This window comes from Drosophila pseudoobscura, chromosome X (assembly GCF_009870125.1).
Source record: "Drosophila pseudoobscura strain MV-25-SWS-2005 chromosome X, UCI_Dpse_MV25, whole genome shotgun sequence".
In the NCBI taxonomy this organism is placed as follows: domain Eukaryota; kingdom Metazoa; phylum Arthropoda; class Insecta; order Diptera; family Drosophilidae; genus Drosophila; species Drosophila pseudoobscura.
The window spans coordinates 16,949,344-17,369,828 of NC_046683.1; the positions used below are offsets into that span (position 1 = coordinate 16,949,344).

The 420,485-nt window shown below is 45.5% G+C and overlaps 58 protein-coding genes, 3 long non-coding RNA genes and 2 pseudogenes across 114 annotated transcripts; 30 read left to right on the top strand and 33 right to left on the bottom strand.

Moving 5' to 3' along the window:
- The first annotated feature begins 15,230 nt into the window (after positions 1-15,230).
- Positions 15,231-16,198, top strand: amrt (TM2 domain-containing protein 2 amaretto). The gene has a single exon (XM_001354570.4). The coding sequence runs from the start codon at positions 15,394-15,396 to the stop codon at positions 16,051-16,053; it is 660 nt and encodes a 219-aa protein (XP_001354606.2). The 5' UTR covers positions 15,231-15,393; the 3' UTR covers positions 16,054-16,198.
- A 543-nt stretch (positions 16,199-16,741) lies between these two features.
- Positions 16,742-18,476, top strand: CtsB (Cathepsin B). Its single transcript, XM_001354569.4, has 4 exons — positions 16,742-17,066; positions 17,137-17,397; positions 17,592-17,759; positions 17,830-18,476. The coding sequence occupies exons 1-4, from the start codon at positions 16,950-16,952 to the stop codon at positions 18,298-18,300; spliced, it is 1,017 nt and encodes a 338-aa protein (XP_001354605.2). The 5' UTR covers positions 16,742-16,949; the 3' UTR covers positions 18,301-18,476.
- Positions 18,477-23,787: 5,311 nt separating this feature from the next.
- On the bottom strand, positions 23,788-38,389 carry rdgB (retinal degeneration B). Of its 10 annotated transcripts, none has more exons than XR_001452701.2 (13): positions 32,896-33,241; positions 31,730-31,874; positions 31,475-31,666; positions 31,002-31,412; positions 30,586-30,929; positions 29,975-30,013; positions 28,981-29,056; positions 27,699-28,925; positions 27,491-27,628; positions 26,453-27,420; positions 26,209-26,381; positions 24,139-24,531; positions 23,792-23,881 (listed from the first exon to the last, which is right to left on the bottom strand). XR_001452701.2 is itself a non-coding variant. In XM_015186012.2 (13 exons), the coding sequence occupies exons 2-13, from the start codon at positions 32,971-32,973 to the stop codon at positions 25,533-25,535; spliced, it is 3,927 nt and encodes a 1,308-aa protein (XP_015041498.2). In that variant the 5' UTR covers positions 32,974-33,241; positions 36,651-36,746; the 3' UTR covers positions 25,187-25,532. The 10 variants fall into 10 exon arrangements, 9 of the variants coding, with proteins under 9 accessions (XP_015041505.1, XP_015041497.1, XP_015041499.1 ...); XM_015186012.2 differs by lacking the exons at positions 23,792-23,881; positions 24,139-24,531 and adding exons at positions 25,187-25,668; positions 36,651-36,746; XM_015186015.2 differs by lacking the exons at positions 23,792-23,881; positions 24,139-24,531 and adding exons at positions 25,187-25,668; positions 36,223-36,255.
- Positions 38,390-38,522: 133 nt separating this feature from the next.
- On the bottom strand, positions 38,523-40,079 carry Yp3 (Yolk protein 3). The gene is made up of 3 exons (XM_001354567.3): positions 39,813-40,079; positions 39,350-39,747; positions 38,523-39,279 (listed from the first exon to the last, which is right to left on the bottom strand). Exons 1-3 carry the CDS (start codon positions 40,024-40,026, stop codon positions 38,605-38,607), a joined length of 1,287 nt encoding a protein of 428 aa, XP_001354603.1. The 5' UTR covers positions 40,027-40,079; the 3' UTR covers positions 38,523-38,604.
- Positions 40,080-40,721: 642 nt separating this feature from the next.
- Positions 40,722-42,185, bottom strand: Rtc1 (RNA terminal phosphate cyclase 1). Its single transcript, XM_001354566.3, has 3 exons — positions 41,252-42,185; positions 41,035-41,188; positions 40,722-40,979 (listed from the first exon to the last, which is right to left on the bottom strand). Exons 1-3 carry the CDS (start codon positions 42,062-42,064, stop codon positions 40,795-40,797), a joined length of 1,152 nt encoding a protein of 383 aa, XP_001354602.1. The 5' UTR covers positions 42,065-42,185; the 3' UTR covers positions 40,722-40,794.
- Positions 42,186-42,405: 220 nt separating this feature from the next.
- LOC6901217 (gametocyte-specific factor 1 homolog) lies at positions 42,406-43,292 on the top strand. The gene is made up of 2 exons (XM_002133882.3): positions 42,406-42,708; positions 42,779-43,292. Exons 1-2 carry the CDS (start codon positions 42,511-42,513, stop codon positions 43,049-43,051), a joined length of 471 nt encoding a protein of 156 aa, XP_002133918.2. The 5' UTR covers positions 42,406-42,510; the 3' UTR covers positions 43,052-43,292.
- Positions 43,293-43,743: 451 nt separating this feature from the next.
- On the top strand, positions 43,744-52,457 carry Pdcd4 (Programmed cell death 4). 4 transcript variants are annotated; one of them, XM_033383978.1, is made up of 5 exons: positions 43,744-43,875; positions 43,993-44,671; positions 46,711-48,139; positions 48,225-48,364; positions 51,861-52,457. In XM_033383978.1, the coding sequence occupies exons 3-5, from the start codon at positions 46,835-46,837 to the stop codon at positions 51,931-51,933; spliced, it is 1,518 nt and encodes a 505-aa protein (XP_033239869.1). In that variant the 5' UTR covers positions 43,744-43,875; positions 43,993-44,671; positions 46,711-46,834; the 3' UTR covers positions 51,934-52,457. The 4 variants fall into 4 exon arrangements, with proteins under 4 accessions (XP_033239869.1, XP_002133917.1, XP_015041495.1 ...); XM_002133881.3 differs by lacking the exon at positions 43,744-43,875 and having other exon boundaries at positions 43,912-44,266; positions 44,330-44,671; XM_015186009.2 differs by lacking the exon at positions 43,744-43,875 and having other exon boundaries at positions 43,912-44,197; positions 44,330-44,671.
- Positions 52,458-53,323: 866 nt separating this feature from the next.
- MED20 (Mediator complex subunit 20) lies at positions 53,324-54,673 on the bottom strand. The gene has a single exon (XM_002133880.3). The coding sequence runs from the start codon at positions 54,554-54,556 to the stop codon at positions 53,786-53,788; it is 771 nt and encodes a 256-aa protein (XP_002133916.1). The 5' UTR covers positions 54,557-54,673; the 3' UTR covers positions 53,324-53,785.
- A 919-nt stretch (positions 54,674-55,592) lies between these two features.
- On the top strand, positions 55,593-62,370 carry Grip91 (gamma-tubulin complex component 3). Its single transcript, XM_001354562.4, has 5 exons — positions 55,593-56,049; positions 56,127-57,497; positions 57,556-57,748; positions 57,809-58,130; positions 61,240-62,370. Exons 1-5 carry the CDS (start codon positions 55,923-55,925, stop codon positions 61,969-61,971), a joined length of 2,745 nt encoding a protein of 914 aa, XP_001354598.4. The 5' UTR covers positions 55,593-55,922; the 3' UTR covers positions 61,972-62,370.
- LOC4814740 (peroxisomal multifunctional enzyme type 2) lies at positions 58,427-59,407 on the bottom strand. The gene is made up of 3 exons (XM_001354564.4): positions 59,269-59,407; positions 59,011-59,184; positions 58,427-58,785 (listed from the first exon to the last, which is right to left on the bottom strand). The coding sequence occupies exons 2-3, from the start codon at positions 59,141-59,143 to the stop codon at positions 58,571-58,573; spliced, it is 348 nt and encodes a 115-aa protein (XP_001354600.1). The 5' UTR covers positions 59,144-59,184; positions 59,269-59,407; the 3' UTR covers positions 58,427-58,570.
- On the bottom strand, positions 60,165-61,124 carry LOC4815319 (probable methylthioribulose-1-phosphate dehydratase). The gene is made up of 3 exons (XM_001354563.4): positions 60,903-61,124; positions 60,372-60,842; positions 60,165-60,313 (listed from the first exon to the last, which is right to left on the bottom strand). The coding sequence occupies exons 1-3, from the start codon at positions 61,028-61,030 to the stop codon at positions 60,220-60,222; spliced, it is 693 nt and encodes a 230-aa protein (XP_001354599.3). The 5' UTR covers positions 61,031-61,124; the 3' UTR covers positions 60,165-60,219.
- Positions 62,371-64,275: 1,905 nt separating the features above from the next.
- On the top strand, positions 64,276-74,892 carry g (adaptor-related protein complex 3, delta 1 subunit-like garnet). Of its 2 annotated transcripts, none has more exons than XM_015186007.2 (13): positions 64,276-64,577; positions 66,374-66,469; positions 67,559-67,687; positions 68,916-69,056; positions 69,128-69,257; positions 69,330-69,469; positions 69,829-69,902; positions 71,986-72,134; positions 72,194-72,870; positions 72,942-73,584; positions 73,645-73,806; positions 73,873-74,005; positions 74,065-74,892. In XM_015186007.2, exons 1-13 carry the CDS (start codon positions 64,482-64,484, stop codon positions 74,675-74,677), a joined length of 3,183 nt encoding a protein of 1,060 aa, XP_015041493.2. In that variant the 5' UTR covers positions 64,276-64,481; the 3' UTR covers positions 74,678-74,892. The 2 variants fall into 2 exon arrangements, with proteins under 2 accessions (XP_015041493.2, XP_001354597.3); XM_001354561.4 differs by lacking the exon at positions 69,829-69,902 and adding an exon at positions 71,090-71,163.
- A 2,586-nt stretch (positions 74,893-77,478) lies between these two features.
- On the bottom strand, positions 77,479-82,208 carry mus101 (mutagen-sensitive 101). Its single transcript, XM_001354560.4, has one exon. The coding sequence runs from the start codon at positions 82,070-82,072 to the stop codon at positions 77,777-77,779; it is 4,296 nt and encodes a 1,431-aa protein (XP_001354596.3). The 5' UTR covers positions 82,073-82,208; the 3' UTR covers positions 77,479-77,776.
- A 42-nt stretch (positions 82,209-82,250) lies between these two features.
- On the top strand, positions 82,251-85,342 carry Mrgn1 (Mahogunin ring finger 1). Its single transcript, XM_001354559.4, has 3 exons — positions 82,251-83,704; positions 83,766-84,757; positions 84,825-85,342. Exons 1-3 carry the CDS (start codon positions 82,437-82,439, stop codon positions 84,992-84,994), a joined length of 2,430 nt encoding a protein of 809 aa, XP_001354595.2. The 5' UTR covers positions 82,251-82,436; the 3' UTR covers positions 84,995-85,342.
- Positions 85,343-85,679: 337 nt separating this feature from the next.
- On the top strand, positions 85,680-118,136 carry Nadsyn (NAD synthetase). Its single transcript, XM_001354557.4, has 6 exons — positions 85,680-85,881; positions 104,231-104,564; positions 113,542-113,816; positions 114,046-114,135; positions 114,202-115,635; positions 115,704-118,136. The coding sequence occupies exons 3-6, from the start codon at positions 113,671-113,673 to the stop codon at positions 116,401-116,403; spliced, it is 2,370 nt and encodes a 789-aa protein (XP_001354593.1). The 5' UTR covers positions 85,680-85,881; positions 104,231-104,564; positions 113,542-113,670; the 3' UTR covers positions 116,404-118,136.
- Nna1 (Nna1 carboxypeptidase) lies at positions 86,179-111,593 on the bottom strand. Of its 14 annotated transcripts, none has more exons than XM_015186002.2 (16): positions 111,331-111,593; positions 98,620-98,798; positions 94,932-95,084; positions 93,764-94,748; positions 92,736-93,489; positions 92,382-92,658; positions 92,039-92,319; positions 91,811-91,970; positions 91,582-91,740; positions 91,172-91,339; positions 89,988-90,103; positions 89,207-89,342; positions 88,550-89,101; positions 87,885-88,465; positions 87,398-87,814; positions 86,179-87,341 (listed from the first exon to the last, which is right to left on the bottom strand). In XM_015186002.2, the coding sequence occupies exons 1-16, from the start codon at positions 111,398-111,400 to the stop codon at positions 86,543-86,545; spliced, it is 5,787 nt and encodes a 1,928-aa protein (XP_015041488.2). In that variant the 5' UTR covers positions 111,401-111,593; the 3' UTR covers positions 86,179-86,542. The 14 variants fall into 14 exon arrangements, with proteins under 14 accessions (XP_015041488.2, XP_033238554.1, XP_033238549.1 ...); XM_033382663.1 differs by lacking the exon at positions 111,331-111,593 and adding an exon at positions 105,598-105,697 and having other exon boundaries at positions 92,736-93,118; positions 94,134-94,748; XM_033382658.1 differs by lacking the exon at positions 111,331-111,593 and adding an exon at positions 105,598-105,697 and having other exon boundaries at positions 91,271-91,339; positions 92,382-92,655.
- On the bottom strand, positions 108,231-109,766 carry LOC26532158 (cytosolic carboxypeptidase Nna1-like). Its single transcript, XM_015186006.2, has 2 exons — positions 108,607-109,766; positions 108,231-108,381 (listed from the first exon to the last, which is right to left on the bottom strand). The coding sequence occupies exons 1-2, from the start codon at positions 109,001-109,003 to the stop codon at positions 108,338-108,340; spliced, it is 441 nt and encodes a 146-aa protein (XP_015041492.2). The 5' UTR covers positions 109,004-109,766; the 3' UTR covers positions 108,231-108,337.
- A 1,590-nt stretch (positions 118,137-119,726) lies between the features above and the next one.
- On the bottom strand, positions 119,727-121,372 carry LOC4815397 (pyrimidine-specific ribonucleoside hydrolase RihA). Its single transcript, XM_001354556.4, has 3 exons — positions 121,224-121,372; positions 120,780-121,154; positions 119,727-120,713 (listed from the first exon to the last, which is right to left on the bottom strand). Exons 2-3 carry the CDS (start codon positions 121,005-121,007, stop codon positions 119,871-119,873), a joined length of 1,071 nt encoding a protein of 356 aa, XP_001354592.3. The 5' UTR covers positions 121,008-121,154; positions 121,224-121,372; the 3' UTR covers positions 119,727-119,870.
- A 1,269-nt stretch (positions 121,373-122,641) lies between these two features.
- LOC4815396 (uncharacterized protein C1683.06c) lies at positions 122,642-124,080 on the top strand. Its single transcript, XM_033382667.1, has 3 exons — positions 122,642-123,068; positions 123,135-123,584; positions 123,662-124,080. The coding sequence occupies exons 1-3, from the start codon at positions 122,817-122,819 to the stop codon at positions 124,040-124,042; spliced, it is 1,083 nt and encodes a 360-aa protein (XP_033238558.1). The 5' UTR covers positions 122,642-122,816; the 3' UTR covers positions 124,043-124,080.
- Positions 124,081-124,084: 4 nt separating this feature from the next.
- On the bottom strand, positions 124,085-125,945 carry LOC6901212 (uncharacterized). 4 transcript variants are annotated; one of them, XM_033382669.1, is made up of 5 exons: positions 125,850-125,945; positions 125,258-125,484; positions 124,920-125,197; positions 124,718-124,861; positions 124,085-124,662 (listed from the first exon to the last, which is right to left on the bottom strand). In XM_033382669.1, the coding sequence occupies exon 5, from the start codon at positions 124,659-124,661 to the stop codon at positions 124,260-124,262; it is 402 nt and encodes a 133-aa protein (XP_033238560.1). In that variant the 5' UTR covers position 124,662; positions 124,718-124,861; positions 124,920-125,197; positions 125,258-125,484; positions 125,850-125,945; the 3' UTR covers positions 124,085-124,259. The 4 variants fall into 4 exon arrangements, with proteins under 4 accessions (XP_033238560.1, XP_033238559.1, XP_033238562.1 ...); XM_033382668.1 differs by having other exon boundaries at positions 124,718-124,845; positions 124,920-125,484; XM_033382671.1 differs by having other exon boundaries at positions 124,085-124,861; positions 124,920-125,484.
- Positions 125,946-126,949: 1,004 nt separating this feature from the next.
- On the top strand, positions 126,950-132,206 carry Kap3 (kinesin associated protein 3). 2 transcript variants are annotated; one of them, XM_002133876.3, is made up of 9 exons: positions 126,950-127,590; positions 128,069-128,186; positions 128,404-128,569; positions 128,650-128,997; positions 129,068-129,204; positions 129,272-129,460; positions 129,526-131,004; positions 131,085-131,350; positions 131,430-132,206. In XM_002133876.3, exons 1-9 carry the CDS (start codon positions 127,271-127,273, stop codon positions 131,572-131,574), a joined length of 3,168 nt encoding a protein of 1,055 aa, XP_002133912.2. In that variant the 5' UTR covers positions 126,950-127,270; the 3' UTR covers positions 131,575-132,206. The 2 variants fall into 2 exon arrangements, with proteins under 2 accessions (XP_002133912.2, XP_033238557.1); XM_033382666.1 differs by lacking the exon at positions 126,950-127,590 and adding an exon at positions 127,932-127,954.
- Positions 132,207-133,432: 1,226 nt separating this feature from the next.
- Positions 133,433-142,431, bottom strand: Gapvd1 (GTPase activating protein and VPS9 domains 1). The gene is made up of 7 exons (XM_001354554.4): positions 142,224-142,431; positions 141,928-142,158; positions 139,485-139,647; positions 135,328-139,403; positions 134,416-135,267; positions 134,248-134,344; positions 133,433-134,184 (listed from the first exon to the last, which is right to left on the bottom strand). Exons 3-7 carry the CDS (start codon positions 139,629-139,631, stop codon positions 134,044-134,046), a joined length of 5,313 nt encoding a protein of 1,770 aa, XP_001354590.3. The 5' UTR covers positions 139,632-139,647; positions 141,928-142,158; positions 142,224-142,431; the 3' UTR covers positions 133,433-134,043.
- On the top strand, positions 140,595-142,100 carry LOC26533945 (uncharacterized). The gene is made up of 2 exons (XR_001452696.2): positions 140,595-141,112; positions 141,172-142,100. It is a non-coding gene; the product is annotated as an uncharacterized lncRNA (long non-coding RNA).
- A 4,823-nt stretch (positions 142,432-147,254) lies between the features above and the next one.
- Positions 147,255-148,413, top strand: LOC117185217 (uncharacterized). Its single transcript, XM_033385645.1, has 2 exons — positions 147,255-147,403; positions 147,459-148,413. Exon 2 carries the CDS (start codon positions 147,460-147,462, stop codon positions 147,859-147,861), a length of 402 nt encoding a protein of 133 aa, XP_033241536.1. The 5' UTR covers positions 147,255-147,403; position 147,459; the 3' UTR covers positions 147,862-148,413.
- Positions 148,414-148,425: 12 nt separating this feature from the next.
- LOC26533584 (uncharacterized) lies at positions 148,426-149,502 on the bottom strand. The gene is made up of 4 exons (XM_033385635.1): positions 149,252-149,502; positions 149,062-149,182; positions 148,878-148,994; positions 148,426-148,813 (listed from the first exon to the last, which is right to left on the bottom strand). Exons 1-4 carry the CDS (start codon positions 149,364-149,366, stop codon positions 148,519-148,521), a joined length of 648 nt encoding a protein of 215 aa, XP_033241526.1. The 5' UTR covers positions 149,367-149,502; the 3' UTR covers positions 148,426-148,518.
- A 691-nt stretch (positions 149,503-150,193) lies between these two features.
- Positions 150,194-150,990, top strand: LOC117185212 (uncharacterized). The gene is made up of 2 exons (XM_033385638.1): positions 150,194-150,331; positions 150,387-150,990. The coding sequence occupies exon 2, from the start codon at positions 150,388-150,390 to the stop codon at positions 150,787-150,789; it is 402 nt and encodes a 133-aa protein (XP_033241529.1). The 5' UTR covers positions 150,194-150,331; position 150,387; the 3' UTR covers positions 150,790-150,990.
- Positions 150,969-152,120, bottom strand: LOC6899165 (uncharacterized protein C1683.06c-like). The gene is made up of 3 exons (XM_033385634.1): positions 151,987-152,120; positions 151,465-151,914; positions 150,969-151,387 (listed from the first exon to the last, which is right to left on the bottom strand). Exons 1-3 carry the CDS (start codon positions 152,020-152,022, stop codon positions 151,007-151,009), a joined length of 867 nt encoding a protein of 288 aa, XP_033241525.1. The 5' UTR covers positions 152,023-152,120; the 3' UTR covers positions 150,969-151,006.
- A 756-nt stretch (positions 152,121-152,876) lies between these two features.
- On the top strand, positions 152,877-154,208 carry LOC6901213 (uncharacterized). Of its 2 annotated transcripts, XM_015185996.2 has the most exons (3): positions 152,884-153,018; positions 153,079-153,087; positions 153,143-154,208. In XM_015185996.2, the coding sequence occupies exons 1-3, from the start codon at positions 152,987-152,989 to the stop codon at positions 153,543-153,545; spliced, it is 444 nt and encodes a 147-aa protein (XP_015041482.2). In that variant the 5' UTR covers positions 152,884-152,986; the 3' UTR covers positions 153,546-154,208. The 2 variants fall into 2 exon arrangements, with proteins under 2 accessions (XP_033241527.1, XP_015041482.2); XM_033385636.1 differs by having other exon boundaries at positions 152,877-152,895; positions 153,079-154,208.
- A 2,715-nt stretch (positions 154,209-156,923) lies between these two features.
- LOC117185218 (uncharacterized) lies at positions 156,924-162,290 on the top strand. The gene is made up of 2 exons (XR_004470801.1): positions 156,924-156,971; positions 162,157-162,290. It is a non-coding gene; the product is annotated as an uncharacterized lncRNA (long non-coding RNA).
- A 7,774-nt stretch (positions 162,291-170,064) lies between these two features.
- LOC117185215 (uncharacterized) lies at positions 170,065-171,213 on the top strand. The gene is made up of 2 exons (XM_033385643.1): positions 170,065-170,203; positions 170,259-171,213. Exon 2 carries the CDS (start codon positions 170,260-170,262, stop codon positions 170,659-170,661), a length of 402 nt encoding a protein of 133 aa, XP_033241534.1. The 5' UTR covers positions 170,065-170,203; position 170,259; the 3' UTR covers positions 170,662-171,213.
- Positions 171,214-171,225: 12 nt separating this feature from the next.
- Positions 171,226-172,796, bottom strand: LOC6899164 (uncharacterized; annotated as a pseudogene).
- Positions 172,797-172,800: 4 nt separating this feature from the next.
- Positions 172,801-173,919, top strand: LOC6899161 (uncharacterized). The gene is made up of 2 exons (XM_033385642.1): positions 172,801-172,909; positions 172,965-173,919. Exon 2 carries the CDS (start codon positions 172,966-172,968, stop codon positions 173,365-173,367), a length of 402 nt encoding a protein of 133 aa, XP_033241533.1. The 5' UTR covers positions 172,801-172,909; position 172,965; the 3' UTR covers positions 173,368-173,919.
- Positions 173,920-173,931: 12 nt separating this feature from the next.
- On the bottom strand, positions 173,932-175,647 carry LOC117185046 (uncharacterized; annotated as a pseudogene).
- Positions 175,648-177,973: 2,326 nt separating this feature from the next.
- LOC117185213 (uncharacterized) lies at positions 177,974-178,796 on the top strand. Of its 2 annotated transcripts, XM_033385640.1 has the most exons (3): positions 177,974-178,037; positions 178,096-178,252; positions 178,308-178,796. In XM_033385640.1, exon 3 carries the CDS (start codon positions 178,309-178,311, stop codon positions 178,708-178,710), a length of 402 nt encoding a protein of 133 aa, XP_033241531.1. In that variant the 5' UTR covers positions 177,974-178,037; positions 178,096-178,252; position 178,308; the 3' UTR covers positions 178,711-178,796. The 2 variants fall into 2 exon arrangements, with proteins under 2 accessions (XP_033241531.1, XP_033241530.1); XM_033385639.1 differs by lacking the exon at positions 177,974-178,037 and having other exon boundaries at positions 178,061-178,252.
- Positions 178,797-179,291: 495 nt separating this feature from the next.
- Positions 179,292-180,589, bottom strand: LOC117185047 (uncharacterized; the record flags this gene model as incomplete). Its single annotated transcript, XM_033384651.1, has 6 exons — positions 179,292-179,662; positions 179,727-179,843; positions 179,911-180,031; positions 180,101-180,335; positions 180,399-180,509; positions 180,578-180,589. Coding segments are annotated over 6 exons (891 nt in total), but the record flags the coding sequence as incomplete, so codon positions are not given.
- A 453-nt stretch (positions 180,590-181,042) lies between these two features.
- Positions 181,043-182,300, top strand: LOC6899162 (uncharacterized). The gene is made up of 2 exons (XM_002136327.3): positions 181,043-181,180; positions 181,236-182,300. The coding sequence occupies exon 2, from the start codon at positions 181,237-181,239 to the stop codon at positions 181,636-181,638; it is 402 nt and encodes a 133-aa protein (XP_002136363.1). The 5' UTR covers positions 181,043-181,180; position 181,236; the 3' UTR covers positions 181,639-182,300.
- A 296-nt stretch (positions 182,301-182,596) lies between these two features.
- LOC26533227 (uncharacterized) lies at positions 182,597-185,897 on the bottom strand. Its single transcript, XM_033384653.1, has 5 exons — positions 185,849-185,897; positions 183,639-183,793; positions 183,104-183,214; positions 182,806-183,040; positions 182,597-182,736 (listed from the first exon to the last, which is right to left on the bottom strand). The coding sequence occupies exons 1-5, from the start codon at positions 185,895-185,897 to the stop codon at positions 182,612-182,614; spliced, it is 675 nt and encodes a 224-aa protein (XP_033240544.1). The 3' UTR covers positions 182,597-182,611.
- Positions 185,898-186,022: 125 nt separating this feature from the next.
- LOC117185214 (uncharacterized) lies at positions 186,023-187,320 on the top strand. Its single transcript, XM_033385641.1, has 3 exons — positions 186,023-186,095; positions 186,154-186,310; positions 186,366-187,320. Exon 3 carries the CDS (start codon positions 186,367-186,369, stop codon positions 186,766-186,768), a length of 402 nt encoding a protein of 133 aa, XP_033241532.1. The 5' UTR covers positions 186,023-186,095; positions 186,154-186,310; position 186,366; the 3' UTR covers positions 186,769-187,320.
- A 12-nt stretch (positions 187,321-187,332) lies between these two features.
- LOC117185052 (uncharacterized) lies at positions 187,333-190,997 on the bottom strand (the record flags this gene model as incomplete). Its single annotated transcript, XM_033384658.1, has 6 exons — positions 187,333-187,720; positions 187,785-187,901; positions 187,972-188,092; positions 188,162-188,396; positions 188,460-188,570; positions 190,890-190,997. Coding segments are annotated over 6 exons (987 nt in total), but the record flags the coding sequence as incomplete, so codon positions are not given.
- Positions 190,998-196,910: 5,913 nt separating this feature from the next.
- Positions 196,911-198,086, top strand: LOC117185216 (uncharacterized). Its single transcript, XM_033385644.1, has 2 exons — positions 196,911-197,019; positions 197,075-198,086. The coding sequence occupies exon 2, from the start codon at positions 197,076-197,078 to the stop codon at positions 197,475-197,477; it is 402 nt and encodes a 133-aa protein (XP_033241535.1). The 5' UTR covers positions 196,911-197,019; position 197,075; the 3' UTR covers positions 197,478-198,086.
- On the bottom strand, positions 198,059-201,741 carry LOC117185053 (uncharacterized; the record flags this gene model as incomplete). The annotated part of the gene is made up of 6 exons (XM_033384659.1): positions 198,059-198,429; positions 198,494-198,610; positions 198,678-198,798; positions 198,868-199,102; positions 199,166-199,276; positions 201,634-201,741. Coding segments are annotated over 6 exons (987 nt in total), but the record flags the coding sequence as incomplete, so codon positions are not given.
- Positions 201,742-207,816: 6,075 nt separating this feature from the next.
- On the top strand, positions 207,817-208,630 carry LOC6899163 (uncharacterized). Of its 2 annotated transcripts, XM_002136324.3 has the most exons (3): positions 207,817-207,834; positions 207,893-208,052; positions 208,108-208,630. In XM_002136324.3, exon 3 carries the CDS (start codon positions 208,109-208,111, stop codon positions 208,508-208,510), a length of 402 nt encoding a protein of 133 aa, XP_002136360.1. In that variant the 5' UTR covers positions 207,817-207,834; positions 207,893-208,052; position 208,108; the 3' UTR covers positions 208,511-208,630. The 2 variants fall into 2 exon arrangements, with proteins under 2 accessions (XP_002136360.1, XP_033241528.1); XM_033385637.1 differs by lacking the exon at positions 207,817-207,834 and having other exon boundaries at positions 207,857-208,052.
- A 377-nt stretch (positions 208,631-209,007) lies between these two features.
- On the bottom strand, positions 209,008-214,486 carry LOC4814657 (uncharacterized). Of its 2 annotated transcripts, XM_001354553.4 has the most exons (8): positions 214,040-214,486; positions 212,872-212,965; positions 212,669-212,772; positions 210,202-210,312; positions 209,904-210,138; positions 209,714-209,834; positions 209,530-209,646; positions 209,008-209,465 (listed from the first exon to the last, which is right to left on the bottom strand). In XM_001354553.4, exons 1-8 carry the CDS (start codon positions 214,124-214,126, stop codon positions 209,171-209,173), a joined length of 1,164 nt encoding a protein of 387 aa, XP_001354589.2. In that variant the 5' UTR covers positions 214,127-214,486; the 3' UTR covers positions 209,008-209,170. The 2 variants fall into 2 exon arrangements, with proteins under 2 accessions (XP_001354589.2, XP_033241524.1); XM_033385633.1 differs by lacking the exons at positions 212,669-212,772; positions 212,872-212,965; positions 214,040-214,486 and adding an exon at positions 210,933-211,060.
- Positions 214,487-217,216: 2,730 nt separating this feature from the next.
- On the top strand, positions 217,217-218,654 carry LOC4814649 (segmentation polarity homeobox protein engrailed). Its single transcript, XM_001354552.4, has one exon. The coding sequence runs from the start codon at positions 217,358-217,360 to the stop codon at positions 218,567-218,569; it is 1,212 nt and encodes a 403-aa protein (XP_001354588.4). The 5' UTR covers positions 217,217-217,357; the 3' UTR covers positions 218,570-218,654.
- A 753-nt stretch (positions 218,655-219,407) lies between these two features.
- Gr8a (Gustatory receptor 8a) lies at positions 219,408-221,402 on the top strand. Its single transcript, XM_001354551.4, has 4 exons — positions 219,408-220,269; positions 220,332-220,483; positions 220,551-220,640; positions 220,712-221,402. The coding sequence occupies exons 1-4, from the start codon at positions 219,408-219,410 to the stop codon at positions 220,778-220,780; spliced, it is 1,173 nt and encodes a 390-aa protein (XP_001354587.4). The 3' UTR covers positions 220,781-221,402.
- Positions 221,403-221,421: 19 nt separating this feature from the next.
- On the bottom strand, positions 221,422-225,072 carry LOC6901210 (protein GPR107). 4 transcript variants are annotated; one of them, XM_002133875.3, is made up of 7 exons: positions 224,932-225,072; positions 224,633-224,828; positions 224,399-224,509; positions 224,188-224,333; positions 223,196-224,123; positions 222,716-223,117; positions 221,422-222,632 (listed from the first exon to the last, which is right to left on the bottom strand). In XM_002133875.3, the coding sequence occupies exons 2-7, from the start codon at positions 224,810-224,812 to the stop codon at positions 222,042-222,044; spliced, it is 2,358 nt and encodes a 785-aa protein (XP_002133911.2). In that variant the 5' UTR covers positions 224,813-224,828; positions 224,932-225,072; the 3' UTR covers positions 221,422-222,041. The 4 variants fall into 4 exon arrangements, with proteins under 4 accessions (XP_002133911.2, XP_015041479.2, XP_015041478.2 ...); XM_015185993.2 differs by having other exon boundaries at positions 224,633-224,863; positions 224,932-225,070; XM_015185992.2 differs by having other exon boundaries at positions 224,633-224,866; positions 224,932-225,064.
- A 660-nt stretch (positions 225,073-225,732) lies between these two features.
- Positions 225,733-229,259, bottom strand: Ir8a (Ionotropic receptor 8a). Its single transcript, XM_002133874.3, has 5 exons — positions 228,972-229,259; positions 228,755-228,904; positions 228,294-228,682; positions 228,055-228,234; positions 225,733-227,976 (listed from the first exon to the last, which is right to left on the bottom strand). The coding sequence occupies exons 1-5, from the start codon at positions 229,042-229,044 to the stop codon at positions 225,916-225,918; spliced, it is 2,853 nt and encodes a 950-aa protein (XP_002133910.2). The 5' UTR covers positions 229,045-229,259; the 3' UTR covers positions 225,733-225,915.
- Positions 229,260-229,398: 139 nt separating this feature from the next.
- Positions 229,399-237,026, bottom strand: mxc (multi sex combs). 4 transcript variants are annotated; one of them, XM_033384769.1, is made up of 9 exons: positions 236,763-237,025; positions 236,663-236,698; positions 236,396-236,619; positions 236,139-236,306; positions 235,878-236,064; positions 235,474-235,795; positions 231,228-235,395; positions 230,469-231,162; positions 229,399-230,397 (listed from the first exon to the last, which is right to left on the bottom strand). In XM_033384769.1, exons 3-9 carry the CDS (start codon positions 236,439-236,441, stop codon positions 230,271-230,273), a joined length of 5,712 nt encoding a protein of 1,903 aa, XP_033240660.1. In that variant the 5' UTR covers positions 236,442-236,619; positions 236,663-236,698; positions 236,763-237,025; the 3' UTR covers positions 229,399-230,270. The 4 variants fall into 4 exon arrangements, with proteins under 4 accessions (XP_033240660.1, XP_033240661.1, XP_001354584.4 ...); XM_033384770.1 differs by having other exon boundaries at positions 236,139-236,289; positions 236,663-237,026; XM_001354548.4 differs by having other exon boundaries at positions 229,399-230,394; positions 236,663-237,024.
- Positions 237,027-237,241: 215 nt separating this feature from the next.
- Larp7 (La related protein 7) lies at positions 237,242-239,507 on the top strand. Of its 2 annotated transcripts, none has more exons than XM_001354547.4 (2): positions 237,242-237,753; positions 237,818-239,507. In XM_001354547.4, exons 1-2 carry the CDS (start codon positions 237,483-237,485, stop codon positions 239,425-239,427), a joined length of 1,881 nt encoding a protein of 626 aa, XP_001354583.3. In that variant the 5' UTR covers positions 237,242-237,482; the 3' UTR covers positions 239,428-239,507. The 2 variants fall into 2 exon arrangements, with proteins under 2 accessions (XP_001354583.3, XP_015041476.2); XM_015185990.2 differs by having other exon boundaries at positions 237,601-237,753; positions 237,814-239,507.
- On the bottom strand, positions 239,446-240,659 carry amx (TM2 domain-containing protein 3 almondex). The gene has a single exon (XM_001354546.4). It carries the CDS (start codon positions 240,403-240,405, stop codon positions 239,590-239,592), a length of 816 nt encoding a protein of 271 aa, XP_001354582.4. The 5' UTR covers positions 240,406-240,659; the 3' UTR covers positions 239,446-239,589.
- Positions 240,660-241,124: 465 nt separating this feature from the next.
- Positions 241,125-242,887, top strand: Rai1 (Rat1 Interacting Protein 1). Its single transcript, XM_002133873.3, has 2 exons — positions 241,125-241,963; positions 242,043-242,887. Exons 1-2 carry the CDS (start codon positions 241,263-241,265, stop codon positions 242,479-242,481), a joined length of 1,140 nt encoding a protein of 379 aa, XP_002133909.1. The 5' UTR covers positions 241,125-241,262; the 3' UTR covers positions 242,482-242,887.
- A 4-nt stretch (positions 242,888-242,891) lies between these two features.
- LOC4814502 (rab-like protein 3) lies at positions 242,892-244,434 on the bottom strand. The gene is made up of 3 exons (XM_001354545.4): positions 243,975-244,434; positions 243,403-243,903; positions 242,892-243,341 (listed from the first exon to the last, which is right to left on the bottom strand). Exons 1-3 carry the CDS (start codon positions 244,015-244,017, stop codon positions 243,040-243,042), a joined length of 846 nt encoding a protein of 281 aa, XP_001354581.2. The 5' UTR covers positions 244,018-244,434; the 3' UTR covers positions 242,892-243,039.
- Positions 244,435-244,634: 200 nt separating this feature from the next.
- Positions 244,635-245,692, top strand: Arpc3B (Actin-related protein 2/3 complex, subunit 3B). The gene is made up of 3 exons (XM_002133872.3): positions 244,635-244,754; positions 244,889-245,062; positions 245,150-245,692. The coding sequence occupies exons 1-3, from the start codon at positions 244,752-244,754 to the stop codon at positions 245,492-245,494; spliced, it is 522 nt and encodes a 173-aa protein (XP_002133908.3). The 5' UTR covers positions 244,635-244,751; the 3' UTR covers positions 245,495-245,692.
- LOC4815387 (proton-coupled amino acid transporter-like protein CG1139) lies at positions 245,652-270,457 on the bottom strand. 3 transcript variants are annotated; one of them, XM_015185988.2, is made up of 5 exons: positions 270,339-270,457; positions 247,063-247,605; positions 246,470-246,927; positions 246,232-246,407; positions 245,652-246,151 (listed from the first exon to the last, which is right to left on the bottom strand). In XM_015185988.2, the coding sequence occupies exons 1-5, from the start codon at positions 270,348-270,350 to the stop codon at positions 245,910-245,912; spliced, it is 1,431 nt and encodes a 476-aa protein (XP_015041474.1). In that variant the 5' UTR covers positions 270,351-270,457; the 3' UTR covers positions 245,652-245,909. The 3 variants fall into 3 exon arrangements, with proteins under 3 accessions (XP_015041474.1, XP_015041475.1, XP_001354580.1); XM_015185989.2 differs by lacking the exon at positions 270,339-270,457 and adding an exon at positions 248,441-248,565; XM_001354544.4 differs by lacking the exon at positions 270,339-270,457 and adding an exon at positions 248,398-248,550.
- Positions 252,051-270,473, bottom strand: LOC4814670 (proton-coupled amino acid transporter 1). Of its 4 annotated transcripts, XM_001354543.4 has the most exons (6): positions 270,339-270,473; positions 265,135-265,301; positions 253,799-254,159; positions 253,281-253,732; positions 253,003-253,175; positions 252,051-252,920 (listed from the first exon to the last, which is right to left on the bottom strand). In XM_001354543.4, exons 1-6 carry the CDS (start codon positions 270,348-270,350, stop codon positions 252,667-252,669), a joined length of 1,419 nt encoding a protein of 472 aa, XP_001354579.3. In that variant the 5' UTR covers positions 270,351-270,473; the 3' UTR covers positions 252,051-252,666. The 4 variants fall into 4 exon arrangements, 3 of the variants coding, with proteins under 3 accessions (XP_001354579.3, XP_033237659.1, XP_033237657.1); XR_004469764.1 differs by lacking the exons at positions 252,051-252,920; positions 253,003-253,175; positions 253,281-253,732; positions 253,799-254,159; positions 270,339-270,473 and adding exons at positions 254,911-255,939; positions 256,001-264,873 and having other exon boundaries at positions 265,135-265,225; XM_033381768.1 differs by lacking the exons at positions 252,051-252,920; positions 253,003-253,175; positions 253,281-253,732; positions 253,799-254,159; positions 270,339-270,473 and adding exons at positions 254,911-263,707; positions 263,769-264,873 and having other exon boundaries at positions 265,135-265,225.
- Positions 270,474-277,141: 6,668 nt separating this feature from the next.
- LOC4814908 (uncharacterized) lies at positions 277,142-286,955 on the top strand. Its single transcript, XM_001354541.4, has 6 exons — positions 277,142-280,075; positions 280,693-281,104; positions 281,185-281,723; positions 285,848-286,209; positions 286,292-286,481; positions 286,546-286,955. The coding sequence occupies exons 1-6, from the start codon at positions 277,252-277,254 to the stop codon at positions 286,707-286,709; spliced, it is 4,491 nt and encodes a 1,496-aa protein (XP_001354577.3). The 5' UTR covers positions 277,142-277,251; the 3' UTR covers positions 286,710-286,955.
- On the bottom strand, positions 282,372-283,847 carry LOC4815310 (uncharacterized). Its single transcript, XM_001354542.4, has 2 exons — positions 283,089-283,847; positions 282,372-283,022 (listed from the first exon to the last, which is right to left on the bottom strand). The coding sequence occupies exons 1-2, from the start codon at positions 283,814-283,816 to the stop codon at positions 282,422-282,424; spliced, it is 1,329 nt and encodes a 442-aa protein (XP_001354578.3). The 5' UTR covers positions 283,817-283,847; the 3' UTR covers positions 282,372-282,421.
- Positions 284,858-285,310, bottom strand: LOC26533776 (uncharacterized). The gene is made up of 2 exons (XR_001452695.2): positions 284,950-285,310; positions 284,858-284,894 (listed from the first exon to the last, which is right to left on the bottom strand). It is a non-coding gene; the product is annotated as an uncharacterized lncRNA (long non-coding RNA).
- A 985-nt stretch (positions 286,956-287,940) lies between the features above and the next one.
- On the bottom strand, positions 287,941-289,601 carry LOC4814452 (uncharacterized). Of its 3 annotated transcripts, none has more exons than XM_033383447.1 (3): positions 289,272-289,601; positions 288,980-289,075; positions 287,941-288,917 (listed from the first exon to the last, which is right to left on the bottom strand). In XM_033383447.1, exons 2-3 carry the CDS (start codon positions 289,061-289,063, stop codon positions 288,363-288,365), a joined length of 639 nt encoding a protein of 212 aa, XP_033239338.1. In that variant the 5' UTR covers positions 289,064-289,075; positions 289,272-289,601; the 3' UTR covers positions 287,941-288,362. The 3 variants fall into 3 exon arrangements, with proteins under 3 accessions (XP_033239338.1, XP_033239337.1, XP_001354576.4); XM_033383446.1 differs by having other exon boundaries at positions 289,157-289,601; XM_001354540.4 differs by lacking the exon at positions 289,272-289,601 and adding an exon at positions 289,173-289,202.
- A 1,745-nt stretch (positions 289,602-291,346) lies between these two features.
- On the top strand, positions 291,347-301,111 carry wcy (WW domain-containing adapter protein with coiled-coil wacky). 4 transcript variants are annotated; one of them, XM_033382244.1, is made up of 15 exons: positions 291,347-291,627; positions 291,841-292,345; positions 293,031-293,067; positions 295,933-296,326; positions 296,406-296,651; positions 296,718-296,792; positions 296,865-296,940; positions 297,000-297,085; positions 297,154-297,249; positions 297,316-297,767; positions 297,862-298,112; positions 298,177-298,703; positions 298,779-298,957; positions 299,095-299,222; positions 299,290-301,111. In XM_033382244.1, the coding sequence occupies exons 2-15, from the start codon at positions 292,305-292,307 to the stop codon at positions 299,366-299,368; spliced, it is 2,667 nt and encodes an 888-aa protein (XP_033238135.1). In that variant the 5' UTR covers positions 291,347-291,627; positions 291,841-292,304; the 3' UTR covers positions 299,369-301,111. The 4 variants fall into 4 exon arrangements, with proteins under 4 accessions (XP_033238135.1, XP_033238136.1, XP_033238133.1 ...); XM_033382245.1 differs by having other exon boundaries at positions 291,348-291,627; positions 298,779-298,945; XM_033382242.1 differs by lacking the exons at positions 291,347-291,627; positions 291,841-292,345; positions 293,031-293,067 and adding an exon at positions 294,539-294,972.
- A 1,350-nt stretch (positions 301,112-302,461) lies between these two features.
- On the top strand, positions 302,462-412,618 carry LOC6901200 (dipeptidyl aminopeptidase-like protein 6). 3 transcript variants are annotated; one of them, XM_033382259.1, is made up of 10 exons: positions 302,462-302,834; positions 326,239-326,353; positions 407,543-407,756; positions 407,831-407,925; positions 408,018-408,103; positions 408,161-408,685; positions 410,111-411,316; positions 411,383-411,577; positions 411,657-411,817; positions 411,896-412,618. In XM_033382259.1, the coding sequence occupies exons 2-10, from the start codon at positions 326,267-326,269 to the stop codon at positions 412,240-412,242; spliced, it is 2,916 nt and encodes a 971-aa protein (XP_033238150.1). In that variant the 5' UTR covers positions 302,462-302,834; positions 326,239-326,266; the 3' UTR covers positions 412,243-412,618. The 3 variants fall into 3 exon arrangements, with proteins under 3 accessions (XP_033238150.1, XP_033238149.1, XP_033238148.1); XM_033382258.1 differs by lacking the exons at positions 302,462-302,834; positions 326,239-326,353 and adding exons at positions 329,298-329,581; positions 346,576-346,845; XM_033382257.1 differs by lacking the exons at positions 302,462-302,834; positions 326,239-326,353 and adding exons at positions 396,774-397,136; positions 401,107-401,290.
- LOC6901205 (uncharacterized) lies at positions 331,643-333,384 on the bottom strand. Its single transcript, XM_002133870.3, has 5 exons — positions 333,141-333,384; positions 332,910-333,080; positions 332,632-332,835; positions 332,183-332,569; positions 331,643-331,834 (listed from the first exon to the last, which is right to left on the bottom strand). The coding sequence occupies exons 1-4, from the start codon at positions 333,201-333,203 to the stop codon at positions 332,357-332,359; spliced, it is 651 nt and encodes a 216-aa protein (XP_002133906.2). The 5' UTR covers positions 333,204-333,384; the 3' UTR covers positions 331,643-331,834; positions 332,183-332,356.
- Positions 412,619-415,632: 3,014 nt separating the features above from the next.
- On the bottom strand, positions 415,633-418,902 carry Pxt (chorion peroxidase). The gene is made up of 8 exons (XM_002133864.3): positions 418,604-418,902; positions 417,647-418,425; positions 417,156-417,582; positions 416,767-417,094; positions 416,523-416,697; positions 416,281-416,439; positions 415,900-416,219; positions 415,633-415,827 (listed from the first exon to the last, which is right to left on the bottom strand). Exons 1-8 carry the CDS (start codon positions 418,785-418,787, stop codon positions 415,761-415,763), a joined length of 2,439 nt encoding a protein of 812 aa, XP_002133900.2. The 5' UTR covers positions 418,788-418,902; the 3' UTR covers positions 415,633-415,760.
- Between the last annotated feature and the right edge of the window lie 1,583 nt (positions 418,903-420,485).

A 420,485-nucleotide genomic window follows, 5' to 3' on the forward strand; every position in this document is an offset into this window, starting at 1 on the left:
ATTTGGATTCGGCGGAAAATTTGGTGGCTTTGGCGGACAATTTGGTGGCTTTGCTGGAAAATTTGGTGGCTTTGGTGGACTTTCGTGTTCGTGTTCATACGTTTCCTTCTTTCTTTTTGCATCTCCTTCTTCCTTTGTAGTCCACTCCCAAATTGTGCATGTTACTTTCATCTTGGTGGCGCAAAGGTAAGCGAAGAAACAAGTTGATAGTGGGGTCACTTTACACGATAGCTGTAAGCTAAACACAAACACACCCACGCTTTCAAAAGAGGCCGGCCGCCAGCTATTCCTGCGATTTTGGATAAACAATTCAACTCTATTCACAAACTGCGAGAAGACCTGCCTCCTTACCTGCTTTTCAATTGTGCCGTTAGTCTATCGAAGTGAGTGTTATTTGATAATTTGTTTAAAATCTAACTTGGGACGCCACCAATAATGTCCCGTTAACGGCTGTTTCTGGAAACATATGTGTCTGTCCCATTTGTGTTTTCTAGTGATCTCTGATGATCTGTGCGCGGTAAAGCCGCAAAGCTTTTCCTCCCACGCTGTCGCTGGTGGCTAGCTCTTTCTCCGGCTCGCGCCCATCGTACTCGAAAGGATGGCACTCGACGAAGATGTGATGGCGTCCTTCACCACCACCCATATATCTTGGTATATAGGGCAGTGGTTATGAATTAGTGGACTGTATAATCGTTTATATCTTGAGCTTATTTATTATTTATTGATTATTTAATATTGATGGTTATAGTACAGTTATATTACAAGAATAGCGGGGGGTTCGATTCTGCGGCGGTACAAACTATGCGTGCGGGCGGCTTCGTCTCGAAGTTTCTACTGCATCAACTCCGCGAAAAGAAGTCGAGCAAAAGGGAATTGAAAGATCACGCGATAAGACTCGACGCGACGGTTTCAATGCAAAACAACGGAACGCATCGCTGTGTGCGTGTGCAGCTGCGGGTCTGGCCATGCGTGTGAGAACATTACAGCTATGTTCTGGACCCGAGTAAACAACAACACAGCTATGCGCGTAAAAATAGTTACTTAGGCGGTGTACTACAATCATGAGCGTGTAAATAGGTCAATCGCAATATACAGGGGTGGTCAAAAGTATTTACACAACGAGTTTTTTTTTGCATGTTCAATTTCAGGAGCTTTTCCTGTGGTTGTTGAAAGCTAAATAAAAAAAAAAACTTTTAGGCCAAAAAGATTGATCTACTAGGAATTGGTTGAAAGAAGAATTGGAAAAATAACTGTTAATGGGCTAAAAATAGAAGCATGTGAACTGTTGTCAAAAGTATTTACACAAATTTGCATTGCTTCAGAAGTATTTACACAATGCAAATTAGAGCTTATTCTTAGACTTGGTTTGACTTAGTGCAGTCGTTTTTACGTTTATTGCAGTTGCAATAAGTAAATTTAATTTAAAATTTAAAATTAACTTAGTAAAATGGTGAAGACAAAGGAGTTGTCTGTTGAAACTCGATCCGAGATCGTTACAAAATTGAAAAGCGGGGTTTCAGCGTCGGAACTGGCCAAAACTTACAAAATTTGTAGAAAAACCGTTTATAATCTGGAAAAGAAAAAGGACACGAATGGAAATTTACAGAATTTAAAAAGAAGTGGAAGGAAACAAGCGATGGATGAACGGGAATGTAGACGTTTAATTGGCATAGTCGATAAAAATCCGTCGATAAGCCCAGTTAAATTGTCTGCAGATTCGCAACAATTGATTGGCAAAAAAGTCTGTGATGCTACAATACGTCGGAGATTGAAGGAGATCGACATACGAACGTATACAGTGCGAAAAATAATAGAAATTTCCGAGGCAAATAAAACAAAACGCCTCTCATTCGCATTGGAATACGTTAAAAAACCAAAGGAGTTTTGGTACAATGTTTTATGGACAGATGAAGTAGCTTTCCAGTTCCAAGGCTCATTCTGTAAAAGATTTATGCATCTACGACAAGCAAAAAAACAAAGTGCAGTGCAACCATTAAACAGATTTGGTGGAGGCACAGTGATGTTCTGGGGGTGCATGTCTTACTACGGATTTGGAGACTTTGTTCCAATAGAAGGCACTCTGAATCAGACCCGGTATCTTGTTATACTGAATGAACATGCTTTTGTGTCTGGTGACAGGCTATTTCCCATCTCCGACTGGATTTTACAGCAAGACAATGCTCCATGCCACAAGGGATCGGCACCTACAAAATGTTTACGAGATCTCAATGTGGCTGTTCTTCCCTGGCCTGCGCAGAGCCCTGATCTCAATATCATAGAAAAAGTTTGGTCGCTTATTAAAGGACAAAGAACAATTGATAAAAACCGAAAACGCGACGTTACCATCGAGGAAGTAAAGGAAATTTGGTCGAAATTGGAACTTGGATATGCTCGCCACTTAGTGGAATCAGTACCAGCCAGGTTGCAAGCAGTTATTGATGCCAAAGGTGGAATTACAAAATATTAATCATTATTATTATTATTCATCCAACAAATTAAAAAAAAAAATCATTAAATCATAATAAAAAATTAACTTAAAGTTTTGTGTAAATACTTCTGCAGCATTAAAAATGTGTGTAAATAATTTTGACAACTGATAAGCATCACTTAATTTGCTTCTCCTTATTCGTACAAACAGTTATCTTTTCCAATTCTTCTCTCATTCAATTGCTAGTAGATCAATCTTTTTGGCCTAAAAGTTTTTTTTTTTTATTTAGCTTTCAACAACCACAGGAAAAGCTCCTGAAATTGAACATGCAAAAAAAAACTCATTGTGTAAATACTTTTGACCACCCCTGTACATGTAAAAACTACGAGGCTCATTTCTCACCAGGCAGCATACATAAATTTACCGGATTTTCTTTTCATATCCTGCCATTTCAATTCTTTTAAGTCCGTTGTCACTATGTACTGTAGCTTCAAACAAATTATGCATTCCTTCAACGCGGTAAAACCGTTGAACCAACCGCTAGTAGTGATTAAAAGAGCCATTCGGCATGTCGAGCGACCAGGGCACGTCGAAGAGCTCAAACGTGGAAAAATAGACCTACTATCAAACCTTTCGGTTTTTACTGGGCAGCCATTTGTACTCATCTTCGATGAGCACCACATCCCACTGCTCTTGACTGTATTTCCACCATGCTGGAAAGTGCTAGCAATAGCTGGCTTCAAAGTGGACGGAACTAGCTTCCGTTTCATTTACTTGCGTGTGGTGCCCATAGCTCAAACACTTCCGATTGATGGTGCCCGTTCTAAACTGGGCTTAAAAAAAATAAACGCGGCCTTAAGTATCGTCCTGGGCTGGCGAAAATCCTCTAGCTGAACCCTCCACGAGGGTGCCGGCTGGGCAATGGACACTGCATTACCCCGGACAAGGGTAATGCACTGTCGCTTGCTCTTTCCGGGGTAATGCAGTGTCTAGCTAAGGCTATGGTCCGGCGTCTTCCCGATTCAAAGTCGGGGGAACCAAACCAGGGCCATGGCTAGAGGTGCCTGGCGGTCAGGCCTAAAACGCTAGGGGGTGGTCCCCCCGAAAAATATTAACCAGTATGGACCCTCGGGCCAAATATGGAGGCGAAGAAGGATAAAGCACGGGTTGGGATGTCAACCCAAACGTCGGTGGAAAGCGTGACTGCTACCACCGGCGGGCACGGGGAGGAGCAGTCCTCTCTGCGTGTCGCCAGCGGTCACACCTCAGACTTGGCGGGAGCAGGCCAGGTCAGTTGTAAAGCTACTGCCACAACAACAACAACAAGAACAACTCACTCCGTGCCCTGCAAGTTGAGCCGCACAGATGCCGTAGTCGATACAGACACGGATCTGGAGAGCGTGCAGGACGGACGAAGAGAGCCTTCTCCGCTCGCCGGAACCAGGCACCAGCTCCCTGCGTAGGGAAGGGCCGAAGCGTTCCAAGGAGGGGATGAAGGCCAAAGCGCAATACAAAGCGGCCCTCAACATAAAAAGCCGGCTGCAAGGCAAAGCAGACATCTCCCAGGAGGAGAAGGTCAAGCTAGCCTGGGCCGAGCAGAGAGTAGAGGAGGGTCGGCTACACTATGCCCAGATGCCACAGATGAGGGCGTCGAATGGCGAATATGCCAATAAGGTGGAGGAGATGATGGCCACCAAGAGGCAACGCTCGACTGAGAGTGCCATTAAGGACACTCCAGCGAGCAAGCGGCAACGCGGGCCCAGGAGTGCAGCCCCTCCACCGAAAGCGGCCAAGAAGCCGAAAGCGAAGGTCAGCGAGGTGACCAAACGACACCTGATCGTGGCACTCATTGACCGCAGCGAAGAAAACGGCAAGATGCCAGCGGCACAGTGGAAGCTGGTGCACGCGCGTCTTGTCGACGCACTCTTTGCACAGATGGAGGAAGACCCCGCGGCCCCAATGCCCTCGTTCGATGGTGCTGGGTGGCTAAATGGGGTTAAGATCCTGAAGTGCAATGATGACCCAACCCTAAGGTGGCTGACGCGTACGGTCTGCCAACTGGAGGCGATGTGGGAGGGGGCCAAGCTGGAGGTTGTGGACCGGGAGCTTATCCCGTCCAAGCCTAAGGCGAAGGTACTCTTCCCCATCACGATCCAGGGGGACCGAGCGCTGAAGCTCCTTCAGCGGCAAAACGCGGACGTGCCAACGGCCGACTGGAGGATCCTACACATTGGTAGCCCACTACCCAACGAGGGGGGCCAGTGTGTGATCCTCCAAATAAACAAGGAAGCAGAGGATCTGCTATACCCCAAGTTCGGGAAGATGGCGTGGGGCATGGGTAGCGTCTACCTGCGCCTCAAAAAGCGCCACCCTGAGGACAAGGACGCGCATACCCTGCAGGCAGGCGAGGTGGAAAAGGACCTAGGTCTCGAGTCCATCGTGGAGGTCGCCCAGGGTCTTGCGCTTGAAGATGAAGAAGAGGAAGACGGTGACCTGACGCTGGTAGTCAACCCGTCAGGTGCAAGCGAGCCAGCCACCCATGCTGAGTGTGCTGCAGCTCAACTTGCATAAAAGCAAGGTAGCGTCGGCGGAGCTCCTCATCGCCATGGAGCAAGGGCTCGCCGACATAGCTCTAGTCCAGGAGCCCTGGATTGCGACAGGCAATTCAGTGGCCGGACTAAAGTCCTCAAATCATAACCTCTTCTACTCAACATCGGTAAGCAGGAGCAGAACCGTCGTACTCGTACGAAAGGGAATCCATGCTTACCTTATGTCTCATTACAGCACGGATGACCTGACGGTTGTGATGCTAGAAAGTGAGGAAAAGCGCCTTCTGGTGGCTTCCTGCTACATGGCTCACGACAGACCCGCACCACCCGACGAACTCAGGAGCCTGGTGACAGAAGCCGGCACCAAAAACTATCAACTCGTCATCGGAACGGACGCCAACGCCCACCATAATGTGTGGGGAAGCACCGACATCAATGACAGAGGTGAGTACCTCTTAGACTTTATACTAGCAACTAATCTATATATAGCAAACGTTGGGGAGGAGCACACCTTCGTAGGTCCGACCTCATCTAACGTGCTAGACCTAACACTTGCAATGGGAAACAGTACTACGGTATCTAGCTGGAGGGTCCTCGATAGACCATCCTTCTCAGACCATAAGTACATTCAGTTCAAGTGCGAATTCAAACACCTTTCGAAGACAACAGTCTATAGAAACCCCCGGAACACAAACTGGGCAAAGTTTAAAAAGACAGTTACTTCGAAGCTCGCGAATCCGGGCTCAGTGAAATCCGCGGAGGATATAGAGAAGTCCCTAAAGACCCTATCCAACGAGCTACTGAACGCCTACCATGCATCGTGCAAACCCTCGAGAACGAAGAGGAGGTCCAAGCCACTCTGGTGGAACCGAGATCTCTCTCTCCAAAGGAACAACCTCAAGGAATTCTTCAAGATCGCCAAACAAGCGAACGAGGAGATTGTCAATGAGGAATATAAAATCCTACTTAGGAGCTACAAGAAGGAAATACGTAAGGCACAAAGGAACTCGTGGAGAAACTTCTGCTCCAACATCGAGAAAGTGCCCGAAACCGCCAGGCTTCGGAAGCTGCTTTCAAAGCAGCCCACAGTACAGAGCCAACTAAAACTAGACAACGGACAGTGGACAGAGGGCAGCAAAGAAGCCCTAACAGCACTAATGGAGGCGCACTTCCCTGGATGCACCGAGGTCACTGACGCCAAGGAGCATCAGGACCTAGCAACCGAGGAACACCACCCTCCAATAGGTCTGTTAACCACGAAGAGAATACACTGGGCCATAGACTCCTTCGCGGGCATAAAAGCACCAGGACTGGACGGGATATTCCCAGCCATGATGCAGTTGACCAAAGAGGTTATCACCCCATGGCTCCTCGCAATATACTCAGCATGCCTAAGTACGGGCTATATCCCCATCCAATGGAGAACCTCGAGAGTTGTCTTCCCCCCTAAGGCAGGAAAGTGCAGCCACGTGAGTCCCAAGGACTACAGACCGATAAGCCTTACCTCCTTTATACTAAAAACACTAGAAAAGCTGTTGGATTTGCACATCAGGAATGAGGTAGAGGGACTGATGTCAACAAACCAACACGCCTACACTAAAGGGAAATCAGTGGAGACGGCCTACTTTTAGCCTTAGGCTTCTTTTTTAGCGCATACTCCTTTGATTGTATATTGTTGTAGAAATTTACACGTTCTTGTCTCCCGCAGGTCCAATTGGAAGTTATTTCATTGGGAAATAACTCGGTTATTTCGTCTACAAGCTGGCGAGATTTTGACATCGTTAACTTTACATTTTGTTCAGAATAAAACGCCGTAATAGCTTTTCTGATTAACTTCCTGTCTCCAGGCGTCAATGGCTCCTTTTTAACTTTTTTTAAAACTGATTTACACTTGGCTTTAAGGAGAATCCCGTAAACGTTTATTATCAGCTCCACCGTCCGCACTGACGACACGCTGGCTACGTCGTGCCTTGGGGTTACGATACCACTCCATTCTCCTATTTCTGAATCTGAGCCAGAGTCGTCTTTTGGTGGCGGTTTAGGTGTTGGAGGCATTCTCTTGATATAATGATCTGGACTTATGGAGGGAGTTTGTGGAGGCGGACTATTAGGCTTTGGTGAAAAATTATTTGGATTCGGCGGAAAATTTGGTGGCTTTGGCGGACAATTTGGTGGCTTTGCTGGAAAATTTGGAGGCTTTGGTGGACTTTCGTGTTCGTGTTCATACGTTTCCTTCTTTCTTTTTGCATCTCCTTCTTCCTTTGTAGTCCACTCCCAAATTGTGCATGTTACTTTCATCTTGGTGGCGCAAAGGTAAGCGAAGAAACAAGTTGATAGTGGGGTCACTTTACACGATAGCTGTAAGCTAAACACAAACACACCCACGCTTTCAAAAGAGGCCGGCCGCCAGCTATTCCTGCGATTTTGGATAAACAATTCAACTCTATTCACAAACTGCGAGAAGACCTGCCTCCTTACCTGCTTTTCAATTGTGCCGTTAGTCTATCGAAGTGAGTGTTATTTGATAATTTGTTTAAAATCTAACTTGGGACGCCACCAATAATGTCCCGTTAACGGCTGTTTCTGGAAACATATGTGTCTGTCCCATTTGTGTTTTCTAGTGATCTCTGATGATCTGTGCGCGGTAAAGCCGCAAAGCTTTTCCTCCCACGCTGTCGCTGGTGGCTAGCTCTTTCTCCGGCTCGCGCCCATCGTACTCGAAAGGATGGCACTCGACGAAGATGTGATGGCGTCCTTCACCACCACCCATATATCTTGGTATATAGGGCAGCATACATAAATTTACCGGATTTTCTTTTCAGATCCTGCCATTTCAATTCTTTTAAGTCCGTTGTCACTATGTACTGTAGCTTCAAACAAATTATGCATTCCTTCAACGCGGTAAAACCGTTGAACCAACCGCTAGTAGTGATTAAAAGAGCTATTCGGCATGTCGAGCGACCAGGGCACGTCGAAGAGCTCAAACGTGGAAAAATAGACCTACTATCAAACCTTTCGGTTTTTACTGGTCAGCCATTTGTACTCATCTTCGATAAGTACCACATCCCACTGCTCTTGACTGTATTTCCACCACGCTGGAAAGTGCTAGCAATAGCTGGCTTCAAAGTGGACGGAACTAGCTTCCGTTTCATTTACTTGCGTGTGGTGCCCATAGCTCAAACACTTCCGATTGATGGTGCCCGTTCTAAACTGGGCTTAAAAAAATAAACGCGGCCTTAAGTATCGTCCTGGGCTGGCGAAAATCCTCTAGCTGAACCCTCCACGAGGGTGCCGGCTGGGCAATGGACACTGCATTACTATGGTCCGGCGTCTTCCCGATTCAAAGTCGGGGGAACCGAACCAGGGCCATGGCTAGAGGTGCCTGGCGGTCAGGCCTAAAACGCTAGGGGGTGGTCCCCCCGAAAAATATTAACCAGTATGGACCCTCGGGCCAAATATGGAGGCGAAGAAGGATAAAGCACGGGTTGCGATGTCAACCCAAACGTCGGTGGAAAGCGTGACTGCTACCACCGGCGGGCACGGGGAGGAGCAGTCCTCTCTGCGTGTCGCCAGCGGTCACACCTCAGACTTGGCGGGAGCAGGCCAGGTCAGTTTTTAAGCTACTGCCACAACAACAACAACAAAAACAACTCACTCCGTGCCCTGCAAGTTGAGCCGCACAGATGCCGTAGTCGATACAGACACGGATCTGGAGAGCGTGCTCTCTCTAAGCAGGACGGACGAAGAGAGCCTTCTCCGCTCGCCGGAACCAGGCACCAGCTCCCTGCGTAGGGAAGGGCCGAAGCGTTCCAAGGAGGGGATGAAGGCCAAAGCGCAATACAAAGCGGCCCTCAACATAAAAAGCCGGCTGCAAGGCAAAGCAGACATCTCCCAGGAGGAGAAGGTCAAGCTAGCCTGGGCCGAGCAGAGAGTAGAGGAGGGTCGGCTACACTATGCCCAGATGCCACAGATGAGGGCGTCGAATGGCGAATATGCCAATAAGGTGGAGGAGATGATGGCCACCAAGAGGCAACGCTCGACTGAGAGTGCCATTAAGGACACTCCAGCGAGCAAGCGGCAACGCGGGCCCAGGAGTGCAGCCCCTCCACCGAAAGCGGCCAAGAAGCCGAAAGCGAAGGTCAGCGAGGTGACCAAACGACACCTGATCGTGGCACTCATTGACCGCAGCGAAGAAAACGGCAAGATGTCAGCGGCACAGTGGAAGCTGGTGCACGCGCGTCTTGTCGACGCACTCTTTGCACAGATGGAGGAAGACCCCGCGGCCCCAATGCCCACGTTCGATGGTGCTGGGTGGCTAAATGGGGTTAAGATCCTGAAGTGCAATGATGACCCAACCCTAAGGTGGCTGACGCGTACGGTCTGCCAACTGGAGGCGATGTGGGAGGGGGCCAAGCTGGAGGTTGTGGACCGGGAGCTTATCCCGTCCAAGCCTAAGGCGAAGGTACTCTTCCCCATCACGATCCAGGGGGACCGAGCGCTGAAGCTCCTTCAGCGGCAAAACGCGGACGTGCCAACGGCCGACTGGAGGATCCTACACATTGGTAGCCCACTACCCAACGAGGGGGGCCAGTGTGTGATCCTCCAAATAAACAAGGAAGCAGAGGATCTGCTATACCCCAAGTTCGGGAAGATGGCGTGGGGCATGGGTAGCGTCTACCTGCGCCTCAAAAAGCGCCACCCTGAGGACAAGGACGCGCATACCCTGCAGGCAGGCGAGGTGGAAAAGGACCTAGGTCTCGAGTCCATCGTGGAGGCCGCCCAGGGTCTTGCGCTTGAAGATGAAGAAGAGGAAGACGGTGACCTGACGCTGGTAGTCAACCCGTCAGGTGCAAGCGAGCCAGCCACCCATGCTGAGTGTGCTGCAGCTCAACTTGCATAAAAGCAAGGTAGCGTCGGCGGAGCTCCTCATCGCCATGGAGCAAGGGCTCGCCGACATAGCTCTAGTCCAGGAGCCCTGGATTGCGACAGGCAATTCAGTGGCCGGACTAAAGTCCTCAAATCATAACCTGTTCTACTCAACATCGGTAAGCAGGAGCAGAACCGTCGTACTCGTACGAAAGGGAATCCATGCTTACCTTATGTCTCATTACAGCACGGATGACCTGACGGTTGTGATGCTGGAAAGTGAGGAAAAGCGCCAGCTGGAGGGTCCTCGATAGACCATCCTTCTCAGACCATAAGTACATTCAGTTCAAGTGCGAATTCAAACACCTTTCGAAGACAACAGTCTATAGAAACCCCCGGAACACAAACTGGGCAAAGTTTAAAAAGACAGTTACTTCGAAGCTCGCGAATCCGGGCTCAGTGAAATCCGCGGAGGATATAGAGAAGTCCCTAAAGACCCTATCCAACGAGCTACTGAACGCCTACCATGCATCGTGCACACCCTCGAGAACGAAGAGGAGGTCCAAGCCACTCTGGTGGAACCGAGATCTCTCTCTCCAAAGGAACAACCTCAAGGAATTCTTCAAGATCGCCAAACAAGCGAACGAGGAGATTGTCAATGAGGAATATAAAATCCTACTTAGGAGCTACAAGAAGGAAATACGTAAGGCACAAAGGAACTCGTGGAGAAACTTCTGCTCCAACATCGAGAAAGTGCCCGAAACCGCCAGGCTTCGGAAGCTGCTTTCAAAGCAGCCCACAGTACAGAGCCAACTAAAACTAGACAACGGACAGTGGACAGAGGGCAGCAAAGAAGCCCTAACAGCACTAATGGAGGCGCACTTCCCTGGATGCACCGAGGTCACTGACGCCAAGGAGCATCAGGACCTAGCAACCGAGGAACACCACCCTCCAATAGGTCTGTTAACCACTAAGAGAATACACTGGGCCATAGACTCCTTCGCGGGCATAAAAGCACCAGGACTGGACGGGATATTCCCAGCCATGATGCAGTTGACCAAAGAGGTTATCACCCCATGGCTCCTCGCAATATACTCAGCATGCCTAAGTACGGGCTATATCCCCATCCAATGGAGAACCTCGAGAGTTGTCTTCCTCCCTAAGGCAGGAAAGTGCAGCCACGTGAGTCCCAAGGACTACAGACCGATAAGCCTTACCTCCTTTATACTAAAAACAGTAGACCTTCACAACAAAAAGTATGCTTTGGGAGCATTTGTGGACATCTCAGGAGCATTCAACAACGTGGCCACAACCGCAATAACAAGTCGCCTAGAAGCGAATAACATACACCTTGCAATCAACGTCTGGATCAAAAACCTCCTAAGTTGCAGACGGGTGCAATCGGAGTGGGGCACTGCTTCCATGGTAAAGGGGGCACACAGAGGCACACCTCAGGGTGGAGTCCTGTCGCCACTACTGTGGAATCTGGTGGTCGACGACCTCATCAAGATATTTGAAAGGAAGGCCCCAAAGATAACAGCTTATGCAGATGACATAAGCATACTTATTACGGGTGTATGTCCATCGACCCTCAGCTCCTTAATGGAGACAAGACGGACCTCATCCTCTTTACCAAGAGGTACAAGGTACCGATATGGACCCCCCCGAAAATTGACCAAACTAGGCTGACCCCAAAATCACAGGTGAAATACCTAGGCACAGTACTGGACAGCAAGCTGGCATGGAGGCCCAATGTAGTGGAAAGGGTGAAGAAGGCTACCATTGCGCTTTATGCATCCAAGAAGATGCTCAGCAGCACATGGGGCCTGTCACCTGCTCTAATGCACTGGATCTACATCTCGGTGGTGCGACCAACTCTGCTGTATGGAGCCTTAGTGTGGTGGCAGGCTACTGAAAAGAAGACATACCATAAGCTTATGGAGAAGACTCAGCGACAGGCTCTGCTCGGTATTACAGGGGCGCTGAGGTCAACCCCAACAAAAGCACTCGAAACCATACTCGGAATCGACCCCCTGGACATTCAAGCTCGCCTGATTGCGGGAAAGGCAGCACAACGCCTCATAGCATCAGGAAATCTATCGCCACAAGGATACGGGCATAGTTCAATCGGCAGGGAAATGACCAGATCAACTGACTACATGACCCCCCAAACTTGCCTTGACGTCAAAACAACCACATCTCTGGGACCTGAAGACTGGAAGATTGGAAGGGACCAAACTGAGCACCTCAATATATACACAGACGGCTCCAAGATGGACGGAGGAGTAGGAGCGGGCCTATACTGCACAGACCCCGTGATAAGGCTGTCGTATAAGCTACCCGACCCATGCAGCATATTCCAGGCAGAAGTTTTTGCCATCGGGAAAGCAGCGGAGGTCGCTCTCCTCACAGAACGAACACACGATGCGGTCAACCTATTCGTCGACAGCCAAGCGGCGATAAGATCCATGCAGTCGTCCGTGGTCAGTTCCAGAAGTGTCTTGGCGAGCAGGGAGGCATTAGACATCCTAAGCACGACAAAGACAGTGCGGATCTATTGGGTTCCCAGCCACCAGGGCATCGAAGGAAACGAAGCGGCGGACGTACTAGCTAAGGAAGGCGTCGGGCTGGAGAATAGGAGAACCGAGAACGTGCCAGTCTCCCTCAGAACGCTGCAAGGCGATCTAGAGAAGCAGGCTAGAGCACAGACGGATAGCAGGTGGAGGAGTACCACCACCTGCAGAACCTCGAAGATAATGTGCAAGGAGCGCAACGAGAAACTTAGCCACTACCTACTGCACCTACCACGAAAGGACTGCAGACTGATGGTGGGAATACTAACAGGTCACTGTCTGGCTGCTGCACATGCAGCAAAGCTAGGCATCACCAACAGAGACAGTTGCAGGAAATGTGAGGAACCTGGGGCTATCGAAACCCTGGAACATCTCATCTGCAACTGTCCGGCTCTCTCAAGGGCAAGGAGGAGATACCTGGGCGCCCCAGTGTTGGCATCACTGGAAGATGCCTCCAAAAGGACGCCTCAGGAACTGCTGGCCTATGCTAAAAACACCTCGATTCTCGGGGACTTTTTAAAACCACATTAACACTCCCGCGACGGTTCATACACCCCCCCATCCGGATAACTAAGGGCCATATTGGCCTATGCGCGGCCCCGCTGAGGGCCGTCCGGGTTAACCTAACCTAACCTAAGTATCGTCCTGCAAAGGACTGTGGATATGGGCCTAGCAGACAACCTAATGGCTGTTGTCTGCGATGGTTGCCCAGCCAATGGGCTAGCCGTCTCAAATGCCAATTGGAACTTTCCAGCTTTGTGGGATTTCCCCCATCTAGATAGGATTTTTTACAACAGCAAAAAAGCGCCCTTCTCCGATATCATTCTTATAAATTTATACAATTCGAGCTTCACGCCAACGAATTGGAGGGACGTCTTTGATAATTTGCCAGATTATCACCCAATAGTCCCCACGGAGTATCATGATTATTATACAACAGAGCTATTCAACATCAGAATGATGGTTGACAAATTTTTTTTGGTTCCGCGCGCAACCCCATTGGAGCTAAGGGACATACATTCCAATAAGCTCGAAGCAATGGGTTTCATCATTAAAAGGCTTGCGGCGGACATTGTAGATTATGCATCCCACATTAGCCAGCCTAATGAATTTCAAGAGGATGCTCTCTATTTTATAGCCCGCTTAGTCGGCACTCTAGCTCTATTAGCTCAAGGAACCGCGTAGAAAATCTCTTTTTCAAAGTTTTACTTAATTTGCAAGTTGGCTGGAAGCCCTAGGTCCTGTCGTAGTACAAATTCGACGATTAATATTACATTTATTGTTAATAACTTCATACTTTCAGACACCCCGACGATCGATGCCCCGCCCTAAAAGTAAATATAGTGGATTAGGCCTATTGGGGATACCACTTAAAAAAAAACGCGCCAAAAACTCGACCTCTTGGGTGGTGTGGAATGAGTTTATTACCATAAATAAATAAATCCGGTCCCGCAAGATTGCTGAAAGCGTTGGCCAGCTCAACCTTTAACTGAGCTCCGACGTAGCTCTATCTGGTCCGACGTACACGGATCCCTATGCCTCTCCGACCATACTCCGCTAAAAACTTGACTGCTGTTTCGTTAACGGGATAGCCAGATGCTAGCAACTTCGCCATAAAAGCAGGATTTGCCTCAGGGAATATATGTAGAAGGCTTGACTTCTTCCGTGCTTATTTGTTTCGGTTTTGTTTCCTTGTCCGCGTACTTTGCAAAGGCGTAGAAGGTTACCGGAGAAAATAACTTTCCCAATCTGTCAATGGTCGAGAATTAGCCAAAAATGTGTCATACAATTGGTGGTACTTATACTTACATTGCCTATTCATGCTGAAACTCTTCGGGCGAATCATCCTCTTCCGCTTTTGGCAACTTGTCCTTCGTTCGTTGGGGACAAGCGCGTACCTTAAACTGGTGTCGACTTCGGAACTTGGTGGGACACACCTTTCGTCACAGCGCCAGAAGGCGGATATACAGTCGTTCTTTATGTCACTACTCCCGCCACTTAAAATTATCTGTCCGGATAGACGCCGTAGTTCTCCTTGCCCTCCAGTAGCATCAGAGCATCAGAATCGGGCACGAGCATACGTCGTGAATACTGCGTGGCATACCCCGCTGGCCATGCAGATGTGGAAACACTTTGTGCGACTGTGCAGACAGGTGTGATTGCGCTCCTCTCCAGTCCGGTCTTATCGTCCGACACAAATCTCCCGAAGGCAGAGACCTGCGAGATGTGCATGGAAGCACGGATTTTTCTGTAAAGGGGGAACTGGAGATTACAAAGGTCCAAAGGTGTCCAAATATTGGTTGCTTACTAACATCGATACGCATGGGATATCGAACTATTGGCCAGAGGCGTGACTTCTTCCAGGTCCACATGCTCATTGCCATCGACTCGGGCCCGAATGATGGCCTGATGGCTGCTGATATCTGTCCAGAAGAGCAGACGCTTCGAGGCTTCGGCGAGTTCGCCCAGGAAGCTATAAGAGGCAACGTTTTAGAACACAGCTGAATAGGGAGAGAGAGCTCCACCTGGGCACGGATAATCTTGCCGGACACCGGCAGCAGCTAATTCGGGCAGTCTGTCGTAGCTGGGAGGGATGCAGGCCACGTCCTTAGCGAGGCTGCGGCTCTGGCCAGTCTTGATCAAAGTCCTCGGTGCTCCAGTCGCTCCAGTACACGTAGTCCTGCGCACTACGCGCTACGGTTCAAATCGTCATCCAAATATATCGATACCACACCTTCGATACATCGCACAGCGCTCGCTAAACACGGTGGGGGTTTTTTGCCAAGTACAGCGATGTGGCAGTACCGGCCGCATTGCACAGCTGATTGCAAATTGGAACACTCATCACTAGACTTTTTGAACAAACTATTATCTTTATTAAAAAACATATTAATAACTATAAGAGAAACGTTAGTTGGCTGCACCAAACGACAACTTGACTTGGAAACTTCAACCTTTGAAAAACCGCGTGGACAAGATGCAGGACAGAGTTGTTTTATACGGGATTTTGGTCTCGTTTCTAATAACAAATCAAACCACCGACGCCATACAGGCACGCAGCGACAAGGAACAGCCGCAAACGGTGGTCTCCGGCACGGCCGTGCAGTCAGTGGTCCCCGTACAGGCCCAACTTGGCTCTAGCTCCTCATCAGGATCGTCGTCCTCCAGCTCAAACTCTGCATTCCACCCATTGGGGCCGAATGTGATGTGCTCCTTTCTACCCCGTGACTTTCTCGAGTGCAAGGATCCCATAGATCATAGGGACAACATCACAGCCAGGATAGAGAAGGGCTATGGCTGCCTGCGCTTCGGCGGCTCCTCCTACGAAGCTGTGGAGCACACGAAGGTCCAGTGCACCGTCTACTCGGACATCGATTGCTACGGCGACCGCACCTTCTTCCGCGAGGGTGTGCCGTGTGTCCGCTACACGGATCACTATTTCGTCACCACGCTCATCTACAGCATGCTGCTGGGATTCCTTGGCATGGATCGCTTCTGCCTGGGACAGACAGGCACGGCTGTGGGCAAGCTGCTGACAATGGGCGGTGTGGGTGTCTGGTGGATCATTGATGTCATTTTGCTGATTACCAATAATCTGAAGCCGGAGGATGGCAGTAATTGGAATCCCTACGTGTAGGGATATCTTAGAATTTAATTAGCTTTAAAGTACCAATTAATTCCATTGTTTACAGAAACCAAGAATAGGTATCTGTATCGAGATATGTACATATATATACAAGACACTAATAATATGCATGAATATGTCTAACACATCAATCTAAGAAAATGTATTTATTAATAGCAGTTAGTTAATATTAAATGAATGAAGTAGAGTATAAAAAGGTCTCCATAAAAAGGTCTCCATATGTACCAAACATGTAGTTACCGTGTAGAGACCATGTACACATTTTACATTTTTGTAGATATTTTTTGTTTAAACCTTTTTTGATGCACAATACAATAAAAGGCGTCTTTAAAATGTATCAGTCGGATAAAAGCTTGTGGGCAGGGCTGAGGGTTGTAGTTAGCTAGTAACATTAGACGGAATATAAAAATCGAACCAAATTTCCAATCCTTGACGGATAACAATTAACCCATTGTAAACCAAAAGGGTATGTTAATATTCCACCGAAAAAAAGAAAATTAATCATTTGTTTCGTCGTGGTTTATTTTGAAGTTCAGAGGAAAGATGGCATGGATCTACAAGATATTACAATCAGTAAGATTTTCGTTTAAATAGAGGGGGCTTAAGTGGACCAAACTCGTTATTTCTGAGGGTCAGGCGGTTTATTCTATCGATAAGTCCGCGTCACAACAACAAAAATTGAACAAAACAGAACATAAAGACTCGGTTTTCAACTGATTTTCACACAGTTTTCAAGAAACCCCGCAGGCTGCCGATTCGACCGGCTCTGCCAGTATTATCAGTGTCAATCACCTAATCCGCGTCGTCATTTTCCAATTTTTTCGTTCTCTTTTGTGTGTGAAATTTTGCTTTGTCAGCGTAATTTTCGCTGGGAATAAAGCAGAAAAATGAATCTTCTGCTTTTGGCCATGACCATGGCGGTGGCTGTCTCCGCCACGGAGGGGCCTTCCATGCTATCCGATGAATTCATCGAGCTGGTGCGCAGCAAGGCATCAACCTGGCAGGTAAGACGCAAAACGCCAGATTTTTCCTTTGTGACGTGTGACACTAGTAATCGTGTTATTTACCCTACAGGTTGGCCGTAATTTTAAAGAATCCGTGTCGGAGGAGTACATCCGAGGCCTGATGGGCGTTCATCCCGATGCCCACAAGTTTGCTTTGCCCGAGAAGCGTATTGTTCTGGGCGATCTCTATGCGGACGATGGCATTGATATTCCTGAGGAGTTTGATGCCCGAAAGGCCTGGCCAAATTGCCCCACTATTGGGGAGATTCGTGACCAGGGCTCGTGTGGCTCCTGCTGGGCCTTTGGCGCCGTTGAAGCCATGTCGGATCGCGTAAGTCGCGTACAGGCAGACAAGAGACTGCAACGCAGACGGCGGCAGGTGGTGGTGGTTGCTTATCTGATACTCTGACCATTCGCTTATCGATTCGATAGTCGGCCTTTTGTGTTGCGCTCTGCTGCTGCTGTTGCTTCTCGACTCTTTGTTTTCACCCCTTTTGCTGAATTCGCTATCTTTTTTTTTTAAAGGTGTGCATTCATTCCGAAGGAAAAGTGAACTTTCACTTGTCGGCCGATGATTTGGTGTCCTGCTGCCACATCTGCGGCTTTGGTTGCAATGGCGGCTTCCCTGGCGCCGCTTGGAGCTACTGGACGCGCAAGGGTATCGTCAGTGGCGGACCCTATGGCTCCACTCAGGTTTGTGCTCATTTCATCTTGTCCTCTCGTTTGCCCGCTTGAATGGATTTGTCAATTCTATTAATTGTAGGGCTGCCGGCCGTACGAGATAGCACCGTGTGAACATCACGTGAACGGCACTCGTCCGCCCTGCTCTCATGGCAGTACGCCAAGCTGCCAGCACAAGTGCCAGGCCAGCTACAGCGTGGAGTATGCCAAGGACAAGAACTTCGGCTCCAAGTCGTATTCGGTGCGCAGAAATGTGGCCGAAATTCAGCAGGAGATCATGACCAATGGCCCCGTCGAGGGAGCCTTTACCGTCTACGAAGATCTGATTCTGTACAAGAGCGGCGTGTATCAGCATGAGCATGGCAAGGAGCTGGGCGGCCATGCCATACGCATCCTTGGCTGGGGCGTTTGGGGTGAGTCCAAGGTGCCATACTGGCTGATTGGCAACTCCTGGAACACCGACTGGGGCGACAACGGTTTCTTCCGTATTCTCCGCGGCCAGGATCATTGCGGCATCGAGAGCTCCATATCGGCTGGTCTGCCCAAACTATAGGCAAATGCTTAATCAATTTCCAGTTTTCCGTTCTATATCTGTTTTATACCCCAATACCACCAATAACGATTCAATTCAAAGCGAAAATCCGTGCGTATCTCCTCGAAAGGCTGCGCAATGACAATTGTAGTTCAATAATAATAATAAACTACAAAAACCTGATTGATAATAAAGTATTCTAATGTAAATGTATTGTATGATTATGGAGCATTGCCTCCAACCTCCTAATCGGTTTTCATGAGGCTAAAGTGCCAGTGCGGCGCTGGCTTTTTGCATCTAGTATAGCTGTCGGAATCAATCTGTGGAACTTGTTTTGCTTTTCCAGCCACAGAGTCCGCCATTAGTGTCTGAATTGATTAGTCAAACACTGAGCTCTGGGCATGATTAATACACACTGCGGTACATGATGATTATGCTATCAAATGGGTTCTATTTAAGGTTCATATGTAATGACCAAAAGATGACTGATCAAGCGATCGAGGCTTAGAATAAACGCTAGAGATTGAGACATCGGGATCGACTATAGAAAGGCGCTAGGAAAAGCAAACGAGAGAGAGAGAGACTGAAAGCACATAGAGCCATTGCATTTCGCTTGGCGACTTCTCCGAGCCACATGTGCCGGGTTTTCACAATTTAAATGCCTGCATGATTGCATGATTGCATGATATGCTCGTTATCAAAGTAGGTCAATAATAAAAAAACATTAGACATTGGAAAGATTCTTTCAGCACTGTAATTTCTTATGAAATACATATATGCAGGTAGGAATTAAGAAATACTGTGATCCCTTGAAAGCCATTGAAGAACAGGGCACTGTCACCGCAAGAATTTGAAACTGGTAGGAGATACACTCCCTTAGAAGCTGTGAAATGGAGCAGGAAATATTGGAGCACATCCTATGTAGAGAAGAAATTTCTCACATTTTCCTCTCACGGTATTTGGGATATAAAACACACAAAAGAATATAAAATCCAAGTACACTCAAGCCTTGTAATAAAAACAGAACAGAAATATTACATCTCCAAATGCAGAGAGCAAAGAGAAAGTTCTTTCTTCGGAATCTTAAGTGGTAATGGCAAGGGCAATCATAGATATAGTTTTTAGCTGAATTTTAGCTAAATTATGCGTACTAGCAATCGTTTTCATGGCATCACAAGATGATTCCCAAAATATCTTTAAGCTGAGATACAAAGTTTCGTATAAAGAGAAAAACCATCCTCATCTGCCGATCTGATGTGAATAGAGTATGGTACCTACATATATACATATTACCATATATAATTCAAAAGGTCAAAAATCATTATTTCTAAATCCAGAATGGACTTTGTAGGGGCCTATGCCTATGCACTTCCATCAGATCAAGCAATGCTATAAGCTCTGATATCTATAGAGCGCAATGCCTGACGCCCACCGATAAAAAAAAAACAGTTGTGCACTTCCCTGGGGCTCCAAAGGGGGCATTACTCACCCACCCGCCGTATGGTGTCATCAATTTAATGGTACGTTGGGCTTTCTCCCCCCTGGACCTCATCCCCGCATTGGTGTTTATTTTCCAGACACTGATTTAATACCCCAGAGAGCTATAGCCCGACTCTAACAAACATACACAAAATTTCTACAGGCTTGTTTTTAATTTCAGTTTCGCAAAAAGTGGGCTGAAAGGGGAATGTGTTTCCCCGAGTGTCAAATACTCTCGAGAGAAAATTAAACCATAATAGTAAATAAAAAACAGATTATAATCTTCATATACCCAGTACTCAAAGAGTACAGTGCCAGAGAAGGTAGCGTGTCCCAAACCCATAAAGGAAATATTAATCCACAGTATTTACTTATTCCCTTTTGATTAGTTCGATCAGTACGAATCCTTCCTTCAGTCGGATTCGAATCACTCCGAATCCGTAATCAAGAACTAAGAGGGCGAAGCAAATTTGTGTATTGCTTTCTCGTTCTCTCTACCCGAAAATCAACTAGAGAGTGAGCGAGAAGAAACATCTAACACAGTATAAATGAGGTGATTCATTCGCTCCATTCGAAGTTATGAGAAAACTGAATAATCGCTGATTATCTCGGGGTCCCGGAATCCCACCGATTGCAGGACTCTAGTCACATCATATCCGTCTAAATCTCAACGGAATCTCAATGGCTCCCGGTGTGTGCCTCGACAAAAACGTTTAAACTGGTTGGTTTTTTTTCACATAGCATGTTTTATATTTATTTTTCTCATTTGCAACATCAAATAGAACATTATTTGTTTTTGTATTCTTGTTTTAATTTATGTCTCATGAACCGCCTTGCTTGTTTTTTCGATTTTCTTTGGAAATTTTTAGCTGCTATTGCCGTCTCGCTTGCGTCGCACTCTTCTCTCTTTCATATCTTTCGCTAACAAACAGCTTACATCGAAAAATACATATGTATATTTTACTGCCGTATTTTTTTTTTGTAATTTCAAATTTGTTCTTTTTTTTGCAATCTTCTTAAAAATGTTTAATAGTTTTGTTTTTGCTGGTTATTTGTATATATAAACATATAGTATGTGTGTGTTTATATATACTATATAGTATATATATTTTCAACTCTATTCTCTGTATGAATTATGCTCTCGCTTTCCCCGTTTTGCATTTCTTTTGCCTTTTCCTTGTTTATTTTTTTGTTTTTTTAAATTTTTTCTTTTGTTTGTAAATAGATTGCATTTGGTTTGCTCCACATTTTTGTTGCCGTTGTTGTTGTTGTCCGTAAAACAATTTTTAATCAATAAATAATTACTCCTTTTTTTTGTTTTAATATTTGTTGTTTCTGGACTTTTTGCACTTATTAAATATACAATACTCTGCATGCTCGTACCCTGCCGTAGGTATGCATTTATTTAAATATTTTCAACAATTTTTTTTTTGTATTTGCATAGCATGCGATTTGAACAGTTTTTAGTTTTTAGTTTTTGTTTTTTAATTTTTTTTTTAGGGGCATCTATTTTTCCTGATCTCGATTAAGCAATGAATAAACGAGGCAGCAGCACAAATATACCGTTCTCTCTATCTTGAAATTTGTTTGAAATATAATTAAATTAAATGATTAAAATTAAATTTAATATTTCAGTTGGTGGCTGGAAAATTATTTCAAAAGTGTTCTAGCTCTCGATATTCGCCAGTCTCCCCGTTTGGCAACGATTTGGGTTGAAATATTTCAAAAATAGTATTGAAAGGCCTCTTTTCGTAATCTTGAGGGAAATCCAGTTTATCCGATAGTTTTATTTAGAGACAATTTTTAGAACGGATGCGTTTTTAAATAAATGTTTTACCAGTTTCGATAATTTCTCGATAGTTTTATTCGAGAACGTCGAACCCGTATAATTTGTACACAAAATAGCTGCTGTTTCGTTTAGACAGTACTTGAATCATTCTTTTGAGGGTGTGTGTAGTCCCACCTAGTATCTGCGGTCTGCGGGAGGAAGGTTGGCTTTTCTTATCGTCTAAATGGTGGGTTTTCTGTTATCTAGAAATATCAATACAATTTTGCTTAACGCTTTACTGGCATTTGGATAAACATCGCCTCACGAGTTCCGCTTACAGCTATTGTGGTGGGGTGGCGGGAGGATCTATCTGAGAGATCTGTTGGGATCCCTTTGGAGATCTATTGGAGCCGAAATGCGAAAGGGTATTTATACTTCTAGCTCTGCTTCAATCTCCTCATAAAATTGACATTCTGAGGCGTGTGGGTATGCATAAAAATATATACATATATACTCTATATATTTCTCGACTCTGTGGTGGCTTCCAAAAAAAATGTCTGGATTCGGAATCTCGAATGAATCCCACACACTCAATACAAAAGTTAGAGAATCTGTAAGTTATACTCGTATGTTGAACACGATATTGTGTTTGTGTGTTTATGTGTGGATGTATTGTAGTATCTGTGAAAAAAATTAGGAAGCTATTCAGGTACAATATGCATATTACGAGTAGTATATTACGGCCTTGGCAGGATGATCAAATAAAGTACAGGAGGAAAAGGAAAGGTCCACCTCTTAAGCGTATTTTTCTAGACAAAGAATATATTAGATTGATTCCCAATCTATTGGATATATGTATATATGTATAGTATAGGTTACCCTCTACGGACAGAGATCATTGTGTATTCTCTAGGGTAGTAGTATTTATTTCGATACTTTCGAATCAAAGACAAAACAAAAACTGCATAATGGATAAGTAGAGGAACATATGTATGTATGTATATAGCCCAGACAAAAAAGACCTGTTGGATCGAACACACACAGTTACAGTTGTTACCAGTTAGCAAGTTTCCAAAGTTCTTAAATAAATATAGTATTAGGTATTACTCGGCTACCCCTATAAATGTATAACTTATCTATCGATTTACACTTCTCAATTTGCTTGGCATTGGGTTTGCCGCTTAGGAGGTATACGTATGTATAAGTTCTCTAATCGAAAGTTAAACCAACATTGATTATACAATATACATATATGTATATATTTAGGTATATCTTCTTTTTTTTTTGGGTTCTTTTTGTACCGTTCTGTTTTTCTTCTTTAGAGTTTCCGTATTTCTTGTATTCGGCTTTGCAAGGTGAGAGATTTTTAGTTAACTTGTGTGGACAGCTTTTGTATTAGGCTCTGTGTATACATAACTCTGTGTATATAGATATAGTACTACAATAGGCTATATATATATATATTTCATTGCCCCGTTTCATCATGATCATCAGGTCGCCTTGAGTTTTTGGTTTCTTCTTCAACGAGTCGGATATCAGATCTCTGATCCTCGGTTCTCGTTTCAAATTCAAATTCGAACTCAACTTTTCTTTGGTATCACAAAATCGGTTTTTTATTTATAACATTTCATATTTCTCAATATCGATTAACTTGTTCAACTTTTGACCAGCAAAAAAGGTGAATTTTTCATTTCAAATAACAAACAACGTTTTTTTTTTTTGTTTTTTTTTTAGCACAGATATTACACTAAATATTTAAACCCTTTTCAATTACGTTTTGGTTTTTCTTTTTTGTTTTTGGTAGCGAAAGACTATCACATTTATGGAGATTTCAATGCTTTTCTTTCTAAGGGCCTTTATTGGTGCTGAAGAATGGTTTTGTATCCTTCTTCTGGCACACATATAAATAGAATAGAATTTTCAAGTTGGTATTCGGAAGCCGTTAGTTTATACGTTTTTGTTGTTGTACGAATTTTGGTTTTAATTAAGAAATGCATTAAATTTGTCATTTGATTTTGCAACGCCTTTCCGCACTCGCTTTAGTCCTTTGGGTCCTGTTTTTGGGGGAGAGAGAGAGTGAGTTTGGTTTCCATTTCTTGCTGTCCTTCAATTTTGTTTGTTTTGTGTTGAACTTTGTTCGCTTTCATATGTTAAATGGTTTTATATATTGAATATATTTATTTTTCATTTATATATATGTATATATATCTCTTTTTTAGATATTTATGTGGTATATAGTTTTAAGATCTGTTTTTTTTTTCTTTCTTTAATAGGTATTTACTTTCTTTTGTGTTTCATTAAGTGGTTTGGAAAACCATCAAACAACAGGAGGAAACAGTCTTTCGTTCCAGGTACCTAGAGGGGAGTAAAATTTCGAAAATTATTTATGAAATATACATTAAAGTAGAGTATCGGTAAATCTTTTAGTTGCTAAACTACAAGACTGTATAATGTCCTTATATTTCGGTTAGCTCTTGAAGTTCTGGGTCTCTGGCTACCATTTCTATAGCTCGTCTATCATATAATATCTTAATTAAAGTATCTATTAAGATTGTATTGGCCTTCGACTTGATCGTATAATATTTGCTGTATATAGTGGTAGAGATACTCACCGCGTGACACATTTGACTTTTGGTTATATGTTGTACAATATTTTTGTTGTTAATATTTGTTTGCTTTCGTATATACACCCAATATTTGTAGCTATATATCGCGCATAGTATATAAATATATATTCATGTGATATATACACAGAGGTGACATATATGGGAGGCGGCCTCAATGCTGTGATCCTTTCTTTCGGTTTTGTTAGTAGGTAGAACGGAATGCAGGATTGCGGTGTGCTATAAATCTTTCTGGAGTTTGCAGTTCTTGTGGGGTTTGCTTTGGTTTCTAGTTCTCTCTAGTGGGGGGCTTCTCTTGCGGGTCATATCTAGTGATGGCTCAAATAGGTTTTGCGCTTCAGATAGCCGCTGCGTATGGGCGATGAAAGTCCCGTCTCGTTGCTATTTTTGTTGTTGATGATTGTTTTTTGATGATTTTTTTTTTAATGTTTTTTGTGTTTGTTTTGTTGTGTTGTGTTGTGTATGATGTTTTTGGTTTTTCAAGCAAATTTTTGTTTTTATTTTGTTTTATTTTGGAAAAAGAGAGACAGAGGTATAGTTGAGTGAAAAGAATTGAGAAATGATTTCTTGTTTTCATTTTTTTTTTGTATTTTCTTTACAACACCAATCAATAAAATGCTCAGCTAGAAATGCATTAAATACATAAAAAAAAAAACAAAGGTGTGTGGGAGGGGGGGTGTCTAAATTCTATAAAACTCTAGAACTAACACCAATTATTGCTTTTAGAGTTATTTTATTTTTTAAATGTTTGTCCTTCTTTAAACTTCATTTGTTGCTTGTTCATGCAGCCTGCACGAATGTGTGTGTGTGTGTGAGTGCGTGTGTGTGTGGGTGGGTTTTGTGACGTGGTGGTATTTTATTTTTTATTTTTTTAGTTTTAAGCATTTTTAAAGCATTTTCGGTTGATCCGTAAAATCAAAGAACAAACAAAGAAAAGATTACAGAATCGTAATCGTAACATTATAAATCATATATATACATATATAGTTTTTATATATTTTTGTACATGGGCACACATTATATCAAACTAAAGGCATTTTCTATGTATTGCGTTTATTTATTTACATACACACGTATGTATTATTTTTAATTTATTTTTTGTTGCATTTTGGCATAGGTTTGTTCGCAAATCAAACGTAATATCAATATAAAATACAAATACAAATAATAATACAATGGATAACTTATAGCATACATAATACAGCATTTGTTCTAGGGGTTGTGTTTTCGATTCGTTTTAAAAGGAAAAACAAGTGATAAAAACTCTATGGGGGTATACTTAAACGAAAACAGGGAAAAACAGGAGAAAAATACGATAACAATCTATGGGGGCGACTAGCTCTTTGGGTAGGTGGTTCAGTGGGTGTGCTTTTGGCTCTCTGTCAGCCAGCCGTGAATGCCGTGTCCTCATTCAGTTGGGCCAGACTGGGACTGTTGCTGCTCTGATGTTGATAATGATGGTTGCAGCTTCCCGTATTGTGGTTGTTGCTGTTTGCCAATTGCAGCTCGAAAGCATTGCTGAGGGTGGTGGAGGAGAACGGAGTGGGAGTAGGCAGTGGTTCAGTGGGGGCGGACAGGCAGAGCAGGAAGTGGCAGGTGGCAGGTGGATGGCCGATCGTGTGGGGAAAAGTGCGGCATCAAATTAGTTGGTTGAAAGATTCAATCATTTTGGCAAGAACAATTTACATTTTCGAGCTGAAGCTCAGGCCACACGGATTACAGGAGATTACAGATGGGGATTTGGGGTGGCAGGCAAAACATAAATAAATTAAACAGAAAACATAAAGCCACAAAAACCGAATTAAGAATACATTAATACGAGTATATACATACGAATGGTGATGCGTGTTTTTCTTTTGTGTCTCTTTGTCTAAACAAACACAAACATTGACATAGGTACAAGATACAAGATACAAGATACGTGAGAGTACAGATATACACAACAAGTAGAGGCAGGATTCGTGGGGGTGGGGAGTGGGGAGTGGGGTTGGGTGGCAGGACAGATCACAGATTCACAAATCACACACAAATCGGCTCGAACTGGCACTCGAACCTTACCTTCGGCGTCGCGGATTGGCCGTCTGGCCGGGCAGGTTGAAGCATCCCCTGGGTATGACCATACGGGCATTCCCTTTGGCCGGACGCGAGCCGCCCACAGCCTGAAGGCCGGACAAATGTGCCGCATAGCCATCGCTCAAGACTATGGCGTTCGACTGTAGCTTCTTGCTCACCTAAGCAACGAGAGAGAGAGAGATAGGGAGATACAGTTTAGAGAACCAGAGATCGAAGTTGAAGCACCGACCTTGCCGACAATAAATATCTGATCGGTACGCATGCCCACATTCGTGTACACAGTAATATCCTTGCTGCTGCCGTAGGCGGCCGTAATTGAGATTCCATGATTCTGGACCAGATTGTTGAGATACGCGGTCTTGTGGCCCAACGGATCGGTGGACAGCCCGTCCGCGAATGAGATCAAGCCGTGGGGGAAATTGTGCTGGCTCAGCCAAGAGACGACACGCTGCTGCTGCATATCCGGCCGCCCCGTGATGTAGATGAGCAGATAGCCCAGCTCCTGCCAATGGCGGCAGACATCGACGGCACCGGCACGCACCTTGGGATCGCGGCCCGTCACCGACATGGAGGCGGTGAAGGAGCCATCAATGCTAAAGACAACGCACTCGGTGAGTGGTGGCACCACGGCCATGTAGCAGTCCACCGATGTATGGTCGCCACGGACGACCATCTTTACCGGATATATCCCATAGCCGAGGGACAGCTGATCGGGTATGTTGTACGAGATGCGTCCGTTTTTGTCCGTCATTTCGGTGGTGAGGAATGTCCACTCGCCCGCCGGCGGATCCTTCATAATATGCACATCGACCTTCTCGCCATGGAGCGTGATCATGTCGAGGGGTCCATACATGAAGCGGGCATTCAAACGCTGCTCGCGTCCCTCCTGGACAATCACATCGTTGGCCCGATGATTGGCGGCCACATTTTTCAGCTTCACCGATGTGCGCTTCTTGATCCACTTTTCGCGCGGCTGCCCTGGATGGAAGGAGGCCGCATCCTTGTCGTCGTTGGATCCCACAAACGGTATGCCCTCGAATTTGCCAATCTGTCGCAGTATAAACGCAATCACATCGGGGCTCTCCCAGTAGCTGGCATGGAACAAATGCGGCAATGCATGGGCGGGGAAGTTGCTCAGCCCCTCGGGGCAGTACAGGGCATAGTCCAGGCGCTTGGTGCCCCACCATTTGTTTTGAACTAAAGGAAAAGAAAGACACCAAACCATTAGGATCTGCTCCACTCTCGTGGCCGACTTGAGCCGTCTTACGGGCATGAATTGTACTGAGAGAGACATTCTCAATTAGTCCCGAAATCGTGCTCTGCATGGAGGCATCCGAGAGGCGACGTCCGGCCAGTATGTTGTTGCCATCGTTAAAGTGCTGCGGATGAGATTGAATAACCTCCACTGCGAATGCATAGCGGAGAAAGAGAGAGATGTACATGCCCTTCATGAGCCTAGATACGAAAATACTCACATAAATGCAATGGCTGGCCACTTCCCAGTGGATATTTGGCATAACGTGGAACATTCACCGGCGACAGTATGGAGAAGCGTGCACTAAGCAGCGGCTCCAGCCGCGAGGCAATCGGATCGGTTGGATGGAACAAATTGTACACTTGATGGCAGTTCGGACGCACCAGTGCCGTCTTGGCATCGTGCAACTTGCGGGCGGCCAAGACAACGGACAGCGGCGAGCCGAACATGAAAAAGTCACTGACCTCGAAGTCAAGCTTGACGGCCCGCGAGTCACTCGACGAACTGGAGCGACGACGACGCGGCGAGGGGGCCACCAGCAGACGTTTGGCATCCAGATCGGCCTCAATGAAGCGCTCATCGTCGTCCAGTCGCGAGTGTCGGCTGTTCATCGGCTGGGCATTGCTGCCGCTGCTGGCGGCAACAGCATCGCCGCCAGAGTTCGAGGCCCCAGATCCAGCGGTGCCCGGCTGACTGCCGTTGGACCGGCACAAAGCCTCGTATGCCAGCAGAGAGCCCATGGAGTCGCCGAGCATTACAATCTGCCCGGAGAAGCCATGTCCCTCTTCCGATTTCAAAAACTCATGGTACACAATATTGGCCGCTGCCACCGTCTTGTTGACGGTCTCGTGGAACTCGGGTGAGGCCACAGCCAGCAGGGGTATGGCTCCTATGGGTACATCGGCTATGTTCGGTATATCCGCCGCCGAGGGCGAGGCATCGAACGAGTATGGACTGAGGCTGGAGAGTATCCCCAAAGCATCGGTGCATATCGACGGACAGGGCACCATTTTGATCGTCACATGTGTCAGCAAGCTGGGATAATGCTGCCGCATGACGGCCTCGAACGAGCCACGGAATGTGGTGACATCTGACTTCTTGGCCGTTAGCTCACTGGCGGCGTCCAGCACACTGCCGGCGTGAACGACCAACATCAGTATGGTGGTCGGACAAGATGGGGTGCTCGGCGATCCTGGCGGCGACGAATCATGGCTGCGGTCCACACTGGCCGAGGAGCGCAGCTGTCGCTTGTTGCCCCGCTCCGAGGCGACGCGCATTAGAAAGTCCTGATTGAAAATGCTATCCTCCTGCTTGCCGCCGGCGTGGCCGCGACCGCTCGCCACAGAGCCACCGCTGGAGGGGCCCCCATGGGGCGGTGGACTGTCGTCGCCCTCACCCAGCAGCTCCAGGGAGCTCCACTTGGCCAGAGAGTTCGTCTCATTGGTGTCTACAAAGAGGGGGCATAAATGGTTATTGCTCAATGAACGAAATGGCAGACCCACCTAAACAATCAAAGAACTCCTCATCAGAATTCGACTTGGAGTCCACTTCCAGTCGTTCCATGCGCCAGTTAGCCACCTAAGGATCATCCGTACAGCATTAATCACTTATGTAGAATTTCCAAATAAATATTTAAAACGTTTGCTCTACTTCTTTTTGTTGCAACCTAAGCGTATAACCAAAAAGAGTCGAGAAGCGGCAGCAGCAGGTCTACTATTTGGCTCTATCTATATTCTCTCTACGAAAACGAAACTCTACGAAAGCCTACTCCTGCGACCAAGGCTAAAGCAGCTGCCTTGCAGCAGCATCGGGGCGAACGTGGCATTGCCAGAGTCTTGCGAGGAGCTCTCACAAGCCGGTGTCAATCGGCGCCAATCTAGGGTTCGTCCACCTCAGTGGCCAGCAATCCACAAAGATCATGCACATGTCATGTATTTTGTTTTTTGAAATCGTGCGACCGAGTCACAATTCCAGTCTCGAGTGTAAGATTCATTTTACTGTTCGCTTGTGCATCTGGAGTCCGAGCATCATGCACACGACATGTATTTTTAAAGAAGTATTTGCTTTTTATCGCTTGTCGAAGAATAAACCTTGTTTCAAGACCGAACTCGCTTCGAGCTTTATTTCCAAACACTTTTTTTCATCCTCTGAACATTTGAAAAAGGTTCCAGCTCTTGGCACGATCTCTTTGCACGGCTGAGTCCGATTTCCTGATTGTGTTTTGTGGTGTCTCAACATCATATCATAAACTACCAACCAGCCTAGACTTTTGTGAGGTTTTGATGCTGCCAGGCAGCTGCTTTTGGCGTTTGACGCATGCGTAAAAGATTATTATAGCACTACAAAGGAGCAGGGAAGAAACTTAGGTAACATTGGTGGATAATTTTTTGGGGCGGGGGATTTTGCCTAAGTAAATGACTAGCGATTGAAGATTGGCCAGGGGATTGAGGTAGGGAGGTTATTTTTTTTTTTTTGGCGTCTAACAACGTCACTTACATGTCTGCGAGGCGCTGTCTTGGCATGCGGCTTTTTTGACTATCGTTTTTTGATGTTTTGTGGTGGGATTTGTATTGTTGTTGTGGTGATTTTTGTGTTGTTCGAGAGAGTGTGTTGTTGTAGTAGTTTGATGTTGTTGTTGTTGTTGTTGTTGTTGTCGGTTGTCGGAACGTTGGTTGGAGGGAAATTGTAGAGAATTATTTGCAGCACATTTAAAGGACACAAGCGACACAGAAACAGACACGCTAGAGGGATTGGAAACAAGCACACACACACACAGGCACAACACAGAGAGACACAACAAAACAGGCAACAGATACGAAAGAACACCAGATGGAAACTGAACGTTCGATTCTAATTGAAAATGTTCCTAAAGCTCTCATCAATTTGCATAAATTTGTTGTTGATTTGGTTAAAACGAAAATACTAGTTTAAGAAACGTTTAAATATGCATTTGTTGTTGCTTGAAATTTAATTGAAAATATATATATTCCGAGAAGTTGAAGCAGCAGTTTCCATCGGTATAAACGGAATCATAAAATCAACACCAAGAGACAGCAAACGGCAAGTGGAATCCAAAATTGGGGGATTCGAGCGTCGTCGTCTCTCACCTGCAGATCAAAGCTGTGCGCCGAGCCCACGGGCGAGTGCAGGGCACCCTTTGAGCCAAATTTCCCCTTGTTGGCCATCTGTATGCTCTGCGATCGGGAGCGATCTTTTGCGGTGGCGGTGCCCTGTGTGCTGCCAACCAGATCCACACCAGCGCCAATGGCATCGTTCTCATCCTCATCGTCGTCTTCGTCCTCGCCCTCCTCCTCGTCGGAGCTGGCCTCGGCACTGGGCGGCTGTTGGGTGACTATTGGCGGTATGGCCGGCGCCGATTTCTTTCGTTCGCTGCCACCTGTAGAGGCGGCAGCCGTGGCCGTCGTGCTAGTGTACGCCTCGGAGGTGCTATCTGTAAAAGACAAAGACAGACAGGCACAGAGGGTGTGAGTGAAAGGACAGGGAGGGATAACAAGAGACTAACCATCGCTACACTCTTCACCGCTGCCCATTTTCTTGGCTAGTGCCAGCTGTGTCTGACGCTCCAGCTCGCGTATATCCTCGATGGTAAGGCCATACCATTCATCCTGCCATGCCCAGGCCTGACGATGCGCCCGCAGCATCATTTTGCGCAATGCCACATCGTGTATGAACTTCTCCAGCTTCGTTTGCATGCCCCAATATCGGAATTCAACGCGACAAATCTTATAGGCCGTCATCAGGGACATGTTCCGCGGCGTTGGCTGCTTTTTGCCCTTGACCTCGCGCCAATACTCCTCCAGCCAGTCATCGGCTAACGGGCCACGTCCCGTCTTTTCCGATATAAATTGTTTGGGGTCCTCTTCCTTCACGTAATCGCCGCCCCATAGCTGATCCTTGACAATATCGATTACATCTGCAAATAAAATATAATTTTTTATATAGATTTTGGGGGTGGATTGCACTGCTTCGACTGACCGACAATACGATTGCGTAGATCGCTGCCCGACAGCTGAAAGACATTCTCCTGATAGCCATTGTCTGGGAAATAGTACGTCTCAATGTCCAGCGAGAACTTCTCCACAAAGGGGCAGGTGTAGCGTGTCCTTGTATACGGATATGCGTTCCATGCCTCCTCCTCAACGGTCAGAGCACTTTTCGGCAAGAGACCTTGGAAGGAAATCAAATTACATTACATCTAAGGAGTACGACGACAAGGTCGCTGGGCCTTACTCTTGATCCAGCCCGGCAAATGATTGCCCACATGGTATATCTTTTTCGTATATTGACCATTGCCGCCGGGACCATCCTTATAGGGTTCATTGATGATGATCTCAACGCCGCTGCCCTCGCCATGGCTCTCCTCGCGACTCTTTTTCTGTTTTGAATGCGTGTGTGGGAGGTACAGATGAAATATTCATTAGTATAAACTTTTCCCTCAATCGATGCGCCTATTTTTATTCCAGTTTTCGTTTATTGCGTGTCATGGAACATTGCAAATATGCCATGAAATGCATTTCCCAAAGCAAATGTACAACCATGGAAAATAAACAAAAATCTAAAAATGTTTGCACATTTTTTTCCAAGTGAAAGCAAACTGATTATTTCTTGAGCTAATAGAATCTATCTGAATTCCTCATCTAAAGGAACTTACAGCTCTTAAAACTTTTCTTCAAAACAGTTTCGTTTTACAGATCTGTTCGGTGACATTTTGTCAATCGATGCGAATGTCCATCGAATTCAAAATTACGATTCATTTCGAATGAAACAAACAAGGGATTCCCCATGTTGCACGATAAATAAAACATCGTTTGTTTTAAATCATGCAAATATTTGGGATTTAGTCTTATAATACTACCTATTAAGACTACCTCCATATTATAGGAAACAAAATACAATCAATATATGTAATACGATATCTAGGAGGAATATTGTGCTGCAGCGAATTATTATCTAGTGTAGAATCTAAGGCTCACATTCCTTAAGCATGAGCAATCCACAAAGAAGATCATGCACATGTCTTGTATTTTGTTTTTGCATTCGTGGGACCGAGTCACAATCCCAGTCTCGAGTGGAACATTTATTTTACTTTTCGCTTGTGCGTCTCGAGTCCGAGCATCATGCACACGACATGTATTATTATTATTATTATCTAGTGTACACTGTTCCCAGCTAAAAGCTCATTAATCAGTCCAATTTGTATGTTTAGGCACATATGGGGTATGTTTATCTAGTGGGAAGGTCATCGCCATATGAATTTTCATTTGATTTACTTGAAAAGTGTCGTAGAACTGCCTGCTACTTTGTGGGCATTGCCCTCTCACTGTTTTTGCAAGCCATTCCTTTTACGGTCCTTTCATACCATCCCTCCTTCCGGCCAGGCACTTGATTCCACTTACCGCTATCATGTACAGTTGGGCAATCCGATACTCCTCGACGGTGAGGGGCAGCGGTATACGGTACTCCTTAATCAACATAGTGCTGTCTGTCTGTGTGTGCCTCTTCTTTTTTTAGTTCTTTAAATGGTTGATGGATCGGATCCCTCCACCTGGTTATCGTTCCCGTTCTTTACAGTTGCCTATTGTCTTTGGTATCACGTTCGCTCGCTGGCTCGCTCGCTCTCTCTCTTCACTCTCTTCTTTCTGTTCGCTCTGGCTTAGGCAATCATCGATTGTAGCGGTACATGACTGGAGGCGACGCTGGCGCCAGGTCGCAGTGCCAGAAGTGAGTACATACGTCTATGACCTGCAAACAAAGGTGGAAGAAGAATGGAACGAATGAGAATGAGTACGGCAAGGCTAGTCAGGGGGGGGCCTGGGGTCTGGGCTGGCTGGCCATTGTTGCTATGGCTTCTTCTCCTATCTGGATACCCGCATACGGTTTGAAAATGTAAAGTGCCATTCAATTTATCGATTTGAAGATGGAATGGACGGTGACACGGATGGGCGGATGGGGGACGGACAGGCAGGCACTCCAGATAATCGGATATGCTCTGGGGAATTGGCATGTGGGTAGTAGAGGGGAGGGGTGACTGTCAATTAAATAGCAACGACAACGACAACGACAGTAGTGTGCGTGTGCGTGTGTGTGTGTGTCCGATAAGGTCACCAACGACCTACCGTCTCGCATTTCTCTAAAGCAACAACAACAACAACAAAGGAGCAACAAATTTAGTTTATCATGCAGAATTGTTGTTGTTGTCACCTTGAACCATTTTCCTTCTCTCTTTTTTTTTGTTTTTGCTAATTGGATTTATTGTTGACTGCTGACAAAGAGCAATACCAATATATCGGTAAATGTACATGTGCCGTGTGTGGTGGTCCCCCTCTGACGCACTCCGAATCGCATTTTGACCTATCGGAAAGTGACAGAAGGTGCGGTTTGCCTGTGTCTGTGTGTGTGTGTGTGAATGGGAGTGAGGAGTGGGAGTGTGAAGAGTGCAAACATGTGCTACAGTTTTAGTGCCTTTGTAGTAGGCAGAACAAACATATGGCAATTATCTAAATATTAATTTTGCTTATGGGACACTAACCCCCGCCGCACCCCACCCCCACGCGTTGCCACCGTTTAAATCTTATCTTTCAATTAGCTGCCTGCTGCGCATTGAAATGGCACTTGCCTACTAATTGGAGGATTAGAAAATTGATGAAAATGACATTCTATTGCCCGTCGCCGCCACAAGTGGTGCATCATCTGGATGGCTGAGAGGGAGAGAGAGCTGCCGCAGCTTTCAATCAATAATTATTGGGAGCACACAGATGAGGAAGGGGGCCGGGACGGGAAAGGTGCACTGTGGAGGGCTTTTGGGTGCGAGGTACATGTCATGGCTGTTACATGGGCAGACAACCATCCCAGCACACACACACACTCTTATGCACATGTACATACTCGTATAAGCTCCAGTCGGAGCATAATTACATCTTGTCAGAGACACCATGGGCCAAAACCTCAGACTCTGGTTAGATATAAAACAATATACGGTCAAATTTTGATAAGAGAGGTATGTAAAATCATGATGAGATTGGACTTTCAAGTGATAAGCTTTATGGATGCCATTTCCAAGACGTCAGAAATTTATGATATAGAATAATTATAAATACAAGCCCCGACACACACACACACACACAAATAAATAACTTATACATTTTCTCCGCCCTGACAGTTATTAAACCGTTTAGCGTACCGATCGTAAAGTGTGCAATTTAAACCATGACTGGCCACACTGTGCACGTATACACATGCAAACACGTTCGCCTATAAAGAGACCGTGCAAAGTGCACATAGCTGTCAATGTGTGTGGTGCTTGTGTGTTGTTTATGATTGTATTTTGTCATTTTACATTTTATGATGTGACCAAAGGGTACAATGCCAAAACCGTTATGTGCGGTGCGGTCCGGTGCGGGCGGAGGTAACGATGTGTTGGGCATGGTGGCTTTTATTGAGTCCGGTTCGACGGTGGCAGCGGCTGCAATTGCAGCAGACAGCTAGCTGCCTTCCAAAAGGAAAAGAAAGAAATCAATTTGCACAATTTCAAAGACGGCTGAGCAACAACAATGCCAAACAGCTGCTGCTTTTGCTTTTCTTTAATGGATAAATTGCCATGGTAATTGGCAACAAAAAATGCCTCAAGCAAGAGAGAGAGAGAGAGATGTGGAGAGCGCAAAAACGGTAATAAACGCTGGCAAAGGCGACGTCAACGTCGACGCGCATTCAAGCAGAGATAATTAAATGCGAGAGATGAAAGCCCGCTGCTGCTGCCCACACCCGGAAGTGCGAGGGGGAAAGTGATAGTTGCGAGTAACAGCAGTTTTAGAGTGGTGGCGAGAGAATCCAAGTGCATAGGGCGAATAGTGCAAAGGTCTAAACTAAACTAAGCTAGCTTGAGGCCAAAGGTTAAACACAATTGAAGCCGTTACATCTCATCAATTTAGCCAGGTTACAGCGTTGACCTAAATATGCTATATTTGACTTGAAAGAAGCCGAACCAGCAGCCCTGAAAGGGGCACACACATACACACACACACACACACAAATGCACAAAGGTCGCTAGTTCACTCTCTCTTGGTGTCGCTGTTGCTTTTTCTCTCTCTCTGCCTCTCTGAGCACACCTGTGGCACGCTTTATGTTTATTAATAATTTATAAATATAACAAGGCAGCCAACAACGGAAAACAACAGAATAAGAAGCAACAAGCCAAAGACGCTGCAAGCACATCCATTGTCTGCGTGTACGTGTGTATGTGAGTGTCTGTGCCTCTGCCTAGGGCTAAGCTTTTTAAAGCCCTAGATATCATCAGACAAACAGTTACAGCAGGACCGAGATCGTACTCAAAAATCACTTGCAAGAGCATTTCAATGTTACACCAGCGGCCACCAACAATAAAAAAAAGGGAATGGAAAAAATTGTACGTTTCCAGCTCAAAGGAATGGAAATTCTTATCAGCCACAAGCTGCAGCTTTTTTGGGGGATGGCGGGGACCTTGAGACCTGGGCCAACAACACAGCTTACGCATTTACGCACTGCTTACACTCACTCACGCTCGTGTACACACACACACACACATACACAAAGTACACACACTCGTAGATACAGGAACAGCAGCTCGCTTCGCTACACACACAAATACACGGAAGGGGGTGGGGGACTGATGTTATCCTTAACTAATTTTTGCTCAATTCAACAATTTCCACAAAAAAAAAACACAATAAACAATGCTGGAAACTCACATTTTTTTATCATTCACAGAGAGGCAGCTGCACAGCAACAAAAACAAACAAATACAACCAATAAAAAAATACAACACAAAGTGAATAGAGCAAATATTTAGCTGGCTGCCTCGATTTTCTATTAAACACAAAAGTTTATCTATGAATTTTAGCTGAACACTTTTCCAGGCCACCACAGTTGAAAAATGTTTTTTGTGCTGTCTTTTCTTCTTAGCCTGCTGCTGCTTGCCTTCTTTTTTGCAATCAAAAACTAACACACAGAAAAAAGAATCGGAGCTTGCGCTGGGTACCCGTCGCGTTCGGTTCGGTGAAGGGGATGTTGATATATTGATATATCGATAAATAGATATATATTTTGTTTGGTGTTGATAATATTAGGTGATATTGGCTATCAATATGGATATTCTTGTGGGATATATCAACGCAACTGCTTTGCTGAAGGTTAAAAGCGCCAACCGACTGCTTTCTGTTGTTTCGGGGGCCGCGGCCGAGAGCACACTGGTGGTACGAAAACGAAAACGAGAACGAAGCAGCAAGCAGCGCAGCCAGCCAGCTGAAAAGCAGTGGAGAGGCACAGCTCGGCACGCATGGCGCTATTCCAAGAAACGTTTGCCTATGTGAAGTAAATTCAATTTATTCTAATCAGTATACAATATAAGAAAATAACGCATTTATTGAAACGAAAGCCGAATTTCAAATGCTGTTTAAGAAGACTAGAGGACTGAAATCGTACTACGATATACACATGTATGAAAATATGCTACTTCGTTGTTACATGTCTTAATTTGTTGTCACCTTAAGTAATCGAAAGAAAGCTAACGGAACCCAGAACACCCTAGTTGGCAAGTTGGACGGTTGTGCGCATCAAAAGCGCGCGAGAAAGCGGAATAGAAAATGGCTCATTCTCCTCTCTTCTCACACGCAGCCGGGTGACGAGACCGAGACGCTGTGTCCGTCGTAGGTGACGCAGTTGCCTCCAAGGGGTTGTAAATTGGATTTATGCATATCGGCCAATGAATAAAATATATATAATTTCCTTAAGAAATTGTAATGAACCTGCCACAAAATGCCCAGTGTGCGGGGGAGTAGGTGTCCTTGTAACCGCAATCACTCTCTCCCTTAAAAAGGCTGGTAGGAGAGGAGGCTAGATGGCGCTGCTGCAAGCTGCTCCTCAGGCAAGGCATGCTAATACCAAGGTAAGGCAGTCTGGCTCTCTGAGTAGCATAATACGTATGACAGACTTTCCTACTCCTCTAGCCATAAAGGCACTTTCTTGCACTACCTTACCTGGCTATTGGAATACCTTGTTTTCAGGCAGGTACACAGATTGACAGACGTTCGTTGACAAAGATGGAGAGCGGAAGGCTGCAAACCCCGTTAGGCTAGCTGCACTGACGTAAAGGGCCTCCAGGTGTATTCTACGGGTGAACCGAACCGATGATAAGCTGCCTCATCCACCACTCGTATCAAAATGTTTAGTAACGAGTTCTCTCTGTCAAAACCAAAGCAAACATGTCACGACATGCACAGCATTCCGCTTACGTTTTCAGCGAACGAACGGCCAAAATCAACAAATAAGCAAACAGACACGCCAAATGCTCTTCTCTGTTCTGTTCTGCTCTTCCCTCTTCTGCCACCTCCATCTGTCTGTCACTCTCTTTTGTATTACGCTTGTTGTTGTTGTTTTCGCCCAGTCCTATGCATGTGGATAAAGTTCAACTTTGACATTTACAAAAAACGGCAAGTGCACAAGGCGCATGCTCCAAAAGCGAAAGCAACAATAATTGAGTTTTGAAATCAGTTAGTGCAAAATAATGCAATATTTCCGCACATTGCACCAAGCAGTGCAGTGCGCGCTCAAGCAGCCGCGTCGCGTCGCCGCCGCCTGACACTAGTTGCCGTTGCCTCTCTCTTAAAAAACACTTGATATTTCCGCAAGGCCCCCTCTACGGCTATACTGCTTTAATGTGCTCTGCTTTCGTTTAGAGGCAGTATCATAACGGTATTTAAAGCCATATGATTTTGAACAGATGACCTTACCTCTTGCTGCTTTAAGACTTCCTTGCTCTCGGGAACATTGATGCTCGATTTGAGACGCACAAGTAAATACTGCATATGTCCGTAGTTCATTGCGTGTGCATGTCGCGTTGATATCCGTTATCCGTTGCTGATTTTCATTTTCTGAAATTTCAAATTATTTAAAAACTACACATTTTGATAAATTGATAGAAAATGCGACTTCTTTTTTAGAAAATTTGCAGGTTTTATTTTTGTGGGATTTTTAAGGGTGTTTTTTTTTTAGTAGAGTTAAATTTTCTTCAGACCTGTTTTTTTTGTGTATGCCTAACATGAGCATATCCAAAGGGTCGGGGATGGGGGATCCTAGTTCTGGTAATGGTGGACACCGTGGTAGGAGGCCTGCTTTTGGGCTGGGGTGCGCTGGCCGAAGGGGCTCTTCTCGTTGACCTCAAGAATGTAGTCGCCTTGGAGATCAAAGTCGGTCTGGAGACCCATGTAGGCGCGCTTGCCGAAGCCGTCCTTCTCCTTGTACTGCTCCAGCGAGTTAGCCGGGACAGCTGGGAAGTTGCGCTCGTTGCCTGGACGCACAGACTCGGCAAAGTAGCGGGTGGCACGGGCCACGGCCTCGATCACGTTCTTGGCACCGGGAACACCAGCGGACGGTCCATTGGGATAGAAGTCAACATCGCCGCAACGGAAGAAGGTACCCATGCCATAGGCAGAGGTATGGATGGCATCAACAAAATCAGCATCGCCGCGGGACAGACCAACCAAGGCGTTGCGACGCTTGGACAGCAGCTTTGCGGGGTCCAGACCGGTGATGCGGCGGAGCTTGTGTCCGGTTTGGGCAGTGAATTCATTACCGGCAGCACCAGCCACATGGGCGGCAATACCCTGACCAATCAAATGGATAATCTCCTGGGGCACACCCTTGTTGGTCAGCTGAATCAGAGTCTGGCCGATCATGGCACCAGTTCCGGCCACATCGAGCATGGCATAGCGCTTGAAGTTGGTCAACGTGGAGCCGAGATCAATGATCTACAAAAGGGTGCAACATAATGGGGCATATAAGAATCATGTGTATCAAGGGATGGGGTGCTTCACTCACGATCAAGTCGCCGCTGGCTGTCTTGGCCGATTTCCATTGATCCGCCTGCTCCTCGCTGGATGTGGATGTGTAGTCGTAGTCCTTGTTCGTCTGCTGCTGATATCCCTGCTGCTGCTCCTGGGCGTTCTTCTGCTGCTGCTGGAGATTGTAGCGCTGAATGTAGGCCTGGACCAGCTTGCGCATGGCCTTCTTGGCGGTCTGGCTGGTCTGGGGCAGGCCAGTCAAAACGATGGTAACCTCATCCTCACCGAAACCGGTCTGAGCCTGGGCCTTCTCCACATAGTTGTTCAGCTTGGCCTCGACACGGTCGCCATTGGACTTGATAATCCAAACGGGCACATTGCTGGGGCTGGGCACAAAGCTGGGCGTCAGATCGTGCTTGATGTGGCTGACATGATCTAAGGAAGGTATGGTAGGTCTAGTTAGCTCTGAAAGTCCTTCAGCACCTCCTCAATTGACTCACAGATCTTCTCAATCAAGTTGGCTCCCTTGTGCAGTGGCTCGTTCTCCAGACGCTCCCAGGTAATGTCGTTCAGCGAGGGCACACTCTCCAGCTCGGAGGCACTCAGCCACTTGGTGGGCTTCAGCTCGTGCATGCCCGTGGAGGAGGAGGCATCCTTGTTGGCATAGGCCACTGCCGTTAGGCAGGCCAGCAGCAGGCACAGTCTCAGGCTCATGATTGGAATTTCGAATCGGTCTTGTCCAAACGTTGATCTACGTTTGATGGCTGTTTCAGCGGTGCTCAGGGTTTTTATAGAGGGCCGTGCCTCCTATACGTTCCGGATTTGTGCTGACCAGAGGAAGTCGACGTCTGGCTCTGGTTCTGTGCCCTTTCTGCTGATCTGGCTGTATGTGACTGTGGAAACTGCTACATTTGCTGAAAATACTATTCGATTTTGCATGGGTTTTGTCGTTGGGCAACCGGATCTGTTATCAGAGAGAGAGAGAGGGGTTCTTGAACCTCGTGTAACCTGAGCTGATTGGCATACACTTAGCTAGGCACATCTCGCTCGCAAGAACGCAACAAACTTGCAGCGATTGCGTCCCTCGTACAGAGGCAGGTGTTGAATGACATCCGATGGGGATTGTGCAATCATTAATATGCCTATAGATGCACAAAACAAATACATATAGAGATCTGCATCACAATTCACAGATCTGTACGTAGTGCTACTCCTCTCTGCCCAGCTTGGGCTCTTTCCTCTCCTAGTAGCTTCAGCTAGGCCCAACGCAGCCATTAACCTATGGTTCCCATATCCATACTGCAATATTTTTATGAAAGGACGATGGCATGCTGGATTGGTATGGCAATATGCAATCGAGTATAAAGTACTGTCGAATACACAACGACACAAAAATAAGAAAGATTTCATTTTTGGCTTTACAAAAAAAAGAAGGTAAAAAACCCGGGTTTATTCTAATAAATCGTTAGTCTGAATAATCCTTTAGTTAACACGTTTATTGATATTGGTATAGCCAATGCCCACACAGGCCATTAGGACCTTTTGGGCACCACGCACATCGTCGCCCTCATCCTCATCTTCGGCCTCCGGATTCTCCAGTTTGAAGGTAATCGAAAAGAAGTCGCGCAGATGTTGTAGGAAGTGAACCGTGTAGGTGGATAAAGCACCTGGAAAATGATTACCATAGAATTGGTATTTTAAGAGGACTCAGAGGACTCCTACCTGTAAGGAACTTGGAGACATGCTTTTGCCCCAGGGCCATGTAGAGAGCCGCCAGCCATTGGTAGGCGGAGTCACAGCAGCCGCCGCGATAGATTTCATCGAGCAGACGCATGGCCACCTCCTGGCCCAGATCCTCAGGCACTGCAGGGGTGTCCTAAAGTGGATACAGAGATATTTTAAGAGGAGATGGCTATTAGGGGGGCTGATTACTACTTACGGACTCTTCGCGGGTATTGGAACTACAATCGGCGGCAAAGCAAACCCCCTCGGTGGTCTCCGCTAGCAGACAAATGCCAAATCCTGGGGAATTGCCCGACATTTTGCCACGATTTTGATCGGTATAGATGTAGACATCGGGCAGGAATTTCAGCATACATCCCTTGGCCGCCTCCACAGTGCGATTGGCCATCGCGGGGGACACTTTGCACGCATATACCGTGCCGCGTATGCGCTTGATCATGCCCTGCGCCTGGCACTGGATGGCGCGCAGACTCTTGCGCACGGGGCAACGGAATTCAATCTCACCGCCACCCAATGGAGCCACACCGCGCTTCACCACACGCAGATCGAGCCCCTCATCCACCAGGAGGAAACGTTTCAGCAAGGACAGTGCGGCCCCCTTGATGTGATCCACCGAGGGTGAGTCCTTGCTGTTGGTCACACCGCGCAGGGTGGCGTTTAGTGGATTCTTGCAGAACGGTCCCAGGGCGATCAAGGCGTCCAAATAGTAGCCAATGCCACGCTGAACGCAGCAATCGTGATGGATTTGGCCGCCATGTAGGAGGCCGGGCGTGAACATGACACTGGTGCCGGCCGGATTCAGTTCGATTCGTGTGCCATTTGTAATTTTGTCCAGTAAACGGATCAGATTGATCTCGTATTCCCTTAGACCGGGGGCGGCTTCGTCTTCGGAACGGATTTGTGTGATCTTCAGTGGCTTGCCAGAGAGGCAAGCGAGGATGAGGCGCTGCTTAAGGAAGTTGCTGCCACGGTAAATGAGGCAATTGCCTTCCTGGGCAACTGGCGGCATGATTTTGCCTTCTATTTAACACAATTTATTTAAAAAGTTTCAGCACAGCCCTCTGCACGTGCGTCCAGAACAGGTAAACAACAATCGATATGGTAATCGATATAGTATCGATATTTTGCTGGCCATCTGGCAGCACTGTCTTAAAAATGTCATAGCGCATTTGTTTGAACTACGAGTATCTTCAAAGCTTAACAAGAATTTGCAAACAGTATTATTTTACGCGGTTTACCTCAAGTTGTTGTTCGTTCAATCATCACGAAACTTTTACGGTATTTTGTACACTTTTCGGTATATTTTGACGTCCAAATTTAGATGGTATATTTTTAAAATGAGACCGTATACTTTGGTCTATTCCTGAGGGTCGGACCGTGTTCATTGGCTCCAAAACTTCAATTTTTTTGGCTGAGCAAGCGTCCAACGGCCCGTCGTATCAACTTCTCTTGAAAATGTCGCAAAATTTGTCCCTGAAAGTGGCACCGTCCAACAAAGATGATTACCTAGAATGTCCGTTTGATGAACGGCATCTCATCATGCGCAGTCGGATGACCGTACACTTGGTCCGCTGCGCGCCTAATCATCACGGGTCCAGGAAGGTGCGTTGTCCGTTCAACAATACCCATATTGACACCATAAGCAAAATGAAGGTAGGTGTTTGGAATTTATCACTCCAGTAAACAATATATAATAAATCGGTTGTGTTTTTATTCATATTAGATTCACGTTGGCACTTGCCCAGAACGCGCTGGATTCGAGAAATTTGTGCATCAGAATGAAATAGAAGAACCTGACGAGCTGCCTTACGAAAAAAGGGAGGAAATCGAGTGCAGTGAGGACTGGGACAAAGAGCCGGATGTGGGCACGTACAATCCCAAGCTCTATTGCGACAAAAAATTTCTGATTCTCAATCCCCAGGGCAATCCGCCAGCAGTCAAACGTCAAATTCGTGAATCGGAACGTAAGCGTTTCCAGCAGCACCAAAAATTCTGAATGACTAAGCGGCGGCCATTTTATCCAATCTCAGGGAGAACAATTTTCTTCATAATACAAAAACCTTATAATAAGTATCAGCACAAGTTTTCAAATTTGTGGCCTGAACACTGTTCACTTTATTGTGTACCACTTAATCATTAATTTTCCATAATTAAATACATTATTATGTAGCTAAAATGTTAAAAAAGAAGAAATAGCATTATTGGATAATAAAATCACGGACATGCATACTAGTACACATGTTTGTATGTACGCATTTAAGTAACAGAAAACCCATTGCCTTGTCAGCTCATTTTCCTGTTTTCACGAAGACGCAGCTATTTGATCTCTTCCCTTTACATCATATTCGTTTCGTTTCCCCTTTTGAAAATTTACCGCAATATGGCGTGGCGAGGTTTTTTCAACTTAGTGGCAACGCTTGACTAAAATGTGGCGAGCATGAACGATCATGATTTATTTAAATCAATTTTAAATAGGTACAAATGTGAAATATGCTTTCATTTGTCAATTCACTTATTTATTTGGACAATACAATTTACAAAAGAGAAAAGAAACATTTTATTTAAATTTGTGCTCGCCTGCTCTGCGCAAACTCTAGCCCAAGTCGAAAAACATAGAGGATAGCAAAGGGTATACGTATTTTTTGAAACTTAGTCACCTTGTTTTTCTTTGTAACATTTCTACATTAGAGCATTGTTTCACATTCCTCAGTATCTAAAATATTCCATTCCTTACAATATATTTTTGCTGAAACAAACTAAATAAAATAAAAACTGAATACACCGAATAACAACAATATCGCTTCGCGGAATTAGCACGAGGTATCGCGAGAACCATCCCCAGTTTACCGTGTATCGCGGCTATATAAGCACCCGCTCTCTCGCTCAGTCACAGTTAATGTTCCACGTACGGTTCTCCTCTGCGTTTCTCTCCGACAGCTCCATCCGAAAAAAAGAAAAAAAACGGTTTTTCTGCCCAGCAAAAATCTTAAATCAAAGAAAATTACTAACAACAACAGCGAATTGCATTGGCTACTGGAAGAAAAGTGCAGCTAAAACTGCAACGACATCATAGGCTCCATCCCGCTGCTCCATACATACCAGTGTGTGTGTATGCAAGTGTGTGGGTGTGTGCAACTGCATCGTAGGTTCCAGTAAAAAGCAGGAGGAAACAAGACTGCAACGCTGAAAATCCAAATATTTTTTTTGTGCTGTGAGATGTGAAAAGGAGTTAAAGCGAAAATTTGAAAAGAGCATTTCTCCCACTGCATTTTAGTGCCCACGCAAAATTGCCGCAAAACCAAGAACGAGGAAGAGCAGTGGAAGTGGACAGCAGCAGCACACCAGCAAAGTATCAAACAGGCTCGGTTCGGCTCAGCACAGCGCGCTAACTTCAACTTTGTGAACGCAGTCAGTCGACGCAGACGTCGCCGTCAACGTCAACAGCACTGTTGTTGCATTTGCTGCAGTTGGCCCAATCGCTGCTGTTGCTCTTGCAGTTGCAGTTGCAGTCGCCTCGTTGTGGTCGCCGCGAGTGTAGGGCAGCATCGGAAGAGATAGTGAGACTCTGAGCAACGCGCAGCGAAGCAAGCAGCAGAAACAGCTAAACCACACAGAGGTAAGTGCTGGGAGAGGGGGGAAAATGAAGAAAGACAGACAGAAAAAAAAAACAATCAGCGAAGAGTGATCAAAAGTGAACGCAAAAAAGCTGGCAATTGCCGGCGAATGTGAAACTAAAAGCGAAAATACAAAACAAAAATTCATAAAACAGAGTGGGGGGAGGTTCACAGTGGCTTCCCAAAATAATGAATGGTTTAGTTGTTTGCTTTTTTCATACATATGTGTATCCCTTGCAAGGAAGATCTCTCTGATGATCATGTTCTTTTGACACTGGCTAGTATTTACTCAAAAAGAATCTAGAATCTGTTGAAAATATTTAGGGCCTGCTAGCTCCGCGCATCACTAAAGACTTCCAATTGGGTTTCGGAAATTTCGGGAATTTTCTTCATTCAAGTGGAGGAGATTGGCCTACGTGATAAATTGGACCGGCACGCACGCACAACCGAACAGTAGCGTAGCGTAGCGGCAAAACAGCTGCCTTTGCGAGCAAGGGAGAGGTTTTTCTTTTGAAGGGTGGGGGTATCAACTGTTGTTTTTGTTTGCTTGGCTTCATTTATAAAGTATTTATTTATGTACTATTTGTCTTGGCTACCTCAGGCATCATTACGTCTACATCTCTTCGTTCATCGGTTCATTCTTTTCGCTTATTTACTGTGATCGCGACTGCTCATAGACAGATGAAACAGAATGACAGTGATGGTAGACAAATAAGTATTGTACATAAACTATAGGTAACCCTGATATTTCGCCCTGACACTGTACCGTACACTCAGCATACAATGTTGCCGCTGCTGTAGTATTCATCTTCCTCTTCTGCTAGGCCTCTGAGCTTTGCAAAATTTTGCGACGCAATTTCGGCAGCGTCGGTTTTATGCTCCCTCTACACTCCCCCCTCTCTATCTACCAATTCCATGCTGAGAGAGTAAGAAAGAGGCGAGAGAGCAGGAACAGCCGAACATTGTTTTGTTTTTGCGCCCTATCACAAAAAGGGGGCACAACAAGTGCGAACATAGCTCCGGGGAGAGAGTGCGAAAGGGATGGGATGTCCATGCCGCGGCAATAACATAGAAATTTCGTAAAACGCACTAAAACTTTCAAGGTTAAACCGGGCAAAACAAACATAAAAACCGGTTACAGCATATAAACGAACGAGCGGGCACAGTACATAAGAACTAACTGAAAGAACGGGACGAGGGGAGTGTAGAAGGAGCAGAAGCAAGAGCAGCAGCAACACCAACACCAACAGCGACGCAATAATAAACCTCAGAGACAACGCTGCTGTTCAAAAATACAATACATATGGATGTATGTTTGTTTTTTTCCTTATGTACTGTATGTCTTACATGTTCGAAAAAATGCACCATTAGCATGGGGTGAAAACGAGGAGAAGAGTAGTAAAAGCTTTTTTGATCTGCTGCTCCTTTTCACACACGTCAGCAGCTGTCTGTCAAATACATATGTATGTACATATGTACATACATACATATAGCAACTCCATTTAGAAGTTATTGGTCAAAGAGGGATGGCGCTAATGTTGTGCCGGGGTCGGTCTGCTGGCTGGCAAAGCTTTAACGGTAACACAAATTATGTCGTTTGTATGCTTGTGTTTGTGACCTTGAATTTTGACAAGGGAGAGTTTGCCCACACATACACCCACACACCTTCAATTTTCCAAAGACGCAATACCGTTATTGTCTCTTGCTGTGGCAGTACAACTATTATTATATATTTCTAACTTAAAATGTTTCAAAATAACACCTCTAAATGTTTATCGTTTACATGATAAATATATACATACATACATATGTATGTATAGATATGTATATGGTTGCATGGAGGCGGGCGACGTGCCAGACAGCATGTGTTTTTGTTTTGTCAGAACAAGCTTTGGGTCCGAGACAGACCCAGCCAGACATTTGAAAAGCTTTCCAGGCGAGACAGTTATTGCGGACCGAAGCATTCAAATCAGCTTTGAGCCACATTTGAACAAGCTTTACCGTTTCCCGTATCGCATTACGTTTTTTGGTTCTATTGCAGAAAGGACCGGCACCTGGTGTTACAGTACAAAAACCAAAAAACCAAAACGGATCCCAAACACAGCGCCAATTTTGCAGTGCATTCCAAGCGGGGCAAGAGGAAAGGTAAAGACAAGAAACCAATCATGGACGTCGAATCATCATCCCATAACAAACAAGCCAACGGTGGCGGTCGTCGCCACAACTCTGGAGGCTCCGACTCCAAGGAGAGCTCCGTGGAGCGCGAACTGAATGGCGACATCCAGGCAGTGGTGCTCAATAGCGGCTCCAACGGTCATGGTCTCATCAAGAAGCCGCTACCCGTCGGCGACGACGGACGCATCAAACGCAAGGCCAAGAGGCTCATACAGAGACAACACAGTGGCAGCAATGGCTCTGCCGCCGTGCTAACCAATGGCAGTGGCTCGGGATCGGGTGGTTCCAGCGGTGGTGGTGCCGTTACTGCGATTGCCACCGGGATTTTACCCCAGCCAGGTGGATATGTGGTGCCGCATCGTCGCTGGAAGAACAGCCGTCGCTCACGGAATCTGACCCGTGGTCGTGGGCTGCCCAAGAAGGGCGGTGGTGGCGGCAAGGGTGTGTGGGGTCTGCCCGGCTCCGAGGCTCTGGCCGAGCTCTACGAGGACGAGAACGATCCCAACTATGACAGCGACTGCAATGATCGGAATGTGGAGCTCCGTGAGGTGATCACCGAGACGACACCGGATGAGTTTTTCAAGCTGGCCGAGCCGATTGTCTTGGAATACTACGAGCACGGTGACACACATGAGGTGGCCCTCAGTTTTGATGAGATATTGCAAGGTCCTTTGCGGGAACGGATTACCTCGATTCTCGTGGAGATTGCCATGGATCACAAGGACTCGCAGCGCGAGATGACCTCGGTGCTGATCTCGGATCTGTATGGTCGTGTCATTACTGGCAAGGACATCGAGAAGGGCTTCAACATTCTCCTGTCCAATTTGCCCGATCTCATACTCGACACCCCAGAGGCTCCCATCATGCTGGGCAATTTCATGGCCCGCGCCATCGCCGACGATTGCATCCCACCGAAGTTTGTGTCCAAGCCCGAGGAGCATCTTCAGTTGAGTGAGTATGCCGAGCAGGCTTTACGCCGTGCCGACTCGCTGCTCCATAAGCAGGTCTGGGCGCATCTCGACAATGTCTGGGGCATGGGTGGGCCCCTGCGTCCAGTGAAGACCATTACCAAGCAGATGACATTGCTGCTCAAGGAGTATATATCGTCGCGCGATGTCGCCGAGGCCCATCGCTGTCTACGAGCGCTCGAGGTGCCGCACTATCATCATGAGCTGATCTACGAGGCCATTGTCATGACACTGGAGTCGCTCAGCCAGACCACCGAGGAGGCAATGTGCGAGCTGCTTAAATCGCTTGATCTCACATGTCTGGTGCTGCCAGCGGGCATGGAGCAGGTACGCAGTCGCTCATTAATGTGAAACATGAATGAAACATTGCTCTATTCTATGGTATACATATATGTTTCTTGCCAAATTTTAGGGCTTCATTCGGGTATTTGATGACATGGCGGATATTGTGCTGGACGTGCCCTTGGCCTATATAATACTCGATCGTTTCGTCGAGCGCTGCAACCGGGCCGGTTTTCTCACCGACAAGATCATTAATAATGTGCCATCGCGGTAAGTCTCTCTCTTATTTCCCCCTTTTCTCTATTACCACATGTAAATGCAATGCCAGAGAAATGCCCAACATATGTCCGGCTTAAGGCGAGAATAAAGCTCAGTCCTCGTCCCGTTCTCGAACGAATCTCCCTCTTCCCCTTCTTAAGGGAAGATCGTCAGTGGGATCAACCGTTTTCGAGCCTATTTGATGTGTCTATTTGTAAACACAGAACAATATGCAATAAGATCTAGTAATTTTTTACGTAATCTTAGCGAGGCATACCAAACGATACACGCCCCCACCCCAAACCCACCCACCTTCTTATACCCAGCCATAAAACAAAGTTGTTTACAAGCAAATACCCTGCACTGTATGGCACCCAGCATATCGGATTAAATTCGAGTAAAATCCATAAATATTGGACGTTTGGTTAGGGTTTCATGAAATGAATTGGAGCCGAGCACTCGTTTTTATGATTATAAGATTTTGTTTTAAACACTCGTGGAGGATTTTATGGCCTGTTTCAGTAGGTGTTCATATCGGTATGTCGTCTATAATGCGCGGAATCACATATCTGTTTTCTTTTCAAAGAAATATACTCTAATAGGAATTTTCAATAAAATTCGTCTACTTTAACTATTTTTCCTTTTATTTATCTTTACGCTATCATAATTTTTCTTGGAATTTATGCATTTATTTATTACAATTAACAATATTACATTGTATATATTGGCGCATACAACAATAGTAATTGTGTTAAAGAGAGAGAGAGAGAGTTTTTTGTGCTCAAAGGCCTTTTCCATGGTAAAGAAGGGTGTACCCTGAAATTGGCATAGCCGAATGTGTTTGTTCTGCTTTGGTCTGCGCCGTGAAGTATGTATATGTATGTATGTATGTATGTTTGATGTGCTTTTATCTGTATGTGTTTATATTTTGTTTTTGCCGGCTTCGACTTGTTTATTATTCTTTTATTTTTTGTTTTGTTATTTTCTTTATACGCTTTGGCTCAATTTCTTATATACATACTCAGAGATATATATATATATATATATGTTTGTGTGTGTGCCTGTGTGCGTGTGTGTTTGTTTATGAAATTTCTATTGCGCAGTTTAGTTTTTTGCTTCGACACTGACGGGGCGCCGCGTCATCGTCGGTGTCTCCATTGGGGCAGTCCGGGCCAGTTGCCGGTTTATCAGGTGCCGGCTAGTTATATTTATACTTACATACATATGCACGTACATACATACATATATACTCCTAGAGTTGTTTTGATTTTTTTTTTCTACTTTCCGTTTCTTTTGTTTTTCTCTTTTGGTTTTTGTTATACATATTTAATTGTTGATTTATTCCTCTCGCCTTGGGGGCAAGGCAATATCGCTGTTTGATTGTACCCTTGCCGAGAGTGTGTGTGTGTGTGTGCCACAATGTTTGCTGTAAAGAGAAGGTATACATATGCCCCCCTCCGCCCCGACCCCATAATGTGAAGTCATGTTTCGTTTTGTAACTACAAATCTGCTATGTACAGTGGAGGCTCGAGAATGTTCGCTTGCCCGCCGCTGTTTCTTACCACTGATCGGTCCACGTCTAAACATAATTTATATATAAATGGGGGCCAAGGGTTACGATGTGTGTGAGATCAGCGAAAGGGTGTCCAAAGCTTCGGCTTTCCTTCTTGTTTTTATCTGTTCTAAAAAAAGACCCATATGCATGCATGTACATACATACATATACATATATGTTCAGTTATGTACTCGATATCGATAGGGAGAGGGCGGCTCTTATCGACGTTTGGTTGTGTTTTATTTTTTTTTATCGCATCAAACTTTTGGTGCAACAACCTGCATGTGGCTCAAGATCGTCTTGAGTGTTAGTGTGTGCGTGTGTGTGTGTGTGTTAGTGCTAGTGTTTGTGGCTGTGTGTGCGCGAAGGTAAACATGGCGGCCAAGTTGCTGTTATCGACCTGCTTGCCACTCCCACTTTAGTTGCTGTTGCTGACGCTGCTGTTGTTGTTGTAACTGCATTTGCATTCGCCTTGGCTGCGGCTATTGCTCTTTGCCACTTTAAGCGCAGCGACAACTAAATGCAACAACAACTAAAATCAGCAACAACAGCCATTCACTAATACAGAGGCCGAAACATGCATAAACTACATATATGTACCCCTGGATGTTGTGGCAGACGTCAACCCCGCCAACGAAACTGCTCAGATTTCTATAAAAAGACAAATTTATGATGCAAAAATAGCAACAGAAACAACAACAGCAACAAAACCGCTGAAAACTCAATGCCACATAACGGGGTATCAGGAGTATGCACGTGAGGGTGGCGGCGGCGTAGGTGGCGGTGCTGCCATATCAACGGTTATAGTGGAGCAAAAAGCCAAACTTTTATTGTAAGAAAAAGCCAAATCTATGATGTGGGGGTGAACAAATAAAACACCTGCAACTGTAGCAGATCAGAAATATATCGTAAACTTGTATTGTTCTTTGATTTGTGTGAACAGATCTGTGCTAGATCGACAGGGACGCGAGTGTATCGGCTGAAAAAGCCAAACGCGCATCACTGTCTGCTGCGCGAAGCAGCTGCTGCTTCTTGGGGGCCCCCTTGCTTTTGTTGCTATCCTATCGCTCTCCTCTCGCTCTTGCTCTCGCTCTCTTGTGCTTTGTTCTTGTTTGTGGCCGGCCGGTGGGGCGGTGGGTGTGTGTGTCGCGCGCAACTTATCTTTCCACATTTTTATTTTTTTTTACTTTACTCTTTTTTTCTATATTTAAATGCAGCAATTAAGGCTCTGCTTGGCTCCATTTTCTTGTTGTTTTTGCAGCTTAGAATTCTTCGATACTCAATAAAAATAAAAAAAAAACACAAAAGAAACTGCAACAGAAACAAAAACTAGTTTTAGTGCTTTGGCAACTGCTTGCGGAGACCAGTGCGGCGCAATGCAGCTTCTCCCGCGCTCTCACCCACTACTTGCACAGCTGTCTGAAGCAAAGAGAGCGACAGAGCGAAAAAAGGGTCAGCGGTTGAATGAACTTTTGTGCAAATTGTTTGCCGTTTTAGTTTTTGTTGTTGCCAAATTTGCGCAAAGCCTTTATGCAATATTATTTTTTTTTAACGTTTTGCTTAGTTTTTGTTGCCTCGTTCTTTGTTTTCTTGCATTGCATAATTGGGTAATTGCAAAGTGCGTGTGTGCGTGTGTGCGTGCAATTGCTCTTTTCTTTTTTCAAGCAAGATTTCCATACCAATCCCCGCATTTGGGGCAGCAGGGTATATTTAGATTTGTCTGCTGATGTCACATATCCATTTACCTTCTCGGGGGGCCAAATTTAAGTAAAACCAGATTTATTTTCCTTCTGCGAATCTCCAAGACTGCTAGTTCGAGCTAAAAAAGGTTTATATTTATTGCCCTCTCCCCATATATCTCCCTATTAACCTTACTATAATTTCCCTGAAACTATTATGGAATTATTGCTATAATGTATCTAATAATTTTTGTTTGCTTTCTACTATTTACAGCGGACGCAAGCGCTTTGTCTCTGAAGGCGATGGCGGGCATGTCAAGCCGGCTATTTTACCCATGCGCGACTAAATTGGGGGAAATTTTCCAAAAGCGGGGTCTTATGTAGTACACATACTTATATAAACAGCCCCCACCCCCCAACAAAAACCCAAAGTCAACCAAAACTATTAGCAGCAACAACAACACTGAAGGAATGTATCTGAGGAGTGGCAAAGAAAAACACAACTACAAAGGGACAAATATCAGGCTGAGGATTTTGAGGAGCAGCAGCAGCCAGACAGCAGCAGTATAGGAAAGAAATACATTTTTTGTCGCAAATTTTATTGATCAAGCGTCCACACGTGAAAGAAGTTATTGCTAAGCTATCGAGAAAACATACAACATACAACACACAACAAAAACAACAACAACAACAAAAACCGACAAAAAACAACATTTAACAATCAATCCGGAAGTTGATCTCCGCGTTTAAACTATAACCATACGATTTAACCTACACACATACATCAATACATGCATATATAATTAATCTAACGAGAAACAGCAAATCTAAAGCAAGAATTATATATTTTAAATATGTGTATAAACAAAAACAAAAGTAGAGATCCCAGTACTGCATAAAACAAACAAAAAACGAAAGCGAACCCTACAGGAACGGGGCGGGGCATTTGTCTTTCTTTTTTGTTTGTTTTAAGCAATGAAGAACGAACGAACGGACGGACTGACGGACGGACTGACGGACGGACAGACAGACGGATTGGTAGATCAGATCAGCGGCGTACTTATAGCACGGCTGCCATTAATAGTATGTCACTTGCTAGCGAAGCAAATTACTTATACGAACTGTTATACACAACAACAACAACAACCACACATACCACCCCGCACACACACAAACACACCCACACACACACATACAGGCAGGCAGGCAGGCAATCAGTCAGTTAGAACCTTTATGAAAGCAAAATTAAGGCTAAAGTAAATTAAATCAGAAGCAAAACTGTTGCCAAAAGCTGGCGCAGCATTGAATGTCCAAACATAAAAAAGAGTGTACTGTACCCGTGCAAAATGTTTTCAAACAGAGCTACAATCATTGCTTCCCATGTAAGCTTTGGATGGCCCTTGGAATGGGTGGCACATTAATTCCTTTTTCCCTGTTCTTTTGAGAGCTTGTGTGTGTAAAACCAAACACATTGTTATTCACTATAGTTAAGCACACGATGATTTAATTTACTTACTTCATGTACTTCCTTAAGAAAAAGAACATCTTGCATAGATACTACGTTTCTTTTCGTGTGTGTGTGTGAGAAGACTAGCGCCACGGCGTATACATAATTATGTTTAATGTATAACTATACATATATATATATATATATATATACTATACATATATACTACATTGAACCATAAACCCCAGGTAGAAAATCATTTTCGTTTTGCGGTGAACATTTTTTTTGGCTTTTTTTTTTTAACATCAAAAGAAGAACGATTGCATTTTATATTATAAGAAGCTTACACTTTTCCTCCGACCCCACATCCCCCTTTTAGTTTTCCGTTGTATAACAGTTGGATGCGAAATCAGGATAAAAATTTTTTGTTGTACAAAAAACGAGACTCATTGAAAAACCCCCATCCACAAAACAAAGAAACCAACACTGAAGAGAAAAAATTCAAAATTTTTGTACTCCAGCTATATATATTTTTTTAAGACGACTACACACAGACATGGAAAAAGGAGAAAACACACTCACCCTGCCCACACACATCTATATATAATATATATAACTATTGCGTTAAAAATATACATTAAAATAAAAAAAACAATTGAGTAGTTGCTTTCTTAATTCAATGAATATTCCGTCGTTCAGTCAGTCTCCATTGTCACTGCAGGAGCATCGGGCGGCTCCAGCTTGACCTCGCATCAGGATCGGATCAAGACTAGGCCTCCCGCGGCACCCATCACCGGGGAGGATGACATGTGGACGGGCTGTTGGATGCCGCTGGTGCCGCTGAGGGATCCATGCATGGACACATGCTTCCGATAGTTGGTGAACTGCTCCAGATATTGCTTGACCGTATCCGTGGGCTCGTACAAGTCGTTGTGCTTGGCGTGCAGCTGCTGCTGGCCCATGGCCGTCATGATGGTCTGCGTGGCAAAGTACGTGGGGAAATCCTTGCTCACATTGATGTTGAGGAAGCCCTGCAGCATCTCGCGTATCATCTCCCAGCAGTAGGCCAGTATCATGCACGACTTGTACTCGATCTCGATTAGGATACCCTTGAAATGCTCCATCATGGTGACGGATCCGAGCTTGATCACAAAGTCGCCGTACTCAAACCGGGCGCCACGGGATTCAATCTTTGTCTGCTTCTTCGAGGTGAATGTATTGGTCATTTTGAGCATCAGCAGATCAAATATGCTGTCGGCCACCAGGGAGACTTGCTTCCCAGTGCCACTGTCGATGATAGAAAATGTCGAAGCGGGATACTCCGAGTTGTGCAGCACATGCACCGCCCGTCCCGGTGTACCATTGTGCGGCTGCGGTGTCGAGATGAAGGTCTCGCAGTCGACCAGAAATTGACCAGCATGCGTAGCGCCAAGCGATAGCAGACGTTTACCCAGGTAATCGATGATATGGGCGCCAGATTTTCCCTCGGGCATAGGATACGGTTGTAGCACAGTCACACCCATACCAAGCTTTTCGTTTTTAGTTACGTTTTGTTTTTGTTTATTTGCGAAATTGTGGCCTACAAAAAATCTTCGGAGTGTCGATTACAGTGAACAGCAGTGTGACCGCGTTAAAATATACCGTCCGACTCTCAGAAATATACCAAAATATAACGTCTCATTTTAAAAATATACCGTAAATATTCTGAAGAATTCAAGTTCGATTTTACATTTTCTTAGTTTTTCAAATTCCGTGGAATATTACTAGCTATATAGAACATTAAACCATGCCCGAATAATTTAGTCCGATTAGTAAATCTATTTTCTAATTGACTGGTTTATTTTAAACACTTGCTCTTATTGCATTTTGCGTGAAAAGAGGTTTTAGCGAAAGTGGTCAAACAAAAAAAAATATTTTGATATTTCGTCGAATATTATTGGCTAGATAAGCCATTTTGCCATGCCAACATAATTTTATAAGGTTTATGAATCAATTTTTTACTTAACTGGCTTATTCTTAATACTTGCTTTTATTGAATCTTGTCTAAAAAATGCTTTTCGTGAAATACGTCAAACAAAAAACTGTTTTAGCGAAATACATACATACATAGCTAAAAGCAAAAAACCGAAAGAGAATAGTCGTTTATATTGCTCGATTTAGAGATTCCGTTCAATAATTCTGTCGAACTAAAACACTTAGTTTTTCCCACATAATTTTAGGCCATTGATGAATAAATTTTCTACAAGATTAACTACTTTTAGGTACTCCCCAATTATTTTTTGACTAAAACAAGGTTTGAAAAGAAAAGTTCAACAAAAAAACGGTCGCAATGTTGTCACTTTAATGTTTCTGTTAATTGAAGACTTGTTGCTTATCAACCGGAGTATGGGTATTTGTATACCCTATTTCAGTAATTTAATATTGAGATACTAATTCAATATTATTGAGATAGTAATATTCCCCGGAATATAAAAGTCGAAGAATATAGAACTTGAATTCGTCAGAATATTTACGGTATATTTTGCAATTTATGACGTAGTTTCGGTATATTTCTGAGGGTCAGACCGTATATCTTATCGATAGGCCTGCGATGAAGCTGACCACCAAATTTGTTGTTTATTAAATTGATTATTCATTACATACATATGGTTTCTGCGTTAAACTAATTTTTCACCAGTCGCCACCAGTCTCCACAGATCTCAATAGCGAAACAGTACGCCTAGGCAGTTTACCAAAGTATTTGTCAAACAGTTGTTTTCTTTTTGTTATCCCTTGTACGGCAAACGCCATCCATCGCTTTAGAATCGCTTCTGTGCTTGTGGTTTTGATTTGCGCGCGCGGCTAGATAAGTTTCTGGCTCGTCTGGCCTTCGGTTGCCAAACAACGAATATGTCCAACGAAAATGTCGGGAGTAAAGCACAGGGCCAGGATCCACCGACGCCAGTTCACTATATAACGAAGCTGCTGTCAAATATATGCCTATCCATAAACGGCCCCCAGCGAGCCGAGGATCATGGTAAGTGTAAATGGATTCTATCCCCTGCTAATGATTGCCCACTTTTTACGGCTCCATCTTACGTCCATCTCTGCCAGATCGTCTGGTTAACAATGCTTTGAAGAGCATAATGGAAAATCCCAACTCGTTGAACGAGGGAAGGCCGACCATGTGCGAGGATGATTGTGTGATCAAAATTCTGAATATCCTAAACGCAAAGGCAAATCCAAATGGCAAAAAAGAGCAGATGCCCGGAAATGTGTTCCTGAAAACGTACACCAAGTTGTTGAAGCTAGACACAGATGAAAAGCAACGCGAAGCCTTGATGAACTTTTTGCTGGATATTCTGGATAATGAACAGTCCACGTTCTTGCGTCCCACGACACTGATGGCGAACGGAAAGGATGGTGGTGGTGATGGTCACAAGGATATCCTAAAAGAGGTGCTGTCTGAGAGATTGAGTCCTAGTTATCCCTATCGCAAGCAGCAGAATGGTGGAAGTGAATCCAGTGAACGCGTCGCCTACAGCTATGATCCCGGCCAGTCAATTGCCGGTTTGGGCCAGGTGCAAATGCCTAACTACACAGATCAGCTGCTTAATCAACAGGATGTGGATGAAACCTTGGACATTGTCACGAATGTCCTGTTCTCGTTTACGGGCATTCAGGGCAAGTTTCTAAGAAAGGATGTCGTCACTGGCCGCTTCAAGCTGGACACGGCGAACACCAATTTGCTGACAACGGGCGATGCCGGCCTCATGCTGCGCCTCTCCGAACTGGGCTACTATCACGATCGTGTGGCCGAATTCGCGGATCCCTCGAAGGGTTACAGCGCCCTGGGCTGCATGGGTCAGGCCCTCACATGCTTTCTGCGCAAGGAGCTTGGGGCCTACCATGGCGAAGTGGCTTTGCTGCACGATCAGGTAAATGACTTCAAGAAGGCCCAACTGAAGCGGGGCTTTGCCGATCGCGAGCAGGAGTGGCTCGATAGCCAGCGGGAGCAGGTGACGCTATTCAAGCTGCTCGTGTGGTACACAAAGCCCCTACATCGTATGCAATGGCTGACCAAAATTGCCCATTCCTGCATGATGAAAAAGGGGGGAGAGCTCACGTCCGTGGTGTGGGACTTCCTCGATAATGGCCATCCTGCGGTGGATAAATTGGTGATTGATCTGCTCACGGCCATGTGCCGCCCGCTGACGCGCATGATCTCGCAATGGATGCTCGATGGCGACATAACGGATTTACACAACGAGTTCTTTGTGGAGTCCCTGACCGATATCGGGCCCGATCGACTGTGGCACGATAAGTTTCGTGTGCGCACCGCCATGCAGCCGAAATTTATTGGCCAAGAGCTGGCTGATAAAATCCTAAGGACCGGGAAGAGCATAAATTTTCTGCGCGAAGTGTGCGAAATGAATGAATTGGTCAAGGGTCAGGGGGAGCTCAAGAATATCATGGAATCGAATGGTAGGAATAAACTGGGTCCCATCTAATGGCATATTCATTAAATGGGCTTTCCTTTCAGCTGGCGACATTTTCTCCTACACACAGGACACAAAGTGGCATGCGGCTATAGAGATCTGCTACCAGAACACCGCCAAGCATGTCCTCGACTACATGGTGGGTCCCCACAAGCTCTTGGAGCATTTGCAATGCATGCGACGCTACCTGCTGCTCGGCCAAGGGGATTTTGTCAGCATCTTTATCGAGCATATGAAGTAAGTCTTTGGCTGGAGGCACTTTAAATCGAATAATCAATAAATAATCGCCCTCCTTAGAGACGAACTGGAGAAGCCAGGCACTGAAATCTTTGCCCACGATCTGTCGGCCATGCTGGACACTGCCCTGCGCTGCACCAATGCCCAGTACGATGATCCAGAGATCCTAAACCATTTGGATGTGGTGGCACAGCCACCCTTTTTGGGCGACACGGGCTGGGACATTGTGTCGCTGCAATATGTCGTCCAAGGGCCGCTGGCCACCATGCTGGAGCCGACCATGTCCACGTACAAGGCGCTGTTTAAGCCACTGTGGCGCATGAAGCACATGGAGTTTGTGCTTTCGACAAAGATCTGGAAAGAGCAGATGACCAATGGAAAGGTGAGTGTCGTATCTCAGTCCTACTTTAGATTGTCACGCTCTTTCGCTTGCGATCTCTCTCTCCCTCTCTCTCTGATCGATAATGCAATTTGGGAGGGACTTCGGAGCACTCTTGTGGGCAACGAATTAAGGTGTGGAGCGGTCCGAGATTAGATTAGTAGCCGAGGGCACCTGTAATCTAATCCATGGATGATTACCCATTTTCCGGTGCACACGCAAGTCTCAAGGGGCATACAAAAATTCCTTAATTTTCTTATGTATCATTTTCTATATTTTGATAGAAAAAAACACACAACTTCCCGTACAAAAATAACATTAATTAGAGGGTGAAACAAAAACATATGAATACGAAATACGCCAAAAAAATATAGATATACAGAAATGTGACTGCTTGGAATGCGGCTGCTCCTTGGTGCTCCTTCTTTGCCTGCAACTGCCTCTTACAACTTGGCATCGGTCTTGAGCAGAGGCGCCAGCTTCTGTGTGAGCATGATGTTGCCGGAAATCTTCAATTTTCCCTTCATGAATGCTGCCTGGGGATTGAGCTTGCCGAGGGCAATATCAACCATGTCCTCATCAGCCACCGTCAGGGTGGTGTCCACTTTGACGCCCTGTGCGGGTCCCTCATAGGCCTTGGCGCTCTTGCAGTCCAGAGCTAGAAAAAAAAACACACAGAAAATAAGCGAAAAGGTAATGTAATTTACATTTGTTGGCCACATAGAAAACCAACAAACAGCTGGTGCCGAAGTGCAAAGCATTTCGCACTTTGAACTTCCCACAAAACACACACACACACGCAAAAAAGACCACGTAAACCCACAGAAAATGGGTGTGCGTGTGTGTTGGAGTATCAGGCAGCGTGCGTAATATTATTACTTACTCCATTCCTTGGCCACCTTGCCATCCTTGGTGATTTTATAGACAAACACACCATTCACAGCCTTGGCCTTAGCCTCGTTCTCCTTCAGGCCATCGATGATTTTCTGGAAAACGGCATCCGACTGTAGACTCATGTTTGGTTGGAGTATTTTTTGCTAGTTTCTCGGGGACGGTGCTGTTGTTTTACAAAAGAAAATGTTAATTTATTTTTCCCAAATTGGAAGAGGGCCCCAAACACGAACGGGGGACAAATGCTTACGCCGTGAATAGAAGAATGAGCCAGACGCGTGCAGAGTCGTTGGTTTTATTGTCTCTCTTGTTCCTCCGCATTCGCCTGTGCCTTGAGGCGAGATAGCGATAGTGCGGGCAGCAGTGCATCTATTTTTTTAAATGAAAAAGTAGCGTTTTTTTGTGGAGAAAAATAGCCATTTTTTTGTCACAACAAATTTATTTTATTTATTCATAAAATGTGCATTGTTTTATTTATTTCGACCAATTCGTCCAGTCCATTGTACCAATGCGTACTTGTACTTTTATATATGTATCTATTTTAAATAGCTACATTTGAGGCTTAACAATTTCGAAAGTTTTACAGCAATCAAACTTTAAAAATAGCCAGAGCTAGCTAAAAAAAAGCTGAATGGGCAACACTGGTGCGGCGAGAGCCGGTATACACACGGGTGGTTCTCTCACTCCCGTTGGTTTTGTGATGTTGTGCTCTCTCGCTCACCGCCGGCCAGCTGATGGAACAGTAACACCAAGAGGTGCGAAAATGGAATCAAATCAAAAGTTTGTAGCTAATTTATGCCAACAGGTTGTTTTCGGTGGCAAAAAACTAGTGCAAGTCGTTAATTAGTTTAAGTATGTTCTTCTGACAATTAATTAATTCATGGCTATTTCACAAACTAAATTAATTCCAAAGTGGAATTCGTTTTTCGCTCTTTCTCCACTGTGCAGTTGTGTGGAGTTTAGACTTTAACATTTACCTATCGCACTTAACAGCGAATGTTAAGAGAAACTGTTATCGACTGTTGCTGTTACCAGGCTGTGGACCTCCGGAACAAAGTGCGCAACGAATTTGAAATGCCCATAAAACAGCAAGATAAGAAGGCTTGAAGTGGCCAGATAGTGCCCGCGCCCGCTGCACGAAAGGAATTATTTTTAACAAAAAATTGCGTGTATTTTATCAATTGCTAAATGCCACCCTTCTCTATGCCTTGGAGGCGTCCTCAAACGTCTCTGGGTCGAGGCCAGCCTTCTTCATTTCAACGGCAATGGAGAACAAGTAATCGTAGCACTCAGATCTGTTTGAGGAAGCAAAGTTAGCAAGCCTTTCGGCAGTTTAATCCATTTGTAACTCACATGGCTTTGGCCTTCTCCCAGGTCTGGCCCCATACATAGACACCGTGGCGTCTGACCAGAACGGCACTGCAGCCGGGATGCTCCATCATGGCCGCGTACATGCTATCGGCCAGGTCACGTTCGTGGGGCGTGTTCTCGATGATGGGCACCACCAATTGCTCGTCATATTGCAGATAACGCTTGTCCGCATCATCGTATACGCCCTTGATCATCTCCAGGTGCGTGCAGCGGAAGGTTTTCCCCGGCCACAGGAGCGTGGCCATCACTGCATGCTGGGAGTGGGTGTGTATGACGGCACCGGCATTGCGGTGTCGATAGGCCAGCATAAAGAGTGGTGTGCACTGGCTCTTTTTCAATTCCCGGATCTCGGGCGGCATTTGCAGGTCCTTGCCATCGATATCCTGAACAAACAGATCCTCCGGTTGCATGCGCTCCTTCTGCACCCCCGACGGGGCAATGTAGATCTCATCGCTATGGTTGGTAATCGTTAGATCTGTCCACCGTTGCAGTGTCAGGTGGTTTTGTACTCACTTCAATTTAATGCTCATGCCGCCGCCGGTGCCGGTCACCCAGCCCAGGTGATAGAATTGCCTGCATAGCGCCGGAATCAGGCGCCTCGGATGATCTTCTGGCAAATCCTTAAAGATTGAACAAGACATTGTAATCTACAGCGCGATGAGACTACCAGATAAGGCAAGATTAAGTTTCCAAAAGACAAATCTCAAATGTAAACAAAATGTTAGTGTCGACAAACGCTGCTATCGATTATGCAGCTACATCCCTGATGAAATAGTGTTGACACCTCTCTTTTAGTCCCCTCATTTGCCGCGCGTTTTGCTAATTTGATTTTCAATTTCACTATTTTCAGAAATTACGTAAGATGAATGCTGAAATTGGCAAGGCTTCGTACAAGCTTCACCTCTTCACGTCCGAGATTATGCACTTCATCCATCAAATGCAATATTACGTACTGTTCGAGGTCATCGAATGCAATTGGGTGGAGTTGCAGAAGCAAATGCAGCAGGCGACCGGACTAGATGAGATTCTCGATGCCCATGAGAAGTTCCTTGAGACCATTACCGTGGGATGTTTTATCAATTCGGTGACCGACAAGGAACGGCACCTGGAAACCGTCTTCGAGAACATTATAGCCCTGGAAATCTGGCAGGCCAGCTTCTACAAAGATTGCTTCAAGGAACAAAATGCCCGCGATGACTTAGAAAAGAAAATTGCCGCCTCCGAGGAGGAGGGTCGCTTTGGCGTGACCACAGAAGAGAAAATGGAACGGGACCAGGAGCGGAAGATGTTTGAGCAGAAGCTGATTATCGCCTGTCGCGGACTCAGTGACATTTCCTGTGCCTATGAGAAGGCAGTGAGTGGCTTTATGATGTGCCTCAATTCCAGCGAAGATCCACAACTGCAGCTCTTCGGCACAAGGCTCGATTTCAATGAATTCTACAAGAAGCGTGACACCAATCTCAGCAAGCCCCTTACCTTCGAGCATATGCGCATGAGCAATGTGTACAATAGCAATAAGAATAATTCAACAGGTAGTCGTTTCGTGATCAATTCCCAGGCATCATCATCGCCGGCAATGTAACGGTTGGTATTGGATCGCTTGTCGCGTTCAATCATAGTCAACCCACCATATTCACGTGTCAATAAGAAAATCAACCACAACGGCGGCGACAACGATGTGGACATTTTCCATATAAACTATGATATTAGACCGGGGGGCTCCTGTAGTTGCGGAATATTATAGATATTAGAAACAGGCTAGGTCTCACAATTCTGCTAAGTGTGATCTGTACGAACAGCACGACAGAATCTCATTTACTCATCATGATATAATGATGATGATCGAAACAAACGCTTCGAAGAATCTGGCACAATCTATCCAGCATTTTAGTCTAATTTGGTTGCTATAAGCGATCCGATAGAGAATCGAGAATAAGTATTGAAATTAATTATTAAAATGAAGTATTGAAATTAATGATAATTATTAGTATTACGAATGATAATACTAAAAAAAATGCTTTGGAATGTTGAGTATTGTGAATTGAAATATGAGTACAGGAACGTTTTTAAATGGAAATTTTTTAAACAGCGCACATTTTTTCGGACTGAAGAAATTTTTGAGCTTACTTTGACTATTTTTTTTTTTCAGATTATACGGTGTAAATAGGAAGAATTAGTTTAAAAAAACTTGGAAGAATGTTTTCATTTTTCCACAAATGTTTTGGTTAGTTGTTGAAAAGAATCAGAGTATTTAAAGTTTTAAAGGAGTCCGAACGTTTTAAAATATACATGTTTTAAATTGTTGTTGGCCAGCGGTAATTAAAATAAATGTTAAGTTGCAAAAAAAAAATATTTTATTTTGATTTTTTTGAACACTTGGTATATTTTAATCTTAAACCGTCGATATATCGACCTTTTCATCGAAATTTTTGTTAAATAAATTCTCGTTATAAAGGGTTCGTTTTTTAAATTTTTGTTTAAAGTGGACTGCTTACAAATTGAGAATAAATCAATCCGAATCAATCTCAACCAGCGGTATATTTTTTAACTTATTAGCACGGAATTTGGTAACGGAACGCTAGATGGAACCAACTAACTTGGAAAATGATCGCTCTAAACTTAATATATTAGCACAAAAAATATTATACAGATAGTCCAATCCAGTTCGGAGAGATTTGTAATTTTGTACGCCAACCTCAACGACCGCTTCAGTTTTTATAACGTGACGACAGTCATATTTTGTCTTTGTCTTTAAAACCGTAAGTTCGATTCTTGTAATTTTTTGGTGAATATATACACATGGTAATGGACCATTGAATTAGAATAATTTTTCAAAATTTTTTGTACGAATGTAACGTAACGTCAGAATGGAAGTGCCCTTATGTATATTTCTAATGTCTGCCTGCACAAGAGAACGATTAACCCATTATAAGCCAGTGGGTATTAAAAAACACTCGACGAAAGTTAAGAAATATGAAGAATTTTAGCGCAGTTCGGGTGAAAGATGTCGTTGAAATTTTGAAAGAGAATTTATAAATCTACAAGAAGAATTTACAGACAGAATTATTTTCCACGGTTAAGCTCATGTTGTTGACCTGTTTTATTAGAGGGCGGTTAGGTCGGATAAGTTCGTTTTTTTCATCGGTATATTTCCGAGGATTAGACCGTATATCTTGTTAATAAATTCGCGCTCACACTGATTTTCTTGCCATTTTAGACACACTCCTTGCATATTTGCATATTTTCATAGTTTTTTCTAGTATTTTTTAAGACGAGTTATGGACCTTCACCTCCCCGACCAAAGCGCCAATGTATAAATCGTGCAGAAATGCTATTTAGAGCCATTACCTAGGCCATACCGAATACTAATTTGTAATCTGCATCTAATTCCTGCCCGTTTGCCATTAGAATTTGGTCTTTTTCCAAAAAATATCAGAAAAAAGGTATGTCAAATGTGTGTCTTGGCGGTTTTCATACTGGCGCTTCCATGGAGCTTGTATGAAAAAACGGCAATGCCAGTTGGTTTAAAATATTAAAAAATACTACAAAAAAGTATAAAACAGGAAACAAATTATCTGTGTGCTTTTTAAAAATATATAACTAATATAATATATATATAATATATAACTATAATCTGAATTGAGTTTTGACCTTGTTTCAACCTTATGTTATAAAAAATCCAATAAAGATGAGAAGATTCCAAGATGAGAACTTAAAAGTAGCCAGCCTTGTAGGAAAATGATTCGTCAATTGCATAAAATTACGTGTTCAGTGTGAGGGTCCTAGCTAGATATTCAAACGAATATTGAAATCGTTGAGTACTTGAATACACTAATATATTACGGTATATTTTGAAGCTGAGACGTATTTTCGGTATATTTCTGAGGGTCAGACCGTATATCTTATCGATAAATCCTGTGATAAAATCACACTGTTTGCAAGTGCAGAAAAAAGAAAACAAAACAGAAAAAGACGGAAGAAGTGTGCTGCCGGTGACAGAATTGCGAATATATATATAATAAAATCAGTGTCTGCTGCTGGCCCCACAATACAGCTAAAATTGCAACCAAACGATAGCAGCACACCACGAATATGGCATTAAAAAAAGTGAAGGGAAATTTTGAGCGTATGTTTGATAAAAACTTAACAGATCTGGTGCGCGGCATAAGGAACAACAAGGATAATGAGGTAAGCCCTGGGTTTGTTGTTACTGCTCCAGTGCTTGAGTGCACCCACTCCCACTCCGCGCACATAATCCGGAGTCCTCTAATTACAACTTGCTAATTGGCTGACAAATTTCGTTTGCATTAAGGGAATTTTGTTAGAGTTTGTAAGAGTCGCGTACGTGTGCGTGTTTGTTGTATGTCTCATTGTGTATGTGTGTGCGTTGGCATCTGCCAACAATGCAAAAGGAAAAGAACATACATAGTCTCTCTTTGCCCCCCACAACAACTCCCGCCACTCAATTAGCGGCATTTCGCTTAGGCCCTAATGCTTTTATGTCAATTTCAGACCAATTTCCCTTCACGGCAGCACTGGCCTGCCTTGGCTGATGGGTGGAAAAGGAGGTTGAATGATGGTAGGCCTGACGGCGCACGTTTTATCAAATATTTACCCATGTAAATTCCCCTAGAGAGAGCTTTGCTCTTGGTCCTTATCAGCTGTGCTGTGGCCCCCCTCTCGCACAGATGTTTGAATTTGTTCTGCTTGTGTGCATGTTTTCTCTTTGCTTTGCCTTTCCCCCGTCAGGATAGATAGTCTCTCTGATGGATCCACTAACTGTTCCTTAAGCTCTCTCCATCTCTCTCTCTCTCTCTGGTTGAACTTATTGCAATGCACTCACGTATGGTGTATGGTCTCTTTTCCTCTTTCTCCCGTTTTTTCTTTCTCTCGATGACGCCAACAATGTTCAAATTGGGGCGTAGTGAGAGGGACCCATGATTTATCCAGAGCAGGAATAAGACGGGCCTCAAAGCAACTTTTTGTCTATTTGTACTCGCAGATTTTGCATTTGTTTTGTTGGCCTCTTTGGCCTTCCCATTAATTTCATATTATACCCTTCAAAAGAGAGAGAGAGAGAGAAAGTATTATGATTTAGATGAGTTCTTTGCCTCGCAGAACAGGAAGATCGGAAAAGATTGCCAAAGATAGGCCCATTCAAATGATTTCTTACAGTCGAATACAATCGAAATTCTATAATATCCATCTGTATGGCTATGAAAACTTTGGTGCCCAGGATCACTCCTTGGCCAATCGTTACAAAGAACGCACAACAGCATTCAGGAATTCCATGAACAGTGCCTGGTATTTGGCAGATGATTTAAAGATGTGGCTTTTTGGGTATACGAGGAGACTAAGGAAACACGAGTACGGAGTGCGGAAACACGAGTACGATGTATTGTGTATTTGTAGCTGGGAAAGCACCTGTAATTCCCATAAAAACTGCGAGTTCTCTGTATCCAAATGAAGGGGAGAGGTGTCTTCTTTACAGGCCCATACCCATTTATTCAAAATACTGAGCTCCAGCTTTTTTCATTGTAAACCGAGGCTCGCCCATCTTTTTGACGTGTCCAATTGGCAGAAAAAAGTCTTTAAAAACGTAATGAATTGCAGTATCACGTAGAATAGAGTATTACATAAGGGTAAAGTAGAGCAGAGAATCCAACGATCGATCTTAAAGGGTATCAAAAGGTTCGGTCCCCTGAATTTAGTCTTTCATTCTTATTTTCTGATTCCACGTCGTCGTCATGCTAGAAAGAGAGAGAGAGGGAGAGGGAGAAGAAATTCACAAATTGCTGATTTATGCCTTGGTATTTGTATTAATTCATGTGTGTGTGTGTGTGTGTGTGTGTGTGTTTGGGGTGGTATTGAGGGGGTTGCACTGATAGCCCCCAAGAATATATTTCGGTTTTATTTTGCTGTCTTGCACATTTATTCGGTGTACAATATATTATATTAAATATATGTACTTTTTTCTATTGCAGGCCAAATACATATCGACATGCATTGAGGAGATCAAACAGGAGCTGCGACAGGACAATATCAGCGTCAAATGCAATGCCGTGGCCAAGCTAACCTACGTAAGTCCTCCCAGCCCACCTACCAAAGGGCGATTCAAGAGCCCTTCTCGTTCGAGTGTGGAATTAGCCAAGAAGAATGCCCTCGCATAATGTCTAAGCCTGGGCCCCATTCAAGGACCATCCATTCTGCACTTGAATTTTGCTACAAAATTGCCAGCAGGCACAATGCACTCCCGGCCATGAGGCAGAGGGCAGGGGAAGGGACAGGGGCCCATGGGGGGGCCCTTGCATGCAAGTCCTCACAAGAAAGGCTTCGAAGTTCGCGTACCCTGGAAGGCTCACGTAGGCCTATATTGCAAATATTCTGGTTACAGCAAACTGTTTCATTAACAGTTAATTAATCTGTATACAAAAAATTGGTAGCAATAAGAAATGTTAAAGCTATTCAGTTGAGATTTATTTGTGTTAAATTATCATGCCCTCCTCTTGAAGGGTATTGCCGTGCGAGAAACAAGCGAGCGAATAGGTGGAAGAACAATAAAAAACAAAAAACAAAGCCTAGAAGAAGAGAACAAATACTGGGGGGAAAGGGGTGGGAGGGGGGAGGGAGGGAATAGCAAAACAACTGCAATACTTACAAGCAAGGAAGAAAGTGCTCCTCTCGATGCCCGACTGCTTTGATACCCTTTTGCAGATTGATTATTTATTTGAAACAACTTGGGCACAAATCTGGGGACATGATCAAGAAGAAACAATTTGCAAAATGCAGATAAGAGATTTGTGTGGTGCTTAGAGTTCTAGTGAATGGAACTTCGACTACTCCGCGCCGGTCATCAAGGGTATCAAAAGGAGAATGAGGTGGTGAAGGGTGAACAATGGTTGTAGAAAAAAGTTGGCAAAAACTAACAAGCCAGCAATACAGGAAGCCACTGATGTTCCCCCACGAGAGAGAGAGAGAGGGAGAGAGAGAGAGAGAGAGAGGGAGAGGGAGAGGGAGAGGGTGATGGTTGGGTGTGGGAGACAGATTTCTACGCTAACGAGTCCTTGAGCATATTCTTAAACACACACACGCACACGCACCCCCACTCCCATTCTGTATAAAAAAGATAAATAGAAAAATGTTAATATTTATTGATTTGCACTCGACAGATACAAATGCTGGGCTACGACATCTCCTGGGCAGGCTTCAACATCATCGAGGTGATGAGCTCGTCACGTTTCACCTGCAAGCGTATCGGCTATCTGGCAGCCAGTCAATGCTTTCATCCCGACAGCGAGGTAAGGCGATGTGTTCAATGAAGGATGAGGATACGTGACCCAGGCAGAGAGAGAGAGTTTGTGCCGAGTGGCATCCACGGCACGTGAGATATTTAGTCGGAAGAAATTACCCAAGGGTATTACCGTACATTGAATGTTATTGTAAAACAAAACAAATTTCTAAGAAATTTCCTGGCATCTACCGGGAAGTCTTGGCTTCTCCAGGACAGGGAGGATATTCCAATGCTTGTGGCCACCTGTAAGCGCGCCTGTAGAGAAGCAATTCAAGCTCCTAACAGACAGCACGTGGCAATTAGTGCCACGATGTCGCATAACTCGGCAAACATGGCCGAACATAATTAGAAAGCGCACTTCTGAGCTCTGCAAGCTCATCAGAAAAAGGTACAGCGCCGCAGACTGGGTGCCCCCTACAATGATTTCAGCCATAGCTGTAGAGACGAGAAAGAGGAGGAGACCGTGGAAAACCTGTTCTGCTCTGTGTCCAGCTCCCAGTAGAAAAATACTACAACACTTGGCCTCGACGTTTCAGAAATGTCCACAATATGTCCCAGAAGGATGTCCCAGCTTACGGCTAGGATAACTGCTGACATCAGGTCTCACGACGGGGCCGGTTTGGGACGGGCTCCTAGCGAGTCTCCCCCAAAAAGGGATAAACACTTCATTCAATCCCGGTAAAGGTTTAAGGGATAGTGTTAAGCTAGTACCACAATCAGATCAGTCATTGTGATGTGCTCTAACGTGGTTGTAGCATTACCGCACCCTCTTGGGAAGGGTTTTGCAGTTGTAGCTGCCAGAATCCTCAATGCTCCTGTGTCCGCGTTCAAATTTAGCAATCCAAAATCAGCAATTGTTGATGTTCCTGGCTAAGAGTCCACCCGTATCATTAATCAAGATACTAGTATCTAATCAAGACACTAATAACTGATTAAGAAAAGTTTTTATTCATTATAAGAAATGTTAGACAGTCGCCGTAGATAGTGGTTTCTACTGGTTTCCATTTTCCGTTCGCTTATGGGAAATTTGAACAGCAAATCAATGTCAAATCACACCAGAAGAGTAGGAAGGTAAAGGCCTTTCTTGAAGATTTAAAGAAGTTCCTTCAAGGAATGTTCTAGATCACAGATCTAGAAATAGTTATGAGACGATTTCTAGTCCTAATCCGAAATAGTTATACCCTGATTCCTGATTCGAAATACTGCTACAAATAATGCGCCATCACTTCTTATAGCTGCTCATGCTGACGACGAACATGATACGCAAGGATCTCAATTCACAGAATCAGTATGATGCTGGTGTGGCGTTAAGCGGCCTAAGTTGTTTCATATCGCCCGATTTGTCCCGCGATCTGGCCAATGATATTATGACACTGGTAAGGAGGCGGTGCAGCAATCAACAAAGAGAAACCACTCTACGTTTATTCAATTTATTTTCCTCCTTTAGATGAGCTCTACGAAACCCTATCTGCGCATGAAAGCCGTCCTAATGATGTATAAAGTATTTCTACGCTATCCCGAAGCACTGAGACCTGCCTTTCCAAAACTCAAAGAGAAACTGGAAGACCCCGATCCAGGTTCAGAATTTAAAAACGAATCCATTCAGTCGTGATCCTCTTTATAATGGTGTTGTGTTTTCGGTTTTGCAGGTGTTCAATCCGCTGCCGTGAATGTCATTTGTGAATTAGCGCGTAAGAATCCAAAAAACTATTTACCTTTGGCGCCAATCTTCTTCAAGCTGATGACCACCTCGACCAACAATTGGATGCTGATCAAGATCATAAAGCTGGTGAGCGTCGTTTTAAACCACAACTCCTCCCGCTCCCTCTCCCCCGCCCCCGATTATGTATCTTTCCCCCCCACCAATTCACAAGAGATTTATCATTTGGTATTCCATATATATTCTATTTCTATCCATGGACATTCTGCCATGTCCTTAAAATATACAAATGAACTCTTGTCTGAACGAAAACAAGTTTAATTAACACTAAAACTACTCCTCCTCCTTCCCTCTGCTCCCCCTCCAACTGCCTACTCCAAACACCAAATAAAAATACAAACCAAAACCAATTAACAAAATGAAATATATATATATATATGTATGTATACAAAAATACAATCAAAAATACAAATTCAAATGAATTTTAGTTCGCGAGCCTCACGACTATTGAACCGGCGCTGGGACGCAAATTGACTCAGCCCCTAATCGAAATTATTTCCAGGTTTTTATCGGCGCGCTTTTATTTATTTATCTGAAAAAAAAAAAAACAAACAAACAAAACGACAAATCCAGAAAATAAAACCAGCACGCGCTTTGAGTTACTCCTTACGCATTTTACTATATATTTCCAATTTAGTTTATTGTTTTTTAGTTGGTTTATATCTTGTTTAAACGAAGGCCACACAGTTGTTGCTAAACTGAATTTAGTGTTGGTTTTCATTTCGTATCTCCTATGATTTGAAGGTGCAATTACTGCAAGGGCAGAGGCTCTGGCCTCTCTCCCTTCATTGATTGTCTCTCATCGATTACAATTGCTCCCAGCATCCATATCACACACACACACCCACATGAGCGTCGTGATTGATTATTATTGTTAAGTTTTATGTATATTTGTATTGAATTATTCGAAATTTACGATGAAACACCCCACACCCACACAACACACCCCACACATGAACGTACATTTGTTAAAAGCACCAAAAGATGTTTCACCCACGTTAATGAGCTCAATGGAAAGTATCCGATCAGTATCATAAATCAAAGTCGAGATTATAGAACAAACCGATGACAGAACCCTCCCGGAGCCGAGAGAGGAGGGACCCTAGAGCTGTGCTGATTCTGATGGGTCGAAAGGAAGCAACAACAAACAGCTTGGAGTCTCATTCTCTTTAAAATCTTCAAGTTTTTGATGTGTTCTAATATCTTTGGGTCACACTTGCGATTATCTATCAAAAACTGTTTGGAAAACATCTCAAAACTAATTCACTGCTATTCACATCAGCCACCTCTTATACATAACTTTTCGGCTTCATTTGCTTGATTTACCCACCAATCATTATGTATTTATTTTGCTAAGAAACCCAAGGCTAAGGCCCCTCCAAGTACAGATCATACGAGTTTTCTGCATCATCATGAGAACTGGAAAGGACATACGGAAGTGATATGAAAAAGAAAACTATATACTTTTGAGACAGGTTTTAAATGGGGGAAAACCCCTTTTAGTGATTTGCTTATGATTTCCTTATTTATAGGCTTATAGGTTTTAGGTTTTAGTTTGATAGATTCTAGATTTGTCTAGTTTTAGTTCTAGTTTTAGTTGTGAAGAATAAGGAACTCTGTACTGTGTTTTTTGATTGTATGTAAAATTATAATTTGTTGCTTGTTTCTTTTTTCTCTTTGCATTTGCAGTTTGGCGCTTTAACTCCCTTAGAACCCCGGCTAGGAAAGAAATTAATAGAACCACTCACAAATCTAATTCATAGGCAAGTCTCTTAATTCATTCCAAAACAAAAAACAAAAAACCAAAAATTAAAAATAAAAAACTAAAAATATATATATGGAAAGGCGAATGCAAACCAAAAAAAAAAGAAAAATAAAAGAAGAAAGAAAGATGAACGAACGCTGCTCTGTCACTCTCTCCTTCTCTCGATGATTGATTGAATGATTATTTGATTCTGGCTTCTTATGTCCGTCGTTCCTCTACTTAAATGCATATGTGTACATATAACTCGTATCTTTAGCAAATATCCCCCAACTACAACTACATCCTGGTCTATTTTGTGTTTTGATTTTGTTTGCTTGCCTCCGAGCACTTTTCCATTTGAGAGAACCCGAACCCAAGAAAGAAAACAAAACAGATGTCTGTGTGTGTGTGTGTTAAAGCAGAAGCAAAACAAAAAAAAAAACAAATAAAAAATAAAAAAAATAAAGATTGCTGCTTCTATTGCTTATGCTGCTCTATGCTCTGTTTCTTCTATGTTTTTTTTTTTAATGTGTTTTGCCTTTGCTGCTGGCTTAAAATGTTATATGTACCACATATATTTTGTCTGTAGATTGATTGTCGTTGATTTGCTGTCGCTATTGCCATATTGCAATTTTTGCTGCTACTGTTGTCGTTGTAGAAGTGCAATTTTGATACGCTTTAAACGCTGCTTACTCTTTAATACAAAATTCTTCTTTTCACCAAAAACCAACCAAAAACAAACCGAAAAACCAATCAAACCCAAACGAAATGAAACCACAAAAACAAACAAAAAACAAAAACAAACCCCAACCACAACCACAACCACAAATCGAATCAACAGCACCTCGGCCATGAGTCTTTTGTATGAATGCATCAACACGGTGATAGCAGTCCTCATCAGCATCAGCAGTGGCATGCCCAACCACAGTGCCTCCATACAGCTCTGTGTCCAGAAGCTGCGCATACTCATCGAGGACTCGGACCAGAATTGTACGTAATTGAGTCGTCGAAAGTACCCGCCCTAAAATACCTTTCCCCTTTGCTTATAGTAAAATATCTGGGGCTGCTGGCCATGTCCAAGATCCTGAAGACCCATCCGAAGAGCGTGCAGGCGCACAAGGATCTAATATTGGCCTGCCTGGACGACAAGGATGAGTCAATACGGCTGCGCGCCTTGGATCTGCTCTATGGCATGGTCTCCAAGAAGAACCTCATGGAGATCGTCAAACGTCTGCTCGGCCATATGGAGCGGGCCGAAGGCTCTGCCTATCGCGATGAGCTGCTCTACAAGGTGATCGAGATCTGTGGCCAGAGTTCCTATTTGTATGTGACGAATTTCGAGTGGTATCTCACCGTCCTCGTTGAACTGATCCAACTGGAGGCGGGCTCGCGGCACGGCCGACTGATTGCCGAGCAGCTGCTGGATGTGGCCATACGTGTGCCGGTTGTCCGTCAGTTTGCTGTGAACGAGATGACCAATCTGCTGGACACCTTCACTGTGTCGGCACAGAGCAATTCCATGTATGAGGTACTCTATGCGGCCGCCTGGATTGTTGGCGAGTTCGCCGGCGAGCTGGAGGATGCCGAGAGGACGCTGAACATACTGCTGCGTCCGCGACAGCTGCCCGGGCACATACAGGGTGTCTATGTGCAGAATGTGATTAAGTTGTTTGCCCGCCTGGCCACCACATGCCTGGAGCTCCAGGACCTACCAGGCATTGTTAGAGTGAGTGTCGAAGGCTCTCCTTTGCTCCCTCGATTGGTGGGAACTCACTAACTCACTCGAATCATTTGCAGCTCTGCGACCATGTCTTGGACAAGCTGCAGCACTTCAATGGCTCCAGCGACATTGAGGTTCAGGAGCGAGCCAGCTCTGCCTGCATGCTCATCGAAATGCTGCGCACCCAGCTGACGGCGACAGATGAATCCGCCATGGTCATGGAGACAGCGGAAAGCGGCATACCGCCGCTGGCCATAGAGATAGTTCAGGAGATGACGCTGCTTTTTGCTGGGGAACTGATACCAGTGGCACCCAAGGCACAGCGAAAGGTGCCGCTGCCAGATGGCCTCGATTTGGATGAATGGATCAATGCCCCGCCACCGGAAGACAATCCGAGCAGCTCCTCCTCCGAGCATGACAAGGAGGAGCTGTTTGTGAGTGCCTCCCAAGCGGGAGGGGGCACAGCGATGGGCCACGATGGCGGCCACGGTGGAGCGGGCAAGCGACGCAAAAGCCTAGAACTGACGCCCGAACAGATGGAGAGACAGCGCCTGGCCCGCCTCATCGAGCAGTCGAATAATCCGCATTACCTAAAGTCCACGAACGCTTCCGCCTCGGCAGCAGGGGCATCCAATGCGGATCAGTACGACAACATAGATGATATACCCATAACGGAGCTGCCACTGGACATGGATGGCGTGGCGGCACTACGTGTGGGCGGTAAGTGGACCGATCCCTGAATCTGAATACCCTTTCTATCTCTTCTCGTTTTGCTCTTAGTGACCAAGCGTTCGGACAAGTATCTGCAGGATCAGCAGGCAGCGGCGGCCTTGCAAGGCGGCGGCGCCGGCAAAGATGGCAAAAAGAAGCATAAAAAGAGTAAAAAGAGCAAAAAGGCAAAAAACAAAGTGGCCTACAACAGCAGCTCCGAATCGGAAGGAGGTAAGTGAAGGCTCAACTCCTTGGGGCCGGTCTAATTGAGAATTATTTTTGGTGCTTTCCCGATAGAACCAAAACCCTTGCACATTGTCAACACCACACTGGACATGCCCGAGGGCGTGTCGCTTTCAGACAGCGAGGATAAAGACGGCAAATACGATCCCAATGATCCACATAGAGCTTTAGATATTGAACTGGATATGTGAGTGTTTTGTATTGGAAACCTTAGAGGAGTAAACTTATATCGGTTGTCGTTTTCAGAGCGGACTTTGAGGCGCCTGCGGCCAGCAGATCAGCGTCCAAAAAGTCCAAGGAGGGCAAAGAGAATCTCAAGGTGCCAGCGGAACCAGCCACGAACAGCACCTCCAAGAAGGAAAAGAAAAAGGACAAGGACAAGACGAGGGAGCACAAGCGAGAGCGCAAGGCGCATACTCAGCCAGTGGTCGTCGATCTAATCGATGCCGATACACCCACGCCCAGTCCCAGGCATGCTCCTGCCGCCACCGCCACCCCCAACGCCAACGCCAATGCCTCCAACAACAGCCTCAACACTTCATCAACTGTCCTTCCAGATGCAACAACCGAGGAGCATCACAAACAGCATAAAAAGAAGAGGAACAAGGAGAAAAACAAGGAGGCAGCAGCGTCAGTGGCGGAAGAGGCAACAGCAGCTAGCGGCAGCATAATCGATGTAGAGGATGATGCCAGCACGCTAGTGGCGTCCAAGACGCACAAGAAAAAACATAAAAAGGAGAAATCGCGACGAAAGGAAAAGAAGGAAGAATCAGAATCAGCAACCGCGTCCGCGTCCGTTTCGGCAGCCGACTATGAACAGCCACTGGGAATCTCAACGCCCAGCAAAGAGATTTTTTAATTTGTAAGATCTAAGTTCCATTATTATTATTATTATTATTATTATAATTATTATATACATATATGTATCTCCTGTATTCCATGATTTTTTTTCTACTTTATTCTCACTTTTTCTTCCCATTTTTTGTTTAAAACTAAACAAGCAAATGCCTCCTAAACAAACAAAAAAAAAAACTGAACAAATTATCGCTGCGATATAAAAACAAAAACAAAAACCAACATTGAACAAAACATTGGAAAATCTATATAAATACAAAAAACCATATATAAGAAATGAAACCTTATAAATATATAAAAAAAAACTTGATTATATAGAAATGTAATTTTAAAAACAAAAGAAAGAGCCGCCAGTCTGCCAATTAGCGGCTTAAAAGCAAAACAAAACAACATGAAACAATTAAAAACAAGAAACTGAAAAACTGAGAGAAAAACGATCAACTATACTACGTGTACTATCTATTTTTGATGAATTTGTAGCCTAGAGCATGCGATTCCATACCCCAACAAAAAAAAAACAAAATCATACAAATTTATATAGATATAAAAAAGAGACTTTTTTTAACAAAACACAAAAAAACACACACACACATATAGAACAAGAACAAAAGAAAACATAACTTGCATGGATTGTATAAACAAAAAGGACATGTAGAAACGTACTATATATAAAGAACGTATGAATCAAATTTAAAAGTAACTGCTATTTAAAAACATAACAATTAAATCGGAACAGAAGGAAGCTATGTGAAATTATAAATATATACATGCTACACACACACACACACACACACGTATATACATAAATAAATAATATATATATATAAAAACGTTAAATAAATGCAAAGTACAATTCAATTTGATATTCAGACATTGAATATAGCGCTCATCCGAAATTGCTGATTGGTGCTATGGACACATTGTCATGCGCTCGAATTCCCAGATGATTCCGATGGCATTAATGAAGTGCAACCGGGTCCAACCATTGAACGGCTTGCTTATCGGCACGGATCAAGGTTTAAACCTGTTCCTAAAGTCCATTCGATCATTCGATTTATGATTCCAAATGACATCTTTCGGAGCAACAGAAATAATTCACAGTATTCCGGCAGTATTGCGGTGTGTGTATACATTTCTATTAGCCAACTTTAAATGCAATTTGTGTACAACTGATCCTAGGATTCTGTAATTCTAAGGGAACTCGTATCAGAAGACTCTATAGGCATTGGATTATTTAATATCCAGGAGCACTTTGAACTTTAAGCGAAAGGAAAAGAACATTAACAGGTAGCTATTTCTAAAGCATATTTATGATATTCGCCAATGCTTTAAATATGTTGGACTAAACTCAAATTGAAATCAACGAATACTTATAGCCAGAACATAGAACAGCGCCGATCGATTTTGATTTTTGATGTCAGGACAAGTACATTTTAAGCCTTAGTAATTCCTGGCTTTTACTCAACCAAACAATTCGCCATTAAATTGTTGAAATTAATGCTCGCCTCGAAATCAAATGGTAATAATTGTGCATTATTTTCTCATTTGTACCATCCGCTTGTGGCCATTATTTGTCCACTACTTAGTCCACTGGTCACCCAAGCCCGTGGACTTGGTGGCCCTTTGTTTAAAAAATACGAAGGTCCTGCCAACCGCCAGGCAGCTGGAGAGTCTGGAAAAGGAACTTGCGCTTAAACATGAGCAAGGTAGCTTCATGGTAGACATAGTTAAGCGCTTGCTGACTGAAGCAATTCCCGCTCATTTGTCGGGAGCGGATGTGCTGAACATAGCCGATGTGCCAGACCATTTCATAGAGTCAATACCCGTCGAGAAGGTATGTAGTGTTCTGCCCTCATCATTAAACAAATTATTCCCAAAATCCATGGGGCATTGTACGAGAAGGCGGGCCCCTCAGCGGAGCCACAAGCTGTGGTGGCCGTGGTCCAATTGGGTTACACACTCAACGATCGCGTGGTTCACCCTGCCTTAGAGGGGGTGTCCAAGAGTGAATTTCATTCCATCCAAATATCCAGTGCTTATAATATGTGATGCATGTGGAAGATACCTGGAGGAGCTCCTTTTAAGGAGGTTCTTTCACATATGTTTTGAATAAAATTATTAGATACCAAGTTAGGCTTCGGAAATTTGTATACGATGCCAAATCTTATATTGAGAACCATCGCATCTTCCTTAACAGGTTGAAATTAAAGGCTACTTTGGAATTTCTTTCTTTGACAGATTTTTCCAGTCTTAAGGGGCTTCTGTCATGCGCCTTTTCGTTGGCTCACCCGACTACTCTGCATTTCTGCCGTGAGTGTGGAAAAACTGACTATACCTCAAAATCACTGTTGCTTTTCAAGGACATCCCATGATCTCTAAGGGGATTCATTCATACTCTTCATTATCGAGGATTTCTTTCCGGCACCGTTTCGTTACGTCTAGTTTTTCCCATTCCACACCATTTGCTCTCTTGCGCAGTCCCTAGTTCATGTGAGCTCTTTTGATTAAATATCACTATGTTCTTAACCAACAAGAACAACATCTCATCTGCCACAGAGACAAGCCACACTTGGCCTCCCTCCTCCAGGCTCCTCCATCAAACACAAATGCCAGAAACTGTAGCACTCTGTGGAGCGCAATCCGCATTCATTGAGCTTATAAAATAGGATCTTATAGTATAAAATACATCTAAAAGATAGGTTCGGATTGACGTTCTTCATTGAAAATAGGTCAAATAATAGATAAAAAAAGTAATATATCTAAAAAATTGGTTCGTTTCGACTTTTTTCTTTGACTATACATCAATTAAAGTGTTTTGTTTTGATTGGTTTAATAATGCTTTTCAAAGTTATAACAAATTTAGAAAAAAAGAAATATTTTGCTGACTTCAAGGGTATTTTCCATAGCATTTACATCGTATCAAATCAATTGATTCGTGGCATAAAGCTCCGCTGATTCCGACAGATTTTCCTTTCTTTTAGAAACATGAACGAGATATAACAAACGTGATGAAGTAGTGTTTAAATAGATAGAACAATTTGGCAAAAGAATATACTGTAAGCTAAAGAGTACGATACGATCAGTTCCAGTTTCAGTTCAAAGTCTACTTGACCACATATTTCTCCAGATTGGCTTCCCGACCATGCATCAGATAGTAGTTGATGGCCAATTGGGTGAAGATGCGCACCCCGCAGTGCTGCAAATGGGCCAAGTCCCTGGGCGCCAGCGGGGCCTTCTTGATGTCCACAAAACAATCGGTGGCTGTGGCGACCAGCGGATCTTGGGCAAACGGAGAGCGCGGCTCTAAAATGCAGGCCCCGCCAGCACGCAGCACATTCCGTATGGCCGCCCCACTGCGCTCATGAAGGCTGAGTATAACACGATGCTCGGAGTAGGCGCCACCGCCAGAGACACTCAGTTCCGTGCGCCAACGGTGTGCGGCCACAGCAATCACATCCTCTTCGGGGGCCAGAGTGGGCAGATTGAGGGCGCGCGGATTGCCCCACTCGTGCTGGGCCTCGTCCAGAAAGTGGCCCCGGGCATGGCACTGTTCTATATACTGGATATTGAGGACCCACTTCCCAGCAGCTATGCAGGCCAGCATTTTCTCGCCCCGATTCGGCCGCTCGCAGAGCAAATGCGTGCAGGCGTCGTCGTAGTTGACGAGATTGTCGCACAGCTTGCCGCCCAACTGCTGTATGCGGTCAATCAGCTCGGCTCGCTTCTCATCGTCGTCGCCGCAGGAGATGCTGAAGCAGGGTGTGCCCGCATGCTGCATTCGTGGCGAGCCCGAGGAACGCCTCTTGGCCGCATTGAATTCGGCTGGATCGCGCCAGTCCACCATGTCCTCGGTGCCCAAAGCAAAGCCCTCGGACTCGAAGGGCTGCACAAACTGCACCTCGCTCTCGGCGGACTCCAGGTGACTGTCGTGGTTGCGCTTTAGGCTGTTCCGCCGGCTCTCGCAGTTCTTCAGGTAGTCCGTGATCTGCTTGACGTCCGGAGAGTTGTGGCGGTTGAGGGGCTCTATTGCCGTCGCCGCCGCCCCCGCTGTGGTTGTCTCCTCAAAGCTAATTTTGTCAAAATTAATGGTGCTCTCGGCCGCTCCCACGCCTCCAGGACTCTGAGTGCTTGGCACGAAGGGGGATCCCGATGCGGAGCCACTAAGCAGCGACACAGACACCCGTGGCGGTGTCTTCTTGGCTGGACTTGGGGGTTTCGGCTTTGTTGTGGCTTTGGGTGTCTTCGGGGACCTCCTATCAAAGTTTAGCTTTTGATTCTTCTGGATCGGCGGTGGATGGTCCTCCTCCACGTCGTCGTCGTAGTCAATGCCCAGCGTCTCGCAGGTTATCCGCATCACCCGCTTCCTGATCACCGATATGGGTGTGTCCGGCTGGATCGCCTGCGTGGGCAGGCGCCAGCGTCGCTCAAAATCATCGGCCATCCGCTGCTTAAACTCTGGCGTCAAGCAGAACTCGGGTATGCCCGGGGCCGGTCGTCGATTTTGGTGGCTCACCGGCGTACAGGCCTGCCTGCGAATGCGCTCCAGTTCGGGCGTTTGGTTCTCCCGCATCTCGCGTATGATCTGGCGCACACACTCCTTGCCTTCGTCCGTGTCCAGGCGTTCGACAAACTCCTCCAAAAAGTCGAAATTGTACCCCTGGCTGTACACCTGGTTGATGGGGGTGCGTGGCGAGTCGGGAGGGGATGGGGAACCGCTGCTGCTGCCGCGCCGAACACCCGCCAGCTCCGAGACGCGACGATTGCGCAGCGGCGTTAGCTCTGGAGCAGGACCTACTGGTACGACTGGAGGGGGAGCGGTAACGGGAACGGGGATAGCTTCTGGCTGATTTTCAGCCTCTTCCCGAGCCACACTGGACATGGCTGACTGCTGTTGCTGATCCGTTTCCGACCCTTGGCGACGTGGTGTACGCAAATTGCTTTCTTTCAATCGCGGGGAAATCAAGGGAAAATCGGCTTGACTCTTGCCCACCAAATGATCGACATATGGGAGCTTCTCACCCGCCTGGGCGCACTGCACCAGCCAGGCGGACGTGACCACCGGATAGTGCCACTTGATGGCCCCCTCATACTTGGAGCCCTCGGCTGTGGGACACACCAGTAGGGGTTTCTCCTTCTTGATGAACGTCTTGTTGACCGAAGCGCCCAGTAGTGTGGCCACCGAATTGATAAAGTCCCGCTCCAGACCCGCATAGATGGACACCACAATGGTCATGCCCGTGAGCGGCTCTCGGCTGGCTGCGGACGGCACTGGCAGGTGATAGTATTCGGCGGGCAGGAGCTTGTTCTGTTTCATGCAGCTCTCGAGGAACAGTTCGGTGACCACGTGACGCGCTCGTATGGGCAGACTGTCCGGCTCGAAGGTCACCTCAAAGCTAACAATGGCATAGTCCACCTCATCGGAGAAGCTGGCAGGGACCAGGAGACCCTGGGCAGCCTCGCATTCGCTCAGCATTTGGGTGTAGAACTCCGTGTTGAAGGAGTCCTTGTGCACGTAGACAGAGACGCCAGTGAAGTAGTCCAGTTTATCAAAGTCTATGGACAAAGTGCTGGCACTGAGATCTGGCAGGGGCAGGGCTCCAGCCACCGCTGATAGGCGTCTGCTGAGAGGAGCAGCGAGGGCCGGACGAACCTCCATTTGAGTGGAACTTGCTGCCGGATTGAGGAGCATGCTCACTTCTGGATTGGCCGCAGCTGTGGGCGGCAGCTGTGCCACTGGCTCTTGGTCCTGCGAATACTGATTAAGCAGCTCCACGTCCATATCCTGGGGCTTCTCCTCCTCTGGTTCCGGTTCCCCTTCGAATAGCTTCTTCTTGATGGGCAGCTGCGGCTGCTTGAAGCTGTGGTTCATCGATCGCAGTGTACGTTTGCTGGCGGGTGAGGCCACATCTGGCTCTCGGGTCTGCGGCAAGGAGACCCGATGCACCACTTCGTTGACCAGACGACCAAAGCGTATGCTCTCCAGCAGCCAGTCCAGGCGCACTACATGAACGGTGCCCATGAGGCCATCTCGCTCCCATTGCCGGTACTCGGTGTCGTCCAGTTGGCCGACAATAATGTGGGATATGCCCTCGTTGGCCTCATCGTAGCGTGTGGCACCGCATGTGTTCAGGACACGATTGAGCTTCTCGCGCTCCTCCGTGCGAAAGCCGCTGAGGTAAACGCAACAGCCATCGAGGAGGGGCCCTGCCTTTTTGGCCTGACGCGGACAGATCTCGGCCAGAACTTGCTGGTAGTTCCGACTGCTACCGCTGCTGCTGGTTGTGGCCTGCTTCAGGAGATCCTTGGCTGGGGAGCTGGCGGCCAGGCTGCTCAGCGTCTCATTCACGGTGGTCATGTCGCTGCACATGCGACGGGAGCCAGAGACAAAGCTAATCCTGGACAAATCCGACAGCTGGGTCTGGTCGCCCGGCCCCGTGCATGCCGCCGAGTGACGACTGCTGCTGCTCTTGGTGGGCGTGGAGACCTTCTTGCCGGCGCGCACCTCGTAGTTTTTGGTGGGCAAGGCATACCCACGACTGTGGCTATCGAATATCCATTCGGGCAGCAGGACATCCTTCTTGAAGCGTATGGCCGCCTTGTACTTTTCGGTGTCCGTCTTGGACTGCTCGGTGATCACGATATCCACCACCTGAGAGCGAAAGGCGCGATGGTAGATCCCACCATTATCATTGACCAGACGCATGACCTGATCCTTGCGCGCCACATCGAGACCGCTGCACGTGATGTTCGCCCCAAAGAACGTGGGCAGGCGGTACTTGTCAAAGTCTGGATCTATGGCTCGAATGCTCTCCTTTTGCCGCTTGCGACTCTGATCCCAGACGTACTGCACCCAATCGACGTGCATCACGGGGACACCGTTCAGCGTGGCCTGCTCATATTTGTTGGACTTGATGGTGTTTGAGATGAGGTGGGTGGTGCGGTGGCCGAAGCTCTGGAAGTATACGCCGCCCATCCATTTGATCAGTTTGCTCAGCTCCTCCTTCTTTTGCGGTGTGATGCCGGTGGCAGAGACCAGCAGATCCCGCATGGCCGTCGTGTAGATGGCACTGCTGCCCAGCGGTATGGGCTCGTTGTGCCTCAGGCACGACACCAGGCAGGGCGGACCCAGTATCAGGGCCTTGGTCATTTGCAGTTGCTGAAAGAAATCGCCATCAAATTGGGCCAGCACGAAGACATCCTTTTTGGTTAGATTGCCGGCTGCTATCAGGGGATAGCCCTCGCTGGGCTTGATCTGGCGTATCTGGGTCTCGGCCAGCTGCTGGCCCATCAGCTCCAGTGCCGTCGTGAACTGCTCGAGGGTGTCCGGCTCATTGCTGTCGCTGGATTTCAGGTTGTTCACAAAATACGCGCAGATGGACTCATCCAGGCTCATCGTCATTTTGCTCGTTGCGTTCACTTCTGGTATTAAATAATTGTTTTTGTTTTTCGCAACGTTTTCACATACGCTATTTTGGCGCCCGTTTGTTGTTGCCCTTCAAGGCAGGGTCGCTTTGACTGCAATAGTGGAAAAACACTGCCTGATACAACACCAAACACTCAGCCGATAGTGCTATCGATAAGTGCAGGGCTACACGATACTCTGTGTTATCGCACTTTGTTGCTCTGTAATCGCAATATTGAGGAAAGGAAAGCAAAGGAAAAGAAAAATAGTTTGGGAACAAACAATAAAATCAACATAAAGACAGTCTATACGGGCTACAGTTTAGTGAAAAGCCAAGCCAACCCAACATCCTCCCTCATAAATGGGCAACTTTGTGAGCAGGCAGAACGCGGCGGTCGAGGAAGCAGACCAGATACCCAACAATGCCTACAAATATCCGCCTCGAATGGGCAACTTCTTTGGCACTCACTTCATAATGGGCGGCGAGCGCTTCGACACGCCCCAACCGGAATCGTATCTGTTTGGTGAGAATGCGGATTTGAATTTCCTGGGCAATCGACCCACGGCTTTCCCCTATCCCCCGCCCCAGGCGAATGAGCCAACCAAGACCCTAAAGAGTCTGGTCAACATCCGCAAGGAGTCTGTGCGTTTTGTTCGTGTGCCAAATGACAAGAAACCGGACTGTGTGGATGCCGCCGCCAGCCCCATAAAGGAGAAACCCAAGCCGATAGAGATCCTGGATGATTTAGACAAGACGAATGTAACCATTGAGGATGTCGACGGGAATGTCCTCTGCTCCATGGGCCTGGGCGGCGGCAGTTCGGACTCTGTGGCCCCGCCGCCGCCCTGCTGCTACAACATTGAGTTCACCTTCGATTCGGACGCCAAGTGTGCGATCACCGTGTACTATTTTGCCAGCGAGGAGGTCAGTCCCAGCGGCGTGACCTTGGTGGCTCGCGAGGGCCTCACCTCGGAGACGTATCACTTTGACAAGGGCATCAATCAGAGCTTCTCGCAGCCGGGGCATGTGTTCAATCCCCAAGTGATACCAGAAGATGATTTCATTTACAATTCAGGCCGAGAGCAGTATCCCGTGGCCATACACTGTGTGGTGGAGGAAGGCAACGACGAGTGCCGCCAGTCGCACACGACCATCTGTGTGATCGACCATCACCCGGAGACGAACAGCTATGTGCTGCGGGCCCTCAAGCAGAAGATCTTTGTCGATGGGTTGTGTTATCTGCTGCAGGAGATCTATGGCATTGAGAACAAGGCAGTTAACAAGTCCTCCATTGACGAGGATATCGACGATCATGGCAGCGAGTGTGTCATATGCATGAGCGAGACCCGGGACACCCTCATCCTGCCCTGTCGCCATCTCTGTTTGTGCAACTCGTGCGCGGATTCGTTGCGCTATCAGGCCAACAATTGTCCCATCTGTCGGGCTCCGTTCCGGGCTCTGCTGCAGATACGGGCCGTGCAGAAGGGCATCAGCACTCATGTGCTGCATCAGAATACCCCGACATCGGCTGGCGGGGATGCGGCGCCCGTGGATGTGCCACCGGGATACGTCCCCGTTTCGCTAATTGAGGCACTCAATGGGCCACCACAGTATGTGGCCAGGGCCAGGTGAGAGTCAGAGCCATTCCGCCTCAAGAAACGACTGTTTAATCCTCCTTTTATTTTGCAGGACAAGCGAGCATGACATTACAGACACCGCGGCCACTGTGGCCGCCTCCACAATGACCAGCAGCGACATCAAGGCCACCTCGCCAGTGAAGTCCAACAGCACGCGTCGTCCCAAGATCAAGAAGAATGCCTCAACGTGCACTTCGACCAGCGAGGTGGGGACCATCACCACCCCCCAAACAGTTGGCGGCACCTCTGTGGTGGAGATCGAAAGCGATCCCAAAAAGACCTCGGCCACGGCCACTTCTACCACACCCACCACACTGGTGCAGGAGGAGGCCAAGCAGGACAAGCTGCAGATTGTGAATGAGCGTAAGTACCCCACAGCCAGAGGAGCAGGGACAGGGACTGGATCGGGAGGTGATGCATCTGCTGGCACCGATGACGATGTGGACAGCGAGAACGAGAAGCTTTCGCCATTGCTATCGCCGGGCAGCAAGAGCAGGAACCGCTCGAACAAGTCACTCAAGCAGGTTGTGGCCTGCCTGGAGGCGGACGATGCGGACAAGAAGGGCGGCAGCGGCAGCATCTCGGGAGCAGGTGGCGATAGTGGAGTGGCCAGCGATGAGACGAGCAGCAAGAAGAGCGGTGCCTCGCTCAAGCGAGCCAAGCCCAGGCCCGAGCTAACGAGCAGCAGCGGTGGCAGTGGTACGGCTGGTAGCTCCGCTGAACCGGCGGCTGATGATTCGGACTACTATACGCCCGAGGATACGCAGAACTCGATACTAAGTCCACTCTGTCCCACGGAGAAGGAGCGAGAGCGGGCTAAAAGCGGTGACCCGCTGTGCGGAGGAGCAGGCGGCGGCAATGCAAGTGGTGGCAGCCGTGGCGGTGGCGTCGGGGGAGGCACCACCCCGACCAGTGTGGTGGTGGGCTTTAGCAGTGCAATGAAGAAGAATCTACATAAGAAATCCACCTCGGTGGGCAACATGGTGGGCTCCGGCTCGGGCGCAGTTGTTGACTTGAAGTCCAACAATGTTAGCTCCCTGCCAGGTAGGATTTCCTCCTCTTTGCATAACGGAAACGGTACCCCTTTAAATGATTTCTCAACCCGTTTCAGATATGCTGGATAGTCCGATTAGCGGCAATTCGGCATCCACACGCAGCTCCAGTGATAGCTACTCATCCAGCTCATCGACAAAGCAATTGCTTAGCTCGAATCCAACCACAACGGCGGCCAACATCATTGTGGACGATAAGACAGCTCTGCAGAATGCAGTCAATGTCTGAGGCAAAACCAAAACTCAATTTTGGTTTTATATCTAAACGCTTGTTTATCCTTATTTATTTCTGTAGTATTGTAATTTTTAGTTAAATCGAACGAACGCTGGCGACGAGTAGGAGGAAGAGCCGGAGAAGGGGAATAGGAAGAAGGAAGAATGATGAGTCGGCAGCAACCAGGAGGGACACTTAACCAGTATATAGACAGACACACACACAAACACACTTACCCGTACACTAACCCACATATGTCTAGCATGCATGTGTATGTAGTTTAATTAATGTAGATTAATGGCTTGGGTATATTACAACAATACAAACAATAATAAATTGTGCTTCGGGCACAACATTCCAAAATTGATAACAAATCGTTTTTAGTTTTTAGTGATGGGACTGCTTCCAGCTGGTTAGTCGATTATACCCAAGTCCAACATATTCCAAAATGATTGTGTAATTGATTTAAGAGTTTGCCCAGAGAATTTCCTTATAATATTTAAGGGGTTTAATTATTAATTAAACACAATTTTCTATCGATTAGAGCTATGAAACTTGTGTCATGCTTGTTAGCTTTTTGCCAAATGGCTTTACTATCGACACTTTGCGCTGGACATTATTTCAGTCCAGACTAAACAAATATTGTTCTACTAATTATTTTTGTTAAAATAAATAGTTAAATAAGCTTAACTTCTATCGATAACTATAGTGTCATAGGAGTTAGCTTTTTGCCCGGCATGCATGACCATCGAAAGTTCGCGCTGCCATCACTAGAGGTCACAATTGGGCAACATTTTGTTTACTTTCGCTAATATTTAAACATTTCAATCAGAGTTAATGAAATATAACGACTTCAGCTTGAATTGTGCACAAGTTTGAGCGGGTTGTGGTTCGGTGCTAAGGTATGTACAGTTACCAAATCTCAGTGTCCAGTACTACCTACCCCCCCACTCACGTGTCGTCCGGTCAAGGGTCCTGCTAGTCTTGTTTTTTTTTTGGGTTGTTTAATGGTATGTGCGTTTCTGCCGATTGCCGGACAAGTGCGTAATTGATTTTTTGTGGTCTGAATTATTTATTTACCCAGCAGCAGCCCCCTACCACCTTTTATGAAGAGCCTCTGGTTCGTTTTTTTAAATGTTTTTTTATTGCAAATTTCCATAGAAAAACTCCTGCGAACCGTACACAAAAAAAAGCACACACACGTTTTAACATTATTTTATGGATATTAATCATAGGTACAGATTTGATTTAATATACGCATTATCCACTCTATATGGTATGCTGTATATATATGTATTTGTATGGGATATAACTATATTAATTTTGACTAGTCCTTTTTGCATAACAAACTTTTGGGTTGAAAATTCGACTAAAAATTTCGATTTAAAGCGAAACAAATATAATATGGGGTGGGCGGTAAGGGGAACTAAATTGAACACTAAAACACACATTCAATAGCCTCCTCCTGGTGATGGAAGGATATTGGTGTAGCAGCAGCTGTAGCTGGTTTCTTGGGAGGGAAGTGTCTAATGGGGGGGTCTAATGGGGGTTGTGTGGTGTATCCTACTTGGCAGCTCCGTTGGACAAAGTGCGGTTCTTGCGCTTCTTCAGCTTGGTCTTCACCTTGCGCACCAGATTGACCGTGTCCAGGTTGATGGCCGTCGTGGACGATTTGCTGATCTGTATGGTGGTGCTGCTGTTTCGCTGATACTGCAGCAAACCACCGCCGCCGCCGCCGCTGCTAATGCTTCCAGTTGCTGCTCCGAGTCCTGCATTGTGCCCCGTGCTAGCCTTGCCCGGCAGTCCGGCTGCATTGCGCATCCGGCGAGAGCTGCTACTGCTGCCGGGCGCCATGCTTGGCTGCTGGACGGCAGTGACCACTAGTCCGCCCGTCTTGAACTTGCTGGTACGTCGTGCATGCTGGGGATTGATCATTCCAGCGGAGTAATGGCGTCCGCTGCCCGAACTGGCCACCGATGGATTCTTGAACATCATCCGCTGGCCCTGAGGCGGGTGGTGCTGCTGCAACTGGTGCTGATGCTGGTGCTGGTGTTGCTGCTGCAATGCCGCGCCGCCGGAACTGCCGCGGGTGCGGGCAAAGCGCGTGACCAGCTGCGTGGTCTCGGCAATCTTCATCATGCTGCTCGACTTGCGTTTGACCTTCAGACCACCACTGCTGGCATCGGGGCCAAAGCCGGACGCGGTCTTGACACCCAACGATTGTTTCTTGCCCAACTGCATGGGCTTGAACGAGCGCATCGCCTCACGCTGCTGTTGATCCTCTACGCGTATGAGACGCTGCGGCTGCGTTTTCTTGTGCTCCTCCTGTTGCTGCCACATGATAAGTTTCTGGGAGCAGGCGCTGCAAAGTGGTTTGAGATTTATCTGCAGAAGTAAGACCCTCTATTGAACACTTACTTGAACAAATCCACTTGCTCGAGTTTCGACCTGTGCTTGCGTGTGGCACCCAAAAGGGCGGGCGCTGCTGCTCCTGCTGCTGCTGCTGCTGTAATGCCTCCACCCGCCTCTCTGCCACTGGCAACGAACATGGGGCGGCTTCCTGATGCTCCTCCTCCTCCCCCACCAGCGCTGCGTATGGCATTGGCTACATTGGTCATGGTGCTCATCTGAGCCTGTGACTGGGCCTGAGCCTGGGCCTGGGCCTGGGCCTGACTCTGGTTCATGTGACCCCTAACCCAGGAGAGCGGTCGTCCATCGGGCTCCCCATGGACTCCTGTCCAAATTTTTTTCTTCAGCGATAGCTTGAGCTGCAGATCATCCGCTGAGGACGTGTTTGTGGCATGTCGCTGGGGTATAAAGTTGCTGGGAACATTCCTGTGCACAGAAAAAGGATCAATGGAGATCGGGGGTCGGGTGTCGGGTGTCGATCGATTGATTGGCTTACCTTCGTGGCGGTGGCTTGATCTTCATCGCTGCCTTGGCCTCGTTTATATAGAAATTGGCTGCATGTTTGCTGATGCTGTTGCTGTTGCCGGAAAGGGCCGCCTCCTGGTCGAGATTGTGCCACGAGTAGGTACGCCTGGCCGACGACGTTACTCCACTGCTGCTGCCCTGCTGCTTGTACATTCCCATGCCCAGATTCGCTCCGCCATCCAGTTCGGGAGCTGTGCGTGGCGTTAGCTTGTAGATGTCGAGCTTCTTGCCACCACCAGGGGTATTGCTCTTCGAGGGCGTGGTCACAATCAGCTCCGGTGGCATGTGGGCGGGCTTTGGCTTCTGCACCACCGTGTCGCCGATCTCCTCGATGTAGCGCCTCTGCAGATCGCTCTGGAGCAGGGTGTGCCGCAGAGGGGCCACCGCCCCGTAACCACTCGGCCCGCTTGTGGGCGAGTGCTCCTCATCGTCGGTGGAGAAGTGCAGATCGGAGCCAGGATCGGTGGTGGGTAGATCCAGCGTGGTGCGCACCACCTCGCCGCGCTTCTTGACCGCCTTGTTGCGCACACGAGTGCGACGCGTCTGTAAGCACTAATGAGGATTACCAGTGGAAGGACAGTGATTATTCTCGTGAGTGGAGTGCAGTGGTGGACTCTGGTGGTGGGAGGACTCTACCTTCTTGCGGCGATATATGAAGATCTTGCGATTGGCCAGCCACAACCGAAAATTGCGATCCACATGCAGCTTGGGATTCGATGGCGGCTTCTTCTTCTCCGTGGGCATAAACTTCTTCTTCTTGGACTTCTGTTTAGACGAACCCCCCGTGCTACCAGCCCCAGACTGGCTCGTGGCAGCACCGCAGGTTGTCCTTCCCACTGCTGGCTTCTTTTGTGTCTCTGTGGGAGTGGCTGCCTCACTATCCTGCGATTGGGAGCTCGATCCAGTGCTGTCGGAGCTTTCCTTTTCTTTGTGTTTCTTTGGGGATTTCTTCAACTGCTTGCGCATAAACTGATCTGCCAGCAAAGCGCTGGCCTCTGAGCCGGCGGCGGGAGCAGCCCCACCACCTTTGAGGCGCTTGCCAACGGGCGGCGCTGGCGTCTTGGTGACACCCATTTTGTGGCGGCGTCGCTTCAGTGTGGTGAGGGCCTTAAACTTGCGCTGGAACAGCGGCGTGAAGTAAATGCGATCCAGTTCGTGCATCACCTTCCTCATGCGACGCACGCGGAACTGCATGTTGCAACAGGAAAGGGCAAGGCAGGACAGGGGCAGGTCAGGGGCAGGGTTGCAAGGTGCATTACGGTGCTGTGAGTGGCTTGAAGCAGCACCACCTACCTTTCGTATCTCATGCACGACCTCGGGCGAACTGGGCGGAGCTCTTATGGGGGCACAGCAGGGTCCCTCGAGGTCGGAAGCCGTGATTGAGTGCTTGCCCTCGTTGTCCGAGCTGGAGCTGCAGTTGCCCTCGTCGCTAGGTGGGGGTGGGGTTAAAGGTCGCAACAGAAATGTTTGAAGGGTTAGTATTGGGTGGCTCTGTGAGGTTTATACAGTTAGTAAATTAGGGGGCAATCATTGAAACCCCAACCCATCTATCCCTTGATTCGTTGAGACTTTGCGTATGCCCCTGTTCTAGTATGTAACAATTTCCCATAAGCGTATGGACACACACACAGATGAACCAGGAATAAAGTACTGCAAAATCAGCTGTTTTTTGGTTGTCAGTCACGTGTGAACGCGGAAAGGCAAAAAAGCTTGGAAAATACTCCAATATTACAGCCAGTAGAAAAGAATACGATTTTTAGAAGGAGTATAGCATTACACCTGACTGTTTTTTGCCAGTCACATGTAAACTACGAATATAGATCGGAAAATACTCCACTATTATAGGAAACAAAATGCAATTAGTAGACAATTAATAAGATTTTTAGAAAGAGTATAGTATTGCAAAGTCAGCTGTTTATTTTTGCCAGTCACGTGTGAATGGTGAAAATAAAATCCTACGCAAAAGCAACACTTAAAACCCATATCTTTAAGAAATATACTTATGCTCGTAGTCGCTTTTACGGGTAAAAACTATGCTTTTAGGATCTAACAACAACAACTGAGTAGTCCGTACCTTGAGTAATCCGATAATGGTATATTCAATGGCTCGTCTGCACTAGAGCCTTCTCTCATCAGTCTTTCGATGATTTTGGATCGCAACCTGTCCTGTTGTTTGAGTAAATTTAAAATCTATTGTAAATGTTAATGCATTTGGATTAGTTAGAAATCATAACCAGGCGAAAAGTAAAAAATAACCTTAATTAAAGAAAGTAAAAATATATAAATATCATAAAAGAAAATGTGGATACAAATACAAAGCAGAAAAGCAGCAAAGAAATCAAAAACTAAACTACAATGTGGATACAAAATCTACTGTATAGATGGTATTTATTTCAAAAAATAATATTCTCCGGTTATAATAATACGCTTTTTTTTTGCTTAGGACTAAACAAATTTAAACTAAAATTAAGGTAAAGTAAGGGTTAAAAAAAAAACAATCAAGTTATAGAATAATTATTGTAAGAGAAATAGAGTTCCGAGAGAGTGCGCCTGGCTGTAGAGGATGGCTGTGCTGTGTGTACATCTAATATTATATGTAGTATAAAATACGTGGGATATTGGGTGGATTGATAGTGTGGTATATAAACGATATATATATATATCCTCCCATTGCGTGTATAGGATCTCTGGGGAACTATCCACGCAATTGGGAATTCAAAAACATTAGAAAAACTACGATACGCGCAAATAGACAGCATTCAAATTAATTCAATGCCGTACATACGTACATATGTATGTATATATCTATACATCTCTATATCTATATATATAGATCTTTGGCTCTGGCCGATGTGTGGGACGCTGCTTACGCGGTTTTTCTTCTCTTCGCAATTTTCTCATCGTGTGTGGGATCGTGTGTGTATATACATATATGGGGTATATGTTGTATATATGTATGTATAAATATGGGATCTGATTTGTCAGCACAGCACAGCGCGATAGCGATACGATAGGATTACGATTATCAGGCAAACAACAGGGATAACAATTCCGATAACGATAACAAATACATTTTTAGAGCGAGAGATACATCATGGGCACTACAGCGGCACTACTACTTGTATGGTATACTCTGTGTTTGTTTTTGTGTGTGTTTGTTTGTAGTGTTTGAGAAAGAGTTTCCGGAGAGAACCGTTCCTAGGAGACACTCTTCTCCACAGAACGTTTCACTTTCAGTTTGTCGTTCATTATACATCCCTGATCGGCCATTTTCTGTAATTTCAATGCTTTCTGTTCGCGTTTCTCGCGTTTTCTTATCTTTTTGATTTGCCTATATAACTTTGCATGGCGCTTTACTTTGTTTGGATTCTCATCGCAATAGTCCAACAGTGTCTCACAAAATGCACGTCCCATGTGTTCGTAATCCTGCGAAAAAAACACAGAAACAAACAAACAAAAAGGGCATCAGAAGAATAGCTATCATCTGATGTGATAGAGCGGATAGAGCGGTGGGCAGGCATTTGGAATTATTTGAAGGAGTCCAAAAGTCAGCGAAACTCGAACTCACGACATGTATGTTGTTCTTTTGTTTATACCATTCTCGAGACATTCTCTTTTGCAGCCCTCCGCTTTAGATTCTATCATCCTGGAGGATCGATCACCCTTACCTGCGTATTGAAGTGCGTTCCCTTGCGTGAGCCCAGCGAGGAGCCACCAAAGGATGCCTCAATCGTATAGCTATTGGTGATGCCCAGCATCCAGACCACAATACGACCAGTGCCCTCTTTGCTGCGTTGTATTTTGAACTTGCAGCTCTCGAAGGAGAACTGCAATCAACCAATCGAATCGAATCGATTAATAATCGATCAAGTTCACCCAAGTGCATGTATTACTCACCCGGTCCGCACTGTTCTTGTGCAGCATTAGGGGGAATACCTGCTCGGTGAGCTTCTTCTCCGGATTCCGCTTGTTCTCACAGCCATAAATAAATATGTTGTGCTTGCGTGAGTGCGCGTGCATATCACAGTACATGGCCACGCCGCATTCCTCAATCAGTCTTAGCAGTGAGGTGAAGAGAAAGCATTAGTATGGAAGGTATGGACTCGGACTCTGGCTCCTTCTCACCTTCTAATCATGGCTTTTGTATACCAAATGGATGGATATGTCTCACGGATAACCGTGCGATATTGACGGTTCAAATCCTTGCCGGTCAACGAATTGCGCGTATTGCCCACGATCACACCATCGGGATTCAGCATTGGCACTAGCTTGAAGATAAACTTGTGGCGCAGCCGCTTGGCCACTGTCGTATCGCCAGTGATAAAGTCCATCAGTCCCTTCATCATCCATGAGGCGGGCGTTTCGCTTGGATGGACACGTGCCGAAACCACAATCGATTTTTTGCGCTGCTCCAGGAAAAGAAGAATGGATCACAGCTCAAAGATCACTTAGATCTTTGGGGGCTTACCCGCATATTCTCTTCGTTACTGGACGGCGCCGTCACCGTCAGATAGTAGACATTATTCCCGGCCAAAGTACGGCAGAGCAGACGCAGTTTGCAAAACTTTGACTTGACCGGATGACGCTGGATCTCCATGAGATAGTCCTGCAGATCGCTGTACGTGTACGGATAGCTGTGGGCGAAGTAAACCGTATCCTCATCGTGCTCAAACTCAATGGTGAATGTGAGCGTGTATGTGGAGTTGTCCTCGTCCTCCTCGTTGGCATTATTGCTGGTACTTCTTCTTGGGATGAGAAGAATCAATTAAGAAACCTGAATATGCCAGTAGAGAGAGAGAGGGATATGGTTTTTGGGACTTACTCGTCATCATTCCGATAGTAGCAGATATTGTCGCCACAGCGCCGCCAGCCCTCGTTCTTCTGCTTGGCCCCCAGGGTGGAGTACATGACCGGCTGCATGCCATCGTTGTAGAGGCTGTCGGACTTCACGAGATTCACAATCGAGAAGCGATAGAGCATCTTGCGGCGCGTGCGTCGGACACGGAAGTAGAACCACTGCTTGGAGCGGCTCGTGTAGAGATCGGGACGCAGGTACAGCTCGTAATAGGTGGGCGTGATCTGTACCGCTTTGGCCAGGTTGCCGCTCTCGAAGCGGGACTCAAACTCGAGGCCGTCGTACTCCTCGGGATTCATCGGATGGCAGTTCGTGACGAATTTGGCACCGCCCACCGCCGAACGGCTGAACTGTTCTTGTGGTAGAGGATTAGAAGAGGATAACAACGATTGAGACGAGGTGTTCGTCTCCTGATTAGTCGATGATTCTTGACTCTGGAACGATTGCTGCTTCAGCAGGGATGAATCTTGGCTCAGCCTGTAAGCATTAAGGCTACTCGTGGTAGTGCCTGTGCTACTGCCAGGAATGGTGCTAGTGCTAGTCAGAACCCCCGTCCCACCCTTGAGTCTATCCATGGAGTTTGGCTCTGTTTCACCATGGCGTGCCCCCCTTGAAGCAGTCCCTGCCGCTGCAAGGGTAGCCGCCTGCGAATATGGTATATTGCTGCCACTTAGCATGAAGGACCTCTTCCGTGGGGGCTTGCCCTTCTGCTGCCCCCCAGCTGTGGGTGGGATTAGGATGGGGCTTGTCATCAAACCAACTACTTAAATATTCAACTAAACTACTAGGAAAATCAAAGATTATAGAGCACATAGAAGTAGAAATCTAAGAGAATGAGGGTGTAAGCCGGTGATAGAATTAGTTCTATGTGTTCTGTAATCCCTAATCTTCTGTCATTTGAAGGGAGTACTTTTGGCACGAGATTGATGCTAGATCTATGATTAAGGATCTCTAGATCTCAATCCCTTCCAAAGATCTCCTTTCGATTTGCTTACACGCTAGCTTGGTTTTGGTCTTTCTTGCATCCCCCACCAGGGTTTCCGTTTCGGATACATTTCCAGAGCCACCAGAAGGCGCTGGCATATCATCAGCACCACCAGCAAGGCGGCATGAATGGCATGATGTTTCCCCGCCGCTGTCGGGTGATTCCGTATCGGATTCCGTATCGGAATCGGAACTATCGGAACTTCGATTGATGCTAACATCAGTGCTGCTGAGCGGCACGTGATTACCCACCAAAGTGCTATTCAGTTCTGGGCCCGGGGAAACGGGCCGGACACTGCGCTCAAAGGCGATCTCCAGGCGAGCAATATTCTTTTTGGGCAATATGATCGGGGATATGGCATACTTGTTCGACGTCGATACCTTTTGAGTGCCGCTGGCCGATGTGTGGTGTTTGTCATCGCCATGATCTACCAGACGATCGATCACGGCCTTGGTCACATTCTTCCCGAATTGGCTGAGGATGTAGCGCGGCGACGCGGGCTTGTATTCGCTGGTGTTGTTCTTCCAGATGTCATCAATGTCACCGTTGGTGCTCTTGTCGGCCGACCTGCTCTTGGGTTTGCTGTCCGATCTGCTGGCCGTCCGGCTGTTGTGGCCAGCACTTGCCACGGCAGTGTTTTGCTGCTGTCTCTCCTCTGTGGTGGGAGTAGCAGCATTCATGTAGCGGCGCTTCTTCTCCTCGATGAGATCCTTGATGATGGCCTTTTCCCGGGCCTCGCCACTGCCGCCGCCGGCTCCGCTCGTGTCATAGTCGTAATCGTCTTCAAAATCATTGTCATCGTCCAAGGAGGCGCTGGTCGAGCGATTGTCCAGGCTGTTGATCATCTTGGAGACGCTGTTCAGCTTGCCCCCGCGACTCCCAGCCGGCTGTCGCACAGGCGTCGAGCGACTGGGCGGCGTTGAATCGATCCTGGAGTCCGACGAGTAATCCGATTCATCGCTGGACTCATCGTCCTTCTTGGCCCTGGGCTTTGCCTGTGGTTTTTGTTTTGTTTTGTTTAGTGCCAGATTCAATGAAAGAGTGAATTTTGGATCCCTCTCCCTTCCCCCCAAAAGGGTTAGTGCAGAGTGCAGAGTGCAGAGTGCGTGACATTTGTGTGTGCGAAATGAATCTCGAATGGGTGGGTGTGCATCCGAATTCGAATGCAGAATACTCACATAATTGACGGCACTGATGGGACTGTAGCTGAACACAACAATGCCATTCTCCTCGCCAACGGGCCGTGGCTTCAGCTCGTTGCCCGTCGGTATATTGAGTGGCTCGGGCTGGGCCGGCACATAGGGAATGTGTGTGATGCGCTCCTCGATGACCTGGAGATCAGAAAACAGAGCGAATATAAATTTACAAAAAGGAATAAAGGATATTCTTGATAGTCTATAATCAGATTCGGTTTTTAGCGAAATGAAATAGAATTCACTAGTTGATTCGCTGCACAAATGTCCCATAAGCAAACGACACAAACGCTATTCTGCATCCCTCTTTTATACATAGACGGGATATTCTAATAATTATCCCTTTTTATCGGTTACATTTCCTTTAACTACTTTCCGTCAGGTGTTATTCCCCAGTTGTATTCCCAGTCAAATCTAGGACCAGATGTTGAAGGACGCAAAAATTCTCATCGCTGGTTGTGTGTCCTTCTTAATAAGGAATTTTAGTCAAATGTCAGTCATACGATTGCGAGTCGCAGTTATTGTCGCAAGGCAACCGATGAGGATTCCCTGGGACGCCATTTGGCCATTTCGTTTGCCCCTCGTTCATTTTCTCTTCCTTGTATCCCCATCCCCTTTCTATCCACAGCTTTGGCTTTCACGTCACTTGCCTTGTTGTTATTGTACCCACAAGCTGGAGAAGCTTATTTGTTTAGCCCTGGATATAGTAGCGCTTACTTACATAAGACGGGATGGATGTGCACAGTGGGACATGGGCCACAGGGAGGTCTCAAGGGAACTTTAAAACGAGGATAGAAACATTGAGCGGCGAGTGCCGACGTTTTGGTTACCCTTAATTCAAAGTGTAGCCTTACTTTTTTGTCCAATTTTATCTTAATCAAATGGACATATACTTTTTCCGAATGGAGTGAACCGAAAATCATTAGTATTTTATTTAAGGATTATATGTATCCCTTTATCCCTTATCCTTCTCCCTCAGCCATAGTTTGAGTTTTGACCTGCTAGTTTTTTTTCTTACTACTTGTGACAATTCAAACGATAGGCAGAACAGGGTTAAAATGTTCGAAGAATCGAACAAACGCAGCTCAACTATTTGCCACCACTACGCTTCGCCTGTGTAAAAAAACTGCGTTTTGCATAAACTCAACAACTTAACCCTAGCGTAAATCGTTGAAATTAAATAAATACAGCTTGTGGGTGAAATGTTGTTTGTTTATTTGTGCACTGTATGCTTTTGTATAAAAATGAAGCTATTGTTCTGATTGAAAGCTGAACATCAGCTGTTGTTTTTGCCAGCCACATGTAAACGTCGAATGCAACAATTCCAGTGAAAGCACGATCAACCGTTAATGTATGTAAAAGGTTCTGCTATTGGAACTTTGGTATTACATATTCGAAACGTCTCGTGTACCTTTGCCGTTCACGTTCCACTGTGGGAGGCGGGAGGCGGGAGCAGAGCTTTGCTTTACATGCAAATCTGACGGTCTGTCTGTTTCTCTTTCTGTGTGTGTGTGTGTGCGTGTGTGAGCTCTGGCTTAATTGAAACATATCAGCCGTCAGTAGGCAGCTCTTTCGCGAGACGAGACCAAAACGAAAACGAAAACGAATCCCAAGCAAAAGCAATCCGCCCTCGCACTCGCGCTGTGTGACGTGTGCCAAAGGTTGCTGTAAATTATCCTTTTCTCTCTCTCTCTCTCTCTCTCTCGCTCTTTCTGTCTCTGTTTCTGCTCTTTTTATATTTTTTGTTGTATATAATTCAGCTTATTTTTGTGTAGATGTGTATGTTATCAAACTAACTAACTAATTAGCTTGTTTATTTCTCTCGTCTCGCTGTCAGGCTTCCCTCGCGACTCTCTTCACTTTTCACTCTCCCCTCTCTGTCCCTCTCTGTTTCGCTCTGTTTCTCCCAATGGTATTGAAAACTTTATATGCCTTTATATCCGTCCATCTGTCCGCTCGTCCATTGCCAATGCCAGTGCCACTGTAGAAACAACAACCACAGCAGCAACAAAAAATAAAAAGTCAAGTCAACACTGACGGCGTTTTTGAAATTTCACTTTTTATTCGCGTTCGCAAATGTAAACGTCAGGGCCGTCGCTTTCTATGAGGGAAAGGAAGTGAATATACAACAGAGGAATCCGAGATAAAGGAAGAACTAAGCAAGCGATCCGAGCCACCCGTAGTACCACAAGTTCCAGTTCTCATCTCTATAAATGAAAGGGACATGCTTTTTTCTGCTGTTTGCTACAAACATCTGGTAAAAATCATTCTACCCTCTTTTTCAGGGGTATTAACAAGTGGAAAAGAAAAGACGATTTGCCGAACTTTCTTTGCCGATTGTTTTCCTTATTATTTTTGTCCTTAATTGCATTTAAAGTTCGTGAAACTTTGCAAATGAGTGGCTGTGCGTTTGTCTGTTCGTGTGGCAGGAAGCTTTCTACAGAAAGAAGAAGTGGACAAGGGAGAGACGAAAGAGAAATGGTTTCCAAATACAGCTCTGTTAGGGATAATCAATATCGATATGTGTGTGCCGATCGATAGCTATCAGATTTGAATTCAAATTTAAATTTTATGAAATGATTTTTTACATTCATTGATGGCTTTTTGAGCATTCCTTTGTTGCTTTTTTTTGGCACTTTTGTGCCAAGCAAAGCAATTGACAGGCAAATCTTTGCGTTTTTGTGTTCCTTTGATTCATTCAAACTACGCCACAAGCAAATTGCCCAACAATTGACCTCCACTTTAATAGACTGCCGTCGCCCCCCTCTCTCACTCTCTATAACCACTTAGCAGTCACCTCGCTCTTTGCTAGCAGTCAGTGTTAGCCAATTCTCTGGGTACCCCCCCTTTGCCAGGGGGCCCCCATATTCTAGCCCATTGATCATTACCCGATTCTACTAGCCGCGGACAGGGCGTATGTGTAATATTTGCCTAAAGCACAATTTGGCAGCAGAATCGAATTCACATACAAATCCGTACAACAAATCAAATCAATTGTTAACATGGCTAACGATTTGGCCCAACAATTAGGCAAAAGAACAGCAAGAACAGAAATCTGATGTGCAAACAAAAAAAACACGCGGAAACGAAAGGATTTTTCATTGCACTTTTTTTGGCTAACAAATGTGTGCTGCATGCCATGGGGTTAACCGGCGAGTTAACGAGGTGTAAACGCCAATGGGAGGAGGGGGGGTTGTGCACCTTTTATTTTATTTTTTGTTTTTATTGCAATTTGACCTACATATGTATTCGTAGCGGAGAGAAGAGAAGGTAAGGTAAAGAGAAGGGGTGGATAGAAGGATGTAGGAACGGGAGGATGTTGCCTTTTTGTGGGCGCTGGCTTTTAAAGCTTCCGCGAGGTCGCTCCCACCTCCACATCCTCGGCACCTCTACTCCTTTTTAGCCACCCGCTCTCCCCCGTAAAAGATTCTCGCGCTCGCTCGTTTTATGTGCATTAATATTTATGAGGCGAGGCACGCATGTCCCCGGGATATCCTGGCAGACAAGGTGCGTGTCAAAGGCATTGAATATCCACATTACCCGCCCCGCCGCACACATCGCCCCCGAAACTAGGACACCGCTTGTCCTTCGTTCGATATTGAATTCAATGGGATGGATGGATAAATATGTGTATTTCATGGCTACAGTGTTGCACTTTTGCTCCACTACTCACCTGACACTCCACGGGCCATCTGGGGGCCTGCTGTGAGCAGTCATTGTCCTTGTCCTTCGGCAGGGCGAAAAGATCTCGCGGTTCCTTCAGTCGTGCAACGGGTCGCAGGGTCTTCTCATCCGTATTCACAACCAATTGATTGGTCTTCAGGCCCTTTGATAAGAAACTGCCAAGGAAGCCTGCAAAACAGACACAGAGAGATTCCATTATTATTTATTTCTTAACGAATTTTACTTAATTTCTATCATCGTTTCTTTAACCATCAAGAGGGGACCATTGCCCACATTTGAACCTTTAGGAAACACTCACTTGTGGCCGAAGAGTTTTTAAATTTTCGCTTGATTAACACATAGAAAACAAATTGAAAGTATTACAAAACTTTTCGAGTTTATTCTGGTGTAAAATGTGTGTTTCGAATTATGGAAATGATTTGTTGTGAATGAAGTATCGAAATGATTACCGAGTCAAGGCTTGAGTTGACTGCTGACTGTTTCTGTTTCTTTGTTTCCAGCTACTGGAATGTTGGCATTTCTCGAGAGACGGGGCTCGGTCATTAATATGTGGCCGGAATGAATTTCTGATAAATCTGAGAATCTGTGGGGCAGCATTTGGCGACAACAATTCATTTCCATGTCATCCTTCTCGCTCCCCCCTCTACTCTTTGTGTGGGAAAGATATTTCATTTTAATTCTTCCCCCATTTGCAGCATGCTGCCGCGACTGGCTGCAACATATTTTGTTAATTAATTTTTGGCTTTCTTTTGCCACCCCTCCCCTCCACGCCCCGCCCCTACACTCCCATCTGCTGTAGCATTCTCTGTGCTTAGACGGATTTTATTAGCGCATTAAAGCAGATTTTTGTTATTCTTTGTCCTTCTTTTTTATCTCTTTTTTCCGCCTCATTGGCAGCTACTTTTATTGCAAATTTTTACGCTGGAATCGAGTGGGGAAGCGGAGAGGGGGAGGCAGCATGTGGAGCGCGGTCTGTGGAACATCTAGTGTCTGACCCACTGAGGTGTGCTTTTCCAGTGTAAGGAAAATCATTTCGAATCGTGTCAACTCGATTAAAAATCGCTAATAATAATTTGCATTTGCATAAAAGAAGATTTTTGTGCGTGTGCCCCGCGGGGGGGCATCGGCATCTCATTAAATGGCATCGCGGCATCGGCATCGGCATCGGATGTGGCTAATGTTCGCGTTAAGATGAACATTAATTTAAGCAGAAGAAATCTTTTCAAAGAAAGCCCCCCCATAAAAATGTTGCTCAGAGATTTACGGCCAACAGATTTGTTCGTAAACAATTTTCAAAAATCAATTCTAAGATTTTCTTTTCCTTTCTTAAAGAAATTATTTGGTAAAGCGAAATAAGTGACAAAAAGTACTTGTATGGAAAGGTGGTTCAAAATTGGGGAATAAATGGAATTCTTAACGGTTTGGAAAAGGAGAATTGCAGTGGTTTCTGGGAAGAAGATCTAGGGATAGTACGGGAAGAACAGGAAAGCACACATACAATAATTCCATAGATAGGAAACTATTGAGAAAATGTCTAACCAAAAATATGTGTTTTATTTGTTTATTTAAACAAAGAAATCCTTATATTTCAATATACAAATTGATCAATATAAATAGTATAAAGAGCGACTCTTTTGTATAATTTCTAATAAATATGGTATGGTCTTTCTTTTTTTTTTATAAATAAATAGAAAAAAAAATTCATAAACCAAAAGATAATTGACTGAGTTCTTATAGCATTTCCTAATAAATATGGTAGACTTTCTCTGGGAACCCTTTAAGTATTCTTTGAAGAAATTTATTCTTAAATACTTTTCTTCCATCTCAAAAGATCTAAGGAATTATGGATCACAATATGTAAGCAAGTAAACAAGATTAGTAGAAAAGATCTCTCCCTAGCTATCCCTAACATCCCCTACCCCACTCAAGTGTTCTTTTTTTTCGCGGGGGATTGTCTTTTTGAATTATTCTCGGAACATGTCAGGGCAGAGATTACTCTCGCTTGAGTATGTGTACAATTTTGCACGACACTCGCACTCATATGTAGACATATGTAGACTCTTCGTAAAAGTATGTCAAATTGTTTCACAGCTCGTTTCAATGGATTTCTGTGAATCCCCAACGCTTACCGGCAAGCAGATCACTCGGGGTGGAGGATTGGCTGCAAATGCTCCTCAAAAGAAATAAATAAATAAAAGCGAAAGAAAGACAGAGAGAGAGAGAGAGAGAGAGAGTGGATGAGTGGGTGAATGAGAGGGAGACACACGCACAGCTGTTTCGTTTTTGGGACCGAAATTTTGATTGTTTTTTGGCAAATGATATTCGAAAATTTCGCGTGGCACTCAAACAAAACAAAATAAAATACAACCAAAATAAAAATGTATTTCGAAATACAATCTATAGAAAACTTTGTGTAGAACCAATAGATAGATATGTAAATATTCTGAGATATATAAGAAATATAGAGATTGACAGCACAGAACCGTTTGAATTCAAATTATACTTCGATTAGGGCTTACTTTTGATTCGAAATAACGATTTATTCGAAGATTGATTCGGGGATACGCGAATTTAGTGGGAGAACGAGAGAGACTGCGTCTAGGAACCGTTTCGATTCGAATCGTTTCGTTTCGTTTCGGATTCGGGTTTGGCTACGATGCACACGATATTTGGTTTCAATTTCGATTTGAATTTCGTTCTGTTTTGATATTTTAGTGGAGGGCCGTCGGCCGGTCGGGGGCGATTCTTGTTTGTGTCGTTTGCCGTTGCCGCGTTGTTGACTAAAACAGAAAACCCAAGCGAATGTGGAGGAATGCTCGAAATCTTCCTTTGCCACACAGACGCTGCCGTTGGCGTCGGTTGTCTCTGCCATCGTTGGCGTCGTTGGCGACGTCGATGCGTGTGCACCTCTCGTACTGCCACTGCGACTGCGAGACGGCGGCAGCGACAGCAAATATTATTTAATGCGAAAGAGCAAGGAACCCAAAAGAGCGAGCAAGAGCGTGCGAGCGAGGCGGCGCCAGTGAGAGTGTGGCAGAGAGCTTTTGCACTTTCGCTGCCGACGCAAGCAGTGGGCGGCCATTTGAGCTTTTGTATGCGCCCACCCTATCAGCTGTTCGCCCCTGTTTACCGTCGTCCTGTGTGTTCCGTGTGTTTGTGTGTGTGTGATCTTCCCTATTACTCGTTATGATTGCCCAACGATTATAAATCGGACTTAAATTGATCGTTAATAATTTTAATCGGTGTGAAATTATAGATCCAACTGTCTAACAAACACTAGAGAACCATCGATCGTCTCATTTAACGCTAGAATCTATAAATACATGTATCCTCTCCCAACAAATATCTCAGCGATTATTAATCGATATGGGAATAAAACGAATTTTATCTTAATTATCCCTATAATTGGTGATGGATAATTGGAGGGATAATTTTTGGCAAATACACAACACCAATGTGACTAATTTAAGAATACTAATTATTAATGTCTTGATATTTTATTTTGTATTTTTTTTTAGTATTTTTCGGGGATTTTATTAGTTTGTTGAATATGTAAGAGAGCAGAACTTTTATCATAAATCATCTTAGAGGAGATTGAAAGTACTATAAAGGAAAACAAGGTATTAAAACTACCGAAAAAATTAACTTTTGTTGATCTTAATATGGTTTTTTCTCAATTGTTTAAATTAAATTAAATAATGTTGCACTTTTCGAATAAACTTTTGGTGTTTATTTACTGAAAGACTCGGAAAAATGCTGCCAAGAGGAAATCGTATATGATATTACAAATCGTTCGTTATTATATCAACAAAAACAATTAGCGATGACTAATATTACATTGCAGACCATCGGTTTAGAATTACCCTTGAACTGGGCGGTTTATTCAGGCACTTTCAGAGAATTGTTTCCACGAGTGGGAACCATTCAAGTAAATTATTATTGCTGTGCAAAGAAATTTAATATTCTGTTCTTTAAATTGTTGTTTGCCTTGATATCCAGAATGCGCAGGCACCCACGAACCACTTTGGTTGCAAAAAGCTTGCCCCAAGACGACCTTGACCTTGCACTCAAATGATGCATGCGTAATGGCATGACATCCGTCCCGTCCCGTCCCGTCCCGCCCCATTATTTGAGGCTTTGAGCTTTCAAATGCCAGTTGGTTGTCGCTGGAGCTTTTGTTAAACGGATAGTTTTCTCCCGCCAATCGATTGCACTTTTTGTTGCCCAAAAAGAACAAAGGCAAAGGCATTCCTGCATTCCTACATTCCTGCTTTCATTCATTAACAAAACCAAAGAAAGAAAGACACCAAAGCTCTCTCTGTTTTGAAATGTTGCGCCCAGCGCCAGCTGCCCTCTGCTTGCAACAGCAGCGGCGAGACTCGACGCGACGCCAACGTTGACCGCAGAGTACGGGGACGGTAGACTGGCAGGAATTTAGCATTAATTAAATTTTCATGCTCAAATGCAGGCAGCAATCGGCGTCGCGATGGCAGCGATGAATGCCATGCCGCCGCGGCTATCGGCTACCGAGATTCCTAATTGCAAAAAATGCTGTGCATATTATTTACTTTTTAAATTGTATTATAATTTGTAATATTTATGGCATTTTGTTTATCCCCCGAAATGCCCGAAACGAAACATTCGGCCAATGCCTTGCCCCCAGACCAGAAAAGATACAAACAGGCACTGCGCTGCGCTGCGTCGCAATACGGGATCTCATCTCTCGTGTTCCCTCACAACAAATTAATAGAATTTCACAATTTTCTCATCATTTTTTTCCCCCGTTGTGGATATTTTCTTTATTTGGTTTTTTGGTTTTTATTATTCTGATATTTCGAATTTCTTTGTGCTTTTGTTGGTCATTGCCTTTTTTGATTTGTTATGAGAAGAGCTACGACTTAATAAAGGCCACGTCCCTACTCGAGACCCAAAAGCAAATGGTCCAAAAGATCACGCACAGCATACATGTCCTGTGCATGACAATGAACAATGCACCCCTGACACCCTCTACCCAATCATAGACCTAATTAGGATCCAAGGTAACCCAGATACATATAATTATCCCTGCCTTCCTGCCTGGCTTTGGAGAAGGGCATTCCCGTAATCGCCTTTACCCATTTCCACCTGCAATTGCATGCACTATATGCGATGGTTATTGCCATCAGACTCGAACCGAACGAAATGCCCCGTGGAAAATAGCAAAGAAAACCCCAGCCAATGACCGACATTTCCCCCCGCAGCGCAACAACGACGACGACTACGACGACGACGACGGCATTAATGAGAAATGGAGGTGGTTTTTGGTTGTGGTGATTTATGCACGGGACGGGGCGAATATCGTTAATCGCAATTCAATGAACTGGGAATGTATTTTTATGCCCCGACAGACGGGGCTATTGATGGTATGGAAACGACTTTGATTTTTTTTGATTTGCAACTTTCGAGTTCTGTGATTTCTGTGATTTTCTTTTGTGTGTTAATGATTTTGTGTGGCGTTGCCATGACAGCCCCAGCAAATGGTGAAAATGCCCCACCAGCCACGGAAACAACTTCACCGCTAATTCTAATACCAATTTATATCCGATTTCTTCATCTTCCAGTGATTGCAGCAGTGTGTGTGTGAGTTTGTGTGTGGCCAAAGAAGGACAATAAAAACGGAAACGCAAAGGCCGGAACGAGAAGAGGAAACGCAGGAAAGAAGGTGCACAGATTCCAAAACAAAACAACGATTCACAACGAAACTTTTGAGGAAGGAAAGACCATTGGATAGACCATTGAAGAGTACTACTCCACCCCGCCCCAAATAATGGCCATGTAGTACAGCCAACAGACCAGTAACAAAAAAAAACAACTAACACCGAGGTGCCCTTAGACAATCGAATTCGTACAACAAACCAAGCAACAAGCAACAACTCAATCTATAACCAATTGAAAGTAAGTATTTTTACTCAGGTCAAGATCCAAAAATGGGATCTTCCTTCTTAGAGACTTGAATCTGTTGTTAATGAGACAGAAACGGGTATCTCAGGCATTTGTTGAACTGTTTGAATTATTTCTGGGTCGAAAGAGTCCCATAAATATAATTTCTTAGTGAGTGCTTGCTAACATCGATCGATGTCAGAATGATGCAAGCTTATCTCAGAAAAATGAAAAATTCCGAATCGAATTGCTTAATAAATTATATTTAATAAGATCTTATTGGAATTTCAAGCCAGATTCGAAACGTTCAAAACGTGTATCTGTTCGCTTATGGCAACATGTCTATTTGCTTTGTGAAATCCAAGGCAACGAATGGAGAAGGGTTATCTGGTTTTGAAAAAGGGTATATATCGCGATCTAAACCGTCCTTGATCTCATCTCGGTATTTCAGCCAAAATTTCAGCCATGTTAAAAAACATTAAGGCTCAATTAAAATAGATTTCAATGTACTTTGTCCAGAAAGTCAACTAGTTTAACTAATAAGCAGATAATTTCATTAACTTTGATGTGAAAACCTATTAAAATCAGATAAAGTTCTATTTGTTTCATATTTTTTTCTTCAGGACTCAGGATAAAATTTCTTCCATAAAGTTTCTTTTACACAATCAACTATTAATTAGAATTCCAAGAAAATTGGCCCGGTGTGTTATTTAGCGGTTAGCGGTGTATTATTTAACTTTTAATACCCCGGAATTTGTTAACTTTACGCCAGTAACGAATGTCAGTTGCCTCCGCGGATTTATAACGTAAAAACAGGAAAGGTTTTTACATACAATAACTTGGGAAATAAGACCTAAATACTTCATATATTAACAGGAAAAAATTGTATACAGATAGTACTAGCAGATTCGCTGAGTCTGGCAATTTTGTACCCCAACCTCAAACCAATTGAGCGTTTTGTAACGTGACGTCATTATCGTTTTGTCGTACGAATGTAACGTGAGGCCAGAATGTAAATGAATAATACTTAAAGTACACTAACTTGTACCTCCACTGGATGCGGTCAGCGTGCAGACGGGAAAGAGTTGAGCCTGGAGAAACTGCACGCGCCCACCGCCGCCGCCAAAGTCCATGATTTTGGAGCCGATAAGCCTACGACATGATGGTAATGGGACTTGAGAGGATTACTAAGGGAGGATGATGCAGAGCCGGATAATCCACTCGATGTAGTACGCGAACCGCACAAAATTCTCGGATTGATTTAACAGAGGAGTTCGATTTTCAGTTTTATTTAGCTCTCCCCTTGGCTTTGGCTTTGGCACACATCAAAATGCAACAACTCTACTAGTACTTGTGTGTATAGATAGATAGATAGATAGGTAGATAGGCTCTCGCTTATGCAACTGCCTGGATATAGGCGCACGCATGATTTGTGTTGCCTCTTGGGCCCTCGTTAGGCGGCATTTTGACGCTCGCTGATTATTGTTAGTTCTTGTGGCTTTCTGTTGGACTTTGTTTGTTTGCTCGAAGACGACTCCTCCTCGAACCGACTCGCATTGCGTCGCGTCGCGGCGATAACTGAGTGGTTTGCCCCATTCGATAACTGGGGCCCGCCCGCTGTGAGCCAACTCGAATTTCCACTGCGACTGTTATAAGCAAATAAACAAAGCCAGGCCTCTCCAGGCCTCTAGTCGTCGTTGTTCTCTGCTGTCGTTGTCGGTTGTCTCTAATGCCAAAAAACACAAAAAGAATAGAGGAAGTGCAAGGTACTCCTGGTATTCTATACCCCCCACACACACAGAGACACACTCGCCTCGACTAAGGCCCAGACATACTCATGCATGCACACAGACATGCCATGAACATGAATTTGAGTCGATTCGATTCCGGCTGGTGTTCAAACAAAGCCAACGGTAGAGGCAACCCAGCCTTGGATACGGAAAACAAAAAACAAATCACACGGAATTTGTCTGTATTCTAACAAGCAACAAATGATTCCTGGAAGTGGATCGAAGCGATGAATACCGCTTGATAAAGCAACAGCCCTTTTATCATTTGATTCTCGATTACGTTGGGTAGTGTGAGGTGAGCCAAAACCGGCAACGAAACATTCTAAGAGACTGTGGGAACTCTGTAGTGCGGAAGGTTTTAATTAGATGCGGCTGTGTCCCAAAATACTGGTCGAAGAAGGAGAAGGAAGTACCGTAGTATCATCACAGATATTGTAACTCTTCCTAAGAGAGGTGGAAACACTCTTGCCCTTGACACATGTGATGTTTTTGTTGAGGCTCAATCGTCACTCTTATCTAGCGTTGGTACATTCGAAAGGGACCCATATATCGATTCTCTATCGAAAGCACAGTTTCGCATCCTTCAGAGAAAGGTGATCGATCTATCGATTGGTCTATAGGTATCGTTACTCGGCTCTGTCCAGTCCATCATGCCCTCACCTTAAACAATTTAGCCTGAGGCCACTGCCAGGCCTGGCTGCTACGACCCCTCACGATCAGCTGCTGATGGTGCTGTTGCTGTTGCTGTTGCTGTTGCTGCAGCAAAGACAAAAAAAAGCCTCGCTGCCAAACAAATTTGTCAAAGTCGTAGATTTCTGAGGTCCCGTTCCTCCCACAGCGGCAGCTGCTGTCAGCTGCCTACGCGGACACAAAACGAACAGGTGTCAAAGAGTGGGAGAGAAGGAGAGAGAAGAGCCACGAGCCACGCAACGAGAGGGCGCAGTCGGTCCTAATCTATTCTCCCTCCTCATTCTCTTGATTGCTTCTGTGCCTATGGGATTATGTCATCGCAAATAGATGCACAGAGCCAGCCAGTGGCAGTGGCAGCAGCAGCGGCAGTGGCAGCAATGATCTTGATCGTGCAATTTATGTGTTTTCTATTTTGGCAAGCTCCGCCATGGCTGCCAAGGTGAAAAGACTCTCTCTCACCGAACCGTGCCGTGCCCCGTACCCCGTGCCGCGTCCCATCCCTCACCGCATGCTTGGCCCTCGTCAATCATCGAATTGTGCCAGCGATTAGCTCTCTCTCTCTCGTTCGCTTCGCACTTGCATAGCTCTGCCATATTCGTGTTCCGCTCTTATTATGTATGCATACCTTGCGAATAAGGTATGCTGATTTTGTACACATGTTTTCAAAACAGCATCTCGGACATCATGGAGTAGAAAGGTGTATATTTTCGTCTATATATATTTACATATTTATTTATGTAAGTACGAACTTTTGAGAATCGATCGATTTGGTTGTTTCATGGACAATAAAACAATAAAACAATAAAACATGGACAAAACAAACTTTTGCGAAAAAAAGTACATTACTTTTAGAATACACCAACCAAGCGGCGGAAATCATAGTTGTATTCAGATATACAATATCTTATTTTGTATTTATACAAGTTTTATTTATACTCAAAGAAAAATGACATTCTAAAAAGAAGTACACTCATATTCAAATTAAATATATTAAATATAAATTTAAAACAATTTTGAATGTTTTTTTTTTTTGGTATGAATAGATAGATATATGATAAATATTTATATCATTACAATATAAGTGAAAACTCGTTTTGTTTTTACAAATTCCTCTCTCGGAGCATAGCTATTATTATATCTAGCTTTTCAAGGGTATCCAAAGATTCGGCCCTCGAACATAGCCTACCTTTTCAAGTTCTCTTTCGGCTGATGCCTCCCCTGCCCCTGCCCCATTGTGGCTGTTGTCGCTTGTGGTAGAAATTAACAAATTGCAATTAAAAATGCTCGCTTGCCACATTTTGGCAGCGTTCAAAACGCTGTACGTGTACGTGTGTGTGTGCCTTTTTTTACAGCTAAAATAATAAACGGAATAATAATTGTGACAGAGATAAACGACGAACATGAATTGAAAGTGAAAAACGAATTATGAACATTGTGAATTATACTTATTATTATCCCCCATGGTATCTAAATTCGTCTTTGATCTGTTCTGCTGCTGGCGCGTACATTTGTATGCCCGTGCAACACTTGATCGTGTGTGTGTGTGTGTGTGGTGGCAGAGAGACGCGGACACTCACCATTCACATAGTCCCCCAGGACGAGGGAGCATTCCATGTCATTGCATTTGAAGTTTGCTCTCACCAAATTGACATTAACGCTGTCCTCGTCGGCGACAACGACGGACTGCTGCCGCTGTCGCTCTGCCGACGTCTCGTGTGTGTGAGAGTGTGTGTCATTGTTGTTGGTATCATCCTCCTCCTCGTCGCTGCAGCTACTGCTGTAGCAGCACTCGCTGGAGATCTCTGTCGCTGCCTGGCGAGGATGAAGATTGGGCTGGCTGAAGGGCTGATATGTCGGCTTGATTAGATGCCGACGACGGCGACTTATTGAAGCTGCGCTCAATGTACGCAGCAGGCAGCTGAAGGATGATGCCTCTGCCGCTGCTGTTGTAACTGTTATTGTCTCATCCGCCATGTGGTACAAAAAAAAAACGCTGACTCAGCGGGCACTTGAGGCACGAAACAATACGCGCACTCACACACACAGATAATACAAAAGAATGTACGAACAACGGGACAAACACGCGCTCCCGCACTTGTCCAGCAGAATGGATGGACTCTCTTTCTTCTCTGCCTGGCTCTGCTGTCTGCTGCAGTCTCCGTAAGTAACGGGACAACTTGGCTGCCAGCCTGAGGCTCGCTCTCAGAGCAACTGCGGACCGACTCTCCGTCGAGCTTGGACGACAATGGTGGGTGCCTCTGGCTCTGGCTCCGGCTCTGACTCCGACTCCGGCCTGTGCCTGGGGCTGTGGCAAAATTGCGAATCACAGTAAACCACGGCATCGGCAACAACGGCATTAAAATTGTTGCTGCCACGTCGTTGCCTTTGTGCAAGGCACCGAAAAAAATTGTTTTTCGTTATTTTGTTGTAGGCCTACACACGGCAAAAGCGGGGATGTGGGTGGCTTTGGAGGTGTGGACTGGTCATGAAAGAGACAGAAGGAGAGAGAGATAGAGGCAGCACCGACACCGCTTCCTCTCTCTGCTGGCGGGGGGAGGGGAGGTCTTGCGGCAAACTCTGGCTGTGATTAACATAAATTGCGCACGACATGGGCTATAAACAGCGCAACAAAAAACACTCCGCTTAACTCCAGGCTCACCTTCCAGTGCTGCCTAAACTCCTTCTACCACCCCCGCACCCCCGAACATTGTTTTTGCAATTTTAAAATATGACGCACACACACACACAGTATGTATAAGAAACTCTCGCAAATTCCCGTTTGAGCCGGGACGATTGCTTTGGAGCCAAGGTGTATTTCAATAGGGTGCCGCTCGCCTTAAGTGCAGGTGTGGCGGTGATTTTCGATCATACCCGCTCTCTTAGAGATCGCACTGACCAACAAGAGTGGGCTAGTGGGCTCTCTAGGGCTACACCCTAAACTCTGTAAACGGGCACACCTTGCTTTGTAGGTTTTTTCTCTTGTCCTCCCCGTTCATGTTGCCTACTTTTTTGGCGCGTGAGTGATACCCACTCCCACTCCCACTCTGTCTGTGTATCTCTCTCCCTCTCTCTCTTTGTGGCGGCCTCTCCTCGCTTGGCACAAATTTTTCAGCTTGTGCTGCTGCTGCTGTTATTGTTGTTGTCGGAGATGGAGACGATGTCGGCTTATTGGCATTTGACAGCGGCCTGGCAACGGCGGGACGTCCTTAGAGAGGTCCTTTGAGCAGGCTCAATGACGGGCTATGAAGGGTGGGCAGGGCCGGGGGTGTGCAGCAAGGCAACGAAATGTGGGAGGAGAGCAGCAATTCGTACAGTGGGAGATCACCTGGAACTAGAGTTGTCATCCGTGGGACATGCATGTCATCGATACTCATCGATAGTTGCCATTGGTGTCTGGCCAGGTGGGTAATTATCGAACAATGATGACCGGCAGAAACGGTACTGCTTACAATGTAAAATAGTTAATTAATATCGAAGCTAAATATTCCACTGGCAGAACGAGTGCAATATCTTTTCCATCAACAAGCAGTTACCTGAGGAGTCGTATCGTTCGTCTGTCTGCAATGCGTCATTGGAGCGCCCTTCCCTACCCAGGGAGGGAACCCCAAACCCAGACACAACACTTTGCTGCAATGCCCAACCCCCCCAGGCACTCTTTTCGATTCCATTCGGGGGGTGGGGTGGGGGGTAGAACTGCTTGCCTGACTCGGTGTTGTCATTTTGCTTTACCAATTGGTTGCGTCTCCTTTTTGTGATGTTTGCTCAAATGGTTTCGTGTAGTATTTTTGGCTGCGGCCGCCCGCAGTACCCCCGATCCCTCCTTCAGCACCACCCCCAGCCTATAGGGACAGGCAGTCCCAAGTCAAGACAGTGACAGGAGCCAGACCAGAGAGAGAGAGAGAGAGGAGTGCTAGAGGCATTGCTCGTGCTCGTGCTCGTGCTTCGCTCTGTTATTGATATGCATTTGGAGCTAGGGAACCCAAAAATAGACGCAAGAACCCAAAAAAAGAAACTATTTTTCAAACTATTTACGGGTGGAACGGACACGTACGTCAGGCGTCAGGTACGTCAAATGCCAGGAGGCTACGGAAGCGGAAATTGAACGGCTAAAACAGAAGAAAGGGCAATAGAAAAAGGCAAGTCCCCCCGCAAGCGTTAAATAGATTTCCTGGGATTTTGCTTTTTCCTGCTAGTCACCAATTAGGATGCACTAAAGCTCTTCATGGCAGAATGATGTTTGTTTCTAGATTTATAAGGGGCGAACCACTAAACCACCATTAAAGCTTCCGCCTGGGACTCACCATCGTTTGTCGTCTGATGCCTCGACTGTTGCTGGTCGCTGTGCTCCTTGTCCTTGACGCCCTTCTGCATCCTTGAGCTCTGATCTATGATTACCCGCTAACAGATCCTTTAATTGCTTATTGCTATCACTTGGTTATTTTGAGAGAACTTAATATTTTATGTTTGTATTTTATGAATTGTGGGAGAGTGAAACTTTTGAAAAAACGTTTTACTAGGAATCAGAATTGTGAATATTTTGGGGATATGTTGTGCGTGTCTAAGGCCGAACAGTACTGGCCTGCTAGTCGAATCGAATGAAACAGATTTGAATGATTTAAATGATATTTCACTCGGCACACTATCTTGCCTGATTCCCTCTCTGTCTCTCGCTCTCTCTCTCTCTCTCTCTCTCTCCGTGTTTGAGCGCTCCTACGCGTCGTCCTCCGGTGGCGAGTGAATGAACGGCCACCAATGCCGGATACCGGATTACTGGCTACCGGATGCCGCTTGGCAGCCGGAAAAAGCGGCCCCAAACACTTCGTGACAATGCGCTCGGGGGCTGGGCCTGAGCGGGGCTGGCAAACAAATCAAAGCGAATTAGTTGCATTAGTGGCAGCTATCAGCAGCAGCAGCAGCAGCCGAGCCGACTGGGGCAGGAGGATGCCCGGCTGCCGTCGATGCCAATGTGTTGTCCCAGTCCCATTTCCACTGCCGATTCCCAGTTCTAGTCCCCAGTCCCCAGTCCCCGGGGTGCCAACTTGGGCTTGGCGTGCCAGTGCCAGCGCCTCCAATAATGCACATGCGAGTGTAGTCCATGGAAAACAGGGTGCTGAATGGAGGCATCAAATCATTTATCGATTGCCTTGATCTTGCGATCCAAAAGAATTTGAAAAGATCACCTCTGGCTAGTGATGGCACACAGCACGCTCTCTCTCGACTCTCTCTCTCTCTCTCTCTCTCTCTGTGTGTGTGTGTACACACTGATCCAGTGTTCACCCGTTGTGCGCTAGATAATCGCACAGTATGTATTGAGGCCCCCACCTCCCCTATCACTAGCCCCTTCCACTGCCCCTTCCACTGATTATGTGCCATTAAAACTGGCTGCCAATTGGCAAAAGGTTTTGTTCTCTCTCCTTGGGGCTCGGCTTATGCTCCATTTTTAGCAGTTTTTTGTGCTCCTGCTCTGTGCTGCATTTTCTGCACTTTGGCGCGGTTCAAAGTTCAATGCATTTGTCTTGCGACACGCAGACACGCGCAGCAGACCACCTGACAGGCGGCCCATGCCACACACCACACACACTTGCAACACGCGCTCTCAGATATTGTCGAAAAGAATTCTAAACGCAACTTTCTCGTACGTGTGCCAGCATTGCTTTGATGGTTTGAGGCTTTTGGGCTTTGAGGTTTGGGGCTTGGGGCTTGGGGCTTGGGAGCGTGTGTTCGTTCCCCCTGTCAGGCGGCCGTCAACAAACCAGGAGAAATGAAATATGCGCGAGTGGTTCGCAACCGTATGAACTTTGAACTTAATGCAGAGTTTTCCCACCTCATGCATGCATGCATGCCGGAGAGGGGGAGGGAGAACGAGACCGAGAAGGAGGCGTGTTCGTTGCGTGTTTTAAACTTTTGGGTAGCCTCGGAAAAGTAAATTTGCATACGGTGGGTTTTTCGGTGGCTAGTCGCTGGTTCGAGGATGGAGAGCTTTCAATTTTTGTTGCTCGCCAAATGCCAAAAGTGCGTCGTCCATGAATGGCGATGACGGTGTAAAGGTGTGTTGAGAGAAAAGCCAGACCTCTCGCTTCCATCAATGAGGATGGGACGATGCAAAAGACTCGCTTCATCCATTCGTTTGCCTGTAGTGGTTGAAATGTAAGGGGAATTCCATAGCATAGACCCCATCATCTGGGGTCCCCTCATCTCTGACAGAGTCCCTCGGCCTTTTTATATTCATTGACGGGCTACGTCAGTTGGTGGGCTGCACCTCTCCTGCCCTGCCTGCCCTGCCCTGCCTGTCCTGCCACTTTTTTGCTCCATTTGTTTGATCAATACAGACCCAGATATACCCACAACAAAACAAACACCAACAATAGGGCCCAAAGAGAACCGCAACACAGAACCAAGAGCTGAGAGACTCGAAGAAGTCGCTGCATCGCGCGCGGCAATCAAATTAATTGCAACTCCATTGTCCATTAAGCCTCTAAAGACCTCCCTCCGTTTTCGTATCCATTTTTCAGTTGATAACTGCCGATTTTTTTGAACTGACAATAAAAGAAACCTAAGCGCAAAAAGGAGCAATAAGAGCCAACAGCGAAACAATCAGGAGAACACACAAAACTTAATACAAAATACAAATACAAATAAAAATGGGACGCAAAATAACCGTGGCAGTGTCCACACTGAATCAATGGGCCTTGGACTTTGAGGGCAATTTGGCAAGGATACTGCAATCCATATTGGAGGCCAAGGATATGGGCGCTAGCTATCGCACTGGACCCGAGCTGGAGGTTAGGTAAGTTCCCTTCAAGAAATGTAATTTCCTCGCCATTCGGAAGCCAGCAATTAGAGCGCTACTATATCGTCTGACTGCCACAGGGACCGAATGGGAGCGACCGAGGAGTGCTGTTCCATGACGCGCGAGATGTGTAAAGACTATTTTTAGCGCACCGGTTTTTTCGCCAAGCAAAGCTTCATCTCAAGAACATATGTATGCTTTTATTGTTTTCCCCCCAAAACTACAGCGGCTACAGCTGCGAGGATCACTTTCGAGAGCCGGACACGTATCTGCACTCATGGGAGGTGCTGCTGGAGATCATGATGTCGCCCATTTGGTAAGTAGAAGCAACGTAGTAGAAGGATTACTGATCCCCAAGTTCTGATCCTGCTAATTTTCACAGCGAAAACATGCTGGTGGATGTGGGTATGCCGGTGATGCATCGCAATGTGGCCTACAACTGTCGCGTGGCCTTCTTCAATCGCCAGCTACTGCTGATCCGGCCCAAAATGGCCATGTGCGACGATGGCAACTATCGGGAGTCACGATGGTTCACCGCCTGGACCAAGTCGATGCAAACGGAGGAGTTCCTGCTGCCGCGCATGATATCGCAGCATACGGGTCAGCAGACGGTGCCGTTTGGCGATGCAGTGATCGCCACGCGTGACACCTGCCTTGGCTATGAGATCTGCGAGGAGCTGTGGAACGTACGGAGCAAGCACATCGAAATGTCGCTGGCCGGCGTGGAGGTGATTGTCAATGGATCCGGGAGCTACATGGAGCTGCGCAAGGCCCACATCACCTCGGATCTTATACGGAATGCCAGCTTCAAGGCGGGTGGGGCCTATCTGTTCAGCAACCTGCGCGGATGCGACGGCCAGAGGGTGTACTTTAATGGCTGTTCGGCGATTGCCCTGAATGGAGAGCTCCTCGCCAGGGGCCAGCAGTTCGCCCTGCAGGACGTGGAGGTTACCCTGGCCACGATTGACCTGGAGGAGATACGGGCGTATCGAGTGAGCCTGCGCTCGCGTTGCACAGCAGCTGCCAGTGCGGCCAACTATCCACGGATCCACTGCGACTTTGAGATGTCCACGCACAGTGACATCTTCAAGACATCAACGCCGCCGCTGCACTGGCCCAGCCACACGCCCGAGGAGGAGATCGCCTTGGGTCCGGCCTGCTGGCTCTGGGACTATCTGCGTCGCTCCGGACAGGGCGGGTTCTTTCTGCCGCTCAGCGGAGGCATCGACTCGAGCAGCTCGGCCACCATTGTGCACTCCATGTGCCGCCAGATCGTTCAGGCCGTGCAGCTGGGCGATGCCCAGGTGTTGCATGACATCCGGAAGATCCTAGCTGACACGGAGTATACGCCCGACAATGCGGCCACGCTGTGCAACCGCCTGCTGGTCACCTGCTACATGGGCAGCGTCAATAGCAGCAAGGAGACTCGACGACGGGCCGCGCAGCTGGCGAACCAGCTCGGTAGCTATCACATCGAGATCAGCATCGACCTGGCGGTGAATGCCCTGCTGGGCATCTTCAATGCCGTCACCGGACTGACTCCTCGCTTCCGAACCCAGGGCGGCTGTGCCCGCCAGAATTTGGCCCTGCAGAACATCCAATCACGCTTGCGCATGGTCCTGGCGTACATTTTCGCCCAGCTTATGCTGTGGGTGAGGAATCGACCGGGTGGACTGCTTGTCCTGGGCTCGGCGAATGTGGATGAATCGCTGCGGGGATATCTGACAAAGTATGACTGCTCTTCGGCGGACATTAATCCCATTGGCGGGATATCCAAGACGGATCTGCGGCGATTTCTGATCTACGCCAAAGAGAAGTATAACATCTTTATCTCTGTTATCTGTTTGATTGGGATCTCTAATGGTGATCTCCCGTTTTGGATAGGTACAATCTGCCCGTTCTGGAGTCTATTATCGAGGCACCGCCCACCGCTGAGCTGGAGCCGCTGCAGGAGAACGGGGAACTGCAGCAGACCGATGAGCAGGACATGGGCATGACCTATGATGAGCTGAGCGAGTATGGGCGCCTGCGCAAGCAGTCCTTCTGTGGGCCATACAGCATGTTCTGCCGTCTGGTGGCCACGTGGAAGGGCGACCTTAGTCCCAAGGAGGTGGCCGACAAGGTGAAGCATTTCTTTCGCTGCTATGCCATCAATCGGCACAAGATGACGGTGCTGACGCCATCGGTGCACGCCGAGAGCTACAGTCCCGACGATAATCGCTTCGATCATCGGCCGTTCCTGTATCGGCCCAACTGGAGCTGGCAGTTCAAGGCCATTGACGATGAGGTGGACAAGCTGCAGCCCATCTATACGCCCTCATCGATGCGACCCAGCAGCGAGGATCTGCTGCTGTCCACGCAGCGTTCCTCGCGCCTCGATGACTCGAAGCACTCGTCGCCGCTCTCGTCGGCCTCGGGCTCTGCCTCCCTGGATGTGGGCATTTCGACGGCGGCCGTGCCCCTGGCAGCTGCTGCCGCTGCCGCCGCTGCTGCACCCGGCCTGGCCAAAAAGCCCAGCGGCTACTCCAAGGTGCACGTGAATGTCCTAGGAAAGATCAAGGACCGCACTGGAATACCTGTCTAGGCATAAGCATCGATAAAACGCACTGTTGGAATTCTTGTTTGTTTTTTTTTATACATATACATTTATATATATACAAGAATTATATGTAGGATTAGCCATAGCCTCCGCCTATTCCGAAATTTAAATCTTGTTCAGATCTTTATAGAAAAAATCGTACTCTAAAGCCTTTGTAGCATCATTTTTCCAGTTGGCCTTATCTTAAACAAAAAATGACTTATTCCTAATTATATATACATACATGCATATATGCCCAATGCTAAGAAAACTAGTCAACGCCAAAACAAACAAACAAAACTTGCCCTCAGACCCACTTTTTCTGATAGATATTTTATTGCGGTTTTTTTTTTTGTCAAAATTTTCAAATTAAAAGCTCAGCAAAGTAAGAATAAATTAGGATATTTTTGTTATATTTTTTATTAGCTCTCGGCACTTGTATTGGTCGTCGTTTAAGGTATTTTTTTTTTATAAATATCTATGGATAAACGGCTAAGCTGCATTCGTTCTTAAAAACCTCCCAAAAGTGGAATGAAAAAAGCAAAACAATTTCTTTTTAATTACTTAAAATAAAATCCTAACTTGTTAAAAAACGTTGAGGGCCCAAGTCTATCAGAAAATGTCGGTTTAATGCCAGAAAAAAACACCAAGACGGATTTTGTTGACTAGTTTTGAAACGGAGCAAAATTTGTACAATCTTTTGTCATCGACTATTAGCCCATCTGTAGTCCTCACCCCGTGACCCCTGTTTCATGTGTGATTTTTGATAGCAGTTTTTTATTTAAGCACTTTTTTGGGGCTTTAAAACAAATCAAATTTTAAGTTGTTCGCTTCTGTACAGTGCGTTTCAGAGCCATAAGTGCTAAGAATTTGTAGGAATTGATGTAGGTTAATTTTAATATTGAAAAAAATACAGAATCGAAGCATAACTTATTCGCAAAATGCACTCTAAATGAAGAATCCTTCAATGTCTTAGTCTATATCTAGTTGAAAGCAATAACTGAACCTTTTGGAGGCCTAATCATAATTGTTTACACGATCTTTTCGATTGTATTTACTGCCCTTTTGGATAACTAACCTAAACTGTGAGCTATTCGATAGAATAGTATATAAGCCAGTGGATTGGATAACCCATTATATACGGGTACTAGTAGACCCCCATCCAAAGCCTCAGTCTCTGAAACGCACTGCCAGAAATTGTTATCTCTCGTAGAGCGCGCACATTCTACATACAATATTAAACCAGTTTAGAGTCAATTACATTCTAGGAATCACTCGTAGCTCGTGCAAGTTTTGTTTTGTTTCTAATCTGCGGCAACCACCTGACATCTGTCTTATCAGCTTATCAGACACCCCCTCGACCGTAAACAGCGCTCGGATCATAACCGAGAAGAAAAAGACAGAAAAATACGGCTATTGTAAGAGAGGAGCCCCGCAGGTGTTTGCAATATAATGATACGAGTATCGTAGCTGGCAACAGAGAAAGAACAGCTGCTGCCTTTGATTGGACAATGTCTCCCCTATGAGATCCAAAATTTATTTAGTTTTTTAGATAATTATATATGCTATACAAACATATATGTATTCTATTATATAGAAACTGATACTTATACACACCTAGAGACTTTGTGCACGTGGCATCGCCAATTCGAACACTGTTATGGAACACTCGCATCAATTTATTCACTGATTGTACATTTATCAAGGAAATATATACACCAGACATTTTTGTAGTTTGATATTGCCCCACGCGTGTTGTTTTCTAGGACTGCTGCTGCTCCAGTTCCTCCTCAACCTTGCATAATGGCGTGCCGTCATTGTCCGCTTGGGGCAGGAAAGCCGTATAAGAAATTATTGTGTTGATCAGTTGATCCAGGCCAGAGTCAACCCGAATTCGCCATCGATGCCAGGCGCCCAAGGCAAGATCAAAGCGCGTTGCTTCAGACGCTCGAGGACTATGTGCGCTGCCTCTTGGTCCATCATAAAGTTGAATTCCGCGCTCTTGGCGACGTTTTCCTTGCCCAGGCCATTCAGGTCATGGAAGTAGGAGTTGGGCGTTCAGTGTGCCATCGTCCACACTGGTGTTGCTCTGGACACAGGTGACGGCTGCCATCATCATTTGAATCATTGTCAGCAATTGTATCCACTTCCTCCGGAGGAGAGACCCTCGCGATCCCACTTTACTATATCTGAATAGGTATACAAGGAACAAATTCATTAATGCACTGAATAAACGCCCAATCGAATACAATTTCAGGCTTTATGCAGACAAACTAAGTCACGAAAGTCGCATATTTTGTGCCCCATCAGCAGTGCGTAGTTCGACAAAGCAAACAGAGCACACACACCACACAGACAATCTGTACATGGAGGCCACAATGCTTGAACTAATTCCGATTGTTGATCTTACAAATGCAATAGGTACTCTTCCCCCACAGCCTGAAATATTCATTATCTTGTACCTAAATTCCCTGCGCATAGATATAATAGCTGGATATTGTTAGCTTTGTAACAAAAATACAGAGATAGAGTATTAGGGATGCTATCTTTGCATAAAGGATGTCTCCTTATGAGATACAAAATTTATTTACATTTTTAAGGATTTTAAATTATTCAATATAGAATATACGTAGATAGAAACTTATATAGAATACTTACAGTGGCGAGTGGATGCATGTTCATCACTTTTCAGTTTAAACGCTTGTGAAATCTTTAAAAATGCATCAATCCTTGTGATTTTTTTTACATAGATTCTTTACTTTAGTGAGAATGAAAAAAAACAATAATTACAGTTCAAAGATATCCTTTTTCTTAAGAGATTTTAATTTATTCAAAAAAAGTGCATGTATCCACTCTTGCAAGTTTAAAATTAATTTACTTTAATAATTTTTTTTAAATATTTGTTCCAAAGGGACTGAGTTTTTATCACATTCCGAATAAGTTTCGGCATACTCCCGACTAAATTTAGTAGGTGCAAAGGGGTCATCCAATCCCTTTGGTTCAGACTCGTACTTTTCCAATTTTTTTTAAGCAGAGCCCAACGATTTGCAATTGTATTTAGATCTGGGCTATTGAGCAGGCCACTGGATTAAGTGAAAACTCGAATTATTGGGACGATTTTTCACGAATTTAGCCGTGTGCATCAGATAACCGTCTTGCTAGAGCGTGATCTCGGTTATGGGGTAGACACATTTGTCTATCAAATTTGACAAAATGGTTCCCAAAATATAAAGATTATGTTCTTTCTTCATTATTCCATCGATTTTAACCATTTGGAGAAAATTCCACCAAGGTGTAGACATTCAGGCTTCCTCTTCCATGCTTTTTTGTTTCCTTGACCTGATGCTTTTTCAGCTTTCCGCTTCAATTTATTTACTGATGCAAACATACACACATAGATTCAAAACAAGGATTCAAATCTTTTTGGTAGTTAATTATCTCACGAGTTTTGTCTTTGGACGGGGATTCCCTTTCTAGGATTGCTGCTGCTCATCCCTACACAATTTTTCCATATCAATGTCCGCTTGGGGCAGGAAACCCGTATAGGAAATGATTGTGCGGAAGGGCTCTGCATTGAGGCGCCGGATCACGCGAACATTCTTCGTCTTGCCATGGATGGCATCTACATATCTGCCCCTCAGATGATCTAGCACCATTTGACCCCGGGTATGGACGCCGCACAGCTCCACGGTGGCATAGTACTCGCGCTCATCGGCGATCATCTGCTGAGGGAAGAGATAGGCGGCCGTGAGCAGGGCATCGCAGCTGACCCACTTCTGAAAGCCCCGCGGCACCAACATGGCTCTCTCCACGCGGGTGAGGAGCTCAACAAACGGATGCTTGACCGCTCCCAGGACATTGAGTCGCCAGTCCAGAGTCAACCCGAATTCGCCATCGATGCAGGGCTCCCATGGCAAGATCAAAGCGGGTTGCTTCAGACACTCGAGGACAATGTGCGCTGCCTCCTGGTCCATCATGAAGTTGAACTCCGCGCTCTTGGTGACGTTTCCCTTGCCCAGGATGTTGCCGCCCATGATGTAGACGCCGCCCAGCTTGTCCAGAAACTTATCGCCATATAAATTAATGCAGCAGGCGAAGTTTGTGAGTGGGCCACACAGCAGAAAGTCCACTTTTCCCGGGTGCTGGCAGGCCAGGCGATACATGGCATTCACCGCATGCTCCTCCGACCGTAGATCGTCGGCATTCACGGTTGGATAGTCGCCCACATCGCTGAGGCCATCCAGGCCATGGAAGTGGGATTTAATTACCCAAGTCCGTGGCACAATCGGATCGGCGCACCCCTCAAAGACGGGCACCTATTCGATCGACAAAAAGAATGGAAAGTTGGAGACGAATGCCTTTATATGGATGGAAGTACTCACATCCAGCCTTTCCAATGTGGAGAGCACTCGGAAGGCGTTCAATGTGCCATTCTCTACACTGGTGTTGCCCTGGACACAGGTGACGGCTGCCACCTTGAAGCTCTTCCTCCCAGCGATGCGGAGGCCCTCTGCGCGCAGAAGCATTGCCAGGCCCCAGGCATCGTCCGTGCCGATGTCGCAGTCGTAGACCACAAAGCTATCGTAGTCAGACGCGCAGGTGTCGGCCATGGTTATTCTGATGTCTGCAGTGAGCTCATCCTCTCTTTCCGCTTCGTTTTTGTTTTTTCCTTCTGTTTTGCTATCGCAATAACAGCTGACGGACCTATCGCCGTCTATTCGATAGGCCTTACACAAAAACTTCTTTCTTATCTGGGGCTTTGGAGTGGGGGAAAATTAAATATTAATCTAAATTGTGCTCAACAAGCAGTTTAATTTATGACTTACGTATAAGGTGTTGTTTGTACGTGCAATAAAGAGAATGAGGGCGGCATGTGGAAACCCAAGTTTCCATGGGAGGAGAAAAGAACTTGTTGCAACGTAAAGATACCCTGGTTTTCATTCATCCGTAACCGAGTACTCGTTACGGATCATTGTGTTAATTCTTTGTAGATTTGTGGATGATGGCGAAGAAGTGGTTCAAATATAAATGGTATTTAAGTAGTTTAAGGACTGTCCTCCAATGGGACAGCTTTTAAATATGGAATTCAATGAAAAATACAAATTAAAAGATATTTTTATATCTATACTAATAGTTTTCGTTAAAAAGAATCGAACTGTAATGGGGAGATTCTCTAGTTTCATTTCTCTAGTAACTAGAGTCTAGTTGCTCAACTGCTTCCATCCTCCTGTTACGTTCATATAGCTACAAACAGGGTATTTTTTTTAGCTGTAAATTAAATAAGAGAGTATCATGATCGTGTGGGTTACATACATATACATATATACATATAGCAGTATGAATGCATGTACATACATACATAGTTATCCCGTCTGGGGTTCTACTTTGATTGCTCCAAAGTGTCGAAAGTTGCCTCGTCGGACGACTTTCATTATCGCGACGACCTGCCGCAACTCAATTGCAGCTTTGCGGCGACTATGTGGACTGGCCTTAACACCCCAAGTTCCACGGAAATACATAACAAATTCAATTTTGATTTTCCTTATTGCACTACGATAGTAGTACGTCGTATTCTTACAGACATACACACAAACATATGTATATATGTATGTATACACATATGAAGAAGAAAGAAGTTCTTTTGTTGGGTTTCAGATCGGGGCGATGATTTCATTGGTTTTTGCTGGAAATCTGTTAGTATTAGCTGTAAGCTGTATCTATTCTTAGAATATTAAGATAAAGATTATGTGTATATAGTGAACCACAAAAACTCCTCCCAGCTGCAACTCAATGATCAACCTCTACTAACAAAGTTTTCCCGCACATTCGGGCGGTGTATACGAAGGAAGGGTATCAAAGGGGCGAGCCAAAGGGTGTGGAAAGTGCACGCATCAGTCGTAGTCCCCTCTCGCTCTGCTCTTTGTCTGTCTGGCTCGGCTCGTGCAATCGCAGCTGATTTACTAAATATGGAGTATAGAACACAACGAACGTCTACTGCATACCTATGTATGTATGTTCGGGAGCGTGGCCATGCTCATGGGTGTTGTTGGTGCGGGTACGGGTAAACACACATCTGTGCATGTTATAGAGCGAGTGCGGGGAAGGGTGCTTGATTTTGCATCTACATACACATAGGAATAGGGGAATGGGCGTTATGAAATTCCGTGCAGCCCGGCCGTACCCATATCACGATGGTTGAATGGAATCAGTGCCGATACACGAATACGACAAACGACAAGTGACAACCGACAACCGACGACGACGACGGTACGAAGGCAGCCCCCGCACAAAGAGCATACAATGACGCAGATTAGCTGTTAGCTGCAGGCGTCGTGTAGGCCGGTGTCCAATCCACAGAGCGATTCCCGGTTTCCATTTCCCGTTTCCCCATTTGAGCGAGCACTCACAGCTCGCCTTCGATGGCAGACGGACGCACAGCAGCACAACAGGAAGAGGGAGGGGAGCCGGCGGCGGCGCCAGACCGGAGATACGCAATACTCGACTGCGATGGCGGCAGCGACGATGCCTGGGCCCTGTTGCTGCTGCTGCACGCAGAGCGTAGCCAGCTGGTGGAGCTCCTGGCGGTGACTACCACCGGGTGCGGCAACACCACCCGCGAGCATGCGGCGCGCAACATGCGACGCATCCTCAACGCCAGCGACAGACAAGATGTGAGTACACGAGTACGAGTACAGGGAAAAGAGAGCATGTGCATATGGTGTTTGGTGTGATTCCAGGTGCCCATCTATCTGGGGGCCGTGGAGCCTCTGATAAGCTGCAGCGAAGATGACAAAAAGTATTTCCATGGATGCGACGGCTTCGGCGACTGTCTGGCGGCGTGTGACAGCGAGGAGTCGCTAGAGAGCATCGTGCAGGCGGAGCATGCGGTGACCGCCATTTACAAGCTATGCCGCCAGCGACCCAAACAGATCACCGTGTTCGCGGTGGGGCCTCTGACCAATCTGTCCCTCGGCTTCACGATGTACGGTGAAGAGTTCGGCCAGCAGTTGAGGGACCTCTACATCATGGGCGGCAACTATCAGGGCGTGGGCAACTCCTCGCGTTCGGCAGAGTTTAACTTCCATTCCGATCCGGAGGCCGCACATGCCGTGCTGCTCAAGACACACTGTCCGATCACCATTCTGCCCTGGGAGGCTTGTCTTCCAGAGCGTTTCAACATACACATTGTGAGTAGAAGAGTCCGAGAAGAGAGCTCCCTCCGGATAGAAGGTACATAATTCATTTTGTTTCTGTTGCCGCGTAGAATTGGCGCCTGGAGCAGTTCGCGGTCAGAGCGGCGGCCGTCCAGCATTCGGCCATCACACTGCTGAACCGCGTGGAGAGCGCCCAGTGGCTGCCCATGATGGAACAGTATGGGATCGACACGTGGAATCCCTGCGATGCTATTGTGGTGGCAGTTTGGCTCTTCGGGGACCGGCTCGTGCGGAAGCAAAGTACGTGGCATGCCACAGTGGACCTGCGTGGCACGCATACACGCGGCCAGATGGTGCTCGATCATCTGCGGGAGCGGGAAAAGTATCCTGAGAACGTGCGGATCATTGAGCTGGTCGACGCCGAGTTCTTCAAACGGATTGTCGAGTGGGTTGCGGGGCTGGATGGTGGCGAATTTCTGTTCAATAAATAATAATACGAGTAGTACATAAAATAAATTCTTAAAGTGCACCAATATCGTTGCCTAGATTCTTCGTTTATTAGGCTCGTTTGTTAGCCTCGTGTCTTAGGCTCGTGTTATTGAATATGCTATGTTTTGTTTACCGAGAGTTTGATATGTACAACGTATCGTGGCCGAACAGGGGCAGCGCAGTGATCAAACTGCATAGCCAGGGCCCTTCTATGCTAAGTCACTTGCTTAGCTCGGCGAAGAAGCACTCCATGCCGCGCGCGTTGTCCCACTTGCCATCGATGAGTGCCTTCTCTTGGACCGCCTTCAGGGCGCGGATGCAGTCGACCATCAGGGAACCAATGTCTTTGCTGAGGAGATTCACAATTTTGGCGTAGCTAGCTGTGGCCGGGCTGGGGGGCCGGTTCACATAGCCTATGAGAATGCGTAGCAGCTGCTCCTTTTGGTCGGGCAGGCAGTCGGTGATCAGCAGTTTCAGTCGACGGATGCGGAAAAAGTCGGCGACGAAATTGACTCCGTCTAGTTTAGCCATCAACTCGGCAATCAGTTCAATACGGTCGTCGGGGGTGAGATCCTCACCGCGCCCAGCTTGCCACTTCCTCTTGCGATTCTGACCGTTCATTCTGATAGAACATTGGGATTCTCACTGATTCTGATTTTCAGACAATAAATACATACGTATGTGCACTAATTGATGAAAGGAATTCGAATTACAGTGCAATTTGTTCACTTTTCACTTCTTCTTGGCAGAATCCACGCGTTGCTTTCTTCAGGGAGGATGCGAACAATCCAGAACGAAATTACTACTGAAAATACAGCGAACTTCGGCGTTTTATTGTAACTTTTTTCTAGTTTCTCAATTTTTACACAGAATACTCACTGAACTGACTATTAACTGCCTGATTTGTTGACAATATGTAAACAAATGTTTGGCCTATTCCGATTGACAAAGCCGGCGAAAACAATATATATTTTCTGTCCCTGCATTGGCAGCACTGGCTTTGTAAAGGTAGCACCTTTGCGGCTTCCTAGCTTCATTTTTTAGCACCAGGAGTTTCGTTACTTCTGTCGCTTTCTGTGTAGTTCGAGTCGGACACATGTTCTTCAGGGAAAAAGAAAAGATCGCTGATGATGACGAGTTGTTAAGTTGAGTGGTTACTATTTGAATGAATACAATTTTATGGGCGGCTTGTTATTTTCAAAATAAAGGCATTTAACCTCCGGATTCGATCCGACTATCGCTCAAAAGTACCGATATTGTCTTCGCAGCTCCCTGTACATCGATAAGTAGAATCAAAAGTCGCGGATATATTTGATCTAACATCCTGAGCCAACAGAAAATTATAGTCGATTCAGCCCAAATTCAGAAAAGTAGTTCCATTGATGTTATATCCATATTAATATCCTTATCAATATATTCGCCGTATATCGAATCCACAAGTCCACTGGAAAATGTAGAAAAAAATATCCAATAATAAGAAGCATACCATTACGAAGTCTAGAAAATTAAGCTCAGACTCTTTTGCCGAGAGTAACCATCCGCAGCGTCCTTTTCAGGCATTTCAAACACAAATGAAAATAAGTTTTACATACGATAAAACGATAACTACTAGTTTCTCAGCTGATTTCTAGCTCGATACACAAATTCGAAAATGCATAAAAAGAACGACTGGATAGAGTCGCTCTTGGCTCCATACGCCGTAATAGCGACTATTCCCTACCACCGAACACCACCAGCAATAGCTTGATCGGCTTGATCACCATCAGAAGCTTTATCAGCAGCCAGTGATGCCAGGTCCCCAGGCCTTACCTATTATTGCGGTAATTCACTTCAAATAAATAAGATATTCAAAAATTCAACTTTACGCGTATATAATTTTTATAATTTTTAGTACATATGTACATATATAGGACCGGGAACCGGAGTTCGACGCGTAAGGGACAGCATACATTAAACCATTAAATTGACAATTAAACCATTAAATTGGAGCAATGGATCAAGGGGACTCCAGGCCAATTTTACACCGACACGATATACATATGTAGGTGATCAAAGATAATCAGGTCCCATCTGTGAAAAACCATTTGGTGCTAGCTATAGAAGCTATTTATCGGCTATTTATTTCATATTGCACGTCCAATAGACGAGTAACTCCACACTCCTACTCCAATGTGGAAGGTGGTCACTTGGCCGACTGTTTCTTACCTTTCGTCAGTGAAGTCAGTTCGGCCTACAACAGCCTGTCAACAGCACCCATGGCAGTCATGGCGTTTATTATGGCAGGCGTAAGCAGATCATCGGTAGCTGAGCGTTCTTATTCCGAGTGACTGAACGGACATGGGATGCCTTTTGATGGACAGTCACTACAGGCATATGTTAGCCACGAGGGGTGTTCCGACTAGATGATACTGTACAACCCGTGGAGGAGTTGTCGCTGCAGAGGATAACAGCATCTATTCGTGTGCGCACAAATTACTGTTAAAAGAAATATCTGTTTTGTTTTAACAATACAATGTATCAATGAGCTCAGCTCATATGAGTGAGCGCACGCACCAAATATCATACAAAAGCAAAAGGGAAAATGAACGTTAAAAGTCCTTTTTTGAATTTTTGAATTTGTGTAAAATCAGCTGAGAAAAACGTTTTATCGATTTCAGTTTTCATTGCATGGTGATATCATTTATACGGTCACACTGATATGTTTGCCAGCTCTTTGCGGGAACGAAAAAATGAGTCGTAATTTGAATAGGCTGTAAAAGAGGGTACGGACAACAGGCAAAAATAGACAAGGTAAATTGGAAGGTTCGAACGAAGCTCACCTCGCGTGAGAGCACAATATATTAGTCGAAAGGGGTGGGTTTTACTTTACATGCGTTGCATTTTCTGGGCCATTTTGCCAGTGGTCCATACCCTTTCTTTCCTCCCATTTGTAGCAAATGTGTATTAACCGTGTAGAGTTGCCATGAAACATGTAGCATGTAGTAAATTGGGCAAAATGTAAAAATTTTAGAAACTTGAAGCTCGTCGTGGTGAAAAATAAATATTATTAATATAATATATTAAGTGCGTTCGCGTGTGTGAAGCAGAAATAGCAAAAGGAGACACATCAGCACCAGCGAATACACAGCGGTATCCGACTATCGCCGGCGACGCTTCCAGCGACGCAATGTAGAAAATTGTCTCAAGAATTGTCACACACTAACACGAAAGGGCCAGAATCGGGGAGTCGCATGCAATTTGTTTTGTTATTAATTTTCCAAATAATATCGGGCTTTGTGCTGCTTTTAATTGTGATACACTACATCTATTATATAATCAATGCGATTGCCGGCGATTCGCATAGACAGCAGCAGCAGCATCCACAGGAAGAACGGCCAAACAGAGGCGACACTTGCTGCAGTTTGTGCTGCCTAAGTGCCACCTGCCGCCACCCGCCCAGAACCAACACCACAACAACAACGGAATTGGATTTTGGTTTTCACATTACAAATTTGGCGAAAACCAAATCCACAGATATGCAAACAAACGATGACGCAAAGTTTATTAAAAAGTGCGTATGTAGTACTAGTACTGTGTGTGGGTGTAGAAGTGGAAGTGGAAGTGGAAGAACAAACGAATGAGAAGCAGCAACAAAAAACAACTCGCGCGTCATATGCCAGAAGTGAGGGCCCCCCGCAAAACCCACTCACCTTGCTGCTGGCGGTTTGCTCTGTATTGATTTTCCACTTGCCACAACCTTTTGTTACTATGCGTGTGCGTATTGTGTGTATGTGTGTGTGCAATAACAACTTGCCACAGAAAACAAAAGAAATGAAGAAACATTCAGAAATCAAGTCCAGAACAAAGGAATAGTTATTACCTGATTACGCATCGAACCGCATAATTTATGATTGATCCAACAATCCAATGCTGCTGTATGCTGGTTCCCTCTACTCTCTCCCCTATCTCTCTCTCTCTCTTTTTCTCTTTGTCACTCTGTGTCTGTCTCTTTTGATTGCATTCCATTTTTATGTTCTTTACCATTTTAGGCGATGGAAAGGCGGCTCCATTGAGCCGCATCCCACGGACAAGGCTCTGATTGTCAACTATCAGCTGGAGGCAACGGTATTTGGGGAGCCCAACAATCCAATGATTGAGGAGAAGAAGGTACGAGAGGAGGGGTACTCCGGTTGACATTGAGCTGCTGCTGCGGCTACGGCTGCGGCAGCTGGCCAATCGATATCGTGAAACGGGGTCGATGACGGGTCGGTCGGCGGTGCGAGGTCTTTGCCCTCGTTTACCCCTCTAGCCGTTTCGCTTGTGTGTTCAATTAGTTAATTATTTATTTTAACGCTGTTTTTTTGTGTGTCTTTCTTTTTGGTAGCACTGCCAGAAAATCATCAGGCTTCGCTCGCTGAATACCAAAACTGATCCGGCTGCCTTGGCCCGCGAGGTGGTGGACAAATGCGATCTAATACACAAATCGCAGCTAAACGATGTCGAACAGATCATATTCTATCTTAAGAATCGGAAGGACAATGCAAGCAATGGTTGGTCTCATTTTGTGCTATTATAAGTATACGGAATCATACAAATCAATATGTACATGCATATTCTTGCCATTCCACAGACATACCCGACAACAATACACACAGCCGCCGGTCGGCTGCCTTGCATAACTCGCATACACGCTCTTCGGCCCGTTCCCATAGCAGTGTGGCCGCCATGTCCAGCAGTGGCACGGGCACTGTCGCTGGCACTGGCACTGGCACTGGCAGCGGTGGCGGTGGCTCATCCATCACAAATGGCAGTGGCAATGCTTTGGCCGCTTCTACCCCCACAGCGGATGTATCCATCAACAATATTGACGAGTATGTGGAGCTGCTGTACGAGGAGCTGGGCGAACGCATACGCGGCTCGGCCATGATCCTGCAAATGGCACGAAATCCCGATAACCTAGAGGAGCTTGAAAAGAATGGTAGAATTGAGAACAATCTTCTGCATATTTCTGATTCTCATTATTATTTTGTGTTTGTCCGCTTTTGCAGAAGCCTGCCTAAGTGCTTTGTCGCGTGTACTACGAGAGGACTGGCGTAAGAGTCTCGATCTGTCGACGAACATCATCTATATCTTCTTCTGTTTCTCCACCTACACCAAGTTCCATCCACTTATAGTGCAGTACAAGGTAAGGGGAACGGCACCGATACTCGAAGAAACTCCCAAGAAACCAATGCCCCTTTTCTCCCTTGAAGATTGGCTCTCTGTGCATGGATGTGATCGATTATGAGCTGAGACGCTATGAGACGATGAGGAATGAGCTGGATGTGCGCAAGCAGCCGAATGGCTCCTCCACACCGCATTCGGCAAAGGCCAGCAAGGAGAAGCTGAATCGGAGCACAGATGATTTCTTGGACATCATGAACGAGGAGAAGCCCAAGGAGGTTGGTTATTCGCCCTGCATACCCCCATCTCCGGTCTCTAATGATTTGTGTGTGACTGCTTTCAGATGGAGCCACCGCGTCGACGCATTCCCGAGCTGAAGCAGCGTCCCAAGTCGGGAAACTGGAGTAGCTTTCATGGCTCCATGTCCTCGTCCCTAATCAAGAGTCAAATCCTGAACAGCAGCTATCACGAGGCGCTGTGTGCAGGCGCCGGCGGGGGAGGAGACCCACCCAGCACTGTGCCAGCCGAATTGAAGGCCCAGAGCAACGAGTCGCTGGATCGTAACGATCCAAAGGTGAAAAAGGAGGAGATCGATCGCCTGAACAAACAGCTAAAGATCTTTGCCAAGAAGCAGGAGCAGCTGCTGCGTGTCGCCTTTTATCTGCTGCTGAATATGGCCGAGAATGTGAAGCTGGAGGAGAAGATGCGACGCAAGCATATTGTCAAGATGCTGGTCAAGGCGCTGGATCGCCAGAATATCGATCTGCTGATGCTTGTGAGCACGTTCCTCAAAAAGCTGTCGATTGTCGGCGACAACAAGGATGAGATGTGCTCGCTGAATATTGTGTCGAAGCTGCCGCGCCTGTTCCAGAGCACGCACACGGACCTGGTACAGGTCACCCTCAAGCTGGTCTTCAATCTCTCTTTCGATGGGGGCCTCAGGCGCAAGATGATTTCCGCCGGCTATCTGCCCATGCTGGTTATGTTCATCAACGATGAGAAGCATCATGGCATTGCCGTCAAGATCCTCTATCACATGAGCCTCGACGACAAGGTGAAGGGCATGTTCACGCAGACGGAATGCGTCCAAATGGCCACCGATGCGATCATTCTCAATCTGAATGTGAAGGTCGATCTCGATCTGATTGCCCTCTGTATCAATCTGTCGCTGAATCGCCGCAATGCCCAGATCATGGTCGATGGCCAGCGTCTGCACAGCCTCATGGATCGTGCGTTCAAGTATCAGGATGCCTTGCTAATGAAACTGCTGCGCAATCTGTCGCAGCACGAGTCCCTGCAGCTACAGTTCATTGACTATGTGGCCGATCTCGCTCGCATCCTAACCATCTGCGACGATGAGGCGTTTATTGTCGAGTGTCTTGGCATATTAGGGAATCTATCACTCACCGATCTTGATTATTCGCAAATACTGCAGAACTTCCAGCTCATACCATGGATCAGGCAGCTGCTAGTTCCCTCCTCGCGTCTCGACGATTTGGTGCTCGATACGATCGTGTATCTGGGCACCTGTGCCTGCGACGAATTGTGCGCTCTGCTCTTCTGTCGGGCCAAGGTGGTCATCTCACTGATCGAGCTACTGAAGGCCAAGCAGGAGGATGACGAGATTGTCCTGCAGATTATCTATGTATTCCAGCAGATCTTAAGGCACGAGAGCACGCGCGAATACATGATCAAGGAGACCGAATCGCCCGCTTATCTAATCGATCTCATGCACGACAAGAACGAGGAGATACGCAAGGTGTGCGATTACTGTTTGGATATCATTGCCATCAGCGACACCGAATGGGCCAAGCGGATCAAGGTGGGTTCGGTTCAGATCGAGGCGGGGTCCTGCTAGGGAAATCCCCATTTCTCATCCCTCATACCTTGTTTTTCTTACAGCTGGAGAAATTCCGCAATCATAATTCGCAATGGCTGTGCATGGTGGAGTCGCAGCAAGATCAGGATAACGAACAGGACTATGCCGATCAGGAGGATGAGTGCGACAATGATTTGGATACGTATTTGCGCTCCGAATACTTGGACAATTGCGATCTCTACAATAATGACTTGAATGGCGACAATGAGAGCAATAACAGCAACAGCAATAACAGCAACAACAATCCGGCCAGTCCGGCCATGTCCACCTACAGCAGGCCACTCAGCACGTAAGCCCTGAGCTCCACAAGAAACTCAGCTCGGAAAAGATATTAAATTTAAATTTTGGCAATTTCTCTAAAAAACCAGCTATCGACGCAGCCAGGATCTCGATGAGCTGTACAATATGACCTCCAGCTCCAAGTCCCAGGGCTCAAGCGACAACAATTTCATGTTTAAATCAAACAAATCCCTGGACACTGACGGCCTGCATGAGGAGCTGCTAATGGCATAGATCCCAGACTGGGGCCACCAATCGAACAAATTTATAAACGCAATTCAATTCAATTTCAAGAAGCTTTCGCTTAGACCCCGTGTAAATGTTTAGTCACCGAACCGCGCCCCCAGGAGCTGAGCCGAGCATCAAACTATTCTTGCTGCAGATTGCTGCCTGGCGCAGCTTTGGGGAACCTATTTATATTGAAGATATATATTTATATTATATATTTTCCACGCTTGTTGGTCGTTTGTCGTTGGACGTTAAATAATTTTAGCGGCAAACGGCGCCACACACAGGACAGCCAGAAAGACACGAACAAACAAGTACTCGTATTAATTACATCATACTATTATTAATTGTTTATTTGTTATTTATTTATACTTAATTTATTGATGCCTTGTATTATTACACTGATGATCCTCAATCCTCGTTTACCCTACGTCAATCCCTAAACCAATAATTGTGCAATAATCTCTGCCACCCGCACTCAAAAGTATTATGTGCAACTTTCTTTTAGTTGAATTTTTAATTTAGTCATTTTTATTTTGCATACGAAAACTTTACAAACGAAAGTCAAATTGTAATATTAAACCAAGAAAAACCACAACTAAAAAAATATATAAAACTCTACTGTAAATGTTTGCAAATGTGTGTGTGTTTTTATTGCCATTATTATTTATGATTACAATTTCAAATTGAATTTCCATCGAATGGAACAGACGATCTGCAAAGAGCACTTTGTCATATCATTCAGTTATCAGATATCAACCCAATATCATTGACCGATTGCGATTGACTTTGTGGAACCTTGGGATCCTCGGTGGAGCAACGGTTAGCCTCTGCGAAAACGGTGCAGCAGCGATAGTGCGTCGATGGGCCAGTCATCCCAGGCCGAATGCAACGATCGGTAATAAAGCGACGAGAAAGGAAGTACGAAAATACTTTGATAATCCTTTTCTATGATTTTTGGTAGATCTGTAGATAGTAATGCTGTGTTGCGGTGGCTGAGGTCTTGGGTATCTAGGGTATAGGATATAGGAGAAGACAAAAAGTGACGACTAAATCAATCACATTAAGGGATATTTGTGGGGATAAGGTAATGTAGTTATGAAGCAGTATTGTAATTACGATATAGCACTCCAAAAGGCTTCAAGAATGGGCGGAAATTGCGGAGAGGTCTAGGGGGCCACAACAAAATCGATCTGCCCCCCCCCACCCGCCTTGCCTATGTCCGCCCTTGACCATCACAGTGCCCGCTCGACATGGGCCATGTCCTATTTACCCTTGTCAATCGATTGAAGGCCTTGGTCCCTAATATCGGGATTGTTTGGAGATGCAGACGCAGCCCCAAAATGGAAGTGACATCGGGAGCCAAGACCCTCCAGCTTGACCATTCTGACACTCTTGTTGCTCCACACACAACTCGCGGTGGACTGAACGAGGCCAAGGAAAATGAAGCGCGTGTATAAAACCGAATGTTGTGTTAAGAGTCGGGCCCGATTCTCCGTGTCGTCTGCATGGAAAAGCTGTCTTTATTATACATTTTTCTTGCTCGCTTGCTTTCCTCCATTTTGAATATGCCGCCAAGTGTCCTGCCTCTCCACGTCACACACCATGCAGCTTTATTAGATATATATCGGTATATATTGTTTTGAATCTGTAGTTCCATAACTGGTCGCTGGCAACGTTGTGGCGCACTCACAACAACTAACAGCTCTTTTCCCTAGAAGATCTAGCTTTCCCTCTTTCCCTTTCTCTTCCAGTCTTAGGAGCACCTGTCTCCTGTCCCTCCTTCTGTCTCATGGATTACCGAGAATTGTGTATACAGAAGTACAAATTTAGAGATAATAGAACAACTGAATAGCGGGTATCCTTTATGTCGAGGCAAACTCGCACATCCCGATTGCTTTACTTTTGTTCTTTTATTATTTTGTGTTGCACAATAAGGAATATTAGGTTGCATTTCTTATGACAGAGGGTAAACCGTAAATATGGGATATACTTGTGTACTTGTATAAATATGTACAATAGTGTATGTATATTGTAGAAGAATAGGGCTCTCTCTAGAGTTATTGTTGGTATGCCATTAGAATGAATATACAATTGCATTATGATGTATCATATCGTGTATATATAGATATAGTATCATGGATGAGGCGAGGCCTCTTAGCTTGGGTTTGCTTAATATTTAGTTATCTTCCGATACGTCTCTCGAACACATCTATATGTACGAGTATAGAGAAGAGTGGGATTATGTCTCGTCTGCCGCAATGGAACTTAAAGTTTAAGGTTTTAACAAGTTTTCTTCTTTTTTTTAAACAAAAAATATCATACATTCACATACACATACATGGAGATATATATACGATAGACATATAGAAAATAAAGAAGGGGAACGAACAAGTAATCTCTATCTCTACATGCAAATACTTCCTAAAAATATCTCGTGGGAAGTGGAGGATAAGCATATCCTTTGACAAAGAGCTAGTCCAGATAATCCATGGTCTTGATGAACTTCACCACCGAACCGAACAGCGTCCAATAGAACTCGTTCTCGCCATCGAGCTTCCTGCCCAGAAAACAGCTAATGTACTCCACCGTCGACAGAAGATAGGGGGGATTTGCCTGTAACGAGATTACATATTTATTTATTTGTGGCCTCGCTGGAGTAGCAGATCTGATACGCACCATTATGACGACATATATGAGCACGGGTAGCAGGTCATCGGCAGCGGGCACTCGACCGCAGGACATGCGCAGCAGACTCATGATGCTAGAGATGCAGCTGATAGGGATCGAGGGAAGTCAGGATTAAACAGGGCTTAATAATCCATATAATATGATGTAGAGACTCACTTAATAATGCACTGCAGCTTCTCGCGCGGCGTCTTGTAGGCGGCCATATGACAGAGCTGCTGCTGGGCGAATGTCCATGGCGCCTCGCCGAGATACTCCTGGGCAATGCACAAGGCCGGATGGGCGGGATGTACGAACCGCTGCAGCTTGCCAATGTGCGCAGAGAGCACGGTGTCGCGCGAGACATCGGCATCCTCATTGGGGAACATCACCTGCTGGTACATTAGCTCTAAAAGCATCCGTTCGATGGCCTCCCGTGCGGCATCCACCTGCCATTCGTCCAGTAGATCGGCGCTCGTTATCAACTGCTGCAGCAGCTGCTCGACAAACTCCTCGACCAGCTCCACCCGCTCATCGCTGGCCCTTAGCTGACCAAACTCTGTTTGGAACTGCTCCAGCTTGTCCTGTTGGCGGGCCCAGGCCAGATAGAGCCGGACCAACGATTGCATCAGGCAGCGCTGGCAGCTCCGCGCCTCGCTCCTCAGCCGCACCTCCAGCTGCTCGAGCTGCTCGGAGCGCAGAAGCAACTGCTGGCGATGCCGCATCAGGTACTGCAGATAGCTCTGCCTGCGCTGCAGGTCATGCTGCAGCTCCACCAGCAGCTGGCCGTGCTGCGGCCGCTCCAGCTGCTCAAGGCAACGCAGCGCCTCGGCCACATGCGAGATCTGCGGCAACCGCTGCAGGCTAATGCACTGCGCCAGCTGGATCTGCAAGTAGATCTGCAGCGGCGTTGTGGCATCCAGCGGACGCATGGGCGTCGTCTGCCGAAAGTCCCCGCTATGCAGATCCGTCTTGGACAGGACCGTGCGCAGTTTTTGCTTCACGCTGCCAAAGGCCACGCCAGGAAGTAGTCTGTAAAGGAATGAACAGACTCAGAATAACGAGAAGCCAGTGGCAGGCACGACTACTTACCCCCCGTTCACGTGCTTATGCAAATGCGCTGCAGCTGCAGCCGCTGCCGCGGCAGCTCCTCCTCCAGCCCCATTGCCCGTTGAATCCGAATTAGTTGCCTCGCTGGAGCTGCTCACCTTGCGCCTGTACTTGGCCAGGATATCCTCGCTGCTATCACAGTAGTGGGTGCCAAAGCTAACGCAGGCACCGGCACTGGGATCAAAGCTAACACTGCGGCCACCCGGATCTGTTGCGGAACTGGGATTCGGATTCGGATTGATGCTCGATGGGGCGGCTATGGCAATGGCATTGTTCTTGGAGCTGCTTGAGCCTCCTCGGCGATGCTTGAAGAAGCCCTGCTTCAACTTGTTGAAAATGCCAGCACTATGATGCTCGCGATCCCTGTCCCTGTCTCGATCTCTATCCCTGTCCCGTTCTCTGTCTCTGTCCCGTTCCCGATCTCGTTCTCTGTCCCGCTCCCGTTCCCTATCCCGGTACGGCTGCTGCTCTTTATCCGCACTGGCATCGAAGCTAATGCTCTTTGGTATGGCCCCTGTGGCCTTGCTGGGCGGCTTGGATGTGCCTCTGGCTCCGGCTCCGGCTCTGTTGCTGCAACTGTTCTCGGCTGCTGCTGCTCGCTCCTCAAGCTGCAACTGCTGCTGGGTCTGGGCACAGAGGAGCAGCTCTTGCTTGTCGTCATCCGTTTTGGGCAGCATCGAATTGAGCATAATCTCATGATTCTCATAATTGAGACTCTGGTGGCGTCGCATGCTGCCCGCCAGGATGCCATTCCGCCGCCCATCGATGCACTGTGAACGCTGCTCCATGGAGATGCGACGATGCTCGACGGACGACTGGGAGGAGCAGCCCTGTTGTTGTTGCTGTTGCTGTTGCTGCTGTTCCTCCTGGTTGAACATGTCCAGCAGCTGTTGGACGAGCCCTGGCGGCTGCTCTTCCTCATCCTTGTCCTCGCTGCAATCACTGAAATCAATAAGATCTCGATGCTGATGCTCCTTATGCTCCTGGTGTTTCTTTTTCTTCAGCGCCGCCGACTTGTGATGATGCTCACGATGATCCCGATCCCGATCCCTATCGCGATCCCTATCCCGATGCTGATGATGATGATGGTGCTTGGCCAATGCTCGTGGCGGCGGGGGCGGCTCCTCCAGATTGAGGCTCTGATTGCTAATGCTGCTCTCCGCCGAGGTCTGGCGTCGCATGCAGGAGGTGCCCATCAGCGGTGTGGTCTTCCGGCCAATGCCCTCGGCACCGCTGGATTTGTACTGTTGCTGGAAGCTACTCTCCCCGCCCATGACATGGTAGCTGGTCCTCACCGAACTGCGGGCCAGCGAGGAGGCGCCATGGTACAAGTGATGGGCATCCTCATACGAATTGACGGCGTCAAAGAAGGCCGAATCCTCTTGGCTGCGTTCGCTGCCATTGCGCAGCCGTTCTCGGTCTGGATCTGGGTCTGGGTCTGGCTCCCCGTCGCCACTGCTGCCCGGCGTCTGTTCGTCCTCATCGTCGTCATCGCCTACGCCACCGCCACCACCGCCAGCCTCTGGCACCCCGCCACCACCGCCCGAGCCAGGGCCAATGTCCGATTTGGCTGTGATGCTGGCATTATCATCCGTATCGATTTCGGCCAGCTTCTCCGAATCGCTGGCCAGCACATCGGTGCTCCAGTTGCTCTCCGATCGCTGGTCGGAGGCATCCATGTGGGGTCCAGAGATCACGCCAGCCCCGGCCCGGGCCAGGGCTTCCACAACGAAATTATTGTCACCCGGCAGGACTACAGCGGAGGGGATTAGCGGCGTGGAGAAGTTTCTGTCGCGATCCCGGTCTCCACGATCGCCCCGATCGCCACCCCGTTCGCTGCCCGTGGCATCGAGGGTATTCTCCGAATCGCTGGCCAGGACATCCGTGGACCAGGTGTCCGAAATGATGCTCACATTCTCATCGCCCTCGAACTTTTTCAACTCAAATTTGCAGAACTTATCGTCGATGTCGGAGCGGGCCTTTGAGAGGAGCATCTTTTGCATTTGTGGATTCGCAGCACGCACGTGATGGCCATGATGGTGGGCCATGTCCCCGCCACCGCCATCGCCGTCCGTCACTTGGGACGAGGGCGTGTCCCGGCCACTGATATTCGGTGTGCCCCTGCCCGAGACATTCGCCGACACCATATCGGAGAGATTGTCTTCGTTCTCGTGGACATCCCGCTCTTGTTGCTCTTCGAGATCCAGCGAACTGGCCACCGAATGCGCCGCCTCACTGATGGCCTCCAGATTATCCGAATTGCCAATAGAGGCATCATCCTGGGGCCGTCGCATTGCCTCCAGGCTGCTCACATCATCGTTGTTCGAGGAGGGTGCCACCACTCCAGTAGTGCAAGCCACAGTGGGCAGCAGATTGCTGCCATCCTGCCCTATGCAGTTCATCTTGAGCACCTCCTCCTCGGTGAGGGGCTTCAGTTTGCTCTTCGCGGAGGCATTGTAGATGCTAAACATGAGCACGGGCTCATCCGGGGGGCAGCATTGATGATCGTTTGTGACAGCAGTCGGGGCAGGAGTAGGAGCAGCCGGAGCAGCACCGCACGAACTAAGGCTCGTATTGCTGCCGCTGTGGCTGGAGCACTGCTCGAGATCTCCATTCGAAGCAGAGGAAATGTTGGAACTATTCGCCTGGCCATTGGCCAATGGCGGTAACTGCTCGACTGCAGGCTGCAGATTTTTATTGCTATTGCTATTGCTGTTGCTGAAGCTCATGCTATTGGCCAGCTTCTTTTTGGCCTTGCCCAGACGCATCAGACTCCTGTTGTTGTTCTTCTTGTTGTTGTTGTTTTGCTGCTTCTCCGGACTGTTTGCGGTAGCATCCGGCAGTTCCGACTGCGATTGCTGCTGCTGCTTGGGTATCCTGCCCAAGATGCGCTGCAAGCGCTGCCTCTCCTCGGCCGAGACATCGTATTCATCGCGGGACGTTAGCAGCCGAAAGAACTCCACAAACTGTGAGAGCTCTCTTTGATTGATGGCCAGCTGAGAGCGCTCAAAGTCCGTCTGCTGTGGCAGTATGGCCACCACATCCTCCCCCGTCTCGCCAACCATGAGGAGCTCCATCAGCTGGACCAATTCGCTGCCTTCGTCGTTCAGGGCCAGCCGCTGCAGCAGCTGGACAATCTGATTGAGATTGTGACGCATCCGTTCGCTGACATTCACATCGATAATGCCCACCAGGTCGGCGCTGACAATGGCTGGGGAGATAAAGTGCGTGAATACCAGATCCGTGAGCAGTTGCCGGATCTCCTGCTCTTTGTGGCGATGCGTCTGCCGCAGCTGCTGGCTGAGCGTCTGCAGGAGCCAGCGCAGGGAGCTGGGAAACAGCGCCCAGCTCTGCTGCAGACTCTTCACGAACACCTGGGCGTGGGTGTGCAGTTTACCCAGGGTCTCCGCATGGAAGCGTGCCACATTCCGCTGGTACTCCTCGCCGTGCTCCCCCTCCCCCGCCTGTCCAAAGCGCCGTTCGCGCTCCTTCTGGCTAAAACTCTGCATCAGCTTGTGCGGATCGAGATCCAGCCAGACATCGTGCTCGCTTAGGACTCCCATGAGGGGGGCATGCAGGGCGGCTGTAAGGAAGATTCTTGCCGAAAAGAGGCTCTCCACCAGCCGCTGATAGAGGCGGGCAAAGGAGCTGCTATTGGTCCGGAGCAGGCGTCGGGGCTGCTCGCTGCCCAGCAGCTGGATTTCGATCAGTTCACGCAGGAGCTTCAGCAGCAGTTCCACATCCTTTGTGTTGATGGCATTCCCATACAGACCCGTAGCTATCGTATTGATGATCTGCCCCAATTGACCGCTCGAGAGCAGCGACAGCCGGTCCGCGGTGGCCAGCGACAGGGCCAACAAATATGGCGTATTGTACAGATAATTGAAGAGATCCTCGTAGGCCAGGGCATGCTCATACGGCAGCACCTGCTTGGCGTCCATAAACTGGGCACTGTCGTAGGCACTCGCCCGTCTGCAGCTCAACAGAGGATCGTGATCGTTCCTGGCCACCAGCAGCTCGTTCAGTATCTGTCTCTGCTGGGCACACACAAAGGCCAACTGTAACAGGGATCCAGGTATCAGATCAGAGCGCAGATTTTACGGGGGATTAAATCCCTTATCTTGTTGGTTAATATTTACCTTTGTTATGGTGCCTGCATTGGTCTCTAGAGCCCCCGTCAGCTGGCCAAAGGCAGTCTGCTCTTGCTGGATGAAGAGTTGCTCCTGGCGGAGAGTGCGCGCCAGGTCCATGATCTCCAGCAGATTCCCCGCGGCAGTGGGCTCCATAATGGAGATAGAGCTTCTGCAAAACTCGTTTCGATTAGGAATTAGCATTGAAACTGAAGAGAAGGGGTTCGGCTAGGACCTTTAAGAAGCCGCCTTTGAAGACTCCTTCTACACCGCAGAAGGACTGAAAGCAAACGCCGAGCGAACACCCAAGATCTAACGCCTTCCGACGTGGTCCTTTCCCCTCTTCCTAAGGGTCTCTGGCCGAAGACTTTCAATATTCTAGAGCTGTAGTCGGCAGGCGAGTCGAGCATCAATATGATACTTCACGCGACATGTAAATTGTTTTATATTTTTTCTTTTGGTCAGATGGAATATCTTTTGCTTTCTTAGCTTAAGCGTCTGCCTGGCTTCGATGGTCGAAGAATCTTGTACAAAATGTCCCTCGTCGTGCACAAGACATGTAAAGCTTTTGCTTGTCAGCTTCGCTGGCGTCGTAGCAATCTCAGGGAAAAGGGAGCAAGGACCTGCCCTTCTCTGCTTTGGAAAAAGTCTAGAAACAAAGCCCTTTAGGCGCTCTCTCTTTTGCATCTACGGCCTACATTAAGCTTATCTTTAATACCGTCTCGACTTGGGGGACTTTACGTACACATAGTTTTATCTTGAAATGTTCTGTTAAAGTTTAATTTCAATTAAATTTTCATTCACTTTTATTGGCAATTCGATTTCGCTGAAGAACCTCTTCATCAATTTATTTCGATGGAAATTCAATTATTTTTACTGAACTTTTGCAGTGAATATTCAGTTTTGATTCGATTTGCAACAATTTATCCTCAAATTCAGTTCCAGTCAACCCACATACCCCCTCCCCTAAGTCGTTCGGTGTCCGGTCCGTAACTCGCCCGTATTGCGCATTTACGTAATTTGAATTGGTTTCCATTATTCATTGTTCATTGCAACGTGTGGAACGCCAGGCATTTCTCATGGCATATGTTTCGGTTTTCAGTTTCGGGACCACGCATACGGATGAATGATCGAAAGTAAAATCCTTCTTAGACCGTTATGTGCGCTGGAACATACGTAAAAAGCCTACGATTGCGCGTCGTGCGCATCTCTGTTCTGCTCTGACAATCGTGCAGTCACGCGCACATCTCTAATTGGATGCCAAAGAGAGACAGAAACAGAGCGAGAGAGAGATCTAAACAGCTAATCAATGGAGAGAAATGAAGCCTCTCTACGAGTATACAAGTGTTTATATGCAATGCCTATACAAGTATATGGTTTAAGTATACATATATAGATTTTGTGGTTACATAAACAATGCCAAACGTTTGCCAAACGTCAGTGGCAGTTACAGATTACAGATTAGGCCTTGATCAAGGGCGGATGGAGGCCCTGGCCTGCCCTGCCCGTGCACAGAGGATAAAAAACGGAAAAAAAGAGAAGATGATCGTGCTTGGCCTTGTTTCACTGCCTGGTGGAGTCACAATATTTGCGCATCAATTACGGACACTATTTGTTCCTCGTGAATGACGATGGGGGTGTGCCAGCCAGCTCATAGTCTATGGATCGATCATGATCTGTTTACTTTCTTTCCTAGGGCTTATGGAGTAAAAGCGCCACTGATAAAACGAACCACTGCACCCACCACTCGGCTGGGACCAAGGTCAAGATGCACGCGTCCTTGGCGACCAGGAGAGCTGTCCCCAGTGTCTTTCATGTTCTTTTCTGAAATTGCTCAAGTTTGCTTTTGCTTAAAGTTGGTTTCAATTCGGAATTGCCTTTTATCTTATCGATAACTGGGCGAAAGTCTTAAGAGGCGTTTTAGATAAACAATGGGTCATACGCTGCCATACCCGATACGATTAGTGTGCGGTTCGGTTAGTGACTGCTGACTGAGATTCAATAAGAGTATATGCTACAACAATATTAAAATGCTTCCCCCTATGATGCTCTCTCTCTCCAGCAGGGAGGCAGATGCATCCAGCAGCCCGCCATTGGAACAATGGCAAGCAAACACACATTAAAGTGAAACAAACTTAATTTGTGGGGAGGCCTCTCTCACATTGCACAAGCCCCACAGCAGCAGCAGTAGAGGTGGGCGGAGGATGGGGGAGGCGTCTCAATGTGTCGCCAAAGCAGAAATGGGGGGTGGACTGCTGCTGTGTGCGTGGTGTGTGTGTATGTGCATTAATAGTTTAAGTATTTTGTGTTCCATGCACAGAAAATAAATAATACATGTACAAGCGGAATGGAAAGAGACTGGAAATTGGCCTTGGTGCTTCCCCAGGGGTGAGGATCCACCATGGAATGCGCGGACTTCCTCAGCTGCTGCTCCTTCTGCTGCAGGACTTACGTTTCGTGCAGGGGCTGGTGTCTGTCGTCTGCTTGTCCTGTCTGTGCGCCTGCGGGAGCGGGCGCGTGTTTGTGTGGGGAGGGCGGCAGACTAGCGGGTAGCCGCCGGTTTGCGAATTGGTTGGGTATTGACGCCTGGGATTGCGAATTCCACACGCACGCCTTTTGTTTAAATGATTACGTCCATTTTCTCGCCTCATAATTTGGTTTGTCTGGCAACATGTTGCTCGGTCTAGAAAACAGAAACAGAAACAGAGGGGAATGGAGGAAAGGCGGAGAGAGCGCACAACAACTTACTTTCGCTAGAAATTGGATATCTGACTGATTTTCCACTTTGAACTTTAATTGTTGTTTAACTTTAATCAGCGAGAACTAACACACCCGTTGGCTCAAGCGAATAAAAACACAAACAATTAATGTTTTCTTTTTTGCTATGCACGCAGTTAGAGTTGAGTACAGTGTGACCGCGGACTTTTCGATAAAATATACTGCCGACCCTCAGAAATATACCAAAATATACCATCTCATCTAAAAAATATACCGTAAATGTACTGACGAGTGCAAGTTCTATTTTACATATTCCGGGTTTCTAAAATTCCGTGGAATACTTCTAGCTATATAGAACATTAAGCCATGCCCACATAGTTTTAAACGATTGATGAATCAATTTTCTACTTAACTGGTCTATTCTAAATACTTGCTTTTATTGGATTTTTGTATACAGTTGAAAATGGTAAACCGGTCACCCTGGTTGATTATGCTAGGCAGTTGCTGTAGGATTTATCGACAGTGGTATTTTGGTATATTTCTTATAATCTCAGCTGAAAAGGAACAAAAATAGCTGATTTTCACTGCTGAAATCGAAAAAATTAAAAAAAAAATGAATCGACAAACAAATTTTAAATTTCTTATGTTCGTACCCACTCGCTCACTCATGCATGCTGAGCGTACATTGAAAATAAACGAAATAAGGCGGCATTCTCTTACGGTTGAATGAAGAACACAAGAAAAGAAATAATACAAAAAAAAACGTTTTTTTTTTTTGTGGTAACATGGACTTGTGCGGAAAACGAATGGAGCGACTTCGTGTGGACAGTACCACCGTCACTCGTTAAACTCCCGTTCCCACATACTCGAATTGACTAATCCCACCGCATTGGCTGCAGTTGGGCAGCGATTTCAGCTGATCCGCCACAGTTGCGTCTGTGTTTTTTATCCAAAGGCTATCCTCGCTTGTAGCGCACAATCTGCTCGGACTCGTTGCCCATAAACCAACCCGTGGAACTGGTGGAACAGCACATAAACACTACGGTGGCTGTTCCCTCCGCCTCTCAAGGCAATGACAAAGTAAGTAATCTTTTGTAGTTGATCTTCACTTGCAGAATCTGCGGGCGTGTCCCACACTCTGGTCGCAGGCCTCAGGGTACTCCACACAGAATGATGTGGGTGGTGTGGATGTGGGGGGGCTGTCCGAAGCGGATCTGCAACACACCACCGCTCTAAGAAGCCCAGCCCAGCCCTTCAGAAACTATACACTAAAATTTAGAATCGGAAAACACTTCAACAGAAGATGTCGACGGTTGATGTACAACAGACCAGGGCAGTGATGCTGGAGAAACCTTTTCCAGTGCCTATCTGTCATCAAGGAATGAAGATCATTTTAATCATTGCAAAAACCCAGCAGCCGGGAGGCGCTCTGCAGCAACAAGAAGATACCACCACTAATTCTCTTCCTCTTATTAAATTATTAATCCTTACACACCTTAGTAACTGTAGTGGTATTTGTATTTTGATTGCATGCTTAGTTTCTTAGTAAGTTTAGTACTAATTTTCCTAACTAATTTAGTCTAATAGCTATCATGCGGCAGCGCCCCTCGGTCGGTTGGGCGGGAAAAGGGCTGCGTTTTGCCTGGGATCCGCGCGTAACAGCCTTCTGCTGGTGTCACACGGGCCACTTGACGGTGCAGTAACTGCATCGCCTCTTGAAAGATGCAGTCATTGCATGTCAACGTCCAAAGATATTGAACTCATGCCTCGCCCTCATGTGGAATCGGACTCCCGTACGCGCGGAGCCGCGACATTCTGGGCACAGGCACAGGGATCCGGATCTGCTGAGGCGGACCGCAATGTGTGTGTCGTAGAACTAAATAACTTTGAAGACTGTTTAAGAGTACGCCTTGCTATGCTGTCGGTCATCAGCCCGGCGGAGACGACAACAAACTCGAAAAAACAAACAAAAAAAATATTTTAAAACTAGTTCAAATACTCGATCGCTCCATGTCATCTAATCTGTGGGTGTGGAGTGTAATGTCCTGGCCGTACTTTAGTTGTCCCAGATGTGGACCTGGCGACGCAAACGGGCACGATACGCAAGAAACACCGCTTTGAGAACATATGTACGTCGCGTGGCTCAGGGAATATGCTAGTCGCTGTTACGGCCAAAGGACCAGAAATGCTGCCGCACCAAACTCTAAGAGCTGTCAAAGTTGAATAAGTTAATGTAAAAAAAAAAACGTAAATATATTTTTTAAAATCTTCATGATGGCGCGGTGGACGTGCCCCAACTGTTAAAGTTAAATGAGTCAAATCCTCCAGAAATCAGGAAAAACAAACAAATTATTAATATGTACGCAGAAGAATCAACCGTTTTTTTGATCCACGAGATTCGCAATGTACAACTTTCTAGCTTAAGGATTAGACATGCATTTTCTCAATATAAAAGCAAAGACCCCCTGATTACAGACGTCCGCCACGACCGTATCTGCGACGGAGGCAACTCCTCCGCAGCACCTCCGCAACTTTTCGTAAAAATATGTTGAACGAAAAATGGGAGGAACATTTTTTTGACTCAGGCAAGAGGCACCTCCCCGCAGCACCTCCGCAACCTCCGCAAAAGGTCAACAAAAATGTAAATTGTGTACATGGTCTATATGAAAAACATTTTTATGGAGTATGGGCATTTGTATACCCTATACCCTACCCTAAAACGTAATTAATAAATACATTTTCTCAAATTGATATGTTTTAGACGTATTCATGCATTTGATTAGATTCTTTTATACACTCCCCGACACTTGAATACGACATACTAAATTGTACACTTTAGGCACCAATATTTTCGGGCACAAGCCAAAGAAAACGGTGAATTTGAATTTTCCTCAAATCTCTATTCAATTTAGCATAAATTAAAAAAAAAATAATAGCAATATTCATCAAAGTAGATTGAGGAAAAAAATTTAATTGACATAACTCAAATTTCCGCTCCCAAAAAATGCGACACTTGAATACGACATTCACATTGAAAAATTTTTGTGGTCGCGACCGGACATTGAATAAATTCTCAAAAATCAATTAGGGTGTCCTTATTACGAGAAAAAAATTTGGGTTATGGTAAGTCTTTTTCAAAGAACGAAAACTCCACAATAAAAGCCTCGAAGGAAGTAGGTCCATCAATAATGAAAATAAGTGATGAAATTGGTAAAACTAGGTGTGTTCTGAAAGATTTCATAAAGAACGGGTCAAATTATGGCAAAAACATAAAAACCCGAACCAAAATTGCTACTTCCGAGACCTCTATGAGATCTCATCTGCGAGCCGCATCTAAAAAACACGACTAAAACTCGATTTAAAAATCTAAAACTGTACTTTAAGCTAGTGCTAAAATAATAAAACATGTTTTTTTCGAAGACTCCACACCATAAGGAACTGTAATTAATGAAAAACCCCTCAACTTTGTTGCATATTTGACAAACTCGACTTAATGAAAAATCAACTGGTCCACGCCGTTTTAGGATCTTGCTCACCACAGAATAATAGCGCTCACACTGCTGTGAAAACGATCCAATTATAATTCTTCTTTACTACTCACTTCCTTTACTTCCTTGAGTCCTTATAAATATAAAAAAAAACCCTTATGACCCTTAAAATTTAAATTTTTGTTCCTTTGAAAATGCTATGTAGCGACAGTCTCTACTCCACGCCATATGAATATGCAAAAGTACGGGAGTAAGTAAGTAAGTTTTCGTCCGTTGGCTGAGGTTTTTTATTAATTACAGTCCCTTATGGTGTGGAGTCTGGGGACTCAGCCGAAATAGTAAAAAAATTGTATGAGTGCTTCAGATAAATTCTAATAGAGAATTTTCCAATCGAATTTTCCCACTGTGCCGCTCCAAAGACATCGGCGATCCGCGACCACCGCTTCGACGGTGCTGAGGCTCGAGAGTCCAGAATTGCCGAACAGATGAAACCGATGGGCAGCGGGGTCGCGGTAGAGACGAAGTACAGGCGAAAAGGGAATTGAAACCCCGCGCGCTCCCTCGTGCCATTTGGGCTCTAATGTTAGGACCCGCCATAGAACAGCTTTTTGGTCGCTCATGCAACATCTTGGTATTGTATAGTCTTTGGTATTGTATAGTCTTTGATATAAACAAAACGTCGAGAACCGACGGCGTTTGCATAATTTGTATAATTTATAATCAACCTGTTTAAAATAAGGAAATAAATGTGTAATTATATTATTGTAATATTTTATATTTTGTGGTATAAATCAAACAAATAACAGCTTTTATTTTGTTTCCCGCGCCCTAGTGTACCATACCCCCACCCCCTGCCCATTCTTCATTTATTTTGTGGCGGTAGGTCAGTCCATCAAAAGACCCGAAACAAGAACCAAACTCAAATTTCAGTTCTAGCGGCCAGCAATAGTAAACACACACACGCAAAGTACGTGAGAATGCATGTGCACCCATACACTAAAACATGCTGGTGGCAAAACAGAACCAGACCTGAGAGAGTTCAAAAAATCTGAAAAAACATACAATCACATATTTTTGTCGAAACATATTGCGTGTGTACTAACACATGCAAAGATGTTCTCTCTGCGCTCTCTCTCTCATGATGACGTCACTCTGGGGTACGGATAGCGCAAGCCGGTGTGTGACACTTTCGTTGTATGAACTGGCACATCTATATACTGTATGGTTAGTGACTCAACTTAACAACTGTTCATCATCAGCGATCTTTTCTTTTTCCCTGAAGAACATGTGTCCGACTCGAACTAAACAGAAAGCGGCAAAAGTAACGAAACTCCTTGTGCTAAAAAATGAAGCTAGGAAGCCGCAAAGGAGCTACCTTTACAAAGCCAGTGCTGCCAATGCGGGGACAGAAAATATATATTGTTTTCGCCGGCTTTGTCAATCGGAATAGGCCATAGGAACATTTGTTCACATATTGTCAACAAATCAGGCAGTTAATAGTCAGTTCAGTGAGTGTTCTGTGTAAAAATTGAGAAACTAGAAAAAACTTACAATAAAACGCCTAAGTTCGCTGTATTTTCCGTAGTAATTTCGTTCTGGATTGTTCGCATCCTCCCTGAAGAAAGCAACGCGTGGATTCTGCCGAAGACCAATCCAAGAAGAAGTGAAAAGTGAATAAATTGCACTGTAATTCGAATTCCTTTCTTCAATTAGTGCACATACGTATGTATTTATTATCTGAAAATCAGAATCAGTGAGAATCCCAATGTTCTATCAGAATGAACGGTCAGAATCGCAAGAGGGAGTGGCAAGCTGGGCGCGGTGAGGATCTCACCCCCGACGACCGTATTGAACTGATTGCCGAGTTGATGGCTAAACTAGACGGCGTCAATTTCGTCGCCGACTTTTTACACATCCGTCGACTGAAACTGCTGATCACCGACTGCCTGCCCGACCGCAAGGAGCAGCTGCTACGCATTCTCATAGGCTATGTGAACCGGCCCCCCAGCCCGGCCACAACTAGCTACGCCAAAATTGTGAGTCTCCTCAGCAACGACCTTGGTTCCTTGATGGTCGACTGCATCCGCGCCCTGAGGGCGGTCCAAGAGAAGGCACTCATCGATGGCAAGTGGGACAACGCGCGCGGCCTGGAGTACTTCTTAGCCGAGCTAAGCAAGTGACTTAGCATAGAAGGGCCCTGGCTGTGCAGTTTGATCACTGCACTGCCCCTGTTCTTCCACGATACGTTGCACATATCAAACTCTCGGTAAACAAAACGTAGCATATTCAATAACACGAACCTAAGACACGAGCATAACACACGAGATTAACACTCGATCCTAACGCACGAGCAACACACGATCCTAACGCACGAGCGACGCACGAGCCTAATAAACGAAGAACCAGCTCGACGATCCGCACATTCCCAGGAAAGATCCAAGCAAACTCTTTGGACCTGAAGAAGCCTCACCTGGGATAAACTAGAGCTGCAGCACTGTGATCTGTTTATTGCCGAAGCCGTCGCGTCCTTGGAAATATTTTGTCATCTTCGCTGCCGCTAACCAGGGGCTCCATGGCCCCCAGGTAGATGGGCGCCTGGAATCACACCACACATAGGACGAGTGGGGAAATTATCCACATGCACATGCCCCCCTGTACTAACATCTTGGCTCACTCAAATTTCACAATTTTATTTTAAAGAGTGTGAGGTTTTAGATTGGCTAAGGACCCAACGAAAGGTTGGATCAAGCTCAAACTGTCATTTGATTATGTTTATTAAACATACGAGTAAAATCTGCGTCCAACAAAGGCGGGGGGCGGGGGTGTGTGCATTAAAGCTACTTGAAGAGCAGAGGCAACCTGCAGTGAGGCTCCGTCTGACTGGGATTGTCCGAATAGAGCGACATGGTCCTAGCGGTGAGATCGAAAATGCCAACGGCAATGGTTTTGACCACCTCGTCACAGCTGCCATTCTCGCGCCACACGCAATACAATCCCCCAGAGACATCGCCCAGCATGTGGCGCACATCCTGCTCGCTCGATGGCGGCTTGTAGGTGCCGAACGCCTGCATTCGCGACACGCTGGACTCGACCATCAGAGCGTTGGCCTGATCCTGGTGAATGCGATCGAATCTAGGATCGAATCGAGAATTACTCAAGCTGCGCTAATGACTACTGGTAGGTCTCTGGTACTCACTGATTCACATGGTAGTTATGATTACCCAAGGGTATCTCCTTGATGTTCAAAAGCGACTCATTCTTACGGTCTGGCGAAGGCGCCATCTCCACATTGTAGAACATCTGGCGGGGATCGCTGTGAAATCAAGGAACACGAAAACTGCAGACTGTTGACCGTTGACCAAAGTACCTTTGATACTCACGCCAAAAAGGTAAAGTTAATGGAGCAGGCATCGGCTGCTCCCACACCTGCGTCCCTGAGCACCCTAAAAGCATCGTCCACATTGCTGGTGGCCAGCAGGGCTCGTGTCAAGAAGTGTCTCGCTAAAAAGCATTAAAGCAAACCCTCATTAAAGGTCTCTTATCTTATCCCATCGAAAGGAGTACACTCACGTGTCTTGCCACTGCGCAACAGCTCCGCACTGATCGTATTGATGGTGAAGACCAGGCCATGGTAATTCTGATTCATGGTGTAGCCGGGCAAGTATCCGGCGTAGCACAGGGACATAAAGTGCTCCTCCTTGACATTGTATTTGCCCTGCGGCTTGTCGCTGATGATGTGCGCGTCAACAAAATAGTAATGATTGAGGGTCTCCGTCAGGGCATCCTCGGTGTGGCCCAACAGTCGCTATAAACGAGACGTTGCACTGTATTAAAGCAATCTTCTGGGGCTCCTCTAGGCATTACCTACGCTATTCTTTTGGTTGACAATGATTGTGGAGCAGCCAGTCGGCTGGTTATTGTTGCGCGGCTGAAGCTTCAATGCCTGCGGCAAGATGTCGTCAAGGTGCAGCAGAAAGAGCTAAAAAGCAATATGATAAACGTTTTAAAAACAAAATTAAATATATATATTAAAGTATAACACCGTACGTCTGCTAATCTCTTTATTTATAAGATTCTTTACTGGTGTATATGGAAATCGTTCAGATATTTTGAAAATAACAAGCCGCCCATAAAATTGTATTCATTCAAATAGTAACCACTCAACTTAACAACTCGTCATCATCAGCGATCTTTTCTTTTTCCCTGAAGAACATGTGTCCGACTCGAACTACACAGAAAGCGACAGAAGTAACGAAACTCCTGGTGCTAAAAAATGAAGCTAGGAAGCCGCAAAGGAGCTACCTTTACAAAGCCAGTGCTGCCAATGCGGGGACAGAAAATATATGTTGTTGTCGCCGGCTTTGTCAATCGGAATAGGCCATAGGAACATTTGTTCACATATTGTCAACAAATCAGGCAGTTAATAGTCAGTTGAGTGAGTGTTCTGTGTAAAAATTCAGAAAATAGAAAAAACTTTCAATAAAACGCCTAAGTTCGCTGTATTTTCAGTAGTAATTTCGAACTGGATGGTTCGCATCCTCCCTGAAGAAAGCAACGCGTGCGTGGATTCTGCCGAAAACCAATCCAAGAAGTGAAAAGTGAACAAATTGCACTGTAATTCGAATTCCTTTCTTCAATTAGTGCACATACGTATGTATTTATTGTGTGAAAATCAGAATCAGTGAGAATCCCAATGTTCTATCAGAATGAACGGTCAGAATCGCAAGAGGGAGTGGCAAGCTGGGCGCGGTGAGGATCTCACCCCCGACGACCGTATTGAACTGATTGCCGAGTTGATGGCTAAACTAGACGGCGTCAATTTCGTCGCCGACTTTTTACACATCCGTCGACTGAAACTGCTGATCACCGACTGCCTGCCCGACCGCAAGGAGCAGCTGCTACGCATTCTCATAGGCTATGTGAACCGACCCCCCAGCCCGGCCACAACTAGCTACGCCAAAATTGTGAGTCTCCTCAGCAACGACTTTGGTTCCCTGATGGTCGACTGCATCCGCGCCCTGAGGGCGGTCCAAGAGAAGGCACTCATCGATGGCAAGTGGGACAACGCGCGCGGCCTGGAGTACTTCTTAGCCGAGCTAAGCAAGTGACTTAGCATAGAAGGGCCCTGGCTGTGCAGTTTGATCACTGCACTGCCCCTGTTCTTCCACGATACGTTGCACATATCAAACTCTCGGTAAACAAAACGTAGCATATTCAATAACACGAGCCTAAGACACGAGGCTAACAAACGAGCCTAATAAACGAAGAATCTAGGCAACGATATTGGTGCACTTTAAGAATTTATTTTATGTACTACTCGTATTATTATTTATTGAACAGAAATTCGCCACCATCCAGCCCCGCAACCCACTCGACAATCCGTTTGAAGAACTCGGCGTCGACCAGCTCAATGATCCGCACGTTCTCAGGATACTTTTCCCGCTCCCGCAGATGATCGAGCACCATCTGGCCGCGTGTATGCGTGCCACGCAGGTCCACTGTGGCATGCCACGTACTTTGCTTCCGCACGAGCCGGTCCCCGAAGAGCCAAACTGCCACCACAATAGCATCGCAGGGATTCCACGTGTCGATCCCATACTGTTCCATCATGGGCAGCCACTGGGCGCTCTCCACGCGGTTCAGCAGTGTGATGGCCGAATGCTGGACGGCCGCCGCTCTGACCGCGAACTGCTCCAGGCGCCAATTCTACGCGGCAACAGAAACAAAATGAATTATGTACCTTCTATCCGGAGGGAGCTCTCTTCTCGGACTCTTCTACTCACAATGTGTATGTTGAAACGCTCTGGAAGACAAGCCTCCCAGGGCAGAATGGTGATCGGACAGTGTGTCTTGAGCAGCACGGCATGTGCGGCCTCCGGATCGGAATGGAAGTTAAACTCTGCCGAACGCGAGGAGTTGCCCACGCCCTGATAGTTGCCGCCCATGATGTAGAGGTCCCTCAACTGCTGGCCGAACTCTTCACCGTACATCGTGAAGCCGAGGGACAGATTGGTCAGAGGCCACACCGCGAACACAGTGATCTGTTTGGGTCGCTGGCGGCATAGCTTGTAAATGGCGGTCACCGCATGCTCCGCCTGCACGATGCTCTCTAGCGACTCCTCGCTGTCACACGCCGCCAGACAGTCGCCGAAGCCGTCGCATCCATGGAAATACTTTTTGTCATCTTCGCTGCAGCTTATCAGAGGCTCCACGGCCCCCAGATAGATGGGCACCTGGAATCACACCAAACACCATATGCACATGCTCTCTTTTCCCTGTACTCGTACTCGTGCTCGTGTACTCACATCTAGTCTGTCGCTGGCGTTGGGGATGCGTCGCATGTTGCGCGCCTCATGCTCGCGGGTGGTGTTGCCGCATAGTCGCTATTACGGCCTATGGAGCCAAGAGCGACTCTATCCAGTCGTTCTTTTTATGCATTTTCGAATTTGTGTATCGAGCTAGAAATCAGCTGAGAAACTAGTAGTTATCGTTTTATCGTATGTAAAACTTATTTTCATTTGTGTTTGAAATGCCTGAAAAGGACGCTGCGGATGGTTACTCTCGGCAAAAGAGTCTGAGCTTAATTTTCTAGACTTCGTAATGGTATGCTTCGTATTATTGGACATTTTTTTCTACATTTTCCAGTGGACTTGTAGATACGATATACGGCGAATATATTGATAAGGATATTAATATGGATATAACATCAATGGAACTACTTTTCTGAATTTGGGCTTAATCGACTATAATTTTCTGTTGGCTCAGGATGTTAGATCAAATATATCCGCGACTTTTGATTATACTTATCGATGTACAGGGAGCTGCGAAGACAATATCGGTACTTTTGAGCGATAGTCGGATCGAATCCGGAGGTTATATGCCTTTATTTTGAAAATAACAAGCCGCCCATAAAATTGTATTCATTCAAATAGTAACCACTCAACTTAACAACTCGTCATCATCAGCGATCTTTTCTTTTTCCCTGAAGAACATGTGTCCGACTCGAACTACACAGAAAGCGACAGAAGTAACGAAACTCCTGGTGCTAAAAAATGAAGCTAGGAAGCCGCAAAGGAGCTACCTTTACAAAGCCAGTGCTGCCAATGCGGGGGCAGAAAATATATATTGTTTTCGCCGGCTTTGTCAATCGGAATAGGCCATAGGAACATTTTTTCACATATTGTCAACAAATCAGGCAGTTAATAGTCAGTTCAGTGAGTGTTCTGTGTAAAAATTGAGAAACTAGAAAAAACTTACAATAAAACGCCTAAGTTAGCTGTATTTTCAGTAGTAATTTTGAACTGGATGGCTCGTGTCCTCCCGGAAAAAAACAACGCGTGCGTGGCTTCTGCCGAAGACCAATCCAAGAATTAATTCGAATTCCTTTCTTCCATTAGTGCACATACGTATGTATTTATTATCTGAAAATCAGAATCAGTGAGAATCCCAATGTTCTATCAGAATGAACGGTCATCATCGCAAGAGGAAGTGGCAAGCTCGGCGCGGTGAGGATCTCACCCCCGACGACCGTATTGAACTGATTGCCGAGTTGATGGCTAAACTAGACGGCGTCAATTTCGTCGCGGACTTTTTCCGCATCCGTCGACTGAAACTGCTGATCACCGACTGCCTGCCCGACCACAAGGAGCAGCTGCTACGCATTCTCATAGGCTATGTGAACCGGCCCCCCAGCCCGGCCACAGCTAGCTACGCCCGAATTGTGGTTCTCCTCAGCAACGACTTCTATCTCCTGATGGTCGACTGCATCCGCGCCCTGATGGAAGTCTACCAGATGGCACTCATCGATGGCAAGTGGCAGAACGCGCGCGGCCTGGAGTGCTTCTTCTCCGAGCTAAGCAAGTGACATAGCAGAGAAGGGCCCTGGCTATGCAGTTTGATCACTGCGCTGCCCCTGTTCGGCCAGGATACGTTGTACATATCAAACTCTCGGTAAACAAAACGTAGCATATTCAATAACACGAACCTAAGACACGAGCATAACACACGAGATTAACACTCGATCCTAACGCACGAGCAACACACGATCCTAACGCACGAGCGACGCACGAGCCTAATAAACGAAGAACCAGCTCGACGATACGCACATTCCCAGGAAAGATCCAAGCAAACTCTTTGGACCTGAAGAAGCCTCACCTGGGATAAACTAGAGCAGCAGCACTGTGATCTGTTTATTGCCGAAGCCGTCGCGTCCTTGGAAATATTTTGTCATCTTCGCTGCCGCTAACCAGGGGCTCCATGGCCCCCAGGTAGATGGGCGCCTGGAATCACACCACACATAGGACGAGTGGGGAAATTATCCACATGCACATGCCCCCCTGTACTAACATCTTGGCTCACTCAAATTTCACAATTTTATTTTAAAGAGTGTGAGGTTTTAGATTGGCTAAGGACCCAACGAAAGGTTGGATCAAGCTCAAACTGTCATTTGATTATGTTTATTAAACATACGAGTAAAATCTGCGTCCAACAAAGGCGGGGGGCGGGGGTGTGTGCATTAAAGCTACTTGAAGAGCAGAGGCAACCTGCAGTGAGGCTCCGTCTGACTGGGATTGTCCGAATAGAGCGACATGGTCCTAGCGGTGAGATCGAAAAAGTGCAACGACGATCCAACCCTAAGGTGGCTGACGCGTACGGTCTGCCAACTGGAGGCTATGTGGGAGGGGGCCAAGCTGAAGGTTGTGGACCGGGAGCTTATCCCGTCCAAGCCCAAGGCGAAGGTACTCTTCCCCATCACAATCCAGGGGGACCGAGCGCTGAAGCTCCTTCAGTGGCAAAACGCGGACGTGCCAACGACCGATTGGAGGATCCTACACATTGGTAGCCCACTACCCAACGAGGGGGGCCAATGTGTGATCCTCCAAATAAACAAGGAGGCAGAGGACCTGCTGTATCCCAAGTTCGGGAAGATGGCGTGGGGCATGGCTAGCGTCTACCTGCGCCTCAAAAAGCGCCACCCTGAGGGCAAGGACGCGCATACCCTGCAGGTAGGCGGGATGGAAAAGGACTTAGGTCTCGAGTCCATCGTGGAGGCCGCCCAGGGTCTTGCGCTTGAGGACGAAGACGAGGAAGACGGTGACGTTAGCAGTCAACCCGTCGGATGCAAGTGAGCCAGCCACCCATGCTGAGTGTGCTGCAGCTCAAGTTGCATAAAAGCAAGATAGCGTCGGCGGAGCTCCTCATCGCCATGGAGCAAGGGCTCGCCGACATAGCTCTAGTCCAGGAGCCCTGGATTGCGACAGGCAATTCAGTGGCCGGACTAAAGTCCTCAAATCACAACCTGTTCTACACAACATCGGTAAGCAGGAACAGAACCGTCGTACTCGTACGAAAGGGAATCCAGGCTTACCTTATGTCTCATTACAGCACGGATGACCTGACGGTTGTGATTCTGGAAAGTGAGGAAAAGCGCCTTCTGGTGGCTTCCTGCTACATGGCTCACGACAGACCCGCACCACCCGACGAACTCAGGAGCCTGGTGACAGAAGTCAGCACCAAAAACTATCAACTCGTCATCGGGACGGATGCCAATGCCAATGATAGAGGTGAGTCACTCTTAGACTTTATACTAGCAACTAATCTATATATAGCAAACGTCGGGAAGGAGCACACCTTCGTAGGTCCGACCTCATCCAACGTGCTAGACCTAACACTTGCAACGGGAAACAGTACTACGGTATCTAGCTGGAGGGTCCTTGAAAGACCCTCCTTCTCAGATCACAAGTACATTCAGTTTAAGTGCGACTTCAAACATTCTTCGAAGGTCATAGTCTATAGAAACCCCCGAAATATAAACTGGGAAAAGTTTAAAAAGACAGTTACTTCGAAGCTCGCGAGTCCGGGCACAGTGAAATCCGCGGAGGACATAGAGAAGTCTCTAGAGACCCTATCCAACGCGTTGCTGGACGCCTACCACACATCGTGCAAACCCTCGAGGACGAAGAAGAGGTCCAAGCCACTCTGGTGGAGCCGGGATCTCTCTCTTCAAAGGGACAACCTCAAGGAATTCTTTAAGATCGCCAAACAAGCGAACGAAGGGATCGTCTATGAGGAATACAGACTACTACTCAGGAGCTACAAGAAGGAAATACGTAAAGCACAACGGAACTTGTGGAGGACCTTCTGCTCCAACATCGAGAAAGTACCAGAAACCGCACGGCTACGGAAGCTGCTCTCTAAGCAGCCTACCATACAAAGCCAATTAAAGCTAGATGACGGACAGTGGAGAGAGGGCAGTGACGAAGCCCTAACAGCACTAATGGAGGAACTTTTCCTGGTTGCACCGAGGTCGCTGATGCCAAAGAGCACCAGGACCTAGCAACCGAGGAACAACACCCCCCAACAGATCTGTTGACCACCAAGCGAATCCACTGGGCAATAGACTCCTTTGCGGGCACAAAAGCACCAGGACTTGACGGGATATTCCCAGCCATGATGCAGGCGATTACCCCATGGCTCTCCGCAATATTCACAGCTTGTATAAGTACTGGCTATATCCCTATCCAATGGAGAACCTCGAGAGTTGTCTTCCTCCCAAAGGCAGGAAAGTGCAGCCATGCGAGTCCCAAGGACTATAGACCGATAAGCCTTACCTCCTTTATATTAAAAACACTAGAAAAGCTGCTGGACTTACACATCAGGAATGAGGTAGGGGGACTGATGTCAACCAACCAACATTGTTGCGTGACCTTCCATCCATGGCCACAATTATTAGTTATAGATGGAATTATGAATTATGAATTATGAATTATGAAGTCTAGTGTAAGTTAGGCTAGGGCAAAGCGGGAGCGCAATAAAAGCTCGCTCTCTCGCTCTTGGCGAATTCGCCCCGCTTTGCCACCGTAGGATAGCTAGAGTAAGAGATTTGAATTGTGAAGAAAATATAGTTGTTCGCCAACCTTGAAATAGATCGAGCGTATCAAGTTTTTCGCCCCGCCAAATAAATAATTTAAATTACAGCCACCCAAAGTTTTCGGTAACTGATTAGAAAAACTCTTCTAATTTTTCATGGCGCCCCCGGGTGGACTGTAAAGTGAATTATAGGCAACAAAAAACAAGTGACAGTGACACAAGAAATTGCAGTATACATATGCAAACATATTCGTTGCCCGCGTCGTGTGTGTGTGCAATCGGCAATCAATTTTTGTAAAATATCATCGCGTCGGTCGCGCCAACAATAATTTTTGTGCAATTCTGCTACCGCCGAGGGATGCCCTGCGAAAAAGACAGGAAAGTAGCAGTTGGATTCAAAAATCCAAAAGAGGAATCAGAGGTATTTGTGCAGAAAATTGAAGGCTGAGCTAAAGACATTCAGATCTTTCTTTGAGGTGTCTTGTGCTGAATACATTGCACATCGCCTTCAATTCTAGGCACAGACGTATGATACATATATAGTAGAGCTTGATTGCATGCATTTTGTTATTAATTGCATAAATATAACTAAAAACATAAATACATACATACATATCGACCCAAACAGACATACATATGTGAACCGCTATTTGGACGCAACAGTTATACATATGTACATACATACATACATCTTTCGTTTACTGCAATCACTGTCAACGCCCCCCCCCCCCCCCCCCCCCCCATTTTATTTTGTTCTACCTTTCTCGTCGTTAGAACAAAGTTTGTTCGTTCGTTCACCCAAGCCACGGCGTATAGAAAATATCCACACATACATACAAGCAGCAGCACCGGTGCATTATTTCGTTTTCGCTTTCGCTTCTCCACTGCTGCTTGCGTTGTATTTGTTGGGAGAATTTTCGTTGCCGCTCTTGAGCTTAACGGTGCGCCAAGTGACGTGCTACCCTACATCCAACGGGTATATTGTTTTCGGCTGTTACTTGCCAAGTGACGCGCTACCCTGTATCTAACGGGTATATTGTTTTCGGCTGTTACTTGCAACAACTCTTTCCCTTGATACCTCGTGCATCGACATTCAATTAAAATTCGTTTTCGATTATCGTTCTCGTTCAAAAATTTAAAATTAAAAAAAAAAAAAAAAAATATTAATAATAAATATATAAATAAAAACACAACCATTATGGCAGAAAAAAGTAAACCCACTCTTGAAGACTTAAAGATTAAGCTCAAAAGTAGAGTAAAAAGCATTCGCCGCTTAGAGGATCGATTAGATCAAGGGTCGATTCCTTTGCAATTACCGGAATTACAATGTAGATTAGATTGTTTGAATGCTTCAATTGAAAAGGCTAACCATTTGCAGGAGCAAATCGAGGATATAACAGGTGATGATGCATATGCAGCCGAGTTGGAAGAGCTGATAATTGTCACCAAAGGAAAGATAATGTCGCTTATCGCCGCCTTTGATGCAGCAAGCGAGACGAAGCCAGTGTCTTCTTCAGCCCCAACTCATGCTAGACTTCCGAAATTGGCATTACCCAAATTTAGTGGTAAACACTCGGAATTCAAAAATTTCATTAGCCTTTTCGAAAGACTAGTCCATAGCGACAACAGCATACCGGTGATCGAAAAATTTAATCATTTGATTTCGTGCCTCTCTGATGAAGCATTAGGAACAATAAAGGCGTTCCAAGTCACCGAGGCAAATTATGAAAAGGCCATGGCTGGCCTAAAACGAGTGTATGACAACGATTATTTGATTTTCACGAATAATATTTCCACATTGTTCAATCTGCCGAGAATGTCGCATCAATCTGCATCATCTCTAAGAACTCTAATCGATACTGTTTCGTCGATTTACGGATCGTTACTGTCGATCGGAGATGATACAACAATTTCGAATGCAATGCTCATTCATCTCGTTTTAAACAGAGTCGACCCAGTGACGAAACAAAAGTGGGATGAACAGCTTACTTATGAGAAGTTGCCGCTTTGGTCCGACTTTGAGAAAGTCTTGAATCGTCGATACCAGCATCTGTCTGCTGAAGAATCGACCAAGCCAAGGCAAGACAAAGTCATGCCAAGCAAGCAACATAATCGCAGTTCATTTGCTTGTTCTTCCACTTCCACCAACAGTAGAACTCAGCAAACTTGTAGCTACTGCAATTCAGGAGACCATGTAGTGTCAAATTGCCCTTCATTTTCGCGTCTCTCGGTGATGCAAAGGTTTGAGTTTGCTAAGTCGGCATCCCTATGCATTAATTGTCTGCGAAAAGGCCACGCTGTTGTAAAATGCAAAGCCAATAAATGTCGAGTGTGCAGCCGCTCACATCATACATTATTGCATCGATACACAGTGTCGGCTAATAGTCTCGCGTTGCCACCACCCCAAGAGAGTCCTTCTCCTCCATCAAATCAGAATCAACCTTCCACGTCACATGTTTTGCATGCGACAGCGTTGGACAGGGTAATTCTGGCTACGTCGATCGTAAGCGTCCGAACTAAGAGCGGTGAACACATTCTGGCCAGAGCTCTGCTCGACTCTGGATCACAAACAAATTTCATTACCGAGGACCTCGCTAATCGCTTACAGATCCGTAGAGAGGAGTCCTGTATTAACTTGCTTGGAATTGGTGAATCTAATTCCCAAGTAAAGGATAAAATACACACAGTGGTGAAGTCGCGAATAAATGGTAGTGAGTTCTCCTTTGATTTTTGGATCCTGAAATCAATTTCAGGTTATCACCCTGACCAGTCAGTGAATGTGACTGACTGGCGAATCCCAGAGAACCTACCACTGGCAGACCCTTATTTCTACAAGCCACAAAGAATAGATATGTTAATTGGAGCAGAATCGTTCTTTGAATTATTAGCTGTTGGTCAAATTAAACAAGGTCCTGACTTTCCAACTCTTCAGAAAACCCTTCTTGGTTGGGTTGTGTCGGGAAAATATGTTTCCAGGAGTTCTGCTCCTCAAATTACAAACAGTTTGAGTTGCAGTGAAGAGTTGCTAGTATCCATCGATAGGACCTTGAAAAAGTTTTGGTCACTGGAAGAAATGCCATCTACCAAGAAAATTGCCACACCTGAGCACAAGCTATGTGAAGAACACTATCGTAAGACGACTCAGGTACTATCATCAGGTCGGTTCGAAGTAAGGCTCCCGTTTAAATCAGATCCAAATTGTTTAGGAAACTCCTTTGAGGTTGCGAAACGGCGGTTTTTGTCGCTTGAAAGACGATTGCATCGTGACCCTGAGTTGAAGAAAATGTACTTGGAATTCATGGAAGAGTACCTCTCCTTAGGTCATATGTCTCCTACTGACAATACGATTCCGTCTACTCCACACTACGTAATCCCTCATCAGTGTGTTCTGAGGCCCCAAAGTACGTCTACCAAGCTCCGAGTCGTGTTCGATGCTTCGTCCAAGACGTCCTCACAGGTGGCCTTAAATGACATTCTGATGGTGGGACCTACCATTCAAGAGGAATTATACTCGACACTGCTCCGTTTCCGTCTGCACAGGTTTGCCCTGACTGCTGATGTTAAAAAGATGTATCGCCAAGTGATGGTGAACGAAGCGGATCGGCAGTTTCAGCTCATAGTGTGGAGAAGAGACCCTTCTGAATCCTTGAGATTATACAAGCTCAACACTGTAACCTATGGGACTGGACCAGCCCCATTCTTAGCTATCCGGTGTTTGAAAAGGTTGAGTGAGTCTGCGAAGCTCTCATTCCCTAGAGCTGCTAACGTTATTGGGTCCGACTTTTACGTCGATGACTTGTTGACTGGTGCTGCATGCGTAGAGGAGCTAAGGGCAATTAAGTCCGAAGTGTCTCAGGTTCTTCAGACCGCAGGGTTTGAGTTGACTAAGTGGTTTTCAAACTCACCCGAGATCACCGCATCTGAGAGCACAGCCAAACCCATAACAATCTCGGATTCAGAGTCGACAAAGGCGTTAGGAATCTCATGGTTACCTACTGACGATGCCTTTAAGTTCAAAATTGACAATTCAGTTATGGGTCTCCGAGCGACAAAACGGAACATACTATCGGTGACATCAAAGTTGTTTGACCCCCTAGGTTTATTAAGTCCTATCGTTATAAAAGGCAAGATCCTATTGCAGGAGCTTTGGCTTAACAAACTAGATTGGGATGAGTCGATCCCGCTGCATTTGGAAACAGCGTGGAATAAGTTGAAAAATACACTATCTCAATTGGAAGACATATCCATATCTCGGTTTGTGTATTCCGATCCGATGTCACCGGTTCAAATACATGCCTTTGCTGACGCCTCCATGAGAGCGTATGGAGCGTGCGTCTATATACGTAGCAGAACTGCAGAAGGTTTAAAAGTATCATTGTTGACTTCGAAATCCAAAGTAGCGCCGCTCAAGACCAAAACGCTCCCAAGGCTTGAGTTATGTGCCGCTCACCTTCTCGCAGATCTCTGTCACAGAATCAAGCCCCTATTAAACGTGCCCATTGAACGAGTCGTTTATTGGTCGGATTCAGAGGTAACTCTCCATTGGATCCGGTCTCATCCATCGTCGCTGTCGACTTTCGTTTCAAATAGAGTGGCTGAGATTCAAGAGTGGTCAGATGATGCTACGTGGCGGCATGTACCCACGAAACAGAACCCAGCAGATATTGTCTCAAGAGGTTGTGACGTCGACGAAATCGTTCAGTCAATTTGGTTCGAAGGACCATCATTTCTGAAAGAGGAAGAAGAAAACTGGCCCAAGAACGCTCATTTCGAACACTCCGATGATCTTCAGCTGGAAAAGAGGAAGACTGCGGTCGGGCTGACCGCGGCTGTGCGAAGTTCGGAGCTGTTAGATGTCATCGAGGGATTCTCGTCACATCTCAAACTGCTTAGAGTGTTCGTGTATGTGTTCCGCTTTATAAGAAAATGTAAAGACCCAAGCCTAAAATTCGAAAAAACTATCTCACCGACCGAATACAATGAAGCCTTTTATAAAATTGTCGAAATCGTCCAGCATCACGAGTATCAAGGAGAAATCGAAAAGGTTAGGAAAGGATCTACAATTGGTCCTAGTCTTCAGCGGTTGAACCCATTCATCCATGAAGACACAGGGACTTGGTGTAACTTTTCGTTGTTGCGAGTGGGGGGCGACTAGCTAAAGCTCCTATATCATACGATGCCAAGTTTCCTCTGCTTTTGACTAAGCGCTCGCAATTCGTGCGAAGCTATATTCGTCATCTGCACCATTCGAATTTTCATGTCGGCCCACGAGCACTTGTGAGCATCCTTCGACAGAGCGTGTGGATAGTGAACGCTCAGGAAGTCTGCCGTCAGACAGTTCGATCCTGTATGCGCTGTTTTGAATGCAAGCCTCGATTGCTGACGCAACTCATGGGGAATTTACCCGCAGATCGACTCCGTGCTCTCCGCCCATTTTCAATTTGCGGCGTTGATTTTTGTGGACCAGTGCACACGACATTGAAAATTCGCGGAAGGCCCCCATACAAGTCATACATTGCGCTTTTTGTTTGTTTTGCGTCCAAGGCGGTTCACCTAGAAATAGTTTCCGATCTAACCACTGATTGTTTTTTGTTGGCTTTTCAAAGGTTCGTCGGGCGCCGAGGATATCCCCAAGTCGTTCATTGCGACAACGGGACGAACTTCGTCGGAGCGAGCCGCCATCTCAGCGCTCTGCGGATCAGGCTCAAGGAGCAGGGAGACGCAATTCGCGACTTTGCGTCAAAAAACGGATGCGAATTTGCGTTCATACCGCCGCGAGCTCCTCACATGGGAGGGCTATGGGAGGCAGGTGTAAAAACTGCCAAGAGCCTACTCCTACGGGCGGTAGGCAGCGCGCTCCTAACCGCCGAAGAGCTCGCCACAGTCCTCGTCGGCATCGAGGCCATAATGAACTCGAGGCCGCTGGGAGCCATCAGCCAAGATCCAAGCGACGGCGAGGCCCTAACACCCGGGCACCTGCTGACAGGCGGGTCGCTCATCGCCCCCCCAGCACTGCGGACTCCGGACCAGGAGAGTCTCAGTTGCTTGCGGCGATGGCGACTTGTCTCGTCAGTCAGGCAAGCGTTTTGGCAGCGATGGTCCCGCGAATATGTCCTGGGGCTGCAAATTCGGGGCAAATGGCACCAGCAGCAACCGAACCTCGAGGAAGGAGACCTCGTCATCGTGGCCGAGGACAATCTGCCGCCTCAGGAGTGGCTCGTAGGGAGGGTCATAGCCACGCACGCAGGAGAGGACGGCATGGTCAGGGTCGTCGAAATAAGGACTAGCACTGGAGCGGTTTTTCGGCGGCCCATACACAAATTAGCGCCGCTCCCAATGTGTTGAAGCCGATGCAGGCGTTCAACGGGGCCGGTGTTGCGTGACCTTCCATCCATGGCCACAATTATTAGTTATAGATGGAATTATGAATTATGAATTATGAATTATGAAGTCTAGTGTAAGTTAGGCTAGGGCAAAGCGGGAGCGCAATAAAAGCTCGCTCTCTCGCTCTTGGCGAATTCGCCCCGCTTTGCCACCGTAGGATAGCTAGAGTAAGAGATTTGAATTGTGAAGAAAATATAGTTGTTCGCCAACCTTGAAATAGATCGAGCGTATCAAGTTTTTCGCCCCGCCAAATAAATAATTTAAATTACAGCCACCCAAAGTTTTCGGTAACTGATTAGAAAAACTCTTCTAATTTTTCAAACATGCCTATACTAAAGGGAAATCGGTGGAGACCGCACTACATTCGGTAGCAGCTACCATTGAGAAAGCCCTTCACAATAAAAAAAAAAGTATGCACTGGGAGTATTCGTGGACATCTCCGGAGCATTCAACAACGTGGCTACGGAAGCAATAACAAATTGCCTTGTAGCAACTAATACACACCCAGCAATCAACCTGTGGATAAGGAACCTCCTAGGTTGCAGACGGGTGCAATCAGAGTGGGGCACCGCTTCCATGGTGAAAGAGGCACACAGAGGCGCACCCCAGGGTGGAGTCCTGTGCCCCTCCTGTGGAATCTGGTGGTCGACGATCTCATCAAGATATACGAAAGGAATGCCCCAATAATAACAGCTAATGCGGACGACATAAGCATACTTATTACGGGTGTTTGCCCATCGACCCTCACCTCACTAATGGAACGAACACTCAGGGAGATACACGAGTGGGCGGAAGATGTAGGACTAAGTATCAACGCGGACAAGACGGACCTCATCCTCTTTACCAAGAGGTACAAGGTACCGATATGGACCCCCCGAAGATCAATCAAACTTGGCTAACCCCAAAAACACAAGTCAAGTACCTGGGCACAGTACTGGATAGTAAACTGGCATGGAAACCCAATGTATTGGAAAGGGTGAAGAAGACCACCATTGCGCTTTATGCATCCAAGAAGATGCTCAGCAGCACATGGGGCCTGTCTCCGGCTCTGATGCATTGGATTTACATCTGGCAAGCTACTGAAAAGAAAACGTATCATAAGCTTATGGAAAAGACTCAGTGACAGGTTTTGCTCTGTATTACAGGGGCGCTGAGGTCAACCCCAACAAAAGCACTCGAAACCCTACTTGGAATCGAACCCCTAGACATCCACGCCCGTCTGACTGCAGAAAAGGCAGCACAACGCCTCATCGCCTCGTCGATAAGATCCATGCAGTCGTCCGCAGTCAGTTCCAGAAATGTCTTGGCGAGCAGGGAGGCACTAGATACACTAAGCACGACAAAGTCAGTACGAATCTACTGGATTCCCAGCCACCAGGGCATCGAAGCAAACGAGACGGCGGACGTACTAGCTAAGGAAGGCGTCGGGCTGGCGAATACGAGAACCGAGAACGTGCCTGTCTCCCTCAGAACGCTGCAAAGCTATCTAGAAAAGCAGGCCGGGTCACAAACCGAAAGTAGGTGGAGGAGTACCACCGCCTGCAGAACCTCGAAAATCATGTGCAAGGACCGCACTGACAAACTCAGCCACTACCTGCTGCACCTACCCCGGAAGGACTGCAGATTATTAGTGGGAATATTAACGGGACACTGCTTGGCTGCGGCGCATGCAACAAAGCTAGGAATCACAAACAGAGACAGTTGTAGGAAATGTGACGAGCCTGGGGCAACCGAAACCCTAGAACATCTCATCTGCAACTGCCCTGCTCTCTTAAGGGCAAGGAGGAAGTACTTGGGCGCGCCAGTCCTGGCATCACTGGAAGATGCCTCCAAGAGGACGCCACAGCAACTACTGGCCTATGCGAAAAATACCTCGATCCTCGAGGACTTCAAAACCCCCTAAACACTGCCGCGACGGTTCATACCCCCCTATCCGGACAACTAAGGGCCATACTGGCCTATGTGGGGCCCCCTCTGAGGGCCGTCCGGGTCAACCTAACCTAACCTAACCTACTCTACTTCTATTCTACTTATCGACGTACAGGGAGCTGCAGACAATATCGGTACTTTTGTGCGAATCCGGAGGTTAAATGCCTTTATTTTAAAAATAACAAGCCGCCCATAAAATTGTATTCATTCAAATAGTAACCACTCAACTTAACAACTCGTCATCATCAGCGATCTTTTCTTTTTCCCTGAAGAACATGTGTCCGACTCGAACTACACAGAAAGCGACAGAAGTAACGAAAGTCTCTGTAACAACAAGCAAGCAAGCAAGTCGTGTACAACATACAGAGGAACAAAATCGTGAAAAACTCAAGTGATACACTATTATTTATTAAATAGAGTGTTTTGTTCACATCATAAACTGTGTACGCATTGAAAGACAACAATTGACGGTGGAAATAATTGAAGATAACGCTACAAAGCCAATTTTAATAAAATACAGTGGAAAAATATTTGTTATTGTTTGTGCTGTGGAAGAAGAATATTTGTTATTGTTCTAAACCACTCTCTGTAAACCAGCATTTGATCTTTCGGAGTCACTGAGAGAATAACGTAGCCATACCCAATAAAAGGTTGCAAGCAGTGCAGACAGCAAAGTGATTGGCAACGCATTGTAAAGAGTCGGCAAAGCAGTATTTCAAGCAGTTTAAAGCAGTATTTCAAGCAGCACCGTAACGGAAAAACGTTTTGAACATGGCTCCAGTTTCAAAACGTCTGCGAGAAAAATCTGGAACTGATCTCAAGGGCTCGAAGAGTTCTGAGGAAATACCAGAAAATATTCAGAAAGCCCTGGACAGAATGTTTGCTAAGCAGGCTGAACTAATCACGGCAAATACGTTAAAGTCTGAGGGTGTATTGCAGGCCATAGAGGAAAAGTTCACAGCTATGACCAATCAAATTCTTGGTATGGCAGTAGATGTGAAGAAACTCACTGAACGTGTCCTGCAATTGGAAAAGGCGGGTGAGGTAATCCACGAAATGGAGCAGCAAATTATCAAACTCAAAAATGAGGTACATGGCATGCAAGAAATACGTGCGCAAGTTAGAGATCTAAGCACACAATGTGTTGAGCGCGCCAAAGCGGACATTGCGTGTGATCTCCGTATCCATGGAATACCCTTTGAAGAAGGTGAAATGTTGAAGGTCCGATTCAACAAGATGTGCTTTGCCCTTAACCTAACACCCCTCCCAAGGGTGAAAGACATCTTTAGGATCCGACAGAGAACACACGGAACAGTTGTTGATCCAGTGATAATCCTGCGACTAGAGAGTGTGAGAGAGAAGGCGGCGTTGTTGCAAGCTGTTGGCAACTATCGCAGGGAATCGAAAAAACTGCTATCACTGGACCTAATGGAATTCGACTCACAGGCTGCGTTTTATATTAATGAGCAGCTGTCTAAAGAGAATCTGGCTGTTTTCAAAGAGGCTATGAAAATGAAAAAAGGAAAAGCACTATCGGCTGTTTTCACTCGTCGGGCGATCGTGCATGTTAAGAAGCATCCAGCTGGAGAGATTTTTAGAGTGGATAACATGCATGACCTGCAAACATTGCGGGATACTTCCGAGGATGAGCTTGCAGCAGTTGATCCAGGTGCAGTTAACAGGCCAGTTGAGACAGACCAGAATAACCTTTTTCGTTAGTAAAACTTCCCTTAGCCATAGTAATATAATGTTGAAGTTTAAGGTTTTATGTTTTTATATAGTTATAATTGATTTGTGTATATTGCGTGTGCTGCTAATATGCTATTTAGTAACTTTTAAATGGTCCATAATATGAATAGACTTCCAACGAATAGTAGGATATTGATTCGTACGCTGGCTAAACAAAAAGATGGCATAAATATTTGTCATATAAATGCTCAGAGTCTGTATGGTAAGATTGATGAGTTCCGATATATGTTTGAACAATCGAATGTTGATGTAGTTTGTGTTTCGGAAACGTGGTTCATGCCGCATCTATGTGATAATGTTATTTTGTGTACCGGATTTGATCTATACCGATCTGATCGGGAAGGAAATGGTGGGGGTGTTGCTGTATACATAAACAAGAAACTCAAATCCAAATTAATATGCAAGCACCCTCCAGAAAGTGCAATAGTATACCTATTTATAGAATTATCGGCCTCTAACAGTTCTCTTAAATTACTATTGGGCTGTCTGTACAGACCACACCGCAATACAATCTACCAACAAGTAATTGATGCAATTTCAGACCTATCTGTAAGCTATACTGACGTAATTATAATCGGGGATCTAAACAGCAATATATTGAAGGAACGACATATGGAGTCAGCGATGGCATCGTTAGGCTTGCATCTAGTCAATAATAGTAGACCAACACATTTCTCAAACACTGCAAGTACATTATTGGACCTTTGTTTTGTCAATGATAAAGAAAAAATCGCTCTTTATGATCAGTTATCTGTCCCAACATTTTCCAGACACGACCTACTTTTCCTGACTTATGATTTTAATTGTAAAAAGATTGACGACGACATATGGTACCGAAATTTTAAGAGCATTGACATTACCAAACTTAATGACGAATTCAGTACATATGACTGGAATATAATATTTGGCATGGATGATGTTAATTCTCAAGTAGAACAACTACGAGCTCACATAACATGTCTTTATGAAAAATTTGTACCACTGCGTAAATTAAAGATTGCACAAAAGAAAAATCCATGGTTCAATCAATGTATTGCACACAATATATCATTAAGGGACAAAGCATATAACAAATGGAAACGCTACAGAACGTCTGTTCAGTATCAAGAATTTAAAACTTTAAAGAAAAAAACCAACCTATTAATACTGACAGCTAAAAAATCTTTTTATTCTGTAAGGTTTCAAAGTGCAATATTAACAAGAAGGACATGGAGGGAGCTCAAAGACTTGGGAATATGGAAGAGGACAAATAACACCAAAATTGATGTAGACATAGATGAATTAAATAGAAAATTTGTGATAAACGGGGTACCTGAAGTAGCATATAATCATTATCTTGACAATATACCGAATAGTTCCTGTGATAATAACTTTAGCTTCATGTGTGCCAGTCAGTGTGATGTCCTTGAATCTGTGCTTAAAATTAAGTCAAATGCAATCGGACTGGATGAAATACATCCAAAATTTCTAAAAATCTTACTTCCAAAAATATTACCACATGTGACTTATATTTGCAATACTGTCTTAACAAAATCAATATTTCCAAGTACATGGAAGCTTGCGAAAATAACACCGGTCCCTAAAGGAAAAAATGAATATAGACCTATATCAATTCTATCGTTTTTATCAAAAGTCCTTGAACAAGTAATGTCACAACAAATTCGAACTTTTCTAGATAACAATGCACTACTAAGTGACAAACAGTCAGGTTACAGAAGACAAAGAAGCTGTACTACGGCAATAGTAAATATAACGGAAGACATTAGATTAACACAAGATGAAGGAAATGTGACGCTATTAGTACTACTTGACTTCAGTAAAGCATTTGACACGGTTAACCACGAAATCTTATTAAGTAAATTAGTTAACTTTTTCAATTTTAGTAAGGTAGCTATAAAGCTATTAAAATCGTATTTAACGGATAGAAGACAGGTAGTGGTAAGTGGAAGTAGAATTTCTTCAATGATGAGCACTGCACGTGGTGTGCCTCAAGGTTCAGTTCTTGGGCCGCTTTTGTTCTCATTATATGTGAATGACCTGCCAGACGTCCTGTTAAATTGTAAAAGTCATATGTATGCGGATGACGTCCAAATGTATGTTAGTCGTCCATTGAGTAAAATTGATGAGTGTATAAGTGTGTGTAACAGTGATTTGCTCAATGTGAGTAGCTGGGCGAAGCGTAATGGTCTGGCACTTAATCCAGATAAATGTAAATGTGTAATTATATACAAGAAGCAACTAAATACGATGGCCTATCCAAAACTTGAAATTGAAGGAAAACAAATTAATTACGTAGATCAGGTGGAAAACTTAGGATTAACATTTAACAATACGCTTTCTTGGAGTAGCCAAGTAGTGAAAGCTACTGGTAGAACATATAGTCTACTAAGAAAACTCGCACCAACACAAAAATACCTGCCAGATAAACTCAAACTAATGATAGCTAAGACATATTTGACACCCACCTTATTCTATGGTATTGAAATATTTGGAAATTGTGACGCTGAATCTCAAAAAAAACTAAAAGTAACATTTAACAACATTGCCCGCTACATATATAATAAGAGACGAACCGATCATATCTCAATCTTAGCAAGACAAATATTCAAAATGGATTTAAAGACATGGATACGGTACAGAACACTTATTTTTCTACATCGAATAATCTATACCAGACAGCCGAGCTACTTATATGATAAATTAACCTTTGCTTCATCAAATAGAACGTTGAATCTGGTAACCATAAGGTACAAACTTGCCAATTCAGGAAAACAATTTTTAACAAATGCTATTCGGTTATGGAATGAGTTACCTTTCAATATTAAAAATATTAGTAGAGCAACGCAATTTAGGGATAAACTAGAAAAACACTTGATAAACCCATAAAAAAAAAAAAAAAAAAAAAAAAAAAAATAAATAGATAAGTAAATAAAAATAAATAATAAAAATAATAATTAAAAAAAATAAATAAATAAATAAAAAAAAAAAAAATAGGAAAAAAAACAACAAAAAAAAATTAGAATTAGTATTAGTATTAATAATACAAATATTAGTCATAATAATAAAAATATTAGTCATACCAAAAATGTTAGAATAAGAAAATCATTCTGCTTAAAGCATACAACTACATACATATGTGAACACCATGTGACTAGCGCTTTAACATAAAGTAGGAATACTGTTGCGTTAGGAATATATATACAAATAAATAAATAAAAATAAAAAAAATAAACTCCTGGTGCTAAAAAATGAAGCTAGGAAGCCGCAAAGGAGCTACCTTTACAAAGCCAGTGCTGCCAATGCGGGGACAGAAAATATATATTGTTTTCGCCGGCTTTGTCAATCGGAATAGTTCAGGCAGTTAATAGTCAGTTCAGTGAGTGTTCTGTGTAAAAATTGAGAAACTAGAAAAAAGTTACAATAAAACGCCTAAGTTCGCTGTATTTTCAGTAGTAATTTCGAACTGGATGGTTTGCATCCTCCCTGAAGAAAGCAACGCGTGCGTGGATTCTGCCGAAAACCAATCCAAGAAGTGAAAAGTGAACAAATTGCACTGTAATTCGAATTCCTTTCTTCAATTAGTGCACATACGTATGTATTTATTGTGTGAAAATCAGAATCAGTGAGAATCCCAATGTTCTATCAGAATGAACGGTCAGAATCGCAAGAGGGAGTGGCAAGCTGGGCGCGGTGAGGATCTCACCCCCGACGACCGTATTGAACTGATTGCCGAGTTGATGGCTAAACTAGACGGCGTCAATTTCGTCGCCGACTTTTTACACATCCGTCGACTGAAACTGCTGATCACCGACTGCCTGCCCGACCGCAAGGAGCAGCTGCTACGCATTCTCATAGGCTATGTGAACCGGCCCCCCAGCCCGGCCACAACTAGCTACGCCAAAATTGTGAGTCTCCTCAGCAACGACCTTGGTTCCTTGATGGTCGACTGCATCCGCGCCCTGAGGGCGGTCCAAGAGAAGGCACTCATCGATGGCAAGTGGGACAACGCGCGCGGCCTGGAGTACTTCTTAGCCGAGCTAAGCAAGTGACTTAGCATAGAAGGGCCCTGGCTGTGCAGTTTGATCACTGCACTGCCCCTGTTCTTCCACGATACGTTGCACATATTAAACTCTCGGTAAACAAAACGTAGCATATTCAATAACACGAACCTAAGACACGAGCATAACACACGAGATTAACACTCGATCCTAACGCACGAGCAACACACGATCCTAACGCACGAGCGACGCACGAGCCTAATAAACGAAGAACCAGCTCGACGATCCGCACATTCCCAGGAAAGATCCAAGCAAACTCTTTGGACCTGAAGAAGCCTCACCTGGGATAAACTAGAGCTGCAGCACTGTGATCTGTTTATTGCCGAAACCGTCGCGTCCTTGGAAATATTTTGTCATCTTCGCTGCCGCTAACCAGGGGCTCCATGGCCCCCAGGTAGATGGGCGCCTGGAATCACACCACACATAGGACGAGTGGGGAAATTATCCACATGCACATGCCCCCCTGTACTAACATCTTGGCTCACTCAAATTTCACAATTTTATTTTAAAGAGTGTGAGGTTTTAGATTGGCTAAGGACCCAACGAAATGTTGGATCAAGCTCAAACTGTCATTTGATTATGTTTATTAAACATACGAGTAAAATCTGCGTCCAACAAAGGCGGGGGGCGGGGGTGTGTGCATTAAAGCTACTTGAAGAGCAGAGGCAACCTGCAGTGAGGCTCCGTCTGACTGGGATTGTCCGAATAGAGCGACATGGTCCTAGCGGTGAGATCGAAAATGCCAACGGCAATGGTTTTGACCACCTCGTCACAGCTGCCATTCTCGCGCCACACGCAATACAATCCCCCAGAGACATCGCCCAGCATGTGGCGCACATCCTGCTCGCTCGATGGCGGCTTGTAGGTGCCGAACGCCTGCATTCGCGACACGCTGGACTCGACCATCAGAGCGTTGGCCCGATCCTGGTGAATGCGATCGAATCTAGGATCGAATCGAGAATTACTCAAGCTGCGCTAATGAAGTTAATGGAGCAGGCATCGGCTGCTCCCACACCTGCGTCCCTGAGCACCCTAAAAGCATCGTCCACATTGCTGGTGGCCAGCAGGGCTCGTGTCAAGAAGTGTCTCGCTAAAAAGCATTAAAGCAAACCCTCATTAAAGGTCTCTTATCTTATCCCATCGAAAGGAGTACACTCACGTGTCTTGCCACTGCGCAACAGCTCCGCACTGCTCGTATTGATGGTGAAGACCAGGCCATGGTAATTCTGATTCATGGTGTAGCCGGGCAAGTGTCCGGCGTAGCACAGGGACATAAAGTGCTCCTCCTTGACATTGTATTTGCCCTGCGGCTTGTCGCTGATGATGTGCGCGTCAACAAAATAGTAATGATTGAGGGTCTCCGTCAGGGCATCCTCGGTGTGGCCCAACAGTCGCTATAAACGAGACGTTGCACTGTATTAAAGCAATCTTCTGGGGCTCCTCTAGGCTTTACCTACGCAATTCTTTTGGTTGACAATGATTGTGGAGCAGCCAGTCGGCTGGTTATTGTTGCGCGGCTGAAGCTTCAATGCCTGCGGCAAGATGTCGTCAAGGTGCAGCAGAAAGAGCTAAAAAGCAATATGATAAACGTTTTAAAAACAAAATTAAATATATATATTAAAGTATAACACCGTACGTCTGCTAATCTCTTTATTTATAAGATTCTTTACTGGTGTATATGGAAATCGTTCAGATATTTTGAAAATAACAAGCCGCCCATAAAATTGTATTCATTCAAATAGTAACCACTCAACTTAACAACTCGTCATCATCAGCGATCTTTTCTTTTTCCCTGAAGAACATGTGTCCGACTCGAACTACACAGAAAGCGACAGAAGTAACGAAACTCCTGGTGCTAAAAAATGAAGCTAGGAAGCCGCAAAGGAGCTACCTTTACAAAGCCAGTGCTGCCAATGCGGGGACAGAAAATATATATTGTTGTCGCCGGCTTTGTCAATCGGAATAGGCCATAGGAACATTTGTTCACATATTGTCAACAAATCAGGCAGTTAATAGTCAGTTGAGTGAGTGTTCTGTGTAAAAATTGAGAAACTAGAAAAAACTTTCAATAAAACGCCTAAGTTCGCTGTATTTTCAGTAGTAATTTCGAACTGGATGGTTCGCATCCTCCCTGAAGAAAGCAACGAGTGCGTGGATTCTGCCGAAAACCAATCCAAGAAGTGAAAAGTGAACAAATTGCACTGTAATTCGAATTCCTTTCTTCAATTAGTGCACATACGTATGTATTTATTGTGTGAAAATCAGAATCAGTGAGAATCCCAATGTTCTATCAGAATGAACGGTCAGAATCGCAAGAGGGAGTGGCAAGCTGGGCGCGGTGAGGATCTCACCCCCGACGACCGTATTGAACTGATTGCCGAGTTGATGGCTAAACTAGACGGCGTCAATTTCGTCGCCGACTTTTTACACATCCGTCGACTGAAACTGCTGATCACCGACTGCCTGCCCGACCGCAAGGAGCAGCTGCTACGCATTCTCATAGGCTATGTGAACCGGCCCCCCAGCCCGGCCACAACTAGCTACGCCAAAATTGTGAGTCTCCTCAGCAACGACCTTGGTTCCTTGATGGTCGACTGCATCCGCGCCCTGAGGGCGGTCCAAGAGAAGGCACTCATCGATGGCAAGTGGGACAACGCGCGCGGCCTGGAGTACTTCTTAGCCGAGCTAAGCAAGTGACTTAGCATAGAAGGGCCCTGGCTGTGCAGTTTGATCACTGCACTGCCCCTGTTCTTCCACGATACGTTGCACATATCAAACTCTCGGTAAACAAAACGTAGCATATTCAATAACACGAACCTAAGACACGAGCATAACACACGAGATTAACACTCGATCCTAACGCACGAGCAACACACGATCCTAACGCACGAGCGACGCACGAGCCTAATAAACGAAGAACCAGCTCGACGATCCGCACATTCCCAGGAAAGATCCAAGCAAACTCTTTGGACCTGAAGAAGCCTCACCTGGGATAAACTAGAGCTGCAGCACTGTGATCTGTTTATTGCCGAAGCCGTCGCGTCCTTGGAAATATTTTGTCATCTTCGCTGCCGCTAACCAGGGGCTCCATGGCCCCCAGGTAGATGGGCGCCTGGAATCACACCACACATAGGACGAGTGGGGAAATTATCCACATGCACATGCCCCCCTGTACTAACATCTTGGCTCACTCAAATTTCACAATTTTATTTTAAAGAGTGTGAGGTTTTAGATTGGCTAAGGACCCAACGAAAGGTTGGATCAAGCTCAAACTGTCATTTGATTATGTTTATTAAACATACGAGTAAAATCTGCGTCCAACAAAGGCGGGGGGCGGGGGTGTGTGCATTAAAGCTACTTGAAGAGCAGAGGCAACCTGCAGTGAGGCTCCGTCTGACTGGGATTGTCCGAATAGAGCGACATGGTCCTAGCGGTGAGATCGAAAATGCCAACGGCAATGGTTTTGACCACCTCGTCACAGCTGCCATTCTCGCGCCACACGCAATACAATCCCCCAGAGACATCGCCCAGCATGTGGCGCACATCCTGCTCGCTCGATGGCGGCTTGTAGGTGCCGAACGCCTGCATTCGCGACACGCTGGACTCGACCATCAGAGCGTTGGCCCGATCCTGGTGAATGCGATCGAATCTAGGATCGAATCGAGAATTACTCAAGCTGCGCTAATGAAGTTAATGGAGCAGGCATCGGCTGCTCCCACACCTGCGTCTCTGAGCACCCTAAAAGCATCGTCCACATTGCTGGTGGCCAGCAGGGCTCGTGTCAAGAAGTGTCTCGCTAAAAAGCATTAAAGCAAACCCTCATTAAAGGTCTCTTATCTTATCCCATCGAAAGGAGTACACTCACGTGTCTTGCCACTGCGCAACAGCTCCGCACTGCTCGTATTGATGGTGAAGACCAGGCCATGGTAATTCTGATTCATGGTGTAGCCGGGCAAGTGTCCGGCGTAGCACAGGGACATAAAGTGCTCCTCCTTGACATTGTATTTGCCCTGCGGCTTGTCGCTGATGATGTGCGCGTCAACAAAATAGTAATGATTGAGGGTCTCCGTCAGGGCATCCTCGGTGTGGCCCAACAGTCGCTATAAACGAGACGTTGCACTGTATTAAAGCAATCTTCTGGGGCTCCTCTAGGCATTACCTACGCTATTCTTTTGGTTGACAATGATTGTGGAGCAGCCAGTCGGCTGGTTATTGTTGCGCGGCTGAAGCTTCAATGCCTGCGGCAAGATGTCGTCAAGGTGCAGCAGAAAGAGCTAAAAAGCAATATGATAAACGTTTTAAAAACAAAATTAAATATATATATTAAAGTATAACCACGTACGTCTGCTAATCTCTTTATTTATAAGATTCTTTACTGGTGTATATGGAAATCGTTCAGATAACACCCATGGGACTGGGACTGGGTCTGCGTCTGTGTCTAGGTCGTGTCGTACTTGACACTTCGGCTAGCCTTTCTTTCTTGTTTTCGTTTGAAATATTGTAAGTAGCAATGATAAAGAGCATCGCTTAGCATCGCTTAGCATCGCATAGCCACACAAGACACCTGCACCTCGTTACCGATCCAATTCCATGCTAATCAGACTTTTATTATTAGAAACTGCATCGGAGATCAGCAGCACATCAGATGGACAGCCTAACGCAATGTTAATGCTGCTAATTTGAATTATTAATTGTCATACGTTAGTACCCGTGTTAGCCACAGCCACAGTCCCAGCCTCAGACCCCCGTCCAGCACCTGCACACCAGCCACAGAACAGCCAAGACGACGCACCGCACCGTGTGGGGTGTACCGTGTGGCGTGTGGCGTGTACCGTGTACCGTGTACCTTGTGCTGCGATGGAGCTGGGAGATTAAGATAGATGTAGATGCTCACAGTTGCGACCAGGGTCAGCGCGATTTTTGCGTGCAATTAATTGGCCGGTCAAAGCTGAATGGACGAAAAAAATTATAACACATTATCGAGCAAGGCAGCCGCACTGCACTGCACTGCATTGAGACTTCTGCACAGCAGGAATGAGGTAGGGGGACTGATGTCAACCAACCAACATGCCTATACTAAAGGGAAATCGGTGGAGACCGCACTACATTCGGTAGCAGCTACCATTGAGAAAGCCCTTCACAATAAAAAAAAAAGTATGCACTGGGAGTATTCGTGGACATCTCCGGAGCATTCAACAACGTGGCTACGGAAGCAATAACAAATTGCCTTGTAGCAACTAATACACACCCAGCAATCAACCTGTGGATAAGGAACCTCCTAGGTTGCAGACGGGTGCAATCAGAGTGGGGCACCGCTTCCATGGTGAAAGAGGCACACAGAGTCACACCCCAGGGTGGAGTCATGTGCCCCTCCTGTGGAATCTGGTGGTCGGCGATCTCATCAAGAGATACGAAAGGAATGCCCCAATAATAACAGCTTATGCGGACGACATAAGCATACTTATTACGGGTGTTTGCCCATCGACCCTCAGCTCACTAATGGAACGAACACTCAGGGAGATACACGAGTGGGCGGAAGATGTAGGACTAAGTATCAACGCGGACAAGACGGACCTCATCCTCTTTACCAAGAGGTACAAGGTACCGATATGGACCCCCCGAAGATCAATCAAACTAGGCTAACCCCAAAAACACAAGTCAAATACCTGGGCACAGTACTGGATAGTAAACTGGCATGGAAACCCAATGTATTGGAAAGGGTGAAGAAGACCACCATTGCGCTTTATGCATCCAAGAAGATGCTCAGCAGCACATGGGGCCTGTCTCCGGCTCTGATGCATTGGATTTACATCTGGCAAGCTACTGAAAAGAAAACGTATCATAAGCTTATGGAAAAGACTCAGCGACAGGCTTTGCTCTGTATTACAGGGGCGCTGAGGTCAACCCCAGTAAAAGCACTCGAAACCCTACTTGGAATCGAACCCCTAGACATCCACGCTCGTCTGACTGCAGAAAAGGCAGCACAACGCCTCATCGCTTTAGGAAATATGTCGCCACAAGAATACGGGCATAGTTCAATTGGAAGGGAAATGAACAGATCAACTGATTACATGACCCCCCAAACATGCCTCGACGTAAAAACAACTGGATCTTCGGGACCTGAAGACTGGAAAATCGGAAGAGACCAAACGGAGCACCTCAATATATATACGGACGGCTCCAAGATGGACGGAGGAGTAGGAGCGGGCCTATACTGTACAGACCCTGAGATAAGGCTGTCATATAAGCTACCGGACCATTGTACCATATTCCAGGCAGAGGTTTTTGCCATCAGGAAAGCAGCAGAGGTCGCTCTTCTCACTGAAAGAGCACACGATGCGGTCAACCTATTCGTCGACAGCCAAGCGGCGATAAGATCCATGCAGTCGTCCGCAGTCAGTTCCAGAAATGTCTTGGCGAGCAGGGAGGCACTAGATACCCTAAGCACAACAAAGTCAGTACGAATCTACTGGATTCCCAGCCACCAGGGCATCGAAGCAAACGAGACGGCGGACGTACTAGCTAAGGAAGGCGTCGGGCTGGCGAATACGAGAACCGAGAACGTGCCTGTCTCCCTCAGAACGCTGCAAAGCTATCTAGAAAAGCAGGCCGGGTCACAAACCGAAAGTAGGTGGAGGAGTACCACCGCCTGGGGCAACCGAAACCCTAAAACATCTCATCTGCAACTGCCCTGCTCTCTTAAGGGCAAGGAGGAAGTACTTGGGCGCGCCAGTCCTGCCATCACTGGAAGATGCCTCCAAGAGGACGCCACAGCAACTACTGGCCTATGCGAAAAATACCTCGATCCTCGAGGACTTCAAAACCCCCTAAACACTGCCGCGACGGTTCATACCCCCCTATCCGGACAACTAAGGGCCATACTGGCCTATGTGGGGCCCCCTCTGAGGGCCGTCCGGGTCAACCTAACCTAACCTAACCTACTCTACTTCTATTCTACTTATCGACGTACAGGGAGCTGCAGACAATATCGGTACTTTTGTGCGATAGTCGGATCGAATCCGGAGGTTAAATGCCTTTATTTTAAAAATAACAAGCCGCCCATAAAATTGTATTCATTCAAATAGTAACCACTCAACTTAACAACTCGTCATCATCAGCGATCTTTTCTTTTTCCCTGAAGAAAATGTGTCCGACTCGAACTACACAGAAAGCGACAGAAGTAACGAAACTCCTGGTGCTAAAAAATGAGGCTAGGAAGCCGCAAAGGAGCTACCTTTACAAAGCCAGTGCTGCCAATGCGGGGACAGAAAATATATATTGTTGTCGCCGGCTTTGTCAATCGGAATAGGCCATAGGAACATTTGTTCACATATTGTCAACAAATCAGGCAGTTAATAGTCAGTTCAGTGAGTGTTCTGTGTAAAAATTGAGAAACTAGAAAAAACTTACAATAAAACGCCTAAGTTCGCTGTATTTTCAGTAGTAATTTCGAACTGGATGGTTCGCATCCTCCCTGAAGAAAGCAACGCGTGCGTGGATTCTGCCGAAAACCAATCCAAGAAGTGAAAAGTGAACAAATTGCACTGTAATTCGAATTCCTTTCTTCAATTAGTGCACATACGTATGTATTTATTGTGTGAAAATCAGAATCAGTGAGAATCCCACTGTTCTATCAGAATGAACGGTCAGAATCGCAAGAGGGAGTGGCAAGCTGGGCGCGGTGAGGATCTCACCCCCGACGACCGTATTGAACTGATTGCCGAGTTGATGGCTAAACTAGACGGCGTCAATTTCGTCGCCGACTTTTTACACATCCGTCGACTGAAACTGCTGATCACCGACTGCCTGCCCGACCGCAAGGAGCAGCTGCTACGCATTCTCATAGGCTATGTGAACCGGCCCCCCAGCCCGGCCACAACTAGCTACGCCAAAATTGTGAGTCTCCTCAGCAACGACCTTGGTTCCTTGATGGTCGACTGCATCCGCGCCCTGAGGGCGGTCCAAGAGAAGGCACTCATCGATGGCAAGTGGGACAACGCGCGCGGCCTGGAGTACTTCTTAGCCGAGCTAAGCAAGTGACTTAGCATAGAAGGGCCCTGGCTGTGCAGTTTGATCACTGCACTGCCCCTGTTCTTCCACGATACGTTGCACATATCAAACTCTCGGTAAACCAAACGTAGCATATTCAATAACACGAACCTAAGACACGAGCATAACACACGAGATTAACACTCGATCCTAACGCACGAGCAACACACGATCCTAACGCACGAGCGACGCACGAGCCTAATAAACGAAGAACCAGCTCGACGATCCGCACATTCCCAGGAAAGATCCAAGCAAACTCTTTGGACCTGAAGAAGCCTCACCTGGGATAAACTAGAGCTGCAGCACTGTGATCTGTTTATTGCCGAAGCCGTCGCGTCCTTGGAAATATTTTGTCATCTTCGCTGCCGCTAACCAGGGGCTCCATGGCCCCCAGGTAGATGGGCGCCTGGAATCACACCACACATAGGACGAGTGGGGAAATTATCCACATGCACATGCCCCCCTGTACTAACATCTTGGCTCACTCATATTTCACAATTTTATTTTAAAGAGTGTGAGGTTTTAGATTGGCTAAGGACCCAAAAAAAAGTTGGATCAAGCTCAAACTGTCATTTGATTATGTTTATTAAACATACGAGTAAAATCTGGGTCCAATAAAGGCGGGGGGCGGGGGTGTGTGCATTAAAGCTACTTGAAGAGCAGAGGCAACCTGCAGTGAGGCTCCGTCTGACTGGGATTGTCCGAATAGAGCGACATGGTCCTAGCGGTGAGATCGAAAATGCCAACGGCAATGGTTTTGACCACCTCGTCACAGCTGCCATTCTCGCGCCACACGCAATACAATCCCCCAGAGACATCGCCCAGCATGTGGCGCACATCCTGCTCGCTCGATGGCGGCTTGTAGGTGCCGAACGCCTGCATTCGCGACACGCTGGACTCGACCATCAGAGCGTTGGCCTGATCCTGGTGAATGCGATCGAATCTAGGATCGAATCGAGAATTACTCAAGCTGCGCTAATGACTACTGGTAGGTCTCTGGTACTCACTGATTCACATGGTAGTTATGATTACCCAAGGGTATCTCCTTGATGTTCAAAAGCGACTCATTCTTACGGTCTGGCGAAGGCGCCATCTCCACATTGTAGAACATCTGGCGGGGATCGCTGTGAAATCAAGGAACACGAAAACTGCAGACTGTTGACCGTTGACCAAAGTACCTTTGATACTCACGCCAAAAAGGTAAAGTTAATGGAGCAGGCATCGGCTGCTCCCACACCTGCGTCCCTGAGCACCCTAAAAGCATCGTCCACATTGCTGGTGGCCAGCAGGGCTCGTGTCAAGAAGTGTCTCGCTAAAAAGCATTAAAGCAAACCCTCATTAAAGGTCTCTTATCTTATCCCATCGAAAGGAGTACACTCACGTGTCTTGCCACTGCGCAACAGCTCCGCACTGCTCGTATTGATGGTGAAGACCAGGCCATGGTAATTCTGATTCATGGTGTAGCCGGGCAAGTATCCGGCGTAGCACAGGGACATAAAGTGCTCCTCCTTGACATTGTATTTGCCCTGCGGCTTGTCGCTGATGATGTGCGCGTCAACAAAATAGTAATGATTGAGGGTCTCCGTCAGGGCATCCTCGGTGTGGCCCAACAGTCGCTATAAACGAGACGTTGCACTGTATTAAAGCAATCTTCTGGGGCTCCTCTAGGCTTTACCTACGCAATTCTTTTGGTTGACAATGATTGTGGAGCAGCCAGTCGGCTGGTTATTGTTGCGCGGCTGAAGCTTCAATGCCTGCGGCAAGATGTCGTCAAGGTGCAGCAGAAAGAGCTAAAAAGCAATATGATAAACGTTTTAAAAACAAAATTAAATATATATATTAAAGTATAACACCGTACGTCTGCTAATCTCTTTATTTATAAGATTCTTTACTGGTGTATATGGAAATCGTTCAGATATTTTGAAAATAACAAGCCGCCCATAAAATTGTATTCATTCAAATAGTAACCACTCAACTTAACAACTCGTCATCATCAGCGATCTTTTCTTTTTCCCTGAAGAACATGTGTCCGACTCGAACTACACAGAAAGCGACAGAAGTAACGAAACTCCTGGTGCTAAAAAATGAAGCTAGGAAGCCGCAAAGGAGCTACCTTTACAAAGCCAGTGCTGCCAATGCGGGGACAGAAAATATATATTGTTTTCGCCGGCTTTGTCAATCGGAATAGGCCATAGGAACATTTGTTCACATATTGTCAACAAATCAGGCAGTTAATAGTCAGTTGAGTGAGTGTTCTGTGTAAAAATTGAGAAACTAGAAAAAACTTTCAATAAAACGCCTAAGTTCGCTGTATTTTCAGTAGTAATTTCGAACTGGATGGTTCGCATCCTCCCTGAAGAAAGCAACGCGTGCGTGGATTCTGCCGAAAACCAATCCAAGAAGTGAAAAGTGAACAAATTGCACTGTAATTCGAATTCCTTTCTTCAATTAGTGCACATACGTATGTATTTATTGTGTGAAAATCAGAATCAGTGAGAATCCCAATGTTCTATCAGAATGAACGGTCAGAATCGCAAGAGGGAGTGGCAAGCTGGGCGCGGTGAGGATCTCACCCCCGACGACCGTATTGAACTGATTGCCGAGTTGATGGCTAAACTAGACGGCGTCAATTTCGTCGCCGACTTTTTACACATCCGTCGACTGAAACTGCTGATCACCGACTGCCTGCCCGACCGCAAGGAGCAGCTGCTACGCATTCTCATAGGCTATGTGAACCGGCCCCCCAGCCCGGCCACAACTAGCTACGCCAAAATTGTGAGTCTCCTCAGCAACGACCTTGGTTCCTTGATGGTCGACTGCATCCGCGCCCTGAGGGCGGTCCAAGAGAAGGCACTCATCGATGGCAAGTGGGACAACGCGCGCGGCCTGGAGTACTTCTTAGCCGAGCTAAGCAAGTGACTTAGCATAGAAGGGCCCTGGCTGTGCAGTTTGATCACTGCACTGCCCCTGTTCTTCCACGATACGTTGCACATATCAAACTCTCGGTAAACAAAACGTAGCATATTCAATAACACGAACCTAAGACACGAGCATAACACACGAGATTAACACTCGATCCTAACGCACGAGCAACACACGATCCTAACGCACGAGCGACGCACGAGCCTAATAAACGAAGAACCAGCTCGACGATCCGCACATTCCCAGGAAAGATCCAAGCAAACTCTTTGGACCTGAAGAAGCCTCACCTGGGATAAACTAGAGCTGCAGCACTGTGATCTGTTTATTGCCGAAGCCGTCGCGTCCTTGGAAATATTTTGTCATCTTCGCTGCCGCTAACCAGGGGCTCCATGGCCCCCAGGTAGATGGGCGCCTGGAATCACACCACACATAGGACGAGTGGGGAAATTATCCACATGCACATGCCCCCTGTACTAACATCTTGGCTCACTCAAATTTCACAATTTTATTTTAAAGAGTGTGAGGTTTTAGATTGGCTAAGGACCCAACGAAATGTTGGATCAAGCTCAAACTGTCATTTGATTATGTTTATTAAACATACGAGTAAAATCTGCGTCCAACAAAGGCGGGGGGCGGGGGTGTGTGCATTAAAGCTACTTGAAGAGCAGAGGCAACCTGCAGTGAGGCTCCGTCTGACTGGGATTGTCCGAATAGAGCGACATGGTCCTAGCGGTGAGATCGAAAATGCCAACGGCAATGGTTTTGACCACCTCGTCACAGCTGCCATTCTCGCGCCACACGCAATACAATCCCCCAGAGACATCGCCCAGCATGTGGCGCACATCCTGCTCGCTCGATGGCGGCTTGTAGGTGCCGAACGCCTGCATTCGCGACACGCTGGACTCGACCATCAGAGCGTTGGCCCGATCCTGGTGAATGCGATCGAATCTAGGATCGAATCGAGAATTACTCAAGCTGCGCTAATGAAGTTAATGGAGCAGGCATCGGCTGCTCCCACACCTGCGTCCCTGAGCACCCTAAAAGCATCGTCCACATTGCTGGTGGCCAGCAGGGCTCGTGTCAAGAAGTGTCTCGCTAAAAAGCATTAAAGCAAACCCTCATTAAAGGTCTCTTATCTTATCCCATCGAAAGGAGTACACTCACGTGTCTTGCCACTGCGCAACAGCTCCGCACTGCTCGTATTGATGGTGAAGACCAGGCCATGGTAATTCTGATTCATGGTGTAGCCGGGCAAGTGTCCGGCGTAGCACAGGGACATAAAGTGCTCCTCCTTGACATTGTATTTGCCCTGCGGCTTGTCGCTGATGATGTGCGCGTCAACAAAATAGTAATGATTGAGGGTCTCCGTCAGGGCATCCTCGGTGTGGCCCAACAGTCGCTATAAACGAGACGTTGCACTGTATTAAAGCAATCTTCTGGGGCTCCTCTAGGCATTACCTACGCTATTCTTTTGGTTGACAATGATTGTGGAGCAGCCAGTCGGCTGGTTATTGTTGCGCGGCTGAAGCTTCAATGCCTGCGGCAAGATGTCGTCAAGGTGCAGCAGAAAGAGCTAAAAAGCAATATGATAAACGTTTTAAAAACAAAATTAAATATATATATTAAAGTATAACCACGTACGTCTGCTAATCTCTTTATTTATAAGATTCTTTACTGGTGTATATGGAAATCGTTCAGATAACACCCATGGGACTGGGACTGGGTCTGCGTCTGTGTCTAGGTCGTGTCGTACTTGACACTTCGGCTAGCCTTTCTTTCTTGTTTTCGTTTGAAATATTGTAAGTAGCAATGATAAAGAGCATCGCTTAGCATCGCATAGCCACACACGACACCTGCACCTCGTTACCGATCCAATTCCATGCTAATCAGACTTTTATTATTAGAAACTGCATCGGAGATCAGCAGCACATCAGATGGACAGCCTAACGCAATGTTAATGCTGCTAATTTGAATTATTAATTGTCATACGTTAGTACCCGTGTTAGCCACAGCCACAGTCCCAGCCTCAGACCCCCGTCCAGCACCTGCACACCAGCCACAGAACAGCCAAGACGACGCACCGCACCGTGTGGGGTGTACCGTGTGGCGTGTGGCGTGTACCGTGTACCGTGTACCTTGTGCTGCGATGGAGCTGGGAGATTAAGATAGATGTAGATGCTCACAGTTGCGGCCAGGGTCAGCGCGATTTTTGCGTGCAATTAATTGGCCGGTCAAAGCTGAATGGACGAAAAAAATTATAACACATTATCGAGCAAGGCAGCCGCACTGCACTGCACTGCATTGATACTTCTGCACAGCAGGAATGAGGTAGGGGGACTGATGTGAACCAACCAACATGCCTATACTAAAGGGAAATCGGTGGAGACCGCACTGCATTCGGTAGCAGCTACCATTGAGAAAGCCCTTCACAATAAAAAAAAAAGTATGCACTGGGAGTATTCGTGGACATCTCCGGAGCATTCAACAACGTGGCTACGGAAGCAATAACAAATTGCCTTGTAGCAACTAATACACACTCAGCAATCAACCTGTGGATAAGGAACCTCCTAGGTTGCAGACGGGTGCAATCAGAGTGGGGCACCGCTTCCATGGTGAAAGAGGCACACAGAGTCACACCCCAGGGTGGAGTCATGTGCCCCTCCTGTGGAATCTGGTGGTCGGCGATCTCATCAAGAGATACGAAAGGAATGCCCCAATAATAACAGCTTATGCGGACGACATAAGCATACTTATTACGGGTGTTTGCCCATCGACCCTCAGCTCACTAATGGAACGAACACTCAGGGAGATACACGAGTGGGCGGAAGATGTAGGACTAAGTATCAACGCGGACAAGACGGACCTCATCCTCTTTACCAAGAGGTACAAGGTACCGATATGGACCCCCCGAAGATCAATCAAACTAGGCTAACCCCAAAAACACAAGTCAAATACCTGGGCACAGTACTGGATAGTAAACTGGCATGGAAACCCAATGTATTGGAAAGGGTGAAGAAGACCACCATTGCGCTTTATGCATCCAAGAAGATGCTCAGCAGCACATGGGGCCTGTCTCCGGCTCTGATCCATTGGATTTACATCTGGCAAGCTACTGAAAAGAAAACGTATCATAAGCTTATGGAAAAGACTCAGTGACAGGCTTTGCTCTGTATTACAGGGGCGCTGAGGTCAACCCCAACAAAAGCACTCGAAACCCTACTTGGAATCGAACCCCTAGACATCCACGCCCGTCTGACTGCAGAAAAGGCAGCACAACGCCTCATCGCCTCGTCGATAAGATCCATGCAGTCGTCCGCAGTCAGTTCCAGAAATGTCTTGGCGAGCAGGGAGGCACTAGATACCCTAAGCACGACAAAGTCAGTACGGATCTACTGGATTCCCAGCCACCAGGGCATCGAAGGAAACGAGACGGCGGACGTACTAGCTAAGGAAGGCGTCGGGCTGGCGAATACGAGAACCGAGAACGTGCCTGTCTCCCTCAGAACGCTGCAAAGCTATCTAGAAAAGCAGGCCGGGTCACAAACCGAAAGTAGGTGGAGGAGTACCACCGCCTGCAGAACCTCGAAAATCATGTGCAAGGACCGCACTGACAAACTCAGCCACTACCTGCTGCACCTACCCCGGAAGGACTGCAGATTATTAGTGGGAATATTAACGGGACACTGCTTGGCTGCGGCGCATGCAACAAAGCTAGGAATCACAAACAGAGACAGTTGTAGGAAATGTGACGAGCCTGGGGCAACCGAAACCCTAGAACATCTCATCTGCAACTGCCCTGCTCTCTTAAGGGCAAGGAGGAAGTACTTGGGCGCGCCAGTCCTGGCATCACTGGAAGATGCCTCCAAGAGGACGCCACAGCAACTACTGGCCTATGCGAAAAATACCTCGATCCTCGAGGACTTCAAAACCCCCTAAACACTGCCGCGACGGTTCATACCCCCCTATCCGGACAACTAAGGGCCATACTGGCCTATGTGGGGCCCCCTCTGAGGGCCGTCCGGGTCAACCTAACCTAACCTAACCTAACCTACTCTACTTCTATTCTACTTATCGACGTACAGGGAGCTGCAGACAATATCGGTACTTTTGTGCGATAGTCGGATCGAATCCGGAGGTTAAATGCCTTTATTTTGAAAATAACAAGCCGCCCATAAAATTGTATTCATTCAAATAGTAACCACTCAACTTAACAACTCGTCATCATCAGCGATCTTTTCTTTTTCCCTGAAGAACATGTGTCCGACTCGAACTACACAGAAAACGACAGAAGTAACGAAACTCCTGGTGCTAAAAAATGAAGCTACCTTTACAAAGCCAGTGCTGCCAATGCGGGGACAGAAAATATATATTGTTTTCGCCGGCTTTGTCAATCGGAATAGGCCAAACATTTTTTCACATATTGTCAACAAATCAGGCAGTTAATAGTCAGTTCAGTGAGTGTTCTGTGTAAAAATTGAGAAACTAGAAAAAAGTTACAATAAAACGCCTAAGTTCGCTGTATTTTCAGTAGTAATTTCGAACTGGATGGTTCGCATCCTCCCTGAAGAAAGCAACGCGTGCGTGGATTCTGCCGAAAACCAATCCAAGAAGTGAAAAGTGAACAAATTGCACTGTAATTCGAATTCCTTTCTTCAATTAGTGCACATACGTATGTATTTATTGTGTGAAAATCAGAATCAGTTAGAATCCCAATGTTCTATCAGAATGAACGGTCAGAATCGCAAGAGGGAGTGGCAAGCTGGGCGCGGTGAGGATCTCACCCCCGACGACCGTATTGAACTGATTGCCGAGTTGATGGCTAAACTAGACGGCGTCAATTTCGTCGCCGACTTTTTACACATCCGTCGACTGAAACTGCTGATCACCGACTGCCTGCCCGACCGCAAGGAGCAGCTGCTACGCATTCTCATAGGCTATGTGAACCGGCCCCCCAGCCCGGCCACAACTAGCTACGCCAAAATTGTGAGTCTCCTCAGCAACGACCTTGGTTCCTTGATGGTCGACTGCATCCGTGCCCTGAGGGCGGTCCAAGAGAAGGCACTCATCGATGGCAAGTGGGACAACGCGCGCGGCCTGGAGTACTTCTTAGCCGAGCTAAGCAAGTGACTTAGCATAGAAGGGCCCTGGCTGTGCAGTTTGATCACTGCACTGCCCCTGTTCTTCCACGATACGTTGCACATATCAAACTCTCGGTAAACAAAACGTAGCATATTCAATAACACGAACCTAAGACACGAGCATAACACACGAGATTAACACTCGATCCTAACGCACGAGCAACACACGATCCTAACGCACGAGCGACGCACGAGCCTAATAAACGAAGAACCAGCTCGACGATCCGCACATTCCCAGGAAAGATCCAAGCAAACTCTTTGGACCTGAAGAAGCCTCACCTGGGATAAACTAGAGCTGCAGCACTGTGATCTGTTTATTGCCGAAGCCGTCGCGTCCTTGGAAATATTTTGTCATCTTCGCTGCCGCTAACCAGGGGCTCCATGGCCCCCAGGTAGATGGGCGCCTGGAATCACACCACACATAGGACGAGTGGGGAAATTATCCACATGCACATGCCCCCCTGTACTAACATCTTGGCTCACTCAAATTTCACAATTTTATTTTAAAGAGTGTGAGGTTTTAGATTGGCTAAGGACCCAACGAAATGTTGGATCAAGCTCAAACTGTCATTTGATTATGTTTATTAAACATACGAGTAAAATCTGCGTCCAACAAAGGCGGGGGGCGGGGGTGTGTGCATTAAAGCTACTTGAAGAGCAGAGGCAACCTGCAGTGAGGCTCCGTCTGACTGGGATTGTCCGAATAGAGCGACATGGTCCTAGCGGTGAGATCGAAAATGCCAACGGCAATGGTTTTGACCACCTCGTCACAGCTGCCATTCTCGCGCCACACGCAATACAATCCCCCAGAGACATCGCCCAGCATGTGGCGCACATCCTGCTCGCTCGATGGCGGCTTGTAGGTGCCGAACGCCTGCATTCGCGACACGCTGGACTCGACCATCAGAGCGTTGGCCTGATCCTGGTGAATGCGATCGAATCTAGGATCGAATCGAGAATTACTCAAGCTGCGCTAATGACTACTGGTAGGTCTCTGGTACTCACTGATTCACATGGTAGTTATGATTACCCAAGGGTATCTCCTTGATGTTCAAAAGCGACTCATTCTTACGGTCTGGCGAAGGCGCCATCTCCACATTGTAGAATATCTGGCGGGGATCGCTGTGAAATCAAGGAACACGAAAACTGCAGAAAACTGTTGACCGTTGACCAAAGTACCTTTGATACTCACGCCAAAAAGGTAAAGTTAATGGAGCAGGCATCGGCTGCTCCCACACCTGCGTCCCTGAGCACCCTAAAAGCATCGTCCACATTGCTGGTGGCCAGCAGGGCTCGTGTCAAGAAGTGTCTCGCTAAAAAGCATTAAAGCAAACCCTCATTAAAGGTCTCTTATCTTATCCCATCGAAAGGAGTACACTCACGTGTCTTGCCACTGCGCAACAGCTCCGCACTGCTCGTATTGATGGTGAAGACCAGGCCATGGTAATTCTGATTCATGGTGTAGCCGGGCAAGTGTCCGGCGTAGCACAGGGACATAAAGTGCTCCTCCTTGACATTGTATTTGCCCTGCGGCTTGTCGCTGATGATGTGCGCGTCAACAAAATAGTAATGATTAAGGGGCTCCGTCAGGGCATCCTCGGTGTGGCCCAACAGTCGCTATAAACGAGACGTTGCACTGTATTAAAGCAATCTTCTGGGGCTCCTCTAGGCTTTACCTACGCAATTCTTTTGGTTGACAATGATTGTGGAGCAGCCAGTCGGCTGGTTATTGTTGCGCGGCTGAAGCTTCAATGCCTGCGGCAAGATGTCGTCAAGGTGCAGCAGAAAGAGCTAAAAAGCAATATGATAAACGTTTTAAAAACAAAATTAAATATATATATTAAAGTATAACCATGTACGTCTGCTAATCTCTTTATTTATAAGATTCTTTACTGGTGTATATGGAAATCGTTCAGATAACACCCATGGGACTGGGACTGGGTCTGCGTCTGTGTCTAGGTCGTGTCGTACTTGACACTTCGGCTAGCCTTTCTTTCTTGTTTTCGTTTGAAATATTGTAAGTAGCAATGATAAAGAGCATCGCTTAGCATCGCATAGCCACACAAGACACCTGCACCTCGTTACCGATCCAATTCCATGCTAATCAGACTTTTATTATTAGAAACTGCATCGGAGATCAGCAGCACATCAGATGGACAGCCTAACGCAATGTTAATGCTGCTAATTTGAATTATTAATTGTCATACGTTAGAACCCGTGTTAGCCACAGCCACAGTCCCAGCCTCAGACCCCCGTCCAGCACCTGCACACCAGCCACAGAACAGCCAAGACGACGCACCGCACCGTGTGGGGTGTACCGTGTGGCGTGTGGCGTGTACCGTGTACCGTGTACCTTGTGCTGCGATGGAGCTGGGAGATTAAGATAGATGTAGATGCTCACAGTTGCGGCCAGGGTCAGCGCGATTTTTGCGTGCAATTAATTGGCCGGTCAAAGCTGAATGGACGAAAAAAATTATAACACATTATCGAGCAAGGCAGCCGCACTGCATTGAGACTTCTGCATTGGCCATTCTAATGAGCATGTGCCCAATCCGAATACCAATTCCAATGTCAATCGTAATATCAATGGCGGCCATGGCAAAAGCCAAATGAAGCCAAGCAAGGGTTCGGTTCGGTTCGGTTCGGTTCGATCTGAGACATTTTTCAGGCTTGTCTTCTCTTTCCTCTTTCCCCTTTGCTCTTATGTGCTGTGCTCCACAAATTGGCTTAAACAAGAAGGAAAGTCTCGTAGCTTCAGGGTCGCAGCTGAAGATACTCTTGCACCTGCAATGGGAGCTATGGGGGATATAACCCTTACAGTTCTACTATCGTCAGGGATCGCTGGCAGTAGAAGACCTACTTTGATCAAATTTTGGTTGGTTATGTACTCCCCAAAATGAAGTCAATAAAGTTACATTGATATATTCCTTGTAAGCCCATAGTTTAGGCCTTACAATCGCCGTGTACAATGCACAAACAATGAGGGGCCACCAAAATTTGATAAAAATATATTACTCCCACCATTAGCTTATCGCTAGAGCTACGATCGAATGAATGTATGTATGTATGTAGTACAAGGGGCTCGTAAGTCTCTTGACCCGAAATTAATTGTAAATTTTACAATTGCATAAATTTAGAAAGAAGTTTTTGGCTTTTAATGGCAGTTATATAATGTAGAGAGGGAGTTTTGGTGTGCAAAACCTACATATGACAAATATTGTAATATTCGTTGGGACAACTGCAGAGCCATGAGATGGCTTCTTTTTCCGCTTGGCAAACAGTTGGTAAGAATCGTGATACCTCATTGCTGACTAGGGTATACAGACGATGGCCTGTCTATCACTTTCGTACGCAGCAGCAGCGGCAGCCGCAGCGGCAGCGGCAGTGGCAGCGGCAGCAGCAGGAACTAGTTCAATGTCTATGCTCTGAACGAGGCACGGGCACGGCGGTCAACATTTCGAGTTCTGCTTGTGCACAGTGGTCGCCGGCTAAGTGGGAATCGCAGAAGGCATGGCATTGTTGGACTGCACGTAGAGAGGGATGGGGAGAGGGGGGGAGGGGAGGAGGGGAGTAAGCCACTTCATTGATTACAATAAAATTAAAGGAAAGACTAAGCAGCTACTAATTGCATTGTTAGATCATCAAACGGTGGGGGTGGGGGCCCTTTTAGCCAATTAACACTGTACTGAGAGCACTGCACTCGGTGGGTATCGCCTTTAATGTTGTCATTGGAGACCCCACAGACACGCAATGTCCCAGAGATTATTCGATTGCACGACACGACTTTAAGTTCTGCTTTAGCTACACCGTTAGAACGCCGCCCGACCGCCCGACCGCCCACTCGCCCACCCGCCCACACTCCGTCGGCAGCCTTGCAGTGCGGATTATTAGCGTCAAATTACAATATTTGAGCCAAAAGCTCCAACAATTGTATTCGATTTAATGGGCACTTAATTGTGCACTGCAACACAACGAAGATAATTCGATGTACGAGTATTACTATTAGTCGGTCGTTTACAGTTTACAGTTGAGTGCTAATTAGCAACCCCCCAACCCCTGACTAATTGGATTGGGGGGGGGCTAGCGCTACTATCTCTAAGCTATTCTCACCTTATGGAATTCCACCTCCGCACCATCGGCCACGCCCTCCAGCTCGCGTATATACTGGGGGAAACTATCCTTCACCGACTCCAGGGTCTCATTATAGATTTGCTCTGAAAATTAATGAATCATTATCCCATCCAATCCATTCGATCCACTCGAGCCAACCATCTGGTGTGAGCGATGCTCTCATGGCTGGGCGAACATATTAACATGAATATTTTTCTTAGATTTGGCCGAGTCGATACGATCAAATATATCCGCGACTTTTCTACTCTACTTCTGGCGAAAATCCTCTAGCTGAACCCTCCCGGCTGGGCAATGGACACTGCATTACCCCGGACAAGGCTAATGCACTGTCGCTTGCTCTGTCCGGGGTAATGCAGTGTCTAGCTAAGGCTATGGTCCGGCGTCTTCCCGATTCAAAGTCGGGGGAACCGAACCAGGGCCATGGCTAGAGGTGCCTGGCGGTCAGGCCTAAAACGCTAGGGGGTGGTCCCCCCGAAAAATATTAACCAGTATGGACCCTCGGGCCAAATATGGAGGCGAAGAAGGATAAAGCACGGGTTGGGATGTCAACCCAAACGTCGGTGGGAAGCGTGACTGCTACCACCGGCGGGCGCGGGGAGGAGCAATCCTCTCTGCGTGTCGCCAGCGGTCACACCTCAGACTTGGCGGGAGCAGGCCAAGTCAGTTGTAAAGCTACTGCCACAAAAACAACAACAAAAACAACTCACTCCGCAGCCTGCAAGTTGAGCCGCACAGATGCCGTAGTCGACACAGATACGGATCTGGAGAGCGTGCTCTCTCTGAGCAGGACGGAGGAAGAGAGCCTTCTCCGCTCGCCGGAACCAGGCACCAGCTCCCTGCGTAGGGAAGGGCCGAAGCGTTCCAAGGAGGGGATGAAGGCCAAAGCACAATACAAAGCGGCCCTCAATGTCAAAAGCCGGCTGCAAGGTAAAGTAGACATCTCCCAGGAGGAGAAGGTCAAGCTAGCCTGGGCCGAGCAGCGAGTGCCAAGAGGTGGCCGACTGAGAGTGCCATGAAAGACACTCTGGCGAGCAAGCGGCAACGCGGGCCCAAGAGTGCAGCCCCTCCACCGAAAGTGGCCAAGAAGCCATCGAAATCGAAAGCGAAGGTCAGCGATGTGACCAAACGAGATTTGATCGTGGCACTCATCGACCGGAGCGAGGAAAACGGCAAGATGTCAGCGGCACAGTGGAAGCTTGTGCACGCGCGTCTCGTCGACGCACTGTTTGCACACATGGAAGAAGATCCCGCGGCCCCTACGCCCACGTTCGATGGTGCTGGGTGGCTAAATGGGGTTACGATCCTAAAGTGCAACGACGATCCAACCCGAAGGTGGCTGACGCGTACGGTCTGCCAACTGGAGGCGATGTGGGAGGGGGCCAAGCTGGAGGTTGTGGACCGGGAGCTTATCCCGTCCAAGCCTAAGGCGAAGGTAGTCTTCCCCATCACAATCCAGGGGGACCGAGCGCTGAAGCTCCTTCAGCGGCAAAACGCGGATGTGCCAACGACCGATTGGAGGATCCTACACATTGGTAGCCCACTACCCAACGAGGGGGGCCAATGTGTGATCCTCCAAATAAACAAGGAGGCAGAGGACCTGCTGTATCCCAAGTTCGGGAAGATGGCGTGGGGCATGGGTAGCTTCTACCTGCGCCTCAAAAAGCGCCACCCTGAGGGCAAGGACGCGCATACCCTGCAGGTAGGCGGGATGGAAAAGGACTTAGGTCTCGAGTCCATCGTGGAGGCCGCCCAGGGTCTTGCGCTTGAGGACGAAGACGAGGAAGACGGTGACCTGACGTTAGTAGTCAACCCGTCGGATGCAAGTGAGCCAGCCACCCATGCTGAGTGTGCTGCAGCTCAACTTGCATAAAAGCAAGGTAGCGTCGGCGGAGCTCCTCATCGCCATGGAGCAAGGGCTCGTCGACATAGCTCTAGTCCAGGAGCCCTGGATTGCGACAGGCAATTCAGTGGCCGGACTAAAGTCCTCAAATCACAACCTGTTCTACACAACATCGGTAAGCAGGAACAGAACCGTCGTACTCGTACGAAAGGGAATCCATGCTTACCTTATGTCTCAGTACAGCACGGATGACCTGACGGTTGTGATGCTGGAAAGTGAGGAAAAGCGCCTTCTGGTGGCTTCCTGCTACATGGCTCACGACAGACCCGCACCACCCGACGAACTCAGGAGCCTGGTGACAGAAGCCGGCACCAAAAACTATCAACTCGTCATCGGGACGGATGCCAATGCCCACCACAATGTGTGGGGAAGCACCGACATCAATGATAGAGGTGAGTCACTCTTAGACTTTATACTAGCAACTAATCTATATATATAGCAAACGTCGGGGAGGAGGGAGGCACACCTTCGTAGGTCCGACCTCATCCAACGTTCTAGACCTAACACTTGCAACGGGAAACAGTACTACGGTATCTAGCTGGAGGGTCCTTGAAAGACCCTCCTTCTCAGATCACAAGTACATTCAGTTTAAGTGCGACTTCAAACATTCTTCGAAGGTCATAGTCTATAGAAACCCCCGGAATATAAACTGGGAAAAGTTTAAAAAGACAGTTACTTCGAAGCTCGCGAGTCCGGGCACAGTGAAATCCGCGGAGGACATAGAGAAGTCTCTAGAGACCCTATCCAACGCGTTGCTGGACGCCTACCACACATCGTGCAAACCCTCGAGGACGAAGAAGAGGTCCAAGCCACTCTGGTGGAGCCGGGATCTCTCTTTTCAAAGGGACAACCTCAAGGAATTCTTTAAGATCGCCAAACAAGCGAACGAAGGGATCGTCTATGAGGAATACAGACTCCTACTCAGGAGCTACAAGAAGGAAATACGTAAAGCACAAAGGAACTCGTGGAGGACCTTCTGCTCTAACATCGAGAAAGTACCAGAAACCGCACGGCTACGGAAGCTGCTCTCTAAGCAGCCTACCATACAAAGCCAATTAAAGCTAGATGACGGACAGTGGACAGAGGGCAGTGACGAAGCCCTAACAGCACTAATGGAGGAACATTTCCCTGGTTGCACCGAGGACGCTGATGCCAAAGAGCACCAGGACCTAGCAACCGAGGAACAACACCCCCCAACAGATCTGTTGACCACCAAGCGAATCCACTGGGCAATAGACTCCTTTGCGGGCACAAAAGCACCAGGACTTGACGGGATATTCCCAGCCATGATGCAGGTGACCAAAGAGGCGATTACCCTATGGCTCTCCGCAATATTCACAGCTTGTATAAGTACTGGCTATATCCCTATCCAATGGAGAACCTCGAGAGTTGTCTTCCTCCCAAAGGCAGGAAAGTGCAGCCATGCGAGTCCCAAGGACTATAGACCGATAAGCCTTACCTCCTTTATATTAAAAACACTAGAAAAGCTGCTGGACTTACACATCAGGAATGAGGTAGGGGGACTGATGTCAACCAATCAACATGCCTATACTAAAGGGAAATCGGTGGAGACCGCACTACATTCGGTAGCAGCTACCATTGAGAAAGCCCTTCACAATAAAAAAAAAAGTATGCACTGGGAGTATTCGTGGACATCTCCGGAGCATTCAACAACGTGGCTACGGAAGCAATAACAAATTGCCTTGTAGCAACTAATACACACCCAGCAATCAACCTGTGGATAAGGAACCTCCTAGGTTGCAGACGGGTGCAATCAGAGTGGGGCACCGCTTCCATGGTGAAAGAGGCACACAGAGTCACACCCCAGGGTGGAGTCATGTGCCCCTCCTGTGGAATCTGGTGGTCGGCGATCTCATCAAGAGATACGAAAGGAATGCCCCAATAATAACAGCTTATGCGGACGACATAAGCATACTTATTACGGGTGTTTGCCCATCGACCCTCAGCTCACTAATGGAACGAACACTCAGGGAGATACACGAGTGGGCGGAAGATGTAGGACTAAGTATCAACGCGGACAAGACGGACCTCATCCTCTTTACCAAGAGGTACAAGGTACCGATATGGACCCCCCGAAGATCAATCAAACTAGGCTAACCCCAAAAACACAAGTCAAATACCTGGGCACAGTACTGGATAGTAAACTGGCATGGAAACCCAATGTATTGGAAAGGGTGAAGAAGACCACCATTGCGCTTTATGCATCCAAGAAGATGCTCAGCAGCACATGGGGCCTGTCTCCGGCTCTGATGCATTGGATTTACATCTGGCAAGCTACTGAAAAGAAAACGTATCATAAGCTTATGGAAAAGACTCAGCGACAGGCTTTGCTCTGTATTACAGGGGCGCTGAGGTCAACCCCAGTAAAAGCACTCGAAACCCTACTTGGAATCGAACCCCTAGACATCCACGCTCGTCTGACTGCAGAAAAGGCAGCACAACGCCTCATCGCTTTAGGAAATATGTCGCCACAAGAATACGGGCATAGTTCAATTGGAAGGGAAATGAACAGATCAACTGATTACATGACCCCCCAAACATGCCTCGACGTAAAAACAACTGGATCTTCGGGACCTGAAGACTGGAAAATCGGAAGAGACCAAACGGAGCACCTCAATATATATACGGACGGCTCCAAGATGGACGGAGGAGTAGGGGCGGGCCTATACTGTACAGACCCTGAGATAAGGCTGTCATATAAGCTACCGGACCATTGTACCATATTCCAGGCAGAGGTTTTTGCCATCAGGAAAGCAGCAGAGGTCGCTCTTCTCACTGAAAGAGCACACGATGCGGTCAACCTATTCGTCGACAGCCAAGCGGCGATAAGATCCATGCAGTCGTCCGCAGTCAGTTCCAGAAATGTCTTGGCGAGCAGGGAGGCACTAGATACCCTAAGCACAACAAAGTCAGTACGAATCTACTGGATTCCCAGCCACCAGGGCATCGAAGCAAACGAGACGGCGGACGTACTAGCTAAGGAAGGCGTCGGGCTGGCGAATACGAGAACCGAGAACGTGCCTGTCTCACTCAGAACGCTGCAAAGGGGGGTAGGCCCGGGCCCTGCGCAGGCCGGGTCACAAACCGAAAGTAGGTGGAGGAGTACCACCGCCTGCAGAACCTCGAAAATCATGTGCAAGGACCGCACTGACAAACTCAGCCACTACCTGCTGCACCTACCCCGGAAGGACTGCAGATTATTAGTGGGAATATTAACGGGACACTGCTTGGCTGCGGCGCATGCAACAAAGCTAGGAATCACAAACAGAGACAGTTGTAGGAAATGTGACGAGCCTGGGGCAAACGAAACCCTAGAACATCTCATCTGCAACTGCCCTGCTCTCTTAAGGGCAAGGAGGAAGTACTTGGGCGCGCCAGTCCTGGCATCACTGGAAGATGCCTCCAAGAGGACGCCACAGCAACTACTGGCCTATGCGAAAAATACCTCGATCCTCGAGGACTTCAAAACCCCCTAAACACTGCCGCGACGGTTCATACCCCCCTATCCGGACAACTAAGGGCCATACTGGCCTATGTGGGGCCCCCTCTGAGGGCCGTCCGGGTCAACCTAACCTAACCTAACCTAACCTACTCTACTTCTATTCTACTTATCGACGTACTTTTGTGCGATAGTCGAATGCCTTTATTTTGAAAATAACAAGCCGCCCATAAAATTGTATTCATTCAAATAGTAACCACTCAACTTAACAACTCGTCATCATCAGCGATCTTTTCTTTTTCCCTGAAGAACATGTGTCCGACTCGAACTACACAGAAAGCGACAGAAGTAACGAAACTCCTGGTGCTAAAAAATGAAGCTAGGAAGCCGCAAAGGAGCTACCTTTACAAAGCCAGTGCTGCCAATGCGGGGACAGAAAATATATATTGTTGTCGCCGGCTTTGTCAATCGGAATAGGCCATAGGAACATTTGATCACATATTGTCAACAAATCAGGCAGTTAATAGTCAGTTGAGTGAGTGTTCTGTGTAAAAATTGAGAAACTAAAAAAAGTTACAATAAAACGCCTAAGTTCGCTGTATTTTCAGTAGTAATTTCGAACTGGATGGTTCGCATCCTCCCTGAAGAAAGCAACGAGTGCGTGGATTCTGCCGAAAACCAATCCAAGAAGTGAAAAGTGAACAAATTGCACTGTAATTCGAATTCCTTTCTTCAATTAGTGCACATACGTATGTATTTATTGTGTGAAAATCAGAATCAGTGAGAATCCCAATGTTCTATCAGAATGAACGGTCAGAATCGCAAGAGGGAGTGGCAAGCTGGGCGCGGTGAGGATCTCACCCCCGACGACCGTATTGAACTGATTGCCGAGTTGATGGCTAAACTAGACGGCGTCAATTTCGTCGCCGACTTTTTACACATCCGTCGACTGAAACTGCTGATCACCGACTGCCTGCCCGACCGCAAGGAGCAGCTGCTACGCATTCTCATAGGCTATGTGAACCGGCCCCCCAGCCCGGCCACAACTAGCTACGCCAAAATTGTGAGTCTCCTCAGCAACGACCTTGGTTCCTTGATGGTCGACTGCATCCGCGCCCTGAGGGCGGTCCAAGAGAAGGCACTCATCGATGGCAAGTGGGACAACGCGCGCGGCCTGGAGTACTTCTTAGCCGAGCTAAGCAAGTGACTTAGCATAGAAGGGCCCTGGCTGTGCAGTTTGATCACTGCACTGCCCCTGTTCTTCCACGATACGTTGCACATATCAAACTCTCGGTAAACAACACATAGCATATTCAATAACACGAACCTAAGACACGAGCATAACACACGAGATTAACACTCGATCCTAACGCACGAGCAACACACGATCCTAAAGCACGAGCGACGCACGAGCCTAATAAACGAAGAACCAGCTCGACGATCCGCACATTCCCAGGAAAGATCCAAGCAAACTCTTTGGACCTGAAGAAGCCTCACCTGGAATAAACTAGAGCTGCAGCACTGTGATCTGTTTATTGCCGAAGCCGTCGCGTCCTTGGAAATATTTTGTCATCTTCGCTGCCGCTAACCAGGGGCTCCATGGCCCCCAGGTAGATGGGCGCCTGGAATCACACCACACATAGGACGAGTGGGGAAATTATCCACATGCACATGCCCCCCTGTACTAACATCTTGGCTCACTCAAATTTCACAATTTTATTTTAAAGAGTGTGAGGTTTTAGATTGGCTAAGGACCCAAAAAAAAGTTGGATAAAGCTCAAACTGTCATTTGATTATGTTTATTAAACATACGAGTGAAATCTGGGTCCAACAAAGGCGGGGGGCGGGGGTGTGTGCATTAAAGCTACTTGAAGAGCAGAGGCAACCTGCAGTGAGGCTCCGTCTGACTGGGATTGTCCGAATAGAGCGACATGGTCCTAGCGGTGAGATCGAAAATGCCAACGGCAATGGTTTTGACCACCTCGTCACAGCTGCCATTCTCGCGCCACACGCAATACAATCCCCCAGAGACATCGCCCAGCATGTGGCGCACATCCTGCTCGCTCGATGGCGGCTTGTAGGTGCCGAACGCCTGCATTCGCGACACGCTGGACTCGACCATCAGAGCGTTGGCCTGATCCTGGTGAATGCGATCGAATCTAGGATCGAATCGAGAATTACTCAAGCTGCGCTAATGACTACTGGTAGGTCTCTGGTACTCACTGATTCACATGGTAGTTATGATTACCCAAGGGTATCTCCTTGATGTTCAAAAGCGACTCATTCTTACGGTCTGGCGAAGGCGCCATCTCCACATTGTAGAACATCTGGCGGGGATCGCTGTGAAATCAAGGAACACGGAAACTGCAGACTGTTGACCGTTGACCAAAGTACCTTTGATACTCACGCCAAAAAGGTAAAGTTAATGGAGCAGGCATCGGCTGCTCCCACACCTGCGTCCCTGAGCACCCTAAAAGCATCGTCCACATTGCTGGTGGCCAGCAGGGCTCGTGTCAAGAAGTGTCTCGCTAAAAAGCATTAAAGCAAACCCTCATTAAAGGTCTCTTATCTTATCCCATCGAAAGGAGTACACTCACGTGTCTTGCCACTGCGCAACAGCTCCGCACTGATCGTATTGATGGTGAAGACCAGGCCATGGTAATTCTGATTCATGGTGTAGCCGGGCAAGTGTCCGGCGTAGCACAGGGACATAAAGTGCTCCTCCTTGACATTGTATTTGCCCTGCGGCTTGTCGCTTATGATGTGCGCGTCAACAAAATAGTAATGATTGAGGGTCTCCGTCAGGGCATCCTCGGTGTGGCCCAACAGTCGCTATAAACGAGACGTTGCACTGTATTAAAGCAATCTTCTGGGGCTCCTCTAGGCTTTACCTACGCAATTCTTTTGGTTGACAATGATTGTGGAGCAGCCAGTCGGCTGGTTATTGTTGCGCGGCTGAAGCTTCAATGCCTGCGGCAAGATGTCGTCAAGGTGCAGCAGAAAGAGCTAAAAAGCAATATGATAAACGTTTTAAAAACAAAATTAAATATATATATTAAAGTATAACCATGTACGTCTGCTAATCTCTTTATTTATAAGATTCTTTACTGGTGTATATGGAAATCGTTCAGATAACACCCATGGGACTGGGACTGGGTCTGCGTCTGTGTCTAGGTCGTGTCGTACTTGACACTTCGGCTAGCCTTTCTTTCTTGTTTTCGTTTGAAATATTGTAAGTAGCAATGATAAAGAGCATCGCTTAGCATCGCTTAGCATCGCATAGCCACACAAGACACCTGCACCTCGTTACCGATCCAATTCCATGCTAATCAGACTTTTATTATTAGAAACTGCATCGGAGATCAGCAGCACATCAGATGGACAGCCTAACGCAATGTTAATGCTGCTAATTTGAATTATTAATTGTCATACGTTAGTACCCGTGTTAGCCACAGCCACAGTCCCAGCCTCAGACCCCCGTCCATCACCTGCACACCAGCCACAGAACAGCCAAGACGACGCACCGCACCGTGTGGGGTGTACCGTGTGGCGTGTGGCGTGTACCGTGTACCGTGTACCTTGTGCTGCGATGGAGCTGGGAGATTAAGATAGATGTAGATGCTCACAGTTGCGGCCAGGGTCAGCGCGATTTTTGCGTGCAATTAATTGGCCGGTCAAAGCTGAATGGACGAAAAAAATTATAACACATTATCGAGCAAGGCAGCCGCACTGCACTGCACTGCATTGAGACTTCTGCATTGGCCATTCTAATGAGCATGTGCCCAATCCGAATACCAATTCCAATGTCAATCGTAATATCAATGGCGGCCATGGCAAAAGCCAAATGAAGCCAAGCAAGGGTTCGGTTCGGTTCGGTTCGGTTCGATCTGAGACATTTTTCAGGCTTGTCTTCTCTTTCCTCTTTCCCCTTTGCTCTTGTGTGCTGTGCTCCACAAATTGGCTTAAACAAGAAGGAAAGTCTCGTAGCTTCAGGGTCGCAGCTGAAGATACTCTTGCACCTGCAATGGGAGCTATGGGGGATATAACCCTTACAGTTCTACTATCGTCAGGGATCGCTGGCAGTAGAAGACCTACTTTGATCAAATTTTGGTTGGTTATGTACTCCCCAAAATGAAGTCAATAAAGTTACATTGATATATTCCTTGTAAGCCCATAGTTTAGGCCTTACAATCGCCGTGTACAATGCACAAACAATGAGGGGCCACCAAAATTTGATAAAAATATATTACTCCCACCATTAGCTTATCGCTAGAGCAACGATCGAATGAATATATGTATGTATGTAGTACAAGGGGCTCGTAAGTCTCTTGACCCGAAATTAATTGTAAATTTTACAATTGCATAAATTTAGAAACAAGTTTTTGGCTTTTAATGGCAGTTATATAATGTAGAGAGGGAGTTTTGGTGTGCAAAACCTACATATGACAAATATTGTAATATTCGTTGGGACAACTGTAGAGCCATGAGATGGCTTCTTTTTCCGCTTGGCAAACAGTTGGTAAGAATCGTGATACCTCATTGCTGACTAGGGTATACAGACGATGGCCTGTCTATCACTTTCGTACGCAGCAGCAGCGGCAGCCGCAGCGGCAGCGGCAGCGGCAGTGGCAGCGGCAGTGGCAGCGGCAGCAGCAGGAACTAGTTCAATGTCTATGCTCTGAACGAGGCACGGGCACGGCGGTCAACATTTCGAGTTCTGCTTGTGCACAGTGGTCGCCGGCTAAGTGGGAATCGCAGAAGGCATGGCATTGTTGGACTGCACGTAGAGTGGGATGGGGAGAGGGGGGGAGGGGAGGAAGCCACTTCATTGATTACAATAAAATTAAAGGAAAGACTAAGCAGCTACTAATTGCATTGTTAGATCATCAAACGGTGGGGGTGGGGGCCCTTTTAGCCAATTAACACTGTACTGAGAGCACTGCACTCGGTGGGTATCGCCTTTAATGTTGTCATTGGAGACCCCACAGACACGCAATGTCCCAGAGATTATTCGATTGCACGACACGACTTTAAGTTCTGCTTTAGCTACACCGTTAGAACGCCGCCCGACCGCCCGACCGCCCGACCGCCCACTCGCCCACCCGCCCACACTCCGTCGGCAGCCTTGCAGTGCGGATTATTAGCGTCAAATTACAATATTTGAGCCAAAAGCTCCAACAATTGTATTCGATTTAATGGGCACTTAATTGTGCACTGCAACACAACGAAGATAATTCGATGTACGAGTATTACTATTAGTCGGTCGTTTACAGTTTACAGTTGAGTGCTAATTAGCAACCCCCCCAACCCCTGACTAATTGGATTGGGGGGGGCTAGCGCTACTATCTCTAAGCTATTCTCACCTTATGGAATTCCACCTCCGCACCATCGGCCACGCCCTCCAGCTCGCGTATATACTGGGGGAAACTATCCTTCACCGACTCCAGGGTCTCATTATAGATTTGCTCTGAAAATTAATGAATCATTATCCCATCCAATCCATTCGATCCACTCGAGCCAACCATCTGGTGTGAGCGATGCTCTCATGGCTGGGCGAACATATTAACATGAATATTTTTCTTAGATTTGGCCGAGTCGATACGATCAAATATATCCGCGACTTTTCTACTCTACTTCTGGCGAAAATCCTCTAGCTGAACCCTCCCGGCTAGGCAATGGACACTGCATTACCCCGGACAAGGCTAATGCACTGTCGCTTGCTCTGTCCGGGGTAATGCAGTGTCTAGCTAAGGCTATGGTCCGGCGTCTTCCCGATTCAAAGTCGGGGGAACCGAACCAGGGCCATGGCTAGAGGTGCCTGGCGGTCAGGCCTAAAACGCTAGGGGGTGGTCCCCCCGAAAAATATTAACCAGTATGGACCCTCGGGCCAAATATGGAGGCGAAGAAGGATAAAGCACGGGTTGGGATGTCAACCCAAACGTCGGTGGGAAGCGTGACTGCTACCACCGGCGGGCACGGGGAGGAGCAATCCTCTCTGCGTGTCGCCAGCGGTCACACCTCAGACTTGGCGGGAGCAGGCCAAGTCAGTTGTAAAGCTACTGGCACAACAACAACAACAAAAACAACTCACTCCGCAGCCTGCAAGTTGAGCCGCACAGATGCCGTAGTCGACACAGATACGGATCTGGAGAGCGTGCTCTCTCTGAGCAGGACGGAGGAAGAGAGCCTTCTCCGCTCGCCGGAACCAGGCACCAGCTCCCTGCGTAGGGAAGGGCCGAAGCGTTCCAAGGAGGGGATGAAGGCCAAAGCACAATACAAAGCGGCCCTCAATGTCAAAAGCCGGCTGCAAGGTAAAGTAGACATCTCCCAGGAGGAGAAGGTCAAGCTAGCCTGGGCCGAGCAGCGAGTGCCAAGAGGTGGCCACCAAGAGGTGGCCGACTGAGAGTGCCATGAAAGACACTCTGGCGAGCAAGCGGCAACGCGGGCCCAAGAGTGCAGCCCCTCCACCGAAAGTGGCCAAGAAGCCATCGAAATCGAAAGCGAAGGTCAGCGATGTGACCAAACGAGATTTGATCGTGGCACTCATCAACCGGAGCGAGGAAAACGGCAAGATGTCAGCGGCACAGTGGAAGCTTGTGCACGCGCGTCTCGTCGACGCACTGTTTGCACACATGGAAGAAGATCCCGCGGCCCCTACGTTCGATGGTGCTGGGTGGCTAAATGGGGTTACGATCCTAAAGTGCAACGACGATCCAACCCAAAGGTGGCTGACGCGTACGGTCTGCCAACTGGAGGCGATGTGGGAGGGGGCCAAGCTGGAGGTTGTGGACCGGGAGCTTATCCCGTCCAAGCCTAAGGCGAAGGTAGTCTTCCCCATCACAATCCAGGGGGACCGAGCGCTGAAGCTCCTTCAGCGGCAAAACGCGGATGTGCCAACGACCGATTGGAGGATCCTACACATTGGTAGCCCACTACCCAACGAGGGGGGCCAATGTGTGATCCTCCAAATAAACAAGGAGGCAGAGGACCTGCTGTATCCCAAGTTCGGGAAGATGGCGTGGGGCATGGGTAGCTTCTACCTGCGCCTCAAAAAGCGCCACCCTGAGGGCAAGGACGCGCATACCCTGCAGGTAGGCGGGATGGAAAAGGACTTAGGTCTCGAGTCCATCGTGGAGGCCGCCCAGGGTCTTGCGCTTGAGGACGAAGACGAGGAAGACGGTGACCTGACGTTAGCAGTCAACCCGTCGGATGCAAGTGAGCCAGCCACCCATGCTGAGTGTGCTGCAGCTCAACTTGCATAAAAGCAAGGTAGCGTCGGCGGAGCTCCTCATCGCCATGGAGCAAGGGCTCGTCGACATAGCTCTAGTCCAGGAGCCCTGGATTGCGACAGGCAATTCAGTGGCCGGACTAAAGTCCTCAAATCACAACCTGTTCTACACAACATCGGTAAGCAGGAACAGAACCGTCGTACTCGTACGAAAGGGAATCCAGGCTTACCTTATGTCTCATTACAGCACGGATGACCTGACGGTTGTGATTCTGGAAAGTGAGGAAAAGCGCCTTCTGGTGGCTTCCTGCTACATGGCTCACGACAGACCCGCACCACCCGACGAACTCAGGAGCCTGGTGACAGAAGTCAGCACCAAAAACTATCAACTCGTCATCGGGACGGATGCCAATGCCAATGATAGAGGTGAGTCACTCTTAGACTTTATACTAGCAACTAATCTATATATAGCAAACGTCGGGAAGGAGCACACCTTCGTAGGTCCGACCTCATCCAACGTGCTAGACCTAACACTTGCAACGGGAAACAGTACTACGGTATCTAGCTGGAGGGTCCTTGAAAGACCCTCCTTCTCAGATCACAAGTACATTCAGTTTAAGTGCGACTTCAAACATTCTTCGAAGGTCATAGTCTATAGAAACCCCCGGAATATAAACTGGGAAAAGTTTAAAAAGACAGTTACTTCGAAGCTCGCGAGTCCGGGCACAGTGAAATCCGCGGAGGACATAGAGAAGTCTCTAGAGACCCTATCCAACGCGTTGCTGGACGCCTACCACACATCGTGCAAACCCTCGAGGACGAAGAAGAGGTCCAAGCCACTCTGGTGGAGCCGGGATCTCTCTCTTCAAAGGGACAACCTCAAGGAATTCTTTAAGATCGCCAAACAAGCGAACGAAGGGATCGTCTATGAGGAATACAGACTACTACTCAGGAGCTACAAGAAGGAAATACGTAAAGCACAACGGAACTTGTGGAGGACCTTCTGCTCCAACATCGAGAAAGTACCAGAAACCGCACGGCTACGGAAGCTGCTCTCTAAGCAGCCTACCATACAAAGCCAATTAAAGCTAGATGACGGACAGTGGAGAGAAGGCAGTGACGAAGCCCTAACAGCACTAATGGAGGAACTTTTCCTGGTTGCACCGAGGTCGCTGATGCCAAAGAGCACCAGGACCTAGCAACCGAGGAACAACACCCCCCAACAGATCTGTTGACCACCAAGCGAATCCACTGGGCAATAGACTCCTTTGCGGGCACAAAAGCACCAGGACTTGACGGGATATTCCCAGCCATGATGCAGGCGATTACCCCATGGCTCTCCGCAATATTCACAGCTTGTATAAGTACTGGCTATATCCCTATCCAATGGAGAACCTCGAGAGTTGTCTTCCTCCCAAAGGCAGGAAAGTGCAGCCATGCGAGTCCCAAGGACTATAGACCGATAAGCCTTACCTCCTTTATATTAAAAACACTAGAAAAGCTGTTGGACTTACACATCAGGAATGAGGTAGGGGGACTGATGTCAACCAATCAACATGCCTATACTAAAGGGAAATCGGTGGAGACCGCACTACATTCGGTAGTAGCTACAATTGAGAAAGCCCTTCACAATAAAAAACGAGGGGGAACGTTGTGAGTTGCTGCGGACACCGCAACTCTACAGTTATACCCGATACTAAGTCAGTATGGCTCTCCTCCGGCAGACGGCGTGCGAGCGAGAGAGACAGAAAATCAGTCTGAGCGTGACGTCGGGCGCTGCGTAGCCAGTGCAAATTGATTTGTTTCCTTTCGCTATAAAAATGATCTGATCTGATCCAGATTCAGCAATCTGATAGATATGGTCGTTATCTATGATTCTGCGTTTTTAGTTTTCTCAAATCTGCAATATTGTGGATGCAATAGATTTTCGTCCTTTGTGTTGGCGGTAGGGGGTGGGGCGAAATTTTGAGATATACGTTTTATAGTGAGATCTAACAGAAGTGCGGATACCAAATTTGGTTACTGTAGCTTTAATAGTCTCTGAGATTTGTGAATATCTCCAGATTTGCATTCTTTGCGGGGGCGGAAGGGGGTGTGGCGAAATTTTGAAACAAACTCGTCTCGGTCCGATATATTAGGAGTGTGGATACCAAATTTGGTTGCTCTAGCTTTTATAGTCTCTGAGATCTAGGCTCTAATGGTTTATCAGTATCAGTTTTAATGAGTATCGGGTATAAAAAAGTATGCACTGGGAGTATTCGTGGACATCTCCGAAGCATTCAACAACGTGGCTACGGAAGCAATAACAAATTGCCTGGTAGCAACTAATACACACCCAGCAATCAACCTGTGGATAAGGAACCTCCTAGGTTGCAGACGGGTGCAATCAGAGTGGGGCACCGCTTCCATGGTGAAAGAGGCACACAGAGGCACACCCCAGGGTGGAGTCCTGTGCCCCTCCTGTGGAATCTGGTGGTCGACGACCTCATCAAGAGATACGAAAGGAGGGCCCCAATAATAACAGCTTATGCGGACGACATAAGCATACTTATTACGGGTGTTTGCCCATCGATCCTCAGCTCACTAATGGAGCGAACACTCAGGGAGTTACGCAAGTGGGCGGAAGATGTAGGACTCAGTATCAACGCGGACAAGACGGACCTCATCCTCTTTACCAAGAGGTACAAGGTACCGATATGGACCCCCCGAAGATCAATCAAACTAGGCTAACCCCAAAAACACAAGTCAAATACCTGGGCACAGTACTGGATAGTAAACTGGCATGGAAACCCAATGTATTGGAAAGGGTGAAGAAGTTCAATTGGAAGGGAAATGAACAGATCAACTGATTACATGACCCCCCAAACATGCCTCGACGTAAAAACAACTGGATCTTCGGGACCTGAAGACTGGAAAATCGGAAGAGACCAAACGGAGCACCTCAATATATATACGGACGGCTCCAAGATGGACGGAGGAGTAGGAGCGGGCCTATACTGTACAGACCCTGAGATAAGGCTGTCATATAAGCTACCGGACCATTGTACCATATTCCAGGCAGAGGTTTTTGCCAACAGGAAAGCAGCAGAGGTCGCTCTTCTCACTGAAAGAGCACACGATGCGGTCAACCTATTCGTCGACAGCCAAGCGGCGATAAGATCCATGCAGTCGTCCGCAGTCAGTTCCAGAAATGTCTTGGCGAGCAGGGAGGCACTAGATACCCTAAGCACGACAAAGTCAGTACGGATCTACTGGATTCCCAGCCACCAGGGCATCGAATGAAACGAGACGGCGGACGTACTAGCTAAGGAAGGCGTCGGGCTGGCGAATGCGAGAACCGAGAACGTGCCTGTCTCCCTCAGAACGCTGCAAAGCTATCTAGAAAAGCAGGCCGGGTCACAAACCTAAAGTAGGTGGAGGAGTACCACCGCCAGCAGAACCTCGAAAATCATGTGCAAGGACCGCACTGACAAACTCAGCCACTACCTGCTGCACCTACCCCGGAAGGACTGCAGATTATTAGTGGGAATATTAACGGGACACTGCCTGGCTGCGGCGCATGCAACAAAGCTAGGAATCACAAACAGAGACAGTTGTAGGAAATGTGACGAGCCTGGGGCAACCGAGACCCTAGAACATCTCATCTGCAACTGCCCTGCTCTCTTAAGGGCAAGGAGGAAGTACTTGGGCGCGCCAGTCCTGGCATCACTGGAAGATGCCTCCAAGAGGACGCCACAGCAACTACTGGCCTATGCGAAAAATACCTCGATCCTCGAGGACTTCAAAACCCCCGAAACACTGCCGCGACGGTTCATACCCCCCTATCCGGACAACTAAGGGCCATACTGGCCTATGTGGGGCCCCCTCTGAGGGCCGTCCGGGTCAACCTAACCTAACCTAACCTAACCTACTCTACTTCTATTCTACTTATCGACGTACAGGGAGCTGCAGACAATATCGGTACTTTTGTGCGATAGTCGGATCGAATCCGGAGGTTAAATGCCTTTATTTTGAAAATAACAAGCCGCCCATAAAATTGTATTCATTCAAATAGTAACCACTCAACTTAACAACTCGTCATCATCAGCGATCTTTTCTTTTTCCCTGAAGAAAATGTGTCCGACTCGAACTACACAGAAAGCGACAGAAGTAACGAAACTCCTGGTGCTAAAAAATGAAGCTAGGAAGCCGCAAAGGAGCTACCTTTACAAAGCCAGTGCTGCCAATGCGGGGACAGAAAATATATATTGTTTTCGCCGGCTTTGTCAATCGGAATAGGCCATAGGAACATTTGTTCACATATTGTCAACAAATCAGGCAGTTAATAGTCAGTTGAGTGAGTGTTCTGTGTAAAAATTGAGAAACTAGAAAAAACTTACAATAAAACGCCTAAGTTCGCTGTATTTTCAGTAGTAATTTCGAACTGGATGGTTCGCATCCTCCCTGAAGAAAGCAACGCGTGCGTGGATTCTGCCGAAAACCAATCCAAGAAGAAGTGAAAAGTGAACAAATTGCACTGTAATTCGAATTCCTTTCTTCAATTAGTGCACATACGTATGTATTTATTGTGTGAAAATCAGAATCAGTGAGAATCCCAATGTTCTATCAGAATGAACGGTCAGAATCGCAAGAGGGAGTGGCAAGCTGGGCGCGGTGAGGATCTCACCCCCGACGACCGTATTGAACTGATTGCCGAGTTGATGGCTAAACTAGACGGCGTCAATTTCGTCGCCGACTTTTTACACATCCGTCGACTGAAACTGCTGATCACCGACTGCCTGCCCGACCGCAAGGAGCAGCTGCTACGCATTCTCATAGGCTATGTGAACCGGCCCCCCAGCCCGGCCACAACTAGCTACGCCAAAATTGTGAGTCTCCTCAGCAACGACCTTGGTTCCTTGATGGTCGACTGCATCCGCGCCCTGAGGGCGGTCCAAGAGAAGGCACTCATCGATGGCAAGTGGGACAACGCGCGCGGCCTGGAGTACTTCTTAGCCGAGCTAAGCAAGTGACTTAGCATAGAAGGGCCCTGGCTGTGCAGTTTGATCACTGCACTGCCCCTGTTCTTCCACGATACGTTGCACATATCAAACTCTCGGTAAACAACACATAGCATATTCAATAACACGAACCTAAGACACGAGCATAACACACGAGATTAACACTCGATCCTAACGCAACACGAGATTAACACACGATCCTAACGCACGAGCGACGCACGAGCCTAATAAACGAAGAACCAGCTCGACGATCCGCACATTCCCAGGAAAGATCCAAGCAAACTCTTTGGACCTGAAGAAGCCTCACCTGGGATAAACTAGAGCTGCAGCACTGATCTGTTTATTGCCGAAGCCGTCGCGTCCTTGGAAATATTTTGTCATCTTCGCTGCCGCTAACCAGGGGCTCCATGGCCCCCAGGTAGATGGGCGCCTGGAATCACACCACACATAGGACGAGTGGGGAAATTATCCACATGCACATGCCCCCCTGTACTAACATCTTGGCTCACTCAAATTTCACAATTTTATTTTAAAGAGTGTGAGGTTTTAGATTGGCTAAGGACCCAAAAAAAAGTTGGATCAAGCTCAAACTGTCATTTGATTATGTTTATTAAACATACGAGTAAAATCTGCGTCCAACAAAGGCGGGGGGCGGGGGTGTGTGCATTAAAGCTACTTGAAGAGCAGAGGCAACCTGCAGTGAGGCTCCGTCTGACTGGGATTGTCCGAATAGAGCGACATGGTCCTAGCGGTGAGATCGAAAATGCCAACGGCAATGGTTTTGACCACCTCGTCACAGCTGCCATTCTCGCGCCACACGCAATACAATCCCCCAGAGACATCGCCCAGCATGTGGCGCACATCCTGCTCGCTCGATGGCGGCTTGTAGGTGCCGAACGCCTGCATTCGCGACACGCTGGACTCGACCATCAGAGCGTTGGCCTGATCCTGGTGAATGCGATCGAATCTAGGATCGAATCGAGAATTACTCAAGCTGCGCTAATGACTACTGGTAGGTCTCTGGTACTCACTGATTCACATGGTAGTTATGATTACCCAAGGGTATCTCCTTGATGTTCAAAAGCGACTCATTCTTACGGTCTGGCGAAGGCGCCATCTCCACATTGTAGAACATCTGGCGGGGATCGCTGTGAAATCAAGGAACACGAAAACTGCAGACTGTTGACCGTTGACCAAAGTACCTTTGATACTCACGCCAAAAAGGTAAAGTTAATGGAGCAGGCATCGGCTGCTCCCACACCTGCGTCCCTGAGCACCCTAAAAGCATCGTCCACATTGCTGGTGGCCAGCAGGGCTCGTGTCAAGAAGTGTCTCGCTAAAAAGCATTAAAGCAAACCCTCATTAAAGGTCTCTTATCTTATCCCATCGAAAGGAGTACACTCACGTGTCTTGCCACTGCGCAACAGCTCCGCACTGATCGTATTGATGGTGAAGACCAGGCCATGGTAATTCTGATTCATGGTGTAGCCGGGCAAGTGTCCGGCGTAGCACAGGGACATAAAGTGCTCCTCCTTGACATTGTATTTGCCCTGCGGCTTGTCGCTGATGATGTGCGCGTCAACAAAATAGTAATGATTGAGGGTCTCCGTCAGGGCATCCTCGGTGTGGCCCAACAGTCGCTATAAACGAGACGTTGCACTGTATTAAAGCAATCTTCTGGGGCTCCTCTAGGCTTTACCTACGCAATTCTTTTGGTTGACAATGATTGTGGAGCAGCCAGTCGGCTGGTTATTGTTGCGCGGCTGAAGCTTCAATGCCTGCGGCAAGATGTCGTCAAGGTGCAGCAGAAAGAGCTAAAAAGCAATATGATAAACGTTTTAAAAACAAAATTAAATATATATATTAAAGTATAACCACGTACGTCTGCTAATCTCTTTATTTATAAGATTCTTTACTGGTGTATATGGAAATCGTTCAGATAACACCCATGGGACTGGGACTGGGTCTGCGTCTGTGTCTAGGTCGTGTCGTACTTGACACTTCGGCTAGCCTTTCTTTCTTGTTTTCGTTTGAAATATTGTAAGGTGCAATGATAAAGAGTATCGCTTAGCATCGCTTAGCATCGCATAGCCACACAAGACACCTGCACCTCGTTACCGATCCAATTCCATGCTAATCAGACTTTTACTATTAGAAACTGCATCGGAGATCAGCAGCACAAAAGATGGACAGCCTAACGCAATGTTAATGCTGCTAATTTGAATTATTAATTGTCATACGTTAGTACCCGTGTTAGCCACAGCCACAGTCCCAGCCTCAGACCCCCGTCCAGCACCTGCACACCAGCCACAGAACAGCCAAGACGACGCACCGCACCGTGTGGGGTGTACCGTGTGGCGTGTGGCGTGTACCGTGTACCGTGTACCTTGTGCTGCGATGGAGCTGGGAGATTAAGATAGATGTAGATGCTCACAGTTGCGGCCAGGGTCAGCGCGATTTTTGCGTGCAATTAATTGGCCGGTCAAAGCTGAATGGACGAAAAAAATTATAACACATTATCGAGCAAGGCAGCCGCACTGCACTGCACTGCATTGAGACTTCTGCATTGGCCATTCTAATGAGCATGTGCCCAATCCGAATACCAATTCCAATGTCAATCGTAATATCAATGGCGGCCATGGCAAAAGCCAAATGAAGCCAAGCAAGGGTTCGGTTCGGTTCGGTTCGGTTCGATCTGAGACATTTTTCAGGCTTGTCTTCTCTTTCCTCTTTCCCCTTTGCTCTTATGTGCTGTGCTCCACAAATTGGCTTAAACAAGAAGGAAAGTCTCGTAGCTTCAGGGTCGCAGCTGAAGATACTCTTGCACCTGCAATGGGAGCTATGGGGGATATAACCCTTACAGTTCTACTATCGTCAGGGATCGCTGGCAGTAGAAGACCTACTTTGATCAAATTTTGGTTGGTTATGTACTCCCCAAAATGAAGTCAATAAAGTTACATTGATATATTCCTTGTAAGCCCATAGTTTAGGCCTTACAATCGCCGTGTACAATGCACAAACAATGAGGGGCCACCAAAATTTGATAAAAATATATTACTCCCACCATTAGCTTATCGCTAGAGCAACGATCGAATGAATATATGTATGTATGTAGTACAAGGGGCTCGTAAGTCTCTTGACCCGAAATTAATTGTAAATTTTACAATTGCATAAATTTAGAAACAAGTTTTTGGCTTTTAATGGCAGTTATATAATGTAGAGAGGGAGTTTTGGTGTGCAAAACCTACATATGACAAATATTGTAATATTCGTTGGGACAACTGTAGAGCCATGAGATGGCTTCTTTTTCCGCTTGGCAAACAGTTGGTAAGAATCGTGATACCTCATTGCTGACTAGGGTATACAGACGATGGCCTGTCTATCACTTTCGTACGCAGCAGCAGCGGCAGCCGCAGCGGCAGCGGCAGCGGCAGTGGCAGCGGCAGTGGCAGCGGCAGCAGCAGGAACTAGTTCAATGTCTATGCTCTGAACGAGGCACGGGCACGGCGGTCAACATTTCGAGTTCTGCTTGTGCACAGTGGTCGCCGGCTAAGTGGGAATCGCAGAAGGCATGGCATTGTTGGACTGCACGTAGAGTGGGATGGGGAGAGGGGGGGAGGGGAGGAAGCCACTTCATTGATTACAATAAAATTAAAGGAAAGACTAAGCAGCTACTAATTGCATTGTTAGATCATCAAACGGTGGGGGTGGGGGCCCTTTTAGCCAATTAACACTGTACTGAGAGCACTGCACTCGGTGGGTATCGCCTTTAATGTTGTCATTGGAGACCCCACAGACACGCAATGTCCCAGAGATTATTCGATTGCACGACACGACTTTAAGTTCTGCTTTAGCTACACCGTTAGAACGCCGCCCGACCGCCCGACCGCCCGACCGCCCACTCGCCCACCCGCCCACACTCCGTCGGCAGCCTTGCAGTGCGGATTATTAGCGTCAAATTACAATATTTGAGCCAAAAGCTCCAACAATTGTATTCGATTTAATGGGCACTTAATTGTGCACTGCAACACAACGAAGATAATTCGATGTACGAGTATTACTATTAGTCGGTCGTTTACAGTTTACAGTTGAGTGCTAATTAGCAACCCCCCAACCCCTGACTAATTGGATTGGGGGGGGCTAGCGCTACTATCTCTAAGCTATTCTCACCTTATGGAATTCCACCTCCGCACCATCGGCCACGCCCTCCAGCTCGCGTATATACTGGGGGAAACTATCCTTCACCGACTCCAGGGTCTCATTATAGATTTGCTCTGAAAATTAATGAATCATTATCCCATCCAATCCATTCGATCCATTCGATCCACTCGAGCCACCCATCTGGTCTGAGCGATGCTCTCATGAGTACTTACTGCCTTTTGGGGATTGATAGAGGGGCAAGTAGGTCTCGATCAGTGGCTTCGATAAGAGCAAAAAGTTCTTAATCATCGAGCCAAACGTGCGGCCCTGTAAAGCAATTAAATATACAATATATTTCCATTATAATTAAATGATTAAATGCTTTCTAATTTTGTAAAAAACAAAACAACAACAAAAAAATGAAAATAAAGGCCCGCCCCCCTATGGAGAATTATTTGCAAATCCGTTTTTGTGTATTTGATACCTATAAAAAAGTGAAACAAAAATATAATCGATCACGACCGATCGATCGCCAGTGTAAGGAAAACAAACGACGACTAAAATACAACAGAGAATAAAGAAAGAACCCAGCAACAACAAAAAGCAGCATGAATAATGAATGGGTGTTGTGGGGGTTATTTGTTGTAAAATAACCTTTTGGGTGGGCACCAGAGACGGACACGGACACGGAGACAGGCACGGACGCGGACGCTGACGCGGACGTGGAAGCGGCTAAACTCCGTAAAACTCCATGCAAATTGGATCTTAAAACCGATTGTCAATGCCAGACAAAGCCGCGAGAATCACGAATCTGCATTATTTAGCAAAACGACTGTGGTTGGGTCCGAGACTTGAATGTGGGTCTCTCCGCCTGGCATATACATATGTTCGAGTGGCTGCAGTAAAGATAACCCAACCACAGAACAGATAAAGCTTTACAGCCCCTTGACTCTTGCGGTTCTGCTCAGCCCCTGAACCAGGAATTGATGGGATTCTTGAGAGTGCAAAAAGGATATCTGAAATAATAATAAAATTTGCGCTTATCTCAGAACACAAATTATACAGTACAAAGAGCATGGGAACAGTCGAATCCAGTAAAGATAGTAGATATCCTATATAGACTCTTTCCTAAGCACTGAATCTAGGTCAGAGTAATTTGGTATATGATTTAAGTGCCAATCATTAAGCCATTAAATCAAGGTTCAGTGTTCTAGTTGTTCTACAAATAACCAAAATAGGTATCTTTTCAAGTTCTTGGAGACACAATAATCCAGATAATTACCCCAGTGTAAGTTTGAAGGAAGTGCAATCAAAAATTCAGATGGCGTGAGCCACCTATGAGTTGATGGGAATGGGAGCAGAAGGACAAGGACCCTCCCCAGCAAAGGTCACACGACTTACCATATCGAAGCCGACCTCATAGTGGGTGCCGCGAGTGTAGAGGACGGGCACCGCCTGGCGCCGTGGTAGAATCTTTCCAGAGGACATTGCACTGATTGGTGCAATTGGAGCGAATGGAGCAGTAGTGTTGATAACAATTCTTTCTGTTCTTTTTGCTTTCGCGTTCTATAAACGCTATCGCTGCTGCCTTGTATTGGTTGGCTTGGCTAGGGTGTACGTATACGTAACTCAAAGTAACGCAATAAAATGTGCACTCAAAAAACTAAGAGCAACAAAAAACAACACAAGAAATTTACTATTTAATATACGTATTTAGACACTAGACACTGCTGTATTCTTTGATTAATTCCAGAGCAAATAGAGAGTAAGGCTAATCTGTGTGTGGACTCTCTCGGATTTGGCCAGCTTTGTTCTAGAGCGCTTGAAGGCAGAATTCAAACTGATTTTGGTTTGTTTTGGCGCCGTCCCAGGCCGGGCCGGGCCGGATCGAGCGGCAGCAGCAGCAGCAACAGCAGCAGACGAAGGCGTCTAGCGTCGGCGCTGCCGAAGCACTTACTCTTGACAATATCAACACATCAACCCCACCAACAAACAAACCGACCGACTCTGCTCTGCTCTGCTGACGCAGCAACAACGATGACGAACCGCACGCCAAACAGACGCGACGCTGCCGCTGCCGCCGCCGCCGCTGCTGCTGCCGGCCAAGGCAGCAACTAAGACAGCGCGCTGACGTCAGCGTTGGCACGCACCACCCACCTCTCCGCTCTCCTTTTAGCTACTATCGATAAAAAGGTGCGAGGAGAAGTATAGGATTGCATGGCTAAACGAAATAGTTGTCCCCTCCCCCTCCCCTCCCCTCCCCCAGCGATAGGCATCCACTTATCTGTGATCTAAGATTACCTGTGATTGCATGGATGAATGAAATAGTGTTTCACTCGCCTGTGATCGATAGCAAAGGGATTTCTGTGATCGATACAAATGAATAGGCAAAACGAGGAATTGTCATTTTTCGGGCCAGCCGCCGATGAATCATCGTAACTTAAACACTTTTTGATTGCTTTTATAAAGCATTAATGAACCGCCTAAGAGTACTTTCTTTTGATCTGCCGGCGTCGCCCGAAACTAGTTCTATGCCAATCTCCCACCGCAGTAGTTGCTTATCGATCTCGTGTATGGACATTTATCTGGCTTCAGCTGAGCCGCCGGTATAAAAATAACATAATATTGCTTAACCCTAATTGTCTAAAATTGTCCTAAGCTTGCATCTGAAACAGTTATGCAGGAGCTCGGACTTCTCACCTTACTAAGTACTTGCTTGTTTAACAATCGTCATAAAGTTTCATAAGATTGTGCGTTGGTCTACTTATCGTATACGTATTCGCATTTACATATGGAAACGCCTGTACCTCTTAAGTCAATTAGAGGGCTAATAGGCTTTACGGTTTAATGCTGGGGGTTAGGGGTTTCCTATTTTCCGTCATTGCTTATATTGTTCTGCCCTTTTTTTTTTTGGGGCCAGGCCACATTGGAAGTGTATTTGGTTACGTATACGTAGGTAATACCAGAGCCCCCCCCTTACAACTATGACCATGAATATTTTAGTTTATAAACTCATTTGTTGTTTTCCCCTTCCTCATTTCTTATTTTCTTGTCTTGTCTTAATTTCATTTAATATCTCATTTAAATGGGTTCGATTTTGCACGAACAGAAACCGCATTCCCCAGATACAAAGCATGGGGCGAATCTACTCCACAGATACCCTTACCCTTACCCATACCCCTACCCATACCCCTACCCATGCCTGGCTTGGTAAATTTCCATGCTGCTATGGGTTTGTGGGTAATTTATGGATAATCTGAGAAATGATCTCAAATTATAGATTGGATTTCGGGGCTTGTTTTAGAATTTCCACACGAAAAATCAAGTGCGAATAAATTACAAGTCAATCAGACGTTTCTATAAAAACGAGTTGCATTTTAACTATTGTTTGTATTATTATAATTTGGAATTTTTCTTTGCTTGTTTCTATACAGAGAGCTATGATGATGAACTTTCCTGATGACGATGATGATGATGCGATAATGATAATGAATGCCGCAGCGCAACTTTCTCAGTGTTGCCACATTAGCATCACAATTAAATGTTTATTAATTTCACATTGGAATGCACACACACAAACAACATTAAAAAATAATCACAAATAATTCGATATTATATAATATAAGTGAGAATTTGCGGAATATAGGGTTAGATGTGATTGGACGCTACAATTTATCAACTGGAAGTTGGCCTTAACGATCGAACAGAAGTCGTTCATGGGTCGTCGATTGTCGATGAGGATGAGGGCATAAGAAGAGTCGCTTTCATTATTGAATTTGTATGAAATGAACTTTCGTTACGATTTTATTTGGCTGGCGGCTAGAAAAATATGCGCCGCATTTCAATGATAATGAAAACAAAAGTTAAAACAAATAAGAAATGAACAAAAACAACCGCTAGGTGGTTAGGCCGCGGGACCGGGGCCAAAGAGAGTGAGAGTGGATGAGAGTGGAGTCGAAGAGAGAAGAGCAGAGAAGAGAGACTGTCAAACGGTGGTTACCACAAAATGACATTTTACAGTTAGCCTTTTACACTCTCCCAATCGCAGGGCATGTGCACTTCTTGCTGCAGTCTATCGATGCTTATCAATTAACCACAATGCTATCGATGAAGTCCGATTCAAGGAGGGGGACGAGAATCATCAGAAAGTATTAAGAAGTAGTAATTACATTATTACTGCTTATTTTTAGGTATTAATTGGATATTTGGGAATAACCACTTTAAAAATACATTTATGATATGTATAAATGATCTCGCGTGTCTTAAAAAATCATCTTGCTGCTTGGCTCTCTGTTTGTATTTCAGTTCAATTGGCATTAATCGTATAAAGAGAGATATATGTACTATACATTCAATTGATTGCAAAAATAAACGCTGACAGCATATGTATTTCATCTAGAGCGCCTTTCAGTTCTGTCCTTTAAGTTTATTGCGATATAATTCATTGTAAAACACTTAGGAAAGAGAATAAAGTATGCATCATTTATAAATATATAAATTGCATCGCATTCTCTACAGATTCCGAATTAGTAATAGATCACACCTCATTTAGAAGGGCATTCAATGGTCACCGTATTTTCCCATTGCCCGGGAGGAACGTAGGTCAAGAGCTGCGTCGCAGCTTCGTCTGGTCTGGGCTGTTGTATATAAATTTTGACAAAAGAAAGATTTCGGTTTAAACCAATTTTGGCAAGGCGGCGGTCTATAGGCCATAAGGTGATGACAACGAATCAGACCGCGTGCGCGCTTCAAGAGAACCAGATACCCGTCGACAGCTACAGAATGCACTCAAAGCCGCCTCCGACCATGACCATGGGACGCATGGCCCGATGGCCGCTTCTCCTCCTCTTGCTGGTGTTCTACTGGTGTTCCTCGGTTGCCGCCTTTGGCAACGAGTATGTCCACATCAAGGTGCATGTGCCCAAGGAGCAGGGCGGTGAGCCCGAGGTGGCCAAAGTGATCCACCATTACCATCACCATCCGCATCCCCATCAGCTGCAGCGCCTGCAGCGGGGTCGTGGAGCACCACCACCACCCAAGCCGAAGCACCCCAGTCCCCTGCTGGAGAGCGTCATTCTCTCCGATCTGGACAAGCCGCTGCACATGAGCGAGCACGCCGAGTATCTGAACCACGCCAAGGAGCTGGCCGATCACCTCACGGAGTCGTTCAACAAGAAGCCACCACCGCCGCCACCACTGCCACTGCTACCCAAGAAGAAGGTAAACACGTACACGATCATCGAGGAGCAGCACAGCTCCAGGCCAGCTCCAGCCCCAGCTCCAGTGCACAGCGGCTACGGGTATGAGGATCATCCGGAGCACAGTGTGGAGACGTACCGAGTGATTGAGTCCCGCCCCCAGCTGAACCACCACCATCACCACAAGCAACACCATGCCCATCTGGAGGAGGATGATGACGATCTGGGCTACCACTACCCGCACTCATCGCGATCCTATCCGCATCATATTGGTGGCGCCTACGCAGAGCCCGCTCCCGTCGAGGAGCACATTGAGCAGGAGACGGAGCCGGGCTACAGCTACTCTGCTCCCTACGCCCACTCTGGACGCGGCCCCAAGTCGGGCCGGGCTCCGGCCTACACCCTGGAGGCCCCCGAGGAGTCGTCGTCCGCCTACGGCTATGACTACTCCAGGCCGAGCGGCAGCAGCAGCAGCGGTAGTGGAAGCAGCTCGGGCTTCCGACCATCTCCACAGCTGCCCAGCGGCAGCGAGGGCTACGAGGATGAGGTGGCGGACACGTATGGGGCGCCAGCCCCAGCACGTCGTCGTCGACCGGCTCTGGTGGACTGGCCAGAGGCCACGGGATTCAACAGTGCCGCCCCCGAGACGTACAACGGTGTCGACAGCTACAACGTAGGTCATGTCCAGGGCTTCGGCAGCGGTGGCTATCAGTACAGTGGGCCCTATCTGTAGCGGAGGTGCCCCTCCGCCCCGCCCCTCCTAAATGTAGACTTATTTATTGCCCTTTTTTTTCATAGTTGATAAGAGCAGAGCAGAAAAATATAGACTTTGAATGTACGAGTACCTATGTGCATATGTCTTTATTGTGTTTGGGAACCGGTTGGAAAGTGGTTTTAAACGCTCTGAGTTAGTGACAGAAAGAGAGAGAGAGAGCGAGAGAACTTCCTCACTCCGACCCGATCCGGTCGCTACTTAAGCTAATGAAATGAGTTATGTCAGTCATTCGGTGACCCATATGCTTAAATAATAGAATTATAGACGGGCAGGTGCGACTAGAAAGGTACCCTAAACCAGCGGTGGGGTCTACACGAATCTAATGAATCGCTACTCCCTTTGAGTTCCGGATATAGTAACCACTTTATCGATCCACAAGACATGTATTTTGTGATTACATTCACAGACATTCTCTTTGACGCTTTTGCATCTGGCTGAATAACTCTCGAAAAAACGGGAGCAGTGGCCCTAAACGGATGCTCAGAAGGTACGATTTTTTGGGCAGTACTTCTAGCATACAAAACCTTCGATTCTGATTGGAAAGTTCAGTTTTCTGTTGCGTCTCCATAAAATAAGTAGCCAAAACTCTTAGGTACAGGGTACACCAGTTTGATGGCTTATAATTTCCAAGCTGTTTCCTTTTTCCTGACACACATAATGTATAAAACCTTGGACGCTTAATGGTATCCCTCGTATCCAATCAGCAGTTGCCATCAGCCACTAAAGATGTGTCGAAGGGATAAGCCTGAAAGCCAGTAGTATTAGTCAGAAGCCCGAGGACAGAGGCCAGTATATGATGAGCGGGCGTTTGGGCCGCGTCCTGCACTTTCATCTGCGTTTCTACCAGGTGCTCGGCTTCCATGGGCTGCCTCTGCCAGGGGATGAACGGCCGCACAGGACACGCCAATTGCTCCGAGCCTGGAGCCTGTTCATCCTTATGGGGTTGAGTGGAATGGTAGCCGTGTGTCTGACCAGCGATCTGGAGTTTCTCTATAAGGGCGACCTGTTCGGCTGCGTGAACGATGGCATGAAGTTCATATTCTCAGAGCTTGCAGTGCTGTCCATCTATGCTGAGACGATGGCCAGCCAGCGGCCCCTGGCCCGCTTCTGGTGGCTCCATGGGAAGCTCAACAGGCAGCAGCAGCACGGCAGCAGGCGGTTGTCCCGGCCAGTCTCCATACGCAGCGAACTGCGTCAGTACCGACGCTACCTGATCTCGCTGTACGGCATCTTGGTGGGGGAGATCCTCATCAATATCTGGCTGTGGCAGGTGCAGCCCGCCGACATGCACTTGATACTCTTCTGGAGCACATTCGAGCCGCTCGTTTTCCTCATGTACATGCGGAACGTACAGTTTGTACTGCACATGGAGCTGCTCCGCCAGCAGCTGGCCCAGCTCGAACGGGAGCTTTCCCTACTGGCAGAGTACTCGCGATTTGCCAGCCTAACGGGTCGCAGCTTCAAGGACTTTGGGCACTTCCTGCGCCGCCGGCTGTTGCAGAAGCAGTGCGTCTACAACGATGTGCATGAGATGTACACCTGCTTCCAGCGGGCCTTTCGCTTCTCCACACTGACCGTTCTGCTCTCGATCTATGTGCGGATTGCAGTCGATTGCTATTTTATGTACTACACCATCTACATATCCGTTGCCAATTTGGGTAAGTCCATTCGAGTAGGTCCATCCGAGTGCATACGAGTCTTTCTGCTTGGGGGTGTACAGATTACTCTTTGATTTTGCCCGCCTTGTTCGAGATACCCGCCTTCATCTATGCCTCGCAGAGCTGCATGGTGATAGTTCCACGGATAGCCTATCAGCTGCACAATATTGTCACGGAAACGGGATGTTGTGGCTTTGCAGATCTCTCCTTGCAGGTAACGCACGCCCAGCTAACTCTACTGCGAGACCATCTCTTATTGTAATCTTGAATCATTTTTGCAGATTCAGAACTTTTCTTTGCAAATCCTTCATCAGCCGCTGCGCATCAATTGCCTGGGCGTCACCATCTTGGACTGTTGTCTGCTCACGCGGGTGCGTTTTGGGAGTATCCTATCCAGAGAGAGATTTCTAAAAGGTCCTTCCAACTGTTTTTGTGCTTACAGATTGTCTGTTCGGTGGGCACCTACATCATCTACACCATTCAGTTTATACCAAAGTTTAGCAATCAATAATGATAGAAATAGTATCACAGGGTTCAATAAAGGTCCCCCGATTGCTCCCGTCCCCCAAGTGTAAATGTTTGCAAATTATTTATATTCTTCTTAGAAGCTACAACCTTTTGTGTTGACTGATGGCAAGCAATTGATAATAACTTTGAAGCCAAGAACGGGCTTGATTGATACCACAGCAGGCCTCCTGCCCACGAATCATCAAGCTAATTGCGAATGCTGGAAACAAAATGATATATAGCGATTGGCAAAATAAAAAGTGCTTCAGATAGAAGAGAACAGAATTTTTCGTTAAACACTCTACCATGATGTGTTGGGCATACAAAAAGTATTGCCGCGGTGCGCACAGCGTTCGGTTTTTTATCAGGACGCAACGCTACAAGTGCCATGGTCATGGAAATTTATCTACCAAAGTCACATACATGATTTAGCTCTTTTAACAATTGCCAAAACTCAAACAAACTTAAATCATAATCATAATTGATTTGAGCGAGTTTTTTTAGGGGAGCATTACAAAACCATTTACAAAAAGGACGTGGAGCGTGGAACTTCTATAGAATACATTTCACTGGACTCTAAGATCTATGTTTAAGAGTAAATTAAAACTTCTAAAGTCGGGGACTTATTGAACCATGGGTTGGGAATAGGTATAAGATGTTTAATCTCCTGGTTTATACATTAAAGCTTTGTTATATTTTGTTAAAATTATACATAAGTTTAAACATATACAGTATAGTGTATTTATATATAGTAGAGGGGGGAGGGGGGCCGGGGAAGATTCAGAAGCAGCGTTCGGTGCGTTGGATTATTAGGTAATTATTTACAAATGTGTCTTCCGCCTGGGCGCTGGACGGGGCCTCCTCTCTCTCTCTCTCTCGCTGAAGTCCACTGAATGATGTGCCGTTCACAAATTGAGATTATTCTCTTCCCATTCAATTCTAAGCTACTGGTAGCTACTTTTCGTTTCTTATTTACGATGATGATTTAAACTCAAGTATTTGTAGTGTATCATAATGTTATACTAAACGTAATAAAAGGTTTGCTGGACTGAACCAAAATAAGACCTAATTCACACACACACGTGTGTACACAATCCTTTCTTCCTCGCGGGTAAACTTGTGTAGTATATTGCTAGAATTTCAGGGCGAAGATCCGGCGAGACCTTTGTGGGGGGAGAGGGAAACATGTGGGACGACTAAAGACTATGCATTGGAATATTTTTAAATAGATTGGATTGGTTGTATAGTGTGTGTTTTCTTATCGCCTAATCGTATTCATGACTTGATTCTCGTTTTGCAATTAGATTCTCGCGCTCATCCTCATTGCCCTCGATGATGGTTATGCTACCAGCAGAGCCGCTGCCATGGCTGCCACGATTCAGGGGCTTGATGCGATGCACTGTTTCGGTAAGGCCAGAACCAGTGAGTACCTCCACCTCATCGTCATCATCGTCGTCGGGCACTGTGAAATATGGATGCGATGAAACTGGGCGGAATTTATAGCCCGTCAGCACGAAAAACACATAGGTGGCCATCTCGCGAAACATTTCGTCTAGCCAGGCATACTGGAACACCACCGTCATCTGGAGCAGATCGACAATGATGCGCGTAAAGTAGATATAGCAAACGATCATAATGTAGAACTGGCGGAAGAGCTTCAGTTTGCGCAAATTGATGGCCGCCTTGCCGTCGGTGGCCGAGGCCTCATGCAGATGCCGTATGGACCACACAATGGGGAACAGTATGGCACCGCAGCACAGCAGATCCACAAAGAAGAAAATGTTGTGCCAAGTACGGAACTCGGCATCGCTCTGATCCGATTCGTCTGTGATGATTTGGGCCACATTAGCGAGAACCTTTACGCACAGAATGCAGAATGAAGACAAGTTATAGTACAGAATGTTCGATCAGAATGGATGGCACTCCAGATGGTACTCACTTGCAGTGGAATCACGATCATAAAGATCTTCTTGTCCTTGTCCGAGAGGATGTGCTTGATGAAGGTCCAGCCAGTGCCAATGAGGACAATTGTTATGAAGAGCACAGCCCCCTTGAGCAGATGGGCTATATAGTAGAGTATGGCCCAGGTCTCCACATGCTCGCCACGCTTCTCAATGAAATGGTAGTTGATCGAATGGAACATCAGGGAGAGCGACTTGAGGAACACCAGCACAGCCATCAAGTAATGAATTTTATACACAGTGTGCTTGCTCTTCTTTAGGATGAACACCCAAAAGAGGCCGGACAGGAAGAAGAGCAGACTCATCATAAAGTACAGCGCGGGCAGGGGCATCTCGCCCGCCGACAGATAGTTGCCATTGTTATTCTCCTCAATGTCCACCTGAGAGAAAACATAAGTTAAAGGAAAATGGTTAACATATATCCCCATTTCGCGGGGAGGGGCGGGCAGGCAACTCACATTGAAGGACACTATTTTGGGCGCATAGTAATTGGGACAGGCATGGAAGTACAAGTTGTAGAGGCCCTCATCCAGCAGTGAGGCCACCAGCATGGAGAAGGTAAAGTTGTAATATGTCACGCCCTGGATGACCTGCCTGTCCAGCGGCAGCGTAGAGTCCTTGCACAGTGCATTATGCGATTGCTTGTACGACTTGTACAAGTTGTTGCTCTCCCCCATTTCGGGCAGACTTTCGCCGGGAAAGGGGTCCAGCTCAGAGGGCCAGGGATTAACAGGAGCTGGCGCCACTTCTTCAGCACCGTTTTCGACTTTGGTCTTGTCGGATTCAGTGTCAGCCGCTGAGCCTGCTGCTACAGCAGCTGCTGGTGGGACTGAAGCCACCTTTGGCGCTTCCACTGGCTGCTGTTTGGGGACTGGTGCAACTTCCGCTTCCTTGGGTGCAGCAACAGCAGCAGAAGCCTTTGGCTCGGCAGCAGCCTCCTGTTTGATATCAGCCTTCTTCTGTGGCTTGTATACGGGATTAAGCAGCGAATTAAAACGGTCCTTGTCCAGGATAAGTTGTTCGGGAATCTTGGCCGGTGCTGCCTTCTCAGTCTCGGGAGCAGCCCCACTCTGCATTTTGGGATCAGCCGAGACTTTGGGGCTGGGCTTTGCATCGACTGGCATTTCGATTTTACCCACTACGGCGATTGGCGGCGATGGTTTTAAGACATGTGGCTGTCTCAGCTCCTCCGTATCAGTGGGATCCTCCACTGAATGTTCGTCCAAGTCATCGGCGCCTTCGGCAGAATATTGCGGTGGGACATCACGACGCTGCCTGAAGAGTGCCGAGTCACTGACCTTGGCCAAAGAGTTGCGCTTGTGCCGCGAGGTGATATCCTTGTAGATGTGCATATTGCCCCATTCGGGAGAGCACTTTACGCGAACTCTGTGTATGAAGGGAAACGTGTCAGTGTGTGTGTGTGTTTGCGCTTTGCCAAACGGCTACTCACTTTAGCTCCTTCAGATCTAGGACAAAGAATAGTATGGGTCCCCTGGTCTGCATATTTGGCGGCTCCTCGAGTATGCATTTGTTTTGATGCGAGTCCAGATAGGGATTCAATTGGTCAATGGTTGTCTTGTCCAGCGAGAGACCGAACTGCACAGTCAGACAAGGGTTAGAAGGATGCTTAAGCTTAAGGTTTCTACATTATATGTACTTACCAAGTCCGCGGAATTCTCTCCGTCAATGGTCAGCTTACTGAGCTGCACATCCAAATGGCCGTTGGTGTAAAAACCGAATGTGCTCAGTGCAATGTAGGGCCGCATATCGTTCTGTGTTGTGTGATAGTTGGTTACAGGAAAATATGAGTCAGGTGCCATTGCCATTGCCGGTTGAGGATGGTGAGATGGGTGGGACGTGGGGGGCGGTCTGTCGACATGTCTTTACAAACTTACGCGAACTTCCAGGTGATGCTTACGCGATAGCACAGCATGGGGAGCGCTCAATAGTGTGACAATAACCAGCAAAACTATTGATTTAATATTTAAGATGTGCGCCGGTGGCACCTGCTTCGGGGATATCCTCAGCGCACGCATTTTGTTGAATTTTCGCCTCTCGCGATGTTGTCGTCTCATGGCACCTTTTGTGACTCTGTTCCCGAAGAGACAACAAATTAGAGTGCCTGCCTGCTTTGATTGAAAAGGTTGCAATTGATTGGTTTCGTTTGACACCTATAACTTATAATTTTTCACACCTTTATCAAAATTTATTACGAATTTATTTCGTTTTATTTGTGACGGACTTATTGATAAGATATACGGTCTGACTGAAATATACGTCACAAATTTACAAAATAAACCAAAAATATACTGACGAATTTTTTGACACCATTTTATAAGATTGACGGAATCGTTCCTACACGACTATCTCATCTGAATTGAATTGTTTATAAAACAAGGTTTAAACAAGAAATGTCAAGACTCAAGTCAGATTATAGTTACTTATTGCGATTATTTTGTAAAGCACACAGAATTGTTCCCCGTTTAGGGACTCACACCTTGCATACTCTTATACTTTTTTTATAGTATTTCTGTAATATAAAATATGTAATGTAAAAAAATGTAATGTAAAATATTCAAAATTGTTTCCAAATGTCGCAAAGCGACATGCTGGCAACTGCACATAGACCATACAATATCACCATTTATTTTTCTTACATTTTTCAACAAATTTAGATTTAATAGTCAAACCATTAGGATTTCGCTGCTAATCCCAAATTAGTATAAGAATATTAGCCTAGGACATAGCTCCAAATGGCATTTTATTGGTACATTGAACAAGAGGATGGGTCTATAACTAGTCGTAAAAAATACTGGAAAATTTTATAAAATACTAGGAAAGGTATAGACACTTTCAAGGTGTGTGAGCTGGACATGGTGGCAAGAAAACAGAGTGAGTGCGAATATATCCATAAAATATACGGTCTGACCCTCAGAAATATACCGTCTCATTTTCAAAAAATTTCACTGCACTGTTCCACGATCACACTCTTTGATTTACCGACCACGTACCGTGGGATGAAATTTATTTTTAAATTATTGAAATTGGAATAAATATGTGTTTTTAACTTAAAGTAATTACTTAGAGCTGCTCCGGTGCACGCTTCTGAATATAATCCAACGTTCCCGTCGGAAGGCCCTCAGGTAGAACTGGGCCCGGTCCCTAACTGTCAAGATCATCATTCCATGTAACCCATTGGGTCATCAAGTGCTCCCAATTTTCGACGCGATTGTAGACCAAGCCGCGGCTTGAACTTGCCATCGCCCAGCGTTACCTTTGGCGGCATCTTTTTGCCCCGGAATGTGGCCACCTCAAAGGAGGGCGGCGGCGATACCTTGGCCGATCTGTGCTTGTCCAGTGGTATATGCCAGGCGGCCTTTTTCCTTGCTTCAGCTTCAGTGGCAGTGCCGCCTTCCTCTGCCGCCTCAATGGGTATCACCTGGGTGATGGTAGCCTCTAAGGTGTTCTTGCGCTTCTTAAAGTACACCACCTCCAGGCCGAGGGTGATCATGGCCAGGACTAGGCCAAAGAGTGTGGCTATGAACACACCCCCCAGGCTCTCCAAGGTGATGCCCTCCTGGTCCTCGGAGATCGGACAATTGCGCAGATTCGATTGATTCCAGTACCTGGTCTTGAGCTCCTCGAAGAACCGATCCTTCTGCAGCTCCAGTATGGCATAGCTGAGCTCGTCGCCCAGATGGCTGCCCTGCTGGACGGCCACCGCATATGGCTGTTCGGCAAACACCTCGCCCACCTCCGTCAGATTGCAGTTTCTGGTTATCTCGTACTTGATCTCCGCCGAGTCATGGATGAAGGCATAATCGGCATTCTCATGAGCATCCACATTGTCGAACCCCTGTCGGGCGTCCTTCACCGGCAACGAACTGTTGATGGCCAGCAAAATGTGTCCGTACTGTTCCTTGATCGGATAATCCCAGATGCGGAACTTCTTAAAGTCCTTGGAGGCGTTCAGAGCCAGCTCCTTCCACATGCGGTACAGCGTATCCTCGGCAAACTTCATATTGATAAAATACTGATGCGTATCCGATTCCATAACGACCGTGTAGTTGATGCGCGATTGGCGGGCCAGCTGCTCCAGCGACTGGACCGGCGTCTGCATGCGCTCCACCGTAAGGAAGGCGGCCAGATTGGCCGTGAATGTGGCCAGCATGAGGACCACAAACAGCCAGTAGGCGGCCACCAACATCCGGCCGGAAATGGCCTTTGGCGCCTCGCCACCGCCCTGCGGCGTGAACGAGGTGAGGGCAAACCAGAAGCTCTCCCGCAGCGTAAACTCTCGACAGGCATACGGATAGGCGGCCCGGTTGTTCCTCGAGCTATATGGCGAGTACTTGTCCATGAACCAGATCATAAAGGCCGTGCCCACCAGGGCGGCCACAATGCTCAGCCACACCTCCAGCCGCAGGACGGTCATGAACTTGAACAGGGATGTCTTGCGCACTGGTTTGCGGATCACGATGGAAATGCCCGTCTGTTCGTAGTAGGGCGGCAGGAAATCGATGACCTCCTCCCGTTCCGAGTACATCTTCAGGGCGGCAATGGCAATGTCGGTCTCGCCCCGCACCAGATCCCCCACCACCCCGTCCCATTCCTTTTCCTCGTTCATCTCGCCCATGTGCCCCGTCTGAGGGGCCACGATCTCGTACTCGAAGTTGAGCTTCTGCGAGAGCCGCTGGATAAAGTCAATGCAGTATCCCTCCCAGATGGGCTCTCCCTTGCGGTCGCGTAGCAGCTCGCCGGTTTTCTCGTTGCGCCGCAAGTAGCTCCAGGGCATGCTCTCGGCGGTGCCAATGCGAAAGAAACGACGCGCCGGACTGAGCGTTTCGTTCAGGAGACGCAGCGTACCACCGCCCAGGGTCGACCACATGGCCAGATCGGTCTTGGCCTCATGCTCGCTGGAATAGTAGCCAGCGGAGATGTTTACCGCAAAGGTGAGGGCCGGCAGGACGACTTCAGTGGGCTGACCCGCCTCCAATTCATCCGGATACCGATCCACGGGCGGAGCAAAGGTCAGAAAGTTGCTCCATTGCACCCAGTTCAGCCAGGAGCCGGCCTCTAGCTCGGGCTCCGCTGTAGCCAGCTCGGTCGAGGATGTGGCGGTTGTGGAGGAGGAGGAAGTGCCATTGCACTCCACGTAGATGGGCTGCGGCATCTCCGGACTCATCTGAGCGGCATTGATCAGACTCCGCAGCACATTCAGCAGCATGGCCCGCTGCATCTGCATCGAAGGATAGAGAGAGGAATGAAAAGGTGTTTAAAGAGGATCGAATCCTGGCGGGGCTGTGGCTGCTCTTACTGTGAATCCGCTGCCGCAGTAAAGATCCGGCATGGGCATGGACCTGCAGATAGCCCGGGCATTCAGGGTAAAACGATTGGCCAGCTCCGCCTGGCGCTTGTATTTGAAGACCCGATCGCGGGTATCCAGAAAAACGAAGTGCCATTCGGTGGGTCGCTCAAATATGCCACCCTTTTGCGCCTATCACAAAACCAAGAGAGTGCAATCAATTCCGCAATACGTGCCCCGCCAGGACTCACCTTATCGAAGAGTCCATTCATGGCCGCACCGCGGGCAAACATCGCCACATAGTTGGGCGTCGGCCTCAAGTCTCGTATGCGCTGCACAAAATCCCCCCTGGGGTTGTCGCTCGCACTGGCATCGAGGATCAGCGTACGGAACGGATAACCAATGATCATCTGCTGCATGGCCTCCTCGGCATCCCTGGAATTTTGAAATACCATCGCCACATTATTGGCCCGCTTCTGGCGCATGAAGGCCCCAAGCATCTCCAGAAAGGGTCGCAGCATGCGCTCCATCCGCACATAGGCAATGCCCTGGGCACGCAGCAGATTGTAGCCCTCCGGCCAGTGGCTGTAGGTGAGATCTATGACAATGCTGGTGCCCTCGCTGGCTAAGATCTCACAGACTGAATCAGAGAAAAAATGGGAGATTTTTTCAAGTAGAAATCAAATTGGGCGAAAAATCTTTCTGGACTTACAGCGCTGCATATCCTTGCCGTCTTCGGAGCGGGTCAACGGCATGGAGACATCCGACACCTTGATGTCCAGACGCATGCCATCCAGCTCCTTGAGCACCACCACCATATCCGCATCGAATTCTGCACGCTGCAAGGGCTCTATCCAAAAGGCTGTGGGCGAAAGCCAAAAAAAGAGACTCTCGAGTCTGCAGAGGAAAAACGTATCTGCGGAACCCACTTATCTTGAGCAGCTCTTCGGCACTGGCCAGGGCGTGGCCGACAGTTAGGAGGAGGAGTACCAGCTGCACCATGATGAACCGCTTGCCTTGAGTTCCGTTTCCAAATTGGCATTGTTAGGCGCTCTTCGACTTGTCCTGCTCGATGGCCTGTCCTGCCATAATTGTTGCAATTATAGATACATGTCGCATGCAATGCCCATCAAAACGGGGACTATGAATATTTAAGAACACCACAGAAATGGCTGTGACAGCCACAGCCCTCAAAGCACTCAAGATTGTGTTGCGGCTTGAAGTCGTTCCATATATAGACATTTTTGTAAACAAAATTGCTTGCACCATCAAAGGATTACAGATTGTTCCTTGAATTCGTTGCAAAAAATGCCATCAAATATATTTTACATACATTTTTAAGGAGAAAGATTCGCATAGTGGGAAACAATAATTCTTTTATTTGATTTTAGTTTTTATAATATTTAAGATGTTCCCCAACACACACAACTGGGGCTGTGGAGGGCATCAGAACATTAAATACAATTCATTCCTATACATCATTTTTAATTTTTTACATTACGCGATTGGTTTGAATTGGTTCGTAAATTCGCTAAAATAAAACCATAACATTTTTCTTCATCAATATTTGTTGGAATATTTCAGGACAGGTCCCACACACACACTCACACAGAGACATCATTAACGAGTGTGCGTTCAATTAATTCGTATCGTATATTCGTAAAAAAAAAAACAAACTGTAATATTTAAATTGTTCCTTGTACTTAAAAATTAAATCAACTTTCTATAGGTATTTAGATATCGATATAATAGGAGTAGTATATAATACATACATATGTGTATCGTAAATGAAACATTTGTTATTCAGGTGATGTGAGAATGTTGAGTGAATATCCGTCCCGTCTGCTCATTCCTTAGACCTTACAAACGAAAATAAATACTATACAAAACACTTCACTTCCAGCGAGACGGTTTCAATGCGTCTATCTTTAGTCTAGATAGGTCTATGGGTCATAGGTAGTAAGTATTCCACATATATGCAAGTCCACATATTGCTTTGATAAATTCATTAAACAAAAAAAACTAAAATAAAATAAAGAGGCCTTCAGTTAAATCCTTACAAATATATGATGCACTATATAAATCTACATGAATGCGAGTGAGAGGGGGCTATGAGAGCAGTAGAGGGGTGTGTGTAGTACTAATTGTACTGACTGTACATAGTTTCCGTATCTATTTGGGAAAAGCAGCTTTCCGGTTTCGTTTTCCAGCCACCCGCACAAGCCAAGTCAAGTGCCATGCAAATGGGAGAGTATGGACTCGATATCTTCAATTTCCATGGCTTCATTTACTTGATCTTGCTGCTGATCTGCGTTGCGTCTGTTTTCGCTCATCTTGTGGCCACACGTAGTGCTGCTTGAATGAGAGAGAGAGATGGCAGTTTAATGGACAGATTTCAGAGAGATTCCTGAGAGAGATTCACTCACATGGCCGCCACTTCCAGATCATTCTCATCCTGCTGCTGCATCGGATCACTGCGAGACATTAGCTTGTTCGCCACTGGCGTGGATGTGGCCATTGGCTGGACACTGACTCCAGCTCCAGCTCCAGCTCCAGGTCCCGCTGCAGTAGCAGTAGCAGTACCACTGCTGCTGGTCAGGCGGCGTATCCGCTTCTTGGGTATGTTCCTGATCGAGCTACTCGGTTGCCTGCTGATGCCCAGCACATTAGGACTGCCCATGCTCATCGTGTGTATTTGATTGTCCTCCATCATGACGCGCATGTGATAGTTCTTGAAGTAACTAGTCGAACGCCGCCTTAGCTTTGGGCTCTTATGCCTGGGCCCCGCATCCGCATAGACAAAGCTATACGTGTTCTTCTCGTGGCTTCTGCTCAGGCAAAGATCCAGCTCGTAGTCCAGGTCGTCCTCCTCTTCGGGTGTGGCTATCTTCAGCTGCAGCTGCAACTCTGGCGATGGCTGCGTGGTCTGTGCCTCGGCCACCATCGGCAGTGTGGGACCTGCAGTGGCAGCAGTAGCTGTATCATCTGGCCGCTTCTTGGACACCAACGACGACGACGACGACTGTTTCTTTTTGCTGGCCGCTTTGCCGTTTGATTTTTTTGGCTTCGTTTGCTCCTCATTTTCCGTCTCTTTAGGCTCGCCGTCCTCCGGAGCGGGAGCTGCTTGAAAAAATTAATATAATGATTATCCAAAGAGATTATCCCTTCGTTCTGATCCCACTTACTTTTGTTGTCTATCAAACGCGATGAACGTCGCGTGGTGGTCTTGGCCTGATCTGCATTTGGCTGCGGCTTCCTGGGACGTCCACGTTTCTGTGGCGCTGGCTGTGCGGCAATCTCCTGCGTTTTCCGTGCCACCTTCACCCCCATTTTGGTCATTTGGTGGCTGACTACCATCTCTAGGGCTGGGGCTGGAGCTGGAGCTGAGACTGGGGCTGGGGCTGGGCCTGCTGTGGCTGATGCTGCTAATGCTACCGCTGCTACTGCTCCCGGCTCTTGCTTCTTGGCGGAGAGATTCAGGGCGTATAGCAGGGGATCCAGAGTCCGTTCAGGCAGTGACTGTGTGGGTATGGGATCGTGTGTTGATGTTGGGAGATCGTGTGCAGGGGCTGCTCCTGCTGCCTTCTTCTTTGTGGCTATGTTCTTGGGCTTTTTTTGTATGGGCGGATTCGACTGTTGGGCCGTCTCCCGCATGGCTGCTAGCTTCTTGGGCTTCGGCTTCTTTGGCGCTGCTTTGGCTGGAGGATTCAGCTTGACCTTGGCCACAACGCGCTCCCGCTTCGCGTGCAACAACTGGTGCATTTGGTCGCTCATCTTGGAAGACGACGAGGGCTGCTCCAACCCCGGCATCTGCTGCAGCTGCTGCTGCTGCAACTGCATGCGCTGGTTCAGCTTCTCTGCGGAGCGTGGCGGCAGTGTCAATTTGATGGTCATCGCTGGAAGATGTGGAGGAGTTGGACTAACTGCAGCACCGAACGGTATGAGAGCTGGGGGTCCCTGACGCTCACCAGGCGGCGCTAGGATCTGCGAAAGTGGCGGGCATCCTCCTCTAGAGGACTCCTTGCTGGGCGTCAGCCAATTCCTAATGGGATACCGCACCTCCCCATCCTGGCTGACCAACTGCCCCGGCTGGCAATCGATGGCCAGGGGCTGGGCCACCGCTGCCGCCTTCAGCCACTCCTCATCCTCGGTGCTACTGATGTTCGAGAGATTGTCCAGGCTGATTCGCACTGTCTTCTGGCTGTCTCCCACTCCGTTTTCCCGCTGCTGGCTGCTCCTGCTCCCCTGCGCCGAGGATGACGCGGAGGAGGAGGAGGAGGAGGAAGAAGAGCTGCTGGAGGAACTGGAACTAGAGGTAGAGCTCGACGAGGAGCTGGCCGTCGATGAACTTGAGTTGCTGCATGCCTCCTCTACCACGGATTCGGGCAGGCCAGGCATCAGTTTATAATGCGGCGGAGCCGCCTCCACTTGCTGTTCAAGGGCCAGGGCCAAGGCGGTAGCCTCCTCGATGCTGTCGACCGCATCGCTTCCAAAAGAGCGCACACGTCGCAGGACATTGGGTTCCATGATCAGACGCTCGGTGCAAATCTCCACGAAATCGAGGACTGCAGCTTCATTCGGATCCAGCTGTTCGTGGACTCCCTTGGGTGCTGTTTCTGCTGCAGCTACTGCTGGTTCCGTTTGTTGTTGTGGTTCTGGCTGCTGCTGCTGCTGATGCCGCTGCTGCTTTGTTCCCTCCCAATCCTCGCCCTGATGGATGGCGCACTGCGCATTCGCATCCGTATGCTCGGCCTCGTCCGGCCGATAGTAGCTGCTGCCTGATGAGTAATCCGTTTTGGCGGCACTGCCCAGCGGTGTGCCCGACCTGTGGCCAAATGGGGTCAGACGGAAACCCGGCGTAATGGCACTCATCTGTGGCGTGTCCATGATGCTCTTTGTGTCCGAACCAAACAGAAACGAGCTGGTCGGCAGCTTCCCATAGGGCGTGTCCAGCGGTAGGATCGCCATACCACCAGGCGTGGGCGGCACACCCATGGGCCCACCATGAACGGGCCCAATGCTGCTCAGAGATCCAATGGGCGGCTGCTTGAAGGGCGTATCCAGTAGCATGGCCATGTTGGCGGCTATATCATCCATGTCGTGGCTGAGGATGAACGGTTCTGAATTTGCGGATGGCAGCGGTCCGGCGTCCGGTTCTGGTGCAGGCTCTTTCTCCACTACGGGAGCTGGTGTTTCTGGAGCTTCTGCTGTGGCGGCTGCTGCAACTGGCTTCTTAATTTTCTTGGTCTTCGACTTGGGTTTTGGCTTTTGGGGCGTCGGGATCTTAATGCTAACGCCAACGGTGCCGCCGCCCGCTTCTTGCTGCTGCTTTTTGGCTTTGGCGGACTTGCCTTTGGGCTCCGGCTTGGCCTTGACCTCTGGCTTGGGCCTGGCCGTGGCCTCTGGCTTGGCCTTGGGCTTGGGCTCCTTTTTCTTTTTGGCGGTGGGCGTCACCTTTCGACGGGGGCGTGTTTGCTTTACAGTGGGGGTTGGTGCTTCATCCTGTTGCCTGGCATTGATCTCGCGCAGACGATTCTCCAGATCGCTGCTGGACCCAATCAACTGGCGATTCCAGGCAGCCAGCATTTCCTGCCCCGCATCGGGATCCCTTTGGCTGGTGGATGAGGAGGTCATATCTGGAGGCTGATTCTGTTGGTTCTCTTTACTGGCCTCGGCACTATCATTGGGATCCAAGGAGCTGGCCGACGCCTCCTCCTCGCTTTCGTTTGGGGCCACTGCCGTTGGTTCCGCCTCCAGTGCGGGTGCCTGAGCAATGATCCTCTTGCAGGCATTCACCGCCGCCTGACGCTTCTGCTTGCGCTTGGGCGTCACAGCGGCCATGGCAGGAGCTGCCGCGGCTGCTGCTGCTTCCGCTGCTTCTGCTGCTTTTTTCTTTGATTTCTTGGCCGATGAGGCCTTGATCACCGTCTGATTGCTGCACTCTTCCATCGCAAACAGCGGCGGGACACCGTGTCCGGTGTCATTGGCACTCAAATCCGAAACGGAAACGGGCGCCAGCGCGGATCCTGCTGGTATGATCTCCACATTATTGATGACGGGCTTCTCGTTGGCCCTGCCAGCGGCAGTGGCAGTGGCAGTGGCAGTGGCTGCGGCTGCGGCTACTCCAAGCCTGCGTGTGGACAGCGGTGTGGTGTTGGCATTCGGTAGCATTCCGGACGGCACTTTCGGCGAGAATGTCAGTGTACGCACGTGGGAGGTGCGCTTGCGGGGCGTTGAGAGACTGCGATAGGCCTTCACATTGATGATGCCCGATGTGGAGGGTGTCGCCCGTTCGATGACCATCCGCGAGGAGTCCAGCGAAGCGGGTGGAAGTGCAGCTTGCCCTGCCAGAGGCTCCTGCTGCTGCTGCTGCTGCTGCTCCTCCTGCTGCTTGGGCTTTTCTTCTGCTAGTGCTGTTGTTGCCTGCTTCTCTTCCTCCACTGCATCAGCCTGCAGCACGACACCCGCCGCATCCGCCGCCGCCGTTTCATCGATAAGCTGGGAGGGTGGCATCAACGGTGGCTGCTTCTGGGCACTGTTGATGATTATCGAATTGGGCGGCAGCTGGTCGGCTGTAAAGGTAATGGGCTCTGGCAGCGAGATCTCTATGTGAGAGTCCTCTGCATTGGCGAAGGCATCCGGGCCCAGCTGCTGGGCCACCCACTCGTTGTTCACCAGAAACGGCAGATGGGAGAGCATGCCTCCATTCGAGTAGAACATGGGAAAGGTCAGTTGTCCAGTGGTGGCATCCACGCACACCTGACCCGCGGCGGCAGCCTCTGCCTCTGTCAGCATGGCCCCAGGATCGAAGTTCAGGCTAAGGTTCTCACTGGTAAAGCTCACATTGGTGGAGGCGGCGCTGCCGGTGGGATCTGCTGCTCTGACCAGCTTCTGGACACTCTCATTCGAATTGAACACAATCAGCTTGGAGATGGAAAAGTTGGGATCATCACATGAATTAGCCGCCACCGCTGTGCGTATGATCAGCGGTGTTTGTGGTGGTTCCGGGTCATTGGCAGGCTCAATCACTTCCTCTGCTTCTGGCTGTGCCTGTGCCACTAATTGTACTGGAGGAGAAGCGGCTGCCGTTTTTGTTGCTGCTGCTACTGCTTCTTCTTCTATGGGTTGGCCTTCCATGGTGTCTGGTTCGTCGGCACCCACCACCTCTTGGATGATACGATCGAATGAGGGATCCTTCTCGGTGGCCTCCAGTATGTTACGCACCAGGCCGTCCAGAATAGCATCACAGCTTACTGTGGGATTGTTAATGGTCACCGTCTGTAGGGCCACATTGATGTTCTTGACCAAAGTCTCACGGAAATCGGGATTATTAATAATGGCCGTCGTTAGCTCCTGTGCGGGAAGGAAGAGAGGGAGAGGGGGATTACAATTCGATTTGATCCCGATTGGATATGAATTGTTCTCACTCACTGGCATTGTTTGCGGGGTAAGCATTAGCTCCGGCTCGGCCTCGTCGTTGTTTTGACGTGGCGTGGAATTGTTGCGCGGCTCTGGCGGCATCTCCTCTTCTCCTATATCCTCGCTAGCCAAGGTGCTCTCCGCATCTGACTCCTCCTCATCCTCATCCTGATCGTCGGCTTCGACTTCGTCATCGTCGTCCACATGGCTGGCCAGAAAGCCGCTTATGTGCGACTTATCACGGTTCAGGCTGCAGCAAATGTAAGGTGGCAGGAGACGCGGACGCTTGCTTAACGTGGGCGATGGCGAGAATCCTACAGGCGATTGGGTGCGTCTGAAATATAAACGCATCCGTTTGAAATGTGCGCATCTGTGGAGCTGTGGCCTGTGCAGCACAATCAGCCGTGTCTAGTTACATGCGTCTCCTTTTGCGATGCGCGCGGCTGGGTGTGCTGGTGGTCGCCCTCGCGGCTGCTGCTGCTGCTGGCTTGCTGGTGTTCGAGTTGCGATCCATGTTCATCAGCTCGAAGACGCGCTCGGACAGCTTGAGCTGTTGCAACTGATGGCGCAGTTCCAGCGGCAGCTTCTGCAGAGCCTGGGCCACTAAAAGTAGAAGCATACATATGTAAACTGTAGTGCCGCAAGAGCAGGAGGAGGGAGGAGTGCAGTGTCCTTACCCAATCCAGTGATCTTGACGTGCTCGCATATGATGTCCTCCAGGCCGCCATTGAGAAAGTTGTGCGTCTGCAGGCCCCGCTTGAGGGCAACGCATTCCTGCCGCAAGTGCGGCGATGTGCGGCACAGTGTGTGAGCGGCTTTTTTCAGATCCTGATTCACCAGGTAACCTGCAAGGGAGCGGGGAGCCAAGCCACAAAAGAAAATGCCACAACAGAATTACAAGTGTTTACGGATGTAAACAGTAAACAGTAATTACCCAATACCAGACGAGCCACATCCGAGTGCAAAACAATTGATTCCATGTCTGCTGCTCAACGGCACATGCTTGCCGCACTCGATATATTCGCCAAAGTGTAAAATAAACGCTTGTTTGGTTCGGATGCTTCCTCTTTTCCTTCGGCTCTCTGCTTTGCTTTTGCTTTTGCCTGGCTTGCCATTCGCCTTGGCAGCGCGTCGCGGACGCGGCCTTAGGTGCGGACCCTAGTTTTAACACACGATTCACTTTTATTCACAACACACATACCCAGAAGTTAACTATTGCTTAATGTTTTGCCGAAAGCTGCGGTCCAGGTTATTAGATTGATTAAACGAAATTCCTATTTAATTGGTATCGCTTTATTTACGTTTTGTTGTTGCTACCTATTGCGCCGCACTGTACAACACACCTAATGTTCTCATTTTGTTTGTGCCCGCCAAAACAATTGACAGCTGCGCAGCGCTGCCAGACGGTTGGGAGTCCCACTATCCGGTAGTCCTGAGGCCAAAATTGAGCCAACGGTATATTTACGGTATATCGGTATATAATGGTATATTAGGTAAATTTCATCAATCTATTAAATTTCTCTTTTAACGTTATATATAAATCCAATAAAAACAAGTGTTAAAATTAAGCCAATCAAGTAGAAAATAGATTCAACAATCGAATAAAATTATGTGGGCAGGGCTGAGAGATCTAGATAGCTACTAATATTCCACGGAATATAAAAATCGAGATATATAGAACTTGAATTCATCAGTCTATTTACGGTATATTTTTTAAATGAGACGGTATGTTTTGGTATATTTCTGAGTGTCGGACGGTATATTTTATCGATAATTCCGCGGTCACACTGTATATAAATGTTTATTAAGGTCTTTAGCTTATTTCAATTTTGAATAAAGACACGATTATATGGTTGTTGCTGCCGTACAGTGTACTTTACATTCGCATCTGTTTGCCGCTTGCAAAAACTACTGACATCTGCGTTGCCTGACCAGACGGTTCAGTGTAACACTGGGGCCGGCTCGACTGCTTAATAAAATCCAAATCGCCTCGCATACAAAAATATTTTGTATTTTATTTAATGGCAGCCAAAGTCACAGCCAGTGATAAGAGCGAGGGCCAGGAGCCTACCTCCAAGGCAGAGAAAGTACCCCCCCACGACCAAATCGAACAGGATGCCAAGGAAACTGATGCAGAGTCAAGTGAGCCGGCCAAAAGAGATGCCGCCGCCAGTGGTCGCAAACGCAAACGGCATTTGTACAATTCGATTCGCAGCCAAATGGAGTTTTATTTTGGCGATGCGAATCTGACTAAAGATCGCTTCCTGCGGCGCTATGTGGACCAGGACCCTTGTAAGTGGCACAGCACAAAAAACGCTTTTATAGCAGCCATTAAATTCTGAAAACTTCTAACTAGATGTTCCCCTGGAGATCTTTCTCACGTTCAACAAAATGAAGCCCCTCGCCGAGGATGTAAAGCAGATAGCCAAGGCATTAAACAACTCCCAGCTGCTGGAGTTGGATGAGAGCGCCCTGAAGGTACGCCGCAAGACCAAGCTGCCCGACCAGCGCGACGTCAATGACAAGACGCTGTATGTGGAGGCCCTGCCGGCAAATGCCAGCCACGATTGGCTGAAGGAAGTCTTCAGTCGCTATGGCCCTGTGGCCTATGTATCGCTGCCTCACTACCCAGGCACCAAGAAGATCAAGGAGTTTGCCTTCATCGAGTTCGAACGCAGCAGTGCCCTGGAGAAGGCGGTAAAAGCCTTTGCCCAGGTCCAGGGTGTCCTATCCCTTGACACAGACCCAGCCGTTTTGGCTAGCGTTCGCTCATTTCAGCAGCAACAACAGCAGGCCAAAAATGTTGATGCATCGCAGGAGGATGCCAACAAGCGGGGTCGCAAGAGAGACCTTGCTTCGTGCAGGGCCAAGGAGGAAGATCAGCATGATATTAAGCGTCTCAAGCTGGAACACCAGCCTAGCGAGACATCCACTGCCGAAGAGACCGCAAGTGAATCGGACCAGGAGGCCTCAACGGCGGAGGAGGAGGAGAACGTCGCGAAAGATGATCAAACAGCTGGCGAGGGGGAGGGAGCTGGAGATGGAGAGGCTGACGAAGCAAAGAAGCGTCGCCGCAAGCGCAAGAAGAAGGCCATCATAGACAAGCCCAACATTGATCCCACCGCCGTAGAGCTGAAGGTCTTACCAAAGACTAGCTGGTGCAGTCTGCGCAACAAATACCTCAATCTGCAGCGTCGCCTGGTCAGCGAGGCGAAGGCCAAGTTGTGGCGCGAGTCGCAGCAGCAACAGTTGGATCCCAATCATCCACGGAAGCGCACACCCATGCAGGCGACTGGCGGCCAGCAGTTATCGGAGACGAAGACTAACAGCACGAACGCGAGCGTTGGCGGTGGTGGTGAGGAGGGCGAGCCGCTCAGCGATGCCGATGATGGCGGTGGGGCGACGGAGGCCAGCGTGCCCGTGCCGCCAAAGCGTCGCAAGGCTGTCCACAAAATGAACATGAATTTCTATGGAGCCGGTGGCGGAGAGACGGATGACAGTCGCAGCGCCGTTCGCACCGAGGATCCCTCCCAGGAGCGCACACCGCTCTTCAAGTACGAGCCGGGGCTCATTGTCGAGTGCACGCTGCATGAGCCGTGCACCAACATCAAAGAGTTCAAGGCCGACATGCGCCAATATCCGGATATCAAGTATGTGGACATTAAAGAGGGCGATCAAGCGGCCACCTTGCGCATGGCTACACCTACCGCCGCCGAGGAGTTGGTGCGCCAGCTGAGCTGTGCCGAGAGACAACTGAAGGTGCTAGATGGCCAGGCCGAGACCCAGTACTGGCGCAAGATCGAACAGGATCGCGAAGCGAAGCTCACCAAGAAGGTGCGCGTACAGCAAAGGCGGGGACGCGAGAAGGTATCCAAAGTGCTGGCCAAGCACACAAAATTCGACGATGGCGATGACGATGTGGGTGCCGTTTGCGAGCCATCCTCTGGCCCCCCTACAGAGGCATAGTCCTGGCATAAAACTCGATTATCGTTATGTAATAATGTGTTCTTGAACAAAACAAATACATATGTACATGGTAATGGGTAGATTTTTGCTTATGTTCTAGGCTTTTGGCTAACAAACAGTCCTTCTTAAACCTATAGGTCAGATCCCCAGGCACACCCCACCCTAAATGTAGAGCGAACCATCGGCCGGTCCCAAATAGTGCATCGAAATGAGCAGGACATCGATGATGGTCCAAACGCCGAGACCACCGAAGCTAAACAGCTTGCCAATTCCCTCCTGCCAGTGGCCCAAATAGAAGCGATCGGCCCCAAAGCCGCCCAGGGTGAGGCTTATCAACAGAGCTGTGCTCCAGCGATAGCCCTGCGTCCAGTTGCATTTTAGGTTTCGTGTAAACGAACGATTGCCCAGACAGAGGACATCCTGGTGGACAGTGCAATTGGTGCGATAGAATTTGTTGCAATTGGCGCGCTGCAGGCAGCTCTGCTGCCAGAGCTCCGTCTGGTAGCAGTAGCGACAGCTCATCTGACGCTGAAAGGTGCGCTCGCCCTGGCACTGGACATTGGTGATGGCCTCGCAGGTGACGTTCACCTCGCGTCCGTAGTAGCAGCCATAGTTGTAGCTGCATCGGATGCAGGGGAACTGCAGACGGTCGCAGGGCGTCTCTCTATCGAAAGGACATAGCATGTTGTTGTTGCTGCTGCTGCTGGTGTAGGTGGTTATGTTATCGATGGATGCACTGGAGGATGATGATGTTTTGGATACCATATTGCCCAGAGCCGGCATAAATACTTCGTTGTCGTTGTTATTATTATTGCTGGCATTGCTGTTGTCCTTGTGGTCGCCCTTTGCATCGGATAGATCCATTTGGTTGCCACCGCTGGCTGTCTCGCTGTTCTTAATGCCGTTTAGCACGAATATAACAATTAGCGCTATCGCGGAGCGCATATTCACTACAATGCATTGACGTTGTGGTCGCATTTTGATCAACAAATCTTCGAAACAAATTTAGTTTAGTTTTTGTTATTCTGCAGTCGTTTTTGTTTGTGGAGAACTATCGATGGCACTATCGCTGGTTTGGCACTATCGAGATGGTCAACGATAATAAATTCGATTTAGTAAAAATCCTTATGTTTAAATATTTATGCGTGCCAGCGACGTCTGTAGAATCCGAGCTCATGTTCAGGCTGGACAAATCGTCTCGCCTTAAGGAAAAAAACATTACTATGTTCCAATCCTTGACGGAGAACGATTAACCTATTATACGCCAAGGGGGTATTTTAATTTTCCACCGAAAATAATAAAAATTTAATAATGTTAGCGCAGTTCAGGAGAAAGATATAGTGTTTAAATTTAGAGGAAAGATGGCATAAGTCTACAAGATGAATTTACAATCTTTAATATCTTCCGCCATTTACCTCAAGTAGTTGAACTATTTAAATAGAGGGGGCTTAAGTGGGCTAACTTTGATTTATCATCATACGAGATTATATATTGTTGTTGAGGAATCAAAATTGAGCCAAAAAATCAATGTCAAGTGAGTAAAATAAGCCAATCATTTAGAAAATAGATTCATTAATTGGATAAAATTATAAGGGCAGGGCTGAGAGATCTAGATAGCTAGTAATATTCCACGGAATATAAAAATCGAGGAATATAGAACATGAATTCATCAGTATATTTTTAAAATGAGACGGTCGGAAGGAACGATAAATACGCGGTCACACTGGTCATTTCTTTTTCTTGGTTTTACTGGGAAAAATTTTGGAACAATACCGAATTCGTTTTATTTTGTCGTGTAATTAACCGGTGGAAGCCAATATTAAGAAATTAACAAAATGGCGCATGCACGCAGCAACGATGTGCAACGTCTTCATGTCGACAGGCGTCTGCACAAGCTGGGACGCACATACAGACATTCATTTCCCAAATTCAGTCATCCGGAATGCATTGGGTTCTTCAGCATCAACTCTCAACAGGAGTTTGAGGATAATTCGAGTGGTGCCAGCTACCTGTGGATGCCACCAAAAGAATCCTTTCCACTGGACCTAAACGCCGGATATGAGCGGGTCATACGCAAGATAGAAAAAACGGGAATTGACGATTTGGCAAACCTTTTGAAGTACATTTACAATCATCAGCAGCTGTTGACTCCGACCGAGTCAAAATCGCTCGCTTTGCGCGCAGATTTTGTCGCCTGTCGCGGCGTTCTGCGGCTGCTCATGTGTATGCCGTACGAGACGCGGGACGATTTTTGCGTGAGGGCCACCAGGCTTAATGGTACCATTTATATTGCCAAAATTCAGACCGATCAGCAACGGGAGGAAAAGGTTTCAATGACTGAGCACTCCGCAGCAATGTGCTCTTGGGGCTTCAAATTCGAGCAGTACATGTCGTCGCCAGTTCCCAATACTCCGCCCGACACAAGTCTCCCAGTGAATGAGGCCGTAGAGTTCAACGCAATGTTTCGCTGTTCGTTGCAGGGCATGCGTTTGCTCTATGGAGCCGAAATGGATGGCATCGTCAGCAGGAATCCTGTGTAAGTTCCAGATATTTTCCATTCATTTCCATTCAATTTAGGAAATAATTTTTAATGTTAACTTTTTCGTTTGTTTCAGTAACTTCAATGATCCTGAAGCCCTCAAGAAACTGCAGTTTGTGGAGTTCAAGACGGGTGCCTTCGAGGCAGAGGCCAGGCAGCAGCGCTCATTCAATTTTTGGAAGTCTCGTGCCTGGTGGGGTCAGTCATTTCTAGTCGGCATCAAAACCATTATGGTTGGATTGCGCGATGGGGACGGTATATGCCATGACATTGTGCAGCACGATGTGGCAGAGTTGGCCCGCAACAAGCCCTGGAGTCCAACGGCCATGTTAAAATTCCTAGAGCAGTTTCTCAAGGAGCTGAAAAAACTCCTCGAGGCTATAAATGATCCACAGACAGTGGTCGAACTTGAATTCCTTCCCCACTCTGATAGCGTGTACTATCGAGTGCTCACTTCGCCGGAAGATCAAATAATACCCGAGTGGTATCGTACTCTGATGAAGGGTGGAGCCTAAACGCCCAATCACAAATAAAACGAAACTCTGCCAAAATGGCATGTAAAACCAAATAAGTACAAGTAGTTTATAATACAAAATACTCTAGAAGAGCATCTCCCCAATGAATGGGCAGTTTTATAGTTTTAAACTGAATGAAATTACTTTTTTTTACATTTGTAATATTTTTACAATAAGAAACAGACCTTTTGCAAAGAAAATTTCACTAATTTATGATTTTAGAACCCAATAAGAAAAACATCCAACACTTAAATAATATATATGTACCTAAACTCTTCGAGTATCGGGCATACAAATGTAAGTACTTACACTTTCATTATAAGAACTTTCAAATACTCACTGATTGCAACTACAACTACGACAAAAAAGTTGATTTAAGACAATAAAGGAAACTAGCTAAATGCCACAAATGTTTTTCACCGCTTGTCTCGTTGGATAATTCATGCATTTTTTAATTGAAAAGTAAAGTGTGTTGTGTGTACAATATAACATTTAATTAATCACATTCCATTTTGTCTAAAAGCTAAGCATAAGACATACCGGACGCCTGTCAGTCAGTCACTTGAGGTCATTGGTCTCGAGGAACGGCATAACGCTGGCCGCATCGATGGAGGAGCCGCCATACAGGGAATACTCTGCCGCTTGCGTGGCCGTGCTGGGGGGCCGACGTCTGTCTGCCCCTGCTGGTCCAGATCCCGATCCAGATCCATAATAATGTGACCCAGAGCAGCCAATGGATTCACGCTTCTCGATGACACAGTCAAAGAAGCGTGATAGCTTTACGGCATCTGTGGTGCCGGCCGCCAGACTTCGCGTATCTCTGCAGTTCAGCCAGATCTCTTCGGCTCCACATTTGTCAGCTGAAAGACACAAACGGGGTGTATTTAGAAATGGAATATAAAGGGGAATAGGGAGAGAGACCTATGCCACCAGCTTTTTTCAGAGCCGTCTTGGGTTGACGCTTCTCATCGATGAGATCGAGCTTGGTACCCATCACCAGAATGGGTGTTTGTGTGGCGCCCAGGAACTCCTCCAAGTCGAAACGGACGTGGAAGGAAGAGTCTGTGGAATAATTGGCCAACGGTGATGGCGGCATTGAACTGCCACGCGACTTGTACGTATCCTTGCCCTCCTTGTTGAGTATCTCGTGCAGCCAGTCGAGCAGCTGCTCTTGCGACTTGCCATTCGTCAGATCATGAACCAAGATAATGCCATGCACGCCAGAATAGAAGACGCCGCGTGTATTCTTGTGGCTCAGCGAACCGCCAATATCGAAGAGCTCCACGAAATACTGGCTCTGCCGGGCTGTGCCCTCCTTGAACTGATGGATCTTCACTTGGATGTTGCAGCCCACCGTCCAGCCTGGGCGTGTCAACGACTCATTGTGGGCAATCAGATGGGTCAGGCAGGTCTTTCCCACCCCTATTCAAGGTATAACATTAATAAGTTAGTTAGTTGTAGATTAGTTTGGTTTAATAAATGCAAATAAATACCTGAATCGCCAACAATAACAATACGTACACGATTGTTAGCCATTTTTGTTGTTTACATTTGTAAAATTTATATTTACATTTTGTTGTTGGCTGGAGACTTATCGATGAAATATCGATATGACCGGTTTTATATACGCGCTTCATTTTCCGTGTCCTGGTTCAGCCCATCGCCATTTGTGTGTCGTGCAACAAGGATCTCACAGCTGGAGGGTCTCCCCTTTATGACGGCTGCGTTAAGTGTAAATATTGCCAAGGTGGGTCTAATGGATCATATATTCTGATATCTATCATCGTGTCTCTCTGCTTCTAGCCGCTGGCTGCCAACGACCGGCTGGAGAAGTTGAGCTTTGGTAGGTCCTTTATTCGAGACAGGTGGGCTTCTCGAGAATGGGTCCTTTTTTCTCGACATCGCCATGCGAGAGAAAAGGAATGGGGGGAACTTATTTTCTTATGAATCGATTATATTACTTTGTAGGAAATGGGCTCTTTTATTGGGTCAGGTCTAGTTTTTTCGAATAGATGTTGTGAGGCGCCATAACGTAATCTCGACCGTTTATGGACCTAGAGATTTAAACCAACAATATTTGATTAGCTTACCGATATATATCAAAGAAGATTGCAAGGTGTGTGACCTAGGGGAGGAAGTCATTAAAACAATACTTAAACTTTGAAAATTGTCACGCTTCACAACACTTACGATTACTGACATTCGGAAAATAACTTTTAATTTCGCAAGGAATTATTTACATTTGTTTGTAGAGTATCTAAAGTCTTTAAATGGTAAGCTTTTGGCCAGAGGCAGACATCCAGGCCAGGCTTCAATTTCGTGAGCGTGTAAACTGGGTTTTACCTCAATTTGCTTTTAAATTTGATAACTTACAACATACTGATTTGTTTATGTTTTTTTTAACAAGGCATATCATTCAGAGATCGAGGAGTTCCACAAAACGGTGGGGAATATGGCCATCTTGCCGCTACGCACCCAAGTGCGAGGCCCAGCGCCCAATTATAATGGTGATAACGACATCATTGATGAGTCACTATATTACTTCAAATCGAACGTTTTCTTTCGCGAATACGAAGTGAAGGTTTGTGCATACCATACCGACATCAGACAGAAACATGTACATACATTCACTACCCCCCAAAAAATATTAATTCATATCTAATCGCAGTCGGAAGTGGACCGGGTTCTTATCTATGTAACGCTCTACATAACCGACTGCCTGAAGCGATTGGCGCGATGCAACAATAAGAGCCAGGGACAGCAGGAGCTCTACAGTCTGGCCATCTCAAAATTTGACCTGCCGGGCGATCCTGGATTTCCGCTAAACTCGGTCTTTGTCAAGACAAACGAACCGGAGCTGATGCGTCAGTACTTGCTGCAGCTGCGTCAGGAGACCGGCAATCGTTTGCTGGAAAAGGTCTTTGACACGTCCGACGATAAGCCCAGCAAATGGTGGCTATGCTTTGCAAAAAAGCGTTTTATGGATAAGAGTTTATCAACGCCAGGAATGTAAGACTTTCTTACGTCGATGAAATGCGTTGATCTTGACTGTTAGATTTGAGACTTGTTAAAATACCAAATATTTCGATACTTTCCGATAAGTGTGAGCGGTTTCTAGTGATGGGAAACATGACGCCACCATGAGCGCCAAATTCAAAAAGGCCAGCCACTCACGATTTGTAATCATTTATTAAAATTATTTTCTGTTGTAGATCATTTTGTTGTTTCTCTCTTTCTGAAAGCCAATTAAAGTTCCATACATACAAAAAATGCACATCTTAAAACTATAAACAAACAAAAAAAAATGGAAAAATACATTGTATAGGAATAAGACTTAAGACTAAACGAATTTTACAACATTACAGCGCATTCACATAATACAGAAATTACAGAATTATTTACAAAGAAATACTTGACAACGGATTTACCTACTTAAACTGTCTTATAATCTCGACGATGCTTTGATAGGTGCCAGTGACAATGCCCAGCAGAGCCACTGCCAAAATAAGTAAATTCTTTGCATATGACCAGTGCCCCAGGCCCTTGGGCACCTGGGCACGTACTACGAAATCAATGAGAACTGGTATAACAAAGGCCAGGCACGTCGAGCAGAGAGCTCCGATTAGCGATATGAAAAGATTCAGTTGGGGCACCACCAGAGCAACGCCAACTGACAAATTGAAAGGAAATAGAAAACATAAACCTTAGTAGGAATCAGTTGGACAGACATGGAGGCATCGAACTACTTACATGTCATCATTACCATAACGAAGCGCAGGGCCACTTGCATGCTGATGGGATACTTTTGGGCACAGCTGTTGGACCGCTTAAGCGGCGGCCAGAGTATCTTCATCATGACAAAGAACTGTATGGGATAGCCAAGAAATACGCCCAAAGCGGCCACAACCTTCACCACCTGCGACAAGCTGCGCGAAGAAGATAAGAGAAGATTTAGTTACAGCTTCCACCTGCTTTGAGCAGAACTTACACATCCTCCACAACGAGATTGAGGGTAATGCTGCCGGCCACATCCTCGCCCCAGCGCACATAGCTGACGAAGCCCGTGAAGATAAACAGGGCCGTAGTGAAGAACATGGTCGAGTTAAGCACTCCAAAGCGGCTGCTAAAGTTCTCCGGCTTTCGCATCGAATTGCGCAGCGGTAGGATGAGGGCAATGCCCTCATACGAGAAGAGGGCTGTGCCAAAGAATAGCGAAAGCTGGGACCCACTGGTGAACAGATGCCGATCGCCCAACGGTGGCATCGGTCCGTCCGAAAAGGCTATGGACAGCGTGGCAATCAGTCCAAACAGCAGTGCAACATTTGCAAAGGCCGACACCGGCGAGATGTACTTGAGATTGGTCATCAGCGAGGGGATCATGGCGGGCAGCAGGGTGATCAGCATCACCATACTCATGCTGATGTCCACTCCATTCTGTTGCAGTACCTGTAACAAAGAGGGATTGTAGGGATTATTTTATGGTAAGCCACTTTAATCAATTAAAACTTTTCGAAAGAACGAACCGAGTTGCAACCACCCATGCAATTATCGCAGCCTGTTGAAGTGGGAAGTGGGACTCACCTGATACAAATTCTCGGTGATGAAGACAAAGTAAATGGCGCAGAAGCCGAATTGCGTGACGCATAGGAACATCTCGACAATGAGCTTCATGATGCGCGACATGCGACGCAGGGGACGCGGCCCATACTCGAAGCATTTTTCCACCGTCTCTGGGTAATCGAAAAAGGTGGCGCCCGGCGTCCGCTCTACGGCTAGGACGGAGCCGCGAATCAGCATCCGTTCGCAGTGGACACACATCACGGCAATGATCGGCAGCAAGATGGTGGCACCCGCCAGTCCGCCATTCTTGAAACAATCACCCATCGCAAAGAGACCAGCGCCCACGCTGCCCTTAAAGAGATGTGTGGCTGCCTCCAAATTGCTGGTGGCATGACGCCTTTTCACCGGGCTGCTGCCCTCCACATCCGTTGCCTGTTTCTCCATCTGATGGTCTCCATTTGCCGTTGCTGTTACCGTTACCGGTGTTATCTCCAGTGTTCTGCCCATTTCGCCAGCTTCGATGGCCTTCTGTTCGCTGACGCTCTGCTGCTGCTTTTGCTCTTGCTGTGTGTGGTAATGAGACGGAGTCGGACGTCGTTTTAAATGAAATTGAAAGTTTTTTAGTTTCTATTGCGCCCTCTCCTTCCCATTCTACTTCTGCACCTGCATCGGCTGTTGTGTGAGATGAGAGCAAGCCTAACGGTTCTTCAAATATGTCTCACAAGTGGGAGAGGGACGGCAAGCTTTTAAGAGAGGATCTATTTCGTACTCCTTCTACATCTGCTGTTACTATGAGCGTAGGGAGAACAAAGCTAATGAGAGTGGGGGACAATAAACAGATGAGCTGTTAATCTTCGCTCTCTCTCTCTGATGCATTACCCCATTACATTTTTCTTGCACTATCCACTAACCCCTTGTATGAAAAATGGGTGGCAATCATAAAACAAATATCTAATAGAAATACAAAAACATTTGAAAGTAAATCAAACAAATGCTTCCAACTGCGGTGACCAGGAAGGAAGGCTCATTAACTTTGAGCCACTCAAGGTTGTTTTGCCAAATCATTCCAAATAAATTAAAACTTTTGAGTAAATTCCGGTTATTTAACTCCCCCGAAACGCACGTTGATTTAATTGTTGTTATAATTCACAGTGACGCAATTTGCACATATTCACAGAGTCGGTAGTAAATCACTGACATAAACCAATCCATATCACATAATCCATCAATATCGTGCCTATTTTCTTTTAATTAGAACCGAATGCTCTCTGATAAGCGATGCCTCTACATGGTAATATCTCCGATAAGCATCGATCGGAATCGAAGTCTCATACTCGTTTCAAATTCAATTTTCACCTTTCAATTGCTCGATCAATGAAGGGGAATAACGAGTACGTACGAGTACAATTAGACCAATGTATGTTGTGGGTTTTCTCCCGGCGATCGTAGGACCGTGCGCGGCAAGAACTCAAACCAGACTCAATGCTCGAGTTGGCCAACAGAATCGGTTTGGGGCCGCCGGCGGCGTCAAGCAAACAAAAAGCGAAACATCAGCACTCGACATATGCCATTGTGTGTGTGTGTGTCTGACATTGTTGTTTGAGCGAGTGTGTGTGTGTGTGTGTGTCTAAGCACTGCAAAAATGCATATAACGGTTATCGTTTAAGGGGAAGGGCAAGCTAGGAAGGGAGCAACACACAATCACGAAAATTCTCTTCCCTTAAACTGATTATCGAAAAAAGCTGAACAATTTAGTGGCATTCTATTCCGAAGGAAAGAGAAGGGAAGGGATCGGATCGGAGAGCTTGCAAATAGCATGGATGCAGTCAATCGATAAACGATCAGCAAGCGATGTGGATCAATGACGATTAGCTGCACAGTTAACAGAATAGCACTTTAATAAATTCACTGAAAATAAGACTAATATACACTGATAAAAGCACCTGGTATTACTCGCATTTTATGATGCAAAGCACCACCCGTTGGTAATATAAAAATTAATATTACTTATCTAAAATCTTAATCTTTAACTATAAAAAACTATGCAAAAAAATCATTATATTGCAAGGCAAACCACACCACCTAGTGGCCCGGTTAACCATCAAATATCATCAAGAGATTTTAAAAAATACTCAAATATTAATACAACAACCGAACCCTCGTGGAGAATGCTCATATTTGGTATGCCATTCGTAGCGAATGTGTCGGTTCGTTTATGGGAAATTTGTACAGCAAATAAATAAATAGCAAATTTAAAAGTATATCCAAAAAATGACCTAAAATAATGGTATTACTTTTTTTATAGTCAATACTAAAAATGAGTATAGGGGTATATTTGATTTGTGGTGAAAGTGGATGTGTGTAACGCCCAGAAGGAAGCACTCTCCGCCTATCCGGCCGGATGAGCGCTTAGATCTAAGAGCTATAGAAACCAAATTTGACATCCACACTCCAGGGATATCTCACTATTATAGGTATATTTGAAAAACTTCGCCCGCCCTCTTCCGGCCCCACAAAAGACGAAAATCTGTGGCTTCCATCCTCGTTTTCATACAAGAATTTGGATAAACTCCAGATGTACTCGTATGTGCATATGTATTTCTTTGGAGTTTATAAAAAACTACTCCCACAACTTTTCATTTGATTGTAATTGTCCCCATGCAAAGCTCTCGACAAAGATCAATAGAAATGGAAAAATCCCCCGCAGCTTTAGCTTTAACTGATTCCAGCGCGAAATAAATTGCTCGCTCGCCTGCCACTCGGAAATATCAAAAGCCAATCAGCCAAGTGGTTAATTTTATTACAATTGGTACACCTACGTACTCGTATTATTTTCACTAAATTACTCCATATTTCAAATATGTCTCTCCAGACGGAATACTTTTATGGGTACATAAAATCTCGGAATTGCCTTTGTCAGCAATCATTCAAAGTTAAGTTTCAAATGTGTACGGGTGTATACTCGGGCATATTTGTCGCTGATTGCGTCACGGCATTGTGGCACTGAATTGGAACAGCAGCAGGCCGGTCGTTGTTCCAGCCCGCCAGCAGGAAGTGGTTCGATCAGGTTCAAGGATCCGGTGGCGTACCGGAATTCTGTATCCGAATCGGTATTTCCAATGCACGTGCCCATTGTCGGATTTTTTTTGCGAATCGAATTCTTGCTCGTTTCTCGCTTTGGATGATCGTCGGCCCAGCGCACGTTTCGTGATTGTTACACCTGCTCCTCTCTCCCTATATAGTACTTGTATGGCCCTCTGCGACCAGCCCCCTCTTCAGGGCCCAGCAATGCCGTGGCAGTGGAACGCATGGAAATTTACCGAATTGATTGGAGGAAACGTTTTATTTGGGTCCGGTGCAAGCGCCAGTTAAATGAATTGCATATTTGTATACTCAGAGTACTGTGCTTTTCGCTGCATCTCTTTGTATCGTTCTCACTTCTTCCAATCAATCGAGCCATCGATGCGATCGATGTTTACGGAATTCAGCAATTGGATTATATAAGGCGTATAACCAAATGCATAACAACGAACAGGGGCTTAGTCAAAGGGGTACTTGTCTATTACTGATCTAATACCCCTGGTCCACTCTAATTGCTTTAATAATTTCCCATAAGCGAACGGACACATTCGTTACGAATGGCAAACAACAAACAGCGAATGGGCTTCGCGCACGAATTATTTCGAAATAAAACCCAGAGTAATGGGTCTCAGATGAATATATAAAGGAAATATTTAAATAGTATAGGAAAAAATAGAACCAGTCGATCAGAAATATGATCTTTGAAAAGAGTTGTTGCAAGAAAGTTGTTTTTTGCCATCACACGTAACCGTGGCCTGTACCCAGGCAGGGCAACCACATTTGTTTCATGAAACTGTGGCATATTATTTCTCCATGTGCATACACACATGAGAGCTTTAATCGAAATTGTGAGTTGACCACACATTTGGGATGATCAATATCCCTCCAATCGACGCCCATGACTTCCGCATATGCATATCTAACGGCATCGACTGCACTTCCATTCATTGTTTCAAGAATCGTTTTGAAGGTTGAAGGTCGCCTCTGGGCAATGGCAAAACAGTTTTCGATTAGATTGATTCGGATTCGAATTTGGTTTGATTCGGATTAGATTAGTGTAATTCCTTGAAACACAATAAGAGAGAGAGAGAGAGAGAAAGAGAGAGAGGGAGAGTAACTCGTGCAGATTGTTGTGAATTGTACGAGTACGCACACGTCTTTCTATAGACGGAAAGCGAAAGCTAGCTAGAACTATGGAACAACTATCGATCATATAATTGCAAATTTTTCACACGTTCTCTCTCTCTCTCTCTCTCTCTTTATCTGGATAGCGCGAAATGGGGGTCAATGTTAATGCTAATGCGATTCTTCAACACCAAATGATAATCTCTGTCAAATTAAATTCCATTTCATTGAACCCGTTTCGCAGGTTGATTAGTATTCGTCGCCCGAGCTGCTGTTTTGAACCTGTTTGGGGAAATTAAATAAAAAATACCTAACGCTTTCTGAGTCATATACCATACACTCGTAAATTGAACCTGTTGTTTGAGTATGAGATAGGCATATATTTGATGGAGGGCTAGAGATCTGAGACACTTTTGTGCATCGTAGAAAACGTTTATCCTGGACATAGAGTAGAGGTCCCAACATTTGTTATGATGAGGCATTTTGAGAAGCGTTATACCCATGATCCACTAATCCACATTCGTTGCACAAATGTCCCATAAACGAACGGATACGCTCTTAAATGTGGTTTGGGTAATAGATTTGGTGGAGGGGTAAAATTTAAGATAACTAATTTGTGCGTAAGAGTAATTTATTGCACATTCGCTGTACAAATTTCCCATAAGCGAACGGATACACACGGCAGCCCTTCCATTTCTACTTCATAGCATTTCAATTTAAACCAAAATCCAAATAAAAAAACGTGTATATATGTACATATATATTAATCATAAGAGCAAGGCCACACATCTGTCATTTTCTTGTCATTTGCGATGACGTCAAAACAAAACGTCGCATCGTTTATTTTTTTCACTTAATATCTAATAAAAAAAAAAAACTAAAATAAAATAAAATTATTAAAGAATCAATTATAATAAGTAAAATGCGCAGCACGCTCACAAAATACACGAAAGAGGCACTAGGCTAAGGCACTCATATAGTCGTACATTGTATGTATGTACTCGCATATGAAGGTATGTTGGTACTTTTGACCAGTAGTAGTTTTTCGTTCCATTTCGGTCAGAATAAATTCGTATATGAATGTGTATTTAATTGTATTTTTTTTGTTTTGCTTTGATTACGGATAAGGTGGATATCTCTCCTAAGATACTGTGATGATTGTTTGCTGATGATTCGATGGGCATTTCTGTTAATATTGTGATGATCCTTTGATAGTCTCTCTGATTAATATTCTCGGATGATCCTCTAAAGAGTCTTCTGATGATCCTTTAAAGCGTCTCCTGTTGATCTTCTAAAGAGCACTCTTCGCTGATCCTGTAATGTTCTTTTGACGATCCATAAGATCCCTTTGATGGTTCATGAATGATGCTGTGATGGATACTTTGGTTCTCCCTTTGATGATGATCCCAATCAGCTCCCTCAACCATTCATCTCGCCAAAGTGATTGACAATCTGCTTAAGACTCTCATAGGAGCCCGTGAAGAAGCCCAGCAGTGCCACCACCAGGATAATGAGATTTTTGGTGCAGACAAACAGGCCAGGTCCCTTGTTTGGCTCGCTGCTGGCAATCAGCTCGATCACAGGTGGAAATACCAAGGCCAGGGCCGTGGAGCACAAAGCACCAATCAGGGAGATGAACAATCCCAATGCGGGCACCATCTCAGCGATGGCCACTAATCGACAGATAGAGAGATTAGTGCTGGGTAGCTGATCGGCAGAAGGAGTACATAGCCTAAGTCTATCTGGGATACTTACGCGTAACGATCACCATGATGGTGCGGAAGGAGAGCTCGCCGACCAGCGAGCGGCCCGAGATGCCACACAACTGCTTGGCATTGGGCCACATGATCTGGATGGCCACAAAGAACTGCAGGGGATAGCCCAAGAGGACGCCCGTGGAGACCATCAGCTTGACGGCCTGTGCCAGACTGTGGGAGCAGGAAGGAAGGGTTCACGAATGAGTCAATGTCAATATGGATGAGTCTGGAATGCGGCTCTGCACTGCACTGCACTGCAGTGCACTACACACTCACATGGTATCGCCAAGATTGAGTGTGAGACTGCCGCCGACCTCCTCGCCCCACTTCATATAGCCAACGGAGCCGGCAAACATGAACATGACGGAGACCAGAAACATGCCCACATTGAGGACCCCCAGTCGGCTCTCGAATTGGCTTGGCTTTCGCATCGCATTCTTTAGTGGCATCACCAGTGCAATGCCCTCAAAGGCAAAGATGGCGGTGCCAAAGAAGAGAGCCAACTGGGAGCCGCTTGTCCAATAGGCGCGCTCCTTAACCTCCGGCAGTCCATCCTTCAGAGCATAGTAGAGGGTGATGGCCAGGCCCAGGACCATGCAAACATTGGCTATCATCGAGACGGGCGTTAGCCACTTGAGGTTCGTGATCAGGGAGCTCAGTAGAACGGGCACAAATGCCAGCAGCATCACCAGATGGACATCCATGTCAATGTTGTACGCTTGCAGGATCTTCAGAAAGGACACTCTTGAGCTGGATGTTCATCCGCTTCCTGCCTGCTCATCCACGGCACTCACCTGCTTCACATTCGTGCTGATGAACACAAAGTAGATGCAGCAGAAGCCCAGCTGTGTCACACAGATGAAGATGTCCACCAATCGGCCCATGGTCCGTGACCAACCCCTCAGCTTCATCGGTCCGTTCTCGAAGCACTGTTCCACCGTCTGGGCATAGTCCGCGCACACAGCATCACCGCGCAGATCGCGCATCTTCTTGGAGCAGGCGATGAGCACATGCTGGCAGTGGATCGACACTACGGCAATCACCACCGTCAGCAGTGGTGCCACAATCAAACCGCCATTCTTGAAGGCATCGCCCATGGCAAACAGCCCTGGTCCAATGTTACCCTTGAACAGGTGCACAATCGTCTCCAGGTAGCTTGAAAATACACGATACATACATCATCATCATCGTCGTGGGGCACCACTTCGACAGGCAGGTGGGACTTCATGCGGGGATTCGGTAGGAGTTTGGGTTAGATCTTCCTTTGATGGTTATTCGGTTATCAATGATATTTCGGGTAATTTTAAGTGGGTTAGTATTTCCATGAAGAGAGTTTAGTAGATGTACTACTGCCGATGCAATTGGTTATTCCATAGTGTATACGATGGACTCTGTAGATTGTTTGAATAGAATCCGCACTGTACCCCAAAAGCTACCTTCAAATTGATTGTTGGCTTATCCACGTTTGTACATTCATAAATCTTTGTATCCATTTAAATTTTATCTCGATATTGTAACGTATCACCTACGCACGTCTGTGTATATAAATCCTGCCAGGCTAGCTGTTGTTCAGCGAAGGGGAGCACACGCTTTGGGTTTCCGGCCTCTGCTCGTCGGCTATTGGAGTGATGTTCTTGCCCCTCCTCCTGCTGGTGGCCTATACGCATTATACCGCGAATGAAGTAGCGTGTCACGACGAAAATGCTTAACCGGGAGACACTGTTTATCCCTAGATAGAATTGTGGATTTGTGCTGGAAAGGTATCTCAACTCCGCCTCTGGTGTTGTCGAGGTCGTGTCGCCCGCCCTACCATGGCCATTCCAAACCGTTCGATTTAATGACGGAATGGCCCCTTTGTCCGGGACGTCCTACATGGGGAATTTGCCAGCGAAAGCAAAACGGTAGATTAACACATTATAAAGTTTATTCACTTACTGGCTAAAACACTAGTATTACCCGCAAATACCATAATATAATTCCCCATATTAAAAGAGTAGCTAAATGAAAATATATGTGTAAAATTCCTACAAATACTTGGCTATGTGTAATACAAACGATATACTAAATAAGTCCGAAATGGACAAACTAACTTGCTTGCTGACTCCGTAAGGTTCAGAAGCCAATTCGAGTGGGCACTTCTCCCTCCCGCTCACCGACCGGCCCTAATTCCCTTGCTTCAAGTTGTACTTTATTAATAACAAAATTTAAGTCCACTCATACCTTTTCTCCAGTTTATGGCTCCATCGGCGAAAGCGCTTTCCTCGATGAATACCTAAAGCTGCTGTGGAGGAAGAACACTTAAAATGGCACAAGGTAGGGGGAAATCATATTTGCAGATCGGCGAGAGTCACGAGAAGCCACTACCGGAATCAAATCTAATTCTCTCCTAAATAACTCCGCACCGAGATCAAAATTAATTATACATTTACGAACACGAATACAATCACTCTGTCAATCCGTTGCTTCCTCTTTTTTTCCCTATTCTATTTCTCCCGACTGTTATCTATGTTTCCTTTCCACCTCCTGGGCGAAAGGGAACCGCACAAATTCTTTTCCCCTGCTTCTGCAGGTGAAGGGTACGCGAAAGCAAAGAAAAGGCCAAACGGCCAATCTCCGACGGTGCTAGATTAACACTTTCTCTCCGCCGATCTGCTCGCGACCAAGGGACGGGCCCTCCTTTTCTGTCGCGTCGCGCTCGACTACTAAAGTGCCGACGCCAACGCCTCGGAAAGCTAGCCGCTTGGGGGGGACCGAGCGTTGCCCAAATATCTTCTCCCTCTGCTTCCACGCTCGCTTCTCCGATGGCTGAGCGCTTTCCAGACAGTCCCAAAAATTTAAACGCCGCTTTGTTAGGCTTGCGGCTGCTGTTGTCTGCTGGCTGGCTTCCTTGGACGATCGAATCCGCACTGATTACCTCGATTTCTAAGCGCCAAGACTACAAATGGGACAACTCTTTATTCTCCTTTAGCCCTTCTCTTCTCCTCCGCAGCACTTACCCCAACCGGACTCAGCGCTATACGGCTTCTGACGACTGAACAGCCCACTCGCCTTCAACCAAGAATCTCGCAGTCGAATCTTGGATTTAGCTAATTAGATTCCCTTAGAGTTTTTCTCTTCACTAAATTCTTGGTTTTTCCCTTCCGTCGGACCGATACGCAACCGACTCAACTGACTTTCACAAGGGAATAGCCGATAGGGACGCCAACGTTCTGGCGGCAAATCCTCTAACAGGTCCCTGGATGCATTTTCAACAGAGATAACCTGACGTTTTGACCTGTTACCGTCTTTTTGGTTCTCCCTTGACCTGTCGTTCGCCTGCCACTCTGAGCGTTAGATGGCGCCACAAAAACTCAGCATTCCCTGCTACAAGCGCTACAAAAGCCCCCCCGAAAGATCAGGCTTGGGGGTCACACTCCCAAGAATGATAACAGGAGAGCTTGAAGCAGTTGGCTTACTGACGAAGATCTTTCGCGTGAAACCGTCCTACATAACGACCCTGCAAATCCTCTAACTCATAGTAGGCCTGCCCTATCTTCTTTTTGACCCTGGCCTTCAGAAAGGCCGGACCCAACTTCGCGCTGTACCCTGACTGAAAATTGCTCTGCCTGAAATTTCTTCGGAACACCTCCTGACCGACATTGTAGGATATGTCTCTAGCCCGTAAGTTGTACTGCCGTTCATTTTTATCATTCTGTTTTTTCATGACTTCTAGAGCCTTGCTTCGAACCAAGTCTAATGAATCCTCCCGCGAGAAAACTGCTGACCTGTCATCCATCACCCGCAATGCTCTCAGAAGCTTGTATGTTGCCCCGGAAGTGATGAAATGCTGTCCGAACACCATATAATAAGGAGTTGCATTCAGACTTGCATGCACCGCAGAACGCAATGCGCAGCAAATGCTGCTGAGGTGCTCGTCCCAGTCCTTCTGATCCTCGCGCACGTAAGATCGGATTGCTGCAATCACCGAGCGATTTACACGTTCGGAAGCATTAGCTTGGGGTGCGTACAGGGCCGTGAGAGTGTGCGAAACTTTATATTCCCGGAGTAGCTTTTGGAATGCCTCAGACTTAAATTGTGTGCCATTGTCGGATACTATTGTCTCCGGAACCCCGAAAGCATGAAAAAGATCTTGCTGCATGTACTTGACTACCACGTCCGCGGTCAACTTCTTCACTGCCTTAAGAAACACATATTTAGAATAGTGATCGAGGACGATAAAGATGCCTATATGTCCACTTCTTGAACGGGGATATGGCCCCAGGAAATCTACATATAATTTCTGGAAGAAACGTTGTGACTCGGGCGCAATTCCAATCTTCGGTCTCTGGATTGTATTGGGGGCCTTGGTAGTCTTGCAGACATCACAAGCCTGGATATACTTCTTCACATCGGCAACCAAACCAGGCCAGTAATAATACCGCCGTATCCTTTCTAGGGTTTTGTGAATGCCTCCATGGGAAGCCAGTGGATTGTCGTGCGCGTTACGCAAAACATCAACCACTAACCCTTGAGGAATCCAGAGTTTCCAAATGAACACATCATGTAGCACCTCTCCTGTTGCGTGATCTGACCTACGATACAACAAGTTATCTACAATTTTGAGATCTGGCAACTTATCAATATTGGCCCTAACCCTTTCTACGATCTCCACGTAATCTTCTGCCTTGAATTCTGGCGATTCCAAATCCACCAACAACCCATTGCTCGCGTCTAGAGTCGCCACTTCCTCCTCATTTACGCGAGAAAGAGCATCCGGAACCACATTAAGCCTGCCGCTACGATGCTCGATTTTAAACGAGAAACTCTGCAGCTTTAATGCCCACCGGGCTAGACGTGAGTGTAAGTCAGTTTGTGACATGAGCCACTTCAAGGAGGCGTGATCAGTGATTACAGTAAATTCATGCCCCTCGATGTAAGCTCTGAACTTATTTATGCAAACTATTGCGGCCAGACATTCTTGTTCGGTGACCGAATAATTCTTTTGGGCTTTGTTGAGTTTTTTCGATACAAACGCAATCGGATATTCGTCCCCCTCCGGTGTCTTCTGCACCAGCACTCCCCCAACGCCTGTCTTGCTAGCGTCGCAGTGAACATAGAATGGTTTGCTAAAATCAGGACTACGCAAAACTGGCGCTGAGCAAAGCATCTCCTTCAACTTTTCAAAAGCCTCCTGACCCGCTGGAGTCATTGAAAATTTCTGTCTAGGTTTGAGCAAGTCCGTGAGAGGCGCGGCTACCGATGCGAAGTTGCTTATAAACTTCCGGTACCAGCCTACCATACCTAGGAAGCGACGCAGAGACTTTAGGGATTTTGGCAAAGGAAAATCGGACATAGCCGAAATCTTATCCGGATCTGTACGAATCACCCCTTCACCTACTATATGCCCCAAATACCGCACTGACTTCATGCAAAACTTGCTTTTCTCCACATTCAGCGTTAACCCTGCCGCTTTTATGTAACTTGCCACTTCACTCAACACCCTCCGATGTGACTCAAAACTGTCCGACACAATCAAAAGGTCGTCCAGGTACACAAAAACTTCATTTCTTAAACTGGCCGGAATTACCTTGTCCATCAGCCTTGTCATGGTCTGCGAAGCGTTAGTGAGACCAAAAGGCATCACCTTATACTGGTAGAGAGGTTTGCCCGGAACCGTGAACGCTGTTTTATCGCGTGAGCTCGGCTCTAAGGGAACTTGCCAATAGGCATCCTTAAGATCCAGGCTCGAAATAAACATCGCCTTAGGAAGACGTCCTAAAATCCCATCAATTTGTGGTAACGGATACGCGTCCTTTTTGGTCACCGCGTTAACTTTCCTACTATCCAAACATAGCCTCACCTTCCCTGGCTTCTGCACCAATACTACCGGTGATGACCACGCACTATCGGATTCCTCTATCACCCCTAAGCTGAGCATCCGATCTATCTCCGCATATAACAATTTCTCTACCGCAGGAGATACAGGGAAGTGTCTCTGCTTCACGGCTTTTGCATCACCTACATCAATTGAATGCGAAAGCAGGGCCGTCTTTCCTAGACCGGACACGGAAAACGAAGGAAATAAATTGATGGTCGCTTGCAACTGATCCATTTCCCCTCGGCTGAGGTTCTGCGGTTCATGAACTATCTCTGCCAGCGACATGCTGGGTGGCAATAAATCGAAACTCGACCAAAAATCGATCCCTAAATACAGGTCCTGGCTGAGCGATGGAATAATGTGCAGCTCAAGGTCCTTCACTGCACCCTTATACTGCACCGGTGTCCGCAGTCGTCCCACTACCTCTTGCCTCCGTCCATCCGCAGTGGAAGCATTTAGAACTCCTCTCTTAAAAGGAATTCGGCTTTGGATTACGCGTTCTGCTAACTTTCCGCCTATAACACTTATAGCTGCTCCGGTGTCCAATAGACCAAGGACCGTTTGATCCAACAGGCGAACTTCCGCATATGGACGCTTGTCCTTCTGCTTGTAACGAATGCAATTTATCGCTTTCGCCGCCTGCCGGAACGCTCTCATCCTTCTTGCACTCCTTGTGAGGGACTTATTACTGGGTTGGTCGTTGGTGAAAAGCGAATGGGATCTGGCATGGACTAGTTGTGGCCAGACTAAAGCTTGGTGTATGTCGGATTCTGATTTCTCAGACGGAAACTGGGCGGTAGTTTTAAGTATCCCTACTGGGATTTCGCCTCTGCACTCGACTGCTTGCGCTGAACACTGACCGGCTGGCGAGGCTGGGTGTTCACTTTGCCGTTTTTTTGGCACTTGCTACACGACGGCTTATATTTATTAGGTGCTCCGCACCCAAAGCAAAAAATTTTCCTTTTGCTATCGCAATCGTGGTAGCGATGCCCCTCCTTTCGGCAATTCCAGCAAATCAGTGCCACGGCTGCCACCTCGTCCTCTTCTTCTACATCCGAGAATTCGGAGGCCTCCTCTAATTGGGCTTCCCCTACCAATTCCGCAACCTGTTTCCGGAAAGGAATCAATTTCTGGTACCCATGACTCCGCCTAACGTCGTCGAGAAAACTCTCCCTTCTACGACAGACTTCTCTCAAACGTTCTACGGAGTCGATTTGGACATTCAGTAGCTCATGTCTAATTTCAGGTCGCAAATTGCGCCGTAAAGTTTCCACAATCGCTTTCTCTGACATGGGAGTTTCCAAATCATCCATCAGCTGTATCAGGGCGTCGTGGAAGGAATCGAAACTTTCTTTTTCTTTTTGCTTCCTGTCCCTTATCGCTTCTCTGATATCCACATCGGTTCGAGAATCCCTAAACTGCTTTCTTAGAGCTTGGCATAACCGGTCCCATCTCATCGATCCGGAAGTCTTGTGGTAACGCCAATAAAAATCTCTGGCCTTTCCGTCAAAAAGCAGACTGGCGTTACTGCAAAGAACTGGAAAATTTCCTTCAAGAGTCTGATGTGTCAAAGCCTCTACCCTATAGAGAAAGTTATCAATGCTCAATCCTTCTTGGGTCCCATTAAAACGTAATTTCCAACTATTGAGGATATGGGCGACTTTGTCCGGTCGCTGACTCAGATCTGAGACTGCACTGCTTGGACGGTCGTAGCTCGGAAACTGTGCTAAATACTGACTATTCAGCCCCTGTCGGAATGTTTCCCCCACTTCTCTGTCCCTATTTTGTTGGACCGGATTATCCGCTTCCCCACGTCTATTCCCTTGAGGAATACTATTGCCAGTCTCTTGGAAATGTGCTGCTATGCTGGACTGAATGATTTGAGCCATTTTGTCCGTGAGCTGGGCTACCACCTCGTTTTGCATCGTGCTGATGGCCTGTGTAACTATGCTACTAACTCTTTCAGCGGTTATGGCTGCTGCCTCGTTTTGCTTGGCCTGTGACCTGGTATTATGAGGAGTACTTCTATCGACGCATAGCGTCTTGCATGTGGGACAGGTAGTATGGGTCTTGACATGTGACTCAATACAAGTTTTGTGAAACTCGTGACTGCACTTTGTTTTCAATGTAGGAGCCGAAGCCAAAGTTTTCCCACACAACTGGCATTTTGGCGCCGGAGCCGGTTCAGGCTCGTTATCGGGGTTTTCCATTGTAAAAAGAAATAAATCAAACTTAATTCCTAACTGTCCTGACAAAAATATGCCCCACAAAAACTACACGACAAAACCTAAACACTTGCTTATCAAACGCAGACAAAACCAAAGTTAAAAATGTGTTAATAGTAAAACTAAATTGAATATTCTAGTTAAAAGTCAGATAACTTATGCTAGCAAACCTAAGATGACTTAAAAATTAAAAAATAATAGGTAATTTTACGTGAACTCAAATTACAAAGAGAACTGATTCCTCGTGTTATAATTCATAGCTTCCTACGTTGCCAACTTAGGGTCAATGGCCCTGCAAACGCCACAGCTGTTCTCAAGTCTCGCTTCCCTTGTACAGCGAGAGAGCTAGCAAATCAACAGCCCTACGAAATAACACACATGGAATGTAAATCACAAGAATAGAGCGCAAAGAATATGATACGATAAAATAAAGTCATAAAAATTTTTGCCTTACGCATAGCTAATCCCCATGCGAAACGGACCCTATGCTAACTGAGACCCCAATTCCTAAGCACAAAAGAAAATGAAAAGAATGTGTACGCGCGCAGACGCCTTGCACTTGTCGCTGTCTAATTAAAACCAACAACAACTGCATGCGCGAGCCGTGGCCAGCTGCTGCTTTGATTCGCGCCGCTGTTGTCCAAACACCTCGGCTCGGCACTCTACACTTGAAATGAGCATGCTGCTTCTGATTTCACTCGTGGCCCACGGAATTCTATAATCAAGATTAATCCGGGTATGTCCAACGCGCTAAAGCTCATCAGCAGCAACGGCTAAGCCTTCCGCACAGTCCTTCAGCCGTGGGCAGGGTTCCGTAAGTAAACGAGATTCCCTCTGCAGTCCTATGCGCCCGAAAGACCATGTTTAAGGCTCCTGCCTCAGAAAAAGTAGGGTATTATTAAGATCGATGCACTTTTCGAAACGCTCCTCCGACGTGGCCGGATGAAAAGTCAAAACTTCTGCTTCCGTTTTCCGAATCGACTGACGAGCCCTCTACTTGGTGTTGAGAAAAGAAGGTATTCTTGAGCAATGACCACTTCCAGAGAAACAATTTTGGTCAATGCCGTCTATGCTGAATCGGGAAGTTTTAAAAAACAAAAAAAGGATGTCACAGTGTTAATGGTGTCACACCTGAATAGGTGTGGCCCCACGTTGGGCGCCAATTTTTAGTTATAATACTATATCTATGATTCATAAATGTAACGTATCACCTACGCACGTCTGTGTATATAAATCCTGCCAGGCTAGCTGTTGTTCAGCGAAGGGGAGCACACGCTTTGGGTTTCCGGCCTCTGCTCGTCGGCTATTGGAGTGATGTTCTTGCCCCTCCTCCTGCTGGTGGCCTATACGCATTATACCGCGAATGAAGTAGCGTGTCACGACGAAAATGCTTAACCGGGAGACACTGTTTATCCCTAGATAGAATTGTGGATTTGTGCTGGAAAGGTATCTCAACTCCGCCTCTGGTGTTGTCGAGGTCGTGTCGCCCGCCCTACCATGGCCATTCCAAACCGTTCGATTTAATGACGGAATGGCCCCTTTGTCCGGGACGTCCTACATGGGGAATTTGCCAGCGAAAGCAAAACGGTAGATTAACACATTATAAAGTTTATTCACTTACTGGCTAAAACACTAGTATTACCCGCAAATACCATAATATAATTCCCCATATTAAAAGAGTAGCTAAATGAAAATATATGTGTAAAATTCCTACAAATACTTGGCTATGTGTAATACAAACGATATACTAAATAAGTCCGAAATGGACAAACTAACTTGCTTGCTGACTCCGTAAGGTTCAGAAGCCAATTCGAGTGGGCACTTCTCCCTCCCGCTCACCGACCGGCCCTAATTCCCTTGCTTCAAGTTGTACTTTATTAATAACAAAATTTAAGTCCACTCATACCTTTTCTCCAGTTTATGGCTCCATCGGCGAAAGCGCTTTCCTCGATGAATACCTAAAGCTGCTGTGGAGGAAGAACACTTAAAATGGCACAAGGTAGGGGGAAATCATATTTGCAGATCGGCGAGAGTCACGAGAAGCCACTACCGGAATCAAATCTAATTCTCTCCTAAATAACTCCGCACCGAGATCAAAATTAATTATACATTTACGAACACGAATACAATCACTCTGTCAATCCGTTGCTTCCTCTTTTTTTCCCTATTCTATTTCTCCCGACTGTTATCTATGTTTCCTTTCCACCTCCTGGGCGAAAGGGAACCGCACAAATTCTTTTCCCCTGCTTCTGCAGGTGAAGGGTACGCGAAAGCAAAGAAAAGGCCAAACGGCCAATCTCCGACGGTGCTAGATTAACACTTTCTCTCCGCCGATCTGCTCGCGACCAAGGGACGGGCCCTCCTTTTCTGTCGCGTCGCGCTCGACTACTAAAGTGCCGACGCCAACGCCTCGGAAAGCTAGCCGCTTGGGGGGGACCGAGCGTTGCCCAAATATCTTCTCCCTCTGCTTCCACGCTCGCTTCTCCGATGGCTGAGCGCTTTCCAGACAGTCCCAAAAATTTAAACGCCGCTTTGTTAGGCTTGCGGCTGCTGTTGTCTGCTGGCTGGCTTCCTTGGACGATCGAATCCGCACTGATTACCTCGATTTCTAAGCGCCAAGACTACAAATGGGACAACTCTTTATTCTCCTTTAGCCCTTCTCTTCTCCTCCGCAGCACTTACCCCAACCGGACTCAGCGCTATACGGCTTCTGACGACTGAACAGCCCACTCGCCTTCAACCAAGAATCTCGCAGTCGAATCTTGGATTTAGCTAATTAGATTCCCTTAGAGTTTTTCTCTTCACTAAATTCTTGGTTTTTCCCTTCCGTCGGACCGATACGCAACCGACTCAACCGACTTTCACAAGGGAATAGCCGATAGGGACGCCAACGTTCTGGCGGCAAATCCTCTAACAGGTCCCTGGATGCATTTTCAACAGAGATAACCTGACGTTTTGACCTGTTACCGTCTTTTTGGTTCTCCCTTGACCTGTCGTTCGCCTGCCACTCTGAGCGTTAGATGGCGCCACAAAAACTCAGCATTCCCTGCTACAAGCGCTACAATATTGACTCAAAATACATTTTTACCTTTGCTGCATGCAGTATTTTAGTAGGAACTGTAACAGATCGATTCACTATAAGATATGATTCCCAAAGCTGGATGAAGTTCGGTTTCGAGTAGAAGTTAGAAGAAATAGAATCCTTAAAGTATAAGCGGGATTCTTCGATGGCATTTTAAGTTTAAATAGCAGAGAAGTCTATAGTTTAAGTGGAACAATTATAGCTGGTTCGGTTAGTTAATCTTTTAATTAATCTTTGACAGATTCATAGAACGAAGAAGAGCTGTGGATGCATTTCGCTGCAGTTCGATTGCTGTGATGGAAGGAAGGATTATTTTATATAACTAAACGATTATTGTCTCAGAAATCGGTTTTAGAAGTGGCTTTTGTTATTTCTTGAAAGTTTCAGTAAGTTCTTAGAAAGCAGGTTCTTCCATTAGTTGCAATTGCAATAATTGATTGATGATGGTTCTTAGGATCAAAGGTTGGAGCAGAATTCATTCGAGTTAAGTTAGCAATAGTCATACAAGCGTAGATCAAAGGTTAGTTTGTTTCTTAAAAACGAAGGTCATAGGTTAGTTGGTTTATTAAAAGCAAAGATCGAAGGTTAATTGGTTTCCCAGAAGCAAAGTTCGTTGATTCGTTGATGGAGATATATGTACATAGCTGTATCCCTGTTCCACTAGGGCACATGCGCATCGTGTTGATTCGGTTGTACGAATTTCCCCTAAACGAACGGATTAATATGCTGCTGGTAGTACAGTGATTGGGTTGTTAGGTTCTAATTGGTTTTTGCAGAACATTTGATTGGGTGTTTTGGTTGTTTTTGTGATGTTTTGGGATAGGCATTGGGATTAGTTTTGGTTTTGGTTTTGGTTTTTGGAAGGAGCGGTTGGTTATTCTCGGTTTTGAGTTGGTGGGAGATTAGTAGAGGAGAGGATCCGAAGAGGATAAGCTTTCGGGATTGGGCTTCTTTTGCTATCCATACCTTGTGGGCGGATGGTACTCCCCATGTTCGTTCTCGTCTTGGGGTTGCTTCCGTATGGATTTTCCTGCCACTTCTACTGATCCACCTCCACATCGTCCTGTCTCTGCGGCCTCCTGGATGGGTCCTGTCATGGTCCGATTCTGGGTGGGACTCTGCTGGAACGTAGACTTCTCGGTTTTGTTATAATGGACAAAAAAGTAAAAACAAACTTTAGTACATAGCAATGTTTAATAAGTTTTTCGTTTCGGCTTTTGTTTTTCTCTATTTTGTTGGCAGTTGCTTTTTCTTCTTTTTGTTCACTTCCCAAGTGGTTCAAAGATCTTTAATTGCAGCAGTAATTCGCCTCCGAAGATAGGTTATGATCTCATCTACGGGGAATCCCGTAGTTCAGTGGGGAACAGTAAAAAAGACAATGTGTATCGTGGAATCTTTTCCCATCAAGTAATAAATCAAAACATAAACGAAAGGGAATTCCCAGAATTCATTCCATTATTGCGCTGCTTTTGTGATGATTTGGACTATAAATTAGGCTTCTAACTGATTGCCAAATGCTCTCTAATAACTAAACTAGAGAGAGACTAAATCAAATCAAATCAGAGCCAATTAAACGGATCCATAAAAGCGAAAATTGAAAGTATAAGCGAATCGCTATCAATAATACCGACGCATAAATACAGTGCTGTTACCCTTTCAATGATACTGAAGCGATTGCCAACACATCAGCCAGACATTAGACACTCTAAAAACACAGATAAAGATGCGAGATATCTGGTACTATATTGTACTATAGCACGTGCCTGTGGCTTCGGCTAGAACTCAATGGGAATCAGTTCTAGATGGTCTATATCCACTAGAGGGTTCTCGAGACTCGAGTCGATGGATGGTTAGTTTTATTAATTTGGAACAATTATAACTATAGTTATCTTTAAACCATTCCATTCGAATCATGTTCGTGCTCCGTTCCGTGTGGAATTTGCACAGCGTTTTAATGTCATTCGATGCTATCTTTGGGAACCTGATATATGAAAACTTTGCACCATTTCCCTTGAATCCTTTTCTGCAATAAAACACGTTCATTCCATAACGACTATCGATCCGTGAATCATTATGCACTCGTTCTATGTGAATCAGGAATCAGTAATTGATGGTAAAACAGTTACCAACTCAATTGTTGTTTTGCTTTGATATTTGCTTTGAGAAATGTGCGAAATGAAATAGTTACTCATTTCAATAGATGATTCATGTATGTACCATTGATAAGCGATATGGAATCTCTTTATTCTATTTTCATAGTATCGAAACAGAAGCCATCCATTGCGGTTCATTCAACCCATATGCTCCATTCCAATAATGGAATAATCAAAAGCCGGTGAGAAATTACGACGGTGGTATCGGTGATTAGGACTTATGATATGATTTATATTTTACTATAAAATGCCACGAGTCAGATTTCAATGGGATCTTATTTATGGCCTCGCCAGATACTGCCACCACAGCGAAAATGGCAATTCGTGTGTCATTCAAGTGTCGAAAGTGTCAGCATTCCTCGGCATCTCTGTTGCCAGGAATCGGGAATCGGGAATCGGGAATCGATATGTGCATTTCAAGAATCATAAATAACGACAGACTTATCGCAAACTGATTTGCTTTTTGGCTTCATATCATTAGAGAGCTCTTTTCCCAACCCACCATCCGATGAGAGCTCATTGAGATTACGTCCCGCATGTCGTATACGCAATCTCTTAGTGGTCGACGTATGAGGCGCCCCTGACGTGCCAAAGTGCTCTGAGGAATGGTGCTGTAGAGCACAAGAGAATTCCAGGTACTCTCACTCTAGAGCTAGACAACGATTTGCTATTGTTGCTTGTGTTCTGCGCTTATCGGCAACTAAAGCCTTAAGTTTAAACAAAGTATAAATTGTTAATTGTCGTGACCTAGGAAAAACGAGGTACCACGATTAGGGGGAAGCGTTTATTGGCATTTACGAAAGATCGTGGCAAAATCGAAAGCTAGAAGTAAGTAGAACCCTTATTCATTAGGGCACTTACATCGAATACACTTTACATCGCTGCACAAAAATTTCCACTAAGCGAAAGGGGAATACCCAACGGGTGATTCGGCCATGAAATCCTAAAGAGATATGTACATATATGTAGCACTACAATATTTCGAATTTGGGCTTTAGATGGTTGTTAGCCAAGTTATAGTTAACAGATTAATATTTTATCGTTGGTCTTCTTTTGGAGAAGATTAAATATACAAAAATGCATTATCAATGCAAAAGAAAAAAGTAAAAGAATGTAGATTGGAAATATTCGAATATTATAGGAACAAAATACAACCAAATATTAATGATGGAATATTTTACTGCTTTTTTGTTATGGTAATCACGTGTGAACGTGATTCCACTGAAAACATGATTCTTAAACTCTGTATGGCTAGGTAGGGTATGGAAATACTGTGTTTAGTGGAAATTTCTTCTATTAGAAGTTTTTATTAGTAGTAGTACTCTAAAGTAAACTAATGTGACTGGTCGTAAGTTTAGTTAATGATAGATAACGCCAGATAGGTAGATGAGCAGCCTTCAAGTACGTGGCTATATCCATCCCGCCGACTCTTAACCCAAGGCAGGCCTTTGGCAAAGTGCCTGAAGTTTATTTGTGGTCTCTGTATTTTCTTTCTGCTCTTTCTGTGCTTTTTATTTTTTTGTATTCATTTTTTTCATTTTCAACTCAATTCAATGTCTTTAAGTGGAAAATTTTCCATGCCACGACAAGTTTCTTGACGTTGGTCGGTCAGTGGCAGTGGCATGGGGCATGATTATAAGGGGGGTTCCCGTTCTCGAGGGTTCACTGCACCACAGAGGCACAACAAACAAATTTTAATTTTCCCCGGGTTTTGTTAAGTGTTGCCGGAAATCTGAGAGAGAGAGAACCTTGATTGGCTTTTATTGGCAAAGCTTTTGTATTGCCCCTCCAAACCCCATTCTCTGCCACTCTGTGGCACTGACGTATGCCAGATAGTAACGTACAATACACATATCTTTACAATGGATAGTATGCTCGGTTAGGTGTCTGGGGAAGCAGAGCTCTGACCTTGATCAAAAGCAAAGTGCATAAAAGTGTGAGAATTTCCATTCCTTTCCATCATTTGCATTTTTAATAACCGTTCTCTCAGGCGTAACTATGCAAAGGTCAGTGGCGCCGGCACTGCGGAAGGGGGTCATAAATCTTACATTATCTATTCATAATCGTCACTAAACGGACAGTGAAAAAATCCAACCCATAAATCCAAGACCCCGCTGTAAGATAAGAAATAAATAAAAATTTCCACATTATGGAATCGTAATTTTACGTTCAAACGGAAGTTAGATCTATTAATCGTAATCTTACTAGAGTACCGCATGCACTGGCTGCGATTCAAGAATCGCTTCGTTCGATCCGTAAGAATCAGCGATTCTGTTTTCTCATAACTTCGAATCGCTTGCCCAACACGAACTGAATGAATCCCGAAATTTTTACTGTGTCAGATCCGAATCGAGTCGGATATATTCTCGCTCACTTTCTACTTGATTTACTGGTAGAGAGAACGAAAAGGCAACACACAAAACTTGTTACCAATCTCCATGTGTGTACACGTAGTATGTGTCGAATCACTTCAGAAACGTGCTTACATTAATCCGCAGTGCTCGGACTCAGTTTTCAGAGATTCGAATCTGACTAAAGGCATGATTCAAATTGATCGAAAGCTGAATTTCTATCAATATTGTGGATTCATGCAGGGCTCTTTCTCGTAAATATACATATGTTCTGGCATTCCACTGGAACTTGGAATTGATTTGTTTACTTCGATTTTTCTGTACAGAAAAACTCACAAAATGATAATCATAATATTTAATCATCTGGGAATCATCTTCTGTTCTTTGATAAATATTCTTTCTTTGCACAACTCTTTGTTACAGCTCTCTTGTGCGATTTATCCTTATAATTTTTGATTGTATATAAATTGTATAATTTTTAAGGGTATCAAAACGATTGGCCCTTCTTTGGTTTGTATTATTATTCATAGTCTGTTTGATACAAAGTTGTGATAATCATAATATTTAATCATCTGGGAATCATCTTCTGTTCTTTGATCAGTGTTCTTTCTTTGCACACTCCTTTGCTACAGCTCCCTTGAGCGATTTATTTAACATTTATAATTTTGAAGGGTATCAAAACGATCGACCATTCTTGGGTTTGTATTATTATTCATATCGTTCATATTCAATTATTCATACGCATTCATGCTTGTTCATATATGCATATTTATGCAAATCGTATCCAAATACTCAGACGCCCTCTGCAACCCTCTGCACTCCCCCTCCATGTGGACGCCTCTGCTTGACATGTGCAACAGCTGTCATACAAACCAGCACACAGACACACACACACACACATACATCTAAAGCTGTTCTTGTTCTGACTGCACTGCTGCGATGCTGCTATTGCCAGCTGACTTTGCACTTGAATATATATTTTTTTGTCGTTGCAAAAGAAGTTTTAATTTGTGTTTTTGTAGCTGGTTTTGTTTGGCTTTGTGCTTGCCAAAACAAAGAAAAGAAGTTCAAATAAACCAAAAAAAAAAAAACAGAACTGATTTCTTTCAACCACTCCACTCTTCTCCCATACCCTTCGTAAGCCTCTCCCCTTCCAACAGCCTCCCCTTCCACCACTTGTTGCTGTTGTTTAATTTGGGTTTCACTTTTTCGTTTTTGCTTTGTCTTTCGCTTTCTTCTTCGCTTTGACTTTTGGTGGCAGAAGAGTATTATAGTTTGGAAGAGATGTTTGAAATGCAGTATTTGTTGTTAAACAGCAACATTATATAAGCAATACCATATGGATGGCATTGGAAATCAGTTTGCCACATAATGTGAGAACCCGGCATACATAAAGCATTTAATATATTCATAAATATAGTCGATAAAAACTTTTCTTAAGAACTGTTTAACTCTAAAAAACTACTTTCCCAATGAATAAAATTCTTTGATATGGACTGATATAAAATTGTTCGATTTGTAAGGCTATACAAGCCAATCTATGCTCTTCTATCAGATAATTCCAGACAAAAATTCAAGCAAATTGATTTGCTAGGGTATCCATAATTCGAATACCTGCTTATCTTGTTCTTAATTTTAACGGTTTCAATTATAACACTCTACACACCTCTGCATCCATTTCGTTGTTGTTGTTGTTGTTGTTGTTGCTGCTGCTGGTGCTGCTGCTGTGCGTTTCTGTGTTGTTGTCAAAGAACTCGGTCAACGTACGAGACGAATGGTGTGTGGGGGGCGTGGGGTAATTTACAAAAACCCGAAAAAAATATATATGTATGTATGTGTAAAACAAGAAAACACCCAACAAAAATACACACGTTGAGCAATAAGAAATGCGTAATTTTGGCAAAGTTCTTTCTTAATTTAAATGATTTATTTTTAGAGCCTGCATTTGGTTTTGTTTTAATTTCTTATGCCGCTCGGCTGCGGCTCCTGTCGAACGGATGGGTTGGTGGATGCGGATGCGGTGCGTTCGTTCACCGTCAGCGTTCTGTGTGTGTTAATCGCTCCACGAAATTTTCAAGACTGACGGGCCAACGCCAACGACAACGACGACACCGATGGGGCCGGACCGGCCGTACGGTGCCGGGCCGGGCCGGGCCCAGGCCAGGCCGTATTTGCGGTGCGCTTGTATGGCACGGAGAGACAGGCAGACAGACGGACAAGCGGCGGCTGGTAGGTGGTTGGAGGAGAGGTGGGGTTGGGGCGGAGCGGAGCGGAGCAAAAACACGCCGCGCTCATCGCTGCGCGGGTGGCGTTCACCAACAACCAACCACCTCTCACACCCCCGCTTCATTATACCTTTTTTGTTATTTTTTTTTATTCTGGCAGAGATCTGCACTTCTCTGCTCTGCTTTTTGATCTGGCACTGTCTCTGTCTCTTGCCCCTGTCGCCCCCACTGTGTCGCCCTCTGCCACATTACAAAAGCATTCCAAGTTTATTGCGGGATTGTGGCGTGGCGCTGCTGTGTGTCCCAACAGGTTGTCGATCAGCTGTTTGATGAGAAACCGTTCCATTGAACATCTCTTAGCACACACTCACACACACCCATCTACCACTTACTCACTCACTCCCTCAGACACTTTCTGGTTCTCTCTCTCCCCACTCGCCCAGACTTGGGTTTTGTTTGTGTTGTGTAAAGGAATGATTAATCGGAGCAATCATCATTCCGGCAGGTGGCGCTGCTAAAACGATTTTCAATTGTATGAGATTTTTTGAGATGCTAAAGGGACACATTCATAGGTCTACAGTAAGGCCACACCTCATGTTTTATAGATCCCTTAGATAACCACAAATCCGATAGATACATATCTTCTATGATTTGTCTATAAAAGGATCTTAAAATTTCAAAAAGAAAGCGCAAAAAGCGCAAATGGTAGTTGTTAAAAATCCAATAAATACTTAGCGTTAAAGCTGTATAATGTAACGGTAGTAAGAACGAAACCAAAATGATGCTTAAATGACTGATTAATTTGCCACCACAAAGTGATAGAGTCGTACTCGTACTATAATTGAGCTGATAACCATAAAATATGAACATTCTTTAGGCAAACCAAATTTGATTCGGAGAGCATCTCCCAGTCGACTCATTTCTATCAACGAGACCATCAGAGAAACAGTCTTAATGAATCGTTTAACTTTTGTATGTTTTATTATTGATTGATTTAAATAAAAATAAAGTAAAGCCAAAGCAACAGCAAACAGCAAAAAGGCAGAGGCAAAGATACATACGCGACGGACGCCTTGTCGGGCCGAGTACAAAGAATCTCTATAGAGGGACTCTTCTATACATAGCACTCATTCCACGGCTTTATATTGAGATACACACGCCAACTATTTGAAGACACGAACATTTAATTGGGAATGGGGATGATTATGATGCTGACCCTGGAGGTGCGGGCGGGGCTGTCCCTGACCTTGACAAGAGAACAGAATATACATGGATAATACGTGGATACGAAAGTGTGTCTACATACATATATGTTATAACTCGCTTTGGTTCTGTGGAATCGAACATTGTACCGTGATTTTGCACGATTTGAATGATAGAAGACAATCATCTGGTGCGGCAAGGGGAATAATATTTATTTTCGGCAAACCACGGAATTCTGATTGCCCTTGCCAAGATCGCATTTTGGGTCAGGCAGCCAACGAGCCAGAACGTGAGTGGATCTACACACATATGTACGTATGTGAATATCTGCCTATCTATATCTTCGTCTATATCGTACTTTTGTTCTCTCATTTTCGAGATCTTCATCATTCTGTCAAAACACAAATGAAATGAATGTGAATGTTGAATGAAGAAAATGTGTGTTGAGGAATTTTCATTAAATGTCGTTGAACTGCTGCTAATGGATCTGATCCTCAATGAACTGCTATCATATTAAATTATGATCTCTTAAACATTTCTATCATTGGATTTGCCTTCTGGGGGCAGCATTCTATTTTCATTTCCATTTCAAATTTATATTGTTTTCGTTCTGTTTTCGTTTTTCTTATTAAGGAAACCACCCCACACACATTTCATTTTGCTAATTATAGTGAACGCGTGGAAATTTTCCACTGTCACGAGACGAACATTTGATTTTATTAGATTTGCAAATATGAGAAGTTTGTTGTGTCATTAAAGTGCATCGATCTTCCAGGGAACCATAGGGAAGAGTCTATCCATAGGTTTATACAGATGGGAGACCTGTCGATGCTGATTATGGAGTATAAAACCCTCTGACAGTACATAAACCAATCACAAAAATAATATATATGCATAAATGTAAGAATTTGTATGTATATATTTTACACAAATACATAGTATGTCATTTATTCTTAGGCAGATGCTGTGCCTTGTTAGCCTTATGTGCTTGTACTTCTACTCACGAGAACGTGAGACAGGACTCGGAACAGAGACGGCCTACGGCTTCTTCAGGTGTACTCAGAAGAGAGAGAGAGGGTGCCGAAGTTTGGAACAGCAAAGGACTCTCCGTCTCTGACGGGTTACGACACTCCTCCATGGCCTGTTTCTTCTGAGCCTTGTCCTTCTCGGGATCCGCCCTCAAAAAGGCTGGGTCGTCAGAAGAAACCCATACATGAACATATAGCATATAGCAAATATCCCTATAGATCTCCCAAAAAAGAACACACCTTAAGGCACTTTACCACTAGTTTTCTCCCTTTATGAACAACACATAGATTATTGAGATGGCAAAGGGTCTTTTGGTGTTTGCTTATTTTTGGGAGTTGTTCGATTGATGTGAGAGTCTTTTTTTAGCAGTTGGAGAATACACAAATCTCTGATGGTTCTTTCGATGGAGACTTTCGCTTTCAAATAAGTCGGATAAATGTTATGTGGCCTGGAACCAACGTCTTGACTCGCCCAAAAACAGGTACATACTTAGATCATCTTCTTGGGCTTCTGTGTGTAGAGAGAGATGTGTATCTTTTAGATACAAATATACTCGTACGAGCATGTCTGACATGCTTGGCTTCTGTTTAGATCATAGACGAGAGACCGACCGAAAAGAAAACTCGCAATTAAAATGCTTTTTTCATATTTTCTTTTCTTTTTGTTGTAAATCTTATTCTCTAGATTATTGTTATTAAATGTCAAGCCCCCAAGCCCCCAAAGCCCCCCGCCGTCTGGGGCGTCTGGTCTGTCAATTGCCGTTGGCTGGTGGAACGTTAAACGTTTTTTAGTAATGCTCCAGTAAGTACAGTAAAACAACAGCATAAAGCCAGCAAACTGCTATTGTTTTTTTAGTATTGTCTTAGTAGTTGTAATTACCGGGGACAGTATGCTTCTTTGCCGTGCTGTGCTGTGCTTTACCTGATATTTCTTTACCCTTACCGAGTGGGTATTACTGAAAAAGAAGCCTCCACCCAGACGGAAAATCCCTGAGAATCGATTTAAAAATTTCAAGCAATAGTTTTGTGAATTGGAAATTGTAAAAGGAAGTTGTTTTCAATAACATTTTACTATTAATATACAAATTATTTGTTCTAAATATATTTCAAGCTTAGAATAATATAAAATAATAAACTAATATAAATATTTGTATATTTGGATTAAATATATAACCTACAAATTGAATATATGTATATATGTATTATATATTATATTTATTTTAAATTGTGTGTTTCTTTAAGTATTTCATATTTTTATTAAATAGATGGTAAAGCTCGGAACTGCCTAGGTCGCAAATTCAGTCTTTTAACGAAAATTATATCTGAAGATATTTTAAGCAAACTGTCAGTATTTAAATTGCACAGATAGATACATTTAGATGTGGATATATGTAGATGCATCGGTTGACTATATAAACGATCAATAAAAATCCATGCTAATTTAAGAAAAACTTTTGAAAGAAGGTCAATAGATCATCCAAAATAAATTTAAAACACATCTTAAATTTTTTTTATTATTTTGATTAATAATAATTAAAACAAATAATAACAAACTATAAAATGTACTGTAATTATTAAAAATACTTTTATAACGGGCTGAACACATCTTACATCGTTTTGAAAGGGTATCAAAGGCCTCGGTCCCAGAGATATTCTTCTTTTTCTGGTTTTTTTTTTAAATTTTATTGTATCTTAAACATTAAGCGGAGGGCGGGTCACTGCCTTAGGGGAAAGTGAACAACAAAATCAAAAAAAAGCAAAATAAAACAAAAAACAAAAAAGGGCCGCAAAATCAGATTTAATTGCAGAATGCGTAGAAAGTGAAAAATGTGGGTTTTTGTTTGTGGTTTTGGTTTTTGGGCTCAGATTTTGTCACCATATCCAAAGTGGAAATCTTTAGCCCGTTCCAGTCCATTAAATTTATTCAAAGTACCTAAAATCATCCATAGGATGTAGCCCATCCTGTTAAGTTTTTCATCGTTTCGTACTTCCATTCCGATGGTCTGCCTAAAAGTTATGCATCTCCAATGAACTCATTCTATCCAATAGATTCGCTTTCATTCCATTGGATTGCCAGTCGCACATTTTGTCATTTCATTCCCACGAATGTATGGAGTTTTACGTCCATTCCAAATAAATTCCATTCACTCCTCTGCAAACCCATTTGAATCACTTGATGATCATCTCTTGCATTTCTGTTAGAGCCCCCTCAACATATCCTCCATGTGGACAGGGGATAGGGAACTGGGAGCGGGACTGGGACAAGTCCGACCTGTTGCTGGCTTCCAGCATCATCATCATCATCAGCATCATCATCATCATCAGCATCCTGCCGCCGCCGGCCGCCCGACCGCCCAAAAAAGGCAGCACAGAGTTGTGTCGCCTAAGTGGGACACTCCGCCTGAGCCCCCTAAAGCCCCACGCCGCATGCCACACGCTGACGCCGCCGCAGCCGCGGCAATCAAATGACCTGACCGAGTTCCACCCGGGCCGATCTGGCGCGATCTTCTGGGATCCACGCGTGTTACCATGCGATTCATTCCCCCCTCACGACGCACTCAAGCTCAAGCTCAAGCTCAATCTCCAGCTTATATTTAGATACTAGTACTTACTCTTGGGCCAAGAGAATAGGCCACCTTGGGACAAAATTTGCTGGAAGAATAGATTTAAAAATATAAGAGAGCATATTTACGAAAAAACTAGATGCAATTCTGGTACAATCTTTACGTTATTCATTTATTTATTAATTAACAATTATCTGCTAATTATGGAATTAGACAATAATAATATAGAATTAACGATACATACAGGAGAGAAAGAAAACAGTGTTACAAAATGTATAATTCCAAATGATGGTAAATATTAAGTGCAATCGTTTTAAGAGATACTTCCGTGAAAATGGTATGGCAAAAGGGAATTATAATTATGTCATAGAGCCCTAAATGCAGCCCTACATAAGGTACGGGTGCGGATAGGTAGTAACCGCAAAGTCAATCTAATACAATTTCCAAAAAAATCAATAATATAAATGCATATTTAAATAAATCAACAAGGAAAACATTAACTTATTAGACTGATTTTGTTGGAGTCCTATAGTCCTATTTTTTGAAAATTTTATGAGTATTTTATCCAGAATTAAATTTAAACTTCTTGACCTAATATATTCAATGACAATATTTATAGAAAATTCAAATTGAAAATTTTATGAGTATTTTATCCAGAATTAAATTTAAACTTCTTGACCTAATATATTCAATGACAATATTTATAGAAAATTCACATACTTTTCGCGAATCTTACAATGGCATAGTAAATCCCACTCCAACCCATTTCTAAGTTGGCCAAAAGATTCCCATCGGATCATTATTACAGCTACAATGAAGAAAGTGTCTTCATAGAAAATCAAACTTCCACCGAAAGGTAATCCACACTTTTTCCAATCTTACAATAACTCCCATTCAAAAACTCATTCAAACCATTTACAAATTTTGCTAGAAATTTCGATAAGTTTTTGTGCCACTGTGCCTGTGACTGTGCCTGAGCCTGAGCCACTGTCGTTAGACAACTGTCATCTATGATTAGATCGGCAATTTGCAATGCTTCGATAACTGTCGCAAGGCCAGTTAAGCGGCATTAAGTGGCACTCCTTATGCTCCTCCCCCACGAGAACATTCGACAGGTCGTCTCCATTGAAGTAGACGGGAGGGAGGGAGGCGCGTCTGGTGTGCGCTATGGGAGTGGAAGTGTAGATGGAGATGGCAGCGGTGCCATCATCTTCACTGAAACGTTACGACGGGGCCAAAAGCCAAGCAGCCGAATCTTTTGGATGGGTGGTGGGGGGGAGGGTAAAAGAATGGCCATTGGAGGGGGCTTTCTCCGGTTGAGAGTAATCGGGACTGGGGCTGGAGCTGGGGCTGGGGCTGGGGCTGCCGGTTGAGTTGTTGTCGTCGTCGTCGTTGGCCGCCGGGTCGCTGTGGCTGGGCCTCCACCGCGTTGTTTCATTTATTAACCAGACTCGCAGCCAAACGGTCGCGCACGCCTCGAAGAGAACTCCGCTCTAAAGTAAAGAGTCGCGCGGTAAAGAGAGTGAGTGAGCGAGCGAGAGAGAGAGAGTGAGAGAGTGATGGCATCTAGTGGCCGTTATGGTGGTCACATGGTGGTCAAGCTGCTCTTGGCCAACCTCTGGGTCTGTCTCTCGGTCTGGGACTGGGGCCTCTGTCAGGCCTATGATTTTGGCTACCATCCCAGCGCCGAGGAGTTCGATAGTCTGTGGCATCGCGAGCTGCTCGCCAACGATCGCCGGCGCATGGAGCAGCGCTTTGTCCCGCGGTATCAGCATGCAGAGACCTCGATCCGCTTCGAGCCACCAGAGCTGGATTTCCAGTTGTTTAGCCAGGAGGAGGATGCGGATGAGCAGCAGCCATATGTGTTCGAGTCCGTGGAGGAGGCACCCACCAACACGCAACCCGCACCCGATCTGATGCATGTGCAGAGTCAGCTGCTGGAGATTAAGGATCCCACACCTCAGCGGCCATTCGCCAATCACCATCGTCCAGCGAATGGCTCCTCCGCCCAAGCCAGTTTCCCCATCTTCTTTACCAACCCTGCCACAGGCATTGTCTATGCCATCAGCCAAGTGGGAGAGGGTGGCCAAGGTGTCCAGGGATCTCAACCCCGCAATGACAGCGGCGGCGCCATAGCCATCTATGTGACCAAGGCACAGTATGATGCGGATATCCAAGCATTGCGGCAACACTACGAGGAGCAGTGCCAGCAGCAGCAGCAGCAGCAGCAGCAGCAAACCATTCCCCCGGGCACCGTGCTCTCCACGCCGAACCTGAAGCCGAGCCCCCAACAAGGAGGAGTGACTGCTCGGCCACAGATCATACGGCTGCAGAAGCCCAAAAAGAGGCCGGGTGGTGTCACCAACAAGCTGCCGAAGCCACAGCATCGACCGCCACCGGTGATGGTGACCAGTGGACCCATAACCACCATCAACGATCAGGTGTTTAAGATTCACCACAAGAGTAGCAGCACCACCACCACACGGAGACCCAAGACATCCACAACCAGGCGAAAGAAGCGCAAGAAGAAGAAGCCGAGTCCCGTGAAGGTAATTAAACGCCGGCCTGGACACAAGCGGAGGAGTAACAGCACCACTGAGAGACCCGCAGGTCCGCCACCCATTATCCTGGGCACGCGACCGAGCAGCAGCAGCAGCAGCACAACAACCACGACGACAACGAGACCGCCGCCTGGATCCACACAGCTGGAGAAGCCCCATATGCCGCAGGCCACCACATCGACGGGGAATATTTTCAGTCAGCATGCATATGTGATTAACCAGGGATATCATCCCCAGCATCCTCATTCCCATGTGAGACGTCGTCGGGGACTAGAAGCCGCAGCGGCAGGAGTAGGAGAAGGTGCGGTAGAAGGAGCAGGAGGATCGTCAGCAGCAGTAGGAAGAGGAGCAGTTGTTAGAGGATCGACAGTGGAAATACCTCTAATAAAAGGAGTGGCAGTAGGAGGATCAGCTGCAGAAAGATCTGCAGTAAAAGTATTACCCATTCGAGGATCACCAACAAAAGGATCATCGGTAGTGAGAGCAAAAGGAGGAGAGGCCGTCGGGTTAGGAGGATCAGTTGGAAGAGGATCAGCAGCAGCAACAGCAGCAACAGCAGCAAAAGGATCATCTTCAGCAGTGGAAAAAAAAGCACTGGTCAGAGGATCGACAGTAAAAGGACCACTTAAGGCAGCAGTCCAACGGGCAGCCACCAGATCATCATCCACAGTCGTGAGAGGAGGATCATCCGGTGCTCGAAGAAGGGGTGGTGGATCTGGAAGCCCAAGGCCAAGGGGACCCAAGGGCAGCAGTAAAAGCAAATCCAAGCCAAAGCCGCGAACAACCCCAGAAGTTGGCGGTGATCGTGCGGCGGGCGGCGCTGGTGTGGCCACTGGAGTGCTGCACCTGCCACACGCTGTCCACCTGCTGCACAGGAATCACAGTACAGACTCGAAGGAGAATCATCATTCTCAGCCAGATCAGATCAAAATCCAACCAAAGAAAAAGAAAAAATCCAAGGTAAAGGCAAAGGAAAAGGAGAGAAGACGCGGTCGTCCCGAGGGCTCGAACTTTGATATATTCGAGCTAATTTCTGGCGGGGATTACGATGACGATACCGAAGAGGATGATGAGTACTATTACGAAGATGAGAATGAGAATGGAGTTGGTGACGAAAAGGAGCCTCAGACGGGACAAGCTACCAGCAGTAGCAGCCCCGAGGACCCCAAGGAGGACAGCAGCTCGGCGGAGGAGGGAGCCGACTTTGGGGCCATGGAGGAGTCGGAGACGACGACCCTCTCACCAACGAGCACTGAGCTGCTGGAGGGGAACCAGTTTTCCAGCACAAAGAACAGCATGGCCAAGAAGCGTATACGCATCCGTAGACGACCGCCCGCTCCCTCCTCCTCCGAGGAGGACGACAACGATGATGATTCGGGTGGCATCGGTGGCTTCTTTCGCATGATCTTCTACCCCGTTCAGGTGGCCATGTCCCGTCTGATGGACTTGGGCTTTGGCGGTCCATCATCGTCCAACGATGAGGACGAGGAGGAGGTCCACAAGGTGAATCCCACAAAGCCCCCCAAGTATCCCAGCTACACGCTCTACCATAGCGCCCACAGCAACGAGGCCTATGCCCAGCCCGAGGACGACGAGGATGAGGGCGATGATGACGACGACTATGATGGCAGCAGCACCCTGGGCAGTTGGTTCAGCTCCTGGTTCGGACCAGGGCGACGCACCAAGAAGATTGGTAGCACCACCACAGTGGTGCCACTGCCAGCGCCCACCCAAGAGCCAGCCGGTTGGCTGGACTCATGGTTTGGCTTTGGCAAGACGACAACAACAACGCCCACGGATTCCGACGAAGATGACTATGACAGTGAGTACATTCCCAAATCCAAAGTTCTCTTAGATCATCATTATTATAACGAAGAAATTGGTTTCAAATCCACTAAGGGGAGTCTCTGAACATTCTCAGTCTAGTGGTCAAGTTTATTGACGCGGTTCGATGGGCAGTTAAATGATTTAATGGTTGAAAAGATACCACAGTATTCAAGCTATGTTAGATAAATGGTGTTATATGTCTTCTTCTGGATAGAGAGCTGGATAGTCCCAATATTACATCATCAAATAGCACAAACAGAATCTTTACTGATCCCTAAATAATGGTTTTACTCGATCTAATGTTCAAATGATTTCAAAAGTCCAAAAGCATGTCCAGCGGAATGCGGCAGTGCCCCTCGGTCGGTAACGAGCATTTTTCTTGATTCCTTCCACTTGGAAAGATTCTTGGGCATGAGGGAAAGCAACCTCCTTCTTCTATCTATCCAAAAGCCAGTCACCCACATGAATCAATAGCTAGAACGTTCATTTCAACGGTCTGACCCTCAAATGGTGGATGGAGGAGTTCGTTCTGATTCGATTGGAGTGTCACGCTTTCTGCACTCTCTCTCTCTCTCTCCCAAACTGAAAATGCGATCCACTTTTCCCTTCTAGAATGGTTTTCCAGCTGGTTCGATGCGAAGCCCAAAAGGAAAGTGCGTCGCCGCAGCACAACCTCAACGACCACCACATCGACGACAACCAGCCAACCGTCTGCTGCCGCAGCCGCTGCCGCTGCCGCTCAGGTGCCCATACTGACAATTGTGGATCCGTTGAGGAATCCCCAGAACTGGATTGGGATACTCGCCCATCACATTGTCAACTCCACGGGCAACGCGATGACGACCAGGATGACGACCAAAGGGACCACCACCGTCAAGCCGGATATACCGCGCCGGATAAGCTATGACAAGTATCAGATCTGGCGACTCAAGCCGCAGGATGAGGCACAGGTCCGAGCACTGGAGGAGTTCAAGAAGGGCGAGGACGGTGTCAAGATGCACTGGCTCAAGGGCCCCAGTCTCAGGTGAGAGCAGAGATCGATCGAGAGTAGTCCTTAAAGCCTTACGCCCGAAACATAAATTAAACACCCCCATCCCTTGCCAGAGGTCTCACCGATGTCCTAGTGCCGCCCAAGATGCTGGTGGATTTCCAGGGAACTCTCAACTACGAGAGCATTGCCCATGAAGTTCTCATCTTCGATGTGGGCATGGCCATTGCCTACGAGCAGTCGAAGGAGGACTATCTGCACACCACACCCGTCTCACTGCAGCGTCCGTCCAGGCCCAAGCCCAAGCCCACGGCCGTCGCAAAGCCTGGAATGACCTGGAATCGCTATCACACTCACGACGAGATTGTCCAGTACCTTGAAACGATGCGTATGAGGCATCCACAGCTCGTCGAGCTCATCCACATTGGACGCTCCTACGAGGGCCGTCCCCTGATCGTTGTCAAGATCGAGTCCAAGCAATCTGCTTTAGCAGCAAATGCCTCGGCCTCGGGCTACAAGAGACCCAAGCGTAAGAGGAAATCTGGTCAGGCGAATGCCGTCTTTGTGGAGGCTGGAGCCCATGGTCTGGCATGGATTGGACCCGCGACGGCCACCTGGATGATCTCTGAGCTGCTGCGACTGATGAAAACCAACAGTGAGTAGAATCTGATACATATCCCTCAGGATCTGGGTATTTTCTTCATTCAATTTGTTGCCATATGACTATAAACCATCCTTATTCCTAAGAATTTATGATAATTGAATGGGATAATACATTATGAATCCCACATCGATGATACATCGACATATTCATGATGCATACTTACCACTAATACCATTTCGATAGCACTATTTAGAAATCAATAGAGATCAATAGATCTAACCCTGAACATCGTCTGTTCACGGTTAGTGGACCTTTTTGGATTAGAGTGGATCACTTTTCCTCTTATGGCATTATTCCCATAAATCGATGATAATTTGATGAGATAAAAAGATACTTCTAAAACTTTTCTCGATCAAGCTCTTTCCTGTTGTGGATCCGAGACCGAAAGCTATGCTTGGAACAGAGTATCGGTCCCGATTGGGCACTCCGTTGTGGAACCATTCGGTTGTGGAACCATCGACCATCAGCTTGCCGTGTCATGTCCAAGCAATGTGTATTGTTTTTGGTTTCTCGGTACTGAGCCTCGATGTACCTGTGACTAGTTCTTTTACTGATTCGTCCTTCAGGGATCCCATCCCCATTATACCCATTGAATTGCCAAATATAATGTTTATTTAAACTCAAGATTTTGGGTTTTTCCGCTTCCCCCAATTACCGTTCCTGCTGCTGCTTGGATCCGATATTGTCTTTTAGTAACCCATCAGGCGCGCAAACACATCATGTAACCAGACGATCAATGCCGGCGGCTGCTTCATTTCGCAGGGTATGGCATACCGCTTGGAGTTCTTGAAAATGGCACGCCCCTGCTTGTCGCTGTAGCGCACTTTTTTGGGACAGGAGGTGCCCTTGATGTCGCATTTGCCCAGCCAGCATTTGATGGGTTTCTTGCCCGGAAGTGGCTTTACCTTTTGGGGCCAGATCATTGACATGATGCTGCTCGATGCTGTACACTGGGCGCCTGTTGGTGTCTTAGCCTTGGGGCATACGGCCTGTGGCTTGACGGGTGCCGCTGCCTTGCATACCTTTGGCGCGGCCTTGGGGCAGAAGTTGAACAAGCTCTTGAGCCTAGTAAAACAGTTGCTGTTGGCCCTCACACGACTCTTCCCGCGGCAGCAGAAGCCTCCCTCTTGGTTCGTGACCACCGTCACAAAAAAGGCAAGCAGCAGCACGCCCACTACGATGCCCGCTGCCGTTTGGACCCACTTGTCCGCATCCTTGAGGTCCACAAATAGCTTGACGACATAGTAGCCCAGGGTGATCCAGAAGCTGATCGTGCAGATGGCAAAGAACCTAAAAGGAGAGGCAAGTTAGGGATCGGGAATCTGGGGTCTAGAGGGGAATCTGAGAGATACTTACACGAGTACGCCCATGATCTCAATGATGAAGGTGACAATGTCACTGAGTCGTTGGTTCCTAAACAGATTGAAGTCCGCGGGGCTGTTGTTGTTATTGGGGGGTCTCCCATATGTGTCTTCAGTCTCTACTAAACCCCGACCGCGTGCCATTCCGAAGGCGCTCGCTCTTCCGAACAGGCTTGCGCCAGCTCTCGAGACGCTCGCCCGGCCACCATAGAATCCACTGTCCACAGTCCCAGTGGCACTGTAACTGTATTCTCTGGATCCGCAGCCGCTCAAGCCACCGCCGGAAGCGCTTGGTACCCCAAAACCGCTGTCCTCGAACGCGCTCATCCCTCCTGTTAATCCTCCGCCTCTAAGTGCAGCGAGGGCCACGCTGCTTGCCACCTGCTGTGGCAGGTATATGTCCGACTGCGTGCGACTAGTAAATCCGGAGGCACAGTCCGTCCCATAGCCGTAGGTCTCATCGCAGCGCATGTCCGCACTGCCCACCAAATCGCCGGTGCCGTGCGGCACCTGCTCCTCCAACGTATTCATGTGCCTGGAATCTGAGCTGAGTCCGCTGCCCCCTGGGGGAGCTTCTCTAGGTTCCCCGTAGCCAGCAGGAGATCTGGGTCTGCAGGGACTTCCGACATTGCCCTGCGACATCCTGCTGGCCCTGCACTTTTGGCACGGACACGGCGACGTGCATAAGTGGCGCATGGCCTTGCTCAGGCTGTAGTCCATCATCGCCGGTTGACGGCAAGAGCCAGTTGTGTCTGTCATTATTTTTGCACTCCACAGGATTCTCCGTACACGGACCCAGTTTGAAGTTTTTTGGGGCGATTGGGGATTGACTGATCCTTGGGTTCTGTCAACGGAATCTCCGAAACGACTAAAGCAAAGGCCACTTTTCGGATATTGCTATGATTTCAAAACGATTAATCATTGTCAGATTATCCCACTGGAAACAGTATTGTACGATGTGTTGTAGGGTAGATGCGTTGTAGGAACACTAAAAAAAACGAGGGGGAACGTTGTGAGTTGCTGCGGACACCGCAACTCTACAGTTATACCCGATACTTAGTCAGTATGGCTCTCCTCCGTCAGACGCCGCTAATATTAAACGACACGACAAAGAGTGCGAGAGAGACAGAAAATCAGTCTGAGCGTGACGTCGAGCGCCAGTAGTGCAGTATTGCGCCAGTGCAAATTGATTTGTTCCTTTTGGTTATAAAAATTATCTGATCTTATTCAGATTCCGCAACCGGATAGATATGGTCATTCTCTTTGATTCTGCGCTTTTAGTTTTCTTGAATCTGCAATATTGTGGATGCCCCAGATTTTCGTCATTTGCGGGGGCGGAAGGGGGTGTGGCGAAATTTTGACACAAAACGGTCAAGGTCCGATATCACAGGAGTGTGGATACCAAATTTGATTGCTCTGGCTGGATGGATAGGGATGGATAGACGGACGGACGGACAGACGGACAGGGCTCATTCGACTCGCCTATTGATGCTGATCAAAATTATATATATACTTTATGGGGTCGGAAACGATTCCTTCTGGACGTTACACACATCTACTTTTACCACCCCAAAACTCATTTTGAGTATTGGGTATAAAAATAAAAAAAATTTTAAATTTTGAAAAATATTATTTCGGAATTCTTTTTAAGAACAAAGTGGATTTTTTTTAATAAAGCAAAATGTGGAAAAAAAAATAATAAAAGAAACAATGGCTCAGGCGTTTCTTCTATGCGGCTTCGTCCTTCGTCCTCCTTCCGTTTCCATTACGCTCGTCTGCCACGGTCGTAGAGACGGAAAGGCTTACAAAATTCATAATTCAATCGGCAGTAATAATACAAAAATATTTTTTCTTACCAGATTTGGCAGAACCATTAAGTCATTATAATTTAAGTAGGTTTCCTATTAATTGGAATTGGTTGCATCCGAGTGGCTGTTGGTCCGGCCACCCAGGATGCATTGTCGATGGTATTGGCTTTGGCTCGTTGGCCAGTGTCGTTGTAGCGGCTGGCCTCGTCGTTGGAGATGGCTGCTGACTTCTTGAAGTTGGAGTGACGTCACGGCCATCGTATGGGGCAGCGTCACTGGTAAGGCCTCCAAATTTCGACCATTGAAATTTGAAAATTGTTTTTTTCTTTTTTTTCTGAATTTTTCTGATGTGATTTGTTTAGTGTTGTGTTCGACAATGCGAACAAAACTGGCAGTCTCTCAAATGAGAGAGTTGTTTTTGAAATGGCACATTATACAATAAGTGTGGCGCCTACTGCTTATCTACATACATATGTGTAGTAGCAGACATGACTGAAAAGTGGGTGGGTAAAACAAGTTAGTTATTGGCTTGCATTGTCAGAGGATTGGCATTGGCATCGCATAGTGATGCTAACGATGTGAGGATTGGCTGCGATCTACCGAGTGGCGAACTGGTCCGGCCACCCGGGATGCGTTGTCGGAGATTTGTGATTTGTTCGACTGATCGAACACATCACAAGGACGTACAAATAAAATGGCAACAAGAACCTTATATTCATTAAATACTAAGTAGCCGTATCATATCGATGACACATTTGCCTCAGTGCCTGACGTGCCTTAAGAACCCTCGGTTCTGGGCTTGGGATTGGCCAACCGAGTACTCCCTTCAAGGACCTTGCTGTCGTGCTCTGGGTCTCGTACTCCCTTCATTTATACATATATATTTCCACACCCAAAAGATGCAATTTCTGTAATGTAATTTTTGTACTCCCATCCTATCTGCCAGAGAGCAACGAAGAACTAGAGCTCATACGGAACACCACCTGGTACATAATGCCCGTCCTGAATCCCGATGGATATGCGTACAGTCACGAGTACGATCGGTTCTGGAAGAAATCACGCTCCCAGCATATGGCCCGAGCGCCGGGCGGACTCCTCGACTCGGCCATGACATGGCTGCAACAGAAACGCGACCCGGACAAGGTATGCCACGGCGTCGATCTTGACCGGAACTGGCTGTACCACTGGGGCAAGCGGGGCAGCTCCAAGGCGCCGTGCAATGAGTTCTATGCGGGGCCCGCCCCCTTCTCGGAACCAGAGACGAAGGCCGTCTCCGACTTTCTCATGGATCAACGCACACAGATAAAGGTGGGGTTGGGTTCTCCTTCGTTTTCTGAATACTACCTGGACTTGGGCTCTTACAATCGATCGGTTCCCTCTTCCCCCTCAGCTCTACATCTCCCTGCAGGCGTATGGCCAAGTGGTTTCGTATCCGGTTAAGGCCAATTCCACATTCAATTCGGAGCTCTTGGATGACTTCCTGGACGTGGCCATGGTGGGCACCGATGGCCTGCGAAAGAAGGGCAGCAAGTCGCGCTACAAAGTGGATGCCTCCAACGATCTGATTGAGCAGCGCTCTGGTAAGAGTGATTCCTTCAATTTTGATCCACTTATCCGTAAATATTTCCATGCTGGTTTTTCCAGGTTGCGCCGATGCCTTTGCCGCCTACGAGATCGGCATACCCTTCAGCTATACGATCCAGCTGGCGGATAATGGGGTCCATGGCTACCTGCTGCCCAGCAGCGCAATTGAGCCGACAGCTCGGGATGCCTTCGAGATCGTCAGCGGGATGCTGGACTATATTTAAGAAGGTCTCTGGTCTCTGGTGTGTGGATGTCTGGATTCTCTGGGGTTGGGTCGGGGCTTTATAAAATTCTTAGTTCCTTTATTTTTTTTTGTCTAGCTTTAAGTAAAAATCGAATTTGTTTCACCAAATCTGACTAATTTCATATGTTTATGAGATTCCATTTAGATTAATTTATTAAGCTGTTTAATATATATTTTAATTTATCATTTTATTTTATTTTTTTTTAGTTTTAATCTCGATTAGGAAATAAACTCGTAATATTCGTATTCATGTATCATATAGATGGGAGATAAGTTAGACTTTTCCCGGTGAAAAGGAACCATCAAGAGTAAGCTTGAAGTGCTTACAAATATTGTAGGATCGAGGCTTAGCTCCCTGGGCGCCTGCTTTGGCCTTACCATCGAGTGGTCCAAACCCCTCCAAGCCGTGTCCATATCGAGAGAAACGACACGCTGGAGGACAAGGCCCTGCAGTAGGTGCTCGCCCCACAAGTCTCTGGGGGTCCCTCTGCGCTCAAGGAATGTGCCGGATCTGGACTGGACTGAAGTCCAGATTATGATGCCAAATTAAATGTCACTTGCTGTATTGGAGAGTAGGGGATATGTTTCCTAAAACTTTAAATATTTAAAAATATGTAGGAAAGTGTTATGTGTGGAATATTTGATGGTGTATAGAATGGTATTATTTTGGTTTATTGTATTTTATACAAATATTTTAGCAGAGAGCTTGGACTTCTTCAGGGTAAGCATTTCACTTCCGCTGCTCTTTACAATCAAATTTGGAGCCAGCCAGGAGCAGGAAGAGATAATTACAGAATAATCTGATTCTCTCGGCATTCCCCGGATCACCACCTTGTCTTCGGCAACCATTTTTGAACTTGTGGTTTCATTATGTACCGGCATACGACCAGTCTCCAGTCAAACTGCCACTGAAATTCAAACAGCGCTCCCCAACATGATACCAGACACTATCAGTTAATACTGTAAGAACAATAATGTTGTAAGAACATATTGTGTGTGAAAGCCGGCTTCGCTGGCGACCCGAAGTAAGCCGAACTTGAGAGCTCCCAGTCGAAGCTATAAATCGCCCAGAGCGGAACTGGGAAATCTTCGCCGAAGCTATCAATCGTACGGAAATCGTCAGCTATCACCCATCATACACCTCTTAAGGGCGTATCCTGCCTGAAGCAGTCGCAAAGAATAAAGAACATAGGACCACGAGACGTACTATCTGCAAATATTGAGATTTTAATTGGAATTTATAGTAGATGTACATGTGTATATATATTGCTGTTAAATATATATAACAGTTAAATTAGCATACATTTTAAGCTTTTGGTAATTTTAATGTTTAGATTAAAGTTTTCAAGTCTTGGGCCTCCAATCGATCATTCGATTCAAATGGTTTTCATATAAACAGTTTGCATGGATGCCATGTAGGTTTTTCTCGAGGTGTAAATATCTACGAGTATGTATATAATGTATATAGTATATGCTACTTCTGCTTCAAAAACTGACGCTGTAGGGGATATGTACGAGTATGTTTTTGTTAAAGGAACTAGTTTTTAAGACGATTCTGTTTGGGTAACAGAACGGACGACACGGGGTAGCGTCCAAGGCACTTTCGATGTACAGTGCCATACATTCCATCCGGTTAGGCGGTTAGTCCCTGCGAGATCGAGATCTGGGCCGACAGCTTGGAGAAGCTTGTGTAGCATTCGTTGCCCCAGAAATAGAGACCCATCAGCAGCTTGAACTGGGCCGGCGTCATGGGATACGACTCCTGCGACATGACCACTATGGTGTCCACTCCATGGGACCCATTTTCAGTCACTGACTTGCCGCTATCGCCGGCCACGAGCCACTCGTTGCAGACGAGCTCGCGATAATTTGCAAAGGCGGCCGAACATTTGGCAATGTGGCGCACCAGCTTGTCGGTGGAGCACTGCTGCATCACGGGCCGCTGCAGCACTTCCGCAATTATGGAATGCAAATCAAAGATGATGAGATCTGGAAGGCCGTGGAACGGCTGGTATCCGTCATGGAGGTCCAGCAATTGTTGCGGCGTCGCCTCGATGTCAATCAGGCGGCAAACACTGATGCGACCCTTGGAGGCGGTCTGGCGGCCATCGTGCTCCCTCGGCAAAGGGTATTTTCGGCTTGTGATGAGCATCACTCGCTTGTTATGGAGCGTGGCGCGTTCGCATAGCTGGAGGAAAGCAGGAATATATAAATGTGCAGCACGGACATGCTTGTTGGGGAACTCCTCACCTTCTCTACGTTGCGATCGTAGTCGTTGTTGTGGGACAGATAAATGTGATTGGTGATGAAATTGCTGGGTCTCGGCGGTCTCATGCCTTGAAAAATCTGCAGGAGTTTTCAAAGGAAAATAAATACATATTTTAACGCGCTTCGGCCAACAAGTCACAACATAGAACACCAACTCACTCTGCCTCATACATACGCAGCACACAATCATGTGAAAGAGTGAAGAAACCAAAAAACACACGGTATCTACTCACAAATAACAAAATATTAAATAATATTTTACTTCTTTAATTACTTTTTCTTAGATAAAACTTTCAAAGAGCGAGAGAGCCAAACCAAAACTAGGGATGTTATTCAAAGTAATACCCAATGGTCTACAATGGGTTAATGTGCCTTGTCCACGATTGGAAATCATATTCCTCGATATTCGGTTCAATATTGCTAGCTAAATAAGACCCTCAGTCCTGAAGACATATTTTTATCCAAATGATAGATCAATTTTCCACAAGATATGATAATGTTATGTACTCCCTTTTATTGCATTTTTCTAAAAAAGGTTAAGCAAATAAAGTCAAAGCACGAAACGTAAGTGGGTACGGAATGAAACGTAAGTGTATATGGAATGTTACGTCATTGTTGATGGTCAACAGGTATCCGCTATGAGTGTGGACATTTTAATACCCTATTTAAATGAATTGATATTAAAATTCTGTTATCCAAGCTGATTTGAAACGAAACTAATAGACCCTGAATACGGGTGGTGCGCGCCAAAGCGAATTTATTTAAAATTGAATTTGTGTCAAGTATATGAAAGCATATAAAATAGATTTGTGAGATTTATTATATATACCATTATATACCGATATATCGTAAATATACCTTTGCTCAATATTGACGTCAAAATATACCGAAAGGTATATAATATACCGTAAATGGTTTTGCGTTCCTTCAAGTCCACCCGCTGGGCTAAGGGACGAGAAGGTATGGACAACAGGCAAAATGGCTTAGAAAATGCAACGCATGGATAGGTAAACACCACCCCCTTTGCCCCACATACCATGAAGATTATAAAAATGCTTTAATATGCATGGCAGATTGCTGATCAAACATGGCGAGGTGAGGTATATACGAGTGTAATTTTGCTTGGCTGTTTTTGTCTGTTGTCCATACCTTTCCATAGACAGGTTGCAGAAATAAGCCGAATTATACCAATGAAAAAACGAACTTATCCCACTTAACGCCCCTCTATTATAACCGGTGAACAAGTTGAGTTAAGAGGCGGAAAATAATACTTTTTGTATTTCAATAGCCACTGGTCGACATGGGTTAACCTTTCTCTGATCAGCTAAATTGTTTGTCGACAAAATCAGGGATGATATTCGTACGGAACCGATAAAAACTTTATTCGACAAACAATTTTGCAGGAGTTTAGCAAACGAATACTCAGATTCGAAAAACGTCATACCAATTAATATTTCAAAAGCAACAAATGATATTTCGACGAAAATGAAGGGAGGAAAGTGAAAAAGTGCCAGTCGGCTAAAAAAATGCAATAACGAAGACAAATTTAATCCCATTAAAGCAATCGAATGAATAGTTTACTTATTTTATACCCGGTATTCGCTCTATTAATATGCACGGAGATCAAAAACATGATAATTTTCTAGCAATTGCTGTGGCCTCTCCTTGCATTGTCGTTCTTCAAATTCAAGTTTGAATTTTTAACTGATTTTTTTGTAATAGAACCCCATAACAGTGTTCTGGATCATGTGCACCTGGTCACACTCTACGTGGAGAAGCATATATTTGACAAATTTTGTCGGCAAAAAAAGTTATTTAACCTGAGCACTAGGCTATACGAATGCAATCCGTTCGAATAAATTTGGGAAAGAAAAATTTGAGTAAGAGAAATTAAAAAAAAAATAAGTTCTTTTATTTACCTTCAAAAAATAAAAATTGGCAGTTTGATGATATTAATGCAGTATACCATGATATACCGTAAAATACCTTGTTGAGATCAAGGTATATTACCATACATAGTTCCACAATTTTGTGAGACTGGTATATTTGATTAATTTTGTGGTATATTTTCGATATATATATATTAATATATATATTACAGTAACAGGCTAAAATCTAATAGTATCAAAAAAAACTTAGGCAATGCTCAAACGACTACCATTTCCCAATGCGCTGGTTTCTAAAAATATTAATAACAATTTGGTTTGTTTTTCATCTAATGCAGCTAAATTAAATTTAAATTGTATTTAATTATTTTTGACATGACATGAGTGACACGCAGGGTTGCATTGGATTATTTTCGACTTCTGGTGTCCACCACGAGTACTAAAATTTTTCAACATACTTCTGGCCTTGTCGTTCGCGCAGCTATCACCTTTGGCAGGGGAAATGCCTGCTTGGCCAGGCAAAGTGCAAGCGAGATGAGTATATAAGCTGATTTGTCAAACTCAACACAGCCGTGCCGACGAACAGACCGCACAAAGCGTAATGTAAAAGAATTGAAAAAAATCATCAAGTATAGAGGCCAAACCAAACGCAGCAGTCGGGGGCGAATTATAAAGTAATTTATATTCTTAGCAACTAAATGCACCGTGTAATGCGTTGTGCATGCGAGCGGTAAGCAAATTGCGGTAAGCTAATTAGACCAGAGGCGACCCCAAAGAAGCGAAGAAAAATACGAAGAAGCGACAACGGCACTCACACCCATACACACACAAACACATATGCGAGCGCACTTACCATCCAGTGAAAAAAGTGCAAGCCGCTATGCATTCTTCCAAATAAAATTAACCATTTTCCCAGGAATAAAACAGAAATAGCTGATGTTGGTTCTGTTATTTCAGGAGGCAAAAATTAAAGCCGATAAACGGCTTCTAAACGGCGAAACACACACGCACACGCCCGCGTTGAGAGAGCCCCCAACACACTAACGTACACACACATATATATGTACATCTACACTACTACAAGCGTGTGCCTTGGCAGGTGAGAAGGAGGCGGCAAAGCCCCGAAAAAGAAACATTAGCCGCCACAAAAGACAGCAGCAGGCGAAGCAAAACAAAAGGCAAGGAAAGCCGAAGGAAGTACCCAAGGACCGAGGCCGGAACCCATCCATAATTAGACCCAGTTTGGCGACAGAAAGAAAAGGTTCCACACAGTTGATGCCAACAGCATTGTCACACTGAGCGCAGGAGCAGGTGTAGCAGTAGCAGCTGGAGGAGCACTACGCTGCCATTGGAGCGGGATTGGAGGCACCACCAACAACAATCACAATAGAAGCAGCGTATTTGGCGAAAATTTTGCATTGATGGTAATGCATGCTAGAAAACCGCAGCGTATGAACGATGGGTACGATTTCCAATAACACTAACACCCACACACAGAGACAAACACACACACACACACATTGGCAAATGCAACTGCACATGCAGGCTGGTAACACAGGAACAGACACACACATGCGTAGTGGCAAACCCATAATTGAATATTTTTTGTTTACGTTCTGTGTGGCAATGCACGTAGCGGCCCCCTCCCTCATCCATCTCGTACCGTCCGTACCAATACTTGGGGTCATTCATCGATTTCATATTGTTATGATTTTTGGCCATACAACAAATAATTTCATTCATTTTTAAGTGAAGTTTAGTTGTAATTTATCGCCCATTCTTCATTCTCCAGTTGTTCGTGTGTGTTTTGGATTTTCACCACACGCTAGCTGCCTCTCGCTCGCACCGGCTCAGCTGGCTGTCATACGAAAAAGAGATTCCTATTCACATTTACCGTTTTGCATTTGCCATTTACCTTTAGTTCTTTTTGTTATGTTTATGTGTTGCTTATTCCTATTTATTTAACTTTTGAACGTTTGTGAGTTCGCAAAAAACGCAATGACGCGATAAAAAGAATGGATGTAGAAAAATCATTAAGAGAATTTAGTGTGGTTTTTGTGTGTGTGTAGAGTTTTTTACATAAAATTCATCAGTTATGGTATATCAACTAATCCTTATATATCCTCTCTTTATCTTTAATTCTACAGGTACTTTGAGAAGCATACCAGTCACACTTCCTACCAGGTGAGCAGACAGTTCCCGTGTCTTGAGAATACAGCTGAAAAACCAAATACAAACTAAATCCAAATTATCCAAACAAACGAAAAACCAACTACAACAAAATACAAAAAATAGTACTACTCGTAATACTAATCAAACCCCCGCCCGCCCCCTGATGTATATTTTTGTATCGTATTTTGAGATTCGGTTGCTTGACTATTTTGCATTTGTTTTTGTTTTGTTTTTTTCGCTTTGTAGGCTAGTGTTAACAAGTAGTTTTTTAGTGGTCATGTGTGTGTATATATGTATATAGAGCCAAAAAGCCAATGCAAATCCATCCAGTTCTCATCCCAGTTTTTTTTATGTAGAAGCCCCCCCAAACCCGCCGAATATCTAATTTTTGCGTTGATAAATGGTTTGATTTTTAGACAACATAAACCCAAAATTCGATTTCCTTGATTTATCGATGTGTGTGTCCTCCCACGTGTCTGTGTGTACCTATCTGTGTGTCAGTGTGTCTGTGTGCGTGTGCGTGTGCATCCAAATGTGAAGAAACACTAGCCCTATCCACCAGACACCTCTGAAACCCTTAAGCCCCCCCCTCCACACACCATCCATTCTAGAACTGACAAAAACCGTTTCATTTTAACCCATTGGGAACACGCGGCATTGCAGCCAACCGAACTGATATTGAAATTGAGAAACGAATCTATATAGCATACAAAAACATATACCGTATAGCAAGAACTATTAACGAAACTGGAAAGCGCCTAGAAAATATACTACTTCGAAACTAAAAGCAAAAAACAAAACGCCAAATCATATATACATATATATATATATATATATTTACTGCAAATTTTTAAACTAAAAACCGAACGGAATAATACAAAAAAACAAAAAGAAAAAGAAAACAAACAAAAAAATGAACAAAATATCCTACGAAAAATTTAGCGCCATAAAATATTAATCTGAAAATATATCAAACGGAAAACAGAAATATGTACCAAACAAAAGCCGGAGAAATGCTTTAAGCCGAGATCTAAAAATATTCTATAGAAGTTATTATTAAACAATTATACAAATCGAATATTTCCATTTATTAAACTATTAAAAATATACATATTTATACATTATATATATGTATATAGATTGGTATATATATATCTATATATATATATATATACGACTACTAGAAGCAATAATTAAAACGCACAACAAATACTAAGAGCTGCCTAAACCAAATCTTAATCAAATCAGTAGCCTTAAAAAAAAGCAAATAGCAACTATTAAGGAGAGGAAAATGGAAAGCAAAACAAAAAAGAAACTATCAACAAAATAGCAACAAAATACACGAACGTGCCTCAAACAAAACAAAAGAAACAATCAATTGAAACAACCGCAACAAACATACCGAAACAAAAACCAAAGGAGAAAAGAACGAGAACAAGAAAGGAAAGGACAAAAAAGGAGAAGGAACAGCAAGAGGAGGAGCGGAAAACCGGAAAGACGACGGAAAGCAGAGCTTACTCTGCGGTTTTAAAAATCCAAAGTTTATACAAGAAATCCAACAACATTGATATCCTAATCAGCTTTAGGACGAGGACCAGGACGAGGATCAGGATCAGGCGGCCCCTGGGCAGGAGGAGCAGCAAGTCATCGATGAGGGGCAACAGCAGCAGCAGCAGCAGCGGCAACCACAGCAGCATCAACAGCAACAGCAACAACAACAACAACAACAACAGCTGCAGCAGCAACAACAACAACAACAGCAACAACATGGCCGTTGATTTGTCTCTCTCGGTGGCAGCGGCAGCGAACTGCAGCAGCAACAGCGTCAGCGGCAGCAGCAGCAGCAGCAAGAGCGCCGTCGCAGCAGCAGCATTGACGTCGATGTCTACGTCAGCTGTTGGCTTCTGCCGCCTAGATGTAAGTAAAAGCGAGACAGACAGAGGATAGAGAGAGAAGAGAGAGTGGGAGTAAGAAGGAGAGGCAGGATTAAACGGGATAATATACGTAGCAGAAGCAGAAGCATCAGCGGCAACGGCAGCGGCAGCGGCAGAAGCAAGCAAAGAAGAAGGAGCCAGCAACAGCAGACGCATCCATCAAAACCAACCAAAAAAAAAAACAAAAAAGAATTCCCATAAAAATATTTTACCAAAAAACAAAACAAAATTCGTATGAATTTTTATAATTTCCCCGCAAATTAAGTTTCGTTTACCATTTCGTTCCGTTCCTTCGTTCCAGTTTCGTTCGCTCCTACGTTTGTTCGTTATTTTTACCGTTACGTTTTCAGTGCAAAAGAATTCGAAAAGAAAATTTGCAAACCAAAAAAAAAAAAAACGAAACAAATTGTAACCACAACAAAATTGCATATAATTTTAAATACAAATCTAATATAATATTCTCTCATTTCCTTTTTCGTTTATATATATATACATTGGCATATTGGCATTTTATTTATTCGCTCACAAGACAAACAAAAACACAAATTGGCAATAATAGTAGATGCATTTTTCTCTTGCATTCCGTTTCTCCATACCCTCGTATTATTTTGTCACTATATCTATATATATTTTATAAGACTATTAGTTGAACCATTGCGTAGAATTTAGTTATTTTTGACAACTAACCGAAGTACTTGCCCCCCGTCCCCCCACGCAGCAAAGCCGCAACCGTAACCATATAGCCATGACTTAATAATTAATAATTAACCAACTAACCAACTAACCAAAAGACAAAACGTAATCAGAGCAGAGCATTAGTGCATCCGCATCCATCCGCAGCTTTTTAGAGACCCACAATAACAATCTATATATGACAAATGTACTTCTTCTACTCTCCCACACACTCCCGTCTCCCGTCTCCATACTCTACCGCACTCTCCAGAGCTCAAAGTACAGCAGTTCAAAGCGCGACTATGAACGTGATCGTTCCTCCAATTATCGCGATCGCGACCTCTCGCCGGGTGGCAGTGGCGGCGGCGGTGGAGGCGGCGGCGGCGGCACCGGTGGAGGTGGTGGCAGCAGCAGCGGCAATGGCGGCAGCGGCGGCCCACTAAACAATGGCAACAGCTATCGCTCCCAATCGCCCGACATCGATTCCCCCTCATCGAGATCACACGATCTGCGGGATCGGAACGATCATCGGGGCAGCGGCAGCGGTGGCGGCGGCAACGGCGGTGGTGGCGGCAGTGGTCGTGGCGGTAGCAACGAGCGATACAGCTTCATACAAAAGATGCGCGATCGGGATCGTGATGTCTACAAGAAGGATAAATATTCCGGTAAGTGATCGGACCGGCTGCACGGCTACACATCCTTACAAGCCACATATTTTCTCCTGACCGCATCTTTCCGATTCAGATAAAAGAGATCGACGTGGCAACGATCGGGACTCGGAATCGTATCGCACTAATCATGACAGGGATCGTCGTGGCGGTGGCGGTGGCAGCGGTGCCAGCAAACTTTGCTCCTCCCGCGAGAACGACAAGCGTTCCGGCTCTGATGATCGCGATCGGGAGAGAGATCGTGATTTGCGCGATATGCGCGACAAGCGAGATCGTGGCTCTGATCGGGACAGGGATATGTACAAGAAGGATAAGTATGCAGGTGAGTGGCACTTAATCCTTCTTTTGCTCGTATAATCATTCAATATACTCTTCTCTTCCTCTCCAGACAAGCGCGATCGCAGCGACAGGGGCGAGCGTACGGCGCGCTATGGCGACTGGAGTGAGCATGTCAGCTCGTCGGGTGAGTGGAATGGGATGGAGCCATCTTCGGTTGATGACCGGCTAATCCGTGTTCTCTCTATTTCTCTTGCAGGAAAAATGTATTATTACAACTGCAAAACGGAAATTTCTCAGTGGGAGAAGCCAAAGGAATGGGTGGACAGAGAAAGGTAAGCATCATCTCTCTGGCAATCAAACCCTTTTATTCATGTATTGTGTGTTTTCGTAGGAATTTGCCGCGTGATCAGCATAGGGAGAAGGACTATCGCGACAAGGAACGTGACCGAGATCGCGATGATCGCTTCAGCAGGTCGAGTAAGTCTCTGGGGAACATCCATTTCCATAAGCAGATTTTTTAGATGGCTCTTCTCTCTCTCCTACAGCATACAAACATTCCAATTCTTCGCGGGATAATACACGACTGAGATGGAGCTACAATGATGACGTGGGCCCGCCGAGTCATCGGAGACGTTTAGATGGTATGTTTGGCCCCGAAACTTAATGCAGGATTACGTTTCTCATGCAAGTCTCTGACCAAACAACAGGTCGACATAACGAGAATGCTGATATGGATATTAGCGGAGATTCGACGCCCACCTCAGAGGCCAGCTATTCCTTGAGCGGCACCCCCACCACGCATGGCGGCACCGGGATGAGTGGAGGAGGAGGCGGCGGCGGTGGCGGCAACGGCAGCAATGCCGCAATGGATCAACCCATGGGTAATGCACTGCCTCGCCTGGCGTCACATCCGAATACCGGGAGCTCCTCGGGAGCTGGAGGAGCGCCAATGGGAGGAGCAGCGGCAGCAGCAGCGGCAGCGGCTGCGATGCACTACAGCGGTGGTGGGCCTGGCGGCGGGGGACCCGTAACCGGTGCCACCATGTTGCCCACCAGCGGACTCTCCTCGGTGCCGCCAAGCATTGCCAATAGCAGCAGCAACAGCAACAGCAGCAGCCTTAGAAACTCAGTTGTCGGCCACATAGGCTCCACCTCCAGCGTAAGTCACTCCGAAAGGGCAGGAGTGGGCAGGGGAGGGGATTCCCTCTTCTTGTTTGCTTTTGCTTTTAATAATCGATTAATCACTTTTGTAGACAACTGTGCCAACGCTGTCGAATCAGGATCCCCACCAGCAGCAGCACCAACACCAGCATCACCTAAACTCGAATGCTCCGTTGCCGCCTGGCGGCAGCAAGGGACGCCAGAAGATGCATTTGGGTATGAGCGTGCACGACCATGGACAACACAACTCATCTGTGAATGCTTCAGGGTCCGATGCATTGGTGAATCATGCCTACAATTCGGTCAATAATTCAGTCGCCGGCAATAGTTTAAACAGCTTAAGGTAAGTCCGATGCACTCCTCCGTTCCTAAGTGCTCTAACACTCAACATTCCTTCTTTACGACAGGGACAATAACAGCATCAATTCCCCACTGTACATGTCGCATCCCCATCACAATCTGTCGCCCCCGCTGAACTACACCAAGAGTCCCATACCAACGATTGTGGGCATCACGAACACAGGAACGGTTGTGAATGCCGCCAATATGGCCAGCATTATTGGAAATTCATATACCTGCCAGGCGACGTATGGCCCGATCAAGACTGTTGTCGACGGGGGTGTCTCACCGGCAACGCCGGGCGGTGGCGGTAATGGTAACAGCCAAAATATTGTACCCGGCCTTGGGGCCGTCAGTGGGATCAGTGTGATCACCTCGATGGGCAGCAACAGTGTAGCGGGTGTCATGTCGCTTGGGGATGGTGGTCCGCCCACACCTACCATGGAATTAGATTTAAGCTCAGCTTTAGAACAACAGCAGCAGCAGCAACAGGTGGCGATGGCCGCCACAATGGCTGCGGCAGCCCTTGCAGCGGCCCAGGCTTCAGTCCAGCAGCAACAGCAGGCGGCGCAGCAGGCCCAACAGCAGCGAAAGTGTAAGTACAGACCCTGGAGGTCCTTGTGATTGATTCCCAATACCCTAACAATAATACTCTCGCTTTCCCCTGTAGTGGATGGGGCCTCGGGGGCACTTAGCTCATTGCAGAGCTGTGTGGGCTCCTCAGTGCAGGCGGCAAATCTGCGGGGGCCGGAGATATCGCCAAAGTTGGCCAAATACTTTCGCGCTGATTTGATTGCGCATGTGACCAATTGGCAGGCTGAGATACTGGAGCGTCAGGTAAGCTTTGAGGTAGGATATGGTCGTACAATAACACATGAACATATTTCTATTTTGATTTGAGCTCCTCATTACCTGATTTAACCTCCCTTTCCCCCTGCCCCGTCTCTTGTTGAGCATTTGTGATTCATTTTGGTACCTTGTTGCAGGCGCAAAAATGCTGCGAGGATACGCATCTCTTTGGGGATATCACCTGCACGAGAATTTGCGCGGAACTGAAATGCGCCCGGAGTCTAGTGCGCAGCACCGAGATCAATGCCACACTCCAGGAACAGAAGTGAGTGCCCCCCATAATCTCAATACTCCTTACTCGCTCTCTACTTGTATTTTGTGTTGCTTTACAGAATCATGTATCTGCGGCAGCAAATCCGCCGGATTGAGGAGTCGAAGACTCAGAACGCGTTTATGTCTGACGATACTTAGGATCAGGAGCAGGTTAGGCTGCGCGTGCATCGCAAGCTGTCTGTCAGGCTCAAAAAGAGCATTTTCTGGCGCAGCTGATGATGATTGCGATGATGTGTCGATGAAATGCCCAGAACCCACCCAGCAGCATTGCCTTTTGATCGCACCCTCCCCCCATCTCCCACTTTGGCGATGATGCGGGGACTACGATGGTGATTGTGGGTGGGAAGGGGCCAACAATGACACCACACACACACGTGCATCCTGCTGCTCTGCTCCTCCACTCGACTCGACTCTCAACACTAGGCGACGCATCACCCGCCACCCCAAAAGCAAAAACCACACAATGGATATATCTCTCTTGTGATGCGCGAGAACTCTCATGTGTCACCGTTGTGGGTGGCAGCAGCACAACGGCGGCACAATTTTACAAATCTCGGCTGCCGCGCAAGAGATCCACAGAGATCCGGAACGAGAGAAACAAAAGAGCTCTACAACAACGAGAAAACAGTTTTCAACAACAAGATATATACAAAAAAAACACAAGCTGTTCAACAAGAGGAAAAAATAAGCTGTTCAACAAGAAGAAAACCAACTGCAACAAAAACTAAATCATAATTTATAATTAGCAAGAAAGCGTAAATTAAATAATAAATTAAAAAAACATTGAAGCAAAGAAGCGAATGGAAGAAACTCAACAAACAAAAATCACCAACAAACACCAACAACCAATAAAAAGAAAGAAAGATGACTACAATATATATACAAATCGAAAACCAATCAAGAAGCAATAGAAATATAGCCTCGAAATCGAATTGAATCGAAGATAAAAACACCAAAAAAGAAATCAACAACAACAACAACAGAACAGAACACCAACAAAAAGTCAACATAGTATACTCAACTGCAATAAAAGCAAAAATTAAACTATATACAAATATATATATATACATATATATATATATATATATATATATATGAAATAGAGTATATAAAGAATGTATATTTACAAAAACAAAAAGCAGCATCTATATATATTGTATGAACATAATGATGATGATGAATGGACACACAACCAAAATGCGAGTCAAGTCTAACAAGTCGAATCCTCCACACGCTTTCAGCCTTCGTTAGCAGGAAAACAAAACAAAAAAACAAAACAATACAAATTAAAGATTCACACAAGAGAAGAGAGAACTACATACCACAACCGGGGGGCCCCTGCTCTCTCTGCTTCTCTCACAAGTAATTTTGTAGAACAGCTTGAGGAACGCAAAAGGGGAAACACTTTTATGTTTCCCCATAAAACCCCCTCCCCCCAAAATAAAAACAAAAACAAAACAAAGAAAACACCAAGCTGTTCGGTTCAGCTTTGACCAAACTGTTTAAGCAAATGATTAATATTTATTTCTAATGCAGTATCGCAGAGATATAGAGAGAGAGAGAGTGAAATGTTTCGTTTGTTTTTGGGGAATCGTTATTGATGGAAGGACATGGATAATTGCTCTTGATAAGTGCAATTGTTTTACCCCGATGTTCAAAAATTTGATCATGAAAAGTGTCTATAGTTATTAGAGATCCCACACACACACACACATGCCACACGATCCAGACACACACACACACACACACACGCCACACGTCCACCCCGCCCATTAACCATCCCATCAAAATTTTCTTATTACTTAAGTTAACTATTTTATGATGCTATAAATTGTATCTTAAGGATATACTATTATATTTTTTCCGTTTCAATTCCCCGCATAATTATGTATAATGAACTTTTTTTAGTATAATTTTTTTTGGATAACCTTACATTTAAGCCTACATAAAAACTTTATATTTACTTCTAAATGAATATATAGATATTCCGCTATATATACATATTTATAAAAAAAAACATTTCCTTTTTTTTTTTTTGGTTATTTAAGCAATCGAAAGGGGAGGAGGGATTGGGTGGGGCGGCGCCGGCAGGAGTCGGTCCCAAGAGAATACTACTAATCGGGGTTTTCTCTAATATTAAAAATCGAAAAACTTGTCGAAAAAATCCACATACACAACCACCACACAAATCCACATAAGAATGGGGGAATGGCCCTAAACAAAAAATAAATTAATAAAAAAGGCAGTTTATTAATGATAATGCTAATAACTATTGTAGATATACATATAAATAATATATAATAAATATATTAGCTAAGCGTCGAAACAAACAAACAAACAAAACAACAACAACAAAACCGAAAAATAGAAACTTTTATTATGAATTAATTAAAAAATACAACAAAAAAAAAACAAACCAAACAAATCCAAAGAATGCGTGAATAATTTTCGACAGGACTGTGCCAAGGAGTGGCAAAATTCTATTTTGCAAATTGTAGGATGTAGGGTGGCGCTCTCCGTAAGCGAGATTCCAGTCTGACGTCATTATTATATGACTCTCTGGGGGGAAACCAAGTCTTAATTCAACAGATGAGCATCTTTTCTACGAAATTCGAATCAATTTGGGACCCTATAGGAGAAACACACCCTACATCAGGGCTTTCATCTATATAGGGTTTTTTTTTTTCTTCTTTACATTGCAGCATATGGAATTATTATCATCTGACTGCACGTGGAAAATGATGTTATTTCAAATTTGGGCGCTCTGATATATGCATAGGTTGTGGTTTTTGTAGTACTCAAATGTTCCACCGAACTCCTGCATCACCCTGCGCTCATTGGTACGCTTGCCAATGCACCGGTAAAGCACAGAGAGCGGAAGAGAGCAGCTGTGAGCACTAGCTCGCTCTCGCTCTGAAGCCGGCATTTGGCTCGCGGCAAAGTGTGCAGCGAGAGGGAGCTTTTCCATTACCCAGCAGACAAATTTTGCAGCGGCAGCGAATTCGCCAGTGAATCCAACGAAATGAATCGGCTCCCTCGAAAGAGGGGGATGACACGACACGACACGACCACGACCACGGCACGACATCCACATTGTTGCTCGTGTGCTGGCGCCTCTCTCTGCCTCTGTTGCTGCCTGCTGCTGTGGCGCCTCTTCCATGCGTGTGTGTCGGTTGTTTTTCTTTTTTTTTTGTTCAGCTCCTCTTATTTTTTGCGTTGGCATCCAGAGGACGATGAATGCCACAAGTAGCAGCCAACAGTTCAGCATTGACAACGCCAGCGTTCGCTTGCCAACGGAGCAAGCAGCGCACCACACAACAGGACCAAAGAGCACCCGAACGGACCAACAAGAGCGAAATCGCAATACGAAAAATACCCGCCATAACGGTAGACGTGATTTCAAATCGCCCCGTGTGTAACGGTTAAAATATGTTAACTTTTTGCTCTGGTTTTTTCTCATGTGATCTTTTGTGACGTCTCCGTAGGACGTGTGTTAGTTAAAAACTAAAGTTTTGGTTAAAACATTTGTAACTCAACAAAACCAACGACTAGTGAAATTAGAACGAAAACTGCGGTGAATAGAGAGATCTCTCCCCCCGGAAAGGTGAGTAGCTGTGTGCCTAGAAGAAAACGTGGAGCGATGTTAGAGCGAGGCGAGTGTAGTGTTAAAGCCTATACTCTAGAGCCTACAGCTTATAAGATAGAGCGAGAGGAGTATGGTGTTTTTTAGTCCAAGAATGTATAAGATAGAGGGAGAGGTCTATAGTGTTGTAAGTATTAAATCATTAAGATTAGAGCATGAGAGGCGTAGTATAAATATAGTATACGAGTATTAGAAGCGCGCAGATATTTCTGAGAGACTTATAATCAGATAAAGGGAATGTTACATTACAATTGCTTAGAATGTGATGAGCCTTGATAGATAATGAACCCTACACCTACTGGGACGAATCATTGGACAAGAAATGCAATATGTAATATAACTCTAATTATAGCAAGAGTCGAGTCTTGGACTAATCCTCAAGAAGGAGCAGAGCAGAGCCCATGTGGATTGGAGGGAGAGGCAGCATAATGTTGTTTTTGATCGGCTTGAAGATGTAAACAGAATACAATTAACATTTACCTGCTAGCTAAATTCCCTAAAGGATTTATTTACATAATTAAAACATGTGCATTCCCATAGGGAAATGCAAATTTTTACCACAAGGAGAGGAGAGTATTCATACAACATGTGGGCCTGTCACGGGACTCTACTTTAGGTATTTTGGGGAGTAAACTAGGTTACTAGAATGGTTCTTTTGGTTCTAAATGCAATTCAATTAAGAAACATAAAGCTTTGGAGATGGAAACTATATTCATTAAATCCTTGTTCAACATGTCTTTCATCTTCTTTAATTAAATTAAAGCAGAAATGTGGCATTCGTTTTTTTTTTGTGCGGTTTCAGCGAATTGAATTTCCATGTTCGCACGTTTTTGTGCGTTTAATTTGGTTTTTCAATTTGTAAAACAGTCAAAAGCAGGCAGCCAGCAAAGAAACTAAAATACTATAAGCAAAAAGAAAATTTTCCTTATTTTCCAAAGTGTGGAGTGTGGGGGAAACTAAACTAAATTGTTCACCCGCTGCATTCTTCTTTTTTTTTTGTCGCAGCACTTTGGGGCAAGCAATCTTAGAAACGAATCAACTGAGGGAGAGACAGAGAGACAGAGAGAGAGAGACAGAGAGAGAGAAATGTTTTAAATGCTAAATATGCAAATAGTACTTATATATGTATATGTATTTATTGTACATAGATATATCTAGTACTATTCACTTACTCTTCTGCCAACTCTGTTGCACTCTTGAATGCTGTTTGCTGTCTGCTCCAGCCATCATCTGTCATTGATTTATCATGCCCTAACCAGAGGGTATTCTGGTATTTTCTGCTGGCAAGAGGAATGTAATTGTAATTGTAATTTGGACACACTCTCAGGATCTACCCTACCCTCTAATTCTCTTTGTTACACCTCGTTTCCTTTTCTCAGAAAATACTCATGCGTTCTTTAATCTTTGATCCTAAAGAAAGACCTTCATCTTTCGTAGATCATGTTCAAATGATCGCTGTTCTCTTTTAAAGAATCTATATTTTGTGTATCAATTAGGAAGATACTCTTTATAAAGTTCAGTGTTATACAAAATTCGACTAAGTATGTGTATTAATTAAGTGCCTCGATAAAAAATTGATGAAACCAATTATCACCAGATAATAATACCAAAAACTTCACAATAAGAGACCATATAATGCTTTTAAAGCTAAATTGGGAGATATATCATAGATCTCTAGATCTATTATCAGAAATATTCTCTCTGCAAGGGTATTTCCCAAAGTCTTTGAAATTTTTTTTATTTTTCTAATGTTTTCTCTTTCATTTCTTTCCCTTGTTCTTGCGGTTTTTGCTTCCTCCTTCGTTTCCGCGCCCCATCTGTAAACTAATTAGTGAGGAGGCATGGAGGACTTCAAGGACCTCCTCTTACGCCCCGCTCCATCAAACATCCTTCAAGTGATTTGTCGCTGCTTTTATTTATTTTTTATGTTGTTTGATTTTTATGCATTTCTGGCTCTCTTCAATGGTACTATTTTTGGCACTAAAAATTGTCGCCCGCCAAAAATGTTGTGGAATGCTTTTAAGGCAGTCGGTAATGGGGATATGGGATGGGATGCGATGCGAGTGGAGGGGGGGCGGTGGGACTGGGACTGTGGATTGTTGGGGCATATTGACAATGGTGCTGCATTCTGGTGCGGAATGCCAAGAGTCGAGAGAGCGAGAGCGAGAGTCAAGCCCCATAAATTTGACGCCGTCAAGTCCTTTGGCATCCAGAGCAAACAAAATGCGTCCAAAGGACCACCAAATGGGTGGCAAAAGGGGACCCTGTCGAAACGCAAAGGGATTGGGGCAGAGGTCCTCGCTGATGCGGTCATTGGAGTGCCAGCAAGAGGAATGTGCATGCAGCGAACAAACAAAAAAGCAAAAAAGGAAGAAATGATTATTATTATTATTAATCTTTTGTTATTATTTTTCGCACTCGCCTTCCCCCTCTTTGAATTATTTAAGACATTTATTCGCTCTCTGGCAAGGAGCAAGAATAATATTATTTGAGTAAATAAATGTTTAAAATGTGGCTGAAATTTCTTTAAAAATTTCTTTGAAAAGCTGATTTTCCAATGGGATTAAAGGCAAAGGAGATACCTTTAAAAGAGAGACATCCAAAGATGTAAAGGAATGGAGAAGAGGGATACTTCTACAGAAGATAATTCTAAGGGATATACTTCTGCGGAGGATACTTGTAAAGATTAAATAGTTACCAAGGGTGGTACTTATAGAAAAGATAGCTCTAAAGCTTCTCAAAATGCTTAAACAGAAGATAGCTCCAATGAAGATAGATCCTGGTAAAGGAGATACTTCCAAAGGAGAAGCTTTCACAGAAGTTAACCCTAGAAGAGATAATTCTGCAAAAAACACTGGAAACACTTCCACAAAAGATATGTTCACAATTGATTTGTGTACACTGTACGAATAGCCCATAAGCGAACGGATACATTCGTTTCATTCTCATGAGCGATTCGGGACTTTTCCGAAGCTTACGAATTCTCCTCGGAGCTCTTCATCCCATCCCCAACCCTACCCTCACTTCCTTGGCTTTTCTCAGCCCTCTCTTCCTTTTGTTTATGATTTATATTAGTTACCCGTACTGGTTACTCGCACTTTAGCACCAAATCAATTTCATTGAAAAGCCCAGAGCCCGACCGCAGAGCCAACCTCAGTTTCTAATTGGTCCCAACAATTTTGCTGACCTTGGATGGGCACGCTTTAGACCAGATTTTCCTGGCTTTTCCCCTTGGATATTCATGGCTTTCCCCTTAGATTTGCCCGCTCTACTGCGGTTCCTATTCAAATTATGTGCATGTATTTCATTTTCGTTTTCATTTGCGACTTTTGGCTTTGGGATTTTTGTTTCTTGGTTTCTTGGCTTCGGGATGCGAGGAGGATTTGTTGGGGCTGTTGGGGGGTTCGTTCTCTTTACGACCCAACCATTTGGCAGCATTGCGGTCAAGATTGAGGAATATTTGGACCCCCAGCATTGGCGTGCTTGACAAACATTTTCGTTTTCGTTTTCGTTTTCATTTTCATTTTGGTGATTTTCGTATTATTTCGTTCTTGTTTCGGCAACTGCACTCAATTTTATTACCACTCGCAATTCATTTAGTTCCTCCATTTATCCCTCCTAGCCATCTCGCCTTTTTTGCGTATAGCCAAAGTTTCAATGGGCCTATGGGCCCCCATTGCTGTTATAATTTCATTTGCTGGACTCTGGTTACATTTACATTTTTATTTCCTCTCGGACGCCTACGACAAAGAAAAAAAAACCACATCGCGTTTTCCCTCCTCTTGTTTTATGACTTTGGCCTAATGTTTTCGGGGTCCCCGATTTTGAATAAGGGGAGTGTCTCGGGGAAAAGTGGCTCCCCCACTTGAGGCCCCATTTCCCCCCGCTTTGCCCTCCCCTGCCCTGCCCTGGGTGTCCGCGTGACATTTATACGAATTGCATTTATCATCTGGGAATTCCAGGGAGTAGAAATTTTCCCTGTACATTCTACCAGGCGACATATTTTGCATCTGACAACAAAAAGTTGGTGGCCTAAAGGTTCTTCTGAGGGCTTAAGGATACCCATTAATCAGGGGAAGAACATCAGGAAAGGCTTCGTTTGGATATGCCCAAATTTGATCTGTATGGAAATCACAGGACATCTCCTCTAGCCTGTAAAAACCATCAAAGTCTTTTCTATTCCGCGGTAATATTTATCCGATAGGAATGCTTTTTGTGAGTCATGAGTGCACCATTGTGTGAAATCATCATCACATCTTTAGTACAGTGTTTACCAAATCACTTAGATTTGCTTCGTATTGATCTCCTCAATCTTTACTGATCCCTGAAATCTTTAACCCTTCCCTCTGCCTTGGGTCCGATATGCCTTTTTTGCCCAAACACTAAAAGACCGAAGAAAACACCAATCGTCAGCAAACTAAATTTGAGACTTTGGCTGTACTTCAAGGATTTTCGCTTTGTCCAGAGCTCTGGGCTTTCCCCCAGACCCAGTGGCGTTTTTCCGTGTGTTTTATGAGGGTTTATCCCAGCTTTTCCTCTGCATTCACTCAACATACTCCGGCAGCAGCAACGAAAGTGTGGAAAAATCAGGAAACATGGCCCTGAAATCGTAAACATTTGCTTCTGATTTTTCTTCTTTTCTTTTCCTTTTTTTTTGTTATTTTTATTTTTTTGGGTGTGTTTCACTTTTATGTGTGACTTTTCTTTTTATAGGCAGTGGCTACAGATGTTGCTTAGGAGCAGTGAATGTCATGGGGATACGAGTTTTTTCTATCAAGTGTTTGCGATTAATGGAAATGAACTGTTAACGGTTTCGATAGGGACAAGGGAATCTACATATAAAGCATAAATATATGACATGTTTGGGACTCAATGACCGGGAGAGGGTTGAAAAAGTGTTGCAATAACTTTTGATGTATGGAAGATGTAGTAGTAGTAGTTTTGGTACAAACAAATAACATAATATTCTATCCCAAACTATTCATAAATATATATTACAATGATAATACAACACACTCTTAAAAATCTTCGGTAACTATTTGCCTCCTATATGCCTCGTATCGGCAGCTGTTGAACCAAAGCAGGTCTCCTCGAGCTTTGATAATCCTTTTTATGGTGGTCTGGTTTGCATGGGGATAGCAAAAGCCATTCCAAACTTAATAGTCCAGTCGTCTATAAACCCACCAACTGCTTGACCTAACCATGTTGATCTGTCGTTCCTGGATGTTCCTTTTAAGAATGTTGAGTAATTTGCAGCACGTGCTGCTCTAACAAATTGTGTTCCATTCCGTGTGTTGCATTACGATCGAGAGTGAGACTACAGCTTTGAGGCAGCACCGCTTTAAGTCTTAAAAACCAATCTAAATCTGTTCCCATCATATGGCGTGCCAGGATACACATATGTAGATACTTCGTACTCATAGAGAACTCGCGATATATATTTTAAGTGAAGATTTAAACTGTCTATGTGTCCCTGCATCAATCGCCAAGATGTAGTTGGGTGTATAGTCACCTCTTAAAATGTCTCACCTCCATACACTTGTGCACCGTAACGAAGAATAGCTCTACTTATAACTTTGAATATGTTCTATTTAGAGCTGAGTCTTGCAGTTCGTCCATTCACACTGAGTTTTTTCTTGTCTTGGCTCCGTTTTCTTTGGCTGCAACGTGTTCTTTGAAGCTCATAGTGGACGTTAAGAGAACTCCAAGGTATTACAATTACGTGGCGACCTTCACAGGCACTCCTTGGAAGAACCCTTTTTCGCATGCTGTTAGTCTCCCTTCACTCCGGAACACCATTATTTCTAAATTGGCCTAATTAACTTCCATTCCCCATAGAGTACAATAACTTGCCAGTCACCGGATCATCACTTGTAATGCCTTTGGTCTGTCCGCTAGAATGTCTGTGTCATCGGCATATAGGAGAACTCTTACGTTAGTTTAGTCCTACTTCCAGATGGTCGTGTGGATCGTCCAAGTAAAGCGCAAAGAGTAGCGGCGACAGGAGACATCCCTGTTTGACGCCGAAACACCATCACCTCCACACCGAGCTCCATGTATTGTCATACACATTTCTGACCATTGCGACCAGTTTCGCTGACAATCTTAGACGCTGAAGTTTGTATATTTGGCAGCTTAAAAATCTACAAAATAATCGCTTCTGAACTATGCTTTTCTACCCATGATGTTGGCCTGATGTTCAGAATACTCATTAGTATTTTTGACTCACAATTTATGAAGAAAATGCCCCTATATTTTGTCCTCCATTTCTGATTCCTTTCTTGAACATTTTGAAGATAATATTTTCACAAAAGTGTCTTCGAAGTTTTCCTTTGCAAGATATCCGCTTTGATAATTCTTTGGACTACTTTGATAGCTGCATCGATATCTATTTTTTTTTTTGATTCCTTAGATAATTACTTGGATATCTGCTCCGTGAATTGTTTCGATAATTGCTTAGATTATTTCCGATATCTGCTCCGATTATATATCAGATGCTTCTATATTCGCATACACTTCGATAACTCCCTTTGATATTGTCTTCGATATCTCGCCTAATAATTGCATCGATAATTAAATCATTGCTTCGATATATGCTACGATATCTATACACACACACACACACACATATGTATGTATGTACTTCTATATCTGCTTCGATAATTGCTTGCGATTCATAAAACACTTTTCAACATTTTCTAAACAAAATATTGGAAAATTGTTTTATATCTGATTGCGGCTCTCGGCCCTCTGCCGCACTCATGTGATTCACACTTTTCCGAGCATTTCCCACAGCGCGATGCCTCCACAAGCGACCTAACCACCCCTCCAGGGCTCCGTCGCGACGTGTCGTGGGGTCTGTGGGTTTTGTGGGTCTTGCGGGTTCTGTGGCTCTCGCTGCTGATGTTTCGCATGTCATTGTCGTAAGTTGGCATATGTCACCAAGGTGTTGTATGAATGTACACACACATATGCATATATATTTTATATATGTATATTTTTGAAAAGGGAAAAAATAAAATAAAAAGAAAGGAAACCGCACACACACGCACATATTTTTCACATTAAGGTTTATGTATGTGCAAAAAACAACTCGGGACATTTATGTTTTCGCCTTTGTATATGCATTTTCCTATACTCTTCTTATGGAGGGTAGTGCCACTACTCTATTTGGAGGGTTTCAAAATCGCGAGGAGTACATCTATTGTGCAATAGGAAAAGAAATGCTTCTGTTCCATTCCATGACATTCCACTCCCATGTGTTTCATTCGAATGATGTTGATAAGCGGTACAAATTTCCCATAAGCGGACGACGAATCCGAACTAGGGCATTACCAGCGTCGACACATAACACTTATACGAGTATCCAGAAAATTTCGTTTTGTTACTGTGGCATTGAGATTTGCGAAAGATTTGCGTGAATGAGAGACTGGGAAAAGAGTTTACTGTTGGTCGGGAAAGACACTTTAGTAGCCAGTTTTTCCACCTATCCCTTTTCCGTTTTCCCTTTCAACAGACTGCGAGTAAATTTATGCTAATAACCAAATCAGAAAATCCTTAAATTGTCATTAGCTAAGCCATTTTGTTGGCAAGTCCGTGGAGATTTTGTCGCTGTTTTTACGCCTCTGTTTTTTGGACTCGTTGATGGTTTTGGCAAAGCTTCTCCTCTTAGGTATATTCCTCTGCCCTTTTCCCGCTCTCTTCCCACTCTTTTCAGCTCTCCCTTTTGGAATTGTTTTGGCCCCGTTTTTAATGGTCTTTGTTTTGGGTTGAAGGGATTTTGCGACCTGGTCCAAATGGCCAAAATTACACGCAGCATAGGCTTTTAGCGTGGTCACGACTAATTCCTGTTTTTTTTTCCTCTTAAGTTCGGTGGTATGCCGCCCCAAAATGTTGCAATTTGTGTATTTGCATTCGCCAGAAAAGGGTGCTTCGTACCGTTTTCTACCATTTTTGAATGAAAATTGAGCTCATTTGTCCAGCATTCGTTTGTTTTTCTTTTCATGCGTCCATTCCTTGCTTTTGCTGGGCCCCCACGTTCTCGATCGAAGAGTTCGAGTACTGTAGTTCGGGTTTCCATTGAAAGGCTGAAGTTTGAGTCAAAAAGCAAGTAGAATCACTGTTGTTGATATACCGACTTTGGAGTACCCATTTTGTATGCATGTACATACGTATATTGGTTGAAAATAATATATATATATATTTTTTTTTGATTAATTTATTCCATTCCACATAGAATTATACTTCGATTGAAGTTCTTAATTAAAATTTACATTCCACATGATCCACAGATTCTACATCTACACATCTACATAGAATTCTACTTGGATACATGCAATACATTGCATTGATTACATTCTACATGATCGGAATCCACACTTTAGACCTCTCTCTCCCACAGTACAAAACTGTGCCGTTGCCTGCGTAAAAACCAGATTGCTGAAAAAGAAGAATGGTGCATAAATCAGATTAATGTTTGAGCATGGAGTGGATAAATATGTACATACTCGTACATATAATATTGTCCTGCGGTTTTTTTTTTTAGAAAAATTAAAGCTAACTGTGTAAGATTGTTAGCAAAAGGCAAGAGAAGCAACGAAAATATTTCAGCTCATCTCGATTTTAGAGAGCATATGCTTTTACGCTTGTCTCCTAAGTAAGTGTGTATTCTCTTCTCATCCAAGGAGGATAAACGAAATTGTTGCGGCTTAATGCTTTGTCCTTCGGTCCTCGGTCCTTGGTCCTCGGTCTTCGGTTCCTTCCACCCGTACTATGAATATACCCGTTTCCTGTGCGTCTAATGGGCACCAGAAACAAAGGAAAAAAGTGCTGCCTACTTAAGTGGGCGCTCGACGGAAGCAGATTTTCGGTTCTCTCTCTCTCTCTCTCTCTGTGTATGTTTCTCCTTTCCCAACTTCCGCTGTGGTGCATTGGCTTACGGCTGCTGTTGTTTCAGCCGCTTATCGGTTTCGGCTCTGTTGTGCATTTCCTCTTTCCGTTCTGCTGTGAATCGCTTTTCTGCTTTCCCTTCGCTTAGCACTCCCCAGACGCCCCTGACTCCTGTCCGGTCCGGTCCAGTCCGCTCTCTCTCTCGCTCTGCTCTATCTATCGCTCAACAAATTATGTGCCAATAAAGTTTTGTGTGTGCGCCCCTCAATTCTTGCCAATAAAATCCATCTTAACTTTTATGGCCCAAAGGGGCGGGGCTACTACACGCCCCCAACACACTCACGCATAGGGAGCAGCAGCAGCAACAATGAGAGCCATGGCCTTTAAAGCTTTTGCGCCCCCTTAAGCCCTTGTCAAATGTCATGTGGCTTGTGTGTGTGTGTGTGTGGGTGTCTGTTCGAGGGCTTATCGTCTCCGAATTGCAGCTAAAAGTTGCTCTCAAATTAATACAGCAATTGAGCATCCTGCATCCTCGGACAGCAGCAGCAGAATATCTTAAATATTTAGTGAACGAAATTCCCCCAAAAATTGCAAGCAAATTACATTTCAGATTTGTTCAGCAAATAAATCTTTTGCTTGAATTATTTATATGAAATGGAAAAGGAACACTTCAAATGCCTCTTGGACTGCACGTACATGATAGCTTTGATTAAATAATAATTGAATGGCAGGAAAATCCTTGAAAAATGCACAAATAAATACGAGGTATCACGCACAAAGGATATTTTCAATTAAAAGAATATTTGCATTTAGTTGGAAAGAAAATGGAAGGATAGAAACTTTGTTTTTTTGGTCATTTTATTTTCATTAGAAATCAATCGATTTTCTAAACTATTTTTTGGGAAAATAATATATTTTAAATAAAATATCATACGTACATATTTAGTATTTATATAGGAAATTTCTGAGGTTTTTCTAAAAAATAAAAATAATGTGGAATATTGAAATATCAATTGAAATGTTAGACTTTTTAGAAGTGTTCATGGTGTTGGGATTTGTAATTTAATTTAAATTCATCTTTAAGATTAGAAGACCTATCACTTTCTGCCTTAAAGAGGAGGTTTTTCGAGCTTTTCGCTGGGCAATTCGTTCGGGGTTAATATTAGAAATCTTCTGCCAATAAAGAGCTGTCCAGGAGGTTTTTAATCGCGAGCAAGCGATTATAAACTTCCATCAATCTAGTGAATCGAGTGGGTGGGGGGTTTCGGTTTCCTTCAGTTACGGAACTAAAAACTGGAATTAAAATAGTAATTGAACCCTGCACTTGCTATCAGGAGATCCCTTTTGTTTCGATAAAAAGATATATGTATGTATGTCTGTATGTGTGTGTATTGAGAAATCAAAAGAGACAAACAATTTTTATTTTGCTTTCGTTGCTGTTGCTGTTGCAATATGATATACAGCTGCAGCTGTGCGTGTGTGTGTGTGTGTGCGTGTGGGGCATGGACTTGGGCATGCATGGCACGTACGTCCATCATTGAGGGGCCGTCACTGGGCTAGGGCCGGAGCGGGGGCAGATGGATGGATGGGGTGGTTGAAAAGTTAAGCTTGGGCATTAAATTCAATGGACAGACGGGCTGGACCGCAGGCTACGTCGGTGCTTGCTACACAAAAAACTTGTCTCTGTCTCTGCCCCAAACAGAGAGAGAGAGAGAGAGAGTCCGAGTCCCTGTCCTGCCTTCTTTGCACAGCATGTGTTGTGTCCGCAATGCGCAACAGGAAACGATGCCACCAGCAGCAGCAGAGCAGTGGAGCAGTGGAGTCCTGGTCGTAGGACACAAAAGTATCCTTCAAGTGGTCTTCATCATCGGAATTGTTTTTCCTACTGTTTGGCCCTATAGTTGCCCTTGTTGAATTAATTGACCAAGTTTTGCTTTCAAACTCCGCTTCGCACTGCCCACAAATTGCACTCATCAAAAACAAGCAGCTGAAGGACAACCGAAAGAAAGGACCCCGGGGATGTGGCTACAGGTACTCTCGAACCAGGAAAAGCGAAGCAATTGAAATTTATCAGCTTTAGGTAAATTCTTTAATTAAATTTCCTAAATTCCGCCACGGAGCCGCTCTCTCTCTCTCTCTCTCTCTCTGATCGTGTTATGGAAGATGCTTTCTTTCACTTTCCCCATTTGGACCACCACTTTCCTCTGTATTTTATTTCGTTTTTCACAGCTTCTTGCAATTAAAAATGGACATAAATAAAGGCAAAGAAAAATATCTCAAGTTTTATGCTGGCTTTGAGCCATTTGGCTGTTTTTCTGCTCATTTTTTGTCTGAGTTTTTGCGCTTTTCTTCTTTAAAATAGAGTCTGGAAAATGTGTGAGAATGCTGGGAAAATTGTTTATGTTCGGTGTGTGTGCGTGCTAACGGTTTTCTAATGAGCTCGACTTATGACCGACGCCAGGAGATAACCCAAGAAAATCCCTCCCCCTCCCGCGTTCCGTCTGTCCTGCCCTTTTTCCACCGACACAGACAGGATGCATAAATTCCAAGCAATTTAAGACACACACACATAGAGAGACAGAGAGAATGAATGTGTGTGGAAACAATGGGGCACTTTTAGCCCTAACTAAGTGCTCGACTATGGCCCATGCCCCATGCCCCATGCCCCCTGTTGCCCCTATGCCCCACTGGGAATTGTTTATTCTTAAGTCTTCTAGGCCGTGTATCTTTGCCGGTGTATGTCTGTCTGTGTGTGAGTGTGTGTGTGTGTGGAGGTGCGTGGCAGATAATTATATGCCCAAGGATAAATATTCATGGATATTGTTGTTTAGTGTTTACGACGAGAGCCGAAAGCCTGTGCTGTGCTGTGCGAAGCGATGCAATTGTTCATGACATCGTCCAAGCGAACAACTTTAATGGAATGCAAAATGTGAAATGAAAAATTCAGAGAGCCAACCAAAAATAGGAGGACTCCTATCGTTAAACAGCTCTCGCTTATGGGAATCCTAGAAAACGGAGTATGAATTTCAGTTCACAAGTAGCTCCAGCTAAAAATTCACTATATTACCATCTGAGATTGGAATACATATATCTTTTATCGAGGAAGAGGAAACCCTTAAAATAAAGCTGTGATTAAATCGTTCCGAGAGAAAATCTCTGCTTAGCTCTGGGAATGGGTTTGTGGCGAGGGATCGTCGCATGTCGGATATCACCCCCAACCAAGGGCTGATGCGGCTCTCAGGAGAACTCGTCGCAACATTTTATAATGGCTATGGCACTCCTATTTAAACTTTTTACCTGGGAGGTGGGGGAGCAGAGCTGAGTGAAAATCGTAGTAAAAGCAGTAAGAGTCTAGGAGGAACACAGTGTATCTCAAAAGCATCTCTACGGGCATCCATTCCTTCTCTTCAATATCGGGGATCTCTCTCCGGCACTCTCTTATTCAAAACCGTTTCATTACCTCTAGCAGTTTCCCTGTTCACATTCCATTCCATTCCATTCCAAAGTCATTCTATTTAACCCTATAGTGCATGTTAGACGTTGCCGAATATTATTCTGTTCTTAACCCACAAGATCAACGTCTCATTTGCCACAGAGACATGCCACACGCCCCTTCTTCACATGAAAATGCCAGAAACTGTAGCGCACTTTGGAGCGCAATCCGCATTCATTGCCCTGGGAATTGCAAGAAGGAAGGCGCGAGTTTTATAGCCTAATGAACTTAAGCAGCTTAACCCCTAGTCGCCCCTTGTCATAGCTGTGTGTGTGAGTGTGTGTGGCACGTGACTTTGCTAATTGAAAGGCAGAGAAGGGTGGGAGTAGTGGAGAAGAGAAGTTTCCTTTAAACGTAGAAAATGTAATTATCATCCTCGGAAGCGTGCTCATGTTTTTGCTCCCCTTGCTGCCAGTATTTTCCTGTCTCTCATAAATAAATAAATAAAATTATTTAATTAATTGCACGCACACAACAATCGTACAGAGTGGCCTGAGTGAGAGTGGCACAAATAATACCCAAAAGCCATTATATTTTCCTCCTGGTGCCCACCAGTTGGGGCATGCCCCACACAGTGTCCTCTCGAATGATGGCTCCTCCTCTGACATCTGTCAAACGTTTGATTTGTTATGCAGCCAGGCAGGGGAAACCCTGTAAATGTTTTGACATTTATCAAAGACAAAAGAGCAGAAAATGCTCTCAATGCTATCTCCTCGCTCTCTCTCTCTCTCCATCCCTCTATCTCTTTCTCTTTGGATATGTGGTGCTATTGCTGTGGCTGTTGCTGTTGCTGTTGCAGGTGGCAAATACCTTACAAATGAGTTGCAAACACAAGAACACACTCGTAGAATAAAGGCTGCTTTCCGTCTACACAAATGATTGATTATCCGGAGGAGCTCTGCTGCTCCTTTTGCTCCTTGACACTTGAATGTACTATGCTCTGCCCTTCCCCCCAACAGGTATTCCCCTTCGCACCGTCCACACTCCTCATTCCAGCTTTTATTTATTCACCATCGAACGAGTCGCTGAAATTTTAATGACCTTTTGATGCAAAATACGAGTTAAGCTGCTTGTCGCATTATTTATGTTAAATATGTTCAATATTTAAATGCAAAACCAGGCGCATCGCATCGCTCGTGGCACCAACAAATCTCTGCCTTAATACACGCCTGATGATGCTTTTAATGGGGCCAATCGAGTGGAGTGGACTGCAGGTGCTGCGGGGGCAACGAGGGGCTTGCGGCTCGATGATTCATACACCATGGCGTGGCACTCAAGTCTCTTCCATTTTAAGTTCCCCTTAGAGGGGTAATATATTGTAATATATTATAATATATATACTCTGTCCTTTGCTGTTCTTTGAGAGGACCACGGCAGACATAGGAATAGGACTAGTCCAGTACTTAAAGAACCAATCAATTCCAGCCCTTACATCACTTTAAATAAATGTAAAATCATTGCATTACAACTCAAATCCACAGGCACCTCCCATTGACATCCTTTAAGATCCTATAACCCTGCATAAACTCATTTAATCCGACAAAACCAATGCAAAAACTTAGTCAAACCGAAATAGATTCATACAAACTTAAACCATTCGCTGACTAAAACAGAAGCGAATGTAAGCCCGTATAAATCCATGAATACACCATATTCTTGTTTTTGAATGGAATCGTACATCGATCTTGTACATGCCGTCAAAGAGAATAGGCCACGTTTAATCCCCACCCCGGCCCCGACCCATTTCAACTCATTTTGATTGACACTCGCGTTTGATGGCTTAATCCCATCCACCGACTGGTCAAAAGAGGGGGCTAAAAACTTCTGGGAGGGCACGCGAAAGCTAATTGCAGGCCGAAGCATGAATTTTGAATTTGAATTTGCGTCTGCTGCAATTTAAACCCATCTATTGTATGTTCGTGCCACATGCCACAATTCCATTGAGGAATGTCCGTAAATAATATTTTTTTATTGAATCAATTGGACTGGCGGCGGAATTATGGCGGCTGCTCAATTATGCAAATATCCTCAGAAATAACATTCATGTTGCAAAACAGACAATGGAGCGCATGCACCACTGACCACACCATTCATGCACCACAAACCATTTAATGGAGCCAAACACACACAAAAACAAAAACAAAAGCAATCCGTTGAACAGTGCGCCAAAGTTTTCCCAGGCATTTGACACAAAACCCAAACCCTGAGAGGGGACTATGAAAATGGGGCGGGAAAAGGAGTATCTAAAAGAGAAAAATGTAATACTCTTCTACAACAGTACAGTACCGCAAAGAAGAGCCTTTTTATATCCTTCAAAATAGTAAACTTAAAGATGGACTCGTACGTTTCTAAAGTATAAATTTCAAGAATTTAATCTTAAATGTTTTCTGTGCGGAAAGTTGAATCTTTACGCATTCAAATAATAACTGGGAGAAATTCTTTCCATTAAATTGTGCAATAAATCGTTTCCCCGAACAAATTGCCAACGAAAGAGATGGCAAGAAGTTCCTTTGGGAAGTTTTCCAGAAAAAAATGCAATGCAATCTTATAATAAAGTGTTCTTTAAAAAAAAAACGTTAAACGAAAAAATCATTTAATCATTTTCTTCGTATAACAAATCTGCCAGTGAATCGTTTCCCCCAAACGAATGGCAGAGATTTCTAGGGAAAATTTCCATTTTCAGAGAAAAGTTGTTTCAGGGAAAGTTGTGCTTTTTTTTCCAGGGAAAATATATCATGGGACGATTATGGTATTATCTTTACTAACTTTTTCCCATAGCTCATGTACACAGTGGAAGGGTTTTCACCAGAGAAAATTGTGTTGTGGAAATGGCTGAAGGATTGCAGGAAATTCGGGGAAATTGTGCGCCCCCTAATGACATTGTTTCGATTGGCTTCCGTTTTGGAAAATGTGAAAATTTTTGTTCATTTCAATGCGAATTTTTGTTTGAAACTTTGTAGTTATTTGTTGAGACATTTGCATATCTAACAGACAGAAATTCCAATAAAAAAAAAATCAAAGATGAGGAAAAAGAGCAGACAAAGAAATGGTTGAGGAGAGAGCCAGAGTGGAGAACAGTCAATGGAGACGGGGGCAGGAGAAGGAAAGGGTTAGATCGGGATACGGGAAGTTTCTGCTGCCAAAGTGCAACAGTTGCAAATGGAATCAAGTTGAGTGCATGGCCTGCCCTCCCCCCATCCCTCGTGCATGTTTTGGGATAGCCCTGACCCCTGAACACGACTCCAAATGGCTGCAGTTTGCAGTTTGCATATCGCAAAAGGCGCCAACTTCTGGCCCCCGCACCCGAAAAATGTGCAAACAGCCGGCAGACATGAGGCATCACTACACTGCACGTTGACACAAGCCAATGGAAGCAAGCAAAGGGCGTTCGGGCCCATATTTACGACTTAAAGATACCCTGTACAAGGAGTTAGAAGAATAAAAGAAGAGACAAACTGACTGGCAATCGACATCCTGCCTGAATCCACAGGTATACTCATCTTTGTCCCTCGAATAAAACACTCGAAAATTTGATTGCGAGAGAGAGGGAGAGATCTTCGTGTCGTTGCCCCTCCCAAGAGCCGTAGAATGTTGTTTCTGTAATTTACATTGGTTGCTGCGTTCGGCGCTGATCTGTCGGGTGATAAATACTTCGCAGGCAGAACGAAATCTACTATATTGCTCTCCCGTTCTGCCTAGAGCGACGGGTGAATGAATGGGCGGGAATGAAGGAAAGCAAAAAACTTCGGCGATCGAAGTGGAAAGTACGAAGTACCGAATGCCATCGAGAGTGTATTCGGCTGTGTGTTCTTTTAGGGGCATTAAAACGGGCTTTGTTTCTGCCTCTTACATTCACCTATTCTTTTTCTATATGAATGAAATATACCCTTTGGTGCTGCCACGATTGCGGGGTATAATTAACTCGCACATGTGCATGGGCGGGAGGGAGAGTACAGCAGTGGGGGATTGGTGGAGAGAAGGGAGAGAAAGTAATGTCATCATGACCCTGACTTTTTGGCAGTCGATGGAATGGATGGTCGAGGAGCGACTTCCCCCCCGCCCCATCATCTACCTTCCACCTTGTTGTTGTTGTTGTTGTTGGTGTACCTTTGGCAATTCCATTAAAAAAGAAAACTTTTTATTTGACTTCTCCATCTTCCTGTTCTACTTTTCGTGTGTCGAATGTCAAGCGAATTTTATGAGAGAGATCCCCCGAAAACCCTTTGAACTACCAGAAAATAGGATTCGCAGGAGGAAAAGTAGCTAAAGTTTGTATGCTATGTGCTATGTGCTATGGGAAGGGAGAAAGATTCATAAAAAGGTTTTGAATAACCAAATTATTGGTCCGTAGATGATGGAAAAGGCAAATTTTGCTCCCAGATGCGGGCCACTGATTAACACGTTTGGAGGGCACCGCCTGCTGCTCCTTCTGCTGCTCCTCCTGCTGCTGCTGTCGGTCATCGAGGCGTAGGATGGCTCAAAGGGCAAGTTTTGCTATAGAAAAAATAAAGAGTTAACGAAAATCTCAATGAAAGTTAACCTCAAAGGTCCCACAGACCTGTCCTGGGTGAAAGGAGAAGAAAATTGAAACAAGAGCGAAAACGGCTCGGCCCAAAACTTCATTAAAACAACAATAACAAAAAGCTTTTTGGCAATCTAATAAAACATTTTCATGGGTCGTCGTCGACGGTTGAAAGATGGCGATTATACGTGGTTCATATACGAGGTATGTACCTCCTGCCTGCCCGGAGTAATTCGAAACCAACTGAAAATACCCTAAAAAATGAATTTAAATCTTTCCGCGAGTGCAGACAAGGAGTTTCTCGACGTTGATAACATTATCATCACTTTACGGTTTAGATAATGTCATATCGTGGGCTGCCGCGAGGGGAACGCAGGGGGGAATGTGTTTTCTTTTTGTAAAGAGAGCAGAGTTCCTGCTTCTGCCACAGAAAGTGGCGTGTACCTGCTTTGTGCGGCGCTTCAGGAACTGCGTTTCCCACTGCTCTCTCCTGTATTTTCTTTCTGCTTTATTTATGATTATTATTATGTAGTACTTTTTTACCATACTGGTGAAAAGTTGTCCTTGGATACATTGGATTCAGGCGACAGGGAATGGGGTGTGTGGAGTGTGGAGTGTGGGTGGTGTCTCTTGATGGAGATGTGATGTGGGGCACTTTCGCTGCTCATCCTGTTGTTGATATTTCAATCAAAACTCATGGAAAATGTAAAGACAAGCGGCAAGAAACTTAAGGAATATGGGCAAAGAAAACAGAATTTGAATTAAAAAAAATCTCCATCGATTGACTACTTTCTCTACCTCCTTCCCTCAGTCCCCTGGTACTTTATTAAGCTCTCGTTCATCCCCAACGTTATAAAGTTTCTCTTTTCTCCTTCTTTGTGATTTGTGCTGCTTCATTGTTTAATAGTTTCATGCCACCTCAAGGTTCTTGCTTCATTTGTCAATCATTTGATGGCAATCATCCGTGTCCCCCATCATCCTATCCGTCCTGGTGCTTCTTTTTGAGTTGAATGCACCATTGTCGCCGCCACCGCCACCGCCCCCGCCCCAGCCCCCGCTCCTTCTGCCACAATTTTCTGTTTCTGTTTCTGCTCTTCTTCTTTGGACTGCTGCCACACTATTGCGGGGCAGGCAGCTCCTTGAAAAATGCAAGTTGTGTTTGGAAAATATTTCTCACTCTACATGATTTTTCCTTGCCTCTGGATGCTGCTCTGCCTCTGTTGCTGGCTGGCATTGCTTCTGCCTTAACTCGTATTTATTTCATTTCATTTATTCCGCTTTTCGCGTTGGGAAGCATACACACACAGCTTCACTGTGAGCACTGAGTGCACTGAGAGAAATGGAGATAATCCAAGAGAGCTGCCTCTCTCTCTCGTTTAGTGTGTAATATTACAAATTACCGTGAAAATGTTCCCTCAAGTGGCCCCATCTAACCCCGTCCGAACTTGTGCTCTCCTGTTATTTCTCGCAGTGTACTTAAGCTGTTTTGTTGTGGGCAGTGCAGTGGGCACTTCCAGACAGTAAATCGGATTGTCTGCTGGCCCAGGGACTTGGCAGCGCATTCGTCGTGGTAGTCTCTTAATGCAGAAGGCAGACCAGACTGCAGTCCATGCCTTCTAGGGCGCTGGCGCCCACTTAAGTATGCTAAGATTTCCGTTGCGCTGCAGCGCTGGCGCTTATTGCAACACAAGATGGCAATGCGGCAAGTGGCAAAGGAGCCGAGTGGCAGCAGAGGCAGAAACAGCATCAACAACAAATAAATATAAATAATGAAAGACAAAGTCATTTTGCGCCACAATGACAATGGGAACACTCTGGCGACACACACACACACACCCACACATCCCAGCGATCCATAGATGTATATTCCTGTATCCTCCTGCTTTCCACCCCCCAGGTAGCAGTCATATGCTTATGAGACCCCACCTTCTCCCATCTCTCATCTACCTTTCTATGGCTACAGCTCCCTTTCCGTGGGGATTTCTGTGTGGGTCTCTGTTTCTATTTGGTAAAGCGAGTGAAATATCTGAGGCTGTTTATTATTTAGACAATGAAAATATATACACACACACACACAAACACACAGAGAAAGAGAGAGAGGAGATATACAAACACAGATACAAAAGCTAATACAAACACACACACACATTTCGTATGGAATAGGAAACCAAATCAAGCCACAAAACGAAGCGAAGCCAAAGTCCCAAACGGAAAAGTGCTTCGGTCATAAGGGAAAAAGGCTCTGTTGATGGAGGGGAAAATCCTACTTTTTTTTGTCACTTAATTAGAGGGAAATTGTAGCTCCTTTTGTCACTTAATGAGCGGAAACAGTGATTTGTGTACTAACAACTCTGTCGGTTTTAATAGAAAAGAGTGTTCGAATGGGAATGGATAGGCTATTAATGGAAAAAACGTGACTTTTTAATGTAAAAAGAAACTTTCAAAAGAACAGAAACAGCAATATTTCTTAGAAAAATCATATTGGATCTAGGGTTTTCTTATATTTGAAATAAACTGGATATATTTTCATATTTCTTTATTTTTAACAAATTTTAAAGATTTATTTGGGAGCTAATACGCACAATTTCAATCTATCGACCGAGGAGCGCAACCGCATAACGCGGGACAGAGAGTTACAGTAACACAACTACAATACGGCCCTTAAACAGTGAATTTGTTGAATAATCTTAAAGTTTTACTTTTACTATTTGGGACCACTCTTTCGATACATCGCCTGTGTCAGTGTAAACATCAATTGGAACAGCTGTCCAACTGTGACTGAGAGTGGGACAACAAAAGAGAATACAAAAGGGAATGGGAATAGGAATAGGAATCAGAGGAACATATATACATACATAGGGCTCTGTCACCACTCGAATTACCTGCAAACGATCGAATTATACGCGACTGATGCTGGAACGAATGCTGATTGCTTTTGCTATTTGGTGGCAGGAACTACTCGTAGAATAAACAATTCTATGCACACATCATCGAAATGGAGACACATACATGTACAATATAGATGTACATATGTAGGTAGAAATACTCGTAGAGACCCCATACACATTCAGGACACGCCGCACGCACACACATACAGATGCAAATGCTGAGAATAATAGACACTTGACTCGGAATGGGTAAAAACGGTGGGTGGGGGGGAATGGTAGAACTATTTATGAAGGACATTTATAGCCATTTTGAATGCTTTGATTTCTGGAAATGAAAGCCAGGGACCACTTCCGCACGAGGGGTTGACCCTGTTTTCGGGGATATCCCCCTTTCTTCAGGGCAATCGACGATACCCTCTTAATGAACCAATCACTTATGCAAACCGATTCGTATTCGTATTCGTATTCGCATTCCGCATAGCTCGCGAAAAACTGTGCCTCTCAAATATGCAACGAATTTTTCCTGTAGTTTGACAACAGCGGCAACAATTGCAGCTTGATTGGCCTGCCACAGGGCCCTGGCTCCGCCGCAATCACCAAGGGCCATGAAAATGCGACCACAAGGAAACACAGTGTGGAAAACAATGCCAGGGAAAATTGGAAATGCCCCATGCATATGTAAGTAGGGGACAATGTACGTACGTACACACAGAAATGCACTTGTCTGTGTGCGTTTTACCCTTTTGCTTTGTTTGTTGCATGAAGGAACAATGCAACAGTCGCCACTAATTTGGTTAACACTCAGCAAACAACATATACACACATGAAACACACGGGATACCTTTCAGTGGGGTGTCCTTACGGAAGCTTCAATCAAAATATTAAATGTTTTTTGGTGAGCATCTGCCCTGGCACTGCTCTCGCTCCTGCTCCCCTACAGGTGTGTAAGTTAATTGAAGCCCCACAATAGGGTCAGCACCAGGGGTGTATTGTATTGTGTTCATGCTGATGCATGAACAAATAGCTATGACAGAGAGAATGCTCAGAGTCAACGGCAGAGCATATGCAGAAATCTCTGAACACAGCCGAATATACTCTCGACGGCACTTCGATCATGTACAGTGTTGCCTTACATTCATGTGATCCACTGTCTGTCTGTGGATATTAGTCAAGGATTCGCAGCGGGTCTTACTGGTAGTATTTTGCAGCGTATTCCCAAGTCTTTGACTCCCGCACAGCAATTCATTTAGCATTTTTCCCCATTTTCTATTTTCAAAGACTCTTCCTTGGCCTTGTGGCTTCACTTCTTGCAGATTGCTTTGGTGGACTCCCCGGCTCCATGGTGCCCGAGTTTGTGGTTCGTTCCTCCTGGTTTTCCTGGCTCGTGGCCCCCGGGCGGTTGAGCAACTGTTCGGGTGAAGGCGCGCGCTAAATGGAGCCGCAGCCGGGTGATGGAGAAGGGAAAATGCAGAATGCTGGCGTGTCACTCGAGGGGATGGACGTGGCTGGCTGTAAAGTGAAGCGAACTGAGGCAGGAATCCAGCAAGTGGCACTACGAGAAATGACTTTGCCTTCTCTGAAGTGCTCTGTGCCGGTGTCTTTCCCTTAAAGTTGCCCCTCAGCCCCTCAGCCACTGCCTCACTCTGCGGCTCTCTTTGCTGCTGCATAAATAAAGCTAAGGTGCAAATTAAATTTTGAAATTTTGTTGTGCCATACAAATGTAGGAGGGACTGAAGGGCAGCAGGGCACGAGGGCATGGCACCTGCCAATGGAGTGGCGATGTCTCTGCACTTGTTGGCTTCTGTGTTAATCGGCGATGCGGTTTCTCGAATTACCCCTCCAAAAGCACCCAAAGGAAGGCAAAATAAGGAAAAACTCGGGATAAACATGTCTGGCAAACAAAAAAAAAGAAAAAAAAAATTCACATCCAGGTTGATGGGTTTTCCTCCCAAGTCGCACCATCTAACCCAGTTTCGTGGTATGCCAAAGGACATTCATTACACAGAACAGACTTCAGACTTCAGGACTTTCTTCTTCCTCATAACACTGGAAGCCAGCCTGATGATGAAAATTTCTCACATAATTCTCCCTCTCGTCTCTGGCATATTCTTTTATGAAATTTTGATGGAATTCTTTCCCCTACGACGGAGAATGTTGAGGAGTTCGTTAAGGCGTGTTGCAATGGCAGTAGATAAAGGAACAGTTTTTTGGAGATTATTAACCAAACGATTACTAAATCGATTACGGAGACATCTCCACATTTTTACATGCATACATATGTATGAAAAACCAACAGTCAAAATGATATCTTTAGAAATAAGAGGGAAATTGATGAATCGGTAAACAACGAGGGGGAACGTTGTGAGTCGCTGCTACGACCGCGACATACATTTATACCGGATACTCCGTCAGTATGGCTCCTCTCCGCCAGAAGGCGCACACATTGTACCACGAAGGGTGTGTGAAACAGAGAAAGCGCTGGGTTTGCGTAGCCACTGCAAATTGATTTGTTCCTTCTTGCTATAGTAATAATCTGATCTCATCTAGATTCAGAAGTCTCGAAAATATGGTAATTTTTTACGAGTCTGCGTTTTTGGTTTTCCCGTATCTTTGAAGTTGGGGATGCCAAAGGTGCAGATGCGATATCACAGGAGTTTGGATACGAAATTTGGTTGCTCTACCTCTTATAGTCTCTGAGATTATAAAGGGACAGAGCGAGAGAGAATGAAATTGTTTTCTGCATTCTGGCTTTAGTAACACGATTAGATTCTGCAGTCTAGAACGTATAGTCATCCTATATAATTCTGTGCTTTTGATTTTCTACTGACTCAAAAAATTTGGATGCCATAGATGTTCGTCTTTTGGGGGGGGGGGGGGGGGGGGCGGAAAGTAGCAGTGAGATATCCCAGAAGTCGTTGCTCTAGCTCTAGTCTCTGAGAACTAGGGGCTCATAGGGACGGACAGACAGGCATGGCTCAATAGACTTGGCTATTGATGCAGATCAAGAATATATATACTTTTTCCCCACAAATCTAATATACTCCATACTCTTTTTGAGTACCGGGTATAAAGATCAATAGTCGGTAGAAATCAATTCAAAAGTAATCAATATGGGAAATCCATATTTCGATTGATTGAAACAAATCGATGGGCAGTGTGAAATTGTGCAAAAGATCCTTTAATGGATTAATTGAAAATAATTGCAGCAAATAGATAGAAACCATTGAAATTTGTAGCTATGGATTCTAAAGGAGAGAATATTACGTGTCACACCTGGTCTCATAATTTTCTCATTTTTCTCTTACATTTTGTTAGCCCTTTTTATCGGTTTATCGATCAAATTTATAGCATATAATTTTTTGTGGGAAAATTCCTTGAACGTTTCGATTTGCCTTTTTTATGGCCGACATTTTCATAGGGCCATTGCTTTTTCTACTTTATTTGGCATCTTTATCAAGGTCACGCATCATTGGATTCTCCTGCCAAATCGTCGTGTAAGAGCTCCCTTTTGGGTGCAGTTTATGGGTTTTTTGGTTCATAAGAATATTTCACTTAAATGCTCATCTTTTTCAGACGAGGAATCCAATCTACGGACTTCAAGATGCAGACGAATGTGCAAATTGACTCGAAGAATCTACGAGGAAACGATGACAATTTCCGCACACGCGGCCACCACATAACCATTGAGGTGAGTGCTCCTCTGTTATCTATTATCTGTTATCACACATGTCCTTGTGTCCCATCGACAACAGGAAACTTCAGTCTCCAGGATGTTATTAATTATAGTTGAAAGTTTTGTCCATCTTCTTACTTTGGTGAGCTTGTGTGTGTGTTGTTTGGTAGTGCTGTCGATTCTCTGATGATTCTCTATCCATGGCTAGACATGGTTCAAACTTAATTAATTATGGTAAATATGGAAGAGAAAACAAGGCAGAAAACAAGACAGTCAGTCCACTACTCGTACCCAGTGCCCTGTCCTGCCCAGCCATATGTGTGTGGCCTCCGGCGGTGACTACTTATACGATGGGACTGCCGTCCTGCTTATACAGATGTTGGGTAGCCAGTAATTAGATTCGTTGTGGGATGGTTATTCATTTAGCATAATTTAGCATATATTTCTCAAATCTGAGAGAATAATTAATTAAGCTTCCATTAAATTAAATTTAATGCAGAAAAATAATCTACTTAATATTCACAATGTGCAAAAAATGAAATCATTTTTCCCAGACTCTGGCCAGAAAATATATTTCCATAAATTATGAAAACAAAGTGTGCAAATCTATATATACGTATATTGAACGGAGTTGTTAAATAATTCTGCAAAGTGTATTCCACTTTTTCATTATATATTTCAAATCACTTGAATGAACAAACAACCCGCCGCCAAAAGTGCTCTTCACGCTCAATTATGTTTATTGTATCTGGTTTTTGCTGAAATTTTAAATATAAATTAAAAATATGCCCCTAGAAAAATGCACCCAAGGGGAGAGAAGAGTCATTGTCCTCTTAATATTAGTCCTCGTTTCAGTTAAAAAAAGAGAGAAAGGGCTAGGAGATGTGCCACCGAACTGATAGATGTTTCGCATGTTTATTTGCGTTTGACCTTTCTTAACGCATAATTTCTAAAATAATATAATAATAATAAATAATGCATTCAAAATAGGCATATTCGCACACTTTACCCCCAAATGAATGCAAGCGAATTAAAGGCGGAGAATGAATGAATTTTTGTGCTCATGTGGGGCTCAGCGAGGAGGCAACGAATACGAATGATAGGTTCTTGAATGGGTATTGAATTGAGATCGCATTCACCGCCGTAGGGAATTAGCTATCAACAATTCGAATCATTCGAATGCGTCTCGAAGGAAGCCCTCTGTTTCGAACAAATTTCCCGCTCTTCAATCGAATATTTCATTACAGAATTTGTTCACTGGGTGAAGTACGAAGGAAAGCTTGTTGTAAGCTCCAGTGCCTGCGGAAGAGCTTTACTGCAAACTATCCTGTGATTCAAAAGACCGCTGGAGAGGATGCAGTCTCCTCTCAAAACATTTTGATGCACAGCTTCGCAGAGATTTGGAGGCAAGCCCCCAAAGGAATGAGGAATGGAATGAGGAAAGGCTTAAGCGTCCAAAAGACAAAACTGAAGTTTGAATTTATTTACATTTCAATTTGTTTGCCATGCGTTTGGCTGTTATACAAAGAGAACCGACAACGATTAAGAAATATCATTTTAATCTTCTGGAAGAGCTTACTATTTCGTACAGTGTAGCGGGGCACAAAGGTCGCCAGTGCATTCATCAGGAGGAGTAGAAAGACGAGTAATACTATTAGAAACTCGTACATGGATGCATTTGTCGGTAAATACATGTTTTGAAATCAGCTTGAAATTGTAGAGTGGGTTATTGAATCCTCAATTGAGCGGCGGGTCGGTGCTAACGTGATTGAAAAGAATTACTTTTGAAATTTTTCCAAATCGAGAAATAATCCATGGCTTGCTCTCTCCCTCCGGCGCCAGACGAATACCTTTTTCCCACAAATCATCCATATTTATTGGACTAATAGCCACGAATTCTATTCTTTGAGATCCCCCAAAGGTTTTCGATTGGACTTAGGTGTGGTGACTAAGAAGGTCTTTTCACCAGGAACCATTTCTACGGCAGTTTCGGATCATTATCCTATGAGAACGCACACACTAATGCATTTCCAATTCATTATCATACTGTCCAGTTTATTAACATTATTTTTATTGGACCAATCCTCGAATGGGGATAGCGCCTTCACAACATGATGTTTCTTTCAATCGCCGTAGAATGTACTCAACGACCTATTCTGAAACGAATAACAGCAATAGTTTCTTCTTTTGTCTTTAGTTTATGAAATATCAACTCTATAATTTCATTTCAGCCATTTTTAAACAAGATAGGAAAAACAATTCAATACAAACTGGCGTCAAAAATTAAAAAATTTATTATTGGTACATAAAGATTTTTTAATCTAATTCTTTTTTTTTATATTTTGATACATTACTGTATACGCTTTCTATTAAATTCATGCAACTTTAACAAAATATTCATCGAAGAATGTTTTGAAAAATAAGAAATAAATATGCCGTTTCTATTATATTTTCAATAACTGTAGTTCCAAAAAATATTTTTGCAAATATTTGCATTAAATAAATTGGAAAGTTAGATAGATAAACATATGTGCATGGGTGCAACAAGTGTCCTCTCCGCCAGAGAGTTACAGAGAGAGAGAGTGAGAGTGAGAGAAAATGAAAGAGAGCTTTTGCAGCCTCTGCGCAAGCGCCTTCTCTGTAGCTTTGAAGCTTTCCCCAAAAGCTTCACTCGCCTGAAGCTTTTTGCCCACAGCATCAGCTGTACTTTTAAGGCGAATATGGGGACATATGATTTTTGTTTTGCCCTACCGCCCTCGTCCTTCGTCTTTCCTTCCGTCGTCCTTTCGCTTGCTCGTCTCGTTTTTTCTCAATGAATGCTCTTGTACCCAGGAGGATGGATGCCTCTTCCGCGAGTGTACGAGTGTGTGTGTGGGCGTCTCTTGGATCGTGTTTCGTTCGTGTTCCATCAAGTGCGTCTTGCCACTGCCGCCGCTGCTTGCCACACACACTGCCACTGCCTCAGTCAGTCGCTGGCAACATTTTGGCGCGTGTTGACATGCGAAGAGTTTCTGTCGGTGAAATACCGCGCGACGCTAACGGGCGACGACGTTAACGCTTTTTTGACCGTTAAAACGCTTTAAGTTCTCGCGCGCTTGCTTCCTTCTTCTTCTTCGTATTTTCCTTCAAATCAAATCCGTCAAATTCTAAAAAGCAACACGACAAAAGCTGCAGCAAATCCTCATCTAGTTCTTCCTTCGCTTTTTTTTTTGAGTGTGTTTTTCCGTGAACAAAAATAAAAAAGTAATTAAAATAAAGCCAAATTAAATTCACTTGAAATTTTTTACATTTTGAAAGTTTTTATATGCTTTGAATGAGAGTTTCTCTCAGATCATCCAAGGTTCTCTCTCTGATGAAGGCGGACATTAAACGAAGGGTAGAACCGACCAAAATCGACCAACGGAAGGGCGCTGCTGTACGTCATGGCCTCAAAGTGTGTGCGTGTGTGCCGGCATTTGGCGCGTAAATAAATTTGCTTATCAGCTGGTAAAAAAAGTTCAAAAACTTCCACTTCCCATCCACAATCAAAGGAGGGTTCCATTAAAAGTAAAAGATAGCAGAATGTGGTAGATGGTACAGTGAAAGCTCTACAGTGGGAACATAACTACGCCATGGTAGTGAGCCGTAAGAACATTTTTTATACCATATTCCAGGCTCTCTCTTGTAGACGGTGACACCAAACAAAAGCTTGCTATGCGCTTATTTTCGGCCAATCGACGGATGGGTGCTGCTGCATGTCTGTTCTAAAAAGATCTAAAGATCCTACTTTTTGCATTACATTATGGGAATATACATCTTCTCGAGAATCTAGGAACTCTTATAAGCTTTTGGGATCATTTTGAAACCGCCTGATCCTTGGAATTCCTTAGAATTTTGAACCTTGAATCTCTTCTGAATGAGTAAATCTCGCAATGAAGTTTTGGCTGTCCGCTGAGGAGAGATATCACTGGACAAGTGTTGGGATGTGGGATGTAACTGAGAGGTCTGTGTGTGTGTGGTGTGTCTATGCTAGCCATTGTTTACATTGTCAGTGGAAGAGTGGCAACAATGGAGAAAAGCGACAAACGAACTGTGAACAGAAATGAACACACAAGAAACAAGAAACAGCATGAGACATGAAGAGCGAGAGCCGAGAAACGACACGCGAAATGTGGTAGGAATATCCGTGTAATGGCATCCCTTTTATTATCATTATCCTGATTATTGAGAGCCTGACTTTTGAGGGAAGGACTGTGCGAATGGATTATCCTCGGTACTCTCGTGTGCTCGGGTGTGTGTGTGCGTGTGTGGAGTATGCCGATTGCCCCAGGGCCTCATCCTCTAATTGTCACATCCAATTGAAGGACACTGAAATACGCGTGTGTGTGTGTGTCGCAGTCCTTGTGTGTGGGGTTTTTAAATTAATATTTTCCCTGATAATAACAGCTGTCGGGAATGCTTTCCAGCACTGGGAGCAGAAGCGGAACCATTGTGCTACTCGTAAGTTTAACTGCCTGGCAATTGCGATTATTAATCAAATCAAGTGAAAACGCGACTCCTCGACTTAAGCGAAACAGAAGTCGAGGCCACGAGGCGTTGGTGCAAAACTTGTGCAAAACTTTTCCTAGCAATTTCCTAAAGTTTTTAAAGTTGTTTTTGCATTCGATTAACACATAAAAGTCATCGATAATTTTAGAATCTTCATGCAAATCGCTAGAAAATGTTCAATATTCGATTAAGCATCGATAAATACATTTGAACACTGCCTAATAAAATAAAGCACTTCAGAATCTCTATTCAAATCAAACAAATTTAATGTAACTGTTTTCATTGATTAGTTATGAAAAAAATATCGATAAATCAACATGGGCGATAGTGTGTTTTGAGAAATTTTGGAAAAATTATGAATTAATTTAAAATATCTACATATGTATTTTTCTTCTTAATATTTGATCGAATATTCGATAAAATAGTCTCGTCTATCCATGTTTCCTATTAATTTATCGGCTCCACGGTTAAATAGGACAAATAATCGTTTTTTCTTCGATTCGTTGTAAGGCGCGGCTAATCGATAAGTAGTTCTGGATAAATTATCGATTAGGCATTGATTAAATGCAGTCATTGCTGATATTTTATTTATAAATCACCGAGTAAGTGCAATAATCAATATTGTCTTTTTGTTAAATCATTGAATCTTCATCGATTAAATGCTTGAATATTTTTTGTATTACTAATCGATAGGTATTTGTGGACATACATACATTTTCAAAGGTATTTTCACTGCCGAAAATCATATTTATTACATAAATGTTTAAAAAATTCGAATAAAATAACAGCTTGAAATGAATATATTTCTCAATGGTCGATTATTATCGATTAACGTTCTGATAGGCAAATTACAATTTCCGTTGGCATCTTTGATGTGGGGGCCCCGAAAGGCCAATGATCTACTCCTCCCCTCCGGCAGCAGCAGCAGCAGCAGTATTTCAGCAGACTCCAGGCCTCTCGAGTGTCAAGCTGAAATGAAAACGAAAGCAAAACTGTGCATCAACGAGTCCTTGAACCCGAACAAAAAAGGGGACATGACATTGGCCATGACCTGTTAAGGTCAACTTGTGCTGCTTTAACGTTGCAGCGCTTGTTGCATGCAACGAAAGCTGAAGTCGAAGTGGGCAAAAAAGGCAGACAAAACAGCAATGAAAAGAAAAGCAGAAGCAGAAGCAGAAGAGCACACAAACAGGAGTGGAATAAACCAGAAAAAAGCAAAGAAAATCCGCACTAAGCAACGCAAAAGCCAATCAAGAACCATATGCCCCAAAGCGTGGCATTTGGAATAAAGGGTTCAACGTTCAACGTTCAACACACCAATTTTTCGAGGGTTCGTTCCCAAAAACTTGTGAGTGGCACCTCAAGCAGGCAGTATGATAATTTCAATGGACGAATCTTTTCTCTGCCCCTAATTCTATGAGATACTTGGCTTGAGGAGCCTCCTGCGGCTGGATGCTGCTGTGAGTAGAAGGAATCCGAGGTCTCGAGTCTTCATTTCATGACTGATGGGCGCTTTGAATTTTGATGTTGCTGCTGCGGGTGCTGGGACTGCGCATTCGATGGCGGCGTCGTATGTGGATGAGTTTTGAGCAAGTATTCGAGATAGACCTTGTCAGCCTCGTATTTTTCCTCGTTCTGGTGATGCCTCCGCAGTCGAACGGCCAGCCACCAGCCGGCAATATTGACAGAAACCTGAATGGCTACCTATGTAGATGCATCGTATCGTATTTTCAAATGATTGATGTGAATGATTAATTGAATCGCACCTGCACAATATTGATAACCAAAAGCATAGCATCGCCAATGCCTTCATCTAAAGTTTCATGATTATGTTGTCCACCCTGCCATTTGTAACGACGTTCTAGTTTCATACGTTCATTTTCATCGGTATATACTTGATTTCGCAGTACATAGCGATAGTACAGTGTAAAAAGGTCCAAAACGGTGAGGAAACAGATGCCGGAGGAGTACTAGGGAAGAGCGGGACGATGCGAATTGACAGATTGTTTGGGGATTGAAGAGGATCCATTAACGGAGTACTCACAGTAGCCACACCCCAAACGGAATCATAGAACAGCGATAAGAAGCCAGTGAATGCCCAAATGGCCAGAAATATGCCCAGGATGATGCGAGTTATCAGATATCCGAGAAACTTTGTCCGACTGTAGTACAACAAGAGGGTGGCATTATTGGCGGCCTTTAGCTCGCCATCAATCTAGAGGCGGACACTTATTAAATATACCTTTCCCCCATAAGAACGGATGGAATGGATTACCTGCACAAGGAGCGTCAGGCAAACGACCAGCAGCTTGAGTTTGTGGGTGGAAATGCAGCACATTATCCAGGATGTACTCTGCAGACTCTCGGGGCCTATATATATAATATGAGGGGATGGTAATGTGCCTATCCAATCAACTGGCCCGCCTTTTTAGACCCAAAAAGTAGATCGCTATCAGAAAACGAATCCAAAATTGTTTTCTATATAAATTTTGTCGAGTGTTTGGACAATTCTGGCAAATGACAATTGTGTCAACTGACAATTGTGACAAAAATGTATTCAAAGATATATATACGAGTATATATATATTTCTTTGCAAACAATAGACCAAGTTCCAGTGTCCTGTCCAGGGAGTCGCTATAGAAATGGGTTCGAGTAGCAAGAAAAGTAACTTCTATGGCCATGCCCATGCCCCTCTCCCACTAACGAAAGTACCTCAAATACATTCTCATTGTATATGCACTAGAGGGCATTCAGTATTACGCTTCGAGTCCTAGATCCTACTTAATAGGGCCATCTGTACGGACTGTTGCCCTTCCCCTGTGCCATTTGCCTTTAAGAGGGAAATCAAAAGAAATTGTTTTAAATGTCCAAAAGCTCATTGAGTAGGAAAGTTGCCAAGGGGTGTTGTGGGGGGCCACTCCGCTTGTTCTCGTGGTTTGGCACTCGGTTTGATTATCATATTACGTTTCCCACTGCCCTTTGCCGCCGTTAAGGGCTGTTTATTAAAAGCCAAGGAACATTTTGACCAGTCGCTGGGCTCCGCATCCTGCCACAGTGTCCCCCTCCTCTCTGGGGGCAGTATCCTTATTGAATTTTGTGTTGATTTGTTTGCATTTTGGGGGCCATCAAAGTTCTGAAGCTCTTAAAATGTATAAGGTTTTTGGGCCATCGGAAAAGTCTCGGGGCCGCAAATCGCTTTAGGCGCTAGTGTGTGTGTATATGATAGTGTGTGTGCGTAAGGATAAACTGTATCCTGCTTCTAGGGCCATGGCACACGCAAAAATAAACAATTTTCACACCGACAGAGAGAGAGAGAGAGGGAGATTGAGAGAGGACACAGTTTTTAATGCTGTGGAAACCTGTCATCACTCCACACTCATATAATATCAACTCGATTAAAATGAAGCCCATCCTTTGTATCCCTGCTACACCTTCGGACCCTTGTCGCCTTCACAGTGTTTTTGGCAGGCAATAAAACATCTGCAGGATATCCTTGAGGCTCTCGCACAATGGGTGGCATATGGTGGCATCCAGGAGGGAAGACTCAAGTTGGCTCTGGCGAAAGGACACTCGGTGTTCCTCAGGGAAATGCAACTCAAATTTTCGAATCAATAGAGATGTTAAAGTTGATATTCGCTAAAGGGAACGTTTTGAGTCGCAGCTACTCAGTCAGTATGGCTCCCCTCCGCCAGAGGGCGCACACTGCACGATGATAGAGTGTGTGAGAGCGAGAGAGAATGAGTAAGCGCGTGGAAGGCGTTGCGTAGCCACGGAAAATTGATTTCTTCATTCTGGCTAAACTAATAATCAGATCTGATCTGATTCGGTATGGTATCTGGTGTTTAGTTTTCTCGTATCTTTAAAATTGTGAATGCCACAGATATTCTAGGTGGGACAATGTGATATCACAAAAGTCTGAATACAATATGTCATTGCTCTTGCTCTTATAGTCTCTGGGAACTAGGCGCTCATAGGGACGGACAGACAGACATGGCTCAATAGACTCGGCGATTGATGCTGATCAAGAATTTAGATACTTTATGGGGTCGGAAATGCTTTCTTACAATTACAGATACATCTGTATGGTGCATATATGGTGCATAGATACGGACATAAAACCTCGGATATATATATGTATATCTTTTATGAAGAAAGCTCTCTTTTCTTTGATTCAATTTGTTGTTCCCTTTTTGTTCCTCGTTTTATTTTGTGTTATTTTGCCGTTTAGCGGTTCTCCACTGTGCATAATTGTCTCCTGTTGGAGCTCCCTTTGCCCTTCAATGTGTATGAAATGTTGTGTGTGCCTCCCTCGGGAGAGAGGGAGAGAAACTGCAGAGAGAGAGAAGCCCCATGCTTCTGCTGTTGTCCATTGTTGTCTGGCTGCTACCTAGTGCTCCTGGTGCCCCTGCCACTGCCCCAGATCCGTGCACTATTCCATATTGTTAAGGAGGGGGGGCTAGCCTTGCGTCATGAGCCACGCCCCGAGCTCCCCCCTCTCGCTCACACTGCTTTTGGCCCTTTGTCCAATGTAAACAATTTAATTTGCTTAGTTGGCGTAATATTCGCCATCAATAAAGGAGACCACGAGTGTGCGTGTGTGTGCGTCTGTGGGTGCTTGTGTGTATGTATGTGTGGCAAACAATGACTATCGATAACAGGCAAGAGGAAGCAGCATAAGAAGCCAAAAGAATAAGGAGCCAAGAGGCTCGTCTTGTCCTTGCAATTGAGTGTCCAGCACTTGAAAGAGATCTAGAAGGCCAGAGAATTTCCCACAGAAGTTGATGATTAAATATATATACTATATATACCATATATACTCGTAGTATGTACATATGTGTAGAGCAACATTAAATCGTTATGGGCCAACGTCTCTATTGTGTGTTCGCCTTCTGTCTCTCGGTCTCTTGGTCTTTGCCATTCAATATTTTCCCCACCTTCTTTGCAGCATCCCACTTGTTCACCGCAAAAATCCTGTAATTGTTAATCTTTTGCATTGATTTTCTCACTCTTCCGTCAGTCCACAGACTCAATAGAGTCCACAGACTGCACAGTCTCCACTTCTTTCCACGATAATCAAATTAGCTTACAGCAATTGACCAATTGATGAATTGATATGTTCGGTTGACACTCTGCTTCCATCGGTTTCTGTTCTGTTCTGTTCTGTTCCATCCTTTGCTTTCGTCGCTGTAATTGCTGACGGCCAACAGTGCGTATGATTAACGTGTCACATCGAAGGCAGAGAAGGACGACGCTGAAAAGAGCGATAATTGAAAGGAGTGCGGCTGTGAAGAAGGGAAGAAATAAAGTACAAGAAATGAGTAAATTAAAAGGGTTATTACCTCTATCTTCTGGGCCCATGGGACTCACTTTCATGGTGTTGATCATGTTCTTTCGACAAGGGGAAATTGATGCTGTAAGACTGATGTCAAATGGAATAATGGCTTCCAAAATTCATCCGCTGCTGCTGCTAAAGTCCATTAAAATCTGCTCGCATTCTATGAAATAATTGTTGAATTATTAAACGGCATATAACAACATGAAAAATAATTGGAAGAGTCGGCAAGGCGGCGTCGGCATTCGTATTAATTAGGACTTGCATGGCACTGTCTGGGAAAGGGTTTTTTAGTCCGTTGGGGAGGATAGATTTCAGAGGGGAGAGCAATGTGCAAAGGCAATAGAATTATTTAATTCATGTTAAATATTCACAGATATTCATATTGTAAATCGGTGTAAAAGCCTCTTTATTTGGATGTGGGATAGTTTGTGTATATCAATGGCATTGATTTTGGGAATGTGCCTGAATGGGCCTTCGTTCAATTATATGAACTACAAATCAAATGATTTTCCGAGTGGCATTGAAATGTGGCACCATCTAAATGTTAACACAACCTCAAAGTCAATATCAAAAGCAAATTTCATTAGAATTTTCCCGCATTGCTGAGGGCACTTCCATTGATGGCTGCCACTGGCACTTTTGCTGGGTGTCATTGGCATTTTGGTTATTAATTTGTTTCCCAACCCCGGCCCCGACAGACATCAAAGACAAAAAACATCTATGCGGGAGGCTAACCCCACAGAAAACGGATACAGAATAATGGCTGTCGAGAGGAACCCTCAGGAGCAACTAGGACATGGAATCCATGAACGGGAATCAAGTGGGGAAAGACGACTGTCATTCTGTCGGAGCTTCAAACTGATTTATGCATTCTACAGACTCCCCTCCACGTGACCTTCCTCTTGATTTCTCTCTCTCCTCCCCTTCTCTGTTTCTCTTAGGAGTTTGTCTCTGGAGGCATTCCACATGTGGACTGCCGCCTTCCCTTCCCCGTTTGGATCAAACTCAAACAATAATTCCACAGCACAGACTCTTTTAAGCAATTTTCATTTAATTTTCATTAGGAAAAGCCGCAAATTAGAAGAAACTTTTCCACAGAATTCCCCTCTTCCCTTGCCGAGAGTTTTCCTCCGTGAAAATGTGAGCAATTTTCATGAATATTAAAATATTCAAATTGTGGAAGAACAAAAAAAAATACGTTACGCAGCCAAAAAAAAAAAAAATGCTTCAGCGGGTGGGTTTTCCGGATCGAAATTTGAATTTCATAGACATCCCCCTACCGCGTGATGCGGCTTCTGTGAATGGGGGGTTGGGGGACTTGGCTTCTGTCTGGGCGGATGGGGCTTCCGTCAGGGGGAATGGTGCCAAATGCAATTATTAACATTACGAGCGGAGTATTTGCTTTGGCCAAAATTTCAATTAGTGATAGAAATATTGTTTTTGCTAGTGTATAGAAGATGTCCTGTCGTCCTGCCCCCGCTCCAGGGAAAAGGCTAATTGAGTGACTGCTTCCAGTAGGAGTGGGAGGGGAGGGTAGGCCCTGGGGCTGCCCCTCATTTTTCATTGTCAGCAAATTGGCCACCGGCTTAAACGGCGGTACCCGGCTTTAGTGTCGATTTTAATTAGGCGCCACAGCCATCCCTGCCTGCACCTTTGTCGGTCGACCGTCGTCCTTCTTTCCTCGGATTCTGAAATCTTTGGACTCTGGAACGAAACCTGAAACCGAAACCGAACGGAACGGAACCGCAGCTCAACCCTCGGGGGGCCCCCTGGAGGAGACATCGACATCGACACGGACAGGACATCATTACGAAAGGACCCCAGGAAAAATCTAAGCGGCCCTGGCCATAAATCAAATAAACGCCGACTAAGCTGGGAACACACACCAAAAAACGACAGCAAAAAAATGAAAATACCAAAACAAATTGATGAAATGGCAGAAGATTATATGCTCTTTCTCGGATAGGGGCGTGGGAAAGGGCTTGAGAACCTTGGAGTAGGAGAGAAATTTGTAGACAATAATGATGATAGAATGAGGGTATCGTGTCGAGGGCCAAGAAAAAAGCTTCATTCGAATCGAATGTATCCCCTCGCTTATGTGAAACTGAATCGGAAATTGAATCTGTGTACCTGAAAACTGGACTAAAAAGGGTACGAATCGGTTGGGTATAAACGGTACTAAACGGCTTTGAATCAGATTTAAGACTGGGTTCCATTGGGTTCGATTCGGGAAAGGATCTACCGTGCTAAATATCTGAAGTTGGTTTGGTAGAATCAGTAGATCTACTGCCAAGGAATGTGTCTCATGCGACAGACCCCTCCACCACGTGAAGGGCAGAAAAAAAAACAAGGCCAAGTGGGTGTTGGGGTGAGGGGAGCAGAGTGCTGGTGGGGTATGGATTTCATTTCTTTTAGGTTTCACGGTCAGAGCACATGATAAGGATTGACACCATTTTGCGGACTGTCGACTGCTGCTGTGGCGACTGGCAGTAAAAAGCCTCTGGTCCAAGTCCTGGTCTGCCCTGCTGCTGCCGTTTTGGCCCTGTAATAAAAATGTCGTTGCATTAGTGTTTCTGAGAGAGTGCGTTGAGAGTTCACTTTCTCTTACTTTCACTCTCTGTAGCTGCCGGTGTGCGTGTGCGTGCGTGTGTGTGTATGTGTTTGGGTTCGTAATAAAAATTTAGTATGTGTCACATTGTTGCTTACTGTGCTGCCTGTGTGTGGCTCCTCCCCTCCCCCCTACCCCCTCCCGTTTCAGCATTTGTCCTTTTGCTCGCATGCATTAGCCCCTGACCGGAAGTCGGCACTTTAGAGCCTTATTTTTATGATTCTTTATTTCCTTTAGGCCTTTGGCCTCCTCCCCGAAAAAGGAAATATTTTCTCATTTTCCCCCAAATGCAGATTAAGTGTGTGTGTTTGTGTGCTGAGGCTTTACTGTATTTGCCTTTGGCCTTTTGTCGTCTGTCGTTGTCGACATTTGCCCTGATTGATTCGATTCGATTTGACTTAATTCACGCATATTAATCATACGCCCCATGGCCCCCCAAATCAGCGCGAGACTAGAGACTGATGGAGACGGATAGAGGGATAGGCAGAGACACTGAAAGAGAGAGCAAGAGACAGATGAATTTCTTCTCCGCGAAATTTCAAGGCATTAAGCAGTGCAAACAGCCCTCGAGGCAGGCGCGCAGTACTTCGAAAAGTAATTATGCCTCCGGGCAGGGTAGCAGAGAATATGAGAGAGAGAGAGAGAGAGTGGGGTGTGGAAGGACAGAGGGACTTACAGAATCAGTGGGAAGATCAAAGAGTTGGGTATCCATCAAAGATCCTTATGTCCTTAAGAGTATAATATTTATAGTTCCTTTGCTATTCTTTTATTATAGAACTTTCCATCAATATGCTTTTTGTATATATTATCTCCAAACATCATCCCATCTATCGTTACCATTCCCCTACGAGCATCCTCTTTTATCTTTTGGAATCGATTAAGTTATTTTCCCCTCATCGGCTTCCCTGATCAAACAACAACCTTAATCATAACCGAATACCCATCAGATGGCTTCGAGGCATTGCCCATAATTTTGAGTTACCGAATTTGTTGACCCATTTGTGCCGCTGGCACAACGTCATCATCATCATCGTCATCTTCATCTTGTTTCCATCATCATCGCTTGTCATTTTTATGGAGTCATCATTGGATGTCGCTGTCGATGTCGATGTCGCCCGTCGCCATCGATGTCGATGTCGAGCAAATCACTTAAGCGCACTTAATTATTTGCACAAGTTTCGTTTGTCGGCTGCCACCCTGCAACGGCTGTTCCCGCTCCTTCTTCTTGGGGGCACACACACGTTCCACTTGCGTTACATTTCAATCGAATGGAATCGAAACGAGCCCCCAGGAGCACGAGCAGGAGCAGGAGAAGCAGAAGCAGAAGGGACTCGTATGAGTGATATGACACGTAATCAATAAATAACGGCAAACGGCCTTTCGGGCATCGTCAGTCAGTCAATCAGGCAGTCAGTCAGACAGACAGTCACTCCCTTCGTGAGTGTGCCAGACGGAGAATATGCTCAGCAGTGCGGAACTAGTTCCGAATTCCACTGAATGTTTCCAAAACGAAAGGCATGGACAGAAAGGGGAAGACAGGAAGCACAATATGGGAATTGCAATGGAAATTCAGAAGAAGAAACAAAGGAAAAATCAAGGAACAAGCAGAGAAGTCCGGAATCAGAATTGAAAACCAGGTTAAGGGAACATCAAAAATACTTTAAATAGATGAAAATACAGAAGACAAGAGCTTCACAAAATGAATGAGTAAATAGTAGACTGTGAGTGCGAATGGATTTGACTGAATTTGTGTGCATTCAAGCTGATTTTGGGCCTGTATTCGCACTCGTTTTTATGTGAACGATGGAATCGAAATCCCAGAACAGCCGCCATAGAACAGAATCAGACTAGAGAATAATAGACAGGCAGACAGACAGACAGAGAGAGAGACAGAGACAGAGAAACGCACAAGTAATCGCAAAGTTTCGACTCTAGGCGCACTGTAAACTTGTAACCAAATGAGCGACTGACTTTTGGAAACAGTTTATAATTTGGTTTGAATTTAGACCTCATTTCGTATGCCCAAGTCCTGCCGACGAGTCGTCTCTCAGTGGAACTTTTGGCACCACAAGAATGCCTTGCGGCTGTTGTTTAGACGAGCTTCCTCCGCTTGGAAAGCAATCAGGAAACTGCCACACAGCCACACACTCTGGCCTCCACTGCGGCATGCGGCGGCTGCTGCTGCTATCTCAAATTTGATCAAAATACCAAAAACTTTGTCGGCCCCAAATTGTTGAAACAATTCGTCAATTCTGAAGCTGCAGCAAATGTCCTTCGGCTTGCAGCTACCCCGAGAAGCTGTTGTTGCAACGAAATCCCTGCTGCTGCTGCTGCTGCTGCAGGTAGCCAAAGGATCAGTCAAGGACGAGAAAAAACGGGGTAGCAGCAGGTCCAAGGGCTCTCAGGGGATTTGCGAAGCAAGGGCAAGGATGGCGGTTAACTTTCCAGAAGAAAAGGATTCGGGCAAAGGCAGGGAGGACGAAGGTCGCCTGTAGGTTGGCAACAGTTTACTCAAACCCCAAGCCCAAGCCCAGTCCCAAGAACCCACCCTACGGAAGGTCAGCCAAACGGCAATTAATGCTGCAGTTGACCCAAAAGAGAACCCCCCCCCCATACACTGTCCGTCATACATATATAACGAAGGCCCAGCCCGGCAGACAGGCAGGGCTCCCAGGAGAATGTCCGTCCTTCTATCGCATTAAAAATACATTTCTCATATGGCGTCACTCGACTGGCTGCAAATAAATATCTGAATAACTCAAAAGCGCATTTTAATTAACTTTTCTCCCTCTCTAGCCCTCTCCCACTATAAATCCATCTATCTCACCCACTCTCATTTCAATTTCATTCGTCCTTCCGCACAATTAAATGCCCAATTGGTGGCATTTGTGGCATTCTGTGTGACATTCCTGAGCTGTAAATCTGTGGCTAAACGGAGCGGCAGACCAACCCAAAAGCGAAACCCAAACTAAAACTGAAACTGAAACTCAGTTTGCAAGAAACATACTGCCTGCACATGCACTGCTGAAAGTATGCGGAATGGCTGATGGGTAAAGGAAAAACCGAAAATGTTGAGTCATCAAATATGATCATATCTGTTAGATTTACAAAAAACACAGCTATCGGATCATTATTATCATAGCCAGAAGCGCATCAGTCGGTCTCTTGGGCTCTTTGAACACCTGGCCGCGACTCCCAAAACTTTGGGATGTTTTCTAGTATTTTTCTGAATTTTGTATAGTATTTGTGTTGCACTTACTCACATAGTAGTATTGTGATATTTGCTGGTATCATTAGTATATTCTAGTATTAACTGCTATTTTTCCATATTCTTTTTTAGTACATTTGCTTAGTACACTAGTATTTTCTGGCATTTTGCTCAATTTTTTCGAGTATTTTCCTGATTTTACGCGTTCTGCAAAACTATATATTCGTATGTATACATACATATGTGCCATAAATATACTTAATTTGTATATAATCTCCATTTATGGTATATGTTCTTGAATTTGAATAAAACCCCTAAAATTTCCAAAAGCTCTCAATATACATTAAACGTAGTTCTACGACTGTTTCTGAAATCAAAAGGTTTCGATTATTCCTAGGGTTTCTGACAAAGACCTCCACAAAATACAAATATTTCTGTTCAAACATTCTTTGAGCCACCTTTTCTAAAAAAATACGTTACCAAACAAAGTTTTGTAGCTCGACAGCAATGCGTAGACTTTTCACGCCCAGTGTTCCCCATGTGGTGCTTGAAGGAAGGTGTCTACAGGAATTTACATTAAAATTTTTGCATTTCAGACGTTGGAACATGTGTTTCCCCTGATCCCCGAGCTCTCCCTCCCTCTCTCTTTATGTCTCTGAGTCTTCAATCGATGGAATCGATGGGGGCGTTGGAATGTGGGAGAGGAGTGGCGATGGCACACTCTTGTAATTATGAGCGATTGGAGGCAGCGGCGAGGAGAGTAGAAGCCGCAGAAATGGTGAAGCAAGAATGGGGGCGAATCGTCACCAATTTTGGAGGACGGCACTTTACGTGCTTCCTCCCTTCTCAGAGCCTGGGGAATCCCCGGGCCGCGTCCCTCTGCAATGCAATTTAATTAAGGACCAAACAAAGTGGAAATTTCGCGCCCTAAAGAGCGATGACTATGGGGGGTGGAGTGGTGAAGAGTGTGGTGGCACTAACGAAGCATGCCGCACACATTTCTCTTTCTCTTTCTCGAAGTTGAAATGAAAATTAGAAGAAAAGCAAAGCGAAGAGAAAGAATATCTTTTGGTCAAAAACGGAAATTATGTTGCGGCCAAAGGGCATGAAAAAATATACAAATTAGAAAGAAAACCCAGGAAGCTTTTGGACTGCGGCTAATGGCGCTTGAAAGGTCCTCGAATATATCCAAAGTTTCTGCTGAAATGGGAAACGTGAGTCGGAGTCCGAGTCCGAGTCAGAGTCGAGTCGAGTCCATGTCAATTATTTGCATTTTGCTATGGGGAAAAAACGTTGACAGTGGGAAAAGTGTTCGTACATGGCCAACGTTAAATGGCGGAAGGCGGCAGAGGGGGTCTCTCGCTGCAACGGGACGGGGGTCTTGTGGCACTTGCCGAAGCACTGAGGCGCTCATGCATAATTCCCTCCTGCACCCCAGGCTTCAGCTTCAGCTTCAATCTCGAGAACGAGCTCTGGGGCGGTGTGGCTCGGACGGGGTCTGGCCGTGTGGCCAAAACCATTTGGCTGCTGTCCTGGCTAAGGCAGGGGTGCGGCTAGATGAGTAGCCTATAAAAGAGACTGTATGCATAAATGTATCCGATTACTCTTACTTTTAGCGGAAATTCTTTTTTAAAGCTCTGAAGATATTGTAAAAGCTTCGGCACTGCATCTACAGCTGTGTATAATAGTGTCGCGGCACGCGTGCCGCAAGTCCCAACGCTTTTAGCTAGTACTAGTATATTTTGTGTATTTCTTCCGGTATTTTTCTGGTTTTACACCCCTTTTGAAAGTTAAGAGATCCCGCAAGTTGACTCTTTGTCCCACCTATAAGTCGTATTTATCCATCATTTGGTGTACCCCTTAAAAAAATAGCGTACGCCTGGAAAATGCAGTGGGACACGCATGAGAAGACACCAAAAGAGAGAGAGAGAGCGAAAGAGTGACGGTTACCAGGTAGGTGGCTCTCAAAGAGTGGGCGAGAGACGCCTGAATCCTGGCCTTTTCCGTTGACTGCATCTCTGGCTCGCGGAATCTCTGAATCTGAATCTGAATCAGTGTTCTGTTTTTCCCTGTTTTCCGCTGTGTGTTGCATAATTGTGTATGCAATGCGTCGCGTTGTGCTGCGTTTTGGGCCCATTTTTTTTTTGTTCATTTGCATATTAATGCTCATGATGATGTTGATTCCCGCACTTATTTTCCCGCGTATTTTCACGCATGCGCTTTCCACGAACGTGAGTTGTTTGACTTTTGGGCCACTCACTGGAGTCCACGGACACACATTATGAATATTGCCGTGTAATAAAATGAAAATTAAAGCCAAATTAGCACACGCTTGAAGTGGGCGAAAATACCCATGACAGAGTGCCAGCGAAAGTCTGACATACGGACGGGATGAGGAGGTATCCCTTCCCCTGGGAGATCTCACTCCTGTCTCCCACACACTTGACCGCCATCATTCGATGGGATGCGCCGCGAATGACAACAGCAGATATTTGGACTCTATCTTCCATTTCTATATCTGTCTAACCATTTACCTCTATACATATATGTGTGTCTCTTATTCTATCTGTATCTGTTTATAGTTTTTGCACAGCGGTTAACAGCTGCCCAGAGAAACCACTTTCATAACTTGAAGCATAATCTTCTCACATTCGATTAAGTATCTTTTTTTATGGACTCTCATAATGAAAGTGTTTGGAAAACTTTTACTGCAGACGCGACCACATATGCACTACCGAATGACAAAACCCCGCGCTGTTTTTCACGATATTTTTTGATGGCCTCTGTAAAATGTGTTGAAGTGACAGGTTTTCCTTTATTTTACCTCGCCTATACCCTGTACCCATAATGGGGTATGTACTGATATTGAGTTTACACGCTGTGCACTAATTGGATAGAACGCATAGAGGGAATCGACACCAATCCGAGAGTATCTGAATGCAGTCATAGCAGGCTTCAAATATTGGGTAGTCCGTAGCTCATGTCTATTTACCTGGCAACAAATCATCGATATCTCATGGGGTATCCCCATAGTCGTAATATGATCGTACTTCTTCCTTTTTGGGGGGTTTTACAGTGTGCGAAGTAAATATAAAAACACAAATACAATTTCACAGTCGTTTAGATTGTCACCTTAGCGTCGTGTGGTCGTGGCTGGTAGCTGTATGCTGTTTTCTCGGCTCGTTGTGTGGCCTTTATTCCATCTCCATGGGCTGCTCGTAAAGCCGTGTGTAATGCCGTTAATACAAATTTTCAACGTTTTACAAATTGTGCATACGACGAGGACGTCGCGTGGCAGCAATTCCCCATGTGGCAGGTGCAGAAGGTGCCTCCCAGACGAGGAGGTGCAGGCGAGGCAGGGATAAACAGACGTTTTAGCTTTTGAAAATGAAATTTTCAACGTGTCAGCAACAGCAGACGTCGGCCCACACGCCCACACGCACACACGCACACTCTGTTGTCAGTTGTCATATGTCTTCCGGCGTTTATTGACAGACGTGCTGGGTGGGTGTGTGGCTCCCACTGGTTCATCCCACGCTCCCCTCTCTCTCCCTCTGTCTCTCTGAATCCTCCAGAGAGGATGCCCCCATATTTGACTTTATCCCTCTCGTCGAGACATGTTTAATTAGAATTGCGGCTTATTGAAATTGTTATTTGTCGCTGGCTGTAACACGCATCCTCCCATCGGAGGCCTCTTAGCGGCTTCACTACCACAAAGAGCCACCAACAAGCAGTGCGGTTGTATTGCTTACTCCGTAAGCAGTGGTAAGCTGTGGTAGGCAGCGGTAAGCAGCGGTAGGCAGCGGTAAGCAGTGGAAGGTAGCGTTAAGCAATGCCTGTGGATCGGTAGTTCAAATCGAGATTAAATTGGTTAACCGAACCATTGGCCACCAAGCTGTTCAAATGATATATCATTGAATAGTTTTATGTTAGTGAAAATCTCCAGTAATGTAAGCAGCTCAGTGGAGAATAAAGAAGTGCCTTCAGCAAGCAGTGCGCACCAGTAAAATGGGATATTTCATAAAACGTTACAGTTTCGATTCTATTACCTACCTGAAGATAATCCGTGTCCACCCTCCACCCCCACACGAACCACTCTCTATGAAATTCCACTCGAAAACAATTCCCTTTTATCCCCTAACTCCACTTAGTGCACTCTACGCTTTGCTTCCTCCAGAAGTGGATCCTGCCCCCATTAGTTGACCTCCTCCGCGTCATAATCTCTCCCTCTCACTAATTGTTATTGGCAGCTCTTTCACCCTTAGCTTCGAAATGAAATGGCAAACTTCTGTGGCCCATTGGCACGCGCCAATGCCAATTAATGTCTGCGATATTCCACCAAGAGCTTTGATTCACTTGATTTTTTTCTATCTACTTGTACGGATTGTATGTGCGTATCTCCGTGTCGACTCTCTTCGTGTCCGCCTTTTCGATTGCTCTGCGATGGGATGCTGAGCTGTCACAAGCAATTAGTGAATCAATTAAAAGTTTCATCCATTCACTGGATTGGATTGGATTGGATTGGATCTAGGGGGAAACTAATTGAAATTTGCTGCAGTTTTTGCATCCATCAGCATCGATGACTGAGCACCAAAGTGAACAAATACAATAATAATCGTAATATTACAATAAAAAAAATAATCCTGCAACTGAAACAACAAGCGACAGCACATCCTTTTAATCGCAATCGTAATCGTAATCCATAAGCGCGTTCAACATGTCGGTCGATCTGAGTGGTCAACAGGAGCCGACGATATCCGTGATAACAACAGCTCCCGTCGCCCAAAATGGTGGCGAAATGGATGCCCTGCTGCTTGGCAGGATTGGGGTGAGTAGTGTAACAAAAACATTGAAGCGTTGCCCCCGCCCGCCACCCACACCCATCGTTCATTCAGAAACAGAGAAAAACCAAAATACAAAAACAATAACCATTTCCACTCTACCGCCCATCCACTCGCTCATCCATCCTCTCGCTCTCTCATTCACTCACTAAGTAGCAAAGTGCGTGTCGAAAAATACTACACCAAATGCATTAAAACTTAGTTTGGAGCAACGAAATTTCAATACCCTTGCAGTTGAGGGATTATTAGCGGTAGTAACTGTATTTCCTGTTTCCAAAGGGAAATATATACATAAGTTTAACACAGACTTTCGTATTCGATTTTCTGTGAGATCTTTTATGCACTTCGTAAACATATTGGCTTTTAGATCTTAGTTGAGATAATTTTTATAAATAAAGAAATAATTTATGATCGTAGCAATTAAAGTACACAAAATCATTGGAGCTGCACTTTTAATTTTTCAAATATATTCTTATTGCCTATTGGCTAGCAAGCAGTGCAAAGTGCAGTGGAACCTGCAATAGTTTTGTTGAAAATTAATGAAGAAACTGTATATTTCTTTTATTGAGATATCTTAAACATCAATAGCTTTATTCTCAAAGAAAAAATTGAAAGGACAGAGCGTTGTCTCTAGCTCTCTGAACCCAGTCAAAGAATCCTAGACTCAAAGTAATGCACACACACAATAGTACCCTCTGCAAGGGTATCACCGAAAAAACTTTCGCTTTCCATTGCCTTTTGCATTTTAGCTAGACAAATATTTGACTTGGCTTTCGTTCTATTCTATTTTTCAATTCAATATTTTCCCTTGTATATTTTTCTTCCGTTCCACACTTTAACTCGAGTATTTTTCCGACTAGCGTTTTCCAAACAGCTTTAGAGGGCGTGACCAAACAAACTTCTGCTCGACTCTTTTGCTCTTGTCTTACTTTTGTCATTAGCTCAAAAACGTAGTTGCAACCACCCCGATCATGGTCTAGCTCTCTCATGACCGAAAAGTGCCACACAGATATATACATACTAGTACTAGTACGAATAACTAACATTTAGCCAATTGGTTTAACTCCGAGTAACTCTTTAGGCTAAGCAAAAGCGTAAGTATTACACTCTTTCTCTCTTTCTCTCTATCTGTCAATCTATCTATCTATCTATCTGTCTATTGCTTTTATTTGAACACAAATATTTGTCAGGTATCTACATCTATCTTTATACATATCTATATCTATATCTATACGCATTTATTTGAATGAAAGCTGTGGCGTTTGGCGTGTGGCAGTTGTGTTTTGACCAGCTTCGCCTACGTTTCACTTTCCTCTTTCACTGAACTTTTGATTTGACTAAATGGTGAATGGAACTCACGAGTACGAGTCCGAGTCCGAGTAGTGTGCTTAAATGGTTCTAAACATCCACAATATTGTCGACGAAAACGAGACGACGACCACAAATGATGAAGAGGTAAACGCTCGCTTTTGTTAAAATAATTTTTTTTTAATTCACTTTTAATTGGGACAATCCTTTCATTTGCATTTTCAAACAAGATAATTCGTTGAAGAGTATATTAAATAAAATTAAATCTCCCTCTTGTGGCATGAGAATTAGTTTTTTTAAATGTTTTATTTGTATGCATGCTAAGTATTAGGTAAAAGAAAGTCCCACTACAAGCAGATACATTTGTATCTTGGAACTCTTTGAAAGCAGATTCCACAAGGATAATCTCACCGCATTTTAAGATTTTATGCTTTATTGCTTTTCATTGAAGCTGGGATTTAGAATGCAAATTCGAATGAATACCACTGAATTTTGTTGTACCGCTTATAGGCACGCGGTTAAAAACTTAATACAAAATATACAAAATAAATAAGAATTTGTAATAAAATAAAAAATGCATTCGAACATAATAAATAAAGAAATATATACATTTGTATATACACTTTAAAAATATATATACAAAAAATTAGTTGGAAAGTTATAAAAAATATATAAAAATCAATTGATGCATATGAGAAAATAAAAAATAAAAGTGGAAAAACGTTGGTTAAAGTTGAGCGGCTGCTAAGAAATTCTAGATCAATTTTGGAATATAGTATTTGAAAAACCAATTGGTTGATAAACTAAAGCCTAATTTCCTTTGAATACTCTCTTAGCTCTCTATCTGACTTTGAAATTCCTCAGTTTTGTCAGGACAATGGGGAAGAGAGTTTTCCCCTTTTTCTGCTGGGTATCCAGTTGACTTTGCTCCCACTTTGGGCTCAAATCTTACTTAAGAGGCAAGCTCTTGTTCCTACTGCCACTCGAAATACTTTCTCTTGCCACTGCCCCATTCCCAATGCACACAATTTCCATTTTAGTTGCCAGAATGGACAGAATGGTGGCAGGGAAATGGAGAAGGCAAATAAATTGCAGCAGTAGTAAGTAGAAAGAGATTTTCAGTATAATGTTTCCTTTTTTTTGTTTTAATTAAAAATTCAATCAAATTAAAAATAAAGCTCTTTCTGTGCGGCTCCCTCTCTCTCGCAATTCTACTATTTCAATCTTTTTATGTGCATTTTCTACGTTTCCTGTCCGACATTTTACTTAATTCTACTAACCAATAAAATCTGCACATAAATTTCAGTGGGGAGGATTAGAAGCATTTTCCCATTTCCTGCCCCTTTTAGTTTTCCCAGCGGTTTCCTAGTGGTTTTCCCCCATTACACTGTGGTAATATGATATTTTTTTTTATTATATCTACGGTTTCCATCGTCATAGTATGGTCTATGCCACAGGGTTTGATGTGTGCGCCAACATGCTCATTAAACGTCCAAATCCAACCATTCGCTTATGTGCCATAAAGTGCGATAGAGTGAGGGGAGAGTGGAAAGGATATAAGAATGCATCCTGCATTCTAGACAGCACTTGACAGCCATCTTCCTTTGAATGAGTTGTCAGATACAATCGCAATATGGATAGAAAAATATATATGAATATATGATGGTGGTTTAAATATTGTGTGAGATGTAGAGAGGGGAAGAACGATCCAAGGAAAATCAAATATGAGTCTTCATGAAATAAACCACAAAAGGGGAATAAAACGTTATGCGGTAGCGCCCCTCGGTCAGTCGGTATTCGTTTCTGATTGAGTAGAAAATGCTCCTACCTTTTCTGTGTTTTTTTTTTGGTAGAAAGTGATCGAAATTAGACCGATATCTTAGTTGTTTTTATCGATATTTTTAAATTTTAAGTAGGTATTTTCAGTAATTTCTAGTAGAAACTATAAAATATATTTCAATACGTAGTAAATTTATCGTTTATAGACGCTAATAAAAAATAGTTCCCTCAAATTAAAGAGCATTTATCGGAAAAACTATTCGATAATCCCCTAGTTTTATTGTTTTTCTTCGAGAGTCTGAGCTCTCACGTCACATCCACATGCAACGCTCTACCCTCCACTCTTAGATCTCTCCCTCCCCACACACAAAACTTTTCCTAAAGCGAGCAAATGGGAAAATATTAAATGAAAAAATATCCTTGGAAAAAACGATTTTCCTCATGTGTGTGTGTGTCGTTGAAGGAAATGGAAAATATGTAATCTTGAGCATCGACAGGCGCACACATTTTCCACTTTTGCAACCACACACAAACTTGATATAGAAATGTTTTACAAGAATTGGCAAACAATTTTAATCGAAGCGCAATGATTTCTGATTTTCTTCTTGCGGCAGATTGCAATTTTCCAAATTGATTTGTAATGCAGAGAAAATCAACGAAGGTCAAAGATACACGTACAGATACGTCAGGGAGAAATGTTTGGGCCATCAGGCATTTTTGGCAGACAGACAGACAGATGATAAACAAGATGCCACCATCACCACACACAGTACAGTGCAACATTTTGTTGATGATGGAGTAGGAGCCTCTTCTGGTTTCTGGTTGAGCGATGATGAATGCATCTGATGGGCGGTGAAATATTTGTTACAACAGACAGACAGACAGAGCCGCAGCAGGGGATGGTGTCAGCGTTAATCGAATCAAATGCAGTGCACGTTGTGTCTACAGGTAGAGCGGAAAAAGCCATTGTGTCATCCACAGACAATGCATCAAACTAACAGTGCGGCGCGGCGCGGCACAGTGGGATAGATATATATAGTGGGATATGGTATAGAAAACCAGCTGTTTAAAGAAAAAAAGCATCAGAATTCATGTGGAAGTAAAAGGATGATGAAAAAGGCTGCAAAAGTTCTGATTGGTAGTCACTATGAAAATACTTTTGAAAGTTTTTTTTTTCAGTCCACAAGTTTTCTAAGTGGCTATCAAATATACATGCATACGTACGTATGAAGGCATATCTTACCTGTGGGAGAAACTGCTAGAAAATTGCAAATTCCACTGTTCCGCTCACGTATGATCCACTCAGGGTTGATCCACGTGTATTGTATTCCAGCTACGTTCCACTTCCACTTAGCTTCCATGTTTATTGAACTTGGGTTCCACCGTTATACATATACATATGTAAAAACCACTTAGGTTCCAATTAGATCCCTCTCAAGTTCCGCTTACAGAGGCACATGTATTCTATCTTCCACAATCCACTCACTCTCCCAGTGGACTATTCCCTATAAATTCTATTGTTTCCACTTGTGCTGTGATCCACTGTTCCACTCATTCTCCCAAGTGGCCATAACATGCTGTGCCCTGCCGAGCCCTGCTCTGTAGGGAGGCACGTGTTCGTGGTCGTGGTCTCGGGGCATGGCGTAACCGTACCGGTTACCAGGAGTGAGGGGACCGCCATGCTTGATTGAGTTTAGAATCAGATTTGTAGTGTGCTTCCCTTCCCCGTGCCGCTGGCCAGCCACTGCCTACCTATGGAACCCCTGGAACCTCCGTCCCCCCAGCACCAGGGCCTCCACAGTGGGGCTTCAAAGACCGGCGTTCGCATCGCAAATTGAAATAAAAACGAAACGTGACATTCGCTTTGGTTGGCAACGGGCTTTGCGAATTGTAGGGAAGGAGAACAATCAAATAAAGTTTGTTATCCTTCACCCTTTCGAAAGGGTAGGGTCGCCGAAGGAGGTGGTATAGAGGCGGCTTACAATAGGGGTCTTCTCGCCACGAAACGCATATTTTATTGTCAAAATCAATAGATGTCAGCATTTAACTGTTGCCAAAGTGGGGCAAAGATGCACCCTACCTTCTGACATACATATCTTCCACGGTATCTCCCTATCATTTTCCAGACTTTTTCCCCCTCTATTGCCCTATAATTCCCCCTATCATCTCTAAACTGCTTCGACCTTCTTTTATTCGATTTTCTTCTTTGTTTTCCTTGTGTATGTGAGACTTTTGATTCTCAGGTAAGTCCTAAATTACTAATTTCCCATCGTTTGTGGCTTTTTTCTCCTAGAATACTAGCTTATTGCCCGTCGCTCTCTCTTTACATACATATCTATATGTCTTAACCTCCTCTCGCATGCCACACACACACACACCCACACAAACAAAGAGACACACACACACACACTTGGACACAAGCCCCATTTCATAAATCATAAAAGAAAAGCAAAAGAAATCTCATCACAAATTTAATGTGCAATCATTTGATAAATATATAAAATTTTTTCTTTTTTCTCTCTTCTATTCCCTCCCCCCCCGCACATACACCCACACCACACACACACACACACTTACACCCGAACAAAATATATATGTATATGTCTGAATATATGTATGTGTATATGTGTCACAACCCCCCAAAAAAAACCAAATATTTTGAAAAAAAATAAAAATAAATACATAATTAAACAATGAATCCATAAATGAGCAGCATTCGGTAAGTATAATTTATGTTTATATTCCATTGAAATTATTGAATAAATACATTTAAAAAAAGAAAGAGACTTCTGGGAGAGTTCTTTCCGGTAAGAAGAGCGCTCTACCCAAGGGAAGAGAGTGTATAGTGGACTATTGTATGCATATGGATCCTAAGATTATGCAACAAAAATCATTATCATTAATACTGTTAGAAAATCAGGTGTTCAACGAGCCCTAGCGAAAGATGCGATGCAACTTCTTTTGTTCATATATATATGTAATAATGCTACGATCTGAAAGTTTTCTTTTGGGAAAATAAAATCAAAGAAAACCTTGCAAAAAAATTGAAAAAGTTTTCTTAAACTGTTAGTCAGGCTCTTTCATTATTTCACTGGGAATTAATTGAGTGATACACAGATGCAGTGCTCTGATGGAAACCAATTTGACAGCATAAATCCACAGGAATTGAGGATGGATACTCCGTTTAATTCCATTCAGTGACCGATTGCTCTTTTCCTCCGTATTTCCACTTCCGCAATCTAGACAGATTGAATGAAATTATCTTTTGCCTGTCTTAAGATAAATCCTATATTCATTTTGTATTCTCTAATTGTTGGCAATTATCCAAAAAGTGAGAGGACTCAAAAGCATGAAAAATCTCTTCTCTTCCGTAACGAAATCAATTTGGGAAACGGGGAAAACAGAAGCGGAGAAACTTGATAATTTCCATCTGTGCGGGAAGTCCTTCGTGCTTTTCCTATCTCTCTTTCTCTTTTTCTCAGTGTCCTGATTAATGCGCCAGTGGCAGCTTCATGAATTTATGAAGTTCAAATGGGGAAAGGGACTTCTCGCTGCCTGCCCCATGCCAAGGCACCCACTTCCTCGCTCTATCGTTGTTGTACTCGCTGACTGGCTAATGGACAGCCGTTGGCGCTGGACAGAAGGCCATCCAATGGAGTCGCGGGTTCGGATACCCTTGAAAATGTGTGGTCTATATGAAAAAGAATTGATATAGTCACCCAATTTGGGTGAAAGTCAGGTGTTCAAAGAGCCAAACGACAGATGTTTGATCTAGGAGTTGCCCATTGGTTTGGAGGAGTGGAGGTCCAGCAACAGATAGAGGCACAGAGGCCCAACTCTGCAAAAGATGCTGCATACATCATACCCTTCCGTCTCTGTTCAGGGTATCTTCCATATGAAAATGAAAGCGAAAGCGACTTCTGTGGTTGCCTAGGACTTCCAGTCGACTGACTCTCCTCTCGAGCCTCCTATCTAACGATGCCATTATATTGTCATGAATATGATTATGTCTCCACTGCTCCTCCTCGCTCTCCTCTCCACCCTCTTTCCGTCCATTCGTGGCTCCTCTGTTGGGCTGGGGGGGAGGCAAAGGTATGTATGTGCGGAGTAAGCGTCATATTTCATTGGCGAAAGCAAAAGTTTTCCCTTAAATAAATAGCACAAAATGCCCTCAAAAAAATATGCAAGAACTTCCCTGGCCTCTCTTTCGCACACTCTTTAGTCATCTCTCTGTATCGCTTTTTTCTTTGTTTTCTTTGCTCTAGAGCCGTCCCCCATGCCCATCCCCGTTCTTTTCTCCTCGTTGGGCTGTGGAATTTATGTGCGGGGCGCGTGTGAAGAATTTGTAGCCTCGCGTTTAATTGCTCAACGGAGGAGGCCACTGCCACTGCCCCTTCTCTGAGTCGTCTCTCAGTGGCTTCACCTTCTCCCCGGCTCACCCCCTCTCTGCACCCCAATGCTCCTCTGTTCTCCCTTCCCTTCCAGGGGTCTTCTTGTGTGCAAAAGTGTTGTATGCCATAATTAAAGCCGACTTAGCCAGACAGCGCGCGAGAAGCATCTGTTTTCGGTCTGACAAAAGTTCAAGTTCAGAGCAGCAGCAGCAGCGGCAGTAGCCACCCTCTTAGACCCAACCGCCCCAGCCCCCATCAACCCCTAGAGTACCTTTTTCTGACCTTGCGGGAGACACGAGTGCAGCAAAGTGCAGCATGAGGCACCAGGAGGTGGGGCATCTCTGGCGCTTTTTTCCACCTTTCGTTCATTCATAATTTAGTTGAGGGGGTGCAGAGGCAAACGGGGAAGCAAGAGGCGAGCCTGGCATTTGAAGCTGCGGTTTCCACATGCCACGCATCAAGTATACGCGCCATGTGGCGCTTAAGGAAAATTAAAGGAATGCTCGTAAAAGTAAAAGTCCACCGAAAACGAAGGCGACAAAGCAATAAAACAATCATCTGGCAGAACAAAAGGCCAAAAGACAAAGAGATTTTGCCTTTAATCAGCAGAAATAAATCACAGGACAATCCAAAGGACATAACCAGAGCAGGAAGGAGGGCCAGGAGAGCAAGTGTCCTCACAAGAGTGGAGCAGAGTGCGTGAAATGTGTGCCAGAAGTGAGAATTTGAGAAAAGTGGAGGCCCATAAACATTTTAAGTACTATTCAGGATATAATTGTTGCCGAAAGGACATCAAATGCACGCACAGTACACACCCAGGAGCACCCATGCTCCTCAACTCAACTCAAATCTATATCGATTTGTTTTTGTTTGAAAATTGAAGGCTTTGAAAACCACAAACCCAAATGGAGAGGCGCCTCATAGGTGGAGGAGGCCCCAGAAACAAAAACAGAATTTGACAGAACTTTCAGACAGAACGAAAAAGAGGGGGATGCGAATCAAACTGCAGCCCAATATGACTGCCACTCGGGCAGAAGTTTCTCATCAGTTTTCCCTGCCCTCCAGCAGTGATTTGACTTCGATTCGACCACAAAAGTGGAAAGGGAGGAGTGCCTTTCGACCGGAAAATGCCACACAGAAGTCGCAAAGTCTGCAATGGGACTGAGGGGATCAGGAAAATTGACTCGAAAATTACATCGTTTTGATGCAGACCCATGAAACTCTTTCACTTAATTTCTCTATACATGCCGCAGGCACAGCTACTTTATTTTACGACAGATGTGAAAATCTCTCGAGCACGTGGATACACAAAGCCCATAAATATTTGGTCTACATTCGATGCTCATGGAAGACCTTACTAGTCTAAAAGTATTGAAACACTTTTTAGAGAAATAAAGAACGTTATTTTTATTGAAAGTCTCGTGCCTCGACATTAATGTAGCTGATACTCTGTTTCTGAATGACAATATCGTATATCGAGTCGTAATCGTTTTCTTGGGGGATTTACATTTGCACGAACTATAGTTGAATTGATTTTAGCCCTGTTTTCCGTCTATATGGGGTGTAGAGTAGCAGGGTAGCAAAATAAAATACAGAATATAGGCCAAGGTGGGCAAAGCAGTGTATCTTCCTTGGAGCTTCTGCGCCGAGGAGGAACCGGTGCTGGCCGGTGTGGATCATAGATAATCATCTTGATAGTGGCGCAGCTGCAGGCGGGGGTACAGTTCCGCCTCCTCGTCTGCATCAGGGTCCGTGTCAGTGCCATAGTCGAGCTCTGGTTCAGATGATTCGTCGTCCTCCTCATACAAGTGTGCATTGAGCAGGTATATCTGTTGTAGGAGATCCATATCGGGGATCTTTTTTGGGACTTCATTTGGTTCCGTTTGCCACTCGTCTTCTTGCGGATCATTTTGCCATTCATCTTCATTACTATCCTGTCCACATTCGTCTGCTGGGTTCCCCTTTTTATCTGGTTCCTGATCCGGACACTCATCGCTCTGCACATTTTCGGGACATGATTCTTCGTCGTTCTGCTCCGATAGTTGCTCGTGCAACTGCGATGCCAAGTCATTGAGATCGTCCTCCATGGCCTTGAAGCTTCGGTGTATGCCCCTTATCAGGCAGGATACCCTTTCCATAAAAGTCCCATCTTTCTGATGCTCCTTCCTCTCCTTGTCGCTATTGATACCGCAGTCATCATCCTTATAACCGGCATTATCGTCTGCTGCCGCATCTTCATACTCCTCATCGTCCTCGTCCTTGACAAGGATTTTCTCTTTATCCTCGCAGGATCCTGTAGTATCTGCACAGAGCTGAAACTTCATTAGGTCGTCACTAGTCTCCTTTAGGGATTTCTGATCCTCTCCAAAACGGGGTCGCTGCTTCAGCTCTCCATAAAGATCGAACAAGGATTTGGTCATTGAATTACTTGACTCTGGCTTCCATCCGTTCTCAGGGACCACAGAAAGGGGCAGCAGATAACACAGGAAAACGAGCAGCAGCATTGCAAAGTTCATTTTCGGATACATAAAAGATTCGGACTCAGACGAGATACTGATTCTGATTCTGATTCGGATTCAAAGTTGAAAAGCATAGCAAAGCAGCTTGAAAGATATCTCACTCTTTTTCGAAACGCCGTCGCCAGAGTGTGGGAGGACGTCGGATGTCCATTCCTCCATCTGCTGCTTGCTCCTGCGGTCTGTCACCGGCTTGCATTTCCCCAGCGGTTGCTGCTGCCTGCTGCTGACGTCAAGGATACGACACTGAAATGTTCACTTATTGCGGTTTTTCTGCCACGTATTTATGGCGTATACGAGGGGTATGCTGGACAATGGGGACGGTCTGCTTTTGCTTCAGGATTGTGCGAATTTTGAGTGACATTTAATCCGGCATCAAGTGCTCCAGATCGATTAATCAATTACGGCATAAAAATCACAAACTCTAACATGAAGTAGTAGGCGAAAGCAAGTCGAAGCTCGATGCGCGCGGTTTTGTGGAAAGCCGACCGAGGGGCACTGCTGCTTGACGCGTGATACAGCAGCTTATTCCTTTATTTTTTAGAGGTAGATATAGAGGGTATTTCTAAGTCCAAATCCACTCTCTATATCTTTCCCTTACTTCAGCTTGTGCCACCTTTTTTTTGCTGTTGCTGGTTGTTTACAACCTGCGCAACGATTGCCCCAAAGGTGCGGCAGGAGGGATGGAAGGATATGCTGCTGCAGGATGGGATGTGGCATCGGAATGGGGGATTGAAAACGTGGCAGGGGGGATGCTTCCATGCTTCTGTTGGCAGGGAGGGTGGCACCTAACGAATTCATCAGCTCCGCAGCAGCACAAAAGATGAAGAAAAATGGCGCAAACTAAGGCCAAAAGATGCCCACAAGCCAAACACCTACGCAAGCGGAAGGCTCTCCTCTTCTTCCTGCATTCTCCTTTCTCCTTTCTCCTTTCTCCATCTGCATTCTCCATCTGCGGAAGGAAGCCTGCAAAAGGATGTTGCCAAGGGGATGGAAATAGAAATGCGGCATACAAGTGCCCGCCCGCCCGATGATGATGATGATGGAAGGTGGAACTGCGACTGCGACTACGACTGAAGCTCTTGGCAAATGCATTTAATGTGTCGCATGTCTGATTTCCATGCAATAAGATGTCCCGTCACCTTCCCTTCTGTCTCCACAGCACTAGAACATGTGTCTGTTCCCCATGGATGAATGTTGATCTAATTCCGCCCACACAATTGCCAGCCAGTGTTCTCTCCGCTCTCTCTTTCCTCTCCGCTTCGATGTGCAATTAACGCGGCTGCATTTTCCTGACGTTGCCATGGGGGAAAAGCACTATCGCAGAAGAAGGTGTTTGGGTCCATACCGCCCAGGAAAATGTCGGCTTAGTGACATGGAAACATGTACAACTCAATTCCCCCAGTCAACAACGGATGGGGAAAAAAGATAGTTAAGCCTTTGGAAATGTCTCGATGCACACGCATTTCAGTGTCCTTAAAGAAGGTGTCTTAGAGGATGTGCTTTCGATCTGATAGATGACTCGCATAATTCTTCGTGACTGAAGCGCAACTTGGGCATATTTTCAGAGAAATCTAATCCATTTGATATGTACATATACTCGTATGTACTTGCATATTTACATAAATCTGCAGGGGCCGTGCTTGAATGTATTAAAAAACGAGGGGGAACGTTGTGAGTTGCTGCGGACACCGCAACTCTACGGTTATACCCGATACTAAGTCAGTATGGCTCTCCTCTGGCAGACGCCGCTAATATTTAACGACACGACAAAGAGTGCGTGCGAGAGAGACAGAAAATCAGTCTGAGCTACGCGCTGCGTAGCCACTGCAAATTGATTTGTTCCTTTTGGCTATAAAAATGATCTGATCTGATCCAGATTCACCAATCTGATAGATATGGTCATTATCTATGATTCTGCGTTTTTAGTTTTCTCAAATTTGCAATATTGTGCATGCAACAGATTTTCGTCCTTTGTGGGGGCGGAAGGGGGTGGGACGAAATTTTGAGATATACGTTTTATAGTGACATCTTAAAGGAGTGTGTGTACCAAATTTGGTTACTCTAGCCTTAATAGTCTCTGAGATTTGTGGTTGCCTCAGATTTTCGTCCTTTGCGGGGGCGGAAGGGGGTGTGGCGAAATTTGGACAGGAAACGGTCAAGGTCCGATATCACAGGAGTGTGGATACCAAATTTGGTTGCTCTGGCTTTTATAGGTTCTGAGATCCTTGAACTCATATTTTGCAATTGGCAAAACCGACCATGAAACCTGTGTGTTAGAGTGAGACAGAGCGAGAAAGAGGGATATTGTTTTCGTGATTCTGGCTGTAATAATTATACGATCTGGTTCAGATTTTGCACTCTAGAAGATATAGTAAACTTCTACGATTCTGCGTTTTTAGTTTTCTCGTATCGTCGAAATTGTGGATGCCACAGATTTTCGCCCTTTGTGGGGGCGGAAGTGGGCGGGGCAAAGTTTTGAAATATTTTTGGAGCAGTGACATATCACAGAAGTCTGGATCCAAAACATTGTTGCTTTAGCTCTTATAGTCTTTGAGCATTAGGCGCTGAAGGGGACGGACAGACGGACAGACGGACAGACGGACGGACGGACGGACGGACAGACGGACAGACGGACAGACAGACATGGCTCAATCGACTCGGCTATTGATGCTGATCAAGAATATATATACTTTATGGGGTCGGAAACGATTCCTTCTGGACGTTACACACATCCACTTTTACCACAAATCTAATATACCCCAATACTCATTTTGAGTATCGGGTATAAAAAAGAAAAATGAATGAAATTGAATTAGAGTGGGCCGGGAATGGGAGACCGACTGAGTTTTTGGGATCTCCCATACGATGAGAATTATGAGAATTGAATTCAGATCCCATTCGAAAAGGGGGCATTCCGACCATTAAACTGCCTTCTTGGTGTTTCAAAAGACCATCGGTCCTTTGTAAAGCTTTGATTTGTAAGTTTACAAAAGCTTTTCGCTTAGCTTTTACATGCTGCAATGGTTATAAAGCTCTAGATTAAAGTTTAAAAGCTTAATGGTAATATCGAAAAGCTCCAAAGGAGCATTCACACGCACCAAAGTTGTTGAAAAGCTTCTTCGAGCTTAGTATCCAAACCATACCGTTATTAAAGCTTTCTAAAGCTTTAGGCCTAACAAAAGTTCACCTCCTTCTGCCCTGCGCCCAAAAATCGTTTCGATTCAAGCGGGCCAGCACCCCAACAACAGCCCCGCTTTCCACTGCAATTCGAGCATGGGACATGATAGGACATGAAAGTTATGGCCCTTAGAGGCTGTGGGCCTGTTGCTGAGTTTTCACTTTTCACAGCTTTGAGTTTTTCTTTTTCTAAAAAACAACTCCAACTTTTTCGCAACTTTTCCGAACATCATTTGGGTGAATCTTTCAATTGACTTTGGAAAATCTTGCAACCAACGGTGGATGAGCAGTGAAAACAGCTTATTAGGCATTAAATCAAAGGGAAAACTACAAACATAGCGCGAAATGATGTGCAGGGGGTGCAGGGGGGGGTAAAGCGGAAACGAACATTGAGAGCAAAAGCAAAGGCAAAAATTATTTTGTATGCAGCGGCCTTTTGGCAATGACTTTTCGCATTCATCTCATGCCGGGGGCTGGCGGCGGCGGCTCGCCATTCATTTTCCCCAGAAGATTTTTCATGTGAAAATATGGGGGGTTGGTGGCAAAAGTGGGGTCTCAAGGGGGTGGCACTTACAATGAAATATGCTAAATGGTCGCGAATTCAAAGGCAAACAGAAGGTTGATTTTGTGGCGGAGGAAGAAGGAGGCAGGAAAGGAGGGAGAAGCAGCCTTGATCAACTGCTTTGGTTAACCCTTAGCCCCTTAACCCATCTCATCCCCCAGTTCCGCCCTGCATCCCCTCCTACTCCTTGACGATTGTACGGCCAGGTGCCTTGGCTTTGGACTTGGACATTATTCATTTCTGACACTACCACCCTGGCCCCCACCGGCAGAAACCCCAAAAACCAGCCCTATGGCACACAAATGATGGCACGTCCTAGACGTACCCATCATTGGGGCATGGCCAGGGAAAAGCAAAGGATTCGACTTGCTTATACCCATTGGGGATGGCATTTTGGTAGTTCCTTGAATCTGCCATAAAGTGCATAAATTAGTCATTAAATAAAATTAAATCCAATGGAAAATGCGAGCATATTTGCCGACATATGTATACCCTGTAGATCGTTCAGATTTCGCTCAGATTTGTCTTCGATGGTGTCGCTTGTGTCTCTGACCTCGCTCTCTCTCCTCTGGAAAGACTTGAGGAAATCAGCAAAGAAAAAGGAAAAGGGGAAACTGAGAAAACTAAGAAAACTGAAAACGACGCTCATTAGGCACGTTCCACACACTCGAGTTCATCACGAGGGTTTTCCCCGACTTTTGTTTTGCTCGCCGCTTTCCGCATGCTGCCTGCCACGTGATGGACAGAGTGTGGAGAGCTTGCGTGCCACAGGCAGATGGAGGACACCCGAAAAAGCTCTGCCATGCGGATGTTTTGAAAGCTCCCCAAGCGGCTGCCGTTCGCTGTGATACTCCGCCTCTCGTGGCTGTGTGGCAGGCAGCTGGCGGCGTGTCGTTGTCGTTGTCGTCTGGGGCACGTTCAGTTTCGCTCCCAACGCCAGCTGCTGCAGTCGCAACCGAGACGCACCGCACGGAACAGACGCGAGCGAGCGCGTTGTGTCGTTGTCCCTCGTTGGTCCTTTGTCGTCGTCCTTTGCTCTTTCGTTCTTTTTTGCCGTCGCGCGGCCGCGCGTCTGTCGGCGATCGTTACCTGTTTTTCAAATTCCCCCAAATTCCACATTTTCGCGCCACAAAAGTTGCCGCAAAATATATACAAATTAAACACGAACATCCTGCCACACCCCTTCTGTCGACGCTCACTATCCCAATCTCGTCTACGGATGGTCCTTGTTTTCGTTGTTTGTTCTGGTGATATTGCAGTGTTTTCTGTGCGAAATTAGTGTGGAAAACGCTTAATTTGACGGGAAATACGGGAGCCAGAGGAGCCACAAAGTAATCCAATAAAAAAGTGCCTATAAAAAGTGGGTGAAAAAATCATATCTGTGGGCGGGAAACAAATTGAAATTCAAGAGAATATTTTCAGAATATTCAGACCCGAGGATTCATGTTTCAATAAAAGTTCGTTGAAAAGAGGAGCAGGCTGATTTAGAAACGATTCCCTCTCTCTCTCGCTCTCTCTTTCTCTTGTGGCATGCAAAACTGTGGAAGAGAGAGGGAGAAAGAGCGTGCAGGTTCTATCCTGATTTGTGCCACTGTTAATTTGCTGCCGCGATAAAAAGTTGGAAATCCAAACCCTAGGATACGTCCAGATGTTGTTTCTTTTGCTGGCTGTCTGGTGAAATCTCGGCGTGGCATTACCTTGATCTGGGATTAGGTCCAGGCCTTAGCCTGTTGCCCCACGGCGCTCCCCTTGGGGCCGATGGAAGATTGGCTGATACCCAAATTGTTGAAGGAATTCCGGAGGAATCTTTGATTTCTGCCCTGCCCCTCCCCCACCACCCCGCTCCAGCCCGCGAGGCACTGCACACACTTTATGCCACACTTTATTCCACTGGCAGATTCTTTCTTTTGATTTCCTTTTTACCGAGTTGCTGAATGGATGAATGGCTGAATGGTAAATGCTGATTTCTTACCTTATTTGTTCTGGAATTGGTTTTGGTTTTCTGGCGTTCCCTTGGAAATCCGTTCTGGGGGATGGCTTTGTCTTTGCCATTGCCTTCGGCTAATATTTGCATGGCAAATAGAAGCCCCAAACAGAGACACTGTGGATTGGTTGCAATGGAGTCCTCTGGTGGGTGTCCATTGGGGGTCCATTGGTCCTCTGGTGGTGGTAATTAGCTAAAAGTCAGAGGCGTTAATTAAATCACGTAGCAAATGCATAAAAACAAAGCGATTCGCATTTTTCTATCTCTATCTCCATCTCCATCTCTGGGCTTCGTATCTTTCTATCTCTATCCATTCCTGATTCCGTTTTGAGCCCAAGGCAAATTAATAGCCCAAAAGAAACACAACGAGCAACAATTAGGAGCCGGAAGGCCCACACAGTTGCAGAGCCTTTCATCTCTGGCCCCGTCCCCCGAAGAGTCACCATCAAAGGCTTAAGGGTTCCGAAAAAATTGCCTTCATCATCTCTCACTTTCATTTTCACCTCTTGTGGCCTTCTGTTGTTGCTCTGACATTCTGTATTTTTTGCTGCCATCTTTAAAAGCATTTTTCTGTGAGAAAACACACACTCGATGGAAGAGAAGTTTATTACAATTTTCCTGTCTTCAAAGTAGATTCAAAGCGAATGCATGCCATACGGCCTGATCCTGTTCCCTGTCGTGTATCCCGACAGGCACAATACTCCTTCCTGGTTATTGAATTATCCTTTGTTCGTTTCTCGCGAGAGAAACTTTCGCCTCTGGGGCTCTGGGGGAAAGTTTTTGTCGCCTAACTTACCTTTAACTTTCTTTACTTTCTTTAATAATCACAATGACACTTTGGCGTCGCGTGGCGTGGAGGAGGGCTCTCAGAATTTTTATGTGCAAGAAAGTTTTTGTGGAAATCTTTTGCTTAAGTAGAGCCACTCTTTGACACTGTTCCTGGGGCATACTTTAGCCGTTCCACATGTGGACTAGGCCTCTCTAAAATATGCAACTGAATGGCCTTCTGATAGGATAGTCCTCGTTTACACCCAGCTTTTGAGGACTTTTATTCGCTGAACAATATGAGAGACTTATTTCAGCCGTGTTATGCTCATAGCAAGCATTCATTTAAGCACTCATTTCGATTCATAATCTTTTCTTAATTATCCCACAATCGACTTAAGATTGTTTTGGGTATGCTTTGCATTTCAATGTTTCCCTGAACGATTCGAAGACTGTCAAAAATTGACTGCAGAACATTCAGAACCATTTGATGTCCCCAAGATTTGTTTCAGGATCGTTTTATATCCTTAACGAGCATATTCAGCACTTTCAACATCCATTTCAAAAACATTGAACTTGGTGTCATGCGGCAGCGCCCCTCGGTCGAAAGACTGACCCTTAATGAATCGTTTCGGAAAAGAACCTTTGTATCATTTTCAATTGTTTTCCAAAATGTATCCCTTCGGACATCTCTCTGCCCCGCCCCCGTACCGCCCCAATCTGTATCCTGTAGCCAACTCTGACAGCATCCCTCCAAAACACACACACACACACAACACACACAGACCAGCCCACAAAAGCCGATGACAAGTCATGCGATATGGTGGCTTCCAAGGACTTCAAGTGCCCGTATATAGTTACATTAACCGCACACGATTGTCCTCGAATCCTGTCCCGTCCTGCCCCTCTTGTTGTTGTTTCTGTTGTTGCTGTTTGCGTGGCTTATTTAAGTTTCAACTTCAGCTTCTGTTGCTGCCGCCATTGTCTCCTCCTCCACGACGATAGACATTGTATTAAAAGCGGGAAGACGTGCTCAAGTATCTCTCATTCGCAGTCGGGGACCGAGAAGACCGACTCACGCTCTTGGTTAGTTTTTCGGTATCATTAGCATCGGGAGGAAAGCAGGGAAATCGGGCAAGGGCCTCCCTTACAACTTAACAAAAATTGCAACTGAAAAGGAGGCACGAATTTCGGGGCGTGCCCGAGTGCGGCACACGGCAAAGCAACAACCCACATAAATATATGTATATATACTCGTAGATCAATAGCGATTCTTAAATAATGCCATAAATCTTTCAACGAATGCTTTAACGAAACCACCGTGTCCCGAAGTGCGAAACGAACTCAAATTACACATAAATTTCAATTGAAAGACCAAACGGAGACCGAAGGAGTCGTCCTGGGTATAAGGATTTATTGCCAAAGCCCAAGTGCAAATCCCACGGCAATAATAATTAAGGCAGCAGCAGCAGCAGACAATTGATATAAAAATACAAATCACACATACAGATACACCTTTTTAAGATACAGATACACATACAGAGAGAGAAATCCATCCGAGAGCGCAGCCATGAATGCCGCACAGAGCGGCGGCCACACGGGCGGCGGTGGCGGCTCCATGGGCAAGAAGGGATCACAAATGGAGGTAATTTTATTACATTTTCTATCCTACTTCTCTCCCTTTAAGTGAACATCCACGAAGCTGTGTTTTCACTCTGGAATTTCCCTTTTTTCTTATTTTTTTTTATTTATTTATTCCGTGCTTAGGTCGGTTTCCTCTGTACTTTTGGGTCTCCAATGCGGAGGACTGACCTCTGTGTGTGTGCGGTGTGTCGCCATTTGTAATGAGCGTAAATTGAATTTTCTACTTTGGATGAAGATGATTGGAAGAAGAGCAAAGACACAACACGAAACAAAATGAAAACACAAATTAAAATAAACCAATTCGATTAGCGAGAGGGAGCGCGTGGGAGAGGGAGGGAAACGGGACCCAACCCGGGCCGACCCTCAATTAGGTTTAAAGGCAATCAACGTGAATGGCCATCCCACAGTCCTTAAGGAAAATCATAAATTCACTACAATTATTCCATAGGCATTCGGGAGGGAGATTGAATTTGAAAAGATTTCCCAACCAGAAATGTTCCCCCCATTGGGAATCAATTATTTAATGGAAGGAAGGGGCACTGCAAGAATAAGTATCTCTTCAAATTATTGTAATAGAATATTGATTCTCCCTCTCCTCTCTAATATTGAAATATTTCTAAAAAGGTTTCAAAAAAAATTATTATTAAACTAATTGTTCATGATTCGAAGCCAGTATCGAGGTCTAGTCTATAAGCATAACCGTTTTATAACCCAGTAATAAGCAGCGGCTAAGTACCCGATTTTGTTTTAATTTATATTCCTTACTTTGCTTCAAGTTCTTCAAGAGAACTTCTTCATAACATTTAAAGGTGTCGCAAGGACATTTTCCAACCGTTTAGTAACCGCTCCTTAACCGTTTCGTGTCAGTCACCAAATGATAAATGCCCAAGCACCAAAATCTTTGCCTACAAAACTCACTATTCCATTTTCCATTAGTTTATAGATGGATCATATTTCATAGATCATTCAAGCCCAAACGCCATCCGTCCGACCGTTCAAAGGGTAATTTTAATCAATTGATCGCCCGAATTCGCTGTTTACAATCCACTTAATTAATCAATTAGGTTTTTATTTGGGCAATTAAATTTTTGTTTATGTTTTTCTTGCTTTGCAACTAAAATCAGAGCCGGCCTCGGGGCCTCCCTAATGAGAATTGACGGCAAAAAAACACAATGTCTAGCCTTAATTCAATTTTCGTCACAAAAAAGTTTTCCCAAAAGGGAAACTACCCCGCAAGGCAATAAAACCAAAAAAAAAAAAACTGAACTAAAAGTAAATATAAATAATGAGAGCCCCCAACCAAAAAAAACACTGAAATTAAATTAAAAAAATTTCATTTTCAAAGTGGCAATCAGAATCACAATGTCCTTGTTGCTGCTGCTGCTGCTGCGGCCAGGCTCCTGCTGCTCTTGCTCCTCCTGTAAACAGACAATTAAAAAACTTGAGGCCCAGGGAGGGTTCAGAGGGGGAGGGGTTACCGCAAGATTGGGGCAGGAGACGACGTATAATGAGGCAGGTTATCTCCTGCTCATTCCGCCGCTCCTTTCGCTCAACCTGCCTCTTCTTCTGCTCCTTCTGCTCGTCCCACCTTACCTGTCATTCAAACGGTCTCGGCCATAAATGTTTTAAATGGCCATAAACCAGCAGCAGCAGCACCAACAGAAATGCCGAAAGAACAGCAAGGAACGAGGGTGGGGCTGGCATTTGTGAATTGGATTCCACTCCCCTCCTAATTAAGCTGAAAATTTCGTGCTTTTCGAGTGCAATTCTTTCAGCCTGATACGCCACCAATTGATGATTGAGTTCTCTCATTATTTTTCGTGGAGGTATAATGGGGGTTGCGGCTCTGCGGTCAAAGCCAGAGCACGTTCGCAGCCCCAATATCCCCCCTATATCCCCCTTGGGGTGGTCGATCTCTCAAGGCACCAGCGCCAGTGCCAGCTCCAGCTCCAGCTCTGGTTCCAATTCCAGTTCCACTGAGTGGTGCGTCAGTCATGGCTCTGGCTCTGACTCTGACTCTGGTTGTGGCCGACTTCATCATCCATTAATGTCACTCAATCTGTGCGCATAAATTTGCATAAAGCGAAATCCAATTTACTTTAACCATTATATGTACCTTGCCCCTCACATGTCCTCTACACCAGAAGTTTCTTTGGGGACACACACACACACACAAAATAATACCAAAATTTCCATACTCGCTGAAAGAATGGCCTCGCCCACACCCACCACCAGCTGGAATAGTTTCATGGTGTGTGGAGGTGGAGGTGGAGTTTTTCCTTTTTGCGTGCCAAATTTTAATTTGTTATGTGGACAAAAGTCCAGCACAGCACCGGAAAGAAAATTATGTAAAGAAATTAACCAAAGGACGGATCCGATGGCAGTCGCGGGCGCGAGAATTATGGCCATAGGAAGCGAACCATAACTCTTCCCGAATTAAGTTTACTAAAACAAGCAGTTAATTATAGCGGAACTAACTGCACTATTCTTGGCCACAATTGGCACATAAAGGACTGTAGGACTGTAGGACTGTTGGAAATGCCATTAGAAACTATTTCAAGTAATCGACAGCAAGGTGTTTTATTCAAGATGAAGGACGTGGCAGATGAACATATTTTGTTGTGGTTTGGGGTTGCAAAAATCGAATAGAATTATCAATTTTGATTAGCATAGGAGTATCTTAGGGTATAGAGGCCATTCACCAAGTGAAGATGGCCCATTAGCACCGCCATGAAGGACGTGGCAGATGTACATATTTTGTTGGGGTTTGGGGTTGCAAAAATCGAATAGAATTATCAATTTTGATTAGCATAGGAATATCTTAGGGTATAGAGGCCATTCACCAAGTGAAGATGGCCCATTAGCACCGCCATGAAGGACGTGGCAGATGAATATATTTTGTTGGGTTTTGGGGTTGCGAAAATCGAATAGAATTATCAATTTTGATTAGCATAGGAATATCTTAGGGTATAGAGGCCATTCACCAAGTGAAGATGGCCCATTAGCACCGCCATGCGAAGGGAATGCGCAGTTATCTCCCGAAAGCGCGGAAAATCAGCCAAGCCCTGTGGAAGGCAACATATGAAGAGGGTGCCACAATCTCATAATACTTAGTCGATAAGTACTCACTCTGTTGCGTTGGACCAGCCATCCTGTAATGTCGTCCAATGTTGCAGGACGATTGAGATCCAGAAGCAATTGTCTGAAGATACCTCCTAACTGAATGTTGCGTATGTTTTGAATTACTGTCTGCTGAGGCGAGCTCACATCCGGTGGGTAAATCGGTGGACACATCGTAGAAAGATACGACTCGATTTTGGAACTGAATTTGCTAGAAATATTTGATAAATCTTTTTATTTGTACTTTCACTTTCACATTCAATTTGAGCATGGCATGCTTTTCTCGCAAATTTGTACACGACTATATTGATTGTACAATAGAGATGGTAAATATATCAGAGATGGTACTTCACAAGTGTTGGAAAACCCCCAACATTCCCCCTAACCCTACAATCAGGTTTTGAATCTACGCCCACGTGCCTCAACATTAAGATACCATTTCGTTTTTGCCCTCTCTAGAAATCTGGTTATCGCTTTAAGATTTGATGAGATTTGAACTTTCGCACACTTTTCACTGCCCACAAGAAAAAGCGTTTGATGATTTCGATTCTCCACTCCCCCCACCCCCCAGGGGTGTTGCGCACACACACACACACATACGCCAGGATAATCGGTCATTAACATGACACCGATTTTCTCGACCTCTGCTTTTGTGTCTGTGTCTCGGTTTTGCCTCTTTTGGGGCACGTGGTGCCTGTCCCATCCTTGGGCTTGTACGCTCTCCTGCTCCTTCGTTTGGATTCTTTTGTTTTGCTTTTCTATTCCCTTCCTCATTTGGTTGACCTTTGCCTGCTCCACGCTTCCTCTGCCGACCTCCTTTGGCCTGTTTTGCCGTCTATTCCCTGGCTTCCCTTGGGGGTCCTTTGCCTCTGCGTGGCTCTTTTAATTAAATGTAACAGAAACAGCAAATAAATGCTGAAATTTTATTCCTGCGCCTAATAAAATCAAAAAAGGAAAGGAGTTCCTGGCGTGGAGTCCTTTGGGTTGACACACAACTGCACTGCACGTGCGGGAAAGTGTACGCTCACGTTTCCGTACCTCCGTACCTCCCAAGCCCCCAGCGAGCAATTGTGCAAGCAATCAAGGCCTTGAAGGCACTCCGTGAGCTAATTTCCGCTTTGTAGAGTGCCCCCCAAAACGCTGGGAAAGTGGATGAGCAGGAAAGTCGGCGGGGAGACGGGGGAGAGCGCTGAAACGCGGTAAAAGATGCATCCAAAAGGAGGCAGAGAAGCGCCCAAGCGGAGGAAAGAGAGCGTGGTGCACCTCGACATTCCATTTATTTCCATTGCAAATGTCGCTCGGGATATAGTATAATTAACACCGAAGAGCTCCTGGGAAGGAGAGAACTCTACAGATCACAGTAGGCTAAATGGAAGGATGCCTTCAGGCATTCCCATGAATCAACTCTGAAATATTTAAAGCTCTCCCGCTTGAGAGCCCGCCCCTAAATCAAAGCTGTTTTTTACGAGGTTCCTGTACCTTTAAAATATTTTTATGGGTACAAAAAGACAATCCCCCGGACATATTTGTTCGCTTCCGTGGGGGTCTGGTAATCCTTTTTTTAAACATTTTTATATTCCGCACGCAAATCAGAAATCTATGAGTTTTTGAATAGACTTTCCCATGGCCCCATCTTAAGGTTTCTTGTCTTCCTTTCCTTTACATTGTCATGCCCCAGTCCGGGGGAAAAGGGGCTGCCCCCAAGGACCTGCGATCTGTCCGTTGGCGAGTCATGTCCAAGAGGAAGAGCCATCAATTTTGCTCTGAGGCCTCGTCGTTAGAGCACTTAAAAACCACAAGATGTGCTCCTCCAGATACTCGTACACGCCCACCGATATGCCACGCCCTGCCCCATCAAACACATGTTAAATTTCCTGTCTCTTGCCACAAGATGTGGCGGAAGGCGCCGGCAGAGAAAAGGAGGAGGACATTACTTGAGTTGCACATAAAAAAACGAAGCACAAAAAAAAATTTAATTGAATTAAATTTGAAAATTTTCTACGGGTCATAGTTTTCTATGCCCCAAGGGCAGTGGAAGAGGGCTGGCGGAGGGGATGCGGGCGGAAAAGGCACTTTTCATATGTCACATGCGGTTGCGGCTTTTTTGCCTGACGATGACACAAGAGCCAGCCAGCCAGCCAGCCAGCCAGCCAGACAGACAGACAGACAGCTCGGACAGACATCTAAAAAGGAGGCCATGAGATGAAAAGATACAAATTTCATCGTGTATAAAGATATATCTATGAAAGTCAATGAGGTTCTTAGTAAATGAAGCGTAGATACAAGCGGAACTACAAGAGGGGGAGAAACTATGCCTCAAGCTGGGAAAATATATGGTATAAGAGGATATTTGATAGGAGAGTGAGAGTCTTTCATTTTCCTTTTGCGGCTTGTGGCCGGGGGTTGGGGTGGGACTGGGACGGGGACGGGGATTTTCCTGATACTCAAAAGATTATTGTAAAAAACTAACTTTATTTACAAAAGCAAACATTTCCATTAAACATAGAAACAATTTATACATAATTATCACTGAAGCAATGTATTTCTAATTCCTACAGGAAAAGAGATTTTAGTTCAAATGTTTAAGGATTAAAGGTTCATAAACCAATTTATGGACTGCATGCAGAATATACCCCTGTGCACTCTCTCGTGGTGATGGAGCACTTCTTTTCTTTGCCGAATTCTACCGTTTTTGCTTCGAATCGAAATGTTTATAGTGATTTAAGCAACATTTTCGGGATCTACAGGAAGGCGGTAGGCAATTTCTTGGGCCTCGGGCCACTGTTCAACTTCTATTAGTATTCCTGCTTTAGCAATTGCTTGGGAAATTTCCTTGAAATTCAACACAGGGCCTTGGCTTTGGGTTTGTTTTGATTTGCATTCATTTTTTTTCAGGTAATCAAGTATTAAATTTACATTTAGAGATAAACAAACGAAAGCGAAAAGGAGGAAGAGCTGCCCTGGGATTGGGACTGAAATTGAGATTTGGGATTTTTGATTGTTGGCAATTTATCAGCAAAAGTAGAAGGAAAAAGCGCCCCGTTCTTTTGGTTGGAAAAGTGGAAAAAGAAAATGTCAGCGCTTATCATTTGTCTTGGGCTCCAAAGTGGCGCAAACTCAGGCAACGGGAACTCCTGTCACTTGGTCAGTCGCTCTATCTGTCAACAGCTGCCATGCCACACCATGCCGCACCATGCCACACCACACCACACCGCTGTGTGCCCCCCACTCTGTTGTGGCATTTCCGCCGCTTATCGGAGCCAACAACAAAAAGCGTAAAAGCCAAAAATGCAAAATGAATGTAAAGTGCTTTTTTCGGAGAGGGGCCAGCGGACTGCGGATGCTCTTTCGAGGCTGGAAATTTATTGCAAACTACGCAACAAAGCAAAAGACATTATTGTAGCTGTCCCCCCTTCCCCCCTTCCCCCATCCCCCTTCCCCAGTCAACTTTCCTCCCAAGGCATGAAAAAGTTGCCTACACAATTTATGATTAAAACAAAAGATCTACAAAATTCTTGGCATCGTCATTTTGGTACGTGACCAACGACGAGATTCAGCGACACAGTGGAAAACGAGAAAACGAGAAACCGTAGAGAAGGAAAAGCGGGTAGGCGAGAGAGCGAGAAGGCTGCTTGGAAATGCGCATTTTATTTTGTAATCTATTTCATTTAAATTTTAATTTATTTTCATTTATTTTTTGTACAGTTTTTCGGAATAAAGGAACACCCAAGAAACTTATGCTTCAAATGTGTCTGTGTATGTGTACACTGTACAGTGGGTGTGTGTGTGTTTCAGACATTTAAAATCGACTCTTCCAAGAAGCATTGCGCTCGCACATCGTCCTCTGGAGCCATAAGCAGGGCCGGAGAGCATTAAAATTTTGTGCTGCATACGCGTAGGCGCTGACACGTGACGGGCAAGGCAAGTGATACCAGCAGGAGAGAGTGAGAGCGGAATAGAGTGGCATGAATAGACTGAGAAATATAAAGGGTGCTTGTGGGGTGCTTTCGGGGGGGTGGGGGGGGGGAGTGTAAATCCAAGTCAACGCTAAACAGAAAGCCCTACGAAAAAGTCAGGTACGCAAAAAGTGTGTGAAAACATTTTTGAAGCGCTCTAAAATAAACAAACCAAGCACCAACCCACACATGGAATGTGCCAGGAGATAGGTCTTACGTCCCAGAGATACCCATTATTCGAAATAGTATCTATCCGTCTGTATGTGGGCAGACTCTTTCTCCCAAACTACTCCTCTACTAGACTGCAGAATCATTATCATAGCCAGAATGAACACTGCTAGAGCAATGCGTTTTTTAATGGATATTCAAAAATATTAATAAGCACATCAAGTTTATGGAAAATACAAGAATACCGCCAAAGCAGAATCATTACCACGGATCTCATCTACCAGACAATCAAAAATAGTGGCGATCGGATCAGCTCCGGAAGCATATCTTAGTGCCCGCTCTAACTTATGACTTGTATTATTTAATCTCATGTCAAAAGGGATTTGGTTTATGAAAACGTAACGCATTTCTCACAAGGGAGTCAAAGAGGAATCGCCCAGGGGCCAGACTTCTCTCCAAGCAAATAACTCACTAAATAAGCCAGCAAAATACTTAAGAAACTGTGCGGTAAAAAAATACAAAATACTAGAAACAAGCGTTTCCAAGCGTGGAAGAGGGGAGGGGGCGACTGTGAAGCATGCTGCTGACAATAAAAACAATTTACAACTTTTTCCCCGAGTTTCGTCCCCAACTGACAGTCCCCCTGAGGCGCCACAGAGTGCACTGCAGCTGATTGACCCCCCGCCCTGCCATCCTTCCAATGGGGTACGGGGAAAAACTTTGTCGAGTGTGTTAGCCAAGAAGTCGGATCGGAAAAGTTGTGCGTTTCTGCTTCTGCTGGAAAGTTTTTAGAGCGCGAGTGCAACTCAATCAGTTGCAAAAGTGCCCCTGGAAGAAGTCCCAGTAGCAGGGAGGGAGGATAGCAGATCTAAGGGAATGGATGGGAGTCGCACGCATTTAATTGCCAGACATAGAAACTCTATAAACATGTCCAGAACCTGCAAAAGACAATGGGATAGGGCTATGGCTTAGGTCCTCTCATGAGCCATAAAAGCGTCGAGCGCGTAAATTTTCACGCAAACAGCAAAAACAACAACGATAAAGCGGAAGATGAAGCCGAAAAAAAAACATTTATTGCAGTATTTTGCTTCTTTTTTTTGTTACATATCGTATACCCTCAAAAGAGTGTTGTACTTTTTTCTAGAACGTTTGCAACCCTAAGGAAGGAATGATCTATGAAATGTATGCATATTGGTTTCAAGTTGATCTCTGATCCCTTTTCAGGGATGAATGAATGAAATTAATTTTGTATCGTTTTCCATTTTGGGTTTGTACAACTTTCGAGGATGTGCACCTCAAGAACACCCTTTTAGGGTAATTTTTTGTTTAGAGAGAAACCCATTTCGAACATTTTGAAGAAAGGCATTAGAAAACATAGGAAATTGTCCGGTTATCCGAGTACCAGGTATCTTGACGTCGAGCCACGTGTGCCGCGACAGAAAACATTCAGACTGGTCTTTTTTTATGGAGGAAGGCGGAATTTATTTTAACGAGCAAAAGTTTTGGCAATGCCCCGAAGAAGGGAAACAGGGAGAGCGAGAAATCTGCGAAAGACAAAGAAAGAGAGCGAATATAAAAGGAGAGAAAGTGAACTTGGATGGTGAGCCACGCGAGAGTACGGCCGGTAGCAGGGAAGAGGGCGCGGGGGGGAATCCCTAAATGGCAATTTCGCTTCCGCAGTCGCCCGGCATTTTATTAACGCGTCTAATTCCCCATGTACGAACGGGAACACAACTCCACCACCCACTGCCACTGCCACTGCCACTGCTCCAATCCCCCTCCGGCCCTCTGCAGGATTTCCACCCCTGCCCCCTCTCTTCATCACTTTCTCTCGCTCTGTACAAATGCCGTTGACCCCCTGCCCCCCGACCGGTCTGTGCATTTGTGGTCGTCATTTCTGCTTAGCTAATCTCCGGACTGCGTGCACGTAACCGAAACCAGAACGGAGCTGGCGCTACTATTCCTCCTTCGCTGCTCTGCTGTGCTCTGCACTGCTCTGCTCACTTTGGGGCTTACATAAAACCATGGATGGGGAGGAGCAATGGGGGCAGGGTCAGGGGAGTGGAGCGGAGCGGAGAGGTTAGAAAGCAGAATTTATAAATAAAAACGCTACAAATCCGCTTGGTTTGGTTTGGCTTTTTGGGGGAAAAGGAAAAATGCTGCGGAAAAGTTTTCTGCGTTTTTCGTTTCATGCTTCCTCCAGAGATCCCTCAATCTCCCTCTCTATGGCTAGCTCCTTCTCCTTGAATACCCTGTAAACGGGAGGGGACAACCCTTTAGTAGGGTATCAGGGGAGTTGGTATTTGGATATTTTTGACAGCAGCCAGCAGGAAGGAAAGCAGAGAACAGAAGAGGAAGAAGGAAAGCAGGGAAACAAAAGGGAATGCCTCACTGCCTGCTCCTCCTCTCGTTCTGGCGCTCTACAAAGTTATTGTAATTTTTTGCAGGCCGCTGGCGGAACTCCGATAGGTGTGCTAAAATTTGTGGCATACCTTGTACCACAGATAGAGGGGAGAGGGGTGGGGATGTATTGCCACAGCATGTGAGAGACCGCTATTAATTAAAATTTCAAAGCGAAAAGGGCGTTCGAGCAACGTGGCGTATGCGCAATATTCCCTTAAAATCGACAGTTCCGATAAGGGCTGTCAATCGGTAGGCAGGAGAGCATCAGCACGCAAAGAGTGCAGAACGGAGGGCAGAAAGAGCATGGGCTGGAGAGCGGGGAGCAGAGTAGAATCACGAACCATGAACCACATGCAAAGTGGACACTAATCTGCATTGCCTGAAATCTCATGCCAATTGCCAATTATCTCCGCCTGTCAATCTGCCCTACTCTCGCCTCTCTCCTCTCTCCTTTCTCCTCTCAGGCGTGCAACTGACAGTAAATCTGAGTGTGAAACTGGATGTAAATTGGCAAATGACACTGGAGGGCATGGGCATGGGCATGAGGAGTGGAGTATAAAGGAAACGTGAGTGGAGTTCCGCCAGACATTCCCCTGACATTCCAGCATGAAGCAGTATCCAATGAAGTGGAATCACAGCGGTGAGGAGGAGGGAAAACCTCGCTAAGATGAATATTGGGGCAAGCAGTTCCAGCACTCGAAGTCGGATGTGAGGTTTCTCAAGTTTGAATAAGGCCTTAAAGCAGAGTCCTCTATACGAGAATTATAATATGATAGGCGTAAGCTTTGAAGGCGAGAGGTTATCCAAGAGCTCGAAGAGAATACTCTTATTGGCTTAGTCACATTCGATCACGTTCATCAAATATTCTACATTACTTTGATTGTATACATTTTTTTTAATATACAAATAAATTACTAAACGAAACGGAAAGGATTTTTCTTTTATATTTTTTTGGAAAAATGTTTTTAAGTACGATTTTTGGGAGGCAAGCTGTACCCAGTCGCACGGGAAGGTACGAAGTGACAGGAACGGAGAGAAATACTGGAGGACCAAATATATGTCCGTAATTTAAAGCCACATTTCTCCCAAGTAAAGGCTACAATAAATAGACATAAGGTGTGCGTTGCGGGCCATGGATTGCGAGTGGAGCGAAGGTAGAAGTTAAGTGAAAATTTTACTGAGCAGAAAATTCCATTCAAATGCCGGAGACTTCTTGTGTGACTTCGAGTTGCGCCACACGTTTGGAGTCCCTGACAGATGCTGTTGTTGCTCAAACACATGCCGCATGCCACACGAGCACAACAATGTGATTAAAATGCAATTTGCTGCCATTTACTTTGAGCATAAGGAGAAAGGCGAAGGAGCTTTCTTACATGCTGCTGCTGATGCTGGTGCTGCAACATCTAGATGGCATCCCGTCAAGGAGTCGTCGGCCAACTCGAGTGTCCCTCTACTCCTCTCTGTGCGTGTGTGTGTGTGTGTGTGTTGCACATTCATTTCCGCTTTAAACAGAAAAATAATAAAATTTTATTATGCACTTGCCGCTGCTGAATGGCGATGATGATGCTGAGCATGGGAATGCTGCAGAAGTATGCTGGTACACAGGATGAGCAGGAGACCAGAGGAATGCCTGGCCTGTGTGTCTGCAATTTATGGCAAAGGACAGACAGGATACCAGGGCAAAGTCCTTGTTCGGGGCAGCATTCAAATTACAAACAACTCGAAGCTCGAAAGCTGTGTAGCCATATAAATTTACAGTGCCGGAGGATGACATAAATATCCTTGAAATAACACTCTCCCTCTCTATGTTTCTCTCGCTCTGTTTCTGCGACGGCCAATGATTGATGATGAATGATTGATGCATGATTTATGTACACATTTCTCGGTGCTCCGAAAATCAGGGAAATGTGCAACATAATGTTCCAGCAGGGGCAGAATGCGTTAAAGTGCCAACAGATTCGAGTGCTGCTCCCATCCTTGCCTGCCCCACAACCCCCATCGACTGGCAGTACGGTGGGGGGCGGGGGGGGGGGTGGGTGGGGGGGGGGGGGAGGTGGGGAGGTCGACTGTGTTGTGTGCCGCTTCGTTAACTTGACAGCTTTTCGTTCCGTATCGCCTGCCACAGACTCTGTTGCCAGAGATATGTTGCATATCAAACGATGCCACACAGCCGCAGAGTCGTATCCAGAGCTTCCCAGCCACAGCCACAGACGCAGACATAGCCTCGCCCCCAACCTCTAATGCTGCCTACTCCCTGGCATCAATTTGCAATTTGCTTATGCTAGCTCTTTAACTTTTAATTAATCTCTCAAGCACTCGAAAATCCACATAAATAATGTGCACAAATTGCTTGGACGTGCAAAATGTTATTTGCACAAGAATCACATTCGAAATTGTACTAGGAAAATGATTCAATGGTGTGCCGCCTGAGTGGAGTCGCAGTCACAAATCAATTGTAATTGGGAATACACGTAAATTGTAATTAATTACAGAATCAACAACAGATACAGATACTCAGAGATATTTGTGATCATCGAGTGGTTTCAACGGCTATAAAAGTGTACAAAGAAACTACTGAAAAATCACGGCCGGAAAAATCATGAGCCACACAGAAGTGTAACCAGTCTGCCATGGGTCTGCCGAGGATGGTTTTATCGAGTCCCAGCTCAAAATATATTAATACTGTGGCTTCAAAAACGCTTCCTTCTGGCGTGCACTTGTGGGCACCGCCCTATCCCCGGCCTTAATAGCATTTATAGAATCCTAAAAGGGCGTAAAATCAACATAAATTTCATTTTAAATGTTGCATCAAGCGGAAAAATAGATAGTTTCTGTGTGCAAAGCCAACTTGTGGTGTTAACTTTTGGACCTTTTGCACCTCAGCCACCAGCGCCACTGTAAAACACAGTCTGCCAAAAAACAGAGACATTTATGCTCGCTTATCACATCATATTCACACCATTTGGCGTTTTATAGATCCCCGAAAGTTGCACCACGACATTTGCCATGGCTCTTAAAACAGGCTGAAACTTTCACCGCAAACTTTCACTACACCCATGATGATGATGATGATGATCATGATGTTGTTGAATGGTGGGAATAACGATGATGGTTTCCCATCAAAAGCTTTAGCTTTTGTGAGAGATTGTGCACGTAGGCAAATTTTTGAATGTGCGTATACTTAGCACCACATCACGCATACGCCATGTGCTCCATGCGAGTCAAAGCGATGCGGTGGCATCGATTGAGTGTGCCACCCCACGGCGCAGCCACATGTCAGCAGCAGCATAAGCATCAGCTGTCAATGTCAGAACTGCAATTGGATTAGGTAATTGATTAATGAGAGGTGAAAGGCGAAAGGTGCCACAATCCACCACAACAAGAACTAGAAACTAGGCAAAAGAACATGACACTTGAGATGGGAGGGAATGAATATTAAATGTGGCGCATCGGTATGAAAGATTGCCTGAAAAATCCCCAAATGAAAACTACGAATTCAAGACAAATATTTGGAGTGGGCTGGAGGAGCTGGAGGGGAGGCTTCAGAAGCGACATCTCATAGCATTGACAATGTGCCTTGGGCAAACACTCGATGGAGAGACCTGATCAAAAACGCAAACGCCGAGCCCAAGCACACAGACACAAGTAGGAGTACGAGTACGAGTACGAGTACTCGTGCAAGTGCAAACAGCAGCCGAATGTCAAGTCGAGTGGAGCTCCAGCCCAAAAATAAATATACCAAGTGGCAAAAAGTATATGTGGCTCATGGAGGCGAAGAGTTGCATACTCTTCTATCGATTTCAGCCACACTTTAGTGGAGGAAAATGCAGTAGGAAATAGCATAGCTAACCTTTCCCGAAAGAATTGCTCAAGGTCTCTTCATTACGAATGGGAATGATTTTCTTGAAGGAGACCTCTCCACTTTACTGTGACTGCAAGTATAACCTGTACCCTGCAAAGGGTATCAAAAGTGTGCCCTGTATTTTCATGATATCTAAAGTCGGTATTCCCTGCAGAAGTAACTCTGAGGGTCAACCGAGTGGAAGAGTGGTAGAGTGCAGTGATTGCTCAGCTAGAAGATTGCCGCACTGGGTAGGGGGGGGAAAGGATTTTACTCCGTCTCTCTCTCTTTCTCTGTCACAAAAGGAGTTTAAGCGGGGTGCCATGGTGTTAAAGGAAAACCATAAATCAAGAGAGCTTTCATCTTTCCGTTAAGGCATCACAAATGCACTTTGACGATGGTGTCTGGTATTTTATTTATTTTTGTTACCTCTGACTTTTTTCAGCCGAAGAGCAGGACCAGAGCAGAGGTATCCTGGAGATGCCGTTTGATAAACATTATTGTACATGTCCGACAATTTTTCAAACCTCAACAATCGCTGAAGCGTGTCCCGATGGCATTTGATTGATACAAAGGGTAGGAGAGGGGACGTCTCCCATGAGCGGGGGCTCGTGTGTGGGGCCTTAAGTTCTAAAACGATTTAGCGGGATATAAATGACAAAGCATTTCGCATTTAGCAGCTGAAGAAGTGATTGATTTTGCCAAAGAGCGAAAGCGACCATAGCCCACTCTCTCTCTCTCTCTCTCTTTCTCTCTCTCTGTGATATGGAACTGCGGCAGATGCCGCCTGGCTTGTGCCACATTTAATTGCACCCAAGGAGTCCGCACAAGCGTAAACTTTATTCCACATCTTGGCCAATCAATCGACAAACCCATGTTCATGTCCATTCGCATCGTATCGCACACATTCCATTCCATCCCATCGTTCGGCCCTAATCCTTCACTGAGCTTCAGCAAAATGTGGTCAAGTTTTGTGGAATTTGTGGTTTCGAATACTCAATGTTCGTATCGTTTTAATTAGGCAATCAATTCTGCTTCAATAGCGTAAATAAATTTGGTAAATACTCCGCTGAATTGCTGAATATTTCAACAGGCGAGCCAGCGATTGAATGGAATGTTAAATGCAGTTCTTCTTTATTCATCGAGATAAAGTTTTATTGTCCTAAAGTGAATCTTTATGCCACCGAAAATGTTTTCATTGAGATAAGTGTCTAGTGTAGCCAGAAGTGTAGTGAAGATAGCCAGATCTCTCGATGAGTGCCTATCCACTAAGAAAACACGATTATCCTGGGCCTGCGGAAGCATCACCACAGACGACTCTTGCACTTTTCAATGCTGTAATATTTCTTTCATAGATTTCATGCGATTTCCCAGAGGGTAGAGCAATTTTTTTGCAGTACGGATGGCACCCAGTCCGTGGCACGAGGTTTTCGAACCACGGCCGGGCTAAGGGAGGCTCATAGTTCAATGTTCGTTAGCTCGTAATGATATGTTTAAAAAATATTCAAAATACCCACAAATACACCCAATGCTTGCACCCGAGAACAGCTGGAACGAGTACTCGTTGATAAAGCTTAATCGAATGCAATCACGAATGCAGATGGCCGTCAGAAAGCATTAAAGCGGAGTTTAATTTATGTAGATTAAAATTGGAATATATTTTCATAGTCCCCCCATAGTCCGGAGTTAAATGAATGCTGTGGCATTGCTATAACCCAATAAATGTCACAAAAAAACAATGAAAAAACCAAAGGGAGAACGGGGCTCTATTGATTCGGAAATACTTCAAACCTCGCCGCTTTCACCCTTTCCCCAAGATCGACTCTCTTTGATCGAAAATTCTTGCCGGACAGGACCGGACAGGACATCAATTTATGATGCGGATGGACGCACGTATATTTCCATACAAATTTGACAGGAAGCCCGGACGCGTGTGAGACATGTCCTTTGGCTGACAACAACATCTGCCCTTCCCCTCATTATTATCGTCCCAAAGAGAGTTCGTTACACTCATCATCATCATCAATTCGTGTCCAGTGTTTGACTGTGCAACTTCCGGTGGGCATCTTCCGTTTCGTTTGATTGCGTTTTTCGTTTTAAGTGTGTGCGTGTGTGTGTGTGTGTACCTCCCCGTGTGGTAAGTGGGGTGGGGGAGTGGCCTTGAGGTTCCTCTGTCACTCTGTGGCTGCTGCCTGGAGGAATTGATTAAGCTGTCGACTCTTGTCCATCGAATGTTTGTCTTTCCACCGCGCTCTCTGCTCTCTGCTCTATGCTCTTTGCTTGCCTCCTAAGATTCTGGGCACTTGCGGGGCAAGTCCTTGGTTCCTTCCGCATCGTACGCGACGCATAATTAATTTTCCCGCTGGATAGCCACCCCCCCTTTCCCTACCCCCCTGAAATTTGTAGCGAAACGTAGCCCACAACAAAGCGAAATAACTTGACCGTTAAGAAATCGATTCGCATTTGAATAAAGCGAATAATTTATTCATTCATTCATTCACTCACCCAGGGGGCCTGGGCATGGCCCGACTAGCTAATCAAAACCGCAAATGAAATTTAATTTAATGGCATTTTAATTCGATTTAGGATTCGATTTTGCCCAAGGACATGAACACTCGTATAATATTCGAATTTTATTTGAGAATAACTAAAGGAGTTCATCAATTTTAATGCTCATTCAATGAATCAAAGAAGTTTCCCTTTAAATTTGGTTCTGTTTATGGACCATTACCCATTACATGGAACAGGGCTCACTCACAAGTAGCTCGATCCCATTCTTGTCATTCCGAATCTACTAAAGAAGCCCATTAGCTTCTCAATCGAAGGAGAAACAAGTCAAAATAAAAATTCGTAGCATACAAGAACAAGGAAGTCATGTGCCAAGGCAGCCTTGGAGAGAGATTTCGCCGCTGTCTAATGTCGTGAGGGTCTTCGTTGGATCACGCGGCTACTTGGCATCACTTCCGTGTCAGAGAGAGTGTGAGAGAACACAGAGTATCTCAAAAGTATGGTTGCTTTTCAGGTCATACCTTTATCTGTCTCTTGGGGGTTTGTATTTCGCTGCCTCGATCTCGATCTCCAGAAGCTCTCTATTTTACATACCCTTTCTCACGAGTTCCTTTTACCTTTCTTAGACCCTCTCAGCAAATACGGAATATGAATGGCAGATACTAATTTTCGGCACAAGTCTTCACAGTCTCTGTACTCAAGGATTATTGATACCCGACAAACGCATAGACATATGTGCCATTACATATGTAAAATTACCAATCAGCAGGAGAAAACCTCTAGCTTCTAGGGCTTTGAATATGAATATTGAAATTAATATTTAAGAACAATTTTTGTTGTTGCTTAGTTCTTAAAAAATCCACCCTCAAGTAGCACCAAAAAAATGTGCAGACCAGGATACCCCAAGAAATATTTTTTATTTTGTTACTTCGTCCCTAAATTTACTTGTAATAATGACGTTTACCAAAAAATTATACGGGGGTATGTTTTCCTTATACCATCCGAAAATTATGGTAGCCTTGAAACTGACTGCGAGCTGGCAAAAGTAGCACCAATTGAAGTTTAGCAGCCATTAGCAAAAGATTTTTTATATGAATACTCACAATAAACGAAACTAACAGGATATATGAGTCTCGCGAGTGCTGGGAGGGGCCTTCATATATTTTTACTCCACGAAAGTCGATTAAACGACAGGACAAGATTATAAATCTTTTCTAAAGCCTTATGTTATGATACTTTGCAAATCCCAATCTACAAGCAGTTACTATTCGATAGTCTATAGAGAAAACAATGCAAAAATATGACTTCCATTTCAAAATCTGTGGAAAATTGCAATAAACCTTAGTACAGATGGAGTTGCGCACCATATTAGTTCAATAGCCGATAGCTGTTCAAATACTTAAACGATAAATAAAAAAAAAACCGAAATCTCTTGGAAGAATTCCAAGTTCATTTCGACAAAAAAGTGTTTGAATAATTTGTCATTTCACCCACTGTGCATATGAGTGATTCATTTGTAAATATTGATTCCAAATATTGGACAGAATCGTTCACAAAAGTATCTCCATCTCAAACAGCCTACCAGTGTCCCAGTCTCCCATCCTTCCAGCTTTCCATATGTTTTTCTGACTTTGATTTTATGGGCGGCACATGGATGGGGGGGGGGCTCTGGTGCCATTATGCTTTTTATGATCGACTGTCGACTGTCATGTGTGTGTGTGTGTGCGGGTGCGAGTGAACGCCTCGCTCATGTATAATACATGCATACATATGTATATCCTCTGGCAATGGCTTGGGAGCCTCTCGAGTCGGTATCAAATATATAGCCTGGAACTCTGGATATGTGAGTAGGGGAAAGGGGAAAAGAAATGCCCCTCTCAGGACTCGCATTGGGGACATTTTCGGCATCAACTTTATTTTGAATAAATTTATTTGGGGGCCAGCAAAAAGCTTTCGCTCTGCCCCTTTTCATGCAAATTTCTATGACAACGAATGGGGGGCGTGGCCGTGGACTTAAATCACGTTGAGTGCCCTGCGAATGGCAATCAGCTGAGAATAATGGCGATTTGATATATGTGTAAGTATCAGATGTATGCGTACATCCCATGAGGATTTATTCCACGCGCTTTTGCGAGTGTGAGGCGAGAGAATAATTCTACGAGTATGTGCCCCATAAATCTCTTCATTTTGGTAGACGTTCTGTATATATATTTTTAATTGGCAAATCACTCCAGCAGCGAAAACCAACTAAAAAGTAAATGTTTTTTCCCATTCATTGTGTTCTTGTTCGAGTGGTTTTATAGTCGTCAAATGAATCTTCATGGCAGCGAAAAGAAACACCTTTTTCGCTTCGATTGATTCAGTGTGCATCGAGTCAATGATTCCACGGGCTCCATAAGCCACGCCGCAATCGCAGATAGCCCAGGTTCCTGGAAGTTAGCAGCTCCTCGAGGACAATTGATAGTAAATACATCTTGTCCCCGTAGGCCTGCGGAGACGACACCATAGATGGATGACTCGTAGGCATTTGCCTCACACAAATGGCTACTCACGAGGCGGCGGTAGATCATCTCCTCCACAATATCCATGAGGGCAGAGGGCCGCTGCATTTCACGGAGCAACTGCTGGTACATCTCTGCTGTCCGGATGGCAGTCTGGAGCGTCGACTGGTTGCCTTCGCGCGGGGCGTTTGAGCCTCGGGCGAATTTCGGAATACACATGATTCGACTCGATCGAGATTCGATGTGAACTTTTACAAATATGTAAGGATTTTGACTTTTAAATCCCCAATGTATATGTTTAAAAAATACACAATAAAATCGATGTATACCCCTACAAGATTTACTGCCTGGACTCGTAGTACTCTTAGCCCTCGAACAGATTGAGTCATTGTCAGTTGTGGTCAACGGCTCTTTAAAATTATCGTCTATTTGTGAGTTTTTCCTTTGGCAAGGAACCATCTTCCCGGATGGAGTAGACTAGCGCGAAAAGGATCTCCAAGAGTGCGAACGCATGGTCGCCGAGGGTCTCTAAGGTGGGTCTCGTATCCCAATCGATTTTTTCATATTTTTGGATGCCATAAATCTCCTTTGGGGAGCAGCAGAATTCACGATTCACTAAATTCATTGTTAATTTCATTTTTAGAGAGATTTTCTGGGAGTTTTCTGTATTTCCTTGTATCCTGTCGACTGTGCCATGTGCACATCACTCTCTCTCTCTCTCTCGCTCTATCCCTTTTACTCGCTTGGCTCCTCTGTGCCTCATTTTCTATGCCATTTGCTGGCCTCCGGTGGAGCTTTAACTCGAACTCCAGCTCCAGCGGAAGGCCAGATGCAATTTCCAGATTTCTGCGTGCCCCCAATGTCCCCCCCTCACGCGCTCCATCTCTTTCATACATGACAGCGTGTGTGCATAATTGGGGGCATGCAACATCCCCCTTTCTGGTCTCGCATATAATTCAGAAACGTGCCAGGGAAAAGCCAATTTGTTTTCAGGCCAAATCAAGCGCTGCTCAAAAGTATGCAACAAAAACAAGCAGAGACTGAAACTGAAACAGAAACAGAAACGGAAACGGAAAATGGGCATGAAAATGGGGGAAATGGAAACAGCAATGAGAGAGAATAGAAAAGATACATTCAGCTACATAGAAACAAACGGCACACCGAAGCATGAGGGGGGGGAGGGGGAATGAGGAGGCCTGGTTGGAAAATAGCAAAATATTTCGAAAAACGTGACAGTGCCTCCTCTTCGAGCAAATTCCTGTCGCTTTTCCGTTTTAGCCAATTTGCGACAGGTGCTGCCAGATAACAAAAAGAAAATCAGCAACAGCAACAGCAATAAAACAACAAAAATAAAACACTGAAGACCCAAATCAGCGGGAGAGAGAGAGAGGGATGCCTCCGCCCCCATCACCACTCTCATTCCCTGAAAATCCTTCAGCAAATTGTTGTGTTAACCGCTCGGCTACGTGCCCTGGCCACATAGTGTGGCCAATACGCTGTGAATACGGACAAAAGGTGTGGGGCCAGGGCCAGGCCAACGGCTAAATGGCCAGCGCATGCAGCACGCAATGGACTTCCGACGGACTGACGACTGACCGAGGAGGAGACAACGTATTTGACTTGAAAATTTCCTTGCAAAAACTCGCTAGACCTCAGGGACGGGACCTATTTTTAGAAACCAAAAGGGAAGTGCTTGTGCTTTTTTACGGGATAATTACTACTCGGCAAAGTAACAACTTTGTTGGCGAAAACACAAGACGATTGGCCAGAACTAACCGCAATAGCATCCAGATATGGATCCCTGAGGGGGATAGCCATGGTCCGAATCTCCCACAGGGATATGAATCAGGCAGCCTTCGCAGGAGACGCGTGAGACCTACCTGAGACATGGACATCCTTCTCCCAATATCGAGGAATCTATGTAGGACAAGCCTCTCAAGGGCAGTCCCAGAGCACTAACTTGGATCTGTTATTTAAGATTTCACATGACATTTGCTTAATCTTTTGTGATGTGTCGCGCAGTAGTCATAGAACCTAATGGGGGGGGACCGGGACAAGGTATTACTTTTATTTTATAGGGGCATTCCGGCATGCCATTCATGCCCTCTTCGGAGGGGCGATGCTTTTGCCTTTGGGCATATTTAAAATTCCACCACGTGTCCACCTCGAGAGCCACATCAAGGACCCTATTTATAAGTGTGGCAGGAAGGTGCGCTAACGTGTGTGTTTGTGTGTTTGGGTCACGTGCCCCCGTTTAGTTTGCATATCGTACTTACAACTTTTGGGGGCACGCAACGGCAACGCAATGGAACGCTTCTTCGGGGCCTCCGGTCAACTTTTCGTGACTCGCGGCAGCCCTCCCCCCACCTCCCCACTGCTGATGTCATAAAGAACTTTTCTTTTCCCTTAGTTTCCTCTGCTTTTCTCTCTTGTGGCCGTTTACTCTGCGCTGGCCTCTTCTCTTGCGGCATTTTGTGGCCGGCTCCTGGCGGCTTCAGCCAGAAACGATGCCCTGGCTAATGACTGAAGCAAACACAGGGGCCCAACCGCTTTGATTGAATTTCGCTCAGGGACAGTGGGAGTCCTGGGAGTGCCTGCCGGCGAGTGGGGAGGGGGAGTGGGAGTGATGTTGGCGGCACTGTCATAAATCCGTCACGGGAGCAACTGCAGTCCATGCCCCACAAACTGCAATTAGCGAGGGCAGCGGGAAGGAGGCATCATTCGCTGTGTGGAGGTGGAGAGATGAGAGGCTGGGATAACAGGATAGGATCCATTTGTTATCCGCAGACCGATGGCGCCGCCGCACAGTGGTTCCAGGCATATCGAAATTGTGTCTAATGACAATGGAAAGCCATCGAAAGGATCTGTTTCCTAGAGCCTTTGCTTTGTCTGTCATCAAATATATTGTGTGTAGTAGTTCAGCGCTTTTCATCCACGGTTTCACGGCAACAGCAGCAGTCATCTCATGTCCTTTCGATAATGTTACACTCCACTCAACTCCATTCGCTCTCTGGCCTTTCCGCTGCCCCTAGAACTGCCCCATGTCCCATGTCCTGTGTGTCGCTGTGTGTGTGTGTGCTGCTGATGTCCTTCGGCTGATGTCAGAGAAGCTTTTAGTGGCCACAAATCAGAGCGAAGCGGAAAGTGGGCACAATTTTTTTTGCAAACAAAACGTAGATTGTTCCACATCTGTGACGCTCACAAGCGATGGAACAATGGAACGATATTTGCCTAGTGTTCAGCATAGGAAAGGAGAGAGAGGGAGAGGGAGAGGCAGATGGAGAGAAGGGAATGCCCTCCTCATTATGGTGCTGCTTTCGCCACCCTTCCCTTGGGGGCATTATTCATTTATGCATTGCCGCCAAAGGCGCGTCAATAAACATTTTCCCGCTCATTAATTTTTATTGCATACTTTTTGGCGAACAAAGTGTCCTTTAGGGCTGTAGGTATTAGTAGCGTATACGTTTACTTGTGTCCTTGTGTGTGTTTGTTAGCAATTAAGCGCCTGAACAGCGACCCCAACAATTGGGCTTGTGGCGTATCCACTCGAGGGCTCGAAAGTTTAATTAAATGGAAGGACAGACACACACAAATCGCTGCCCCATAACGATTTTGATCCCGATCATAATGGGAATAGCTTCATAAACGCTTTGGCCGTTGCTGTTGCATGTAGTCACCAAATTCCATGCCACATTTGAACTGCTGCAACTAATTAAGTGAGCAGCAGGGAGCGGAAGGAAGGAAGGCAGGACGGCAGGACGGCAGGGCCTTCCGCCACAAGACTCTTCTGCCGCATAAATGGTTTCTCATTAAAAATTAATTGAAACATGAACACAAACACACACAACATTGTGCGTGCGTGTGTGTGTGGCATGTTTCAGTCCCATAATATTCATGGGGGAATGACAACGTGTCAGGGCATTACGGCATCAGGACACCAGGACATCAGGCACGTTATGGCACCAGGCACCAGGCATCCGGCATCAGGCGTCAGTCATTTCACTCGTAAATCAATCAGAATTTTAATGCTGCAGATCCTTATTCGGTTGCTTCCCATCTGTCCAAATAACATATAATTATGTCATCATATATGTACATAATATTCATGTAATGGATGGCCGTTTTTTACTCCAGCATCGCGGATGAATGCACCTTATGCCTTCAGATCTCTGTACATGCATATGTCTGGACTATTCTTTGGAATAAAATCTCTGATGGCCACCCATATATAGGCTTGTTACGACGGGTACAAGGTGGACGAGAGGTGCGTGGGACAGAAGAGCTTGGATCAGACAGAGCCGATGGCTCGAAGAAGACCACAAGCCGAAGTGTGTCACGCGAAGATCCCAAGTCGACCGAGAGGCACTGCTGTATGACGCATATTGATTTCGTCCCTTAAAGATTATATGGATCTGTCTGAAAGAATCTATGTATCGTTTGAATCTCAACTATTTCCAAAAGTTTGGTGGCAATGGATGAATAAATGTATTTGGATAATAAGCTCTCAAAGGTGTAATACCGCACAGCAAGCGAAATATAGCCGAAGGAATCGAGAATGCCTGATGATTCCATGTACATATAGAACCCGCCCAGAGCACATACCTATGTATGTACTCGTATATACCTAGCAAAAACAACCGCTGAGGGATAGCAGGGCCAAGTGCAAGCTGAACATGATTTATGTGGCTCACACTCAATTGCCATAATTTAGATGCAAACGAGAGAGATAGAGACAGAGAGCGAGACAGCAAAAGAAAGGTCAGAGAGGGGTGCCATAGCGCTCCCGAGTCACGTTCCACAAGAAGGGGCAAAAAGAAAACTGCACTCACAGTGAAATGAAAATGAAATCGAAAAGAAAAGTGAAAAGTGAAATGGTCTTAAGCTAAATTAATTGTAGCAGCAGCCAGAGGTCGGGGAGAAGCGTGCTCATGAGGAACTACGATATAGATATAGATAGATATATTTGGAAGAGATATACTGTTTTTAAATGTGTCAAAGCAATTGTCTAAAGGAAAATCAAATGAATCATTGTGTCAATTAGTTAAATGGAAGCCTTCATTCCTAATTAGATTGAAAGGAGTATACGCTATTGTGGGAGCCTTAAATATTTACTCCGAGCAAAGACCAAGGAAAAGCGTCAAGAAACACACATATAGGAGAGAACTTCGAGGCAGAGGAAAGACTGGGAAGGAGTCGCGTCTTTGAGGACCCAGCAGGTCATCCTCTCAAAAGAGGGACTGGGACAACAGCTACAGCTACAGCCACAACAACAGATGCAGATGCTGTGTGAAATGCAGCTGCTTAACGAAATATGCAAATTGCCTAAAAGTGTGCCACAGACAATGGCAGGCGAACAAACAACAGCATTTTGCAATTAGTGCAACTGTCAACAAGACATGGCCTGAGTCTGTGTCTGAGTCTGAGTCCGAGTCGCAGTAGCAGTGGCAGTGGCAGCACCACCAGAAGAGAGACAGCAGGCAGTTGGCAGTTGGAGACCGACCCCGGAAAAGGGCTGGGCCAATGCAAGGTCATGCCCCATCCACGCCACTCACTGGACACCCGCCAGGCGAGCAGGCGACCAGGCCGCCCCATCTCTCTCACTCGATGGTGCTTCGTCCGACCTGTCAGGCAGCTCATCATGTGGCCTAAGTGCCTTTTGGGATTCACTTCACTGGGCGACTAGCAAGGATAATGCCCGTTACCGTTACCGCTCTCTTGCCCTTTCCCGGGTGCTGTCAGATGGAGATGCCGGGGGATGGTCTTGTAATGGTATGCTGTTGCCATGCCATCTTAACCACGGCTCGGACCAACAAACACTTGATGTTTAGGCCCAATCGTATATGATTTAGGTTGTTTGTGCAATGGTTTTGTGGCATGGAATGGCAAAGGGCAGTATCTCGTCAGGAAACATCTCCTTTGCTTCGTTTGTTTCGGGGAAACTATTGCTGTTTTGTGGCAAAGGTATTTGCTCTCTCGATTTTCACAAGAAACAACGCATTTTTGTTTACGGTCCATAAAGAGATCTACACAGAATCCCCTGTTCTGTTTTTTGTGTTAATTATGGCTTCTTTAATCGGACTTTTCATGTTTGTTGCCGCGATTCTCATGCTCTGTTCTCCCTTCTGCTCTTCTGTTTCTGTTTCCTCGCAGGTAAGCATTGACGGGGGACATCTTCCTGCGTCTTACGTATGGTGGGGAAGGACTGGGCTGCCTTGGCACAATTTCACGCCCTAGCTGGCGCCCTCGCATATTCCAGCTCCTCGTTTAAGCCAAATGAAAGCAAATAGCCAGGAGGATGATGCGGATGAAACAGAGGGCAGGGTCCCCGGGACGGCAGGACGGCAGGACGGCAGGACGCCAGCAAGTAGCAGGGGTGGAGAAAAGCAGCTGATGAAACTACGGAAAACTCTAATTGAATTTTATGTGTGCGGGGGCACAGCATGTGTGTGCATGTGTATGCGCGCGCGCGCGTGTGTGTGTGAGTCTCGCTGGGAGAAACTTTCAATAGCATTTCCACATTTGAATTTCACTGCAGCTAAAAGCTTAAATTGAAAAGCGCACAAACTCCCAGAGTTCCCTAAAGAACAGAAGAACCTTTTTGCTCATACTTTTAGGCTTTTCAATTAAGAAAAATTCTCCTTTTGTTACTATTATTAAAGGTTTTGAAGGTTCGATATATACCTTAGAGGCCTTAGGTGTAGAGTTTAAAATGAAGGAAACTTCCTTCTTTTCATACTTTTTTGTCATAGGATATGGTTACATTTAAGTGTGTGCTTGGTTTGGCATTTCAAAAAGTTGGAAATTCAATTAAAATTCGACCCTCTTCGTTGACCAAAAATTTCAATAAGCAACAATCTATCAATGTTTTCGTACTCCGTTGAGTGACAGCAGCAGATGCAGCAAATCAATGAGAAGACAGTGATGGATCACCTCAGAAATATGCTACTGCCACTACACACGTCCCGGAATATACCAATATGGCCATGCCCCCACCGCCGCCCCCGCCTCCGGCCCAATGGCATGTGGAAAATGGTGTGGTCTGTGTGTGCGAGTAGGGTAAAACAGTTTAAGTAAAAAATCAAACTGTTGAAACTCAATTAAGCCTTGGGAAAGCATTTCCCTTCGGCAGCAGAATAACGCCAATGCCAAACACTACTAACAGCACCGACAAAATCCCCATCCCCCATCCACCTCCACATCCACACATTAGAGACCACACACTCTCTCTCTCTGTGGAGCACACACAGCATACACATACAGCACACGTACGGTGCGGATCGCCATTTTTATGGCCACAAAGTCGGCAAACATTTAAAACCTCATTCAAATGGCGCCATGTGGCATTAAAGTCCCTCTGGAGAGACGCCGCATGCCACATGCCACATGCATATGTGTGTGTTTGTTTGGCTAAACCACGCCCCCCACTTATAGACAATTAGTGGCACTCGACAATCTGCGAAAACTTTTCCCAAATTCCCATCGCGATGGTGGGAAAAACAAATAACGAGCGCAAGAAAATACCGATGGAATCGGCGGGGCGGGGGGAGGTGAAAATTCATAGAGATGGAATATGAAATTCCCGTTAAACTGTCAAGAGGGGCAGAATACTCGTAAAAATAATAATAAATAATATACCAAAGCCTTTTCAATGGCAGCCAGCGCAAAGAGCAAAAGAATGCAGGACTCAAAGTGGGGTACAAGGAGTATGCGGTATGCGAATTTCATCACTTACCAGGACTAGCACTAAAAGGATTATTATCCAATTTCTTTGATTATTTTATACGTGTTTCTCTCGCCAGAAGTTTGGAATTTATTTCTGACTATTTTCTGAATTCTCGAACTATTTAAATGTCAATATTTAGCAGTGATTAAAACAGTATTTCAGAATTTACCAACACTGCTTTCCTAAGAGTCACCTTGGACTCTTAATATTTGTTTGCTGTGTCCACCATTGTGCGTCTGCAGTCCAATATACCCCTCAATATGTGGAGCATCTTATCTCATTCCCTGGCAAGCCACGAGCGATGGAGACTTAGTGAGAGAGAGATCTGAGCAAGAGAACTGGCTCTGGCTCCTGTCTAGGCTCCTGATAATAGATGCTTATTATTCAAGTGCGCAGCCAGCTGCGTCCCAGCTCCCAGCAGACGTGTTACAGGTGCCACCACATGCCACATGCCACATGCCCCAAGCCTCTACTCACCACTCCCCAATCTCCACTTGGCATCGCATCGCCAAGCAGTTGCCAGCATTTGTGTTAAGTTAATAAGGCGCTGGGCTTGAGGCAACTTTGAAGCCACAGAAACTGTGGTGGTGGCGTCTCCGCCTCCCCCAGAAAGCCGCAGGCACCTCACGCATCGTGTGGCCTAATCAACTGCCGCTTATTTATTTAACTTTGGTTTCACATTCGCCAAACGACAAACGAGCAGAATAAATGTGTTTAACTTGCTGTTTACTGCTTAGTCCAGAGAATTACCCAGAGAGTTTCGCCGAGAATCAGAGACAGGGACTGAGAGTTATCCTGCCTTTTGGATTGAATCAACTAACCAAGTAATTCCATTCCATTTCACATTAAAATTGAGTTCCGTTTCGCATTAAAATATATGTAAATTCAATTGAAATTTGAGTTTTATTTAATTACACAAGTGCTTCCAAATTTCAATTTAATTATTGTCAAATATTCGATAGACATTTTCTGCATAATTAATGTTGAATCGTACTACGTGTAATTTTCCAATGAAATTTCAATGAATTTTCAGCCTCTGAAGCTAGCTTTAAGATGGGAAAGCCAGGTGGGGAGAAACGAGAAAAGTGGAAAAGGTACGAGGTCTGGTTTTTCTTTTCTTTTCTGGGCTGTGCTCTGCTGTGTCCTTAATGTGGAAACTTACTCATGTAAATGAAAAAGCGCAGGTGGAAAAACTTTTCACAGGCTCTGTTTTTCCCCTCTTTCGCATCACACACACACACACACAGATGCAAGGGATACGTGTGTATATATGTATGTATGTCTGTGTTTGTATTTTTTGTGTGTATTGACAGCTGTGCTGTATATCCATGATGTTTGGAAAACACTCGGAGGACCCTCACAATGGCATTAGGAATGGCAGACGGACAGCAGAGATTCCAAGAACATCAATTATCCCTTAAAGAATGCTCTCCTCTCTGATCTTTGGCAATGAAAGAATAGCTGCTAATCCACACTGGGAGAGAGACGGGGAGCTTCTCATTCGCGTCATATGGGTTATGAGAGCGACTTAAACACCCTTTTCGCATATACCTGTATGTACCTATCCCTCTGATCATCACAGGGAAGAAAAGGAAGAAAAGTATCTTCATATTCAAAGAGTAGTCGAAAATATATGTAAATATTCCTGGTACATCTTGCAGTTACTTGCCAGAGCATCTGAAACTCCATTCTCCCTTCTGTTTTGCCAATATTTTTGGTGACTTTTATTGGCGCATTTTCCATGCGCATAGCCATGTGGCATTCATTTAATTTTAGCTGCCAGCTGCAACAAAGCGGGACCCATTTCCCCCATCCACCCATCCCCCCCGGGCCCTGGGGTCGAGAGCACTGATAGAGGGGAGGACTGTGAAAATATTCAGTTTTTAATCTAAATTGAATTCCGCTTTGATGCTTTTTGATTGCCATCGGCATTCGCGATTGCATTCGATTATGCTTTATCGATTAGTGGTAGAATATTCAACGAGCACTCGGTATTGTTAAAACCCCTTTATCCACTGCTTTGGGGCTCAGGCATTGAGGACCCAGGATGAGCTCCTGATATCGAAATGCCATCCAATGCACTTCAAACTAAATCAACTTTACGATTCTGACCCACATATCCATCCTACAGTAAAAAGTCAGATTCTGCCCCACCTTGGGGTAACTTGGGGTATCTTGAGCGGCGGAATTGCCGCTGGAGGATCAGGAACGACTGAAACAAAAACATATTGACACGAAACAAGACACAAGACACACTAAAGATCCATTTTGAGAAAATGGAAACTCTCTATCGATGAACGAAGAGCTGCATGTGTCATTCCACAGAAGGACAGAATGTTCAAGTTAATCTATCTGTTTATCTATCTATTCTCTGTTGAAATATTCAACAACAATATGATAATTTCCAAGACCAATAAGTGTCCGTCAAGGCCCACACCATTCCCCCCCCCCCCCCCCTCTCCTTGCCCGTTCAGTTGAGAATTGAATTTTCCTCTCCATCGAATCTTGTTTTGAATAAAATTTGTATTTAAATGTAAATATATCTATACGATCTCTCTCTGCGTCTCTCTCGCATCTGCATATGCAAAATAATTTCATGGCCATCGACCGCATCCCTACACCGGGGAAAATAATGATATATCTTTTGTTGATCCGAAAGACATAAACCAGTGGATGCTCGTATTCAAATTTGCTTGGAAATGCAATGCAATTGAAATGGAATCGCATGTTTTTCCAAGTGTGCTCAAAAGGAATCCAGCTCGCTGTTATGTCGTGTCGATTGGGGGCATGATGTTAGAGGGGACTACTCTCTCCTCGAAAAATGAGGCTGTGGTAGTATTACAAATGTTTGCCACAAGAAACCGAAACAATAATCCAACTTTTGTTGCTGCTGCTGCTGCTGCTGCGTGCGCCTGCATGCTGATTTCCGTTTCCTGTTTACGACCACACACAACACACACAAACACATGCACAAATATGACCAATCAGATATTCATACATTCACACTCACTTTCTCCGTGGACGTGGATGTGGAAAAGGGGCAAATGCGTAAATATTCAATGGCATTTTGAACAATTTTTTATGGCATACATTTTTAATAAACCCTGCCCTCCCTTCTCTATGCGTAAGTATATTTATATCTATGTGTGTGTTTATGTGTCCGTATTTATGTGCGTGTTCCTCATCGATAAACATAAATACTTATGCTCTTGAGAGAGTCTGGTCAACAACATCTTAATATCCCCGCACGGCATCTCTACACCTGCCACCAATAGCCCTACAGGGTGTTCTCTTCTTAAATGTGAACCCATTGAAACAGTCCCTTCGTCGCATTCGCATTCGTGCCTCCTTTTCATTGAATATCTTTGAGCTGATTCGAAATAATTCTCAGAGCCTTAACGAACTATTTTTTCGGCCTCCATCAACGCACGCCCTTGAAGGGCCAGATTCTGTCGGCCTCTGTGATCGGAGTAGGCTGGACGCAGGAGTAGCCGTCCCACCTCTGAAAGAAGCCAAACTGAACGGCCGCCTTGAGAGTCTTGGCCATGGTGTCCTCAGTGTGGACTTGGTTCCATAAGGACGTATACACTCGCACATTCTTGATCAGTATCTACAGCTCTATCTCTCTCCCAGCGTTCACTTTTCTCACAGCAGTGAGCCCTCCTCCTCCAGGGCCAAAGACTCAAACAGACTCACCCTGTTTGACCTGAAATATAGTGCTTATAGACAACAGGCGTGGCGTTGTGGCCTTTATATCTGTTATTTGCTGCTGTTTCGCTGTTTTTGCCCAGTTTTTCCCCTGTCGAAAGCGATTATTGTAAATCAACTTTGAGAAAGGCAGGGGAAGCAGCATCAAGTGGCTTGCCTGCCACTGCCCTGTGGTTGTTGTCACATCTGTAACCGTATCGATATCGCATTAACTTTGCAAAAATTTCCACGCCTCAAACCGCAAGGAAAATAATGTATATATGTACAAAAAGTTAAGCAATGAATGATAGAGAGGTGGTGTGCCAGAGAAAGAGTAGGAGAAATGAAGATGGAAATGGAAATGGAAATTGAAATAAACATTAATCGAGTTCTTGGAGCTGTGACACGTTGATTGCGGTGAATGGAATGGAATGGCATGGAATCGAATCCCAGGACACCGCTACATAATCCGCTTTCCATCATGCTCCAATGGAGCCTGGAGCTTGTCCTCCAACATCCATTTTTCTGACCGCCCTGGAACCCATCCTCCGACGCCCTTTTTAGGTTTTGCGACTTGCGGCTTGTGGGCTACCTGCATTTGACATATGCGGAGAATTGAAAAGAACTCAAGTCAGCAAAAACGTAAGCAAACGTAAGCAATTCCTGTACTCCTGCGTCTGCTGTCCCCCCAAAAAGCGTTCAAGCATGAACATGACGCACTCCCCATTTTCTGGCTCTGCTTCTGTCTATCCCTCCCCATAAGCCACAAATTCTTTATGGTCAAAACATCTTGGGGACAAAGAAGATTTTAAACTGTCATAAGCTTTAGCTTTGGTTTAAAATTCTTGGTAATATATTTAAAAGAATCCCTTCATAAAAAGCTAACAAAAGCTCTGATATAATATAGCTTTCGTGGTAAGCTTTATGAGCTTTTATCCTCCACTTTTCATGGATATAACTTTTAGTTTTTAGACCATTTTGTCTCTTATTTAAAGTAGCTTTGAATGGTGGATTTGGAATTTGTGGGATTGAAAGGATCATTTAAAAGACAAAGCTTTTCAGTTTGTTTGACAACCTTCTTTAAAGATTTCATTGAGCTTTAAAGCTTTAAAGTTTTCATTCTTCGCCTTTAAAGCACCTATTTCCCCCGATCTGAAAATATATCATGTTCCATCCACCAACACACCTCTCGCGCTTCGTGCTAGACATCTCTCTCCCAGTGAGGATTAGCAGTTAAGGGCCGTTATCAGCTCCTCCCCGATCGGCACACTTTTCCAGGCCACAAATTCAATAAAATTTCATAAATATTTGAAAAAATATTCTTCAACCTTCCATAAAGGTTTCAATTATAAAAGGGTTCATTGAAAGCACTAAAAGCACGGGAATTTAAATCTTTTTTCCTTGTAAATAATTTGTATATAGGATAAGTTTTATGATTATTGGATTGTTGAATATCTGTTACCGGAAATAAATATAAGAATGGGAGAAAACCGTACTAGAATAAGCTTTTCTTCTACTGAATTTGCCTTGGGAGAGCTTCTACCCGAAAGCTTTACTTAAGACAAAACAGCTGATTGAATGGCAGTCGCTTTCTGGTCACTCTTTTTGGCGCTCAAATGTTTAGTTGTGTGTGTGTCTGGTAGACGTAGGTGTGTGTATTTGTGTGTGCAACATAAACAATAACAACAAAAGCGGACAACCGGCATACGGGCATACACTGGCGTACAGGAGACACACTCACACCAGGGAGAAATACACTCCCGTACACGCACACACTTGAGCAGACACACACACACACACACACACTGGTACGCACATACCATAGCAACGCAGACGCAGATATGGGGCTGCGGAATGTACCGTTTTCTTCTTTTCAGTTTCACTTTCAGTCGTCGCCAGACTTCCGCACGGAAGCGTTCGTCCTACTACGCTCTCGCCTCCGTCTCTCACGTTCTCACGTTCTCCGTTCTCTCACGTCTCACGTCTCTTGTCTCTCGTCGTCGCGTTCGCGCCACCTCTTTCGCTCACACACACCTCTCATTCTCTCTAGATATTCTGGCTATAGTTGTTATTCTTTGAACGATTGTGCATTTATTTCATTCATTTCCTTCCCCAATCGAAACACACAAAAATGTAATCAACGACAGGGAAAACCCCCTCTCCCTATCAAAAACAGGGACATTTTACGACAGAACGTGAAAAACAGACGAAAAACAGAGCAAAACACTTTCGTCAAAAAAAGGTGCGCGGAAGATTGATACGGGGGAAGCACCCATTTTCGGGGGAAAGTTGCTAAAAGAAGTTCGAAAGCTGGTGTCAGCCAACTGTCTGACTGTCGGGATCTATAGAAAAAGTTGTTGAGGTTTATCTTTAGAAATAGTAGAGTTAGAAATAGAGTAGAGAAGAGTATGCAGAAATATCGAAAGGAATATCTATAGATAAATATGTATATTTTAAGTGTTTTGTTCGAAAACCACGAATGTTTTTTGACACTCCTTTTCTCATAAGTACATGATATAGTGCTCTGACTTCACTTAAAATGATAAATTTATACCTTCGCTTTCCCACAAAATGCATTATTAGCAGATTGTTTATTTGATATCTATCTATTGTTGATATTTTCTGTTCTGTTTCAAAAATATAGAAACAGAAATTTTATCTTTTTGTTGAAGGTTTTGTCAATGTCCCTCATCGATTCATCGTTTCAAAGATTCACTCCGCTTTTATGGTACTCTCTGAAAGAGTATTCCACAAAGGAGAAGTAGGGCGAGTTGTGCTGTTGTTCTGGAACAGCTGTTGTTGTTACGCCATTTGAACCCCTGGAAGACCCCGACTCCATGAGGTTTTCCATGGCTTTTACTACTCCTCTCTCTCTCTCTCTCCCTCTCTTTCTCTCTGTCGTTTTGAATGAAAATGAAAGCCAAACAATCAACGACAGAGACAAAGGCGGCAACAAATGAACAGCAATTGGGAGAAGGATGTGTGTGCGTGTGTGTGTGTGTGTGTCTGTGTGTGTCCTGTTTGTGCTACACATAAATCTGTAGAGACATTTTTAATTTCCTGCTCAAAAGGCGGACAAAATCCAAACAAAAACCACTGTGCAAACTGTGTCAATGCCTTCTGTACTATCATCAAACTGCAGCTCAGAAGAGAAGACCAGACCCCTAGAAAGGCTGCCAGAGCAGCTGTTTATAATGCACTGCCACTGCCACACCGCCACACTGTCACACAGATACTACTCCCCGCTGCAGACCTCCTCTCCATATGTCAGTGGTTTCGTGAGCGTGTGTGTCTGTCTGTTATTTATGCCACAGAGAGACAGAGAGAGGGACGAGAAAAAAGACAAAAAGTTTACCCAACCTAAAGCCAAGAGCTATATTTTTTGTGCTGCCAGTGCCTCTTTCCAGCCAACATTCCTCCTTTTGTTTGCACACAGCTTCAAGATGGGGCAAGCTGCATGGCTGTCCTTAGTCTCTGTCTCTCTATCTCTCTGTTCCTTTCTATGTGTATCTTTGGCATTGATATATGCCACTTCTTTGGGAATGGCAGGTCTCCTCCACTTCTATGAACTGCTAGTAGATGTAGTGGAGAGCCTTGTCTTGTAGATATTGAGACACCAGGCTTAAATACTCGTTAGATATTTTCAAGAAAACACGGACATTCCGTTGGAGATCATCGCCCAAAAGAGACCAATGGACTTAAGATTGAGGCAAAGCGGAATAATAAAACCATACAAACAACAAAAAAACAGGACAGGAAATTAAACACAGCAGCTTAGAAGAACATTCATATTTTATATAGGTAGAAACAGTGCTCAAGAAGTTGGTAACCGATCCAAGAGCTAAGAATGGTTTTAAGGGGATTTTTTGAAAGAAAAGTTAAACAATTATCAGGCGAGAAATGCTTCCTGGTAAAGTTCTAAAGATAGAAGGAATGATTGATAATTGAACACCAATACGAAGCTGGCACATCTTTCAAATTAAAGTCTAATATTTCCTTCACTTAAACTCCCTTTAAATATAATATTTCTCTATAAAGAAACTCCCAGGTTTGAGGTTCAACTTTAAGGTACTCTTGAGGGAATCTCCCACAAAAGTTCACTATAAAAAATACTTGCCAAAATCATATTTCCTTTATGGCCTGGCCCCCAGGAAAGTTTTCTTGGCTTTGGTTCAAGCTGAAAATTCTGCCACCCCCACTTAGCCTCGCCTCGCCTCGCCTCCTTTGGCCAGAAAATAGTTTCCTCTCCCAGATAAGTTTTCTATCAAGAGCTTAACCCCGGGAAAAGTATGCGAGCATGCGAGAATGCGAGTGGAAAGCATCAGTTTTACAACATTGTTGAACGGCAGAAGAAAAGGCTTAAATTAAGAGAGTACCGAAACCATTGATTGCCAGAGGAAAGAAAGCAAAGGGAAAGTGAGACCTATGCAAACACAGTACCGCAGTACCACAGCACCACAGGGCCACAGTGCAAGCCCAGTCCCATCTTCCTAATGCCTGCTGTCCTGCTGCCTCCTGACCGACACATCAATCATACGCAGCGTTGTGCGAGGCGAGGCAAACATTTGCATAGGCCAAAGGCCCGGTCTCCTGCTGCCACTTGACCGGCTTCTTCCTTCTCCTTCGCACTTCTCCGTACAATTCTCCGATTTCCTCTCCTATTCTTTCCGCTTTCCCGAACAATATGCAAATTGCAAATGTGGCTGAAGTTTTCCCCAAACATTTTCTGTTCGTGCAGTTTTCTTGGCAAAACTTTTTTTTTTGCTCCAGCAGCTGGCGTTTGCTTTTCCTTGCTTTTCCACAGCAACGAAAGTTTTCTGTTTATGCTAATACTTTGAGTAAAGATTTTCCTTTCATATGTGCCAGCATGCCAGCCCATCCCCCACCCCTTTTGCGGCTCTCTGTCTAATTCAATTTTTGGGAATTTTTTTGTTGCTGAATTTTGCGACTAAGTCGTTTATCTGGCACCAAACACTGCCAGAAAATTGAATCAACAGCTTAAACTTACAGGCAAAACAGGGAATGGGGGGGGCTGGTGATGGGGATGCCAGTCATGTGTGGTCGGGAGAAGCGACGGCCGGGTAAAAGCATCATTATAATCCTGACATCGGCGGTCACATTATGCGGGAGCGTTCAGGTTAAGTCAGGCGAGCAAGGACATTCCGCCGAATCCAACCGACACCCCCGATGACTTCCCTGCGTCTGCGATTATGCAAATTTTCATTCTGGTTGGGAGGCAGGAAAGTCCTTTCCTTTTCCTTTACCGCCGAAAATTTATTGCCCCCAAAAAAAGCAACGAGCTACGGTTTTTTGGGGGCCTGATGATTGCATAAACAGCTCATTAAAAGCGACAGCCAGACAGACATACAGACAGACAAAGGAGGAGCCTCTGGGATGTGGGATCGGTGGGAAAGTTGAGGTAGAAGCAGGTTCCTGCAGAATCTTTACGACGCACATCCCTAATTTAGATAATGCCCGAGACAACATGGCGTATGGGAATGTGTTCTGTCCGAGCACGACAAAGCCAAGGCTCACACAGGAAGGCATGGGAATCTATCTTCGTGCAAAGCGCAGAAATCACTGAGAGAAAGTGGGAGCAGGAACCCAAAGAGGACTTTGATTAAGGGTCACTTTCACACTTTTAGATCTGTATATGTTCTGACAGTTAAGCCACTAGAAATAAGGCGAAAGCGCGGTCCAAGGAAAGGAGGTTTTGGGGGGATTGGGAACCACTCTAGGAAAGGAAATTAATTTAAAGGAAGACATAGAAAGAGGACTGAAAAGAACAAGAACATTCTTCTAAAGGCTAGAAAGTCGTACGTGCAGCCGTCAAAGACTATCTTATAATTCCTCTCCGTGTAGACCTCTAATGCATGCCATAATGGCCATACTCGTTTGATTAATGAGCCGTTTGACTTGCCAGCCAGCCAGGAGCAACAGTCGGGCAGTAGGGGATAGCAGAAGCAGCAGCTGATGCCAAAGCTGATTCCAAGCCAAGGCTATCAGACAATGAGACCCCAAGAGCCGAGCCACAGAGAAACAGTTTGTGGAGGCGGCAACAGCAACAGCATAAGCATCAGTATCTGCACGGCTAAGCAACTTTCCTCCGCAGACAAACTAATAAAAGCCATCTCTCATCACCCACCTCCTTGTCATCGTCATCACCATCATCATCTCGGGGTATCATCTATGTATCTATGTATCATAATCAGCATCGGCGTCGGCATCGGCATCGGCATCAGCATCGGCATTCGCATCTGGCGGCGTATCGTCATGGTGGAGATACAAAAGCCGCATTCGGCATTGAAGCGACCATCGCTAAAGCGTGAAACGGTCGTTGTTAACAACAGCAGTGCCCCGACCATCAAGAAGGTTACTCTGGTGCCCAAGGATGAGGTGAGAAGACCCAAACAAAAATATGTTTTGTAACACTTGTACACCCCCACACTCCACTCCGTGGAGGTGGGTGGGAGGCAGACCAAGGGCTAAGGCCTGAGTAATTTGCATAAATTAGTGCGCATCCGAGTGGCTCAAGAGTGACCAAGCGGAAATTGCTATATTTTTGGGTAATATTTTGGCACCTTACAACGTAATTTGTTTATGTTTAACAAAGGTTTCTTCTGCCATGTAAATGTGCAGCATAATACATAATTTTAATGGCAGAAAGGAACTTTTTATTATCTTATTTTGGACAAGTACCTTTAATGCTCTGCCTTGCCCTTATTGGCTCAGGCGTTCAGTGTGCCCGTAGAGACCTCGAATGTCCTTGATTCGCTGTACAAAATTTCCCACAAACGAATGGCTACAAACAGAGACCATTGTGATTGGCATGTGTGATTGCAGTCTCGAAGAAATATTAAAATTGCGCATAAGTGATATAACGGATATAAGGCCACATCGTATTAAATTGAAAAATGCTTTAAAAAACTTCCCATAGGCGAACGGCTTTGGACCACCCTACGCTGTAGAGTTTTGAGCGACAACGAGGTCTCGTGGGGTGGACCAGAACTGTGGGCGGCAATTGGAAAAGCGAATCACGACTGTTTTGAAATGATTCACTGTGGCGACGTGTGGTTAAAATTTATTGTCGGCTATGCTGCGGGCAATGTTGCTTTCGGAGGTATCTGTATATGATCATTAACTCTGTTTACTATATTTATGTATTCCTATAATTGCTACCGCTATATCGACAAGCACTTCGTTTGAAATTTGCCGGGGTTCAGTTGGATATACTCGTATTTTTCATCAGTATACTCTTCCCTTTTTCAACACATTCTGGTCACACTCTTCTCTCACCCCAGTATCCCGAAATTTCATATTTAAATCCGTAAGTTCTTTTGTTTTGTCATTTTGCCAATTTTCCATGCCAAAATGTTCTTTGCCCTCGAATATTTAAGCCAAGTTAATTAAGTATGCAAATGTTTTTTGTCTCTTCGTCTTCGTTTTCGTCTTCGTCTTGCGGCGATGCAAGGAGGAGCTGGAGGAGAGATGTAGCCAGCGATGGCCATGGAGGGCCTCGCGCCTAGACACAGAATGGATGGGATTAGGTGGGGCTTCCCTTTCTTGAGGCTCTTTTAATTGCTTTCAGACGCGCCGCAGATAAACGCTCGAAAGGCAAACATATTTCTTGGTTCTGCTGGTCCCTGATCCCTATCCCTTTTTCCCCGGCAAAGGAGAATCGAGTCCTTTATGCGCAGTATTTCATAAATAAAACAATAGCCAGTGGCCCCGCAGATTTCACAGTTTATAAATTCTTCAAAACAATATATACTGGAGCCGAGCCCCCAGGCAATGGGTAATTGTGTGATGGGACGGGAGGGGGAGCGGTAGACAGGGGTCGAAACTGTTGCAAAACTCTCGATTGGCATTTCATTATTTTTTTTTTGGGTCTTTGACCATAAATAAAACACAAAACTCGATTTGCCATATCGATTGCCCCGCTGCCGTATCGGGTAGTGGCGCTCCGGGGCAAAGGCCATCAAAAGCAGCCGATGCCGAAAACTTTTTTCTCCTGCACAAATCTTTGGCCATAAATAAGTGGTCCTAGTAAGTGGCTGCCCCCCCTGCCTTACTGCCTTTTATTACCTCCTGTGTATTGTGTGTTTTTTTGTTGTTTGCTTTTTTGTTGAAGAGCAGCAAAAATTAATAAAACACAAATAAAATTGATGGCGAAGGGCACATAATTGAGCAGTTTTCCAGACTCCCAGGCCATCATTATTTTGCTTTATGTTGGTATTAAATTTAATTTGTCAGCGAAGGCAATCACCAGAACATAACCCAAAGCCTCGATTCCAGCCAGGATTCCTATTCCTTTCTCGTCATTCCTCCTCTGCCTTCTCGAACTCAAACTCAAACTCATTTTCTGGCTGCGAGGCTGACAAACTTTTTGGACTCGGGGGAAATGAGAAATGGAATGAAGGCCTTTCCCCAACACACAACTTCCACTTCCACATCTGCTGATTGGCGGGGGGGCCAGGGACAGTTCCCTGATTCGCTTTTAATTATCCTCATTTGAGATTTGTGTGGAATTCCCGGGGAAATGGGAAAATGATTTGTACACTGAATTCTATTTAAATTCAAGGCATTTCCAAAAGGGGTTTTCCTTAAACGAAAGCCTCTTACATTTAATTGGTTTCCATGTGGCTTTGGCTTTCGCAGCACTTCATCTGATCCATTGTTCCAATTTCTGCGCCAATTGGTAATTCCTAATGTTCCAAATCCTTTGAAAATGTTCTAGCAATTGTGATAGCTCGAAGATTGCTAATCAATACCTTCAAATACCTATTTTTTTATCGTTTCCCTTCAAATAATCCTTTCCAATCCGCCACTACTTTTCAAATAGTCTCTGATCATTGATTTGAACTAATATTTTCCGCTGGAACTTTTCACGGACTTCCTCCGACGTTCTGTTCTGGTCTGTTTGGCCCCGGCTTTTCCTCGCCTTGGCCGTGTGGCAATTTGTGGCCAAGATAAGGCGAAAGGCGGACAGAGAGAAAACTTGGATCAATAAATAAAAGTAGACAATAAATTTTGCATGCCAGGCAAATGGCGATAAGGATAAAGAGTAAAGACCAGCAGCAGCAGCAGCACAGCGGGGGGGAAGGACAACGAGAGGGCAGTAGAGGGAGAGGAAGAGGAAGAGTTTTGTACCCTTTCATTAATAATTGTCATCCCTGGAGCATTCCCACTCGGTGAGGAGACTCCAAAGTCCATCATAATGACACAAGTTTTGCTCCATGTGCGTGCGTGTGTGTTCGGGCGAAACTTTGCATGCCTCATCCCCCCCCCCCCTCGCCATGCCGACGCCTTTCGTTTCTCCACCAACATTCCATACGGCTTGGGGCCCATCAATGTTGCAAATGATTCTTTTTCGGGTGTGCCCTCACGGGTACCATTTCTGGACAAGGTCCCTGCCCCCCCTTCCCGTTCATTGTCTGGCATTCCAACGAAATTTAGTTTGCCTCCCGCTCGTATCTGTGTTCTCCCCTTTTTCTGGAGGCAATTTCTAATTATAAGCCGACAGTGAGCGCCGACAACCGGAAAAGTATGGATCGACACTTGCGCAAGGTCGGAATTTTGTGGGAAATTTCGCTGGACCGAAAGTCAATTAATATTAACATTAAAGTGCGGGTCTTTCCATTTCTGGCAGTGCAAAGGCCGTAGCTTAGGAGCCAACAAATTTATTCAATTAGTTTCTGTTCCAATTTTGGGCACAATTCTAGTGAAATTTACACGATTTCTTGTATTTTCGTATAGGTATAAAAAAGTGTATTAAATTGTGTCACTAGTGGAACTTATGTATGAACAAAGTTTACCCCCAAAAATAAATAGAAATAAAAACTAATTGCCAAAGAGAGTCAACAGACACACTGGACACACACGGAAAAGTCAACGGAAATTTTTGGTTGAGAAGCAGCCAAAAGAAAACCCCTCCACCATGCCAAAAAAAAGTCCACAAAGAGGACGGACATGACTTTAGTGGAGGGGACAGACAACCATTTAGTCTCCAACAATTGTAAATTGTTTGGCATTTCATGGCGGCAATTGTCCTTGGTTTCCAGCTGCCATGTGCCGGCATGTGGCAACAATGCTGTTGATGTCCCTTCATTAGCTATTAATGGGAGAAAGTGCGGCCACAAAAAGGTGTGACAATTGACCCACAAAAGGTGTCCCCAACAAAAGAAACGGAACGATAAATACCAGGGCACCCATTCAAAGACGGCTGGCCTGCGGCATGTGGCATGTACGACTGAAGGAATACCTCTATCGCCTAAAGCGGTGTGCCTCTGGTGTGATTTCATCGAAGGCGATAGCCTATGGGTCCTGTATCGGTCAGCACTCATACTGTGCAGCATTTGCCGGAAGGAGAGTGTCCAGTATCTCCTGTGCAGCATCATCATTTTGGATCCTTGTGGGGGCTTTGTTGGCATTATGGGAACCATCAAAGAGGAGAGCTTGAAGGTTTGAAATGAAGATGGAACCTCAAACCACACTCTTTCGATGGTTCAATGCTGAAAGATTAAGTGAAACGTTGCCAAAGGTCTCGTAAGCATCCACAAAATGATCGGTACATTGGAGTTCCACGAATTTTGCTTTTGTGTTATACGACAGGGCAGCTTTTTATATGCAACCGTAAACTGGCTGCTGTGCACCCAGCGCACCTCTCACATGTCATGTGTACCGTGGCAGTGCCCCACTGTGTGCCACACCAGCACTTGTGGCCTGCCTGCGCTCATTCTCAAGTTGTCCACGGAGCAGTTCTCGGGCGCATAATTGGATTTCCCTGACGAATGTGGAGGCGCCCGGCACTCGGGCGATAGGTTTCATGGTCACCATCGTCGCACTTCAGAACCCCTTTTTGGTATTTCAAACCGAGAACAATGACGGCAACAGAACAGAACCGAGCTATCAAAAGAATGGCTCCTTTACTGCGAGTGCTTCATGACTTTATGGATAATTTCATCATTTTTTTAAAGAATTGCGAATTTTATGAGCACTTCAACAGCTGATGACAAAACTATTCACAAATCATGGAATGCAAACTTTTTTGATAGCCCCAAAGATTACGAAAAACCCCGGAGTCTCCCCACCGACTGCCGAGCGTACAAAGTTTTCATCAATATAATGTTGCTTTTTTAAGAACTCTGACATCGCATGCCATAGACTCCACTGACCTCCGTTCGGCTACAGTCCGCCCCAAGACCTCAATCTAATCGAATTTGTGGTACCCCTTCGGGCAACTAATTTCAATTAGGATTTGGCCTGCCCCCCGATTGTCCTGATTCCCCACATGCAACAAGAACAAGAACACACAAACAAGAAAATCCTATTTTCTTTGCTGTTTTCCATTCCATTTCCATTCGATTGCATATCCTACTCCTACTCCGTACATTTTTAATTCGATTCCAGCAGAAGCGAAGCTCTCCGCTCTGATGTTTGCGCAGCTCCGAGCGACAAATGAATGCAAAACCACTTCGGGGACTAAGGCCGAAATCAAATTTGCAAAATACAAGTAAAAAACCCTCCCGAAAAATAGAACCCGCACACAATCCATCGATAAGAAATTCGGGGGGAAAAGGGAGAGGCATGACCGAGGACTCCTGCCCTCAGGACCTCCTGGGACTGCAGACGAATAGCAGGCGTGGAAAAAGTTTCCTCTCTTCACAAGCAAAATGCATTAAAATAGTTTCGTCCACACTCTTTTTTTGAAGGCAAACACCTCGTATCTACACCTCGAATAATCATATTAGTATTTAGTAGTGGCAGGACTCTTCTATCAGAAGTCTACCAAATACCAAATCCAAAAATGTCCCACTAAGCGAACAGCTACGTCAGCTGTTTTCTTTGCCAGTCACGTGTGAACGTGAAATAGAAATATTGTGGAACCAAGCTCATGGCTTCTATTGGAACTTTCTAGGGTATCCACTGCTTCCGCACAATGTTTGCCTCCTGCACTCATCGTGTCTGTGTGTTTTCAACAATTTGGCCTTAATTTCTTTGCCATTCGCTTGTCAATTAAGCGCCTCAAGGACGAAGGCTCAACCCACCAACCACCAACCAGCCATCCAACCATCCACTGAGATGCATCAAACGATTGCGTTGCCTGTAAAATTCGGCTGCAAGTCCCTTCTTCTCTGCCCACTGATGCCACCGACAGAAATTGATTGGCAATTGGGGTTTTCCCCCAGACGAACACCATCGCATAGTCAGAGCTAAAATTCCATTTGAAACAATTGTTTTGGGGCTGAAAGTGAAAGAAAACCCCCCAAAACTAAAGGAAACCCAAACTATATTCAAAGCATACCATTACCTCTCCACAAAAATCTTTCATTTATTCAATAGTTGGGTTTTCCTTTCCTCCACGGGTGGTGGGGGTGTTGGTATTTAATACATGGTTTCCATTAGATTGATTAAAACCGATGGGTGGTTGAGAAAAACAAGGCGCAGCCTTCTGTGCAATTAACCAATTAACTAGCGAAATGAATGCGAAATATGGGCAGACAGCTCGGTAATATTAATAGCCAGCGTAACCCATTCAGCGAATAAATACTTAGTATTTCTTTAACGTTTCCCCAAACTTCGGGAAGAAATTTTAATTCAAAGTTCACCACGGAACTAATGGCAACCCTCTCATTTCTTTCATTTTAGGAACTGGTGGCAATTTCACCCGAGCGTCGAAACTGGCGTGGAATTTTCATAGCCCTCCTGGTAATCGCCGCCGTCTTTAGCCTGATCATATTCTCCATTTTCTTGCTGTCGCCGGAGGATGAGGGCCTACGGATCCGCGGCCGTCGCATGCTACCCAGCGATATACTCGGCAAGAGCCTCCAGTGGAAGCCGTTCAACGGCACTTGGAGTAATGGTAAGCGCCATGCGAGCATTTGTCGGCCATTCATCGATTCATCCATTTCCGAATGAACTCTCGTAACTTTGCAGAACATGAGCTCATTTATCGTGATCCAACGGGCGGGCTGTCCATACTAAACATGGCAGATCTCACCACGCGCATTCTAATGACCAATTCAACATTTGTAAGTACTAGTGTTGGATAATGGCTTGCCTTTTCTGTGCTCATACGGTTGTCCCTCTCTCTCTCTCTCTCTCTCTCTCTCTTGCCTCACAGCGGCAATTGAATGCAGAATCGTTTCTTGTGGCACCAGACCAGAAATACGTGCTCCTGCAATCGGATAGCAATGCAGAGGGATCCAGGTAGACACGCCTACAAACTCTATGAATATTATAGTTAAATGTCCTATATCCTTATAGACACCACGTGTATGAGGTGCAAACGGCCAACACATTTCCCTTGGGACCAACGGAGAACATTGCCGAGGCGCCGCGCCTCCAGCACGTGGTGTGGGCACCCATCAATCCGCCGCCACCGCCACCTCCACCATCGTCTGCAGCAGCAGCCACAACAAGCACCATGGCGCCGCTGCCCAGTGGCAGCATCATTCTGAATAGCCTGGCCGGTGCGGCGGCTGGCGGCAAGACAACAACGCCAACACCGGGCTCAGGCAATGGCAATGGGGGCAACGGACCCTATACGCTCAATCAGGCCATTGCCTTTGTGCACCACAACGACATCTACTACAAGCCAAAGGTGCAGGGCGAACTCGTCTGCCGCATCACCCAGACAGGGATGGGCGGCGTCTTCTTCAACGGTGTGCCCGACTGGACGTACGAGAATGTCCCCGAGCTAGATAGCCGCCGGAGCGGCATGGCCTTCTCACCAGATGGCCTCTTCCTGGCATTTCTCAGCTACAACGACAGCGATGTCAATGAGTACAAGTAAGTGTCCGAATCAAAGCGAGAGAAGTATCGTATCACATCGAATGAAGTCCCCTCCAACTGGCAGCAATCGATAGATGACTCCGTCGAGCCCTCTGTCGAATGCAAGTTCAGGTCGTTGCTTTTCCGATACACTAGTAGATATTTTCCGGCTTTGCGAACTAAAATTCTTTTGTAAAGATCATGAAAAGCTTGCTTTTTGCATTGCGTTCCCTGAGACAAGCAGACATACACATCACTCATTAAATTTTTTATACTTTCAATAATTTTGGACACTTCATTTGAAAAATTTCCATTCAAAATGTTGTTGAAAATCAGATCTAGAAACCGAATTACGAAATTACGAAACATTTTCCGCATGTGACCATTTCTAGACCTCTCTCTTTCCGTCTGCATCTGTGTGTAGGGGAATCTCTTGATGTTTGTTTAGTGGCTCTATCGTTTGTATACATTTTGTTGGCCGAATGTTTTTGGCATCGTAAAAATGGTCGGAATTGAAACAGCAGAAGTCGAATGAAAAACACCATAAAACGAGACAGGCCAAAAGACAACGGAAGAACGGAATTGCGTTGGGGGTGGGTGGCACTTCTTAGCGGCCTGTTCGCTTATAGATATCCGATATTAGTTCTTCGACGGTTGGTAGTGGATCAACCAGGGAATATCCCTGTTGATTAACCCGAATATAGCCGCACCTGACACCAATTGAGATGCTCTCCTCAAAAGTCTTCCAAAAGCCAGGATCTGTAATATTGTTCTGTGGCTGTAATGGATATGTGTAATGTATAAATTTCAAAGATCTATCTATCAAAGAAGTACTCACATGGTTCAACTTCACCTGCTGAGCGATCTCAGACAAGGTAGCTGGCTGCTTGATATTCGACAGCACTTTAATGATTTCAATACCATACTTGTTGTATCGTGGTTGGGGCAACTGCGACTTCATCTTGTTACTCTCAAAGTAGATTCTCCAATGACAAAAATAAGACAATTTCGAACTCCACACTTGACTGGAAATTCAAAGGCTTTGTTTTTAGAGAGGGTGGACAGAATTGTAGATGTAGGAGGACATTTTCACTGTGTAACAGGTAGGTGTGGAGAGTCGGGTGGTAACTGGAAGAGCGGTCGTACCATCGAGCACATACAACGCGCTGTATCAACGAATGGTACCAGCGAGTGCTAACAGCAAGCGGGTAGAACGAGTATTAACAGCGAGCGGTTGCCCTGACCGGTGACAGCGAGCGGTTACAACGAGTATTAACAGCGAGCGGTTTCAACGAGTATTAACAGCGAGCGGTTACACCTCTAGCAGAGCTGCCGCCCTAAACAGGCTTCTTTGGCATTCGATTTTTTGTGCAGTTGCCATAGGGATTTAGGGATTTCCTCTTGAATTTATAACTAAATGTTTTTATTACTATATATTTATAGATACACTTGGATGGGCGATGACATCAAATATCCGGCAGTGTTGAGCCAACGCTACCCAAAGACGGGAGCCAGAAACCCCAATGTCACCGTGAATGTGGTGAATCTTTCGGTGATCAAATACATCATTCCTTCGCAAGTCAAACTCCCAGCGGATCTGGTGAACGGCAGCTATGTGGGCGGCTTGACATGGGCCTCGCCCATCGACCTCTCGGTGACGGTGACGAATCGCGACCAGACGAAGGCCACCACTGTGATCTGTAGGGCGCCGAACTTCCACTGTCAGGTGGTGCACACGGAGGTGACCATCAACGATGGCTGGGTGCTGCCCTCCGAGCGGCCCATCTTCTCCGCGAGAATCGCTGCACAGATGCGCCAGGGCCATCGACAGTACCAGATGCAGATGCAGATGCAGCTACAGGAGACGGCAACGACGTCGGCGATGGGCAACGATACGGTGGCGAATAATGTGAGCAATGGCCAAACGACCTACGAAATCACCAATGGTGGATACCTCCTGAAGCGACTGCCAGTGCGTGATGGAGAGCATGGACACTACCGTCATGTGGTGTTTATCTCATCGCTGGACCGCCGTCCTGTGCCCCTGACGATGGGTCGCTTCGAGGTCACAGAAATTGTCGGCTGGGACGAACAGCACGAGATCGTCTACTTTATGGCGGCCCCCGAGAAGCGGCCTGGCGAGCGGCATCTCTACAAGATCAGCCTCAAGCTAAACGTCACTGAATCCAATCGCACGTACATCACCTCCACGCAGCCCACGTGCCTGACGTGCGACAACACGGAGGCCACCTATCGCCTGCACAGGGCCAACCCGTCGAAGATGCCGACGCGCGGCGACAGCTGGGAGGACATTGTGGCACGCCTCGAGCCGGATGATTGCATCTACGATATACCCAAGAACTGCCTCTACAATCGGGTGCAGTTCAGCGGCGACTATAGCTACTACGTGCAGGAGTGCCTTGGCCCAGAGGCGCCCAGTGTCTACCTGGTGGAGACCGCCAGCAACGACAAGATCTTTGTCCTCAATGCTGGGGATGTCCTGAGACATCGCCTCTCCCAGCTGGCCGTACCACAGATGCGCACGTTCAGCGTGGAGATTCGTCACGGGTTCCATGCCCAGGTGCGACTCTTTCTGCCGCCAGGCATGCGCGAGGAGGAGGAGGTTGCCTTTCCCTTGGTGCTGCATGTGTAAGTGCATTCGATCAATGCCAATCTATTCATTCATGTATTCAATGGCATTCATATTGCTTTTAGGGATGCCTCGCCGGGGTCTCAGTTGGTCACCGAACGGTTCCATATCGACTGGAACTGGTATTTGTCCAGCCAGCGGAGCTTCATCGTGGCCCAGATCGATGGACGGGGCAGTGGCTTCCAGGGTGAGCTGTTGCGCACTCAGGTCCATGGAAAACTAGGGACCGTCGAGGTGGAAGATCAGCTGGGTGTCCTCACGTGAGTATCCTCGCTTTGATGCCCTTATCCCCTCTTCACTCGTATGTCTGTATGCATTTCATATGTTTTTTTGTCACAGATATTTGCGTGACAACTTAAAGTTCATCGATCCATTGAGAATCTGCGCCTTTGGGTGGGGCTACGGCGGCTATGCAACGGCCATGATGCTCATCGATGACTCCCAGCAGGTGCTCCAGTGTGCGGTGTCCATCAATCCCATAGTCAACTTTGGATTCCACTGTGAGTGTGAGAATGGGATCCCTTAATACGGAAAATTATACCTTCTTTACATCCATCCTTCCTTCGTTCCACAAATAGATTCCTTCTTCACTGAGCGATATATACCCTTGAAGGGCGACTATCTGCGGGCATTGCAGGAGGCGGATCTCACGATGAAGGCGGGCAACATTAAGGGGCGCAACCTGATGCTGATGCACGGAACGGCCGATACGTTGGTGCATCAGGAGCATACGCTGATTCTGGTGCGGGCACTGGTCGATCAGCAGGTGAAGTTCCGGCATCAGGTGTATCCCGATGAGGATCATGCGATCGGCAGATCGCTGAGCCATGTGTACAAGACCATGGAGTGGTATTTCGATGAGTGCTTCGGCCCCGTCGACGACAACGAGTGGGACCCAACGGGTCTGTTTGTGTTCAAGCAATAATTAAGACCCCCCTACGATCCTTACGACGAGGATCCGCTGGCCAATCAGCTAAGCGACATCGACATTGATCCCGATCCCGGCGATCGGCAGCACGGCAGCAATCTCAGCACTCTCATCACGGCCACCACCACCAGTGCGTCGCTCTCCGCTCTGGACGAGCTGGACAACAGCCTCCAGGTGCTCGACCTCATGACCTCCTCGAGCACCTCCACCACCCTTAGCAAGGTCTCTGGCAAGCTGTGCAACTACAGCAGCAAGCGCCGGCTGGAGCAATCGGAGACGGCCCTGGCCGAAAAGACACGCATCCTGCAGCACTAGAAGTGCAGCCACAATGCCACAAAGTTGACTCTCAAAATGCATTTCCACTGTGCTAGTACTCTTTTGGTTTTGGTTTCTTTTCTTGTATGCCAAAGTTAAGTTCCATTAGGCAGGGCAGGACATTCGCATGTTCCCATTAACGGATGCTCGATCTCTTTTCGAGATTTCATCGTAGACAAATCCTGAATCGCTCCACTCGCTTATGGGAAATTTTGTATAGCGTGTGTTTGTGTATGTGTGTGTGGTGTGCCCTAGCGGAACACAGAGGAGTATTAGATAGTCTCTTAGTTTGTTGCTTGAGAACTGATGATGGATGATGGATGATGGATATAGGCTTGAAGGCGCAAACGCCCCAGAGTCCGTGTGCAGATGGAAGGAAACAAAAGAAAAGCAAGGTGATTCATTTATGCGACTGATTATTAACATATGTGTATTAAATAATTAACAAAAAGTCATCGAGCAAAACAGAGTGGGACAAGGGAAAGAGAGAGGAAGAGACCAGTGAGAGAGGATGAAGAGAAGGATGAAACAATGTCGATGTAAATGTCGTAGGGAAGAAAAGCGTAGGGGAGAATAAACCGAAATGCATACGAAAAATGCATACAATTTCTAGCATAAAAAACGATTAAAAACTCAACTCAACACCATGAAACCATGTATCCAGATATACGATATGTGTGTGATCCCAATACCCACACCCCCACCCCCACCCCCATGTGTGTGTGTATCCCGTTTTCCTTTGTTGTTGTGTTACCTTATATGTTATTTGTTGTTGTTGTCTTATTTATTTTTTTGTATTCGTAATCGTACGTGGATATATAATATGTATATACATACATATACATATATATATAAATATAGTTATAATTGACTGAACGTTATTTTTTTGTATATATTGATAATTAAATTTTAAACAATATGAAACATACATATTAAAACAATTAACTCATGTCCAAAGGAAGGAGGAAATATCTTTTAAAAATAGAAACAATTTGCAAAGTAGTTCAATGTACCGGAAAAATACCGAAAATACCTTAAAAAACCCCTCATAGCAAAAGACCGAACCCTACCCTCCCACAGAAATACTACGATAGAAAAATCCGTGAAAAATCGGTGTAAAATGAATTTTCTTGTTGGCGACTATAAAAGTACCCTGTAATCCAGTGTAATCCACTTGACCTGCCAGAGGATTAGCCTTGGATTGGGAACAGTAATCCAATTTAATGATACCAAACATTCCTCTCTAGACATTGTACTTGTAAAACAGCTTTAAACGTCATATCCCCCCGTAACGATAATAATCTCATCCCAATCGAACTCCTCCCCCCACCCCCACTAATCGAAATCGAATCTCCTGTGTGGTATTTGCAGATGTCTAGCACAAGCTACACACAAATATAAGAAACCTTATTTTTAAAAATCTATTATTACGATATACTATATAAAGAGGAGGGTAGGACGGAAAAGGAGAAGAAGAAGAATGTGCCACACAGAGACAAGTCCAAGGCTTGGAATACCCCAACCCACCCCGCTCCCAATCATCGGATCGGACCAGAGCGAAGTCCCAAGTCCAGTTTTTTGAAGAGAACTCTGAATGCTAGGGATGCTACGGATGCTGCGGATGCTAGAGGGGAATGTGTGTGAACCAAAAAGAGCAAAAGATTTTTTTTTAGATTTTTTTACCATTAACATTAAAATGAATAAAAGCTAAAGAAGGAAAGAAAGATACAAATAAAGATATACACATATGTATATACCATACATATATGAGGATTGGATTGGATGATTGTCAAGCATAGATGTTAAATGTTGCATGAGTAAGCGAAATTTTATTGTAGCAGGACCCAAGAAGAAACAATAAAACAGGGGTCCCTCCCTCTTCCAAGACCCCAAAGAAGTTTCCCCAAAAAAACTCCAGCCCAAAAAAAACAGAAAATATAACTAACAGAAATATAGTCAAGCTTTAAATGTTGTACTCTGAGGGGGACTAGAGACAAGTGTGGAGATTCATAAATCTGATGGATCAGAATAAATCGGAGAAATCCATTGCCCTAAAAAGTTTATGTTTGCGGAAAAATGAAGGAACAAAAGGACGAAGTGGAAGCAAACCAAAATGCATATTTATAAATGTTTAACACAAGAATTCTATAATAAACTAAACGAAAGTAAATATATATATATACATATATACATACATACATACATACATACATACAAAAAGTAAATGTAATTGTGCTAAAGCAGAACCGATCGATCGATATGTATTTTATGTATTCCAAGCTACAAGACAAAACCATTAACCTAGTATGTGGAACCAAAACAAGTAAACGTAAAGCTAACAACACACAAAATACAAAAACAAAGAAACAAAACAAAAAATACGAAACGAAGCGAAACGAAACAAAACGAAATCTCATTTCCATAAAGTACAAACGAAAACAAAAAATATAATATAATTGTACCCTTTGTTGCCCCGCACATTGAGCCCGAAAACCACGTACGAAATGACCAAATACTGGACAATGTTTATATGTTTTGTTTAGTCATTTGAAAAATGACACCCCCCAACGAAGTGATTTGGTTTCAAGACGAAGAACATTTCAAAACGACAAACACTACAAAAAATGGTATTTAACATGAAACGGAACCGAATTCGAATAGATTTTAGCGTATAAATAGCAAAACTATGTATTTCCAACAACAGACACAACGTATACCAACATTTGAGAACTAAAAACCAACTAAAAAACGAAACAATAAAGACATTTTTGTGTGTATGCAAAATAGGATGTACAATTGTCTTTGAATTTCTCGCTGGACGCGCGCATATGAGCGCAGTGTTGTAAAGTGGTCAAGCCAGCCTTTGAACTGGCTCATTTTTTCTCTGGACACACTGAACCGTACCAATATGTATCGATTTGTATTGCTCTTATCACATGTGTGCGGTCACACTAACCTAACCGATATGCAAAATAAATTTAAATTCGAATTTAAATAATAAATGAAATCCAACTAACATTAATGAAATGGCCATGATCCACTGCAAATATGAAATTCAATAATCACATATCATGACCTTTAAATTCGTTTCTTTGTTACATAAATCGGGGGTATATTCCCCATACATTCCACCGAGCACTCGGGCGCATTAAAAACTTGATAAATAATTATAAATAAAAATGAATAATTTAGAAATAATCTCAAGTGCGCCAGGCATTCAGATTGACGGCAGGCAGGCTGGGATCATCGCAGGCAATCATTTGGTTGCTGCAAAAAAGAGGTTTGGCTCATGAGCTTCCATTACACTTCCTGGGATCGATCTTTGCGACAATCTCTTACCCCGGAAAGTCAGCACGGATAAAGGCGGCCACGGGCACTCCCTGGAGCGTTAGGCGATCGGCATTGTCGCAAATCAGACGAGCCATCGTTGTCTTTCGAATCTCCTGCAGCTGGTTGGGTGTGAAGGCGCCGGGATTGATGTCAGCATCGTACTCGTAGTAGTAGCGATCTCCATGCTTGAAGCGCGCAAACTGATCGGCAATGATCTCGGCAAAGGTAACGCCCACAATGCCGCCCTCAACGGCTTTCTCCAGGAGTCCACCAACCCACAAATCAATGTCATCCGGCGTCCTATAAGCGCGTGCCAGCTTTTGGCCAACCTGTTGTGTGGGGAGAAATCGAATCATCCATTCTCAAAGAGAAACCATCTGGCCCTCGTACCTCGTGGGGAAACTGATCGAAAGTCTTAATCTTGGGGGCACCCATAAGCTCCAGATAATCGTTGTAGCAGTGCAAACCCTGGTCGCGCCCACGCTGTATATTTATGGCGGCCAGATCGAGACCGAATGGATTATCACCACGGAACAGGAATCGACTGAGCTGCTCATGAATGAATGAGTGAAGAATCAATCCATTAATTAAGAGTCAAGGGTAGGGTATAAGAGATATAAGATGATACTTACTCCTTGGGTAATAGAGCTGTCGATCTGCTGAATGGGCTGGCTGTAAAGGGTCCGGAGCATATTATCATAGAACTCACGCTTGCGCATACGCGACGGATTGAACATCACATCCGGGATATTGATCACTTCATCAATGCGGCCATGCTCGCCCCGTATATGGAACTTTCCATCGACACTAGAGCGGGGATACCAAAATTCATGCATCATGTGTACAATATGTAAAAAAGTTAATCCAGAAACAAACCTGGAATGCCCCATGCGATAGGCAGCACCAGAGAATTCGTTGGTTATAGCAGGATTCACGTCCGGGCTATAGTCATGCGCATAGCCCTGTTGGAGGGGCACCAGTCGGAAGCGCTTCATTTGCTGCGGTCCAATGATAATCGGCAGGAACTCATTGTAAGTGATGTGCTGCACTTCGGCAATGACGATGCGCCGTGCCTCCTGGAAGAGCCACTCATCGCCGGCCGATGGATTGATCTGGGCCAGTATATCGGCCACACGATTGTGCTCGCGAGCGAAGAGTATTTGAAGGGTAATGAGCGATATGATCTGATTGGTGCGTCCGTCTCCTGCAGAGCTCTTTCTCCATTAGGCACATGGGGACACAAGAATAAAGACTAGTGTATTTACCCGACTTGAAGCAAGACTTTCCGGCCTCCTCACTAGGACAGGCCTTCTTGTCGTCCGCCAGCGGCAAAAGATCCCGCCCGAAATCGTCCAGCATGCGCAAGCGTCCGCCTTTTAATGATCTCAGATCACGGGCTGCCTCCTGACTGGAGCCGTACACCGGCGAGACGTCCAAAAAGTGCGTTACCTTGCTCATTTGCTTGCCATAACTGAGCTGACAGTCCCGATTCGGCACAAGGGAGAGCCTCACCAAGTTCAGGCAACGAACGCCGAAGGCATTGTAAAATTCATCATCCGGATCCACGGAGATCGGCATGCAGGCAAAGTGGGTCTGCTGTGGATTCAATGGCCCTTTTCCCCCAGGAGAACAGCACTGCACCAGATCCCCACCGTCGAGACGCACTGTGGAGGTCTGCGAGACATCGTGTGCCTGCCAAAGGTAAGTGGAATCTCTTGTCACAGGTTCTGTTTCTAGTGGTGGGGCATATACAAACCAAAACCTGTCCAAACTGCATCACCAGAAGATTGTACTTGGGATGGGGACGATCGACATCGGCCAGGAGGATTCGGGAGATCTTGCGAGCCCCCAACAGAAGAGTGCCGTCAGTCGAGTGGACACGGGGATTCCAGATGCCATCCTCGTAGGCCGGCGGCAGCATACGCTCCAAGGGCTGGCCGGCAGCACCCCAATGCGACCGGGCTGGCGACGGATTGTTGCATGTCCCGTCAAAGCTGCGATACACGGATTGGATGTTCCGACAAATTGGCGGTGCCTGGCAGTGCTGGTCCAGCGGTGTCTTTGTGAACTTTATCGGTACGTTGTTGGTGATGATATCGTCCACGGGTAGCTGTTCCATCTTGCTGAAGAGCTGTGTGGTGAAGACCTGCTCGAGGGCATTGTGGGACAGCCCAAAGTTGTGCAGATCCTCCTTGGCCGTGGAGTGGAAGACAATGCCGTGACTGAAGTCGGGCAGACCCCGATGAACGGGTATCTGGGCCACACCATGCATCAGATGCTCAAAATTTCGCCGGGCCTCATCCAGTAAGGTGGGAGACACAAAGCTGGGAAAATCCGCGCGACGCTCCCTGCTCTCCAAGCGTGGAGCTGTGTGGTTCTGGCCCGTCTGGCAGCAGTAGCCAAATTTGCCGGCTGGAAGGTCGCAAATTTGCGGTTTCTCATGGCTTTTCATGCGAACATGGGCTGGACACTGGATTTGTGGCACGCATTTCACACCGGTACATGGGAGACATTTTTTCAGCAGCCCGCTGGTGACTAGAAAGAGTTGAATGTAGATATAACCGTAAATAGAGATGAGCAAGAATGCGCTAGAATGGGATGACACTATGCTCACAAAATAACCGTTCTTTGGTGGCCATTATAAAAATCACTCGGAAAGCAATAAAATATTCAAATTTTGTTACAAAATAAATCACTACAAAATAGCACTTACCTGTGCTTGTTTCTGTAGCTCCAGTTGGAGCAGGAGACACAGGTGCCGCAGATGTCTGCTGATTATCAATTTCTAAATCGTTGCGGCTCTGCCGTGCAGAAAATGCGGCTGCTGCTGAATTCTCAAATTGACACACCAATAAAAAATGCCACAAGAGCAAAGAAACACACAATATCCGACACATTTTACTAATTGATAAAATAATTAATTGCTTGGTCAAATTTATGTGTCTGATCAATCTCAATAAGCGCGCCACCGTTGGTTTGACACCTCCTTCTTCTTTCCATTCAAACTTAGCCCACTTAAGCCCCCTCTATTTAAACAGGTGAATAACTGGAGCTAAGCCACGGAAAATAATACTGTTTGTAAGTTCTTCTTGTACATCCATCCTTTCTCTTTTCCTTCAAACAAATTGACCACGATATCTTTCCCCTGAACTGCGCAAAAATTCTTCAAGACTCATAATTTTCGTGGAGTCTATTCTAGTACCCACTGGTCAACAAGGGGTTAATCGTTTTCAGTCCATGATCGCAAATCAAATTGCTCGATTTTAATATTCTGACTAATATAACTAGCTAAATAGGAGCCCCAGCCGTAAAAAAATAATTTTATCCGATTAATGAATCAATTTTCTACCATATTGTTTAGTTTTAAATGAAAAAGGTCAACAAAATAAAACGCTAGTCGGCATGAAATTAAGCGTCAGTAAATGTAATGCTAAGTAATTTCTGACATGCTGGTTTTGACCACTTGCGGGCTTGTCAGCCGGGTAGATATTTGTTTACTTCTTTGATTAATTTGTTTTTCAAGCTGCTTTGAAAACCAATACAAAATTGATTTTCTACAGATTGTCATTTTTGTACATATTTAAGCATTTGATTAGTTTTCAGTATATATCTCTCGATCCCGATACCTATTCTTGGTCCCTACAAGAAGACAATAAGCTTTAAAATATCGTTGAAATATTGAAAATAAAATTAAATAATATTGAATAATATTAAAATATATTGAAAATAAATTGCTTTTGCCTGGGATGACAAACATATCCACAATTCTATAACATCCATTTCCCCCAGGGTATGTGTGCATGGAATAAGACTCATTGATTTCAATCGGGTAAAAGAGGTCCTTACCCGATTCAAATTCGGTTATCGATACTATCGACTGGTTACGAGTGGTGCGCGCCAAATCTAACTTTTTTGAATGTGAGCGACAAGGATTTAAATGTTGTCAACCGGCCATTACCGATTCAACAAATACGACGATTCCCTCAATTTTGATCTTCCGTCGAATATCAGCTATATGGAAGATTTAGCCATGCCCTCATAATTTTATACGAATGGTGAATCTATTTCCTACTTGATTGGCCTATTCGAAATAATTGTTTCATTCATTTCATTTAATAATAATAAAGTCTTAATAATATACTAATCACTAACATCACTATCGTCACTAACGATGTCGTTGGGATTTTTTAACAGCATTTCAGTGTTCGGTTCAAAATTCTCGCAACCGTTGTTCTTCCTTAGACCTTGTCTCACATATAAAAGATTTTAAACATTTATATTCTTAAATCTATTTCTTGTATTTTTTTTTATTAAGTTCACTTCGGAGAATATTCGTTCACATGATGCATTCGAAACTGGCAATATAAGCAGTACTTCTGCCAATTTTGAATTTTTTCATATTTTAATTCATTGTTGAAATCCTTTATTTGTCCCAATGTATACAAAAAATGGCCAGGACTTTTGTGTGTTTTTAATAAACTAAAAAGAACCTCAGCTATTCGACTCAAAATATCAACATTGCAAGCCTTGCAATGAGCATCGACTGCATTTTTACTTCTGCAGAGCCATGTCTTTGTATCGGGTTGAGACTCCCA

Bases quoted from the DNA above. Each gene is read 5' to 3' on its own strand.
- LOC26532158 (XM_015186006.2), bottom strand. From the start codon at position 109,003: ATGGCGGATGAGACAATAACAGTTACAACAGCAGCGGCAGAGGCATCA. The intron at 108,382-108,606 runs GTGAGTGTCCGC...TTATTATTTTAG, and splicing joins CCTGGGGGACTATGTGAATG to CTGTAAAAAAAGGCACACAC.
- CtsB (XM_001354569.4), top strand. From the start codon at position 16,950: ATGAATCTTCTGCTTTTGGCCATGACCATGGCGGTGGCTGTCTCCGCC. The intron at 17,067-17,136 runs GTAAGACGCAAA...TTTACCCTACAG, and splicing joins GCAAGGCATCAACCTGGCAG to GTTGGCCGTAATTTTAAAGA. The intron at 17,398-17,591 runs GTAAGTCGCGTA...TTTTTTTTAAAG, and splicing joins TTGAAGCCATGTCGGATCGC to GTGTGCATTCATTCCGAAGG.
- LOC117185217 (XM_033385645.1), top strand. From the start codon at position 147,460: ATGAACGGTCAGAATCGCAAGAGGGAGTGGCAAGCTGGGCGCGGTGAG.
- LOC117185216 (XM_033385644.1), top strand. From the start codon at position 197,076: ATGAACGGTCAGAATCGCAAGAGGGAGTGGCAAGCTGGGCGCGGTGAG.
- LOC26533584 (XM_033385635.1), bottom strand. From the start codon at position 149,366: ATGTCCCTGTGCTACGCCGGATACTTGCCCGGCTACACCATGAATCAG. The intron at 148,995-149,061 runs GTGAGTATCAAA...TTGATTTCACAG, and splicing joins ATTAACTTTACCTTTTTGGC to CGATCCCCGCCAGATGTTCT. The intron at 148,814-148,877 runs GTGAGTACCAGA...ATTCGATCCTAG, and splicing joins CATAACTACCATGTGAATCA to ATTCGATCGCATTCACCAGG.
- Nadsyn (XM_001354557.4), top strand. From the start codon at position 113,671: ATGGGACGCAAAATAACCGTGGCAGTGTCCACACTGAATCAATGGGCC. The intron at 113,817-114,045 runs GTAAGTTCCCTT...CCAAAACTACAG, and splicing joins GGACCCGAGCTGGAGGTTAG to CGGCTACAGCTGCGAGGATC. The intron at 114,136-114,201 runs GTAAGTAGAAGC...TAATTTTCACAG, and splicing joins ATCATGATGTCGCCCATTTG to CGAAAACATGCTGGTGGATG.
- LOC6901210 (XM_002133875.3), bottom strand. From the start codon at position 224,812: ATGAGACGACAACATCGCGAGAGGCGAAAATTCAACAAAATGCGTGCG. The intron at 223,118-223,195 runs GTGAGTTGCCTG...GTTTTCTCTCAG, and splicing joins CCAAAATAGTGTCCTTCAAT to GTGGACATTGAGGAGAATAA. The intron at 222,633-222,715 runs GTGAGTACCATC...CTGTGCGTAAAG, and splicing joins TGATCGTGATTCCACTGCAA to GTTCTCGCTAATGTGGCCCA.
- LOC4814908 (XM_001354541.4), top strand. From the start codon at position 277,252: ATGGCATCTAGTGGCCGTTATGGTGGTCACATGGTGGTCAAGCTGCTC. The intron at 281,724-285,847 runs GTGAGTAGAATC...CCTATCTGCCAG, and splicing joins GCGACTGATGAAAACCAACA to AGAGCAACGAAGAACTAGAG. The intron at 286,482-286,545 runs GTAAGAGTGATT...TGGTTTTTCCAG, and splicing joins TCTGATTGAGCAGCGCTCTG to GTTGCGCCGATGCCTTTGCC.
- Rai1 (XM_002133873.3), top strand. From the start codon at position 241,263: ATGGCGCATGCACGCAGCAACGATGTGCAACGTCTTCATGTCGACAGG. The intron at 241,964-242,042 runs GTAAGTTCCAGA...CGTTTGTTTCAG, and splicing joins ATCGTCAGCAGGAATCCTGT to TAACTTCAATGATCCTGAAG.
- LOC4815310 (XM_001354542.4), bottom strand. From the start codon at position 283,816: ATGATGGACTACAGCCTGAGCAAGGCCATGCGCCACTTATGCACGTCG. The intron at 283,023-283,088 runs GTAAGTATCTCT...CTCTCCTTTTAG, and splicing joins GAGATCATGGGCGTACTCGT to GTTCTTTGCCATCTGCACGA.
- LOC6899165 (XM_033385634.1), bottom strand. From the start codon at position 152,022: ATGCGACGCATCCCCAACGCCAGCGACAGACTAGAT. The intron at 151,915-151,986 runs GTGAGTACACGA...GTGTGATTCCAG, and splicing joins ACGCCAGCGACAGACTAGAT to GTGCCCATCTATCTGGGGGC. The intron at 151,388-151,464 runs GTGAGTAGAAGA...GTTGCCGCGTAG, and splicing joins AGCGTTTCAACATACACATT to AATTGGCGCCTGGAGCAGTT.
- LOC6901200 (XM_033382257.1), top strand. From the start codon at position 401,168: ATGGTGGAGATACAAAAGCCGCATTCGGCATTGAAGCGACCATCGCTA. The intron at 401,291-407,542 runs GTGAGAAGACCC...CTTTCATTTTAG, and splicing joins CTCTGGTGCCCAAGGATGAG to GAACTGGTGGCAATTTCACC. The intron at 411,578-411,656 runs GTGAGTATCCTC...TTTTTGTCACAG, and splicing joins GATCAGCTGGGTGTCCTCAC to ATATTTGCGTGACAACTTAA.
- LOC117185214 (XM_033385641.1), top strand. From the start codon at position 186,367: ATGAACGGTCAGAATCGCAAGAGGGAGTGGCAAGCTGGGCGCGGTGAG.
- Gr8a (XM_001354551.4), top strand. From the start codon at position 219,408: ATGAGCGGGCGTTTGGGCCGCGTCCTGCACTTTCATCTGCGTTTCTAC. The intron at 220,270-220,331 runs GTAAGTCCATTC...GGGGGTGTACAG, and splicing joins CATATCCGTTGCCAATTTGG to ATTACTCTTTGATTTTGCCC. The intron at 220,484-220,550 runs GTAACGCACGCC...TCATTTTTGCAG, and splicing joins TTGCAGATCTCTCCTTGCAG to ATTCAGAACTTTTCTTTGCA.
- LOC26533227 (XM_033384653.1), bottom strand. From the start codon at position 185,897: ATGTTCTTCAGGGAAAAAGAAAAGATCGCTGATGATGACGAGTTGTTA. The intron at 183,215-183,638 runs GTACTAACGTAT...ATTGCTTTTTAG, and splicing joins TGTGGCTGTGGCTAACACGG to CTCTTTCTGCTGCACCTTGA. The intron at 183,041-183,103 runs GTAGGTAATGCC...TCTCGTTTATAG, and splicing joins TTGTCAACCAAAAGAATAGC to CGACTGTTGGGCCACACCGA.
- rdgB (XM_015186012.2), bottom strand. From the start codon at position 32,973: ATGTTGATTAAGGAGTACCGTATACCGCTGCCCCTCACCGTCGAGGAG. The intron at 31,667-31,729 runs GTAAGGCCCAGC...TTTCCTTCCAAG, and splicing joins TTTGCCGGGCTGGATCAAGA to GTCTCTTGCCGAAAAGTGCT. The intron at 31,413-31,474 runs GTCAGTCGAAGC...TTTTATTTGCAG, and splicing joins TCTACGCAATCGTATTGTCG to ATGTAATCGATATTGTCAAG.
- LOC117185212 (XM_033385638.1), top strand. From the start codon at position 150,388: ATGAACGGTCAGAATCGCAAGAGGGAGTGGCAAGCTGGGCGCGGTGAG.
- LOC6901205 (XM_002133870.3), bottom strand. From the start codon at position 333,203: ATGTGCTGCATTTCCACCCACAAACTCAAGCTGCTGGTCGTTTGCCTG. The intron at 332,836-332,909 runs GTGAGTACTCCG...GCTCTTCCCTAG, and splicing joins CCGTTTGGGGTGTGGCTACT to TACTCCTCCGGCATCTGTTT. The intron at 332,570-332,631 runs GTGCGATTCAAT...GCATCTACATAG, and splicing joins TGGTTATCAATATTGTGCAG to GTAGCCATTCAGGTTTCTGT.
- amx (XM_001354546.4), bottom strand. From the start codon at position 240,405: ATGCGACCACAACGTCAATGCATTGTAGTGAATATGCGCTCCGCGATA.
- LOC6901212 (XM_033382669.1), bottom strand. From the start codon at position 124,661: ATGAACGGTCAGAATCGCAAGAGGAAGTGGCAAGCTGGGCGCGGTGAG.
- LOC4814502 (XM_001354545.4), bottom strand. From the start codon at position 244,017: ATGGCTAACAATCGTGTACGTATTGTTATTGTTGGCGATTCAG. The intron at 243,904-243,974 runs GTATTTATTTGC...TACCTTGAATAG, and splicing joins TGTTATTGTTGGCGATTCAG to GGGTGGGAAAGACCTGCCTG. The intron at 243,342-243,402 runs GTCTCTCTCCCT...TGTGTCTTTCAG, and splicing joins GAAAAAAGCTGGTGGCATAG to CTGACAAATGTGGAGCCGAA.
- LOC6901217 (XM_002133882.3), top strand. From the start codon at position 42,511: ATGTCGCAAAATTTGTCCCTGAAAGTGGCACCGTCCAACAAAGATGAT. The intron at 42,709-42,778 runs GTAGGTGTTTGG...TATTCATATTAG, and splicing joins ACACCATAAGCAAAATGAAG to ATTCACGTTGGCACTTGCCC.
- Gapvd1 (XM_001354554.4), bottom strand. From the start codon at position 139,631: ATGGAGCCCACTGCCGCGGGGAATCTGCTGGAGATCATGGACCTGGCG. The intron at 135,268-135,327 runs GTAAGTAGTCGT...ATTCCTTTACAG, and splicing joins CATAAGCACGTGAACGGGGG to ACTACTTCCTGGCGTGGCCT. The intron at 134,345-134,415 runs GTGAGTCTCTAC...GATCCCTATCAG, and splicing joins AAGCTGCAGTGCATTATTAA to CTGCATCTCTAGCATCATGA.
- MED20 (XM_002133880.3), bottom strand. From the start codon at position 54,556: ATGGGTGTGACTGTGCTACAACCGTATCCTATGCCCGAGGGAAAATCT.
- LOC6901213 (XM_015185996.2), top strand. From the start codon at position 152,987: ATGGCTCGTGTCCTCCCGGAAAAAAACAACGC.
- mus101 (XM_001354560.4), bottom strand. From the start codon at position 82,072: ATGACGATGAGCCTGGATGAGTCCATCTGCGCGTATTTTGTGAACAAC.
- g (XM_015186007.2), top strand. From the start codon at position 64,482: ATGGCATTAAAAAAAGTGAAGGGAAATTTTGAGCGTATGTTTGATAAA. The intron at 64,578-66,373 runs GTAAGCCCTGGG...TTTCTATTGCAG, and splicing joins GGAACAACAAGGATAATGAG to GCCAAATACATATCGACATG. The intron at 69,057-69,127 runs GTAAGGAGGCGG...TTCCTCCTTTAG, and splicing joins CCAATGATATTATGACACTG to ATGAGCTCTACGAAACCCTA.
- LOC4814740 (XM_001354564.4), bottom strand. From the start codon at position 59,143: ATGAGTCTACAGTCGGATGCCGTTTTCCAGAAAATCATCGATGGCCTG. The intron at 58,786-59,010 runs GTAAGTAATAAT...TTTTTTTTCTAG, and splicing joins CAAGGTGGCCAAGGAATGGA to CTCTGGACTGCAAGAGCGCC.
- Pxt (XM_002133864.3), bottom strand. From the start codon at position 418,787: ATGTGTCGGATATTGTGTGTTTCTTTGCTCTTGTGGCATTTTTTATTG. The intron at 417,095-417,155 runs GTAAATACACTA...AGAGCTCTGCAG, and splicing joins AAAGTCTTGCTTCAAGTCGG to GAGACGGACGCACCAATCAG. The intron at 416,220-416,280 runs GTACGAGGGCCA...CCCACACAACAG, and splicing joins TCGATCAGTTTCCCCACGAG to GTTGGCCAAAAGCTGGCACG.
- mxc (XM_033384769.1), bottom strand. From the start codon at position 236,441: ATGGAATCAATTGTTTTGCACTCGGATGTGGCTCGTCTGGTATTGG. The intron at 236,065-236,138 runs GTAAGGACACTG...TTCTACTTTTAG, and splicing joins CGTCAAGATCACTGGATTGG to TGGCCCAGGCTCTGCAGAAG. The intron at 230,398-230,468 runs GTGAGTGAATCT...CTCTCATTCAAG, and splicing joins GATCTGGAAGTGGCGGCCAT to CAGCACTACGTGTGGCCACA.
- LOC4815319 (XM_001354563.4), bottom strand. From the start codon at position 61,030: ATGTCTTGTTCAATCTTTAAGGATTTGCCAGAAGATCATCCGAGGCGC. The intron at 60,843-60,902 runs GTGAGTACAAAA...TACCAACCATAG, and splicing joins GGCATGAGCATTAAATTGAA to CGATGAGATCTACATTGCCC. The intron at 60,314-60,371 runs GTGAGTTACAAA...TTCCTCAAACAG, and splicing joins TGGGAGAAGGCCAAAGCCAT to ATCTGAGTGCTACGATTACT.
- Kap3 (XM_002133876.3), top strand. From the start codon at position 127,271: ATGCAATTTGTTTTGTTATTAATTTTCCAAATAATATCGGGCTTTGTG. The intron at 127,591-128,068 runs GTGCGTATGTAG...TTACCATTTTAG, and splicing joins GACGCAAAGTTTATTAAAAA to GCGATGGAAAGGCGGCTCCA. The intron at 128,570-128,649 runs GTTGGTCTCATT...GCCATTCCACAG, and splicing joins GAAGGACAATGCAAGCAATG to ACATACCCGACAACAATACA.
- LOC4815397 (XM_001354556.4), bottom strand. From the start codon at position 121,007: ATGGCCGACACCTGCGCGTCTGACTACGATAGCTTTGTGGTCTACGAC. The intron at 120,714-120,779 runs GTGAGTACTTCC...TCGATCGAATAG, and splicing joins CCACATTGGAAAGGCTGGAT to GTGCCCGTCTTTGAGGGGTG.
- Rtc1 (XM_001354566.3), bottom strand. From the start codon at position 42,064: ATGCCGCCAGTTGCCCAGGAAGGCAATTGCCTCATTTACCGTGGCAGC. The intron at 41,189-41,251 runs GTAAGTAGTAAT...TATCCACTTTAG, and splicing joins CCAATACCCGCGAAGAGTCC to GACACCCCTGCAGTGCCTGA. The intron at 40,980-41,034 runs GTAGGAGTCCTC...ATCATTTTCCAG, and splicing joins TGTCTCCAAGTTCCTTACAG to GTGCTTTATCCACCTACACG.
- Pdcd4 (XM_033383978.1), top strand. From the start codon at position 46,835: ATGGACGTCGAATCATCATCCCATAACAAACAAGCCAACGGTGGCGGT. The intron at 48,140-48,224 runs GTACGCAGTCGC...GCCAAATTTTAG, and splicing joins TGCCAGCGGGCATGGAGCAG to GGCTTCATTCGGGTATTTGA. The intron at 48,365-51,860 runs GTAAGTCTCTCT...TACTATTTACAG, and splicing joins ATTAATAATGTGCCATCGCG to CGGACGCAAGCGCTTTGTCT.
- LOC6899161 (XM_033385642.1), top strand. From the start codon at position 172,966: ATGAACGGTCAGAATCGCAAGAGGGAGTGGCAAGCTGGGCGCGGTGAG.
- Mrgn1 (XM_001354559.4), top strand. From the start codon at position 82,437: ATGGGCAACTTTGTGAGCAGGCAGAACGCGGCGGTCGAGGAAGCAGAC. The intron at 83,705-83,765 runs GTGAGAGTCAGA...TTTATTTTGCAG, and splicing joins CAGTATGTGGCCAGGGCCAG to GACAAGCGAGCATGACATTA. The intron at 84,758-84,824 runs GTAGGATTTCCT...AACCCGTTTCAG, and splicing joins CAATGTTAGCTCCCTGCCAG to ATATGCTGGATAGTCCGATT.
- LOC117185213 (XM_033385640.1), top strand. From the start codon at position 178,309: ATGAACGGTCAGAATCGCAAGAGGGAGTGGCAAGCTGGGCGCGGTGAG.
- LOC4815387 (XM_015185988.2), bottom strand. The intron at 246,928-247,062 runs GTGAGTCCCACT...TCTTTGTTACAG, and splicing joins TCACCGAGAATTTGTATCAG to GTACTGCAACAGAATGGAGT. The intron at 246,152-246,231 runs GTAAGTAGTTCG...TCAATTTGTCAG, and splicing joins CGTTATGGTAATGATGACAT to TTGGCGTTGCTCTGGTGGTG.
- Nna1 (XM_033382653.1), bottom strand. From the start codon at position 105,682: ATGGACTTTGGCGGCGGCGGTGGGCGCGTGCAGTTTCTCCAGGCTCAA. The intron at 95,085-98,619 runs GTGAGTAGTGGA...TCTGATCTCCAG, and splicing joins GATGGCCCGTGGAGTGTCAG to GTCATCGAGGAGCGCATCAC. The intron at 91,340-91,581 runs GTAAGGGTGATC...TTTTTTTCGCAG, and splicing joins GAACGCACTTCAATACGCAG to GATTACGAACACATGGGACG.
- LOC6899162 (XM_002136327.3), top strand. From the start codon at position 181,237: ATGAACGGTCAGAATCGCAAGAGGGAGTGGCAAGCTGGGCGCGGTGAG.
- LOC4814657 (XM_001354553.4), bottom strand. From the start codon at position 214,126: ATGTCCTCTGGAAAGATTCTACCACGGCGCCAGGCGGTGCCCGTCCTC. The intron at 209,835-209,903 runs GTGAGTGTACTC...AATGCTTTTTAG, and splicing joins GTTGCGCAGTGGCAAGACAC to CGAGACACTTCTTGACACGA. The intron at 209,647-209,713 runs GTGAGTATCAAA...TTGATTTCACAG, and splicing joins ATTAACTTTACCTTTTTGGC to CGATCCCCGCCAGATGTTCT.
- amrt (XM_001354570.4), top strand. From the start codon at position 15,394: ATGCAGGACAGAGTTGTTTTATACGGGATTTTGGTCTCGTTTCTAATA.
- wcy (XM_033382242.1), top strand. From the start codon at position 294,706: ATGAGGGGCAACAGCAGCAGCAGCAGCAGCGGCAACCACAGCAGCATC. The intron at 296,793-296,864 runs GTGAGTGGAATG...TTTCTCTTGCAG, and splicing joins TGAGCATGTCAGCTCGTCGG to GAAAAATGTATTATTACAAC. The intron at 298,113-298,176 runs GTAAGTCCGATG...TCTTTACGACAG, and splicing joins AATAGTTTAAACAGCTTAAG to GGACAATAACAGCATCAATT.
- Yp3 (XM_001354567.3), bottom strand. From the start codon at position 40,026: ATGAGCCTGAGACTGTGCCTGCTGCTGGCCTGCCTAACGGCAGTGGCC. The intron at 39,748-39,812 runs GTGAGTCAATTG...TACCTTCCTTAG, and splicing joins CAACTTGATTGAGAAGATCT to ATCATGTCAGCCACATCAAG. The intron at 39,280-39,349 runs GTGAGTGAAGCA...ACCCTTTTGTAG, and splicing joins CAGCCAGCGGCGACTTGATC to ATCATTGATCTCGGCTCCAC.
- Grip91 (XM_001354562.4), top strand. From the start codon at position 55,923: ATGTCCAACGAAAATGTCGGGAGTAAAGCACAGGGCCAGGATCCACCG. The intron at 56,050-56,126 runs GTAAGTGTAAAT...CATCTCTGCCAG, and splicing joins CCAGCGAGCCGAGGATCATG to ATCGTCTGGTTAACAATGCT. The intron at 57,498-57,555 runs GTAGGAATAAAC...CTTTCCTTTCAG, and splicing joins GAATATCATGGAATCGAATG to CTGGCGACATTTTCTCCTAC.
- LOC117185215 (XM_033385643.1), top strand. From the start codon at position 170,260: ATGAACGGTCAGAATCGCAAGAGGGAGTGGCAAGCTGGGCGCGGTGAG.
- LOC4814649 (XM_001354552.4), top strand. From the start codon at position 217,358: ATGACAACGAATCAGACCGCGTGCGCGCTTCAAGAGAACCAGATACCC.
- LOC4814452 (XM_001354540.4), bottom strand. The intron at 288,918-288,979 runs GTGAGGAGTTCC...GCTTTCCTCCAG, and splicing joins ACGATCGCAACGTAGAGAAG to CTATGCGAACGCGCCACGCT.
- Larp7 (XM_001354547.4), top strand. From the start codon at position 237,483: ATGGCAGCCAAAGTCACAGCCAGTGATAAGAGCGAGGGCCAGGAGCCT. The intron at 237,754-237,817 runs GTAAGTGGCACA...ACTTCTAACTAG, and splicing joins CTATGTGGACCAGGACCCTT to ATGTTCCCCTGGAGATCTTT.
- LOC4815396 (XM_033382667.1), top strand. From the start codon at position 122,817: ATGGCAGACGGACGCACAGCAGCACAACAGGAAGAGGGAGGGGAGCCG. The intron at 123,069-123,134 runs GTGAGTACACGA...GTGTGATTCCAG, and splicing joins ACGCCAGCGACAGACAAGAT to GTGCCCATCTATCTGGGGGC. The intron at 123,585-123,661 runs GTGAGTAGAAGA...GTTGCCGCGTAG, and splicing joins AGCGTTTCAACATACACATT to AATTGGCGCCTGGAGCAGTT.
- LOC6899163 (XM_002136324.3), top strand. From the start codon at position 208,109: ATGAACGGTCAGAATCGCAAGAGGGAGTGGCAAGCTGGGCGCGGTGAG.
- Arpc3B (XM_002133872.3), top strand. The intron at 245,063-245,149 runs GTTTGTGCATAC...ATCTAATCGCAG, and splicing joins TTCGCGAATACGAAGTGAAG to TCGGAAGTGGACCGGGTTCT.
- LOC4814670 (XM_033381768.1), bottom strand. From the start codon at position 259,518: ATGAGAGCGTTCCGGCAGGCGGCGAAAGCGATAAATTGCATTCGTTAC.
- Ir8a (XM_002133874.3), bottom strand. From the start codon at position 229,044: ATGGTGCAGCTGGTACTCCTCCTCCTAACTGTCGGCCACGCCCTGGCC. The intron at 228,905-228,971 runs GTGGGTTCCGCA...TTTCGCCCACAG, and splicing joins CGAAGAGCTGCTCAAGATAA to CCTTTTGGATAGAGCCCTTG. The intron at 228,235-228,293 runs GTGAGTCCTGGC...GTTTTGTGATAG, and splicing joins TGAATGGACTCTTCGATAAG to GCGCAAAAGGGTGGCATATT.